Source organism: Papio anubis, chromosome 8, assembly GCF_008728515.1.
Source record: "Papio anubis isolate 15944 chromosome 8, Panubis1.0, whole genome shotgun sequence".
Lineage (NCBI taxonomy): Eukaryota > Metazoa > Chordata > Mammalia > Primates > Cercopithecidae > Papio > Papio anubis.
In genome coordinates this window covers 127,360,543-127,849,182 of record NC_044983.1, presented here as the reverse complement: position 1 = coordinate 127,849,182, position 488,640 = coordinate 127,360,543, and the positions used below count along the sequence as shown (strand labels likewise).

Genomic DNA, 488,640 nt, shown 5'->3' with positions numbered 1-488,640 from the left:
CAAAGTGCTGGGATTACAGACGTGAGCCACCTCACCTGGCCATGGAGTCTACATTGTAATCAGGAGATAGGTAGTAAACAAATAAGCCAACAACATGGTGTATGAGGTATAAAGAAACAATAAGTGAGAGAGGGACAGGAAGTCTCATGGGGGCTGCAATGATAAATATGGTTAGGGAGGGCTTCTTATAGAAGGAGGCATTTGAGCAGAGCACTCAGTGAGTTGTCAGAGCCAGAATGGGCTTCTTGGGGAAGGAGATTCCAAGTAGCTTAAGGAATAAGAGCAAAGGCCCTGTGGTGGGCATGAGCCAAGTTCCTCAGAAGTGTGACCAGGTGGTCACATGGCTGGAGATGGGAGGCAAGTTAATTAGATAGATGTAGTCAGAAAGTTGGTGGAGCCAAATTGTATGGCCTGGCAGAGCATGGTCAGTACTTTGCTTTTATTCCCAGTGGTGGTCTATAGGAGAGAACATTGATGCACTAAAGGGTTGGGAGCAATGTGGAAGACTTTGTTTCCAAGGGTCCGCTCTAGCTGCTCTATCAGGGCAAGGGAAAAAGTCAGGGACCTGTTAGAAGGAGTGGCAGCAATCCAGACATGCTGCTGGCTTGGATTGAGGGGTGGCAGAGAATGTTGGGAGAAGTGATTGGATTCTGGATACGTTTTGAAGAGAGACACATCAGGATTTGCAGATTTGTGATTTTTTTGAGAGAAAGGAAGGAATCAAGGGTGACACTGAAGTGCTTGAGAAACTGCAAAGTGAATCAATGTTTGCAGAGATCTGGAATCATCGTCTGGGGCAGTGGGAGGTGGGGAGTTCAGTCTTGGGCATGCTAAATTTTAGTTTCCAAGGAGAGATGTTGTGTAGGCAGACAGAGCCTGGTACTCAGGGCAGAGGATTGGGCAGAAGATACTCTTTCTAATACTTCAGCAACACTTAGAGGTGATTGTTATTAGCCTCATTGTACAGTGAGGGAAACTCAGTTATAGAGGTGAAGTTCAACATTCAAGACCATCCAGCCAACAAGTCAGGATTTGAACCTGGTTTAGAAATCATCTCTGAGTGCTAAATGCATTCCAATTCTATTGCAGAAGGTTTTATATGTAAAACGAAAATCCCCAAGTGAATCTCCCATTTAAAAAAAAATTGTAGTTCAGTTCAAACTTTCCTCTAAGCTCAGATCTACAGCCAACTGGCTCCCACTCACTTGAAAAAAAAGTGTGTAAAATCCCATTTTTAGACAGCCTTTTGTTGGCTTAAAAAGCAGTCACGCTTCACAGTCCACCCAACAGAGAATTGCTTTTGGCAGAGACACCAGGAGATTATGTCATTCTCTATGGACAGGGAAAACCCCACGTGCCTTTGGTTTCCCCTTCAAGATCTATCATATCTGAGCTTCTCAGAACTATTACTGTGATGTAGACTGGAACATTTTTGGAAAGAACGTTTTTAAGGTGTAGCAAGAATTTTAAATATGTTTATGTCCTATGACCTCAAAGTTCTGAGTCTGATCATATAACCTCGGGAAATAATCAGAATCATGTAAAAATGTCTTCTGCTCAAAGATGTTCATCATATCAAGAGAAACTTCTCTCCTATTTATTATATATTTTTTTGAGACAGAGTCTTTCTCTGTTGCCCAGGCTCAAGTGCAGTGGCGCAATCTTGGCTCACTGCTACCTTCGACTCACTGCAACTTCCACCTCCCAAGTTCAAATGATTCTCCTACCTCAGCCTCCTGAGTAGCTGGGATTACAGGTGCACACCACCACGTCTAGCTAATTTTTGTATTTTTAGTAGAGACAGAGTTCACCATGTTGACCAGACTGGTCTCGAACTCCTGGCCTCAAGTGACCTTACCACCTCTGCCTTCCAAAGTGTTGATATGATAGGTGTGAACCACCGTGCCTGGCCAGAAACTTATTTCTTAATGGGAATTCTCCTTGGCCACATTTCCAGGCCTGTCCCTGTATTACTGTAGAAAAAACCACTGAGGAGGATTCTGTGGTAGGGAAATTGCCAAGCAGAGAGGGGCCTGCTTGAACCCAAGATTCCCAAGACAGACATAAGATAGGTCCTGCATGTACTTGTTTACCTAAAAGCTGATCTCAGGGGTCAAGGAGAAGGGGTATAGATTCCACTTCTCAGTGGGAGGAGTGTCACAGGATTTGTGGATTTGTGGTCATCTTTACCTCCCTCCATCTTGTAATAATTTCTTCACATGCAAAATGCAGCCATCCCTTCCCGAGACCCCCAAGATTCCCTGCTATTAGAGTTCTAGCTTGAAGTTCAGGATCTCATCATCTAAATTAGTTCTGGGTACAGATGAGATTAATTGGACTTACTGGGTTTGCTTTTTTTTTTTGTAATGGTAATGGAGTTGCTCTTGTTGCTCAGGCTGGAGTGCAATGGCATGATCTCAGCTCATTACAATCTCCGCCTCCCAGGTTCAAGTGATTTTCCTGCCTCAGACTCCCGAGTAGCTGGGATTACAGGCATGCACCACCACACCCGGCTAATTTTGTATTTTTAGTAGAGATGGAGTTTCTTCATGTTGGTCATGCTGCTCTTGAACTCCTGACCTCGGCTGATCCGCCTGGCTCCACCTCCCAAAGTGCTGGGATTACAGGTATGAGCCACTGCACCTGGCTGGGTTTGCTTTTTAAAAATGGTTCTTCTCAAATTAAAGTCCCATGAGCAAATTAATTCCCTTCCAACCCCAAGCATACAATGGTGAGATAAGCATAAAATAACTTTAATAGACACTTCAATTCAAAAAGGGCTTTGGGGTTGTCAACTGAGTAACCTGGTGGTTCCCCAAGATTTCTCTGGCTTGTTTGAACTCCTATGTCCCCAGCATTGTGTGGCCTCCAGAATCTCCATTCAGCTCACAGCTTCTCTGCCATGCTCAGTAGGGTCTCATTCTTTGCATGCACAGATTAGTGTTTGGTCAAAGACATAAGTGGACTGTACGCATATCTCTGGAGCTCTTTATCGGTGTAGCTCCCTCCCATCTCTCTGACATGCTGACCCACAAACTCCAGTCTCTTCAGCACCTCCTAGCTCTGATCTCTGTCTCTTCAGCTCACCAGAACCACTCTGCTGTATTTGGGTTTCATCTTCCTCTTCCGTACTCTAGAAAGTTATCCTAGGCAGAAAAATGGAACAATCATAGGTCTCATCTCATATAATCCCTCTGTATCAGGGACTATAGTCAAGCAATGTCTATTATTCACTTTGCCTAGTTTTTAAAATACAGTGCAAGTCAATCAATAAAAAACCAAGCCCACAAGGAGACAAGCTGATATAAATTGAAAACAGAACAGGTAATGGAAGTAGAGCCATAGATGATGTGAATAATACAGTTATCAACTTCAGACTTTAAAATAAATGTACACTATATATTCTGGAAGATAAAAGAAAGGATTGAGAATTTTGGCAGAATCAGAAATATCAAAAAATTAAAATTTTAGAGCTGAAAAATGCAGTAACTGAAATTTAAAACTCAATGGATTACTTTAACAGCAGATTAAACCAAGCTGAGAGGAGAGTTTTGGAGTTGAAAAATATCTAGAATGAAATGGGAACAGAGAACATACAGGAAAATAAAGAAGAGAGGGTAAAGGAGCCCTATAAAGACAAAAGGTCAAGAATAGGGCAAAAGCTATATTTAAAGAGATAATAGTTGGAAATTTTCTGAATCTGACTAAAGACATCAAGCTAAAGATGTAGAAATCTCTACAAATCCTAAGCTGAATAAATAAAAAGAAAGTTACCTTTAAGCACATCATATTAAAACTGCCAAAAACCAAAGGGCAAAAACATCCCTCTTACAAAAAGAGAGAAAGCAACGGAGAGGAAAGAGATTTGCTCTGTGGGAGAAACAGAATCAGGAAAGAATTCGACTTCCTCTAGGAGGTGATGTTTAAGTCAGATCTTGAAAGATGGGTATGAATTTGCTTGGGAGAAAAGGAGTGAAAGGGCCTTCAAGGTGGATGAAATGACAGATGAAGGCTCAGAGAGTTGAAAGTTCAGGACACATGGTTCCGTATGAACATAAACAGAGAATAATTGATCCTGGAGAGATAGCTTGCAGACAGATTGCGAATGACCTTGAATGCCTACCCAGGAGTTTGAACTTTCTCCTGAAGATAGTGGATGGAGAATCACTGATAATTTTGAATCAGGGCATTTACTAACAAAGCCATATCTTTTCCAAAGCAAGAGTCAGGCATTGGAGAAAAGAAAGCCAGGTCGCGTACACAAAATTTAGACAGAGAATGTGAAATCATCCTCTATCCTGACGTCAAAAAACAAACAAACAAACAAACGAAAAACACACAGTATAGAGGTTGACATGGGAAGAGAGACACAAACATCAATCATTTACTCAGTGCCTACTCCATTGCCATATAATAATAAAGATGAGTGTTTATGAATACACCAGGGTGTTGGCCTTCATCATAATCTCTATGGAATTATTCATTCAGTCTATCTCTTCTGTCCTTGCAAGCTGTTTTTCTCCTGGTGTACCTTTCTCGTGGTCTTTGGTCTGAAGCAACCCACTTCCACTTTTTTGGCCTGGCTAACATGTATTCATCCTTCAAGTATCACTTCAAATGTAAATATTTCCATAAATCTTTCCAGGCAAGTTCAGTATTTTTTTTCCATACACCTACATTATTTTGAAAATATTTCCAATATACGAATATTTAATTTTATCAGAGTAACCCATGCACCAGCACTAGTAATGTGCTAACACTAGTGCCAGTAATTCTGTGCTAAGCCACAAGCACTTCTGGCTGGAACCATTCTTACCTATCTGTATCCCTAGCACCTAGCAGAAAAACCCAGGCTGTCAGAGCAGCCACAATCTCAAACATCATTAGTCATTCTGATAGGAGAAAAAGAAGGTGATACAAATTTCACCCTGGCTCTTAAAGCTGTAGCCCAGAAATGACATACCTGTTCTGTTTTCTTGGCCAAAGCAGGCCTTGTGGCTGCACCTAAATTCACAGGGGTAGGAAGGTATAACATTATTAGGTGTCAGGAGAACTGGGACTGTTGGATGAACAATACCAATGACTGGCATAACACACAAACCTTGAAGCGAACTAAGGGGATAATGTCATAAATTGTGAGGATTAAATAATGTGTGTGTAAAATGCTTTGAAAACTGAAATGTTACCCTGTATTATTTCTAAGATATCATAGAATAATAATGTTATGGATGTTCAGATAAGAAAAATGCTAAATTCAACATGAGAGATTGGAGAAAGACTTTATGGAGTCAATGGTAGTCCCACAATGAGTAAAGTTGGACGTAGGAAAATGAGGGAGCAGGCATTCCAGGTGGAGGGAACTGCAAAGACCTGGAGACAGTACAGTAAGGGACACATTTGAGGAATGGCACATCTAGCGTACCTTGAGAAGAAGGCATCTGCCACAAAGATAATCCCCACAGAGAGGAGCTTCCAATGACCAGCTGGAAAAGAAAATGCCAGCTGTTCCATTTTTAGAAGCGCAGGTGCCCCATATGCAATAACTCAGATGCCATGGATACACAGAAGGAACCCGACCCCAAGACCACAGTCGTGTTAGCAATCCAATGCACCATCATCCTCTCAAAACCTCATTATGCAGTCTGGCATATGAGATGTTTCTGCTACTCATGCCTATCCAGACAAAGCTACAGAGATGAGATCATCATCATCTTTTAAAAATTACCATTTAAATAGCAGAAATGCTTAGCCTCATGCTGTCAGGAAAGCTGTCACCATGGAAAAGAAAAATAGAAAGTCCCCAAAATTAGTGTTGAATCCCTTCCAAAATCTGTCAATATTTTTGGAAGCCCCTAGAGAACAAATGCTTTCTTCAGCCTGGTAAGATCTGCAGTGTTGAAAAGAGATTGAGTCTAGGCTGACTGACGGTGGCCAGTCAGTGGGTGACATTGAAGACAGGCAATCAGTTACTTGGAATGAAGAATAAATTGCATCATGTGTGAGCTGATGAGAACACACACACAAAAAAATCTTCTGGAAAACTCAGAGTGGAATATATATTCCAGACCTGTGTTTTTATATTGGTAATCTGGGTTTTACTGGCTTTTGCACTGACCTGACACATGAAGCAGAATCTTAAAATGTGCCTCCCCCAAATCATGTATTTATGGGTGTCTCCATAGGTGTACCAGTCTTGGTGGTTATGGTATCAACCAGAGTGAAGGCACTCTCAATTTAAGAGAATGCAAGGAGGGTTTAATAAGAGGGAGTACTTGCTAAGAGGAACATCAAGTAAAAGCAAGGGAGACTAGTAAGGGTAAGATTATTCCCATCCCCCCCGCCCAGTCACTAGCTGCCCTAGGAAAGTCTTCAACCTGAGTGAAGCAGCAGAGTCAAACCCTGAAGGCACTTACTGCAGCTGGCAGAAAGTTCTTCCTAGGAGGAGGATCTGGGAATCACACTTACATATATGCCACAGCTCACCCCTTGCCCTGCTTGGATCTTCTTCTCCAAATACATTGGAAGATTCTGCTTTCCATGATTCTGGTGGCCTTCTGTTCCTAAGGGAAACTTAGAAGAGGGAAATTAGTGTGAAAACCTTCTCATCTTCAGCTACCACTTTGGTGATCATTCATTCTTGATTTCTTCTGCTCATATAATCTGAGTATAACCCATGTCCCCTCTATGTGCTTTGCCTCAAAGGATACCATATTCTGTGAACCATCTCCATCATCCTCTGTACGTTGGGCCCTCTTGCCTTCCAGTTGTGATAGTTGCAACTTCCAGGTTCTGGCAGTTCAGTGCTGCCACCTGACCTTCATTGTTTTATGATTCTATCATCCCCATTGCTATATGCAAGCCAAACTCTTTAAGAGCCTCTTCTACATCATCCCTGGCCTACCGAGGAGATTCACCAGTTTTTGTGATGCTGGTGCCCTCTCAATAGAGCATTCCTTATGTTTTTGGTAAAAGGGTTGTCCTCTGACCCTTCCCATGAGTCATCTGACGGGTCTTCCTTGATGTGAACACAGTAAATCAATTCTGGCATATTCACTTCCATGAGTCTTTTTATTCCTTCCTTCATCACCTACCCTGGGAATGCTAGCATTTCAACTTTGCTCAACATAAGGCATTGTTTTATCCACACTTCCAGGATTACAAATTCACACCATCTCCTGGAGACCTTGGCAAGATGGTAAAATCTGTCTCTCAGAGGAATACATCTGAGTCAATAAACTCTATCTTTCTCCCCACTTGACCAAGCATCTTTAGATTCCTTTCTCATGTATAATCCCCAAACTTAATAAGGCAATGACAGCTAAGTTTATATTATGTCTTTTTGTCATAAATAAATCATTTGTACCTCATTCAGCTCCCCTAGTTTATTATAGTTAGCATATTAAAAACACTATTGATATTATTGCTGCTACTAAAATAAATACAATATGGATGAGGCAATATTTTTGTGAACCTTGGAAATTTCTCTCTTCTAAGAGGCAAAGAAGGTCCAACGGACCCCTATCTAAAGGCATGATCATAAGAAGGTGATTCAGTGAAGTACCCACAGGGCTGAGAAAGAGATAGGGATTGAACCAGGAGAAACTGGGGAAAGGTAGCTCCACAGAGGAGGTGGCCAGTCCCACCAGATGGCCATGTAGACGGGAACAGGACAAGGCTCCAGATGTAATAAGTAGGAGGTTGGTGGATCTGAGCAAGAGCAGGCAGAAGAGCCAGGACAGTAGGAGCAGCCTGAGGCCTTTCCATTTGTTAACCTCTGCCTTTTTCCTGCTTGTTCCATGGAACCAAGGCACAGAGAGGATTAAGTGCAAAGCAGTTCAAAGAAGATTGAGTACAACTGGATGATCCACATGGAAGCAATTGATTTCCTTCTCTGAATTATCATTTTCCATGTCTGTAACTTTTTAAAATATGAGATGACTGATATTTGTGTGCAGGTCTTAATCTCTGTCCTTCCTTATATTGTAAATTTTATGAAAATAAAATATTTTATTTACTCATGCATTAGCTTAAAGGTCCAGCACAGAGTCTTGTACATATTAGATGTTCAATAAACACTTGTTCAATGAATAAATGAAGTGGAGTAAATAAGTGAATGAGAGGTCAATGATGACCCTGTATATGGTAGGCTTTTTAGTAAATATAACTTACTGAATATATACATTAAATCAATGTAAATGTTTATGGGGTGAAGAGGAAACGAGATATTAAATATTAAGGAGAATTATCTTTGAAAAGGATTTTTAAAGGTGTTTTGGAAAAGAAAGCATAGAAAACAGAAACTTTTTCCACCTGCTATTTCTCATTTATCCATTAATTACCCCAAATTTCTATTTAAATGTTGTTAATGTGTCTACTAAAATTATCTGTTGATTGACATAATAAGGTAACATCTCAGACCTCATGCTTCAAAACCAGCAAGCTAGCTTCTTCCACACTTAACAGCTAATTTCAGAGGTGAGACTAAGTATCCAGGTCTGTGAATATTTGGGACTTTAAAAATGTTCCCAGATTCTCAGGCAGCACCCACACTATAGTTTATGTGGAATACACAGAATGATGCAGGCTTGGGCGGGGCATCTTGTTTCCACGTTTTGTGTCTTGGTCTGCACAAGCCCTGATGAAATATGAATTTACCAATGAGACTTTCAGTTGCAGGGGTTAAATCCTTGGCTCAAGGTCATTAACGCTTAGAGCTAGAGTCTGAACCTAGGTCTTTCTGATTGCAGAGTGTGTTCTTAACCCTGCCATGACACGGGTGGGGTGGGAAACTCGGAAGGCATGTTTCCTTAGAGCAGCCCTTTCAATGCTGTGGCAAATATCTATGAAATGCTATGGTGTGTAAAGCACTATTTTAGCACCAGGACACACCAAAGATTGCAGGAGAAAGAAATATTATCTGTCTGTCCTCAGGGAGCTTTAAGTGTGGCAAGGTGGAGGGTAGAGACAGATAATAAAGAATATCAATAATAGGCCAGGTGCGGTGGCTCAAGGCTCACGACTGTAATCCCAACACTTTGGAAAGCTGAGGTAGCTGGGTGTAGTGGTGCATGCCTGTGATCCCAGCTACTCAGGAGGCTGAGTCAGGAGAATCGTTTGAACCCTGGAGGCGGAGGTTGCAGTGAGCTGAGATTGTCCCACTGCATTCTATCCTGGGCAACAGAGCAAGACTCTGTCTCAAAAAAAAAAAAAAAAGAATGTAAGACACAAATAAACTATGGTATAAATGGAAATGATATAAATGGATATAAATGAAAGCAGAGAAGAGTAACAGGAAGGTTTGCATCTAGATAGGGTTCCCAGAGAAGACCTCACTAAGAAGGTGAGACTGGTAATGACCTGGATGAAGATGTCTGATAAAATAAAAAGCATGCCAGGTAGAGAGAACGGTGGTGCAGAAACCCTGAGCAGGGAATGCTTGATGCATATATGAAGTGTAGCTGGAAGGTCAGGGTGACAGGAGCCAGGTGAGCATGAGGAGGTAGGAAGTGACGTCAGGAAGGGGGTGGGGTGGGGAGGAGGACTAGGTTGTATAGGACCATAGACATCTCTGTGAAGATGTAGCTTCTACTCTGAGTTCAATGGGAGACCTATGGAGGGTTAGGCGGAGAGGGGACATGATTTAGCTTACATTTTATCAGGATCCCTCCGGCTGCTCTGTTGGGAGTAGACTTGTAGGGAGCCAGAGTGGAAGCAGGGAGGCCAGGAAACAGTGACTGCTGTAATCCAGGTGAGAGATGGCCATGTCTTGGACGAGGGGAATAGCAATGGAGGTGGTAGGAAGACATCAATTATGATTTGCTGATAGATCAAATATGGGGTTTGAGAGAGAGGAGCCAAGAAAGAGTTCTACGATTTTGGCCTATGGATATAGGGAATAGAACTGCTCTTTATTGCAAGGGAGAGACTGTCGGGGGAGTTTGAGGAGTTCAGTTTCAGATATATTAGGTGTGAGATGGGCATTAGTGGAAACGTGACACAGGCAGTTAAATATATGAGTCTGGAGTTTATCGGAGCATTAAGGACTGGAGATACAAACTTGGAATCATCCACACATAAATTGTAATTAAAGAAATAAGATGGACCAAGTCACCAAAGAGAGAGGGTAGACAGGAAGGAGAATGGGTTGCACCATTCTGACTTTTAGAGAAGCTGTGAAATGAGGTTATGTGCACAGGAATAAGAGTTTGAAATTGTGCAGAGATGAAATAAGAGTGAAAAGGAGTTGGAAAGAAGAAGAACAATCCTTGACAGTTGCCAGGAAATTTTTCTAGTAATTTACCCCTTTAGTCATTATTTCATCATTCAATAAATATTTATTAAAGATCCATTGTAGGCCAGGTACTCCAGGATACAAGGGTAGATATAACGAGGTAGCCCCCCACCCACCGGACCCTTACATTCCGCTTGGGCTCAGGTCAGTAAACAGATAAGTGCATTGCTATTGTAAGCAGTGCATATATAGTTGATGCTAGGAAAAGACAGGTTAGAACTGTGTGGGTCCCTATTTATACAGAGTTTCTTCCACCTCTGCCAGCTCCCTGAGACAGAGACCAGTCCCTCCTCTTTCTCATCCTCCTCAGCCTACTCAATGTGAAGATGACTAGGAGGAAGACCTTTATGATGATCCACTTCCACTTAACAAATAGTAAGTATATTTTTCTTCCTTATGATTTTCTTAATAACATTTTCTTTCTCTAGCTTACTTTATTGTAAGAATATAGTATACAAAACATATAAGACACAAAATATATGCTAATTGACTTTATGTTATCAGTAATTCTCCAGGCAACAGAAGGCCATCAGTAACTAATGGTGGGGGAGTCCAAAGCTATATGTGAATTTTTTACTGTGTGGTGAGGTGGGGGGTTGGCACCCCTACGCCCTGTATTGTTTAAGGGTCAAATATAGGCTAGAAAACGGAACAGCTATAACTATTGCAGGTTAGTTACAACAGTGATGGAAGGATTGAGAGACCCAACAGGGGATTATCACCAGTAGAAAGCACCCAGCACTCCCCAGATAGAGGGAGAAAAAAGGAGGGTATGTTATGGAAACTAAGGCTAGTGTCACACGGGGAAAGCTGGAATTAGAGAGGACCATCATGAGGAGAGAGACACAGGATTGTTGGAGAGGCTGCCTGAGGTGGGGGTGGAAGGAAATAAGAGGGAAGAGAGAAATGCCAGGGCTTCTTCCTTTCCCTCACCCTTCAGGCTTCCAGCTGACAAACAGCCTGCAGGGGTCAGCCCTCCTGCCACTTAGAGACTAGCAGAGGAAGAACTGGGAGTGGGTCTGCGAGCAAAGGGGCCTGGGACCATTGAAAAACAATCTGGCAGTTGCTCTAAAGGTTAACCATAGCCTTAGCAGACAACCCAGAATTTCCACTCCTATATTCAAGAAAATTGAAAACTATGTCCACACAAAAATTTGTACATGAATGTCCAAATAACATTATGCATAATAACAAAAAGTGGAAGCAAATCAAATGTCCAACCAACTGTTGATAATAAATAAAAGATTGTATTTCCATGCAATGGTTATTCAGCAATTGAAAAAAAGAATAAGGTACAGATGCCTGTTACAACATGGGCCAACATTGGAACCATTATGTTAAGTGAAATAAGTCAGTCACCAAAGACCACATATATTGTATGATTTCATTTATATAAAATGTCCACAATAGACAAATCTATAAAGACAGAAAGTTGATTAATGGTTACTTAGAGTTAACAGTTGGGAGGTGAGCGATTGCTAATGGGCGTGGAATTTTTTGGGGGGGAATAATGAAAATGCTTTAAAATGGATCATGGTAATGGTTGCACAACCCTGTGAATATGCTAAAAACTGTTGAATTGTGCATTTCAAACAAATGAATTGTAATGGTATGTGAATGATATCTCAATAAAGCTGTTATTTTTTTAAAAGGAGTGGGGGAAGTTGGCTCTCATACCTGCAGAGATGCCCCCAGAGGAGGGGCCTCTTAGAGAAAGAACAGCTATGGAGGGTCCACACCTGGGGAAGGGCAGAACTAGGGACAACCCAGGCTATTTCAAGAGCCCACATTTGGAACCATAATGCTGTATTGCCTCCCAGGAGGTGGCATTTTCATGTAAATAGGAGTAACCAGGTAAAGCCTGGGGGAAGCATACCTGTTCAGAGGCATTAGATCTGGAGAAATAATGGAAGTTTGGAAGTTCAGAAGCGTGGAGCAGAGAGCTCCTGGTAAAACAATGAGCATAAAATGAGCCTGCAGAACAAATCAGGCCAGTGCTGGCCGTAGTAAGAAGTTGAACTTGAAGAGCAGTGAAGTACTGTTAACAAAAGTTTTCTCAAAGGTGAGGTGGCTGATGATACAGAGCAGGGGCACCTCTTAGGGGCCTGCGTGGTCCCCTAGGCATGGAGAAAAAAGAAAATCTTGAGTTCCTTCAAGGGAAATTTCAGGCACCCAGCTAGCCTTCAGAAGTAAATCAGCAAACTGAAAAGCAGGAAGTAATAGTAACTACAACAATAGCCAAAGATACTAGAGCCACAAAATGCTTGGTTTCCTATAGAAACTGAAGATAAAGTCATAACATACGTCCCTGAGTTACTTTTCAGAAACCCAGACCCCTGCTAAAAGGAAAATACCATCCACTGGCATGTAGACCTCAGATAAGGGGAAACGGATAATTGCACTTTGACTAAATTTTTTGTTGTAATATTTCATTCTTTGTTCTAAATATCTTCCTTGGTGGGGGTCTGGAGGAAGTCACACCCAAAGGAATGGGTGAAAGAAACATTCCTTTCTGCTGATCCAAAGTTTTTAGACAAAGTTTAACTAAACACAAATCAAATTCTTTTAATCCACCTATAACCTGTGGGCCCCATCCCCTTTGAGGTGTGCCACCTTTTTAGGTAAAAGTAATGGATAGCCTCCATGTATTAATTTATGACTTTGCCTCCCTACCTTTAAAATCCTGGCTGGATGCCGTGGCTCATGCCTGTAATCCAGCACTTTGGGAGGCAGAGGCATGTGGATCACCTGAGGTCAGGAGTTTGAGACCAGCCTGACCAATATGGCAAAACCTCGTCTCTGCTAAAAATACAAAAATTAGCTGAGTGTGGTGGCGTGCACATGTAATTCCAGCTACTTGGGAGACTGAGGTAGGAGAATCATTTCAACCCGGGAGGTGGAGTTTGCAGGGAGCCAAAATCGTGCCACCGCACTCCAGCCTGGGCAATAGAGTGAGACTCCAACTTAAAAAATAAAAATAAATAAAAACCCTTACATGTAAGCCATTGGGTAGTCTGGGTCTTAAGCATGAACTCCCTGATTCTCCTCGCTTGGTGCCCTGCAATAAATGCCTCACTTTCTCTTTTTGCAAATCACAATGCCAGCGTTTGGCTCTGCTGCACTGGTTGGATGGACGCATGTCCAGTTTGGTGATACTGGGAGGATAGGACCAGCACAGGCAGGCAATTTACATTCTCTCACATCAGTATTCAGCTGACATTCAAGGTGGTTTTGGCCAAACTTATGGAAGCAGAATATGTGTTCTGTGTAAGCATTTTCTGGGTAGTCAGTATGCTCATATGGAAGGCTAAAGCCTCCTCCTCTTATTCTCAGAATGAACTTCCTAACTTCTCTGCCCATAGCTCTTTTGCCTCACCGGTGGCCAACTTTTCATGTCCCCCAGGCATTCAGTCTTATTAGGTACATTTTGGCAAACTCTCTACATGATAGATCAAGCCTTAGGTATGTTTTAAGAAGCAAAACACTGATGTTATTAGAAGTTGTTCTTGAAATTAATGCATCTTTGAGGGTTTCCTTTCCTTTAAATGCAAATATCTCTAGGAGAATAAATACTGCAAAGATAAATAAACAGAGCCTCTGTCATCACAGAGATAATAGGGTGGTTGGGGAGGCAAATAAGTAAACGTATCATTCCAGGGAAATGAATAAATTTTATGTAGGTGCTTAGAAATCTAATGAGACTTGAGCATAAACTCCGTGCACCTCCTTCTGACCATGAAACACACACACACACACACACACACACAAGTAGATGTCTTCTGGTCCTTTCTGAGCCCATATTGAGAGACTGATTTCTCTCTGTTTTTCTCTCTCTCTCCCTGAGGGTCCTCTATGTGATTCTGTCCTCCCCTACTCCACATGCCCCTTGTCTCTCTAAGGCATGCATGACCACCCCCTTTCACACACACATACGTAATACCACCCCAAGTACTTAATTCTTGCTTAGCCAGATATATTTCCCTGCACCAAAAAGGAGTGTTTTGTGGTGTTTCCAGGAAACAATAAAGGGGGACACCTGTCTACCCTCTCCATCAGTGTGCAATTTTACTGACAACAGCATTGTCCTTTGGGACATACCCTGTGCTTCCTTCCATGTCCTAGGACAGGGTCAGGGGACTGGGAGTCGCATTGCGGCTTTGCTGCCACTTGGCTGTGAGACCTTGGGGAAGTCATTTGGCCTCTCTGTATTCCAAGTGTTTTATCTAAGTTGGAGATAACAGTACCTGCCTTGTGGGGCTTTGGCAAAAGAAATAATAGACAGAAAAGTGTTTTGGAAATATCTGGGCACTGATTCTTATTGGCCACTTATCACTGGGTGAGCCTGGCGGGCTGCTCTGGGTGTCAGTGTCCTCCTGTGTCTAATGAAGGAAACAACATCTGGTCTGTACAGAGACTCAAGGACAATGTGGCAGACACAGGACAGACATCAGCAAGGCAGGTGACTAGAGTGTAGGGGGCAAAAATGTAGATTCCTGAGGCAGATTGCCAGGGCTATGTGGACCAAGCAGGCCACTAGGAAATTACTTAATCTTCTTGCACTTCAGCTTCTTCTCCACCCCTTGGAAGCTCTGCTTCTTCATCTATACCACAGAAAATGATGACACCACCTTCTAGATTTGCTGTGAGTAAGAAAGGAAAGATTTCCTGTAAATAATAGGATTGTGCCTGGCAAATAGGCAGCACTTTGTAAATGTCGGCTATGACTAGTGTTGCTTCTGATTCAACAACCTTGGACTATATTATACTCATTTACTGACATGTAAGCAGAGGCTAAGGAGGTCAACTGATTTATCTATGGTTACTGAGTTCGTTAGCAGGAGCTTAGAATTAAGCCCTGGCGTTATAAGATGCAAGCTCGAGCTCTGCCTACCCTGTCAGGCCACCCTGTAAGAGGACGTGAGGATGAAATGTCAAAGATGGGTCTGCACAGCTTGGTGCCTCATTCTTGGAGGAGCTCACTTCTTGAAAACAGGATCCCAATCCTACCACCCAAATAAAGTGTTTTCATAATAACCCCGTATAACACTCTCCTCTGTCCTGGGGGAAATGACCATAGAACATAGAAGCTGCGTAACTTCAAAGTGATGCAAGTGATCATTTGGTCTGTAGCATCCTCCTGGAGAAAACAATCAGATACAGTCACCAGAGATCTCGTTCTTCATGGTGCTAGAGGAAGGTTGGAAGTGGGGACAAGTGTGGCTCTTTGTCCACTAGCTTAAGAGGGATGGAGTGCTTTGTCAGTGCCCAGCTCCAAATGCCATAAAAGGGGATTGTTGTTAGACCATTGAAGCCTGTATTTTCCACTTAACTTCCCTATTGTGAGACATTTCTTCAAGTGTCCTCATCCTGCCCCAGAGACAACGCCTTGGTCACACACATTCACAGAGGTGCAGAGCTCCGTTGTGGGGGTTGGAGCTTCTTTGCTTTTTTTTTTTTTATCTTTCTTCTATTTTAAAACTAGGTTTATGACTTGAAAGTGAGACATTTTCTACTTCTTTTTTAAGAATGACGTTTTTATAGGCGACTGAATGTAATATCTCAGTGGAACCTGCCATCTCAGTGATCCTGGTATTTCCAGCGAAGCCAGGGTGATCCCCACAGAGCTTCTTTCACAAGCCACACTCTGAGTTAAGGAGTCTGCATGAAAACATCATGGAGATGTCTGAATTCTGGGGCTGATGCTTTTGGTGGAGGACGTGGGGATGGAAAAGAAGTCCAAATGCCTCTGTATGAGAGAGGGAGAGAGAGGGAGAGAGGGAGAGAGACAGAGGGGAAGGGAGGGGGAGAGAGAGAGAGAGAGAGAGAGAGAGAGAATATGAGAATCTGAGGGAGAGCATGACTCCTGGAGACTATTCAGAAACAGAATGGGGACACAGGTGCCTGCCTGGGGGTTCAGTCACATGAGTTACCTGATTTTGCACAAATTATCTAGCTTCTCTGGGCCTGTAACACAGCCTAGTTATGAGCTCGGGCCTCCAAATCCTTTGAGATCTAGATTTGTTGAACAGAGCATAAGCTAAAATGCTCTAAGAAAGAGATAAACAAACTCAGAAACTTTTTTTTTTAAGTTAATTTCTCCCTTTCTTACACACAAAATGCACTGAGGAAGGTGGATAGCAGGTGATGAATGGGCAGGTGAGGATGCTCTACCAGGATGGAGAGGAACCCAAACCCTTCTGTTTGGATCCTCCATATCCTTCAGGTTGTTGCTTTTGTCCCCCTGGTCGAAGCTGACTCACCAGCACCAGTTGCATGTTGCAGCCTGTGGGACAGAAGAAAAAAGAGGTAATGAAGGCGACGAGCTTCCGTCTTAAAGACTTGACCTGAAACTTAGGCAGATTTCTTGTGCTTCTATCCCCTTGGACAGACCAAGGCTATGGACATATTTAGATTCATGGGACGATTGAAAATATAACCTCTAGCTGGTTGGCCATGGGTTCAATAAACTCAGGGGAGATGCTAAAAGGAGGCGGAAGACAATAAGTGTCAGAAGATAAGCAGCAGGATCTCCTCCCATAAGATTGGTTTGATCCCCACCCCATCACAATCACATGGTCCATGGAAAGCAGAAACCCACACAATAGTTTGAATAGTTTAAATTCCCTTGTTACTGTGATCACTACGATCCTTACTCTGTCTTCTTCTATACCATACTATATTGATCCTGGGGTGAAACTCAACCCCCTACAAACCTCTCACTCAAAGGTTTAGGGAGTTACAAAGAGGGAGGAAGCATCCGTTACTGTGTGGCATGGCAGCTTAAAACCATGTATTAGCCCTGGGTTAATACACCTGTGTGGTGGCTCATGCCTATAATCCCAATACTGAGAGGCAGTGTTGGAGGATAGCTTGAGTCCAGGAGTTTCATACCAGCCTGAGCAACAAAGACCCCATCTCTACAAATAATAATAATAAATAAATAAATAAATAAATAAATAAATAAATTAGCTGGGCATAGTGGTTTACATCTGCTGTTCCAGCTACTCAAGGTGCTGGGGCAGGAGGATCACTTGAGCCATGGAGGTCGAGGCTTCGGTGAGTTGTGATCACACCACTGCACTCCAGCCTGGGCGACAGAGCGAGACCCTGACTCAAAACAAAACAACAAAACCAACCAACCAACCAAACAAACAAAATGTATTAGGTGTGAAAATCTAGCAAAGAACCTATAGATACAGACCTTCAAAAATGTACCTGAAACTATCAAAGTTGGCCTTATTAACTTGCTGCAGCAAGGGAGACCACACACCAGAGAAACCTGGGGGCACTTCTTTAGGCTGGAGAGGGAAGTTCTTTTTCTTAGGGTTTGGGCTTGTGCTGAAGGATTGTAAGGAGGAATGGAGAGAGATGAAGAAGAAGCAAGGATTGGCTCTAGACTGGGGGTTGCTATTAAACTGGAGCAGTTTGGTAACTGAGTTTCTCTTTGTTTAGGAGTGAGAGAAATAGGGCTGGGAAAGTCACTTACAACAAACTAGCAATCACTCATAAGAAAGGGTTGTTAGTAATTTTGAGCCGCAGTTGGCCTTGGGTAAAACATAGTTTTCTGCTGGCTTTGTCCCTGGCTTTGTCTGTGTCACCAGGCACTTCATTGGTCATTAGCAAGTCTGACATTTTACTTTCTCGTGTCCTTTTGGTCATCCCATCACTGGGGATTACTCTGGCAATGCCACCCTGTGCTGTTCCCTATCCTTCACCACTTGCTCAACTCACTCCCCATTCTTCCCTTATTTCTCTTCCCCTTCTCATGAGTAAGTAAGTGCATTTGGCTTATTTTCTATTCAAAGTGACTTAATCTCTTTGTTCTTTGGACACCCAAGTCCTTAGATAACCTTACTAAGGAATATTTCTTCCATTTGAAAAATTCTGGAGAAGCTAGTTAAGATGATATTATTTTTTGTTCCATTCAAATAATATGAGGAAAATGATGTCCACTTGCAGAGTGGTTGTGAATACGGAATGTACTCAAAAAATGTTAGTTCTCTCCTATCTTTAAAACTGGAAAATTTCTACGACAGACCTTTTGGTGCTCCAGACAGATCCCCTGAGATTCCCTGTCCTGCTTCCCAGAGCCCCTACCTGATTTCTGGGTGTGTTGTACTTTTTCTGCCTTCAGCCAGTACCTGAAGTTCTCTGCCCTTAGGCTAGTGAAGCCACCTGCAGTGAGCAGGAAGTAACTCTGAGTTTGGTCTCCCTGCGGTGGTCCTTAGCCAAGGACTGACTGATGCACGAATAGAAAAACTCTGTTTTCTCACTTGAGTTGATCCCAACTCCAGAGTTTCCTGCAGGATTTGACTGGAGACCTGGCCTGAAATTGTACCCCTACTTGGCTTCTTTCCGAGCAGAGCTTCCCCTGCTCCCTTCCCAGGTTCTCCTGGAAACATGTCCACAAACATCATCTGCACATGAATCTTTGTGTCAGCATCTGCTTCTTGGGAAACCACGATTTTCTCAGGTAGAAAATGCATTTGCCAAAGTCAAATGCAAAGCTAACAGGAGAGGGTGAGTAGGAGCCAAGGATGGCTCCTCATTCACTTGGGAGATTGGGCAGACAGTGAACCTGGAAACAAGGAGGAGAAGATGGGGTGGAAGGTGAATTTCCTGTGAGCATGCTATGCTTGTGGGGCAACCAGGTGGAAACCTTGCCATCACGACACGGAGAAGGGAAGCTCCAGGCACAGAGACAGTGTGTGAAGTTTATGTACCTGGCCATGAATCTGGGCCATGAAACTGTTGAAGTAGCAACTATGAAAACCAATGGGGGCCGGGCGCGGTGGCTCAAGCCTGTAATCCCAGCACTTTGGGAGGCCGAGACGGGCGGATCACGAGGTCAGGAGATCGAGACCATTCTGGCTGACACGGTGAAACCCTGTCTCTACTAAAAAATACAAAAAACTAGCCGGGCGAGGTGGCGGGCGCCTGTAGTCCCAGCTACTCAGGAGGCTGAGGCAGGAGAATGGCGTGAACCCGGGAGGCGGAGCTTGCAGTGAGCTGAGATCCGGCCACTGCACTCCAGCCTGGGTGGCAGAGCGAGACTCCGTCTCAAAAAAAAACAAAAACAAAAACAAAAACCAGTGGGAAAGAAAACACACAGGAGTGGTGGCACAGGAAAATAAAAGTCGAGTGTAAACAAAACCCTAAATCCCCCATAGGGAAAGTCCTTCCCAGCAATGTCTGATTCCCTTTCCTCTACCGATTTGTCCAAACCATCTTTCTTCTGGTTGAGCTGAGGCTGTCTTTAATCTTAACATTATTTTAATTGGTTGTCTCTGCCCAGTTCATAAATTGTTCTTGTTGCCTCCTTAGTTCTTTGAGTCTCATTTTCTACATTTCTAAAGTGAAAGTATCCATCTCATAGGGTTACAATGAGGATTAATGACATCATTCTCATCAGTTGCCTACCATAGCACTTTGTATACAGCACATGCTCAGTATATGTTGCTGTTCACACATCCACCGTCTCTAGCGCTTCTTTTCTATGCTGATAGTATCAGAAGGGCAGAAGGAATGTTCCACATTGTGTTTATTTACACCAACTATGACCCAAGTTCATGATAGATTCTCCTGAATTGTGGGACACCAGAATCTCTAGCACACAAACTCAGCCAAATTCACATTTGGAGAAACCTGAGTTCATCCCCCTTGTTTCCTTCTTTGTCTGCTGTACAAGACTATCTGAAACTCCTCCCCGGGAGTCCACCAAGCCTCTGGTTTCCATGTATCCCCTTCATATATGGTTTTTCTCACTATGTTATGAACAGGAGAAGGGGTCTTGTCAAAAACAAGGGAAAGCTTCAGTCTCGGCAGGACCCTCCACTTCACATGGATCAACCCCAAGTCTATTCCTGGAAATCATGTGTATTGAGCATTAATGATGTGCCCCCACTTTTGTGGTCACAAGATGATCACTGCCTTCTGATATTCCTCTGAAGTATCTTAGCAACCTGTTCATAGTACCTGGAACACTTTGACTTAGTACATTTTAATTCTAAATCGAATACACTGTCTGATTAAAAAATAAGCAAACTCTTCTGATAGTATTACCGAACATACTACTTAACAAATGCTAACTCTTGGTCTTATTGTTGTTGCTATTATTGTCATTAAGAGTCCAGACACTTTGGGAGAATCAGAATTTAGATTGCCTTAATAATTGTTTAGAAAGATAAAACAATCAAGGTGATGAGAACTCATATTTATTGAGCATCAACAATGTATCAGACGTTGTGTTAAATAGGTAACAGGATATAGCTTTTAATTCTCATTGTTTTATGAGGTAGTTACTATTCTGCTAGTCATACAGATGAAGAAACTTCAGTTAAACCACTTGCTTGGGGAATATCAGTCAATGGTATAGGCAAGATTTGAACCCATGAGGCTCTGACTCCAAAGAATGTACTCTTTTTACTTTTTCTGAAAGAGGCACTAGAGTTCCTTACAGTACAAAGGAGGCAGCTGGAGCCCAGCAAGGAGATGGTTCATCCAAAAGCCCAGAACTTGTCACTGGAAGGGCTGACATTAACTCCAATGTTCTAACTCACAGGTTCATGCTTATGACCCTGTACAGACATGGAAATCCCAAAGCTGACTGAGACTCAGGAATTACGGGTTTATGTGACATGATTACAATGAAGAATTTATTAACCCAGTAGACAAAGGAGGCTAAATGTAGGTACAAGAAAGTCCTTGGATTAATAACACAATGTAGTAGGAAAACGTTGGTCTAAACACCACCATACTCAAAAGAAATCTATTGCTGAGAACCTCCTCGTGCAAGCTCCAGATGTTCCTTATTCATGTTCTTGCTTATATGATTCCATTTATATAAGACATCTCACACACACACACACACACACACACACACACACACACACACACTCAGGAGTGGCTCCCAGTTTCTATCTTACTTCTTTTTTTGTAATGAAACAAATGGCTTTTTAGCTGGCACATGGCTGCCCAGAAAAAGACATTTCCCAGCCTTCCTTGTGCTAGGTGACTAAATGCTGGTCAATGAGATGTAAGCAGAGGAGCTGTATGCTCATCTTTAAAGATAGAAGAATGTGCCCTTTTTTACCCTCTTTTTTTCTGTTGGAAGATAGACATAATGGCCAGAGTTTGGGCAGCTGTATTGGACCAGGAGGCAGCATACAAAGAATGGTGGGGCAGCAAGACAAAAGAAGTGTGGCTCCCTGGTTATGGATTCGCCACACCAAGGCTGGATAGTTCACCACTGAGTAAATGAGAGAGAATAAACTTTAATCTTGTTTATTTAACTATCTTGTCTATCACATGCAGCCAAATATAGCCTTAATTAATTTAATGTGTGCGTATTTGTTGCTGTTGGTGTGTTTGTTTTATGTGCATATGCACGAAGAAAATAAGCAGATAGGTATCTTCAGTGGATTTGTAGAGGTTTTCAGGATATATTTTAAAGTGAGAAAAAGGAAGTTACAGAGTAATGGGTATATGATTCTAATTTGCTAAAAAATAAAGACAAAACCTGATTATATATGCTTTTATATACTTGTGTGAATTATGATAAAAATGTACTAATAACATTGGTTACTTCAGGGTGATAGGATGAAAATGAGAAACACGGAAGATGATTATCTTTGCCTTTATAAATCTTTGTAATCTATTCTTTCCTTTGTTGCAGTGAGTGTATGCACACACAGACACACACTTCATAATTTAAAAAATACATTTACAAAACTTTAAAAATAAATGATCAGGTGATGAAGACAAGGATAATGATTTAAGTCTTAAATTCTAGTTTAATTAAGTTGCTGTTCACATAACATGACTTTGCTGATTAAATATGGGTTTGGTAAAATACTGGGTGGTTGGAGGAAATGAGGGAAAGTTCGGAGAATAGATTACCCTCAGGAAAAGCACATCTAAACACAATTTGCCCATGGGGTTTTGTAAAGAGACACTGAAGCAATAAAGAAAAGAAGGCCCACAAAGAGGAAGTCACATGTCACTGTTTTCACTTTATTTTATTTTATTTTATTTTGAAGGCTGGGCCATTTTCCCCGTATTCTATTTACGGAGACATTTGTGTGGTCATTTTTTTAGGCCAGATTGGAAATTGTGACATTGTCACATTGAGTTTCACTCCTCTTGTACTTTCCCTAACATGTCTGCTGAGGCGAATAGCTCCCTGACCTACACATGGAAATCCTTGAGGAGGTGGGCAATGCCTTCTTTAGTTTTGCATCTTCAGTGCTTACACAATACCTGATAATTAGAAATTTTGAGTCAATAAATGTGTCTTGAATGGTTGAATAATTGAATGAATGAATGAATAGATAATGAGATTCATTATCCCCAAGAAGATTACATGGGGAGAGAGAATCCTTGGAGATAAAGTTAGGAGAATATAGGCAAGTCTAGGGCATGCCTTTTGGAACTGCAATCTGTACTTTATATGAGAACAATGCTGAGGTGGATAATTCGTCTACCAGGGCTTCATTCGCCTACCAGGGCGGCATTAAAAATTAAATTTGCATTACATATTCATTCTATGGCATGTTTTGCATCCAAGACAATGCTGGCAATATCTTGAAAATAATTATTAACATTAAACTAGAATTTCAGCATATTCTAGCTGGAAAGCAACGGGTTTCTGGGAGATGTTACAAATAATTTCAGAAGGCACTTTTACCAAAGTGAATAACTTCAGAGTTGAAGAAAAGTTAAAGACCTTCTGTTCCTTCTTCCTACGTGAAAAAAATGAGGAAACCAGGCCAGAAAGGGTCAAGGTCCATGTAATGTTATCTAAGTGCTGTCTGACTCACTTTTGAGACCCTGGCTGAGAGCCGGTCAGTTCCCCTTCCTAAGCAGCTAATTAAGCCGACTCCCCCAATCATCTCCCTCATCGGCCTCTCATAATGCAGCCACTATACACCCACACTAATCTCCCTGGGGCTAGGTACCAGACAACCAGGGAAAACACTGATGGCCTTGACCCTGCTGAAATTATTCAAATTTTCCAATTCTAAACTGGCGTACCCTGCCTCACCCATTTCCTTCCCCCAGAAACCAAATAAAGGTGATTCCCCACAGTTCCCTTTCTCCCTCTGCCTTATGCCCAACACTGACTTCTCCAGCGGCCCTGTGTGACATCCTGTGTCTTCCCCAAGGAGCTGTGAGTATAACAAAACTGTGAAACTCTTTTCCATTTTTCTCTTTGGATTTGCATCTGGCCTCACTGTATCTCACCAAAGGTGATATGGTTCAGTCTCATGGTAAACTGAGGCTGGAACTCAAACTCTGATGTAGATTAACTGAACCAGGACATAGATCACCTGTCTTGTGACCCAAGGATGTTTCCACCACCTTAAGATGCAAGTTATATCATTTCTTCCTTAAATATACTCTTTAAAAATCGGCTTCATTGAGCTTATTCTTCTTTCTCTAGATGCCATTTGACCTCCTAGGCAAGAGGGTAAACATATTCTCTAAAACAAGTTGCACAAACATGAGGATGAATGCCAATGCCCACATTTTGGAAGGGACTTCAGCCTATCCAGTGAGAGCTGTCAAATTTGACAGCACTTGCTCTCAGAAAGTTCTACTTAGGGGCCAATTTGAATAGCTTCTGACGCAGGTTTCAACTGCTCCCCGTTTCATTCAGCTCCTGAGTAGAGTTCAAGAATGACCAACCACCTGTCTCCATAAGGATTTTATTTTCTCTTCCTGAAGACTGCCTGACATGATGCATGCTTCACCTTAGTTGACATCTAAAGTTCAGGGCCATGTGACACTTGAGTGGCCTATGCAAATGGATTTTTAAGAAAAAAGTCTTAAATAAATGTCAGTGACAGATACGTGGACAATTGAATTACTAAATACAATTTCCTCTTTCTTAATGGGCATGACCTTTATATATTTGTTAAATAATGCATCTCTTAGTGACAAACTAAATCACACACACAAATCTTATTGTTGCTAATAGCTTGTTTATGTCTCTTCTTTGTTTTGTGAAATAATGTTATGTTAAAGGTGAATGCTTAGAATCCAAGAACTGGTCTACAAGTATCTTAGCCTGTATGAGTTTCTAACAAAATACCGTATACTGGGTGACTTATAAACAATAGACACGTATTTCTCACAGCTCTGGAGGGTGGGAAGTCCAAAATCCAGGCACTGGTACATTTTGTGTCTGCTGACTGCCTGTTTTCTGGTTCATAAATGATGTCTCCTCACTGTATCCACAATTGGCAGAAGGGCAAGGCACCTCTCTGGGGCCTCTTTTTTTTGAGATGGAGTCTCACTCTGTTGCCCAGGCTGGAGTGCAGTGGCGCAAACTTGGCTGACTGCAAGCTCCGCCTCCCGGGTTCACACCATTCTCCTGTCTCAGCCTCCTGAGTAGCTGGGACTACAGGTGCCCGCCACCATGCCCAGCTAATTTTTGTATTTTTAATAGAAACGGGGTTTCACCGTATTAGCCAGGAAGGTCTCGATCTCCTGACCTTGTGATCGGCCTGCGTTGGCCTCCCAAAGTGCTGGGATTACAGGCGTGAGCCAGTGTCTGGGGCCTCTTTCATAAGGGCACTAATCCTATTCATGAGGACTCCACACTCACCACCTTATCACCTCCCAAAGGCCCTGCCTCTTAGCAACATCACCTTGGGGGTGAGTTTTCAGGATATACATTTGAGGCAGGACACAAACATTCAAACCACAGCAGGGAAGAATGTAAATGTCATCTGATTTCTCCCACCTTGTGGGAATGAGACTATTTCAAGAATGAGAAGTCGTCTTTCAGGATCAGACAATTTCACAAACTGCTGCGTAACATTAGTTTGGTTTTTAGTATTCATTGGTTGAGACATTGTGCTACTACAAACTCAATGATCGTTTTAAGTGAAATTTTATCTTATGAATCACAACAGCATTTATAGTACATTTAACAATATGTATTTGTAAGAAAGGTGGAGGAGGACGAAGCCCATGAATTCAGAGACTCTGCAATTACTGTAACAACACTTCCTTTCTGTTGACACTCCACCGCCAGACTCACACACCCCATGTTGGTGTTCTAAAACATTCCTGCCAGTTCTGGTTTCTGCTTGTATACTCCCCGTATTGGGCAGCTCACTAGTTCATACAGCAGTCCATTATATCTTTGAGTTATTTTTCCTAATATTGAAATTTCTCCCTATATTGAGCTGGACTGTGTCTCTCTGGAATTTCTAGGTTTTCATCTTATGGGCCCACTGAAGGTAATTATAATCATCTTTCACACATCAGCCCATCTTAAGGTGGCTCTCATGCTTTCCACCCCCATTTAGGGCCAGGATATAGTAGGCACAGAAGGGGCTTATGCGAGAGAAAAATGAGAGGATAAAAGCACTAGGGGTTGAACAACAGAGGATTTTGCTATGGATCCATCTTTGGAAGTACCAGACTATTGCTATCAGGGGAATGAAGGAACAGAAGCCAGCAGCCCAAAGTAACCATTAAGAAGCAGAAATATGGCAACCCCAAAGCTTACAGGGCCCTAGAAATTGCAGGCTGATAAGAGATTATTGTAATGAAGAATTTGTTAACCTAGTGGCAAAAGGTGGCTTAAGGCAGGTACAAGTAAATCTCTGAACTATTATGTGAACGTAATGGAAAAAGCAATAATGTAAAAATCACCGGGCCTAAAAGAAATCTGTTACTGAAGACCTCCTTATGAAATCTCGAAATGTTCTTATTCATGTTTTCACTAATATAATCCCATTTATATAAAATTACACAAATGGAGGTGTGGCTAGTACATAGCTCCCTTAGTTATGAGTAGAAGATCAAAGGGAAGATACTACCATGCAAATTTTTATTTCCTTCCTTCCACTCTTCCTCTGACCTACAGAATTCCCCTTTTTGTAGCTTCGTGAAAGTTTTCAGGCCACTCAGTAACAGGGTGCTAGAAACAACCTATTATGGGATTCAGATGTTTGCTGGAGACTTGGGAGTGGGTATAAAGAAGCAGATATTTTCTCTAGGTTGGCTGCTGTCAGAAAGTGGGGTAACTGTATTATGGAATATCTCAATAAATCTTGTCTACAGGAAATGCAGACTGGAAAGGATAAAGATGTAACTGATTGATTAAGAAGTAGCAGTCATTCATTTTAGGCAAGAAAGAAGATATATGATATTTTGTGGTTGGCACAGTTACCTTGTTTTTGTCTGTGCTCAGACAAAATTATGAAGTGTTCTTGTTTTGTCTCACTTTCTCATGATCTCAGAGTAACCTTGTCTGATTCTGGTATTCATTGAGATTGTTTATGTCCAACAGGGGAATGATATGCCTAGCTGTGAGTGCCCAGTTGGTTTCTAGATGGTAGGGGCTGCTTGGTTTTCCCAATACTAGACAATGGAGATTTAACAATAAGTCCCTGCATGCAAGGAGTTCACAGCCTGCAGGGAAGCAAACATTTACAATACCAGGTGAGGATCACAATAATGGAGATGCTATATGTAGAGAGAGGAGGGCTTATTAGGAGCAGAGGGGAGCATCAGATAAAGCTTCACAAAAAAGAGTGTACTTGATCTGTGAAAATGATGAGCACGTGAGCCTGTGTGTATGAAAGGAAATCCTTTATGTGCGTGGCAGTGTATATGTTCCAAATTAGAAATTCAATTCAAGCCCAAGCAACTTTGCAACTATAGACGTTTTCTTCCTTTTCTTTCCTGGAAGAAAATTAGCCGTTCTATTTTCATCATTGAAATCGCCATTTGTCATTCTCAAGGTGCCTTGGTGCCTTTGTCTCTGCTGTCAGCTGGCAGCAACGATGCTAAAAATAGCTGGCAGAGGGAATCGCTACACGCTGAACATTAAAAATAGAAAGGGAAGCACTGGTGTGAATAATGCATGGGAGAGAATCCCGTTCACGTTGGCCTTCGTGTCCTCTGGGGGCCTGGCTGCTGGGCACAGCCCTGCAGGACGAGGGAGGATTAAGGCATTTTTGTTACTCACACTGCAATGAAAGGGCAGCCCACAAATTACAGCTTCCCCCTCGGCTTGCAGCGGCCAGGGAGGGATAGGAGGAAATGGAGGCTGGACTAGCGTTCTGCAAGACAAATCAAGAGTCTCGTTTGCAGATACAAACTCAAATGTGTTGTCACTGGGAGCCAAGACAAAGGAGAAAGCAGGCCTGGGACACATCAGGGAGGGCACACCCTCTCTAAAAGGACTTGGATTCACTGTTTTCTGTAATTCACACTCAGGCAACCAGAGCTACTCTGCAAGGGGGATTTTACTCATAAATCATCAGATTATAATCTCTGTAAAATCCAGAGCTGCTCCAAGTTGAGACCCATACTACACTAGCTGGAGCAGAACTCCCCCCACAGCCGTAAATATTGTAGGCTCTTCTTCACTATTGCTGAACAACTGAATTTCCCTTTACATTGATTTATTGCTCATGACCAGATGTGTTATTCTTGGAAGTCCTAGATTGTCAGAGCCGAAGTAGCTCAGAGACTGATAGGCAAATTAAAAGGTGCTGAGGTCCAGGGAGGGGAAGGAAATTGTCTGAGGTCACACAGCACTCCAGCCTCAGAGGCAGGGTTGACTGCCTTGACTTTGCCTGCCACAGCAGTCTGCTGCTGAGTCACCTCTCCAAATCCTTAGTGGAATAGGGACTTTGTTCCCAAATGCAGACTCCATCTGCACACCCAAGCCTTGAGGCAGGTAGAATTCATCCTGTCTGAAACGGGGCACACTTCTGGCTTGGTATGCCGTCCCTTCTTCACCATGAAGTGTGAAGCCCAAAAAGGCCATGGGCTCCTGACACTGTCCCCGGAGTAATAGGTTGGTCTCCACTGCACCTATCGAGGGATGGAGGGTTTGATTTTATCCTAGTACTGCTCCCAGTATCGAATTAAGTGTTCCTAGCTCTCCTGAGAGAAAAGTAACTCTGATACTGAAGAAATTGTCCTCTTTCCTCAAGGAAGGTAGGGGTCTCATCCTGAATCCAAGCCTAGCACCTTTGCCTAACGGGTGAGAACACAACTTTGAAATCAAGCTGGGCTCAAATCCGGTTCTGTCGTTTACCATCTTTTCGACTTTGGGCAGTATACCTGATATCTCCAGGCTCGTTTCTTGCTTCTGAAGCTGGGCCAATAATACTGATCCACCAGGGCTGCTATAAATATGAGCCCACTAATAAGAAACGCTGACCGCAGTGATCACACACAACCGGCACTCTAAAAACGTGAGTCCCTTCCCCTTCCCAGAAGACCCTTTCTTTCTATCTACATGCTTCGGATTTCTCTACTAGGTCTGAATCCTAGGTTTGTAACACACTTTCTCTGTAGCCTTTAAGAAGCTGGGAACCTATGAGTGAGAACATGAGGTGTTTGGTTTTCTATTATTGCGATAGTTTGCTGAAATGATGGTTTCCAGCTGCATCCATGTCCCTACAAAGGACATAAACTCATCCTTTTTTATGGCTGCATAGTATTCCATGGTGTATATGTGCCACATTTTCTTAATCCGGTCTTAACAAACCTGCGTGTTGTGCACATGTACCCTAGAACTTAAAGTCTAATAATAATAATAAAGAAGCTGGGAACCTCAGGGCATCCACTCATTTGCCTGCACACGAAGATGATCAAACTTCCTGTGCTGGCTGCCTGGAAGGTTAGTGAGATAATGTAGGAAGCCGGTTGCAGAGTAAGTGCTCAGTAAAAGACAACTGTGATCACATTTATTCCCCAGGTCCTGTCCAGCCTGGTGAGGCGCTCATGGTGCTCCATGCCATCTGTTCATCTGCACAGGCACGCACTCAGCACGCAGGCACGCAGGTACGCACGTATGCCCGTATTCACATCCAGTTAGAGGCAGAGAAGGGCTTCCACTTCCTGTCCTGTGAACTCTGTTTTGAGACTAGCTTAGACCTTGAATTGCTCTCCATTATTCTCTACAGGGCTAAAGGAGCCACACAAGGAACCAACAAACCTGCTTCCTTCTCCAGTTCAGCCTTCCTGGGGTTCCCCTGCCTCCCGTTCCCCTGCCTTCCCCTCACTCCCTCTGTCATAAAATGGGCCTTTCCCTGCAGGTCTTGGCTGAGAGTGACTGTGAGGCTTGAGTCATTCTTAGTGAGAGTCCTTTTAATGCTAAACATAAAGCTCCTGCTTTCACAATTATTTCTTTTAGCAGTCATTTTTAAAGAAAAGTGATTCTGAGAAGGGTGAGCCCCAGGCTTTCAAGGATGTGAAAACCCGTTTCTGTGCAGGAAGCCATGGAACCAGCATGGCATATGCTTAATTTGGTGGCTTCATCTTCTGTTTTCTTTCTTTCCACCACAGTTCATTTATTCAGTCATCCATTTAATCATTAATTGATTCATTCATCAAGCCTCCAAAACAACTCCTGTTCTGTGCTGCGCAGGTTGTCACTAGAGAGAGAAATGAGGCGTTCTGTGACCTTCAGAGGAGTAGCCCCCGAGGAAGCGAGGCCACTCTGGCTAAAATGTTTGTCAGGAATCCTGCAGATTCCACGGCCTTCTCTTACACCTTTCCTGTTTCAATTTAGTCTCCTTACAAGCTGGTATAGTGGGCATCAATATTTTCTCCCTAATTTACAAGAGAGGAAACAGATTCAGAGGATTATGTGGCATATTCAAGATTAGATGATTATTAAATAAAGATTTCCCCAAACTCACTCTCTGCTGGTGAATTTATCATGTATTCTATGTGAAAAAAAGCAAGTGCTCAGTTTCAGTCCTACTTTCTCCTTGACTATATAAGCACTCAATCTTCCTCCTGATAATTGAAGCAAGGAGAAAAACGAAGCCAAGGAATGAGCAACATTTTAAATATCTTGAACATGGTCATGATTATAGAACAAAATATGGATTTGCTCACTCAGTAAGCTTTTCCCTACTTGGTAGGCAAGAGGGCACCACCTTGAGGCTTGAAAGGGGGGAATTTGGAAGGAATACAGACAATCCTACTGTTTCTGTTAGGATTGTGTTAAGGTGTTAAGCTGTGAGTAATAGCTAATCCTACCATAGTGACTTACGCAAAAAGTCCAGGAGTAGGTACAATGACTCAAAGATGTCATCGAGAGACCAGGTTCCTTCCCTCTAGCTGTTCTGCTGTCTTTAATATGTGGCTTTCCTTCTCATAGGCTTGCAGTGTCTGCTGACTCTCTAGTACCACATCTGCATTCCAGGCAGGAAGAAGGGAGAACAGCAGAGGGCATGTGGCTTTCTTCAGGAAGCAATGTTTTACTCAGGATCTTCTAGCTACATCTCACTGGTCAGAGCTGGATCATATGACATTGCCTGCTTGCTGAAAATGTGAGCTTTTCACATTCTAGATTCTACAGAAGTTCAAGGCAAGAGACAAGGGGTTGGAATGGCTGTTGAATAAGTATATCTGCAATATTTGCCTAGTCCTCTCAAAATAATTATTAGTCAGCATACTCCTGCAATGCATGCAGAAAATAGATTTGAAAAGGCTGAGATAAACAAGTAAGGGTGTCTGGATTTGTTTGATTGCTAAACGGGAAAGAAACACCCCAATATTCTTGGCCCGTCCTACTGTAATGATTCTTTCTTCTTGGATCAAGAAAGTAAAGTGCGTGTCTTCCAACTACCAAGGATATACATCACTGTTAAGATGTCACAGGCTGGGGAAATGATCATAGTGGACCCACTATGGATGGTAGACCCTCTATGGTCCTCTGGACCCCCTGAACCCGTAGTGAGATGAACCTGAGCCAGTGCTACCCTTGAAATCTCTCTTTCAAGTACACTCACCCGAACAGGGTGAGCCATAGTGATATTTTGACTGTAGTAACATAGAGATTCAAAGTACTATCAGTGCCTACTCAGGTTCTGTATGCAACAACATTCAAAAGATCTGAGTATTTCTCTTTCCCTGGTGGACATTTACTCTGCTTAATGGCCTTTGGACCCTCTGAGAAAAGATTTGAGAAATATTAATTGTATCTACTTGTGCTGACTTTTCATGGTCTTTTCTTAAAGAGTCTGGCTTCCCCTACAATCAATTATACTGTTTATCTGTAACTAACTGTCTAAGTTTGGAAATTTGATGGGAACCTCAGATTTCCTTTGAGGTGGCTAAAATCGGCCTTCTGCTTGCCAGCTCTCAATTATTTATTATCATAAATAATAAGCAGTACTTACAGGGTGCCATTTATGATTATAAATAGGAAGTAGTACATCTGTCTTGCTCATAAGATCACCATGATCTCTTAGACAGAGCCAGGGATTACTGTGGGTGAAAGCACTTTGGTTACCAGCCCTGGCAATGGAGTAATTAAGTTCACGTTTTTTCTAGAGGTTAAATGCTGCCACTGGGTCAGTGCTTCAGGAATCCCGTCATTCCCATTGATGTTAGTAAACCCAGGTCCATGACAATATCTTTAACTCTCAACCATGTCTTTTAGAGGGAGGTTACTACTGAGCTTACAAGAGATTTCACTCTCTTGCTCACCATGGCACCCCTTCCTTAATGAAGAAAGTATCCTCTGAGTCCTCTCGGGATATGTAGTCAGGTGGTATGTTATCAGGTCTTACATAGTAAGTCTGTTATAAAACCCTCACTTCTGTGAGACTTCTCACACATTCCTTATTATAATGCCAGGGAATTTATGTTTTTGTTCTTGTTATCTAGTGTATTATAGAACATTGGCATATTACACACTTTAAGGAGCCAGTCCAGCTTTGGTAAAAAGAATAATTTCTATCCAATCCAATGCCCAAAAGATGTTCGTGTCCAGATCCCAGAAGGCTGTGAATATGTTAGATTATATGACAAAAAAGACCTTGAAGATTTGATTATGTCAATAACCTTGAGATAAGAATATTATTCTGTGTTGTCTAGATGGACCCAATCTAATCACCAGGTCCTTATAAGAGGATGCCAGGTGGGTCAGAGTAAGAGAGAAGATGTGACAATGGAAAGACAGATTGGAGTGATGTGGGGCCAAGAAGCCTCTAAGAGCTGAAAAAGGCAAATAAATTGATTTTCACTAGATTTGTTTCTTAGGACTGTCATAACAAAGTATCACAAAGCACGCACTGGGTGTGGTGGCTCATGCCTGAAATCCCAGCACTTTGAGAGGCCAAGGCAGGTCAAGAGTTCAAGACCAGCCTGGTCAACATGGTGAAACCCCATCCTATTAAAAATACAAAAATTAGGCGGTAGCGGTGGCTCAAGCCTGTAATCCCAGCACTTTGGGAGGCCGAGGCCGGGTGGATCACGAGGTCAGAGATGAGACCATCCCTGTAGCTGTCACGGTGAAACCCGTCTCTACTAAAATACAAAAAAAAAAAACTAGCGAGGCGAGGTGTGAGAGCCTGTAGTCTAGCTACTCGGGAGGCTGAGGCAGGAGAATGGGCGTAAACCGGGGAGGCCGGAGCTTGCAGTGAGCTGAGATCCCGGCCACTGCACTCCAGTCCTGGGCGACAGAGCGAGACTCCATCTCAAAAACAAAAAATACAAAAATTAGCCATGCATGGTGGTGTGCACCTGTAGTCCCAGCTACTCGGGAGGCTGAGGTGGGAGAACTGCTTGAACCCAGGAGGTAAAGGCTGCAGTGAACCAAGATCACACCACTGCACTCCAGCCTGGGTGACAGAGTGAGTCTCCATCTCAGAAACAACAACAACAACAACAGAGTGGTTTAACACAGTAATTTATTCTCTCCCAATTTGGGAGCCCTGGAAGCCCAAAATCAAGGATGTCAATAGGGCAGTGCTCCCTTCAAAGGGTCTGAAGAAGGGTTCTTCCTTGCCTCTTCCCAGCTTCTGGTGCTTGGTGGAAATCCCTGGCGTTCCTGGGCTTGCAGCTGCATCAGTCCAATTTCTACCTCCATCTTCTCATAACCATCTTCTCTGTCTGTGTCTGTGTATCTGCTCTCCTTTTACAAGGACATCGGTCATTGGATTTAGGTCCCACTCAAAACCAGTATGACTCAATATGACCTCATCTTAATTTAATTAATTATATCTGCAAAGAACCTGTTCCCATATAAGGCCATATATTTTGGATCTGGATGGACATGCATTTTTTCCCAGGTGGGAGGATGCTACCCAACCTAGTGCACTCCCCTAGAGCCTCCAGAAGAAATGCAGCCCTATAGTTTTAGACTTCTGACTTCCAGAACTGTAAGATAATAAATTTGTGTTGTTTTAAGCAACTAAATGTGTAGTAATTTGTTACAGTAGCATGAGGAAACTAACACCCCAGCCAACTAATAAGAATAGCTGGAGGAGTTCTTGTCAAAACATGGAGTTGATGAATTTGCAAGTGCTTCTATATCAGTGACTTGGAGAAAACTATCAAACCCCACGAGCACCTCTTTAAAGGCTTAGAATATGTGCCCTAACCAGGTGGAGCAAACAACAAAATATCAGAGAGAGAGAAACTTCAGATATATTAGTAAAAATGAGCTAGCAACTCAGTGAATCTTTCCACAGTGTGTGTGTTTATGTGTATGGGTGGGTGTGCAGAGGTGTGTATATGCATATATACATACATGTGCATCTCAGCTATTCTCTCCAGTTTTGAAAAATGGAGAGACAATCTAACATCCTTTCCTCACTCATACTGTACCTGAAAGGGAAGGTTAACTGCAGTCATATACAGCGAGAGAAGGATCAATAAATCAGCCCCAAAGTATCAGAGCAAATAGAACATCTGTACAGAAATGTTCAGGCAGGAGACAGATGGAAAGAAATGACACAATGACTAAGCAAATATAGTACAGAAGAAATAAATACACGGGAAAAATGAGCACAGCATGCAGAAGTGAGACAAAGATCCCAACCTGTAAGAAAGCATTAGATATAGAGGAGAAGGAAATGTGTCATAATTGCTAGGATACCTAAACAGGAATATTATTTTAAAATAAAAAAGCCAAACAATAATTCATAAAACAACAGAATGAGATAAACAAAGAAAATGTAGGCTTAGTGTCCCAGTTGAAACTAGAAAGCACTGAGCTAGGATTTTGAAGAAAATTTAAGGAAGAGTCTATTAACAGAGGCCAGCGCTGGGTGAAGGGTACCATCGAAAGATGTCGAAGAACCCAGTACCACTGACAGTAAGCCTAGTGGTAACCCTTCACCTGTAAGGGCGTGGAGAGGAACCAGTGTTAGTGGAATCATGGGGGAAGTGATTTCCAACAGGGACTTAGTCACAGAAGGATGCAACCACTGCTGGAATCACAGCATCAGTCAGGGAGAGAGTGGGAGAAACAATTTTCGACCACTCTTTACTCTATTTTCTGATCTCTTCCTAGTGTCTCCCATTGGCTGAATCCAACCAGAAGAGACAGGGAAAAGCAGATAGGGTAAGGAAGTCCTTAGGGCCAGCCTCTAAAGGTACAAACCAGAGTAAAAAAATGAAATGCATAAATGTGGAAGGGGCAAATGGAGACCAGCTAGCACACAGGTATACTAGCCCTGTTTATGCAATACTTGAGGCCCCCTGGGTCTCTCCAGGGGGCTCCTTGCTCATGCCATTCCTGGTTGTAAATCCCCTGTGGCCACAGTCTCATGTCATAACACTGCCTTCTATCAACCTAATTTTAACCAGGCCTATTCTAGAGGAAACTAAAGCTGTTCCACCACCCTGGCCTGAGCCAACCAGACCCATCCTGAGTATGGTTTCCCTGGTAGATGCCTATGGAAGTCAATAAAAAGTAAATGCTTAAGTGTGTTAATGTGTTAATACCCCTATGGGATGAATTTTGACCAGAAGCATGAGATGAGAAGAAGTGAGAGATAAGATGAGAAGAAGTCTACAAATATGTATATATCGTTTGTTCTTCTCCCGCTTGATGCAGTGATTCCATACAACCTCCCCAGAGAAATCCCTCATGACCAAGTCACCAACTGTATTTTCTTGAGAAGCTAAGGTCAGCTGGCATTTACTTTCTTTTCTTTCCTGCCTCTCTCTTGCTCTCCTCAAATTACACCCATTCAATTAAGCTTGGTCTCCGTCTTTACTTTTAAGGGAACCCATGCTACGATAATTGGTTTAAGAAGTGATATAAGAAAACAGACCTTCCAGATAAAGTATTGGAGGTAAATTTCCCATGAGTCTGAAGGCAAGACAAACTCTGTTGCTTATGGTAAGTGCAGTAATAACCTTTCACCGTAATCACCATTACTAAAGTTTCACTTACATTTAATTGGAATGAAGTGCCAGTGGAATGCAAAACTTGGGAGATCAAATGGCAGCTGCATTTGACCAGTGATATGGTTTGGCCACATCCTTGCCCAAATCTCATCTTGAATTGTAACTTCCATAACTCCTATGTGTTGTGGGATGGACCTGGTGGGAGCATGGAGGTGGTTTCCCCCATACTGTTCTCATGGTAGTGAGTAAGTCTCACGAGAGGTGATGATTTTATAAGGGGTTTCCCCTTTCCCTTGGCTTTCATTCACTCTTGCCTGCTTCCATGTAAGACATCCCTTTGCTCTTCCTTCATCTTCTGCCATGACTGTGAGACCTCCCTAGTCATGTGGAACTGTAAGTCCATTACATCTCTTTTCTTTAAAAATTACTCAGCGTTTGGTCCGTCTTTATTAGCAGCATGAGAACAGACTAATACAGTAAATTGGTACCAGTAGAGGGGGGTGCTGCTGTAAAGATCCCCAAAAACGTGGAAGTGACTTTGGAACTGGGTAACAGGCAGAGGTTGGAACAGTTCAGAGGGTTCAGAAGACAGGAAGATGTGGGAGTTTGGAACTTCCCAGAAATTTGTTGAATGGCTTTGATCAAAATGCTGATAATAATATGGACCATGAAATCCAGGCTGAGGTGGTCTCAGATGGAGATGAGGAACTTGTTGAGAACTGGAGTAAAGGCAACTCTTGCTACATTTTAGCAAAGAGATTGGAGGCATTTTGCCCCTGCCCTAGAGATTTGTGGAACTTTGAACTTGAGGGAGATGATTTGGAATATCTGGCAGAAGAAATTTCTAAGCAGCAAAGCATTCAAGATGTGACTTGGGTGCTGTTAAAAGCATTCAGTTTCAAAAGGGAAACAGAGCATAAAAGTTAGGAAAATTTGCAACTTTATGATGCAATAGAAAAGAAAAACTCTTTTTCTGAGGGAAATTTAAGCCAGCTGCAGAAATTTGCATAAGTAATGAAGAACCAAATGTTAGTCACCAAGACAATGGGGAAAATGTCTCCAGGGCACCTCAGAGACCTTTGCTGAGGCTCCTCCCATTACAGCCCTGGAAGCCTAGGAGGAAAAAGAGGTTTCATTGGCCAGGCCCAGGCCCCTTTTCTGTGTACACCCTAGGGACTTAGCACCCTGCATCCCAGCTGTTCTAGCCATGGCTAAAAGGGGCCAAGGTACAGCTGTGACCATGGCTTCAGAGGGTGCAAGCCCCAAGCCTTGGCAGCTTTCATGTGATATTTAGCCTGCAGGTGCACAGAAGTCAAGAATTGAGGTTTGGCAACCTCCACCTAGATTTCAGAGGATGTACGGACGTGCCTGCATGTCCAGGCAGAGGTCTGCTGTAGGGGCAGAGCCCTAATGGGGAACCTCTGCTAGTGCAGTGCAGAAGGGAAATGTGGAATTGGAGCCCCCATACAGAGTCTCCACTGGAGCACTGTCTAGTGGAGCTGTGAGAAGAGTCCTCCAGACTCCAGAATGGTAAATCCACCAACAGCTTGCACCTTGCACCTAGAAAAGCCACAGACACTCAATGCCAGTCTGTGGAAGCAGCCAAGAGGGAGGCTGTATCCTGCAATGCCACAGGGATGGAGCTGCCCAAGACCATGGGAACCCACCTCTTGCATCAGCATGACCTGGATGTGAGACATGGAGTCAAAGGAGATCATTTCAGAGCTTTAAGATTTTACTGCCCTGCTAGATTTCGAACTTGCATAGGGCCTGTAGTTCTTTCATTTTGGCCAAATTCTCCCCTCTGGATTAAGTGTATTTACCCAATGCCTGTACCACCATTGTATCTAGGAAGTAACCTATTCACTTTTCATTTTACAGGCTTATAGGTGGAAGGGACTTACCTTGTCTTAGATGAGACTTTGAACTTTCAGTTAATGCTGAAATTAGTTAAGACTTTTAGGGAATGTTGGGAAGACATGTTTGGTTTTCAAATGTGAGGACATGAGATTTGGGAGCTAACAAGGGTGGAATGATATGGTTTGACTGTGTCCCCACCCAAATCTCGTCTTGGATTGTAGTTCCCATAATTCCCACGTGTTGTGAGAGGGACCCAGTAGGAAATAATTGAATCATGGTGGTGGTTTTCCCCATACTATTCTCATGGTAGTGAATAAGTCTCATGAAATATGATGATTTTATGAAGGGTTTCCCCTTTTACTTGGTTCTCATTCTCTCTTGCCTGCTGCCATGTAAGATGTGCCCTTTGCCTTCCACCATGATTGTGAGGCCTCCCTAGCTATGTGGTACTGTGAGTCCATTAAACCTCTTTTTCTTTACGAATTTCCCAGTCTCAGGTATGTCTTTATTAGCAGCATAAAAATGGGCTAGTATAAAGGGCTTCATAATTGGGCTTCATATTATGGGCTTCATAATTATTATTATTCACATACTGAATAATGATAATTATGAAGAGTGTGGTATGGAGTGACCACTTTTGATGGCACTTAAGCCTTTAAAAATGAAAAAAAAAAAGATCAGAGGTGTTAATTGTCAACTTAAAGTTTCTATGAAAGTCAGATTGGTCTCTGCTATAGTTTGGCTATTTGACCCTCCAAATCTCATGTTGAAATTTGGTAACCAATGTTGGAGGTGGGGCCTGTTGGGAGGTGTTTATATCATGGGGATGTATCCATTATGAATGACTTGGTGCCATTCTCCCAGGAGTGAGTGGGTTCTCACTGACTCTTAGTTCTTGCAAGAACTGGTGGAGGCCGGCACCTCATCCTCTCTCTTGCCTCCTTGTTATTATGTGATCTCTGTATGGTGGCTCCCCTTCCCCTTCCACGGTGAGTAGAAACAGTATGAAGCCCTCACCAGAGGCTATGCAGATGCTAACACTATGCTTCTTGTACAGCCTGCAGAACCATGAGCCAAATAAGCCTCTTTTCTGTATAAATGACCTAGTCTTAAGTATTTCTTTATGGCAGCATAAATGGACAAAGACTCCATGACAGTTTTAAAGGATAATTTCATCTCCTACTGTCACAGGGCAGACTTTGCTGAAAACAAAGCCTAGGATCTGATTGTTTAAAAAGATAGTTTCAAAGGAAACTATATATAATCTTGACAGGTCTCTTACATTAAAGACTGGGCCATGATAGGTAAAGAGTGGGACTATAAGACCTAGGATAAGGATATTTGGATAGAGAAACTTGAGAATCTTAAAATCTCAAATTCTCCTAAACCCCTCTGGCTGACAAAGAAGCCTCTTTTCTCTTAAAAGAGAAACAGTCTCCTCTTACAAGGACATAGTATTAATATAAAGACTTTACTTGAAGCTCTTGCAAGGGTGCCTCTCAAGATGTGAGTTTTTCTCAAAGTCTGCCTCGTTCATTACCTTCAGGCTAATAAGCAGGGTCAGTGTGATGGTTAATATTGAGTGTCAACTTGATTGGATTGAAGGATGCAAACTGTTGTTCCTGGGGTGTCTGTGAGGGTGTTGCCAAAGTAGATTAACAGTAGATTAACATCTGAGTCAGTGGACTGGGAAAGGCAGACCCACTCTCAATCTGGGTGGGCACAATCTAATCAGCTGCCAGTGTGGCCAGAATAAATGCAGGTCAAATAACATGGAAAGATGAGACTGGCTTGCTCTTCTAGCCTACACCTTTCTCCCAGGCTGGATGCTTCTTGCCCATGAACATCAGACTCCAAGTTCTTCCACTTTGGGATTCCCGACCTTCTACCACAGACTGAAGGCTGCACTGTTGGCTTCGCTACTTTTGAGGTTTTTGGACTCAGACTGGCTTCGTTGCTCCTCAGCTTGAGGACAGCCTATTGTGGGACCTTACCTGGTGATTGTGTGAGTCAATAGTCCTTAAAAAACTCCCCCTTATATATACATCTATCCTATTCTGTCTCTCTAGAGAACCCTGAGTAATACAGTCAGTTTTTGCCTCAGCCCAAACCAGGAAGTACAAGCCTTGCTTTGGAAATAAAGAGACTTTGTACTAAAGGAACTGAAGATTTCCCTGTGTCACAATGAGTCAGGTCTGTCGTTAACCTTCCCTGGTTCACCGGTCACCCATTTCTCACCAACAAAGTTTTCTAGCACTTTTAAGTGAGAGGATACATTATGAATAACCACTCAGATTTTGTTTTGATGTCTTAATTGTAAAGATATGTTAATCCTTTATGACTCAATTTTAAAAATAGGAAACTGAAAGAGTTGTAGTTATAGGAGGCGAACTAGGAAGCTTCTTTTTTTTTTTTGAGATGGAGTCTCACTCTGTCACCCAGGCTGGAGTGCAGTGGTGTGATCTCGGCTCACTGCAAGCTCCATCTCCCAGGTTCATGCCATTCTCCTGCCTCAGCCTCCCAAGTAGCTGGGACTACAGGCGCCCGCCACCACACCCATCTAATTTTTTTTTGTCTTTTTAGTAGAGATGAGGTTTCACCGAGTTAGCCAGGATGGTCTTGTTCTCCCGACCTCGTGGTCCGCCTGCCTCGGCCTCCCCAAGTGCTGGGATTTGGAAGCTTCATTTTTAAAGCTAGTTAACAGGAAGGTTTATCTAATTTTCACTGATTAGTCAGTTATACACACACACCTTTCTTTATTCAAAGAGACAGTTGATCATAAATTAAAAGTAAATCAACTATACATAACACATACAACAGGAAAACCCCATATAACACTGTTTTAAACAGGATAGCTCACTTCTCTCACACATAAAAGATATCAGAAGGAGGCAATCTGGGCTATAATGAAAGCTTCACACTTTCTTCTGGGAGCCAACTGCTTATCTAATCTGCCATCATCACTGAATGATTTCCAACCTCAAGGTGGGTCATAATGGAAGAAGTCTGTGCAAGTTCAGCATCAAGTCCCCATTCTGAGCAGGCTGCCAAAGCATCTGTAAAAGACAAAACAGTGCTCCTCCCCACTGGGTCGGCTCCTTGAAACCGCTTTCCCCGTAACGCTTTTGCCTAAATCTCCTTGGCCCAAAGTTAGTCTCATGGTTTCATCTAGTTGCATGGGAAGCTGAGAAGTGTTGCTTGTTAGCTGGGTACATTGCCATGGTGAATAAAATTGAGGTTCTGTAGCTGAGAAAAAGGGAAGATATGCATATTGGGGGGTTATGAACAGTCTCTGCCCCAAGTAAGACAGTCTTAACTCATTCAACAAATGTCAAGTACTCTGTAAAGGGTGAGGTCAAATGTGTTTAGAAAATGAAGACAAGGTCGGGTGCAGTGGCTCATGCCTGTAATCCCAGCACTTTGGGAGGCTGAGGCGGGCAGATCACCTGAGGGTGGGAGTTCAAGACCAGTCTGACCAACATGGAGAAACCCCATCTCTACTAAAAAATCAAAATTAGCCAGGCATGGTGGCATGCACCTGTAACCCTAGCTACTCGGGAGGCTGAGGCAGGAGAATCTCTTGGACCTGGGAGGCAGCGGTTGCAGTGAGTCGAGATCATGCCATTGCACTTGCACTTCAGCCTGGGCAACAAGAACAAAACTGTCTCAAAAAGAAAAAAAAAAAGGGATTCACAGTGTGAGGGAAGAGCTGGCTATGAAATAAATGAGTTTATGAGAGTTGAGCCTAGGGTTTGGTGGAGACGGGTTTTCCTCAGGCAAACTGGAGAGGTGGTGCAAATGAAAATAAAAGACAAGAGGTGGCACCCATCTCTGCACACTTCTGTTCCTGCAGCTTCTGGAGTTTTTGTTCCATTAACCCAGAAATTCCCCTTCTTAAGCCAGTTGAGGTAGTTTCTGTAATTGCAGTAAGAGTTTTGAATTATATAGTCATCATGCAGAACAGGCCTTATAAAACAAAATGAAAACAATCTATGCATCAGGTAACACCATTAGAAAAAAAAAAAAAAGTAGGGTGATCAATTCTTCTGGTTTGCGCAACTGTCCCTGTTTTAGCACTGGAAGTCCCTCACCCTAAGAATTCCCTCCATCCCTTGAAAATCCAGATAGTTGGTCACTGGAAAGTAAAGTGTTATCCATATTTTGTGTGGAAAAGAGAAGACTCGGGGGGAAATAGGGAGTATTTTCAAATAGGTGAAAGTTTCTCAGATGTAAGAAAAAAATAGATGCGGTACGGTTCCAAGGGTTACATAATAACTTAGTAGATGCTGAAGAGGTGAAAGTATTAAAAGGCAGATCGTCTTTATTACAAGGACAATTTTGTAAATATCAGAGCTTCCCAAGGGTGGGATTGGCTTGCCTTGGAAGGGGAATTGGTCAGAGGGGTCATGTGGTCGGAGCTGAACTGGAACCCTGGCTCTCCCCCTCACCAGCTGTGTGGTCTTGGGCAAGTTAGTTAATCTCACTAAACCTCGGTTTGCCCTTCTGTGAAATGGCAATGATAATTGTATCTACTTCACCAGCTTGTGAGGATGAAATGAGGTGAAGCCAAGTAAATCCTCAGTACTTTCTAGTTACACACAGAGAGAAGTAATGAGCTTTCTTTTCAGTAGTAAAGGCGGAATGACCCCTAGTGTGGATGCTTCGGAGGACGTCAAGGATGGATGCCTGCAAATGAGAAGGACTCAGAAGACTTGAAATTTCCTTTCTAGGCAAAGATTCCGTTTTGATTTGATTTTGTATAAAAGATGTTGCTGATAGGGCTATTTTAGAGATGGATGCTTGCGATGGTTTTTGACAGACTTTCCTTATAAAGCTTTTTAGGGCTTCTTTAAAATACATTTTGCTGAGCTTTAAAATGAGGAGCATCTGTCTGCTTCCAGCTGTCTAGACCTGGGTTATTTCTGCCCTCAGCCACTTTAATGAGGTTGTTAGAGTGACAGGGTGTGTTACTGGCCATAGCTTCGGAGACTCGGGTCAGGGAGACTGTTTTCAGCAGCAGCCCTGTGAGGAAGGGACCAGAGGGGCCATCAGTCTCCCTCTCCTCCCACTGCACCCAGCTCCGGGGCTTCAAAGTGCTGCGGGCAAGTTAGTTACAGCAACGTGACACCATTGCTAAGAAGATAAAGTACCATCTTTTGCTGAGAGGATAACACCATTGCTGAAAGAATTAAGTATCATCCATTAATGTTTTTGTTTCAGTTTGATTTTTCAAAAACTCAAGGTATGACTTTCATAGAGAAAAGTGTACATAGCTTAAGTGTACAGCCTGCTGATGTTTTTTGTAGCTACATGCCCCCATGTGACCACTGCCAACGCCAAGATGTAGAATATTTTCATCCCTTCAGAATCTTCCCTGGGGCTCTTTCCCAGTCATCAAACCCACCCACCCAGCAGAGGTAACCACTGTTTGGATCTCCAAAACCATACATTGGTTTTACTCATTTTTGGTCTTCATATAAATAGAACTATACAGCATGTATTTTTGGTGTGTGTTTAGCTTCTTGTAATCACCATAAGATCTGTGTATTTCTCAAGTATACATCTATTTTTTTTTTTTTTTTTTTTGAGACGGAGTCTCGCTCTGTCGCCCAGGCTGGAGTGCGGTGGCCGGATCTCAGCTCACTGTAAGCTCCGCCTCCTGGGTTTACGCCATTCTCCTGCCTCAGCCTCCCGAGTAGCTGGGACTACAGGCGCCCGCCACGTCGCCCGGCTAGTTTTTTGTATTTTTAGTAGAGACGGGGTTTCACCGTGTTAGCCAGGATGGTCTCGAACTCCTGACCTCGTGATCCGCCCGTCTCGGCCTCCCAAAGTGCTGGGATTACAGGCTTGAGCCACCGCGCCCGGCCTTCAAGTATACATCTAAATCATAATTTTCCTAAGTTAAAAACTTGACTCTTAGGCAAATATAAATTGACCATGTATCAACGATTTTATTCAACAGATTCATTAATAAAGGAATCAGTAGAACACTAAAAACAGGTTTCAGTAAGAATGTATTTGAATTACTGAGATTTATATTCTTTACCAGACAGAATTTGTTTGCTTTGCTGTGGACAGGAATCCTTTTCATTGCTATGAACAGGCAATATTGGCACTGCTATCAGTTTTCTGTAACTTAAAGTGGTTTAGGCAATAGAAAGAAAAGCATACACTCTCTATACTCAGATAATCTTGAGAGTGCTCTAGACAGCACCTAGTATTGCCAGACGATAAGAGGACATCCAGGGATCTCTGGCCCTTTTCTAAAACCTAGCAATTATTTCTTGATGATACAAACACACCTCAATTTATTTATCCATTTGCTTGTTGATGAGAATTTGGGTTAATTGCAGTTTGGAGTTATAAATAAAGCTTCCATGAGCATGTTTGTCTATGTCTTTTTGTGGACATGTGCAATCACTTCTCTTCAGTATGTACCTAGGAGTGGAATTGCTAGTTCATAAAAATAACGTATTATTAATAATAAATCACTAATATATTACACTTTAGTAGATATTTCTGAACAGTTTTCCAAAGTCATTATATCATTTTAAACTGCCAGATATGTATAATAATTTCAATTGCCCTACTTCCTTGCCAACATTTGGTGGTATCAGTCTTTTTAATTTTAGCCATTTACCTATTATCACCTATGTTAAAAATTTTAATATTTTAACATGCATAAGAATTAGCTGGAATGTTCATTCTGAAGTTTTGACTTAATCATTCTGAATGGAACTCAGAAGTCTACATTATGACCAAGTACTTTTTTTTATTAGGGAAATATTCTGAGAGATGCTGGCTTAAATGCATCTTTACTGTGTAATCTATGAGTTGTTGTGGTTGTCTTCCTTCAAAGTGCATCCTGCCATGAAAGAGGGTGAGAACTTCGGTCAGCTCACAGATTTCTGAAAGTGAAATAACAACCACCACCAACTCTTATCTCAATATTCAGAACAATCCTTCAAATTGATACTTGGTTTTCCCATTTTGCAGTTGGGGAAATGGAGGCTCTGAGAGGTAAGGAAATTTGCACAAGAACTCACAATGTGAGAGCAGGACTTAGGTCCAAGGATTTTTGAAATCCTCTATCAATCAGGAATTTTTCTGATATGCCAATGGTTTTGACACTTTTTTGCTTCTTAGTTCTACTAGCAGAAGCCCTGTTTTTGTCCGAGATGTAGTATTAAGAAGAATCCAGTACATGGAAACAAATCATAATTAAGCTGCTAAGGTGGAATGAAGGGCCATGAGGACAGTGGCTTGCTTTTCTTCGTGAACTCTTTGAGCCCCAGCATCCTCCTATTGTCACCTGCTGCAGGCCTAAGATCCTCCCCTGGACTTGCAAACCATGGAGGCGCTAGGACCATCTTCCTAGGCCCCAAGTACAGATGCATAATTTGTAGGAACACTCTTTTTTATTTATTTAAGAAAATATCCATATCTAAAATTTGGAGACTCTTACTTAAACTCAAATATAACTCAAGAGCAAAATATAGCCTGGGGAGCATAGACTGTGTGCCACTTAGAAAGGCAGCAGCTTTGCGAGAAAACTGGATGATTCTATGGGTCCCTGTCTCCCTGTGGCGCTTTGAATTGGGAGTCCCAGTGGCAGTGGAATCTCCTGGAGCTTCATTGCTAAAATGCAGGTAGCAAAGGAAAGACATATTTTTCATAAGGAGACTTTCCCCAAAGCTCAAATAAATCAATTGTGTACACTGGTATTCTCTCATTCTCACATGGAAAGCTGATCTGATTGAAGTCAGAGATCTCTTAACATTCCTTGCCATCTGGATCTTTGGAAGAGATTCGAGATATCTCTTAACATTCCTTGATTTCACCCTAGAAGCTTAATTATGACCCTTGGAATGTTAGGAGATCTCTAACTTCATTCAGACAAGCTTACCATCTGAGGATGGGCATCCCCTCATTGTCCAGCTATGTGACCTTGGGCCAATTATTTCATATCTTGCAGCTTCAGTTTAGTGTCTGTGCAACTGTGCCAATGACCACACAGAGGGGAGAAGTGAGGATTATGTGAGATGCATAGTGCCCATGAGAGTTCCAGGCTGTGGGAGGTGCTCAGTAAAAATGTGTTTTCTCCCCTGGCTCCTCTGTTGAGAAAAGCATACGTCCTGCAGATCCACCAGCCATTTCAGTAATGTGTCATGGTGACAGTGGTGTGACTTCGCTTTCTGCTCTCCTTCTGCTACTGAGATAAACCATTCCAGGTTTCCGCACAAGGCCAAGGGAGGGAGAGCAAGGATGACATTGGTAGGAGGGACTGAAGAGAAGCATATTTGTGCCATGAATTCTATAAACATGAGAGGATGAGATCATTGCACCAGCTATTCCAGGAGTAGAATCAGCACCCTAGCTAGAAAAGGGAGCAGGTCTCTGGAAAGCTGCAATTTTAGCTTAATTGTAATAGCAATAATCACTAACATTTATTGAGCTCTTAATGTGTGCCAAACATTGTGCTAAGCAATTTACCTGCATTATCTCACTTATCTTCCCATCAATTCTGCCACATAGGTGTCATGCTATCTCATCTTAAAGATGAGGGGATTGGCCCGTTGCCATGGTTCACGCCTGTAATCCAAGCACTTTGGGAGGCCAAGGTGTGTAGATCACCTGAGGTCGGGAGTTCAAGACCAGCCTGACCAACATGGTGAAACCCCGTCTCTACTAAAAATATGAAAATTAGCTGGGCATGGTGGTGGGCGCCATAATTCCAGCTACTCCAGAGGCTGAGGCAGGAGAATCGCTTGAACCCGGGAGGTGGAAGTTAAAGTGAGCTGAGATTGCACCATTGCACTCCACACTGGGTGACAAGAGCAAAACTCCGTCAAAAAAAAAAAAAAAAAAAAAAAAAAAAAGAGGGAATTGAAGCACTGGGATCTTATGTGCCTTTCCCAACTTCACTCAGCCAGCAAGCAGGCAATTATGTTCACCTAGGCTCTCACAACAGTTCTAGCTGGAGTATCAGTTTGGTGGCTGTAACCAAGGTTCAAATACAGTGGCTTAAACAAATCAAAAGTTACTCGTTTCTCATGTGTCCATCTTGATGTCAGCTGTCAGGAACCAGGCTCCTTTGATCTTCTCGCTCAGCTGCCATCTGTAGCGTGTTGCCCCCTCTGCATGGTCCCTGAAGATTCACCTTCACATCCCTCGTCCCAGGTGGCAAGACGGAAAGAAGGGAAAGGAGAGGCTCTTGCCCCCTTTAGCTCTGCCTACATACCATTGGCCAGAACTGCGGTTCTGGTCATACCTAGCAGCAAGAGAAACTTGTGAATCACTCTTTTGAGTTAAAATGTATTATTGTTGTTACTAACATAGTAGTAAAACAGAAATGGTTAGTGGACACTCAGCACTCCGTGCTGTAACCACTATGCTACCTTATTTGTACTGGGAGATATTGGGCAGACTATGACTAGAACTTTGGTATCCAACACAAAACATAATTTTCAGCATAAACAAACATTTTGTAGACACCTGTCACCTAGAGAGAAACGAGAAGTCATGCTATAAGACACAGCCCTGCAGACGAGGAGATAGCATGAACTGAGTACCTGGCTTAGAGACTTCCCATACAGCATATCATATCATTGTCTCAAAAAAACCATTCAGAGATGAAGACACTAGGGACTCAAGGAGGTGAAATCATTCACCTAAGTTAATGTGTTTAGTAAATTGTCAGGTCAAGATTCAAAATCCCAAAAGTGTGACCCTGGGTAGGTTGCTTAACCTCTCTGTGCCTATGACCTCCTTAGCTCTAAAATGGAGCTACCTACAGGATTGTCAGGGTCTGTGGATGCTTTAATGCAGTTAAAACTCTGGGCACCAGCACTTTGGGAGGCCAAGGGGGGCAGATCACAAGGTCAAGAGATCAAGACCATCCTGGCCAACATGGTGAAACCTTGTCTCTACTAAAAATACAAAAATTAGCTGAATGTGGTGGTGCGTGCCTGTAGTTCCAGCTACTCGGGAGGCTGAGGCAGGAGAATCACTTGAACCCGGGAGGCAGAGGTTGCGGTGAGCCGAGATCGTGTCACTGCACTCGTCTGGTGAGAGAGAGACTCTATCCAAAAAAAAAAAAATAGTTCTTAGGATAGGACCTGACATGTAGCAAGCACTCAGTGAATGATTAGACCTTGTTAATTATTACTATTCTTGTGGTTATTGTTAATAACAGTACTGATATTATCTTCCACTCTACTCACCCTGCCCTTAATCCTAATCCTAGTACGATAAATGTTATATTGGGAATGAAGAAGTCTAGGAATGTCCACAGAGAAGATAGATTCCTTTTGACTCTAAAACATAAAAAAGCCTCATAAAGAAGCGGCATTTTGTTGGAGTTCGAAAGAAGGGTAGGATTTTAACAGGCAGAGGTGGGAGTGAAACTGGACAAAGAAGTTATTCCAGGGAAAGGGATCAGCTTGAAAATAAGGATCTAGAAAGGGAATGGCAAGTGTGTTGTGGGACGGGAAACCATGTAGGTGAGGACAGTGTGTGGGAGTTAAGGCAGGGAAGGGGGTGGGCCAATGCCTGGAGATAATTTAAGGAGGTTGGGCTGTTACCTGAAGGCAGTGGGGAGCCCTGGAAGGTTTTGATCAGCAGTGTGCCAGGGGGAGATTGCCATGGCAACAGGCTGGGGGAGGACAGGAGGGTGGAGAGGCCAGCTCACTAACTAGTGCCACGGGTTAGGTAATAGGTAACGAGGATCCAAATTAGAGCTACAGCTTTGGGAGAGGCTAGGAGGAAACAGAATAAGGACAACGCATGGAGGGAGAATTAAAGGGCCACAGTGGCTCTGTGCGCAGAGGGCGAGGCAGATAGAGTTGTGAAGCTGCAATGCCTAAACCCACTGTCTGAAGCACAGGCTCCAAATAATTTCAACCTCATAGGATACGATGCTATCTGCCTGTTGTGACAAATGACTCATGTATTTTTTCTAGCTGGTTCTGGTTAGACCTTGAACTGTTTACTCATTCATTTCATTAGCCATGTGTTCAGTGTATATGCTAAACAAGCTCCACCAGTAAAAAGATCGTGTCTGCTTGAGACACCATTTATATGAGCCAGGTACAGGGTAGGCTGCTTTAAGAAACAGGCTCCAAATGCATTGGTTTGAATCAACTGTCCATTAATTCTTCTTTCTCATGTAAGTTTAGACACAGTTCAGGGATGGTGTGAAGGCTTGATGATGAAGGAAAGTTAGTCTACTTTTAATTTGTTCTGCCACTCTCAACTTGTAGCTTCTCTCTCATGATCCAAAAGGGCTGCTCCCACTCCCACTGTCACAGGCATACTCAGAAAACGGGTAAAGAAAAGGAAGGGCTCCCTTCCCCCTTAAGATCAAGACCTAGAAGATGCACACATCACTTACACTCACATCCCATTAGCTTGAACTTGTTCGTACGACCACAAAATTGCAAGAGGGGTGCCAAATGCAACCTTTAGTTGGGTGTCCATGTACCCAGATTTAAAAACTACCACCATGGAATAAAGGGAACTGGACAAACAGTGCAGTCTCTGCTATCTACTCTGCCTGCTGCAATGCAGGGAACTTAGCAGCCACTTAAGGAATTTTTATCAAATAAATGAATGGCAGTGTCATCCTAGGTACTGGGGATACCAAGATGAAATCACATATTTCTTGTTTTCAGGGAGTTTTTAGCCTATAAGGGGCAGGGGCTAAGCAAGTAAAGAAATAAATGCAAAGAAATGTTCCATTGGGTAAGATAGTAGCCTGTGTGGAGCCCCATATAATCAGTTACAAAGGACAAAAGCAGCAAAGGTCAGAAAAGGTCTTCACGGAGGAGAGGATGCTCAGCTGAGTCCGGAAAGATGAGTAGGTGTTTTCCTGGTGAGCCAGGTGAGGAGAGCTGATCAAGGACAAAAGGAGAGCATCAGCAAAGACCAGAAGGTTTAGAAACAGCTGGGCATATTTAAGAGCAAACAGGCTTGGGCCAGGAGGGGAGGGAGGGGAATAGCAAGGGAAACTGGAGGAGGTGGGTGGAGTCATGTCAGGGGACCTAGTCTTTCTCTCATAGAAAGTGGTACCTGTTGAACCATTTCCAGTGCAGATGTTTCAGGTGGCAGGGGTGTGTGTGAGTGTGTGTGTGTGTGTGTGACAGAATGACATTTTCATTTTTAGAAAATTGCTTTGGGTACGGGCATGGTGGCTCATGCCTGTAATCCCAGCACGTTGGGAGGCTGAGGCGGGTGGATCACAAGGTTAGGCGTTCAAGACCAGCCTGGCCAAGATGGTGAAACCCTGTCTCTACTAAAAATACAAAAATTAGCTGGGCATGGCGGCAGGTGCCTGTAATCCCAGCTACTCGGGAGGCTGAGGCAGAGAACTGCATCTGAAAAAAAAAAAAAAAAAAAAAGAAAAGAAAAGAAAAGAAAAGAAAAAAGAAAAGAAAATTGCTTTGGGCACACTTTTCAGAGAATGGACTAGCAGTGGGGACATGACTAGAAGTGAGAGGCAAAACTTTTGCAGAAGCCTAGCGTTTTCTTCAGAGACACTAATATTTTCTGTAAGCATGACTTTCAATGATCTAACGTATCTTGTAAAGATAGAAATAGTTTTATTTGAAATCAATTGAAGTCATAGTTGATTTTTTTAAAGATAAAGGCTAATCGATTTTGTTTTTTCTGTCATCGGTGTTTTTTCGAGTGGTCATTTTCACTTCCTCTGTTTGCTTCTGCTGCTTCTGCTGAAGTCTATACACTGCTGTTTACAGAAGCGTTGTGTGCCCTCGGGAAGGTCTTCTACCTTCTGCACACAAGCCGAATTACGAGTGGGCTGGGAGAGATGAACTCCACCACTCTTGGCAGTCGAAAAACTCCCTGCTGTAAGGAAAAGCCAGTGGCATCCAGACCATGGAAACTCTGAAAAACAAAGAATTACCAACTGTCTCATTTAACCGTGCAAAAGCCGAGCCAAGAGACGTTCAATGGTGTCCCCAAGGTCACCCAGCAAAGCAACAGCAACAAAACCAGGGGCTAGGACATGGGTCCTTTCTTCGTTCAGCTCTTTTCCCACGAATAGGATCAAATGTCACAGCTTAAACAAGGACCTCTCCAGCCTTTCAGTCTTCCCTGATTTTTTATTTTGCTCAACTATAGCACGCATTTTGAAACGATGACCTTGAGATTTCTTGCAGTTTTACATTTTCATGATTTATAGAGTTTACTATGAGTGTATTTTGTAGATATTTCTCTACTAACATGAATACACTATGCAGTAAGCACTTACCCAGCCATTTGTTTATTTAAATAGAATTTTCCAGTGTCATTATCATCTTAGTAAGCAGCACTTCCAAGGATGGCCAGCTCCCTGTCATATGGAAGATCTGGGATCGACTGCACTGTTCTCATAAGCCTGGACCCTGTGGCAGCTTCCAGATTTTGGCTTACAAATATGGTAAGGCAATGAAGAACCTCTTTGAATCTTGGTGAGCACCTCTGACTATCTCCTTAGGCTGGATTCTAGATGCAGAATACTTCATCAGTTTAATACTCATCTCATGATGAACAAAGTCAAGAAAAAATCTAACTGCCCCACCCCCAGCGGCCAGTATCATACATACATACCCAGCGCACTACACTCATTGACATGTGACACTACACATACACACACTACTGCACACACACCCCATACTACACACACACACAACTCACATAATACACCACTGCACACACACACCACACCCATACTACCATACCCCCACACACACTGCACATACACATCCCACACTACACACAGGTCACACACACAACTATGCCACAAACACACAAACTGCACACACATCCCACACTACACACACACTACACACACACTTCACTGTGAACACACTCCCACACTACACACACACCACCACACCCCACACTACACACACACCACACACACACTATGCACACACACAACTACACACACATCCCACACTATACACATACACACTACACACACACCTCACTGCACACACAAAACACACAACCCCACACACACACAAAAACACACAACACACACACTACACATACACACCACTGCACACACACATCCCACACTCACACACATACACCCAATACTCAGTGCATCACACACCCAATACTGCACGCACACACACAAAACACCCACAAAACCATACCACACATACAAAAAACAATAGGCAAAACACACACACTCTACACATACACACCACTGCACACATCCCACACTACACACACATACACACATATACACACCTCACTGCACACACATCCAATACTGCACTCACAAAACACACACACACAACCACACTACACACACACACATAACACAATACACACAACACACACAATACACATACACATCACTGCACACACACGCACCACACTACATGCACACACAGCAACACACACACACACACACAAACTTTCTGCTTCTTCCTTAGTCTTGACTCATATCAGTAAATGACATATCATGGCAGGTTACTCAAACCAAAAACCTATGAGTTAGCCTCGCTTTCCTTCTCTTACTCACCCTCTTGTTCAGCCCATCAGCGTGTCTGTTCAGTTCTTCCTTCCATGTAAAAACGCATCTGAAAGCCGCTCATTTCTCTTCGTCTCCAGGACCACCACCTTGGTCCAAGCCACCACCCTCTCTCCTAACTCATCTCCTGTCCAGTCTTGACTTCTTCTATTCCATTCTCTATACAGCAGCCAGAATAATATAAAAACGTCATTTAGTTCATGTCATACCTTCTCATAAAAGTCTACATTGTTTATCTTATTTTGGAAAAAAAATCCAAACAGTATATCCGGCTTACAAAGGACTCCTGCCCACCCTTCTGACTCAATGTCCTGCTCCTTCCCAGTGGATTCATTTGTTCCACTGTGAGAAGGGTATGGTTACAGGCACTTGTGATGCATCAGTAAAAACTAAGATCCCTGCCCTAATGCAATTTACATTCAGCAGGGCAAGAGGATAAACAAATAAGTCTAAAGCTTATGTAGAGTATGTTAGAGGTTTTAAGTGACATTTGAAATGGAAAAACAGAACAGAATGGGAAGGCAGCGATTATAGAAAGGGTTCTAGGACGCAATTTTAAGTAGAAGGACTAGGCAACGTGTTTAGTGCTTTTTTGTAAAGGGTGAAAGAGTTGGCCACACAATATCTGAAGGGAAGGGCTTTCTAGACAGAGATGAGTTTATTTTCTATACAGTAACCTGAATAACAGACTATGTATATTTTATATTCTAGTTTGGTGAGTTCAGATAATAAGCAAGTAAACAAACAAAAAAGCAAATGAGGAAAAGCTGAGATAGTGAGAAGTGGCTTGCACAGACCTCAACAGGACGATGAGAAGCGATTGACCGGGAGCCGCTTTAGATCACTTGTCTCTTCTCATCCCTAAACCAACCTTATAAGGCAGGTCTTACTAGCCTTGTTATACAAGTAAAGACGCTAATCACAGATGCTAAATAATTTTCCCAAATTCACTCAACTAATATTTCCTTCCATGTGGTTCCATCGTCCCCTGTGTGTTCCCTGCCACCATATTTCTCATACAGCACATTTATGATTGGGTGTTTAGCCACTTCCCTTTCCTGATCCAAGGGGAGAGAAACTGTGTCTACCTCACTGTGGAAGCCCCAGCACCTGGCGCAGTGATAGGCCCACCATCAGCACACAATGATGCTTGCTAAATAAAAGCACATGCCTGACCCGCTCTTCAACTCCTGGTGTGATTGACTCTAAATATGAAGCCCTTCTCCATGATCATGGGAATTCACCCTAAAGGCACGTGCCAGTTATAAAATCAACTCATAAATAATTTGAAACTTTTCCATTGAGTCTGTTTTCCATCTTCCTGAATCTCAGTGAGCTTTGACTCCTTCGACCAATGGCATGCATTGTAAGTGACACGAGGTGACTTTTGAGGCTAGTTCCTCAAAGGCTGTACAGCCTATGCCTAAATCACTGGACACTTGGCCTCTACATAAGAAGTCCCACTATCTTTACATGACCGTACTGGAGAGGCTATATCATGTAGGCTTTCTGGCTCTCAGTCCCAGCTGAGCCCAGTATCCAACCATTCCCAGTGAAGCTGTGTCGTGTTGGAAGTGGATCCTCCTGCGCCTCCTGATCCAGCCCCATCCATTGGAGTCACTGGCAGTCTTCCCAGCTAAGGCCCAAACATCAAACAGCAGATCATTCCCCGGTGCCCTCTCAGAATTGCTAACCCAGAGAAGGATGTTTTTCTTTGCACGAGTAAGATTGGGGAGGTTGGTTACATGGCTATAACTGGAACATCAAGTAAAATCTTTTTTTTTTTTTTTTTCAGAGTCTCACTCTGTCACCCAGGGTGGAGTGAACTGGTGCAATCTCAGCTGCTCACTGCAACCTCCGCCTCCCGGGTTCAAGTGCTTCTCTTGCCTCAGCCTCCTGAGTAGCTGGGATTACAGGCATGCATCACCACGCCTGGCTAATTTTTGTATTTTTAGTTGAGACGCGGTTTCGCCATGTTGGCCAGGCTGGTCTCGAACTCCTGACCTCAGGTGATCCACCTGCCTTGGCCTCCCAAAGTGCTGAGATTACAGGTGCAAACCACTGTGCCCGGCCCAAGTAAAATCTTAACCCTATATTTACTTCCATGTTGTGTTTATGGTTGATCTTCCTTACTTAAATATAAGCTTTCTTTTCTCCCTCCCTCTATCTGTTTTTGGGGGTGTCTCTGTCACCCAGGGTAGTGTGCAGCAGCGCAGTCACAGCTCAGTGCAGCCTCAAACTCCTGCGCTCAGGTGCTCTTTCCCTCTTGGCCTCCCAAAGTGCTAGGATTACAGGTATTGGCTGCTGAACTCAGCCGTGATTATAAGCTTTCTAAGTGCAATAATGTTTGCCTGTTTTGTTTATTGCTGTATTTCCAGCATCTAGTAGAGGGCCTGGCATATAGTAGTTGTGCAATAACTATTTATTAAATGAATGAATAATAAGAGTTTTAAAACATATATATATGAAAGTAGGGAAAATCAGCCCTTAGCCTTCTGGCCAAAACAGAGAGAAAAACATGAAGCTCACAAGATTCCCAATGAATACAAGATAAAACATACTGGATGCTTTGGAAAGGCCTAGATGTTTCTGGAATGATTTACTGCTATCACTTTTACTCTTGTCTTATCCTTCCCCCATCATCTTCCTAGATGGTAAGAGATTTTCCATGGTTTAAGTTATGTCTTACCTCATTCCTTGCCAAGCCTGGAAGATCCTAGAAACTACTAAGTGCTCCAAAAATATTTAGTGAATGAGATCTCCATGCATCCAAAACCACAGAGCCAAGTTTTACATCCGTGCAAGTAATACAAAACTGAGCTCTTAATTTGGAAAGGAAAGGATCAGCTAATTAATATGCAATGTCAGCAGCCTCATATATTTTATGGTACAAAACAGAACTGCATGTCCCTCAGCCCAGTCAATTTCCTGTTTGTTATCACATTAGACCTATTCCAGGGCGGATGGAAAATTTGAAGGACATTTCCAGCCATTAAGATGGATATAAGTCTTTCAGAATTGCATATAAATACATAATACCCCTCATCAACATTTTCAGAAATTAGGGTTCACACAATTTTTGATTAAGCAGGAACTCTTTTATCATGTAACTCTGCTTCCTTCAGCTGAGATTGGGCTCCCCAACTCTATAGGCTGTTGACGTTAGTCTGGGTTTTAAGGCAGTTTCTGTTCAAAATTTCAAACAAAGATCCTTGTTGTTCCTCTCTCTGACCTTAACTCTGCCTGACTTTTAAAAAATCATTAATTAATGATTTAAAAACAATGGATTTAGCTCCTCCATTGTGGCCCCTCCGTTCAGCAGTCCTGGATACTGCCTTGTGGATATTTTCAGACCGGTACTATCTCCGTTTTACATAGGATAGAATAAGGCACAGGCGCCTTCGAACCTGCTCATAGTCACAGCTAGAAAGTAGCAGAGCCTTGAACTTTGTGCTGGGTTAACTCTGAAGCAGGAATTCTTCTGACACTGCTGAAAGAGATGGAAGGCAAGCTGGCATTTATAGCACTCCCGCTCTGAGCCAGGTACTGTATTGGCCACTATACGTTTCTTTTGTCATTTTACTGCCACATTATAAAGTACAAGTTTTTAGCCCCATAGTATGTATCATAAAACTGAGGTTTGGAGATATTCAGCAATTTGCCCAAGGTTAAACAGTTACTAATTAGTGACGCCAAGTTGTAAGTTCGGTCTGTGAGACTCCACACACTGTTCTTTTCTTTAAGCAAGAACCTGAGCATGAGCTCTTGAAAGGTTTTCATCTGTGCAGCCCGAGGCCCATTTGCTGTGCAGTCCAGCGATGTTGAACTAATGTGGCAGGCAGAGGTATTCTGTGGCTTTAAGAAAATCTTAAACCTCTCTAACTCTCGGCATTTCCATCTGTAGAATGGGTTCATAATACTCTCCCTACTCCACAAGACCTTTAAAACTGAACAAAGAAACTCTCTGTCCCAAAACCTCACTTTACAGATAAAGACATTGAAAGCTTCTCTTAGTTGCTCAGTCAATGATGACTGAGACCAGGCTAGAACTCGCATATGTTAGCCTCTGCTTCATAACAGTTGCTAACATTTATTTTATAAGTTAAAAACATACCTCTCATGTGTATGTAAAATGAATACATGTTAAAGATTTTTATCCAACTCATCAAGTAATGAGCAAATCAGTAGTATGCTAAGACCAATTCAAAGGAGATTTTTGTAGAACAGAGAGATACGTAGACAACTGGAAATGCTGAAATAAATTTGCTAAAAGATACAAAACAGATTAACATTCAAAAGGCTATAACATATAACATTTGGAGTTATCTTTTCTGCATGGCACGAATCAGTTGCATCTTGACTGGACAAAACTCATTGGCATTGCTATCAGTTTTCTGTAAGTTAACTTTTATCCTCACAGAGTTATAAATGGATTCAATAGGAAGACAGTCAAAGGTGCAGATTCCTGTAGAATCAATGATTCGCAGAGGGATCTTGGCCCTCCCCTGACGGAACTCCAAATAATCTCTTTTGCCAATTTCTGATTTTTCCTTATACGAAAAAAAAAACACCAAAAAACGGTGAAAATTTCAATAGCTTTCCACCATAGGCACTGATTCTGCTCACAGGTCTGTGGGACAGTGAGGTAGCTCTGCTCCCCCTGTCTCATTCTCGGGTCCAGGCTGGAGGGGGCAGCAGTTCCCTGGGGCATGTTCTTCTCTTAGTGGAGGTTAGGCCTCCCAGAGAAGCAGCACGAGCATGTGATGCCTCTGAATGCCTGTGCTTGGAGGTGGCACATTTTCGCTTCTGTCCATATATTCCACCAGCAAGAGCCAGTTATGGGAACCAGCCACGTCAGTGGGAAGCGTAATCCTCCCATGGATGCAGGGGAGTGCATATTTGCTGCAGAGTAATCATTCTCCTGATTTTCAGACCACATCAGGTTGTGCTAAGAGATGCAAAAACAAACACACAAATGAAAAAAAAAAACACGCCACATTCTGGGCATGGAGGCACTGGGTACACACACAAGAACAACTTTTACATACAAATACCCTGTTGGGTCCATTTACCCCTTTTCTAAAAGTGAGGGAAAATATGGCTGGCCATCCGAAAGTTACATTTGGAAATGAACTCACATTGATGCTTGGTTTTCTGACATAATATACCAAAAGCGTGGAGGTTTTCATGGAGATATTTGATCTTTCATGTCAAATATCTGGTGTGTTTAATGAGTGCTGGTTACTAACAGCTGGTGGTGGTACATGTTTCTTAAATAGGGCACATGTAGCCCTTTGGGTTTTCAAAACTATGTTTTGGGAGAATAGAAAATGATGGAATATTTATCCTGAGAATGTATTTACTCAAAGAACTTGAGGAAAAAGATGACAGCTGTAGTTTGCACATGCAGACAATAAATGATAATGATATTTTAATGGATTGTTTTAATTTATTGTTTTATTTTTATTTTTGCCACAATTATTCATAGCAAAACACTTTATGGAATGAGGATTTCCAGTATAGGTTGAGAACCACTTGGGGTATCGCCCATAAAGTTTGAGACCAGGATGAGAAGTCCAAAATCATAGCACAGGGATCCTGGCCTAGAACAGGGGTCTAGATGAAGGGGAACAGTCTGAGAGATTCTGATTCTCCAGAATTAGGGCCTAAGAGCATCTTCCTCTTTCTCTTAATTCTTTTTGTTCTTCCTCTTCCTCTTTTTCATCATCATGGCAATCATACTCACCGTTACCATTTATGAATTTCTCCCTCTTGTGGTAGGTTCTGCGCATAGCACCTTACATAAGTGTGGTGACTTAAGTTCCTGCCTGGTCCCTGCAGACTGGAGGTTTGTAAACTGTGGCTGGGACTTGCATTCATAAAGCCTGTTTAGGAAGGTCTCAGAAAATTTTAAAATTAAAACCTGTTTAAAAAGGAGCCTTAACTCAGGATCAAAGAGACTTATCTGTTCTTCCTCTGAGGAAGAAAAGATATTTTTTTCACTGTTTTTTCCTGATCAATTTGGAGCATCAAAAGAAAAGTCGAGACAATTCTAAATAATGCAATGTCATACATGGATTAAATTATCTCATCTTTCAATAATCTTCTGAGAAAGTCATTATGATGCAGATAATACATAATACAAGGATAATCATCATAATAGAAAATGAAGTTCAGTGAGATTAATAATTGGTTAGGCAGCAATGTGAATACAGCCCAAGGAACTAGCTGGGATGCAGCAATAACCTCAGTAGACTGAGACAGAGACAGAAATTGAGATAGAGACAGATTGAGATACAGACCTTCAGTGCTTTGGGTCTCTACAGTCAGCTGTGAAACTCACTACGGGCATAAGAGGTAAATGTTATTTATATTTAGTTCCTTCTCCATTTCCAGAGAAGGAAACCAAGTACAAGAGAACTGACATCACTTCCCCAAGGCCACTTAGAAAGTGTTAAGGCTGAAATGGAAACCTAGGTCTTCAAACACCAAAACTTTATGGAATCACAGGCCTCCTATGAAACAACTGAATTTTATCGTCTTTTTGATATTCACATTACTTGGGGAGACTTTTATCTCAACATGAAGGACTTTCCAATAATGCAGACACCATCTTTTGGGCTTTGGAGAAAAATCTGAGTTTGAATCTCTGTTGAGATATTGTTCTCTGACTCCGGGCAATCCACACACATTCTTTTTTTTTCTTTTGGAGACGGAGTCTCGCTTTGTCGTCCAGGCTGGAGTGCAATGGTGCGATCTCGGCTCACTGCAACCTCCGCCTCCTGGGTCCAAGTGATTCTCTTGCCTCAGCCTCCCAAGAGGTTCAGATTACAGGCAGCCTCTCTCAGCTGGGATTACAGGCACGTGCCACCAAGCCTGGCTAATTTTTTGTATTTTAGTAGAGACGGGGTTTCGCCATGTTGCCCAGGTTGGTCTCAAACTCTTGAGTTCAGGCAATCACCTGCCTTGGCCTCCCAAAGTGCTGGGGTTACAGGTGTGAGCCACTGCGCCCGGCCACACACGTTCTTGAATGTATATTTGTGTAACACCAACTTCGAAGGGCAGTTGTGACAACTTAATGAGGTAAAGAAGATGCTCAGCATGGGTCTGGCCATAGAACATACACTTGGCAATTGGTGAGTATATTGGTTATTCAACAATGGGATTTCTTGGGAGGCAATGAGACCCCATATGATGGAGATATTCAGGCAGAAATCAAATAGCTTGGCTGAAGACTGAACTGGATTAACATTTTATAGGCCAGATTGATGACTCTCAGTAAAATGTGAAGTCACTGTGATGCATTCATGTGACGGGCTGAATTGCGGCCCCCCCAAAATTCATACATGGAAGCCCTAACACCCAGGACCTCAGAATGTGACTATGTTTGTAGATAGGGCCTTTACAGAGGCAACCGAGTTAAAATGAGGCCATTGGGGTGGGAACTAATCCCATCTGACTGGTGTCCTTATAAGAAGACATTTGGACACACGAGGTGGCATGAGGGGGCATGCACACACAGGAAACACCATGTGGGGATGCAGTATGAAGTTGGCCATCTGCAAGCCAAGGAGAGAGGCCTCAGGGGAAATTAACCCTACCTGCGCCTTGATCTTGGACTTCCAGCCTCCAGAGCCCTGAGAAAGTAAAATCCTATTGTTTCAGCCACTTGGTCTGTGGGATTTTGTTATGACAGTGCTATCAAACGATTATAGCTTGCAGTCAGCATTTTATAACATATGGAATAGAAAATGTCATTTCGGTTAGTTGTATGTGTATTCTATTATGTGGATTACATTGTGATATAAAATGTGAGTCACTGTCACAGAAGGTAGAGCAACATTGGGCTTTATACCCGAAAGTTCTCTTCTCATCTAGATGTAATGGTAAGAATGAATATGGTACCATTCACATTATATCAATGAATACAAATTGAATGCCTCTGCGTGCTAAAGTTTGACAGATGTTAACTCTCTTAATCCTGACACACCTTTTCAAGGTGATTATTATTATTCCTACTTTTCAGGTGAGACTAGGTCTGATTATTAAACCTGTGCAGGGTCAAACACTTAGCATTTTTCAGGGACAGGATTCCTACCCAGGGCAGGCAGTCTCAAAAGCCTGAACTCTCCCTATTCCGCATCATCTCCTGGCCAGTGGCTTAGCACACAAACATCAGCTTCCCCTCTGCAAAGAATTCTGAGATGGAGATTAAGAAGGCCTTGGCTTTAATAGGATCTGCGCCTGTGCCTCAGGGCACAATGGGCCCTTTATGATTGCAGGAGGAACACAGAGTGCTTCTCCAGTTGGCATGGTGCTTTTCTTCTTGTAACCAAGATACACTGGGCATCGTGGTGTCTGTGGGGTGGGGTAATGAGGCATAAAGGTCTGCTGTCTAGAGAGTCAGTCCAGTCCTAATAGAGGGAGGTAAGAAAAACGGCCCCAGCCCTTTTTGCCTGAAGGCACTATGAATAGCATCTGTGCCTGCTGCCTTCGGCCCCCTTGAGCAAGTGGACTCTGGGTCAGACGCCCTTAAACGCAGGCACATGGGCTCATTAGTGGGAAAATGGCAATGGATAATTGGGATATGTAAATGACATGGGCAAACTGGGTGTTTTAACAATCAGGACTCAAAGAGAAGAAGTGTCATTTGGTGAAGAGAAAGGAACAGGCTGCCCAGGGAGCCAATTACTGGAGCCAGAAGAGGATGCTCAGCCTAGCAGGGAGCTCACAGTCAGGATGGCGAGAGGCTGCAACATTGTGGGGAGGTTGTTTCTGCCTCTAAAATGCAAAGTGACCCATGACCCAGCCTTGTCTTTTTAGGTACCAATTATTGGCAATATTCTTTTCTAAATACCTCTTGCAGCCAGCCCCTCCTCACCAAGATCTGCCTCAACACCTCTCAGCTGGGCTCTGCCTTGTAATTGCTCTGATTAAATTGATTTCTCTCACTTCCAACCTGTCCTCCAGAGAGTTGTCAGAAAGCCCTTTGTTGGAACCACCTGGGATTAGGTCAGTTTATGCTTAAAGTAACTCACGACCCCCAAGTCCATAAGCCTGGTGTATGTATGAAAGCCTTCCCCATGTGGCCTCTGCTCCATCCATGCTTGCCTCCAACCATCACAACCATTTTCCCTGAAAACTCCCCTCTCTGTCTTGCCTCTAAGCCTTTGCCTACACGGAACCTGCCACCTGGAATAGCGTTCTCAGGAAATAATATATCGTAGTAGTTAAATGTATAGATTCCAGAGTTAGATCACCTGAGCTTGAATCCTGGGGCTGTCATTTCTTAGTCATGTAAACTTGGGTGCAGTATTTAACCTAAGTATAATTTTCATCATGGTTGATATGAAAAGCAATAGCCATAATGCCTATTTCATAACTTTGTTGTGAGGATTAAATGAGATAATCTATATATAGCACTCAGCCCAGTGCCCAGTGTACAGTAAACATACAATAAATGTTACTATGATAATAAGCATCTACCACGATCCAGGTCACTGACAGCAATGACCATAGAAAGATGAGTAAATTGTTTTGCATTTTATTAGCTCATCTTTGCAACTAAATATAGAATTAATTTTTGTCTTCTGTTTCTCATAGATGAAGAGCAACACATAAAACAGGCAATCGGTGAATGCCCACTGGAAGGAGGAATGAAGGAATTCATTAAGTAGACAAATGGAATATTTTACCCAACGTAATTATTTAAAAGAAAAATACAAAAGTGACATTAAGAAACATGCAAAATTAATTTAAAGGTTAATGTAAAAATTGCAAATGTGAGGCAGGAAAAGAAACACTTTTCCAACTGAGAACAATCTAAGTTAAGCCCCTTAATCATTGCCATCTGGAGAGAAGGTGAGCGCCATTTGGCTGGGAGCTCATTCATTCCCCGTCATGCCTGACTTGAGGGCCTTCCATGATGCTGTGTCAGATGCCTTCCAGTAATGTAGTCAATGCGCACAGTACATCACAGGCTGCAAAGCCCTACCTCAACATGGATCCTGGGAGGAATGATACTCAGACGAAGTCTGAGGCAGGGAGGATAATAAACATTGTCCCATTGTACAGCTGAGGAAGCAGGCTAGAAATAAGTCTGGCAACTTGTTTGAGGTCACTAAGCGCAAAGTCACAGAGCCAGGATGATCTAAATGCTGAACTCTATTCTGCCCTCCTCTGCTGAGTGACATGCACAAGGGTGTTCCTTAGCTTCCTCTTGTTCGTTCCCAGGAAGGCTTCTCCCTGTAAGGGAAAAAGAGTTCCTCTGTCCTAGTGTACAGTGATACGACATCTAGGAAAGGGGAAGACAAAAGGAAGACCTGGAGGAAGGGAAGAGGGCAGCAAATTTGAGGATTTGCTGAGATTGGATTTTCAAGAATAAAAAATGCATACAGGGTAGTAATGTGATCCATTGTTCCCAAACATATTTCCTTTTGGCCTGGGTTGTTCCTATACCCAGAATTAGAGCTTGTCCTGTCTTCTCCAAATAAGCAAAGAGTGCTCTTTTTGGCTACAAAGACCTGTCTCACTGGTTCCTCTAAGAGGTAGATTTATATCCAGGTCCAGAGTAAGCATTTAGGGGACAAATTATTTCATCTGAAGTAGTTTCATGTGGAATTCTTTGATGGCGAATGAAGCATTCCTAAGTGCATGGATGGGGTTGTTGGCAGAAGCACTGAGGACTGGAGGGGCAATTCTGTATCCAGGATACGTGTCTATTCCATTAATGGTACATGTCCACCCCCACCCATGTTTGGAAGGTCCAATGTAATCAACCTGCCACCAGGTGGCTGACTGGTCCCCTAGGAAAGGTGCCCCACTGGGGGCTGAGCATCCATTGCTTGCAGGTCAGGCATGCTGCAGTCCTGTTGGCAGTAGTCATGATCAGAATATTCACAGAGGGTATTTCTGGGTAACAAGATGATTACTGTTGCCTTCTGGCTGATTTACATTTCATAATTTCCTAACAACTACTTTGCATTTCTTGTGGAACAAATAATAGAAGTAAATTTAAAATTAGCCTAAAGCAATTATTTAATGTGTTTAGGGAAGAGAGTGAGAGGGGCAGGCAGGACCACCATTTGCATATGCCTGTGAACCTGAGACTCTGTCCTACTCATTCAACGACAGTCACAACCACCATCACTGGAATATCACCTCATCACGAGATACTTACAACCCTGGGTTTACAGAGGCAGAAATGCAGGCTCAGAGAAAGACCTTTTGTCTCTCTCTTTTTACTCATTCCCAGGAAGTACCTCACCTGCAAGGGAGAGAGGGTTTACCTGGATATCTCGCCTGTGCACTGAGATGAAGACCAGCTAAAGAGAAAAGCAAAAATGAAAGCTAAGGCATGGAGGAGGGGAAGCAGGTGGCTGGGTTTTCAATGTTACACTTTGAGCTGGGGCCCAAAGCCAGGAGAGGAATGCCTCATTGTTGTCCTTGTGGATAGTGTGTTGCTAATTCTTTGCTTTGGTGCCATGTTCAGCTGGAACCTGAGGCTTTCAGGGACTTTAGGCCTCCGATAAGTTTCCTTCCAATGGGATATAGGATGTTTGATTTCCTTCAGCTGAAACCTGTGCTGTGGAACGCTGTGATTATGCAGTTCCTCAAATGACACTCAGTGCACACCCTGCTTTTCACGACATTTCCAAAGCCCCTATTAGAAACCTAAACACTGCTCGCCATTGCATTATAAAACTATCGAAGCAACTCCATTTCCTAGACTCAACTACCTGACAGTTTCCCTGTCATTGAGTTTAATTGGCTCAGTTATGAATTTGTTATTGACTTAACCTCATCTTTTATGGGAGGCATGAAAATAGCCCCTGCACCGTATCTTAAATTGTAATATTTGACAGTCTGAAGCTCCCATTAAAATAGAAGTCTCTTCATGTACCTGAGGATCCAAACTGTCATTCTGGGAATCTGAACTTTTGATTAAGTATGCAATGATAAATTCTCACATCTTCTTTCCACATTCCTTGACTTGTCTTCTTTTTATGTTTATCTAGTGAGCCTTTTTATTTGAAATACTGTCGAAATGTTTTTAAAGTCACAAGGAGCATAAAGGACAGCAAGACTTCCTAAGTACGAAGACTTTCACAATGGTAAAATGAAACCAAACCAAAATCTCACCCACAAGCATACATCGAATGCTTGTGTGCCAGGCATTGTGCTGGGAGCTTTACACTCTTCATTCATTTATTCATCATTTATTCATGCTGTCAACACAGATTGAGAACCTGTGATATCACAGACACACTTCCAGGATTCAAAACCAGGATGCTTAGTCCCTGCTCTTGTTTAGTAAGGTAACAGTACACAAGTAAACAGAATGTAAATACAATCATTTTTGGCAGTGATAAATGTAATGAATGAACAAAACAGGAAGAGACTGAGGGAGAACAGCAACCTTGGAAAAGGTGCTCTGAGATAAAGGGGAAGATTGTTTCCTGGTTAGTTGGGATGGGAGTAGGACAGGAAGAATACACGTGAGTTTGGTGTGTTGGGCATGGCAGGGCTAACACGTGGGCAGGAGAAGGCTTTGTGGTGCCCAGCTCCCATTTGGAGATATTCTAATCCAAGTAATTCCCTTTCCTTGGGCTTTTCTCCTTTCCAGAGCCTGCTGGACTGGTTACTTCCTCCAACTCACTACTGAGCATTAATCTACTCATAGACCTACAGGGGTCCCACTGTGCACTGCCACGTTTCCATGTGCTATTTCAACTATAATCCTCACAAAACCCATCAACCAGTGAACAGCATTTTCCCCTGGGGTTCTTGTCACAACTCTTCCCGTTTAATATTAAGTTCCCCTACTACAGTCTGTTTCTGGACAAACAATTCTGTTGCACTGAGAGTTTATTTTTGTATCGTTCCCACACTGTTCTAATTATTTCATTCTTATAGTTTAACTTCCTCTGGAAACTCCCCCCTTCTTGATTTGGAGACCCCTTCTGAGATTCTCCCCTTTGACAGTCATACTATAGGGTGATGGTTCTCTGACCCCTCCCCTGCCCCAGCCCACACATTCCTACTCTCTTCCCTTCCTTCTTCCCTTCCCTGTCTCCTATGCTCTCCTTGGCTAACTTCTCCAGGCAAATCCAGAGCTGGTGTTCTTGCAGGCCTGATTCCTCTTTTCTTATACTCTAGGGATAGATCGTTGGCCTTGTTCACAGGCTCTCCCCTCACCCCATGTCTCTCACCCCAGCTGACAGACATGAGGTGTGAGAGTGGGAAGGAAAGGAGGCCCCAGGTGCCACGGGGCAGCAGGAATGGAGGCTTCTCCGATGGCAGTGGTCATGGAAGAAGTGCAGGATGCTCCTGTCCTTTGTCAGTGTCTCACAAGGTCTAGCCTCTGCCTGTGGCCTCACTTTCCTCTACTCTTACTAAGCTCAAGCCACCCTTCCCCTCTGCACCTGCTGTTCTGCTGTTTCGAGGGCTCTCTGCACATTTACATAGTTGCTCCCAGCTTGTCATTAGGGTCTCACCTCGAAGAGTCACCTCCACAATGAGGCCTTCCACGACCGGCCAGTTTAGAGAGACTCCCCCAGTGACTACAGCGCAGCACTCTATTTTGTTACCACATAGTATTTACCAATACTGGAAATTCTACAGTTAAAATTTGTCTTTTCATTGTCTTCCACCGGCTAGGACGCAGGTCTTAGGAGTGCACAGACCTCATACCTTCAGGACAGAGATCACTACCCTTCGCCAGGGAAGCTCATGAGGGGTTAGAGACTGGTTGAATGAATTGAAATTTAGACGAGAGAGGGAATGACTGGCTTGGGTGCAAGTAGGGAGCAAAGCAGGAACCAAAGATTCTGACTGCATTTCTTCAGTCCTCTGCCCACCCAGGCTAGTGAGGGTGCTATTCAAAGGCTTGGGGAGGAGAGGGCCACGATATCCACCACGAACCACGAACCAGAGGGAAGAGGGAGTCACCAGCTTCGCCACCCCAGAGCCGGTGCGTTCGCGGTGCGCTCGGCCTTGGCCAACCCAACAACTTGGATTTTACCTCTGAAGCCGAGGATCAGGGGTAGGGGTGAGGGAAATTCATAAAGCTGCAAGCACAGAGCCAGTGTTCGGTGGGAGACAACCCCCCCCGTCCCTCCTCCCTCCCTCTTCTTTCCCCCGCTGGCCCCCGGCACGCCCCATCCAGGGGAAGCCCCAACGCCCACGCAAGCTCGAGGAGCCGGGCTCTACGGCCGCCTAGCGCACTGCCTGGCTGTAACGGGAACGGCGGCAGCCCAGGAGATCCGGGGTCCCCAGACAATCAGGGGTGGGGGTCGGTGGGAAGAGGCGGGGCGCCGCCGCCCAGGCCTCCCGCCGCGACGGGGCGGGACAATGGGGCCCCACCCCGGTGAAGGAGGGAGGGAGGGAGGGAGGCGGCGTGCGCTCGGCCCGCGGCGCGCTCGCTGCTGCTGCTGCTACTGCGAAGCTGAGGCTGGAGCGGGCGGGGAGGGGCGCGGGTGGGAGCGCGGAGGAGGGAGGAGGCGGCGGCGGCGGCGCGTGTGGCGGGCGGGCGGGAGGGCGGCTGGCACCGGGCTTGTAAATAAACTGCGATGCTGTCTCGGGCTTGCCGGCCTGGGTGCCGCCGCCGCCGCCGCCGCCCCGGAGCGCCGGTTCCAGGCTCCCGCTGCCGCGCGCCCTAGCGCTTCCGCGCCAGCCTCGCGCGCCCTCCCAGCCTCCCCGCAGCCCCCGAACCGCGACCCTCGGGGTCCCGCGGCTGACCTGCGCGGAATGTGACCCCCTGACCCCCTGCCAGGCCTCCCCTGCCCCCCAGGGGGTCCGCCTTTGCCTGCTTTTGGGGGGGGTGGGTGGGGAGGGGCGCGCGGATCATGGCATTGGAGTTCCCGGGCTTGCAGCCGCCGCCGCCGCCTCGTTCACGCACCCCGAGCGCCCCTTCTTCCCAGAGCAGCAGCGGAGAAGGCGAAGCGGCCGGCGGGGGCGAGGCAGATGGGGCTCAAGGCGCGCAGGGCGGCGGGGGCGGCTGGCGGCGGAGGCGACGGGGGCGGCGGAGGCGGCGGGGCCGCTAACCCAGCCGGGGGGGACGCGGCGGCGGCCGGCGACGAGGAGCGGAAAGTGGGACTGGCGCCCGGCGACGTGGAGCAAGTCACCTTGGCGCTCGGGGCGGGAGCCGACAAAGACGGGACCCTGCTGCTGGAGGGCGGCGGCCGCGACGAGGGGCAGCGGAGGACCCCGCAGGGCATCGGGCTTCTGGCCAAGACCCCGCTGACCCGCCCCGTCAAGAGGAACAACGCCAAGTACCGGCGCATCCAAACTTTGATCTACGACGCCCTGGAGAGACCACGGGGCTGGGCGCTGCTCTACCACGCGCTGGTGTGAGTACCCGGCCGCTCGGGGCGCCCTCGGCGGCGGCGCGCGTGGGGGCTCGGGGTCGGGGCTGGAGCTGAAAAGTCTCTGGGGTTTAAAACCCACGGATGCTTTCCCGCTGAATGGGAGACTAGCCTGTCTTCAGCGCGCGTTTCCGTGTGTGTGTGTGTGTGTGTGTGTGTGTGTGTGTGTGTGTGTGTGTGTGTGTCTGTGAGCCGCTCTCCGGGTGTTCCACACCGGGGGCTTAAAAAACGAAGCGTGGTTCCCCTGCTGATTTGGGCGGATGTGTGCGCGCGCGGGTGCGCATTTATGACATCTTCTCGGTGTGTTGGTTTGGAAGCTTAAAAGAATTATGTGGGTTTTTCCAATTAATGTGAGGGTTGAAGAGGATAAAGCGGGTCCTCCCATGAGCGCTGTGTTTCTGTTTCGGGTGGATCCCTTCTGTTGGGGTCGCCACTGAGTTTAGTTGGGGATGGGAGGGGTGCGCACCACCCATAGTGCGGAGTGTGTGTGTGTGTCTGTCTGTTGCTTGCTTGTGCCACCCTTCTGATCGCTGGGTACTGGTACAAAGAAGAACCTGGTGCTGCTCTGACTGGCAGCTGGGACTGGCCAAAATGCATGTCTTAGGATTCCTTTTAGGGAAGTGAATGGGAATGTGTGTGGCTAAGCCTAGGCTGAGGGGCTGGGGCTTCACAGAGCCAGGAGGTGAGGGGGCCGGGGACTCTTTTGGCTGAAACATCTCCTTGATTTGGGATCTGATATTCCCTCAGCCTCAGTTGCTGCCACTTCTCCTGCTTTGGCTGGGCTAGAGCACCGGGAATGTGAGGGGCTTGGCCTGGAGGTTTGCACCCAGGCACTGTTCTCCTAGAAAGAATCTCCTTGCTAGTCCGGATGTAAATGCATGGCCAGAAGGAAGAAGGAACTCCCTCTGCACCTGCCACTGGGGATGGAAAATCCACCCGTATTTGGGAGGGGAGAGAGGATGGCGGGGGTGCTCCTCACTCAAGATTGGAAATCTGTGCTGTCAGCACCCATCTCGGAGCTTGCGGGGCACGTCCAGCCATCAAGCTCTGCCTCCTGGCTCTGGTTTAGTCATCCTGATGGCTGCTTCTAGGAAGCTGTACTGTACCAGGGTTTTGGCAGGGAATTGCCTATGACCTTGGCAACACCCGCCTCCCCCTCCATCCTCCAAGCGTTTAGCAGTGGATTTTCCTCTCTGTTCTCCTCCAGTTCACCCATGACTGCTGTGGTCGGAAGGGCTCAGGAGCCTTGGAGTTAGTTACATTACCTGCCAGTCTTCCTTGGTTGGAAACGTTTTTCCAGGTTCGGCCACCAGGTGGGGGCGTCCACACAGGACCTCAGACTTAGCAACAGGTTTCTTCAAGGAGGTTACCAAGCCCGGAGAGGGTGCCTTCCCGGAAACTAAGGAACCAGCAGGAAGGGTGGGGTGGGAGTAGGGCGTTTTCCCAGAAACGTGGAATTTGGTGTTTGTATGAGTGTGTGAGTGTGTGTGTGTGAGTGAGTGAGTGTGTGTGTGTCTATTTGCAGGTGTTGGTCGGGACCTGGCTGGAGAGACGGCTTAACAATTGTTCCTCTTTCATTTGCTCTTTTTAGGTGGCACAAAAAAGGATTAAAATACATTCATCTCTCTGTCTCTAGCAATATGTTTAGTTAAATTGAAGTGAATACTGAAATATGTGATAGTTAAAAAAGGCACAAGAAGTTTGTTGAGTGCACACAGTCATACAAGGATTCATATGTCCTTTCACATGTACATCGTGTTCAGTACATACTGACTGAAAAACCGGGGGGGTCCTATGGAAGCATGTGGGCTCCGTCTTTCTTCTCTTCCCACCTTTCCCAGCCAGCACCTCCAGCCCTGCCTTGCCCAGTCTGGGGAAGGGAATAGCTAAAGCCGTTACTGACTGAGCCTCAATTTTACTTTTTTCTAGAATCATTCCATCACCTGGAAGCAGATTTGATAATGCCAAAACCTGGAGCTGGTTTCCCAAAAAGGATCCAGGAAAATTTAAGACTTTGTGAGAGGGAAGTCAGTTACCTAGCTAGGAACTATATATGCAAATGCATATATATGCAAATATGCAAATGTACTAAGTTTATTTAATTCTCACACAGTACTATTAGGTGGAAATTATTATCTCCATTGTATAAATATGTGAAAACCTCAAGAGAGAAAATCACTTGTCCACGATCACACAGCTAAGGTTTCTGGAGCTCCCATTTGAATGCAGTGGGTTCACTCTGTTTCTGAGCCCAGATTCCAGTTCTGACCCTCTTCCAACAATTGTGCGACCCTGGGTATTTTGCTGAGTGTCACTGAGTGCCCCTTTCCTCATTGTTAATGCAGGGCTGTGAGTAATGCCTTAGCCTCCCCTTGCTAGCTCTCAGTTGGCAAATTGCTAGAAATGGGAGTTTAGAATCAAGTTGGGGGCTGGTCAGAACCCGGGAGCCCAGTGTTAAGAAAATGGAGGATGAACTGGGGTGGTGGTGGGATTGCGGATTCTGATAAATTGGGAGCCACACAGGAAAACCTGTGTTGAATTGCCATTGAGCTCCTAATATCGAAGCATGCTTACTTAGTATATGCACAGTACATTCTTCCTGCGGCTTAGGAGGCAGTCCAGTCAAGTGAACATAACCGAAGCTTTCCTTGATGATTCGGGATTTTGAATTGAAATTTGTGTTTTCAAGCATCCATTATCTTGTTCTGGGCTGTGGCTAATGGTGCAATGGGTCCAGGAAATTGGGCTTACCATGGACCTACAATTTATTAGATGCTTTTTTTTTTTTTATTAAAATGAACCAGGTCCATGAGATGAGATTATTATTTTCTCCTTCCTAAAGGTAGAATACAGGAAATATGGAAATCAATGAAACCCTTACCTTGCTTCTTTTGCCTCAAATGCTGTATTAGTCTGTTTTCACAGTGCTATAAAGAAATACCTGAGACTGGGTAATATATAAAGGAAATAAGTTTAATTGATTCACAGTTCTGCATGGCTGGTGGAGGTGTGGGGAGTGGTCTCAGGAAACTTACAATCATGGCGGAAGGCAAAGGGGAAGAGGAAGCCAGGCACATCTTACATGGTGGCAGGAGAAAGAGAACAAAGGGGAAGAGCCACACACTTATCAAACAACCGGATCTCCTGAGAATTCTATCAGGAGAAGAGCAAGGGGAAAATCCACCCACGTGATTCAGTCACCTCCCACCAGACCACTCCCACAACATGTGAGTCTTACAATTTGAGAAGAGAGTTGGGTGGGGACACAGAGTGAAAACATACCATTCTGCCCCTGCTTCCTCCCGAATCTCATGTCCTTTTCATATTTCATGCCTTCCCAACAGTGCCCCAAGGTCTTAACGCATTCCAGCGTTAACTCAAAAGTCCAAGTCCAAAGTCTGAGACAAGCAAGTTGCTTCTGCCAATTAACCTGTAAAGTAAAAAACAAGTTAGTTACTTCCAAGATACAATGGGAGTATAGGCATTGGGTAAATGTTCCCATTGCAAATGGGAGAAATTGGCCAAAACAAATGGGCCACAGGCCACATGTAAGTCTGTAACTCAGCAGGGCATTCATTAAAAATGCTCCAAAGTAATGTCCTTTGATTCCATGTCTCCATCAAGGCCACCCTAATGCAAGGATTGGGCTTTCATGGCCTTGGGCAGCTCCACCCTTGTGGCTCTACAGGTTTCAACTCCTGTGGCTGTTTCCATGGGCTGGCATTCAGTATCTGTAGCTTTTCCAGGCACACAGTGCAAGCTGTCTGTGGATCTACCATTCTGAGGTCTGGAGGACGGTGGTTCTCTTCTCACAGCCCCACTAGGCAGCGTCCCAGTGGGGACTCTGTGTGTGGGGGTTCCAGCCTCACATTTCCTCTTGCACTGCCCTCACAGAGGTTCTCTATGAGAGCTCTTGCAGCAGACTCCTGCCTGGACATCCAGGTGTTTCCATACCTCATCTGAAATCTAGGTGGAGGTTCCCAAAGCTTAACTGTTGTCTTCTGTGCACCCACAGGCCCAACACCACACAGAAGCCACCAAGGCTCGGGGCTTGCACACTCTGAAGCATTGGGCTGAGCTGTACCTTGTTCCCTTTTAGCCATGACTGGAGCTGGAGTGGCTGGGAGACAGGGCACCAAGTCCAGCAGCTTCACAGAGCAGTGGGGCCTTGGGCCCGGCCCAGGAAACCATTTTTCCCCCTTAGGCCTCCAGGCCTGTAATGGGAGGGGCTGCCACAAAATTCTCTGACATACCCTGGAGACATTTTCCCTGTTGTCTTGGCTATTAACATTCAAATCCTCATTACTTATGCATATTTCTGCAGCTGGCTTGAATTCTCCACAGAAAATGGATTTTTCTTTTCGACCACATGGTCAGGCTGCAAATTTTCTAAATCCTTATGCTCTGCTTTCCTTTTAAATATAAGTTCCATTTTCAAACCATCCCTTTGTGAATGCACATAACTGAATGTTTTCAGAATAAGCCAGGTTAACTCTTGAATGCTTTGCTGCTTAGAAATTTCGTCCACCAGATACCCTAAATCATCCTCTGAAGTTCAAAGTTCCACAGATCTGGGCAGGGGCAAAATGCTACCAGTCTCTGCTAAAGCCTACCATGAGTGACCTTTACCCCAGTTCCCAGTAAGTTCCTTGTCTCCATCTGAGACCACTTCAGCCTGGACTTAATTGTCCATATCACTGTCAGCATTTTGGTCAAAACATTCAGTAAGTCACTGGGAAGTTCCAAACCTTCCCACAATTTCCGATCTTCTTCTGAGCCCTCCAGACTGTTCCAACCTCTGCCTATTACGAAGTTCCAAAGTCTCTTCCATATTTTCAAGTATCTTTGTAGCAGTGCCCCAAACTCCAGGTACCAATTTCCTGTATTAGTCCATTTTCACCCTGCTATAAAGAAATACCTGAGCCTGGGTAATTTATAAAGGGAAGAGGTTTAATTGACTCACAGTTATGCATGGCTGGGGAAGCCTCAGGAAACTTACAATCATGGCAGAAGGGGAAGCAGGCATGTCCTACGTGGTGCCAGGAGAGAAAGCAAGAGTGAAGGGGAAGAGTCACACACTTATCAAACAACTGGATCTTGTGAGAATTCTATCATGAGAAGAGCAAGGGGGAAGTCCACCCCCATGATTCAGTCACCTACCATGAGGCCAATCCCGAAACGTGGGGATTACAATTTGAGATGAGTTTTGGATGGGGACACAGAGACAAACCATATCAAATGCCCATCCCCTACTTTCACCTGGTGACTCCACTTCACCTTGGCCCAGCTTCCCCAGGCATAGAATTTTGTACCTTGCATTTGATTGACTCTGCTTGTCTGCCATGTTGAGCTGAGAGCTACTCGAGAGTGAGAGCTGCTTACTTTCCTGTAGCCTTACCACTCCCCAGCAGGCTGCAGAGTGCATGGTAGATACTAAGTAAGCATTTGCTGAATGGATGCATGCAAGAATTCTCTAAGGATTCTGGTTAATCAGTACTTTACTTCTATAGGTTTACTATTATCACAATAACAGTAAGTAGTCAAAGCCAGCATTACAGGACTTTAATTATGAGAATAGTTCTTAGAAGTCCAAAAATGGACTATGGGGAGAGAAAACAAGATTGGAGACCATGCTTTAACTTGAGTGAGGGTGATCACTTCTCTGGTATTTTTAACCTTATGGCTGAAAGAGATTCTGATTTTATGAAAAACATGCTGGATTTGGAGTTCACATCTGGACTGCTTTATGTCTCTGCAACTTTGCCGGAGTCAAGTTGGGGATGACCTGTAAATTGAGGATGATTACACTACTCTATCACAGGGTGGTTTTTAGGCTCAAAGAATAGTGTATATGAATGCAGTTAGCCCAACACTAGGCACTCAGTATACATTAGTTAATTCTGAATAGGGATATCCTTAAAAGTCATACATACCTGACACTGTGACTGTCCTGAGCTGTCCAGGGACTCCCCCTTCCTTGCCTGTTAGTGAAAAGATGCTGGCTTCTTCTTGGCATTCATCTCATTTGGCACTGGATAGGCATCCTGCTGCCCTGACCATCTTGCCACAGCCAGCTGTGATCAATCACTCTCCTGTTGACAAACCAAGGGAAAATGATCACAAGAAATACCCACTGATTGCATTCTGAGGTATGCTGGCTCCAGGGACATCTGGCAGGCAAGACTGGGTAGTGAGACACATGGAGCCAGCAGCTGCTCTGGAACATAAAGGGCCTGCCTAGTGGACTTAGCATGTTGACAAGAAGATCTATTGTCTTCATGATGGAGGAGACACTGAATGCCCACTTAATGCTGTCAGTAATGCAGAGTCTTCCCAATTTGGAGGTAAAAAATTTGGGCTTCCAAACGTGCTTGCTTCTTATAGCTGGTATGGTCTTGGGCAAGTTGCTGTATCTTTGGGCTTCAGTTTCTTCATCTGAGAAGTGTTATCAGTAAGTTATAGGCTCTTGTGGAGCTAAGAGCACTTTACATGGAAGAAACACTCAGTATCAGATATTTGTGTTGTTAATGTTAATCAGTTAATAGATATTGCTTAACACTTTCTCTGTACCAGGCACTCTTCTACATATTAGGGATATAGAAACAAACAAATAAAACAAAAGGAAACAAAACAATCTCTGTCTAATGGAACATATACTCTATGACAACCTTGTTAATATTAGCAGAAATATCAGAATTTGGTCATCTGTCAACCTCCCAGCCAGAGCAGAATGAATCCCTCCAGCAGTATTTTAGCCATGCCTATAAACTATAATTCATTACTGAAGTAACGTCGGTTATTCTCTAGACAATGCTGATTTCAACTATCTTGGCACTTCCATTTCCCTGACTCTATTTAGTTCATTCCTTTTCAGCTCCCATGTATTTTATTCTTTCTCATCTACCACTTGATGTTGGTCTTCTTAACCATTCTCAATCAATCCTCACCTTTTTTCATCCCACTGATCTGTCTTTGCGTTTCCTTCCTCAGTATTGCCAATTTCCTTCTCATTTTGAGAAGCAAGGATTTTGATAAGTTGTCATTCTTTATTCAGCAGTAAGAGCATGATCTTTGAAGTCAAATGTTGGTTGAATTTAACTCTGCTGTTTCTTCTGTGTAACCTGGAATAATTTGCTCAATCTTCCTGAATTTCCATTTCTTTATTTCTAATATGAAGATAATAATGCCTGCCTCCCAAGGCTGTTGTAAAAATTTTTAAATTGATGGATAATATTTGTACATATTTATGAGGTACATGTGCTATTTCATTGCATGCGTAGACCATGTAACAATCAAGTCAAGGTGTCTGGGGGATCTGTCACCTGGAGTATTTATCATTTCTATGTGTTGGGAACATTTCCAGTCCTCTCTCTTAGCTGTTTTGAATTATACAATACATTGTGGTTAACTATAGTCACCCTTCTCTGATATTAAACATTAGAACTTATTCCCTCTGACTGTATGTTAGTACCCATTAACTAACCTCTCCTTTTCCCCTACTCCTGCACACTCATCCTTCCAGCCTCTGGTATCTATCGTTTTATTCTCTACTCCATGAGATCAACATTTTTAGCTCCACATATGGGTAAGAACACATGATATTTGTCTTTACGTGCGTGGGTTATTTCATTTAACATAACGACTTCCAGTTCCATCCAAGTTGCTGCAAATGACATGATTTCATTTTCTCATGGCTGACTAGTATTCCATTATGTACATATACCATATTTTCCTTATCTGTTCATCCATTGATTGATCCTTAGGTTGATTCCTTACTTTATTATTGGGAATACTGCTGCAGTATACATGAGAGTGCAGGCATTTCTTCGAAACATTAATTTCTTTTCCTTTGAATAAATACCCAGTAGTGGGATTGCTGGATGGTACGATAGTTCTATTTTTAGTTTTTTGAGAAATCTCCATATTGCTTTCCATAGTGGCTATACTAATTTACATTCCCACCAACAGTATGTAAGAGTTGCTTTACTCGGAATCCCCATCAGCATCTGTTATTTTTTGTCTTTTTAATAATGACCATTCTAACTGGCATAAGATGATATCTCATTGCGGTTTTGATTTCCATTTTCCTGATAATTAGTGATATTGAACATCTTTTTATATATCTTTTGACCATATATATGTCTTCTTTTAAGAAATATCTATTCATATCCTTTGCCCACTTTGTAATGGGATTATTTGTTTTTTAACTGCCGAGTTTCCTGTATATTCTAGATATCAGTCCCTTGTCGATGAATAGTTTTCAATTTTTTCTTCCATTTAAGGGGTCATCTCTTCACTCTGTTGATTGTTTCATTTGCTACATAGAAGCTTTTTAGTTTAAAATAGTCCCATTGGCCTATTTTTTGTTTTGTTGCCTGTGCTTTTGAGGTCTCGGGCATAAAATATTTGCCTAGACCAGGGTCCTAAGGTGTTTCCTCTGTTCTCTTCAAGGATTTTTATAGTTTCCGATCTTACTTTTAAGTCTTTAATCCATCTTGAATTGATTTTTGTGTATGGTAAGCCATAGAGGTCGTTTCATTATTCTGCATTGTTGTGAAATTTGAGATGATGGATATAAAACACCTAGACATGTCATCATTGGCATTTAGTAAATACTTTCTCTCTTTTGCTTCTCTTCTTGATCATATCTAATCTGCTGCCTTCTTGCAACCCTCATGAAATCCATGCACACTTCCCTTGATCATCTCAGGTGGCCATCCGTATTGACCTGGAGGGTGAGCAGTGGCTCTCTTTTACAAATGAATAAGAGAAGTTAGGTGATCTGCCCAGGCTCTTAAAGCTACTGAAGTGGCACAGCTGGGATCACACCTGAGTCCTCACTCTTGTATGGTGCTTCTTTCACCATGTCTTGGTCTACTCAATAGAAGAGTAACAAAGGGAGACCAGAACTCTTCCCTCCTGGGTCAGGAGTTTGACAGCTAGCTGCATTTCTGACAAATTCCCAGGGGAAACCAACGCTGCTACTCTGCTGACCACCCTTTGAGTAGCCAGGCCTCTCAAACCTTGGCATGCATGTGAATCACCCAAGCAAAAAGGTACCATAAGAGAGAAATCTGGCAGACTCCACCTGAACAAAAGTAATCAAACTTGTGTATAATGAGACAAACTAACCCATCCTTCTGGTGTAATTCAGTGGAAATGTACAACATACCTGCAGTGGTGCCTAAAATGATCTGAATCTAATCATAAAGAAATAATAGACTAATTCAAATTGCGGGGCATCCTGCTGGATATCTGGCATGGTCTCTTCCAAAGGCTTCATGTCATGGACAAACAAACAAATAAACAAATGAAGATGAGGAGAACTCTCTCAGTTAAAGGAGGCTAAAGAGACAGAACAGCCAAATGCAGTGCTTGATTCTTGATGGGTTCCAATTGAAAAAAATAAATAACAGAGGATACTATATAAGGATAATTAAGAAAAGTTGAACATGGCCTCCATGTTAGATAACATTACTGTATCAAAATTTAATATATTGAGTTTGATGATTTTATTGTGGTTATATAAGTGGATGTTCTGTATTTTGAAGAGATGCGTGGTGCAATAGCTAATGGTGACAAGTCATGATGTTTGCAACTTACTTTCAAATGGTTCAGCACACAGACAGATGATATGAGTGTGTGTGTGTATGCACACACACAATACACACACCCAGAATGAGAAAGAGAAAAAGAAAATGTGGCAAACATATTAACAATTGGTAAATTCAGGTAAAGAGAATATATATGTATGTTATTATATTATTCCTTTAACTTTAAAAATCTTTTAGAAATAAAAAAGTTACAAATAGTTTAAAAAGAATAAGACTCAACACACGCAAACACGCAAAGCACATATATGAGTCCAGATGACAGGCATTGCCCTCAGGTGATTCCAGCATGAAGCCAGGCTGAGAACTGTTGGCTGAGCTGCATGGGCTTTCTTGGATTCATGGATTCTGTGTATAGACTTTCTTGCCAAACCTTGTGCCAGGCTGTTGAGGGAGATGAGCCATAGTTCTTTCTCTATGGAGAGAGAGACTGGAAATGACTAAATTTAAAGAGTCTAGCGAATGCAGTAATAGAATGCAAATGAGGAACCTCAGGAGAGCAGGAAAAGGAAACATCACTGACCTTACTGTGTTGTATCAATGGAGACTTCTTCAAGGGAGGTTTAAGCAGCCGAGGATGAGATGAAGATACTACTGTTTGTCCAAGTGATGCCTGGTCTCCCTCTCCTGCTTGGAGAACAGAATGCAAATTTTCTTCAATTTAATGCTAAATTATTCTTGCATTATTTGGAAGCTCCCACTTTCAAGTTTATATTCATTTTTTAAAATTCCATAAATGTTTAAGTTTCATCAGTCAAGCGTGATCCTATGGTATTTTCCCACCAATCAGGGTCTTTGCTCCTTTTTTCTCTTTGGTCTGGGTCTGGAGGTCTTCACAGAAAGCAAACAAGATTTGTTTCATCTTTTAACAAGTGGGACAGTGTCAAGGGAGTCAAGGAAAAGGTCTTCAAATGTGGACTGAATAAAAACCCTTTTCAGATGCCATGCTCTGTAATTCTGGTTTTGGGTAGCCCAAGACAGCTCTGGGTTTGTCAGAGTACACTGGGTGAGCTTTCAGGAGAGCAGCATTAACTATGTGATGTGGACTTACCATACAGTCTACAAAATGGGCATCGCAATACTTGCTGCATATAATTGGTGTAAGAGTCACAATGTGTGAGAGAGCGTGAGTGTCAGCATCCTGAGGTTGTATTTTCCTAAAGCTGTGGAAGGATCAGGTGGGTCCCATAATTAGGACCTTGTCTATATTGGGTTCAAGCTTCTGCCCGTGCACAAATTTGCCACATTTCTATCTATGTTGCATCACCTGATCATCACTGCTTGTTTTTATTGGGCCTCTATTAACCGTATACCTCAGCACCTGTGTCTATAGGGATGTTAGCTTCCCCAAGGTGATCACCCCTTGGAGGGACGAAGAGAGTCGTAGGTTTGGAGATAAGAAAATTGAAGTCAATGGGAAGTTTTGAGGCCCCCTCTGATTTTGCAGATGTCACAGGATGCACATCAAATCCCATCCACATTGTAGCCTTGTTGGATGGGACTTTTCATTCTGCCACAGAAGGGATAGAAGCGTTGTTTGAAGTGTTTTCTCTAGGGAACGAATTGGGTTAAAGCTCAAGAACAAGACTGCTTCCTGCATGTAGGGTATGACTAAGTAAGAGTGAGAACTTAAGCAGCTGGCTCATGGGGTATCCATACGTGGGCTTTGGCTGGCTTCCTTCTGAGGTGGGCTTCTCTCTATACTGAATTCAGACCTCGGGGCTGGAACCTCTTCTCCTCTCCATGCGCTCCTTTTTAAGAGTCATGTAAAATCATCTGCACTCTGCAAGAGTGTAACAGTTGGGTTGAGCCCTTTAAAACCAGCATATTAGTAACAACTAATGCTTTTACATCATTTCACAGTTTATAATATCACCTTTTGGGCAATATCACCTCTTGGGCAACACCGCCATCTGTTCAATGTCAGGGTAACCTGCTTAAACAACTACAGCAGGTACCTGCTTGTAAATCACCAAACCTGGTTCTCCTAAGCTGGTGTCCTACCCAAAGGCGGGCAGGCAGGCTATGCATAGAACTTCTTTGTCTTTGACCCCTTAGGTTCTTTGTAAACTCATTACAGCAGTTTAAGTTTATTTCTACCTTGATGGTGTCTTCTTGCAGAGATGGAGTGAAATCTTATCCAACAAGACTTGGAAGTCCTGGGCTAGGATAATATACTCATCTAGCCCAGGCCTTGTGTCCTAATGGAAAAATTGCTTAGCCCAATCAGACTATTCATCTCTCTCCTTCTGCCTGTCCCTCCAGTCCCAGCTTCTGCTTCATCTCACTCCATATCAGCTGTCTTATGTATCAGCTATGGATGCTTCTCCCCCTGCTAATGCCAGTCTGAAAAATGAAACCAGCAGTACTTAATAATCAGCAAGGCTAATCACACTAATCAGCAGTTACTTTGCAGCAATTTATGGGATTTATGGTCCCAGCACAGAGAGAGGCACTTGACAGCTTAGAAAAATCAGAGGCTGTTGGAGCTGGAAGGGAACTTTGAGAAGAGGAAACGGAGGCCCAGGGCCATTTAAAACTTGCCTAAGGTGGTGCTGCTAAGGGGAGGACCCAAACCAGGTCTTCGTGCAAGGCCGGCATCCGTTCAGCCACACTGGCCTCCCCACGTGCCTCCAACAGCAGTGTGCCATCAGAGGAGTCTTGTTTCCTCTGGGTTCACAGCTGCCTTAGGATCTAAGTCCAATCCTGTCTGAAGTGTAGTTTTGCTTGATGGGGTCTTTCACTTCATCTCAGAAAAGCTAGGGATATTTGTTCAGAATGTTTTCTTTCAAGGGCAAGATGAGTTACCACTCAGGACCACATTTTCTTATTGATCCATGTGAGGTGAGGTGTTTGTTTATAAATGAACGGAAGGAGGAGTAAACATAGGTTGGGCTGAGGGATCAGGCATCCCTACATGGACTCTTGCCAAGGAGGGCTTCTCTTTCTGCGGAAATCCCAGAGCTAAGATCCCCCTTTTTCTGTCCTTCCTGTGCCTCCCATCTAGTTCTCTACCAAGAGTCCTATAAAATAGTCTCTGAACTCCATTGAGCTCAACCTTGAGTTGTGGCATTCAAAACCTCCATGTTAATGACAACTAATGTTTTTCCACTGGGTGGTTGATAAAGTCACCTGTGGGGTAGCACCATTGTTTGTTCCATTCATGGAGACCTGATTTATTTTTATTAGTAACAGCCACTTACATTTATTTATAGTGTTATTTCTCTGTGCCATGGGCTAGGCACTCTATATGGTTCTAAGGTGTGGCTGAGAACCCAGGAAACACCTGCTCAGCCACCAGGAAACCCAAGCTGTCACCTTGAGTCTTCTGCTGATTTGCTCTGTAGTCTCTGTAACTCATTTTACTTCTAGTGGCCTCAGTTTGTTCATCTGAAATATGGACCTAATTTTCCCTGCCTTCCAGGTTATTTAAAGGGTTAAGTGAAGCAACGGAGGACCGGACCTTGACCAACAGAGCACGGGGATGAGTGCTGGCATTCTGTCTTGGTTTGTGTTTCACCAGAAGCCGACACTGAGACAGGGGGCTCAGGGCACGTGGTTTGTTTACCACATAGTTGCTCTATCTTGTTTTCATTATCTCCCCTTTGAGGAGTCTTTAGAGACTTTTTCCCCAATTGCCCCCACCCATGAAATGTTAATATTACTGATACACTGTGTATGTCTTTGTAAACTGTGTGTTTATATGGGTTTGCTATGTAAAGTATAAAAATAGTAAGATTTTTTTCACTCTATCCTCCCAGAACCAATTTTACCTCCTGGAATGCAGTAGCATCCCTACTGAGAATGCATGATTTAGGAGGTGATTCCAAGAAAAATTGGAGAATTTAGTAAAATCGGGGAAAGTAAGTGAAATAAGACAGGAAAGAAGTGGATTATAAGCCTGTGTCATTAAGCAGGTTACCATGAGGACAATTGAGGCTCAGTCTTCCTAGGGACCCTGGATTGCGATCTAGAACAGCCTGGAATGGTCCTTGAACTCCAGCCATGACTGTTTTTACGAGTTGCTCCCGGGGGCAGAGAAATTTCTTAGACAAACATGCAACGTTTAGGCTACTTTTGGCAGGGGCTGAGAGTGAGTCCTGAGGAGGTATGGGAAGGGCTCCAGTGACAACTGGTAATCGTCCTCTGGTTCGTAAGTAAATAAAATACTGTGACTTAAACCTCACAATATGTGGCTCTGTTTTCTCAGTGATTCTTTAGTAAAGGCAGTCTTGAAGCCTAAGGGTTGTGATGATTCTCTAGTGTTTTTTCCCCCTCATTAATTTTTCAGTTAGGGTTGTCATTCAGGAAAAAAATGAATTAAAAGTATTTGTAAATATGTAAATTCAATGCCTGGTATCTCATGACAGCTGACCTTTCTAAGCTCTTACTATGTGCTGGAATTATAGTGTTCTCAGAAGCACCGCAAAACCTGGTCACTGCCTGCATTATCCTTTGGGGAAAGGAGCTTTCTCCTTGTTAATATTATGGTATGGTCACATATTCGTAATTCTCACCAAATAAAACAGGCAGGTTCTTTTCTTTTATTTATTTATGTCATTTATTTGTTTTATTTCATGTATTTATTCATTTTTTAGACAGGGTCTCCCTCTGTCTCCCACGCTGGAGTCCAGTGGTGCAATCATGGCCCGCCACAGCTTTGACCTCCTGGGCTCAAAGCAGTCCTCCCGCCTTAGCCTCCCAAGTAGCTGGGACCACAGGCATGTGCCACTATGCCCGCTATTTTTTTTTTTTTTTTTTTTGAGATGGAGTTACGCTCTATCTCTCAGGCTGGAGTGCAGTGGTGCGATCTCGGCTCACTGCAAGCTCTGCCTCCTGGGCTTGTGCGATTCTCCTGCCTCAGCCTCCTGAGTAGCTGGGACTACAGGCGCCCGCCACTACACCTAGCTAATTTTTTTTTTGTATTTTTAGTAGAGATGGGATTTCACCATGTTAGCCAGGATGGTCTTGATCTCCTGACCTCATGATCCGCCTGCCTCGGCCTCCCAAAGTGCTGGGATTACAGGCATGAGCTACCACATCTGGCCTATGCCCGCTGTTTTTTTAAAATTATTTTTTTGTAGAGACGAGGTCTCACTGTGTTGCTCAAGCTGATCTAGAACTCTCAAGAGAGTTATTTTAAATAAACATGGACAACTTCAATCCTGCTGACATAATTCTGAGTGACTTTTGTGATGCTTTCAAAGAATGAAGAATCTTACTAATTTATAATGTGAGAAACATTAGCATTTTCAAAACAAGATTAAATTAGATATGCCAGTTGCTCTTACAAACACATCTTTTGTGGAGAAAATGACAGGATCTTGGTTGTAAACGAGGTTCTGTGACTTCCGCCCTTTGCTGGAGTTCTGGTTTCCTGGGGAAGTCGTTAACATTCCTCTTCACAGTTCTGGAACACGAAAGGAAATGTTGAGATTTCTTTTTTAAATTCCTCTTTTTGTGCCATGACTTGAACATATCTTGTTTGGCTGGGAAAATATTTCTTGGAAAACATGTAATCCTTTAGGTTTTGTATACATACACTGATCAAACTCAAGACATGCTGACTGATCACTCAGAGGCCATTGATTTCAGGCCTAGCAGATGCCAGACCTTAGGCTAGGAATAGGAGAAAGAGGGGTGAATAAATCAGTTTCTGCTCTTGAGGGACTAATGGTCAAATAGGTGAGGAAATAATTGCATAATGGTGTGACACTGACTCTAATATATGCAGATACTGAGTCCACTTGGAGATCAGGTGAAGTTGTCAACACTGTTTAAATGGATCAGGGAAGATTTCCATCAAGTAGATTTCATCGTGTGTGCAGGATGGAGACCACTTCTTCCTTCATTTTCTAATGTACGGCCTTGACCATGAAGAATCCAAGGTCGGATTTTTTATCACGCTGAAGGAAAGTTGCTGAAAGTGATAGAAAGGAAAGTGGAATCATAAAACCTGAGCTGGGTGAGCCTTGAGCTGTGTAAAGCGAATGAAGACTTGCTTTCTAGTGGCACGTTCCATACATGCAAGCATCCGTTCTCTGCGTTCCAGAGCCTGATACAACACATGACACTCTGGATACAAAGTCTTTTTGCATGAATGGACACAATGCCAGTCTCCAAGGAGTGTGTGGCTTCACTGATAAGCAGACATGGATGTAAGTACTGGCTTTGAAGTCTGGCTGTATCATTGTTTAACCAGTAACCTTGAGTAAACCATTTAACCAGCCTAGACCTGTGTGCCCGTCTGTAACGTGAACTTGTCTGTGCCCATGGTAAGGATTAAATGAAGTGGCTGTAGTACAGACTTATGGGCTTATAGTAGGTATCAGATAAATGGTCATTCCATCCCTATTCTTTTCCAATTCTGCTAATATAAAAATGACGTTAAGCGATTCTCCTGCCTCAATCTCCTGAATAGTTGGGATTACAGGCGCCCGCCACCACACCCGGCTAATTTTTGTATTTTTGGTAGAAACAGGGTTTCACCATGTTGGCCAGGCTAGTCTTGAACTCCTGACCTCAGGTGGTCCACCCACCTCAGCCTCCCAAAGTGCTGGGATTACAGGCGTGAATCTCTTGAACCTGGGAGGTGGAGGTTGCGGTCAGCCGAGACCGTGCCATTGCACTCCAGCCTGGGCATCAGAGGAAAACTCCATCTCAAAGAAAAAAAGAAAAAATGATGTCACTGAATAAAAGTCATACTGAAGTCAATATGGTATCGTAATTCCTACCCTAAGGTTATGCCCTAGAGCATAATAATGTGTTAGTTCTGATGTGCCATTTTAGTAAGAGGGAGGAAATTACATTGAAAATAAAAAAGAAGTGTAGAAGAAAAGATTTGCTGCCTGGCCCAAGTCCCCTGAGGAAGCAGGTATGCCACGAAATACACTCACCTAGACCACATCGCCTCCAGATAGGCCAGGACTGAGTTTTTGCAATCATATTAGACGTCTAAACCCAATCACACACTCTGCTTACTTGAAGAGTAGGGAAAAAGAGATCTAGAGAGTTTTAGGTTCACTTGAGTGGGAAACTAGCAGATTTCTTTACTGAGTAAATCATGTTTTCATCTTGTAGAAAATGAATTCTGCAGGATGCTTGTGTTTTTCTTGTTTTCTTTGGCTGGCAGGGCTGTGGATACCATTTGTGGCTCAACTAGAGTGACAGCCTTGTAGACTTCATGCCTGGGTTCTTTTCTTCCTCTAGATTTTTCCTCTCCTCTCGTGCTCTCGAACTACATTTCTGATTCCAAATACTTCTTGTTACTTGATTTTATTTTTCTGTCACAAAAGAGCTCAATAAATATTGTAAATGAATTTGCCAGTTGAAGCCACACAGACTAGTCCTTTTAATCCCACTAAATTAATCTGGGTTCTTTCATAGACGTGAATATGTTGTGGCCCAAATTGTCGTCTTCCAAAACAGGGCTATTTTGAAGTGAAAATCTGATAAAAGCTAAAGGTTTTTATGTTTTGTGTCTTCCCTGAATGCTAACGTTGTGTGTGTATGTGTGTCTTGAGTGAGGCATATACTGTATATGTATCTGTGTGTGTGTGTGTGTGTGTGTGTGTGTGTGTGTGTGTGGAGGAAAAGAGAAAGAGGGAAGGAGGGAAAGGGAAAATGGTAGGTGGGGAGAGGGAGAATACTCTTCCATTTTGGGATATCAGCAGTAGTAACAACAATGGTAATCATTCTTTCTATTCTTTATTGACCTGTGTCCAGGGTATCAGGTTAATCATTAAAAACTTTGTTGCGTTTGATCCTTGTGATAACACTGTCAAATGTGTTGCATTTGATCCTTGTGATAACACTGTCAAATGTGTATAATTGACCCCTGTTTTATCAATGGGAACAAAGAGCCTCAGAAAAAGTATCTGACTTTCTCAGAGTTTTTCAGGGGCAGGGCTGGAATTGGCTTCAGATATTCTGAATGCAGTAGCTGTGATGCAGTCAAAAGTTCATATTCCAGCACTGCCACTCACTGACTGTTGATTTTCTTGTCATTTGTAAAAATTGAAATATAATTCATATATCATAAAAACTCACCATTTAAAAGTGTACAGTTCACGGCTGGGTGCGGTGGCTCACGTCTGTAATTTCAGTGCTTTGGGAGGCCAAGGTGAGTGGATCACTTGAGGTCAGGAGTTCGAGACCAGCCTGGCCAACATGGTGAAACCCTCTCTACTGAATATACAAAAATTAGCCTGGCATGGTGGTGAGCACCTGTAATCCCAGCTGTTCAAGTGGCTGAGGCATGAGAATCACCTGAACCCAGGAGGCGGAGATTTCAGTGAGCCGAGATTGTGCCACTGCACTCCAGCCTGGGCAACAAAGCAAGACTCCATCTCAAAAAACAAAATAAAATAAAATAAATAAATAAATGTACAATTCAGTGGTTTTAGTATATTTACAAGGCCCTGTAATAACTCGTTGATTTTTACAGTTTACACTTGCAAGTGTTAGTCAAGACTAAAATGGTGCTATAAAAAGCTATCATTTTGATCCTCGATTTTTCTCACCACAGAAGAGTAGTTGTGAAAGTTTAATGGGTAAAAGACATGGTTAAGATAATGAAAAGACAAGTCACTGACTGGCACTGATATTTGCCACACACCTATCTGAAAAAGACCTTGTAGCAAACATACAAAGAACTCTCAAAATTCAACAATAAGGAAAACAATTCAATTAAAAATAGACAAAATATTTGAACAGACATCTCTTTAAAGAAGATATATAGATGACAGAAAAGCAGATGAAATGATGCTGAATATAATTTTGTTAGGGAATTGTAAATTAAAACAACATTGAGATATCACTACACACCTATTTGAATGGGGGTGGCTAAAATCCAAAGCAAGGACAATGTCAAATGTTGACAAGGATGTAGGGCAACAGGAACTGTGATTCATTGCTGATGGGAGTGGAAAAATGGTACAAGCACCTGGAAGGCAGTGGGTAGTTTCTTTTCTTTTTCTTTCTTTGTGTTTTTTTTTTGTTTGTTTGTTTTGTTTTGGTTTTTTTTTGAGATAGAGTCTTGCTCTTGTCACCCAGGCTGGAGTGCAGTGGCGCAATCTCGGCTCACTGCAACCTCCACCTCCTGGATTCAAGCCATTCTCCTGCCTCAGCCTCCTGAGTAGCTTGGGTTACAGGTGCCCACCACCATGCCCGGCTAATTTTTGTATTTTTTAGTGGAGACAGGATTTCACCATGTTGGCCAGGCTGGTCTCAAACTCCTGACCTCGTGTGATCTGCCTGCCTCGACCACTGGGATTACAGGCGTGAGCCACCGCTTACAAACCTAAATACATTGTTACCAATAGTGTCCAGCATTTGTGCTCTTATTTACCCAACTCATTTGAAATCTTCTATCCACCCAAAAACCTTCATGCAAATGTTTCTAATAGCTTTATTCATAATTGCCAAGAACAGTGCAACCAAGTAGTCTCTCAATAGGTGAATGGATAAACAAACCATTGCACATCCATACAATAAACTATTGTATTTGGTGGTAAAAGGAAATGAGATATGAAGTCATGAAATACATGAATGAATCTTAAATGCATATTGCTAAGTGACAAAAGCTTCAGTGCTAAGTGAAAAGACTACCTACTGCATGATTTCAATTATATGACATTGTAGAGAAAGCAAAACTTTAGAGACAGGAAAAAGATCAGTAGTTGTCAGGGGCTAGAAGGTAGGGAAGGAGGGTAGAATAGATGAAGCACGGATGATATTTTAGGGTGGTGAAATTATTCTGTGTGATGCCATAATGGTGGACACATGACGTAGTGCATTTGTCAAAACCCACAGACCTTCATGGCACAAAAAGTGAGCCTTGTGTTTGTAAATTTAAAACATTATTTAGGAGGTCACGGAATCCCAGGGAGGAATGCAGATGGTGACAAGAGAAGCTAGCTATATTACAAATAAATGAAACAATCTCATTGAAGGTGATGGGGAGAGAAGGTGCTGGCCTAAGCAACTTTGGCAATGAGTGGAGTTTCTAAGACTAAAAACAAAAGGCATAGTACGTAAGTTCTGTTGTTTCCCATGGGGTATGGGTCAATGATTCTGACATTGTTATACTTGTATACTGGAATTTAACGGTTAAGCAAAATATGGCAGTGGTGGGAGCTAGGTTTCTCACCACTGAAGTGAAAGTTTACAGAAAAGTAAATGGAGTCTAGAATATCCATGTAGTATGGATTTGAGTTGGAGATATGCATGTAAACTCATGTTTAACTTAATACAAACTCAGATGGTTATGAATAGAAATATTTATAAATATGTGTGTATGCATGGGCTATATACACACATATATATCCTTGCGCTGTCAGCTCAGTGAGCCTAGAAAGTCAAATCCTGGTTGCAGTGAGCACACCTGGCACCCAGACCTTGGTTTCTAAAACCATTCTGCACAAAAAGGATACAGGGATCCCTGAATAAATGGCTGATTCTAGGATGGGGCGGGAAATATATACAAGGTGAGCCAAGAGCGTCTTATAGTGCCAGAAAGTAAGGAAGTGCTTAAAAAAAACCCCATATTGATGGGAGTATGTCAAAGGGGCACAGAAGCCAACTGAAAGAGCACCTACCCAATGTGGGACAATTTGAGACACAAAATAAAGTAGTACTGGAGTGTAACAAAACTATAAAATAAATATCCACAAGCCCATACTGATATATAACAAATAAATTAGTGAATAAATATGAGAAGAGGAGAGAAATCTCCTGTAAGAAGAATTCCAAGTACTTTATGTAGACATTCTACCCTCAAGGAGAGGGAGCCTAGTGAGGGCTGCATCAGTGACTTCCTTCCAAAGGGTATGGAAAGGGAGTTAAAAAAAAAAAAAGAAAAAGAAAACTTTATAATGTAGGAACCTGTAAAACGCAACCTCAAGCCAGGTGTTATAGTTTGGATATTTGTACCCTCAAACTACAAGTTGAAATTTGATGCCCAGTGTTGAAAGTAGGGGCCTAATGGGAAGTATTTGGGGCATGGGGTTAGATCCCTCATGAATAGATTAATACCCTCCCTGTGTGTTGGGGAATAAGTAAGTTCTCATTCTTATTAGTTCCCATGAGAGCTGGTTGTTAAAAAGAGCCTGACACCTTTCCTCTGCCTTGCTTCCCCTCTTATCCTGCGATCTCTGCACATGCCAGCTCCCCTTCCCTTTCTACCATGAGTGGAAGCAACTGGAGGTCCTCACTGGATGCAGATGCTGACACCATGCCTGCAGAACTGCCAAATAAATCTCTTGTCTTTATAAATTACCCAGCCTTAGGTATTCCTTTATAGTACTCTAAATGGAGTAAGACACCAGATGATCCAGGTTAACATCAACCATGATTAATCATGTTGATAGTATGTACCCTTGACGTGATGAAAATGGCATTTTGCTGTGATCTTCCCCCCACAAATCCCATTACCCCAGTGTAATCATGGGTGAAAAATCATACGAGTTGCAACCAAGGAACATTTCACAAAATACCTGACCAGTACTCTTCAAAACTATCAAGGTAATCTAAAACAAGGAAAGACTGAGAAACTATCACAGCCAAGAGATGCCTATGGAAATGTGACAGCTAAATGAAATATTGGTATCCTAGATGGGATCCTGGGAGAAAAGAGGGTATTAAGTAAAAACTAAGGGAATCTGAATAAAGTACAGACTTTAGTTAATAAAAGTGCATTAGGATTGATTTATTAGTTGTAACAAATGTATCATACTAATGTAAGATGTTGTTAATAGGGAAAGCTGGCTGCAGGTTGTATGGGAATTCTGTACTGTAGTATCAGAAGTTCTCTAAATTGAAAACTATTCATGGCCGGGCACAGTGGCTCATGCCTGTAATCCCAGCACTTTGGGAGGCTAAGGCAGGAGGATCACTTGAGATCAGGAGTTCGAGACCAGCTCGGCCAACATGGTGAAACCCTGTCTCTACTAAAAATACAGAAATTCAGGCCAGGCGCGGTGGCTCAAGCCTGTAATCCCAGCACTTTGGGAGGCCGAGACGGGCGGATCACGAGGTCAGGAGATCAAGACCATCCTGGCTAACACGGTGAAACCCCGTCTCTACTAAAAACTACAAAAAACTAGCCAGGCGAGGTGGCGGGCGCCTGTAGTCCCAGCTAGTCGGGAGGCTGAGGCAGGAGAATGGTGTGAACCTGGGAGGCGGAGCTTGCAGTGAGCTGAGATCCAGCCACTGCACTCCAGCCCGGGCAACAGAGCGAGACTCCGTCTCAAAAAAAAAAAAAAAAAAAAAAAACAGAAATTCACTGGGTGTTTTGGTGCACGCCTGTAGTCCCAGCTACTTGGGAGGCTGAGGCAGGAGAATCACTTGAACCAGGGAGGCAGAGCTTGTGGTGAGCCGTGATTGCCCCACTGCACTCCAGCCTGGGCATCAGAGTGATTCTATCTCAAAAAGAATAAAAAGGAAATAAAAAGAAAACTATTCTAAAAAATAAAGTCTATTTTAAAAAGCTGATTGGCGGGTTTCGTGCATGTAGCCATGGCACATGTAGAAGTCCTCCGGTTCTGGAAGCTTGGATGCCTTCGTGGGCCTGGCCCACTGCGATGCTAAAGCGGCCTGCTGAGCCAGAAAGATATAATGGGAAGGTATTTATTTTGTCTGACTGAAGCTCCTGTAGTGAACTGCTGTTGGTTGTTGGGAGGAAGGAGCCTTAGGGAACTTCTCACTGTTTGGCCCTACTCCTGACTCACCATGTACCTTGAGGGAGGTCATGTTGGGCCAAGGGTGGCTTGTAGAATGAAAAGTTCCTAGACCAGGTGGCAAGTCCTGGACCAGGAGTCAGGATGCCTGGACTCTGACATGATTTATGGAGGGTTTGCCATAAAGTGGATGTGGATGGAAGTGGCAAGGCTTCTACCTTCAAAGACCTCATTATCTGGACAGGAGGTGGACATGCTTATGACCACGGAGGGAGGTAGGGTGGCCTTGTCACGACAGTGTGGGCTCTGTTGTCAGATGTGGGAGAAAATCCCTGTTTTGCTCCCTGTGCCGCCTCCAGAAAGTTGCTAACCTTCCTAGGCTCAAATTCTTCACTGGTAAAATAGGATAATATGTCTTGCCCCACCAGCCCACTGTGACCATAGGATAGCAGAATGGTAGTTAAGCAGCTGGCATAGTACTGTTGATGGTAAGGGTAATGCTAATAAACAACTCTAGTACAAAGGCAGATGGGTACACAGGCTGAAAGTCAAAATACAGATGGACTGCTGGGAGGGGTTCTGGGATAGAGCTCTGGCTGGCTTTCTGGAGGAGGCAGCCTTTGATCCAGGCATGGAGGGATGGAATGGTGTCAGAGTGTGGGTTAGGGGTGAAGGCAGAAGGGAGTCACTGACAAAGGCTTGGAGTTGAGAAAATGCAGCAGGTCACTAAAGTGTGATCATTTCCCAGTGGCTGCATCCAGGGACCCTTTATATGAAACTGGGAGGGGTTGGATAGCTGAGTGGTGAGAGGGTGAAATGAGATTAAGCTGGAAGGATGTGATCTTCCTTAACTGAGGAATTACTGTGTTACCTTAGGCAAGAAACCTCGGCGTCTCTGTATATTTCTTCCCTGAAAGACTATATGGATAATTTTTAGGATTTCTCAGTGGAGAAGCTATTATGGATAGGACTGTTCCTTATGGGGCAGGAACATCACACAGTCTGCAGGATGTTCAGCACCCTGGGCTCCTGTCCACAGCACTGTTAGAGTTCCCCTGTTGTGATAAATCAGATCTAGTCTTTCCAAAGGGTCTGATTGGGGTGTTGGCACCCTTGTTTGAGGACCACTCCCTTCTGTGATCTGTAAAACTTCTTGTTCTAAAGGCCGTGACTGCCTAAGGCCTCTGGCTTCAGATTTCCAGCATTCACACGGTTGGTTGAAGCAAAAATACATATGTAGGAGGCTGCAGAATGGATCGCACTTGTGGGGTTAGTGTGCAGTTCACAGTAGTTTTTTATGACTTTAAGAAAGCTGGCTGGGCGCAGTGGCTCACGCCTGTAATCCCGGCACTTTGGGAGGCCGAGGCAGGCGGATCACGAGGTCAGGATATTGAGACCATCCTGGTTAATACGGTGAAACCCCGTCTCTACTAAAAATACAAAAAAATTAGCTGGGCATGGTGGCGTCTGCCTGTAGTCCCAGCTACTCGGGAGGCTGAGGCAGGAGAATGGCATGAACCCGGGAGGCGGAGCTGCAGTGAACCGCTGGGATCGTGTCACTGCACTCCAGCCTGGGCAACAGAGCAAGACTCTGTCTCAAAAAAAAAAAAAAAAAAAAAAAAAAAAAAAAAGAAAAAAGAGAGCTAACGCTGCTTTTTGAATTATAAACAGTTTGGCTCAGGTAAAATACCCACATACATCGTTTCAAACGTTGGGGAAAATATATTACCTAAACACAAACTGCGCACACACACATACCCTCAATCCCCAAGCCCTGGTGTTTGGAACATTAATTAGTGTCACTGTATGAAACATGTTAAGCTGGGGACCTTGTTGCTTTCATCTGGAAAAAAAATAGCAGTGGGAAATGCTGACTTTGGAAATAGCAGAAGCAGTGGGCTTGTTCCAGGAATATTGCGGTGACTCAGACCCCTCCTCAGGCTGCACGACTTGTTGGTACAGAAGTCTGGCCACTTTGGTTGGATTGGGGGTGGGCAGAGATAATGTGGATGAAAATGTGCCTTGTGTTTCAGGTGACAGAGGCTTTCTGGAGCTGAGAGTCTATAGCCAGACTATGGGGAGTCTGAATCTCAGTGGTGTGACCTCAGGCGAGTGACTTCACTTCTCTGAATCTCAGTTTCCTCATCTATAAAATGGGAATCTTAATAGTATCCACCGACCAGGTGCGGTGGCTCACACCTGTAATCCTAGCACTTTGGGAGGCCGAGGCGGGCGGATCACAAGGTCAGGAGATCGAGACCATTCTGGCTAACACGGTGAAACCCCATCTCTACTAAAAATACAAAAAAAATTAGCCAGGCATGGTGGTGGGTGCCTGTAGTCCTCAGGAAGCTGAGGCAGGAGAATGGCATGAACCCAGGAGGCGGAGCTTGCAGTGATCTGGGATCGCACCACTGCACTCCAGCCTGGGCCACAGAGCAAGACTCCATCTCAAACAAACAAACAAACAAACAAAAAAAACATAGTATCCACCTCTAAGGGTGCCGGTGAAGATTACATGAGTTAGTGCAGATGGAACATGTGGACAAGTGCTGGGCACAAATGAGAGTGTAAGTATCTGCTAGGACAGCAATGGTGATGACAGTGGTGATGAATCCAGGCCTCTAGGATTCTAGCTGTGAGTAGGTACCAAGCTCAAAAAATGCCATCTGAAGAAACTAATAAATCTAAATGGAGGTACAGGGAGTAATACTGGGGCACCCAAGAAGAAGCCTAGGCCTCTTATGTCCATATCAATGTGTTTTAATTGTAGTAAAATATACATAACACAAACTTTACCATTTTAATGGCCAGGTACAGTGGCTTATGCCTGTAATCCCAGCACTTTGGGAGGCCGAGATGGGAGAGTCATGTGAGGTCAGGAGTTTGAGACTAGCCTGGCCAACATGGTGAAACCCCATCTCTACTAAATATACAAATATTAGCCAGACATGGTGGCACACACCTGTAATCCCATCTACTCGGGAGGCTGAGCAGGAGAATCACTTGAACCCAAGGGGTGGAGGTTGCAGTGAACTGAGATCATGCCACTGCATTCCAACGTGGGCAGCAGAGTGAGACTCTGTCTCAAAAAAAAATTACCATTTTAGCCATTTTTGCCATTTTTATGTGTATAGTTCAGTGACACAGAATGTTTTTTTTCATCTTGTAAACTAAAACTTTGTACTCACTACACAGTAACTCCCTACTTTCCCCTCTCCCCAGTCTCTGGCAACCACATTCTACTTTCTATCTCTGTGATTTTTTTTTTTTTTTTTTGAGACGGAGTCTTGCTGTGTCGCCCAGGCTGGAGTGCAGTGGCTGGATCTCCGCTCACTGCAAGCTCCGCCTCCTGGGTTCACGCCATTCTCCTGCCTCAGCCTCCCGAGTAGCTGGGACTACAGGCGCCCGCCACCTCACCCGGCTAGTTTTTTGTATTTTTTAGTAGAAACGGGGTTTCACTGTGTTAGCCTATCTCTGTGATTTTAACACCTCTAAGTACCTCTTACGAATGGAATCATAGAGTATTTGTCATTTTGTGACTGGCTTAGCATAATGTCCTTATGCTTCATCCCTATTGTATCATGTGTCAAAATTTCCTCCCTTTTAGTGGTTGTATAATATTACATTGTATGTGTATATGTCATTCGCTCATGAAGGGACACTTGGGTGCCTTCACTTCCACCTTTTGGCTATTATGAGTCATACTTCCAGGAACATGGGTGTGCATCACCATATTAATGCATCTAATTATGTCTGAGTTTCTCTGGCTCCTCAAGCCCATTTCATCTGCTGCTCCACGGTGGTCAGTGGGGCGAAAGGACAGTGGGAGTATCAGGCACTGAGATGACCCCTTCCTAGCTGGATTACTTTGGGCAGTTCTTTCACTCCTCTGGGTCTCCATTTCTTCATCTGTAAAATGGAGGTACTCATATTTCCTTCCTTATAGAGAATAAAGGAGAATAAAATAAAAAAGAATATAGGAGAATAAAATGAGTTTATTTATGTAAAGCACTTGGTACAGTGTGGACACATAGCACATCTTGTAGAAATGAAGCTACTGTTATTAATATAACACTCCGGGCACATTGTACATAATTTTAATCACCATGACCTGTTGTGGACATGAGAGAGTGGAGGAACAGAGAGGCTGGGTTACTTGCCCAGGGGCACACAGCTGTTAGGCTGTGAAGCTAGGATGGAACCCAGATGAACCTGAGGACAGGCCCATGCTCTCTCCTGGTCCTTTTCTGGGCCCTTCTCCCTGAGCTCCAGTCGAGCTGACACTCAGATTCATCTCGCATTAGGCTGTGCCTTGGCAGGGTCTGCCATGAGCATCCCAGCCAGATGGTGGTTCTCCTGCAAGCAAGAGCCATGCATGAAATGTTTTCTTTTAATCGACGGTGCCAGGCATGGTGTTAGGCATGAGGTCTGTGTTTAGCAAGTACTGTTGACTAATCCCTTTGGCCTTGCAGTGCCCGAGCTGAGTTCCAAACCAAACCCCAGATGCGAACACTGGCATTGGAAGCTGCTCTCGGAAGCCTGAATGCCACTGGCGTCCGTGGGGACTGCACAGAGACGCTCCTGGCAGGTGGTTGCTTGGCAGCCTGGGGAGAAGCTTTCATCCTCTGGTTGGGCCAGGTCAGCCCCACTGCTGTTTCCTCACAACCATCCTTGACATTTAGGATAATTTAGCAAGAGTCTGTTGTGTGCGGAATCTACTCCAGGTTTTAAGTCGGTTAATGTTCGTGCTCGGCGATGACAACAAACAGATCAATGGGAATTGACTGATCATGGGCCAGCTCACAGGAAGGGAGTTGGTGGGTTTGAAGGGGAAGAGGAGGGAGCCAGCTGGCCTCTGAGCCTGCAGTCAGGAACATCACCCGCCTAGAAGGAGCCTATAGGCCAGTGCAGGTCCCTTGGTATTAGGCACCAGGCTCTACTGTAAGAACAGCCGAGGATACACACAGTCTGTGCCACTGGGCTTGAGGGATCCAGCATAAGAATTCCAGGCAGCCAGACCTCTCAGGTCTCATCTCCTGCAATGTCCTGACTTTTCTCCTGTCTTCTGCTCTGACCCATCCATTCTCCAACCGGCAGCCAGAGTTGTCTTTTTCCAGAGTAAGCTGGATGACGCCTTCCATGACTCAAAGCCCTTCAAGGGGCTGTCTGTTGACCTTTGAATAGAACCTGCTGTCTTCACCAAGGCCAACAGGCCCCACATGATCCAGTCCTTGCCCACCTCTCTTCCCTTGGCTGGACCGGCCATTCCCCAGCATTCTGCTCTCCAGATCACCATGGCCCTTCCTAGACCATCCAAGGTCTTGCCTCCCCTGGGGGCCTTTGCTCTACCCGAGAGACCGCACCCTTAACTCCCATGAAGTGGCTTCTTTAGGTTCCAGGAGGGGCCTCCTTGACCACTTTCACCCTAAGTCAGTCTTCATTTTTATATCCTTCCAAGCAGCCTGTCATGAGCTATAATTATCATAATCTGTAAGTTACATGTTTATTTACTGATGTGTCTCCCTTCATTAAACTGAGAGCTCTAGGCAGGCAAACATCATGTCAAGTTCACTGTAGTGTCCCCAGCTCCCAGCTTGGGGCCAGACTGTAGTGTGTGTTTGTTGACTGACTGAGTAACCCAGACTCACTGGAATGTATCTGGAGCAGGGTGAGCAAGGTGGCCTGAAAATGACCTGAATCCTCTATCATGCTTGACAGATTGGAACATGCCCAGCTTGGAGGCAGAGAGTGAATAGGACTGTGAGCCTTACCCTCAGATATCCCTAGTCCTGTTCTGTGGGTGAGGAATGGACCCTTCTGTGATTCCGCTGGCCAGTGGAAGGAGTATTAGCAAGATGCTCAGCTGCTGAACCCAATAATTTGGTACCAGTCATACTTGACTGCAGGGGGACAGCAGTCTTGGAAAGCGGGTAGTGTCTCATCTTTGCTGGAAGGTTCCAGTGGAGGTGATAAAACAGCATGTGCATGGAATACTGTTCAGACTTAAAATGAAAGAATTTCTGACACTTGCTACAACCTGGATGAACCCTGAGGACATGAGGCTAAGTGAAATAAGCCAGACACAAAAGGAAAAATACTGCATGGCTCCACTTAAAAGAGGCACCTAGAGGAGTTTAATTCATAGAAACAGAGAGTAGGGCGGTGGTTGCCAGGGGCTGGAGGAAGCAGGGAAGGTGGAGCTATTGCTTGATGGAAACAGTGTTTCATTTTGGGGGGATGAAAATGTTTGGGAGGTGGATAGAGGTGATGGTTGCAGAGGATGTGAATGTGGTTAATGCCACTGAATTGCGTACTTAAAAATGATTAAAATGATAAAATTTATGTTGTGTCTATTTTAGCACAGTAACAAACAAATGAAAAACCCAACCTTTGGCTGCAGTGTGAGAAACCACGTGCCACTGTGGGTGTTTGGACCCAGTGACTTTAAAGGTGCCCTTCAACTCCAGGGCGTTCAGTTCTGCAAAAAAAAAGAACTTCATTTTGAAAGTGTCCTGTTTTCCTGTTGACCTGTCCCAGTTGAGCCCTCTTGAAACTACAGGCTGGCCGAACATCCAAACATCGTAGCTTGTCCTCTCTCCCCACTTTCCCACTGCTCCTGCCCTGTTTTAAGGCCTGGAGACATCAGATCTCACCTCATCGGTTAAATGGAGAAAATGTTGTGGTTGAATATTTGCAACAATTATCCATTGATAGATGTGTACTGTGACTGTCTGCAGAACTCATCCTTTGCTGCTCCAGCATTGGAGTCCTGTGTGAATAGACACCTTTCTTCCTTCCTGCACCTACATTTCTGTTTATTGCATGACTAAATCTTCTTCTTCACTGTACTTTGTACATCTGCATCCTTAGCCAATTCATTAAACATTTAGTGAGCACCTACTGATTTCCTATTCCGGAAAATGCAAGCTGTGGGGACAGTCACACAGATAGAATGTGCAGCATGTCCCAGGCCAGTGGGCATAGAGGAGGGACAGGATAATGTCTGCTCAGGATGGGCAGTGCATTAAGAAAGTCTTCCCAAAGGAGACGCTTCTTGAGCCCGAATGTGTTAGTTTGTTCTCACATTGATAATAAAGACATACCTCAGACTGGGTAGTTTATAAAGGAAAAAGGTTTAATGAACTCACAGTTCCACGTGGCTAGGGAGGCCTCACAATCATGGCGGAAGGCAAAGGAGAAGCAAAGTCGCATTTTACATGGCAGCAGGCAAGAGAGCATGTGCAGGGGAGCTCCGCTTTATAAAACTATCAGATCTCATGAGGCTTATTCACTATCACGAGGACAGCACAGGAAAAACCCACCCCCATGATTCAGTTACCTCCCGCCGGGTCCCTCCCATGAAACATGGGGATTATTACCATTCGAGGTGAGATTTGGGTGGGGACACAGAGCCAAACCATATTCCTGATCTTGAGCAATGAGTAAAAGCTCTTCAGAAAGCCTCAGAACAAAGGGCATCACAGAGATTATTTCTAGACATTCCATCCTTCTCTGGAAAGAACTTTCCAATCAACCCATTCTTTGATGCCCTTTTTCAGTTCTGCTTTTCTTTTCTCTCACCCTCTTCTCTTGCCCCAGTCGTCCATTGAAGGGCAGAGAGGGGAGGGTGGCGATGATGAGGAAAGGAGGGAAAGCTGGAGTGCTGAAGCTGCCCTAGGATGTGAGCTCCTCCTCCCTCTTTGGCTCAGAGGGCATTCGCCTGCATTGGGTCTGACTCTGGTGGGCCTGCCTGTGGGAGATGGTGTGATGCCAGCCCCTCAGTGCCCTGTAGCCCTTTGACTTCATCTTCAGAAACCATTCCTCACATCCTGCTATGGAACCTGTGGCTGGAACTGCTGATTGCAAAATTGATTTAATCATGAAGCTGTTTTCCTGGGGGAGGAGGAAGGTGTTGACAATACAGTGGTGAGAGGTGAAGCCAGCTGGACTTCCTGGGTCAAGTGGGGACTTGGAGAACTTTTCTGTCTTACAAGAGGATTGTAAAATGCACCAGTCAGCACTCTGTAGTTAGGATTGTAAAATGCACCAGTCAGCACTCTGTAGTTAGGATTGTAAAATGCACCAGTCAGCGCTCTGTGGCCAGCTAGAGGTTTGTAAAATATGCCAATCAGTGCTCTGGGAAAATGCACCAATCAGCATTCTGTGGCTAGCTAGAGGTTTGTAAAATAGGCCAATCAGCACTCTGTAAAATGGACCAATCAGTGCTCTGTAAAATGGACCAATCAGCAAGATGTGGGTGGGGACAAATAAGGGAATAAAAGCTGGCCACCCCAGCCAGCAGCAGCAATCCACTTGGATTACCTTCCATGTTGTATAAGATTTGTGCTTTTGCTCTTCACAGTAAATCTTGTTGCTGCTCACTCTTTGGGTCTGTGCCACCTTTAAGAGCTGTTAACACTGCAGAGGTCTGTGGCTTCATTCTTGAAGTCAGCGAGACCATGAACCCACTGGAAGGAACCAACTCTGGACACAGTGGGAAGAGGGCTAGAGTTGGGGGCTGGACCCTGGGTGATGGCCTGGCATCAACTTGGGTTTGCTATGGGCCCATCTTGTACCTTAATTTCTCAGTTTGTAAACTTTAAGGCCTCAGTGGTTCTTAACTGTCCCTTGCTCATCCATGGAAACTGGCCTTGACCCTTGATCCTTGCCTGTCACATGTAGCCCCCAGCTCTCCCACCAACCAGTCCATGATTTTACTTTGGTGACTTAATTCCTTCCTATTCTTCACTTCATTGTTTGAGATCAGCTGGCCTCACTTGACCATGACGACAGGTACAGGAGTGAGCAAGTGACCTAGGCAGGGCCAGTGGTGTGTGGGGCGAATCTGAGGGCTCCAGAGGGAGTACTATCAGAGATGTCTTTTCCTGTGGGGGTCTAGAGAGGTGGGAAAAGGGAGTGGCTGAGGTGGAGGACCTGAACTGGAAATCAGAACCATGAGGGGTAGAGTAGAAGCATCCTGCTGGGAGGCTGGAGGGCAGGCAGTTGAAGAGGCCGGTATGGAGCGGGGATGGGAACTTGACCACTGTACAATGTTCACTGTAGACCACTGTGAACATTGTAATCTGATCCTGTGGCCACTGGGTTTCACAGTAGGGAGTGACATGATCAGATTTGTGTTTTGCAAGAGTGACTCTGCCATTGGCTGGAGAAGGGATGGGGAGGCAGGCATACACATGGTCTTTACAAGACACATTTCAAGATGGCACCTAAAATTCAGAATGAGGCCATTTACTAAGCTCCTGCCTTGTGCTAGGAAGTACACATGGGGCTCTGACCCACTGAATGGCTACAAACACTGTTAAACTGAATTTCATTATCCCCACATCTTAGCTGAAGAACCTGCTCAGAGAGGTCCAATATTTTGCTCAGGGTCACACAGCCAGATGCAGCCAGAATAGTCTACACCAAAGCTGGTGCTCTTCCTGCTGTACCGTGGCAACCTCACCACTCTCTAACCCGTGCTGGCCCTTTTTTCTCTCTCAGGAGCCTTCAGGGCCAGTGCTGACATTTGTGTTCAAGATGATTTCCTTCCGGCTCAAATAAATGCCAAACTGAATGATGGAAGTGATTCAGCAAGAAATAGAATTTGAGGGGGAATAAAGAACTGTGTGAAAACATTTACAAATGGATTAAAAATTTGAGTCCATCAGCCCATGCCAACATACTTGGAAGTTTGGGAGGTATTTTTAGACCATGAAATCCAAATGGCACGGATCGTGGGTTGGAAAGATAGAAACGCAAAGAATAGTTTGCTAGCTGTGACCAGAGATTGCTTTGCTTAGTTTTTCCTTAGCTATAAAATAGCAACAACCAAAATGCAGAATTCACTGCAAGCACGTCCTTCCACCTCCTCCTTTTTATTTTTTTCTTTATTTTCTTCCTCTTCCTCTTTTTTTTTTTTTTTGCATATTTCTCCTTCCCCCTTAGAGCTCAGCTTCTTGTTCTGGGAAACCCCTGGAGAGACCTACGCCTACATGATGTTTGCTTTTGAACTCCCTTGACACTTTGGGAGGCTGGTAGCAGAAGCCTATCTTAAACCAGCTGAGGCGTCCCAGGGAGCTTGCTTGCTCATGGACCCCAAAGGAGATCAAGAGCTGGCCTGAGTGAGGGGTGGGGCTTTACCATGAAACAAGGAATTGCCTTCCTAAGTTAGGGACCCATTGACTCAGCTGGGTTCGGGTGCCCACTGCAGAACCCTTATTCCCAACCTGTGTCTTTGGGTGAAAGGGTCATGAGATGGCATGACAGCTGCTACAAAACGGGGCAGAATAGCTCTCAGGAAAAAGGAGGAGTGCTTGTCAAATTCTTTGACATTAGGAAGGAACATTTATTGAGCATTTGCATTTTCCAGGCACATTTGTAGCTGCTTACCTGTGCTCTTTCAATCCTCACGACAGCCCCCACAAAGTAAGTGCAGTTAAAGGAAAATGAAAAGGGGATTTGGTTATGCTGCGGTGTGGTTGGGATGACAAATGTGAGATGGTATTTATAAGTTGCTGAGGGTGATGCCCAGCAGGTAGTACTTATTCCGTGTTAACTTCCATTTCCATCTCTTAAAAATGTTTTCAATTATTTTTATTTCTATTGGAGGAATACATACATATATTCAAGCCCAAAGTCATATAGGAAGGCAGCTTAAAAATGAAAAGCCAGAGCCCCCTCCCCAGAGGCAGTCTCTTTCTTTCTGTCCTTAGAACTCCTGGTGGTTCTCCTGCATCTCAAAATCATGCGCTCATGGCGCTGTCTCTTGATGAATCAACTTTAGGCACTTTTATTGATTTCCTGTTCTATCTTGTCTCCCTTATGGTTTACATCCTCTTTTCTTCTTCTGTCTCTCCTGTAACCCAGCTCACCTGCTACTCTGCTCCATCTTTTTCTTTAATCTCCATTACTCTTCTTTCTCCTGTTTTTTTCAGTCTTTTTCCTCATACACAGCCAATCACTGTGTGGTCCATGCACAGGTACCCCTCCACCACCTCTTCCCCACCTTCTTTCTTTTCTTCTTTCTTGCAGTGTCTTCTCCCTGTCTGTGTCCCAGAAACTTCTACCATCTGCCTGTGGTTTTCTTTGGTACCTTTATCTTGACCCTTGTCTGCCCATTCTGCCCTGCTTTAGGGTTATTTCTAGCTGTCTTACCACCACTTGTTAAAAATCTTGTTCTTGCATTCATTACCTTATGAAGCCTGCAGAACACACCATGATGTAAGTTTTTGGATTCTCATTTTGGGGATGTGAAAACAGAGCATCCTAAGATGGACTCAAAGTCCCAGGGGAGAGGGAAAGAGCCACATGCACAGCTTATTTGGGGGCCAAGTCTGATGTGACTCACCCTGGGTTCCCAGAAGGGGCTCAGGAAATGTTTGTTGTCTGATTGAACAGGAAGCCACCCTAATGGTAATGAGATGAATTGGGCATTCCTCTCTGACTTCTAGAGTCTGATTTTCCGAGGCCATTCACATACACACATACACGCTGTCTCACACACCACTCACATGCTTCTGGCTTTAAATTCATCTCCTCCTACATCTTTTTTATTGCTTTCTATTAAACCTGATTTCTGTTTGGGAGGCAGCCTGCTTGTAACAAGCCTTTGGTGGTTTTGTCCTCCTGTCGCCTGGGATAATTTATGGGCTTGCAGAAAGGGCACTCGCCTCCTGTGCTGTCAATATTAAATATACATTGCTTCCCTCACAAAACAGCATTCAGAGTCGTAATAAATCCTCTGGAAATTACCTGGAGTTAACTATGAGTTGGTTAAGTGCCAGTAATTATGCTTTGCCTGGGAATTTTGGCTGACGCATAGACTCATCCTGGTTGCCTTGCTTGGCTTTAATTGTATCCTGGAGCTGTACAATTTTGGACCTGGAAGAGGCCTTCCCAGTGTAGCTCTGCGTTCCAGCTTAAAGGATGAAGAACCTGAACTCAGGGAAGGAAGGAGTTTGCTTAAGGACACACAGATTCCCAGTAGCCGAGGAGAACAGAGCCTGGGTCTCCCAAGCTCATGTTTGCAGCCCTTTCGATCTGTCTGTTTCCGGGCAGGGTGCTCTCAGGTCAAGCTAATGTGTGGCATGATGCAGTTTGCCAAGCTGTTTTGCACAGTCTTTCCAAAATTAGTTATTAATTGGGCCCTAATCTTGTTGGCCACCATGAAAGCATTGTCTTGAGAGGAGCTTAAGGTTGGTGGATCCAGGCTGAGGCATGTTGTGGAAGCCGCTGCAGGGCCGTTAGCAATAAACATGTACCAGAAGGTCATCTGGTGCTTTTTCTGCTTGGAGAGGCAAACAGTAGCCCAGCTTATCCCTTCTGGGTTCCCATCCCGTAAGGACCTCAGCCTTTGATTAGACACAGATTATTAAATACAGTTCAGCTCTGCAAATGCCCATGGAGTACACTACTCTGTCCAGCATTGTGCAAGGTATCCCGGACATATGGGTGTGTCAGATGGACTTCTTGCTTGGAAAATTAGAAAGTGTTTAATAGATAGACGGACAGGGATGTAGAGAAATAGCTGAGTTCTGGCCTCAGAAACAGAGACTTGGGTTGAAACCAAGCATTTACTAACCATATGACCCAGCCCAGGTCTGTAACCTTGGTGAGTCTTGATTTTCTCATCTGTAAAATGGGATAGTTGTGAGATTTGAATAGGATTCTGTATGGGAAATGCCTGACACATAGTAAGAGCTCGATAAATGATATTAATATTAATGATTTTTTGTGTGTTTTTTGGGGGGGTGGGTGGGGCCAATCACAGAAGAACTAAGGGCACCCAAAGGAGGGAAAATTAATTAGATTTGGAGGATTGGGGAAGATGTCTTCATGGCCTGACTGCCTATTAGAGCCATTTTCTTATTTCTTCTTCACTTGATCATAGTGCCTCAGTTGAGTAATATCATTCATTCATTCACTTGATTTCCCTTAAAATTATTTATGTTGGGGATGGGGCCAGGTGCATGGGAGAAATAAATGAAAGCTAATGTGTCCCTGCCCACAGTGAACACAGAGTCTGGAGGAGGGAGAGAGGTAAGCCATGTGGCTGTGCTCTCCTGGGCCATGGAGACCTGCCTTGCCTTTCCCAGGCACGTTGCTCCTCCTCGCCTTTGCTCACAGCTGCCTCTCCTCCTCCTGATCTGGGGCCTGACCCTCTTCCTTTCTGAAAGGCCAGCTCTTTGCTTCCCCACAAAGTGACAGTGACAGGAATGTGACGATGTAATGCCACAATTAATAGCATTTGGGACTTGGCTCCAAATGTCACTCCACTGCTTCTCATGACACCAGTTGGTCCTTTTGCTTTTCTGAGCCTTAGGTTTTTGTGTCTATAAAACAGGCATAGAATTGTGAGAATTACAAGGTAATATTGATCGGGTGCAGAGCATGTTACCTGGAAACACCTGAGGGCTTTAGCCCATATTACTACCCTGAAATCCAAGTCTCCTTATACTTTCTCACCAACTAATTTTGTTCTAGGAATAAAACTCAATGTTTCTAGGTTACTTTGTAATTTACAAAGCACTCTGCTTTGTCGAATCCTCATAACCAGGTGAAGTGAGCAGGAATTATTTTTCTCTTTTTTTTTGTTTGTTTGAGACAGAGTCTCGCTCTGTCACCAAGGCTGGAGTGCAGTGGCACAATCTCAGCTCACTGCAAGCTCCGCCTCCCGGGTTCATGTCATTCTCCTGCCTCAGCCTCCCGAGTAGGAGTAGCTGGGACTACAGGCGCCCGTCACCATGCCCGGCTAATTTTTTGTATTTTTAGTAGAGATGGGTTTTCACCGTGTTAGCCAGGGCAGTCTCGATCTCCTGACCTCGTGATCTGCCCGCCTCGGCCTCCCAAAGTGCTGGGATTACAAGCATGAGCCACGGCACCCGGCCTATTATTCTCTTTATTTTATATAAAAGGAACAGGCTTGGAGATGCTAAGTGATGCGACAGAGTCCCATGTCTGATTCAGTCCAAGTCCAGTGCCATCAACTCCCACGCTCTCTGCAATCTGCCATCCTGCAGATCAGCCCACGGGGCAGCCCTGACCTGTGGTCAGCTGTGTTGCACCATGCATTTGTCTCATACCACATTCCCGGTAGCATTCTGTAAAGCTATGCTTATTTTAACATGCTCAGTTTGCACAACTCTATGAAGTAGGCTTGATTATTTATTCCTTTATTTTTACAAGAAGGAAGTGGAGGCACAGAAAAGTTACATGACTTTCGTAAGTTCAGTCCCAGATGATGGGCTGCAAAGCACCAGCCCCTGTCCTTCACACCATGCTGTCTTTTTATTATGAGTTTGTGCCTCACTATTTGGAATAAAATCCATGATTCTCCCATATTCGGTGTAGACTCTTCACACGGGACAGGACACATGACCCCAGTGCACGAAGGCACAGATTCAGAACTCAAAGTGCAGAAACAGAGCTTAATGCCAGGAACCAGTTGGTGGCTGGGTGAGGAGGGTGGGACGGAGCACATAGGAGACAGGTGCAAAAGGATCAGAGGGGCATGAGCTAAATCACATGGAGAGAAATGGGCTCAGCACCCTACCCATGTCCTCTGAGCACTCACACTCCCTGGGAAATAGGGGTTGATGGAGTGGTAGCATCCTCTGTGTATTGCCAGAGGTGGGCCCTGGAGCCAGACTGCTGGGTTCAAATCCCAGCTCCAGAACTTGCCAGCTGTGTCACTGGGGGCAAATTTCTGAACCTCTCTGTACCTCTTTGGCCCTTAGCTGTGTGAAAGTAGTTGTAGAGGATATAAGACAAATAGGTGGGGGAAAGAGTGTCAGAGGGCTGGGTGACCTCACCAGGGTCACGATGAGTACAGGAGCCAGACCTGAGCTCAGGGCTCCTGGAACCCACCCCATAGAAATCTGTGGTTTGCTTATATTTCACTACTTGCTGCAAAATTGAGAAAACGAAAGAAAATGCAACAAAAAACATCTTCCCCAGTAGTTCTCAGTGGTTTGGAGATGAGATGATGCTTTTCAAAATAAACATCCAAATCAGGCTTGTGTATCTGTGCTGGGGAGGGGTGTGTTTGGAGGGGTGAGGTAGGAGTGTGGGTAGTGGGGGATGATGGATTTTTAACAAAGCCCTTTTCTCCATGTGTCTTTTGAGAACTCTGGCTCTCACTCGTCTCTGACACGTGGACATCTCCATCCAGGGCCCCTTTTAAAACCTTTTGATTCTCATTAATGCTGGTTTTCAAGTAAATTATTCTTAGCCCTAGAAACTACCCAATTAAAGAAGCAATTTTCTGTACTTTCCCTGAAAGTGATTGCCTACCTGGTTTGGTGGTGCCTTTAGCGGTGAACAAAGCCAGAGCGAATACTCCTGGGCCACCAGCTCTAATTGGTAGTGCTGGGGGTGGAAGGGATGGGGAGGGGGGGTGATTCCCATGGTGGAGGTGGATTTCTGCAAAAGCTAACCTGACAAAAAAATGGGCTAGTCAAATGCCAGTCCTCCCCCACCCCCTCCCTACCTTTATTTCCAAAGGTTATGCTCAAGCGGGGCCTTAGCAATAGCTCCAATTTGTAATTCTAATTTCCTTGGAAATAGGGCTAAATAGAGCATTTGTCATTTCTCTCCATGTAGATTACCAGCCGCAGATGAAGATTTATGGCCTGAGCTGCTTCAGCCTCGGGAGCCCGTCTCTGGGGCTGAGTTAGGGTGTCTGAGCACAGATTCGGGGAGAGGGTGTTGCATAGGGAGAAGGGGCTGGGTGTTCTCAGTTAAAAATATCTCAAACATTTTTTCCTCTAAATCTAGAAGAGAGAAAAAACATGTATCCTGTTAAAGCTTCAGGTTGCCTGGTTATGAATAAAATAAGAAGCAGGAAAATGTTCAAAGGGAAATGCTTTCAGCACTGTGGGAGTGGTTTTTCTGCCCTGGATATTTCTTCTGGGAGAGAGAATGCTTTGACTTCATAGGTCAGTTGAAGACCAAGGCCTGGATAGGAGCTCATGCGGCTCCCCCAGGTAGCTTGTATGGGGAACTAGGAGAAAATCTGGCCCACTTTGTTGGTAGCTAGAGTTTGAGAAGTTTGCCCTTGGCATTTAGAGTCCATCTTTGCGGCCATTGGTGCATTCTGAAAATACATTTTAGCCCTTACTCATTGCCGGGCTCTGTGCTAGGCACCAGGGAAACCGGTGGGGAACCCACACCAAATGGTTCTGCGGCTCCACGGAGTTTGTAGCTTGGTGGGGGAGACAGACATTGATCAAGGAATTACAAAAATAAATGTCAAATTACCCCCTTGCTAAGTTCTCCAGAGGAGAGGTGCCTAGTGCGTAAAGGGATTTAGCCTCCTGGGACAGCTCGGAGTGGGCTTCACAGCTGCTGAAACTGAGATATATGGAGGAAGAATCCGGTTTACTTTCTTTTTTAAAACTTTTATTTTAAGTTCAGGGGTACAAGCACAGGTTTGTTACATAGGTAACTTGTGTCATGGGGGTTTGTTGTACAAATTATTTCATCAAGCGGTTATTAAACCTAGTACCCATTAGTTATTTTTCCCAATTCTCTCCCTCCTCCCCACCTCCACCGTCTGAAAGACCCCAGTGTATGCCTTTTGCCTCTGTGTGTCCATATGTTCTCATCATTTAGCTGTCACTTCTAAGTGAGAACATGCAGTATTTGGTTTTCTGTTCCTTTGTTAGTTTGCTACGGATAATGGCCTCCAGCTCCATCCATGTCGCTGAAAAGGACATGATCTCATTCTTTTTCATAGCTCCATAGTATTTCATGGTGTATATGTGCCACATTTTCTTTATTCAGTCTATCATTGATGGGCATTTAGGTTGATTCCAGAGTGGCTATAAATAAAAAGTCAAAAAATGATAGATGCTGATGAGATTGCAGAGAAAAAGGAATGCTTATACACTGCTGGTGTGAGTTTAAGTTAGTTTAGCCCTTGTGGAAGGCAGTATGGCAATTCCTTAAAGACCTAAAGACAGAAATGCCATTCAACCCAGCAATCCCATTCCTGGAGATATACCCAAAGGAATATTAATCATTCTATTATAAAGACACATGTACACATATGTTCATTTCAACACTATTCACAATAGCAAAGACATGGCATCAAGCTACTTTTGAGGTCTTCAAGTGTTGAGGGTGGGAAAGAGGGTACTGGGCCCCACCATTGCCGCCAGTCTTGACTGTGGCATATGGGGCAGGTAAGTAACTTCTCCTCTTGGAGCCTCAGTTGTCTGGTCCATGAAATAGGGCTAATCAAATCCACTCCACAGTTACTGTGATCAGAATGGAGAGATAAGTACAGGTCGGGTATCTGGCAGGCCCTAAACCTTAACAGGTGAGAAGCAGAGTTCTGATTTCTTGATGGCAATGCCATACCCCTTTGAGCAGAAGGCCACTCATGGTCCCTGATAAATACAGTGTCACTTTTGAATAGGACTTGATAGGGCTGGACTATATATTTTACAGGCTTTGGCCCGCTTTAACATTCTGTGAGGGTGGCAGAGTGGCATCTGTCTGTGTTGCAGGAAGAAAGTGATTTCAAGGGGTTAGTCACCCCACTCCTGTGTGTGCACAGTTGGTAAGGAGCAGAGGTGGATTTTGAATCCAGATTGAGGCTGTCCAAAGTTAGTGTGTTTTCTCCTCCTGCTTCTTTGTCTTCCTGGCATGGGGAAAGGGTCATGTAACCCCTCCAAGCCTCAGTTTCCCAGGACTGACATGGAGAACTGTGCTGCACAATGGGGCGGTGACCAACACATTCATGTGTTCACTCTTCAGGGCACGTGACCCTGTGCAGGGCCAGGCTCTGGGCTTTGACACAGAGGGGAGGGAGGACTCAAGGACGCCCCTCAGGGCTGCATTCTAGTGTGGGAAGACAAACACAGGCCAGGAAATGAGGGGATGCCTAATACTGCAGGACCTGGCCAGCGCCCTGAAGGACAGCAGGGAAAAGGGTGGAAAGACTGTGCAGGCGAGGGAAGCACTTCACCTGCTGCTGACAGCTTCTCTCTGTTAAGATGACTTTGAGCAGTGACTGGAATGAGTAAAGGAGAGAGCCACAGAGATGACTGTTGGCATCCAAGGGTTCAAACCAATGGCAGATGGAAAACATTCAGAAAAATAAAAATGAACAATACAGCAATAAAACATGATACAAATTAAAAAGAAACAATTCAGTATAATGGCTACTGACATAGCATTTGCATTGTATCAGGTATCATAGTAATCTAGAGATGATTTAAAGTATACAGAAGGATGTTTGCAGGTTCTGCGCAAATAGTATACCACTTTGTATTAAGGATTCAGCATCTGGGATTGTGATATGCTCAGGAGGTCCCACAACCAATCCTCTATGGATACTGAAGGATGACTGTGGTTTCCTACTTCTATGCAACAAATTACCACAAATTTAGCAGCTTAAAGCAGTGTAAATTTATTGTTTTACAGGTCTGAAGGTCAGAAGTCCAAAATAGGTCTCACTGGGGTAAAATAAGGTGTCAGCAGGGCTGTGTCCCTTCTGGACTCTGGAGAGAACCTGTTACCCTGCTTTTTCCAGCTTTTGAGGCTGTCCACATTCCTCAGCTCACGGCTCCTTCCACCATCATGAAGGCCAGCAGTACAATCTGTCTCTCACTCAGACTCCCCTCTGCCCCCTCCTCTGCTGGAAAGGAACCTTGTGACTATGTTGGACCCACCTAGGTAATCTGGGATCATCTCTTTAGGGCCAGCTGATTACCATGCTTTGTTCCATCCACAACCTTGACTCCCCTTTGCCATGTAAACTAGCATAGCACAGATTGTGGGGATTAAGACATGAATATCCTTGGCTTTAATGGAGGCACCTTCTTTCTCAGTGAGAGGTCCTGCTGGGGAGTCAGGGGGCTTGCCATCAAGTCCCGGTCCCGCTGCCTAACTGCTGGGAGACTTGGGCTCTTCATCTCTCTAAGCCTTCCATCTTTAAAATGGGCACAGAAACTTAGATTTATAATTGTCCATTAGACTTCAAAAAGGTTTGCTGGGATGAATTGAATTTCTGGAGTCTAGTTAATCCTGATGAGTTTGCCGCTCAGTCCAGAAGGCATGTTACTCAGCGGGGTAAATCTTGACTTTGCCAGAATGGGTTAGGGATGTGGGAAATCTAAACACAGCTGAAAAAATTGGCTCAGCATAAAGCTTGGTAGGAAGTATAGGGGGACTGGGGAGCTGGCATGGGTGGGACGGGTATTTGGGTCATCCAGCGTTATAGGATCTCTTCACAAAATAAGGTACAAAGAGAAGCTGCTTTTGGCCTCCATCACACTGTGGCTGAAGGCTGCCACTAGATAGTAGAATGTTCAGCCAGGCTGGAAATGGTTAAACAAAATGTTACATCTAGCTGGAATGGATCTCAAGGTCATTTCATAGAGGTCCACACGCAATGCTTGAATCCTTCTTCAAGAGCCCCAAGAGTTGTAGCCTAGACTGTTCATGAACCTTCTTAGTGATAGGGAACAAGGCAAGGTAGCTATCCTTAGAGAGTCTTATGCTAACCACATTTCCTTTCATTGACCTGAGCTCAGTCTCACTGTCTCTTTCCCCAGTGTTAGTTTTTCTCCATGAGCGCTACAGAGAATGACCAGACCATCCACGCCAGGGCTTTCCTAGCAGCTGACCGCCATCCATCGTCACTCTCAGAGATGCTACTGGTCCATCACCAAGCAGCCGCACCCACACGTTGCAGGGGTTCCCTTGGGTAAGGAGCCTGGCCAGGGCCTCTGGATTCTGAGCACATCTCCTGTTGGTCATCACAGACCACAGAGAAATCAGGCAGGACTCTTCCTCAGGAAAATAACAGAGGGCCCAGTGGAGTCCCTCAGTTCCTCAGATGGAAGGAGGAATGGGCAGGGTGGGATCGGGGCAGAGACCTTAAATCCTGCCACTGTTTTCTACTGCATTTGGCAGTAGCCCAGGAGCTCCAAGGATTGAGAAAGCTTGGTTCAAATGTCAGAAGGAGACTTCAGTGTATCTGAGGACCTGTAAGAGGCAGGAATTCTAGTCTTATCTAATACAGACTTGAATAGAAAGCAAATTTTCCTGAATGTATTTCTCATAAGAAGAATCACCTTATAATAGAAAGCAGTTTTTCCTAAATGTATTTCTCATAAGAAGAGTCAACTTATAATTGAGTCCTTACGAAATTTTTATTATGCAGCACCGTCTCAATTGTTTTATTTTGTGACAACAGGTTCCTATTTGAGGAAGGGGCGCATTTGCCTGTGATATAAACATAGTCAGTGCTAGTTTTAGACACTTGCAGCAGTCACTCAATGGAATTGGCTTCACACACACACACAAAGCTGCTTAATGGATTTAATCATTTTTCCTGGGGCAGTGTTCTCACAAATGCAAGTTAAACTGCCGTGAACAATTATTTTAAAGATCTATGAAAGAAGAACCTCAGTAGAGTTAGTGGTTATAGGGTAAGGATCCTCAAAGATGGATGGGTATTTGGGGCCTGGGATAAAGTTTTCAGTGACAGCATCACGGATGGCTTCAAAAGATGTATCTCTCCCAAGCAACCTAGATGTATGAGAATATGGTGCATGAGAATACAGTATGCTCTGGAAAACTGAGTTGAGGACTTAGAGTGTATAGAGATATCAGAAACAGTGATATCAAAGAATAAATGGTTTTACCAAATGAGTATGGCAAATTAGAAATATTTCTATTTTCTAATTAGAAATATTTGTATTTCTAATTAGAAATATTTCTAAATGAACACATATGCAGAGTATTAAATTTCTATGTGTCAACTAAATTAATACATTAAATGTTAGAAATAGACACTTAGCTTTTCAAAGAACAGGCACATTCAATATTCCATGTAAAGGAGGCAGGAGAGGAACCGCTGTCCCCATCTCATACGTTGGGAAACTGAGGCACAGAGACCAGCCATGAGTGGATGCCAGAACCAAAACCCAGCGCCTGTCCCCTACACCACCCCACTCTTAAGAGAAGCAAACTGGCACAAAAGATTTGTCCAACTCCTGAAAAGCCTGACTTGAAGGACAGCAGGCCAAAGACAAGAGACACCTGGGCTACCTGGAGTAAGTGGGTGGAAATATGTGACCCCCAAAAGGTCCCTTCCAGCCCTGCCTTCTGAGGGCTGAGCCCAGGGAGAACTAACCACTACCAAGGGTTTTCCCTGTGGCTTCCTGATCCCCCAGCACAATTTTAAAAATTATTTAAGTCTGGCTGTTTTACTACTTAAGGATTAAAGATGAGTCTTTAAAAAGTTTGGAGAAACAAACTCACAACTTCATGTGAAATACACAACAAAAATGAAATTCCAATAAAATATAAGGACATTGAAACAAAGAAACAAAAATATTTGCCTGGCTTGAAGAAGATTCCCATACAAATAATCCCCAAACTAGTTAGTGTCTACAGAAGCTATGTTTTCATTCATTATAAGGTAAGGTATGGTATCATTTGAAGAGAGATTTAAACAAAGTTGAACAACATACTGCTGTTTTGTTTTTCTCATAACATACAAGCATTAAAATTACAAAGAACTTAAGGTATTCTGCATGCATCTAGATACTGCTTAAGAAATATTGAAAATGTTTATTAGTGATGGTGATTTATATGTCAAGTTAAAATATTTTATAGCATCTTCTGTGATATAACAGGTTGTGTATGTAACTCACTTATAGTGTTTCAGTGTGGTAATGTGAAAATTAAGGTTCATTTCCAAACCTAAGTATTTACAATTTTATTGATAATTCCCTTCACCACATTAAAGTTAATTAAAAACTATCTAAGAAACTACATTAACTCAAAAAAGGTGGTTTTATCTGGCATTATGTCAACAGAGTGCTTATTACATGAAAATCTTGATTATAGACCATAATTAATGCTTTTTCTGGAATGAAGGCAAGGAAATTTCATGGAAAAATATATAATCATTATGAGATGTTTTTAAAAAGCCATTTAATACATTTGGACACTGCCTGTCTTTCAGGGGCCAACCCTGGCAGAGCTGGGGCAGGAGCGTGGAAGCTGGCGGGGCAATACAGACCTGGCTGCAATGCCAAGTGATGAGAACAAGATTAGGGGGATGAATAAAGGCTGAGAGTCTTCTGTCCTGAGGTTCTTGAAAAAATGGTGGCTTACACCTGTAATCCCAGCACTTTGGGAGGATTGTTTGAGCTCAGGAGTTTGAGACCAGTCAGGGCAACATAGTGCGACCTCATCTTAATAAAATAAAATAAATATAAATATAAATTTTAATTTGGAAAAGAAGAAAAAATGGTCTATGCTTGCTCACTCGCTACTTCTTTGAGCTCCTGTTCACTACTCGGTCTAGGTTTGGATGCAGTTTGATTTTGGGCTAATTACTCTCAGTTCCTTTATCAATAAAGCAGAGATAACAAACACATCCCCCAAAGGTGCTTTGAAGATTAAATGCACCAAAGGCAGCCTACAGAGGTTAAGGTCACACAGATGGAGGCCAATATCCTTATTCCCGTGCTTGCTGAGTGATTCCTTAAGCTCTCTGAGCTTTTAGCTCAGAGAGTTCCTTAGCTATAAGGAGAGCCTTCCCTGCCTCTGGCTGAACGAGTGAGGATCAAAGTCAGCTGGCACGGTGGCTCTGAGCTTCAGTTACTGGAAGGACCCCAGACCTGTTCGTGTACCATTCCTTTATTCACTGTTTTGTCCCACAGAGTATTTGAGCATCTATTGTGTCTATAAATGCGAATACACTGACAAATTAAATAATCACATCAAATAAAGCAAAGAGAATAATGATCAGTGGGAGCATTGGGTCCAGGACGTCCTGGGTGTGCTCCTCGAACTTCTCACATCCTTTCTTAACTGTCAGCATAGGGGCTGCTGCCCCCCACCCAGGCCTGTGCTGGTTCATCCTTGCATGCTCAGCACTGAGGCAGCACCCCTGACCTAGGTGGCTGCTCAGTAAATGCGTATAGGATGAATGAATCCTTTCCATGGTAGGCTATAGGTTTAAGAGCGCTGAACTTTGGGGCCAGAAACTGTTCAGACTTGGAAAAATTTACAGAGGTTCACATTGATTCCAAGTAATACTGTATCCTACCTAGCCTTTAAGAGGCAGCCTGTTCCGGGATCACCTTTCTGAGGCCTTCTCTTGTTTCCATGACTCTCACAAATCCATTTTTCTCTCACCTCTTTCGGCACTTGCCATCCATAGTGGACAACATTTGATACTGACTGCATGATTCTTCCTTGTCCATGTCTAAGTATTGCTTTCTAGTGTCCTATTAGCTTCTGGTCTTATCTGAGATGGCTCTGAAGTTTCCTGCATTCACATCGTTTTGATTTTGCTTAAAAAGTTTGAGTTTGGGGCATCATCTCCCAAAATAGTTTAACTTCTCTAAGCCTTCATTTTCTTTTTTATGTCATGGAGATAAAAATACCTGCCTTAGAAGGTTGACCACACGAACTGACTCATTCATTCAGAAAGTATTTTTCCAGCATCTACTATGTGCCAGCCACTGTTCTAGGTGCTTGGAATAGATTTGTGAGCAAAACAGAAAAAATAAACTCTTCATTCATAGATTGTACATTCTAGTTAGGGGTGGCGGGCAGGTGATAGATATAAAATGTAAGACAGTGTTAATAGTATGTTAAGCAGTGATAAAACCTACAGAGAAAAACAGAGTAGGAGATGGATGATGGAAAGACTGACCACAAATTAGCAACTTAAAAATATCATGGAAATATTCGTTTATTATCATTTTTTATTTTATTTATTTACTTAGTTTTGAGACAGAGTCTTGCTCTGTCACTCAGGCTGGAGTGCAGTGGCATGATCTTGGCTCACTGCAACCTCCACCTCCTGGGTTCAAGCGATTCTCCTGTCTCAGTCACCTGAGTAGCTGGAATTACAGGTGCGCACCACCACATCCAGCTAATTTTGGTACTTTTAGTAAAGGTGGGTTTTTACCGTGTTGGCCAGGCTGGTCTCGAACTCCTGACCTCAGGTTATATGCCTGCCTTGGCCTCCCAAAGTGCTGGGATTACAGGTGTGAGCCACCGCACCCAGCCTATTACTTTATTTTTTAAGTCTATACTGACAAAAATAAAGCAATCATCAATTCAGTACACTCTCATAAGCTCCCTTGAACTTCTACAAGGGCAGCGTCCAGCACTCCCACGTGGGTTGGCCTTGGCCTTGATTTCTCCGTGGTGATTTTCAGAAATGAGAATGCTGTGTCTGTGGTCAGAGATGAACATGTTTTTGTTGGATTGAAAAGAAAGCAGATACAAAAGGAAATGGAGAAGCATCTGGCTATTCCCAGTCCTCTGCTGGGTCAGAACAAACTCACACGTCAGTCAGGGGTTGTTTTTCATGAACAGAATAGCTAGTGGTGGCTTTTCATTGAATTGGGAACTGGGAGGAGCTAATGATCCAGATGAGTGGGGTTGACTTCTAGGACATTTCCAATCCAGACACTCACAATAAAGTATGAGGTAACCTCCTGGAGAATTCAGGAGGCCTCCTCCAATTCTCCTCCAGTACCGTAAGATTCTTTGACCCCAATTTCTTTGGGCATTGAACAGGTCAATAATTATGATAACTCAAAATGGGGCTTCTTCATCTACCATGTAGGAAAGACCATTTGTGATTTTATCTAACCCAGAATTTGGCCTTATGTAGTTGCCATACCTGTTTGTGTGTTCTCTTCAAGTGGTGGCAAATTATTCTTAGCGCAAAATGGGACATTTGTTCACCAAATACTCCTTGAGCTCTTGACCTGTGCCTGGCACAAGCAAGACATCCTACTAATTCTTGCCCTCATGGAGCTTTTAGTCTAGTAAAGATGACAGGCATTTTTAAGTGAAGGATTGCAGTATTTCTTGGTAAGTGCAGTGTGTCCAGAGTGGACAACAGAGATAGGATGTGAGGGGGAAGAAGTAGGCAGGACCTAGATGATGAATGGAGTCCTAAGTCCTGTTAACAGAGTGGGGAATGTTTCAGCAGTGGAGTGAGAGAACTGGCTTTGCACTAGAAGGGTCACTGTGCCTGTAGAGTCGAGTTTGGAATGGAAAGGCAAGCCTCTCAAGGAAGGAGATGAGTTAGGAGGCTAGTGAAGCTATTATACTGGAATACAGAAAATTGTGCATGTCCTTCAACCCCGATTGTCCAACTTTAATGTATTTAATAAACTTTTGATTGGTTTAAACTCAGGACTTGAAAACAACGTCCAATATTTTGACAAATCGTACTTTTGTTATGTCTCAGGATGTTTTTGCCATGTTCATTTTCTGCCTTAGGCCCTAGATGTCTTAGCTGGTTGCATCTCTACCACTGGAAAGTTGAGTTGCCGTGGATTATTTCCCTGATCCTGATTAATTCGATTCCAATTCACTCTACAAATATGCACCGAGGGCCTGTCAAGTGCCCCATCCCATCCCAGGTGCTGCTGATGTGATGACATATATGAAGTGGTCCCCTGGTGATGTGAATTTCTGTTTTGGGTCAATGGAAAATTAACAGGAAAACTTTGGACATGAATCAAGTTCACGTAAACGAAATCAGAAAGTGTTTTACCTATGGTGCTCAATGATCCCTCATAACAACCCTCTGAGGGAGATGTGATTTAAATCGCTTTGGAGAAGACAATATTGATGCCTAGAGCTGTGGCGACACTTGCACAAGGCTGCAGTTAGTGAGGGAAAAATCAATGAGGTGTGAATCCAGGCCCCCGGACCCAGTCAAAGATCGTGGATGGAAAGGGTGCATAGGTGGGGAGCACAGGGCTGGCCTCAGTGTGCTTCCCTCTGGGATCTCCGTGTAAGTTGCGATACTACCCAGGCAGGTGCTTGTCTAGGTCTCAGCAGGAATGAAAACATTTTCAATAAGGCCATGACAATGAAGCATCCCCAGATGTGCCCTGAAAGCACTGTTTATTTCCCTCTTCTCCCAGCCTGGGGGCCCTGGAGCCACCTGGTAAGGACCACACCAACCACAGTTCAACCCATACATATGTTTACATGGGGTTCTCTCTCAGGTGAGCCAGGCTCCATGGGTCAGTGAGACAGAGGAGGTTGGCCCTGCCTTTCTGGATAGACTCCTGCTGAGCTCTGAGCTCTGAGAAGAGCTGGCCCAGGAGATGCAGGGACATCACTGACCTCCCTAGAGACCAGAGCTGGCCAGGGATACCTGTGTGTCCCCTGACTCTGAGGCTGGCCAAGGACACCTGTGTGTCCCCTGACTCTGAGGAGGTGGAATCTGGATGGGCGTTTTACTGGAACATTGTAGCAAGATCAAAGCCTGGAACTGAAAGACTCACTCTTACTGTCCCCAGTACCTCCGGATCCTGTGGGACAATGTGATTCTGATGTGAGTAGCAGCAGGAGGAAGGGAGATCCTCTCCCAGGCTAGTGACACGTGGGAATGGTCCACATCAGTGACAAGGACACAACTCTCCTAGGGAGCGTAGGGTTCGTGGGTCCTGATGCGTGGTAGTTGGGGTTTCAAGGGATGCAAGAGGCCTCCAGGAGGCTGGGATGAGCTGGGCTTGGCACTGCTTGGGGAAGGTTCTGGAGCCTAGTGCAATCAAAGATGGAAGATGAGGAGCTGTTCTCAGGCACAAAGCCAGGGGATTACCAGGAGATTACCACTGTCCAGCGTATTCTTGGGAGAAGGGGAAATTGGAAGGAGTGAGTGAACCCCCAGGTTGGCATCCAGAGAAGGATATGGATGCTTGAGGAACAGCAATACTGAGGGTCTCTACTGAGCCCCCTTTTACTGACGTCCCAAAGAGACATCAGGGACAAACATGTTGGAAGGTGTGGAGGAAGGACAAATGGAACCACCACTAAGATGTGTTCATTTATTAGATTTTGAGAGTTTAAATGGAAATATCTTCCTGTTTCTGTCCCGTAGGGAGAGGTACACTGCACTGAGCAAACACTTTCTGTTTCTGAAACAGACTCATTGTCTGTCTGCATGGGGAGGAACTCCTGGTGATGACTGATTTCCTCACTGCTGCAGAAGTTCTCTTCAGGAAAGGAGTGGTTTAAAAATGGGTCAGAACTTGCATAGACTCATGGTCTAGGACAGTTGGGAAGGCCCTACTGGTGGATCCATTAGCTCAACACCTGATTTCATATAGGAGAAAACGGAGCCCAGGGGAAGGAAGTGACCTGTTCAACATCATGTAGCAAGTTGTGGGACACCTAGGCTGGCACAGGGACCTTTGGCTCGTGACTCAGTGACCTTTCTCTACCACATTGTTGAGAAGATGATACAGAAATGCTTGGTTTGGTGACTCCTGAAGGGCCTGCTAGTGAGAATTGCTTGGGCCTTTTAAAATTTCTAATACCCCATTTTTATCTTTTCTTCACCTTAGAGATTATGATTTACTTGGTCTTGGATGGGAACGAGACTAGTCTTTGTTAGACTAACTTCACTTGATGCTTATACAGGAAGATCTGGGTGGAAATCTAAATCTAAAGCACACACTGAACATGATTTCTGTGAAGAGACAGCTTATGAAAGAACCAAGAGGCCTCTCTGGTTGAGATGGTTTCTGAATGACAGTCAGCTGCTCAGGGAAAGGGCAACCCCTAGCCCTCTCTGCCCAGTTCTTGGCCCAGGATGTGGCTGGGAGTAGATGTCTGTGAATGAGAAACCACTTGTTGAATGAATGAATGAATTGGAGCACTTGAATCTGGAAATGGTCTAAGGCATGAGCAGAAGAACTCTAGGTAAGGTGATTGGAAAACTCTCATTCTATTTATTTATTTATTTATTTATTTATTTATTTATTTATTTATTTATATTGAGAAGGAGTTTCCCTCTTGTCGCCCAGGCTGGAGTGCAGTGGCACTATCTCGGCTCACTGCAACCTCCGCCTCCCGGGTTCAAGGGATTCTCCTGCCTCAACCTCCCGAGTAGCTGGGATTACAGGTGCCTGCCACCATGCCTGGCTAATGTTTTGTATTTTTAGTAGAGACAGGGTTTCACCATGTTGGGCAGGCTGGTCTCAAACTCCTTATCTGAGGTGATCCACCCACCTTGACTTCCCAAAGTACTGGGATTACAGGCATGAGCCACCACGCTGGCCAGAAAACTCTCATTCTTAGAGCTCTTTCTTCTTCTATTTCTTGACATGGCAGTGAGGCAAAACTTAGAGATGGATCTAGAAATGCTTAAGAGAATAATGCATATATTGGATGGATGGAATCTCGGAGTAGATGAATGTTCTTCTGTTTTCAACAGCTTTCCTAATGAGCTAGATGACCGTGGCCAAGGGATTATCCTTTCTGTCTTAGTTTTATCATCTGTCATATAGAGCTACTGATGCCTCCAGTTCCTTCCTCACCCAGAGATTCATTCAGTGCATACGTATGGGAGGTCTGCTTGGAACCACCCATGGGCTAGCTGCTGAGCCCGCAATGGTAAGAAGACAAGATGCCTGCTCACCCAGAGATGACCAGGTCATCCACTCCTTCATTAGTGGTTGACAAACTTGCATCAGGTGCTTGCAACATGCCTGGCACTGTGCTTGTGAGGATCAAAACAGATGGATGCTGGGGAACATATTTTCAAATGATGTTTTGAAAAATATAAAGCATTAATTCAAAGTTTGGCATTGATCCAAATGCCAATGCCTTCCCCTATTTGATGGTCTGGAATGGCTAACCCATCCTTCAGGAACTACGCTTGGAAGTCGTTGTGTCGTTCCTGCTTACATCCCTCAGGTGTCCCTTCTATTACTACCTTTATTATACGTGATGTTCTGTTTGGATGTTAGTTTCCTCCTTCTGTGTTTAAGTACGTTTAGAGGAAGGATGGTCTCTTTTTCATCTGTCAGCCTCCCCCCAACAATGGATGCTTAGTATCTGCTTATGTAACTGAGTGAATATAATTTTGTGCCAATGGGAAAGATGCTCTAAACTGCATTTAAGTAGTGCTCCTGGCGAGGCATATGCTAAATAGTTTTATAAAATGTAAATTTACATATACAGTTTAACATAGGTATAGCTTGCTGTATCTTCTATTTTTAAGATGTAATAAAAGAAATCACAAATTTGGTAGCATTTTAAGTGTTCACCATTTGTAGTGAACGGTAGAAAGTGCCCTCTATCTCTCTCTCTCGTGCGTGTGTGTGTGTGTGTGTGTGTGTGTATGTGTGCGCGCACGTGTGTGTGAATTTTCTCTTGGGGTCTGGGGGCAAGGAGAGAATACTGACTAATTTCTATGTGCTGCTTCCAGGGACCAGAGGCTGATTGCCGTTTTAAACTGTTTTCGTTAATTATTGTAATAATGTTTTGCAAATAAGTTGCCTTATGTAAAAGTGGTTGAGAGGGTGTGCTTCCAAGGAATTTTTGTCTGGCTGCAGCAGGCATTTCATGTTGCTGAAGACTTCTTTAGGGCAGAAAGAATGAGAAGAATGCCTAGACAGCAGGACTCTGCCTAGAGAAAAAGAAAGAAGATCTTAAAGAGGAGGGGGTGGTAGGAGAATGGCCCAAAGAGAGAGACAGAGTGAGCCATATGGAGAAAAAGAGGAGGACAGTTTCAAAGAGGGAGATAGGCATGGACAAAGCAGAGGTGCAGAGACCAAGAAGTAGAGAGAGATGGAGTTGCAGAGGGACAAGGCCTGAGATGGGGACATATGCATAATCAGAGTCAGAGACACAGAGACTGATGCACTGACAAAGACAAGGAGAGACAGCAGGCCGGGGAGCATCTGCAGGCAGAGGCATAAGACTTGGGTATGATTGCTAGACAGATCGTGGCTAGGAAGCATTGCTGATAATTGGTCCATGGGGAATTTTTAATAAAATCTTTAAAGCGATTAAACGCCATTTTATTGAAAAGAGATCTGGGCCTCTTTATGAAGAGACACCAACCTGGGCCATTTTCTCTTCCTGTGCTCAGCTGCTGTTTCAGTTGCTCCTTGGAGAAGAGGTTGTGGCTTTGCTCCCTGGTCTTCCTCTTGCCTGTGGCAGAGCTGGGCAGCTCCCCCTCACTGGGTAATTCTGGAGAAAGCCGACACAGAGCCCCAGCACAGGCCTTGGTTTCCTTGGTTTTGTTGCCCAGATCCCAGGCCTTGCTGCAACAAAGGCTGTTATTTTTACATCTGAAATTGCTGTTGCAGAGTGCAGATGCAGCTTATAGCAATTCCTTTGCTTCTGAGACTTTCTTTGGGGTCAGACCTGGTAGGATTTTAAGGGTTTATCAGGCAGGAAAAAAAAAAAAAACAGCCAAAAGCGTGGTCTGTATGGTTTCTTCTCTCTCCTTCCTGAGGTCAGTGACCCCATCCAGGCCCCTCACCATGATGTGACTCTTTAGGTTAAAGGAGACCAGGCAAGAAAGAGGAGGGTAAGATCACAGAGATGTTCATCAGTTCATTTCTCTCATTTTACAGAAACTGAGGTGCCTAGAAGGAGACTGGCTAGAACTCTAGGGCTCTGTGTGCAAGACTGGTACCCTTACTCCCGTGGAGGCAGAAGGGTACCTCTGCCATCAGCCTACTGTCTTGGCCCACCTGCCTGCCCATGGCAGACATCACAAATCAATCATAGGCATCACTAATCAATCATGACCTGCTGCTGCTGGACCCTTCTTAAGACAGTGCCTGGGGGGCAGCAACCATCATTTAGATTGTGCATGTGAGATGCATTCTTTTTGCCCTTCCTGCACCAAGTACCACTCTCTCACTGATGTGTGTTTGTGTTTCCTATGTCGATAGCTTTATAGTCTTAATCTGTGCCCCACTGTCCACTGGTTAATAATAATAACACAAATGATGTTAAGAGTTAGAAGGGATCTAGCCTATCCCTTCTCAGGAATCTAAGTGTTGTTTATGCTTGAAAGTGAGGGAGTGGAAGGGAGTGTATCATCTATCCACTCTCAAGGGTTATTTATTTCCTTGCTTTAATGTTTATTTTGGGGGGCCAGGGAGTACCTGTAGTTAGACTATAGGATTTTGTGTTTTGGTTCTTGGCAAGGAAGTTTTTATTCTTTCTTGGAGAAATTGATAAAACCATTGCTCAGAGAATGGCGAAGTTCATACAGCACACCAGCTGGTGCTTTAATCATTCCATTGGTGAGGGAAGGATTTCGCCCTAGGGTTGTGGGATATGGGATTGGCTGCACCTATGACACCTGACACTGGACGGATGAGATTGATAGTTTATTCTTCACATATACTCACAGCCCCAGGGGGAAGACACTGCGTGCCATGCTGGTCCCCATGAGGATTGCATGTGGGATCAGAGTGAGCAAGCCAGGCTGTGGGAGGCAGGCTTACTGGTGGGGGTGCCCCCTGGGTCCCACAAGAGGATCTGATTGGCTTATTTTAACAACTTTGTGGGTTGGAGGGGGAACTGAAACACGCTATTTAGGGATAAGCAGGAACTATGGCTGGTGTCATGATTGGTAGGGTTGTTTATCTAAGGGATCTTAACCCATGGGAGCGGAGGAGGGAGGGGAACTTTCAGTTAGGCCATCTGAGGCCCTGCCAGTTTCACCAGATGCCAAGGCAGCCCGCCATACTGATCTTTAACTTTAGGCCTTACACCACAGCTGGGATAGGGGGAGCTGAAATTCGAACCCATGGCTTCTGGACTCCAAAGCCTGTGATCTTTCCCACCCACCATGCAGGCTTCTGCTGAAAGCTTGTGGAATCAAATGTGAGCAAATGGTTCTTCTCCGTGTGTGTCTGCATTTGTATTTCTTTGCACCTGGGCATTGTTTAATAGTAGAATTCATTTTCTTCTCAATTTCCCTTTGTACTGTCATGTTGTAGTGGTTGGGAGAACCAAAATATTCTAAATTAATTCAGGCTTTGTCTTAGAATCAGAGAATGAGGTAACCAGTCAATGGGACTGAATACAGCCAAGGCTGGAAAACACAGATTCATTGAGCTGACAGGAGTTGTGCCCCACTTAAATAATTAGAACATGACCATGAATACAAATGAGTAGAGTAGATACCTTGGCAGATTCATATTCATGCTGCCGGAGGATCTTAAGCCTTACAGCAGGAGTGCCCCAGGAGTTCCTTTGAACAACAAACTTCCTGCATGCGTGTAAAGTAACACTCCAAGTATATAACTACTGTTTACACCCCTTAAGAAGGTTTTGGGGTCATGGCTGTTATGAAATGAGATATAACATTGATTTTAAAAAACCAGATAGTGACACTGAACAAAGAGGGGAGTAATGATGATATCAGTTTGTACTGTATGTGTCTGTGTGTGCCACTGTGCTAGGCATTTCCCATACATTTTCTGCTTTATCTCACAAGATCCTCTCAATGCAGATAGTATTATTACCCTTTTAAGGTGAGGAAATTGAGGCTTAGAGAATTTGCTTGTCCCAAGGCACCCAACTAGTAATTGATGGAGTTTACTTACTACTTACATTACAGAGAATCTGTAAGGATGAAAGGCAATGTGTATAATGATTTAGCACCATGCCTGTTACCCACTACGGCTTCCATAAATAGCAGCTCTTCTCTTTATTCAGGCATTCTGTATCCCAGTGACTCTCCTGTGACTATATGTATTGGTGTCTAGTTGGGGGCAGGTCATCGCTGCAGATCCATGAGCTCCACTGTGTGGGCAGATGTAACTTTGATCTGAAGGTCTTTACCCACCATGGTCCTCACAAATTCCTGATTTCCAAAGGCACTGGGAATCCCCAGTAAGATACTCATTATAGTGGGTTGATTGATGACCAACCAAAACATACTGGTGTCCTGAACACTGGAACCTGTGAATATGAACTTATTTGGTAAAAGGCTCCTTGCAGATATAATTAAGGATTGGAAGATAAGATCATCTTGGATGTACCTGGTGGGCTCTAAATACAGTGACACTGTCCTTGTCCTTGGTGAGACACATAGAGAGAGGAGGAGAAGATGATGTGAAGACTGGGCTGGAAGTTAGAATTATGTAGCCACAAGCCCAGGAACACCTGAAGTCACCAGAAACTGGAAGAAGCAAGAAAGGGCTCTCCTCTAGAGCCTTCGGAGGGAGTGCTACCCTGACGAGTTCTTGACGGCAGACTTCTGCCTCCAGACCTGCGACACATAAATTTCTGTGGTTTGAAACCACCAAGTCTGTGTAAATTTGTTAAGAGAACCCCTGGAAATCAATACACCCAAGCATCCCTAGGACCTCCTCCTGGTGAGGCAGGAAGATGACCAGCCTGACTCCTCAGAGCCCTGGGCTGTTGCCCTGGTCTACCACCAATGGACTGTGGGACTTGGGACAATCTATTTTGCTCTCTGGGCCTCAGTTTCCTCATCTGTAAAATGAGAGGGTTGTGGGGTGGGATTACAAAATGGAAAACAGAGTGACCAAAGGTAGAGGTTAGAATTTTTGGAGCTGTGGAGACTGGAATTGTCAAGTAGTTGTGACATTCGGAGAGGCGTAGGGGCTGGAGGGCAGCGGGACAGAGGGAGGAAGGGGTGGGGTGGGGGGCACATCCGTTCTGTGGAATGGGTGACAGAGGCAGAACAACAGTGTGTCTGCGCCCCTCAGAGGTAGCAGCTGATTCTGTCCCTAGCTCACTTTGCTGTGCCTGGAGAAAGCCAGCTATGTGGGGGGTGTGTGGGCTGCCAGTCGGAACCAGTTCATTCCAGTTAGCCACAGCGATGTGACATGGAGGGGGAAGAAGAAGAGTATGAAGCCCTTCGTTTGAGATCATTCGGCTGCAAATGATGGGAGAAACGTTTAAGATAGTCCTGCAGCTTTTTTTTTTTTTTTTTTTTTTTTAAATCCCAGAAATATTTTTTTTGACCTAGTTTTGGCTGTGCTCAGGATGTGGTTATACTTAACTGAGCTGAAGTACAATACGCTTTACTCAGTGTCCTGGAACCACCTTCAGAGCTGCTTGTGTGCTGGGGTCTCCATGCTGGATGGTGGGGCCGTCCGGGTGAGGCTCCATCTGAAAGCTGAGCAGGTCACTATGGCTCAGAGGTCAGGAGCATGGGGCTCTGAGATGGGACTGCACCGGTTCTGCCACTTAGAGCTGTGTGACCTCGGCTGAATTACTCACCTCTTTGGACCCCAGTTTACCCAGCTGCACAGTGGGGATAAATGTGCCTTCCTTTGGTAGCAATTTGCTCATTGGATCTTCACAATAGGTATGTGAGATAGAAGCTGTTAGTGACCTCATGCTACAGATGAAGACTTGGCCCCATGGGGAAGTTAAGTAACTGTTTCATGGCCATCTCTTATGGTCACAGAGTGGCCAAACCAGGAGCCTGGCTTGAGTCCAGACTCTTAACCATTGCCCCTTCCTGCCTTGTCAGATGATGGATGTTCAGGAGTAAGTATTGCCATTTTGTGGAGGAAGCTCAGCTCTGCCTACTCTGTGGGTCCAGAGGGAAGAGAGGTTGCTGGAATGTGGACCCAACTCAATGGGATTGGGTTAAAGTCCTGGAACACCAATGCCTGTTTGGTGGGCAACTTTATTGTCCTTTCTCAGAAATGGTTCCCTTTGGTCCTTACCAGTAATAGTGACCTGTCTTGGAAGCTGCTGTGTCCTCCAGATGACATACACACTGTATTACTCTCCTCTGAACAGGTGGCAGAGGGGTAGTCGGGGGAGGATGGTAATTACACGGTAATATCCCTTTTGTCAGACACATCGAACAAATAATTCTGGCTTCTCCCTGGATTGGCATCTTAACAAAGTGTGGGTCTTGAGAAGGAGCTCCCAGTCTGGCCATCTGAGGTCTCCTGGTTCCTCTGCCTATATCTCCAACCCCATCTCCTTCCCGCCCTCCTCCAGGACCTGCTCCTCTCTATGGATGCTGTTCCACGGCTGTGCTTTCACTCATGCAATTTCTTGTACCTGAAATTCTCTCCCCTCTCTCCCTCCACTATCTATCCTGAGAATTTCTTCAGGCCTAAGCTTACGGATCCATCATTTCCTTTCCCAGGCAGCTGACTCTCTAGTTGCGGAGGCAGACAGACAAGTAAATGGACAAATAATTATGCATTAGGATTTGGAAATGAAGTGCTTAGTGATACGGAGAGTGGTGGGAGGAGGCGTCCCTGAGATACAGCTGCCGGAAGGGGAGCCAGTCAGGCCCAGTACTGGGGGCGGATGCAGCTGGTGGAAGAGAACTTAGTTCTTGGAGGATCACGTGTCCTGAGATCCTGAGGTGGGAAAGCTTGCGTGTTCCAGGAACTAAAGGAAGGCCAGAGGAGCTAGAATGTCATGCACAGTGGGGAGAACAGTAGCAGGTGGGTTTGCAGAGGCACACCTGCAGGATAGAGAGTTTAGATTTAAATATAATGCAAAACATATGCTTTGAGGCTGTCCCTCTGGCAGCTCTGCTGAGTCTTAGTGGGGAACCAGGTCAGCGATCACTGGAGTGATGCAGTGGAAGGTGGCGGTGGCTAGACTTGAGTTCTAGGCATGGAAGTGAAGGGAAGACAGAGGTTTCAGGATTTATTCTGGAAGTCAATGTGCAGATAAAGAGAAGGGAAGAGTCAGGGATGCCTCGTGGGTCTCTGACTGGAGCAATTGCATTGGATTGTGGTGTCATTTCCTGAGAAGGGCGATCCTGGAAAGAGCCAGTTTGGAGGGGAAATCCAGTGTTGGAAGGCAGTCCTTGTTGGTGTGGGATGGTGGAGGCACTGACCAGGCATCTGGGTAGAAAGGCTGTAGCTCTGAATGGCGGGTATAACCTTTTTCTCTTTTTAACACTGATGGTACAACCCCAGCACTAGAGGCCTCATGATCCCACCGGAAGAGGAAGGGAGACAGAAAGGCTGTAACGCTGGAACTAGTACGAGGATTTGAACCTGGCCCATCCTGGCTCCCTTTAGGAAACGAAGTCTGCCTTTACCCATCTTCAGGATCCAGACCTCTCTCCCATTATCTGTTTTAAAAGATAAATTTCCTGTGTGATTCTGCAGCCAGATCCAGGTGGAGGGTTCATCTAGGCCAATGTCTCGAATCCTGGTAGGATCTTTCATATGTTCCAACTTGTTCCTGCTTACGGAGGTTTGTTTCTCATTTTCCTTTGGAAAACATTGTATTTGCTGAAGACGGAACCACCAGCTGAGGTAAAAACAAACAAACCAACAACAACAACAGCAAAAAACCCCACTTTCTCCTGCCATCCGTGACCACCCACCATCTGCCCCAAGTGAATCCCTCATTTTGTTCCCCACACACCCTAGGTCAGGCAGCATCATTTTGGTCATAACCTGCCTTTCCTCTGCTCCTCTGCGCTCTTCCTGTAGAGTTGAAGAACTTTTAAAAATGTTTCCTGCCTGCACCTCGTGTCTCGCGTTCCTTTGATCACCTGGTAGTTATCAGGGAGCCTTTCCCATTTTCCAGCGTTGGCTTCTTGAGACTTCTTGTCGAACGGTTTATGATGAACTGTTGGAATTTCATTTTCCTAGAAGTTTTCTTGGGCCCTGACTGCGGCCATTTTCCCGAGAGCTTCTATGTGCCCCTCACATGTATGAATATATTTAGTTGTCAAATATATTAAAATATATTATTCATATGTAGAGATAATTGGGACACAAGACTGTATTATATCTGCACATACACTTATATCTAATCAGAACATTTAGAAAACACAGCAAAGCCCTCCTAATGTTTAAAGGTTGACTGTATGAACCTTTTAAACATTCACCTTTGCCTGACATCCGCTGCTCGAACTCCTCCTGGTATATGCCAGTCATGCCTTACTGTTTACCTTTGAAATCATGTTTACTTTGGGGATTAAAATTTAAATGTATTTCATGTCAACCCACCAACTTTTTTTTTTTTTCGTCTCTACATCTCTACTGTGTGCTAGTCTGGGAGTTGGAGTGACCGAGGTTGATGAGAGAAACTCAGGGGCCCTCTGTGCAGTGCTTCCCAGCATCTACAGCCCCCGTTAGAGACACAGACTCTCCTCACAGACTCCGTGAATGCAAAACACATGGAAAGCAGAGAAACATGATGCTTTTGCAACATCGTTTATCAGCACATCTCAAGAACACTGGGGTTTGGAACAAATTAGTTATTCACTGAGGCATAAAGCAGTTAAATAAACACTTAATGCTTTTCCAGAGGATTCTTCTCTCCGTGAGTCTGTTCTGACCACAGTGACCTCCCTTACGTGCTGCCTGGGATCTGGTTCATCTCTGTCTTTTGAATAAAGAACACAGCCCACACACTTCCGGGTGTCAGCCGAGGAGACATCAAGTCCTGGTGCTGGATGCTTCTGGCTCAAGGGAAAAGGGCAAGCTGCAGATGCCGCTGGGCTGGTCTTCTAGCTGTGGCAGCCCAGAAGGCGGAGGGACCCTCATCATCTGTGTCCATGACACTGCAGCGATGTTTTCTAAGGCACATCAGGACTTACCCACCCAAATATTCATTCCCTTGGGTGGGCGACCTGTTATGGACTGAATGCATCCCTCCAAAATTCATATATTGAAGTCCTAATTCCAAGTGTGATAGTAATAGGAGGTGGGGCTTTGGGGAGGTGATTAGGTCATGGGGGAGAATCTTCATGAATGGGATTAGTGCCCTCTTGTACAAGAGACCCCAGAGTGCTCTCCCATGTTCTGCCCACCATATGAGACCACAAGGAGAAGGTGTCAGTCTGCACCCCAGAAGAGGGCCCTGACCAGAACCCAGCCATGCTGGCACCCTGATCTTGAACTTCCAGTATCCAGAACTGTGAGAAATAAATTTCTGTTGTTTATAAGCTACTCACTCTATGGTACTTTGTTATAGCAGCCCAAACTGACTGAGACATTACCCATGTATTCCAACGTGGAGAGCTGCTTGTTTTATCCTTTGAAGAGATGACATGTTGACATGTTTAGAAGAATACAGGTTTTCCGGTAAGATAGTACTGGGCTCAAATACAGGCCTTATCAGGTGTTGTTACTGATGCTGTGTATCTGTGTTGCCTTGGCAAGTCACTTCAGGATTTTTGAGCCTCAGTTTTCTCATCTCTAAAATGGACTAATAATACTGACCATCATAGATTTGTTTTGAGGTGCAACACGTAGAATAGCCCCTGTATCTACTGGCTACGTGGAAAACAGTCCTCATCTTTCTGATCTACAGAGAGCACTCTCTGAGGGCACAGGCAGCTTCAGTGGTAGAGATGGGTGTGGCTGTCCATTGCCTTTTCTCTGGCCCCCACGATGGTTTTCTTGGAAAGTATTTTAAGGCTAAGAAAGTCTCTGGTCTCAGGAATCAGGACTCAGGCACTGGACTTCTGTGAATTTTCCATCAGTGTATTAACAATGGTAAGACAGAGGGAGATAATGCTCTTTTTTTTGAGACGGAGTCTCGCTCAGTCGCCCAGGCTGGAGTGCAGTGGCGCACAATCTCTGCCTGCTGCAAGCTCCGCCTCCTGGGTTCATGTCATTCTCTTGCCTCAGCCTCCTGAGTAGCTGGGACTACAGGCACCCACCACCACACCCAGCTAATTTTTTGTATTTCTTTTTTAGCAGAGATGGGGTTTCACTGTGTTAGCCAGGATGGTCTTGATCTCCTGACTTCGTGATCCGCCTGCCTCGGCCTCCCAAAGTGCTGGGATTACAGGCGTGAGCTGCCGCGCCCGGCCAATAATGATCTTAAAAAGCAGCATTTAAATGAAAAAAAAAAAATCCACTCATTATTGCGTTTTACTAATGTGGCTCTATGTTCAGCGATGCCTGTGACCTGCAAATCCAGAAATCCAGACAAATGGTCTAATAGTTTTCAAGGTTTTCACAGCTGAAAATTGAGAGGATGAAAGGTGCTGTGTTTAGGCCAAGGTGAGAGAACCCTGTTGTTCAGTAGCGAGCCTGTGAGTGGAAGGAATTTCCACCTTCTTCAAAGAGTGCTGCCGTTCCTTAGCTCCCAAAGTATTAGGCTTTTGGACTGGAAGGCATCGTATTGACCTTTTTAGATGGACCCCTTCTCAGTGATAGTGCCTCGCTTTTCTCGTGCTTCTCCCATGTGCTGGACATCACTTACATCTTTGTTTATCTTATGGTAGGTGCTGTAATGCCCATTTTACAGATGAGAAAACTGAGGCTTAGAAATTGACTTGCTTATGTCACATGGCTTTAAAAGATTGAATTAGGACTTGCACAGAAGTCTAACCACAATGCTGCCTGCTGCTTTTCCTCACCTTTCTCTGTGCCCATACCCCAACACCACTTACAACTATCTACTTTTTATTTTTATGTTTTTAAATTTATTTTATTTTATTTTTTGAGACGTAGTCTCATTCTGTTGCCCAAGCTGGAGTCTGGTGGCATGGTCTCAGCTCACTGCAACTTCTGCTTCTCCGGTTCACGTGATTCTCTGGCCTCAGCCTCCCAAGTAGCTGGGACTACAGGCACACACCACCACACCTGGGTAATTTTTGTATTTTTAGTAGAGATGGCGTTTCATCATGTTGTCTAGGCAGGTCTTGAACTCCTGGTCTCAAGTGATCCATCTGCCTTGGCCTCTCAAAATGCTGGGATTACAGGTGTGAACCACCGTGCCCAGCCATCTGCTTTTTAAATTTAGCAGTTGAGGAGGGTGAAACCTGAGTGGGGAATAAATGACTTACCCCTAGTCACAGAGCCCATTAGAGGCAGAGTCGGGTTGAGACCCAGAGCTCCTCCCTCCCTCGCCTGCTTTTTTCTGCTCTCCTGCCAGCCTCCCGTGAGCATGCCTCATTAAACCCACACAGAGCCAGGGACGTTTCCTCAACTCTGTCACAGATCCCTTCTTGCTGGCTGCCGGTTAGCGCCACTCCTCTTCAGAAAACCTATGATCTGAGCTTATATTTATCTTATCCTCAGGCTTCAAAGTAATTGTTTCCTCCTCGTTTTCCTGTGGGTCACTCAGTGTGGGTAATGTGTTCTTACTCAGAAAAAACCCAGCACTGCCTTCTTATTCCCAATCACAGTGCCAGCGTGCTAAGTGTCGTGTTCCCGATCCGATCCTGGTGGTCTCAGGAAATCTCTGGAAGATGAGAGGGGTGTGGCTCGGTGGAGAAATATTCCCCTCAACTAGAGCCAGGAGTGCTTTTGCACCACGGACCTTGGGTGGATTGAAGCCATCCTCACTCTGCTGCCCTCTGGCTGGCTTATGGGTCTCCTGACCTGCATCCTCTCAACTCCAAGGCCCACAGAAAGAGAGCATCTCTTTCCTGTTGTTGTCCACAGAGGTTCCAGAGCTAGGTTCGGAATGACTGGCTTGGCATATATTCTGGGAGCACTCCCGTGGCTTGGACTCCATTAGGAAGGAAGTCTGTTTTGTTCACGGACATATCCTTCTTATTCAGTGCCATGCCTGGAATGAATGAATGAATGGATGGATGGATGGGTTTTGCCCTGGTCTGAGTCACACGACCATCTTGTTGCTAAGTGGTCAAGTCCCAGCACATGGAGTGTGTGTGTCACCAGAACAGAGATCATATGCAGAGTAGGTTTCCAAAAATAAGTAGATGTCTCCCATGGCTGTCCATGTGTGGGTGTTTTCTGTTTGCCCCTCCAAATCTATTCTCCACCCATGGGAGACTCAACTTGTAAATTTCACCAGTGGCCTCCTTGCCTCTGAGTTCTGATTGGATGCAGACAATAGGAGGAACCAGCAGGAGATGGGTGGGTCAGAGTCTGGAGGAGACGACTTGGTCCCCTCCCTGTTGGGCTGCTCTGGGCCACAGCTCCTCCAAGAGCCAGCAGTTTTCCTGGTTTCTGACAACTGGTGTCTCCCCTGGCCTCCTTAGTTGGAGAGATGGTAACAGTTCTCTGTTACTGTCAATCCCAGGGGCTTCAGCTTCCCTTGTTGATTTCCCTAAACCTTTCCTCACCTTTATAAACAGTCTATCTATGGGATGTTGCCCACTTTCGATGTTTGCATGAGTGTATGGGATCACACTCGTACAGACTGTCAGGTTAAACGAGGATTAGATTTGTTCTGCTCAGTTTCTCTGGGCAGAAGAAGGAGGACCCAATAATGGTGGTGGCTACTTGGACATAAGTTCTCCCTGGAGAACTGTTAGCTCCTCCACCCTTCAGGCTCCCTCAGACATGTCCCCCTTCTGTTTAGATTCTCTATCTGCTCCAACAGGGAACACCTGCCCTGCCTTTCAGTTTCAGTTCAGAGGGACTCCCTTTGCAAAGCCTACTGCACTTACCCAGACTTCCTCTCTGCACCCTGCAGCCTTCCGAGCTCACCTTTTCTCAGAGTGGGCCTAGCCCTGGGCACCACCTCCCTGTAGACTGGAAACCCCTTGAAGGCAGGTTTTGTGTCTAATTCCTCTCTGTGGCTCCAGTGCCTCATGCCTAGCACCTACTCGATGTATGCACCTCTTGAGTAAACGTATGATTTTTTTTTTTTTTTTTTTTGAGATGGAGTCTCACTCTATCACCCAGGCTGGAGTGCAGTTGTATGATCTCAGCTCACTGCAGCGTCTGCCTCCCAGATTCAAATGATTCTCCTGCCTCAGCCTCCAGAGTAGCTGGGATTATGGGTGCCTGCCACCACACCCAGCTAATTTTTAATAGAGATGAGGTTTCACCATGTTGACCAGGCTGGTCTCAAGCTCCCGACCTCAGGTGATCCACCCGCCTCAGCCTCCCAAAGTGCTAGGATTACAGGTATGAGCCACCATGCCCAGCTGAATTTATGAATTATTAAGCTCTGGTAAGTTTGGAAATCCAAAGAGAAGACAAGTTTTTGAACTCCAAAGAGGAAGTCCAGTTTGGAATTTTAAAGAGATGGTGTTGAGAGAAATACCGTCTTAGCAATGAATATTTATAGAACTTAATTTCATTTTTAGAAAAGGAAAATTTTTTGCTTACAAACATCGAAATAAAAACAACAAACGTGAGTGCCTCAAGACAAACATCCCACACATGGAAGGTGTCTTCTGGTAGAACCTCTAGCACCAGGTCTGAGTCCAATTTCAGGGCCACCACCGTGGCCTGGGGTGAGTCATATGACCTCCCTGAACCTCTGGTTATTCTTTGGAGAAATGAAGGCATAGCTGGGAGGTGCCTACCAGCTGGGCTCTCATGCACATGAGTTGTATGGACCAGTGTTTCTTAGTATTTTGTTCATAATTACTGCCGTGGTGAGCCTTTTTAGACCTTTTCTTCCTAATCCCATGAAATTTTCATGCCTCAGATAGACTGCATATGTGCTGTGGCCTGTGGAAGGGCCAAAAATCATTACAATAGCTAAGGTAGCTTTTGCTCCCTAAGTAGCTTTTTTTTTTTTTTTTGTCCCATTGAGAATGCACAGTTTTGATGATTTCTCTCCCTTTGATGACCAATAAAAGAACTGTCCAGACCATGGACAGCACCAGAGCCCGGAGCTGCTCTTGAGACATTCGTCGTCAGAGAACAGACAGAGATGGAATCCCATCTGAGCCTGTGGTCTGCAGAGCAGCCCGGGCCCCTGAGCACTGTCACTGCAGAGACATGAGTCACAAGGCTGAATGTCACTGCTGTTTGGTTCAGCAGCTAGGGGCTGGGCCCTGGAAATCCAGAGGTGGGTGCCTTGGCTCCTGCAGTCAGAGCTCCCAGACTCATGGGGTGGTGGTGGTGGTGATATTCTAAGCACCATGTTAGAGGAAATGCCAGGGCAAGGGACACCTCTCTGTCCAGCCTGGTGGTGACACTCCTCTGGTGTCATTGCACTGGGGCTGACTGGAGTGGAGGTTCCTGAATCTTTATGCCTGCTACACTCAGGCTGGCAAAGACATCAGGCTGAGGAGCAGACCTGCGAGGAAACGCAGGCTGCGGGAGTGGAAATGAAAGACAAGAGGGAAGTAGCCTGGGGTGGAGGTTGAGGCAGTAGATGGTTCAGAGGGAGGCTGAGAGTAAGCCCAGGAGGCCGCCAGCCATCGTTTTCGGCACCTGTGCTACCTTGATGGCCTTTAATTTCCCTTGCTCTGGTGAGCTGATGCAATCAGGCCAGAGAACACCTGAGTAACACGCTAACTGCCAAATGCCTCCGACACAGCTGACGGCAGCCCCTCTCCGGGAGGTGGTCTGGGACTCGGAGCCCTAACTCAGCCCACTTTCCATCCCTACTTCTGCCGGACACACTGTTCCTCGTTCATTATTTATCACTCCTCTGATTTCTTAGTTACATATTTCAGTTTTGCTGCCATGTATTTGATCTTGTAGGTGACTCCAAATTCCTTGTGAAATGAGGCGTGCAGTGTTCGTTTGCTCCCTCTGTCTATTCTTTTGCTGTTCTCCCACTTTTGTTTCTCCTAAAAGGATCATGCCACCTGTCCCTCCACCTTTGCCACCGTCAGTCCTTGGGGTTGAAGTTGGATAATTGTATCAAGGGTTCAGCTTCTAAGGGGTCTCCCCCTTTCCCTTCCTCCCCAGCTCCCAGCGACTCTTCTAGTATTTGTTGTTTAGCCATTGCTGACTGCACATTCATCCTCCAAAATCATGGATTCAGCCATATCAGATGTGACAGGGCTTCTCTGATAGAGAAGCTGCTGGAAATAGCAGCTGCATTTGACATGGCTTGGGCTGGCGAGGGCTCCGAGCAAGTCATCCTGCCCGATCCACGTGCTGCTCTGAATGTTAAATCTAGTGGGGGTGAGGGGAGGCCAGGCATCTCTCAGCTCTGCCGGAGGGGATCCCTCCCTGGGCTTCCCTGGGCTTCCCCGATCCCTCCTGACGCTCTGCCCTTCTGCTGGGGTAAGCACATCTTCTGGAGATCAGGGGAACCCGTGGGACCAGGGGCTAGTGACCTTCCCCTTCTGTGATGCTGAAAATGGGGATGATGAAACCTCGAGGGGCTGTTGTGAAAATGAAATTAAGTAATATAGGTTAAGCTCACAACAGCGTGTATTGTAGGAAGTCAATACGTGGTAGATGTGCCTGTTACTATTAATTATTATTTTGTGTCCTGGGACCTGAGCCCTGCAATTGAGAGGGGTGCTTCTCCAGGCTGCACCCGCTCTGGAAAACTGGGGCGGGCGTCTCCTCAGTATGAATAATTCATCACCAGTCTCCTTTGCTCCCGAAGCAGCTCCTGGCAAACATTGCAGATGAATTCATTTGTCATGGGTGGGCGTGCGGGTGAGAACAGATGGGATTCCCCAGTCACGTGCTCCTGCAGACAGCGTGACACAGACATGCTGAGGAAGCCCTGCTTCTTGGAGGAGACGGGCAGGAACCTCAGCTTCTGAAAATGGATGCGGTGAATCTGCTGCCTGTGCCATATGTGACAAAAGCTTTGCTCTGTTCTGGAAGAAAGCGGGTATTTTCCATCCTGCCGTGTCCTTGACAACGTCTGACAACGTTTTTTAACCATTGCAGCACACAAGTCTCCTGGGAATTATAGGATCCACTTATTTATTCATTTCACAATCATTTCATTCCTCCTAGATTCTGGCCTGTATAGGCATGGGGAATAGAGATAAATGGAGATCTGTATAGAACGGTATGGAAACTCAAAGTGGTGTGTGTACTACATAGAATAGGTATTTAATAACCTTCTGCTGAATTAATAATTAACTGCTAACCGAAACACTACTTAACCCAGCCTTAGGCAGTCAGGGAAGGCTTCCTGGAGGAGGTGATGCTTAAACTGAAGTTTGAAGGGTGACTTGAAATAACGTAGGTGAAAGAGGATTTTGAGTAACACAAAGAAACAGTGTTTTCAGAAAGCTGCAAATAAATGAAGGAAGTATAGGTAGGAGCTGGATTGTGGAAGTCCTGACATAGCTGGAGGTTTGCACGTGATCCAGTGGGAGCCACTGAAGGTGTTGGGTCGAAGGGGAACTTAAGATCATTTGTAGCATGGCAAGAACACTTTGGTTGCGTGATATAGACTGGGTTGAAGAAAGGAAACTTGGAAAATGGGAGATAAGTTTGTGCATTCATTCATTCACTCATTTATTCACAAATTCATCCATTCATCCTTTGACTTATGCAGGAAATGCCTCTTGAGAGCCTAGTGTGTACTCTACCGTGAGGTGTCAGTGGAGGGAGGAGGTCACAAAGCCGATGTTCTGGGAGGTGGTGGATGGGACATCGAGGCTGCCTCCCCGGTCATTTGCTTTATCACTTTGCTTTAAAGTGATCCAGGTCAACAGAACTAAGTGCTAGGTTTGTTTGGGACCTCAGCAAGATCCTGTTTCACAGTTGGGGTCAATTCATAGCCATTGTATGTGGCCCCAGAAGTGCTGATGGACAATGATGGGCTGTCCTCTTCCCGCTCTCCAAGGGCAGGGGAGGTGGCCTCGCTGTCCTGCCTTCAGTGCCAGAATCCCCACAGGACCATCATCATGCCTCTCTGCTGTCTCTGGGAGCTTGCTGGGTTTCTTCCCCGTGATACTATTGTTGCTTAGGCTGAGGGCTCATATGTGGGATGTACAAATGTGCACACTTTTTTTTACCTTCAGACAGCTCAGGTGGCCAGTGGCACTTGCAAAAGAATTTCTGTTTCCTGTTGAAAACATTTTCAGAGCCCTGAGGTCCGGGCTGAATCCTGATTGGAGGTGGCTCAGTATTCCTTTGGAGTAGAACAGTACACACTCTGCTTCCTCCCCTTCTAAGAGCCATCCTGAACATCTTTTCCTCAAGAGGTGTGCTTTGTGGATCACCTGAGTCAGAATCACCTGGAAGGGGAGATGCAAAGCAGGTTCCTAAGCCCCATAGAAACGTATGAATTAGAATTTCTTGGGGCTGGCGGGTAGGGGGAGCTACAAAGTTTGCATTTTTAATCACTGCCCTTGGTGATTCTCAAGCTCTTTCATGTTGGAGAAGCACCATTTTAAAGCGCGAATCAAATTGTTTTTCCGGAATCAGCAAGGGACTATTGGCTGAGCCCTGCTGCATGCCCTGTGAGGTGCCAAGCGCCAGGCCGTGGGCTTGCTTCATTCTCACTCCTCTCTGGGGGACCATGGGGTGAACCTTCTACATAGCACCATAAGTAAGGGGTGGAGCTAAAGTTCAAATCCCAGTTGCCTAACCCCAGAAAAGGCCAGCTGGTGCTGAATTGGTACTCAAAAGGGTGGTGGAAGCGGTTCATTGAACAGGAAGGATGCCTGGGGCACCAGCAGCAGCTCCATACCATCTCCACGTTGCCCATTTCAACCCGAGCTTGGGAGCTGGGCTCCATCCCTCCACGGTCAAAGAAACCTCGGCAACCCACAGCTTGTCCTTGTGCTTAGAGAATGAAAAGTCCCTCAGTTGTTTGAGTCCAGGAATGATCTCATTGTAGGCAGCAACAGGTCCAGATCAGCTTCTAGTTCCTTTGGGTGGGAGCATGGAAAATGGGGGAGGTGGGGACAGGAGGAGGCCTTGTGTGTGGTGTGTGTGTGTGTGTGTGTGTGTGTGTGTGTGTTGTGTGTGTTGTGTGTGTGTGTGTGTGGTGTGTGTGTTGTGTGTGTGTGTGTGGTGTGTGTGTTGTGTGTTGTGTGTGTTGTGTGTGTGTGTGTGTGTGTGTGTGTGTGTGTCCCTGATATGCCAGTTTGTTTTTCTCTAGCCCTAGCAGATATTCAGAGCTGCTGATTCCTCTCATAGATCTTTCCTGGGTTCCTGGAAGCCTCCCTCACCAACACCTGTCTTGCTTCTGTGTTTCTGCCCCTGCAGTGCCTCTCCAGGGCTGCTGCTTAAGCTGCCACACCCAGGGCCACCTCCTTCTCTTTCTGTTGAGAGAGCCTTTCCAGCTGGCAGAGGCCATACTGCATCTCTAGTCTGACATTCCTATGTCCCCAATCCCACGTCGGTGTCCCCTGTAATCAAGCCCACTGCACTACTCACTGTTGCGTCCCCAAGGTCTGGGGACAGTACACTCTCCAGGTGGTCTCTTAAAGCTCTTCTTACTAGGTCTTAGGCAACAATGCGTGAAGCCCCTCTCGCCTCCCTCAGGGGACATTGAATTCACAAGGTGCCAAACAATTTCTCTTAAAAGAACCCTCCCTGTCGTGCTCGCCTCCTCAGGTGGAAGCTTTGTGCGTGTTTACATCTTGGTTCTCACAACCGGTTTTCAGCAGCCTGCTCCGTGCAGACCTGGTTAGTGGTCCTAGCACCTGCTTCTGGAACTGGCCATCCCTCTGTGGCAACAGCATCACCTACAGCTTTATAGAAAGGGGACTTTTAAGGCCCACCCCAGACTTAATGAGTCAGAAAATGCTGGAGCAAGATGCTCAGGTGCTTTGTGTGTACGGGGAGGTCGGAGATGTGCTGGTCTGGCCTCAGGGGACAGGTGGTGGCTGCTGTATGAGGCCCTGGCTGAAACAGAAGCAACAGAGTCCCACTTTGCCATCTGTCACGCTATCTATAAATTAGCCAAGCGGTCTCCAAAAATCTCTCTCCAGAGTTATGGTGTAATAACATGACCTTGACATTGGGGGAACTCAGCATATCCTAAATTCCTGTTAGAAAAATATGACTGTTAGTTTCTGCAGAGCTGTAGTGAAAGATAACATTGGATGCCATCCAATTCTCCTTTTAAAGACCTCTGGGAAAGGGAAAGGTGGCCGCTGCTACAGCTGCTGCTAACTGGCAGTCACTGGGCGCTTACTGTGTGCCAGGCACTGGGAAAAATACTTTGCATGCAATGCGTTTTCTCATGGATCTCACTCATGAGCCATTCATAATTGAGCTCCAAAGACAGGGTTCTCTCCCCAAGTGGACAGGTTTGCTTCTTTCCATCTGGCAGCAACAGCTAAAATGTCCAACATCTTTCCCTCTTTGTCCTGGTTTTCAAGAAGCTCAGGGATTACCTTGTTCCAGAGTCTTGGCCTATCTTCTTCCTCTTTCCCATTAATTTACCTCTCCCTTTAGGAAAATCTTCAGTTTTACTCTCATGTTCTCTAGTTATTTTAGCCTTCCTTACATGCTTTTCAGATTAGTGGTGTTATCAAAACAATTTTGAGTCCTCACTTTAAAATAAAGGCTCATTATAGTCATTCCTTAAGTAAACAGCAATCCCATCACTTAATTATTTTATCTTTTATTATATTTTTTGAGACAGGTTCTCACTCTGTCACCCAGGCTACAGTGCAGTGGTACCATCACAGCTCACTGCAGCCTCAACCTCCTGGGCTCAAGTGATCCTCTTGCCTCATCCTCCTGAGTAGCTGGGACTACAGGTGCGCACCACCATGCCCGACTAAACCTATCATTTAAAAAATAAGATTTGACGGGCAAAAATTCAATGTATGAGTAATGCTTCTGAAATTGACCTTCTGCATAAGCAAAGGACCCCTATAATCATGACCAAGGATTATTATTCCAAGACATTTGGTTAATTCTGGGCATCAAGCAAGGCCAGTCTTAGAAGGGGGCTGCATATTCAACTGTCTCAGTGTCTCCCCTGATGTATTTCTCCTCCATTTCAATATGCACTGACTCTAAAATAGGGAAATAGGGAGAGCCCAGGGCTAGCTGGCCAGGAAATCCAGGCAAAAATTAGAGGAGGTGTTCAGTATTCAACCAGTATTTTCAGAGCATCTTCTACCTGTCAGACATTAGGTTGTGAAGGTAGATGATGAGGGATGTCCTCTGTCCCCAAGGAGGTCACAGTCCGGTGAGATGCACACACAGTTGAAACGTACAGTGGGACCAAGACGTGTTAGGCAGAGTACCATGAAATTTGCTGTGGGAATTCTGAGGACAAGCTATTTGTTTTGACAGTAGATCTAGGAAGTTAGGTCACGGAGGTGGCACTTAAGCTGGATCTTGGGGTTGTGCCAGGTTTGGGAGTGACATTTTGGTCCAAGGTCAGAGGATCAGGAGCTGTATCTGTGTCACCTTCGGTTCTCAGGGTCTAGCACAGTGTCAGGCACAAAATAAGAGCTCAACATAAGTTTGTAAATTAAATGAATGCATAGATGGAATTAGAGATGAATAGGAAAAACTTTTTGAAGGCAAATTGGGCTCAATTTTGAAAATGACTAAAGCTATGAATTGCTGTAGTCTTGAAAACAATATAGCATAGTAATTACTAGCTTGTATTTGTCACCCCTAGGTGTCTGTGAGCTTCTTTGGGGAAAGGACTCTATGAGATTTTACTGCTATATAGCAAATTACCACAAATTTAGCAAAGTAAAACATGCATTTATTATCTTACAGGTTCTGTTGGTCAGAAGTCCTGACGTGGTGTGGCTGTGTTCTCCACTCAGAGTCTCATGTGGCAGAAATCAAGGTGTCAGGCAGGGCTGCATATCATCTGAGGCTCAGGGTCCTCTTCCGAGCTCACTGGTTGTTGGCAGAATTCAGTTCCTTGTAGTTGTAAGACCAAGGCCCTGTTCTCTTACTGGCTGTCATCCAGGGTTGGCTCCCAGCTCCTAGCTGCCTAGCTAGGCATAGCCCTCTCGGTTACATGGCAACATGCCCCCCCACACTTTGACTCTCTGACCTCCTTTATGGCTCACTAAATTTGGTCAGGCCCACCCAGGATAATCCCCTTCTTGATTAACTCAAAGTTGACTGGGAACTTAACTACATTTGCAAAATCCTTTTGGCCACATAAGGTAAAATAGTTGCTGGAATGCCATCCCATCATATTCACAAGTCTTGCTCACTCTCATGGGAGCGCACTGTACAGGGTGTGCACACCAGGGGAGGAGATCTTACAAGTCTGCCTAGCGTAGCAAGGCCCATGTTTAATTTATCCCTGTATCCCCAGGGCCAAGCGCCAGGTAGAGTCAAACACTAGCTGGATTGAAGGTTAGGGGGATGCCTGGAAGACCAGAGTGGGCACAGAAGGGACTCCCGTACACCCAGAAGCTCACTCCACATAGTAGAGGCAGAAGCCTCAAACTCTCCACAGCAGTACTTGGCAAATAGACTTAAGACATTGCTGGATTCTTGAAAGTATCTCCATGGAATGTATGCCAAAGCTTTCCAGGGAGAATTTTGGGAAAACGATTCCATGTTGTATATATAGTCCACAGCTATTTTTTTTAAAAAATGATGTTACCCAACATTTATAGTCTGCACAATACTTTTTACAGTCATTGGATATGTAGCATAATTAATTAGGTGGTGGGTGGGTGGGTGGGTGACTGAATGAGTCAGCAATAAACTAGTAATAAACTAGATTAATTTATGCACTCACTCATTTCCTGAGCTACCCACCCAGTGACTTACCTTCGCCAGTCATCCAGCATCTACTTATTGAAGCCTCCACCCCATTATGTGATGGATGAACCAGACAGAGTCCCTGCCCTCTCTGTTAGCTCAGAGTTCCCCAGGATGTGGTCTGGGGGCTGCCTGAGCATCAGCGACCTGGAGAGCATGTGAAAGATACAGGCTTTGCACTCTGCTGCAGACCCGCCGAGCTGGACTCTCTGGAGGCGGCACCAGGAAGATGTATGTTTTACAAACTTTTCAGGTGGTTGAGGACAGTGGACATTTGAGAACCTCTAGCCAAATACTGTAGTGATGGTGAAAGACAAGGGAACAAGCCAACAGTTTCACTGTGCCTTGACCGCTGTGAGGGAGGAAGGGTGTCCCAGGGAGAAGGAACAGCACCAGAGAAGGTCAAGGAGGACAGAAAATGGGGACGGCTTGGGACGGAAAATAGTGTGCTGCTTTGATCCTGGGACTGAAGTGAAGCCCGTCTGAAGTACCACCCGGTTCGTAGGTTCAGAGGCCAGTGTAACCTGGCTAAATCCAGTTTAATCTGGCTGTGAGCCCCTACTTTCCAGGGTGGAGAGAAAAATCACTCTGCTTTGTTTTGGGATTCTGCTCTCTCTGTCCACTAGAGATGTTCCCAGAGCCTGAGTTTTTGGAAAGGCCGTCTGCTGCCACTGGAAGGCCAAATAAATAAGATCGCAGGTCCATTTGAGGCAGGTGCCTCTGTTGTCTCCGCTGGCCTGAAGGAGGGTTCTTTGCTGTGGCTGCTCCTGGGGTGAAACTGGGAAGGGTCCCTGCCCTCCTGCCCAACTCACCACTTCCTCCTCTTCTCTCTCTTCCTCGGCAGCACCTGCCTGTCTGTGCAGGAATGTTTTCTGGTAAAGGCCTGGGCACAGAGGCATTTTCAGTTTGTTTTGACAGTCAATGTAGGAAGCAAAGGTGCCCAGCCTTGGAGCACAGAGCCTGGCTTGGTTCATAAAAGGGGAAAGAAATGTCACTCCCCCCTCCACTTCTTCACTTTACCTTTGTCCTTAATATGTCATTAAGTGATCTTCCCACCACATGAAATTGTCTTGTCCCCTTTCTCCCATTGTACTTATCTTTCTTTTTAGAACTTTAGGCCCACTGAAGTTGAGAGCCCTTGGCCTAATTCCTAAAACAGGGTTGACTCTTGTAGTTGGAGTCGATTAAATTGTATATTTATTGTAGTTTCTGCTACCTCCCTACCACATCCACTGACTTATTATTAAACTGATGGTGTTTCATATGCTTAATGGTGTCATAGAATTCAGAAAGCATGGTGGTTTAGTATTGCTGGTAATGTATGTGGTTGTGTCCACGTTTGTCTCTGCATATGTGTCTGTGTGCAGAGTGTATGCCTGTGTCTTTCTGTGTGTATCTGTGTGTGTGCATGTGTGTTTGTGTGCAAGTGTATGCCTGTGGGGTGTGTGTGTGTGTCTGTGTGTGTGCCTGTCTTTCTGTGTGTGAGTGTACGCCTGTGTGTGTGTCTGTGTGTGTGCATGTGTGTTGAGTGAATCGGGCCCAGGAATGGAGTTGTGGAGGACATAAGACTGACAAAGAAGGCAGAACAAAATCTTCATGTCTATATAAAACTCATCAGCACTTTTCTCCTTGTGGGAGCATTAGGAGCAAGGCTGATATTCAGTGGACAAGCTCAGCAGTTGAAATGTCGTTCTCCTATGTGAGACTGGACGTAGCTACAGCTCATGCTTCCAAGTCCCCTCCTTCCTACCTTCTAATACTGCCATTCCAAGCCCCACTCGATCCAGCAAAGAAAGTGTTAACAGTTGGCACCCCCACCCCCACCCCACCCAAGCCCAACATCTGCTCTGACTTATCAGTATCCAGGCAATACCTGGGGTTAAATATTTTGAAACGACACCCTTCTTTCTATCAGGTTTAATCCTCACCATGGCCTTATGAAATCTGAAAAGTTGGCATAATTACTCCCAGTTCGCAAAAAATGAAGCTGTTGCACAGAAAATTTAAGTCACCCACACACACACTGCCACCCACCTGGGACATTTCTGCCTGGTTTGTTGTTCTCTGTGGCTGACTGCTTAGTTCAGGGTTGCCTTTTCTGACCTGGAGGCTGTTCGGAAGTAGAGTTTTCAGAAGCATCTATAGCCCAGGGCAGGAGCTGTTCATTTCAGGACCACCTCCTCTAGGGTGCCTTTCTGGTCTTCTCCTCTGTCTTTGTTGCAATGTCACATCCCTGCTGTGTGGTGAAAGCACTCCAACACCAAATCTGCAGTGTTTACTGCATTAAGAAATGTTGATGGAATGAAGAAATGATTGTATTCTGCCAGAGAACTGATCTGGCCTTGACCCAGTGAGAGTAGTTTTTGAACGTAGACTTAGTCTACATGCTAAGTTATAAACTCCTGGAAGGCAGGTACCCCCCACCATTCACCTTTGCACCCCACCTTGTTCCCCAGCACAGCCCCTGACACTGAGTGGGTGCTTTATCAGAGTTCTTTGATGGAGTGGAGTCAACCTGTCAACCTTGTCTTGACGTTTACCTTTGAGATATTAGGGAAATGAACCCTAGCACTTCTCTCACCCTGAAACCAAATCCAAGAAGGAGTCTTTTGGGAGCAGTCTGTATTGTTCACTGCCACCGGGTGGCTGGGTGCTGGAGGAAGAGTGAGCTGAGGACCTTGACTTGGGAAATCCAGGAGCTGTTTTTTGTGGAACCGGCAATTTTATGCTGTGGAAAAACTCTGCTTCCCCCATACCCGCCCTTGCAACATGAGGGCTGATGGCTTATAGTGGGACCTGTCACCTTCTCAGGCATTCTCATGCATCATCAAGAGGAGCTAATCTCTCCTCTCTGGCTGCTTCTTGAAATCTTGCCCAGTGGCAGCTCAGTGGCAAACTTTTGAGGAGGAGAAAATGAACCAAGAGCATGCGTCATCTGTTGCTGTTGTGCTTTCACCCCTTCCTGCACCCCCTAACACTTTGCCCAGACCCTTTGTGCTGGGAAATCTAGGCTTCCTGCTCCTGCAGATGTGCACTCAACACAGCAAGACCCTTGCTTTGTCTCTGAATTGTGGTCATAGGTGGGTCACTTGGGAGTTTTCCCTTTCCCTCATCAGAAAAATCAGGACAATGGAGTTACTGTGAAGATTAAGATAAATGCTTATCATATGTGAATTGCCTGCTCTTTATATAAATTGTTTGATGACTATTAAGTCCCCTCCTTGTCTCGTCCTCCTGAGTGTCTGCTGGTGGAACTGCAGTGACTACTTAAGAGTTGTAGCTCTTGTATGAGCCGAGGTACCACCAGAGAAGCAGACCCAGTAGGAGATCTATAAAGGGATGTATTGCAAGGAGTTTGCTCTGTCATTGTGGGGGCTGGCTAGGCAAATCTGAAACCCTTAGGGGAAGCTTTCAGGAAGGGAAGACTGGAATTGTCTTCAGGGACTGAAGCCACTGTCCAAAGTCAGGATTTCACTTTTATCAGGGAAGCTTTAGTTTTGCTTTTAGGGCCTTTCAATTGATTGAATTAGATCCACCCTGATTATCTAGGATACTCTCCCATACCTAAAATCAATTGATTTGGGACTTTAATCACCTCTATAAATTAGCCTTACAGGAAATACTTAATGTTTGATTAAGTGACTAGGGGCTGTACCTAGCCTAACTGACACATCAGAGGACCAACCAAGTTCTTAACCTGGGGAAAAGGGAGAGGGGCGTCTGAGACATCAGGCAGCTTTCTCAAATGACAGAAGCGCATCTTCCCTGGAGATTTTGGTAGGCGACACTTCTTTCTATCTAGAAGCATGACTCTACAGAGCATCCCTTTGTCCCACTTCCTTCTTTCGTAATCAAAACGTTTCTACCCCATTTCTTCCTCCCTTTTGCTCTGAGTTTAATGCAAGAGAAGGGGAAGTGGGCAAGTCTGAGACATGTTATTTCAGGCAAGGGCTCATCTGTGGAGGTGTACAGAATGGGGTTTGGTCCTCAGAAGAGATTCAGGGAGAAGAGATTCAGGGAGAAGTGATTCAGGATCAGCCCTGGAGAGAGGGCGGTGTTGTACCCGCCTCATGGCTCTGGCCCCTTGGTGAGGCCTTAGTAGCTAAAAACAAGGCAGGCTACAGGATGTTTCGTGAGGTTTCCCAAGGATGAATAAAATAAAGTCCCTGTTCTCTGCAGGATCCACCAGACTAGCAACGAAGACAGATAGGGAAAGAGTTATCTCCAGCAGGGTAAGGCTGGGTGCCCTGGGAACCCAGCAGGAGCAAATCAGAGGCCCAGGGCTGTGTGTGCCAGAGGAAGCTCGTGGGGAGATGACACTGAACCGAGATTTGAAGGATTCATAGATGATGGCTGGTGGAAATGGAACTATGATACTTTTCTTCCTTGAAGTTTTCAGTTCACCATCTTCCCAGTTTGGGGTGTTCCTTATAGGGTGGCATTTTTGAGGCATGGAGAGGAAGCAAAGTTCACACCTGCAGCCTGGGTCTGCACACTGCTTAACACCCCAATTGCTAATTAACGAACCCAAAGCTGTTGTTGCTCCTCGAATGTGCCAGACATGGCATTTGGAGTAGCCTGCTCCCTGGAGAGTGGGAATGGGCTGCAGGTCTGTGCATAGAAGGCTTGGGCTGCTGAGGGAGTGTCTCCATCCACAGGTGCTGGGAATGGCCCAAAGTAGCCATGGGACCAGCTCGGGTCTTAGGGGCACCCAGGGATCCACAGGAGGGCCCAGGGTCATGGCTTTCTTTTGAGACAAGTGCTCATTTGGGTGTTTTCTTGCCTTGGGATTTAAAAAAGTTATTAATAGATTTTTTTGGTGCATTTTTAGGTTTCCCAGAAAAATTGAGGAGAGAGTACAGAGGGTTTCTGTATGCCTCCTTACCCCCTCCACAGACAATTTCCCTTATTATTAACTTTCTGCATTAGTATGGTACATTTGTTACAGTTGATATGCCAATAATGATGCTTTTTTTTTTTTTTTTTTTTTGAGACAGTGCCTCGCCCTGTCGCCAGGCTGGAGTGAATGTAGTGGCACTGTCTTGGCTCCCTGCAATCTGTGCCTCCTGGGTTCAAGCGATTCCCCCGCCTCAGCCTCTGGAGTAGCTGGGACTACAGGCATGCACTGCCACGCCCAGCTAATTTTTTGTATTTTAGTAGAGACGGGGTTTCACCGTGTTGGCAAGGATGGTCTCGATCTCCTGACCTCGTGATCTGCCCACCTCGGCCTCCCAAACTGCTGGGATTATAGATGTGAACCACCACTCTGGGCTGATACATTATTATTTACTAAAGTTCATAGTTTCTATTATAATTCTGTCTTTGCATTGTACAATTCTCTGGGTTTTGCCAAATGAATAATGTCATGTGTCCACCATTATATTATCCTACAGAATAGTCTTACTGCCTCACAAGTTCCCTGTGCTCCACCTATTAGAAACCATTTAGAAACAGCATGCAAGGCCTTTAAATGTGCCAAGGAAGGCATTTATAAACAACCTATTTGGTCATTTTAGGCTCTGTCAGGAGATACATGAAAGACCTCACCCCGTAATAACAGTTTTTAGTGCTACTCTGAATTAACATGTGCTGAAGGTTTCTATTTAGTTGTGATTTGTCTTGTATAAGAAAGAGAACTGGGAGAATGATTTAGACTAATTGCTCACCAGAAGCCAAGCAAGTTGTTTGCCACCAGACACGATGCAGTGTGAGAAGGGGCTGGTCAGTGGGGGCCAGTTCTCAAGCTGGGCTCCTTCTCATTAAGCCAAGAAGGAAATTGGCACTCAACAGGCCATAGATAGAAATAAGAGCAAGATGGAAGCACTGTGGCCCCTCACAGTCCCCACACACATGGACATGCTCTCTGGGCAAGGGACAGCTCTAGGTAGCATGATATCTCCAGAATTAACATTCCAAAGCCCGTGGCCCTGGACTAATTATGACACCAAAGGCACATGCACACCGTTGCCCCCAGGCCTGCAAGGAGAAAACCCAGGCACAGCCTCCTTCCCCAGGGATTTGCTTTGGCTCTAGCAACTGCCAGGCCGACTGTACCAGCCCACTCACTCAGAAGTGTTCAGTGTCCCAGTAGTTCCAAACTCTAGGTTCTCCCAGCCCCTTTCTCAGGCTCTACTGGCCAAATCTCGTTAGCCACTGTCCCTCCCCATGTCAGGGCAGTGCTGGTAGAAGCACTGCAGCATTTGGTGTAAGCCTCAAGCATTTCGTTTTGCATCAGCACTGACTAGGAGGAGGGTGGGCAGAGCAGAGGGTGGGCAGAGCAGAGGGTGGTATGTCAAAAAGAGATTATTTCATAGCTTTTCAATTGCAGATATATTGTTGCAATTAAAAGTGTTCTATTTGGCCAAGCGTGGTGGCTCACGCCTGTAATCCCTGCACTTTGGGAGGCCGAGGTGGGTGGATCACGAGGTCAGGAGATCGAGACCATCCTGGCCAACATGGTGAAATCCCATCTCTACTAAAAATACAAAAATTAGCTGGACGTGGTGGCACGTACCTGTCATTCCAGCCACTTGGGAGTCTGAGGCAGGAGAATTGCTTGAACCAGGGATTTGGAGGCTGCAGTGAGCCGAGATCATGCCACTGCACTCCAGCCTGGCAACACAGCAAGACCAAGACTCCATCTCAAAAAAAAAAAAAAAAAAAAGAGACAGAAAGAAAAAAAGTGTTCTATTCTTCCCGAATATTGGCGTTTGCAGGATCCATATTCATGGGGATAAAAGGGACCTGGGACAGTGGAGTGGAAGTGGGTGAAATCCACAGTGGAGTGGATTTCATAAGATTCAACCATCTTGTGAAATCAAGCCTTCTCTGTGTGTTCTCCTTGAAAGCCTATCAGCCGGGAGGAGTCTCCATGTGGCTGGCTCCTTGTTCATGGATGCAGCCCTGGCTTCTAGCAGTTTCTGAGGCAGGGGTTCATATGTAGATTTGCCGCCTGGTGGGGATTGCCCAGCTACTCTCCTGGATTTCACTCTAACCTGGATCTTCCTGCTCTTGTTTTGTGAAACTGAGTCTGGGTTTCCCAACTTGATCATCCTGAATGCTGGCTCTGGCCTCTGTAAAGGCTGGGGGAATTAACAGAATGCTGAGATCGTGTCAGGGGCCTGGACAGGCTCCCTCTGGGCAGATGTGCGACCAACAATGCTACTTGCCTTTCAAGGTTGTGGCGAAAGGGCAAGTGAGACAGTGTAAGCAGGAAGGGAGGGAAAGGGATTAGGGTTCATGTCATTGTGCTCAGGCATAGCAAGGCGCTGGATATAAACGCACAGCCCCAGACCACTGGAGGGCCTCATCATTCTGATTCTTTGTATGCTGTTTCCCACTGTTCCCTCCCCACTGGGATGAGGTTCTACGATTGTTTTCCTTACAGAAATGACACAGGAGAGAAGATCCTTTCAGAGAGCACATCTGCTGCTTTCCTGTACCTGCGTGGACTTCCTTGGAAGCCCGGCCAGAGCTGGTGTGAGGGCCGTTGTGTGTGCAGGAACCCGTGGTGGCATCACCAGGGCCTGGGAGCTGGCTCCTTGCTCTTGCTGATGGACCATAGACAAGCTTCGTCCCACAGCTTGAACCACTCACAGCCGTGCTGTTGAGAGTCAGTTGTTCAAAGTTGATCAGATGTCACTTTCATTTAGGTTATTGTATGAAACGCATACTTGAGCACAAGGGTGTGTGAAAAGCCGGCTCTGGGGTTCCACTCAATGCCTGCAAATCAGATCGTGGTTAAATGAGCTGTGAACCCAGCTCTGTGTCAGGTAATGTTAGAAGTGGATGGGATTTGTGCTCATTTTTAGCTCAGTCTTCTCATTTCACAAAAGAGGCAGATTCCAGACAAGAGGCACACAGACGCTGAATACATTTGTTAACACATGAATGGAATGAGTGAATAGCACATATGTGTTTGTCTGTTGCCCTGAACATGCAGCTCTTCACCTGACAATTCCAACTCACTGCTCAGGTCTGCTTAGGTGTCCCAGTTTCCAGGAAGCCTTCCCTAGTGGCCAGGTTAGGTTCTCCTGCACCTACCCCTTCCTTGGTATGGGCACCCAGTAGGTTGTTGTCCAGGGTTGGGAGCCAGAAAACCTGATGTAAAGATCATCCAATTATCTTATTCACAGAGCTGAGTAGACTCAGAAGCCTTTCCGAGCTCCTCCGATGCCCAGTCACAACAGTCCTCCGAGGTACAAGTGCCTACTGTTTCTGTTTTACAGAAGGAGAAACTGAGGCCCAGAGAGTGTTTATCTGAAGCCAAACAGGTGGTAAAGGTGTGGCCACCTGGGACTTTGAGATGTGTAGAATTTCCGTTCTCTTCAAGTATCTCACCTTCAAGTAGGAACACAGACATATGTGTGAGCGTGTATTGCGATACTTATTCTATGGAACTGTTAGAATGATTCATTCTAATGGGAGGTGTCCATTAAGTCCTTCCAATCCAGGAGGAGTGAGTTCTTGGTGCTTGGAATTTTGGACAGTGTAAGGAGTTATACAAGTCACAGGGTTTATTTTCCCCCAGGGATGGAGGGCGCTTTTTCCCCCTTCTCCTATCTCTGTGGGCCTCAGATACAAAATGACTCCCAAACGTCAGGATGGCCAGGGATGGGATAAGAGGAAGTAGAAGACGGGAAACCAAGAGACACTGGGTGCATGGGAGAAGTGTCTTCCTGAGGGACAGGCAGCTGGTTGCTTGTCGTCTAATATAACTGCTTTCTGTGAGAGCTGCAAAAATGATCAAATGCACTGGAAGGAAAAAATACTTCCCAGACGCTGAGGCTCAGGCTGCTCTCTGGGCTTAGAGAGGTGAGAGCGATTTCTGTAACTCATTAAAAGAGTTTTTTATTGCAACATTGTTAATAAGAACCTGCAAAACAAGTTGATTCTACTGCCTATAGAGACCTATCTTCTGAATAAATTTGTAAATCGTATCTGCATATTCTGTCACTGATGTGCATTCTGGCATCTCTGTGGATATCTCCCATGATTTGGATGAAGGTCTGGAGAAGCCTTCCTATTTCGTTGGTGAACTTTTACGATGCCCTGTCTCAAAGGCACTTGACATATGGCTGCACTGAATTTGTCTTAGGTACGTGCAGGCGTGGTGGCTTCACTCTGTGGTCAGAGGTCATGTGATGCCAGGGCTCACCATTGCAGCCTGTAACTTAGGCTGTCTCAGGGAGGCTGTCTGAAGTTCAGCTTCCCTTCCCTTTGGGCAGATGCCAGTATCACCTGGGGTTCTGGGAAAGCCCATTCAATCCATCAACATGCTGCCTAATTTATTTGCTGGCTTCCTTCTCTCCCTTTGCTTCAGGCTCATCTGCCCATTCCCTCTGTTCCTTACTCTCATGCTCCCCTCTCCTATATCCCCCACCTTTGCACTGTAAGCATCATCCAATTTCTGCCTGTCTTTCTGTTTCCAGCCACTTAACCTGTACTGATTTATACTATTTATATATCTCTAGCAAAATTAAAATAGCATTTAATAGGGGCAAAGGCTTATGCAAGTAACCTTTAATGAAATGTTGAGTTCTTCGGGCACCCCAAATGAGATTTTGACATTTGAGATTTTTATGTGGCAGATAAAAGTACATAATTTATACAAAATGTGAATAATAAGCAAATCATTTAAGAAAATGCCACTTAAAAATAAAAGCCAGTGTAAGTTGCTTTCTTTCTATTCTATTTGATTCTATAAAGCATTTTCAAAAAATATATAAAATATATAAAATGCAAAAGCAAAATCAAGAGGCTCAAAAATTTGAAGAGACTATATCACACAGTAAAAAGGAAAGTAACAATTAACCAACTAGTTGAAGAGGGGGAGAGATCTGAAGCCTATTGCTAATCTTTTAGTTCAGCAGAAACTGCCTGTAGAGAGTGAAGATAGACTAAATTTTGGGAGTTGTGTTTACTTTTGACAAAAAAGAAAAAGGTTTCTCTAAAAACGTGATGATTTAAAAAAATTGTTGTGGATGGAATTTGCTGTTTCTCTAGAGTTGTAATTCTCAATGTTTGCCTCTGAAACCACTGGTTTCCCTTGCTACCCTTGTGTAACCGCCCGAAGACACAAAGAAACGTGTATGCTTTTGCACAGGGAGACAGGGAGTTAATATTTTATAAATTAGATATTTTATATTAGATATACTTTTCCTTAAAAATTTCCTAGGATTTTATATAGATGGATATACAGAAAGACAGACAGATGGATAGATAGTTGGCATTTAGCTGAAGATGGAGAAAACAAATTCCTGAACTTGAAGTGAGATAACAACCTTTAATCTTTCTGTGCACCCTTGAACAAGATCCTTAGCTTCTCTGGGAATTCTTTTTAGTCTTTATTATTATTATTAATGAAGGGAAAGGACTTTTCAAACCAGATAGTCTGTAAGCCACGGAAGTTCCTTAAATCTCCACTAGTAATCCCTTACTGAGCACATTGTACTGAAAACCTGTTTAAATTCATAGCTGATGGTCTCTGTAAAACATATCCTACTTCCCTAAGGATCATGACCAGAAGAACAGCATTTCATGAGCATCTACTTTGTACCCAGCACTTCCCTATAGGAGATTTTACATGATTCCTATCCCAACCCTATGCAACGCAGATAGTCTTATTCTGATTCCCTCATCACAGAAGAGGTTCCAGGGAGGCTGAACAACTTGTCCAGGTTACCCTGGCAGGGAGAAGGAGGCCTAAATGGAATCTAGTACTTTGCTCTCATGCCTTGCCATCTTTCCACCCAACTGCAAAGGTGACTATAACCATGTTTCCCAGCTCACTGTACCTTGAAAGAGGGCACTGAGGCAGGGTCAGATGGGGATGTAGGTCATGTCAGACAGCAGTCCTCTGGGCGCAGTGGGCCTGACTCAGCCACTCAGACTGAGAAATGAAGTTTCAAGTAGTGATTTGGTAAAATGAGATGTTAGCCCATTAAGCCACCACCCAACTAGACCAACTGTATTTGATGTGTGTCTTAAGCAATGGGTGTTGTTTTAATGAAAAATGCAGTAATAATAAAAAACACTTGGGGGAATAAATGGCACCACGTAGAGAGGCTCTCCCTGACTCTCTTAAATCTCTGTCTCTCACACACACAATTTTTATCACATCCCCTTTAATTGCTTTTCTTTCAATTCTGGTCACCTCTGGCAAGATGCCTCCAACTACTTAGGACCACTTCACTAGCGAACACATTTCTCTCTGACTTCTTCGGAGAACATTCTCTGCTCTTAATGAGCTCAGGTGATTAGCTCAGGCCCACCCAGATACTCTCTGTATCTGTTGTCAGCTGATTTGGGATCTTAATGACGATAGCAGAATCCGTTCACAGCAGTCCCTGGATTTGTGTTTGATTAACTCACTGGGAGAAAACGGTGTGGGTACACAGAGGCCAGAAATCTTGGGGGCTGTCTTATAATCTTACCCACTACAACTGTCCTCAACTCTGGTATTTTTCCTAGGTTTTGGTATCTAGATTTTTGAACTAACAGGCGGCAAGACTAGACAAATCTGAGACCAAATTTGGAAGTAAAAGGAAGAAATGTCTCCCTTTGGATAATATAATACATGAAGTTACTGCTGTGTCAGGCTCTGGATTTTTTGTTTTTTTTTGTTTTTTCTTTTACTAAGTTCATGGCTCTGAGGAGGTCGGGTTTTGTTTTGTTTTGTTTTTTCTTTGCAGTATAAGTGAAAGTTTTTCTCTCGTGTAAATTCTGCTTCTGCAAAGATCAGTTCTGAGTTGCAGAGTGTCAGTGTACGCAGTGGTTAGAGAATTGATTTCCATGGAAACTAGATGGGAGACCCAAGTGTGTGTTATCTGCTCTGTTCAATGGGGCAAAGAGTGGGCCATTTCGGAGACTAAATGAGAAACATATGTGGAGCACCGAGCCCACTGCCTGGTTTGGAAGTGAAGGTTTTGACAACAGTGTGCTGAGGGCCTCTCCTGCGCCATCTCCTCTAATCCTCACTACAGTGCTAGGCACAGAGACTGGCGTTAGCTCCATCTAGTGGATGAGGAAATTGGAATTAGAGTAATAGGTAATAGTAACTCAAATCCTTCCAGATCAGATTGGCAGAGCTGGGACTGAAATCAGGTCTGGCTGTGACCGCAGCCGGGGCCTAGCATCTGGAAAGCAAGAGTCTCTACTAAATGCTTTGGACCGGTTTGCGTCCCCATGGGTTCTGTCCACTCCTCCTCTTTGGTGAGACGCGACATTCCCCTAGGAGGTGCCACTGGGTAAGTCCCTTGAGCTCACTGAGCTTTGGCTTCAGCCAAATGGGGATGAGCCCAAGGCCTGTAAGTAGGTTTCAAAAGGAATAAATAAGGAAAAACTTAGAAAGCTCCAGGCACATCACTGTAGAAGCTCCAGAATGCTTGGTAAATGAGAAATCTTAGCGGGAGATGCTGGATAAACACAACATGTTACTCTGTGACTGAAAGTCTCATCACTTTCCTGGGTTTGTGTTTTGAATTGCCCTGAGCTAAGGTGTTTGGTTGAGTTTTGAAAAGGCGATTGCTGATAGTAACTGGTGTATTAAGTCGGGTAGGGTACCACTTTCACTTGAACTGCATTATGTCAAACCAGATTCTAAGGCATCTCTTTGCTATCGTGTTAGAACCCCTGATACTTCTATTAGAGCATGGCGTGATTGGAGAGTTCTGGGAAAAACAGTAGGAATAAGTTCTAGTGTTCTGTACTCCTGTAGGATGGCCACAGTTAACAATGTGATGTAATTTCAAATTGCAGGAAGGGGGATATTGAATGTTCCCAACACAAAGAAATCATAAATGTTTGAGATGATGGATATTCTCATTACCCTGATCTGATTACTATACATTATACTTATCGAAACATCACTATGTACTTCACGAATACATACAATTATTATTTGTCGATTAAAAAATTAAGTTAAAAATTAAATTACATTAAAATTTTAAAAGCCAGCAGGGCTGGGAGGGAATAGTAATGAAGCACCTATTAGCGCTACACTCCCATCTGCGTGCTCTAAATGCGTGAGGCTTGCGCTGACTGACAGAGGTAGGGTTGGTTGTCAGGGAGGCAGGCCCCATTACCAGCAGGCCCAGCTCAGTTTCCACAGCCGATGCAGCTGGAGTTGACCATTGGTCTTGACTTAAATTGTGTCTCTGGGCAGAAGCACAGTTCATCTTCTGAGGATATCCATCAGCTCTGGCCAAGGTGCACTCATTGGCTTTTGGCAACAGACAGAATGCCTGCTCCAGTGCTGGGTGCTGGTTCAATAAGCAAAAGATCCAATCTGGGGTCCTGTCTGACTTCAGGCTATTTAACAAACAGGAACCTCATGATCTGGGAAGTCCCTGAACATCTCCCGTCACCACCCCGCCCCCGCCATCGCACCATTGTCATCACTGATAGTAACCAGTGTATTAAGTAGAGTAGGGTACCACTTTTACTTGTAGATCTCTGAATACCAAAGGTTTCACTCTGAAGTTCTCTCAGATCCTTCAAGGGTGACCAGGGTGATAATTATGGCCACACTTTTAGTCCCTACACTGGATCAAGCAATCACTTATTACATATATGTTAGTCCATTTAGTTTTTCAAAGAAAAATTGGGGGGTGGGAGGTCACACTCTTATCACCGTTTTCTATGACATAGGGAAACTGAGTCATGTTCCCAGGTTCTGCATAGCTAGTAAGTTCTTGGAATGGGAAGTGGTCCCATTTCTGATTCCCAAAAACACATGGCTTAACCATGCCCTTTAACTCAGCCTTTCCTAAGTCCCAAGGAGGAAATCCATGCTCTGTCCCCAGAGTTCCCCCGACCTTTGCATTTCTGTGGACACCTGTCATTTACTTGCATGGCAAGGAAATATGTTGCACAGTGCTTGGCACATAGAAGGCCCTGAGAGTACTTGTACTTCTTGCCTTTCCTCCTGAAGGCAGGCCCTGAGTCAGAGTCAGGTTTCTAATGCTGGCAGCCTGGTGCCTGGCACATGGTTGATATTTGGCTGTTTCTGTAGCTCTGTTGTCTTGTAGAGCCTGAGTCTGACTAGAGCTTTATCACACTGAGCGCAGCAAGGGCACACAGTAGGTAGCTGGCAAACCCTGGCTGGCAGATGAGTGAAGGAATCTGTACACAGTGGGTGGTAAGAAATTCTAGTTATCATCTTCAGTATGACTTTGCATTTTCATGGAGCATGCAACAAGGCTGGGAAGTCCATGTTCTGTAGTGGAATGAGCAGGGGCTGAAAGACCTGAATTTTAATCCTCTCTCATGGTGATAGCCCAGGAATGTCAGAGACTCCTTTATCCTCTGTCCTTTCATCTCTAAATGAGGAATAACAGTCCTTAGCGTAATAGGTGTTCTGAGGATGAAGTGACATGATTGAAAGATCACTTCATCAAGTGCCTGACATGCAGTAAATTGATAAATTCAGTTGTTAAATCATTCAGCCCATTCATTCAGCTAATATTTATTAAACACCTACTATGCACCAGGCATTATTCTAGATCAGGAGTTGGCGAACTGTGTCCTGTAGGCCAACCTCGACTTACCACCTGTTTGTGTAAATAAAGTTTTATTTTGGAACCCAGCCATACTCTTTGTTTACATGTTGTCAAACGGCAGCTTTTGTGCTCCAAGGGCAGAGTTGAGTAGTTGAAACAAAGACATCAGGGCATGTGAAGCCAAAAATATTTTCTCTCTAGCCTTTTTCTATGAAAAGTTTGCCAACCCCTGTTCTAGATGATTAGGATAGAGCCATGAACACCAACAAATACAGCACTGTGCTCTGTTTTCATTATATAATGTCAGGTGGTGATAAGGACTAGGAAGAAAGTAAAGTGATGCAGGCGAGTTGGGAGGTAGAGTGGATGGCTATTTAGATAGAGTGGTTTCTCCCTTGAGGTGGCATCTGAACAGAGCTCTGCCGATGAAGCCATTGACTTCTTCACAACAGAAGGCTTCTGTCGGGGAAGGGTGGGAGAGCAGTAACCATTCAGGAATATTTTTAAAGTACCTACTGTGTGCTCCATGCTGGGGTCCAAGAAGTTGAACACAACTGGAAAATTGTTAGCATCCTCTGATTTTTATTCTAGAGTCTGCGCCAGACCCAGACAATAAAGAACTATGCAAAAAAAAAAAAAAAAAAAAAAGAGGTTTAAACTTTATCTTAGGTTGTAAGATGAAAAGTGCTGTGCGGTAAAATACAATAAGATGAGAGCTGATAAGGGGGAGAGTGTTTCAGTTTTTTGTCTTTTGTTTTTGTTTCTTGAGGTTTGTTTTTTCTTTTTTTGAGACAGAGTCTGCTTCGTCCCCCAGGCTGGAGTGCAGTGGCACAATCATGGCTCACGACAGCCTCCACCCAAGTGATCCTCCCGTCTCAGCCTCCTGAGTAGCTGAGATTACAGATGCATGCCACCATGCCCAGCTAATTAGAAAAAAAAATATTTTCAGAAGCAGGGTCTTGCTGTGTTGCCCAGGTTAAGAGTGTTGCCGTTTTAAACAGAGAATCCGTGTAGGCATCATGGAAAGGTGATGTTTGAATATAGAGTTGAGAGAGATAGAGGAGTGAGCCACACAGATACAGGGAATAAGAACATCTAAGTAAGGACCGGTGCAAAGACCCTGGGGTGGAAATGGGCCTGATCTTTTTGAGGAATAGCAAGGATGCTAGTGTGGCCGGGGAAGAGTTAGGAAGAGGGTGCGTGACCGTAGTTGAAATCAGAGAGTACTGGGCTGGGGCAGGGTTCGGGGGCCAGCATAGCACCTCTGTTTTAAAACGCAAATGGTAAATTCTCCTCTGGAAACTTTTAATCCAAGACAGGAACAAAAGATGAGTTCCAAAGGATTTCTATTGGAGAAAAGTCAATAAAATTGACCCCAGAGCTGAAGAGCCACTGTCCCCTTTGACAAGAAAGTGACTCAATGTAGGTCACAGGAATTACGTCGTAACCAGCTATGTTTCTCCAGGGGGGAAGCCGGATGCTGTAGGCATTAAAGGCTCAGGCTTTGTACTGCTGGGCAATTAAAGTCCATGATGGTTTATGACAGCAGGATGCGTGCACATAAAAATGAGCACACACCCCCACAGGTGTGGTGTGCAGGCACAGACACCTTGCTGTTCATTTGTCAGTGTCAGAGTGTATATTCGGTGAGGCTTTAGGATGGGTTATTATTTTCCCTTCTGTGGCTCAGGAAAACACACCATGTCCATACCCACCCTCTGTCAGTGCAGGAGGCAGTTTCTAAGACAGCGGCTGCCCAGGCGCCGTGGGCATCTGTATCGCAAGCAGATGCTGCTCCCCACATGGAATGTGGTGCAGAAGGCTGGCTGGCATTTGGTTGAGAATATGTCCTGAGGGGGTTAGAAAGAAGAGAAAAGGGGTAGCTATTTTTGAGTGTCCTGCTGTTGGGAGGAGGAAGATGTTTTCTCTCTTCTGATAGCTGTAGACCAATGGGAAAGGATTTTTCCTACTCTCTTTTCCCTCATTGAGCACTGTGTATCCAAGTGTAGCCTTGCAGAGTAGTTTGGTGATGTTTGTTTCGGCTCAATAGGCTCCCAAAATCCAGTTCAGCCTGCAGAATTTGTTTTGTCAGTGCCATTACCTGGCCACCTGCTGGGTGTGGAGGCGTAAAGCATTTGTTAGCTGGGCACATACTGTGTGTTCGGAGTTTTTGTATCTCTTTTCTCGGTGTCGCCTCACCAAAACATCTTGAAGAAGCGAGAGCGAAGCTGTCTTTGTCATCCTCTCCATTTTACAGATGTGGGCAATTGAGGCTTGCAGAGGTCACGCCTTGGCCAAGTTCATCCAGCTAGTAAAGGGAGGAATGAATTTTTAAGCTCTGATCTTCTGATACCATCATCTTCATGGGCAGTTTCTGGCCTACCAAACCAATGAGTCTTGGCTCAAAATAGCACTGTGCCCGTTAGCACTTACAAGGTATGCTCTAGGTACTGTCAGCAGAACCAAGAAAAGAAGGACCTGGGCCTTGTCTCTGGAGAATTTACAGAACTGAAAACTAGTGGGGGTATTCCAAGTGGTAATATCCACTTATTCCGACAGACTCTGAATGACACTGGACTGTTTTCTGGAACTGCATTTCTTTCCTAAGCCCAAAGGAAAGAGGCTTTCCAGAGCTGAGGGGCATCCTAGTTCATCCTGAGAGTATGGAAACCAAATATTTAATAGTAATAATATTTTGAAAGTGTTTGCTAAACGTTTGGAATTGTGTTGATGCCTTCCATTGTCTTATTTAAGAAATGAGATATATTGCTACTTTATTATTATAAAGATACCAGTCTACTGCTGATTGGGTACTTAAAATGTGCCAGTAAATACTCTAAACCCTTCATAGTGTTGGCACTTACAATTCTTAGAACCTCATCAGGTCAGTACTGTTATTGCACTCATTTAACAGAAGAGGAAATGGAGGCCCAGAGAGAAGTGCTGGAGACTGGTGAACCTGAGCTTGCTCTTGTGCAGTGCTCCAAGGCTTCTCAGCCCTGGAGGTGCTTGAGAATCTCCTTGGGAATGTTTACAAAACATCCATGCCACACCCTGCTCTCAAAGCTTCTGATTTCACTATCTGGAGTGGGGCCCAGGCATTAATGTTTTTGCTGGGTTGCTTTAATATCATTTTTATGATGTATTATAACTCAGAAAGCATAACACAATGTACAGCTGAGTTATCGTAAAGAGAACAACTGTGTCACCACCAGGAGCAAGACCGTTGCCAATACTTGGGAGCTGCTGCACTGTCCCTTTCTACTCAAACCCAGACTCTCCCCACAAAGCAATCTCTATTCTGACTTTTATGCTCATCACTTTCCTACCTTATTTTACGCTTTCATTACCTAAGTATTCATTCCTAAATACTATACTTTTTCTTTGCCTATTTTTTTGGTTTTATATAACTGGAACCATATCTAGAAGGTGTTCTTTGTGTCTAGGGTTTTCCACTAAGTCTTATGTTTGTGAGTTGTATCCATGTTGTTGCGTGTAGCTCTAGCTCCTTTTCATTGCTGTGTAGAATTCCATTGTATAACCATACTATCAATGACAGTCGATGAATATTTAGGTAATTTCTTACATTTTCTTAGTACAAATAAAGCTGTTATGAGTGTTTTTGTATGTGCTTTTTGGAGCATACATGCGGATGTGCTTGAAAGGTTTATACCTAGGTACACAATTGCTGGGTAAAGGGTACTTTAATCTTCAAATACAGAACATAATGTCTAGGTGTTTTCCTGAGAGGTTGTAGCATTTTATACTCATAGCAATAGCATATGAGAGTTCTCTCTACTCCACATCTCAGCCGTCTTTCGTGTTGTTAATGGTTTTCATTTTAGCCATTCTGATGGGTATGTGGCAGCGTCTTGTTGTGGCTGTAATTTGCATTTCCCCAATGGCTTCTGGGGTTGCTCACTTTTCATTTGGTTAAAAGCCATGTGGATAACCTCTTTCATGAAGTGAGTACTCTAGTCTCAACATCACTTTTTCCATTAGGTTGCCTGTGTTTGCCTTATAGATTCTGGATACAAACCCTTTGTTAGTTATATGTGCAGCAAATACTTTTTCTCTCTCTGTGGTGTTTCTCTCTATTAATGTTTTTGTTGTTATTGTTTTGTCTTATGAACAAAGGTTTTTTTTTGTTTGTTTAGTTTTATTTTATTTTTTTATTTTTTTTATTTTTATTATTTATTTATTTATTTATTTTTGAGACGGAGTCTCGCTCTGTCGCCCAGGCTGGAGTGCAGTGGCCAGATCTCAGCTCGCTGCAACTTCTGTCTCCCGGGCTCAAGCAATTCTCCTGCCTCAGCCTCCCAAGTAGCTGGGGTTACAGGCATGTGCCACCATGCCCAGCTGATTTTTGTATTTTTAGTAGAGACAGGGTTTCACCATGTTGGCCAGGCTGGCTTCAAACTCCTGACCTCAGATAATCCACCCTCCTCAGCTTCCCAAAGTGCTGGGATTACAGGTGTGAACTACCACACCTGGCCTGAACAAAGGTTCTTAATTTTAATGCAGTGAGATTGATCAGTTATGTCCTTTATGAAAGAATTCATGAAGATTTCTCCATTTTTTTCTTGAAGTTTCATTTTTTTTATATTGAAGTCTACTATCAAACTGGAATTAATTTTTGTATATGGTGTGAGGTAGAGGCCAAATGTGTTTGATTTTCTTTCCAGTTGATACCAAATTTTCCTGGAACATTTTTTAAGAATCTGCTTTATCCATGTATGTGTTTGGTATTTAAGTTTCCTACTATACTCCAAATTATAGAATGGAATCAGAACTACTGCATGATGATTAAAATCACGATTCATGTAAGACACTTGGGTAGAAGTATAGAATCTCAATGAAAAATGTGAAAACCATTATTAATCCTACCTTCCAGAAATAACTCCATTAATGTATTTTATGAAGAGAGGCATTTTGTCTATTTTATTTGGAAATGCTTGGAACCAGGCCTGACATTTAGTAGATGTTTAATCAGTATTTTTTGAAATAAATAAGAAATTAATAAATGGATGAAACTTTAACCCCTCCCATCTTTTTTTTTTCTTTTTGTATATATACAAATCTAAGTCATGCTATACATGCTATTGGCAACATGATTTATTCTCTTAGGTATAGCCCTCAACTGTTTTCTAATTTTTTGTTTTCTGATCGATGATGTTTAATAGTTATCTGGTATTCCATCAAAGGTAGAAAGTTTTTAATCAGTACTCTATTGTTGAACTTGTACATTATTTTTACTTTTTAACTAGAATAATGGCACTCTGTGTTCTGAAGTTTTCCTGTGCTCTTCAGTTTAGTTCTTCAGAATGTATTCCTAGAAGTGGAGTCAATAGGTCAAGGTGTGAATATTTATACATGTTGTTAAACTTATTACCAAATTGCTTTAAAACAAATTTGAGTCCATTTAAATTTCAACAAGCAAACAACGACCATGCCTCTTTTCCAGAATCTTTTGCATGATCATTTTTAAAAATATGGACTCATTTGATGGAAAAAAAGTCATATCACATTTTGATTTTAATTTTTAATTGATTTATTTTCAGTGAATTTGAAAATGTTCCTTGTTTAACCCTTTATGTTCCTTCTCCTTCTCCTTCTCCTTCTCTTCCTCCTTCTCCTCTTCCTCCACCACCACACAGGGTCTTGCTCTGTCACCCAGGCTGGAGTACAATGAGGCGATCATGGCTCACTGTAAACTCAACCTCCCAGGTTCAAGTGGCTAATTAAAAAATTTTTTTTTTGTAGAGATGGGATCTCACTATACTTCCCAGGCTGGTTTCAGATTCCTGTGGACTCAAGAGATCCTCTTGCTTTGGCCTCCCAAAGTGCTGGGATTGCAGGCCTGATCCACTGTGCTGAGCCTATTTCTTCTTTTATAACTGCCAAGATCTTCTAAGAGGTCTTTATTTACTGAGGACAGTAATCTTTTGATATCAGATATATTGCAAGTGGGTTTCCCAAATTGTCACTTTTCTTTGAAGTTCATTGTTTTTTTTTTCCTTCAAAGAAGTTCACATTTTTATGTATAAAATCACCTCTATCAGTCTTCTGCTTTGTGATTTAGTCTTAGAGTTTCTGCTTCGTAAAGCCTTTCCTTTATTGTCTTAGTGAAACTAGCTCTAGGTTTTCACCATTAATTAAGATGTTTTCTGTTGGTTTCAAATAATTCTTACCATATTAAGAAAGTATCTTTCTGTGCTACTGATTTTTAAAAATTGGGAACAAACATCAAACTTGATTAATTACCAGTTGGTTATCTATTAAGGTAATTTTATAAATTTTTCCTTTGATTTACTGATGTAATGACTCCCATTGGAAACTTTTCTAATGATGGGCTATCTGTTATGTTCCTGGCATGAGCCCTATTTTCAGACTTCTTGAATTATGCTATCCTATTTGGACATGATGAATTTTTTTCTTTTAATAAGCTCTAAACTGTCCTGAGATTTTGGCTTCTGTGAGTATTTGAGAGAATGTCCTTTCTGGTTTCTCAAATTTTAATTGAGATATAATAATTGTGCATATTTTGTGGGGTACAGTGTGATGTTTCAATACACATATACATTCTGTAATGATCAAATTGGGGTAATTAGCATATCCATCAATGCAAACATTTGTCATTTCTTTGTAGTGAGGATATTCTTTGTTTTTAAATCATATTTTTGTTAGTTTTCGACATGATGTAATGCTACCCAAAATGGATGTAGAGAATTTCTATTTTTCCTTAGAGTCCGAGGAAAGATTCATAAACCATTCCAGGAAAATAAAAGATAGTCCAACATTAGAAGAGTTTCTAGTAGGAGTCATCACATTAATAAATGAAAGAAAAAAATTATATGAGCACCTAATAGATGACCAGTTGGCAATTGATCCAGTTTGATACCTGTTTCCAATTTTTAAAATCAATAGCATAGAAATAAACATCTTTAATATGTGGTAAGAATTATTTGAAACCAATAGGAAATATCTTACTTAATGGTGATAGTTTAAAAGAATGATTAATTTTGTATGATATACCTCAAGAATTTATTTTGAACTCATTTTGGTAATTTATATTTACCTTTAAAACCGTCTATTTCACCAACTGCTTCAAAGATAACTACACATAACTAGTTATAATTAATGTTTTTGAGATTTAAAAATGGATGTATATCTGTGATTATATGTGCTTCCTAAGAAAATTTTATTTGTGTATGTTTAACTGGCTCTGATTTACATTTCAATGTTACTCTTAATTTATATTTTTATATATGTGTTTTTATTATTATTATTTTATTATACTTTAAGTTCTAGAATACATGTGCACAACATGCAGGTTTGTTACATATGTATAATGTGCCATGTTGGTGTGCTGCACCCATTAACTTGTCATTTACATTAGATATATCTCCTAATGCTTTCCCTCCCCCCTCCCCCGACCCCCGGTGTGTCATATTCCCCTTCCTGTTCTCATTGTTCATTTCCCACATATGAGTGAGAACATGCGATGTTTGGTTTTCTTTCCTTGTGAAAGTTTGCTGAGAATGATGGTTTCCAGCTGCATCCATGTCACTACAAAGCACATGAACTCATCCTTTTTTATGACTGCATAGTATTCCATGGTGTATATGTGTCACATTTTCTTAATCCAGTCTATCATTGATGGACATTTGGGTTGGTTCCAAGTCTTTGCTATTGTGAATAGTGCCACAATAAACATACGTGTGCATGTGTCTTTATAGCAGCATGATTTATAATCCTTTGGGTATATACCCAGTTATGGAATGGCTTGGTCAAATGGTATTTCTAGTTCTAGATCCTTGAGGAGTTGCCACACTGTCTTCTACAATGGTTGAACTAGTTTACAGTCCCACCAACAGTGTAAAAGTGTTCCTGTTTCTCCACATCTTCTTTAGCCACCTGTTGTTCCCTGACTTTTTAATGATCGCCATTCTAACTGGTGTGAGATGTTATTTCATTGTGGTTTTGATTGGCATTTCTCTGATGGCCAGTGATGATGAGCATTTTTTCATGTGTCTGTTGGCTGCATAAATGTCATCTTTTGAGAAGTGTCTCTTCATATCCTTTGCCCACTTTTTGATGGGGTTGTTTTTTTCTTATAAATTTGCTTGAGTTCTTTATAGATTCTGGATATTAGCCCTTTGTCAGATGAGTAGATTGCAAAAATTTTCTCCCATTCTCTAGGTTGCCTGTTCACTCTGATGGTAGTTTCCTTTGCTGTGCAGAAATGCTTTAGTTTAATTAGATCTCATTTGTCAATTTTGGCTTTTGTTGCCATTGCTTTTGGTATTTTAGACATGAAGTCCTTGCCCATGCCTATGTCCTTCTGAATGGTATTGCCTAGGTTTTCTTCTAGGGTTTTTATAGTTTTAGGTCTAACATTTCAGTCTTTAATCCGTCTTGAATTAATTTTTGTGTAAGGTATAAGGAAGGGATCTAGTTTCAGCTTTCTACATATGGCTAGCCAGTTTTCCCGGCACCATTTATTAAATAGGGGATCCTTTCCCCATTTCTTGTTTTTGTCAGGTTTATCAAAGATCAGATGGTTGTAGATGTGTGTTATTATTTCTGAGGGCTCTGTTCTGTTCCATTGGTCTATATCTGTGTTTTGGTACCAGTATATGCTGTTTTGGTTACTGTAGCCTTTATAGTTTGAAGTCAGGTACTGTGATGCCTCCAGCTTTGTTCTTTTTGCTTAGGATTGTCTTGGCAATGCGGGCTTTTTTTGGTTCCATATGAACTTTAAAGTAGTTTTTTCCAATTCTGTGAAGAAAGTCATTGGTAGCTTGATGTGGATGGCATAAAATTACCTTGGCCAGTATGGTCATTTTCACGACATTAATTCTTCCTATCCGTGAGCATGGAATGTTCTTCCATTTGTTTGTGTCCTCTTTTATTTCGTTGAGCAGTGGTTTGTAGTTCTCCTTGAAGAGGTCCTTCACACCCCTGGTAAGTTGGATTTTTATATTTTTAATTTTATTAAGCTGTTTTTTAAGAGTAAAAAATATTCCATTGAAACCTTACTCTATTTATTTTAATCTAGCCTACCTTTAATATTGACAGCATGCAAGGCTATACATTTTCCTCTAAGGACAGCTTTGAATATCACCCTTAAATTCTGACATGAAATGTCATTTTTCCTCCAGTCAGAAGAGTATGCTTTTTTAGGAACGTGTATCAAACTCTCCTAAAGGATTTTTCAAACCACATAAGCAATCCCTGCAAGTCTGATCTCTTCCCTGCACCATCCCCTCATGCCAAGGCCCTTTAATTTATTTTTTACTTTTTCTTCAGTACTTTGTTTTAAATGTGTTTCTACTAGATACAGAATTGTTAGACTTGATTTTTTTTTTGCCTTGTTAGAGTGTTTTAAGGAGATTTAAACAAATTTTAACTTATATGCTTGATTATCCATTATCATTACCATCTTGTTTTGTTTTATGCTTCCTGTTCATCATACTTCCTTTCTCATATATGTGTGTGTGTGTGTGTATATATATATATATATATATATATTTTTTTTTTTTTTTTTTTTTTTTTGCTAGGGGCTCACTGCCATACTTCCTTGTGCCATAAGGCAGATTCCCTGGTCTGACATGAAATTATGTGGGATTCAGTGCTGCTCAACTAAGCATTCTGCATTTTCTGAGGTAAAGGTGCTATGAGGTCCCAAAGACAGGGAGACCCACTCTCAAAATGTGTATCTGTTCCTGTTAAAACAAATGGCTGCCCATTCTAGGTGAAGAGGTATAATGCATTCACCTTGCCTCATAGTGGCTTGTTGCTTTTAAGTGACAGTTCTGTGTCAAGGACTCTGTGCCAGTCTCTGCCTTTATTTTGTATTGCTATGACAGAGTACTTGAGACTGGGTAATTAATACAGAAAATAAACTTATTTCTTTCAGTGTGGAGACTGAGAAGTTCAAGGTTGAGGGGTCCACATCTGCTACAGGTCTTCTTTTATTATTGGCACCTGATAATTGTACATATTTATGGGGTACAGTGTGATGTTTTGAATCATGTATGGATTGTGTAAAAGTAAAATCAGGGTATTTAGCATATCCATCACCTCATACATTTATCATTTCTTTGAGGTGAGAACGTTCAAAATCTTCTCTTCTAGCTATTTTGAAATACACCATACAATATTGCTAACCATAGTCACTCTGTGCAATAGATCACCAGAACTTACTCCTTCTAACTGTAACTTTGTACGCATACACAAATTTCTCCCCATCGCCCCTTCCACCTCTCCTACCAACCTCTGGCAGCCAGAATTCTGCTCTTCAAGGTGAGGATCTTCTTACTGCATCATCTCGTGGTAGAAGGAAGAGAGGAAGGGGAAGAGCAGGGAAGGAGAGTGTGAGAGAGCAGAAGGGGTAGAACTCACTTTTATAACAAGCCCACTCTCAAGATGACTAACCCACTGCCTGGATAACATTAGTCCATTCTTGAGGACACAGCCATCATGACCTAATGGCCTTGGATTGGGCCTCACCTCTCTACATTGCTGCACTGGGGATTGAGTTTCCATCACATAAACTCTGAGGGACACATTCGGACCACTGCAGTCTCTTTGCTGGCATGTTAGGCTCCCCAGAAAGCACACTCTGAGTTGGACAATGGTATGCATGCTGTTTGTAAGGAAGTGCCTTTGACATTGGCACCTGTAGAAGGGAAGGAAAGGAAGCAGCACTGAGCTGAGGGAAGAGTTGAGCTGCGTTGCAGTCCCTGCAGAGGCCTCAACTGACTTCATGCGATCTCTGAAGCTGGGATGATCTTTCAGAATTGTTTCAAGTTGGGGCAAGGAGGCTGCCTGTTTACCTGTGTGTTGGTGAGTCATTGGCTGTGGACCATATCTGGAAAGAGGCATGATCTTGGGTGAGGAGTTTTATTTCAGCCAACATAGTCCTCTAAGAGCTGGTTGCTGAGGTGTTCTTGTAGAGAACTCTGGCACCCTGGTGAGGGTCATTTTTTGTTCCAGAGGGAAGATCTGTTGGCATCACAGCGTCTACTGCAACCTGCGATGTCCTGGTCACTGGGAAAAGCATTGAATATGGATTATCCTGTTTGATTCTCACAAAATCCTGTGAGATAGGTACTGTGAGTGTTTCCATTTTACAGATGGGAAAGTGAGGCAGCAAGAGATTAAATAACTTGGCACTAGGCGTAGAGTAGCAGAATTGACACTGAAACCTAGACTGTCTGACTTTAATATACTAGTTCTATTGATTAGAAAGTTACGAGTCCTGCTCTTACTTTTCCTGGCAGTTACTTTTAAATATTAAAAAACTCCTTGAACCCGTGTTTCTCAAATAACTATATGCTTATGTCTCCGAGTTGCCGTTACACATGAATGACGAGCTGATGGGTGTAGCATTCTTGGGTTGCAACCTTTCCCCATTAAGTCCTTGCTTGGATGTTCAGCTGCCTTCTGAGATTTAATGCACTGTACCGAGAAGTCTTTAGGGCCCTCTGATCCTTTTATCTTCCATTGTACATGACCTCTTTATTTCTGTTTGTGTGCTTGTAGGAGCCTGTCTCCGTCCTGGAATTTGAAAAATTGCCATGACATTACTTCAAGATGTTTATTTCCTTCTTATCTGTTCTTCTTGTGAGAAAATCACTCATTCGTCCTTTCATTTATTAATCTTTTGAAACATGTTGGTGCTCAGTCCCTACCAGACACAATACTAGGAGATGCGGACACAGAAATAAGAGCTATAGCAGCTTACAAGGACAAGGGAACAGATAAGAACGCAAGATGCAGTGTTGTGGGGTGGGCAAGGCTGGGGAAACAGACCTAGCAAAGACTCACTGAGTCGGAGGGCAGGTCTTGGGGCAGAGAAGCCTTCTTGTAGAAGGTGAACTCTGATTTGAGGTTTGAAGGATGCATAGGAGTTTGTCAGGAAACAAACTTGTGTTCCAGCACTGACTCCCATTCTCCTTAGTTAGGCCTGACAAAGTACGTTACAGCAAATTGTAGCTAAGACTTAACTCAGAAACTCTAGGTGCTTTTCCTGTATTCATTCATTTATTCCTGATTTTTCAGAGGAGAAACTGAGACCCAGGGAGGTTACCTGCCTTGCCAAAGTTACACAGCCAGGATGTTTTAGAGGCACAGTTTGGTTCCTTGCTTGGCGATGCTCACAGGCTGATCTGATCTTTGTTTGGAAACAGGAAAAACATCATCTACAGATAGGTTCCTTTGCCAACAGGAAAACCTTCCTACCTCCCTATCCTGATTCTCATCCACGAGGTCTGCATCCTCTGCATGTATGTGCACCAGGCACTGCTTCAGCTGCTGAGGGCTGTAGAGATGAACAAGCACAGTCCCGTCCATCCCTCCAGTGTTTAGACCCAGTTGATGTTATATGGCACTGGGGCTCAGCCTAGGTCTGTTGAGTATATGAAGGTGGGGACTCCAAACCATCTCAGTGTCAAGTGAATGGACCAACCTGTAGTTACTGCCTTCTTCTCTTTGCCTCATGGCCCCTTTTGCAGCCTAAGGCTTTCTCTGACCTCTGCTGCTAACCCAGCCTACCCTGGCCCCAGATCCCTGCAGGCTGGCAGTGCCTCCACCTCTCTCCCTGCCCTGGCCCTGTCACCATGACGATCCTACACTCTGCAAGAAAAACTCACTGCACAAGCCATTTTTCATGAGAAAACATCTACGATTTCTCAGGCCCTGCATGCTGTGTGGCCTTGGGAGGAGCCGGAGGCATTCCTCTGTAACCTGTGCCTTATGTTCCCCTTATCTTGGATCTTCACTGGGGTGGCTGAGCACTTGGTCTTCAAAGCAGAATTGCTGGATTCATGGGGAAAGCAGGCAAAGGGATGGTTTGGGTGTGGGACATTTTCAGCTGTGCACTCTTGAAAGACAAGGTGTTGGAGTTTTTTCTATTTAGAATGAGAGAGTTTTAGGAAGAATTAGGTACTTCTCATGATGATGCTGTGAGCCTGGAGCCAAGTCTGACACTGTAGAGACTATCTTATTGAATCCTCCCAACAGCTCCCTGAGGCAGGTACTTGCCTTAGCTCCATTTTACAGATGGTAATGCTGAGGTTCACAGAAGGTCAATAACTTAGCCAGATGAACAGAGCTGAGAAGCGGCAGAACCAGGATCTGGGTGCAGGCTCCTTTGATTCCTTACCTGGCTCTTCCATATTATTACCCATCCAAGGATGGTAATGCCCCTGACACCCTTCTGCTATTCCCTTCCCCAATTCACAAGGAGCTCAGTGCCTAAGCTTGCACTGACTCTCTTGAGACTAAAGCCATCTCTTTCTCCTGGGGGCTGGCCACTTCTCTCCACACTTCACTTCAAAATGCCTGACCCTCCCAGTGAGTTGGTTAAAAATCCTGTAAAATTTTACAGTATATGTCTTATTCTGTTTTGCGTTGCTATAAATGAATACCTAAGACTGGGTAATTTATAATGACAAGAGGTTCATTTGACTCATGATTCTGCAGGCTGTACAAGCATGGCTCCAGCATCTGCTTGGCTTCTGGTGAAGCCTCAGGAAGCTTTTACTCATGCGGAAATGGGAGGGGGAACAGGTATGTCGCATGGTGAGAGATGGAGCAAGAGAGAAGGGGCAGGATACAAGTTATTTTAAACAACCAGCTCTCACATGAACTGATAGAGTGAGAACTCACTCATTACTACGAAGACAGCACCAAGCCATTCATCAGGCATCTGCCCGCATGACCCAAATACCTTCTACCAGACCCCACTTCCAACACTGGGGATCACATTTCAACATAAGATTTGGAAGGGACAAATATCCAGACCATATCAGCATGCAAATTATTTTTCAATAAAGGTGTTAATAAAGAAAAAAGAACTGTAAAGACTTAAAACTGTATTGCAGTATGCCTTCTGGCCAGCCTGCCCTGGGAGGCAGTCCTGCATTGCTTGCCATTTAATGTGAACTAACCAAGCTCTCTGCCTGGTTAGTTCAGTGGACAGATGCCATGACGAGGCAGGCCTCCAGGCTCCTGGGGAGATGGGATTTGGCTGACTAGCCCAGAAGGGGTCTACCCACATGTTCAAGATGTTTCCTCTTTAGTCCTGCCAGGAGGCTCAGTTTGACCTGAGACAAAGTCTGCCCAGGCCTTACTGATCCCCTGGTGTACAAGGTTGTAGGAGGGGCTAAGCTAAAGTCAAGGGAAGGCCTCTCTGGGTGCATTTGAGCTGCTGGGCTTTGCAGCTGGGGCTTGGGGGTATTTTGTTCTTTCTGCATCCATCACTAGAATGTCAGCACCACAAGATCAACGCTTGTTTTGTTCACTGATTATCTTAAGCACCTAGAACAGTGCCTGGCAATAGTAGGTGCTCAATAAGTATTTGTTGAATAAATCAGCTCTAGTTGTAGGCTGGTAGGAGAGTTACCTTAATGGGGAATTTTTCTCTCTGGGAAAGTCTGCTCCTTGTCTTTCCGGCATAACAGTTCTAGAATTCCCTACAGAAGCCCCAGAATTCCCTAGAATCCCAGAAGCCCTAGAATTCCCTACAGCTCTTCTTTGGGAAGGGCTGTCATTTCTTAGTGGAAATCTCTGCTATTAATGGATCCAAAACCATGAAACTTGGTGAGTGTATGGATGTGTCTGGCACATTTGTCTGAGTGTGGCATCTCAGCTGTGGAGCTTTCACGAATGCCAATTCGGGCTGGTGTTGATGACTGTCTTGCACAGGGAATGAGTTTTGGTATCAGACCAATCTGGGCTTGAATGTTAACACTGCCACTATTCAGCTGTGCAGTCTAAAGACAGTGGCTTAACCTCTCTGAGATTCAATTTCCCTGTCTAAAATTATGGATAATGGACCAACCTTGTGGTGGATCGAGCATATGTATACAATGTCCTTAGTACATAGTGGCACTCAGTAATTACTTTCAGGTTAATAGGTTTCTTGGTAGCTCTGACTGCCCATTTTCCCTTTGCTGTATCCTCCCTTCTTTGTTCCTGGAGCCTCTATTCAGATCATGCCCTTCTCCTCTTTGAAAGGTTTCTTTTTGTTTTTGTTTTGTTTTGTGTGTGCTTTTTTTTAACTTTCATTTCTTTTTCTCTAGAAAGAGGGTATTAGTTCCTACCCAATCTCCCTTGGCCAGAGGGTCATGATGAGCTGGGACTTTCTCTGGGGCTGGGAGGTCTGCAGAGCTGTGTTTATCACATCTCTGCATGCACAATGCCCACCTAATACAGGCAGGCTGTTCCGTGAATATTAATTAAATGAACTGATGGTTTTTCTTTGGGCATTTTCTCTCACTCAGCTGTGGGACTGACTCCCCGGGAGGGAGGTGGGGTGGGAAAAAACAGAAGGTAAGTGTGGTGAATGTGGCTGAAATTCCTGCAGCTGTGGGTGTGTGGGTGTGAAGGGCGGGAGGTGGGAGATGGAGAGGGAAATCCAGACGTGCAGGTGGCAACACAGCCCCCCCCTTTCTGGAAGTGGGCAGCTTGGGAAGCAGGCAAGGCAGGCTTCTTAGTCTTGGGGGCTATTTTGTATGAGAATTAGCACCTTCTTCATCTGGCTTCTGATGAATAGCTTGATCCAATAAGGTTGGGAAAAGCACTTCCTATCTATACAGGTGACCATATCTATAAAGTAGCTATTGAGATGCTTGCCACTTTCTCATGTGTAATTAGTGAGGTTGGAAGGGGCTGTGTGCTCTGTGGTAGCCCCACAAGAGCCTACACTTTGGTCTTACACTGGCCTGGGCTCAAAACCCATCTCTTCTGATGCCCAACTGTGTGCCTGGTGCAGACAAGTGGTTTCACTTCTGTACCCTTCAATTCTCATCAGTAAACACGAGGCTTATAGAGAGTCTCTTAAGAAGTTCTTGAACAAAAATGAGGGAATGGGCTAATATTTTCTCATACCCAGGCCAGTGCTTGGCATACAATAGCTATTCAATAAAAACCATTTTTACCGTGTTTCTTCTTTCACTGAATAAAACATACGGTTGTATATATATACATTGTGATAATTACTATTATCATCACCACTAATAATGCAACCCCAGGATTTGAGGATTTGTTGGCCTTCATATAATCATAGGTAGGCTAAGCCAAAAAATAAATGTAAAAAAAATAAAAAGATGCCAAGATTTCCTCAGGAGCTTCTAGAAAGTAAATCAGGGGTATGTATTATAGCCCCAGGAGTAATAGCGACTAGCAAACACTTAATTTGGTGAGATATGTTCCATGTCTTTGTCTCCTGAACAATTAGCTAGATGAATAAATAGCTGTCTGCCCTCAGAAAGGGAACATAATATGCAATTAAAATTAAGGACATTCTATTTGAGGGGACCTGTTACATGAAATTACAGCAGAAGGCAATTGGGGAATATTATTGTTTTGCATATTGAGGAATCAGGATAATTAAAAGATGCCAAACACTTCGGACCAACTGGCAAGGGTTTGGGAAGGGAAGAGGGAAAAAGACCTCACCTTGTGGGATGTGGGCATCAGTAGGAAGGTAGCTGTGCATGTTATGTACAGAAAATGGGGTGCTTGGAGCTATTGTAAATGATGAGGGGAGTCCTAAGGGCTGTGATTGTGGAGAAGAAACTTAGACCCTGAACTGAACAACATGAGTCACATTCCTGCCCCTCCATATTGTTGCTATATCATTTGCTCTTTGTAAATCTTTGATTTCTTCCTCATCTGAAAAAAAATAGAGCTAATCATTTTGACTACAGAAATTTTTCATGAGGATTAAAAATGAGACAATCCATGTAATGTGCCTAATAAAGTACTTGCAAATAGGGAATCTTTCATAGTCAAGATCGATATTTTGGGAATAGAAGGGACCTCATTTAAAGCACATGGTCCCTCCATCCTGAAAACAAACAAAAATATTCTATTAGTGAACAAACTGGAAGAGAATGGTTTGGAAGTGGCAAGGCAGGAGTATCTATCTTAGTATATAGTATAGTTCTATTATTTAAGGCAATGTATGGAAAAGTGTCCTGGAAAAAATGATACCAACATGATAATTGCTATAGCAATATGATTGTTGACATAGGATTGGGGTATAAATTATATTTACTTCCTTTTTCATGTTTTTAGTATTGTCTTTCTTGCTTTTTTAAAGACAGAGTCTCGCTCTGTCACCCAGGCTGGAGTGCAGTGGCATGATCTCGCCTCACTGCAACCTCTGCTTCCCAAGTTCAAGTGATTCTCGTGCCTCAGCCTCCCAGTAACTGGGACTACAGGCACGCGCCACCTTGCTTGGCTAATTTTTGTATTTTTAGTAGAGACAAGGTTTCACCATGTTGGCCAGGCTCATCTCAAACTCCAAGCCTCAGATGATGCACCCACTTTGGCCTCCAGAAGTGCTGGGATTACAGGTGTGAGCCACCATGCCCAGCCATATTGTCTGACTTTTAAAAAATGTGTTTGTATTACTCTTATAACTGGTGTCTTCCACTTTTTTTTTTTTGAAAAAAAGTATCATTTTTCAAATAAAATAATCTGTCCTTGTAGAACCTTCTTCCAAGTCCATCGAATGTGTTGATTACTCTGTTTCCAAGGATGGGCCCTATTTGTGGCAGTGACATTGGTACCCTATGGGCTGGAGTCTAACAATGCCAGTGTTTCTTGAGTTCCAAACACTTTTGACAGTGAATTCAGTTAATTATTGACATAATCTTCTAAGAAAGACCTTGTTATCCCTTTTTATGGATGAGAAAACTGAATCAGAGAGAGTAAAGTTATTGGCTCAATACTACTTTGGCTTCAAGGACTACCATATTTGAAGTTAATTCCACTAATATTTATCAAGCACCTACTATTTACCGATCACTGTGCTTAGCCCTGGAGACAGATGAGAATCATAAACATGACACACAAACCATCCCTATAGGTTTTATAGTCTCAGCCAGAGCTAGAAAGAAGCAAACCAGCAGTTTCAGTAGAGTGTGACAAGTTCTGTGATGGGGTGGGAAGCCTGCAGATTTCCTCACCCAGTCTCATCCTCCTGCCCCTCCCTTACCTCTCATGTTCCTTTGTTCCTGCTCTCTAACCTTCAGTCCCTGTAGTAGGCAGGGAGGGACAGGACCAAGAGGATATACAGAGATATCTAGAAAGGCATTTATTATGAGAGATTGGCTCATGTGATCCTAGAGGCTGAGAAGTCTCTTAATCTGCTATTTGCAAGCTGGAGACCCAGGGAAGCCAGTGGTTTAGCTCCAACCCAACTCTGGAAGCCTGAGAACCAGGAGTGTCCAGAGCCAAAAGCAGAAGAGGGATGCCCCAGCTAAAGAAGAGAGAGCAAATTTGCCCTTCCTCTGCCTTTTTGTTCTACTTGGGCCCTCAATGAATTGGATGGTACTTACCCATGTTGGTGAGGGAAGTCTGCTGATTCAAGTGGTAATCTCTTCTGGAAACATCCTCACAGACACACCCAGAAATTATGTTTTACCAACTGTCTGGGCATCCCTTAGCCCAATCAAGCTGTCACATTAAATTAACCATCACAATTCCCTTTTCCTCTCTTTCCTTCACTCTGTCCTTATTTTCATAGCTCAGTCTCTTCCTCATTCTTTCCTTTTACCTGGTCCTTCCAATTATTTGGAGTGGATGGCAGTTGCATGGTAGAGGGGATTAGCACAGGACTAGTGCTCTGCTCTTTGGGGATCCCATTCCTGTTCTGATTTAAGTCAGTGTCACTTAATCTCTCTGGGCCTCTAATTTCAGTGAAATTTCAATGAAATGAAGAGAACAATTCCTGCTCTGATTTTCAGATAGGATGGCTGGAAAGATCAAATACACTAATAGATATCAAAACAACTGGCCAAGTGGCAAAAGATATGCAAATGTAAGTTACAAATTGCAGGTGTCAAAAAACAAAGGGATTGGGATCCACCTCTTAAGTGTCTGGACACTCATATGCACAAAAGCAATGGATTTTCTAGCTCAAATCGCTTGAGGCTGGATGACACTTTCTCTCTCTCAGTTCTCAGCATGTAGGCTTCATTGCCTGAAATTCTTCCATTCCTTTCTCCCTGCCAAAAAACTCCCAATTAATGAAACCATTGCTCTGTGTGCCCAGGGCTGGGTGAGTTATTGGGAGAACAATGTGAGGGCTGTACGGAAGCACTTAGTTAAATGCACAATTGTGGATTGCCAGCACCATATTTGGAACAGAGTAATTATACTCATTATAATGTAAAATGCTGCTGATTGGAAGATAGGCCGTCAATTTAACTACAACTTTTCAAGAAAAGAAATATCAGAAATGTTAAACGTACACATCAATTTAAGACATTCTGATTTTAGAAATATAATAATGTGGGGAGAAAAAAGCATGCCTCTTAGAATTGAAGAATTAGGGTAATGACTGGAAATGGGAATTTGGACAGATGAAGTTAAGTAAAGGGAAAATAAATTTGGCATGCTAGGCAAGTTCAGTTAGAGAAAAACATATCCACATGCATGTTCCATGAGGGCCTGCAAGAGATACGCCTGGGCTCCGTGCTGACTCATCATAGTGAATAAAATACCCCCTGCCCTCAAGGAGCTCAGAGTCAGTAAATGAGACCCAGATTTCTAAGCTGAATAATTGACTCCAGAGTGGCGAATGCTAGGATGACGAATGACCTGTGCAGAGAGCGTAAGGTGAACATAGGTGAGCATTTACCTCTCATGGGGGTGACAGGAGTCGAGGAGAATTTCTAAGGAAAGTGATACCTGTTGTGAATTTCCAGAGGTGAAAAGGAGTGGGCCAGGAGAGGAGGCTGAGATGGCATTGGAGAGAGAGGGTAACCCGGCAAAGACACGCGGGTGGGAATTGTTTCTGTGCATTCTTGCAGGGAGAGCCTAGGAGAGGGAGGCAATGCTCTAGGGAACAGATCAGCAGGGAACAGAACCACTTAAAGCAGCTATTCTTAAAGTGTGGTTTGCCCTTTCTCCGTACCCCAGGGCCTCTGAGACCCTTTCAGGAAGTCTGAGAAGTCAAACTTATTTTTCTAATACTAAGATTTCATGTGCCCTTTTCAGTCGCATTCTCTCAGGGGTGTACAGTGGAGTTTCTCAGCGGCTAGAGGATGAGTGAGATCAAGACAGACTGAATGCTGAAGCAGAGATGCGAGCTCAGCTGTCTCCTATTAAATCAGACATTTGAGAGATTTCCCAAAAGGCAAAACAGTGCCATTTTTTTCAGTAGTAATTACCTGTTTTGGAAAATGTAGTGATTTTTTCATAAATATATGTTATTTATGCAAACAGGTAATGGGTTTATATTTAAATGAATTAAAAACTTGTTTAAAATATCTTAGTTTTAGTTTGTAATGTAGTGAACGTTGGTGAATATGATCCACATAAGTGAAAGTTCTTTGGGGTTTCTTATAAAATTTAAGTTTGAAAAACACTAGATTGAAGGTTAGCTTTCTGCTCAAAGAGTTAAAAACGGAACTACCATTTGACCCAGCAATCCCATTACTGGGTATATACCCAGAGGAATAGAAATCATTCTGCCACAAAGACACATGCACGTGAAAGTTCACTGCAGCCCTATTCAGAATAGCAAAGACATGGTATCAACCTAAATGCCCGTCAATGACAGATTAGATAAAGAAAATGTGGTACATATACACGATGGAATACTATGCAGCCATAAAAAAGAATGAGATCATGTCATTCGCAGGAAGACGGATGGAGCTGGAGGCCATTGTCCTCAGCAAACTAACTCAGCAACGGAAAACCAGATACCACATTTTCTGAGTTAGAAGTTGGAGCTAAATGATGAGTAAACATGGATGCACAGAGGGGAACAACAGACCCTGAGGCCTACTTGAGGGTGGAGGCTGGGAGGAGAGAAAAGAGCAGACAAAATTAGCGTTGGGTACTAAACTTAGTACCTGGGTGATGAAATAATCTGTACAACAAACTCCCGTGACACGAGTTTACTTATGTAACAAACCTGCGCATGTACCTGTGAACCTGAAATAAAAGTGTTTTTTAAAAGTTAGCTTTCCGGGAGGGGTGTTTGCGGCAAGTGCCAGCAGGGGGCAGTATTGGGCCAAGGCCCTTGCAGCAGGAGATAGGCTAGAAGTGGGTCGGGGAGTGGAGGAGGATAGTGACCTAAGGGGAAGCCTCAGGCAAGCCATGCCTCCATGAAGTTTCTGTGCTCTCTGTTCTAGAAGTGAGTCACCATTTCCTGAGGTGCCTAGTGCTGGAGCTGGCATTTGTCCTTTATCTTGTCTTTACAACATCACCATGAGAAAGGGGCCACTGGTAGGTTTTGCATTTTATAAGGGAGGGAACAGGGTCAGAGAGGTCAAGTGGCTTCCCTGAAAACAGGGAGCAAGTTGGGTCGTCGTCAGTGTTCCAGTCCAGGTCTGTCTGACTCCTGGGCACTTGCAATTTTCTCCTGTGACAAGTGGCCTCTGTGGCAGGAGGGTAGGAGGCTGTTTGAGGCTCTGGTCCATGAGAGCTGCGCTGGGCTTTGGTCCTCCCCCCAGCTGCCATGTGGGGTGGTCTCTGATGGCACCCGGGAGAACATGCACCCTGGGGGTGGGGGCAGGCTCAGATGCTGTTACCCACCTCAGGGAGGGTGGTGGATGCTGATCTGGCAACGTGACTCTCCACTGACGAGGTTGCTGTGGCCTACAGGGGGCTCTGGAAAAAGTGTGCAGGAGTGATGGGCTTATCCTTGGGTGGAACCAACTTGGGGAGCTGGGCATGGAGGAGTCATCTTCAGGGCAGCTGTCTCCTTATAGTCATTCAGCAGAGCTGACTGGGCACCTATATCTGTCAGGTTCTAAGCTTTGTCCAGTGGGAGAGAAGAACAAAGACTTGTTCATTTCTTTCAATGCAGTCAGCAAGCAGAGGCAGACTTGACTTTGGGTCTTGGGGGCTCTGGACTTTCACTTTGTTCTGACACTGGTTAGCTAGGTGACCGTGGGCATTGACTTAATCCCTCTGTGCCTCAGTTTCCTCTGAGTCAAATGGAGATAGTATATAGAAGTAGCTAAATGTAGGTAGGTGAGAATTAGACAAACAAGTACGTGTCAAGCCCTTAGATCTTGACCTGGCAGAGAGAAAGCACTTGACAAATGTCATTCCTGGCATCTTACTATTATACGATTCTTAGTATGTCATATTAGTATCTGGTAGCTTTTTAAGGCCCATCTCCTCACGTAATTTTCACAATGGGTCTGCCTGTTAGGTGTTTTATTATTGCCCAGTGATATTAATAAATAAATGGAGGCCCAGAGAGGTTAAGTGACTTACCCCAGGTGTAGGTCTCCAGGGCGCTCTCTCTGGCCTCCCTCTCTGTGTGTTCAGGCTGCAGGTGGCTGACTTTTCCATGCCCATGTCTGATGCTGGAGGCCCTGAGTGCTAGTATGACTTGCCTTAAGAGGAGACCCCTGGTGAAAAGGGCCTGCATGGGGCCGGGAAAGCACAGGGAGATGGGATGGGCCTGGTGGTCCATTAGCGAATCAGAATCCCAACCAGAGACTGAGCCAATGGCAATTCTGTGAGATTCTGTTATCTCTGGTCATGTTTCTGTTCTTTCTTTGGTTCTTTCTTTCCTCTACCTGCTCCTTACTAATCATGCTAATGTTCCCAGAGCACTTCCCCCCAGGAGCCGAGCTCTGCAGTTTACATGCCTTTCTGCCTCTAATATTCACAACCGGCCCATGAGCTAATGCTCAGGAGAGTGACGGATGCTTACCTGAGGCCTACCCTGCTGGACTCTGCTTTAAGCGTTTTCTTTTCTTTTCTTTTTTTTTTTCAGACAAAGTCTCACTCTGTGGCCCAGGTTGAAGTGCAATGGCACGAGCTTGGTTCATTACAACCGCCGCCTCCTGGGTTCAAGTGATTCTCCTGTCTCAGCCTCCTGAGTAGTTGGGATTACAGGTGCATGCCACTACTCCCGGCTAACTTTTTGTATTTTTAGTAGAGATGGGGTTTCACCGTGTTGGTCAGGCTGGTCTTGAACTCCTGACCTCAAGTGATCCACCGGCCTCGGCCTCCCAACGTGCTGGGATTACAGGCATGAGCCACTGCGCCCGGCCTCTAAGTACTTTTATGTCTTCATTCTCATCTCAGAACAGCCCCGGAGGAGTAGTACTAATAAGGCGTCCATTTTACAGATGAGAAGCTTGAGGTTTGGAGAGGTGGAGGAAATTGCCCAAGGACATTTAGCTAGTGATTATCAGAAGTAAGACAGTGTCAGAGACAGTCTGATTTTGGAGCCATCCATGAAGCTGCAGCTTTGGAAAGAAAAGACCTATGGAGCTGACTTGGTGGGGTAACAGGAAAGGGAACTCAGAATTTTGGGACAGAACCACCAAGAAATAGAACGGTGATGTTAGAAGCCCAGAGGAAGCCTTTAAAGGGCTGCAGATGTTCCCCTGCTGGAGATGGGGCTGCAAGAGGAGCAAGGAGACAGCACGGGGAAGGATAGGGCTGGGACAGGAGCTAGCAGCGATGGGCAAAGCCTGGGACTCAATGGTCCTGGAAGACTGGCTGTTCTTTACTGCAGGGCTTGACGGAGACTTTGTACCTACCCTGTGGAAAACAGTATCTGAAACGGCTACAAATCCCCTCTGGAGTAGCTCTCAAGATTCAATCACAGGCCACAGCCTAAGGAAGGTGCTCACCAAAGGGCAGTGGCATAATAAGTTTGCTGTGTGCGGAGGGAGATTGAAGAAACATGAGGCCCCCTCTGCTATTTACTCGGGAATTACTGACTGTTCACGCTGGAGCCAGTGCTTGGGAGCAGGCAGCATGTGCTTCTTGGGTCTTAAAGGGATAAAGCTTCATCTTTTTCATGGAGAGTGGTGTTGGTTTTTGCCTGGTTGTCCTAGCTTGGCACAAAGACAAGGACCCCCTTCCCTGCCTCTAGGAAGATACTTGTCCCTACTTATAACAGAGTAAGATCTCAGAGAGGGATTTCTTTCCCAAATCCTGCTTTCCTGTGGGGCTCAGCATATTGAAGGTAGCCATAGGTTATATTTATTTACTTGCCAGTCATTTTCATCTCATCCTTGATGACTCAGGTCAGACATCTCCTGCTTTCGGAAGTCTTCCCTGACTGCCCATGTATAAAGTTGACAACTGCAGTAGGCAGACTCTTAGTCCCAATTAGAGCAATTATTAAGTACCTGCTTTGGGATTCAGTATCATTTCCAGTAGATCATATTGTACTGCCACACGGTGGCTAAAGACTCCAGAGGAACAAATAGGCCCAGCAAACTACCAGAGCCCCGTGAAACAACCAATCAACAAATGTGCTTACTAAGGACCTCACGTACCACTGAGGGAGATAAGAAACCTCAGTTCCTGACCTCAAGGAGAGTCAGACTGAAGATGGAGGAGAGGGTAGATAAGGCAAGGTTGTGAGAAGGTTTGTGTCCACACCAATCTTTTTGTGGCTGGGAGTCAACAATGAATGCATCTGGGAGTGATCAGAGAGGGTGTACAGGAAACAAGAGATATTCCCAAGGATTTGCAAAATGGGGAGTTCGCAGAACCCTAGAGTAGTGGTTTAAGGGCTTAGACTTAGGAGTTCTGACCCCTGCTTTGCAAATTGCTTGCTCTTGGACAATGTAACTTTCTATGCCTCAGTTTCCTGATCTGTAAAATGGAGATGATGACTGACTTCACTGGGTGCTGGCAAGTAGTAAGCCAGGTCAGGCATGAGAAGCACTTTGCACAGAGCCTCGCACATTGTTTAGCATTTGAGGAGTACTGCCTCTTGTTATCAACCAATCATTGTTAATATTTTTAATTAACAAATTATTATTTCCAATAGTACCAGTAAGAAGGGCATTCCTGGCCATGGGCTCTGCTCCCCAGGATCTGCTCAGCCTGGAGTGTGTAGTTCCCACCCACACCAACTGTGTAATGAGTTCCCCCTTTGCTCTGCAGATGAATTTGGCTTGAACATCTTGGTCTCCTCTTCCCAGTTGATTGGAGCTGTTTGAGGCCATGAAGAAGATACAGGGCTCTAATGGCACAAACAGAGAGCCTGCCAGAAGGAGCAGGCTGGCAGCTCACAGATGCTGCCCGTCTCCCCACATCAGTTGGCCAGCAGTGCTGAGGACTCACCCCCAGGCGAGCATCAAAGCATCGGGAGGACATTACAGTATACCCTTAATCATACCTGTTCCTGCTATGGGGTCAGCTTTCTGCAAGAAGGTTCAATTGCTCATTCATTCATTCATCCATCCACTCATTTAGCAGGCATGCATTGAGCACCTGCTGTTGCTCAAACATTGTGCCAGGCACCAAGGGGATCACAAATACAAATTTGCTTGTTTATTCATGCAAGCATTCAGTGGATATTTATTGAGTGCTTCCTGTGTGTGATCATTGTCCCTGCCCTCTTTGAGCTTGATAAACTGGAGGTAACAGCCGTTGAAAAACATGAATAGGCAGAGGAGGTGCCTAGATAGAGTGCTGAGAGTCACAGTGGCAGAGTCAGCCAGGCTAGGAGATGGCAGAGGTTTCCACCAAGTCTTAAAAGATGAGTGGGATCCCAGCAAGAGAGAACGAGCGAAAGGGCATTGTCAGTAGAGGGAACACAGAAGCATGGGAAAGGCCTGGAGTGAGGAAAGCGTGGATAAAGAGCCTCACTGTGAGTGGGGAGAGATAGTACTGGTTATAATTTAATAGCAGATATTTATTGCAAGCCTTGTCATACTCCATGTCTTCCTAAACACTCTGAACACATTATCTCAAGGAGCTTATAATGCCAGGTGTGTGGACGATGCTTCTAAGAACTTGTTTCCAGGATCAGAACCTGGGTTGAAGTCCTGGCTCTACCTCCATGTGCTGTGTGCTCATGCACAAGTTACTGAATCTTGCTGAACCACAGTTCCTCATCATTGGGAACTATTTCTGTTGGCTCCTGTGTCTCTTTGACAACACCCCATTGTGATTGTATTTGTGTGTGTGTGTGTGTGTGTGTGTGTGTGTGGTGTTTGAGTACCTCCTTACTTTCTAGTACCATGAGATACTCCAGCCTCATTTTTATAGTCCCTAACCCAGCCCTAAAATCAGACATTACTCTAAGGAACCCTGGTTTCTTTTATTGAACAATGGGGTGGGTATGCTCATTGCTGTTGGGGTATCGTTGCTTCTAGACAAATCTCCAGTGCAGAAGAATTTCAAACAATTTATGGAGAAACTCCCTCTCAAGGAAGTAGAACATAACTCCCCACCCCTTAAGTATGAGCTTCATGTTGTGATTTTCTGCTAATTAGGACAGTATGTAAAGAAGGAGTAATAAAAGTAGCTTTATAGTAGAGAAACCTGAGAAACACAACCTCAGCCAGGTGAACAAGGTCATCATCAGCAGTGCCAGTCACATTAATAGTATGTACTCTTGATACAATGTCATGAGATGTCACTTTACCTCCCCAAAACCCATAACCCAGTCTGATCATGAGAAGAAAGAACACCGTACAAACCCAAACTGAGAGACGTTCTACAAAATACCTGACTAGTATCTCTCAAAACTGTCGGGGTCATCAAAAACAAGAAAAGTTAAAAAGCTGTCATAGTCTAGAGAAGCCTAATGAACATAACTAAACATCATATGGAATCCTGAATGGGATCCTGGATCAGAAAAAAAGGGCTGGTAAAGGAAAAATGTTCTTCAGTGAAATCTGAAAAAATGTGACTCTCGTTAATATCGCTGTACAAATGTACCATGGTAATGTAAGATGTCAACAATAGGGAAACTGGTTGTAGATATATGAGAGCTCCCTGTACTATCTTCTCAAGTTTTCAGTTACTCTAAAACTAGCATAAACTAAAACATTTATAGTAAAAAGTTGGTAGTGCTATTTTTTATTTTTTAACATTTCTTTAAAAAATATTTTTCTTTTCTTTTTCTTTTTCTTTTTTCTTTTCTTTTTTTTTTTTTTTTTTTTTTGAGACAGGATATCTCTCAGTTACTCAGTCTGGAGCGAAGTGGCACAATCACATCACAGCCTTGACCCCCTGGGCCCAAGTGATCCTCCTACTTCAGCCCCCTGAGTAGCTGGGACTACAAGCATGTGCCACCACACCCAGCTATTTATTTTTATTTTTGTTGAGACAGGGTCTTCCTGTGTTTCCCAGGCTGGTCTCAAACTCCCGGACTCAAGTGATCCTCCTGCCTCAGCTTCCTAAAGTGCTGGAATTACAGAGTGGGCCACTGTGCATGGCTGGTTATATTATTGATACCAAATAAGATTGTTGTGAAAAAGACATGAGACATTATGTAGCACACATAGTGTGTATACAGAGGAAGGTCCTCAATTCATGTTGATTCTGTCACTCCTAGTATAGTAAGTCCTCACTTAACACCCTCAATAAGTTCTTGGTAAAACAATAGACAGCCAGCCCTCAAAAAATGAATAATGTTGTTTTACTATGAATATTACTATTCATTCATATTTCCTTATGTTGTTTATAAGGAAAATGACTTTGTTATATGTCATTTCAGAGAAAGTCTTGGTTTCCAAGAACCGAGAACTTACCGTACTTTGTTCTCACATATCTCCTGTGAAAGGAGGTGCTGTTGCCTTGTGATACCTCCTTGAAGAAAGTAGTATTGTTTCCCTTTCTAGATGGTGCAGTATATTCCTGCACCATGATGGTGCAGGACTTAAATAGCTGAATGTCAAAATATTAGTAAGTAAGTTTTTAATGATCACCTACTCTGTGCCCAGCCATATTCTCTAATTCTCTGGGAGTTCTGATTCTCGAATATGTCTGGAAGGAGTAGAGATCCCTGGGAGTCATGTCATTCTGGATGGGGCACAGTGACTCATGAGCATATTTAATTCTGAGAATTGATCTGGGAGAAAGGTATTAGCAGAAAGTACAAGCTGACCCACAGCACTAGGTCTGCCTACCAGAAGGACTTGTGAAACTCAGCAAGTGCTGTTGCCTCCAGCTTATCCTAGGAGTGCTTCTTATTGTCTGATTGTATCTTTTGAGATTTTGGTGGCAGGCACTAGAGGTTTAAGAAAAATTTGTAGGGAAAACTGTTTTGTATTGAAAAAGCAAAGTCCCCCTAGTAACTTAATTTGTCGTGCAGATTACAACAGTACTAGTATTATTCTTTTATGCTGGACTCTAAGATCTTGAAAGCAAAGCCCATCTCTTGTTTTTCCAGATCTTGCCCTCAGGTTTAAATAATGTTGGAAGAATAATTGACTGAATGACTTAATGAGTGTGAATGACTTAATTTATTAGTGAGATGCCATGGCCTAGCTCTTTTATACACCCATGTGCTGCTGGAGTTTAATCCAAGAACTTCTTCTCTGGGATAAACAGAAGGTCTCATAATCTTGTTGAAGAAGAAAAAAAAATTACTGATGTGGGAAATCACTGTGGATCAATATGCAAGAGAAAACAATTGTATACAGCTACCTCCAAACAGACATTAGGGATTGAGGGAAAGGAGAAGGGCTCGGGCCTTGTGTGAAGCAGCCTCAGCAGCAGAGTTCTCTGCACATACTGATGTCTGTTTCTTTCATTTGTGCCTTTAATGTAATGTCTCCTTCTTTTATCCTCCAGCCTCCTCCTCTGGCTAATTTTTGCTCATTTTTTAAGATGTGCAGCTCAGATAGAAAAATAAGAAAAACTTCCAAAGTTTAATGAAGCAATTATAATATTGATCCCAAAACTCAATGAAGAGGTCCCCAAAATAGAAAACTACAGTCCAATCTCAGTTATTAAATTAAGCAAACATTCTAAATAAAATATTAGTAAGAGAGTCCAGCAATACATTAAAAGAATATTCCATGATCAAATGGAATTTGTTCTGCTATGTAACATTAGGAGATCTATAACATTTTTCACCTTAATAAATTGATATAAAGAGAACAAGCATATGATCATCTTGATAGATGCTGAAAAGGTGTTTGGCAAAATTCAATATATATTTCTTGAAGATTTTCTTAGTTAAATTATAATTGATACTTAATTTTACTTGGTAAAATATATTTACCTTAATTCAAAAGCCAGCATCATGCTTACTGAGAAAACAATTGAAGAACTCAGAGTAAAAAGGAGGGGAATTCAAGTAAGAAAGGAAGTTGAAAGGTAAGAGCATCTACCATCAACACTATTATTTAACATTGAACTGGAGATACTAGCCAATGTTATTATGCAAGAGAAAGGAATTGGAAGCATAAAGATTAGGAAAGAAGAGGTAAAACTATTGCTATTTTCAGATAACATAATTAAACTTTATAAAATAAATTAAAACTAAATAAAATTAAAACTTCAATGAAATAAAATGTAGTACTAAGAGAGGCCCAATAAGGGGCAAAGCAAAAAAGTCATATATAGAAATCGATATATAATTTACCATAATGATGGTAAAACTGTTTACCATATAATATAAAATATAAAATACCTAAGGATAAACTTAACTATAAATGTGCAAGAGCTATATGAAGAGAACTTAAAAATACTCTGAAGGTAAACAACAAGAGCCTTAAACAAATGGGAGAGACTAACGGGCTCTTAGGAAGCCTCAACAAGATAAAGATGTCAATTCTGTCTATATTCATCTATATAGTTTATCTCAATATAAATATAGTAGTATTTTATAGGGTCTGGCTCTGTCAACCAGGCTGGAGTGCAGTGGTGCCATTTTGGCTCATTTCAACCTCCACCTCCTGGGCTCAAACCATCCTCCCTCCTCAGCCTCCCTAGTAGCTGGGACTTACAGGCATGCGCTACCACACCCAGCAAATTTTTCAATTTTTGGTAGAGACAGGGTTTCGCCATGTTGCCTAGGCTAGTCTCAAAGTCCTAGCCTCAAGCAATGCTCCTGTCTCAGCCTCCCAAAATGCTAGGATTACAGGTGTGAGCCACTGCGCCCAGCCATAGTCATACTTTTTAAACTATACAAGTAGAGTCACACATCAAATACTTATTTTCTTCCAGATTCTGTTTACATTTATTATCAGCATTCATTTCTTTAACTTGACAACAAACTTTGAGGCATGTACAATTATTATCATTACGTCTATTTTACAGCTGAGGAAACGGAGGCACATAGAGGTGAACTATTTTGTCTAAGGTTGCACACAGCTGCGAAATGTCAGAGCCAGCCTGAAAACCCAGGGAGTTCACGTCCTCAGTCCTCATCCTCTCCAGCCAAGGTGCTGCATTGTGAAGCAACTGGAAGCAGATGGTATGATAGAAAAAACATGCATAGGCACCCACACTCGTCTTTCCTTATGGGTAAAATGTAGGAAAAATGCCTGGGTTTATTGTAAGAATTAAATTAGTTCACCCGCATAAGACATCTAACACAATGCCTCTAACACAAGTTGGAGGCATCTAACACAAAGTTGGCACCCAATAAATGTTAGTTCCTTTGCACCTAGCGCAGAGCACAGTGTAAAGTAGGTTTAACCTTTGTTCATTAATTTGTTCAGCATGATTTATTATGCTCTGTGTTCTAGTCTTCATGCTTGACTCTGGGTGTAAAAAGGAATGAATACTAAATGGTGTGAAATTGAACAAACAACAGCACAAGCAAAATGTAAAACAAAAACCGGTATCTTGGCTGCTGGAGTGGCCTTTTTCGCTTTCCTGTTGCTATTCTATGTCACCAGATGAAGGTGGACAATAGGAGACAACCACTTCTTAGCACTATGATTCTGACAAAGTTAGCACTGCCTGCTTAGTTTGTCTGTAAAAGGAGGTAATAATAGTACCTACTTCACAATGTTGTTGAAAGGGTTAAATTAAATATACCCCAGAAATACTTAGGAAATTTGTCAATGTTTGTTATTATATAATTAGTAGTAGAAGTAATAGTATTGGCATAAGTACCTACTGACCCACCCATCCATCCACCCATCCATCCATCCAACCAGCCTCCCGTCCATTCATCATCCATCCATCCATCTACTAAACCCATTTGTTAAATACTATATAAAATTGCTTACTATATGTTAGGAACTGTCCTAGGTCCTGAGCCTGTAATTGTGAGCCAGACACACCTGTATCTTGCCTTCTGGAATGTACAAAAAAACAGCAGTAACACTCCCTCCAGCCTAGGCTCTCACCATTTTATTTACTGAACCTTAAGATGATAAAGAGAAGTGACCTCCCCTGGCATGACGGGGAACATTTTCACAGTGAAAGGCAGATTCAGTGGAAAAGGCTAAGGCAGTTCTACATAATGTGGGATCATCAGCCCAGAGCAGTGAGCTATTTGTTATGTAGATGTATTGCCAACACTTGGAGCCCTAGATTGGGGTGGTCTCCACTCCCTACCCCCACCTAAAGTAATTCACAGTTTAAATGTTTCAAATTATATCTTCTCCAATGCTGCCTTTCACAATGCTAACCACATCCTGTGTCCTAATCTGTATTCTACCTGCCCTGAAATATTTTAATGCAATTTTTGCATTATGTTCGATGTGATGAATTAGAGCCAGAGAATCATTGACTAAGTGTCAGGGAAGATAGATTGAGGAGTTGAAACTAATGGCATTTGGGGACAATATTTTCCTGCAAATATCAGGGTCACAAATGAAGAAGTAAATTATGCTGCCGCTAGCCAAGAGCAGATCACAAACTTCAATGGTACACATGAACTTTTTAAAAAAAGACAGATAATTGCATCTGAGTTTAGATTTGTTGAGAGATTGTAGTTTTAAATACAGGATCAGTTGGGATAAAATAGAACAGCCTGGCTTAAAATTCACCAGTTCCTGGCACAAAGCTGACACTCAGAAAGTATGAGAGAAAGACAGTAAGACAAGCAGAAGAAGCAGGAGCTGTGTGATGCAGAAGTTCCGATGGAACTTGGTTCATGAAAATAAGACTGAATGAGGTGAGCACGCGGGAGCCACTGTCAGGCCCAAGGCTAAGTCTGCGGGCTAAAAGATGGCATCCAGGGTGGATGGTGACAGTGTGCTGCAGAATCAGATCATCTCTTAGGCCAGTGCCTTTGGAGATGTGGACTTGAGGAACACAGGGGCTGCCCACATGTATGAACCTTCCTTGATGTGTTTCCTCACAGATGCTCTTGGGTCTTCTTTATGTGAATACATTAATATATCTGTACAAGACCCACTTTTGACACCCTCTCCCTTTCCTACTTTACCACACCACCTGGCCTGGTAGCATTTTCCAAAGTGCATTCTAAGGAACCTTAATACATTACGGAAGTAAGTGTTCAATGGCCCGATAATTTGGGAAACACTTATCCATCTTTTGGATAATTGATTTAACTTATTAGAGGCTCTGAGAAGTCTAGCATCATAATCTAGCCATTTCCAAACTCATTTTCCAAATGACTCTCTTTTGTGGTTTTGCGTTTTATCTACCAATATCCTTCTGAACTAGTGTTACATCTTCAGAAATTAGAACTTAGTAATCAGAGATGCTCTACACATCTTGTTAGCTCTCCTGCAAGTGGCTGGTTTGATTGAATGAATCGCTTGCTTCTGAATCTGGTTTCTTAGCCCCCTTCCTGTGACTTTGTCTGTCTTGTTGGTAGTACCTATTGAGTCTACTACGTGCCAGGCATCCTTCTGGGGTGCCCCGCCCCTAGCCCCGTTACAAGACTTATTCACATGGTCACAAATCCTCTGGCCTCTTGTCATTTCCCAGCCAAATGCATCTGCTTTCTTACCAGCTGTGACTTTTCCCTGCCTCTGAAGACCACATGCCCTTCAAGCCTACTTGTCTTTGCACTCATTTGATTTCTGCTTTCTCATGCTCCCCGCTGTTTGCCTGGTTAATCCCATGTCCCCTTCATAGCCTGGCTCAAATGTTCCACTTTCTGGTGTCAAAGTACCTTGGCGACTTCCTGTTCAGCAGAGCCTTCTGAGGCTTACTGAGGAGCAAGCACAAAAACCCCTGCTGGAACATTTGTCCCAGCATGTCCTCATTTCTTGTTTGTTTATTTAAGCACCAATTGCCCCCAACTGACCTGAACATCTCAAGGGCACGGTTTTTGTTTATTCCTCACAGTTTCTGCTAGAACTGGAAGGTTGATGCTCAGTAGATGTTTGCAAATGACTTGGCAATGTGGCATTTTGGCAGGTCCTTAAGGCACGATTTGAATATGGATAAGTAGTAAGAATTAAAGAATTTCCAGAGGTAAAAATATGATGTTCTTAGAAAATAGCACTCCATGTTTGGAATCTTCTGGTAGATCTAAACTAAGATGTAAAAAGGTTACATTTTGAGATTTTTAAAATTATGTTTGCCAGGGTGAAATTAATACTGGTCTCTTTTGAAATATTATAAAACAAGTAACAGAAAAAAGATTGCTAAAGAAAATCATCCAAGCCACATGCAGAATATAAAGCACTATTAACATTTTAGGAGCTCTCTTACATGTTTTTCTCTTTGTTCAAGTTACATCCTGTAATTCAAAATAGTACTCATTTCACAATTACACAAAACATAAGCATTTTACTATGTTATTATTTCATATTTGCTAACATAATTGTGTTAATGTAATGTTAATGGCTTTATAATATTCCTTCCCCTAGATGTAGATTAAAGAAATTATTGTTTTCCACTATTACTTCATTATAAATAATACTGAAGGCCTTTGTTTGACGTGTAGCTTTGACTTGGTTTTACACATATGAATGGACAGTTTAAGGGTCTAAAAATATCTGGGTTAATTTCCAAAGTATAGTTACTGGTGTATTCTTTCTTAATCAATAATTAAGAATTTTGTTTTCCTTTTCTTTTGATTTTTCTAAATGTATTGGTAAGAAAGGAAGTTTATTTCATTTTCCTTTCTTTGGTTGCTATTAATGTTGACCCTTTTACAGATATATTTTGTTAACCTTTTCATTTTATTTTTCTTTTCTTTTTGAGTGTTCTGTTTAGATCCTTTTACTTTATTAGGAAGATTTCTCACAAACAGTGATTTCGCAGCCTGATAAACGAGGTTGCTATTCTAAGGCATGATTAAAACAACAGTGAACCACAAGTCCTCACTCTGAGAAATTCAGATGATAGAAATATTCTATTAATCTTCAAAGGTCAGTACATAAAAGAGCATGTTAGACATAAAAGACCTCTGCCTTGGAGCTACCAGGTATGGCCATGGGGGGAGAGTTTTCCTGAGGGAACCTTGGAGTGAGAGGAGCTGAGGAGGTTCATGCCGCAGAAGCATCAGATGAGTCAGAATTGTTCTTTGCATGCCGTGTTCTCTGTGCAGCTCCACTTATAAACAAACTAGTTGGCTTCAGAGAGGCTACTGGAGTGTGGTCAGGGGTCTGACCTTTGGAGTCTAGCATACCAGCTTGTTCACTGTTGCCTTAGGTCAGTAACTTCATTGATATGTACCTCAGCCCCCTTATCTGTAAAACAGACTGGAATTTGGGAAGCTTGCTTTGGTTATTAGATGAGAGGATGGAATGGAAACCAGAGGGATAAGAGCACTCAAAAAGTGGCATTCTGGACTGAGGCCATAATGAGAAGCCAAGCAGTAGCCCGATGGAAGCATGGCCCTGAAGGGCCTGGGCAGTGATGCTGAAGCCGGGTCACGGTCCCTCCCTGTCTTCTTTCCTCCATTTTTATAAACAACTGCTGTGTGCCAAGCACTGTCCTGGACCCCAAGTATCCAAAAGATACCAAGTTTATACCTTCATGACACTTACATTCTGAAGATCAAAACAGACAGGAAAGGAGAAAATCGAGGAATATACAAGGGAGGTATGGACCGTGAACATTACGAAGAGGAAGTAAATGAGCTGATGTCCAAGGGAGACAGGAGGAAAGAGGAGGGACCAGAGTTGTCAGAGGGGCCTGGAAGCACAGCTAGCAGCTCTTGTCGTGAGTCTGAGGTCCCTGCCAGGAGGGGCTCAGATCAAGGGCGGGCTGGAGCTGGCACCTCCTTCAAGAGCCTCTGGGAGGTTGAAAGTGCATTCGTTCACTCATTCCACCAGAGGTTCCTGAACCCCTCCTATGTGCCTGGCTCTGTTTCTGTGCTGGGCAATAGCAGATTAGAAAATGAAGCCTCAGCCCCCATGAGGCTCACATTCTGGTGAGAGGAGATGGATCATCAACAAACAAGCCAAATCTCTTAGGTGGAGTGCAGATAAGTGCGAGGAAGCAAAATAAAGAGGGATGAGAGATAGGGTGAAGGGGGCATAGAAGAAGGGGCTCTGCAGATATCTAGACAGAGTTGCTTGGCTGACTTCAGGAACAGCTGGGAAGCCAGCCCAGTGGGACCAACATAAACAATGGGGAGGAGAGACAGGGAGGCACTGAGGGGCTGGACCTCTAGAGACTTGCAGGCTGTAGCAAGAGTTGTCATTTATGGTTGACACCCCAAAGCAAGGGAGCTTGGTCATTGACCTAGCTGTGCTGTAGAGTCCTAAAATCTGAGGCCATATTGGATAGTTGTAACCAGGAGAAGTGAGAACCAGAGGTCAAGAGTAGATGGCATCAGGGGAAGCGGGGTGCCCAGGTTCAAGCCTGAGAAACTAAATCTGTATCAGATCCAAGGGGCCAGTGCAGGCATGGAAATGCAGATGAAGTCAGAAGCTGGGGAGACACTAGCAGGAAGTAGTGGGTGGGAGCCAGGAGAAAAGCTGGCAGATGTGGCAGTGCATGGGCCTGAGCTTTCTGGGAAAGGGGTCTTATTCACCTGCCGGGCAAATGCCTTGACCTGGGTATGCCTGGAAAAAATTAACTGAATGAATACAAAGGTGCTTTGTAAACTCCATCAAATTATTTGTTGTGCTAATGTCATCATTACTAGTTTCTCTAATAACCAATGACACAATTAGGAAGCACTAACTGAACTTTCACCTTGTTGCACAATCCACAGCTGGATTTGCCCCAAGGACTGTCTTTCTGGAGTGTGTAAGCAGATTCAGTTGGTAGCCAGCCCTCTTTCTGATGCAGAAATCTAGCCGTATCCATGGGGCATCGTAACATGGTGCAGCAAAGGTGTCCCTGATGGCTTGACCCAAGCAGAGGAGTCTAAGAGGAAACAGACCCCTTCCCTGCAGCACCCAGCAGGACACAGTGAGCACCCTGTTAGGGTTTCAGGAATGGTAAGCCTATGAGAGAGAAGGAGCAAGGAGCCTCAGGCCAACCCATGCACCAACAATGCTGGGAAATTGGAAAATGTTTAGATATAAAATGTAGACTACAGCAAGACACCCCTGATCCAAATCAAACGTGAAACATTTCTCCCTCTTAGATTTAAACTGAATAAGGATTTTCCTGTTCTTAAAATGGCAGGTAATTTGGTTGGGTATCCCGCTACCGCTAAACTGTCAAGTTATGTGATGCTTCATCATTGTATTTGACCCTCCCAATTATACCGTGCTGTTCCCAATAGACAGATAAGGAAATGAGGGTATGGGAGAGGTCAAGTATGAGACCAAGGTGAAGAGGCAATAAGCCTAATGAGTGTTAATGCAGATAATTCTTTAGTGAGAGTATTGGAGGCAGAATTCCAGTAAGGGAGAGGGATGGTTCCAAGACTCATTGTCATCCCTCATCCTCGAGCTGATGGGGTTGGGCTGTGTTTCTTATGCATTACCCTTCTGAACCCTTATGTAGGCCAGGGATCCCTGGCCATTACAGACTCACAGTCCCTTTTGAGAATGCATTGAAAGTATTGAGTCCTTATCCAGCAACAGTGTACATCCACACACATCCATATGTAATCCCAGGGGTTCATACCCCCCTCACAAGCATGTCTGTGGACCCCAAATGAAGACCCCCGATATTGTCCATATTTGAATTTCACGTGGATGTCCCCAGCATTTGGTGGGGATCATCCATTCTCTTTGAACAACCCCAGTCATGGTGGCAAGCTTCCTGCCTCCTCACCTTTGGAGAGCTCTGGGATATTATTTTTTTCTGAATCTAACACATATATTTGTAGTGTTCAGCTTCATCAGAGTTTGATGATGATTATAGAATTCTTGAGTTGGAAGGAGCCAAAGTCATGTCTCAGCTAACATTACCCAATTAGCCTTCTTTGGTAGACTGCTTCCTCTAGATATTCTGTGGGTGAATGGATCTGGGCATTGCTGACATAAACAGAGACTAAAGGAATTCTCTGTAGAGCCACAGTGACTTCCAGAGGGGGTCTAAGGCATCTCCCAAACTGATTAGTCCTCAGAATATGTCCCTTAGAGGCATCTGGCAGTGCTAGGACTTCTCAGAAAATGCTGCAGGAAACTGTAATTCAGCTCCTGAATTACAGAATGAAGAAAGGGGTTTCTTCATTCTAAAGTGGAAGAAGCTGAGGCCTTGAAGGGAGGTGTTTTCTGGGGTCATCCATTCATTTACTCAGCCAACTTTCACTGAATATCTCCTTTATGGATGGCCCTGAAGTTAGATGAGAACTTTATCCCTGACCTTAAAGAAGCTCCTTTTTTGCAAGGACACCAACGCTTAGACAAATTACGATGCAACTCAGTAACTATACTCACAAGGGAGCAAATTCCCTGGAAGAAATGTTTCAGCTTGGCTGTCGAGGACGGGATGGAGTTTGATGGATGGGAATTAAACTAAATGGTGTTCCAGACAGAGCTCTTCGCGCCAGAGCACAAAGGCCTTTAGGGAAGGACATGAGTAAGGAATGGCAGGTGACTCACTGGGGTGCAAGGGGAAGGTTCTGATTGGAGGAGGAGCAGCCAAAGGTTGTGATGGGCCAATGGAGTTGGGGGTCCCATGGAGAAGGACTTTAGACTTGTCTTGCAGTCCTGTGGGTTTTGAGCAAGGAAGACAGTCTTAGGAAGATCACAGAAGCAACAGCTCGGAAACTGGCACATGGGGCTGTGACTGGAGCTCTGGATGGCATGGAGTGATGAGTTTAGGGATGCAGCTGCCTGTGGTGCCCATGTCTCCTGCACTCATCCCGCATCTCCTTTTGGCTGGGACTGGCTGGGGCAGCTCAGATTTGCAGACTGACCTCACATGACTGTGTGAGGGCAAACTCATTCCACAAGCACAGGGCAGTGAGCGACCCTGGTGCCAGCACAATCATTGTCTGAGAGGAGACATGGATAAATGTGCCAGTCTTTTGCCTTTCGTGCAGACAATTATGGAAGATTTCTCAGCATCTCATGTGGTCTCAGGAGAATTGAGCCCCTGTCCTCCACAGCACACCCTCACATGGACGCACCTCTCTGCCTGTCTTCCTCTACCGGCTCACTTCTTCACTCTTGCTTCCTTGAATTACCTTCCAAAGGAACCACTCCCAGCCCTTTTCTCGGGTTCTGCTTTTGGGAAAGCCCACGCTAAGATAGGGGCATTATTTTTGTCTTATGTCAAATGAATCTAATGCCACACGGTCTGACCGGGTGAGTAACGTGGTATTCTCTGGCTCATTTAGAAAGGGATGGTCATCTTCAAGATGTTTTTGGTCCTCCCTGGGCAAGTGACTCAACTTCCAGAATTTCAAGGCCTTTAGTTTGTTGTTGTTGTTGTTCTTAATAAAATAGTTTTAGATTTACTACAGTCTCTCCTGAGCCACACGACTGTAAAACCTCAAGTCTGGCACATATTTTAAAAGACATCTAATCCAATTCACAACTCATATTGAAATTGCCTCTGTAGCATTTCTGTCATGTAGTCATCACTCTCTGTTTTTTATGGGGAGAGTTGGGGATCTCACTACTTTCCCGATAGACCATCCCATTCCTGGGCCATCACTCAACAAAATCAACTCCATGAATATTTATTTAGCATTCACTAAGTGCCAGGTGCTGGAGTTTTTGAGAAGGGCATTAATCACAGTCCCTTTCCCTCTGGGTTGTAAAGCAATTAAGAAATAGCACAACAGTTAGATGGGGTCTTGTAGATATGAGCTTTGTTGCCGATAATTATACATCAGGAAATGGGGCTTCCTCCTGAGCCCAAGAGTGTTCCTGATACTCTGTTTCCAAGACTAGAGTGTGTGTCATTCCTGAGGGGAAAGATGAGTCTGCAGAGTGGACACACATCCAGTCCCTCTATGGAGGCTTGAGGTCTACCTGACAGCTCTCATATCCGGAGGGCCCAGGGCCCCAAAGTAAGAAGATACTTGAGTGTGTGGTCCTAAAAACATCATTCCTGCTTCGTAGAGTAGTGGGCATCAAAGCTGTCACACTGCTGCCGTCTCATCCTTTCAGTCAATCCCTCCTGTCCTGCCCCAGTCCAGCTCTCTTCCCAGCACATTTTTCTTGTAGAAACTTGGCTTTGAATGAACACTTATATTTCTTCCGTGATGGCTGAAGGTGAGCAGCCTGCGAGCAGTGGCATGGCTTCTGCTGCTTTCTGAATAACAAGGAACTAATATTCATGGAGCCTCCACTCAGTGCCTGGCTCCGTGCTGAGAGTCTCAGGAGATCCACCAGTGGCCCTGCGATTGTCACCATTTTTATAGATGAGAAAACTGAGGCTCAGAGAAGGAGTGTGCTTATCTGACTTATCACCTTCCTGGACTGCATCCACACTCAGCTGAGCCTGCCTTCAAAGCCATGTTTACCTGACTTCTTGGCATCAAGATGATGTTTGCCTTTTGTTATTTGACTCTTCCCGAGTAAAAGGACCATTGGAGAATCCATGCAATCTTTGGAATTTCTGAAGGCAAATTCAGGATCAGGTAGTTGAGGGACTCTGGTGGGTGAATATATCTCAGAGGTCCAGTGAGCCTAGACTCCGTGGTCAAAAGTGATAAAGTCTGTGTTTGCACAAGACTAAGCACAAAGGGACTATATCGGCTCATGTCAGCAAATCATGTGATGGGCAGGTTCAGGAGAAACCAGAGGAACACTCAGATCCCACCAGCATTCCCTTTCTAATCCCTGTTTCTCTTTGCTTGCCAGCTTTATTTTTTTCAGACCAGCTTCCCTGAGGGCATGTAAACATGATTGCTACCAGCCTGAAACTCACCTTCTGATTGTTTTGGGCTCTTCCTCTTCAACTCGCATCAATTTCCAGGAAAGGGTACTGATTGGCAGACAGGGTTGCATGTCAATCTCTGGACCAATCACTGTGACAGAGAGTGAACTATTCTGATTGGCTCAGCCTGGGTCAGGGGCGTCTCCCTGGACAGATAACTGGAGGGACAGCTTCTCTTGGACTGGAGGAGTCCTTTAGCCATCAGGGTGGCTGTGATGGTGGTGGGGTGGAGAGGAGGCACAGAGGCCCTGGACAGCATCTTAGGGCATCTTAGGCCCTACTAGTTGTGTAATCCTTGCTCACCACTGATTAACAAATAGCCTTGAGGTGTTTTTATAGCAGTAACTTATGCACATTGAGCCTACAGCTCTACATTAAGGTAAAGGAAAGCATCCTAATTCCTGACCTCAATCTGGTCCAGAGGTGCTTTCTGACATTTTCATAAATAGATCAGCTCTTAGTCAACTAGCATAAAGAACAAGGAACGTTTCTTTGTTTCCCTAGAGGTTTTTTGCTGATATGAGGACTGTTATAGAACTGGCCCTGTTGCTGACTGCTTTCTGGGGCTATATCCTTGGGGCAGTCGCAGAGACAATGCCAGGGTGATGATCTAGGAAGGCCGCTGGGATGTTGAACCCATGTCCCTCAAACCCATCCCCAGGCCCGGTGGCTGTATACCGAGGACTATAAAGAGCAGAGGCTACCAGGGAGTATTGGGGGTGCCCCACTGACTCTACAAGCCCAGCAGTACAGGAAATAAGAGACTGGCCAGGAATTCAGCCTCCATAGGAGGAGATCCAAGATCTGTATGGGAGAATGGCTCTCAGTCCAGAGCAAGACCAAGCTGTCATCTCACGGAAGGTAGGAACATCTTGGAGGCAATAATTTGCCCATCAGAAGTAGCATTGGCCCACCATGAAAGTATGGATATGGGGAGTCTGAGAAGCAGGCAGGAAAGATCCTCTGAGCATTGTTCAGGCGAGAGGGTGTGCTGACCCCAGAATATGACCTGCGTGGTTTTTGTGGCTCTGTATCCTTGAAATGGAGATGGAAATGTCAGGCTGGCTAGAAGTTCAGTGCCATGAAACACTCGGATAATGTAACTAATGCCCCCTGTTTTGATTCCTTTCTTAGCAAGCCGATTTCTAATTACAGGTGATCTGCAGGGATAAACTGGACTATGGAAGTATTGTCTGGTATCCTTGGCAGTTGTTCTCACTATATAGTAATCAGTTAGCATGCTGGTGTATGTATGTATCAGTTTAGTTAATGTGAGTCTACCTATGGGGGTGGAGACCCTGAAAATAACAAATGATTCACTAATGGTGAATTCTATCCCATGAGAGCACACAGCAGCCTGCTGCCTCTCCTGCAGATCTCTGTCTTAGCTTTTCTTCAAACACATGAGGGTTCTGTGAGTGGTCAGCACAAGGTGGGCACCAGGAGGGAAATCAGACAAGCTCCTACATTTCACAGAAGGTTCACAATTCAAGCTCCTGTTTGGTTAAAGCCCTGAGCCAGGTGCTATATTCCTGCTCTGTGCATTCCCCGCAGTACCTGGCTCAGGGTTTCTTTCCCCTTTTAGTAGACAAATAGGGAACACACACTCATGACCACAAACAAGGCTCCAGTAACCTTCATCTGCAGCCGTTTTAGAGCTTACAGCGTTCTCTCTTGCCTATGACCTCATCTTGTTGTTACAAAAATCCAAAGTTTTTGTTTGTTCGTTTGTTTGTTTTCAGACAGAGTCTCGCTCTGTCACCTAGGCTGGAGTGCAGTGACATGATCTCGGCTCACTGCAACCTCCACCTCCCAGGCTCAAGCAATTCTCCTGCCTCAGCCTCTCAAGTAGCTGAGATTACAGCCGTACGCCACCACGTCTAGCTAATTTTTGTATTTTCAGCAGAGATAGGGTTTCACTATGTTGGTCAGGCTGGTTTCAAACTCCTGAACTCATGATCCGCCTGCCTCAGCCTTCCAAAGAAAAACCCAAAGTTTTTGAAAGCAAGTATTGTTAAATCAAATTACAGATGAGAAAATGAGACCATAAGTGATTAGCAGGTTTGCACAAAGCCCCTCTTCAGTGAAAGAGCCAAAGTTTGAACAGACATTTGTTCACCTTCGCACTTTTGACCCTTTCCATGTGCCCAATGGTGTCCTTTGTTGTCGATTATTATTATTATTTTTTTCTGATAGTCCTTCTGCCTGAAATTCCCCTCCCTTCCCCTTCCTTCCCTTCCTCTCCCTTCTCTTCTTTCCACCTTCTGCCTCCTCCCAGGTCTTCCAATTAAAATCCTACTTTTTCTGGTGGGGAGCTGGGGGCGGGAGTGTGTGGAGTTTCACTCTTGTAGCCCAGGCTGGAATACAGCGGCGTGATCTCAGCTTACTGCAACCACTGCCCCTCAGGTTCAAGCGATTCTCCTGCCTCAGCCTCCCAAGTAGCTAGGATTACAGGCGCCCACCACCATGCCTGGCTCATTTTTTGTATTTTTAATAGAGACAGGGTTTCGCCATGTTGGACAGGCTGGTCTCAAACTCCTGACCTCGTGATCCACCCGCCTCAACCTCCCAAAGTGCTGGGATAAAAATCCTACTTTGTGTGCTTCACTCTCATGGCATGCCTTCCATGAATCCAAACCAGCCTTCCTGGGACATGATGCCCAGTGTGGAACTGGGGTCAGGGCAGCGTGCAATGAGCACCAACCCCCTTTCCCCATACTGTCCCAAAGACAGAAAATAACCCTAACTATAGGAACCACCATCAGCTGTCAAAAACTCATGAAATCAGCTATGAAAATCATGACACATGAGTCACTGAGTATTTTTGCCATAACAGTGTTAAAATAGCGTAATCTCCATAAAAATGAAAAATAAAATCAAAGAAAAAGCATGAGCCCTTTGGCATGACTGTTGCTATCACTTAACTTGCGCCACCTTGTGGTCTGATCTGTCACCCCCAGAGCTAAGGAACACTTCCCTGAAAGCATTATGGTGCCAGGGTGCCCACAGGCAACATCTGACTTAGCCCTCACAGCAGCCCTGGGCCATGACTTTCCTAAGCGAGTCCTCCCCTGTGTTCCTGAACTCACCAGAGTTTTCCAGCATTAGCATTGTTGACATTTCTGGCCAGGTGAGTCTTTGTTGTAGGAGTCTTGGTCCTGTGCATTGCAGAATGTTTAGCAGCATCCTTGCCCACTAGACGATCGCAGCACCCCACCCACTTGTGACAACCAAAACTGTTTCCAGGCATTGCTCAGTGCCCCTGGCAGGGGTGTCAAGATAATCTCTTTGTCCCCATGTCTGCTCCTAACACCCTGCCCCTGGTGAGAACCACTGCCTTATAGCACTGCTTGGATATAAAGCCTGGATCAGTTGCTTTCTTCTCTGTAACTTTGGGTAAGTTACATAATCTCTCTGAGCCTCCTTGTCTAAACGCGGGTTGAAAACAGTGCCACCCTCACAATGCATGGGATTTTTATTAGGATTAATTGAGTTAATTCATAAAATGAACCAAAAACATGGCTTGCAAATGGTATGCTCTGCACACGTGTGAGCCATAATGCTGACTTTAAGACTACTGACTGACTTCCCTGCTGAGAAGGGTGGGGTGGGAGTCATTTGAAGTCACCCTAGATGGAACTGAAGAAATGGAGTCTTAGAGAGCAGAAGCGATTTGCCCACTGCCAGCTGGCAGGTCTAGAATTTAAATCCACATCTGTTGGAACCCAAAGTGATTTTCTTACCCCTATAGCCAGTGCCTCTCAGGGCAAGAAGGGAAACTGAGGCAAGGGTTGAGGAGCCTGACTCTGGTTCAGTGGACGGGATGCTTCTCAAGTCACAGCCCAAGGAAAGTCACCTGCTTTCAAGTTGTCACAGTGCCACCTGTGAGAAGGGCAAAGCTCCCTCACATGTGCGCTGAGTTGTGCAGCCTGAGCTGTAGCAGATGACCCTCATGGTCATCCATTGGGAGGGCCTACTTCCAGCCCCATAGCCACCAAGGAGGAGGGAACGCCTATATTTGAAGGATTCTGGGGTCTCTGGTGGTGAGTCCCCTCCGTGGTGGGCTTCATTGGGCTCACTAAGGGATGGGCCCATCAGTCTCTGAGTGAGGCTGGCTTTGGTAGAAATTAGAGAGTTGGGGCGGGGCATGGGTGGGGGAGATTGCTTTCCATTTTGATTTGTTCACCACAGTATCCCCAGGGATGTAGCTTTTGATTGAGTAAATTTAAGAAGGAAGAAGGGGAATGGACTTTGGGATCACATACAAACCAGTTCAGCCCTGGATCTAACACTGGGTAAGCTCTATGATCTCTGACAGTTTATGTCTGTGAGTCTCACTTTCCTCATCTGAACAATGGGAACAATTTATCCTACCCTTGGGGATTGAGGATTGGACATAAATGGGATCATTTATGTTACTGTAACCTAAAGAATGCTTAGTGCTTGGCGGATATCCAAGTTGTATTAATGGGATCTGTCACTGTGGGGGAAGCAGAAATGTGTGAGAGTGGAGGTGTGGGGAAGGGAAGGGGTGGTGAGGGAGGCCAGGCCCCTAGTTATTAGTGGTGGGGTGTGAGTAGGTCAGGTGGATGAAATGTCCCTACCTGGAGTTTGAGGCCAACCCCTGAGCTTCCTGTCATTAGCCACACAAATAAATTGCTTTGTTAAAAAAAAAAAAAATTCCTCTGTCTTGAGTTTTCAATTTTAAGTTCTAATAAAAAAAATAGGACTTAGAATTCCAGAAGAGAAGGTGGGTAGAATTGCGTGGGCACTTGGGTGAGGGCTTGGTAACATTTCCTCCACGCCCACCTAAACCAAGACCAGGTAATGTTTGTCTAAGACTCACATGCGTGAGGAATGCTGAGTGACCACCCTAGATGCCCTAGACTGTTTCTCAGGAAGGGAAGAACAAGGAGAAGGAGATGGAAAATGAAGTCCCTTCTTTCCTCTCTGGTGCACTCTGAGGTGCTCCCAGGAAAGAGCCCCGCTGGCTGGTTGGCAGGATCCTTGGTAGGATGTTGTGGTGCCCATCCTCACTGGGATGAGCAGATGCAGTGGCCCCTCCTTTGGAATCAGTGCCATCTGGGTGCTCATTGGCCAGGTGATTACAACAGGTAGCTTGGCCTCAGTGGACTTCAGAATCTTGTCTGTAAACCCTTCTGTCCCTGGGATGTTAGGAAGACGAGAAGAAAGGGAGGCTGAAACATTTGGCACTGGCGCCAGCCAGGGCGAGGTAGAGCAAAGTGCAACCAGCATCACGAGGGCCAAAGCCCCTAGCCCGTCCCCACTGGGAATCTGAAACCCTGACATTTTCCTTGGAGGGAACTTGCTTGCAATGGGGTGATTGGGTCTGTGTGTCAGCCTATGCAGATATTACATGTTCCGAGCTCTTCAGTGTCTGCAAGATGTATCCAGACTGCCAACAATGTTTGTATTCGCCTCACTGAGTGTGTCATCTGGGAGTGGGGAGGCACCTTACACTTCAGTATCATGTCACAGGTCCAAAGTAATGTTCATTGCTCCTTTTCACTCTCAAAGGAGGCTCCATTTAAATGATTCGTTACATGTTTCCCCATCCATGAAGTATGATCTTGCTTCGTGCAGAGTAAGAATTCCAGCTACGCTCTTACTAGTGGTGTTGCCTTCAGCATGTCATTTCACCGCTGAGTACATCAGTCAGCTGTTGTCACAAAAATGCTGTGTAACAAGCTGTCCCCAATTGTCAGTGGCTCAAAACAACCTTTTATTCTCATAGATCTGCAGTTTGGCTTGGGTGGTTCTGCTGATCCTGGCTGGGCCTGCCCACATGCTTTCAGGAAGAATATACCTGCTTAAACAAGGCTGGGCTTGGCTGGATGGCTTTGCTTCCACCTGCAGGTCTGCTCTGCAGGTCGCCTGGGCTGGATCTGTTCCATATGTGGAGTAATTAGGGCACGTTCTTTCAGGGCTTGGTAGAAGTATAAGAGGGGAAACCCAAATGTGTATGCATATCCCAAGCCCCTGCTTGCATCACATCTGCTAACATCTTATAATATTTTATTAGTCAAAAGCAAGTCATATGACAAGCCCAGATTGAAGGAACAGGGAAGTCCACTTCGTCAGTGATGAGTCACCAAGTACGGCAGACTTCTTTCTCTCTTCTCTTTCTGTTCTTCCCACCTGTCATCTGTAAAGTAAGGAAAAATGCAGCACATCTCTCATCTGTGCTTCTGATTTTGTGGGTTGTTCCATTCCATTTGGAAGTCACTCGTTAGATACTAGTTTGATGTCAAGTAAACCTGTCTTCACAATCTCCCCATTAAAGTGGAATAGAAACCAGGCAACTTAGCCACACATGCTGCCTGAGTCGTTGACTTGCTGTGTAACCTTGGGTAGGCCACTTCACCTCCCTGAGCATCAGGGACCTGGATGAGTCTCTTCCAGCTCTGACAGTCTGCATTACCATGACAAGCTCCCAGGGCGGAAGTTTGGAAGGGCTCTCGGGGACCATCTAGCTCAGCCTCTTGCTTTCACAGGTGAGGAAACCAAGGCTGTTGGAAACAGACTCAGTTCAATTTGGCTTTCCTGAAAGAGTCAGATTATTTTGATGAATATTAATAGCTTCTAGAGCTCATGATAGGTGGGCCCTGAGGGTACAGGTGGGAGACTATCTGTTTCCTCCCCAGACTCTTGTGGGCACATGGTATGTTACAGTGAAAGCAAGTTTAGGATTAAATTCTGCCAAAATGTGGACATTCACTACCATACATGTGACAAGTAAGGCACGTGAATGAACAGTATTGCAAACTATTTACTAGCCTAGAAAATCAAGAAAGAGTCACTTTCAGGTGAACACGATGGTCTTTTGAAGCAGGACTGCCTGGTTCGAGTTCAATCAGACGACAGAGCCCTCTGTGAAGAGGAGAGAAGGTGGATCTGCCAGCCTCTGCACCTGTGGAATATGGTAGCCACTAGCCACATGCTGCTGCTTGCATTTAAACTAACTTAAATGGAATACAATTAAAATACTAGTTTATGCACATTACAAGTGTTCTACAGCCTGAGGTGGCCAGTGACACCATAGTGGTACACAGATGTGGGATGCTTCTCCCATCACAGAAAGTTCTGTTGGACAGTGCCCCACTGGATTTCCCAGGCAGCAGGGAAACAGTTACAGGGTTTGCCAGATTCAAACGTAAATACTATTTCTTTTACCCATGAAAAATGATCTCTAACAGCCTTTATCCAAGTCCAGCAAACCGTCTGTTGCAAATTTACACAGAGGTATTTTAAGGGCTAAGTTACCACCTCTGAAAGTGCTGATTCCAAATTAGGGCAGTTCATACCCTGGCTTACAATCCTGGCAGCATTTTTTTTTTTTCATTAGCAGCTGCAAATAGTAATTCACTTCTCCTAGGGTGGGACTTAGAATTAACCTGTAGGAGCAGATCACAGTCTTCCTAATGAAGAATTTCAATTATAAATTACAATGTAGGAAATGCAACAGAGGCTCGGAGAAGTGTCCAACTCTTCCCTGCCTTGGAGCATCCTCAAGGTCTGTTCCCCTTCTCTGGAAGGGTGGATTTTCCTCTTTTTACCTGGATAACTTTTACCTAATATTTTGTATCTCAGTTTAAAGAGTGGTTATTTAAAACAAGATCTTCTTTGATGAGTTATGTAAGTTAGGTTGCTGCCGCCCTTTGCTTTGAGGGACCTGTCCTTTCACCTCACAGCATTTGTCACCATTTGCCATTGTGTATTGGCTTAAGTGTTTATATATACCTTTTTTTACTCCCTCTCCCACTAGCAAATAATTCCACAAGGTAAAAGAACACAACCGTGTTGTTCACTGTTGTATTCCAAGAATGGGAGCATTAGCAAAGAGCAAAGTGGGCAAATGCAGTGTTATAGGAAAATCACCGTCATCATCACTGTCATCATTGCCATCGCATCATCATGCCTGGAAAGGTAAGAATGGGTACTTTCCAGGCCATTGAAATACTTGATGAGTAAAGAGAGGGCCAGGGACTTGGCAGGAATTCCATTGGCAAAGTCAGGATTAGAATCAATGGCTATTCATTCTTGGGTGGTTTGTTTACCATAACTTATTTCTGAGAACCACGGACTCCAGGCGCAGAAGGTATCCTTAAAAATGTCCAGCCCAGAGGTACAGACTCAGACATTTACAGGGGCCAGGCAGGTATCCTACCTGCATGAATCAGCCCACACAAGACAGTAGAGGGTGATGGCAAAACTGCCAGCATCTTCACCTAGAGGGAGTTCCGTTCAACGCAGTCAAAACCAGATCAGGGCCCTGGACTGCTGCCCTTCACTGCAGCCTAGTCTGTACTAGATCCCCCTCCCCAGTGTCTCCAGAAGCATTGCCAGGTTCCCTTCCTCACAAAGCAACCGTTTTGTATTTGGGGCAGCTCTACCATCAGCAAGTCCTCTGAGGAGTGCACACTGGAGGGAACAGATGTGAGGTGAGACTTCCTGTTCTCCCCTCCCAGGCTCTGTCCTGCAGGTTAAACAAGTCTGGTAGGAGACCCTGTGGCTTTTGAGGTACTAGTTTACCTTCCAGCCTGGGCCTCCTGGTAGATTTGTCCAGGTATACATGAAGGAGTTTGCTCAGAAGTTCCAGAGTTGAAACATTCGTTGTAGCTCAAATATAGTAAGCATCTAGATTCCCTCATTAGACTTGCAGAAGGGAGTGAAGAAATGGCAAGGCAAGCTTTTAGCTGTGATGGAGAGTGGTGCAGAGGGCTCTAGTATTTCCTTGTTCTGACAACATCACCTCCCTATCACCAGAGGCTTTTCAGAGGACTGCTGAGTCATCCCGACCTTTGGAAATGCTCCCGCCTCTGCCTCTAGGCTCCAGCTCACCTCGAAGAGGCTGGTATTTTCTCAGAGTGAAGTGGCACTTGCATGAGCAGAGGCAGAAGAAATGTAGTCAGAGAAAACCAGTGTGGAAATGGAAATGCCAATCTGCCTTTTTTGGAACCTGACAGCCCAAGCAGGGTACCCACATGTGGCTTCAAGTTCCAGACTCACTTGTAGAGTAGCCCATATGGGCCCTCTGGGAAGAGAAGAAAGGGAAAAGTGATGGTCATGCCCTGACATAGCATCACTGCCATCAGCATCCTCAATCACCATCATTGTCACCATACCATTAGTATCACCATCATCATCGTCGTCATCTTATCATCACTATTATGACCATTCCATCATCACCATCACCATCATGACCTTTTCTTCATCATCATCACAATCATCATCATTGGCATCATCACCATCCCATCATCATACTCATCACATTATCACCATTCCATCATCATCACCATCATCATCATCACATTATCACCATTAAGTCATCATCATCATCACCACCATTCCATCCTTCGCACCATCATCACCATTTCATCATTATCAGTCATCATCATCATTATCTCATCATCATTGTTAATGTAGTCGTAGTCTTCTACATGATATATAAGAACTATTTACTGAGCTCTTATGTGCACAGCTCTGTGATAATCAACTTATTCCCCACCACCCTCCAAGCCTTGCATTTCAGAGATAGGGGTAATAAGACTGAGAGTGGTTTAAACAATGGGCAGGAAAACATTCCCCAGTTGGAAAGTATCAAGACAGTATTCAAACCGGATGTTGCCTTCTTCCAAAGTACGTGCTCTCACTGTATATGGGATTGTTCTTTCATAGTGTTTATTACAGCTGTACTCGAGGAATTATTTGTGTGGTGGCTGTGCTCCTGATCTGGTGTTAGTATCATGGTTGAAGCTCATCTTGTTCACTGCATCGCCCGTGCCTCATGTCGGCCTTGCATGGAGTAGTCTCTCACTACCTACTGGTTGCTCAAGTACATTCCTGGACCATCACATTGCCTCAGTTTTATGTACTCTTTTCAATGTTCCAAATGTATTTCACCTTCCTTGCACTTTTTAATCCTAAGGCAGATCTAAGGAAGGCAGGATGAGTGTGGGTGGTTCCATTTGATAAATGAGAGAAGGAAGTGATGAATGTAGCTACTCTGTGGCTTAACCAGACCACCCATCTTAATTTCTGACCTGCGAATGAATGTTATTCTAAATTTCATCACGGTCATAAATTCTAGTGTCCTGAGGGCCCCAGAGGAGCAAGGATTCACTAGAAATCCCTCAGCAAGTTAGGGCCACCCATCTGTGCCCCTGATTCAGCCCATCCCATGGGGGCGTGCTCTAGTGAAACTGTACCATTGATCACATGGAGCTGAATGTTGCTGGCAAGGCTGACCTTGAGAGACTGGTCACTCTATCTCAGCTCTTTGTCCTCTCCTTCCGGTTGCTTCACATCCTTTGTCTTTTGACACCTTCTCTCCCCCTTCTCCCAAGCTTCTGGGAACTGCTGCTGGTAAGTTGCCCCACTCAAAACGCCCAGCCCCCTCCTCTCCAGGTAACTCCACTCACCGGTTCCTCTCCAGTCTCTGTTACTCCTTCTGCACTGGCCTCGACCTTACCTGTTTCCTTCACCCAACTGTCCCCACCAGCTTTGTATACCCTGAACCTGTAGCCTGTGTTGTGATCTCTCCCAGGAATATAAACAAAGCTACTTGCCATATTTTCTTTGCCTAGGCGCTGAAGATACAAATTCTGATTCCACTGTGATGAGTGTGTGGCCATGTTTCTTTACTCCTCCAGGCCTCAGTTTCCTCATCTGCACAGTGGAGATCATAATTACACCACTTCATAGGTTTTTCTTGAGGACTCAGAGTTAATACATGGCAAGTGCTCAGAACAGTGCTCAGCACTTAGAACAAACTCACTAAATGTCTGTCTTATTCAGGTCTAATAAGTGGAGGCAAAGGGGAAGGAAGGCGTGCAGTTCCCTCAAATGGCACCTGGTAGATAGCCTCCCAGTAGATACATGCACAGATTTAGATTTGGCAATATCTTTGAATATGATGCATTTATAAAATTACTGGAAAGATGTTAAATGTGTAATAAATGCAAGGGCTGTTTATACATTTATATTACTAGAGAATAGAGTACTGACCCTATAATACTCTGTAAGTTGTGGAGATTTCCTTGCAACCTGGATATAATCAGATTAGATCACAGTGTATTATGGGAGAATCCCTTTTCCTCCTTAGATATCTCCCATAATATGCTTGTGCACTTACTCAGATCATGCCTCCAAAGAAGCCTGGATTTCTCACCAAAGGCACCTGCATGCAGAGGCCAATTATTTCCCAGCAACAAGCTCTATTTAAACACAGAGAACATGTGCCACTTATCTGAATATCTTTCATCTGTTCATCCACAGTCTTCAAATTGGAAAAAGGAGTAGTAACTTGGCTTCAAATCTCATTTCATTTCCTGTCTTCTTCATTGAGCGGATTTGGCGCAGATATGCCTTTCATTTCAGGGTGGTAAAGAAAATATGGAACTGAAGACTGCACACTGTAGAAACTGGAAGAGCCATAAGCAAAGCCACCCAGGACACCAGGTGGAGGTCCCCACAAGCATGCCACCTTCAGCTTGGGAAATCAGGGAGTGAGTATGTCTTGGGTGGTAGGAGTACCTGGAAAACAAACCTCTCATTGGAAGGTCCTTAAAGAAGCCACCAGCAGCACCTTGACAGTGGCCCTCCTTCTGCCTTGCTGAACTGACCATGATGCCTCAGCCCAGATGGCCTTTGATGAGACAGCTGGAGCCTTGGGTTTGACTCCTGCGAGTTTAGCAAGATTCCATCTTCTCCAGCCTCTGCCAGCTTTGGGTACACAGGTCAAATTCAATTTTCATAAGTACCTATGGAGCCTTCCTGGGGTATTTCCCCAGCTTGGTGCTTGGGACACAGAAAGATTAGGCCTGGGCACTAGTTTCAAACTCTTGTGCAAGATATGAACACAGATAAATATCATACAGGCAGTGTCATGTAGACACCATGGGAAGGGTATAAACGAAGATGTGTCTTCCCTGTGCCTGGCACGGGGTCTGGAACACAGTGTACTCTCAATAAAATTGTAATAAAGAAGGAATAAGTGACATGGTGAGTGCATGAATGAAATGGAGGGAGTAAACAAATCCATTGAACACTGTGATTCACCATGAGGGTAGGAGATGCTTCAAGAATGAAGAGGTGAGCAGTCCCAACAGTCCTTACACTATGTTCGGTGTTAGAGCAGGGTTGGATTGAAGCGCTGTGTGCTGTGGTCTCAGTGCACTTGGACAGAGGCATCAGCTTGCAGGAAAGTTCACAGTGCCCAGCACATGAGCCTTGAAGAAGTGACCCTGTGCTTTCTTTGACATGCCTGTAAAAGCAAAGACCACATGTGTAAGAAAATGTGTTTATGGTGCTGTAGGTGATGGGGGAGAATACAAGCCATATCTCATGATGAAGAACTACACATAATCTATGCCCAATTTATTCAGTGATGTTTAGATGTTTATGACTATACATACTTCAGAACTGCTGAAACACATTTATTGTAAAATATTATAAGTTTGAAACTTTGTAGTTCAGCAGTTACAAGTATTTCAAAAGAAAGGCATGACTAGGGCAAGACAATAGGAAGTAGTGAGGCTTGCAGGAAACTGGCAAACTACACGTCTGCCATGTGCAGAACGTCCAGGTTTGTTACATAGGTATACATGTGCCACGGTGGTTTTCTGTACCTATCAACCCATCATCTAGGTGTTAAGCCCCGCTTGCATTAGCTGTTTATCCTAATGCATCCTCCCCTTGCCTCCACCTCCCAGCACCCCCCAATAGGCCCTGGTGTGTGATGTTCCCCTCCCTGTGTCCTTGTGTTTTAATTGTTCAGCTCCCACTTATGAGTGAGAACATGTGGTGTTCGGTTTTCTGTTCTTGTGTTAGTTTGCTGAGAATCATGGCTTTCAGCTTCATCCATGTCCTTGCAAAGGACAAAGTAGTTTTTCTGAAGAGAGCAGCTACTGCTTCTGCTAGCTGATGCTGAGTAGGGATAATTTATCAGATCTTATTTTTCACAAGAGGGGGAATCTGGATTTTTCTGTTAACTATTTCCATTTCTATCATACCTTGTCAACTCAACAAAACACATCCATAGGCCAAATTTTGCCCATGGGCTGCCTGTTGGCCACCTTTACCTCACTTATGGCCCTTTCTACTCTGGCACCACACCTGAGAAGGTGAGAATTTGGGAAATTTGATGGTGGTTTGGGTAATGAGAAAGAAAGAAATCCATGGCTGGGGACAGAGTTGGATTTCAGAGGGAGGGGGAGGTGAAGGCATGGTGCCTTTTAAAGGAGATATGATGGTGAAAGAAAGAGAGAGGGTCATGGTTTGGGTTTGAGCTAGAGGCAATCAAATGAGTTTAGGGAGTGTTAGAAAGATGGTAAAGGATCATTGTCCTCCATCTGAATTTACAGAAAACTGACCATGAGCAACAGTGGACATGAGATTGGGCAGGGGATGGGGCAATGATTGATGGATCAATACGCAGTGGAACTAAGCAGTTACTGCCAAGGACACATGGAGAGAGTTTTGCTTATCAAGCAGAAAGAACACTTCTCCAAGTCAGAAAAGAGGAGGAATGGGAAGAAAGAGCTGTATGGACAAATGGGGATGTTTCTGTGCATGCAAAATTATCCCCTTTATTAGAGAAAATACAATGACTCATGAGAGTTATTTTTGCCTGGTAAAAACTGCATGGTTGCCTGAGAGTTTTGTATAGGCATTTGTCAGGTTGATTAGAGGTGGATATGCTCTGAATGTCTCTTTTTCCACAGATTTCTAAGATTAGAGAGATAGTAAGCTGGTAGCTGACATAGAACCTTAGCCTCTTCAAGTTCAACAGGGATTAGATAGGTTTATGACAGAAAAACCGGGTCTGGATTAAGCCCACAGTGGCATGGACAGTTGTGCATGTTTTCATTATTTCTTTGTTTATCTAATTATTCACTGACTCATTCATTCATTCAGTTATCAAATTGCACTGCTAGGAACTAAGGGAAGAGAAGGCACTCACAGATGGAAGGGCCATAAGACCTACATGTATATGATTGTGATGCAAGGTAGACTGTCCATGGGGGTGGCAGGAGTGAGCAAGATGAAGAGCTCAGAAGTGAAGAGGAGAAGGTCCAGAAAGAGGAGACATTTGACTGGAACCTCTTGAGACGGGGAGAACATGCCTTCAGGTGCACGGATGAAACTCCTTATCTAACTTTAAGGTTGAAACACATTCAGCATGACAGTTCTCCAGTAGATGCTTCTTCCACTGAGGTTTGTGAATGACTCCTGCCTGGGGGGTAGTCACGCACTGATGCTGAACTCAAGAGGAGACCTCTTCCTCAGTGTTTGACGCTTTGGCTCCTGGCTGGCATAGTTTTCTGTTCCTCTCTTTGCTGCTGCTAGACCAGAACTGTCCAGTAGAAGTTTCTTTGATGATGGAAATACTCCGTATCTCTACTATCCAATACCGTAGCCACTAACCACATGTGACTACTGAGCGCTTGAAATGTCTTTATTGTGACTGAGGAACCAAACTTTAAATGTGATTTAGCTGCAATTCATTTGAATTTAGATGAATGATCATATGTAGCTAGTGACAACTATATCCGAGAACTCCTTGAGGGATCCAGCTCAGTTCCTAACTCTCAGTACGTGCTCAATATAGGTGCAATGAAGGAAACTAACTTTTACTACTTAAGATCTAGGCTGCTCTTTAAGAAGAGTGAATTTCTTTTTATTTTAGTTTATTTTACTTTAAGTTCTGGGATACATGTACCATGGTGATTTTCTGTACCTATCAACCTGTCATTTAGGTGTTAAGCCCCGCTTGCATTAGCTATTTGTCCTAATGCATCCTCCCCTTGCCTCCACCTCCCAGCACCCCCCAATAGGCCCTGGTGTGTGATGTTCCCCTCCCTGTGTCCTTGTGTTTTAATTGTTCAGCTCCTACTTATGAGTGAGAGCATGTGGTGTTTGGTTTTCTGTTCTTGTGTTAGTTTGCTGAGAATGATGGATTTCCAACCTCATCCATGTCCCTGCAAAGGACATGAACTCATTCTTTTTTATGACTGCATAGTATTCCATGGTGTATATGTGCCACATTTTCTTTATCCATTCTATTATTGATGGGCATTTAGGTTGGTTCCAAGTCTTTGCTATTGTAAATAGTCCCGTAATAAACATGTATGTGCATGCATCCTTATAGTAGAATGATTTATAATCCTTTGGGCATATAACCAGTAATGAGATTGCTGGGTCAAATAGTATTTCTGGTTCTAGATCCTTGAGGAATCACCACACTGTCTTCCATAATGGTTGAACTAATTTATACTCCTACCAGCTGTGTAAAAGCATTCCTATTTCTCCATAGCCTCGCCAGCATCTGTTGTTTCCTGACTTTTTAATAATCACCATTCTAACTGGCATGAGATGGTATCTCACTGTGGTTTTGATTTGCATTTCTCTAATGACCAGTGATGACTTCAGCTGCATGGATGAAACTCCTTATCTAACTTTTTGATGAGCTTTTTTTTTAAATATGTTTGTGGCCCGCACTCAGAAGAGTAAATTTCTTCACAGAGAAGGCCTTTGTGTTGCTGAATGTCCTCATAGATTTGGGCTGACCATGGTACCTGCTGGTAAAGAGCAAAACAGAGACTCCACCCAGCAGGAAGTCTTGGGGATGCAGGGGTGCCTGAGCGAACTCATTGCATTCCTAGGCATTTGGAATTTGCAGAGGACAAACTTGCATAATTTAGATTTTTGAAGGGTGAGGGGGTCCTTTAGATTGCCCAGTTCGAGTTGGTGGAATGAATGAATAAATGAGTAAATGGATGAATGAGCAGAAGAAGTTAAAAATGATATACTATGTAGATTCTTATTTTTAACAAAACTCATTACTTCTTATCTGGAAGGGCCCTGCTCCTGGCTGTGTCCCAGCCCTCACTTTGTTCAGAGGAAGTGCCTCAGGCCCAGAGAGGGGAATAGACTGACCTGAGGCCACACAGCTGCCCGATTAATGGTAGAACAGGAACTGGAGCCCAGGACCCTCAATTCCAATTCCCATGCCATCTTATACCAAGAACTTTTGTAATGCGGGAAGAGGAAGTTTTAGGTATGCATGCAGCTTCTTTAATGATTTTGCCCTTTGGTCTCTCCTCATTCTCAACACTGGTTTCTCCTGAGGTTTCATGAGACCAAGCTAGCTGCTCTCCCTCTCCCTTGACCCACGTTATACAAGCCCCATTAAGAGAAGGCTCATTGAGGAGGTGATGGAGGTCTTGGAGTTCACATATCCATGAGGTCTCAACATCCCTTCTTTCTGAACCATTGCTTACTGGGAAGACCAGTTTCCTGCCTGACTGTTTTCTGCCAGAAGCAGTTCAATTTTTTCTGTGTCAACATCCCCTCAACAAGAAAGGGCATTTGCTAACAAACAACCGGTGTGTTCCTGAGAGCACAGATGGGAATTCTGGACTGGTGGGCACCATTCGAGGGTGACGCTACTGAGTGTTCTCACACCCTCCGCTTCCTTCTGAACACCACTGTCAAACCACCAGCTTCCAAAGAGCCATGATCAAAACAACAGCGATGATATTGAAATGAACAGCACATATGTGTCAGGCACTCTTCTAAGTGTTATCATATACTAATAATTACTTATCCTGTGACCCTCTGAGGTCAGTACCACAATCACCCCCATTTTATTATCCCTCAAAGAGGACATGGAGCTTGTCCAAGCTCACACAGGCAGGAAATGGTAAAGCTGAGATTTAAATCCCAATGGCTGGACTCCTGGGTCTGGGCTCCCAGCCACTCCCGTATGCAGGAGGACCACTGGGAAGTCAGACCTGGGTGTTTAATTTCAGTTCTGCCTTTATACATTAATGTGTGACCTTGGGCCATGCCTAAACCTGCTCACCTCCAGGGTCCTCCTAGGCATGCTAATAGTCTCCCAGGGTCATTGTGAGAATTAAAATGGATGATATCTACAAAGTGCTCCCCAGTATACTCTGCCCAGCACACTGAAGGTGCTCAGTAAATCCGAAAAGAAAGGAAATTGTAGAAACCATTTGTTTCTCTAAACCTTCGACCATCTGAGATTTGCCCCTAAATTTTCCCTCTTACCCAGCCCATCCCTGTGTAGCCCCAAGATGGTTCCTGTCTTTGCTATGTTGAATTGATTTGGAAAAATATTTAGATGATAAGAATATCATGTGCATTTATGATGTTCCTCTCTTGGCAAGTGGTTTGCAAAGCTCATTTCTATACTGCCAGACTTCAAAGTTCAGTCTTATGGCACAGAATCAACCCACAAAAGGTTGGGGCAATATGCATTGAGTATGTATTATATGCCAGGCATGGGCCTTGGCACATTGATTTTTATCCTCACATTGAGGGCAAATGCATTTTCCTGTAGCAATGGTGTTTGCATGGTGATTTCCAGACTGCAAGGTCAGCAGGTTTGGGGGAGGTCTGAGGAGTATTTTATACCTGTGAATGCCATGCCTATAGAAATGTGTCCTGAGTCCCAAACTGTTACTCAACATGTGACCTGTTGGTACCAGCCCTTCTTCATTCATATATTCAAATGGTGGGTGCTGACTCTAAAGTTGTTTTTGTTGTTCTTGTTGTTTTTGTTTGTTTGTTTGTTTTTGGTGGAGTCTTGCTGTCGCTCAGGCTGGAGTACAGTGATATGATCACAATCATGGCTTATTGCAACCTCAACCTCTTGGGCTCAAGCAGTTCTCCCGCCTCAGTCCCCAAGTAACTGGGACTACAGGCACACACTACCATGCCTGGCTAACTTTTAAAATTTTTGTAGAGACTGGGTTTATTGCGCTCACTTTATTGCTCAGGCTGGTCTCAAATATCTGGGCTCAAGCAATGTGATCCTCCTGTCTTGGACTCCCCAAGTGCTGGGATTACAAGAATGAGCCACCATGCTCAGCCTTACAGTTCTCGACTTAAGAAACCATTATACCCCAGGATGTTCCATGGACAGGTTTCTGGGGCATCCACTCCTCTGGAACTATATGTAAGTGTCATGGCCAACTTTAGGCAATTAGGGACCTTTATACAAATTAGACAAAGGTGGCACCCAACACGTTTAGAAGGAAAAAATGCACAAAGGACCTCCTCTCTGGGCAGACCTGTTACCAAAATGGACTTCTTCCTCCTGGCTTTCCTCTCTAGGATTCAGGGCTTCTGAATGGAATGTGGGCTGGATTCTAGATTCCTGTAGAGGCCCGTTGGCCAGGTACCCTTATGCAGTGCACAACCTGAACAATCCTATAAGAGGGCCTGTGAATTATTGCCTGTGCCTATGATCATTTTAGAGTGAGGGAGCTATGTGTTGTGTTGGATGTCTCTGATCCAAAAAAATTTAATAGGCACTGGGGCATTATAAGATGATGGGTACCCAACACAGCGAATAATTATGAGGAGGGAGAGGGAGTGAGCACTATAAACTACTGCTGGGAAGAATTATATGACACTGCAAGGGGCAGGGGAACTTGGCTAGACAGAGAGGAGGTGGTTGGTGCAATGTTTAGGCACGTGGATCCCAAAGGCAGGCTCCCTGGCTTCAGATATCCGTTATTCATCTCATGGGCCTTATAACACTGCTGTGCCTTTTACCGTTTATGGTCACCTATTCTTTGTCTGGAGCTCCATGAATATTATCCTCCAACCCTGCCTCCTGCACCATGCGGGTACTTTCTACAGAAGGGGCCACAGAAACCCTAAGAGAGTGAGTCACTACAGTGGGCCTTGTGTTTGGATGTGGGATAGAGCCACCATTTGAAAGTGGATCTCTGACTTAGAAGGTGTTAGGTGGTGTGTGGCCCACTGACCCATGAGGGTTCCACAGATGTGGAGGTAGAGGCACAGCTGGGGGCCATGGTGACGGTGCAGGGGAGGCCCCTGTGACTTGCCTTTGGAAACCCTGCTGGCATTGGTTGGGGTAGGTCCCAAAGTGCCCAGTCCTAGACCCTGCCCTATGGTAATGCACAGTCAGGTGGGAGAGGCAAGAAAACAGGACGGCAGCTCAGGTGTGGGACTGTGATGGTGAGAACACAGAGCCTTACGTTCCCACTGCTGCTGAAGCCAGCTCAGCTCCCTTCTACACTCGAGTTCTGCTGGAGAAGGAGCCTCTTCTCTACAAATTAGTCTCTTGGAGCTGCAGAGGGAAGGAAGACAAGGCTCCAGCACAAGGGCCTCCTGGTGTTTATCATGTTAGACGTCACAGGCAGGTGCAGGAGTCCTTCAGGTGAATAAATGGAAGCACTAGTGGAGAGGAGGAAAAAGGAACCTACAAAAAGAGGTGACACAGAACAAGGAGGAAGTAGATTCTTTTCCCCAACCTTGCTTCTTCCACCCCTTTCCCCGACAGCACACCCCATAGCCTGATACAGGCTTTTCTGAAAATCACTAACTCTTAGATGGTTTCACAAAACTCTTGGATGGTTTCTCTGATTTTGAATTTGGATTCTCTTTTGAAAGTGCCTTTTTTCAATTGTAAGGAATGAAAGCTTCAAATGAAAAGAAAAGAGACCTGACATCCCCAACCTTCCCCCCCTCAACCTTTGCTGAGCTCCGTCACCCTGTACCGTTGCCCTCTAATTCCTCTGTCAGACCAAGGACCCCCAGGGCCAGTAGCTAGGCTGGTTATCATACTCTTTGGCCTGTTGCAAGCACCTAGTAAATACTTATTACAAAGTGAGGGGGTAGAGTTGCAGAGTAGACAGTGAGACTGGAGAGAAGTTGGGGACCATCATGGAAAGCCTGGGGTGCAAGATAATGGGCAGCCATTGAAAAATGTCTAAGATGGGCTGGGCGCGGTGGCTCACACCTATAATCCCAGCACTTTGGGAGGCCGAGGTGGGCAGATCACGAGGACAAGAGATTGAGACCAGCCTGGCCACCATGGTGAAACCCCATCTCTACTAAAAATACAAAAATTAGCTGGGCATGGTGGCACACATCTATAGTACCAGCTACTCGGGAGGCTGAGGCAGGAAAATCACGTGAACCCGGGAGGCAGAGGCTGCAGTGAGCTGAGATCATGCCACTGCACTCCAGCCCGGCAACACAGTGAGACTCTGTCAAAAAAGAAAAAAAGAAAAAAGAAAAAAACAAAGAAAGGAAGGAAAAGAAAGAGAGAGAGAGAGAGAAAGGAAGGAAGGAGGGAAGGGAGGGAGGGAGGGAGGGAAGAAGGAAGGAGAAAAATGTCTACAATGGCTTGGTTTTAGATTTTTGATTTTAGAAAGACCACTTTGGCTGAAAGATGGGGAATAAAATGAATGGGACAGATGGAAGTCAGAAGTGTGGGGGCTGTTGTATGACCCAAGCCAGAAAGGATGGGGTCTGCAGTCAGGCGGTGGCAGTGGGATTCAAGAGGAGGGGCCGTTAAACAGCCTCCATATCCAGGGAAGAGGGTCTTGTCTGGGCTGAAGATCAAGGAGGGAAATTTCCCTACAAGAAACTCTCGTGAATGGATCAATGAGTTTTGGGTTTCACCTGCTTCCTTGCCAGGACCAGTTATCTCTGAGGTATTGCCATCTATAAGTGTTATGATATGGCCCCCAGGTGGGATTGGCATGGGAGACAAGCACTCAAATCCCACTGTGGGGAGATCATTTAGGTACAGTCCTTTCAGAAAGCAATGGAAAATAGGTATAAAAAGCCATAGAAAGGTTGACTTCTTTGCCAATTGTTTGTATTTCTGAGGAGTTTACTTAAGGAAAGAAGTTGAAGTTAGACAAGTGAGTTAACTGTGACATTTTTCTGTTTTCTATTTTTATTTTTTGAGACAGAGTCTTCCTGGGTCCAGGTGATTCTCCTGCCTCAGCCCCCAATGTAGCTGGGTTTACAGGTGTGTGCCAATACACCTGGCTAATTTTTGTATTTTTAGTAGACACAAGGTTTTACCATGTTAATCAGGCTGGTCTCGAACTCCTGACCTCAAGTGATCTGCCTGACTCCGCCTCCCAAAGTGCTGAGATTACAGGCGTGAGTCACCACACCTGGCCACAACTTTGACGTTTTTCTGATAGTAAGAAAATTGGAAGCAACCTCAATGCCCAACAATATGGGAAGATTTAAATCAACTGCACCTGTTTCTGCCACTGTGTCATAGAGGCCTTGATGACTTCCAAGGTGGTACATGCCCTGGATGGAATAATATGTAGTCTTGTTAAAACTTGTTTCATGGCTGGGTGTCGTGGCTCACATGCTTTGGGAGGCTGAGTCGGGTGGGTCACTTGAGGTCAGGGGTTTGAGACCAGCCTGGCCAAAATGGTGCACCCTGTCTCTACTAAAATACAGAAATTAGCTGGGCATGGTGATGTGCATTTGTAATCCCAGCTACTCCAAAGCCTGAGGCAAGAGAATCACTTGAACCCGGGAACCGGAGGCTGCAGTGAGCCGAAATCATACCACTGCACTCCAGCCTTGGTGACAGAGCAAGACTGCGTCTCAAAAAAAAAAAAAAAAAAAACTAGTTTCATAAAGAGTTCACAGTAATATAGGACAAAGTTTATGTTACTATGTTTAGGGAAAAAAAAGAAAATCCAGGCACACAAGAGAATATGTAGTACCATGCAACCACCCCAAATATACAAAATCCATAGGTCAAAAATTTATAAAATACTAAAAATCGTTGGTTTTGGGTGATGGGACTTTGAGTAATACATCAATTTTTCTTTCTTCTTTGTATTTCTGTTTTCCACATTATAGTGAGAGGGTATTATGTTTATAAAAGGAAATCGGCTTCCTTAAAATGCTGACTTCTAGCTTTCGTAAGACCCTTTCCCCTGAGTTTGCATTTATGTGGGACAGCATCTTACTAATGAAATATTTATAAGGTCAGGAAGTATGGAAATGTTTTAAATATTTTAACCTAGGCTCATTTTCTCTCTTGTTTTCTCTTCGCTTGCTCGCTCTCTCTCTGAAATTTCTTACCACTGAAGTCATGACACTTGTACCTGCAGGGCTTAGAGGGGTTGGTAAGGCTTGCTCTGCTTTAGGCCATGAGAAATTGTCCAGGCTTTATCTTGAAGGTCACAGAAGCTTCCTTACAAAGTGCACACACCCAGAAAGATAGTACTGAGGATGAATGACAATGGAACCCTGTCTACTAAGGAGGATGCCCCTCTGTTCCTTTGTTCATCACCTATCCATCCGTCCATCCATCCATCCATCCATCCATCCATCCACCATCCATCCATCAATCCAATCAATCCACCCATCCTCTCACTATGAACAAGTGTTGTGGATTCAAAGATGAACCATGGGTCCTTCCCAGCACTCAGGGTGCTCACAGTTATAGGAGCAAACCCACGAACACATCATGATGGCACAGTGATGCAATGAAGAGAGGTGAGTGCAGCAGGAAGGACAGGTTCTGCACCAGGGAGGTGTCCAGCTAGGCTGAGGGGGCAGGCTTCAGAAAGGATTCTTGGAACAGTAGTGGTAAGTGGGGCCAGACAAGAAAGAGGAAGGGAATTCCAGGTGGAGGGCACATCTTGAGCAAAGCTTTGCTAGCCAGAAACAAGACAGTTCAATTGGCTTCACATTTTGGGAACGTAATTGGGATATTGTGTTGGGGAAAAACACAAGGACAGAGAAGCATTTGAGAACCAGTTGGAAAAGTGTGGCCAGGAGTGAAGAAAACTAAGAATAGGGGAACCCACTGTTAGGATACCAACTTCCCACACCTGAAAGACTATCATATGACAAAGGAATTGATTAATCATCACTGTGTGTTCCTGGCAAATAGAACTAATGCTCAGGGTTAGAGCTGGCAGAGTTTGCATGTCAGAGCTGTCCTACTGTGGAGCGGGTGCCTTCTGCAGGAGAAGAATGCCTAATGCATTTCTGGCCAGCGTCTCATGTGATCATGGCTTATCTGGGTGCCTCTGGCTCAAAGTCTCTTATGTGTTTCTCCCAAGCCATTGCTGGGGCTGTAGTCTCCTCTGAGAGTTAGAGTGGGGAGGAATGGTCTGCTTCCAGGCTCACTCATGGTTTTTAGTAGGCTGTGGTCCCTCCCCACAGGCACCTCTCCATGGGCTGCCTCATGACAAGGCAGCTGGCTTCCCTGCTGGCTAGTGATCCAAGCAAGAGTGAGAGAAAGCATGCAAGGAGGCTCCCAAGAAGGACATCAAAGTGTTTTTATATCCTAATCAGAAGTGACATCCCATCACCCTGTCCTACTCTATGCATTAGAAGCAAGTCACTAAATCCAGACCACATTCGAGGGGAGGGGATTGCACAGGGGTGTGACTATCAGGAAGCAGGCATGATCAGAGCATCTTAGAGACTGCCAACCACTGCCTACCACAGAACTTCTGACCAGCATGCCCTAATTACTCAGATCTCTTGAGACTTCTGGACTGCTACAGAGTTCTCCAGTCACTCTTCATCTTCAGACTTTGTGAGACAGATTCTCAGTGCCATAAACAAAGTAGTCCATCAAGGAAATCTCTTCCTCTCCTGCAGCAGCAATGGGTATAATATTTATTTCATTTTTGCTGTTTACTTGTTTATATGCCATTATACTATGCTGTGTCTCCTTTACAATGCTAAATTCCCAGTGGACACAGGTCCTTCAGTATGGTGCATGCTCAATAGATATTTTTTGAGAGAATAAGGAGCAGGAGGAGGAGAAAGAGGAGAAAAATAGGAAGAGGAGAGGGGAAGGGGACAGGGAGAGGAGGAAGCGGCAGCCACAACTGCCCAGGCTATGACTTTCCTGAGTCTGTTCGCTAGAGTAGGAGACCAGATGTTAACCACTGGATGCTGTTTCTTCCAAATCAGAGGCCCCAAGGGTGGCCTTATGGCGGGGGGCACCCCTGAGTCTCAGCTGGGGCCCCTGCAGGTAAGACTAAGTCAGCCCTCAAGGGTGATCCTCCTGGAGGCTGAGACCCTGACTGAGGCTAACTCTGGCTTTCTAAGTTAAGAGCATGAGTTTCGCAAGCAGAGAGCCTGAGGTTGAATCTCAGGGCCTTTACTACGAGCTCTGTGACTTTGGGAAACACTAGACTTTCAAATTCCTCATCTGCAGTGTACAGAGATAACAGTTACCACAGAGTTGTCCTGAGGTTAGTTGCAGTTCTCCTGGTGAAGGGCACAGGCAAGTGTCCAGTTCCTAGAAGGTGCTCCATGAGTGTTAGCAATAGTGCTTCTCCTGTTCCCCTGGTGGACACAGCATCCAGCCACCCAAGGGGACTGGAAACCAGGAAAAATCAGACAAATGGGAACATTCAGGTTTGTGGCTTAACAGAAACCACCCCAGTGGACACTGCCTTTATCACTATGACATGCTGATCATGGACAAGATGTAAGGCAGGAAAGATATGTCCATTAGACCTGGCAGCTGCCACTGACTCCTGGGGCTCTCAATTCTGAGACACGACAACTGTCAGACTGCCCAGTGTGGCCTGGGAAAACCACCGGGGCTGAGGTGGCCTGACAGCTGCTGCATCTTCCTCCAGCTGCAAGTGTGTATCATCATCATCTTATATAAGCCTTATAAAGTGTCCACACACTGCAGAAAATCAGGGACTAGGGAACTCTCACTTACTTCCCAGCTCCTAATGTTTTGCCTTTGGGGTCTCAAGATTTTGAAAAAGAACCCCTTGTGTTTGGAGGACACAGGTGAGTGTTTGCTAACATGTCCATCTGTCACTTCTGAGACAAGCCCAGGAGTGGAGGACAAAGTCACAGACTAGAGTCCCCCAAATGGCAAAAGGGGCTGGATGTTGAGAGGAAGGTGCTATGCCTGAGAGCCCCCAGTGCGAGCACTCAGCACAGCTGCAGGAGGGAGATAGATCCCTGGAGGTTTTCCTCAAGCCAATGGCATTTAAACGGAGACCTGGTGCAGGCATTATTCGTTCCCTGAGATGGCCATAACGAAGTACCACAAATCTCATGTCTGAAAGCAACAGAAATTTATTTTCTCACAGTTCTGGAGACCAGAAGTCCCAAATCCAGCAGGGTCTTGCCCACTCTGGGAGCTCTATGGGACAATCCATTCCTTGCCTCTTTCGGGTTCTTGTGCCTGCCTCAGCATTCCTGGGCATGTGGCCATATCACTCCAGTCTCCACTCTGTCTTCACCTTGCCTTTGCCTCTATGTACCTATGCTCTGGATGTCTCTTATAAGGATGCTTGTCATTGGATTTAGGGTGCACCCAGATAATCCAGATGATCTCTTCATCTGAAGATCCTTAACTTTTACATATCTGCAAAGACCCTTTTCCAAATAAGATCTCATTCACAGACTCCAGGGTGTAGACCTATATTTTGGGGGCCACCATTCAGCTAACTACCCAGGTCTACCATACACAGCTGCACAGAGTGTGCACTGAACAACTCCAGGGGGCCTAATTCATGAGTTGCGAGGGCACACGTTGCACAGCCGCGTGGGGTAGTCCTGAGGATGAGAGCGGTTCCTTGTCTTTTCAGGCCTGGACAATCAAGCTGCTTTGTTTGTCCTCTAGAGTTTGGGAAACACTGTGTCAACTCTAGGGAGATAACAAGAACAGATCTGGGAGGGACCGAGTGCCAGCCTGTTGGTAATACAATGCCATGGAAGGTTTTCTTGCAGAGGCTTGGCATGGTTAGAGCTATCTGGGGGTGCCTTGGGATGCGGGAAGGACCAGAACTACACCGGCCACTGTCGTATGTTGTGATGGGAGCTGAGAAGGTGTGCATGGCCTCTGAATTCCAGAAAGACATGTGTCATCCTTGATGGCAACAAAAGTTTATTTCAACAGAATCTCAGAATCCAGTATTCTTTTCTACTAGCAGATGTTTTGCTATATATACGGAATTAGAAATCCGTCCAGGACTCGGTTGGAGCTGCAAATTCAGCACTGGAGGATTCTAGGCATTTCAGTGTTTTCTGTTACGGCACCTCGTTACCTGGGTTGCAGCACATGGTGGGGCTGGTGGAGGAGGTGAGTGGGGGCTGAACAGCACATGGGGGTGCCTCAGTCAGGAGGAAGGTGCACTGTTTTCTCGTTTTCTCATTTACATGGAGACATCTTAGGGCTTGCAAAGGTCCTGCCTGTTGCCCTATTTTCATGCTATGCAGATCTCCGGGCGTTACCTGCTGCTTTCTTATTTGGGTATTGTCTGCCTGCCTCCATGAGAAGTTCCGTAAAGGCAATGTTCCTGTTTACTGCTGCCCAATCCTCCTTCTCCAGTGTTCAGAGAATGCCTGGCACTTAGTAGGCACTCAGCACATACCTGCTGAACGTGATAATAAAGAGCTCAGGAACTGAATGGGCGGGTAGGGATGTGACAGCAGATTCACATTATCAGGAGGTCTCTGTGGCTTGGGCCTGAGAATACTTTGGGGAGATACAGTGTGAGGCATGTGACTCCTTAGGAAGTGTTGCAGTAATTCAGGAGAGAGGATGTGGCCTAGGAAGGAGCAGGTAAAAATGAGAAAGAGTGATAGAGTGGATACTTTTAGGAACCAGAAACTACAGTACCCAAAGACGAAGGAGGTGCTTGAGTTGAGGGGAAGAGAAAATATACTTATTGTAGATTTGGATATATTAACTCTCTAGTTGTCACCGCAAGACTTGAGGTGGAGAGTATAATTTTCTCTGTCCTACAGATAAGGTAATTGGAGTGCAGGAGACTTTAAATCACTTGCACAAGTTCAAGTAACTTGGGCGTGTTCACCCAGCTGTCCAGAGTCAGTGTCAGGTGGAACTCGGGATCATTCCCTGAGCACACACCTGTAGCCACCTCACTGTCTTGTCTCTCTAATGATGAGGCTGGCCTGGCCTGCTGAAGGTGAAGGATTTGGTTCTCCCTTATATAGCATCCGTCGATTTGCCTCTCTATCCCCACTCTTAGGCAGCATGACTATGACACTGGGGGTGTTGTCCCCTGCAGCAGGGAGCCTGGTTAGACTGAGTGGAGTGAGGTGTGTAGGAGAGTGTGCAGGCAATGAGTCCTGAGGGCCAGCGGATGGGAAGCCCGTGCCTTATGTCACTTTCCCGTTCCTGGGTGTTTTCCTTGATCCTGTGGGCTTCTCCTCCAAGCCATCTGGATTCAGTACCTTCCCTCTCTGGTTCAGGTGAACAAGGCACAGCCCAGCCATCCTGCGTGACTGCAGATAACAGGTATCCTGCTCATCACCCATGCCCCTACGCTTTCTCTGGGGTAGAGGGGACATGGTGGTTGTGGAATAGAGTCTGGAGAATAAAATCCCACACAGAAGGCTGCCCCTAATTTCTGTGAGTGGGGAGCTGTAGTACAAGTACAGATGGGCCCTCTGTACCCCAGGTTGCCCCTTCCCTTCTCACACCACGGGGGGCTTCATGCCCATGCCTGCTGTGGACCCCCAGCCCATACATCTAAGCTCCTTTCGTCCCCTGTAAATCAGTCCCCCAAGTTTCCCCTTAGGCCTCCTCGTGCTCATGCAGGGCCTGGGTTTTTCTAGGAGCAGAGAACAGGATGAGGCCCATGGAGTCCAGCAGGTGCTTGGGGTGTCAGGCAGGGAATTGCATGGTCCTGGCTGCTCACTTGTGGGACAGCAGGGGGTACATGGGCTCCAGGTAGGCACATCCCCTTGGTCTTGCAGATTCCTTCCCCTGTGCAGATGGGCACAGCTGAATGAGGGTCCTAGTGGAACCCCAAAAACCAGAGCCAGGACAGGGTCCCTGGGTACCCAGACTCAAGGGCCATACTCTTGATACCTACAGATCTGGGATCAAACCCTGTTACCATGTGGTTTGAGGCAGGTGACTTGATCTCTCTGAGCCTTGGTTTCTTCATCTGTATAATAGGGATAAGGATAGCACCTAACTTCATAGAGACACTATGGGAATTCAAAGAAATAAGGCAAAAAAGGTCTTAGAGTGCCTGATCTTAGAGTGCTTCCCTCAGTACCTATTACCTCTTTCTGTTTTCTCAGTTTTCTTTGGTTGGCATGTTTCTTCTCACACATGAGATCCTGCGTGTGTTAAAGGCTGTAAAACAAGGACCACATGTGTCAAATTCACCTCTGATTTTTCAGCATCTGCCTCCATGCCTTGCACATAGACAGAATCAACTATTCATTGACTTTCTAGGCTCTAGGGTATAGCAATGAATAAAACAGTCAAGCTTCCTTTGTCTTGGTACTTTTATTTCAGTGAAGGAGATTAACACATGAGCAGTAAATATAGAATATGGCCAGAGGCTGTAGGTGTTAGGGTGGGAAATAAAACAGGGAAAGAGGACTAAGAGTTGCTATTTTAGGTGAGATGGTCGAGGAAGGCTCTTTGATAAGGCAAATGAGTAAATAAATGAATAAATGAATGGGTATCTCAGTCCCTCTGTGCTACTATAACAAAATACGTGGGACTGGGTTATTTATAAAGATCGTAACTTTATTTCTCATGGTTCTAGAGGCTGGAAGCCCACGACAAGTCATGGGTAGGACTGGTGCCTTATGAAGGCTTCACTCTTCTTTCAAGGTGGTGCCTTGTTGTTGAGTCCTTTGGAGAGAAGGAGCACTGTGTCCTTACCTTGCAGTGGGGAAGGAAGAGATCACGAGGTAGTTCCCTTCAACCTTGAGCTCTTTAATCACGGTATTAATCCCATTCATGAGGGTGGAACCTTCCTGACTCAATCACCCCTTAATACTGTTGCATTAGGGCTTAAATTTCAATATGAACTTTGGTGGAGACGCATTCAAACCGTAGCTGTGAGTATTAACTGCCTGGGGGCAGGGACTGGATCTTTTCTTCTCTTACACTGTGCCTAACACACAATGGACACTCAAAAGATTTGTCTGATGGCCATGGCCAAGAGTCAGAATCTCCACCTGCTAGTGGTAGCCTTGGAACCCTGCCTGATGACTTCCAGGCACAGGATTCCTATGCCTTTATTTGGCAGCCTGTCTACTTATTGAGAAGATTTTGTGAAGTGATTTCGTATGTCACGCCACCTTCTGCACTCATTCCACTTCCTCCTTCCGCCATGACACAGCTGGAGCTCTCAGCATCACCTTCACCACATTGTCATTGGGTTTTGGCTTCAATGCCCCCAAAGACAGGAGGTTCAAAGTAATGCACATCCCAGCCTCATGCTGAGACAACATGTCTCTCTGCTACTGCCACTGAGGATGGCCACTTGCCTGCCACAAAGCCCAACAAATGTTGTCCCTTTTACATGGGACATATGAAGGAAGGGTTGTCCTTTCAGAGTTTTCTCTTCTCAGACCTAAATAGTTTCAGTTCTGTATTTGACTACCTTTTTTGGCCTCTCATGATCCTGTTCTCTCCAGTTGAGATCCCAGAATTAGACACATCCACTTGGGTGCCATAGCTTGGAGCAGAAGCTGGATGTCTGATGCATCCAGCTGCATTAGTTCACTAGGGCTGTCAAAACAAAGTACTACAGACTGGGTGATTTCAACAATGGAAATGTATTTTCCCGCAGTTCTGAAGGCTAGAAGTCCCAGATCAAGGTATCAACAGGGTGGTTTTTCTGGGGCCTCTGTTCTTGTCTTGTAGATGGCTGTCTTCTCCCTGTGTCTTCACCTTTTCTTTCCTCTGTTTATGTCTGTGTTCAAATATATTCTTATAAGGCCACCAGTCATATTGGAGCAGGTCACCCTAATGAACTCATTTTAACTTAATGAGTTGGGTCTTTAGAAACTCTTAATGATAGGGTCTTTAGAAACCCTATCTCCAGATACAGCCACATTCTGAGGTCCTGGGGGTTAGGACTTCAACGTATTAATTTGAGGGAGACACAGTTCAGCCCACAACACCAGCCAGTCATCTCTTTTCTCAGGTGTGATCAGAGGCTCAGAAATGGAAAGATCTTGACCAATGCCCCAAGCCTATATAGGACCCTGGACAGAACCCAGCTCTCTTGACCCCCAACACACTTCTCTCTCCTGCATCCAGGGAGTCCAATGTTTTATGAAATCCATCTTCAGCTCTCATGATTAGGTGGTTTTCTTTCCTTTTATTGACTGACTATCTTCCCCCATCCGCACCTCCAGGACCCCAGGACAAGGCTCGAGAAAGCCAGCCTGTCACCATGTGGGCGTCAGCTCTGCCCACTCCAGGGCTCCTTCCGAGCTGTGTTGTATGGCAATCCTAGAAACAGTGGGAATGAGGCCAGGGAACACGCTGCCCTGATTTATTTTTTCTTAAAAAAAAAAAAAAAAAAACTAGGACAGCGAATACAAAATTATTCTGTTTTTTTTTTTTTCAGGCTGGTGAGCCTCTAACTTTGCTTCACACAAAATTAAATAACAAGTAGAACTCAGTGGAACTGAGTGGCAGGAAAGCTCAGGAAGGCAGCACATTACGATGGCAGCTGCTGGGCTCTGGAGCCAGTAGAGTTGGGTCCCACCTTTGGAGCCGTCACTGGCCCACTGGGAGACCCTGGGAGGTCACTATCTAGCCTTATCCCGTAAAAATGGGGCTGATCTACTCATTGTCCTTACCCCTCCCTATGCGATGGTTTCAGATAATTATATGTAAATAATGTGGTACAATGTTTGGCACATAGTGTGTGCTCAACAAATGGTTGATTAATGGAAAGCGAAATTCTGCTTCATCATTACCCTTAGTCTTCATATTAAGCTGTGTCCACTCCCCTTTTCTTCAGGTTCTTTTTTAGAGACAAGTTACTGGGGCAAAGAAAGGGTGAGAGTGGAAAGAGTTTTCTTAGATGGCAACGTGGGGATAATGACTGTCTCTGCATTCACCCATTTGTTTATTCACACATTTCTTCACTTAATTAAATTAACAAATATCTACTGATTTTTAGAAGTTGTGCTTAGAGATTAGGGATACAGAGGCATATAAATAGGGTCCCTGGTCTCAATATTTCTGTAGTTTTGCTGAGAAGAGAGGATCCAAGGAAGGACATTAGAATGAAGTACAGGCACAAAAACTAAAGCATGTGTAAGCTAAAGGAGGAGAATAGGTGAACTGACCATGCTGATGGGACAGGACATCAGGGAAGGCTTCCTGGGATTTAGCCGACGTTTGAACATGGTATTGAATGGCTTGAAGGATATTTCAGATTGAAATTATCCAGAGGGAATTACAGACTGAAGGAACAGCATGAAGAACTAAGATATGGAGGGATGAAACAGTATGATGGCTTCAGAGAAACCATAAGCAGTATGGAATTTCTGAACCATACACTGTTGATGTAGAAGTAACCATGGGAGAGGAGGCTGAAGAGATTGTCAAGGGTCAGACCGGAAGGTCTTGATTGCCAAGGTCAGAACGCGTGCTTCCTTTTGTAGGTGATGAAAGCATATTAAGTATCATAAGGAGGAAATGACAAAATCAGATATGTTTTTTTAAAGACTACTTCTGCAGGAGAGGAGCAGTGGAATTGAGGTGCACAGGACCAAGACCCACAGTTGTCCTGATGACTTGCCTGAGAATGGGGACAGAACTCAACTCGACTACAGCAGGGGAATGACAAAAGGTGGCAGATAGTAGAAATACAGATTTCGGTACATAATCAGTTGACATGGTGACTTAATAGAAATGGGAAGTCAGAGAGATGATGGAAACTAGCAATAAGCCCAATCGTGCAACAGCAACTTGGCTAGCACCTACAGGCATTTTCTTTTCTTTTCTTTTCTTTTTTATTTTACTTTAAGTTCTAGGGTACATGTGGATAACATGCAGGTTTGTTACATATGTATACCTGTGCCATGTTGGCGTGCTGCACCCATCAACTCGTCAGCACCCATCAACTCGTCATTTACATCAGGTATAACTCCCAATGCAATCCCTCACCCCTCCCCCTCCCCGTGATAGGCCCCGGTGTGTGATGTTCCCCTTCCTGAGTCCAAGTGATCTCATTTTTCAGTTCCCACCTGTGAGTGAGAACATGCGGTGTTTGGTTTTCTGTTCTTGCAATAGTTTGCTGAGAATGATGGTTTCCAGCTGCATCCATGTCCCTACAAAGGACACAAACTCATCCTTTTTTATGGCTGCATAGTATTCCATGGTGTATATGTGCCACATTTTCTTAATCCAGTCTGTCACTGATGGACATTTGGGTTGATTCCAAGTCTTTGCTATTGTGAATAGTGCCGCAATAAACATACGTGTGCATGTGTCTTTATAGCAGCATGATTTATAATCCTTTGGGTATATACCCAGTAATGGGATGGCTGGGTCATATGGTACTTCTAGTTCTAGATCCTTGAGGAATCGCCATACTGTTTTCCATAATGGTTGAACTAGTTTACAATCCCACCAACAGTGTAAAAGTGTTCCTATTTTTCCACATCCTCTCCAGCATCTGTTGTTTCCTGACTTTTTAATGATTGCCATTCTAACTGGTGTGAGATGGTATCTCATTGTGGTTTTGATTTGCATTTCTCTGATGGCCAGTGATGATGAGCATTTTTTCATGTGTCTGTTGGCTGTATGAATGTCTTCTTTTGAGAACTGTCTGTTCATATCCTTTGCCCACTTTTTGATGGGGTTGTTTGTTTTTTTCTTGTAAATTTGTTTGAGTTCTTTGTAGGTTCTGGATATTAGCCCTTTGTCAGATAAGTAGATTGCAAAAATTTTCTCCCATTCTGTAGGTTGCCTGTTCACTCTGATGGTAGTTTCTTTTGCTGTGCAGAAGCTCTTTAGTTTAATTAGATCCCATTTGTCAATTTTGGCTTTTGTTGCCGTTGCTTTTGGTGTTTTAGACATGAAGTCCTTGCCCATGCCTATGTCCTGAATGGTATTACCTAGGTTTTCTTCTAGGGTTTTTATGGTATTAGGTGTAACATTTAAGTCTCTAATCCATCTTGAATTAATTTTCGTATAAGGAGTAAGGAAAAGATCCAGTTTCAGCTTTCTACTTATGGCTAGCCAATTTTCCCAGCACCATTTATTAAATAGGGAATCCTTTCCCCATTTCTTGTTTTTCAGAGGTTTGTCAAAGATCAGATGGCTGTAGATGTGTGGTATTATTTCTGAGGACTCTGTTCTGTTCCATGGGTCTATATCTCTGTTTTGGTACCAGTACCATGCTGTTTTGGTTACCCTACAGGCATTTTCTAAAACAAGCGAGGAGCAGGTTTTGGGGGAAAACAATACAATTTTGGACATGTCAAATCATGTCAAAGGTCAGTAAACTTTTTATGTAAGTGACCAAAGAATAAGTAAATATTTTGGGCTTTGTGGGCCATCTACAACCTGTATCACAGCTACACAGTGCTGCCATTGTGGCATGAATTCAGCCACAGAAAATCTGTAAATGAATGGCATGGCCATCTTCCAGTAAAACTTTACAAATGCAGGTGGCAGGCTGGATTGGTTGGATCTGGCCTACAAGCCCCTTGAATTGGACCAGTGGGGCCAAAGTTTCCTATCCTGAGGTCAGGAGCTCTCTTCCTCATCCTCTGCTCATCTTTAAATGATCATAATCAAGATTTGGCCTTGGAGGAAGAAGACAGAGGGCACTGAGCTGTTAATAAAGAGTGTGTGCCTCAGTGCTTAGTATAGGGTCTCCTAAAAATGTGAACTGCCTTCCCTGCTTCCTCGGGGTGGAGGAAGCCTCCCTGATCTATGATGGGCAGGGAAGCGTGTCCAGCTGGAGCACTGCTGGGAGTACTTGGTGTCTTGCAAACATAATCACTGCTCTCTGAAACAAAGGGTCCAAAGTGCTCGACTCAGCACCAACCCAATAAGCTTGGAAGTGGTGCACTCGGCACTTTTCTGTGGGCTGCATGGGGAAATGTAATTATTTTGGAGCTCTCTATTCTCAGATGGGTCATCACCAACTGTGTTCAAAGGCCTTCATGACTTGATTGTTTTTGCTTGGTTATTTGGAGGCTTAGAAGCCTGTGTAGTCTTGAGCCAACATCTGAGGGACGAGGACAAAGCTTTCTGCCCCAAGATTCCCATGCAAACATATTTGAGCTGAGCAAGTGAATATAGAGGCACGTTTGTCTGCCTGCCCAGTTTTGCCTGTCTGAAAGCCTGGCATGTGTGGTACTCATGCTCTGGCAGATCAGCCAAGTACCTGTTGGGGTCACTCCATCTTTGAGATTTAAATAAAAGGTAGGACCTACCTCCCTCTATTCCACATATGCACACTTGCTGGGAATACCAGCAGGCTGTTTTTCAATTCTGCCCATGTCCTTACAGCTCATGAGGTATAGGGTGGAGAGGAGATGGGCTTCTCCATGTCACTGGGCTCTGAGTTTCCTGCCCCAGTAAATTCTGCATCTCAGTTCTGCCTCACCTGCCGTTCCTGTTCATCACTCTGCTCTGAGCCAACAGGGATGTCCTCCAAGCCCCTTGCATTGATTTCTTTCCAAATGGCTCTCTTGGGGCATTTGCATGTAGAGTCACCTTTGCTGAGAGTTTAGGCAATTAGCAGAGATGAGAGAAGCAAAGCAAGCACTAAACAGCAAGCAATTCAAACTGGTCAATTGGCCTATCTGTTATTCGGTGAATACACCACGAAGAATTGCTAGCTAAAGTTTCTTTGTTAGCCCCTTGCCCCCAGTACTCATCATATGACTTAACCATCTCATCTCTCTCCGCCCTTCTTCTTTCACTTCTTCTCTCAGCTCTCCCTCTCCTGCCACACCTTGTCCTCAGGCCACATCCAAGCCATTGTCAAGAAAATGTACTTTAAAAAACCACTTCTCATGTGGACATAAAAATAGCACCTCCTCTTCCATTGGGCAGTAGGGAGGACTGTGAACAGTACTGCTGGAAGAGACTCAGCCCAGGGCCTGGCTGGCACAGGTGGGGAGGTGGGCCCTGAGGTGTCAGAGATCTTAAAGAACAAGTCAGATTTCACCAGGTGCACTGGTGTGGGTGGCACCTTTGGTGAAAAGAACAGCCTGGCCAAAGCACAGGGGTATGGTAGTGAATGGTGTGGTCTGGAAACGCAACATAGATGAGTTTGGCTAGGGTGTAAATCTCACGGAGTAGCCCCAGAAAAATATGGTTAGGACACTAGGTGAGAATGTGAAGTGCTTTGCTGAGAAGTTCGCAGTTTATCCCGTATGACTTAGAGTCCAACCAGGAAATGACCCCATATGCTTGGCTACTTCTGAGAAGCATCCTTGTGTGTCTGAGTGGAAAGGGAGAGCAAACAGAAGCAGGAGGCCCATGGTGGCACATGCACAGGGAGTCCAGGACCTCAAGGAGGGAAGCAGAGGGAGGAAGCGTGTTTTTCAGGTATGTATTCTGTGTCAGGTTGGAGGTTGGAGGAGAAAATAGTGTTCGTGATAACCAAGGGCTTCTACAATATGGTGGTGTCATGGCCTAGCTTTAGCAGGGTGAGGTGGCTGGGCCAAGGCTAGGTTTTATGCAGGCAAAATGGAGGGCTTCATCCAGATTTTAGTGGGTACTAAGAACCTGGCAGGAACTGGGAGGGCGTGAGGGATTGGTTTGGGAAACAACACCTTGTGATTGGACATCAGGAATTTCTGTGACTAACTCCATCTGAAATGGAATTTCTACAACGTGGGATGACTCTATGTCCCAAACCAACCAACTATTCAATAACCACAACCTACAACTATGGTTCCAGCCTGGGCTGTGCATTCAAATCACCTGGGAGCTTTCAAAAAGCAATGAAGACCAGCTCCTGTCTTAGACCATTTGAATATGAACTCTCTATGGGTAGTTTTCATGCACCTCTGCTTACTTATGTGTTTTTTAAAGGCACCCAGGTGATTCCAGTGGGCAGCTAGAGCTGAAAAACCCTCAGGATTGGGGGTGAAAAGGATGTTCTCACTGTTGCATGTGAATAGAGGGCTTCTGCAGGTGTGGATGGAGGTGCCGATAAGTGGCAAATGTGATCAGACACCAGCATTCATTTGTTTTCTCTTCTGTTATAAATAACAGCAGCCTTGGATTCATTAAGCCTGCCCTTCCTTCCCTTTTCTGCTTGGTGTTAAACGTAATTTCAGGGGCTGTGGCTCTGAGCAAGTGGGGCTGTCAGTATGTATTAGATTTCCTTCCAGGAGATCAAGTTCCAGCTTCTCCTCTGAGTAGAGTGGGAGCTGTTTATAGCCCTCAGAATTGAATGGGGTAATAGGGTCAGGGAGAATTACCTGAATCACAAAGAACTGGGGAACATTTCAGGTTGGAAGTGGCTCTGGCTGATGGACTGTGGTGAGCTAGCTGTCCTGGGTTTTCGTGACACTGTGACCTTTGGCAAATAGCATAATCCCCGAGCTTCAGCTGCTTCATTGGCAAAACAGGCAAGAAAGACCATCTCCATAGAAGGCCAGAATTCAGATAAGGAGGTGAAGCTCATGCTGTTTATCTGTGTTATCTCTGTTATTTCTTGCATCAACCCCATTTCACAGATGGATAAACTGAGGCCTGAGAGCTTAGTAGCTTGTGCAAGGTCACATATCTGGTAAATTATAAGCCTGATATTCTACTCTTCACATTTGGCCTCCAGAGCCCACAGTCTTAATTACCAGTTAAAATACATGAAAATCCTCTGGAAACTGGAAACTGTACAAATCCAACCACATGTCAATTTTCCAAAGACCTACTTTCAAAATTGACAGACGTGTGTACCATCTATTCATTGGAAATAAAATCTATGGGTTTATTGGAATTCATATCTAGCGTTTATTCATTTTTTATTTCATTCATTCATTCACCATGTAGTTCAAGAAGGGAGCTAAGTTTGTCCAAGGCTAGCCACCATAGGTGCTGTGGGGACTGGGAGGGGGTTCATCTGGGGAGCTGAGAAGGTTAGATTGAGGTCTGCCATAGTAGACTCTTCATTTTGTTAAAGCTCTTCCATCATATAATCCTGAATAGGCTTCAGGCCCCATGTCCCTGTACATGTTGAGATAAATCGACACTGACAGGCCAGACTATTAGAGCGATGGAAAGCCCATTACATCATGCTGTGTCAGTGATCCAAGGATTATAGATGGGCGGGGGAGTATGCAAGAGTCCAGAGGGACTTGTGGCCGTCATCCATCACATCATCTGGCAGTGCTGCTGCTTCGTCGTGGCAGCTCGATGACTCTTTTATTCCCGGGGCCAAAAGAGCAGGGTCAGCCCAACCTCGGGGTCTGCAGAGTCTTGGGTAGCCTGTCTCAGATAATTGAGAAATCTGCCTTTGGTCTCTGTTCTGATCCCAGGCTTGTTCTAAAGGCGCCTGCGTGTTGATTTATTATTTCACTTCACTTAACAAATAAGTATTGAGCCTGCCAGTGCTGGAAGACAAGAAGAATAAGCCCACAGTCCTTGCCTTCAGAGAGTCCTATAGAGGGTGAAGTGAGCCTGTTGACGAATAGGCATCACTGTGGGAATATAAAAAATTAGACAAAACTAGGGTCAAATTCCCATTGGGTCAGATGAGTGATCTGAGCTTAAACAAGCTACTCAATCTCTCTGAGCCTCAGTTTGCCCCCAAAATATTTTTTCTGTGCAATTTGATGCACAGAAGTGATTGTTGTTTGTGTAATTCCTAACGCTGGGATCCATGGAGAAATGCTATCACTCCCTTAACATGCCCTCCTTTCCCCCAGACATGCCCTTCCATTTACTTTTCCCAAGTTCTGGATTGCCTAGCTTTATGTCCCTTTTTAAATTCTCTGGAGCCCACATTTTTGGGGTCATAGTTCTACCCTGCTCTGTATAGTACAGTCTTCCTGAAATCTTCCTCCTTAGTCTTCAGTATTCAGTACTTTTCAGGTCTCCAACCTTGGGCAGCTTTCTGCACTGACATCCCAGTTGATCTCTAGCCAATTCAAGGTAGTTCTCCAAGGTCATGGGAATCTAGACATCTTTAGAGGTAAAAATTTCTGAGGAAAATGAATTCGGGGCCAACTGATGCTCCCATAGAGCCTAACACGGTGTTTCCCATAGAGTTGGCACTCAGCAGAATGTTCAGTAAGTAAACACATCACATCTATTCCCTTCCTTTTAGCATTTTGATATGATGGTAACTCCTTTTCAGGACCAGCACCCCAAACACACTGAACTACATCCATGAGTGTGCCCCAGAAAGTGAGGCACCTTCCAGAATCACTGACAAGCAAGCTACAATACCAAATAGCAAGGACCACACAGAAGAAATCCCCTCACCACATGCCAGCTAAAAGAATGAACTAGTAATGGCATGACAAGGATTTTGCAAACACAGAACTGGGTTGAAGAAGCCAACAAAGACAGAACAAATCCATATCCCTTTAATCACAAAATCTTACAAACCGGTCCCCTCTGTGAGTTTGAATCCCAGCTGTCCCAGAGAGAACTCTGAGCTGTGAAACGCTAAACTTGGAAGGGCCCTAGACACCTTTGAGACTTTCCCAAATGTCAGTTGGTCAGATACCCCGTCACCATCTTTGCTTTGTTTAGGCACGACCTGTACTATTAATTACTCTAGGTATTGTTTTAAATCAACTTTCTTTTCCACTTCAATCCAATTACAGCGTAAGAGAAGGAGACTTTATATCGTGACCTTTAATAGGAAAGCCAGACCCTCTCATATAAATAGGTTACCATATGAATAGATCTACTGGCCCCAGAATGTGACTTAGTTCAAGGAGATTTAATAAATCTCCGTGTACCCCATATTCAAGGGAGGACACTGACCAGCTGAGTGGGAATGAGCCCTGCTCAGATTCCTGGGTGGATCCTGCTTTACTGGGACTAGCCGTGCAGACCCAGGAGATACTTTCACTGCTGTTTTACTACTTGGTAGCTGCCCATTGTATTTATTAGCCACTGGTCTATGTGAATAGCTGTGCAACTTCAGGCCCATCTCCATTTAACATAAAGATCCCCCAGCTCCCCTTTCCATTGCAGGTTTCTCTCTCTCTCTCTCTGAGTATGAATCTATTGACCACGGCTTCTTAAGACTCCTCTCACTCCAATCGCCATGAGTAGTGCAGGAGTGTGGGGCAGAGTGCGCCACCAGCGTCACCAGAGGGAGGACCCGGAAAGGGTGACCTACACGAGGAGAGGTGGGGTGGGCAGCAGAGGACGAGCTCCACTGCCTGGGCTGGACTTCCACTTCCGTGACTGACCGAGATGATGCTGCCCTCCCTGTAAAATGAGCCGTCAAAGAGCACAGGTGCTTCTCGAAGTGGGACTGGGCACCACAGGTGGAACCACAGGTGACTGGAGGCCTTCACAACTGAACATCCTAAATATGTTTAAGTCAAACTCATCACTCTACCCCCTAGAACATCTGGAATCCTAAAAGTGGTATGTAGGCTAGTGGTCTCTGTTTTTAAAAAGAGTTAAAAACAAATTTGCAAAATTATATCCAAATAAATCTTGGAATGGATTCCTTGAAAAATTCTGCATGCTTTATTAAAGTGATGGGTTTTAGGCATGTTTTAAGAAACATACAGGTGACCACTGGGAAGTAGCAGAGGTTCACTATAAACAAATGGTTTATAGAGTCACCTTACGACTGTTTTTAACAAGACAAACCTGGTAGATTAAAGTGATTTGTTTATTCCACAAACCTTTATTAAACAGTTACAATAGGTCAGAGAGTTTACTGGGTGCTCCGCATAAACCATTTCATATCAATTGCTTTGGTAGGGCATGATAGCAAAAAGACAGCACTAAATAATTTGGGAACTGAAAAAAGATTGCCCTCTGGTTACTAATTTATTGTAAAAGTAAGCAAACAGAATTCGAGGACAGATGTGTACATTGTCCTTAAGAAACAGAAAGGTTAACACAATTTCTTTCTAGCAGCCCCTGTCCAGTGTCCTTCTGTTTCTCATTAAAATACCACCAAGGACATGGGAAAAAGTCAAAATTTCCTAACTCACAAACATGCTGGAAACCAAAAGTGATAAGCCAATGATTGCCAGAATTAGGAAGAAATTTTCATTGACTGTATTTGAAGAATTCACATATGCGAAGTGCTTACAGCAGTGTCTGGCTTATAGAACAGCCAATTGTTAATTATTATTAATTTGAAGTCGAATGAACTGAACTGAAGAAAACAACTGGTGACCTCTTCAGAGAGGGTGAATGACGCACCCATTTCTGCACAGCTGGTCTGCAGCAGCACTTAATCCTGGGCGCGATGAGCCCATGCACATGTGTGCAGAATTTCACAATCACTCTGGGCTGGACACTGTACTAGTACTTCTCCAGGATCACACACCAAGCCTCACAGTAGCCAGTGCTGAAGGAACTCCTGTGTTTCCTGCTTCACTAATGAGAAATGAGAACCCTGGGTACCTCAGCATCTTGCCCCAAGTCTCAAAACTAAGGAATTGGCAGAGCCAGAGTTCTAACCAGGTCTATCTGGCCTTAGGGACTTTATTCTTCCTAACACCTCACTCTGTGAGGTGTGAGTAATTTGTGACAGAGTGACTCAGAAGGGGAGAAGACAGGAACTCTTCAGTGGAGAAGAGGCAAGTTGAACATTTAAATGTAATCCTTCAGGACAGAATGATGCCAAGAGAGCTTATGCCACAGTGCACCACTGAGATCTTAGGGTTTGGATAAAAGGGTCCCATTTAATCACAATAGCTTATCTGGGGATAAATGTGGTGTTTTTAAAATACCTCTAATTCAGGAAAAGAAAATAAGCATAGAAACAAACAGTAACTCACACGTTAAAAGCCTACCACAGATTCCCTTTTCCAGGGTTGTTGTTAGTAAAAATGTTTCTATAAAAGTTTCCAAAATTATAGACTTCTCAAAAATATTCATTGCGCTGCATTCAGGCTATTTTAAGACAGTTTCCCTACTGCCTCCAAAAGATTGAAAACCATTCAGAAGCATGACTCATAGGGCAATAACTTGTGATACATGAGAGAAACTGTGGCTAGTTTATAATTCAATTTCAGCCTGAAATGAAGTTTAATAATACATAGAGTGGCCTCATTTTATTCTTATTAAAGCGAAGGATATGACTTCAGGGATAAGTTAGCTAATTTATTAGAAACATTTCAGACAAGGAAAATAAAGAATGTGAATTGCCCTTGTAGAAGGAAAAACAAACAGAAACTGGGATGTCATGGGAAATAAGTTATCTTTCAATTGGAAGAAACTGCTTATAGAAGAGACCCTGTATCTCAACCTGAAGGAAAATGAGTTAGGGAAAAACACTTTTCTTTCAAAGTAGTCATTGGACAAATCAAACCCTGGGAGTATGAGCTTTTACACTCCTCCTTTCCCCAAGCCAAGGTCATAGCTCAGCTCCTTCAGCTACGTGACCCATAAAACATATCCTAACCATTATCGCCTCTGCTCCCCAAATTCATCTCCAGCAGTGACCCTACTGCCTAGAAATCAAGACTTTCCCCTCCTCTTCACTATCACACTGACCTCTTCTCACACCTCACCCTCACGTTTTTTCTCGCACCCCACTTTTACCAGGTTGCCATTAGTCTTCTTGGTTCTACTACCTAAGCAGCTCTCAACTCCATTCCTTGCCCTCATCTTCCCCACATTCTCCTTGCCCTGTTGCATAATTCCATTATATCAGCCTCCTAAATATATTCAATTTCTCATTTCTCCCACCTCTCTTCCACACTGCCAGCTAACTGATCTTCCTAAAACACTAACCAGAACATGCTACTCATCTGCTTAAAATTATTCAGCGGTTGGTTCTCCATCCTTTGTGGGATAGAATCTAAACTTCATAACTAAGTCCAATTTATCTTTATGGTCTTTCTTGCCATTCCCTGTCATACCATCTAACCAATTTCTTGCAAATGTCTGAATATGGTTGTTGTTTTTTTCTGTCACACCATGCATTGCATATTTTTTTCTGCCTATTGTGAATGTTACCTTGCTAGTTCATCTGATATAATCCTGCTCATATTTTAAGGCTTCTCTCAAACGTCATAACCTCTGTTAGGACTCTTAGTATTATTTTGGTATTTGAATTAGAGAAAATGCCTACTTTTGCCAATTATATTGGAAAACATTTATTGGATCATTCTTATTCCTTCACCCATTAGTGCTGCTACCTTCACCATAAACTAAATTTTATATTTCTAGGATCTGTTTCCATGTATTCTACTTTATTGCCTTTACTCAATAATTCCTGTTACGTAGATAACAATTTTTGAGCTTACTGTTCTTGTTATTAAAGATACTTAATAGCTGCCATTTTATTTTAGGTCTAGGCCCCTCTTATTACTCTGTTTTTCTGAACTTTTGATATATTCAGTTGTATTTTAGAAATCAGTTTCCCCATGTCTCCACTAAAATCTTTGGGTTTTGTTAGGAATTATATGAAGCCTAAAACTAACTGGGACATTCTCAAAATCTTTACAGTTAGTCTTTTTTTCTTGAAGCATAGTTTTCCTTTGTCTATCTTCCTCTAGACCTCATGACTTAATGTCAGGACTTTTATTCCCTCATCATATGGTTGCTGAAGTTATTGTTGTTGTTGGTTTGTTAATATAAATTGAATTTTTAAAAATTTTCTCTTTCCTAAGTGTTTATATGTAGGAAATGCTTTGCATTGGAAATATTTATTTTTATACCCAGCCACTTCACAACCTTGTCTTACTAGTTATAATGATTGGTTTGGCTTGGTTGAGTTGCTATTTGTTTTGTTCAATTTTCAATTGATTTGCTTGGAAGCACCCATTCAGAAATGGATCTTAAAGCCAACATACCTGACTCTATACTTACTATTATATTATCCTGAGCAAAATTATCCTGTCTGTTCTTAACTATCCTTAGCTGTTCATTAAATGTTTAATCATAGCACCTATCTCATAAGGTTACTGTGGAGATTCGGCTGGGAACTTATTAAGTGTTAACCAATGCCTGGGCCTGTTGATGATTCAGTAAATGTTACCTCTGTTACTGGAGGTAGACAGTCATATTATTGAAAACAATGATATATTTTTCTTTGCTTTTGCAAAAGCCAGAACTCTTATTTCTGGTTCTAATTATTCTGACTATATTTTTCAAAAGGATAATACTAAATTACTGTAATGATAATATAGGTCCTGATCTTGTCAGTGACATTAATTGGATCCCATCTCATAGCTCACAAGTAAGATATTTCCTCATGTCAACAATATAACCTTCCATTTTCAGTTTACTAGATTTTTTCAAGAATACATAATGACTTTGATCAAATGCCTTATTGATACAAATAATTAAGTGATTTGCTGACTCTAAACCCTTGTAGCATTCCTGAAAATTTTCTATTTAAATCATTGTGGGTTAGTCTTCTAAAATATCCTTCCACAATCCATATATTAACATTAAAAAAAACTTGCATCCATTTTTTAAATGTAGATATTTGCCTTTTATCGTACCCAGTTTTCCTTTCCTTGCAAATTGTCTTCATGTAACTCTTTATTCCTGTTTCACAGAGACCAGGTTCTCTATCCTGTTGCAAAACAAATGACTTTTCTGTTTTTCTAAGCTATTCTTCAGGCTTCTGTAGCACAATCTTTTCATAGGTATTCTCTTTAAGACTTCAAGATAATGTTCTGTTCCACTCATACCACAATATTCTTTCCATAGGCTCTGTGTTATTTTCTCCTCTTAATTTTTCTGTGAACAGGGAGTGTCTTTCGAGGCCAGCATTTGCCAACAGGCAGGGTTATGTGGATTGCTGTTGGCCTTGCTCACTGCCACCTTAATAGACACAGCTTTCTCTCAAACGTACAGCTGGAAGGTTGATGTGCGCAATGCTGAGCTCAGGTCCCAGAGCCTCACAGACAATTGTTTTGTGCAATTTTGATGAATGGTGGTGGGAGCTTCCATTTCTAAGAAGTCCATTTGTATTAGTTCATTCTCACACTGCTATAAAGAACTACCTGAGACTAGGTAATTTACAAAGAAAAGGAGTTTAATTGACTCACAGTTCCACATGGCTGGAGAGACCTCAGGAAACACACAATCATGGCAGAAGGGGAAGCCGGCACGTCTTACATGGCAGCAGGCGAGAGAGAGCGAGAGTGCGAAGGAGGAACTGTCAAACATTTACAAAACCATCAGAACTCATGAGAACTCACTCACTATCACAAGAACAACACGGGGGAATCCGTCCCTGTGATCCAATCACCTCCTACCAGGTCTGTCCCTTGACACATGGGAATTATGGGGATTACAATTCTAGATAATACTTGGGTGGGGACACAGAGCCAAACCAGATCACCATTCATCTATTGATCCAGTGGTGGAGCACATGAAAGACCTCAAGCCCCTGCACATGAAGCTCCCCATGTTGTTTCTGTCTTCACCCCCAAGACAAGGTTCTGCCTGTGGTGGCCATATTCCCCAGACATAGTCTGTCATCGCTCTTCTCTGTTTTGACATTTCCCTGGAGCTGAAAAGATTGGAAATGACTGAAAACAGTATCTGCTGATTCATAAAGCAGCACCAAAAAGCAGAAATATGGCACATTTTACCAGTGAAGGCTGGTCCTCTGCCAGTGGAGTACAGGAACAAATACCTCTCCTGCCATAACAAAGCACCACAACCTGAGTGACTTAAAACAACAGAAATTTGTTCTCTCACGGCTCTGGAGACAAGCAGTCTGAGATCAAAGTGTCAGCAGAGCCACCCTTCTGAAGGCTCTCAGGAAAAGTCCTCTCCTGACTTTTCCTCGCTGCTGGTGGCTGCCAGCAGTTTTCAGCATTCCCTGATGTGTAGATGCATCACTCCATCTCTGCCCCCATCTTCACACGGACTTCTTCCGGGCGTCTGTGTCTCCTCTCCTCTTCTGTTTATAACGGTATCAGTCAGCGGATTTAGTTCCCACCCAATTCCAGTATAATTCCTCTTTAATTACATCTAAAAAGACTCTCTTTCCAAATAAGGTCACATTCTGAGGATCTGAGTAGACAAATTTGGGGGACATTATTCAGCTCAACTACATCTGCTCAGCACCTCTCAGCCTGGTAGGGCCTCTCATTCACAGGACAGTGTCTGCAGAGGTCACCAATTTTTTTCCTCAGTTCAGTTCCTTTGACTTTAAGTTAATGTTAAAGTCAAAGTTAATAATAATTAACAATTGGCATTTCTGTGTGCCAGACACTGCTGTAAACACTTCACATATGTGAATTCTTCAAATATAGTCAATGGAAATTTCTTCCTAATTCTGGCAATAATTGGCTTATCGCTTTTAGTTTTCAGGGTGTTTATGAGTTAGGAAATTTTGACTTCTTCCTGTGTGTGTGTCCTTGGTGGCATTTTAATGAGAAGTGGAAGGACACAGGACAGGGGCTGCTAGGAAGAAATCATTTTAACTTTTCTGTTCCTTAAGGACGGTTTACACATCTGTCCTCCAATTCTGTTTGCTTACTTTTACAATAAATTAGTAACCAGGGGGCAGTCTCTTTTCTCAATCAGTTTCTAAATGATTTGGTGGTATATTTTTGCTATCATGCCCTACCAAAGCAAATGATATGAAATGGCTTATGTGGACCAACCAACAAACTCTCTGACCTATTGTAGCTGTTCAATACAGGTTTGCAGAATAAACAAATCACTTTAATCAACCAGGCTTGTGTTGTTAAAAATAGTCATAAGGCGAGGTGGGAGGATCATGAGGTCAGGAGATTGAGACCATCCTGGCCCAACATGGTGAAACTCCATCTCTAATAAAAAATTAGCTGGGTGTGGCGGTGCTTGCCTGTAATCCCAGCTACTGGGGAGGCTGTGACAGGACAATCGCTTGAAGCCAGGAGGCAGAGGTTGCAGTGAGCCAAGATCATGCCACTGAACGTCAGCCTGGTGACAGAGTTAGACTCCATCTGAAAAAAAAAAAAGTCATGAGGTGACTCTGATACCATTTGTTCACAGTGAACATTTGCTGCTTCCCAGTGATTACCTATGTTTTCCCTCAAACCTAAAACTTTAATAAACGACACAGAATTTTTCAAGGAATCCATTCCAAGATTTGTTCAGATGCAGTTTGGCAAATTCACTTTTAACCCTTTTAAAAACAGAGACCACTCAACTCACATACCAGTTTTAGGATTCCAGATGTTCTAGGGGTAAAGTGATGAGTTTGACTTAAACATATTTAGGATGTTCAGTTGTGAAGGCCTCCAGTCACCTGTGGTTCCACCTGTGGTGCCCAGTCCCACATTGAGAAGCACCTGTGCTCTTTGATGGCTCATTTTACAGGGAGGGCAGCATCATCTCGGTCGATCCATTGGTGGAAGTCCAGCCAGGCAGTGGGCTGCTCTCAACGCCCCTCTCCTGCGTGTAGGTCACCCTTGCTCCAGGTCACTCGGTGGAGTGTTTTGCCCCGCACCCTGCACTTCTCATGGGTGGGTGAGAGGAGTCTTAAAGCCGTGGTCAATAGATTCATACTCAGAGAAACCTGCAATGGAAGGGGCTGGGGATCTTTATGTTAAATGCAGATGGGCCGGAGGTTGCACAGCTATTCACATAGACCAGTGGCTAATAAATGGGCAGCTACCAAGTAGTAAAACAGCAGTGAAAGCATCTCCTGGGTCTGCAGCTAGTCCCAGTAAAGCAGGATCACCGGGGATCTGAGGCAGGGCTCATTCCCACTCAGCTGGTCAGTGTCCTCCCCCTTGAATATAGGTACACAGAGATTTATTAAATCTCCTTGAACTCAGTCACATTCTGGGGCCAGTAGATCTGTTATGGTAACCTATTTATGAGAGGGTCTGGCTTTCCCTGTAAAAGTGCAGTGTAAAGTCTCCTTCTCTTCGCTGTAATTGGATTGAAATGGAAAGAAAGTTGATTCATATTACACAGAGTAATTAATAGTACAGTGGTGCCCTAAACAAAGCAAAGATGGTGGCGAGGGTATCTGACCAACTGACATTTAGAAAGTCTGAGGTGTCTAGGTTGCTTTAGTTTGGCTTTCACAGCTCAGGTTCTCTCTGGGACAGCTGGGATTCAAACTACAGAGGGACCGGTTTGTAAGATTTTGATTAAAGGGATATGGTTGTTGTTCTGTCTTTGTTGGTATTTAGCCCAGTTCTGTTTTAAATGCTGCATGCCATTACTAGTTCATTCTTTAGCTGGCATTTGGTGAGGGATTTGCTACTTGGTCCTTGCTGTTGGTATTGCAGCTTGCTTGTCAGTGGTGGGTGCCTCACTTTCTGAGGGCACACTCATGGATGGTTTGGTGTGGAGTGCTGGTCCTGAAAGGCGGACAAGCCATTCGACAGCTCATATGCCAGTGTGCATAATGCTCCATACAGTAACTGTGCCCCTGGATATTTGCCTTTAACTCAAATGTCAACCATTCGCTAATAAGGCTAGAGCCCTTTCCTGGCATGCAGTAGGTGCTTAATAAATATTTGTGGAATGAATGAATTAATGAGCAGCAGGAGATAGTAATAGTGTATTAAGGTTCTCTAGAGGGACAGAACTAATAGGATAGATGTATATATAGAGGGGACATTATTAAGGAGTATATATATTAAGGAGTATTGATTCACACAAAGCCAGTCCAAGTCCCAAAGCTGAAGAACTTGGCGTCTGATGTTCAAGGACAGGAAGCATCCACCATGGGAGAAAGATATGGGTCAGAAGACTAAACCACTCTAGTCTTTTCATGCTCTTCTGCTTTCTTTTATTCTAGCCCAGCTGGCAAATGACTGGGCGCTGGGTTTGGTGCAGGTCTGCCTTTCCCAGTCCACTGACTCAAATGTTAATCATTAGTCCCTTTGGCAACACCCTCACAGACACACCCAGGAACAATAATTTTCATCCTTCAATCCAGTGAAACTGACGATCAGTATTAACCATCACAAATAGCAACAATTTAGACTCTGGAGTCAGACAGACTTGGTCTGGAATTCTAGTTCTGGCACTTTCTAGCTGTGGGAGTTCAGGCAGTTTACTTAACCCCTCTGAGCCTCAGTATCTCCATTTGTAAAGTGGGGATGATAACATTCTTCCGTCATGGGGTTGTGAGAATTACATGAGCAAATAAACCAGGTCAATCACAGCGCCTGCCCCAGTGTCAGCACTTGACAAATCTTACCCCTTGTGGTTATTATTGCTCCCCTTGATAATAACAATTAGAAAAACAACATATGCAGTCATTGAATCACAGTGTCTGATTTCTCTTACGTATGCCCCTCACGTGAAGCATAATAAATAACTTTGAGAGCATGACTTTTCTTTTTGCTGTTGTACTTCCCACTGGTATGCCTTCTTGGCTCCTTAATGCTTCTTTTGCCTCCAGATACCCGTCACTTGTCAAGCCTTTCCCCTACAGGCTGAGTTTATTATCTTCTTATCTGGGCTCCCCCTGCCCTCCATCCATCCCTCTGTGATGGTACTTGTCACTGTAGATTCTGCCTGGCCTCTTTATCTGCTCTCTTTCTCACCTGTTCAGCCTTCAGGAGGGCAGGGTTGCAGTTGGAGCTACTGATAGAAAAGAAAGCTGGCAGACAGACCCAGGAGCCCATGGAGGATGAGAAGGACCTAGACTCAAAGTCAGGTGGAACCTCATAGCCCAACTCTGTTTTTATTCAACCTCAAACCTGGAAAGGCTTCTGCTGTGAGCCCCGTGAGACATGAGATACAATTTACCTTTTGGTTCTTTCTCCCTGCCTGCAGCTCCCTGCTGGGCCTGACACTTAAAACTCTCAGAGAAGCCACAGGAAACTTTAGTGCTTGTTTCTGGGATAGGAGGCAAGGTTGCCATCCTCCGGGGACCAGAGGAAGAGACAGCTGGCCCAAAAGGAAAAGAAGCTGGTGGACACATTTCTGTCACTAGAGAACATAAAGAGAACCCTATGGAAGTGTGGGGAGCTGTGTGACTCCCCGAGTCATATACCTTTCTAATCTTCTGATATGAATGGGATGAACATTTATCATCCATCTTCCATGAACTCAGCACTACAGTGACTCCTTTAGTGACCAATATCCTGGCCCAAATTTGATTTTTCTTTTGCATTTGCCTCAAGGCTAAGCTTGTTGGGGAATAGTTCATGTCTGAGATCATTAATCTGATTCAATTAAACACTTATGAGTGAGTACTTTGTGCAGTCCACTGGACTCTGGGGTTACTGCAGTGAACAAAACTTTGTCTCTATTGTTATGGAGCTCATGGTCCTCTGAGAAATCTTGGATCTAGAAAGGCTCTTTTTAAAGATGAAATGATAAAGCCAAGAGAAATGAAGTGATTCAGCCTAAGTCACGCACAGCAAGTTATAACTCAAGAACTAAGCCCCACGTTTCTCAATGTAATTGCTGTAGCTTACTTCACTTCTACTTTTCCAGTTTATGACTTATCATTGGGGTGACCAGTAGCTCCCTCTTGAATCAGCCACAAACTTAAGGGGCTTATGTAGTGCAAAACATGAGCCAGCCTTGCTTTTAATGCTCCTGTGAAGAAAATTGGAAAGTGTACTTAAGTCCACTCTTGCTGTAACTTCTCACTGCCACATGGTGTCACTGTTGAACACAGGTCCTGCACAGTTCAGTGGCTGCTTATTTCCTCTGCACTGAAGCTACTTTTGGCTCAAATTCTAACACTTGCTTCCAAGGTATCACAAACTCCGGCTCTAAGATTTCATCTCTTTAATTTCAGTTTTATATGCTCAGTCATTTATTGGTAAAGAATTCCATGGCTAGGTGGCCAAATCAGCTTCAGCTATAAGTAATGATGGGATCAACTTTCACCCCTGAACTCTGTGGCCCAGGTATTAAATTAATGTCACTAGCCAAGACTCCCACAGCTTCTGAGTCACTTTGTATTCTGTCTTTGTCTGTTCCCATCTAGAATTGCCATAAACTCCTTTTGCGGATTCCTCTAGCACCTCTCAACTTAATATGTAAAAAGATACTGTCAAGAGTCTGCCTTTGTTAAGCCAGGGAATATTCCATTACTTTTGCCCCAGAAATGATTTGTGTGTTTGCATAATTAAGGGCTATTACTCAAGAGATTCTCCCCTAAATATTGATCTTTCTAAGTTTATGGCTACATCCATCGAGGAAGATTTTGCTATCCTTAACACTAACTTCCAATTCTTACTGACTCTTGCTAGCTTGCCTGCTTCCTGTAGTGTTGTCCTTTTTGTATAAATTTAGATGTGCATATACTGATGCAATTTAGCTGTGCTACATCTATTGACACACTGCTGGGAAATAGATTTGTGAATTGGATAGGAAAAATCCATTTGAGGTTTCCAGGGTGGCACCCCACCCTCCTTAAAAGTCATCATCTGGTCTCTGTGACGCTGGGTTTCAGGACATTGATATCTTCCAAGGCTGAAGCCAGAGATAGATGATCAGAGATCTGCAAGGACAGTGGATGATATTTTTGGCCAATTTTTTCTTAAAGGGAGTAAAGAAGATGCGTTAGTTCCTGAGGGGAGGTTGTAAAAGCTTAATGCAAAGTCAGAATGTTACCAGGATTGGGAGAGGGAGAAGAAAACAAAAACATAAACACTGAGAACAACCTCCAGGAGCTAACAGAACATTCATTTGAGAGAAGGAGAGAACCATTTTTCAAACGCCCACCGTTTGAATTCAGTCCAGAGTAGTAGGAAACACACAGATATCTGAATTTGAGAGGTCTGTGTTCCCACACTAAACATTGATTGACGTGGCCTTCGATGATTTGCTTAACCCATTGAATCAGGTTTCTACATCTGTAAATTGGGGTTGAGTGCCTATCATGCATGTGTCTAAGAAGATACCCAGGGAAGGGAGCTTAGCACACTGCTTGACAATAAATAATAAATTGCACTATCTGTCATTCAGAAACTCAATTTGCCCACACATAAAACAAAACAAAACAAACAAAGAAAAAAACATAAAAAGCTCTTTAATGAAGGGAAGTTGTGTAGAAAATCGGCAAGGATAAGGGAACAAATGAGGAATATTGAAGCAGCCAGAAGCTAGCAATTTCAAACTCTATTACTGCCCCCAAGTTGAAGGGACAAGAAGAGGAAGATATGTTGTTGGAGCTCGTAAAAGAGGGGCCCCAAAGCAGAAGCTGCAGTTGGGAGTTAGGCAGGTACAGCTGCAGCCAGAGTCAGTACTGAAACAGAGTAAGGAGTGGAAAGCAATGCCTCACCCTGCTTCCTGCTCTCCTGGCTCCTATGATTGCCTCCTGTTGAAGCAACCACCACCAGGGAACACTGGTGATTTTACCAAGCTGGATTTATTCAATAGGATAAGCAAGGAAGAGTAGTCCTGCAACAAAATCTCAAGAATGTCTCGAAAAAGGAGAGTTAGAGAAGGTATTTGTAAGACTGTGGGGCTAAGGTTAGTCATAAGATGGTTTTAATATGCATGGTCTGGACAGGGACTGGTCAGAATTTATGAATGAGACAATTTTCTGGGACAATCAGTGATCTTATCTGTGGAGCATATACGTTCATACAGAGTTATGGTTACATCAATTTGTAGTATTAGCTGGGAACATGTGGGACTGCATGAGCTGGTATTTAAAAATGTTTTGAGCTAATTTGTGTTACATGTCATGGCTGGATCAGTTTATCCCTTTTGCAGGTCATACTTTATTTTGCAAATTGGTGACTGTTTTATTTCTCACTTTCATTAACCAGAAACCAGACAGACAGGGAGCTTAGATGAAGTGGTCTGCAGAGATCAGCCTCCCAGGCACTGAGCAGAGCAGGAAAGAAAGAAATAGCTCTGGGGAACAAATGCAGAAGAACCAGCACACTTATCGGCCTGCCTGCTTTTCTCCCTTCCTTCCTCCTTTCCTTCCATTACTCCCTCATTGCCTCATTTCCCAATCGATATTAATTTTTCCTTATTTGTGTATCCTTCTTTCCTTCATTCATTTCACACTTTGAGAATGATGACTCTAGACCCTTACAAATTATAATTATTATAATTAATAATAGGTCTAATTATGCTATTAAACATTGTTTATATACTAAACAATATGCAAGGTGACTTTTACATCCAAAAGTCTCATCCTCTAAATCAGTACTGTGCAATGGAACTCTCTGCAATGATGCAAATATTTTATAAGCTGCACTGTCCAATATGGTCTTACTTGGGACATGTGGCCACTGAACATTTTTACTGTGAATATTGTGAATAAGGAACTGGATCTTAAAATTTTACTTAACTTTAATTAATTTATACTTTAGTAGCCACAAGTGGTTAGGGTTACTCTATTGGACAGTGTTGCTCTAAATAACTCTATAGGGCTGCTCTTATTATCTGCATTTCAGACATGAGAAAACTGAGCCCTGGTGAAGTTGAGATGCCCATGGACACCAATTACGATCGTTGCTGGTGGAGCCAGAACAAGGACCCAGTTCTCACTGGCCCCAAATGTGCACAGCTTCATTTTTTTTTTTTCCAGCTATACTACATTTTATTTTATTTCATTTTTAAACATTTCTGTAGATTTAGGGGGTATAAGTACAGTTTCATTACATGGGTGTATTACGTAGTGGTGAATTCTAGACTTTTATGTAACCATCACCCCAATAGTGTACATTGTACCCAATAGGTGATTTCTCATTCTTCACCTCCCTTCCACCCTCCCATCTTTTGGAGTCTCCACTATTATTCCATTCTCTGTGTCCATGTGTACACGTTGTTTATTTCCCATTCATAAGAGAGAATATGCAGTATTTGACTTTCTGTTTTTAAGTTATTTCACTTAAGATAATGGCCTCCAGTTCCATCCATGTTGCTGCAAACAACAGGATTTCATTCTTTTTATGGCTGAGTAATGTTTTATGGTGTGTGTGTGTTTGTGGCTGCATATTACTCAGCCATAAAAAGAATGTTACATACATTATGTAAAATATTATATGTGTGTATGTATGTATGTGTGTGTATATATACACATAAAAGATTTTCTGTGTGTATATATGTATATATGTGTGTATATCTATACACACAAAATATGCAATATTTTATGGGAGGCTGATATATACATATATACACATATGTGTGGCATGTGTATATGATATATACATATATATGTGTGTGGTATATGTATATATGTAGGGGTGTGTGTGTATATATATAGGTGGGTGTATATATATAGCCTCCCATAAAAGTGTGTGTATATATACACCATATATATACACACACACACCATATATATATATATATATATAAAACATTTTCTTTATCTGATCACAAGTGCTGTCTCTGCCTAGACATCCTTCTTCTCAGTCTCTTGGCCAAATTCCTACTCATCCTTCAAAATTCAGCCAAAGTCTCCCTTTCTCCATGAAGCCTCCATAATGCCCAACCACAGTTGTGAATGTCGTAACATTTGGTAAATATGTAGTGGATGCACTTTTCACATTGTGTTGTAATGATTCGTTTAGTTGTATTCAGTTTTAAATAGACCATGAGGTCTTTGAAGACAGGAGCTGAGTCACTGTGGGAGACACATAGTAGGTACAAAGAAAAAGGTTTGCAAATGAGTGCTTTATCATTGTTTTAATGGGTTCCATAAGCACCTAAATACTAATGCTGTAGCATAGGCCTGCTGATGCAAATCTCCTTCATTGCCTTTATAGGTTTAAATTCTATAGATCCAGCTATTTGGGAGGCTGAGGCAGGAGAATTGATTGAGCTCGGGAGGCAGAGGTTGCAAGTGATCTGCCTGCTTTAGCCTCTCAAAGTGCTGGGATTACAGGTGTGAGCCATCGTGCCTGGCCAAGAAACTTTAATTTTAAAGAACTTTATCATGGTTAAAGGAGGAATCAATAATAGTAGCTCTTTTAGTCCCAACTGCATGACCATATATTTTTTAGGCGGAGTAGGGTAGGACACATGGGACAAAGGATATAAATTCACCTTCAGTGATAACCCTAAGGGGGATAAGAGAATTAAAGTGTTTGAGATCTACTGGGTTCACATAAAAAAAATAAATAAATAAATAAATAAATAAATAAATTCTATAGATCAGCAAGATCTCTGCTGAGAGAAAATTTGGGCCAGCCCACCTCCCTCTTGGGCTCCTTCCCTCTCTTGTTCTTGCATGATCAATAGCTCTGGTTGGGAGTATTTTAAGCCTGCTACACTTTGACTTGAGTCTTTCTTCCTTCAGCGTCATGCATTTCCCAGCACACTCTCCAGGAGGGCGGTGGATCAGACGTGCCTGAAGATTGTGATACAATTCAATAGGTTCTCCTGAGCAGCTTATAAAACAGTCAGCTGCCTCCTGGACAGACACATACATCTCTAGACATCCAAAGCACCTGTGGGCCAAAGGACCACCATGCTGAGAGGTCTTGGGGTGGGTGGATTTCCTAATAAAATTGGGTAGAGCCATTGTGACTCAACACCTAGGATACAGCATTGTTAACAGGGCAGGAGAAACAGAAAAATCGAGTGCCAGGAAACTGACTTTAAAGACCAGAGAACATTCTGATGGCATCTATTCAGGCCTAGTGTGGGGTCAACCCTTTCAGGAGAAGGAACTCAAAAGAAATGACCTTGTCCACATGCCTTCATTATGTTGTCCACCCTGACCATCCTTGCCCTCAGCAGGCCTGCGTTGCCCTTGGAAATAAGTCCAGACTCCTTGGCATTGTCTTCCACTTCTAGTAATGGCTCAAACTTCTAATGCCAACGGGGGCGAGGTGGATAATATCAAGAGTAAAGTGCTGTTTTGAGAGTTGTGGCCAATAAGAAAGACCTGACTGTTCAATGGCAGCAGCTACTGCTCTGCCTGACCGTTGTCACCATGAAAATGAAAGCTCTGGCCCTCCTTTTTCTTTCAATAGAAGAGGGAAATCTGGATTTGGTGTAAAATATCTAGTATCTTAAACTACTTTGTAGATCAAGTAAAGCATATCTATGGGTTAGATGTGGTCCAGAGGTCATTACTGGCAGATCTTTCATCTGCTCCAGCTTTATTGCCATGAATTCCTTCACGTCCTCTACTCTTCACACTGTGACCCACTTGCCACTTCTGGACTAGCCCATCCTCATCCCCACTCGGTACATTTGCACATGCCGCTGCTTCATCTGGGCATGTCCTTTCTACCCCATTCACATGTTAAACCTGGACCAGTCTTCCAGCCCCACTCAAGTGCCACCTCCTTTAGAAGCTTCCCAATAGCCCCAGGGATTTGTCCTTCCTTTGGGCTCTTTCGGTTGTTTCCACTTTGTGTGTAGTATTTACTACTTGCAATTATAATTTCTGGGCTTATTTGTGGGCTTCCTTCATTAGACAGAGAGCTCTTGAGTTCCAGGACTACAAAATTCACAGAGCCAACTTTCTGTTGGACACCTCTCCCTGAGTGCATCACAGCAGTCTCAGACTCAGTGTGTCCCACTTGCAGCCACCTCACATCCCCGTCCCACCAGTCTGATCCCATTTCTGTATCCCCATCTCAGTGAGTGGCAGCACCCCACCCAGTTCTCAGGCAAGAAACTGGGGGATCATCTTAGGTTCCTTCATCTTCCTTACCTTCCTGATCCCATTGATCACCCAGCAAGACCTTGGTTCAGTATTCCTGTTTAGTCACCATCATTCTCAGTTCACCCTTGTTGTCACTTAGTAGGTGGTCAGTAAATACTTCTTTAATTAGTTGTTTTATTATGAACTTGTTATTTTTTTACGATTTCAGAGTAAAGTGCACGGTAAGGACTGCAACAATCAGGAAAGACTCCATGAGGAAATGGGATTGAGTGGGACCTTGTTGACCAGGTGGATGTCTAGGTAAATAGCAAAGAAGGTATGACAGGCAGGGAGGGTGGGCACGGTGGGCACGGTTCATTTCATAGCAACAGGCGGGTGCTGATCTGATAGGAGTGGAATATGATGACATGGGTGTACAGTCGAATGGGTGAGCCGGAGTGAGGTGTGGAGAATCTGAAAGTGTGGAGAAGTTACTCAGAGTTTATGCATCAGAAATAGAGCATATTCGCTGGTTCTTGAGAAGGAAATCTGTGTTTACCTGCCACAGAACAGAAAATAAAAGGCCTACGGCAAGCGAAGAATGATGAATGGTGGGGTATGCTTAAAGATTGGGTGATGGGCTTGGGATTCAGTGGAAACTAGCCAGCCAGAAGGTACCTGGAAAATGACTAAACTGATGATGTTCTCTTTCTTCATTGGCTGGCTTAATCCCTTGTTATGGCATCAAGTTAATAATAATAATTATCAGCATCTTGATGCTAGTGAACCCTCATAATTGCTTTCTGCATGACAAACTGCTTTCATCATCTTCCCTAATTTGCACATCATGCCCTGTGATCGGTAGTACTGATCCTCTACAGATGAGCCCACAAGGGGTCATGGAGAAGAATTAACCTGCCAGAGTTGGGCAGGTGGAGTCCCTTTATGTGTCCAGAACCTGAGATACAATTTAAAACATTGTTTATTGAGTTAAAACCCAAAGGTTCTATTTTAGTGCATGTTGGTTGGGGCTAACTTGCTCAGGTAGTTTTGGAAAACATAGCTATTCCCCACCTGCTAAGGCATGAGACCCACCTTGCCTCTGATGCTACTTGTACAGAGTCCTGGTGCCACACACTGATGTGTCCCAGAGTTCTGGACTTCCTGCTGCTGTCTCAAACCCCTGAAAGGCTTTTGGGGCACCTCTCAGTAGGTTCTGGTTTTTAAAATGTGCTACATTCTGACAGCCAACGAGAACTGCAATGTACCTTTCTTCAGCAGCCCCTCAGAGTTGAAACAGAAATAGCCCTTCCTACCAGAAATAAAAATAGAAACCGTGAAACAAGTTCATGTATTCTTGTCTCTGTGCAGGGCACTCCTGTCATATGGGAGGCCAACACATCCAACATTCTGCACATGAAATGGCAGCAAAGGGCTTTCCCTGGCAGGAGAGAAAATGCAAAAAAAATGGTGTCACCTCCCATGACAGAATGATCCATGGTCCATTCTTATCTTGTCTTGTCCTTTCTTTCCCTTAATAGACACATTCTTTCAATTTACCTGTCATTGCAGTAGGCCTCAGTTTATTGACTGTGTTAGCTGTGTTGCAGGCATGTTATTGGAGACAAAGATGAATGAGACTTAATCCTTGTCCTCAGTCAGGGACTTTCTCTAGTCAGGGAATCAGACACATAAATAGATACTGTCAATCCCCCACCAGAGGTGCTGAAATAGAAGGATGTCCAGGGAGTTCTAAAACAGCAGAGAAGACAAGCACATGGCCTCTTTAGAAGCCAACGTGTTTTCTGCCAGCAGGAAACCATTTCTATCCTTGCCTGGCATTGAGTGCAAGTCTGTGACCTTATAAACAGAATTTAAATTGCTTCATTTTTCAGAAGAGCAGGAAAATACCGCTTGGTTGAGACCTCAGAAAAGTTGTGTATCTGATTATGGAAGAGGCAATGGGATCTACAGGCTGAAGCAGACTGGCACCTCCCTAATTGTGTGATATTTTCCAAAACCAGGGCATTTCATTTAATTTGGAGCAAGATGCCTCCAAAGGATTAAATATTAATCGGGTCCTTCCTTCCCCCTTTTCCATTCTTATCGCCTTTTGAAATTCATTTTCCGTTCTCTCACTTTATTCATTTATTCATTTGTTCCCTTGGTCCGGTCCTTGAGAATTTGCCACTAATGTTGCCACGCACAGGGGATACACAGATAAAATAGCAAACATCCCCCCTGGGTCTCAACCCTGGGTGTTTGTCAGAATTGCTGAAAGATCCAGCTTCCATATGAATACAAATGCTCTGAAAACACCTCCACATTAGGTTTTTAAGTGAAGAAAGCCAAATGTAGGAGAGTGTGTAATCCAGTAGCATTAGTGTGAGAAACAATTTTTTGGGGAAAATGTGCATATTTTCTTGTATCTGCTCAAAGTATGTCTGGAAGAATATGTAAGAAACTACAAATCGTGGTTGCCTATGGGAATGTGAACAGTTATCTAAATAGCAGAATAAGAGACAGACTGCTCTAGACCCTGTTAAACTCTGTGTCATATGAATGTATTTCCACTTGAAAATAATTTTAATTAAATTAAAAGTGAGTAATTTTGTTTGTTTGTTTCTGAGACAAACTGGGATGGTTGATTTCTTCATGTGTCCCCTACTAGTCAGCAACCCCCTATAGACAGGAAACACACTGTTTCATCCTCCTCTTCTCTAACACAAAGGCCAGAACACTCTGCAGTCTGGGTGCCCGACAAAGCCTCTTAAGGGAACAAAAGCATCAATATTTGTGATTTCAGAATCTGAACAACCAAAGAAAGATTTCATGTAATTTAGAACACACTTTTAAAAGAAAGTGACACGTGCCAAGACAATGAGTTTCTTGTAGAAGTCATCAGTGCTTTCACCACTTATTTCCTCCCCTTTAAGGTGCACTGTGACCTTTGGCTAATGAATGGGAACGGAACTGATACATGAGTTCTGGTTAGCAGCTTTAAGAGCTGGGGAATCTGGGTAGCTGCAAAAGGAGAGTTGGCCATGTGGCCTCCTCCAGCAGAGCCCTGCCCAGATTCACAGTGGACTGGTCATGTGAGCGAGGCAGAAATGACCTTTCATCACATTCAGCCACAGAGAGCGTTATGTCTTATTGTAGTGTAAACTGTACCATCATTACTGATTCACTCATATTTATATATACATTTAAAATAATTTAGAGTACATTTATGACATAGGGTTGGTTTTTATTTGTGCTGTAGTGGGAAAGGCTCTAGGAAAAGCCACATTAAACCTTCTTGAACAAGGCAAATTATTGATTAGCACACTGTCCGTGAAATCAGAGTTGTAGATGGAATAGGTCATGAAATAAAAAGAGACTTTGGAGTCAGAAAGACCAAAGTTCAAATCCTGGCTTTGCCACCCACACTTTTTTTTTGTCATGCTGGGCAAATGATTTGACATCTCAGCTTTAGTTTCTTCTTCAGTCAAAACAGGGTTTACAGGACCTCCTTGAAAAGCCGCCCTAAGGCAGCACTATCCGAGAGAATTTTCTGTGATGATGGAAGTATTCTGTGCTGCACTGCCCAATATGGTACCCAGTGGCCATAGCCACATGTGGCATTCAAATTGGAACAAATTAAAGTAGGCAAATAAAATTTAAAATTGATTTCCTCAGATGACTAGCCACAATCCAAGTACCCAATAACTTTATTTTTTTTTAATTTTATTTAATTTCATGTTCTGGGATTCATGTGCACAACATGTAGGTTTGTTACATAGCTACATGTGTGCCATGGTGGTTTGCTGTATCTATCAACCCATCATGGCATTAACTATTTATCCTGATGCTCTCCCTTCCCACCCCCAACAATAGGCCCCAGTGTGTGTTGTTCCCCTCCCTGTGTCCGTGTGTTCTCACTGTTCAGCTCCCACTTGTAAGTGAGAACGTGCAGTGATTGGTTTTCTATTCCTGCATTAGTTTACTAAGGATAATGGCTTCCAGCTCCATCCATGTCCCTGCAAAGGACATGGTCTAGTTCCTTTTTATGGCTGCATCATATTCCATGGTGTATACACATTTTCTTTATCCAGTCTATCATTGCTGCGCATTTGGGTTTATTTCACGTCTTTGCTGCTGTGAATAGTGCTGCAATGAACATGCACATTCATGTATCTTTATAATAGAATTATTTATATTCATTTGGGTATATGCCCAGTAATGGGATTGGATCAAATGGTATTTCTGATTCTAGGTCTTTGAGGAATTGCCACACTGTCTTCCACAGTGGTTGAACTAATTAACATTCCCACCAAAAGTGTAAAAGCATTTCTATTTCTCCACAACCTCGCCAGCTTTCTTGACTTTTTAATCATCACCATTCTGACTGGTGTGATATGGTATCTCATTGTGGTTTGATTTGCATTTCTCTAATGGTCAGTGATGTTGAGCTTTTTTTCATGTTTCTTGGCCACATAAATATCCTTTTTTGAGAAGTGTCTGTTTATGTCCTTTGCCCACTTTTTAATGGGGTTGTTTTATTTTCTTGTAAATTTATTTAAGTTCCTTATAGATTCTGTATATTAGACCTTTGTCAGATGGACAGATTTGCAAAAATTGTCTCCTATTCAGTAGGTTGTCTGTTCACTCTGATGATAGTTTCTTTTGCTGTGCAGAAGCTCTTTAGTTTAGTTAGATCCCATTTGTCAATTTTTGGTTTTGCTGCAATTACTTTTGATGTTTTTATCATGAAATCTTTGCCTGTGCCTATGTCCTGAATGGCATTTCCTAGATTTTCTTCTAGGGTTTTTATAGTTTTGGGTTTTACATTTAAGTCTTTAATCTATCTTGAGTTAATTTTTGTGTGAGGTGTAAGGGAGGGATCCAGTTTCAATGTTCTGCATATGCCAAGTGCCCAGAATAGTTGCTCAACATGATAAGTATTCTTTTTGCTAGCAGTTGATCTGCTCTATCCTCCTATAGATTGAGGGATGGGCATCACTGTGGGTGAGCAGCTGCCAGTGTGACCAGCTTGATGCAATGTGGTCAGCCTTAAGTCTACACATCTGCAGCTTACAAAATACAGAGTATCTCACCAAACATTCCACAAGAACTTGTGAAAGATATGTCCCTGGGTGAAGAAAGTAAATCTCAAAATCTCCCAAGTTCAGCCCCAGAATGAGAATTTCCCACTGAAGAGGACCTATAGGACCAAGAAGGCTTGATTCTGTTCTTCCTTACTCTAGCCTTAGATTTTCTTTCTCTCTTTGATTCTCCTTTTCTCCTTAAGGTGGTCCCAGGGGAAGTCCTGCTCCTTATAACAATGTCTGCAGCGCCCCAAGTTCCCTGCCTCTGATTCATTCCAACATCACTAGGGTAAACACTGTCTTTCAAAAATATCTTAGTAGGCTGGGTGCGGTGACTCACGCCTGTAATCCCAGCACTTTGGGAGGCTTAGGCGGGTGAATCACGAGGTCAGGAGATTGAGACCATCCTGGCTAACACAGTGAAACCCCGTCTCTACTAAAAATACAAAAAAAATTAGCCGGGCGTGTTGACGGGCGCCTGTAGTCCCAGCTACTTGGGAGGCTGAGGCAGGAGAATGGTGTGAACCCGGGAGGCGGAGTTCACAGTGAGCCGAGATTGCACCACTGCACTCCAGCCTGAGTGACAGAGCAAGACTCCATCTCAAAAAGAAAACCTTAGTGAACCCCGAGAGAGAACATTAGAGGCGTAATCTCAGAGCCTATGAGGAATCTAATTTCGGTAACGTGGTTGATGGAGGAGAATTCTAGTCCTTTTCAGGACTCCCTGGTTCAATCCCAAGATACACGAGCAAGACCCTTGCCTGTGTGATTTGCTTGCTGCCACCTCCAGATAACAACTTATCACCCAGTTTCTGGACACCATCTCACATGTTATGCCTGACTCTTCAATAATCAAGGCCCGAAGAGATATGACATGCCTCCCCACCCAGTGCCTTCCCTCTCATCCTCTGCATCTCAGTCTGAAGACCTGCCTCCCCTACAGTCTGACAGCACCACATAATAAGAAGCATAGCATGCAGGGACAGATGACTCATTCTCACGTGAAACTGGATTAAAGAACAAGAGTCAGCTTTCAATCATCATTTCTAGTCATGTAGGGTAAAACTCTCTCTGAAACAGTGTTTTTCCTCTGCTCTGACAACACAACAATCACTAACACAGAAGAAGACATCTGAGACCAAAGGTATGGGGATTTTTCCCTGTATACCAGGCAGCAGACACCATCTGAGTGTCCCCCAAATCAATTCTGACACCATCTACCTGGAGATAGTGTCAGGTCCCATAGTTTGGGGGCTCAGTACTCAAACTGCCTCCTGTCAGACACTAGTCTCAAGTTCAGACATCTAGAACTTCTGAACAAGCAGTTGCCAGTTGGGGTTCCCATGACCCCCTCTTTGAGTTTGATTAATTTAGTAGAATAGCTCACAGACCTCTGGGAAACACATTTACAGTTTATTATAAAGGATATTACAAAGGATGCAGATGAAGAGATGCATAAGGTCAGGTCTAGGGGAAGGGGTGTGGAGCTTCCATGTCCTCCCTGGATTTACCACCACCCTCCAGAAATCTTCACATGATCAGATGTCTGGAAGCTCCCCGAACACAGTTCTCTTGCATTTTCTATGGAGGCTTCATTACATAGGCATGATTGACAACCCTGTGGAAATGTGATTGGACAAAAAGCACATAATCTACACCAGCAAGACTTGTCTGTTCAAACTTTTCTTGGTCTCTTTGTGTAGCATTCCTTCCTCTAGGGTATGGGGCAGGACTCTCTCTGGATTAGGGTATTTTGATCCATAATCAGATTAGAGCCTGGCACTGGGCAGGTGAAAGAAGGACATGAAGAAGGTCAGAGGGAGATTCTGTTTCCTGAGGCCTAAAGTGCCCCAATATTATAAGAAGGACTGTGGGAGTTAGGAGCCAGGAACCGTGGATGAAAATCAAGTATATATCATAACACCACACTAGTGCCCTTGGCAGTTTGTTTTTTACTGCACCTAAGACAGATGAATATCCATGTGTCCAACTCTCCATCCACCCATTCATTCCTCTGTTAGTCCATCCTGCTGTCTCTCCATCCATGCATTTATTCAACCATATCTCTACTTATTAGCTCCTTCCTTCCGTATATCCACCCACAAACATTTGTAATGTGGTCAATAGCTTAATCTCTGTGGTCAGATTCCATGGGTTTGGATTCTAGCTCTTCAAATTATTACCATGTGATTTGGTCTCTCTGAACCTCTTTTTCTTCATTTGCACAATGGGGATGAATAATACTTACCTCTTACTCCTAAGATTGGATGAGAATTACATAGATGGTGCATAGAAATCTCAGTAATACTTTTTGATGCATAGGTAAGCATTCAACCACTGTTATCAATTATTAATATTCTACTATAGAGAGTGGGGAAATCAAGACACTTGAGGTCCAGCCATCTGCAAAGAGCTCTTCATGCCAGTGAGACTCAAGCATTTTCTGCCTTTTATGTATTTGATTATTTCAGCATGTATCACTTCAAGTAGTAACAGGTCAGTGAAGCCTGTCATTTGGGAATTATAACTCAATATGTGAAAAAGAGATTAAAACTCTTAAATGTGTGGGCAATGAACAATTTCTGGCATTCAGATAGGACAAGGGTGGGGTGGGCTGTTTAGGAGATGGAAGTTATTAAAAATCTGTTTATGGAGAGCTCCTGCTCTCTGTCAGTCTGCAGGATATTTCCTTTGTTATTTCTCTTCTTTTGTCTGCAACTTATGGAGGCCAAGTAATCTTTTTACATTTTATATTCTAAGGCTTAATGTTGCTGTTTTTAAAGTTATTTTGTCCCATAATGGTCTCATCTGGTTCCTAATATGCAGTTATAGATGGCATAAATGAGTGGATCACCCCAACAATTTGGGGGCCTTGGCTCTGGGGTCTCAAAAGCTTCTCTGCATCTGGTTATGTGTGAATAGTAAAAGCCCTGATTTTTCCTAAGTGAAATCTCATATGGATTTTATAATAAGTAAAACAGATAACATGAATCTTGGGTACAATAATGGATAAACATTGGGGATAGAATTGTCTGAGCTAAGTGTGGTTGCATGTGGTTCAGAAATGTGTCCAAAAACTCTAGCAGATGCATAAAAATTAATGCACTTTTAGATATACAATTAATAAATTGTCTTCATGATAATATAGATTTACATTATTTGCCATTGACAATGTCCTGGAGAATAAAAACAATAATAAGCAGCCCTGGGTATATTTCACATCAGCAGGCTATATCTTGGTGATAGAAAATCACTTTTGTTGGTACTTTTGCAAAGTCATGAAAAGAAACATTTGCGTTCATCTCTGTCAGTATCCAAAAGAGAAAGTCAATTGGTGTTCAAGATGAGGAAGGCAAGAAAATTAACATTTATTGTTCAGCTACTAGATGTTAACACTGTGCTGAGTGCTTTATCTGCATTACTGGATTCTGTGAATCCCCAAAACTATTGTCTCAATTTGCTATCTCCCTTTCCTCCCACCCTAGTCTGGCTTATTTTACCAAAATGATTTTTTCTGAGATCCTCAATTCATGGCATTAAATCCAGTGGACAGTTTCCAGTTGCAATTGTATTTGATACCTCAACAGTATTCAGCACTTCTTGAAATCTCTTCTTTTAACTTCCATGGCACTGTATCTCCTGGTTTTCTTCCTCTCTGTTGGTTCCCTATCATCTGAGAGGCGCCTGTCCCTTCCAGACAGAACACTGTGCCTAGGAAATCTCATCCATCTGCAGGACTCCAGTATTCTTCCAGGTACTGATTTCTCACAGTAGTGTCTGCTCCCTGCCTGAATATCCACTTGCCTTATTGTTACTGCTATTTAGGTAACTTCATCTTTCCTCAAAAATCTCATCCTGTTCCAGTGTTTTCTAACTCAGCGCGGTGGCACTTCCGTCCTTTCCTACCAGAAACTTAAAACATCCACGAAAGCTATTTCTCACCCTCCACATCCGCCAAGCCCTCTTGTCTTTATCTTCAAATATTTCCTGATATCTTTACTTCTCTACATCCAATGCCATCCCTTAGTTCAAGCCAACATAATTTTGTGTCAGGATTAGTACAGCCCCCTCACCAACCATTCTTGCATCTCCTCCATTGTCTACTAGATTTTAGTCTTTGGCTAGACTTCAAGGAATGCTAGATATGAGATATTAATTTAACTCTTTTAGTGACTAATCAAAGTAGTGGGCAGGCTTTCCATGTCAGAAGTATTTATTGTGAATGTTGTGCTCTTTATTAGGATTTCAGATTTGATATGAAAGGACATGAGATAATTTTCATGGATGAGCTTTTTTCTTGGCCTCTACATTAGTGGATATCAGCTGAATGAATTAAAGTCTGCTGTACCCAAAACCATTTTTCTACAGATATGGAGATTGAAGCTCCTTCTGAAAATGCAGGGAAGAGTCTACAAAAGAGACTGCGAGTAGAATTGTGTCGCTGGGACTTAGCTCTATTTGGAGATGTTGGGATTTTTTTCTTCTTGCTGCCAAGGATGCAGTCACAGATTGGATAAGAGACTCAGAAGGTCACATTCTGGCCTTTGGGAAGTCTGTAATATAAAAAAGAGACAGAAAAACAACATAAATGCATTACTTACCTTGAGCTTTATAGCAAATAGAATATTTTCATTTATATATTTGTAATAGAATGAATAATCCCCTCCTTTCCCCTCCCCCCCACAAAAAAATCCATCTCTTTACCCATGGAACCTATGAATGTTACCCTAGTTAAGGATCTTGAGATGGGAGGATTATCTCAGATTATCCTGGTGGGCTCTGAATATAATCATACGTATCCTTGTAGGTGAGAGACATTGAGGAATTTGACACACAGATAGAGGAGAAAAAGGCAATGAGAAAACAATGCAGAGATTGGAATGATAAACCACGAACCAAAGAATGCCAGCAGCTACCAGAAGCTGGAAGAGACAAGGAAGGATTGTCTCCTAGAGCTTCCATAGGGAGCTGGCTCTGCTGGCAGCTCTTTTCAGCACAAGGATACTGATTTTAGGTCACCAACTTTGGGTAATTTGTTACAGCAGCCATAGGAAACTTCATACTGAAATTATTGATCATATAAATGATATATGAGAAGTGCTAACCATTAAAATCCATGCATTTTAAATTGGCATGCCATAAAATGATGCTCAAAGCTTCTTTCTGTCCCTCCAGCCTTTTTGAGGGGTATTCATGTTGAATGAGGACCCAGCTATGTACTTTCCACATAACCTTGAATTGAGAACATGTCTTAGTGATGCATTTTTTAACCTGCCTCTTATATTCAATGTCTTTGCAGCTCAGTTGACAGTTTTGCTTGCAGAATCGCTTTGAAATCCACTTCAATTTCTTGAACACCGACCATAGTTCTGCCACTTGGAACTCCTACCTTTTCACTTGTATCACAAGTAGTGTAATCATGTTGCATTGACAAGGCCTTGCCATCTGATAGTATAAATAATACCACTCTTCCCGCACTATGAATGGCTCTTGAGTATTCAGACCATGTTGCCATGCTGTTGAGATGTCCTGGCCACATCGGTAGACAGATGAGTCCAGTGGAAGAGTGGGTCAGGGACAACGCTAGTAGGGTCAGTTCAGCTTTTAGTTTTGTAAATATTAGTTCTGTATTGAAGGATCTCAAAATCCAGAGAACAAAACAGACACGTAAGAAAGAAAGAAAAAAAAAAAAAACACCCATACGATGTGCTGCCCTATGAAAGAGGTAGAGACAAAGGGCTTTGGGAGTAGAGATGTGGAAACAATACAATACCAGAGAGTCAGAAAGCTATAGGGAAATATGACAGTATCAGCCTTGATGAATTTGTAGCTCAGAGGAGGGGAAGGAGGGGCATTTTAAACAGCTGGCATAGCATGGGCAAATGTGATAAGGGTGACTTATGTATTGAAGAACAGGTAGTCCAAAAGCAGCAGAGCATCTCATGTTTATATGGGAGAAGTTCCTAAGGGAAGCCAATATTGAGAAATGACTTTTGCATCATCAAAGGCAAAATTATGAGATGCCTCATAGTGTCCTATACCATACAAGCAATTTATAAAGAGTAACATAGGAATGCTGATGAGAATGAAGTGATTAAGACCTCTCATGTAGTGTTTGTGAGAGGCTAAGTTAATCCAATTTTATTAGGGAATGACTTTACAATATGTATTAAAAACCATAAACATATCCATGTATTTTACACTGAGAATGCTGCCTTCAAGAATCTATCCTAAAGGAATAACACAAAATATGGAAAGATGCCATGCATAAAGATGTTCATTGCAGCCATGTTTATAATGTGGAAAGCAAAAAGTAACTTATGTGTACAAGAAGAAGGAAATAGTGAACAAAATCATGGTTTCTAGAGCTCACAAGGTGGCAGCCCAGGACCAAAGCCAGAAATATGACTTTGTCAATTTTTTTAAAGTGAGTTTTTTTAACAACATAAAATTAACCATTTTAAAGTTTACATTTCAGTGGCACTACATGCATAATGTTGTGCAACCATCACCTCTGTCTAGTTCCAAAATATTTCTGACACCCCAAATAGAAGCCCTGTACCTATTAAGCAGTTATTGCCCATCTCATTTTTCCCAAGTCCCTGGTAATCCCTAATCAACTTTCTGTCTATCTATTCTGGATATTTCTTATAGATAAAATCACACATACGAACCAGACATATTTTATGTCTTGCTTGTCACTTAGCATAATGATTTCAAGGTTCATCCACATTGTAGCAAGGAATAAAATATCAGTAGTGCATTCCTTGTAATAACTGAGTAATATTCCATTACCTGGAGAGACAACATTTTGTATATCAATTCATCCACTCATGGATATTTGGGTTGTTTTCAACTTTTGGCTATTGCCAATAGTGCTTTTGTGAATATTTGTGTACTAGGTTTGTTTAAATACCTGTTTTCAATTTGGAGAGTCCATACCTATGAGTAAAATTTCTGTCAAATTTGAAAGAAATTGAACTTGAATGTCTTTAGTTGGGCCTCATATTCAGCTTGGCTTCAGTTTTAATCACTCTCTCTGGTTTTATACCCAACCCTTTTATATTCCTACATTTAAATTACACTGCCCCTTGAAGTCATCTCATTTGGGTATGTGATCACTTTCAGCCAGTCTTTGAACTGCTACATGGCAATGTAAAACAATTCTATAAAATCTTTAATAATATGGTGAAATGTTTCCATTACCAAATTAGAGGAGAAAGATCAGGTTACTGTATCTAAAGTATTTTTTAATTAAAACATCTGCCTTAGTTAGTCTTATGCTTCTATAACAGAGTACCTGAGACTGGATAATTTACAAAGAAAAGAGGTTTATTTTGGCTTGTAATTCTGGAGGCTGGCAAGTTCAAGATTGGGCAACTATATCTGACAAGGGCCTAGTGCTGCTTCGTCAGTTGGTGGAAAAGTGGAAGGATGAGCAAGCTAATGTAAAGGGAGTAAAATGGGAGCAGTAACCTCTCCTTATAACAACCCGCTCTCACTAATCCATTCCTGTGAAAACTAATCCAGTCTTACGAAAAAGACATTAATCCATCTTAATGACCTAATCACCTCTTAAAAGAACTACCTCCCAATGTTGCCACAGTGGCAATTAAATTTCAGTGTAAGTTTCGACAGTGACAAATTACATCTAAACCATAGCAGTCCTCCCTTGGACCCCTAAAATTCATGTCCTTCTCCCATGCAAAAGTCATCTATCCCAGCAGCCTCAAAAGTCTTAACTCATTCTAGCACCAACTCAAAAGTCTAAAGTCCAAAGTCTCCTCTGAGACTCAAGGCAAGTGCCTTCACAGCTTCCTGTGAGCCTGTAAAATTAAAAACAAGTTGTCTACTTCTAAAGTACAATGACAGAACAGGCATACGGCAAACATTCTCCCTCCAAAGGAACAGATAGGGAGGAAGAAATGAGTTACCAGCCCAAAGCAAGTCTGAAACACAGAGGGGAGGACGTTAAATCTTAAAGGCCTCAAATAATCTTTCACTCTATGTGTTGCCTCCTGAGCACACTGGAATGGGACTGGGCTCCCAAGGCCTCAGGTGACTCCTCCCCTACAGCTTTGCTGGGTGCAGTCCATGTGGCTGCTCTCTCTGGGTAGAGTTATATCCTGGTGTCTGTGGCTTTCTTAGGCAGGTGTTGCAGGCTGCTCATGGCTGTATTCTGGGGCTCTGACAGTGGCCCCAACCTTACATTTCCATTGAGTGTAACCAGTGGAGGCTCTTTATGACTCCACCCATGAAGCAAATTTTTGCCTGGGTTCACAGGCTTTCTGTAACATCCCTTGAAATCTAGGTAGAGAAAGCCATGCTTCCATAACTCTTACATTCTGCACACCTGCAGAATTAGCACCACATGGGCACCACCAAGGTCTGCAATCTGCATTCCAGCAGGATAGGAAGAGCCACACCTGGGGCCACTGGAACTATGACTGGAGTGGCCAAGGGGCACTGTGCTGGAATTTGAGGGGCAGAGTCCCTAGGTAGCCTGGGCAGTGAGCCAGCTGGGGACACCCTGGGTCAATCCCAGAAAACCATTCTTCCCTCTTAGGCTTCTGGGTATATGATGGGAGGAATAACGTTGATCTCTGAAATGCCTTGGTGTCTTTCTCCCATAGTTTTGACAAGTATTACCTAGCTCCCTTCTAACCATGTTAATCTTCTTGGCAAATAGTCTCTGGGCCACACCCTGGATTTCCTTCTGAAGATGCTCTTCATTCTCTACCACGTGACCAGGCTGTGGATTTTTCAAATCTTTTCACTCTGCTTCTCTGTTTTCTAGCAGCTCACTGTAAACAGTTACAAGTAACCATACATCAGCCTGAGCACTTTGCTATTAAAAACTTCTTCTGCCAGATATGCTATTCCATTGCTCCTGAGTTTGGGCTTCTACAAAGCCCTAGGGCATGGACACAGTGCATCCAAGTCCTTTGTGGCTATACAACAAGTTCCCAGTAAGATATTCCTCATTTTCCATCTGATATCTCATAAAAATGGCGTTTACTCTCCATATTTCTATCAGCTTTCTAGTCATGACCACTTAACCAACCTCTAAAAAGATCCAGACTTTCTGTAATCTTCTTATCTTCTGAGCTCTCACCAGAATCACCCTTAATACTCCATTCATGGCAATACAGGCTTTTTTCCAGCCTGCTATTTCCAAATTTGTTCAGCCCTGACCCATTACCCAGTTCCAAAGCCACTTCCATATTTTCAGGTGTCATCCCATTCATCAGTACCAATTTTCTGCCTCAGTACATTTTATGTTGCTACCAAAAAAATACCTATGACTGAATAATTTAGTCATAGAGGCTGGGAAGTCTAAGATGAAGGAGCTGCATCTGGTGAAGCACTCGTGCTACTTAATAGCATGGCAGAAAAGTTGAAGAGCAAGCAAGTACATGCAAAGAGAGCAAAATAGGAGAGGCATGCTCACCCTCATGGGAATTAATTCATTCCTGCCAGAACTAATTTAGCCTTATGAGAAAGACATTCATCCATGTTAATGACCTAATCATCCCTTAAATGCACCAGCTCCTGACATTGTCACATTGGCAGTTAAATTTTGACATGAGTTTTGGTGAGGAAAAATCTAAACCACCCTAGGTGTCTAATTTTAAGTGTCTAATCCTAAGGCTAGTAAATATGACCTGAACTTCTTTTCCTTGGAAAGATATTTATAAAATCTCTCTAGAAAATTCTCCATATGCAGGCTGCTGTGTTTCAGACTTGTTTTGGGCTGGTAACGCAAGTAATTGCAGGCTGACAATTGCTCCCCTTTCCTCCTCTCCATGGGACACTCATGTCCAAAGAGTAGGTAAAAAAGTATCTATAGAGTTTCACAAACAGATCTTAATTTAAATAACACCTTGGCACTTCCTAGCTGTGTTACCTGAGAGAGATACTGACACAAAGTGGGTTTTAACAAATGGTCTTTATTGAATCAAAATTAATCTGGTGTTTTCTTGAGTTTCTTGTTTCTGAGGTATAACTTACAACACAAGATATATTTACCCCTGGCCACTGGACCAGGAATGGCCATTTGCTCCTCTTCATCTGGAATCTGCCTCCTCATGCCCCAGGGTCACTTCCTTAGAAAGACACTCTGGAGCCCTATTATCAACAGCAGAATGGATCTCCTTGTAGCATCTCATTTCTTTCCTTCATAGAATGTAACTCAACTTGTACTTCTTTGTTTGCCCTTGTTTGATGTACAGTTCCTCACCTGACTCTAGACTTCTAAAGATAGGAGTTTCATCTATATACCTAGTGCCAAACACAGAGTCTATCTGACACAAAAGTAGAAGCCTGACAAATATTTGTTTGAATTGAATGAATAGAAATAAAAAGATTGAGGTTCCAATCCTGATCTTAATAGGCTTGTAATCCTTGTGAGCATGTTTTCCTACTGCTACAAGGAACCAGTTTATAAAAGATGATGTCAGAAATGCCCAGCATAGAACTAAGTGTGTAACAGCAAAAATAATTATCTTCTACATGTGTATGTTCTCCGTATTTTCAGAGCATGTTCAAATCCCACATGATGTGTCACTGATACCTTTTCCCATTGTCTAACCTGGCATAGGGTACTGATGACAAGGGAGATCAGGAATCTACTAAGATGTTCATGGAGGCAGCAGTCTGCTGGCCATGCTGACCTCCATTGCTAATGATGCAAATGAGACCAGGAAGAGGACCTTCCACCCAGCACTGGAATCTCTGCCAGTGAAATGCAGAACATACGGAAACAAATACATCACATTTGTTCACTTGAGTATGCTGGTCTTTCCTTTGAATGTGTTTCCTGTTAAGAGAAATGCAGGAAAATATAATGGTAAAAGGAGAGGATTTGTAATAATACATGCTGAGTTTATTAATGTATTCCTTTTTCATGCAGCACTGTCTGAACAGAGTCTACTTTATGCCCTCATACTGGACTGTGTGCTGGAGAACCAAAGATAAATGTTTTTGTTTTTATTTTATTTTATTTTATTTTTTGCCTCTCTGAGCCCCCATATACTCCTCTGGAAAATGGGAACTAATAATAATGACAGGTTAGGAAAGTCCTGATGAGATATTTAGGAGCAATGGAGCAGATACTCAATAAGAATTTCTATGGATATCTTCCACCAAACACACACACACACACGAGAGAGAGAAAGAGAGAGAGAGAGAGAGATCCTCTTATCCTTTCTGCCTCATTCCCTCTGTATGTTTTGTTTCCCATCTGTGATTCCCTCCCAGCCACTATCTTCCTTTCTCCTCTCTGCGCAGGCTTCTCTCGGCTCCCTCACTGAGCTCCTTCCTTCACTCTCTCATATCCTGGCTCCCTCCTGCCAGTTTTTTTCTCACCACACTTTGTTGGGACCCTGTGGCCTCTGAGCACCCTAGTGGTCATTGGGCCAGGCTTGTGGCATGTAACATGCAGGTTTCCCCATCAGGAGGGCAACCCTGCTAAGTGGAGGTCAGAGCACAATTCTATTTTGGAAGCTTCATGGAAGCAGAGCTCTTGACAACTGATGCCGAGGAAAAGGGAGGGCTGGTGGCACCTGCCTTGGTGCCTAAGCTGGTCTGGCAGGCATCTTGGGGAGAAGGCAGCCCTATGCCAAGCAGCCCTGGCAAAGCATGAGTCTTAGAAATGGGATCCTTCTCATGGAGGAGCAGGATGGAAAATGCAAACAGAAAAAGATGTTTGCAGAGGGTGAGAGCAGAGCAAGGGGGGATAAGCACTGAGGGAAGGAAGAAGAGACAAAGAAGGAACCTGGGACATGCTGGAGAGTATGCGAAAATCAAAATTGTGTTGAATCCTCCAAAACGTAGCGAGGGGGACAGATGGGACTGGGAACAGTGTGGTGGCCTACTCTCCCCCTGTGATTCGTTAGCCAAACAAAGGAAGGTTGGACTGAAATTTCTCACCTGTTAAAATTCAGGAGAAAGACATGGCTCTTTTTAACCTACTTGAGAATAGGATACAAGACTGGAAGAGAAACTCTCAGAGGATCATCTCATGCCATACTATTCAGGAAGTCACAGTGTAATTCACTCAGGCAGATAGTGTTTTGAAACCCTGCTGGAGCCTGGAAGATAAAACCAGTTCTTAATCTCATGGTGTAGATAAAGCGGGGATCCCTGTTGGGTCTTACAGGGTGCTTTGGGTATAGGATGCTTTGGGAGCATATGTGATGGGCCAGTATGGTTAGCAAAATCATGGTGCAAGTACATTGAAGCCACCGCATGAAAGAGGAGTTGGAGTGAGATAGATGAAGAATATGAGGAAGGTGATTGATACAGAGGGAAGAATGTGTGTGAAGACCCAAGGAAGAGAGGTCGTGTTGAAGTTTCCAGAGTTGCAAGACCATCGGTGAGAGTAGTGAGAGGAGACGTAAGAGAAGTGCTCAGGGAGCACCTTGATCTTTGACAGGAACTGGGGCTGCACCCCATAGGCAGTGGAAAGCCACTGCAGGGTTTTGAGCATCTGAAGGTCTATGTGAACCTCACTTTGTAAAGTTCTCCCAGGCTGCAGTAAACATGGTGGCAGCTGGGGTGTGGGGGTGCCAGTGGGCATGCAGTCAGGAGTTGAGTGAATGTGGAGGGGCTAGGTCAGAGGTTGTTATAGCTGTCCATGTGGAAACTTGTACTAGGATGGAGATGGAGATGGAGATGGAATGAAACAGGTCCATATTCATTTCATATATATATACACACACACACACACACACACACGTATTCCATATATATGCATATTCCATGTATATATGTATTCCATATGTACATACTCCATGTGTATGTATATATATATTCCGAGTATATATATATATAATATATATGTGTGTGTATTTGTGTGTATATATAATTTTCTATGGAGTTCAGTGCTGCCTTCTTGGAATAAGGTAGCAAAAGAGGAAGGGCAGGTGCTTTTGAGGTGCCAGAGCACCTTTTGGGGAGTGCCACCGCATGCCTATAAGTTCCCACTTAACTGTGTTTTCAGGAGACAGAGCTTTCCTAAAGGAAGGGCACATAGTATTAGTCGTATAATGCCAAACAAGGTGCTCAGCCTCAATCTCTGTTTCCAAATTTGTCCAGGAGAGTTAATGATATCTTGTCCACAGGGCTGATGTGGACTATTAAATGAAGTCACATCTGCCTGCCACTGAAGACAGGTGGTGCCTAATAAATGAGAACTCCTCACCCTCAGCTTTCTCTTCCCACCCCAAGCTGAACAATAACCCTGATGATTGCTTTGTTCTGGTCTTCCTGGAATCCAAGCTTTTTCAGAAAATAAAGGAATTGCATCACTTCTTTCTCCCGTGTTCCAAACTGTGTGACACTTAACCCTGGAACAAGCCCCGGCATAGCTCTCTGTGCTCAGTTCCTACCACGTTCTCTGCCAACTACATGACAAATGCAACTACATCGCAAACAAAAAGAGGAATGAAATCACATTCGTCCTTGAACATGATTAACTCATTTCCACCTTCTGATTTTTGCACCAGCTGCTCCCTCTGCCTGGAATACACTTTCTGCATATCTTCTCATGGCTGGCTCCTTTGTCCCTCATCTCTCAGCTTAAATGTCATCTCCACCAGAAGGTCTTCTGTGACCACTGATAGAGTTTGGACGTCCCCTCTAAATCTCATGCCAAGATGTAATCTCCATTGTTGGAGGGGGGATCTGATGGGTGGTATTTGGGTCATGGAGGCAGATCCATCACGGCTTGTTGCTGTTCCCACTATAGTGAGTGAGTTCTCAAGAGATCCGGCTGTTGTGAAATGAGGCACATCTCCGCACCCACTCTCTCTCTCTCTCTCTCTCGCTCCTGCCACGTGAGATGCCTGCTCCTGCTGCTTCAATTTCTGCCATGAGTGAAAGCTCCCTAAGGCCCCCCAGAAGCTGAGCAGATGCCAGCACCATGCTTGTACAGCTTGCAGAACCATCAGCTAATTAAATCTCTTTTCTTATAAGTTACCATACCTTGGATATTTTTTATAGCAGTGCAAGAATGGACAAATAGAACCACCCAAGTTAAAGTAGCCCACCCCCTTCAATCATGGCAGCCTGGGACATCTTCTTTATTGAATTTTTCTCTCTGAAATTATCTTGAGTATTTGCTTATTGTTCATTACGTGTCTTTCCGCCCCAAAAAACTGTAAGTTCCATTAACCCAAGACTTGGTTTTTCTTGTTCACTCCTGTTATCGCCAGCACTTGGAAGAGGGTCTGTCATAAGTTGAGTTCTCAGTAAATTATGCTGAATAAATAATTGACTATCCATCAATACTCGTATCCTAATTGCTAATTCCTTATGGAATTTGTCAAAGCTTCTCAGACCCAGGATCTCCCTTGAGAAGCTCAAAACTACCATATATATATATAGAGAGAGAGAGAGAGAGTTTGGATATACATATATACACACACACATATATACACACACATATATGTATGCATATATATGCATATATGTGCACGTAAGTATGTGTTGATGTCTGCAGATAGATATGCAGATATGATCATATGTGTGTTTGTGTTTACATGCATGTTATATGTGCATATATGTATACATATACAATCATGTGTATACATATATACATGTGTGCGTGTGCATGTGTATATGTTGATGTGTATCATCAATAGAGCAGATAATAGCATCTTCACTTTGAAGTTGTGGAAACCAGGCTCAGATAGAAGAGTCTCATATCTGCCCAGACTTGTATGCATTTCTTTTCCTCCTAGTTATTGAAAAGTAGAGAGAGAAAATTAGCAAACGGTCCTGATGCCTCTTACTTACGGAAAAATCCAAACTTGAAGACTGCCTCTGTTGTGGTGTGGCCAGAGTGCATGTTGACCACAAATGACCAAGAATCAAGAACCCTGGGTGGCCCATTTCCTCAACTGTGAAATTGCATTCCCAATGACTGCCCAGAATTCTGTGAGGGACAATGAGGTCGTGGTCCTAATCTGATTTCATGAGAACAATGCTTGCCTTCCATCCTAATTGAAATTGCCAGTTATAGGTCCTATTTCAGATTCAGTACTTCTTTCATCTATCTCTCCAGGCCTTGAGGAAGTGGAGAAATACTCAAAATAGTCACCATTTCCCAAGAGAGATTTCAGGAAACCAGTCTCTTAGATTAGCATTCTTGTCTACTAACTGTGCAATAAAACCTTTTTGATAGTTGGTCTATGAATTCTTAGAAAAAACGTTTTTAAATGCATAAAATAAAATTCATAGGATTACAAAGGAAGCTAATTATGCTGAAATACAGCTTAAATTTTTTTAATGCAAAGTAATATATGTGCATTATTAACACATTAAATAACAAAATCCAGCAACAGACCTAATGACTACCATAATTGCAACATGGTGAAGAGTATAAAACGTTACTTCAAAATATCTGCCACAGTTATAATGTGGTATTAAAATATCTGTGATTTCTTTTGGTGACAAAGTCAAAGACACTATTAATACTACTATGGTTTCCCTACATTCATAACTGAAGGAAATGATGAAGTTTAATTAAAGTAGGGGTCAACAAATGATTTCTGTATGTTTAGGGAGAAAACGATTTTCCTCCTACTATTTTTTTTTTTTTTTTGAGATGGAGTCTCACTCTGTCACCTGGGCTGGAATGCAGTGGCACAATCTTGGCTCACTGCAACCTCCATCTCCCTGGTTCAAGCAAGTCCCCTGCCTCAGCCTCCTGAGTAGCTGGGATTACAGGTGCATGCCACCACACCCAGCTAAATTTTTTTGTAATTTTAGTAGAGACAGGGTTTCACTATGTTGACCAGACTGGTCTCGAACTCCTGACCTCAGGCAGTCTGCCCACCTCGGCCTCCCAAAGTGCTGGGATTACAGATGTGAGCCACCACGCCCAGCCTCCTCCTATTATACTCTTAGCACTCAATACGTCTGTGACCAGATGTGTTTTTTGTTTGTTTGTTTGTTTCCCACACTGACCAATTCTCTGACAAGAGCTGGCCGTCCTACAGTGTAACTCAATTCTGATGGTATCTACCTAGAGAGAGCATCAGATCCCCACAGGTTAAAGGTTCCAAACCACAAGACAGCACCCCACTTTGGACACCAGGTTACCTACAACTTCTGTCTGACTTGGCTACAAATCAGAGATTTCCACAACCCACTTGTTTCAATAATTGCTAGAGTGACTCACAGAACCCAGGAAAACAGTTCACTTACTAGTGCCAATTTATTACAAAGGATATTTTAAAGGATACAAATAAACAAGTAGGTAAAGACATACATAGTACATAGGGTGAGGTTTGGAGGGCCCTCAAGGGCAGCTTCTGTTCCTGTGGAGTTGGGTTACACCATCCTCCTGGCACATCGATGTGTTCACCAACCCAGAAGTTCTCTGAATCTAGTAGGTCAGGGATTACTATGGAGGCTTCATCATGTTGGCATAATTAATTACTAAGTCAGTCTCCAGCCACTGCCCCTTCCCAGAGGATGGGGGCGGGAGAGAAAAAAGCTCCAAGCTCTAATCTTGGCTTTTCCTTTCTGGCGATCAGCTCCCATCCAGGAACTCACCAAGAGTCACCTCATTAAAACAAAAGACGCTTCTACCACCCAGGAACTTCTAAGAGATTGAGATCTCTGTGTCAGGAACTGGAGTCTAAGACCAAAGATTAGAGCAAAAGATGCTCCTATAAACCCTACTATTCATAAAATTACAAGGGTGTTAGGAACTCTGCCAATAACCAGGGACAAACACAAAGTATATATTTCTTAATATAAATTACAGTATCACACTGTAAATAGCGAGTTGGTAAATTGTTTTTGACTTTTCATGTTTGAGGAACTTAGTCTTTGTTACACCTACTCAGTTCAGCAATCACAGCAAGAAACAGTCACAGACAAAATATAAGTGAAAGAGTGTGACTGTGTTCCAAATAAACAATACAATTTTATTTATAAAAGCAGGTAGTGGGGATGGATTTGACCCATAGACTGGAGTTTATTGGTACTTAAATTAGAGGACAGCAAAAATACACAATTTCCTGCTAAAATTTTTTGATTGACTCCTGAATTTTATCCACACACTCCTTGGGGGAAGAGGATCTATAAACCCCACTTTAAGAAGTCTTGAATGTTCATACAACAAAAGGGTTGTATAAATCAAGTAAGTTTAGGTTATGTTGTAGATACTATTCAGAGACACAGTTTACATGAACAAAGGTTTAAGGGCTCTGAAAAGTCCTACATTGAATTTCGTTTAACTTTATTTATTCTGGTCCTTTCTCTTATGCATGATCAGTTTTTTTTTCTTTTAAAAATCCCCTATGATCATTCTATGAATCACACTTTGGAAATGTTCATCTAAGCCAATGTCCTATAATACACAGACGCACACACACATACACACACATTTTGTAGTTGAGGATACTATTAGAGTTCTCGAGAGAAACAGAAACAGAATCAACACTCTGTGCGTGTGTGTGTTGTGTGAATATATAGAGAGATATTTGTTTTAAGGAATTGGCTTGTGCAGTTATGGAGATTGGCAAGTGGAGACTCAGAGAAGAGGGGATATAGTAGTTCAAACCTGAACACCGTCTGCTGTGAAATTCTATTTTGCTCAGAGGAGGTCAGTCTTTTGTGCTATTCAAACCTTCAACTGATTGGATGAAACCCACCCACATTATGGAGGGAAATCTGCTATACTCAGAGTCCATTGATTTAAATATAAATCTCACCCATAAACACCCTCACTGAAATACCTATAATAACATTTGGCCACACATCTGGGCACCATGGCCCAGCCAAATCTATACAGAAAATTAACTGTCACAAGGACCGTAAGTCTAGAGAAAGAATGTGACTGTTCTGGGGGCCCACAGCCACTGAATGCCCGAGAATTCACTAGAATTCAGGTGTCTGAAGTCCAAGAATGTTGGCCCTTGGGATTTCTTATTTCCCCAAAGTATGTTGTATTGTTGGTGTGTAGATGGTTATTCCAGAATTGTTCTGGTCTAAGAGGCTGTAATAAACTTCCACAGGTCTAGTGAACTTCCTGTGGACACTCTGGAAACTCATGGTTGTAGTGGAAAACAGGCCTGGCTGACGGTTAGGGTTGGATTGTGATGTGAGGGCCACTGAAAGAACCTCCAGCCCCACTAAGCTGCACCAACCCTTCTCAGATGGAATTCCAACCTTGGTAGTTAATTCCTACGGGCTTCAGAGAATGAATGAGGAGCATGCTAGCTGAGTGAATGAGTTGATTTTATGTGTGATCATGTCTTGTAAGAAAAAATATATACCATTCATAAGTCACCTACTATGTGCCAGGTACTATGCAATATGCTTTGAAGAGTGATCCTCAACCTGCAAATAGAGTCCACTGCCGAGCTTTAAAAACATTCAAAATCTTGGTCTTCACGTCCACAGATTCTCATTGAATTTGTATGGAGTAGGAACTCAGATCTAACTGACCCTAAACTAAATCTCACCACAATAGTGTCCACTGACATCTTACCATGTGGTGTTTAGCAGAGCTACACATAACGATGATTCTCTGGTCCAGGGCTTCTCAACCATGCTGCACAGTGAAATCACCTAGGAGACTTTTAGAATCCTGATGCCTAACTCACACCCCAAACGAAATATTTAATAAATCAGAATCACTGGCAGTTAGAGTCTAAGCATCTGCAATTTTTTTTTTTTTTTTTTTTTAGGTGGAGTCTGGCTCTGTCACCCAGGCTGGAGTGCAGTGGCACAATCTCGGCTCACTGCAAGCTCCACCTTCTGGGTTCAAGCAATTCTCCTGCCTCAGCCTCCCCAGTAGTTGGGATTACAGGCATAGGCCACCACGCCCAGCTGATTTTTTTTTTTTTGTATTTCTAGTACAGACGGGGTTTCACCATGTTGGCCAGGCTAGTCTTGAACTCCTGACCTCAAATGATCTGCCTGCCTCAGCCTCCCAAGTAGCTGGGATTACAAGCGTCAGTCACTGCCCCTGACGGATCAGCACTTTTTTTTATAAAGCCCCTCTACTGATACTAATGTGCAGTCAAGGTTAAGGACCAGGGATCTAGGTTTTGGGGAGGCTGGAATTTATATTTTTAGTGAACACCCCAATTCTTAAGGAGGGGCTAATTAGAGCAGCTGCCCTAGTGCAGTGCTTCTTAAAGCTGAATGTGCATAGGAACCTTCTGTTGGTCTCACTAAAATGCAAGTTCTCATTCCTAGCGCAGGAGGTCTGCAGTTGTACATGTCTAGCCACACCTCCAGGGATGCTGATGCTGCTGATCTTCAGGCCATACTTGGAGTAGCAAGAAGGTGGATCCTGCTCTTATCACTAACTTAGACAGGAGCACCCCAGAGTCCTACTTGTGGACTTTTAGTCCCATTGAACTGTGTTCAGAAGGTCTGACTCAAGGGTCCCTTTCCGCTTACATTAAAAGAAACTGTCATGGGAAGGTTGAAAGTGGTCTTACTGCCTAAGACTCACTAGCCCACAGGAAGCTGCTCTTTCAGGCAGGAGTACCAGGAAACGTGTGTCGACGCAGCACTGGTAGATGTTTCCTTGAGGACAATACTGATTGAGTGATTACTCTTGTTTCTTTCTTTTCATTTTTCTTCCTTTTTTTTCCTTTGGCCACAGGAAGCACAGTCCAAAATGCAGCCCAAATTAGGAATGATATTGAGATTTATGCCTCTGCTTTTGTATGCTAATTTTGTCTTCGGTCTTACCATCCTATGTGAAACCAATTTACATGACATCTCTGGGTTGTAAATTTCCAGAGTACAAAATGGGGATTCTCTAGTTAGCGGCAATGTGATACTGTGGAAATCTCATGGTCTTTGAAGACAGACAGATTTTGGTGTAATTGTGTCCTCCTGACTTGTTTGAATCCCAGCTCTGTAGCCTTGAATTCCTGCCTATCACAGAAGGATGATCCCTTCTGTCCTGTGGGGGTGAAGGTGAGATGCTTGTGCAATGCCAAATGGAACGCAGAGAGAAGCTGAGGAGAGGGGGGTAGAAGCAGGAAGCAGAGACAGGGGTGTCATTATAAAAAGAAGAAGAAACCTTCCAACAACCTGGTTTCTAGAGAGCAAGATTCAGTCCAAGGCCAGAAGCCTGAAGGCTCTCTGAAAGGTATTGAACTCAGCCCGGTGAGGGGCCAGGGCAGGGTGGGGTTTCTGGGCCGTCCTTTGGGGACTGCCAGCAGGGACTTTTCCAACTCCAGCATCTGCGAGTCTGCGAACTCATCCATCTGCTCATTTGGGCTTCTTAGCAGGGTGTTCTTGCATGTGTTGACAAAAAAATATCTTTTGACATGTAGAAGGTTAGTAATTTTTAGATTTTGTGAAAAGACGCTCAAAAATCTGTCTCCCCAGCCGGTCTTTCCCATGCCTCCTTGTCTACTGAGGCCTCCTTCAGATTGATTTGGCATCCTCGCAGTTCCTTCTCTAAGGCTTTTTAGGATTTACTCTGCAAACTTGAATGTGTAGCTCCTCCACACTGTGATGCTCAGCATGATCTGTGCCTATCCCAGGGCTGAGCAGACACTGATAATAACCTCGGCTTGGCCAGATGTTGGAGGAAAGAGAAGACTGGAAGTGGAAAGAGGACTGGATTTGGGTCAGGAGTCCTGAGTTTGAATGTGCTGCTTAAAAGCTGTGTGACTTTGAGCAGGTTGTTTGACATCTCTGAGTCCCAGTTTTATTTGTTTTGTTTTAATTTGTGAAATGATGCTGATGGCATCTACCTTGTAGGTTGTACACTTAGAACAGAAAACACAAAAGTGGTAAGTATATAGTCTAGTACATAATAAGTTTTAATCAAGTTTCTTTTTCCTTTTTTTAAAAAATTATTGTTTATTCTGTTTTTGCCATCTTTAAGCCAGTTTTATTGCAAGTTTCTTCAATCATAATTTTTGTCACTTTGATGTGGTGGGCTCATTCTGTGCTAAGAAGATGAGAAAGTTGAAGGAACATATATTAATCTGTTTCAGCATTCCATATTCGTTATGACACCTTGGCCTCACAGCATTGCTCTGAAATAGGTGTTATTATTACTGGCATTATCCCATTGTACAGACCAGGACATGGACTCTAAGGGGTCAGTGATTTCCCACAGTCGACCTGCTCTGGTTGGTGGGGTGGAGACTCCAGTCTGCTTCTGCCTGGTTCTTCCTGAGGCACGTACTCTTCACGGAATTCAGTCTTGGGGTGGATGGTGCTGACCATAGAGGATTGTTACGATATTTCAAAACAATGCAGGTGCAGCCGCAGAACAGAGTAGGATAAAAATACATCAGGGAAGTGAGAGGAGACACATTGTGAGTCAACATGAGGAAGTAATTTTAAATACCCATCGCTGCCTGGCATTGGAATGGACTGCCTTGTTGGGGGTGGGGGCAGGTAATGAGCTCCCACCACTGAATGTCTAAGCAGAAAGCCTCAGAGCCCATTGCAGGGGCTGGGCAGGGGAAGCCAGGTGACAGCAAGTTCCCTGGTTAAGAACAGAGGCTGCCCTGGATGTTTCTGTGGTTTTGCTGACAGCTCCCCTGTCACTCCTCTTTCTGCAATACTCCTGCATTACTTACACCTCAGCACCTCCATTTCCTCTTCTGTAAAACCCACAAAGGGTGTCCAACTCCTGGAGTGGGCACGAGCCTTGAGATAAACCACGTAAAGTGTCAAGAACCATTTCTAACCTGCGTTGGGGGTACAATAAATATAGCTGCTAGGATTATTTTCATTTTTATAAAAATAAAAATTGAGTTATTGTACAGTTTGGCTCCTTTGCCAAAAAAGCAGTCCTAGAATCAAAGGCCTATTCTGTGGTCCCCATCAGTCACTGAGGCTATTGTGCAAATCAGATGAGGTGCAAAGACCCAAGGTCCTGGGTGCAAAGTGCTTGATGTGTAGTGATTCCTAGTAAGTGGTCGATAAATCATAGTTTGTACTAGGAGTATTTTAGTTTAATTGCTTGGGTTCAGCAGGTGATTCCACAGAGGGCTCCAGGCCGGTGGGAATGAGTGCACATACAGAAGGTTGCACTGGCTGGTGCGGTGGCTCATGCCTGTAATCTCAGCACTTTGGGAGGCTGAGGTAGGTGGATCACGAGGTCAGGAGATCCAGACCATCCTGGCTAACATGGTGAAACTCCATCTGTACTAAAAATACAAAAATTAGCTGGGTGTGGTGTTGGGTGCCGGTAGTCCCAGCTACTTGGGAGGCTGAGGCAGGAGAACGGTGTGAACCCCAGAGGCGGAGCTTGCAGTGAGCTGAAATCACACCACTGCACTCCAGCCTGGGTGACAGAGTGAGACTGTCTCAAAAAAAGAAAGGTTGCACTGGTGCTCATAAAAATCGCATGATCCCATGAGGTGCGTGCTGGGCCTCTAGGGTGGGGTAAATGACCCTCATAGTCCTTCCAGCCTCCAAAGGCTGGGGTTTTACTGTTGCTAATGGTGACTGGATTGTGCTTGGACTCCTTTCTAGGTCATTTTACAGCTTTCTTTTTCTCTTCAAGGGATCATGCAATAAATTCATCGAGTTTGCTTCTATTTGATTTGAAAGGGCATGTAAATAATCTTTAAATAATAGCAATTATTCATTCACATTTATAATGTGTTGTAACTTAACATTTTTCCACATTTTTCTATATATCCTTTTTTCTTTTTATTAGTTCCCTCATTTCCTAGATATTTATTGAGTGACCACTAGCCGTTGGCCATTGTGCATTCTCTGGGGAGGTAAACAAAAGTTAGATACTTACTCTGCCCTCAACAAATACCATTCCAAAAGGGTCCTATTAAAATGAAAATCATGTCCTGACTTTACTTAAAACCCTCTAGTGACATCTCCCCAGCCCCCTCCCACTTTTTCACTACCAATTAAACCCACCACCTTGCTTTGGTAGATGACCTCCTGCATGGGGTGGGTGACCTCCTGCTCTTCCCTCTCCCACTTCGCCCAAGCTGATTGGACCTCTTTGCTTTCTTTGACTAGTCCTGTGCTCTGTTCTGGGCCTCAGGGCTCCTGTGCAGGAAACCCCTCAGCCTCCCCACACTCCATAAGGTTGGCTCCTTCTCATCCTTCAGATCCCAGCTTGAAGTCACCTCTTAGAGAAATATTAATAGCTGCCCACTTCCCGGCACCCCACTGAGAACTTCACAATTTGCACTTATTTATGTGTTGACATATCTCTGCTACTGAAGGTCATGTTCCTTGAAGACAGGTATGTCTAGAGCCTAGCCTGGTGTGTGTCACATCAGATGCAATCACTGTTTAATGAATGAAAGAAATATAACATGGGTAAGATAGAAATAAGTTTCAGATATAGTGGAGACTCAAGGAGGGGAGCACTATATTCTGTAGAAAGGGGTGGCAGGTTAGTTGATCCTTTTGTGAACCCTGTTAAAGAGTACATATTCTCATTTAGCATATAAAGAAACCGATATGGTTTGGCTGTGTCCCCACCCAAATCTCATCTTGAATTATAACTCCCACAATTCCCACGTGTCACGTGAGGGACCCAGTGGGAGGTAATTGTATCATGGGGACAGGTCTTTCTTGTGCTGCTCTGTGATGGTGAATGAGTCTCACAAGATCTGAAGGTTTTAAAAAGAGGAGTTCCCCTGCACAAGCTCTCTCTCTTTGCCTGCCACCATCCATGTAAGACCTGACTTGCTCCTCCTTGCCTTCCACCGTGATTGTGAGGTCTCCCCAGCCATGTGGAACTGTAAGTCCATTAAATCTCTTTTTCTTCCCAGTCTCGGGTATGTCTTTATCAGCAACATGAAAATGGGCTAATACAGTAAATTGATACCAGTTTACTGGTGGGGTGTTGCTGAAAAGATACCTGAAAATTTGAAGCAACTTTGTAACTGAGCAACAGGAAGAGATTGGAACAGTTTGGAGGGCTCAGAAGAAGAGGAGAAAAATGTGGGAAAGATAGGAACTGCCTAGAGACTTGTTGAATGACTTTGACCAAAATGCTGAAAATGATATGGACAATGAAATGTAGGTTGAGGTGGTCTCAGATGGAGTTGAGGAACTTGTTGGGAACTGGAGCAAAGGTGATTTTTGTTATGTTTTAGCAAGGAAACTTGCAGCATTTTACCCCTAGATTTTACCCCTAGAGATTTGTGGAACTTTAAACTTGAGAGATGATTTAGAGTATCTGGCAGAAGGAATCTGTAAGCAGCAAAGCATTCAAGAGGTGAACTGGGTGCTGTTAAAGGCATTCAGTTTTATAAGGGAAGCAGAGCATAAAAGTTTGGAAAATTTGTACCCTGACAATACGTTAGAAAAGAAAATCCCATTTTCTGAGGAGAAATTCAAGACCACTGTAGAAATTTGCATAAGCAACAAGGAGCCAAATGTTGATCCCCAAGACAATGGGGAAAATGTCTCCAATGCATGTCGGAGATCTTCATATCAGCCTCTCCCATCACAGGCCCAGAGGCCTAGGAAGAAAAAATGGTTTTGTGAGCTGGACCCAGGGTCCCTGTGCTGTGTGCAGCCTAGGGACTTGGTGCCCTGCGTTCCAGCCACTCCAGCCATGACTAATAGGGGCCAAGGTACAGCTTAGGCCATGGCTTCAGAGGATGCAAACCTAATGCCTTGGCAGCTTACACATGATATTGAGCCTGTGGGTGCACAGATGTCAAGAATTGAGGTTTGTAAACCTCCACTTAGATTTCAGAGGATGTATGGAAATACCTGAATGTCCAGGCAGAAGTTTGCTGCAGGGGTGGGGCTCTCATGGATAACCTCTGCTAGGGCACTCCAGAAGGAAAATATGGGGTCAGAGCCCCCACACAGAGTTCCTACTGGGGCACTACCTAGTGGAGCTGTGAGAAGAAGGTTGCCATCCTCCAGACCCCAGAATGGTAGATCCACCTACAGCTTGCACCATGGGCCTGGAAATTGCTTTTGATTTTACAGGCTTATAGGTGGAAGGGACTTGCCTTGCCTCAGATGAGACTTTGGACTGTGGACTTTTGAGTTAATGCTAAAATGAATTAAGATTTTGGGGGACTGTTGGGAAGGCATGATTGGTTTTGAAATGTGAGGACCTGAGATTTAGAAGGGGCCGGGGTGGAATATATGGTTTGGCTGTGTCCCCACCCAAATCTCATCTTGAATTTTAACTCCCACAATTCCCATGTGGGAGGGACCCAGTGGAAGGTCCTGGGAGGGACCCAGTGGAAGGTAATTGAATTATGGGGATGGGGGTTTCTGTGCTCTTCCCTTGATAGTGAATAAGTCTCATGAGATCTGATGGCTTTCAAAAGAGGAGTTCCCCTGCACAAGCTCTCTTTCTTTGCCTGCCCCCATCCATGTAAGATATGATTTGCTCCTCCTTGCCTTCCACCATGATTGTGAGGCCTCTCCAGCCATGTGGAACTGTAAGTGCATTAAACCTGTTTTGCTTCCCAGTCTCAGGTATGTCTTTATCAGCAGCATGAAAATAGACTAATACAGAAACTAACCTGCCAGAGGGCTCAGTTCCTGGCCTGAACTGAAGCAAAACCCAGGCATTCTGACTCTTCTAGCTAGAGAGTGACTACAGAAATGGTAGCTTTGGCCATGTGGACCCATGAACCAATTGTGAATTCTTTGATCACAGCTCAGATTCCAGCCTTACCTCCATAGACAGCCATGCCTTTGGAGTCCCAGCAGCTCCCAATGAGCACTGCCAATGGCAGGGTAGGGAAGGTCTGAGAACTGTCACATTACTGTGAATCCATTTCATGCCAGATAGTGCACTGGGCATTTTGCATGTTATTCTCTCCATTTTACAGATTTAAAAACGGAGGCTCAGAGAGGTTAAGCATGATGTCCAAAGTAGTTACCCAGACATAGTGAGAGAGAGGAAACAAAGTGTACATGTACAAGGCATGTCTGTAGCCACTTTCTAGGCAGAAGAGTCAAAATATCTCAGTTGTGTTTCCATTCAGGCCAGGAACTGAGCCTTCTGTCAGGTCAGTTTCTTTAGATACTAAATGAGAAGAACTACCATCCAACAGGGTTTACAAAAGGATCAACCAGGTCAAGATGATAACGAAGACCATGCCCATTCCAATCTCCAGCCTGCTGACAGCAGACGTCATAGGGCTGGATTTGCATGTTTCATCTTTGACTCACTACGGTGCAGTGAATCACTCAGTCTTCTTTCCACATCCAGAAAAGGAAAGGCAATCAGCTTCCTGAGGGTGGAGAGCTATGGAGGGTGGAGAGACGGTGGTAGTGTTAATATTTACAGAATACTTTCACTGTCATCACTACCGTACATTTATTATATTCCTTTTCAAGTTTTACTTTCCCAAATAGATTTGAGAAGGCCACAAACTGGTAAAACAACAACATTAATTAGTATAATAATAAAAGGAAAGGTGAAGGGCAGGGAAGTCTCAGTGGACAGTGTAGGTTAAGGGAAGTTACTAGAAGTGAAATGCCTGACAGCCAAGGCTACTATGGAAACAAGCTGGGCTGCAGAGTTCAAGAGGTGTTTTTGAAAATTAAATAAATAAATAAAGCATGACAAAGCAGTTCATAGAAAGAGCCCATCTTTTTCTTGGCACTGACCAATGTAATACATGGCAGCTTTCATTTTGGCCCATGGCCATTTAACCCTCTGGTCAGCCACTTCACAATGATGTGGGTTTCAGGCTGTGGTTAGAGATAATGTAAATGACAAAGTGTGACCCTTGCCCACCCTGTGTCAGGCACTGGCCCAAGTCCTGGAGCAATGGCTCTTGCTTGAGGCCTTGGGATGCCCAGACTCCCAAGGGGTTCATGGAAATACCATGAGCTCCATGACAGCGGTGGGGTTGTTCAGGTTGTCCTTTCTGTATCTGAAGTGCCTAGAAGAGTTAGCCTTCCACATCATCAGGGCACAATACATGCTTGCTGAAATGTGGAATCACACCACTCCTCCTTATCTTTTCTTAGTCACTAAGAGACTCATGAATTACTGCAACACAATTGACTGGACTGGCACTTCTAAAATGTTAATGTGCAGACTGCAGACGAATCTCATGTGGAACTTGTTAAAATAAATATCCCTGGGCCCCATCCCAAATACACAAATTCAGTATGAATGAATAAATGAACGAGTGAACTTTCTTTTAAATTTTTACAATCAAAATGGTGCGGTCCAGGGGCTGGCAAATTATTTCTGTAAAGAAATATTCTATAAAAATATTATTCTGTAACAAAACCATTCTGGCAAATATTTCTGTAAAAATATGTATAGTAAATATTTCAGACTTGGTGGACCTCACTTGCTACTACTCAACTCTGACTTGGTAGAGAACAGAAAAAGCAACCATAGATAATACTTAAAGGAATGCATATGTCTTCCAATAAAACTTTATTTATAAAAGCCAGAAGCACACTAGATTTGGCCCATAGGCTGTAGTTAGCAGTCACTGAATCCAGACTGCTTATTTTACATATGAAGGTACTGAAGCACAAAGAGCATCAAAGTCCTGCCCAGAGTAAGAGATAAAAGGAGGGAGATGGTACAGGTTTTGCCTTCTGTTACACACTGCTCTTTGAAGCCTCCGATGAGCATGTTAGGAAAACAAAAGGTACCCATTTCTGTAATAAAATGCCTGTGGCTAGGACTTCCTGAATATGGAGATTCTCTTTCATGTAGTTGGAAACTGGAGAAATCTTAATTTGGTATTTTTAGAAAACAGCCTTTTCCCCACCACCATTTTCAATCTGGTCATGTCAATGCCCATTGCCAAAGCTTTAATCAGAGCATCAAGTTAAACTTTTCTTTGATTACTTTGGCAAAGCTGAATAATAAAGTCTGCTTAATTTTTTTTTTTCAGGAAAATCATAAAGCTTAGAAATCCTAGGGAAGCTGCAGGTGTTTAATAAGAAAGCGGGAAGGTTAGAGAAAGCCGTTCCCATAGAAAATGGGCCACTTGAAAACTACTCAACAATTAATCACTTTGGAGCTGGTGATCAAACTGTAAATTTTCTAGTAATATAGATATGTCTGGATTGGGATCTGCATCCTTTTGCCCTACCCCCAACCATCTGGCTGTTGACTGAATGCAAAAAGACAGAAATTTTATTTCAACAAATACTTACGAGCCCCTGCTCTCTACCAGCTCTTGAACAAAGTCTGGTTGTCATAGAAAGAGGGTAGGTCAGGAGGAGGTGAGAAATATATAAGGGCTACTGAGACTGGGCCTTTGTCTTTAGAGGCCCACAGTCTAGTGGGGAAGACAAGATTTGTTCCTTAGTTAAGACAATGCTAGCTGTCGTCGCAGTGGTTTAAACTATAAGGTAATTTCTCTCTGATGTGAAGTCTAATTGTCAAGAGGGGGCTCCGTTGTTTCAACGCTTGTGAGTGACAACAACTTGATATGTAAAAGACCGTGTCTTTCAATATGTGGGTCTTTAGACTACATACACCAAAATTACTGAGACAGCTGGTTAAAAATGCAGATTCTAGAAAAGGCAATACAATGGAGAAAAGATAGTCTTCTCAACAAATGGTGCTGAAACAACCAGAGATCCACATGCAAAAAAAAAATCTAGACACAGACTTTATGCTCTTCACAAAAATTACCTAAAAATGGATCACAGACCTAAATGTGAAACACAAAACTATAGGAGGAAACAGAGGAGAAAATCTAGATGACTTTGGGTATGGTAATGATTTTTTAATGTAACACCAAAGGCATTACCCATGAAAAAGAATTGATAAGCTGGACTTCATTAAAGTGAAAAATTTCTTCTCTGAGAAAGACACTGTCAAGAGAATGAAAAGACAAGCACAGACTGATTTGCAAAAGACACATTAGATAAAAAGCTGTTGTCCAAATATATAAAGAAAACAAACAATTCATTCAAAAAATGGACCAAACACCTTATTAGACACCTCACCAAAGAAGATATACAGATGTCAAATAAGTATATGAAAAGATGTTCCACATGATAATATATGCATACATTGCATCAGGGAAATCCAAATTAAAACAGAAATAAAATGGCACTACACACTTATTAGAATGGCTATAATCCAGAACACTGACAACGTCAAACGTAGCATGGATATGGAGCAACAGGAACTCTCATTTCTCACTAGTGGGAATGCAAAATGGTACAGTCACTGTGGAAGACAGTTTGACAGTTTCTTACAAAACGAAACATATTCTTAGCATATGATCCAGCAATTGTGCTCCTCGGTATTTACCCAAGGAAGCTGAATACTGATGTTCACACAAAAACCTGCACATGGATGTTTATAGCAGCTTTATTTATAATAGTTAAAAATTGGAAGCAACCAAGATGTTCTTCAGTAGATGAGTGGATAAATAAATGTTGGCATACTCAGACAATGTACTACTAATTAGCACTAAAAAGAAATGAGCTGGCCGGCACAGTGTCTCATACCTGTAATCCCAGCACTTTGGGAAGCCAAGGCAAGCAGATTACTTGAGGTCAGGAGCTTGAGACCAGCCTGGCCAATATGGTGACACCCCGTCTCTACTAAAAATACAAAAATTAGCCGGGTGTGATGCCGCACGCTTATAATCCCAGTTACTCGGGAGGCTGAGGCAGAAGAATCTCTTGAACCCGGGAGGCAGAGGTTGCAGTGAGCCAAGATCGTGCCTCTGGGTGACCAACTGAGTAAGACTTCATCTCAAACAAACAAACAAAAAAGAGCTATCACACCATTAAATGACATGGAGGCAATTTAAATACATATTACTAAGTGAAAGAAGCCAATCTGAAAAAGCTACATACTACACGACTCCAACTATATGACATTCTAGAAGAGACAGAACTATGGAGACACTAAAAAGAGCTTTGCTAGCTGGTGGGGAGGGAGCAGGGAGGGATGAATAGGCATGGGACATAGGATTTTTAGATCAATATATTTACTCTGGATGGTACTGTTATGGTGGATCCACGTCATTATGCATTTGCCAAAGCCCATGGAATGCATAACAGCAGGAGTGAACCCTAATGTGAACTATAGATTCTGAATGATAATGATGTGTCACTGTAGGTTCATCAGTTGTAACAATTGTGCCTTGCTAGTTGAGGATGTTGAGAGTGGGGGAGGCTATGCATGTTTGGGGACAGGCATGTATGGAAGATCTCTGTATTTTCTGGTTATTTTTGCTGTGTGTTAAATGTTCTAGAATAGTCTATTAAAAATGCAGATTCCTGGGCTATCACCAAATATTTTCATTAAGGAGATTTGAGTGGTGCCTGGGAATCTGCCTTTCAGCAGCCTTCCGTTAATATTTGGGAGTCAGTGACGCAGATTGTAATAAGAGTTTAAGAGTGACAAGTAGTTATGTATGAGATTTTGGAGAGAATTTAAGATCATGCTGAGTAGTTTAGACTTTGCACTGTAGGCCATAAAGAGGCCCTGAGGTTTTGATTAGGAGAGTGACACATTCAAAATGTTGGTTTGAGAAGATTAATCTGCAAGCTGTCAGCAGAAACCATTGCAACACCTCCAGGAAATACGTGTTAGGATTAAGTGCCAGGATACATGCAAAGACCTTAAATAGTGCCTGGCACAGAGGAAGTGGGCAATACCTTTCAGTCACAATGTTTACTCTAGAGTCGAGATAATGGCAGTGGGAATCAGGAGGAAGAATTATGCCTGAATTCGAGTGTTGAAGGTTTAGCATAATTAGGGACCTTGGTTAAGTGGGCAATTTTTTTTTTTTTTTGGCCAATTTTTCTAGTAATGAATTATAGCCACTTTTTTATGTTTAGTGGGATTTGAAGGTGGCACTTGGTATTATGACTGCAGTCAATGGAAATCGTGTTGGTGCTTACTGAAGGATTTAAGGTGATGAGGTCTGGTTATGAAACCCAGGGTTCCTTACTTCCCTTCAGAGCCTTTTCTACAAAGCCACCCATTTTCACGTGGAGAAAATGTTTTCTTTGACCTTCCTTTTCTGGAGTCCTGCTAGCAGTTATAACAAAAAAATCTTGAAATTTCTGATGTGTAATAAAAATTTTTAGATACTAAACTTAGTTGGAGGCTTTATACTGTATGGTGATTCAGGGACCCAGGTACTTTTCATCTTGTGACTCTGCCATGCCCTAGAACAGAAGTTTTCCAACTGTGATCCTGGACCAACAGCATCACCTGGGAAGCTTGCTAGACAGGAAGATTCTTCAGCTTCACTCCAGATCTGCTGAATCAGAAAGTCTGGAGTGGGTTCCAGCAACCTGGGCTTTCACATGCCATCCAGAGATTCTGATGCAGCTCTGGTTTGAGAAACCCTACTCTTGGCCTCTGGGACCCTCGGATTTCTGTCTGAAGGGGAAAGAGTGTGGGGAGGTATGTGTAGCAGGTTTGCTGCACTGGATCCAAACGGAGCACATTCCCTCTCATCCTTTTGGCCACACCTATGCAAGGCAGGCTGGGATTAGCAGTATGAGTGTCCAAAAAGTATAAAAAACAGGCTGTGGTGAGCTTACAGTCTAGCCTTTTCCCATTTTCCCATCTGCAAAACAGAGACTATAATATCTCATTTACAAAGTGACTTGTGACATATTACTTGAAAAGATGTGCTCTTGGCTCCTAGCTTGGAAGAGATGCTGGTTTTTGTCCCCTACCTACATCTCCCTCAATCCCCTGAGGTGACCAAGGGACTATTAGTCTTCCATCATTTACGTTGTTTGATAACTTTTCTGTTCTGCCTCTGCAAATAACACGTCCTGAGAAATCTGTCCACCAATCAAGTCAATCAACAAATGCTTTGACTCTGTAAATAATGATTTTGAGACAGCATTGAATGAGGTTTTACTAACGGAAAGGCACTTTACATAAATGGTATCATTCATTCCTAACTACACTTTGGGAGGTACTACATTTAACTCCCCTTTTACACAAGAAATCCATGGCTCTGGGAGGTGAATTGCCTGGCAGTAGTCCACAGTTGCTATGTGATGGCTGAAGGCTGCCTAACTCTCTACTCTCTCTGGCCTGCCACCAGGGGACTGTAGGAAAGTGAGGAAAGTGAAAGATGAATTCCCCAAGTTCAAGGAGCTTACCATTTAAATGAAGACAGAGGATGGAGAGAAAAACACACTGACAAAAAGTGTGTATGTGGGTGTTTCATTCGTCCCTTTGTTCTAGGGAGGAAAAAAGGGAGGGGGCATTTAAGACAAATTGACACATGAGGCCATTTAAAGCTGGATGAGCTAAGTTCTATGTGAGCGGTAGACGCAGGGACCAGCCATGATGTGCTATGACGTCAATTTGAACGATTTACGTGTTTCACTGCTAAAATCTGCCATACTGATGCAGAGTGTGTGACACATAAGCTCTTGGTTATTATTGGCTGCTCCTGTGGGAAAAGCCCCCATCTCCATAGCAACTGTCTCCGTGTCCCAGACATTGTCTAGGGCTTAGGAGGAACAGCTAGAAACATCAGGAAACAAACCCTGTAGAAGCAGTGAGTTCTGTGAATAACGCCGTGGTTTTTCCTTCCCTTGCAATTTAGTGGGCTGAGAAAACCTGGAAGTGATGGGTAGCCTCTTTGCCAAGGAATTAAAGTTGCACCATTAACACTTCCTACCTGAAGTTCTAAGCATACTGGTTCGTGGTGGATGGCCTTGCCATTACAAGTAAATATGAATTCCCTGCTTGGAAATGCAGAGGACCTATTTCATCTAGGCAAAGAGGATAAATGGTTACTCAAATTTTAAAACCACCAGACCCAGTTGAAATTAGCTAAGCTTCTGTTCTAGAATGCCTTAACAATATTACCTGTGATGTGTTGAACACCTATTATGTGCTGGGCGCTATGCCAGTACCTATACCTTTATTACCACCAGTCCTTTTTACAGCCCTACATGTTAGCTATTCCCATTTTACAGGTGGAACAGTTGTGGCTCAGAGAGGTTAAGTGGCTTGCCCAAGGTCACACAATTCACAGGTCTGTCTAAGCCCAAGCCTGGGTTTTTCTACTATGCCTGCTTTTTCCTTTCGCCATAGTTCTCAACTAACTTATGAAGAATTTTACAGCTAGAGCTAATAAGTAATTATAACAACTCACCTTTACATGCTTACTTAGGGTCAGGTTATTTTCTAAGTTTCTTTAACCCTCACAAAACCCTGTAAGTTATTATCCTCAAATATAGATGAAGAACCTGCACACAGAGAAGTGAGATAACTTACCCGAGGCCATTTTGCTAGACAGAGGTAGAGCACAAATTTAAAGCCAGACAAATGGGATCTGCTGTCCATTCACTTAAATGCTCTCCTGCCCAGACCTGCATGGCATCTGAATGTCTATGGTGGGACTCCTGGCACATGTAGTGTTTTATGAAGTCCTACAGAAGATTCTGATACTGAATTCAAGTAGGAACCCCTGCCTGGAAGCCACTCTCTGTCTGAAAGTTTTATTTCTTCCTGTTGATTCTCCCAAAAGGCCCACCTCATGCCCGCCCACTGCACTCACTGCACAATAGCCTTGGGGAGCTCTAGTTATTTTCACAACCAGAAATGGCCAGGAGGGTTTGGGGAGATGACCCCAATACGTGGCCCCTCCTGATAGCTGGGGGCTGGTGAAGTGGAGCTGTGTCTCTATTCTGCACAGCTCAATAGTGAACAATTACCATTCCAGCCCAGACCTTTGAACAACCTGTGGCCAAGTAACTGTGGGCAGGAACTAAATGTGTCATGCAGTGGCTGGCCTGGGGGAGATGTGAAGACGAAAATGAAAGAGCAGGTACACCCTAATGATCAAAAGCATGGGTTTTAGAGGTAGGCAAACCTGAATGTGAATCCCAATTCCACTATTTGCTAGCTGGGTCAACTTGAGCAAGTCACCGAACTATATCTCAGTGTCCAAGGCTGGGATGATTGTATTTACCCTGTTGGATCCTAGTGAGGGCTACACTAGCTACTATGAAAGTGCTGGACTTTGTGCTTAACACATAGTAAGCTCTCAGGTTACATAAGGAGAACTGGGTGAAGTAAAGAGGCTGGGGTCACAGGGTGAGACAAGAGGTGGCTCAGGGTGAGCTGAAGAGCTGGAGATTCAGTCAAGTAAGAATGCGCTGTGTCCAAGGAGTGAGACAGAGTGAAGGATCAACACTGGGAGCCCAAGATGAAGTCATAGATGTTCCCACAGACTGGCCAAGCACTGAGGCTGCTGTTCTAACCTGAGCCACTCATGAAGAAGGAGCCTCTATATCCCCACTGCAAAAGTTCTGGGTTGTTTTACTTCTTTTTGATTTTGTTTCCCGCATCATTCTTTGTTTCTGCAGTCACTTACCTCTTTTGACTTTGGTCCACAAGTTTTTCTTTGAACCTTATGGTGGATTTAAATTTTAGAGTCTGCTTAGGTGGACTCTGGCTTCATCTGCTTCTGGCCATTTTGAGTAATGGACCAGCTCATCCAGCACCAGCCTCAGGAGGCAGCCTTAGCAGTAGCCTGATGGACCGATGTCCTTGGGACATGCGCTTGCCCACACTTCAGGGAAATGGACAGTAATGGGGCTGTAGGGTGGAGCCATCAGCATCAGATAAGCCTGTCGAGGGGAATCAGGGCCCCAGGCCCAGAGATGGGATTCAGATTCCAGGAAGTCAGCCCTTAATAGGGGGCTCAGAGAACACACATAGAGTCTGAGATCACTGCCTAGGAGTGGATAGGTTACCAGGCAGATGCCAGGGACAGAGCTGTAAGAGCTGGAGCATCCAGGATGAGTGGTCTTCTGCAATCAGACCTGAGGTTACCATCTAAACTACAGTGAGGCCAGCACCAGTCAACAGGAAAGAGTGTGTGATGCCAGCTTAATTGCACTCAGTGGGAGACAGTTACAGAGCAGTGGTAGGAGTTTTGGCTTTGGGGTCAGATAGACGGAGATTAAATTCCAGATCCACCTCCTAGTAACCATGGATTCTGGGACCGTTGCTCAATTCCTCAGAGCTTCAGGTCCCCTGACTGAAATGAGGACAATGGCTGTACCCACTCATAGACTCACTGATGAGTCAATTCATCTAAAGGATTTAGCAGATCAGTGTCACATAGTAAGAACTCAGTAAATGGTGAGTGCTGGTGTTTCAGTTAGACTTAGTTTTCAACATATAAAACAGAAAACCCAACTAACAAAACAGACAGATGTTTCTTTTTCTCTTATGTCTGTCCAGGATGGGTGTGACAGTGTTATGGTGTCATAGGGGACCCAAAGTGCCTTCTAATTTTTGATCCCATCCTCCTTAGCTCATGTCTCCATTCTCAAGAGCATATCATGTTAAAAACAAAAACAAAAACAAACAAACAAAAAAACTGCTGTAAGAAATTCTACCCCTTCACTGAGGGCTACCCCTTCTTGCCTCTTTACCTTTATACACACTATTTCCACTAACTGTGATAACTTTTCCCTAACCTTGTCATCCTGAACCACTCAGCTCAGAGGTTTCTTGCTTATTAAAGCCCTTCCTGACACGTTCGTCGAGACTTTATTGCATTAAAATATTATTTACCGTGATTGCTGAGATCTTTGGCAGCCGTTTAAATTTCTTTTGTACATCTTTATTGAGATATAATTCTCATACCTCATAGTTCACCCATTTAAAGTGTACAATTCAATGTTTTTAAAAATTATCTTCACAGAGTTGTTTAACCATAACTAAAGTCAAATTTAGACATTGTATGACCCCAGAAAGAAACTCCATACCCTTTGGGTATCACTCCTCCATCCCCTGAATTAATGGAATCCAAAAGTGACTGCTAATCTACTTTTGGTCTCCGTAGATTTGCCTATTACAGACATTTATATAGACACTATCATATCATATGGTACAATATGATGAAAGTGTCCATTTGTGTCCCACCTCTTTCACTTACCATAACGCTGTCAAGTTTCATCCACATTGTAGCATGTATCAGTACTTTATTCTTTTTAATTGCCAAATAAGAATTCATCATATGGACATACCACATTTTGTTTATCCATTCATCCATTGATGGATGTTTGGGTTTTGTCCACTTTGGGACTATTATGACTAATGCTGCTATGAGCATTTGTGCACAAGTACCCTCTTAAACTTTGTGCCCAAAGTGAGTGTCTCATTTACCTCACTCTAGCTCCAGCCCTGTTACTACAGAGAATAATTTTATTCTATAGCCTAGATGCAAACCCGCAGAGAAGCCTCATTCCCAAGCAGGGTGTTGGCATCAGCATCCAGGGTTTGTGCAGGTGAAGGCTGGAAACATGGAGATGCACAGTGCGGGCAGAAAATTCAAAGCTCCCTGTCACAGACTGTCTCTGCTGTTGCTCTTCCTTGTCCTCTCAGTCACGTCTGCTCCTGCCAGCTTGGTCCCCACTGAGCTTGCCACCCACACATTCTGCCACCTGCCTCTTTCCTGCAGCCAGCCGAGGGAAGACTGCATATTGCCTTTCTATTCCAAGCTTCAAAACATTCCCCACCATTTGGGAAGCTCCCCAGAGCTGAGGATGAGGAAGTGAGCCAGTCAGAGAACAAAAGATGCATGAGAGACTCAGGCCACATTGGCACAGTGAGAATGGGACAGCTGAGTGGAATCCTGCAAGCTCATTTAGCAGTGCAGAGCCCCACTGGCTGAGGCAGGCAGCCTTGACTGGAGTAGAGAGGCAGGCACATGGAAAGGCAGCTGCACCAGGAAGCATGACAATTAAAAAACAAAAAGAAGGCAACTCAGTCTTCATAGAGGAAACCAATACATCCAAACAGATCCTGGTTTCAGGATATCCCACCCAATGCCCTACTTTTCTCAATGCCAGATACAGAGCTGAACTGCCTGCATATTCCTAGTCCCGGTTTCTTTGCTTTCTCTGGCCTTCTTTGTAGGGACTTAAATTGGGCTAATGAGCATAGTGAATTGGTATGGGGTTTCTTTCTGGAGTGATGAAAATGCTCTGAAAATACATAGTGGTGACGGTTGCTCAACTTTGTGAGCCACTGTATTTTACACTTTAATAGAGGGAATTTTATTTTATATGAATTATATCTCAGTAATAAAAGAATGAGTAAGAGGATGAAATATGATTGGATGGATGGATGGATGGATGGATGGATGGATGGATGGATGGACAAATGACGGTTGGATGGATGGATGGTTGGATGAATAGATGGATGGATGGATGTTTAGATGGATGGTTGGATGGATATTTGGATAGACTGAGGATTGGATGGACTAATAATTAAATGGATGGATAATGGCTGGACGGATGGACAGTGTTGGATGGATCAAAGCAGAAATTGATAAATGAAAACTGTGGCGGTTCCAAGCAGATAACACTTAATTTTAGCTGCTGTATTGACAAGGATGGGAGTAGATTGGAGAGCAAGAAAATACCACCTTGAATTGCAATTTTTCAGCTAATGCCTTCCCCAGCCACCCACTCCCAATGTCTTCACCATCTGCCAGACACTCTCTTCCTCTTCTTCTTATCTAGCCTAATTGTTCTCTACAGAACTTATCCCAATACAGCATACTATATGTTTATAATATTTTTAATTACCTATATATCCCCACTGGAATATAAGCTCCTCAAGAAGAAAGATTTTTTTTCTACTCTGTTCATGACTGTGTTCCCAACTCATAGAACAAAGTTTGACACATAGAACCTTGTTTAGTAAATAATTATCAGGTGAAAGAATAAAGTATATTCATATTCCTTGTGGGTAGGAATGACATAGCCCTTCTAGCCCCAAAGCTTAGATAGAAGAGAAAATACAGAAAACGTTATCATGAATTTTCTACAACCTTCTCATTATATTTGAAACCCATCTGTGTAGTTTGGGCAGAAAACTGAGGATACAGATCAAATTGAAGCCAGCTGATCATGGTTTTCAATTTTTGTAAATTCTACAGCTAGGAATTAGATTATGTTGACTCTGTAGATCAATTTGGGAAGTAATTTCATCTTAACAGTACTAAATCTTCTAGTCTATGCACACAGGAGGTCTTAATATTTATTTAACTTTTTAAAAGTTAGTGTCAACAATGTTTTGTAGTTGTACTTGTACTTCTTTTACTAAATTTATTCCTGTGGGGATTTTTTTATTGCTTCTGTACATGTAATTGTATTCTTAATTTATTTTTTTCAGAATGTTTCTTGCTAGCATATAGAAGTATAGTTTATTTTTAAATATTGACCTTATATCTTGTAACTTTACTAAACTGTTTTATTAGTTCTGATAGTTTTTTAGTGACTTCTTTGAGATTATCTGTATAAAAGATCATGTCAGTTGCAAACAGAAATAGTTTAATGCTTCTTTTGTAGTTCAGATGCCTTTTATGTATTTTTCTTGCCTAATTGTCTGGAGTAGAACTTCTAGTCCAAAGTTGAATAGAAATGTGAGAGCAGACATCCTTGCTTTGTTTGTTCCTGATTTTGTGGGGCAAAGCATTCAGTCTTTTACTACCAAGTACCATGTTAGCTGTAGGTTTTTAATAGATATCTTTTATCAGATTGAAGGAGTTTCCTTCTATTTCTAATTTGTTGAGTATTTTTCTCATGAAAAGTGGTATGTTTTGTCAGTGCTTTTTCTATTTATTGAAATACTCAAGAGGGAGTTTTATGTTTCTTATTATACTAACGTGATGTATTCCATTGACTAATTTTGTAGAACTGACTTTGCATTACAGGACTCCTGTATAATCATCAAGGGGTCAGAAATAAAAATCACAAGGGAAATTAGACTTATGCTGTTGTGTAAGTCTTTTGTTTCATTATCGATCTCTGCCTAATCATTCTATTCATTATTCATTTTCTCTTCTATCTAAGCTTTGGGGCTAGAAGGGCTATGTCATTCCTACCCACGAGGAATATGAATATTCCTTATCCATTCACCTGACAATCATTTACTAAACAAGGTTCTATGTGTCAAACTTTGTTCTGTGAGTTGGGAACACAGTCATGAACAGAGTAGAAAAAAACTTTCTTCTTGAGGCGCTTACATTCCAGTGAGGATATAGGTAATTAAAAAAACAAATAATAAATACATAGTATGCTGTATTGGGATAAGTTCTGTAGAGAACAATTAGGATAAATCTCAGTTGGTCACGTTGTATATACTTTTGTTTATTTACTGAATTTGGTTGCTAGTATTTTATTAAGGCATTTGTATCTATATTCATAATGGATATTGGTCCTGTAGTTTTGTATTTTTGGCGTTTTTTATCTGGTTTTGTTATTAGAGTAATACTAGCCTCATAAAATGAGTTGGGAAACATTCTTTTTCCTGGTGTGGAGAATAATTTTTGAAGTATTAGTATTGTCTCTTCTTTTAATGTTCGGTAGAAATCACCATGTGGTAGGCGGGCGTGATGGCTCCATATTCCCAGCTCCTCAGGAGGCTGGGGAGGATGAAAGCGAGCCAGGAGTTGAAGAGATACCTGGGTAATATAAGCGAGACCCTGTTCTCCACAAAAAGGAAAAAAAAAAAAAAAGACAAAAAAAAAAAGGAAATGCCAGCAGAGAGGCATTTGATCATACTGCTTTCCTTAGGGCAAGGATGTTTTCCTGTTACTAATTCAATAGCTTTAGTTGCTAAAGTCATTCAAATTTTCTGCTTCTTTTTAGCTCAGTTTTAATACTTTGTGTCTTCCTAGAAACTTGTCCATTTCATCTAGGTCATCTGAGTTTTGACATACAATTATTCACAGCATCTTCTTATAATTCTCTTTATTTCTTTAAGATCACTAGTAACGTTCTCTATTTCGTTCCAAATTTTAGTAACTTGAGTCATCTCCTCGTTTTTCTTTGTCACTCTAGCCAAGGGCTTGTGAATTTTATTTGTCTTTTCAAAGAATAAATTTATGGTTTATGGTTTTATTGATTTCTCTGTTGTTTTTCTGTTCACTATTTCGTTTATTTCTGCTCTAGTCATTATTATTTTTCTTTCTTCTGCCTACTTTAGGGTTCATTTGCTATTCTTTATCCAGATTCTTAAGGTGGAAGATTAGGTAACTTATTTGAGATACTTCTTCTTTTGTGAATATAGACATTTACAACTGTAAATTTTTCTCTAAGCACTTGTTCTGCTGTATCTCATAAATTTTGATATGTTGTGTTTTTGTTTTCATTCATGTCAGAGTATTTTCTAATTTCCCTTGTGATTTTTATTTCTGACCCCTTGATTATTTAGGAGTGATTATTATTTTTCATATATTTATGAATTTCTCAAATTTCTAATTTTGATTACTAATTTATTACATTGTGATTAGAGAACATATATTGTATTATTTCAATTATTTTAACTTTTTGAAATCTGTTTTATTGTCCAACATGTGGTATATTATGGGAAATGTTTCATGTGCACTTGAGAAGAATGTGCATTCTGCTGTTGTTGGGTGGATTATTCTACAGTTGTCTGTTATGTCTAGTCTATACTGTTGTATAAGTCTTTTGTTTCATTATTGATCTCTGTCTAGTAATTCTATTCATTATTAAATATGGGATATTGAAATCTCCACTGATTCTTTTTAAATTGTGTATTTCTCCCTTGAATTTGATTCTTTTTACTTCACGTATTTTGGGGTCTGTTATCACTTGCATACATGTTTATAATTTTTATGTCTTTCTAATGGATTGACTCTTATTATTATAAAATGCCCTTTGGTGTAACAATTTGTGTATTTAAGTCTATTTTGTTTGATATTATTATGGCCACTCGAGCTCTCCATTGGTTACTATTTCGATGGTACATCTTTTCCTACAGTTTATATTTAATCTTTTTATGTTTTTACATCTAAACTGTGTCTCTCTCTCACTCTTTTTTTTTTTTTTTCTTTTTGACGGACTCTCACTCTATTGTCAGGCTGGAGGGCAGTGGCATGCTCTTGGCTCACTGCAACCTCCACCTCCCGGGTTTAAGCGATTCTCCTGCCTCAGCCTCCTGAGTAGCTGGGACTACAGGCGTGTGCCACCATACCCAGCTAATTTTTGTATTTTTTTTAGTAGAGATGGGATTTCACGATGTTGGACAGGATGATCTCGATCTCCTGACTTCGTGATCTGCCCACCTCAGTCTCCCAAAGTGCTGGTATTACAGGCATGAGCCACTGCGCCCAGCCTAAACTGTGTCTCTTATTTTTCTAAATTCTTCTTTTTGATTGGAGTGTTTAATCAATTTATATTTAATGTAATAACTGATATTACAAAGCTTACATCTGTCTTTTTGCTTTTTGTTTTCTATATGTCTAATGTCTTTGTTGGTCCTTTATTCTTTCATTACTGTCTATTTTTGTATTAAATAGATTGTTTAGTGTACTGCTTTAATTCTCCTTTTTAAAAATTACTTTTTAAAGTTATTTTCTAGGGATTAAAATTAATTCTTTTAATTTATCATAATCTAATTCAGATTAATATCAATTTCATTTTAATAGTTTACAAAAAAATTTTACTGCTATATAGCTCCATTCCCTCTTCTCTTCTTTGTGCTACCATTGTCATAAAAAGTATATCTTTATACATTGCATGCTCACAAACATTTATAATTATTTCGTCATGGGTTATCTTTTAAATCAGATAGAAAATAAGAGCTACAAACAAAAAATACATTTCTAATGTCTTGTATATGTAAACTATGTAGTTACCTTCACTGATGTCATTATTTCCTTATGTGGATTTGATTTACTGTCTAATGTCCTTTCCTTTCATCCTAAAAGACTCCTTTCAATATTTCTTGTAGTGAAGGTCTGCAAGCAACAAATTTTTTGTTCATTTGTTTGTTTTGTTTTTAAATCTGGAAGTGCCCTAATTTCTCTTTCATTTTTGAAGAATCGTTTTCCTAAATGTAGAATTCTTGGTTTACAGTATTTTTCTTTCAGCACTTTAAATATGTCATCTTACGCTCTTCTGGCCTCCTTGGTTTCTGATAAGTAATCAACTGTTAATCTTACTGAGGACCACTTATGTATGATGAGTTGTTTCTCTCTTGCTGCTTTCAAAATTCTCAGTTTCTGCCTATTGAGAGTTTTATTATGTGATATCTAGCTCTGATTCACTACGTTTATCTACTTGGATTTCATTGGCTTTCTTGGGTGTTTAGGTGAATATTTTTCATCAAATTTTGGAAGTTTTCAGCCATATTTCTTCAAATACTTTTGACACTTCCTCTCGCTGCTCTCCCTCTGGAACTTCCATATGCATATGTTACTACACCAATGGTGTCTCTCAGGTCTCTAGGGCTCTATTCATTTTTTTTATTCTTTTTTCTTTTTATTCCTCAATTTGAATAATCTCAATTGACTTGTCTTCAAGTTGACTTATTTTTCTTCTTCCAGCTCAAGCATAATGTTGACTTCTCATGAATTTTTCATTTCACTTTATTTTTTATTTTTTTTACATATAGATTCTATCTTTGTCAGTATAACCTATTTGGTAAGACATTGTTTTCATATTTTCTTTAGTTCTTGTATGTGGTTTCCTTTAGTGTTTTGTACATATGTAAGATAGTAGGTATAAAATCTTTGTCTAGAAAGTTCTACATCTGGGCTTTCTCACAGAAAATTTCCTTTTTTTGACAATTTTCTATCGACTTTTTTTTGGTTTGTTTTTCTTGGTTATAGGTAATACATTTTGTTCTTTGCATGGCTCATTGTTTTTGAAACTGGACATATTAAATAAAATGTGTCAGCTTTAGAAATTAGATCCCCCAGGGTTCGTTGTTGATGTAATTTTTAAATGAGTTTTCTGAATTAATACTGTAACGTCTGTATTCCTTTCATTTGTGCCCACTTAAGTCTCTGTTCAGTTAATTTAATGATCAGTTAATTATTGGACAGGAATTGTCTTAAATTCTTGGGACCAATAAGTCTTTCAGTCATTGATAAGGGTCTCTGTGTGCATAACAAAGCATAACTTTAATGCTCAGGCAGCTAGTTTATAACTCACCTTTGTCTTCACATCTTACTTAGAGTCTTAAAATCATCTAAAGGTGAGAGCTTAGGGCTTTCTCAGGTCTTTATTGGGTATGCACTTATCTCTGGGCATGTGCCCAGCCCTAGACAAGATATGCGCTTGGTCTTCTAGGTTGCCAGGAATATGTAGGAATATCCCTGTAGCACAGATTTTCCTCTTAAGCTTAACTTCTTATTTTCCCCAACTCATATTGCTAGCTCAGGCTCCTGCAGTGTTTAACAATTGTCACTGCTTGTTTTCAACAAACTTCTCTGGGGGAAAAGTCTACCCTCTTTGGGAAAGTTCTGAGTCAGGTCAAATATATACAAGTCCTGCAAGTAGAATTTTTTCAGGGAATCACCAGACAGACCAGACCAACTGATGACAGCTACCTAGGAACTGGGCTTTGGAGGAGGTCCATTCTGTCTCCTCCAGAAACTTATGGGCTGCTTGTTTTCACTGTGATTTTTGGAGCCATTGGTTTTTAAGGCTCTCATGAGATGGGGGGAGAGGGGGCATTGGAGGAATAGGATTAAGCAAATTAAAATGCAACCAAGCTCATTTTTCTTACCAATTCAGCCAATTTTTTTTTAAACAGTCAGCTCGTTCCAACTTGTGGTTAACTTTTATAGATCTGAAAAAGTTTATTATGCTTTCTGTTGCTATTATGGAAGAGAGGACTTTAGGAGATCCTTACTTCACTGCTGAACCAGTCTTTTTTAGTAATTATTATTATTATTTTGAAAAAGTCTCATTGTCACCCAGGCTGAAGTGCAATGGTGCAATCTCCACCCATTGCAACCTCTGCCTCCCCAGTTCAAGTGATTCTCCTGCCTCAGCCTCCTGAATAGCCGAGACTACATGTACATGCCACCACACTCAGCTAATTTTTGTATTTTTAGTAGAGATGGGGTTTCACTATGTTGGCCAGGCTGGTCTCAAACTCCTGACCTCAAGTAATCCTTCCTTGGCCTCTCAAAGTGCTGGGATTACAGGCATGAGCCACCACACATGGCCTCATGCATTATTAAAACATTTATTATCAGCCTTTAGGAATGCAAAGAGAAATAATATACATTCTTTTACCTCAAGGAGATCCACAATCTTGAAGAGACAAACACATATAATCAAAATATCATATGACAAGCTTATTAATATATCCAACAGTTTCATGATCATGGTAGTAGCATCCTCAGGGTGCGGGTTGATACTTCACTTTATGCATTGCCTATGTTTTTAATTTGTCTATTCAAGCAGTGTTTTTAAATTGTTAATGTTTCTTAAAGTTCCCTGTAATTTCTGTACTATTTACTCACCAGTCACTCATTTGTGTAAAGTGGAGCACATCTACTGTCTATCACCAGTTCATAGGGAGAACATGCACTTTCCTGCTCATTTCACACATCCTTCTACCTCTTCCTAGAGCAGCAGTCCTCACACTTCCATGGGCACATGAGTCAGTTTTAAATGCAGATTCCCAATCAGTTGGTCTAGGGTAAGTCCTGAGAGTCTGAATTTTTAACAAGTTCCCAGGTGGTGTTGATCACTGAGCCACACTTAGTAGCAGGGTCCTAAAGATTCAAGTGCTTTGGCCTTCCAAAACCCACCTCCTACATCTTCTTAATAGATAATAGTTCCCATCTGCTTTCTCCACCTGGGCTATTTATGCACTTGAACTTTAGAATGTGAGTCACAGATGAAGCGTATGGGATTTTCCAGGGGCTTTCAGAGTAGAGGAGAAGCTTATCTTCTATAGTAAATTTTTGTGAGGTTCTGCCCCAAGACCAGGAATAGATGGAGGAAATTTCCAGGTCACTGTAAAATCAATCATGGTTGTGTTCTCTGAGTGCTATATGCTGTTAGTACTGGTGAAGAGGGATCCAAGAGAAAACTGAATGGTTAGAAACATGCAGTGTGTCTTTCATAGACCTTTTCTCTAAGCACACTGAGGAGAGGAGAGGGGAAGAGAATAAACGTATAAAGCAGAGGAAAATGAAGCAGAGGGAAAATGCAAACACATGTACTTGAGGGACACTGTGTTCCAGGAGCTGCAGGAGAGTAGATCGTTTCTGGAGTCACATAGCCTAAGTGCAAATCCTTGAGCTCACATTTATTGGTGTCATGACTTTGGGCCTATCTCCTCTGTGTCTCGGTTTCTTCTTTTGTAATAGGGGGAAAACATCAGTATCTACATACCAGTACTTGGTACATAGTAGGTGATTAGTAATGTTAGTTTATCCTAACTCAGTGAAGGAATCATTATTACCCTCATTTTATAGACTAGGTCCTGAAACCAAGAAAGTGTGACCTGCCTACAGTTGATAGACGTAGAGCCAGGAGTAGTGCCCACATCTAATCTCCGAGTCTTTCTGTCCTTGCCTTTTGGAAATGAACCTCATTTTCTGCTGTAAGTCAAACTCCTGGGGAGTAAGTGGGGTTTTTAATCTACCTTACACAGTTCCTGACACACACAAAGCCTTCCATAAATATATGCCCATGTTTGAATGGATAGGTTGGTAAATTTTGAAAAGGGATGCAGAAGTGCTTTTGTAAAATCCCTCTCTGAAGAAGTGGAATGATGCTTTTCCAGAAATGGTGGAAATGTTCTACTGATGAGGGTGGTTGAAATGGATTGGCTGACCTCTTAACAGCTAGGGATGAAGGCAAAAGTGAGAAGGAGGGCAGTGTTTTACCCAGAGTAGTGTCACTCTCTGAATGTCTATATGCTACGATGGATAGAGGACCACTAGGCCTGTCCAATAAGAGTGTGCTGAAGGGCATCCCCAGAGGCTTCGTGATAGAAACAGCAGATGATGCCAACTGAAATCATACATAGTGGCCATGATCCTCCCCATCTGGAGAAAAACAAGGACAAACTCACTCTGAGATCCACACCATCACAAAGATTCTACAGAATTGTCTAAGAAGGATCCAGAAGATGAGAAAGGACTAATGGACTTCTTAACAGAAGAATACTTTCATCTGTCCTTCCCACTTGTGTTAGATATTGTGATGATAACCCTACAGATCACAGTGGGGCATGTAAAGGTCCAGATAGAAATAAAATTCTGCAAGAGGGCTGTTTGCTTGTCACTGGCCCACAGGGCCCAGCTGTCTCTCTATAACTATGTTTCTGAGCATTCTCTTACCGAGCTGTTTTATAGGAGGCCTTGTTCCAGAAAGGACTTGAGTAGCCTATAGTGATACATAACATTAATGGTGGGAGCCAAGCCCGCAAGGAAAGCTAAAATGGAAACCTAAATGGAGCAGGAGTGAGCCGCCCACGACCAACACACTTTCTCTGCAGGTTGCTCAGCCAAGCTCTCTGCCTAAGCTGGCAACACAACAACAGGAACTCATCAGAAACACAAAGTTTCATGTCTGGAAGAGACCACAAAAACAAAGCATCCCATTGCTCAGGAAATCCATCACCATTAAGAAGCTTTCCCAGGAGTTCTCTTCTAAAATGATATCAGGACGCGTCATATCTTCCACAGCATCTTCAAAGGGGTCATCCTCATAGCGAACGGATCTTTTTGCAGCTTTTCCTGATCCAGATCTTTAGTGTATGCTGCTCCCCTCCTTGGAGTTCAATGAAGGCAGCTTTTTTGGAGGCGATAGAAAAGCATGCTTTTTTTTTTTTTTTTTTTTGACGGAGTGTCACTCTGCCATCCAGGCTGGAGTGCAGTGGTACACTCACGACTCACTGTCCCCTCCACCTACCAGGCTCAAACGATCTCAACCTACTGAGTAGCTGGGACCACGTATGCACACCACCACACTGGCTAATTTTTTGTATTTTTGGTAGAGACAGAGTTTCACCATGTTGCCCAGGCTGGTATCAAACTCCTGAGCTCAAATGATCCATCTGCCTGCCCACCTCGACCTCCCAAAGTGCTGGTATTATAGGCATGAGCCATGGTGCCCAGCCACAAGTGCATGTCTTTCTAATGATCTTATCTGGTCTAGGAGGTCCATCTTCCACTACCTGAGAGAGTTGATGAACTGCACTTCACAAAATCCTTCCTCAATAAAGTTTCCTTCTGTCAAAATTTTGGTAGATAGTGGATAGGGGAGAGCTTGAGATCACCCTCTTTAAGTACCTTAAAGGCAGCCATTACGTTTTGCCAGGTTGGAGCCAGCCCATGACAGAGTGCCCAGTGAGCTGGAGGAGGAGCCCAGGCATCCTGTGAGACACCAATGTCTCAATCCAAGGTCCACCCAATCCACTTGGAAATAGAGAAATGGTCCACAGATGTGCCAGAAGTCTCCTGAGACATTGTTTGTATAATCTGTTCATGCGCTATACAACTAAGCCATGAGCCCCGCGAAATTCGACTCTATATTTTAAGATAGCTTTAGCCTTGTTTTAGCCTGACCCAGAAACTTAAGACTTCATGAAATATTTAAAATACATTATGCCCCCACACTATAAAATAATAACCACACACTATTTCCTAGTTCGTTAACTTAGGGCTAAATACATGTCCCATTTAAAGAAGGTATTCCATGGGGTCGGCCTTTCTATTTTTCTTCATTAAAGAATTGCTGAATACCCTTCCAGCCAGGTTGAGTCCAGAGGCTCCAGTGATGTCAGGAATCTGTTTGTCTCCTTGTCCTTTGGCTCTGTTTTTCTCCATGTAGGCTCCATTCTCTGTCAGACTCTTCCCCTGGAGGCAAGACTGCTACCAGCACACCCGGGATTGTGGCCTAGCCATAAGCCATTCCAGTGAAGACAAATACCTCTTTCCCAACAGTCTCAGCAAACATCTGTCTCTTTATTGCCTCTGAACAAACTAATTCGGCTGGGTCTTGTTCTTCAGCCAATCACCGGCTGGGTCTTGTTCTTCAGCCAATCACCGCGGCAGGGAGTAGAAGTAATCTGCTGATAGGCTGGGCCAGGGGCCTGTGCCCAGTTCTGCTGGGAGTGGAAGAGGTGCAGCCCCAGATGAACCACATGGACTGAGCATATGGGAGTGGAAAGACAAGTAAAGGATGTTGGAGTGCTGCTATTAAATGAAATAGCTTAACAAATCTTGTTAGAATTTGAGCTCTCACTTTGTTTTGCCCATTGTGTTAAATTAGGAAATTCAGAGTGGGCCAGAGAGGGTCTTGAGCTTTCCCTAGAAGCTGATACAAAGGAAGCAGAGCTCTAGTCACTTTTCATTTTCAACTGGACATGTGGTGGTGGTGAACTAACTTTAATAGGATATTTATATGCTTATTCCTATACTTACTTGGAAAGAGAATACTATATATATATATATATATATATGAGATATATGGAAACTTATAAACTAAAAAACGTCCATGGATCAGCTTTTGGAAGCCACTAATATGGATTCTGAATTCTTTTCTGATGAAAAGAAGAAAAGTATCTCATTACTAAAATTTCATCAGTACCCTTTCCCAGAATAGTAGCTATAATTCTCAGAAACCCAAGAGAGAGATAGGAAGTGTTTCTCTTACATGAAGATATATATTTTTGATATGTACCTTTCATGGAGTTGTAATGTTAATGGCAGTTAATAGAACAAGCTGTGGAGCCAGACACCTGGGTTTGAATCCCAGCTCTCCCACTTCCTGGCAGTGTAAACTTTGGTAAAGCGTTTACTGTCTCTGTTTCCACCTCTATACTGTAGGGATAATAATAGTGCTCACTCCTGGGACTTTGATTAGGATTAAGTGAGCTAACATTTGTCAAGTGCTTAAAACAGTGCTTGGCACCTGGTCAGTGATACGTAAGTGTTTGTTACTGCTAACCTCGTTTCTCCCTTTTTGTTCCAATCAAGCTGAATGAAATATTCTCAGCCTTTTTTTTTTTTTTTTTTTTTTTTTTTTGAGAGGGAGTTTTGCTCTTGTTGCCCAGGCTGGAGTGCAGTGGCGCAATCTCAGCTCACTGCATCCTCTGCCTCCCAGGTTCAAGCGATTCTCCTGCCTCAGCCTCCCGAGTAGCTGGGATTACAGGCTCCCACCGCCAAGCCCGGCTAATTTTTTTTATATTTTTAGTAAAGACAGGGTTTCACCATCTTGGTCAGCTGGCCAGGCTGGTCTCAAACTCCTGGCCTCATATGATCCGCCCACCACGAACTCTCAAAGTGTTGGGATGACAGGCGTGAGCCACTGCACCCGGACATATTCTCAGTCTTTAATAGGGTTTCTCTTGCCCTTTTAGCAAACAAGGAGTTAAGATGGCCAGTGTGTTAAGGGATGATAACAAGGTTATTTTATGGTGTAGAGAGATTCAATCAGGACTTGGACTTCATTAAACCTGGGGGACCCTGATGAAGTCACTCTGCCTCTTTGAACTTCATTTTCTCTTGCATCCAAAGAAAGTTAAAAAGTTACCCAAGTTTAATCTCTAGCTTCATTGTGCAGGTAAAATAAAATAGAGAAGAGAAAATGCATAGACATTAATAAAGGTCAGAATTTTGTTGGAGTTCATGGAGAAAGTAGGTCCTCTGGAAGAGCATAGCTAGGGAGAGATGCAGGTATGTAGATGACAACAAGGCAATATAAAAAAGTCACAGTGAGGCAGTCACAGGATGCTGTGGGTATAGAGACAAGAGACCCAGCTTGTCTTTGATAGAGAGAATATCAGGTGATGAAAAGTATAATAATTATTATTACTATAACTATAATTTCTTGGACAGTGGCTATTGGCAAGTACTTTATAAACATCTAATCTTTACATGAACTTTATCATGTAGCTGCCACTATTCTCACTATTTTTTGAATTCCAAAAGTGAGTGTTGTGTAGCTGACAGTCTCACACATGCAGTGCATGGTGCTGGTAGCCCCTACAGTGTACTTCTCCATGGTGCTGAGGACTTTCTGGAGGACATAATGCTGGACTGAGTGGAGAAATCAGTAGAGTTAGTTAGGAAAGATGGAGTTGAAGAGAGAGCACAAATAAAGGCAGGAAGTGCTGTCTCAACCCTGAAATGGAACCCTCCATTAAATAATCTGATGTAATGGTGTGCCACGGTAAAGGCCCAGACTGTAACAGTCTATCAAATATCTTCTGCTTCTTGGAGACAGAGAACAAATGAACAAGGGACATTATCATGGCAGCAATCAGGCTTGCCTAAGCAAAGAAATTGCTCCCCTCTTGCTAAATAATGATTTAAAGTGTTGTTTATATTTCCAACTTCATGACTGCCTCATAGAAGAAATGAAAACTCCAGCAATACCCTAAAGATGGGATGCTAAAGCAGCATATTTCTCTGCAAACCTCCTATTTCTGTTAACTTTATAGCTTCTTCATAAATTTGCTGCTTTGGGCATTTTTGCCCTCATGTTCCTTCTCTCCTGTAGAGAAATGGTTTATTGGAAATATCCCATTTGGCTATTTCGAGGCAATTATTTATTTATTTCCTAGGTTTATTTAAATCCCCTTTGCCTGTGCCTGAAGGGCTCTGGGCACTTGCACAAGAATTGGTAAATGGGACAGGCAGTCTGTTTACTGTAAGCAGCTGTGCTCTTCTCAAATAACTGAGGGCCCCTGGCCATACCCCATGTGGAAAACTAACCATGCTCCGAATCTTCAAGGTCAATGTTTTGGGAAGAAAGATTAGGAAAGCCTTCTCGTTTCTGTGTCTAGATTCTGGAGGGTTCCCTTGATTTTCTCGTAATTCATTTATTCACTTAATAAGTTGGTGAATATTTATCCACCAACTACTTATTGGGCATTTTGCGTGTAACAGGCACTCTGCTAAATTAAAGGACTGCTGAGATAAATAAGATGTAGATCCTATCCCCAAAGAAGTCATGGTCTAACTAGTGGATAAGCAAACAAATGAAAATTGCCTAGGAAAGCATGGACAAGGATGTAGCAGCATATATGTTGAGAAGTAGCTAAATAAATTGTGGCAAGCAGTAGTTCAAAAGAATTAGTTAATCTGTATGTTCTAATATGCTTAGGTTTCTGAGACATACACTGGGACAATGATATGTTGAGTATGACACAGTTGCATGACAGACACTATAAATCTATGTCAACTTGGTGGTTAACTTGGAAGATGAGTAGTGGAAGCGGCTAAGTTATTTTCTTGGTAGGCATGGAGAAGGGTGGTTAAAACTTTCAGAAGTTTCATCTGTAATTTTTTAACAAATAAATATATTTGTATCACACTTGTGTATTTAGTCCATGTACTAAACACATGAGATGCACGGATAGGCTTCAGGCATAATATAGGAGAGCATTTCAGGAAGAAGGGAAGGTTTCCTGTAAGAGAGCAAATCTGAATAGGGCTTTGACAAGTAGATAGGAGTTTTGCAGAATAATGACACTGAACAACAGGCCTACAAATAGCAAGAAACTGCAGGGGATGATGTGCAAAAGGTGGGTACAAGTCAGATCCTTCCAAATATTTCACATATACCCTCTCTGAGAACCCTTACAACTGCCAGGGGAGCAAGTATGGAACTGAGGGACAGACAGGAAAGTCATCACGGAAGAAACTCAGTTCTTTCCCAAGGCTTTTGCTATGAACAGGTACAAATTATATCAGGAGAATGGACAAGACCATTCAAGATGCTAAAAAAAAATAGTATGTATATTGTGATTGCATTTATGTAAACAGATGCATAAAAGAAATGCTGACTGAAAATATACCAGTGAGCCAGAGCAGTGGAATCGTGGATAGCTTTTTCATCTTTTTTTTTTTATTGGTAAGTGAGGTGCTGTGGTTATGTTACTTTTATAATAAAAACTGTGCTTCTATAAATAATGAAAAGACTTTTACCTCAAGGCTCCAGAGCTACCAATAAATAATTATAGGATGACACAGGCAGAAATGAGAGAAGTATCCCTTAGGCTTCTGTGCTTACTTGGAAAGGGAGCAGAGAGGACGTCAGCTCATTTCTGTGCAGCTGGACTTGAATTGGAGATCCTCAGACCTGACCTCACTCTCCCATGTGCAAAATGTGGTTCTGGGTCTGTATTTTCCCAAACACAGATTTTGTTCATGAGATGTTTTTAGAAAGTAAATGGAGAAACAGGACACTGTATAACACTGAATCACGCAGTGCGAAGGTTTTTGCCTTTTCATTCTTTTGGTCTTTCTGGTTAAAAACAGAAAGTCTTATTTTAGGGACAGAATATTTTTTAACACTTCTCTATCGTCTACTAGTTGCCTTTACTCCCTCCTCCTTTCCATTTTCCTTCCTTCCTTCCTTCTTTTCTCTTTCCTTCTCTCCCTCCCTTCCTTTCTCTCTCTGGCTCTCTTTTACTTTCTTAAAAAAAGAGAAAGACCTAGACTCTTTTTATTCACTTTTTTTCTTTGTACTAATTTTTATAATTTCCTTCTATTTATAGCAAGTGATACAAAGTTTTCTTCTTTTTTTTTATTATTATTATACTTTAAGTTCTAGGGTACATGTGCATAACGTGCAGGTTTGTTACATATGTATACTTGTGCCATGTTGCTGTGCTGCACCCATCAACTCGTCAGCACCCAACAACTCGTCATTTACATCAGGTATAACTCCCAATGCAATCCCTCCCCCCTCCCCCCTCCCCATGATAGGCCCTGGTGTGTGATGTCCCCCTTTCCGAGTCCAAGTGATCTCATTGTTCAGTTCCCACCTATGAGTGAGAACATGCGGTGTTTGGTTTTCTGTTCTTGTGATAGTTTGCTAAGAATGATGGTTTCCAGCTGCATCCATGTCCCTACAAAGGACACAAACTCATCCTTTTTTATGGCTGCATAGTATTCCATGGTGTATATGTGCCACATTTTCTTAATCCAGTCTGTCACTGATGGACATTTGGGTTGATTCTCATCACTGGCCATCAGAGAAATGCAAATCATAACCACAATGAGATACCATCTCACACCAGTTAGAATGGCAATCATTAAAAAGTCAGGAAACAACAGGTGCTGGAGAGGATGTGGAGAAATAGGAACACTTTTACACTGTTGGTGGGATTGTAAACTAGTTCAACCATTATGGAAAACAGTATGGTGATTCCTCAAGGATCTAGAACTAGATGTACCATATGACCCAGCCATCCCATTACTGGGGATATACCCAAAGGATTATAAATCATGCTGCTATAAAGACACATGCACACGTATGTTCATTGTGGCACTATTCACAATAACAAAGTTTTCTTTTAAAAGTAAATATAAAAATATGTCAAACTGTAATTCAAGTTCATAAAAGATAGTCATTGTTGGCTCAGGTGGTGAATAAATATGGAGGATAAATCATCATAAAGTTTCAGAACTCTGAACTGTCTGGTCTCTGACCCTGACCAGTTCTGAGATTCCAGGGGGTGTAGGAGGACCAAGAGCCTCAGTCCCTCATCAGTGGTTGAATCTGCACAGTGACATCTAGGACACCTACCTTCTCTGCTAAGTGACATCTGCACAGTGACATCTAGGACACCTACCTTCCTGAGCACTTGGCATCTGAAGGCTCAGTGAATGCTTGTTCCCATTGATCTTCCTCTGATTTTCAGTAACGGATGGGCACACATGCACAGTCCAAGAATGATAATACCTAGAGCAAGAAGTCAATATATTATTCTAAAAGCTTAGAATCTGAATGTAAGGGTAATTGCTAGGCATTTCTATCTTCATGTCCATCAGTGAAAGGAAGGGATAAAGGGAAGTGAACAATTGTGGAGTACTTACTGTGTACATCAAGCCATTAGATACTTTACCTTGCTACAAAATTGAGGTTGAGGAGATTAAGTCATTTATCCAAAGACGCACAGCTGTTAAGTTGGAAATCAGGATCTGAGGTCAAGTCTCTGACATCAAAGCCATTGCTCTTTCCATGAGGCACTCTTGTCTTACATGGTGAGGATTCCAATACAATCTCCATACAGGGATAAGAAAAGGATTAACTTATAATTTTCTATTTTGTACTCTGCTCCCAACAGACTGAAGCCCCTTTGGGCCCTACATATGCTTCCTTTTTTGACCACAAACCTTGGCAGTTTCTCTGTCTAGAATTCCCTCTTTGTCACCTGCTCTGCTTTCCAAACCAGAGTCACCTGTCGCCTCCTCCAGGAAGCATTGGGCATAATTCCACCTCACATTTTCTTCCCTTGTTTGAGAGTTTTCAGTAGTGAGACTAGAGACTCATCAGATCTCACATGTGGGAGTCCAAATCCTAACTCTTCCACTTCCTAGTTTTGTAAGTTTGGGCAAATTATTGAAACTTCATAAGCCTCCAGTTGCTCATCTGTAGAATGGACTCACCATTATTAGAGCTAAATCTCATAGGCACTTACCAGAATTGAGCTGGGATATTAATCAGATAGTTCTCTTTCTCCTGTCTACTGTCTTCCCATTCTGAAGCCTTTTGTCCACTGCTGCTAGGGTTCCTTCTGCAATGCTGATTTTATCGTCTTATTCCTCCTCAAAAACATTTGAAGATTGCCACTGTTTCTTTGGGTAAAATATCATGGTAGAACAGAAGTGAACAGAGGTAGCCTCTCTGTCTAAAATTCATTTAACCCAGAGCTACCTCCTTATTCTCTTGGAGATTTATGTGTTTATCTAAAAAACTAGCAAAATGAAGTTTACTCCACATGATTTAGGCAAAGTGCCTATAAATGAACATAAACATTGTTCTGTTCCTTAGAAATGCAATGTCAGGTATCATGATAAGCCCTGGGGATTCAGATTAAAAGGTAATTCAATTATTCATTCATTCAATAAATGTTCATTTGGTACCTACTATGTGTCCGGCATTGTCCTATGTACTGGAGATACAGCAGTGAATGAAACAGTAATGGAATTTATATTTTTAGTGTATCTATGAATTTAGGTTCCTATCACTTACATAGTCCAGAAGAGGATATAGAATATTATAAAACTAAATGATAGAAGTGGTATAGTATAGATGTTGAACTTCAGCTCTGGAATCAGAGAGCTCTAGGCTCAAATTGCAACTCTGCTGCTTACCAGTTGTGTGACCCTGGGCAGGTCCTTTGACACCTCTAAGAATAAATAGTGTCAATCTTTTGAAGCTGTTTTAATGATCAGATGAGGCAAGGTATGAAGATTGCCAGCACATCACAAGTGGTTCATGGATGAGCACCCCTCCAATTCCTACACAGAGTAGTCATCTACCCACTGCACCTCCATAATTCCCTGCACAGTGTCCTATGGACAGTAGGTGCTCAATACGTGTCTGTTGATTGAATAGTAAAAAGCTATTAGACACCAGCAAGCAGATGCATTAACCACCTCACAGGTCAGCAGCTCTTACTTACCCACACACGAGGTACTTGCCATTCGACATGACTCAAATAGATATTACTTTCCCACTAATGCAACCCAAAAGAATGAGCTGAATTTACTTCCTGCCTGAGAAGAAAATTTCGTTGCTGTTAAGTGGTTGTACAGAGAGGAATAAGTTCCTAAGCAAATTAAAATATCCTTGATCTACCCAGATGCCCTTGACGGTATAATGCTTGATACAGTCTTCAGTAAGTATGCCACTTCCAATTTCACTTCTGCAAAAAATAAGAATAATCTTTTACCCTTCTACCACTCAGTGGTGGTTTTTTTTTTGTTTTGTTTTGTTTTGTTTTTTTTTTCAGATGTAGTCTCGCTCTTGTCACCCAGGCTGGAGTGCAGTGGCGCCATCTCAGCTCACTGCAACCTCTGCCTCCCCAGTTCAAGCGATTCTCCTACCTCAGCCTGCTGAGTAGCTGGATTACAGATGCCCGCCAGCACGTCCGGCTAATTTTTGTACTTTTAGCGGAAATGAGGTTTCGCCATGTTGACTAGGCTGTTCTTGAACTCCTGGCCTCAAGTGATCTGCCCACCTCGGCCTCCCAAAGTGCTGGGATTACAGGTATGAGCCACCGTGCCTACCCCACTCAGTGTTTTCCTAAGGACAAAAAGAGGCAATAGATAATAATAACTACAGGAGAACCCGGGAGACAGAGGTTGCAATGAGCTAAGATCGCACCACTGCACTCCAGCCTGGGCAACAACAGCGAAATTCCGTCTCAAAAAATAATAAATAAATAAATAAATAAATAATAACTATAGCAAAATTATTTTAAATAATTCCATTGCGTAACACCTTTATAAGGTATCAAGAATTTTACACTGTACTCAAAAACATGAAAACAATGGAAGGAGCTCTGACAATTTTCCAGCTATGTGACCTTGGGCAACTTATTTAACATCTCTAAGGCTGTTTTCTCATCTGTAAAATGGTTATAAGAATTGTAGCTAGCTAGCTAGGCTGGGCACAGTGGCTCACACCTGTAATCCCAGCACTTTGGGAGGCCGAGATAGGCAGGCAGATCACCTGGGGTCAGGAGTTCGAGACCAGCCTGGGCAACATAGTGAAACCCCATCTCTACTAAAAATACAAAAATTAACTGGGCATGGTGGCATGTGCCTGTAATCCCAGCTACCCAGGAGGCTGAGGCAGGAGAATCACTGGAACCTGGGAGGCAGAGGCTGCCGTGAGCCGAGATCGAGTCACTGCACTCCAGCCTGGGTGAGAGAACAAGACTCTGTCTCAAAAAGAAAAAAAAAAAAAATGTAGCTAACTCATTGGGTTGTTCTGAGAATTATAGGAGTTAACATATATAAAATCCCTTATACAATGCCAGGTGCATAATAGACTCATTGACTAGTTCACTTATTCTTTCATTTGTTCAATAAATATTTACTGAGAGCCAACTAGGTGCCAGGCACAAAGTTAGATGCTTGGGATACAACAGTGAACAAAAGTGACAAATATCTCTGCCCTCATGGGGAGGTGGTGCCAGGCTCACTCTGACTTACCAATGCCCTGTTGGCTTCTTGTGATGTCTCTGGCATCAAGATAGGTATTGGTTGCCTTCCAGGAGTAAATTCCGCTTTATTTTCTAGGATAATTACACAGGGGAGGTGAGCATGGCAGATGATAGAGGTAGCTGGAATTAAGAATCATGGCACGGGCCAGGCACGGTGGCTCACGCCTGTAATCCCAGCACTTTGGGAGACCAAAGCAAGTGGATCACGAGGTCAGGAGTTCCAGACCACCCTGACCAACATGGAGAAATCCAGTCTCTACTAAAAATACAAAATTAGCTGGGCATGGTGGCACATGCCTGTAATCCCAGCTACTCGGGAGGCTGAGGCAGGAGACTCGCTTGTACCCTGTAGGCAGAGGTTGCAGTGCTGAGATCGTGCCATTGCACTCCAGCCTGGGCAACAGGAGCAAAACTCCGTCTCAAAAAAAAAAAAAAAGAATCATGACATGGGCCTATGGATATGCCATCCTCCCAAGCTGTGTGTCAAAATTTGGTGACATGAGGAGTTGGTAGTGAAGACAGTGTTCCTGCAGTGTTTCCCAACCCATCTGGAAATGATGCATTAGATGCAAGCTGCAAAGTTTCCTTTAGACCTAGAGCATTTCCAGGGTAATAAAATAGGTAGCAGAATCAAGATTTAAATACTGTTCGGGTGCCTCAAAGGCCATGATTGGAAGTGAAATGGAAGATAGCAAATCTGGCATACATTTGATTATCTACTTTGTGTCAAAGATTGTCATCAGACCTTTAAATATTCACAACTACTTGGGGATTTTTCTCCCAACATAGGAACTGGGGCTCAGAGAGCTGAAATGACTTGTGCAAGATCACTCGACTATCATGGGGTAGAGCTAAGAGTCAAATCCAGGAATTGCTGTGTTATCTTTAACTGAGAGTTTTCTACAATCTCTCTAAAATTGGTCATAGATGGGGTCTGGTTCCATCAGGCAAGTGTGTCTTAAATGTCCCATTTCACTGGAAATCATTGCAAGGGTTACACATAGCATTAGCAAATTGCAGCATGGGTGTGATCTTCCAGATTTTACAGTCGGTTAGTTTCAACGTTAATATACAAGGCTTCCTGGAGTACTAACAACCTTCTTCCAGTCTCCTCCCTTCTCAAATTACTTTGAGTTTCATTTTGTCTTCCTCTACATCACCACCTTCCTAAATCAGTGGCTCTCATGAAATGCACTTTAATTCTCCAAGCAATAACCTTAGTGGTACTTACAGAGGTGTTAAATTTCCTCAATCTCTTACTCAGCTTTTATTTATTCATGTGTTAGAACGTGGTTGATTACATCTTCTTGGATTTAGCAATTTGCCATACAGGAGCAGGATATATTTGCAGGAGCTATCAGCCCATTGAATCAAATTAAACAGGAGGGAGGACTGGAGTAGGGCATGTGTTGGAATTTGCAGCTTTGGTTCCTCCAGCATTTCCAAAGCCTGTCTTCATTTCAGGGTTGGGCTTAATTACGGAGGAGTGTCTGATCCTACAAATTGTATGAATTAAGGGGTCCAGGACTTTCTTGGTAGTATGTCAATGTCTGAATAAGATTCTGCCAAGACTTTGGGTCCACCAATTAATGAGTTATTAAGTAAGCTGGCCCATAAAGTATTTCATGACCTTGGCTCTGTCTTTACCTCCAGGGCCTTCTCTTGCTCTGTGTCACAGTTGTTTACACTTACAGGGTAGCCTTCCCATTATCCTTCTATTAGCAATTTTTTTCTTCTCTCCCTCATTAATATGGTTGCAGTCTGAGTGTCTAGGTTAGGACCATATGACTTCATGTACACAGCATTGGGCTGGGGGTGGACCGCTAACCCAAGCTAGGAAAACAGATTCTTTCACTGAGAATTTACTCATGAGCCTCAGAGACCCCATCATTCATCATGCTTAGAGGATGACATATTTGGGAAGTTATTGGCAATAATGTTACCCAAAGAAGCCAGGCAACAAGGAGGAGAGGAGTAGGATAGGGAGAGAGAAAAATAGAGATGATAGAAGAATGAGAATGTTGCACAGAAAGGAGCAAAAAGGAGAGAGATAGTGTTTGTGTAAGAGTTGAAGAAGGAAGAAAGAAACACAAAAAGCGGATCTACAGTCAAAGACAAGTTTATTTTAAAGAATAAACCAGAGAGAAGCTTCTGGGCAAGTTAGGTCAGGAACCTGCTCTCTTACAGACTAAGGGTATTTAAGGGTTCAGGGGCTCATGAGGAGGGGATGCCTTACCCTCCTAGGGCCTGATGGTTCAGTTCAAATCAGGTGTGCTATCTGTATAGAGCAGTTTTTTATCAGCTCTCACCCCATTTCAAGACCACATAGGCCAACTTTTAGTCTATGTCTCTTTGTCTTGGTTATCTGGGAGGGAGAGTGTTTGTGTCTGTTCCCATACATCTTCCTGCAGCTGCCGGCATACCCCCCCACCCCGAGTCTGTCCTTAGTTTCCCTATCTTAGTGCACCCAAAGGGAAAGGAATGTTCTTATTGGGACCCACTGTTTTACTGGGGCCCATTGTATAAGTGTGACGTTTGGTGGTTACCCAAGAGACTTTCCTCCTCCTTCTGTACCAGAGCTGTTTTATCTGTGTTTTACTGTCTGCTCTTTCTCACTGCTTGTTGTTAGAAGAGAAGTGATTTCCTTGAAATGCATGAGGTTAGAGAGGGAGCTGCATCTTAAAGTGGTGATTTGTGTCCGAGATGATGGTGCTCCTGCCCTTTCCATTTAAACTTGGTTCTAGTAATACCTTAGACTCAGCTCAGTAATACTATGAGATGCTGTAGTTTTGTTTTGTTCTTGTTTTTATTTTAAAGACAAATTTCTTTTATATTTTAAGTGGTTTTCCTTTGAGTTTCTATAATTTGTAATCAAGAAATACTATTAAAGTGCAAATTCCAACAAACCACCCAACTTTCAATTTCCCACACCTTTCATCCAGCCTTAAACTTCCTGGCCTCTGTTCACACTGCTGCAATATCCTGGACTGCACTCATGGGTGCTGCCAGCCTGAGTTTCTTCCTTTTCTGGGAAGCCCTTGCCTGTTGCCACGCGTGAGCCAGCACCAAGTTGGTGCTGTGCACTGGCTAAGTGCAAAAAACTAGGGCCAGATGGACTCTGAGTTAGAGTCTTGGCTATGTTGTAACCTTGGGCCAGTGACATAATTAAGGTGTCTGTTCCTAAAAGTCTTCAGCTGCAAATAAAGATGAAAATACTAGTTCCTGTCTTATAAATGTTGGTGTGAGAATCAACTGATATAATATATGCACAGCACAGAGCACAATGCCTGGAACACAGAGAGTAGATGTCAGTTGTACCATCATCATCATCATCATCATGATTATCATCATCATCATAGCTACCATCATCATCATCATTACTCTTATCCAGTCTCCATGTGTCATCAGACTGAATTTACTTTGTAAGGTTATTGTGGTTGAATTAGTTTTCTATCAGTATAACTAATTACCATAAACTTGTGGCTTAAAAAAGACCCAATTGTTAGCTCATGGTCTATAGGTCAAAAATCTGGAGATAACATTGCTAGATTCTCTGTGTAGAGTCCCGTAAGTCTGCAGTCAAGGTGCTAGCTAGGCTGCGTTCTCACCTCAATATCGGGATCCTCTTCCAAGTTCATTCAGGTTGTTGGCAGAATTCAGTTCCTTGTGGTTGTAGGACTGAGGTCTCTGTTTCCTTGCTGGCTGTCAGCTAGGGGCCATTCTCAGCTGTTAGAGGTTACCCTCGTGCCCTGACCAATGGTCCCCTTCATCTTCAGAGCTAGCAATGGACAGCTTCACTTGTGTCAAATCTTTTATTTTAAATTTCTTACTCCTCTGTCTCTGACCTCTAGACTCAGATTTAAAGGGCTCTTGTGATAAAGTCAGACCCACCCAGTTAATCTTCTTATTCAAAGCCAACTGTGCCATCTAAGGAAACACAATCACTGGAGTGAAATCCATCATAACTGTAATCCTTGGAATTATGCAGGGACAGGGAATCTTGGGGTTCACCTTAGAATTCTGCCTGCCACCATGGGTTTATAAAGAGATAACTTAGGTGAACTTCCCAGCATGAGACTTGGCACATGGCAGACATTCATTGAATGTCACATGGCAGACATTCAACTATATATATATAGTTGTTTTAATTACTAGCATTAATCTTAGCCATTCTCAATTAGGCCTCTGTCTTTTCATTGTCAACACTACCTCCTTTGCCTTTTGTTTTAACTTAGAAAAGAAGACATTTGAATCCCTGCAAGCTTCAAAGATTTGTTGTTTGCTTTGTGTGTTTGGATGGAATAACCTGATGGAGGTTGTGCTTGCTGCAGTTGTTGGAAAACAGTTGTCCCTAGGAAAGGGTTTTTACAATGTTCACTCCCTGGAAGATTTAAATATTTTCCAAAAGAAAAACGTTTGCCTTTTGCAATTTGGATCCCGTAACTGGGCTCAGAAAACTATTTCCAGTAGTGGTGGAATTAACAAGAGTGGAATAGACAGTTCTCCACTCTTTCTAGTTTTGCCCAGTCCCACTGCCATGCTGGTATAGGTGGCCGTGTGGAGGAGAAGCAGATTTTTATGATGTATTTATCCAGAGAAGAAGCCCATTCATCAACTGTTTCCTGCTAGGGCACGTGCTGGGTCTTAGAGACTGAGCTGTGAAGAAGCCCAGCATGAAGCCCACTCCCACCAAGAGCACATGCCAAGTCATGTGTCAGATGATTTCAGACGGGGTTAAGTGCTAGCAAGAAATGACTTGATGTTACTGAAAGCCGCTTAGAAAGGTGCTAACTTATTCTAATTGGTCAGGGAAGGCCTTTCTAAGAAAATGATATTGTGGCTGAGATCTAAATGATGCGAAGGAGCCAGCCCTCCAGAAGTCAGCAGAGTATTTCAGTCACAGTGTGGAGTAAAGGCAGATCCCGACCTGGGAGGTTATATGGTGTGTTCATGGAATGACTGGCACAGACTGAGCAAAGGAGAGAAGGCTAGGCAAGGAGGCAAGTGACTGGCTTTAGTAAATTTCCTGAAGTAATTCTGTAATGTCTGTATTGTTTTTCTTGTGTGGCCACATAAGTCTGTCTCCAGTTAGCTTGGTGGTCAACTAATGGCTGGACAGGAAATTCCTTTTTTTTTTTTTTTTTTTGAGATGGAGTCTCACTCTGTCACCCAGGCTGGAGTGCGGTGGTGTGATCTCATTTCACTGCAACCTCTCTCCCAGGTTCAAGCGATTCTCTTGCCTCAGCCTCCCAAGTAGTTGGGATTACAGGCACCTGCCACCATGCCCAGCTAATTTTTGTATTTGTAATAGAGACGAGGTTTCACCATGTTAGTCAGGCTAGTCTTGAACTCCTGACCGCAGGTGATCCACCCGCCTTGGCCTCCCAAAGTGCTGGGATTACAGGTGTGAGCCACTATGTCCAGCCAGGAAGTTTCTTAAATCACTTAGGGCTTCCTAGGACACCCAGAAGGGTATGTGTTTTTCTGGATGCACTGTGATGTGAAGCCACTAGAGAGGGTTAAGGAGAATGGTGGGATCTGACTCACATTTTAAAAACTTTTATGATTTGTTATTTTGTTGGCTGCCAAGCATCTTTTTAATTTTTTACCTATAATTCACATACCCCAAAATGCACCATTTTAACGTATATAAATCAATGATTTTGAATGTATTCACAAGGTTGGGCAGCCATCACTACTAAATGTGATTTACATTCTGGATTGTATGCAGCAAGGCAATGAAGCACCTGCAGCGGCCCAGGGAATACTGGATGGGGGCTGGGCCAGGGCAGCTGTGGTGATGAAGAGGAGTGTGTAGTCCAGAAACTCCCAGTTATCCAAGTCAGGCAACCTGATGTGGTGACAAGAGCACAAGCTCTGGGGGTGGACAACATCCCTTTGTGTCTGCCACTTACTAGCTGCCTAACCAGAGGCAAATCACTTAATTGATCCAAGCCATAGTTTCTTAATCTGAAAAATGGGACTGTGAATACTTACCTCGTGTGTTTGTTGTCAAAATCAAGTTAAATAGAATACATGGATGTCTACCACAGTGTCCAGTATATAGTGTGTATTTCATAAGCTTTGCTTTTCTTCTGTTTTGAGATTTTTCAGGTTGACTCTTCTTTCCTCTCTGCCCCCTGCCTCCAGCCACCTGCAGAACGTAGCCACATCATAGGATTGACTTTCCAGAACTCTGTGCAGGCTTTCCCTGAAACAATTTCCCAAATTTGGAAAGAATCCTTTGGAAGAACTGCTTGGCCTTTCACCTGCCAAAGAAAAAACACTTTTCATGGAGAGAATTATGCAGTTTTTGCTCTTGCTTACCTAAAGAGGATCTGAACACCCACCTTACAGAGCAAAGACTAAGTGAGACCTGATATGAGGTTCCATAAGGAACACAAGGGGCTGTACAAAGGCAGAGGGGCGTTTGTGTGATTTCCTATCTGCAAATACAGAGTAGAGTCATTTCTTCTGTGCACTGTTGAGCTATGTAGGCTCAGTTGGGAAAAAACTACAGACATAACCTTTATTTATAGGATGGCCACATGTCCCGGCTTGTCCTGGTATGTTCTAGTTTACGCCTACTGCCCCAGCATAATTATTAATAGCTCCTCCTTTCACTGTTCAAAGTAGTCTGGTTTGGACAATAAATTATGTGTTCACTTGATTTATTTACTTTGTCATTTTCCCCACAGGTCAAATTAGACGTTTTCCTTTATTGCTTCAGCTGAAATACCCAAAGAGCTTTGAATTTTTTTTTTTTTTTTTTTTTTGCCCACTTCACCACCTTCAGAATTTAAAGTTAACATTAAGATGTGATTGATTCCATTATATAAGGTTTCTGTAAAATATTAATGAAAACAAACTTTTTTCTATGTCCTCTAACTGAAACAAAGTGAAATGACGGACCCGTTTAGGCTGATGTCTCTGTTGTACGCAGTGAAGAAAAGTGATGTATTTGTGTGTGAGATGAATGGAAGAAAGCAGGATGTAGGTCTCTGCTTTTTCTTCTCATCAGCATTGAAAGTCTAAGGAGGAAACCAAACTTCCATTGATGCTTTTAGAGTAGGCTGTCCTGGTGATGTATTAGCCATGAGTCAATGCTAATGTTGAGGTTGCAGCTCAAAGATAACCCAAAATGCATCCTAAAAGCACTAGGCTTCCCACACACCGTGGCGGAATATCAAGGTTAAGCTGGCAACTATTAGGTCAACTTGAGATTTAGCATTTTTCATACCAGCACTTGAGTTGAAATAATTTTATGGAATGGACCTGTAGAATTTGGATTAGATAGCAAGGGAAAATAAAAACAGAAAAGAATATTTACCTCTAACAGAATCTGGATCAAGTCATGGAATATGCTTCTGGTTGCTGTTTGGCTGGAATTAATTTTGAAAACATGTTTTTCATGCCTGACATAGTTTTGCTTCCAACTTTTGACTAGACGACTCTTACCTCAGTTGGTGCCATAACGGAAATGTCCTAATTAGGAAAGGTTACTAATGGTTAAAATCACTTTGACCTGCATGTATAGGTCACCAACAAGATTGGCTAAAGGAGAGAATTTTATTTTTCTCAAATGGCAAGATGTTTGAAGCAGGCAGCTGCTGATATTTGTTCAGCAGCTTAGCAATGCCAGAGACAATATCTAAATGATTATCTTAGCTTTACTGTCACCTTAGTTGCCTCGTCATCACAAAAAACACTGCATCTACATGCATTAAATCCATCCGTATACAAGAAAGAAGAAGAAAGGTATAGGGACTTTTTTATGAGGAAAAGCCAAAAGACTTCCCAGCACATTTCATTGACCAAAACAAAGTCACATGACCACCCCAATCCCAGTCCACAAGGGAAGCTGGGGAGTGAGTGGGGCGGTTTTTGATGAAATTGGTCTTCATTAGTAAGGAAGAAAAGGGAGAATGAGTCATAGTGGTTGACTAAGAATATCTGTCACAGGATACATCTCAATCTGATTCTGTTATTTGAATGCTCTGTTTTAGACATTGAGGATGTACAGTCATGTTGACCAGGTGCTTACTATGTGCCCACTGTGTTAGTTGTTCAAAGAAAAACAGCCAATGCTTTTAAGGAATTTAAAATTAAGTTCTTAATTCTTCTTTTTGTCCACATTACTTAGCACAGAGCTAGGAGCATAGTAGATTCTGAATGTGTGTGATAAAGAATTCAGTCACATGACAATTAGAAAAGAAAGCATAAAATTATCAACCATTGAGTCCTGTGTGTAAATCCTCACCACTCAAGGAATGGTCCAACAACCTGCAGCATCAGCACCATTGGGAGCTTATCAGGCACCTCCCTCTAGACCTACTTAATCAGAGTCTGCCATTTAACAAGACCTCTTGGTTATCTATGTGCGCATTAAAGATTAAGAAGCTCTGATGCTACAGTAATGCTTGAAGTTGAAGTACCTTGATCATATTTGCAGAACCAAAACTATAAGCTTGGACAAAAGCAAGAGTAGATGCTCCTGTGATACAGGGGAATGAGCATATTCAGAGGAGTCATTTGTCTAGGACTTAAATCCAGGTGTCTTCATTCCCTTGGTGGGTGACCAATTACTTAGTTTCTGATGCTCCATTAACTCTTCTGGAAATTACTGGGATGATAGTCACTATTCCAGTAGGGAGGTATAAGGAACAGAATACCTAAAGTGTTAAGCACAATGCCTGGAATGTTGTGGGGGTCAATCAATGCACATTTCTAAGAATACTCAAAATTAGAACTGTTGTGCAACTATTAGGGTCTGATGTCACTCTTGCTAAGGATTCGAGGAAAGACCCAATGAGCATTGTGACTTACAGCCATCATGCGAAGCATGAATGTAGCTTGGAAAATGGCAGAGGATTGGCATGTGTATCAGGTAGTTTTGGTTACCATAACAAAATATCATAGGCTGAGTGGCTTAAACAACAGAAATTTATTTTCTCATAGTCTGGAAATCAAAGCACACATTTGCTTTCTGATGAGGCCTCTCTTCCTGGTTTGTAAATGGCCACTTTCTTGCTGTGTTCTCATATGCCCTTTTTTCTGTGTGTAGAGAAAAAGCAATCTCTGGTGTGTGTTTCTCTTTCTATAAGAATACTAATCTTGTCAGATTAGAGGATCACCGTTGTGTCTTTATTTAACCCTAATAACTGCCCTCAAATCCCTATATTAAAATACAGTCACATTGAGGATTCAGGCTTCAATGTGTAAATTTTTGGGCAAATACAATTCAGTCCTTAACAGAGAAAACATCGCAAATCGAAGGAAAAGCTAGAAAGGCATCAGTGAAGAAACCCACCTATATGAGTGTATTCATTTCTCAGGGATGCTATAACAACTCACCACAAACTGAGTGGCTTAAAACAGCAGACAGTTATTATATCACAGCCCTGGAAGACAGAAGTCTGAAATCAAGGTATTGGCAGGGTCATGCTTTCTCTGACTGTGCTAGGAGAGAATCCTTTCTTGGCCCTTCCCAGCTTCTGCTGTTTTCTGGCAATCCTCGGCATTGCTTGGCTTGTGGATGCATCATTCTGGTCACATGGCCATCTTCTCTGAGTGTCTTCACACAGTCTTCCCTCTGTGCATGTCTGTCTCTGTGTCCAAATGTTCCCTTTTCATAAGGACACCAGTCATATCAGATTAGGGCCCATCATAACCTCATTTTAACTCAATTACTTCTGGTAAGACCCTGTTTCCAAACAAGGTCACATTCTGAAGTACTGTGGATTAGGACTTCAACATTTATTTTTTTGAGGGGGACACAATTGAGCCTAAGTAAGGGTTGTTGGTAAGAAGTGGATGTAGTTCTAGAAGGGAGAAGGGATTGACACTATGGGAGACAACCTAATGTTCTGGAGATGGCCACAGCAAAGTGTTATACACACACGCAAAATTAGTTTGGAAACAACCGGTGAAATGTAGTGCTTTCTTTCCAAAAACTAGTGTGGGCAAGAGTTTCAGGAATTACGTCTTTACATTGCTTAGTTGATTGAGGTTTGGGATAACATCTTGTTTTTGTGCTGTCTATAAAATCTTTCAAAATTATGTCACAGGGACCTTCCTGAGTAAATGACAGGGAGACACATGGAAAATGAATGTCAACTGGGTGTGGGTGTGATTTCTCTTTGCTCTAGTGGGTGGAGGGGCTTTATCTTGGAAGATAAAGAGCCTTTTTCATCTTGGCCTGGGAAACTGAAAAAGTCACTGTCAGTTTGCAAATGAGGACTTTGCAGCTTCCAGGGTCACTTCCTACTAGGAGACATGGAAAGGAACCAATTTGGATGCTGATTGCATCCAAATTGGAGGCAGCCTTTGGGAGAAGCTGGGAGGGTTGTTTGGTGCTGTCATCTGAAAACTGTTGAGGTAGATCCAACATGGCCCTGAGGCAGAGAAAAACAGTTATTGACAAAGCTGGCTTCCCAGACAGAAGGTCCTAAGAGTAGACTTGAAAAGGTGAGTGATCAGACCCCATCCTGCCCTTCCTTCTGAAAGCCAGCAGCTCTTCTGCACCAGAAGTGTGCTGTAAAAGATGCCAGTTGTGTGAATTGATATATTTGCCAGCTCCCTTCCACCAAGTCTCCTGATAGGAGATTGTGGCATGTCATTAGAATCCTGACGCATTCAGCCTAGGGCTTCTCTCCACCTGTTGTGTTCCACCCTTGGTGGGGATGCTGTAGTTGCTCCCTTGCTTAGTGTATTTATTGACAAGAACATGCCTCTTGGAAGGCCCTGGGGTGTCCCATCACTGCCCTCTGCTTGTCTCCAGTCCCCTGCTTGACTCCTGTGGTTTAATTGCCCTACTTTTGACTTATGACTCCAAATTTCTAGCTCCAGATAATAGTCCTTTAGGAGTTCCAGCCTGTGTGTGTTGATTAGACATCACCACCTAGAAGCCTCCCCACAGACACCAGGAACACAGCCTTCAAAATGAATTTCATCAGCTTTCTTCCAAACCTTCTTATGTGCCAAAACTCAGAGAAGGGCACCTGCTAGCCATGCCATCCTCCGACTCTCCCTTTTCCTTACTGGAGTTGTGAAGTCAAGTTGACTTGAAGTCCTCAGTATATTTTGAATTGCCCACTGCCTCTTGCTGTCCGTTGCCACTGGCTTGGTTGAGTCATCAACATTCTCCTGGGAAAAACTGCACTGGTAGCACCTTTCATGGCTTTCTTTACCTCATATCCAGAAAGATTTTTGGTTTTGTTTTTTTTTGTTTTTTTTTTTTTTTTTTTTTTTTTCTAACAGAGTTTTGCCTGTGGCCCCGAGGCTGGATCTCTGCTCACTGCAAGCTCCGCCTCCCGGGATCATGCCATTCTCCTGCCTCAGCCTCCTGAGTAGCTGGGACTACAGGCGCCCGCCACCACGCCCGGCTAATTATTGTTATTATTAATTTTTTTTGTATTTTTAGTAGAAGATGGAGTTTCACCATGTTAGCCAGGATGGTCTCGATCTCCTGACCTCGTGATCCACCCACCTTGGCCTCCCAAAGTACTGGGATTACAGGTGTGAGCCACTGCGCCTGGCCTCCAGAAAGATTTTTATGATACACAAATGTGATCCTGATTGTTCCCTCTCTCCCTATGTCAAACCTTTCAATGGTTCCCTCTTATCTGCAAGATAAATGCTCAGCTCCTTAACACAATGTATAAAGCTCTCTAAGCTCTGGCTTTCATCTTCTTGGCTCTAACTCGTAGAACTCCTTTGTCCTTTGCTTGCCTCTTTTTATTTTTCAAGAGTCAGCTGAGGGGCTACTGCTGGAGGAAGAGTTTCAGGCACCCCCAGACTGGGATAGGAACTTCTTCCCAGCACCCTCCCGAAAGAACATACTGAACCTTTACTACGGGGGACTGAAAACATGTTTTCTTGTCTGATTATATATCAGATAGCAATAAAAATTAAAACTATATTTTTTGAGTGTTCACTATGTTCTGGGCATTTTTCTAAGTATTTCCATGTAGTAATTAATCTAAAGTCTCAACAGTTCTCTGAAGTAGGTACCAGATTTTGAGCTCCTTGGAAGCAGGGACTGTGGATTGTTTCTTCGTAATTATGTATTGCCAGTGTCTAATTCTAAACCAGACACATAGAAGGGACACACACACTCTCTCTCTCTTAATAACTCAGTGAATGGATAGATGGATGGATAAGTCAGTGAGTTATTCAATGTAATACAGTGTCTTTCTGTCCATACTGCTTAATACAATTATTCATTTGTCACTTTGATGCCTGAATATTTTGGATTCTTGAAGAGAAAAAAGGCCCACTATTTGGGAAATCATATGGACTTATTTCTGTAAATCAAGAAAGTTTACCCAGAGGTAAAACTGTTTGGGTCTTGAATCTATTGACAAATTAATATGAGCACCATCTGACTAATTGCAGCGGCTTTGGTTTTATCAACATCATTTTGCATGAGCAAAGGACTTTTCATTAAAAGCAAGTTATTTACTGTTGAAGGAACTAAACAACACAATCATGTTGGATTTATTGTGTTTTTTTTTTTAACTTCTGTTTGAACTTGAGTGTGTTTCTTTACTCCTTTGAGCCTGAGCATTATCTGAAAAAAAAAAACTGGTATAATAGCACCAACTTCACAGAACTCAGATATGAAGACATTCTAGCACACAATAGGTGCTCTGTGTGAAAGACTACCTCTTCCCATTGATCGTGGTTCTAATTGCCATTTGGTTCCCTCTGCAGTCATACTGAACTCGTATAACTGGTGTGATCACTGGAAGTGCAAGAATAGAACAAATGAGGAACTGAGATGGACTATGGATTTCTCCTTGGAGCCCTAGGAGAGTGTCATTTGCCTCCGGCACCTCCAGTGTTATCACCTTCAATCAGGTTTCTACAAAGGGCCAAAGAGGTCCCCTGTATTAGCTTGCTAGGGCTGTCATCACAAAATAACACAAACTGAGTGGCTTAAACTGCAGAAATTTATTTTTCCACAATTCTGGGGGCTGGAAGTCCATGATCAGTGTGTCAGCAAGGTGTTGGGTTCCCAGAGGCCTTCCTTTTAGACTTGCAGACATCCGGCTTCTCACTGTGTCTTCACGCCCTTTCCTCTCTGCACACACACCCCATTGCCTCTTTGTGTTTTCAAATTTCCTCTTATAAAGACACCAGTGGGGCTGGGCATGGTGGTTCATGCCTGTAATCTTGGCACTTTGGGAGGCTGAGGTGGGCAGATCATGAGATTGGGAGATCGAGACCATCCTGGCCAACATGGTGAAACCCTATCTCTACTAAAAATACAAAAATTAGCTGGGCATGGGGGCGCATGCCAGTAGTCCCAGCTACCCAGGAGGCTGAGCCAGGAGAATCACTTGAACCAGGGAGTCAGAGGTTGCAGTGAGTGGAGATCGTGCCACAGCACTCCAGCCTGGCAACACAGCGAGACTCCATCTAAAAAGAAAAAGAAAAAATGAGTGAGATATGTTTTAAGTACTCAATTACATATTGTCTTATATGTGCCACTTCCTTCTCTGTGACTATGACAAGTGACTTAAGCTCTCTGAGATCCAGTTTTGCCTTCTGAAAAATGAAGTCAATGATATTTTTCTCCAAAAATGCTGGGATGATTCAACAGGATAATGGATGTGAAATTTCTAAACCTTTATACGAATGTCATTTCTTATTTTTATCCCTCAGAGAGTATTGCCAAAATGTGGACACACTGATATCCTCCCCAGCCGGCCATGTTCATTGATTTCGTTTTGGCAGGATCCACAAGAAGACCCATTTCTTCTGCTTAGTCACAGACTTCAGCTCCAGGAGCTCATTGACACTTGATACCCTGCTGTCTTCCTGGGGTGACCACATGCTAGCCTCAACCTGCCTTTCTTTATACTTCTGCAAAATAGCATAGTCCTTAGTAGCTACAACTCAGATTTATTTTTAAGAACACCATGCCTGGTGTGTAATATTATGTCATTCTGGTTCTGTATTTCTTGGAAATTATAACAATTTGGACTTTGGCTACTTGTCAATTCCTTAGTTTATTTCAGATATACCACAAAACCTTGAATCCCTTTACCTGCCTCCACTCCCCTACATGCGCACGCGCGCACACACACACATGCATACACATACATACACAGCTTTTTCCATCAGCGGGGGATAGAAACATTATACAGTGTGGTATTTAATTCTCATGTGTATGTTATCACCATGAAATGATCTTAAAATTCTCTGTGATTTTTTTCTTTTTCTTTTTCTTTTTGAGATGGAGTCTTGCTCTGTCTCCCAGGCTGGAGTGCGGTGGTGTGATCTCAGCTCACTGCAAGCTCTGCCTCCCAGGTTCGCACCATTCTCCTGCCTCAGCCTCCCAAGTAGCTGAGACTACAGACACCCACCACCATGCCTGGCTAATTTTTTTGTATTTTTAGTAGAGATGGGGTTTCACCATGTTAGCTAGGATGGTCTGTATCTCCTGACCTCATGATCCGCCCGCCTTGGCCTCCCAAAGTGCTGGAATTACAGGTTTGAGCCACCGCACCCAGCCAAAATCCTCCATAAATATTTTTAGAATAAGAATGCAGAATCTCAAAGTAGGGAGTAGGCTTCAAGCTCATTTGTTCCATGCCCCTCTCTGACACTTGAATCTCCTTGCTTATATCAGTTGAGGAGAAATGCATTGTTTCCAAGGCAACCAATGCTACCTGGATACAGATCCAGCTCTAAATTTCTGGTTGTGTGCAGGTCCTGGAGGCTGTTAGCCTGGGCTCTATAAGTAGTGACCTGCTGGTAAATGTTGTATAACTTCTCTTAAAGCAAAGTCCTGATTCACAGCATTTGCCACTTTCTGTGGTGTAAATACTCCCATGATAACCCATTTCAAGCTACCCATGTGAAGTGACTGAAATTGGATTTGGAAGAGGTGCCCGTAGTTGGCTTTTGCAAGATGGTATTAGCAGGCTGCAGCACATCATTGTCACCCTCTTGGTAGCATATATAAGTAGGATAAAGATCTTTCATATCGTCCCAGTTCTTGGTTCAGAATCCCATGTACTCACCCATCCTGTCTTCTGATGTATCTGAATTTGCATTTGATCCCAGTTCCTTTTTATGAGTTTTTAGAAGAACTTCAAGCTCTATACTGCCTCCCAGCCACAATCTCCTTCTCACTCCCTAAAAAATGATTCCAGTGATCTTTCCAGGTGAATTACCTGATTTTTCCTTGAATACTTTGAACTCTGGCTAAGAACTCTGTGCCCTCTACCTTTGAGCAGGAACTCAACCCTAGCTACTTTTGTATTGGTCTCATCTCATCCCTATTAGAACTGTGAAGATATTTTTTAAAAGCCCTTTTCATTTGGGCACAATATTCTTTACTGTTGCTTCTGCCAACAGAGTGCAGTTTTTCCTACTGGGGCAAGTCCTGCTGGAAATCACTTCCAAATTTCTTCCTGATTTGCAAACAGAGGACAAACTGGTGGGTCTATTCTGTCTCATTCTTTACTATAAATGATTGATTAATGTAGCATCATTCTGTAAATTGTAAGCACAGGGAAGGAAGGGATCATGTCTGCTCTGTTAATCATTCTACTGGTGCCTAGTGTAATGCTTGGAACACAGTATACACTCAGTAACAAGACCTGACACTTTCCCTGCCCCCTCTCCCATTTTCCCTTCTTCCAATTAGTTGAATAACCATCATGTATCTGATGCTAGTACAACAGATTCCAATGAGCAGAATGGAAAGTTAGGACAGAGCATTGCTGAGAGCTCTAAAAAAGGTAACAAAATCAAGGTACTTGAGTTGAATATGGACTAGAAAAATGGGCTTATTTTTCAGCTGCTTAGAAAGAGAATTATCCTGTTCCCTTTAACTTAATGAGCCATAATAAATCTAATTTTAACGCTTTTCAGGAATAGAGAGTATTGCAAAATGTGAAAGCATGCCTTGGGTATGGTTCTTGAGAGTACGTTATGTTCCTGCTGATGGATAAACTTATGAGTCAGATCTCACCAGTGGAGACCAATCAGTAGAGTGACCAGTGAGAATTAGGTAGTAACAAGGAAGAATGTTCTTAAGGACAGTTTCTTACTTTCAAGTACATATAGACACTCAGTGCCTCCACCACCAGGAGGCACCCATTGGAATGAGCCTGTTAATCAATTAATAAAATTAAATTTTAAAAAGCAATTAATCCTGTTTATATTTTTAATTACAGGCTAGCTCCATCACTTTCTGGAAGGATGCAAGTATAAATTTTAAATCAATAAATTAAATTTATTTGAAAACACAATATTGGCCAGGTGCAGAGGCTCACATCTAGAATTCCCAACACTTTGTGAGGCTGAGGCGGGAGAATAATTTGAGGTCAGGAGTTCAAGAGCAGCTCTGACAACATAGCAACACCCCATCTTTCCAAAAGCAAAAAAAAAAAAAAAAAGCCTGGCATGATGGTGTGTGCCTGTAGTCTCAATTACTTGAGAGGCTGAGGCAGGAGGATTGCTTGAGGCCATGAGTTTGAGGTTGCAGTGAGCTATGATCACATCACTGCAGTATAACCTGGGCAAAAGAGCAAAATTCTGTCTCAAAAATATGATTCTGGTGGTTAGATTTGTTATTGGATTTTTAATAATTTATTATTTGTTGATGTTTACCAAACATTTATTTCAACACTTCCCATATGACAGGTATTGTGCCCCCTACTAAGAAATCCAAAGTCAGTAAGATCCCTGACATGTCTAATTTAATCTCTCTATGTGTACCTGTCTACAGCATCAGAATCTCCTAGAGTTTATAAAATTTCAGATTAATCCAACCATACTCCACGCATACTGTATGACCCTTTAAGGGAGAGTTCCAAAATATATGTTTTTAAATAAATTTTACTGGTCATCTCATGCAGTTTAATGCCATTCATTGCAGTAAACAATAGTAATAGCTTGCATTCGTGCTTTTCCAATAGTGCCATATTTTAGGATCCATGCACTGTAGCTCCTTAAAGATCTTAATTACAACTAACACAGATTGATAGCCCCTCCTGGAAAAATGTGCTAAACTCAAATACCAGCACCTCTCCCAAGCTACCCCTGCTCTGACTGGTTCCCACAAGTTTTTGCACGTATTTTTATACCTGTGACTCCTGTCAGGTGGGATTGCAGTGATTTGCTCAGCTGTCTGCCTCTCTGCTGGACAGCAAGCCCCTTGAGGAGGAGGAGTGTGCTTCATTCTTGTCTGAGTCCCCAGACCTAGTACATTATTATATTCTTAGCAGGTCCTTAAAAATCCTCCCTCTCACCCTCCCTTATCTTTCCTATCCTTTCTTCTCTCCTTCCCTCTTTCCTTCCTTTCATGAGGAGAAGTTAGTCATTATTCTGTGTACTATCTCACTTCATTAGTTTTGCGGAATGTATGAACTTACACATTTGCAAATGAATAAATGAATTTAAAAAAGCACTTCCATCCACAGTGTAGCCTTTGCTGGGACAACCAGTAATGATCATGGATACATTATAGCTTTAGCCAAATTGTTTGTTAATTTTCAGTCATTCTTGCTCCCCTGGATTTTGTCACATCCAAGCTGGCATTGATTTAATATTTTTCTCGTTACGTAAGTAATACTATCTGTGAAGTCATGTATCTGATGTGTGAAGTTGTGCTTTCTTCAAATTCACATTAAGCACATAACTATGTAAGCACTACTAAATGTGCCCTTGCATCCCACCCACGTGTGTCCCACACTATGAAACTCATTGTCCTTCATCTTCCTGTGACTGACTGCACTAGACACTGGAATGTTCAGTTTTGATTTTAAGCTCAGCTACTTCTGGTTCTTGGCTTTCGCTTCCAGCCTGGTGTCCTTTTTAGTGTACCCAGCACAAATAGACATGTCTCCCTGACTCTGAATTGGCTTCTCTTAGAATCTTCATGGAATGTTACCTTTTCCACCAACCCAAAGTCCACTTAGAATACCTTCCCTTGCCTTAAGCCTACCCTAAACTCACTCTTCTCAGAATCCAACTAAACCATTCAACTTAGCAACGAATTATAGGCCAAGTATCCATTATTTTCTCTGAGAACAGCAGGCTTCTTACTATATATGCACTCACTCAAGGAATATTTATTAACCTACTGTGAATATGTTTTCTAACCACTGTCCTGAATGGTTTTCAGATCAATGGGTGGATGTTAGATACCAATTTTAGGTATCATTGTTTGCTCACATGAACTTGATAAAGAGAAGCTTTTTTTTTTTTTTCCAGTTGATTTTCTGATTTAGGGACGGATTCACCTCATCATAAATTAAAGATGAGTTATTTGTAGATTCTGGATATTAGTCCTGTATCAGATGGATAGATTGCAAACTTTTCTCCCATTCTATCAGTTGCCTGTTCACTCTGATGATAGTTTCTTTTGCGGTGCAAAAGTTCTTTAGTTTAATTAGGTCCCATTTGTCTATTTTGGCTTTTGTTGCCATTGCTTTTGGTGTTTTAGTCATGAAGTCCTTGTCCATGCCTATGTCCTGAATGGTATTGCCTAGGTTTTCTTCTAGGATTTTTATGGTTTTAGGTCTAACATTTAAGTCTTTAATCTATCTTGAATTAATTTGTATATAAAGTGTAAGGAAGGGATCCAGTTTCAGCTTTCTGCATATGGCAGACAGTTTTCCCAGCACCATTTATTAAATAAGGGACCCTTTCCCCATTTCTTGTTTTTGTCAGGTTTGTCAAGGATCAGATGGTTGTAGATGTGTGGTGTTATTTCTGAGGCCTCTGTTCTGTTTCATTGGTCTATATATCTGTTTTGGTACCAATACAAGAACTTAAACAAATTTACAAGAAAAAAACAAACAACCCCAGCAAAAAGTGGGCAAAGGATATGAACAGACACTTTTCAAAAGAAGACATTTATGCAGCCAACAGACACATGAAAAAATGCTCATCATCACAGGTCAGCAGAGAAATGCAAGTCAAAACCACAATGAGATACCATCTCACACCAGTTAGAATGGCGATCACTAAAAAGTCAGGAAACAACAGGTGCTGGAGAGGATGTGGAGAAATAGGAACACTTTTACACTGTTGGTGGGACTGTAAACTAGTTCAACCATTGTGGAAGATAGTGTGGCAATTCCTCAAGGATCTAGAACTAGAAATACCATTTGACCTAGTGATCCCATTACTGGGATATACTCAAAGGATTATAAATCATGCTACTATAAAGACATATGCACACATATGTTTATTGTGGCACTATTCACAATAGCAAAGACTTGGAACCAACCCAAATGTCCATCAATGATAGACTGGATTAAGAAAATGTGGCACACAGACACCATGGAATACTGTGCAGCCATAAAAAGGATGAGTTCATGTCCTTTGCAGGGACATGGATACAGCTATAAACCATCATTCTGAGCAAACTATCACAAGGACAGAAAACCAGACACTACATGTTCTCACTCATTGGTGGGAATTGAACAATGAGAACACTTGGACACAGGGTGGGGAACATCACACCCTGAGGCCTGTCATGGGGTGGGGGACAACGGGAGGGATAGCATTAGGAGAAATACCTAATGTAAATGACGAGTTAATGGGTGCAGCACACCAACATGGCACATGTATACCTATGTAACAAACCTGCACATTGTGCATACGTACCCTAGAACTTAAAGTATAATTTTTAAAAAGTAAAAAAAAAAAAAAAACTTTTATGCCATTGATATTATTTTTATTTTTTAATTTTTTATTTTATTTATATATTATGTACATAGTACATAATTGTGTCTCTGTCACTCAGGCTGGAAAGCAGTGGTGCCATCTTGGCTCACTGCAACCTCTGCCCCCCAGGTTCAAACAATTCTCCTGCCTCAGCCTCCTGAGTAGCTGGAATTACAGGCATCCATCACCATGCCCAGCTAATTTTTGTATTTTTAGTAGAGACAGCATTTCACCGTGTTGGCCAGGCTGGCCTCGAACTCCTGATCTCAGGTGATCCACCTGCCTTGGCCTCCCAAAGTACTGGGATTACAGATGTGAGCTACCACTCCTGGCCATATTTTTAAAAAGAATAATTATTTGGGAAAAAGTCCATCAGCTCAAGGCTCAATATACTAATTTTGATCAGCTTCTGCATTCATTTTATCATGTCTGGAGAACCAGCTTAAGGTTGGCCATGATGCCTTAAAGAGTATTTCTTCCATTTTGGGAGGGGCAGAGGTGGCTGTGGTCAGTTTTTCTTATTTATCCCTAGTTGCCCTGACGCTTGGGATCTCATGGCCAAGTAGTCAGTCTAGTCTGCAGCAGACTGCTTATAAGAACTCACCCAGCCTGCATGCCTTTCTTTATACTTGGAATTAGAGGGGGTAGGTTTGGAGGAGGCATGGAGACATGAGTGCTTTGCTCTCAACCAATAAATGAACCCACCTAATGGAACTTAGGGAAGACATAGATGAACAAATAGAAAGAATGTTGTTTATGAGAAGCATGGTGCAATGGAGAGAGAATCAGAATAAAAAAATATATATGATCAGGGTTTTGGGGATTCATGCTCACTCCACAGTTATCTTTCTGGGCGACCTCAGGAATGAGATATGACCTCTGTGGAACACATTTTCCTCATCTGTAAAATGGAAGAAATGAAGTATATTGATCAGATGGATTATTACTTTTCTTTAGTAGCAAAATATTTTCTTTTAAAGTTTGTGTTGCACCACAATATCCACAGCAGATAAAAACAAACAACAACAAAAAAGCTCTGCTTAAAGAGGATTTGAGGCAGGGCAAGAGGGTTAGTGGCTTGTCCTTTCTTGAAAGAGTGTAAGAACTGGAGTGACATCATTACGTTTATATTTAAATAGTTCAAAGTGATTATTTTGTGAAAAAAAAAAAATGATTCAAGGAGGCAGGATTGCAGGTGCAAAGACCATTTTTAGGTATTATTGTTTAAGCCAGACTGAGAGAGAACAGCAGGGAAGTTTGGGGCTCCAGGGTAAACAGTATGATGTCCCAGGGACAGAGAGGGGGTAGAGAAGAAGGTAGCTAGCCAAGGTCCGGTGGGGATAGCGAGGGCCTACCTGGGTCTAGCAAGTCACCAGTGTAGTTGGTTAACTGGACCTTCATCAAAGCAAGAAGAACTGAGAACTGGCTCCACACAAGGAGATGAGTTAAGAGTTGCTTATAGCTCACTGGGCATGAATGAGGCAGTGTGTGCAGGGACTTGCTCATCAAGGGTGGACTGAGACTCAGCCTTGGCATCACCCAGGAGCTTGCCAGACCCCACCCGAGACCTGCTGAATCAAAATCTGCACTCATCAAAGTCCCCAAGGATTCCAATGCACACTGGAGTTCCAGAAAACTGTTAGTGGAAAAGCACTTGAGAAACAGATAAACCAGATTCTGAGATGTTCCATTTTCTGGTATTGACCTTAGCCAAATCACTTCTCTTTTCTGAATTTTCTCATCCTCACCACAGAGGCCATAGTGTTCACCTCACAGAGAGTTTTGTGGGACAGAGATGCTGTGAGTAGAGTTTAGCCCTGAGCCTAGCCAAAGGGCATTGTTGTAGAAAATAGTGAAAAACAATAACAAAGCATGCACAGTCATCCCTCCATTCCTCTGTGGCCAAGGAGAGAAGAGAAGTGAGGAAGGGGGACTGGGCCTCCATGTGTTTCTGCTATGAATTTTTTGTTTTCAATTTTCTGTCTTCCCCAGTAAGGGAAACTCATCATAGCTTTTTTGGAAGCAGAGAAAAGATTTTTCCTTTTAAATTGACTATTTCCAGGAATATTTGCTACCATTGCATAGTACAAAGTATGAGCTTGGATTTTGAATCCAAACATACCAGATTTTGACCTCCCTCTGCACTTCCTATCTGTGTAAATGCTGAGTGGACTGCTTGCTTCTAGTTTTTCTCACCTGTAAAATGGGGATAATAAAACCTTCCAGGTATTTGTGGGGGTTAAATGAGATGTGATATTTAAAAAAGCCTTATTCTCTTTATAAATCTCCATCCCTCCCTTCTTTTATTCTATGATTGTTTTCTGTCTATTGTTATTAGAAGATCCTTTTTGGTCAAATCTGTGGTTAGAATTATAGCATAGGAGCATTCACTCATTCATTTATTCATTCAACCAAAACGTACTGTGTGCCCACATGTGCCAGATGCCATTCTGGGTGCTTGGGATGTAGCATGACTCTGTCCATTTATGTTTCCGTTTTATGCCCCATCGATCCTGTGGGCTACACCTGTGCTAGGTAGTGCCCTAGGTGCTAGGGGTGCGGCACATGCGGGGTTATTATTTTTCTACTTCATGCCCTCCCCTGTGGGTCGCATCTATGCCAGGGCTACCTGACATGAATGGAGCAGAGCTTTTTTTTCTTTGTGGGGTACAGGCAAGGTCCATGGTTATTTGTATAGAATTCACAAAGCCTCCTTCATTTATGTTTCAGGGATAAAGCTCATTTTGCAAGGTTTTTCCATCCTCTGTTAAAAATACACCCACAACCACACACTTGGCTAAGCAAATTAATAACATAAACAAGACTGAAAATATTTAACCTCCTTAGGAGAACAAACTGTTTTTCAAGGAGCCTGGCAGGGCCATTTGCATGCAAACACTTAATGGGCTGCTTTTAAATGATCCTTATCTATTTATTGAAGTAGGCTGGCCAGACCCCTCCTTGGCAGCTTTGTTAGCTATTAGTTGGAGCCGCTGCACATGAGCTGGAAAGTCATCAAAATGCACTTATTGAAAGATACTCAATAGTGCAGACTCCCAGTGGTTTTTTGTTTGTTTGTTTATTTTGTTTTGTTTTTTGAGACGGAGTCTCGCTCTGTCGCCCAGGCTGGAGTGAATGGCACAAGCTCCGCCTACCAGGTTCACACCATTCTCCTGCCTCAGCCTCCCAAGTAGCTGGGACTACAGGCACCCGCCACCACACCCGGCTAATTTTTTGTATTTTTAGTAGCTAATACGGTTTCACCGTATTAGCCGGATGGTCTCAATCTCCTGACCTCGTGATCTGCCCGCCTCGGCCTCCCAAAGTGCTGGGATTACAGGTGTGAGCCACTGCGCCCGGCCAACTCCCAGTGTTTTATATGGGCCTTTATCCCAATGAGGTAGAGATTCTGTGAATCAGCTTTGTTGGCTAGCCATGAAGAAGTGGTGACTAAATGTAAATTGCACATAGTAAGTAATCAATAAAATGTTGAATGAATGAATGAAGTAGTTTGATTTTCTTCCTTTGCCATCTGTCTGGACTCTTCTCCCGTGGTGTGCTGATGAATGTTTAACAATCACCTGTCATGTTTGCCAATTTATCTAGTGTAAATACTGCCACCATGGTAAATTTCAACTTGCCAATCTGACCTCACTTAACATAGAGTTGGGCAGAGAGGTGCGCCATTGTATAATAATTCCAAGATACAGATGCAAAAGATATAATTGTAAGGTCGCAGATAATAATGAAATGAAAAATCATTAGGTGCTGATGAGTTTTGAGCATTTATTGCCTTTGTTTTTAAAATAATTTATTTTCTTGTAAATATATATAATTTGTTCTTTAATAACAGTTTACCAGCCTTGCAAAATTCCAGAGACTCTTAAGAGTTGGCTCACAAGAGTTCTTAGGAATTGGCTCCAGCATACCACTTCTTCTTGCCCGTTGAACATATGCAAGCTCTGAGTAACATGACTCTAACAGGTGCCCACTCTGCCCTCTTTGTGTCGTCAGAGAGGACTATGAGCTAATAAGTGCTTCCTAACGTGTAAATAACCAAATGATAGTGTGTGCACCCTCCCTCTGTGAAGCAACTCCAACTCTCTGCACCCCTTTTTGTGGCATTTTTCACTTTTCCTATGTGTGTTAAGAATGATTTGTGTACTTGTCTCCTAGGCTGGGGTCTATGCAATCAAAATTTCGAAACCCAGGTGTCAATTGAAGTACTCTGCCTTTGGGATCCAAGTGGAATTGGTTCCAATGCATTGTGCCACTAGTGGGAGGCTGCATCCCTCCCATCCAGTCTGCCCAAAGACAGGGCTGGGGAGGGATCACGTTTGCCTGCTGTCCCCTGGCTCTGAAACCCTGCAGGTTATGCCTTCCTATCCCGGAAAGGAGTCATCATTATGTCCTTGTTAGTGCCTGTGGCAGCAGAGCACTTTCTCTCTGATGTCCCTCAGAATATCACGCACTCAAAACACTTGGGCATGTAGCACATTTCACTGAGGTTTGGGCTACTTCAGAGTTGTGTTCTGTTGCTGTTGTTGTTGTCATAGTTGCTGTTGCTGTTGTCATCATTGCTGTTTTACATTCCCATGTTGAAAGGAAAGATGGAAAGGCTTTACAGAGAATAAAGGGCCAAACAACATGGGAATATATTTACTGATAATCATAGACTCTCAGGTCCAAGTCTCCCCTTTATCTTACGTTGAATTCCCAAAAGCTGGACTATAAGATGAGGTGTCCTGAGCAAGAGGGAGCAGAGAAGAGAAGAAGAGAGGCACAGGCAGAGGGACAACTTTAGCAAAGTCCCACCCAATGGAAGGTAGCTTCAGCCTCCGCCCACAGGGGAACTCTGGAATGTGAGTTACCCACCCAGGGCAGGGAAGCCTGGCCTTTACCAGCACCCTCACCTATCAGTCATAGGCTAAGCCCGACTCCCACCTGGCAGGCACATCTGCTTTCTGCTGGTGACCACAGAGAAAGCAGTTCCAGTAATTCATGGGCTACTTCCTTCAACAAACAGCAGCAGTTACAGGCTCCTCAGAGGCGGAAGCCTGGGAAGCAGTAAAAGATCCTTGAGGAGAGAAATGGGGCAGAGCATGGATAGCACCTGCTACAGTCTTTCAGGGCAAAACAGAACTGCCTAAGGCTTTAGAACACATTTCTTTCTCTTTTTCTCCTTAATCATCTTTATGGAGAGAAGAAAACAGAACAGAGATGCATCTTCTACTGTGAATTGTGGCACTGCCCTTACATACTATGTTGCTGTTGTCCCTGTGGTTGTTAACGGCAACATAAATAGCTATAGTTAATTTTGACTTTAAATATTTTTCTCTCTTCCATACACTTAGAATTAACTCTGTATTTCTTTCCCATACATAATCTCAGGGCACCCACATAAACATTGTATGAGATAAATATTGTTATTAATCCCATTTTTCAGGTGATGGAATTAAGCTTCAGAAAGATTAAGTGACTGGCCTAAGGTCCCACAGCTATGGATTGGCTGAATTGAGACTCAGGTGTGGGTGATGGTGCTACAGCTACAAGCTGCCCGAGCGCATGGCTCCATCTGCCTTCTCCAGCCAGGGGGAAGGACAGGTGCACTCCACTTCATAGAAGCCCGACTGACAATCCAAATTTACAAGGTGACATTTAGAGGTGATCACATGTCCCAGAAAGCAGTCCAGCATCTGTGGATGGGCAGAAGTCAAAGGGTTTGGAGCCCCAGTCCTGGCGGGAGTTGATTGAGGAGGGTCCAGAAGTCCTACCATTCATTCAAAAACAATTCCTGGAGCACCTACTGAACTCCAGACAGTGCCCCGGGTGCCACGCACAGCAGTGATCAAAACAGACATATCCCACTCTAATCTGACTAAGTCTCCTCACCTGTGGCATGGGGGTGATTTCCCAGCCTGGCAGATTTGTAGAGGAGAGTTAATGAAGGAATGACATAAATGTGCTTTGCCATGTGGCAGTGTCACTTTTGCTTTCTCAGGTAGTGTACTCATCAAGATGAGGATGCTTTGAAAAAGGAATTCTCCTAATTCTGTGTTTTGCAAATGGTACCAATTGTATGTGTGCATATGGAGAAGGGAGATGGGAGGGGAGGGAGGACAGGATGTCAAGGGTAAATAAACAGGCAGGGTTGCCCCTCACCACCCCACCCCATAATGCCACCAACCTTTTTTTCTATTATACGACAGTATTGGACTTGTACCTAAGATTTATTTTGAATAAAGAATTCTGCTCCTAACAGAAGGAAGGAAAGAAGGGAAGGAAGCTGAGAAGAAGGAAAGAAGGAAAGAAAGGAGAGAGAGAGAGAAATATTGGCTTGGTTCATTTAAAATCATCTTCAGTTGCAGGAGGAAACATTTACCTGCTTGTTTTCAGGAGCCCATCGATTGCATAAATTGTGGTCTGTATCTCAGAATTAGAACTAGGAAAGACCTATGGAAATTATCCAGTTAACTAGGACGGAACTGTAGCTCAGAGAGGTGAAGTGCCTTTTCCGACAGTACTGAGGTGATTCGGGGGCACAGCCAGGACTAGAACTCAGGTCTCCTAACCCAAGTCTTAGGTCTTTTAACTGCCTCCTTACTCTAGAACTTTATTTATCTTTGTAGTGAAGATGAACACAGGGACCTACAATGCCTTAGCTAGGTGCATTCTGAGTCATTCTGTGTATTTTCCATGGTTTTTTCTTGTCCTCATTTCAAGGAGAAAACTTAGTGTCCTCACCTCTATAGAGAGAGAGAAAAAAAATCCCATTTGAAATGCTGCACTCATGACAAATTTCTCATGCAGTTTCATAACTTAGTCTTGAGAAGCATTGATTGACTCAGTCCCCATTAGAGCCCCATGAGGTCAAGGGGACCTTGATAAGTGGATCTGGGGGTCTTTGTTACTGTGGCTGCGATGGTTTTCAAACCAGAGCTTGCAATACCTTACTAAAGTGATGGCTGGCTTTTAGATGGGCCCTCTCAGAAAGCTCTCTCTCTCTGCATCCTCTGAGCCTGTGGCCTTTGAGCAAGGGAGGAACAGAACAAGGGTGAGCTCTGCCACCAGCTCAGCGTGAGAGGGGATGACGTGCACTCTGCAGTAGGTGAGGGTAACGGATTGGGTTGGGTCTTCTGTCCTGACCCTGGGAAGTTGTCAGCAGCTATTCTTGGACACAGAAAAATGAAATGGCCCGTCCTGCCAAACTGGGAAAGCTCCTTGAAGGAGACCAACTCTGGGGCAGAGGGAGTGGGAAGTCTAAACCAGAATCCTTTTTCCCCCCAGGCAGTTTGGGAAGTGAAGAAAGGGGAAGCAATTAGAAATTGCAGAAGGAGAGTGACACCTTGGTCAGTGAAATGGAGCCCCTGGTGCCACTGGTGGGACTATCAAACTGTCAGATGACGAAGCTGGAAGGGACAATTAAGCTCTGGTGGCAGAACTGAGTTTCCAAAATAATTACAGTGGCTGGCGTTATGGGCTGGGTCTAAGAAGAAGAAATTGAATGAAGATCAATGTGAAGGCCTGTGCTTAGGTCCAGGAAGACGTCCATTAGACACCATTGATAAATGATCCATGGTTTCAAAATAATGTAAAAAAAAAAAAAAGTCTTGGTTTTAGTTTTCCATAAGTTCACTTTGAAAAGTCAACAGTATCATGCAGGTGTCCCGAACTCCAGTGAATACAGAGGCTGCACACATAGGTTCCTGGTGTGACAGGAAGAAGCACACCTGCTCTGTGGGTAGTGCCAGGAAGTGCAGTGGCAGCTGCCTACAGGTCTGTGTTTGCAGAAGGGCATCCCAAGGATGGCTGAGGCCTGGAGGGAGTCCTACATGGGGAAAAGCCAAAGTCACAGGCTAGGGGGATGGTGACAGCAGTGGAAGTGAAGCAGAGTGAGGTGAGGAGGATGTAGTCTGTGGGAGGAAGCACATAGTCAGCAGCTGAATGACTGAAACATGGCAGGATGCCTTCGTCTTCAGCCAGGATTCCCCTTCTTAAATGAACCTGGCTGAACACACAGATGGGGAAGGCATCTACTTGACATGGACCTGATGAGCCTTTGAGTAGAGTTAAAGATCACTTATTCAATGCACAGGGAGAGTGGGACATGTCCCGAGGAGAATGATTGGGATGGTAAAGATGCTTGAAAGTCGGTCCTAGAAGACCAGGTTTAAGGAACATGATTCTGAAAAAGAAAAGAGAAAAACTGAAGAGCTGCCTCCCAATGCTTGAAGAGCTTTTCATGGAAGAAAGGTGGTATTGCATATGCTTCCAGAGGAGAGAAAAGGACAATTGAGTGGAATTTATGGGAAGACAGGTGCCCACTCCTTTAAGGGAAGGATTTGTAGAGGTTTTTGGTGCTGAAGCCAGTGGTGAGGGCCTTTTGTCTGAAGCTACAGGAATTGCAGGAATTAGGTAAACTCTTGAACTGAAAAAGTGAGTGTGTGAGCCCATGTTCTGTGTGGGATGAATCAAATATAATCAGAGTCAGCTGAGCAAAGATGCAAATAATGCATCAGTGGGCACCTGCTCTGTGTTTAGCACTACAGCAAGTAGTAAAAAATGTGAATCCTGATGTAGCTAAGCCCAGGGGGTCAGGGTTGAGAGGTGAGAGGTGAAGGCCATCTCTACCGATTATTAGCCATGGCTTGGGAAATATATGTAACCTTGTTAAAAGGTTTTTGTTTTGGTTTTTGTTTTTTTTGAGATGGAGTCTAGCACTTGCTCAGGCTGGAGTGCAGTGGCATGATCTCGGCTCACTGCAACCCCTGCCTCTCAGGTTCAAGCAATTCTCCTGCCTCAGCCTCCCGAGTTGCTGGGATTACAGGTGTCAGCCACCATACCCGGCTAATTTTTTGTATTTTTAGTAGAGACGGGATGTCACTATGTTGACCAGGCTGGTCTCAAACGCCTAACCTCGTGATCCACCTGCCTTGGCCTCCCAAAGTGCTGGGATTACAGGCGTGAGCCACTGTGCCCAGCCAAAAGACTTTTTGTAATAAAAAAATAGACTTATGACTCTCATATGTATATAAAAGGAATGCATATTAAAGATTTTCTTTAACTCATCAGTCAGTGAGGGAACCAGGCAGATCTTATAAAGGACTCAAAAGGTTATCTGAAAAAGTGACACATTTATAGATCAGAGTATTGAACTAAACAGGTAAATGGAGGCAATTGTGATTCTTCACAGGAGGAGGGAGGAAAGTCAATTGAAGCTTTACTAGACAGGACAGAATTCCCATATCTAAAGGCGATAATTATTCTTGCATTGCTATCAGTTGTTTATAATTTACAGAGTTGTAAAATAGCTCAAAGACAATAAAAGACTTGAGTCAGGTCACCTGGAAGGGTGTCATCTGACCAATGTGCAGTTTTCTACTGAAGCACAATTTTTTCTCACATGTATTGGAGTCTATTTTTGTCCGTCTTAGAAATGGCAATAATTGTATATCAATAGTTTACTGCGAGGATTACAAAAAACGATGCATGACTTGCATTTTGATCAAATCTTTGATCAAACCTGGCCAAATGGCAAGATTTCAGTGAGGGCCCAGTAGGCTCAAGGAGTACATGGGAGATATGCTGTGATAGAAGACAAGCAGGCCTGTGCGGAGTGCTATGGGGGCCCAGAGGAAGACCCAATGCTCTCTGCTATGGGAAGGTATGTAAAAGTGGCTTCTGTGCAGGACTTTACTAATAACATCCATTGAGTGATTATGTGCCAACTCATTTTAATGAACTATCTTGTTGAATTTTTAAAACCACCCCATGATGTAGATATTAACTTTCCAGATGGCAATACTGTGGTGGACAGAGTTTAAGGTGGCCTCCATGATCTCTCTTGATATAACATCAAAGCACAGCACCATCTTGCTAGAGTTTTTCTCTCTCCTTTTCTGGCTTTGAAGAAGCAACCTGCCATGCATCTCTACAGTCATAGGAAATAAAATGAAATCTGCCTACAACCTGAGTGAACTTTGAAGTAGGTTCTTCCCCAGTCGAACCTCTGATGAGAACCCAGTCCTGGCCAACACTCTGTGGCCTTCAATAGGAGACCTAGATAAGCTGTGGCAGTCAGTTGACCCATAGATTCTGTGAGATGATAACTGTGTGTTGTTTTAACTGCCATGTTTGTGGTAATTTGTTACACAGTGTAAAAATGTCAAGAAAATAGTAAGTATATAGCTATCAAGTAACTTGCCCACTGCTCCTCAAAGTATCAGAACCATGATTCAAACCCCATTCTTTCTGACTGCAGGGAGACAGTCTTGCCCATGGCAGGCACTCACTGCAGGCTCATGTGTTTCTTTACCAGGTGACCAGCTAGAGACAGGACTCACATCCACACAGTCAGACTCCAGAGCCCATGATGAGAGCTGGTGATTTCTTCCTTCTGGAGAGTGGCTTTTAACCCTGACTGCACATGACTATCACATGAGGAAGTTTAAAAACCAGACCAGCATGGGCCCCACCCAGAGCTAGTACATTAGAAGACATGTGGGATAAAGATAGACATTGGTGTTTGGTTTCTTAAGGTGCACAGGTTATTTTAATTCACAGCTAGCTTTGCAGACCAGGGTTCTGGGACACTGTGATACCCAGGGAATCTAGGTCATCATTACATCCTGGAAGAATATCCTTGTTAAAATCAATTTTTCTAGAAAAGATACAGTCATGATTCTTATACAGATAGAAGACAATTTACACACACACACATATACACACATACACACACACATACACAGAGGCTGACTGAATTATGACAGGGTGATGTCCCAGTAAACCCATCATAAATTGAAAATATTGTGAGTCGACAATGCATTTAATACACCTAAACTACTGAACATCATAGCTTAGCCTAGCCTATCTTAAGCATGCTCGGAACACTTCCATCAGCCTACAGATGGGTAAAATCATCTAACACACAGCCTACTTTTTAATAAAATGGTGAATATTTTATGCAATTTGTTGAATACTGAAGTATGGCTTCTACTGAATGCATATCACTTTCACATAATTATAAAGTGAAAAAATTCAAAGTCAAACTATGTAAGTAGGGGACCATCAATACGTGTGTGTGTGTGTGTGTGTGTGTGTGAGAATTACCTATATTGTACAAAAAAATGGCTCAGTGACAATGAACAGGCCTAGAACCTGATAACCCAGAGCAGGCAAAATTTTCCATTGAAACACAAACATTTTTTCCACACCCAGCTCTTTTTGACTAAGGAGGGCAAGACACCATTCAGTCTGTGTTTGGCTGGCACCAACCATCTTCCCCAAGTGCCCTGACAAGCTGCTAAAGAGAAACCAAGGAAGGGCACAGAGGAGGAGCACGGGTTTAGAGAATGAGGAGGGCACCTTTCAGGGAGGGCAGAGGCCAGTGAATGGGAAGTCTGACCACCCATTATCCTCAGAGAAGATGTGCCCTGTTAGAATTGCTCCCAGTGTGTCTGGAAGCTCAAATACCCACAAGTGACCTGTCTCTCTTCCCATGCAGATAAACAGTCTGTGAGAAAGGGCCTCTCTGCTTCCTGTTGATCTCTATTCCCAGATAATTGAACCCCTGGGGCCTGTGCTGAGCCATACTAGCTTGTCTGCCTCCTTTGCAATAGCCCGAAGCCCAAAATGCTCCCTGCTACCCACTCCTAGACCCTGATGCAAATACAAGTTACAAACCTGCTCTAGATCCAGGAGGTGTTTTAGGAGGGAGAGGTATGGAATGAGCCTGAGCTGAAGGCCTCCTATGTGCCAAGTATGGTACTAGAATTTTCTGTGTATGCTCTCACTTGATTCTCCTACCCAACCTCTTACAATTGCTCTAAGAAGTCTATTGATTAGACCCATTAGAAGTCTATTGATGAGACCCATTTTGCAGGTGAGGAAATTGAGGCTCAGAGTCAACCTAGTCCAGTATCACCCAGGAATTTGGTGGCAAAAACTTAAAATCATATTTTCTGACCCTGATATTCCTTTCCCTTACTACCCCTCTTTTTCTACATATCAAAACATATGCAGCCTGTTCTTGCTTTCTCAGGGCTCTCCCAGATTAATATTGTGTCTCATTTCACAAAGTTTAATACTGGTCCTAGGAGTTGGGAATGGTAGGGCCAACAGAACCGAAGCAGGTGTGGCTCTCACAACACCAGCAGCTAGTGAATACCCTTTTTGCATTTTTTTCCCCAAGGTGAAGTGACTAGCCTTAACTTAGGAGTCTCAAAGTCACAAAATGCTGTGCATTTTTTAAAAATTTCAGCCAATAGCTGGTCACCACCAAGAGCTTAGTAGGGTACTGTTGACCGCCCTTTGTCCCAGCAGAGTAGCATGTGCCATGCCTACCTTAAGGCTGATTAAATTAATTGGTATAATTGGTTTCCTTATAAGGCCATGCATATCTTAAGGGCAGAACTGATTCTTGGGTCACCTCTGTACCTTGACACAGGGTTTGGTACAGAGTAATTGCTCAGTAAACATGTGTTGAACAAAGGACTGAGTAAGTAAATATAAAATCCAGGAGCATTTAGAGATGAACATGGAGCCCAGGGAGGGAAGGAAATTGCTACAACAATCAGCCATCATGGCTATTGTCTCTAGAAGCACAGCTGGGCAAACAGAAGCTGTCTCTGCCATGCTAATGCTGGTGTGATGCACGTTCTTCTTTTTTTTTTTAAATCTTTCTCATTTTGGAAACTTGAAGCCACTAAATGTTTCCATTCTAATGAGAGTTCCAAAAGGGAAAGAAAAAAGTCTAGAATAATCCATGTTTGTGTCATGCTGGTGGGAAACATCGCAGGACTCAGATCTGACTTTGTGTCTATGTGTTTGGCTCTCAAAAGAAACAGTGGGGCCATTTGTAGGAAGGTGCTAATGGGGTAAAAAAAAAAAGTCTGAGATGTTTACACCTTTCAGTTTGAGTCTGAGAGGACCAATTTTTATATCTGAGTGAGAAAAGTCTCCAGGGCATGGTAAGAAATGTAAGTAATATGCCAATTACTCATTGGCAATTTCCCCACTGCCTTCAGCCTGAAAGTGGTTGAAAAGGCTGGAGTCTGATTTGACTGCTGTGTAGGTGGAGAAGGTAAATGCCTACTTGAGGTAATTTTGGAGCTGCTGAGAATTCTAGTTTCCATTTTTCCTAGAACCTCTCTTCCTCAGTTGGGGGTCTTATAAGAAGTGGCTTAGTCCTTTGGCACAAGGCTTTATTCCCTATTAAAATCCAAATTCCAGGTGCCGTTTTGTACCTATTAAAGTAACAATACAACTAGCAAATAGTAATTGCCAATGCTGGTGAAATTGGGATGAAAATAGGTCCTCATACCTTACCCTAGAGATAGCGTAAAATCACGTCACTCTTTAGTCAAGCCATGTGGCAGAATGGAGCAAAAATCCCTACAGATGTTCAAAGCCCAGAAATACCAAAGACTTATTATGAAGAGTTGGTCTTAAAGAAAAACTGTATGCACAATGGCGTTTCTCATAGTATTATTTATAATAACATACAATTGGAAGAATCTAAACCCAAATATCTAGCAGTAGGACAATGGCTATACATATTTTAGAGCACTGATGTCATAGAATGTTGCTCTTTCATTAAACATGATTGTTTTGAATATTTTATAGCTAAGTGGAAGACTTTATGCTTTAATAATAAACAATCTAAAAATGCATCTTAAAGAACTAGAAAAGCAAGAGCAAACCAAGCCCAAAATTAGCAGAAGAAAAGAAATAAGAATCAGAGCAGAAATAAATGAAATCGAAATGAAAAAATAATACAAAAGATCAATGAAAGAAAAAGTTGGTTTTTTGAAAAGTTAAACAAAATGAAAAACCTTAACCAGACTAGGAAAAAGAGAGAGGAGATTCAAATAAATAAAATCAGAAATGAAAAAGAGACATAACAACCGGTACTGCAGAAATTCAAAGGATCATTAGTGGTTACTATGAGCAAATATATGCCAATAAATTTAAAATCTAGAAGAAACTGACAAACTTCTAGATGTGCTTTAATAATAAAATGTGGACTACCACATTGTGACAGTGCAACTTTGTAAACATTGTATATGACTGTGTCCTTGGTTTGGAAAGGGGACGGATGAAAATAGTTGATTTATTAGGTTTTGAGTTCAATATAATGGTTCTTTTATTTTGATTTCCACTGTTTGCTTTAGATTGTCTTTTGTGAATTGAGTCTTTTAAACCCAGAGGACTAGAAATGCATAGGACCAAGGTGACTGTCAGTAGACATGCAAAGTGACCAGGAACCAATCAGAAATTAGAACAGTTTGGACTTGCAGTGGGAAATTCAGAAGAAAAGCCTGGCGGGGCAGAATTAGAGATCTGGGAGGCTGTCTAACTGATATAGGGTGATATAGGGTGGAAGGACAGGGATGACCCAGAGTAGGTGCTCTAGATCCTAGGCTCTAGACTAGAAGCCGCAAGCCATTTTGAGACATCCTTATGGCTGGAAAGACATGGGGCAGGACTGATGAGAAAATGCTGGCATCTACTGTAAGCCTATTATAGATATGTCCTCTTCTCCTGGAAAGTGTGAGAGGTAGAGGGGAGCCATGCTACCTGTTCTCCATTCCTCATACCACCTTCTCACCTTCCACCCTCACATACCAAAGTCTTCTCTCCCCAGGCCCAGGGAAGAGCAGCTGAGGGACTTCCGCTAGAGAGAGAGGTGATGCTCTGCCTAGAGAGAGAGGTGATGCTCTGCCTTGCACATCTATTAATACAGCCACTCTAGATATTTCCTGCCCTGGCCTTCCCAGAAGCAGGGTGCTGTGCCCAATACCTGCAGTCACAGCAAGACTGTCATTGAACCCACCTATTGAATATCTCCGCCTACCAGAGGGTCTTCCAGAGACTTTGCATCCTTTATCACCAATTTCTACTATAGTCTCACAAAGTGGACACTGCTGTCACCAAGTAACAAATAAGGAGGCTAGGGCTAAGATCAATTACCTTATTAAGTTAAATACCTTAACCTGAGTCACAAAAACTTGAGGATAAGAGGCTGGGATCAAAGACAGCATCTGGTTCTGAAGCTCACGCTGTTTCCCCAAGTCTGTACTGCTTTTAGTTCAGTACCTTGTACACAGACAGTGCTTTGTAAATGCCCATAGTAGGTGCTTTATAAGTGTTTGTTAAATTAAACATCCTCCTGACGTTTGGCATCATTTTCATGGCAAAGTGGGTGTCCGTGGAAGGAAGGATTCAGACCTCAACAAATACCATCCATAGTGCAGGCAAATAATGTTTTGTTTACAAAGCTGACTGGACTTTGATTTGAGGTTTATGGATTTTTAATAACACCTTTGTTTCTCCCACCTTAGAAGATCGTGCAGATTTCTACAATGAAGAGAAGTAAGCTTCTCTCTTGGTGCTTCTCTCTTCTGATAGTTCAAGGTTTACCTTCTTATCTTGTTGGAGAGTGAGTACCACACAACCCCATCCAGCTCTCAGATACAATGTGTCCTATGACAGGCTCTTGAAGAAATTAGGAAAAAGTCAATAAAATGAGAGTGAGTCTGATGAGACTGATGAGAGTGAGCCACCTGGAAATGAAGCTCAGGCATTTTTGTATATCGTCCAAGCTTCCAGGATCAGCTTTCCTGGATGGGCATTAGAGAAGGGCTGTGCTATGCTTGTCAGGATGCTCTGTAAGAGGACATAATCTTATCACCATGGCGAAAATTAAAGAAGAAAACAGGGGGTGGTCTGCATTTCAGGCATGGAGGACAATGAGAGGGTCTGAATTAACCAACTTTTACTGATGCTGGCTTTTCATTTTCTCTGGAATAGCAGTGCTCTGGTATGTAAATATCTACAGTGTCATGTTATTAGCCTCGTTTCATAAACAAAGTGCAGTTTCCAGAGGTGAGGCAATGTGACCAAGTGCACATGGATAGAAATGTGATTCAGAAGTTAAACCCAGATCTACCTGACTCCTAAGAAGACCCTTCACTTTCTAATAAATCAAGTTGCCCAAATGCCGAGTAGCTCTGTGTGTATAAAGGGTGGGGGTGAGGAGATGGTGGGTTAGGAGGAGAGAGAGGAGACAAGGAGCAGAACAATTGCCCTGATGCCCAGTCAAGGCTAGAAGTTAGGCAGAGGATGAGTGACCAGAATGAGGCTGGGGAAAGATGAGTCTTTCCCAGCCTTAGTCATAGATGCAGATAGAGGTAGACCAGATGTGAGATGTTATTTCAAAGGAAAAATGGACACCATTTGCTAGTGGATCAGGTGTGCCAGAGGCTATGCAGGGATAGTGCACAGCTGTGGTGTGGGAAGGGGAAGAATATGAAAAAATAGAAAGGCTTAGGCCAAATAAACCCTGCCTTCATGCACCTGCCATGCTGGTGTTGAAGATGTAGGATCTGCCTCCAGCCTCCAGGATCTGTCCTGTTTAAAAGGTTTGTCCTCAAGGACTTGATTATAAAGAACATTTTCCTACTTCTGTTTCATCTGCTCTAAGATGCACATTTTTCCCACTTTGACATCTCTAAAGTGAGGATGTGAGACACAATCAATGGCTGTCATAAGTTAATTGTCAGTTTTCCTTTCTTAGTAGTTTGTACAATTATTGTGTGTGTTACAATTGATGGTATCTGAAAGACAATGAAATATAGTGTCTCTTGATAGAGGTCCCTAAAGATATATATTGGACGAAATCCAAATGAATTGTAATAGTGACAGTTGCTTTCAGTTGTTGAGAATTTAGAGATTCCCCAGGCACCATGTTATGTGATAATAAAAATAACAATCGTTAATAATAATAAGCACTAGACTAAACATTTTATTATCCCTGTTTTACAGATGGAGAAATGGAGGCATATTTTGTTCTCACAGCAGCTCTTTGAGTTTGAATGATTCTCCCCATAATAAACACAAGGGATTGGAGAACCAGAGAGGTTAAGTTACTTACCCAAAGTCACACAGCAATAAATAATGCAGTCAAAATTCAAACTCATTCCCTGTCTGACTCCCAAATTTATGTTTCAAATGATAAATAATTTGCAAGGGAGCATGCCTTGGTCAGCAAATTGGAGAGAAAGTACTCTTTACTGAGTCACTACTGCCTGCCAGTAAAGATTTTATATCCATTATTTTATTGAATCCTCTTATGAGGTAGACACTTTATTCTCACTTTAGAGATGAGGAACCAGAAGTCCTGTGCTGAGATTGGGTTTGAAACCCTGATGGGTCCAGTTCAGGGACCCAGGGTCTTCCCTGACAGGAGCTCCCCATGATGCTTGGTCAGGTCATAGGGAAGTTTGCCTCAAAGCCTAAAGTAACACACAGTTCGTATCATGCTGTGGTTTAAATGTGTCTCCTAAAGTGCATGTGATGGAAACTTACTCCCCAATGCAACAGTGTTGAGTGGTGGAACCTTCGAGAGGCAGAGCCCTCACGAATGGATTAATGCTCTTATCTCAGGGGGGGTTTGTTCTCATGAGAGGAGGTTTGTTATAAAAATGAGTTTGCCCCTCTCTTGCTCTCTCTGTCTTCCTCTCACCTTGGGATGGGATGATCCAGCAAAAAGACCCTCACAGGAGGCCAGCACCTTGGTATTGGACTTCCCAGCCTACAGAACTCTGAGAAACAATTTTTTTAAAATAAATTACCCAGTCTGTGGTATTCTATTATGACAAAACAAAACAAAGACAGAAAATTAGTACTGAGAGGTGGGGCTGTTGCTATAGCAAATACCTGAGAATGTGGAAGCAGCTTTGCAACTAGGTAATGGGCAGAGGCTGCAAGAATTTGGAAGAGCAGGCTAGAAAAAGCCTGTATCCAGAGAATTGCTTGAACCCAGGAGGCAGAGGTTGCAGTGAGCTGAGATTGTAATATAAGTGGTAAAAGCCATTTGGATGAGGTCTTACGTGAAAATGAGGAACAAAGTATTGGCAACTAGAGTAAAGGCAGTCCTCGTTATAAAGTGACAAAGAACTTGGCTAAATCGTGTCCATGCCCTAGGACTTTAGGGAAGGCAGAAACTAAGAGTCATGAACTAGGATATCTGGCAGAAGAAATAGTTAAGCAGCAAAGCACTCAAGGTGCTGAGTAGCTTCTTTTGGCCTTCTTGCAATAAAATGAGAGAAAAAAGAAATGAGTTAAATTATAAAGGAATTTATAATTAAAAAAGAAGTAGAATTGAAAGATGTGGGAAGCTCCCAGTATGGCCATGTAAAGAACAAAAAAGCATGTTCAGGAGAAAATACCAAAGGTGTGATCAAGCCACAGTTTGATAAAGATATTAATATAGATAGAAGGAGGCCTAGTTCTGTTCATCAAAACCATGGGAAAATGAACTGAAAGGCATTTCAGATCTTCAAACTCTAGAACTTTGAGGACAAGATTTCCAGAGAGGTGCCTGTGTGCCTCTCTTTTCCAGAGAGGCTTCCAGAGAGGTGCCTCAGCATTTGCTATTCCCTGCCTTAGGTCTCTGCTCCCCAAATTCCAGCACAGCACCCCTCAGCCACCCCAGCCATGACCCAATTGGGTCAACAAGTTGTGGCTCAACGCACTGCTTCAGAATGTGCAAACCATGAACTTTGGCAGTATTCACGAAGAAATACATGATAACAGTACCATGAAACACGAAGAAATAGATGATATCGTGCCATGAAACTTAAACGTGGTGCTAATTCTGCAGACATGAAGAATGCAAGAGCTATGGGGGCATAGGGACCTCCAACTAGATTTCAAGGGATATTGCAAATCGCCTGGGGGCCCGGGCAGAGACTTGTCACAGGTGCAGAGTTACAGAGAGACCTCGCTAGGGCAGTGCCCACTGAAGTCACGAGAGTAGGCAGCCCCTGAGACCCCAGAACTATAGGACCACCCGCATGCAACTCTAGCAGGCATGAGGCTGTAACCTGTGAGAGCTGCTGGATGGACTGAGTACAGCAAAGACACAGGGACCATGGCCTAGAGGGTCCGTCCTCTACTCCAGTGTGTCCAGGAGGTGGCATATGGAGGGAGAGATTATTCCGGAGTCTTATCTTAATGTTTAATGTCTGTGCTGTTGAGTTTTAGACTTCTTTGAGGCCTTTAACTTTTTTCTACTTACCTGTTTTTTCTTTTCGGAATGGGAGTATGTATCTTGTGCCTGTTCCACCACTGTATTTTGGAAACAGAAAACTAGTTTGATTCCACAGACTCACAACTGGGGAGGTATTTGCCTCAGGATGAACTGTGCCGTGAGCCTCACTCACCCATGTCTGATTTAAATGAGACTCCAGACTTTGGATTTCTGAGTTGATACTGGAAAGAGTTAAAGACTTTGAGGGCTATTGGAATAGAATAAATGTAATTTGCATGTGAAAAGGACATGAATTTGGCCAGTAAAGGGTGGCACAATATGAAGTGAATGTGTCCCCCGAAGTTCTTGTTTTGGAGATGTAATTCCCAATGCAACAGTGTTGAGAAATGCGGGCCCTTTACGAGGTGATGAGGTCGGGGGGCTCTGCCTTCATAAATATGTCAATGCCATTATCTTAGGGGTGTGTGTTTGTTATTGCAAGAATGGGTTTCTTATAAAAGTGAGTTTGGCCCCCTCTTGCTCTCTTGCTCACCTGCTCTCTACCCATGTGGGGCCTTCTGCCATGTTATGACTTGACAAGAAGGCTCTCGCCAAATGCTCACACCATGCTCATGGGCTTCTTAGATAAAATTCTATTGTTTATAAAATATCTCAGTCTGTGATATTCTGTTATAGCAACCGAAAAAGGATTAAGATACCCTATCCATAAACATGGACCTGGGGCAGCAACAGTGAGTTCAAACAAGGTTGTTGACTTAGTTAAAAACCACTAAGGAGAAGATGAGGCAGTCAGGAAGAAACGCATGATAACATATCATGAAACTTAAATAGATGTTTCCAGAGGCAGATTTATCACAGTACTAAAGAAGCTTAAACTGCAGGCCCTAAGCTAATTTTATTCATAATTTATATTAATTTCAGAGGCCTCCATAAAACCTGTATATTCCCCAATTTTATTCCTCTAATCATTTTAAATGCTCCATTATCTAACTCAGCAGGGGAGTTTTTAAGATTAGGTCCCCTATATTTAAGTTTAAAATTTTTTTTCTGTACAATATTAGACATGTAACATGTCCTCAGGTGGTGCTGTGTGAATTAAATTGCCCTTGTCTCATAGTTTAGATCAGGAGTTGGCAAACTTGTTCTTAATGAGTAAGGTAGTAAATATTATAAGCTTTATAGGCCAGACCATCTCTGTTGCGACTACTCAGGTCTTCTGCTCCATCACAAAAGCAACCATAGACAATAATTAAACAAATGCAGTGGCATAATAAAAATTTATTTACAAAAATGAGCAGAATGCCATAGTTTGCTAACACCTGGGTTAGGTGGTCAAAACCTACCTCTATCTTATACATTTGTGGATTTATAGATGGATAGGGATATGATATAGATATAAACATGCATATGGACCTAGAAATAGATATAGATTTGTCTGTGTTATTTATAGGTGTGATTTTCTTTCCCCATTTCCAGAATATGGAAGTTTTTAAAGACAGTTTATTTTTGTTCCTACATGTATTAGGTCAATTTTGGAGTATTTTCTATGATTATATGATAAGAAGGAACAAGGTAAAAAAACTAGCATTTGATAAGTGCCCACTGTGTACTAGAATTTTTAGGCACTTTTACACATTTATACTTTTTTCTTTTTTTTTGGAGACGGAGTCTTGCTCTGTCACTCAGGCTGGAGTGCAATGGCATGATCTCGGCTTACTCCAACCTCAGCTTCCCAGGTTCAAGTGATTCTCCTACCTCAGCCTCCCGAGTAGCTGAGATTACAGGTGCCTGCCACCACACCTGGCTAATTTTTGTATTTTTAGTAGAGACAGTGTTTCATCATATTGGCCAGGCTGGTGTCAAACTCCTGACCTCAGGTCATCCACCCACACAGGCCTCCCAAAGTGCTGGGATTACGAGCATGAGCCACCACACCTCACCCACATTTACACTTTAAATGATACTCTTTTAATCCATTTGATTATCCCACGAGGTAGATTTAGAGGAAACTTTTTATTCCACAGTTAATAGGAATCAATAAAAACCTACTTAAGAGGAGCCTATTGAAAACGAGAACCGATACTTCATACCAAGAGGAAAGACAAAAATGCCATATTAGTACTTTGTCTTTAAAAAACTATTAAAACACAAAAATGTGTTTATTGTGTCTCACACTTAACAAAAATTTAGGTTATAATTGCAACTGTGCTCTAATTTTTAGAATGAACAAAGACTTAATCAGGTATTAATTGAGGGATATGTTCTTAATACCAAATTATATATTACAGTGTGACTTTATGTTTTATTTTCGCAACATTTGGGGTAGGATTGGATGAAGTTTTTAATCCTTTAAAGTATCAATTGATTTTTTTAAAATTTTTCTTGCAAGATTATCACTTGTCAATGGCCCTGCTATATTTAAAACAGCTTTCCATCATCTTTTCTATCAAGTTTGTGAAAGCCTGCATCTTTTGTAAACTTTGCCTTTTTGCTTTGCAAGTGGTTCATGTTGTACTACTGAATGGTGTATCTGATGGTGAGGCAGAGACTGACCTGCAAAGCCATGATGTGCCCAGGGTATAGGTTGCTGTGATATTGTCAAGGATGTTTGCATAGCGACTTCATTAGGGTAGTGCCTTTGGTTATAAAGGTTTTTGCTGTCCTGTACAATCTCTTAACTAAGAAGACTGAAATCAGGAATATTAAGATAACAGAGATACCTTAATTTTGTTTTGTTTTTGGTTTTGTTTTTGTTTTTTTTTTTTGACATGAAGTCCAGTTTTGTCGCTCAAGCTGGAGTGCAGTGGCACGATCTCGGCTCACTGCAATCTCTGCCTCCTGGATCCAAGCTATTCTCCTGCCTCAGCCTCCCTAGTAGCTGGGATTACAGGCACCCGCCACCGTGCCCAGCTAATTTTTATATTTATAATAGAGATGAGGTTTCACTGTATTGGCCAGGGTGGTCTCGAACTCTTGACCTCTTGATCCACCCACCTCAGCCTCCCAAAGTGCTGGGATTACAGGCATGAGCCACTGTGCTTGGCTGTTACTCCTGTTTTATAGATAGGAAATTGAGCTTTGGAAAAATAAACCTGCCAAAGATCATCATGTTGCTAAGTGCTGAGCTAAGGTTCAGATCCTGACAAACTGGTATTAGTTATCTATTCCTGCCATAAAACTTAGCTGAACACAACACACATTTATTATCTCACACTTTCTGTGGATCAGGAGTCCAGTCATAGCTTACCTGGGTCTACTGTTCAGAGTCACTCACAAAGGCTACAGTTAGTGTTGGCCAGTGCTGGGGGCTCATCCGAAGGCTCAACTGAGGAAGGATTCTCTTCCAAGCTTTATTTTGCAGTTGTTGACCAGGGGCCACATTTGGCTCTATACTACCTGGGCTTCTCTAGCACAGCAGCTTCAAAGCCAGCAAGAGAGACAGTCGACTTACAAGACAGAAGTTGAAATTGTTTGTAACCTGATCACAGAATTGACACCCTTTATTGTAGTCTATTAACTGGAAACAAGGCACAGGTCCCAGCCAACTTTAAGCAGAGGGAATTACCTAAGAATGTGATGAGCAGAAGGCAAAGATCACTGAGAACCATTTTAGGGTGTACTTGCCACAAATAGACTCTGAAATATTTATTCTTTTCCTTTCTGGCACCAGCTTTTGCGAGAAACATGACAGGTACTTGCAACATGAAGATGCCTAAAGTGTAACCTCACATCACTTTGTAGTACCTATTACCCTGGCGTGAAACTTTTGGATGTTTAATAAAATGCTTTGCTAGTGATGAGACCTCAGTCCACAAAAGAAGGCAAATATTTCAGTCCCTAGCATGCCTGATACATAGAAGGCATGCCACAAATGACAAATTAAATGTCACCAGATTGACCTTAGCATCCCAGGATATATCAGAAACGTGGTTTGTCCTGGAGAAAAAAGGGAAAACATCTGGAGATTGTTTCTGTCTTCTTGCTTGGCCCAGATTCCCACTATGCCTGCCTACTCGGTGTGGCCAGAGGATCATGTGGACTTGGAAGTTCCTAGCTAATGGCTTGTCTCTAGCCTACAGGGAGAAAGGAATGTGACTTGCCAGAGCTTGACTAGCATTGCTTTTATATGCAAGTGTCAAATGAGCACTGGGATAGAGAGAAGGTGTTGGAGGCAGTGTTAATGGGGCTGTTGTATATTTTAGCTGATGACAGTGTTAGTGTGGAGGAGGACATAGGCATGGAACAGAGCTGCTTGGCCTGGTGAAGGCTGAGAACCCTATCCTAGGCAGAAGCCTCCACCACAACCCCCACCCACCCAAATATGGCATGCGTAGAGCAGGTTGGATGAATCTGGGAATACTGACAAAAAGGAGATCTTCAGAATTAGACAAATGGTTACTCAGACTGGAATCGATGGGGCAAGGAACAGTGTGTGAGGGAACTGAGACATCATCTGGCTAGGGGTTCTACAAATCTTTAGTTGATTTCCTCATTCTACATAAAGGAATCCCAGGTCTCATAAAATGGCAAAAAAAAAAAAAAAAAAAAAAAAAAAAAATCCACGAACCATGGTGGGACACAGTTATTGGCCTGACCATCTAAACTAAAATTCATTCTTGCAGTAGCTAACACATATTAGCCCTGTGTGCTGTGCCAAGCACAGCACTATGTAGTCTGCGAGCATTTATTTTCACAACATCCCTGAATTAGGAGCTATTTTCATCCCTATTTACAGATAAGGAAACAATCCCTTAGGTGCTAAGTGGCACAGCTGAGGTCTGAACTCAAGTCTATTTATCTTCGAAAGCCTTTCCAGACCCTCCCACCAGGGTTATTGGCTGAAAGGCTGAACCCATGATAATAGACCTGACAGACCTTGGGGACCATCTGCTTTAATTCCTTCATTTCACAGATGTAGGCACTGAAATCTGAGGAGAGGAAAGAACTTCTCCAGGCTCCTAGTGAGTAAACAGCAGAACTGGAAATAGATCTGAAATGTGTAGTTTCTTCAGTCAGTCCTTTGGGTTGGGCACTGTGATCCCAAGAGGAAAATTGTAGCATCTCTGCTTCCCCAGATTGGCCTACAAGAGAACACAGTGGCACGGGTGCAAGCACAATGTGATGTGCTCTGTTCATCATTGAATGCCCAGGGTCCAGAATGGTAAGTGCATGTCAAGGAATGGGTGGATTCTGTGAGGGGATAAGAATAAAATCCTACGGGAATGCACAAAAGGATTTTTCTAATGTTGACTGGTGAACAAGAGAGGATGAACAATTAGCTCCTAGGGGACAATGGACTGTCTATTCCTAACTCTTGGAATACAATGAATGGTCAGTAAATATTTCATTGAATAAATGAATTAATAGAGGAGGTGACATTTGAGCTGAGCCTTAAAAAGTAGAAAGGAGGAATCATTTGGATGAGGGAGAGGAAACATATGATGGAGAAGAACTGAATTTTGAAAGGCCTGCCACATTTTGATGAAATTGTAAGTCTGATGTGACTGGAGGGAGAAAGAATGAAGAAGTAAGCTTAGGAAAGAAAACTGATATATTTTGGAGATCTATTAGGTGCATATTAGGTATGCACATGTTTATAATTGTAATGTCTTCTTAATGGATTGACCCTTTCATCAATAGATAATGTCCTCTTTTGTATCTTGTAACAATTTTTGTCTTCAAGTCCATTTTAAAGTCTAATATTACTATAGCCAGCCCAGCTCTATTTTGGCTCCTGTTTGCGAGGAAAAGCATTTTCTATCTTTTCACTGTCAACCTATTTGTGTCTTTGGATCTAAAGTGAATCTCTCATAGACAGCATATAGTTGAATCATGCTATTTATCCTCTTTCATGACATGATCTGGTTTGGAGGAACCTGGTTTACCTTTCTAAAGAGTTGGAACTTTACCCTTTAATGGATATGAGGAGTCCACAGCTGTATTTAGACAGGGATTTGGCATAATTAGTATCCTCGCTTAGAAAAATGGTACTGGAAGGCATGTACAGATGAGTACATGGTGAAGGGCACAATCTTCCAGTACCCTCTCCTGTGCTCTCTTCTCACCAACAGCTCTTGCTGCCTCTTTCCAGCTCAGAGGGCTAAGTAGCACTGAAGGCCCCCTAAGGGGACATGTGGATATCTGCCATTGCCTGGCTCAGCTGTGTCAATTTGTTGACCCTGAAATGCAGCCTCACAACATGGGTGTTTATTTGCCTCCCGGGCTCTTCTATTAAATAGTTGTGAGTTTGCAACTTTTAAGATAGTATTAAGAGTCAGGAGATCGAGACCATCCTGGCTAACACAGTGAAACCCCGTCTCTACTAAAAAATACAAAAACTTAGCCGGGCGAGGTGGCGGGCGCCTGTAGTCCCAGCTACTCGGGAGGCTGAGGCAGGAGAATGGCGTAAGCCCGGGAGGCGGAGCTTGCAGTGAGCTGAAATCCGGCCACTGCACTCCAGCCTGGGTGACAGAGCCAGACTCCATCTCAGAAAAAAAAAAAAAAAGATAGTATTAAGAGATGGAATTGTTTTAAATGACTTCAAAATTATTCCTTGCACTTTTTTATGTGTTGTATAAAATTCTGACATTTGACAGCATGCTTTATAGTGCCTAACACTTCATAGGTAAATAAGCACAAGACATATTTGGAGAGAGAAAAAGTATAAATGTTAAATGAAGAAAAACAGTGGTCAACTCTCGAAAGAGAAGGTGAACACATCGGTTTTGTTTTAATTCCCTGAATGACCCTGGTCATTCAGCCTTCTGCCCTGATGTTGGTGGGGTTCAGCAGAAGGGGGCAGGTTGTAATCAGGTAAAAGAATAGCACAAATGTCCATAAAGATTCACTCTTTGATTTACCAGAGATAAAGTAGAAAGTGGCACAGTGGAGGATGCAGCAGGCTAAGAGTTGGGAGACCAGAATCCTCTTTCTAGCTCTGCAGGGAGCTATTTTGTAGCCATAAGCAAATCACTCAGAACTCTGATGTAGAAATTTCCTTTCTGTTAGATGAAAGAGTAATAGGTCCTTCTTAAGGTTTCCTGAAATTTCCAGCTAATCAAATTTTTGGAAGAGCTTGGCATGAGTCAAATCAGGAAGAGGAAGATTTAGAAAAACAATTTTAGCTCTGTCTTATGTTCTCATGTCTGGGTTCCAAGGCTATGGCAAATGGTTGGTCTTTTCCTGCACCTGTGACAGACATCACGAATCAATAATGGCATTTCCCCCCAGTTAACTTGGCTGCAATCTGGATTCTTTTCAACACCCATTCCTGGCAGCCTTAACCAATCCATCCTAGTGGGTTTTCAAGATAAAAATGATTTGTCAACCCAGTTCTTAGTGGGTGGAACAGTTCTCATTAGGAGATGACCCAAACATCCTTTCTGGGGCTGACTCATAGAAAATAAAGAAACCCCTGGCGCACAGTGGGTGCTTTACACCTGAGGCTTTTCAATTGAGGGTCAGTGGGATCCTCATGCAGTCTGAGGTCTGTCACTGCCTTTTAAGGTTATGTCTCCTGCTTAAGATCAAAGATCAGTAATGGTTGCCAAGGGTTAGGACAGGTGCAGCTAACTATGATGTAGTAATGCCTCTCTTTTAGACAATTCAATTCTGCCTTCATCTAGCTAGGAAAAATGTTTCTACACATTGCTATTCAATGGCAGACAGACAAGGATTCTAAGAAAGGGAGTCTAGTGCTACCTTCTAGGACATTTTGAGGGCTACAGATGCTCTGAAAGCTGTCCATGAACAGCTGTAATTAGAGTAGGAGCCAGCAGGGGTTTCTGGGAGCTATCTGGAATGTTACTAATATTTTTTCTGCCAAATCTCAGACTCCAGAGGAAGAGAAGGGAAGACATTGACTTATCCCAGCTGAACTGAGAGCAGCAGGCCAGGCTGCCTTCCCTGCTCTCCCTCTGGCTCTGACCACACCTCATTCTCTGCAGATTCTCTTCCAAGGCCCCATTGGTCTCAGCACAGTATCTGACTCCTCACTCCCTTTGTGTCCCTCCTGCCTGAGCTTGGAGGCTCAGTTCCCCATCTGTAAAATGGGGATACAAATAAAATGATAATGCCCTTCCTCACAGTGTTGCTCTCAGGAGTAAAAGAGAAAATGATGCATGAAAAAATTCCTGCATCAATGTTTTCACCGTGTTTGTCTCACTGTGAGTGAAGCCTGTGAGGGGATGTTTGGCTGGAAACCTTGCCTCTTACTTCCAGCAGGCTCAGCTTTGGAGCCTATAAATGGATGCCAGATATGAGTGAGAAGAGGCGGCAGGGATTTCCTGGTACCGCTGTGGTCATCCCTTACATCTGCATCTGCAAAAGCCCTCCTGGCCTGCTGCCTGACAGAGGTTAGGTGTCCAGTGGGCTTGGACAGCACGCACTAGTTCCTGTCCCGAGGCCCCCGCATTTGACGCTTTAGAGCCACCTGCAGCTACAAAGCAGGCTTCCTTGTGTCAGTTCCCTTTTGCCCTTCCCAACCTGGGCTTGGATGGAAGATGGCCAAGGGTGAGGAAAGAATACTGAGGGTGGAAGCATGGAGGCGATGGAAACTGATTTAAGGGCATATTCACGACTGTTGACCTTGACTGGCATCGTTTGCAAAGACAGCCTGGATGCTTCAGACAGAAGGCTGCTATTGGCTCTCCCCAAGACTCCTGGCCACAAACCCTTGCTCACTCCTGCAGGGTGTAGAAGGGAGACAGAAGTGGTGGGCAAGGCACAGAGGAAGGAGGAACAAGAGAGGAGAGGAGCAGTGGAGGAAAGGATGCAAGAGAAGGAGAGGAAAATAACTCAGGAATGCCAGGGCAGTAAGAGAAGAGCAGAGGAAAGGAAAGAGTCAAGACTATAGAGAAAGACCAGGTGCTGTGGCTCACGCCTGTAATCCCAGCATTTTCCAAGGCCGAGTTGGGTGGATCACCCGTGGTCAGGAGTTCGAGACCAGCCTGACCAAAATGGTGAAACCTCGGCTTTACTAAAAATACAAAAAAATTAGCCGGGTGTGGTGGTGCATGCCTGTAATCCCAGCTCTTTGGTAGACTGAGGCAGAAGAATCGCTTGAACCGGGAAGGCAGAGGTTGCAGTGAGCGGAGATTGCGCCACTGCACTCCAGCCTGGGTGACAAAGCGAGATTCCGTCTCAAAAACAAAAAACAAAACAAAACAACAACAACAACAAAAACCACCAGACTATAGAGAAGGAAACTGAAGTGACAAAGGACAGAAGAAAAGGAAGAACAGGAATAATTGGTGAGAGTGGAGAGACAGGAAACCAAAACAGGAAGAGAAGCAGAAAACCAGGAAGAAAGCAGCTGGGGGCGGCTCTCAGGTCAAGACCCCCAGGAGCATCTCTAGCCCCATGTTCAGTGCCACGTCGTTGTCCATCAGTGGGACTGATAATGTGGTCTCCGTCTGAAATCAAGTTCATATGTTAAGGGTAAATTGAGGCCGGGCGCGGTGGCTCAAGCCTGTAATCCCAGCACTTTGGGAGGCTGAGACGGGTGGATCACGAGGTCAGGAGATCGAGCCCATCCTGGCTAACACGGTGAAACCCCGTCTCTACTAAAAAAATACAAAAAACTAGCCGGGCGAGGTGGCGGGCGCCTGTAGTCCCAGCTACTCGGGAGGCTGAGGCAGGAGAATGGCGTGAACCCGGGAGGCGGAGCTTGCAGTGAGCTGAGATCTGGCCACTGCACTCCAGCCTGGGCGACAGAGTGAGACTCTGTCTCAAAAAAAAAAAAAAAAAAAAGGGTAAATTGAAATATGCAAGAAACTAAGGAGTGCTTCCTCTTCTCAGGTTAAGGGGGGTTTCCTTGATGCTTTTAGCTGTATAGATTAATGATTGTTCTCCTGTCTTAGAAAGAGGGTTCCTGAAGTTGCTGGTGAGGCGTGAGAAGCGAGAGGCTACGCCCGGCCTCTGCTGCCCCCTCCTGGCCAAAGCGTGGCTCCGCAGGCTCCCTGCGGATGGGAACTCGGCTGAAACTGCATTTTGGTGGTTGGCGAAGGAGGAATTATCCCTTCTCCTTGCTCTAAAATCAGACTACGAGAGCTGAAGGAGAGTTAGATATTCAGCCCCGACCTTTCCCCTAAGGCTTAAGTTTAGATTTCCATCAGCCGGATGGAGATTTCCACTTGGACCTCAAGTGCAGCAGGACCGCAAGTAGCTTCTTATCTTCACGGTGCTGCTGGCCCCACTGCACAGCTTTTTGATGTCTGCGAACAGCATATTGTCCTCTTTCTTCCCACCCCAAGACCTTACGAGTGCTCCTCTTGCTCGATCTTTATATCCCATTAGTCACGACTCCTGCCAAGACCACAGAAGGATGCTCTCTCATGGGACTCTTGTCATCTCTCCAGCGCACCCTCCTCCTCTCTGGTCAGCTCATATACACACACATATATGTGTATATATATACACACACACACATCCATCTTTGTACATATATCTATCTATCTGTATATATATCCATCCATATATTCCACATATATATATATATAAAGAGAGAGAGATACATATATATGTATGTGTGTGGATAGATAGGTAGATAGATCTTCTAGGCTGGGCACAGAAGCTCATGTCTCTGATGCCCGTGCTTTAAGAAGTTAAAGAAGGAGGATCTTTTGAGGCTAGACTTTCAAGACCAGCCTGGGAAGCATAAGGAGACCCCATCTCTATAAAAACAAAATTAACCATGGGTGGTGGTGCGCACCTGTCCCAGCTACTTGGGAGGCTGAGATGGGAGGATCACTTGAGCCCAGGAATTAGAGGTTACAGTGAGCTATGATCACGCCACTGGCTTCCCACCTGGGTGACAGAGTGTGACCATGTATTTTTAAAAAGATTATCTTCTGCAGAATAAAGCTCAAACTATTCATTTGATCTACAAAATCTTTCATATCATGCTCCCAGCCTGTCTCTCCAAGTTCACCTTATGTCCCTTGCCTTTAATTTCAACAACCAAGGCCATTGCTAATTGCTGAAATTGTTTGTATTCATTCTCTAAACATATATTGGTTCTTAATAAGTGTCAGGCTTGAGCTACTCACTGAGATACAGGGAGGAACAAGACATAGTCTCTGCCCTCCGGGAGTAGAGTCTAATAGAGCAGATGCACACATGCAGCCCAGACCTCCTTTGGGTTACCCCTGCTGTATAAAAGTGAGATGCACTCAGTGCAGATTCCCATTCCACACGGTATTCGTTTTCTATTGCTGCATAAAAAATTGCCTCTAACTTAGTGGCTTACAACAACATACAATTTTTTAATCTCAGGTTCATGAAGAGTCTGGGCATGGCTTAACTGGGTCTTCTGCTGAGCTTCTCATGAAGTAGCAGTCATGGAGTTGACTGGGATGTGTTCTTCTCTGGAGCTTGTGAAAGGACTCCCCAGTATCCCATGATTGTTGATCCTTGCAGTTCCAGAACAGGTCCCACTTTCATGCTGGTCATCAGCCAGGGGATGCTCTCAAGTCCAAGAACCCCACAGTTCCTTGCCATATAGCTCTCACTGGCCTTTCAAAACAGCAGCTCACATCAAGAGCAGCAGGAGAATCTCTAGCCCCAGAGTCTCATATAATGTAACATAATCACAGGCATGACTATCCAGTTGCCTTTGCCATATTTAAAAAAAAAAAGTACACAAAGTAGTGACATCCTATCTCTTTTGGCATATTCTATTGTTAGAAGCAAGTCACAGGTTCTTCTTGCACTCAGAAAAGACAATTATGCAACTGCCTGACTCATTGGAGATTACTTTAGGGCAGCCCACCATACACACCACTTGAATCTTTCACGATAGATAGATAGATAGATAGATAGATAGATAGATAGATAGATAGGTAGATAGATAGATGGATGTCTCTGAAGTACAGGGAGCTGTGTAAAATCTCAGAGTCCTGCTAAGGACTCCTTTTCCTGCCAAATTAATTCAGCTGTGGGACGCCAACCTGTCTCCTTTCCCCATGCACTGATCCAGCCATGAGTTCCAGCACCAGGATTGATGCCAACTAAAAAAAAACTCACGTACGAGACTGTGGTTGATGACTTGCATTGTTGGACCAAGAACTTAAAATTTTAAACAATCTTGTTCTTAAAAATCCTTCAGCATGTGACTAGACCATATCCTCTTCTCTCTCTCTTTTCTTTTCTTTTCTTTTTTTTTTTTTTTTTTTTTGTGTGTGTCATTTTTGGCCCTCAACACTAATCCCCATCTCTAATTTTTGGATAATTTTTTTTTGAGATGGAGTTTTTGCTCTCGTTGCCCAGGCTGGAGTGCAGTGGCACGATCGCGGCTCACCACAACCTCTGCCTCCCAGGTTCAAGCGATTCTCCTGCCTCAGCCACCCAAGTAGCTGGAATACGGGCATGCACCACCACACCTGGCTAATTTTGTATTTTTAGTAGAGATGGGGTTTCTCCATGGTGGTTAGGCTGGTCTCAAACTCCCAACCTCAGGCGATCCAACTGCTTCAGCCTCCCAAAGTGCTGGGATTACAGGCATGAGCCACCGTGCCCAGCCGTTTTTGGTTAATTTTTATTGCTAAGTGGTTTAGCAGTCTCATGTTTTTAGGGTTGCAACTTTTACCTCAATCGGATCGATAAAGTATTTCCCCAGGCAAAGGCAGTTCCTTCCCTTAAAGGAGTCTATTTTCAGTTGTTGAGACAGTTTGTTTTATTTAGCACATGATGTACTCAGTTAGTTACATGATGATAGCGGCTTGCGGTCCGTGCTGGAGTAGAAATGAATCAGGGTGCTCTGTGATCCCAGGGATGAGATCACACAAGGGAGCCTGTAGAGAGCTGCTGGGGTCAGGGAAGGCTCTAGAGGCAAGGCATGACTGGCGCTGCCAAGACATTAGCAGGTTAATGATGGGGATATGGCAAAAGTGGGCAGGGAAAAGGACCACCAAGACAGAAGGCACATGGGCTCAGATAATTTGAGGAAGTTCTGTCATTCCTATGACCAGTCTGGGTGTGGGGAAGCAGCGGGAGATGACAAGGCTGTGAGGAGGGCAAGGCTAGATCGCAAAAGACCCACATCCCTTGTTAAGAAAAATCAAACCTGGTTCTTTGTCCATGAACTTTTGTACCTCCTGCACATGTACATGTTGTTCATGAGGCCTAGGGGTCCAGACTCCAGGTCAACATATAAAATGGGGAATGTCCTGGATAAACTTGGACATATGGTCAACTGCAGTATAGCTTTGAATTTCCTTCCGACCTCTTGGTTACAGCCCCTCCAGGATGCTCCCAAAGCATGTGAACACTTGGGTCATAACCTCAACCACATTCTCCAGTAATTATTTGTCCTGTTTTCCACATTGAATTAAGGAGTGCTTGCATAATGAGGAATAGGTTTTATTCATGTTTGTATCCTTAAAACCAGTACTATGTCTGAGACAAAAGAGGCACCAAAGAAATTGGTATTAAATTGCAATAAAATGATGGTTAAGTCTTACTGAAGGCTAACTTTTCCAGGCACCTGACATGGATTACATCATTGAATAATGGAGGATATGGACATTTAATTGGATTCATTTTACACAGAAGGAAACCATGATTCAGAAATGTTTTGTATTTTGTCTAAGAACACACAGGTCATAAGAGAAAGAAAATTATTGTAAGCAAGGTCTTCTCTACAGAGCCTATGAATGAATAAAATAAGGTCTTGAGTGAATCATAATGTGGACTTGCAGAATCTTCTGAGAGTGATTAAGTTCCCTGCCCCCTGACTGGCCAATGATGAACATGTTTCTATGAGAGCACCATGATCCTCAACAATTGACTTAACAATATCTCACATCAATTATTTCCTGAAGTCCTCAGAATCGTGGTATGGTGAGCTCTAGGCAGATTCATTATTCTCATTCCCCAATAACTGGGATCTGCCAAGTCAATGAGCTGCTCAAAATCACATAAAAAGCACCAGAGCTTCCTTTTAAGCCCATGTCTTTGGACTCCAAGCTTTGTGGTGGTCATTTTACTGACAACATAGTTACCCTGATGGTAGTGATTCTTTGTGATGAATTTCTTCATCTCTAAAATGGGAATGGTCATATCTAACTTTGCAGGTTGTAGTAACAGTTACTGATGTTGTTACCATCATCAGCACCACCATTAGCAACATCATCGCCACCACCACCACCACTGTCATCACAACCATCATCATCACTACCACCATCATCATCACCACCACCACCACCACCTCCACCATCATCATCATCAACTGTGAATATTTGGGGATTAGGGGAGGCAGATATCAAACATGGGTCAAAGTCGAATTTCACATAAAATGGCCAAACACAAGAAGGAGTTGGGGATCTTGTTTGGGTTCCTGGGCATGATTGGAGACACAGAGATTCAGGTCTGAAGATCAGCAGGTTTATTTATCAGAAAATATGATCAGGATCACTAAGGGTCAGAGGCAGAACTTGGTCCCAGCCAAGGTCAGAAGGAGACATTTCCATCCTCCTTACATCATGGTCCTTATGGTCACACCATGAGACAACTTTCTGTGTATCTGGACTGTGAGCTCATGAGGACAGATCCAGCTTATTCATCATTGAATTCCGGCTCTGTATGCTCAGTGTCTGCCATTTAAATATTGAATGAATGAATGAACAAAAGTCAAAAAAGCATGAGTAGAACCTAAGTAGAGCAGAAAACCAGAGTACCTGGAGTAGGAGAGCCTAGAGTATGTAGTACCAGGCTTCACCCATAAACCCTAGCTTGTAAATTCCCTATTGGACACCCAGGGAACCTGGTACTGACAACTAAGCCAAAGACTCTCCACCAAGAGGGAGAACCATTTTCCTTGGTGAAACAATGAAACATGTACTCTCTCTCTCTGTCTCACACACACACACACACACACACACAGACACATGCACCTCTCACAGAGTTTATAAAGATAACATTCTTAAAGAATTGTAGTTCGCTCCTGCCTGAGCCTGGGCATGAACCAGGTGACCTCTCCGTGAATTTTAAAGGACCAGCATTCTGAATCCTTCAGTGTAGTAGTTCCTCTTCTTTCTAGCATTTCAAAAACAATTCCAAAGATCCCGAATTGAAAGAGATTCTTTCCTTTTGTATCAATTGACTGTAAAAATGAACAATATTCATACTTGGTGACAGAAGCCTTTGCTGAATTTTTCAATCTTTGGAATAAATGTGTGTTTTCTTCATTCTAAGAAAACATTTTCGTATATTTTTAAATCAGTCCTATGTGTGTAGAACACATTATAAATTAATTCATATTCTTATTGACTTGTGAAAAGTTGTCTTGACTTTTGGAATTTCAGCAATGTCCTCCAGTTTGGAACGAGATGATCTGGTTTCAATTATAACTAGCTGATTCTACTAACTAGCTGGTTAAGTAAAAGTATGCACATTGGTCAACTTCTCTCACCTTGTTTTGTCTAACTGGGATGATTGTTTCTGCCTGCCTTGCAGGTTTGTTATGAAGATTGAATGGGATAGCATATAAAGCACATGTCAGCTTCATCCTGGAAGACACCTTTCCCCATCTTAGCCTCAAAGCAAGCATGACTCAAAGGTTCCTTAGTCTCTTTCTTTCTTTCCCTCTAGGTTCCTGATTGTCCTTGGGTGCTTGATTCTGGCTGTCCTGACCACTTTCAAGGAGTATGAGACTGTCTCGGGAGACTGGCTTCTGTTACTGGTAAGATTGCATTCTGGGGTAAATGCTTCTGGTTGGGCTTCCACAGTGATGAAAAGGAGGTTGCCCTTGGGTACACTCCTCCCTGACTGGTTACAGCTTCCAGTCAAGTCCAGGCCCAAGGAAAAGCAAAGCCTCCCTTTGGGCACTCCGCCATGGGCACATGTGGAGTGAAGAATGGCATTCCTGGTAAAGATTTGCTATTCCACATTAGTGAGAATGGGAAATAAAGTCAAAGCAAAAACCAGTGCATGTTATTAAATTATAAAATACAGCCTCCCAATCCTCTAAAAGTTAACACAAAGGCATGTTTCATTCTAAAACCTGTCTCTGCTTTTTTTTCCTGGTATCCCACAATCTAAACTCCAAGGATCTCTCATTCTCTTCAAGGCCAGGTGCAGAATTCAATTTATACCTAAAACCTCTAAATCTCCCCTCCTGGGGCCCCCGTTTGTTTTCACTCTCTGTCCTCCATCAGGTGGTGTGATGGAAACAGAGTAGGGTTAGAATTCTTGGGCAAGTCAGCTAATGTACCCCTGACTCTGTTTGCTCAAGTCCTTGCCCAAAATATATAAGGTCAGGTGAGCAGCAAATGCAGACATAGGCTGGGCCCAGCCTCAGTGCCTTGTTGAAAGCAGGCTCTAGCAAGGGTTTGCTGCTTCTGTAGCCGCAGGACAGCACTGGTCAACTGGCCCCTTGAATGACCACACCCTTGCATGACTAGGAGTCAGCCCTGCCTCTTCAGGGCAATGCCAACTGCATGGGGTGAGGCTCCATCCTGCACACAGGGCAGTCGTGTGGCCCCTAGTTAGGGCTTTTAAAATAGTAGAAACTTCTTCTCACACTGGGCAAACCATCAAGGCACCAGAGTCAGCACTTCCTTCTGAGAGCAGGGGTTTGCAACGGCATGACCCAGAGCTGAGACCTCAGTGTGGCATTCCTTGGAAAGCACCCAACTCCAGGAACTAGGCTCCGAGGATTGTTGTCAAGCAGCAGTGCCTTAGGGGGCCCAGGGAGGTCACAAAAGAGAGAGAGGCAGAGGCGTTGGTGTCTGATTATCAAGGGAGTTGCCGAAGGAAAGGGAGACCCTGTGTCCTGGAGAGTGCTTAAGCTCCTGGGCGCTGCTGCCTAGTTACTTGAGCCTGAGATCCCTTCTTCTCCACTTCATAGCCTTGAAAAACTTGTTTAACTACTCTGTGCCCTGGTTTCTCAAAATGTAAGATGAGAGTAATATTATCAAACACTTTGGGGGCTGTCTGGCCCAGGGGCCAGGCTTAATAACCATTAGCCACAATTAGCAACGCCAGGGTACAGGCACTGGGTGGAATTAATAGATTGTGTTCGCTGATACCTCTCTTTTCAACCCAACTGCACTTCTTGGGGGCTTTTCATTCATTAAAGGGACTTTTAAAATGATCTATTGGAAGAAAAACATAGAAAAAAGAACAAGCAATCACTGTGCCAGGTTTAGCAGCATTAAGGACAGTTAGCACATCACAGTGAAGACGGGAGGCCTCCGAACTGAATGGCGGTGATGGACCTGTTCTCCCCATTCACCTTCCCCGCCCCCATCCCCAGCCATCCATGCCAACCAGACAACCAGCAACAACACAGAAATGGAGTTCTTCAGAACTTCCGAATAGAAATCACTAGCTCCCGACAAGTGGGTCCTGGTTAATCAGTGCCTCTCCATATGCTCTTCCATGCAGGAGACATTTGCTATTTTCATCTTTGGAGCTGAGTTTGCTTTGAGGATCTGGGCTGCTGGGTGTTGCTGCCGATACAAAGGCTGGCGGGGCCGACTGAAGTTTGCCAGGAAGCCCCTGTGCATGTTGGGTAAGTCCTGACCCTGAGCCTCCCAGCCTCCTCAGTTCTCTTCTTTTGGGGCATTGTTTCTCTGAGAAAAGTTTAAGCAGCTATTCTGGGAAATCACGCGGCACTGTGGAGGCCAGCCCAGCCCCTGACACTGCCTAGATAAGAAGGGACAGTGTCAACCTTCCGGGTCGTCAGATTCCTCCTTCTGTGACTGGTCCTCATAAGGACTGCACAGGGCAGGGATTCTTAATTGGCGGTGGAGGGTGTCACTCTTGGCAATTGGGTTGTGGAGCAGCAAGCCGGTTACAGTCCCTGGACTAGTAGCACCCCCAGTCGCTGTGACAATCAAAGTTCTCCACAGATTTCCAGACGGGTTGGGATGGAAACTGTAGGCGTGACACCATGGCTGGCTGAGAATCTACTTCTACAGCATCACGTTATGTCCATTGTACAGAAATAGAAACAGAGGATCACAGAGCTGAGTCATTTTTCAGTCATGCAGGAAAGAGCGGATTCTGTCCTAACACCCAGGTGTGGTCTTGCTTCTTAATCCAGTGGTTGCTTTGAGAGGTGTCACTGGAATCCTTCCATTTGTGTGCAGGCAGTTTGATAGTAGAGAAGGTGGACGCTCTCCCCAGCCTACTAGTTCAGTGTGGACTAAAATCTGTGGATTCACAGGACAAAATCTCCTTGAGTGATGGATAGGAGTCTTGGAGCTTCAAATCCATGGGAAGGTTAGAATTATAGGATCATAGTGTCAGGGCTGAAAGGACCTCCAAAGGCATTTAGTCCAACTTACCATTGTGTCTGATGCTCCAGTCCCCAGCAGCAGCAGTTAAGTGGTCACCTGGGCTCTGCTTGTGTGCCCCTAGTCACAAGGTGCTCACCACTTATCCAGGCATTTATCTTATTTTAACTCCTCTGACACTCTTCAGGTATTTGAGTCTAGACATTTTATTCCTCCTCTCCACTCCAGAAGAGTCTTCTTTTACCAAGAAACAATGTTATCAGTGGCTTCCACTTACCTTACATCATGCATTCTCAGCATCGTACTCCCTCTGCTCTGAGCATGCTACTCATTCTTCACTTTACTTTTGAAAACTCATTCCCAAGACTGAACACAGTCATTCGGGGATGGACAGCCAGTTCAGAGAAGAGCTGGACCATATCCTTTGTACCAGGTGCCAGGCTTCTCTCCATGCAGCCTAGAGTTGCATTGTCTTGCCTACTCCCAGCTGAAGTCTCTGCCCTATTCCCATCTACTGCTAAGGTTGGACTTATGAGGTTTGGGGGTTTTTCTCAGCATTTTGAATGTATGGGAGGTATGTGAGTGAGTGTGTGTGTGTGTGTGTGCAATGTTGGAGGACTTTTTTCATGATTTTTTCATATTTCTTCTCTCTTCCTTTGCCCTCTTTCAGTATCTAATCCCCACTTTTCTTTCTTTCCTCTCTCCTTTTCCTCCTTCCAAGTTTTTTGCAAGTGCAATACAATTAAGCAGGCTTATTTTTCTTCTTTGGCGTGACCAATCCAAGGCTGACCAGAAGTTCTGAGTGTGTGGGTGGTAGCTTTATGATGGACTGTGCCCACATTCAAAAGGACTCCTTCCCAGTTTGAGAACATCCCAACAGATGGAGCCCAGACCCCTGCAGGACAGGTGCATCCCCCATGGGGCAATATCCACTATTTTAAGATCAGTTGCAGTCACAGAGCTTCAGGTCTCCCTCCACCCTCCCTGGGGAGATGAGGCTGGGCCTCAGTATCACACGGTCCTTGCTTAGTGTTGCCATGTTTTCCAGTGTACTCACATCCACTTCTTCCATAATGTGGCCCTATGGGAAATGTTGTCTTTCTCTGTTTTAGAGAAGAGTATGGTTATCACGCCCATGAACATGATGGCCTTCATACTCAAGGCAGTCTCAGACCCTGCCATTCTGAGTAAAAATGGTTCAGAAATGCCTCATGGAGCGTCTTAGACCATAGTGTTTACTACACATCTTGGCGTTCTTTTGTTTTCTCTACAAGCATTATAGATGGATAGTTTTGCACCGATAATCTGAGAAGCCTGGCAAATGATGCAGATGTATCAGTATCCAGAGGTTTGACCCCTAGGTTTTTCCAAAGGTCAGGTACACCTGGGGGACACTTTAACAAGGTAGGAAAGACATCAGCTTTTTGGCAAATGTGACTTGATATGAGTTGAGGAGGTTATTCCAAGCTGAGAGACCAGAACACACGAAGATATGGAGATATGTGCTCAATGAACTACAAAGGCTTCTGGCAGATTCCCAGGAGCCAGATCACAGAGGGCTTTGCAGAGCTTGGACTTTTCCCAGTGGACAAATATTTCTTTAAGTGTATTTCCTGGAACCCTTGGAGCCCTTGCAAAAAAGTAGTTCTGTGGTCAAAATATTTTGGGAAAGACTATACTTCACTTGTAAAATTGAGAACCACAGTGTATATCTGCAGATTAAAGACTCTGTGAAGCCCTGCAAACCCCATAAATATGTACAATTATTATGTTTAAATAAAAAAAAGTAATGACACTGAAAATAAATAACACTAATAATTTTTTAAAACCAACTTAATGGAGTTTTTCCCCAAATTTACTTGGCCATGTGGTCCTTTTTACTTGGTAACTGTCTGCAGGAAAGTAGGGTGATAATTGATATGGGAATTGACTACAACAAGGAAATAGAAAAGAGATCAGTTCCTCCCTCTTCCATACTAGATGATTTGATGTCAAGAGCCTACTTAACCATCTCAAGTGTCTCGTCCCCTTGTTCCATCTCTGAAATGTCTGTAGTGGACATTTTCATGCCATCTCCTGTTACCAGCATCCCACGTCATGGCTGAGCCTATCTTCTTTCCACAATCTACCCCAAGGCCTTCTCTCCAGTGTAGCTCAGATGTGTGGGGGCGTTGACAATGCTATGGATGACCCTCAACCAGCAGGAGGCAAGAAACAGATGTCCCAGCCTTCCGTTTTTCAGATGGATAATCTTGGGAAGTCTGTCTACAACTCAAAGGACTCAACAGTGACCTTGATAACACCCCCTTACATTGTGTGTGTGTGTGTGTGTGTGTTTTTACATTCTCTCTCTTTCTGCCATCACTTCTACTTCCTAAGATCATCTTCCAGTAAGTTACTTGAACCCAAGTTCCTACCTCAGGTGATGCTTTTAGGAGAAACACAAATGGAAACAGTGTCTGAGTGTCAGGCTTCACCTCCATAGACTGAGCAGTTGCAGATCTCCTCTGGGGGCCCCAGAGTGAATCTCAAGGACCACACTGCGGGGGGCCTTGGTGAATTGCTGCTCTGCAGCCAGCATTAAAGTGCGGTAGGCCTATTTCCAATCCCAACCCAACTACTTCTGGCCAGGTGGCCTTGGAAAGGCACTCAGGCTCAGAGCTTCAGCTTCCTCATCAGTCACGAGGGAATAATCTCACTTACCATGTGTGGTTGGTGGCAAGATTCAACAGCAATGCTCAGATTGTCCCACTGCTTGGCACATGCTGATCTGCCAGCAAACAACACCTATGATGATGCCAGTGCTTTCGCTTGACCTTCCTTTCCCTCTTCCCTCCCACTCTGTCTGTCCTCTCTCCCAGACATCTTTGTGCTGATTGCCTCTGTGCCAGTGGTTGCTGTGGGAAACCAAGGCAATGTTCTGGCCACCTCCCTGCGAAGCCTGCGCTTCCTGCAGATCCTGCGCATGCTGCGGATGGACCGGAGAGGCGGCACCTGGAAGCTTCTGGGCTCGGCCATCTGTGCCCACAGCAAAGTAAGTGTGGTGGAGAAGCTACAAGACCACATGGGCTTCCCACCCACCGGTGCCCTTCCATGGCATCCCTTCCTTTACAGTGTCCCCAGAAGGCAGTCATTCTGCCACCCTTGATGATAACGACAAAGAGCAAGAGGAGGAGGAGGAACAGGAAGCGACGGGGCTGGGGTGGGGGCATGAGGAGGTGTGGTGCAGGGAGCAGGAACAGGTGGAGCTGAGCTTAGGTATCGGCTCCACCATATGCAAATGACTTTGGCCAACTTGCTCAGCCCTCTTTGGCCCTCAGTTTTCTCACTTTTAAAATAGGGATGATAATGCCTATTCCTTCCGAGTTGTGAGAGGATGGAATGAGCTCATTCAAGGCCACATGCAGCGGGAGAAAAAGGCTTGGGAATCCCACAGGCTGGTTTGAATCTGAACTCTGCCTCTGTGACGTTGAGAATTTTTTGTGCCTCGGTTTCTGCATTTATAAAGTTAGAATAATAATGCACTGACCTCATAGGGTTAGATGAAGATGAAATGAATTGATATGTGATGAGCACTGAGAAGGTACCCAGCTCATAGAGATTGTCCAGTTGCAAGCGTTATATAAAGCCCAAAGCACAGTGCCTACAACTTAGTGCTTGACAAGGACTAACTCACCTCATGAATTAGGCACTATTGCCACCCCATTACACTGAAAAGGAAGAAAACACAGAAAGGGGAAGTACCTGCTCAAGGTCACACAGTGGGACACAAACCATAGCAGTCCACTTCTAGGGTCTGTGTCCAGTGGTTTCCTGCTGGCTACGGTGGTGCTCACCTCTCCCAAGTAGATCAGAATCCAGGAGGGGTGGAACTCAGTCCATTCCTTTTCCAGAGCCCCATGTGGTTGAGCAGGTGTGGAACCCAAGCAGCCAGAATCCAGTTCATTTGGATTCATGGTACTGCCTGTGTTTCTTTCCTATTCTTAGCCCAGGTCTTTGGTAGCACTTTGTTTTAATCTAGCTGCTTTAACTGGATTCTGGAGGAATGAAGAAAAACCCCTGTGTCTCAGCTCAGGCAGAAAAAAAATCCCGAGAGCAGAAATCAGAAGGAGAAATCCCTGGGATGGATGTTCTTTGGGGGTACAAAGCCAAGCTTACCTTGCTTCCCAAGAGAGTATCTTTTTGCACCCATCATGGCAGGCATAATAGATGCTGTTGTTGTCCCACCTAGGTCCCTTTTAATAGGAGCCCTGTGACCATTTCCCCAATGATTACATGCAAATATGTCACTAACACTGAAATCCCTTTCTCGGGTTCTGTTTCTGGGGAGCTGGACCTGAGGCAGTGAGCCCTGGGCAATTTAACATTAAGGAGCTTAGAGTTTTCCTTATGCATGTTAACATGACCATGCCACCTGTAGCTGGACACCTCCAAAACATACCCACACAACCCCTGGTTCTTCTGTCTCAAGGATGCGCCTAGATAACGTTGAAGGGGTAGTGGTTTCCTATGAGATCGCATCTCAGAGTAGAATATGAGCTTGGGAGTCAGACGGCAACTTGGCTCAAAATTCAGCTCTGCCACCTTCCAGCCAGAAAGCCTTAAAGATGTCATTCTATTTTTATGAGCTTCCTCAGTGGTAAAAATGTGAATCCTCCTGGGTGCTCATGCGAGAAAAGGTGGATTTAAATGCCTGGTAAGTCATAGGTGCTCATTAATAGTAATGTTTATTATTCTGAATATGCTGTTCCCCACATACCATACATATAAGTATAGACATAAAATGGAGTGAAAGTATAAATTACCTGGGAATCTTTCAGCTTAGAATGCAATTTCTTGCCATCTGTGTTTTATTTTTCGTCTGGGCTGCTTCTGGCTATAGAATCATTGAGGTCAGAGCATCCTTTACAGGCCCTTTTCTTCCTCCTGACCTTCTATTTTATCTTTTATCAAAGGACACGTTAATAAAACCCCTATGGGTTCAGCCATAACCCGTATCCATGGAGCTGAGCTGATTCACAGTTCTGGTCAACACTGGTGCTAAAAATTGCTGGTTTAGGCCCTTGTGCTGTGTTCCTCCAGATTATAACAGATCCCCAGTGCCTGCTGGCTTTTGCCATGGTAATTACCAGAGACTATTGGAAGTTTGTGATGTAATTCCTCAGTAAATATGGTCTTGCACTGCAGCCAGACCCCAGTGAGGCAGATACTCTTTCCCAGGAGTGGGAAAAGGCTCTGGAGCAGAGTTCTCTGCATACAAACTTAGATTTACAGGCTCTTGTTAGACTCCAAAGTACATGTTGTGAGTCCTCCTGAAAGCCTGTGCTACCAGAGCGGGGAGGAAGCTCTTCCCCAAGGGAATCACCAATAGTACCGGCAAGTGGACATTTATCAATTCATTTCTTCATTCATCTCTTCATTGTACTCTGGGCCGGGTTCAATGGCTGGGTCTTCTGGGCACTCAAAGATGAAGTGTGGGAGGCTCTGTTGCACAGGGTTAAACTTTCAAAGTTAATGCTTTCACTAGAGGATAGGTCAGGTTCTCCTCCCAAAACAAATGAGCCCTAGAGCTCCCACCACCCAGCACAAAAACCTGACATCTTCTGGCTCACACTGTATCTGATATGTGCTGGGTGGGCCCCATCCATCTTGAATATGAGGACTTGAGTCACCAAAGCAGGGGAGAGGAACCTGGAGAATCCTGCAGAATGGATTTAAGGGACAAGGAGGGATTCACTCTCATCACTTTCCCATATTGGCTGAACCCCAGTACTTTAGCCTCAACTTGACTGCAGGGGAGCCTCAGTAGGTTCAGGAGCTACCTGTTGGGGAACAGTCACAGGTTCTGCCACAGAGCTGCTGGCAAAAATTGTATAAAGTCAGAATTATTTGGAATAACTGCAAAGTAAATGACTGTAAAGTACAGAATTAGGACCCACTTTCACTCCTTTTTGGTGACTGTTATACCATCCCTTATTAATCTAGAACAGTCAGTTTTTATGTGCACACAGAAACAGACAACTATTTCTTTGCTTAAGTGCCAGATGAAACTTCTGACTTGCATTTGGGGACCAGAGGGTATGAAAAAACATATAAGGAGTAGGATCATACTCCACAAACAAGAAGCTTACGCTCAGGCGATCACTGGGGAAGGACTAGTCCGTGCACCTTTCTGTTCTCAAATTCCCTGCAGCACAGAACCTCGCTCACCAAAAGGAATGGCTGGCTGGGTTGCCTGTATCATCTAAGCAAACCCCTCTGCTATAGAACAAACTCACACCAGTACAACGTGTGTGTGATGCTGTGGGCAAGGCCAGAGCATAATAGCAAGTGAGCATAATAAAATGTTGGAGGCTTGGAGAAGTATGTTTAGAAAATAGGGAGGGAATAAAGGAACCACAGCTGAACTCTATCTTTCATGGGGGAAACAAACATTAGAAAAATTTCATAGTGGAGGTGACATGAGTTGACATGAGTCTGAAGATGACTCCATGCTCTTTGGTTGGTCCCATTGTGGGAGGGCTATTCAGACTGCAGGACCCATGTGAGCCAAGTCCTGCATGGAGGCAGGAAGCAACCCTGTCAGGAAGATTCTACTGGCCCAGAAGGGCCAGTTGACTGGCTGCAGATGGTCAGATATAGGAAAGATACCAATGTGAACAACTTTGTTCTCTGAGATGACTCAGCAAGAATGACAGACAGTCTTAAATCTCCATATTGTGTTTACCCATAACCTTGCCTTTCTTCCTGCCCAACCTACTATGATAAACCTTGAAACTGGAATAGAATGAGAGAAAGAGAGAAAGTTGGAGCTGGAAGGAGCATTAGGTCTTGTCTCCATTAGGAGTTTTGAAACTTCATTGAAGTTTCCGTCCATACCATCCTGACTATTACTTAGCACTTTTCATTAAATCACTTTACTCTTGTTTACTTAGTCATATGTCCCAGTCTATTATGTGATAATATCCATGAAATTACAGGCTTTATGCCTTCTTTTGCTTCTTTTGCATAGGCTCTAAATCAATATGTAATGTAAAGCTGCATTTCAGCAGTGGTACACATGACGATTTCAGGAACTCTGTGGCTCTGTCCCTTCATGTAAAAAATGAGGATACTAACATTTAGGAGAAGAGGAGAATCTGCCCATGGCCACACCATAAACTGGTCTCTGTCCACAGCCCTGTCCACTATGCAGTGCTGCCTCTGGCTTGCTGCTGCTTTCCTGGTTGTACTGAGCTTTCTCCTGGCTCCACACAGTCCTGCATAGACCCGAGTCTCCTGAGTCCTGAGCCTTGTATCAGAAGAAGCAGCCACTTCCTCCTGCCTTCTTGCCTTCCTCTGAAGCCTTTTGGGGTGTGATATTGAAGTGGCCCTTAGCTAGAAATCTTCCTCTCCTCTTGGAGCCGTACACTTGTTCTGTTAATTAGTGATGAAATAACTACCATGTTACCGATCCCATTTTACAGTGATGGAAGATGAAGATCAGAGAAGGCGAGTGATTTCGCCACAGTCACAGAGCTGATGAACGTGGACTCCAACTCCGGTGTGTCTGGCTCCAGCATCCACTCAATGACTCCCCAGTGACCACTTTTTATGTCCACTGCTGATTCTTTCAGGAACTCATCACCGCCTGGTACATCGGTTTCCTGACACTCATCCTTTCTTCATTTCTTGTCTACCTGGTTGAGAAAGATGTCCCAGAAGTGGATGCACAAGGAGAGGAGATGAAAGAGGAGTTTGAGACCTATGCAGATGCCCTGTGGTGGGGCCTGGTGAGTCACTACCTTGGAGGCCAACTCTGTAGGATTGACCATCAGAGTCAGAGAGAGGTGGAGGGCATCACGTGAGCATGTTCAGCCAGGCAGCTGCATTCTGCAGTCAGAAGTAAGAGCTAGACCTGTTTCAGCTTGGAACCTGCTGACAGGAGACCCTCCTTCATGGTGTGCACTTGGAATTGACTTTTCTCTAGCGTTTATAAGAAGCCGGGGCTTGGAACAGCCTGGTTGCATGGTCGTTTAGGGACCTAGTCTTACCAGTCATAGGCTATTTTCAGCCAAGCCATGCTTGTGCAAACAAACCCAGTGACAGATACACACAGACCTGTGTGTGCACAACCGTACACCCACAAGGACAAACAGTACTTAAGCTGGCATTCACTGAAGGCTTGCTTTGCTCCAGAGCATGTCTCTGGGTGCTTTACTTTCACTAACCTACTATAAACTCAAACAACTTCTATCATTAGCTCTTTTTAAAAATAGGGAAACTGAGGCATAAAGAAGTTAAGTAACTTCATGGTCTTTCAGCCAGTAAGTGGCTAACCTGGGATTTGAAGTCAGACAGTTAGGCTCCAGAGGCCACACTGTCAACTGCTCTGATAATCTTGCCTTTCACATGCAGATACACACGCATAAGTACACGTATACTGATAACATAAACATGTAAACACACACAGGAATATACTAAACACACCAGAATAGACACATACACAGACATTAGACATGCACGCATGTATATACAATACATACAAATATACTCACAAGCACACATATATTCACAAACATGGCTATAAATAAAATCACAAATTCGCAAATATACACACACATGAATGCTCGTGTACATACACATTTGCAATTATTGAAATATTTGTTGACTGATTGACTAAGGTAGGAAACCCTTAACTTATCAACAAGTCTCAAGACATCCATATAAGTTACTAGGGACTTGGTGTCTTTTCTCCTAAGGGAACCTTGTCATAAATGGGAGCATTGCCCAAGCTGATAGAGAGGCTTACAGGTAGAGCTCAGTTGACATTTTCCTGAAATTCCTCTCCATGGGGTACTCCATGTCTGAACTCTTCTCTCTTCAGATCACACTGGCCACCATTGGCTATGGAGACAAGACACCCAAAACATGGGAAGGCCGTCTGATTGCTGCCACCTTTTCCTTAATTGGCGTCTCCTTTTTTGCCCTTCCAGCAGTAAGTACCTTTGATATATGACATCCCCAATGTGACGTGCAGGACCCCTTACCACCTGGCCCCAGATCAGCTTTCCAGTCTCATCTTCTGTCCTCTCATACCCTACCAACTCCCAGCCATTCCCTTAAGCATGATGATCCTGCTTTTCTGCCATGGGCCCTGCTGCTTTCCTTTGCCAAAAATTTCTTCAAACATCAACTCCTCTTTCAATGCTGCCTTCTTTAGGCTGAGTTAGTCACTCTGGGCGTAACCCTGGGAATATTTATGTAAAGGAGTTTCTGGCCTTATGCTAGGATTACACATTTCCAGATCTGACTCAGGCAGAGGACTTTGAACTCCTTGGGTTCTGGGATTATATTTTTCATTCATGCATTCCCAGTGCCTTGCACAGAACAGGGCCTTCATTTATGTGAGCTCCCTTCTCTTGTCCTGTTACTTACTGGCTTATGTAAAAAATACATTTCTCTCAAGAATAAGCCTTGACCTATGTATGATAGAGTAACTTCCCCAAAGCCTGGTGTCCAGATATGTAATAATAATGAAAACAGATTGCATTTGTTGAACACACTACGTGCCTGAATCATGTCAAATGCTTTACCCACATTATTTCATTTAATCTTCATGGCAACATTATGGGTTGGGTCTGTTTTTATCTCAATTTTTCAAATACGAAACCTGAGACTTAATTGGGTTAGTAAATTTTCTACAGTCACAAGGCTATTGGGTTGTAGAGCCAGGAATCCCAAGTCCACTGGTTCTAAAACCTGGCTCTTAATCACGAAGCTTGAAAAAACTTTTAAGTAACAATCTCCCTGCCACCCACTTCATCTTCCATTCTTTCATTGGCAATGTTCTTTCTCTATTCACAGCCCTACCTTGTCTGTTTTTTGTTTTGTTTTGTTTTGTTTTTTCCTAAGCTATTTGACCTTGAGCAAATGACCTTCCTGAATCAGTTTTCTCATTGATGAGTCAGGACCATAGGAATGTTACAAGATCTTCAAGTTCTCTTTCAGCTTGAAAAGTGAAATCCACTGACAAGTCTGACCTGAAAATCAAAACAGGTCCCAATTCTGGGAAGTTCTGGCTATAGTCAAAGTATGAAGTGAGAGTTCAAGCAGCTAAAATATTTTTAAAACTCAGTTAACATTACTGGGCATCTATTTTGTGCAGTACCCCTTACTGGCAGTTTATACAGATTATCTCACTTTTTTCTTAACAAAATCATGCGTTAGGTATTATTATCCCACCTCCCTGTGAAAAAAAACAAGATGCAACAGGGCTAAGGGGCTTGCCCAGGCCCTCACACCTGGAAAGTGGCAGTGTCGGAATTGGAACCCAGGTCTTCCTGACTTCAAGGCTCATTTCACTTAACCAAGCTCCCTACTCTCTTCAAGAGAAGGAAGGGCTCTTTCCCCCTTCCCTCTTTGTACAATGTTGTCACCACAGGGACTTGGAGTACAGTTCAGCCCTACAGTCCCCATTACCCTGGCAATGGAGCGGGAATGCTGGGAGAGTCTAGCTGGGGGCTGACTTCATGCCTGCCTCTCCCTCCAGGGCATCCTGGGGTCTGGGCTGGCCCTCAAGGTGCAGGAGCAACACCGTCAGAAGCACTTTGAGAAAAGGAGGAAGCCAGCTGCTGAGCTCATTCAGGTCTGTCTGCCTGGGAATGAACTGGAATGGGATTAAGATCCATGCATTTGCACATATGTGTGTGTGTGTGTGTGCATGTGTGCACATGTGGAGGGGACATACTCATGAACTGGGACAGGACCCAGGATTTCATGTGTGTCTGTGTGTCTTATGCGTCTCTGTGTGTGTGTGTGTGTCTTATGTGTCTCTGTGTGTGTGTGTGTATTAATGTGCCCAGGCAGGAGCAGGCCTGCTTGCACATGCTTACTTGTGGATGGCTATGGGCATTTCCATGGGTATCTATTTCACCTGTTCCTCTGTGTACTGAAGGTGACAATCCTGTCACTCATTCAGTTTCTAAGCCAAGCAAGAAATAGACACAGAACTCAAGGATCAACCTGTCAGCTTTTTTTTGATATGGTGGTGTTTTGAGCTTTTTTGAGACTCTCTTGTCCAGGCTGACGTGTAGTGGTGTAATCATAACTCACTGCAGCCTCCATCTCCCAGGCTCAAGCAATCCTCCCACCTAAGCCTCCTGAGTAGTTGGGACTACAGGCATGCACCACCACGTGCACCACCATGTGCACCACTAGACCTGGTTAATTTTTTAAATTTATTTTTTTTGTAGAGATGAGGTCTTACTATGTTGCCCAGGCTGGTCTCAAACTCCTGCACTCAAGCCATCCTCCTGCTTCGGCCTCTCAGAGTTCTGGGATTATAGGTATGAGTTGTGGCACCTGGCCCCAGCTCTTTTACTGATAGTGTGCTGGAGATGAGAATTTGGTGTGGACCTCGGGCTGTACTAGGCTTTCTTCTCCTTCTACTTCCCCTCAGATTTGACCTAGGGACCCACAGAGAAGAGTCAGCCTAATGTCCAGGTGCTTAGGCGATCAGCTACAAGGAGAACAGTCTCTGTCATATCTGCCAAGCAGAGATCCCATAAGCCAAGAGAGAAAGAGATGCATTACATGTGCAAAATATTAAACCACTTTTCCCATTTGTGCTGCCCAGTAGACAACCATGGACCAGAGGATGTTGGACATGCAACTGCCAGCCTTCTGTCTCCATCACTAGCCTCACATGGGCTGGGGGTTGCAGGGAGCAGTGAGAGGTGATGAGAGAGGCAGAAGTGTTCCCTGTTTTATTTCAGAGGGAGTTCCTGCTTTGTTTTAATGGGTTATTGGAGATGAGGGCACAGTGAATAGGAAAGCAGAGTGTCCTATCAACAGCTGTCTGCTTGCGAGGGCATGGCCACCCACTCGTGAGCTTTCTCCAGTCATAGCGAGTGTCTGTGTGGTTCTGTGTGCCTGATTCAAGATGGTGCGTGATGTCATCCTGCATATTATGGTTCTTAGGCCAGTCCCAGTTTCCAAGAGCCTGTCCCATTAACTCCCCACACCCCAAACCATCAGAGAATCCTAGAGATTCTAGGATATTTGTGTCAAAACATCTCCTAGGCTCTCTCTTGCACCCAGAAATGGTACAAAAGACTCTGTTCTCCTATCTGTTTGACTGAGAAGTCTCAGGGAACCTTCTGGAAAGAGTGGTACTTGTTTCTCTTTATTTTTAAATATTTTATTGTTTACTTTTTTTTGAGACAGAGTCTTTTACTCTGCAACCCAGGTTGGAGTGCAGTGGTGCAATCATGGCTCACTGCAGCCTCGACCTCCTGGGCTCAATTTATCCTCCCACCTCAGCCTCCCAGGTAGCTGGAACTACAGGCACGTGCCACCATGCCCAGCTTTGTTCTTTTTTTTTTTGTAGAGATGAAGTTTCATTATGTTGCCCAGGCTGGCCTCCAACTCTTGGCCTCAAGCGATTCTCCCACCTTGGTCTCCCAAAGTGCTGGGATTACAGGCATGAGCCATTGCACCGGCCTTTGCTACTTGTTCCTTTCAGGGATTTTGTGCCTACCACTCCTCTCCCTCTACTCCAGTTCATCTCTCCATTCCCCCACTCACCACAACACCAATTATAGCTCCCAGATGGTCAGGAAGTTTTTCTTCCCAAAGTAGCTTCAAAAAGCCAAAAATCTCAGTTTTTCTGCATGTTGACTCAATGCACATTCAAATTCTTAGGAGTCCAGGGCTTAAACGTTGTTCTGATGGTGTGGGATTCTGTGCGAAAGTTTCAGGAGGTGCCCACTCATTGTTGCCCCTCTTTTCTGCCCCTCAGGCTGCCTGGAGGTATTATGCTACCAACCCCAACAGGATTGACCTGGTGGCGACATGGAGGTTTTATGAATCAGTCGTCTCTTTTCCTTTCTTCAGGCAAGTGGGGACTCACCTGAATGCTCAGGGCATGACCAGCCATCTCTCCTGCGGTCTGTATTCGTGTCTGTGGCCTCACGGTTCCCTGGAGAACACTCTTCAGGGCAGTGGTCCCCAGTTTGGGCTGCACACTAGAATTATCTGGGAGCTTAAACAGTTCTGGCTGGGCATGGTGGCTCACGCCCATAATCCCAGCACTTTGGGAGACCGAGGAGGGTGGATCACCTGAGGTCAGGAGTTCGATACCAGCCTGGCCAACATGGTGAAATCCTGTTTCTACTAAAAATGCAAAAATTAGCTGGGCGTGGTGGTGTGTGCCTGTAATCCCAGCTACTCAGGAGGCTGAGGCAGGAGAATTGCTTGAACCCAGGTGATGGAGGTTTCTGTGACCAGAGATTGTGCCACAGCACTCCAGCCTTGGTGACAGAGTGAGAGTGAGACCCTTTCTCAAAAAAAAAAAAAAAGAAAGAAAAAATAATCTGATTCCTATGCCACTCCTCAAGCTAATTAAGTCAGAATCCCAGGGCTGGGGCGCCAGCATCAGTATATTTGGTGCTCCCCCCCAGGTGATTCCTCTGTGCAGTCAGGGCTTCCCAGCTAGCCAGCATGGAGTGGCTGATAAGGAAAGGTCCAATCAATGTGTGAGCAGAATCAGTGGGTTGAGGAAGTGGGCAGCCCACACAATGAGCCACTCTGAAATATTGGATGCTCCTCCAACCTGGGCATGGCCTGCACCTAGAGACTACTCTGGACTCCAGGAAAGGAAATGCGGAAGAGGACAGCAGGAAGAGTCCTCTGGTCACCCAGAGATGCTGTTTCGTGTTCTCAGAGGTGGGAGATTGAACTAAAGATCTCAGAGAAAAATAAGAACCTTTTTCCATGGTTATGGAAAAGGGAGAGGGAAACTAATATGCATTGGATGTCCACTATGCTCTAAGCATTAGAGTTCAAATTTCATTTAATCCTCACAGTTACCCTATGAGATAAGTCAGAAGATTTAAGGTGCATCAGACTCAATGGGGATATTGTGCAAAGGTAGATCTGGCCTCCACTTTCAGCAATTCTGATGGAGGTGTGATGGTAAATGCATCCTAAACAGGAGCCCCTGGGGTGGGGCCGAGCCGGTGGCCCAGAGTCCATACCTGGAGCCAGGCTGAATGGTTTGTACTCCCAGGCTACTTTCAGAGAAGCTAGCAGAGTCAGGCTCTGACACCGAACCAGTGTCAACTACATCTGGAGGCCTTTTCGAAACCCATGGTCTCTTCACTACTTGAGCTTCTAGAACAGACTGCTTTTTTTTTGTTTTTCATACTGGGGGCCTGAGTTCAGATTGTTAAGTGTATGCATAGTGTGCTGGACTCCTAGAACCCTTGACTTGGAAAGAAACATAGATGGACAGTTAGCCTCATAGTTGGGGCTAGAACCTGCCTCAAAGCAAGTTTCTGTCATTGTGTCTACAGGTTCAGTGAACCCTCATATAACCCAATACTACTAGATAGGGGGCTCCCTCTGTGCCCAGCCACAACTCGTCTGCAGACGCACACATACACACACACGCACACACACACACACATACACACATTCATTATCCTCAATTAATCTTTCTACTCCCATCTCCAGATTATGGAAATAGAAGAGTTTTGCAACTCATTTTCCTGCATAAAACCTTCCAGTCAGTGACCATGATAAAGTAAAGAAAGTCCAAAACCTGACCATCACCTCCAGGACCCTAAAATATTGGGCCCCTGATCACCATCCCCATGCGCCTCCTATCTTACTTTCACTCCTCAAAAGGTTCTAGTGGCAGGTGCCACTTTCTATTCAGGGCACTCAGTCCACTAATATTTTTGATCCCTTGTATGTGTTATTCACTGGGACAACCATGGAAGGTCACGGGTGACTTGCCGAAGAATCTAACTTTGATCCTGAAGGCAATGAGAAGCTAGATGAGCCAGAGAATGACATCAGTAGATCCATTTTTCAGGAATATGATAGCAAAGAGTGTGGAGGATGGATCTATAGACTCAAGTCAAAGCAAGGAGATCAGCTAGCAAATATTGCAGGGTTCAGAGTAAGAGGAAATGAGGGCCTAGATCAAGGTAAAAGCAGTTAGAAGGCAGAGTAGAAGGAGGACCTGAAAGAGAACAGGCAAAAGGGACCCATGACTTGTGGGAGAGTTAGAGAGGTCAGAGGAAGCAAGTCTTCAATAAAAGACTGGGAAAGTTTGGGTATACTTACTTGTAACTAGACTTACTTGCTCAGACAGGGACTTACATGTTTCCATTTGATTCTACAATGCTATCTTTGTTATAATCATTGAGGATTTGGGATAGCATAAAGCAGAGTCTTCTTAGAATGGGCAGATGACTTCCCCATAAGAGACCACAGTGACCTTGAACTCAAACAAGAACACTTTGGATGCAGAACTAAGACAATTTCCATTTGGTATGCATCCCAAGGTGTTGGCAATGGGCCCATTCTTTTGGGTTGATGTATTATAAATAAGACATTGTTCTAGCTGTCAGAGACTTGGAGGAATACATTGTGCTGCAGACAGCTGCTGTGATATGAGAATGGTTTTTAAACTAAGAAAGTACATTTCTTTCTTTCTTTTTTCAAGGACAAAAGTATAATATCCCTAGAGAAATTCATTTAGCAACCATTCTGAAGCAAGGCAGTCCCTTGGGAAAAGAATGTCCCTGAATTCCAACCCACTCCGTATGTTAATGGCAAAGAAGTAGCTGACAACACATTGGTGTTTTCTCACCTACCTCCGAAAGGTTTTCTTGTCTTTTGTTTATGCTTGCTTTAATAGCAACTTTCTTGAGATACATTTCACAACCCGTAAGAGGATTTTACATACCATAAAAGGTACCCTTTTAAAGTGAACAGTTCGGTGGTTTTGAGTATATTCACAAATTGGGGTATCAATCACCACTATCTAGTTCTAGAACAATTTTATTATCCTAGGAAGAAATTCTGTCCCAATGAGCAGATACTCCTGGTTCCCTCTTCACCCCAGACCCTGCAATCACTATCTACTTTCTGTCTTTATTTCACCTATCCTGAACCTTTCATAGTTGAATGAAATCATATAATGTCTTTCTTTTATGCATAGTTTCTTTCACTTTGCATAATGTTTTCACGTTTCATTTATGTTGTAGTGTCTATCAGAACCTTACTCCTTTTTATAGCCAAATAATATTTGATTATATATACCACATTGTGTTTAATGATTCATCAGGTGTTGGAAATTTTGGTTGTTCCCACTTTTTGGCTTTTGTGAATAATGCTACTATGAACATTCACATACACGTTCTGTGGACATATGTTTTCAACTCTCTTGGGTATATGCCTAGGAGTAGGATTGGTAAGTCTATGTTTAACTTTCTGAGGAACTGCCAGACTGTTTTCCATAGTGGCTGCACCATTTTAGATTCCTGCCAAAGGTTTGGAAGGATGAAGTAGCGTAGCCCATCTGCAACATGATGCCATATCACAATTTTCAGCTTAGTGTAGTTCTTTGTTAATTTGCAAGTATCTATGTTTTGGGAGCTAGCAGTGATGGATGGTGGTGGTCCATTCTTATTTTTTTATACAAATTATAATTATAAACTCGTTGCTTTGGAATTGCAAAGAACTTCAAAGAGTTTCAAGCCCAAACCCAATTTTCTATGAGAAGAACCTGAGAGCCCCCAGAAGTTCAGGAACCCCCAAGAAGTTCAGGCCACATATCATATTGGGCATAACTAAGGGCAAACCCAGGTCTTCTGATCTGCTGACCAGTGGAGACTGAACGGACTTAAGGAAGATGCTGGGGTAGCAGTGATGGCAGATGATACATTCTTATATACAAGCAGGGATGAGGGAAGCTGTTAAAAATCAGACATTGCTTTTTATCAACAGAACACGTGCACTGTTTTATTCCTGGTAGGGAGAGTGGAATTATGTCTGATTTTTCATTTTCTACAGCTGTGCTGTTCAATATGGTAGCCACTAGCCTCATTGGCTAGTGAGAATTTGACAGTTACCAGTGCAATTGAGGAAGAGATTTTTTAATTTTATTGTAAATAACCCTCTGTGACTAATGACTACTCTATTGGACAGCACAGCCCTGGAATTGTTAGCTATGAGAACTGAAATGGAGATGAGAAGACTTTGCCCACGATGTAGAAAACACTTGACCAAGAACAGGTAGTTCATTGTGTAACCAGGACTTGTTCCTTTTATGACCAGGGTCAAGATTATTGGAGTGCTTAGAAATGGAGAAAGGGGATTATATGCACTAGTCATTTCTTATGGCCAAATAACATTGGATCTGCTTTCATACATACTATCTTATTTAAGCTTTAGGATGTCCTGGAAGGTAAGTAGAAGGGGTAACCATTTTTCATAACCCTGCTTTTATAGGTAAAGAATGAGAGAGTCAATGAGATTAATTAGCTTCCTTAATGTCACTCAGCTGATAAATGATGGAACAAAGATTGGAACCCAGGTCTTGTGCCAAAACCTATGTTTTTATTTTGCTTTGTATCTCTGGGAAGAAAATACTACTTAGGGAGAAAACTGGATAAAATGATGATGAAATGATACAAGGGTCATTTTGATAATAAGACCCATTCTTGAAGATTGTTGTTTGGATGGTCAAACTGAATAAAATGTGTGAGAGTAGTTGTCTTAGTCCCTAGCCCATAGTAAGTGTTTAGTCTGTGCTGATTGAATCTGGGCTGCAAGGGAGTATTGATGCTGAAGGGAAAAGGAAGCCCCTGAATTACTGCCCTGGGAAACCACTGTTAGCAACCATGATCTAGAACACTCTGGAATGTTGTTAAAACCCTTTTATTCATTTATTCCATTCATTTAGCATATATTTATTGATCATCCCTTATGTGAACTCTATTTGGTATTGGGGATCTAACGGTTAACTGGACAGGTCAACTGCTCTGGTCCTATCCTATCATAAGAGTAGTGAAGATAAGATAGGGATGTGCTCATGGGATGTTGTGACTTGGAGTTTACTGGGGCTTTGGCTGGATCAATCTCAGTGGAGCACTGGACACAGAAGCCAGATGACACAAACTAAAGGGTGATGAGGAAGTGAGCAAGTGGAGACAGTGATTATAGGTGACAGCTGGAGTGGGTGTGAGGCCAAAAATTTTTTCTTTGATGGAAAGGGTCTAGCAGAGAAGGATAAATGTGCATATGGGGGGAGGGGAAAGACTAGAGGTGAGAGAAGCAGAGATGGCCTGGTCTGTGGAGTATGGGCCTTCATTAAGAGCATGGGCCCTTCATCCACTGGCACAAAACAGAAGTTCAGTGGGTGGCCAGATGGTGAGACCATGGGTAGATCTCAGTGAGAGGGCAGTCAAGGTCATCAGCTGGGAGGAAGGTGTAGAAGTGAGAGAAGTCTGATAGTAGAGCAGGAAGCATGAAATACTCATCATGGAGAGTGAAAGAGGAATGGACAGTGTAATCCTTTACACTTTCTCCGTATCATACCTTCTCTTCCAATATGCCCTTCAGCTGCCCCCTTACCCTTTCCTTCCCCTTACTATCTTTCCTACTTCTCCTGGCCTCAGAGACCTAGAACATCCTAGATAGTCACAGCTTTCTGTATCCACCTGCTTTGTGATCAACTAACTCATCACTTTGTTGTGCTCTTGGGGAAATGGGCCCAGAGAATGTGTGACCAGCCCAAGGCCACACTGTAACCAGATGCTGAGCTGACCCTCAAAGCAGAAATTCTTAACTCTCCAACTGGCCCTTTTACTTCTCTGCCATGATTCTCTTGTTCTGTCTCCATCCCTCCCACCTGTGGATCCCCATGTTAGGCCAGTCACTCTTTCAACATTAATGAGCACTCTCATGTGCTGGGCTGCAGAGGTCTCATATTTTAGACAAGAAAAATAAAAATAAAAAAAAAAACAGACTACATGTAATTCTAGTGTGATGTGATCCACGTGATAACGACAGAGTACCATTCCATTTGTGAGGGGATTTTCTCTGTCTAGACCTTGGACAATTGAATAAGAACCTTCAGGAGGGCCCCTCCGGGTGGACATAAAGGATGAGTAGGACTGTTCCAGGCAGGGAAAAGAAGAAGGGAGTTCCAGGCAGAAGGAGAGCCTGAGAAAAGGCTTGGAGTCATGAATATGTGTAAAGCACGGCTGGTGCACCTCCCAGCTAGGAGTGAGGGTTCCAGAGCCAGATCACATGGGTTTGGATCCTGACTTTGCTGTCTCCTAACTGTGAGCCCTTGAGCAATTCATTTAACCCCTCTGTGCCTCAATTTTCTCCTCAGGGAAATGGGATGATAATAGTACTTCATAGGGTTGTTATGAGGATTAATTGAGTTAAGACAGTGTTTGCTATGATGACACTGGTGGTGATAGAGTTATGTTGGGTGTGTGACTGCTACATTATGACATTCCTGGTTTCTTGATCTGTCCCCACTACCAAACAAATTTTCCGAGCTCAACATGAGAGCTGGGGCAGAGTAAGTGCTCAGCAACCATTTTCTGGATGAATAAATGAATGAATGAGTGGCTGAAAAGAGCCCTGAAAACCTCAGAGCCAATGGGAGTAACATGGGCTGGGGTCTGGCTGGGTAAACCTACCTCCTTCGTTGGTTCCCTCCACACTGACCATCCTGTCCTAGAGCTCATCTCTGCTCCATCATCTTCAGAGGGAAGCTTTGCAGCAATCTTTCAAGGAAGAATACAGCTGTTTCACGTAATTTATGCTTTATTTTTTCTCCCTCTCCTCTTTCCAGGAAAGAACAGCTGGAGGCAGCATCCAGGTAAGTTTCTGATTATGAATTCCCTTCTTCCCATCTTTGTGTCAAGACAGAGCATCCTGCTCCATATGGTGTAGGGCCCCATGGGTGGTCATGCTGGTCCCAAGATGGAGTTTTTGGGGTCACATGGTTGCTGACCACCATAGTCCTCTGCCTGGTTTCCTTGTGGTTGATCTGAGGGCAACTTAATAGGAATCATGGCCGCAGCCTCTTATTGAGGGTCTGGGTTCTGTGTCAGGAGTTCTGCATATGTTATCTCATTTGGTCTTCACAACCACAACGTAAGATAGGCCCTAATATCGTCCTTTGTGGATGAGGAGACTGTGGCTCAGAGAGGTTGGGTTGAGATTGAGTGGCAAGACCAAAATTCAAAGTCAGGTCCGAATATTAAGACCATGTTATTTGCATGATATATCACTTCATCTGCTTCTTGGGCTAACAGATGGTAAGTGAATCAAGACTGTAATTCATGATCCTCATGACTGTGGAGGTTTCTCAGTAAACCACATCATCTATATGCCTATATGACATGTAGAAGCCATTTTTAAACTATTATTATTGACAAATCACTTGTGAGTCCTCACAATCAATCTCCTGGACACTAAGTCCAAACGCTCTCCTTCTAGTGCTGGCAGAATCTGGCCAGAGGAGGTGAGAGGACCCGGGACTACCTTACAGGGGAGCCACTTGAGAACAATGGCCTTTGGGAGGCCAAGTCAAATTCTCCCAAGTGTTTCCATGAAGCCCCATCCACACAAAATCCCACTTGGAAGAGGCAATTACTGATGGTGTCAGTTCTGTTTCCTTTGGGTGTGTTTTCAAATGGATTATGTGGTTCTTGCCTGGACCCACTTTGGACTGTAAGGGCCTTTAAGCAGATTGTAAAGGAGGGTTAGGTGAATGACAGTAATGGTGTTGGGACATTCACTAGAGAATCTGCAGCAGCTCATGGCTCCTAGAGACAGAGTGAAAGGACACCACAGAGATCTCTGCAGATATTTCTATGGAAACCAAGGTCCCTGGAGAGGACAGGCTCATCCCACATCACACAGCCCATAAGCACCGGGAGTAGATGATCAAGGTCTCAAGATTCCCAACAGGGTGTTCTTTGCTTTCCTTCTTTCATGACCAACAGGGTTTTAAATCGTGCAGATTTTGACACTGCAAGTGAATTATTAAATCTACCTTTAGGGCCTTTTCTATACAGACATGAACAAAATTCATTGAAATATGCATGCAAATATCACAGTGCCCTGGATTCAGCACTTCTGGTTTAATTAGGACTCAGATAGATGCATTTTGAGGCTTTCTTGGGGATGCCTCTCTAGAAGAGGGGCTTCTGATATCTTGTCATCAACTTGTTCATGTCCCTTTCAAGAAATCCCCACTCTGCTAAGAGCACAGAGGGAAAATCTATCCCATGATTTCTCCGAGTCAGAGTTGTTGGGTGTTTGGTGGCTCACCCTCCTCAGAGAAGAAGACCTAAGTCATTATGTAAGTCACTCAGTCTCCTTCATCCAGGGTTGGGACAGAGTCAGGTTGGCTGATGCGTTAGCAGGTAAGATGCCAGGTGTGATTATAGCTGCATAGCCTAGAGGTGGAAATGAGATCTGGAAACGGGATGCAAGAATTGTCAACAGAGGAATCAATTCCTTTACCCAGGAGGCAGGGAACCAGGTGACTACAGAATGTCAGGAATGTACGTGTACATTAGAGTCACACTTGCTTGTGTGCATTTTCCACCTTACAATAGCTTCTTCAACAGGCTGACAGCTACCTGGTGTTCCAGCCTTCCTTTATTCATATTTCTTTTTCTTTTTATTTTATTTTATTTTATTTTTTTTTGAGACAAAGTCTCGCTCTGTTGCCCAGGCTAGAGTGCAGTGGCACAATCTCAGCTCACTGAAACCTCTGCCTCTTGGGTTCAAGTGATTCTCCTGTCTCCGCCTCCCAAGTAGCTGGGATTACAGGTGAGCACCACGACACCTGGCTAATTTTTGTATTTTTTTTTTTAGTAGAGACCGGGTTTCACCATGTTGGCCAAGCTAGTCTTGAACTCCTAACCTCAGGTGATCCGCGCATCTTGGCCTTCCATAGTGCTGGGATTACAGGCATGAGCCACCGTGCCCAGCCCCTTTATTCATATTTCTAAATAGAGTCAGATTTGGAATTCACCTTATTGCTTCCTTCTAGCATAGGTAGCCCATACCCTTGTTTATTTGTCAGCCTGATGAAAGGATTATATTCTCTGTAATTTAACATGCTGGTGCTATACTGGGGATAAGAAAAATGACTTTCCAGTTAGGTTATTGGAAAGAGCTCAAGTCCATATTTAGTTGTAAAGCTATGACTTTATAAGGGCTGCCTTGAATGTTTTGATTTACTTGGACTTGTTTGTAGAACATAAGCCCAGCTGAATTCTTACAATGACTGGGAGGTTGGCTTTGATAATTTTATGCAAAACATTTTACATATGTCATCTTATTTGGTTCTCATGAAAGTGAAGGCAGCTGACACCCTCCCATCCCTTCTCACCTAGTTTAAATGCCCAACTCATGATGCCCTGAGGTAGGACTCAGAACTTCCCTAATAAAGCATATATACTTTATAACATTGGGCCCCTAGTAAGCTCACAGTAGAAGTTGGCTCTCTTCCTTTTGATTAACCTTAGAATCAGATATCGTGAGAAGGAAGCATAAAATTATCAAAGCCAACCTCCCACTCATTGTAAGAATTCAACTGAGCTTTTATTCCTCAAATCCTCATAAATCAAAACAGTCAAGACAGCCCTCATAAGTGACAGCTTTATAACCAACTATGGGCTTGATTTAAAAAGTTATTATATATCTCATTTAGAAGTTATTATATATCTATACAAATAAACTGATTTAAAAGTTATATATCTATGCAAATATAATGAAGTTCTTACTTTATATATGACATAAATATGATACATATTTACATATACACCTGTTAAATCATCTCTTCCTCTCTAGACCATGAGCTCCACAAGGCTAATACTCTGCCTGAAATGTAAGATGTACCCCACAAGTATTTGCTGAGTGACTATAAAAGATGACCTAAGTCAAGGATGAATTGTACCTCTATTTTACTTATGAGGAAACTGATCTCAAGCATTTACGTAACTTACATCTAAGTCAAACATAGAAGATGGGCCTTGCAGATGCACGGGGAGTCCATGAGCCTTCCTCCGCATCAGCTGGACTCTGCCTGCAGCACAGGTGGCTGTTATGCCCTTGTTATCCATGTGTGCAGAATGAGCTCGGCTAATACAATGGACGCATGATCTCAACTCTTGTCTTCCCTCGGCCAGAAGGTCTTATCTCACATCTTATATAGCCCTCTCCTTCACTTCTTTTTGGAGCCTACCTAATGTCACCTCCCAAGAGAGATTTTTCCTGACCCTCTGCCCATGCCCCTGCCTCTATCCCCATGATCCTACGATGATTGCCTGTTATATATATATTAAGTCAGTTGCCTCCCAGGGGCTAAGCTCTGTCTGTTTTATTCACTGTATTATCTCCTACACCTGACACATTGCCTGGAACAGAGCCTGACACATGGTTGGCTTTTAGTAGATATTAACTTTGTGAGATAGTGAATGGATGAATGGATAGATGGATGGATGGATGAATGGATGGATGGATGGATGGATGGACTCATTATTCTATAAGTGTCATAGTGTTTCACCCAACTTAAACTGAGGGAGGTGTACTGGTTCACATAGCCAGCCATCAGAGAGGGTGAGAACCCCTAAGAAACAAGGAATGGGACCCCAGGATTTTCTTTCTTCATCTCTTATCTCTGTTTCTCTTTTTGTGACAATTTTACTCTCTCAGTCGACTTTCTCCATATTGGTGAAGCAGTGGATACTAACAGTTCTAAAATCACATATATTTCCTCTGTCCTCTGTCCATCTACCCTTCACGCAATACCAGTTATTAAAATCCCAGAGAAGCACTCAGATTGACCCAGTCTGGGTCATATATTCACACCCTGGACAACCTCTACCCCTTGAAGAGTAAAAGCTGCTACTGCCTAAGCTCTGGACCAGATTTCCACCTGTTAGAGTGGGTGGGTGCTGGTATAAGATACTATGCTTAGCAGCCCCCATTAGGGTCACATGTCTGAAGTGGGATACTCAGTTCTTGAAAAGAATAGGGCCCTTTTTTCTCAAAGAATGAGCGATGAAACATCAAGCAGACAAAACACGATAATTGTTCATTACAGGCATAAATTCTACCTGTAAGTTTTCAAGTTCCTAATAATAATATTGCATTAAAAAACATGAACAGTTAACCATATTAAGACTGGCATTTTGTGTTAGGTCCATCATTTTGAACAGCAGTAATAACTATTCAGTAGACATGCAACAGTGCTGATAATTAAAGACATCTTTTTGATAGAAACTAGCATTTTTTAGATTCTCAAAATAGATAACTGTGTTGACAGCAGTTGCTTGCCTGAGCCCAGTGGTTCACTCTGTATTTTCTACCAATTCAGTCTGAACAGCAGCCTTCAGGAATCTTCTCCTCTGTATTCATATTTGCAGAGGGAAAAAAAATCTGTCCCAGGTACCATCTTTCTCTCTATGTGATAATTGTGTCTTTCCCATTACAGAGTGGTCAAATTTAGTAGAGAATCATTCTTTGGATCAAATAATCCAACAGTAACTTACAAAGAATGCTGACTGCTTCCCTGGCATAGTTGTAAGCACATCTCATCTTCATAACCACCCTAAGAGATAGGTACTATTTTTAATCCCCATTTTATAGTTGAGAAACTGAGGTCAGATAGATAAGTGACTTGCAGAAGGTCACAAAGCTAGAAAGTAGCAAGAGCAAGACTTGGATCCAGTTGGTCTAGCTCTGTAGTCCATGGTTCTTCCCACTGTGCTCCTCCTTCCAGTTATTGGGAACAGTTATCTAGTCAGTCACAGAAGGTGTCCCTTTGGCTCGTTTTGTTCTCTTCTACCCTTCATTGGCCCACATAGGTGAGGTCCCTGCCACAGGAGGAGGCTATAGAGGCAAGAAAAGGTACAGAGCCAGGGTCATCTGTGGAGTGAAAGAGCATTTAGTTAGATTCTATAATTGACACTTTGCCTTCTCCCTGTGACATCAGCCACATGAAATTTATCTCACGGAGTCATGAACAATGTTGGCAATCAAACACCTTCCATGCTCCAGAATCAATGACTACTGAAGGTAAACATGAATTTAGAACTCAATCAATCCAATCCCCTAATTTTACTGATGAGGAAATTGTTAACCAGAGCAAAACAAAAGGCTTGAACACAATGCCGTAGCTATTAGTATTTTCTCCTGCTATCCAGACCCTGCAATATTATCCCAGAATGCAGAGTAACTGAAATGCAGAGGTGAGATTTGGACCAATTTTATTTAACCTCAGAGGGATCCCAGATAGGTGCTGAAGGCTTAGTCTCAATTTTCCTCTTGGGATAGTGGGGTGTGGGGGGCCATGCATAATACCCCTTCCCCTCTGAATTGTGAATCAATTAAGAAATATACCTAGAAGTCAAAGTATTAAAACATAGGTTATCAAAGACCACATGTTCTCACTCATAAGTGGGAGGTAAACAATGAAAACACATGGACACAGGGAGGGGAACGTCACACACTGGGGCCTGTTGGTGGATGGGGGACAAGGGGCAGAAGAGCATTAGGACAAATACCTAATGCATGTGGGGCTTAAAACATAGATGGTGGGTTGATAGGTGCAGCAAACCACCATGGCACATGTATACCTATGGAACAAACCTGCATGTTCTGCACATGTATCCCAGAACTAAAGTGAAACAAATAAAAATAAAAATAAAATAAAATAAAACAAAACACAGGTTACATTTTCTGGATAAAGCAAGATTGGCTCTAGGGGCAACACTTCTCACCAAGTGTGTCCTTGGAAACAGCACAGGGACAGAGCAGACACTCTCCCAGGCAGCCACTGGGCACTGAGAGCTAGAGAGAGAAAGACCATATCTGAACACTGACATTTAATACAGAACTCTCCCAATCAAAGAACATGGGCGAATGGCTATTGCACACACCATAACCCAGTTGGATACTTCACCTCCTTCCATGGAGAGAAGCTAGTAGAGCTATCAGCTTCTTCCCAATTCTTTTGAGAGTATAGACATTCCATTTTTATGACTTCAAAAATAGGGAAAAGATGGTCCCCCATATGGTTCATGTGGTCTTCTCTCTACCTATAAGCATGGTATCCCTTAGCACCCAAGAATATGCCTCAGCTCCCTGACTTGGCTTCATCAGTCTAAAAGCAGAACTTTTCACTTAGTACATTCACCAAGCCGTCATTTGCTATTCGATTTCTACAGCAGCCATAACAAATTGCCACAAAATGGGTTAACTTAGAACAACAGAAATTTATTCTTTCACAGTTCTGGAAGCTAGAGGCCTGCCCATGCTCCCTCCAAAGGCTCTAGACCAGGGTCCTTTCTTGCTTCTTCCTAGTTTCAGGTAGTTCATGGTGATCCTTGGACTTTTAGACCCATTCCTCCAATCTCTGCCTCCCACTTTACATGGCTTTCTTCCCTCTGAGTGTGTCTGTGTCCCAAATCTCCCTCTCATTTATCTTATAAAGGCAACAGTCATTGGATTAAAGGCCCACCCTAATTCAGCATGCCCTCATCTTTACTTGATTACATCAGCAAAGACCCTATTTCCAAATAAGGTCACGTTCCCAAGTATTGGGTTAGCAATAGAGCGTGTTTGTGCGGGGCGGCACACTTTAACCCTCTATGTTTGCCAAAAACAAGTGTGGTAGGTTGCACATGGTGGGAACCTGTCTCAGCAGATCCAGGATACATGACTTTGAGATAGATATTTATGAGAGATTTGGATTTTATTATCCCCCTACACCAATGGAGATACTAGGGATTAGCAAGGTGAAACAGTTCACACAGGGGCTGGGATTTGAACCTGTGTCTGCCTGGATCCCTCCAGATCTATGGTCATTTCTTCTTTTTAACTAGGGACTAAAAATAACCAGGCAGTAGAATTAGGAGGTAGTCATAGCCGTAGGGACTGAGGACACAGTCCAGAGTTAGACTACTAGACTTCAAAACCTGGCTTCCCTTGTAATTAGCTGTGTGCTCTTGGCAACTTATGCAACCTCTCTGTGTCTCCATGTTCTTACCTGTGAAGTGGAGATCATAATAATGCTGACCACATGGGCTGGCTCAATCACACCTATCATACCTTGAAGACAGCTCAGCCAGTAGTAAATGCTCACTAGAGATCAGTGCTGATCAACCGGTGTGTTATTCAGACAAGAGATTTAGGTAAATTGAGAAAACATTTCTTACGAGACCAGAAGAAAATATGTCGCTCTCCACATTCACATCAGTATCATTGGAGTACCAGTTGCAAATGTCCTGGAATCATCCTCATAGATCCGCAGACTCACTGGGTTAGAAGGAACCAAACAGGCCCTTGAGTTCAGCAGAACTAATTTTGCATTCCTTTTTAACTGAGATAACCCAATTAACACATCAGAGTTATTTCAAAATCATGATGCTGTTCCTTCCAATCGAGTGGTCAGTCTAATCACAATCCTGCTTCCCCCTTGCCTTATCTGTCCTTCCCCTTCCCCAGGATAGTCAGCCTTTTGGGAATCACCTGCCACCTGGGCCCAAGGTCCCTTATCTCTAGAAGTCAGAGATTGAGCTAGGTGATTTCCAAGCTACTTCCGGTCCTTTGTTCTATGAGTTTCCAGCCACAGTAGTAAAATTGGAACCATGCTGTTTTGCCACGTTAGACACTGCAAGTTACAGATTACTTTTAATAATGTTGGCTATGTGATTCTGGGCACATTACAAACCTCACTGTGCTTCAGTTTCTTCATCTATATGATGGTTATAATAAGGGTACCTATCTCCTAGGGCTGTGGTAAGGATTGTGTGCTTAGAATAGATCCTGGCCCATGGTAAGTATTATTTAAAGATTTGCTTTTATTATCATTGTTATCCTGATTTGCACCCATATTTCCAGGTTTTCTTGGCCTGGGGTTATTTCCATATGCTGTAGAGCTAGTTTAGGAGTCAGATCAACCTAGATTTGAATCCTGGCTTTGCAACACTTTTCTCCTTGCTTCCATCCATCCTTTCTTCATTCTATCCTCTGCCTTCCCTAACCTAAACACTGAGCATTAAGAGCTCTGCTTTTTGTCAGCCCTGAAGATTCTTGGGGAATTGTAACTCCTATTCTAATGGGAAAGGCCCTCACAATCTGATGGGGGGAGCAGATGTGTCAGCCGAAAAGAACAATGTAGTGTCGGGAGTGCTGGTAGGGAGAGACACAGGGGCAGGAGAAACAGGCACAAAAGAAGGAAACTCTACCTCTACCAGAAACAAGAGAACAAGGAAGAATCCACTGAAGACTTTTCTTCTGGCCTTTCAAGGGCTAAGTAGATTTACACTGAGCTGAAGAAAGAATTAAGGTCCTAATTTTATTCCTTCCATCTTTTATTCTTTCATCCTTCAAGCTTTGGGGGCCTAGGCCTGTGATGTTCTCTCCAGTCACCTGATTCTGTTGTAGGAAAAAAACGAGTTCTTGTCACATGACCAGGAAAGATTAGGCATGCAGGCACTTTGAAGAGTGAGAGGTTACAAAATTTATTGGGTGAAAAGGAAAAAAAGAAAAGCAACACAGCAAAGTGAGCGGGGTTCCTGTTCACAGGTTTCCATCTCTCAGTTGGAATCCCAAGTCACCACCCAGGAACAGGAGAGGCCAGGCTCCTCCTCCCTGCAAGTTGCACAAACTTCCTGCAGCCCCACCCCATCATCCCAGTGCACAGGCTGGTTGGGGATTCTCCAGGGACCTTATCACCTCCTGCATCTATCATTCCCTACTCTAAAGAAGTACATCTAACTGCCATTAGAATAAGGATGAGGATAAGGATGAAGACAGATCTTAACTGCTTCCTGTTGACAGGGGTGCTGTTTTGGGAAAACGGCCGTCAAATCACCCTCAGAGGCCTATCCAAGGGTTCCCACCAGAAGGGGCCATTGCCCAAAGCTCCAGTTGCATGACTGGAGTTTGATGGCCTGAAGAAGGGACAAACTGAGTTATTAGAAAACATGTAGAAATATGAAATAAGAGGGTGTGGTAAGGACAGCTCAAAAATCCCAAGGACTTTTACCAGTTTGCATGGGGAGAAGGGGGCAAAAAGCCCAATTGGATAAAAAAAACAAACTTTTACCTTTTTGATGGCACGTCAGGCCCTTCCCCTGAGCCCAGTCCTAAGCCAACCAGTTTAAGGTTTGGGAAATTAACTTTTCCCAGTTTGGAGGCTCCATCTGAAGGGAGTCTCCCATAATATAGAGACACAATGACCTATCATTGAAGAGAGCACAGAGGAGGAAAAAGGGAGGAAAAAAAAGGCATTTTTTTCCAAAGGCATCCCAGAGGTTCAGGAAGCATTTGAAAGGGGTACAGAGATGAATGGCTACTCAACTACAAAGAGGGGAACAGGTGTCCCTGGCTCCTTTCTCTTCCTAGCAAATACCTAGGGTACATGAGGGAGGGAAAATGAGGCATTCCTCTTTCTCTCCTTCCTCCTTCTATCCCTGAGTCCTGGTGACTATGGCAGGGTGCCACCCATGGGTGTTAAAGAGGCTTTCACCCATGTTAATGGGGGGGTCTGCAGGGTAGGAGTATCCACTCTTACCCACATATGCCCTCTCTCCCCTGCTGTCAATAGCCTTGAATTACCTAGACATCATTTATGCCATGAATACTAGTGTGATATAAGAGGGTGTTTTTATCCATGAAACGGGAAGCTTGGCTTTCTCAGCAGGAATCAGTCACACTTAACTGTGCTGTGTCTTTTAACTGCTGTTATTATCTCCCTCTGGATCCCTCAGATCCAGTTTTCTTTCCTAGGGCTTTGACCCAAGGCTTGGAATTGAGTTTGGAACAAAAATGTGTCTTGGGGGGACTGCATGGACTCCTTATCATGAGCTGAATACTAAAGTGAAGCTGTGGAATTAAGTCCTTCTCTAACAAGGGAGAGAAAAGGATGTCTTATGACACACCCAGGGAGAGAAAAGGATATCTTTGGATGCATGGTGCTTGGCTTTGGTTATCTCTCTTGGTCTTACTTTCCCAAAAAGAAAACCTCTGGGTTAGGGGCACTCTATTTATTCCCATCGTCTGGCAGGATTTGCAAGATAATGGCTCAGAACTAGAATATTGATCCAGATTTTCACATTACCCATCCCTCTTGTTTCTTCTGAGCTGCACCCAGAGATTTCTGGTTAGTTCACAGCAACAATCAGGGTTAGTCTAAAATGTAGGCAAAAACTTAAAAAACAACGAATGAGTTTAGAATTTAATGACAAACTTATGATAGGTTTTGAAACATAATTCCTCTCTCTCCAATACTCATTTTTGTTAAAAAAAAATCATGATAGGATGACGTTGTTTGCAAAATAGATTTTAGTCTTATACTTGGCCTGATAATTTGCATAAAGTGCAGCAAGAATAATTATCTCTACATAGGCCTTTTAGACTGGCTTTGATGGAACTCTGTCCCACAAGGAATCTCAGATAAAACCTTTTAAAGCAGAGCCCAGTCATGGGTTTGTATCCTCAAATACCTGTGAGTTGGGTGATCCTCTCCTCTTAAGGTCCCAAGATAAACTTGGAGATCCTGGGCCTGTTAGAAAGTGACATTTTTTACTGACCACAGGTCAAGAACCCTGTACAGGGACTGTGTAGACAAGGGTATAAGGCCAGTTTTTTCCAAGGGGTTTTTATTGGCTCTGCAAGTCAAGCTTGACTCCTTAAAAGGAAGAATGCTTTTCCAGTCAAAGCCTTGGTAAAACAACCAGTTTCTACAATTGTGTCCTGTTGCAAAAGAAAATGGATTCTTATTGCACTGATGCAAACAACTGTATTGCCATGAGTACAGAATAGTCACAACTAGTTTCCAAATTCTAGGACAAGCAGACAGAGAGAAAGAAACATGCTCCAAATTTTGTTCACAGAGTATACCTTACTCAATAGGTAAAGGCTGTAAATAGTTCAAAATAAGTTTCCTTGACTCTGAAAAAGAAAACAAGAACCAGCAATATTCCAAGCAAAAGTAAAAAAGATTGCTTTGGTTTTCTGTGAGTTCATTCAGTTAGCTCTTGTTTTGCTTGATATTCGTGAACATTTTTAGCTCTTCATGAGTCCTGTACATTTTTTCTTTATTCCAATGGCACAATCTCCAAAGTTATCAGAAACCTGTATTTGAGAGCAACTGTCAAAGTTCTGTAGCTTATTATAAACCGTCTTTTGAAAGAGGTTAAAACAAGGCAACAGTTGTCAAAATGTCCAGGGTAGTTAGAGTTAGAAACACAATTGACAAAGAAGTTTGGTTATCTCATGGTATCCAGTAACTTAACATAATCTTAATTATGATAGCATGTACTTAGACATTAAGATTTTAGAAATCCCATACAATTTTGGAACATATGTTGGTATTATTCGCCAAAATATAGCCTAAAGAAGATTGAATACCATTGTAGCAATCCCATGTACATAAACATGTCAAATAATCCTGTTTACTTCTCTTTTCTGGATACTCCAGAGGCCCTCTGAAGCATCCGAAAATCCAGATATCAGGAAACACAGTTTTGAAACTGAAGTTTGATTTGGGCAAACCTGTTAAATATGTTAGAGGCTTAAAACAGTTTACATTATGAAATAGAATTACATACTACCATAAATTATTTATTTTGCCAAAATGATGACTCAGAAATTTTAAAGAAGCAAAAACCTTTTATAACCCTTTACAAATTTTGCTAAAGAGAAGATTAGTGCCTTAAGAATACCTCGTTGTGCTTTTATTTTAATGCTCAATTTACAGAAAAACCATATAATACCCTTTTGTATTTAATCAATATATTCACACACGGAATTTTTGCAAGATTAATTTTTACAATCCCTCCACCACGTGTTTAAACTTTTAGCTTTGTCATATCTAATTTAAAACAATTCTTTAACCTTAAGTGAGAATGTATATTTTATACCTTTTTATAACCTTTTATTAAAAACACATTTTACTGTTCTTACACACCTTGCACATAAATCTATTTCCAGTAGTCTCAACTACATGTCATAATGGTAACTTTTAACAATTTTTAATGTAAAACCTAGTAAGTTATTTTGATTATGTGCTAGGTGCAGCCAAGGTTTGATGCCTCCCAGCATAATTAAGGGTGTGGTTAGTTCCATATGTCCCCAGCCCTTACCAGTTGTGAAGCCAGCAAATTAAAAAATTCTCAAATGCCAAAAATGCAGCCAATAACCTTAAAATATTTAGCCAACCTAGTATCTGACCTGCATAATTTAGTCCACCTAGTTATATTTTGATGACATCTGCTTTTTACCAATAATTATTAGGGCTGTTTTTATTTTTCAAAGATTAAAGTCACATGAAATGAAAGGTACCACAGTTTTTATCTTCCCTTTAAAAAATATTTGATCCAAGCACTTATCTTCCTTTAGGCCAATTAATTAAAGCTCTTTTTATAGGCATCTCACACACACAACACATATATAACTATACAGACAGGCAGAAGAAAACCCAGTCCCCATAAGATCTTTTGTTTGCCAATCTCCTATTTGGATTATTGGCCTTCAGGTACTTTTAATTACTGGGATTCTATGAGGAAAACAGAGGTCTCTCCCCTCTCATGTGTGCATTAAAAGTGGCAAGGCAAAATGGAGAAAAATATTTTAGTCAACCGAAAAAAAACCCTTTTTGCAGCAAAACAAGGTCCAAGAAAAGGAAAACAAAGTCCTTGTAAATGTAACTATAACTTGGATAATCCACTTTTAATTAAGGTGAGCACTCCTTAAGAAAATCCTTTTAACTCCCTTATTAGCCAACTTTAGCCATGCCAAACAGCCAATATTTCTGACTTTCAAACTTTACTAAAGGCTCAGAGAAAGGAAAATCCAAGGTGGTTCATAGAGGGTAAGGGAATCAACGAACAGCAAACGTTCACGTATCATACCAGAAAGGACTCATTCCCTAGGCCAGGATTGAATCTAGGCCGCCCAAAGGCTGAACAAAGCCTTGCCACAAGGTTACAGGCCACGCCCTTAAGGATGTAAATCAAGAGCAAAAGTTTGCTGCAGCAAAGTTTGCTACCAGCCATACAGAAAGATGTGCAAAGCACACCAGATTGGCTACAGCTTAAGACTAACCTCACAAATCCTTTCTCACAATTAAAACTCTACCAAAAATACAGTGATCCCAATCATTTCCAGCCCAACAAAATGTCTTCCAAAAGGAAAACAAAAAACAAAAAACAAACCCTTGTTTTAAAGTCATCTGCTGACAGGGTAGAGAAAAGGAGGTTAAATGCAGGGCTGTGTTAACTGCTGACAGGGTGGAGAAGAGAAAAGGATGACTGGGGGAAGAACCTCTTATTCTTATGGCAAATGGTTTCTGCACCAGGGAGATAAGCTTAACTATTGTGGGAGAGAGCTGGAGTCTCTAGCTGGGGTAGGTGGGGACTCTGTGGACACGTGGTGGGGAATGCCAGCCAGTTGCTTGGGGCCCAGGCAGCAGCTATGGCTCATCCTTACCCTGCATGGTCATTGGTCACTGCACACACATGAGGCACACACCACAGCCATGCACTCCGGCTGGTAGGGAAGTAGGGGTAGGCAGCTGCCTGGTCCAACTGTCCTGTGCGCGTGTGTCTGTGGCCCTTGGGGTAAGTGTGGACCACCTCCAGTACTGTATTGTAAAAGGAAAAATAGGTGTCATTACTGTCCCGAAACAAAGAAGATGAAGGCCATAGGACCAAAAGGCTCAGAAGCAAAAGTTAAAGGTTTTGGGTCCCCATTTCACCCTCCCTTCCTCAGATTCCATGTTCTGGGTACCAAAAAAATGTTGTAGGAAGAAACCGGGTTCTTGTCACATGACCAGGAAAGATTAGGTATGCAGGCACTTTGAAGGGTGAGGGGTTATGGAACTTATTGGGCAAAAGGAAAAACCACACAGCAAAGTGAGAAGGGTTCCTGTTAACAGGCCCCCATCTCACAGATAGAATCCCAAGTCACCACTCAGGAACAGGAGAGGTCAGGCTCCTCCCCACTGCAAGCGGCAGGAACTTCTTGTGGCCCCACCCCGTCCTCCCAGTGCACAGGCCAGTTGAAGATTCCCTGGGACTTTCGCCCTTATCTGCCTCCTGCATCTATCAATTCTATATGAGAAATCTCTAGAAATGTCAATTGATTAGATCAGCTAAGAAGCACACCTGTGTCCCAAGAAAAATGCACAGAAAACCTAAATGAACAGCGAATCTTTATTTCTAGCCACAAAATAATAAATTCCTCTGTAGAGAAATAAAGTGTATGGTCAGAATTCTCCAGTAAACAGAACCAATGGAATATATCGAGGTGTATAACAGAAGATTTATTATGGGAATTGGCTCACATAATTATAGAGGCTGAGAAATCTCACAATCTGCTGTCTGCAAGCTGGAGAACCAGGAAAGCCAGCAGTGTAATTCGGTCCAAGTCCAAAGGTCTGAGAACCATGAGCTCCAATGGTGTAAGTCTTGGAGTTCAAAGACCTGAGAACCAGGACCTCCAATCTCCAAGGGCAAGAGAATATGAATGTCTCAGCTCAAACAAAGAGAGTGAATTCACCCTTTCCCTCCTTTTGATCTATTTGGGCCCTCAAAGGATTCGATGATGTCCATCCACATTGGTGAAGGCTGATCTTTTCTCAGTCTACTGATTCAACTGCTAATCTCTTCCACCCTCACAGATACATACAGAAATAATGTTTTATCAGCTATCTGAGGATCCCTTGGTTCAGTAAAGTTGACACATAAAATTAACCATCACACAAAGGATAGGAGTTATTTGGTTCTCCCAGCTCTACCATGAACAGTGTGAAAGCTGTAAAGAAATTGCCAGCCTTGGCAACACGGTGAAACCCCGTCTGTACTAAAATATGAAAAAGTAGCCGGGGGTAGTGGTGTATGCCTGTAATCCCAGCTACTCGGGAGGCTGAGGCAGTAGAATCGCTTGAACCTGGGAGGCAGAGGTTGCAGTGAGCCAAGATTGTGCCACCGCACTCCAGTCTGGGTGACAGAGCAGGACTCTGTAGAAAGAAAGAAAGAAAGAAAGAAAGAGAGAAAGAGAGAAAGAGAGAAAGAGAGAAAGAGAGAAAGAGAGAAAGAGAGAGAGAGAGAGAGAGAGAGAGGATAGGGAGAAGAGAGAGAGGAGAGAGAGAGAGAGAGAGAGGAAGAAGGAGGAAGAAGAAGGAGAAGGAGGAGAAGAGAATGGAGGGGAGGGGAAGGGAAGGGGAGGGGAGGTGAGGGGAGGTGAGAGGAGGTGAGGGGAGGTGAGAGGAGGTGAGGGGAGGTGAGGGAAAGGAAGGGAAAGGAAGGGAAGGGAAGGGAAGGGAGAAAGAAGAAAGAAAGAGGAAGAAAGAAAGAAAGGGAAATTACCATCATCTTCTTCAACATTTATGCCATTTAAGGAAGGTCCGTCAAGTTCCAGGCCCCTTTTGGCCACTTCGTGTTCATTATCATCTCATCTCCAATTAGCATTTCCCATTTTATTTTAAAGAATAAAATATCTTAAGAAATAAGTACAGACAGAAACTTTCATTTATAATCTTTTCTTGGAGAGAAAAATAGGACACCAAAGCCTCAAAACTTTGGCATGTGGTAGGTGACAGGTGTTTATTACCTGTCTGCTTTCTCTGTCTCTCTCAGGGTACACCATGGTGCTAGCAAGCATTCTAAAAGTACTCTTAAAGGGGACGTCAGATCTTTTGTTAGTCCTCATCCTTTCCACATGAAAAGATGAGAGGATGAAAGAATGAAGGAGAGAAGGCCTTGACTTCTATAAGTGGTATTGGCTGTTCTGTGCTGGGCACTCAGTCTGGCCAACATGACAAAACCCTGTTTCTACTAAAAATACAAAAATTAGTCGGGCGTGGTGGCGGGCACCTGTAATCCCAGCAACTCAGGAGGCTGAGGCAGGAGAATCGCTTGAACCCGGGAGGCAGAGGTTGTAGTCAGCAAGATGGCACCACTGCATTCCAGTCTGGATGACAGAGGGAGACCTTGTTTAAAAAAAAAAAAAAAAAAAAAAAGTACAGGTCTATAGTATTTGATATATTCACATTGTTATGAAACCAATCTCCAGAACATTTTACTTTGCAGAACTAAAACTTCATTCCTATTAAACAATGCTCCCCTTTTGCATGCCCCCAGGCCCTGGAAACCACCATTCTACTTTCTGTTTGTATGAGCTTGACCACACTTGATATCCCATATAAGTGGAATCACATAGTATTTGTCTTTTCATGAAGGGCTTATTTCACTTAGCATAATGTCCTCAAGGTTTATTCATGTTGCAACATGTGTCAGGATTTCTTTCCATTTTAATACCAAATGGTATCCCGTTGTATGTCCATTAATTTTTTGTATCTACTTATCCACTGATGGACAACATTTGGGTTACTTCCACCTTTTGACTGTTGTGAATAATGCTGCAATGGACAGGTATGTGTTTTTTAAAATGCAAACTTCATATACTTTATTCTCAAACATCTTTGTAGGACCCGGGTACATTTAGAACACAAAGGAAACTCCTATTTTCTATCTCTGTTTAAATTTTATTTCGTTTCTTAAGTCTCTGACTTATCTGAACTCTGATCTCATCTGGTGCCACTCTGCCTCTCAGAATATTTTGGCCACATGCCCTCCCTTTGGTGCCGCAGTCCAGTCCTCATGCCCCTTGCACCCACATGCAGTTCTTCTGCCTAGAGAGTTCTTGCCTCCTTTCTTTGAAATCCAGCTTCTGACCCTTCAGATCTCAGCTTCTGTGTCTGGACCATCATCATCTTAATCCTTGATTAATAATCCTGAAATTGGTTTCCTAATTCATCTTCCTATCCACTCAAGATGCCTTCCCGAGCCACCCTACCTGTCAACCTCCCGTTGCTCTTCATTACTGCATTCTCTTGGTCTCCTTGTCAGATTTCTAGCAATGAATGTGTCTGTTTACTTATTATATGACTTCTTGACTTTATCATAAGCTCACTAGAGACTGAAAACCACATTGGTTTTAATCACCAACGTATGTTCAACAAGTTACCTTGAGCCTGGGATTTACAAAGTGTGGAACACATTTTTGTTGAATGAATAAATATTAGCTTCGTTTTATAGATGAAATTGAATCTGAGTTAATGACTTTCCTAAGTGAAATATAAACCACAAGCAGAGATTTGAACTCAGTTCTCTTACTCTAAAGTCCACTCTCTTTCCACTGTACAGCAGTCCCTCTCTCAGCTGAGGTTAGATGCATTTTGTTAATCAGAAGATTGAATGTTTTATTACTTCCTTCATTCATTCAACATTGTAATAATACTTTTAGTGCTGGCAACATGCCAGACACTGTGCTAGATCCTGTATATACAAGTTGAACATGGTAGTTTCTGGTCCAAAAGCTTACCTTTCAGTTTTTCAACCTCAGCACTATTGATATTTGCTACAGATAATTCTTTTTTGGGAATTTCCTGTGCATTGCAGGATGTTTAACAGCATCTCTGGCTTCTCACCACTAGATGGCAATAGTACTTCTCATTATTATATCACCAAGTGTCTCCAGGCATGGCCAAATGTGCCCTGGCAGGGGGATCAAAATCACCCCCAGTTGAGAACCACTGATGTAGTAGGGGAGTCCCTATTAAGTCAAATATTTCCCTGCAGTGGCCGAGTGCCATGGATGAGAAAAGCCTGAAGTGGACTAGGGGCACAGAGAATGGATGTCTAATGGATCCCAGTAGCCACTGCACTGAAAGTCCAGATGTGGGGCTGAGGCTTGGACCATGTTTTAGATAAAAATAAGAGTCATTTCGATGAAAAAAGGGGATGAAGGTTTTCCCAGGTCGAGTTCACAGCACATGCAAAACACAGAATGTGAAGAAACTACACGGAGTTGAACATGGCTGGAGTTCCCTGTGCTGATACCTGAAGGAGGAGCCCAGGACAAGAGCCGCATTGTCCAGGGTAGAACAACCTTGATTTTACTTTGCCATGCCCAGTCCATCTATTTGCAGTTTGTACAATTTGTATTTGGAAGTTGTTTGCCTGCACTTAACATGTCAAGAGCCCTAGCTTTTGAAGAAAATCTGATGTCAGCTCTGGGGAAGTCTTTTCTTGCAAGATCTTCAGTGCCCTCCTAGAACAACACCTTAATTATGCACTGGAAATCCATACAGTGTAGAACAGAGATGGGTTTTGAGTTTCAGCAGTGAACTTTGCCTTGCATTTGATTATCCTTTGGGGTCTTGGATTTCAGGCAACACAATTAAGAAGTAAGCTGATCATCCACTTTGCTGGAGGAAGAATTCCATAAGCCTCTTAGGTGCAATGGCTGTGAGTGATTCTGAGCCGAGACTTCTGACTTTGTTCCATGCATCTGGATTCCTAACACCGTCTGAACTGTCATCTGTGACCAATGGGGTTTTAAGTGAACGTGGCCAAAGCAATCCAGACTGTTTGAGGTTGCAGTGAAGCATTTAAATGCCTAACAAGCAAATCCTAAATCCCAGCACAGGGAGAACCAAGAAAATCCTCTGATTATCTTCCTTATATTCAACAATTATACTGAAACTTCAATTCAGGAAAAAGTGGCTGCTATTAATTTTGTCTTGCTTAGTTTATCTGGAATTAAGCTCCCCATATATTTGTCTCCTGCGGAAGTAGAGTGCAATGACAATGTTGAACTTTTTAGACTAGCATTAAGAAGTACTGTAAAATAATATATAAATCTCTCAAACTCACTGCAGTTCATTTAAACAACAACAACAACAAAACCTTTATTTATGGCCCAGGGAATTGTATCCATCCTTTTCACACACATCGTCAGCCTTCTACTGCTTCTGTGGGAAAAGGATTACTTACTGAGTTAATAATGACAACTAGCATCTATTGAGTGCTTCCTGAATCTCAGTTGGCTGAGCACTCGACATGCATTACCTCGTTTAACCCTTAAACATCTATGAAAAGCATGGGCTTATGGTCATCATTTTGCCCGTGAGGAAGTTGGAGACCAGAAAGCATAAGTGATGTGTCCTAGGTCACACAGTTTGTCAGGATGCTTCCACCAGACTGGTTTTGCCCATGATCTTAGTTGCTGTACTGAATATTCGGATGTTCTGAGCAGGGAAATGTGCCGTGTTCAAAGATAGCCAGGCAGAGCCTTTGCCTAGCTAGCACTACATAGTTCAGTGGAGCAGGCAGGCATGGAAATGTACTGTCTCCACACAGTGCAGTGCCAGAAAGACTTCAATGTGTGTTCAGCTCAGTTCCTGCTTCGTTCACTATTTTTAGCCCACGAGTTCTGATATATTCTCTGTCCTATTAGTCATTTATCTAGTAGCAGCCAGGAAAGCAATTCCAAAAAATGTTGACTTCAGTTCAAGGAAGATGGAGCTGGCTGAGCATTGGCGTTTTTCTAAATTTATCCTGGGCTGGTTATTAATGGAGTTCCTCAATCAAACTTCTGGAACAGTGCTGGGTGAGAGAGAACAGATCCAGAGGAAGTCAGGAATAACAACTGCTCACTGCTCATTCATATACTCATTCATTCATTCACTGGTTTGTTTTTTCAGAGATTTCTTAATGCCTTCTGTATGCCGGACTGTAGGCAAGAAATGTTACATAAATTATCACGTGTAATACTCCCTAACCCTCTATGAAGCAGCTGTTGTTAGGCCCCCGTGACAGACGAGGACCTGGTGTTCAGAAAGCACAGGGTGACTGTGTGGCAGGAGGAGTGTTCACTCCTTTTCCAGCAGCCACAACACCATGACCTCCACACTGTACCCAGCTTCAAAGGTAGCAGCAGCTTCTGGCAGGGGCACATGACTATCCTAACCAGACATGCTCTTTAGAAAACACAAAATTATCACAAACCCATGCAGAACTGATTGGATCACCCATATTCATTCATTCTCTCATTTATTTCACAAGTACACGAGTGAGTGCCTCCTGTGTGCCAAGCTCTGTGTGGGGTAAGGGAGCAGAAGCTGTTGCATTGAGTATACCACTGGGCGAAAACATGCAATGTGGCGCTCTCTGGAAAGTACCACAAAAAAGGCTTTATCCTTTGTGCTCACTAGGGTAAGGGAGCAAAAGCCGAGAAATGGAAGAAATTAACATGTATAGAGCACCCGCTGTGTGTCACACTCTATGCCAAATCTTGGACAAACATCATCTCATAGCAACCAGATAAAGCAGAGAATACTTATCCCTACTTTACAGATGAGGTAACTGAGGCTCAAAAAGGTCATAGATCTACCCCAGGTCAGCCCGATGGGAAGGGTGGACTTGGGCTTAAGTCAAGGTGCAGCTGGCTTTTTGCACCAGGGCAATTTTATATTGGCATTATTAACCATTTTCTTTGTACCAGGAACTCTTCTAGCAGTATCGTGAAGGCCATGGACCCCTTCTCAGAATAATTTTGAATCTATAAACAAAATACAATATACACTTACAAAAGAAGCTGATTATATGGATACAGCATTACCAAAATCTTTAAAATTTTGAGAGGTAGTCATATATGTGCATTTTTGTGATGAACCTGGTGGCAGATTGAATACCACCATAATCTTGAAGCCATCATGAGCATAAACAATACCTTGAAATAACAGGATATAAAATTATCTGTGATTTTTGTTGTGGACAGTCACAGGCATTTAGGATATTACTGGAGTTTGTTGCCCACATTCATAATGGAAAGAGATGCTAAATTTTAGTTAGAAGTTATAAATTAAAAATGTATTTTTCCCCATCCAAACTCATGGACTGCCAAATTCTATCCATAAGAGTCTGTTTGTGGACACCAAATTAAGAGTGCTGCTTTATGTCATTTGTGTTGTCAGGTTCTTTTCAAGGAGGAACACTTTGATAAGGATTTGTCTGTGTAAATCACTATCCGGGCACCATGGGATGGTACACAGGAGAGGCAGGAAGTTATTGATACAGGAAATGGGCATGGGGAAAGACGAATCTCTGCAGCATACTAGGATGAGTTGGCAATTTATAGCCTGAATCTCATGTAAGCAGCATTTAAGCATATGAGAAAATTGACATTCAGAGAAGTTAAAACAAAACTCGCCCAGGGTATAAGGCTAGCAAGCTGTGGAGCTAGGATCTGAACCACGCCCTGTCTGATTCCAAGCTGCTGAGTCAGATTCAGCACTGTGAAATGCACGGTCCCCATTCCTCCTTGGAGGAGCATGTATGAGTCTTTATGGAGGGATGGGAAATTGTAAGAGCCTGCACTGAAGGAGGAAAATTGTTCACTTTTGCTTATTTTGTAGCCAAAAGCTGGGTCTCTTGGATCGGGTTCGCCTTTCTAATCCTCGTGGTAGCAATACTAAAGGAAAGCTATTTACCCCTCTGAATGTAGATGCCATAGAAGAAAGTCCTTCTAAAGAACCAAAGCCTGTTGGCTTAAACAATAAAGAGCGTTTCCGCACGGCCTTCCGCATGAAAGCCTACGCTTTCTGGCAGAGTTCTGAAGGTAATGAATGCCTTTTTATGTCCCTCCCTGTCTCCTCCACTTCTCCCTCCCCCAAGCCCACTTCCTTCCTCACCTCTCCCTCTCCCCACTTAAGAACCTTCGAGTCCACAAGGTAACTCTCTCCCTTCCCTCGCCAAGCCATCTTCTTGCTTCCCTTACTCCTCCTGTCCCTTGGGCGGAGGCATTGTGATGTATTCCCAGGAGTCTAGGGCTGGAGGCTCCCAAGTTAGGAGCCTGGAAGCCTGTCTCCTTAGTTTCTAAGGGTGTCCCCCACCCATCCCGCCCCGTGATTGAATTGTTATGGAAGTCAACTTGAAGGATGGGGTGGTGCCATGTGCCAAGCGATCTAGAGACCAGGGCATGGGAAGAGGTGGCAGAAAAGCGCCCTCTGGAGGCTGTAGGAGCCATGGCCTCATGTGCCTCTTTTACTTATGCAAAGGGAGGACAGGCAGAAAAGCCTGTGTCCTCAGTGTCTGAGCCCACCCAGGCCCTCAGTCCTCATTGCATCATTCAGTTCTCTCCAAGACCTCTGAGGTGTGTGTGGCTCAGAAAGTGACCTCCCCAAAGTCACCAGGATAGAGACTGACAGAGCAAAAGCCCCAGCTGAGGCCTGTCTGGCTCCAAGGCCTGCACAGTGTGTGTCCTTTGCTGGCTTCTGTGTCCTTTGCAGGCTTCTGGCTCTGGGGGCCACTCTGGCACTGCAGAGCTCACTTCTCCTCCCTGCTAGCCTTGTCCTCCACCACCAGTCATGAGCTGCACACACTTTTGACTTGGACTTCTGGATAATAGAATGAGGGTGCCAAGAAAGGCTGAGCAGCATCACAGCTTGAGAGTACTGTGGGGTCTCACAACGTGGAAACAAAGACTCTGGGGATCGACACATCCAGAGGCGTGGAAGGCTTTGACCAAACAATGGGGTCCCCAAGCCTTTTCCAGGGCTGTGGCCTGCCGTTGATATGCGTGTCTTCCTCCCAGATGCCGGGACAGGCGACCCCACAGCAGAAGACAGGGGCTATGGGAATGACTTCCCCATTGAAGACATGATCCCTACCCTGAAGGCCGCCATCCGAGCCGTCAGGTAATGCCCCCCTCGGCGCCACCGGTGCCTGTGTGCCTCCCCAGCTCCAGCTCAACTCCTACAGGATGGGGCTTATAAAATTCTCTTGCACTTTGGGAAGGGGGAAAAGGAGCCCCTCCACTAACCCTGACTCAGGTCCCAGAAGTAAGTAAATACTGTATGCTGCCCCAGGAAAAATGATCCGGACATGAGCGAGTCATGTTGGGTGACTCTTGGGTGCCTGCCTTGTTATACACACGCCCCACAGCCCTCCCGACAGTATTTCCACCTCCTCTGTTCTGCTCTGGCTGTAACCACCATGTATTTTAAAGGGCGTCAGGGTGGAGGGTTTTCTTCCTGTAGAGGCTTCTTGCTCAAAATGTTTTTTCTTCTGCTTAACTTCATCCATATAGTTCTTTTTAATTAGTTCGCATTTTTAACAAGATAATAAATTATAGTTTTTTTGTCTGTATCAGCAGTGACCATGATCCATTCTAGCTATTTCTGTTTTAAAATTCTGCAAGAAAATGAAAAAAGCATGCTACCACTTAAACTTTATCAGCATGTAATAAACTCATAAAGGTAGCAGTGAATTCTAGAAACTAGGGTGAATTCTCCAACTCATCATAGTCTTTTCAGCAAGGTTCTCATTCCAATAGATAGGGAAGCACAGTAGTGTTACAATGTGTAGACCTCAGCAAAGCCTTGGACGTGGATTTTCCTGACACCTTTATGTAGGATATGACAGAAATGTGGTTGTATGAAAACACAGCTATCTGGATTCCTCACTGGCTGAAAGCCTTTATTCAGAGAGAGCCAGTTAATGAACCTGTGTTGACCTGGAGGGCAATCTCTGCTGGGACACTGCATAGTCTGGTCTGTGCCCTCTTCTGCTCTTCTTTTAGCATTTTCACTGATGTCTTCATTCAGAGGTCATCAGACTTTTCTGGAAAGGGTCAGATAGTAAATGTTTTAGGCTTCATGGTCCATAGGTCTCTGCTACGAGTGTTCAGCTCTGTCATTGTAGCACAAAAGCAGCCATAGACAGTGCATAAAGGAGTGAATGTGGCTGAGTTCCAGTCAAACCTTACTATCAAAATCAGGCAGTGAGCCAGAGTTGACCTGTGAGCCTTAGTTTATAGATTCTCACCTGTATGGAACTATGTAAAGAGAAGGCTTATAAAATGGCACAAAGATGGGAAGGATGGCAAGCAAATTAGGTAGTACCATAATCAATATACCAAAAATAATGTTTAGAGGCTAAAGCCATGAGCTATGGCAAACAAAATGAACTTTGAATGCACCGTTAAAATGACTTGTGCAAGCACCAGATAGAAGGGCCTGGGAAGGGCTGTGACCTTCTGACACTGACCTGTGATTAGGGGTTTGAATAAACTCTGTGATCAGCAGGAGTTAACTTCACGATGTGGCTCCCAAGGAACACTACCCATCAGGGGTGACTTGATTGCTTTCCAGGGAGGAGCCAGTAAAGGATGGACGTGAGGCTTTGATTTCATCTACCAGTTCTGGGCGCCCCACTTTATAAGGAACCTGAAAAAACTCAGGGAACAGAAACCAGCTTTTCTTTTCTAGGAGCTCCCAAGCAAAATAATTCAAGAGGCTCTTGAGGATGAGATACATCAGCTGTGCTCAAATAGAAAGCAGTGTGACAGTGATTCAGAGCACCAGCCTCGTGAGCACCCCATCTGGGTTTGAGGACCAGCTCAGCCCTCATCAGCTGTATGGCCCTGGGACGATGCTGAAGCTCTGAATCACAATCACATCTCCTATAAATGGATCTGTTATCAGGATTGTTCATAAAGCATTCAGCTCATGGTCTGGCATACAATGAATGCTCAATAAATGTTAGCTCTTATTAATACCATGATTTGCTTATTCTTCAAATGATTGAAGGGAATAATCCTGATGGAGATGTACTAACTCTGTGTGTTCCAAGGGGTAGAATCAGAACCAAACATTGGAAGTTCTTCCAGCAAGCTGTTTTCCCTTTGGTTCTTTTCTCCCCCTGCCTTGGATTTTGCTAGCCTTGTGGTATAGCTCCCTGCACTCTCCACCCGTGACGCACAAATGCCTCTACTTTGCCTTGCAGAATTCTACAATTCCGTCTCTATAAAAAAAAATTCAAGGAGACTTTGAGGCCTTACGACGTGAAGGATGTGATTGAGCAGTATTCTGCCGGGCATCTCGACATGCTTTCCAGGATAAAGTACCTTCAGACAAGGTGAGACAGTCACATCTGGAGGGACTGCACTCCCCTCAAAGCCATATGACCCTTAGAGTTTAAGGTGAGAGGTATTCAGAAACAATTCAAAATGCAGGGAGAGATTTTAAGAAGAAAAATATCCACGAAGCCTTGTGGATGTCCAGGCCAACAAAGCACCAGATTGGACAGACTGTGAAAAAGCTGTATGACATTGCCATGGCCAAGGTCAGCACCCTGATCAGGCCTGTCAGAGAGGAGAAGACACACGTTTAAATGGCTTCTGACTGTGATGTTTTCGGTGTTGCCAACAAAACGGGATCATCTAAACCGAATTCGGCTGCCTAATTCTAAATATAATTCTTTACCATGTTAAAAAATGTTCATCGGGTATTACTTATAATAGTGAAAACTAAGGAAACAGCATCAATGCCCAACTAATAATTGCCATCATTTTTATGGAACTCCTCAGTATTCCACCTGCATGTTTATACTCCCTTATGAAAACACAAGGCATTGCATTAGAGTGCCATTTTTCCAATGTGGAAACTGAAGCTGATAGGACAGAGGACCTATCCAGCTAGCAGGGAGCAGAGCTGGGAATCAAACTAGCTCCAACTGATTAGAAAGTCTCTGTTCTAATGCACCATATTTCCTTAATTATAAAACAATGGGTAAGGAAAGAATGGTACCTGCTCTCATTAAAATGTTATGCAGCCACTGGTTGGGTGCAGTGGCTCATGCCTATAATCCCAGCACTTTGGGAGGCCGAGGCAGGTGAATCCGTTGAAGTCAAGAGTTCCAGACCATTCTGACCAACATGGGGAAACCCCCTCTCTACTAAAAATACAAAAAGAATCCAGGCGTGGTGGAGCATGCCTGTAATCTCAGCTACTCGGGAGGCTGAGGCAGAAGAATCGCTTGAACCTGGGAGGCAGAGGTTGCAGTGAGCCAAGATTGCGCCACTGCACTCCAGCCTGGGCGACAGAGTGAGACTGCATCTCAAAAAAAAAAAAAAGTTATGCAACCATAAAATAATATTTAGAAAAAGTATATAATGAGATTTTTTAATTATTTGATTTGTGGATATATATGCATGATATAATTACCAGTAATACATGCAGACATATGTGTACACATACATATGCATATGTATATATTTATAGCTGCATATGTGTGTTTATATATCATATATAATATGTCACAGAATAAATAGACTCTGCCTAGACCTTGTGATGTTTACTAATATATAGGTATGATTCTAAACACATGCACACATATGCTTATTCAGAAATACACAGGACATGCACACACTTTCCCATATTGCGGCCTGGAGAAAAGGAGTAGGACTTCCCCTGAGAGATTGCAGTAGCTGTACTGAGATGATGACTCCATATGTGACTTTTTTTTTTTACTTTTAAAATGTATCAAATCTTTAATAAGTTGTAAAACTGCACATTTTTTAAAAACGGGCAGTTGTGATGTCAAGAGTCATGGAATAACAGTCAGGAAACCAAACTCCTATTGCAGTTCACTCTGACTGTGTGATATTTCCAATGGACACGTATCCTCTCTGGGCCTCAGCTTCCCTGTCCGAGTGATGTTGTCCCACTGGAGTGTCCTGCTAGAGAACAGGAACGTCACACCGACTGGGCTGGAAGTTAATGATGCTGTCACGTTGGAGGTGTGCTTCTGCATGGCCTTTTTTTTTTTTTTTTTTTTGAGACGGAGTCTCACTCTGTCACCCAGGCTGAGTGCAGTGGCACGATCTCAGCTCACTCCAACCTCTGTCTCCCGGGTTCAAGAGATTCTCCTGACTCAGCTTCCTGAGTAGCTGGGACTAGAGGCACATGGCACCACACCCCCTGATTTTTTATTTTCAGTAGATAGGGGGTTTCACTGTGCTGGCCAAGCTGGGCTCCCTAGCATAGTGGCAGGCACAGAGTCAGTGCTCACTACCTGCTGAATGAATAGATGTGTGAACAAATTCTGAGCCTAACATGCTGTTATTTATGCAACTATGGCTCTCTGAGAGACAAGGATGAAGCATGATGTCTAAGGCATGCCACACTCCAAAACTACCAGTCAATTTAAATAAGCATAGAGTGGACTATGACAGTGTCATAGTTTTTGCTACTTATTAAGCAAATGTGTTTCTAGTGTTTGTGGTTGGAGGGTGAACATCTGGATCTCTGATTGCATATCTCCAGTCGTGCTGACCTTACGGGGCAAGAGAGAAAGGAAGTGCCATCAGTGGAGAAGCAGCTGGGTTTCCAGGGAGGAGACAGAAGGAGCCATGGCTATTTCAGGGTTCATGGTCTTAATGGTCCTGGACCTGTGATAGGCCTTCAAGCCTGCTTTCCCTCCAGCCCTTGTCCCAACCGACAGCGTGATAGGCAACATTTCTTTCCTATTGGTCCGGGCATAGAGAAAGAACCGATGACTCTCAGAATACTATGCAGCCATTAAAAAAGAACAAAATCCTATCTTTTGCAGGAACATGGTTAGAGCTGGAGGCTATTATCCTTAGCAAACTAATGCAGGAACAGAAAACCATATACTGCATGTTCTCACTAATAGGTGGTAGCTAAATGATAAGAACTTATGAACACAAAGAAGGAAACAACAGATTCTGGGGTCTTCTTGAGGGGGTAGGGTGGTAGGAGGGAGAGGAGCAGAAAAGACAATCCCCATGACACATGTTTACCTATGTAACAAACCTTTACCTGTACCCCCAAACCTAAAATAGAAGGTTTTTAAAAAGGAGCTGGTGCCTCATGCAGAAATAGAAGTGGAAGCTGGTGTTGGATCTATCTTTCTACTGGCCAGAGATGCCCACAGAGCAGCAGTGATGTGTGCAGCTGAATATGTAGCCTAGGCTTTGTCTGTAAAACTCCCTAACTAGATGTTTTTGGAAGGGATAAAAGAACTGGAAGACAAGGCAGGTTTGCAGCCCACCTATGACATTTCTTATAAAAAAAAATATATAACAAGATGCAGCCCTCACCTCTCTCAGCGGTTTGTCTGCCTCCCTCTCCCCTGGGATAGAAAGATCCTTTCAGTATCACCAGATCAAAAACAAGAAGAATATACCGAAGTTATAGGTTCTCTCTGACTCTTTCTCTCTGTGGCTAGTATGCACTCTCTCTTCCTCTCCTCTTCTCTTCTCTTATGTATTCCAACCCATATCTCATTCCAGAGAGAATAGAATGATTTGGTTTACTGTCAAAACAAAGCTCTGTGTAATTTAATCCCCGCTCTGTTTGTTTCTTTCAGAATAGATATGATTTTCACTCCTGGACCTCCCTCCACGCCAAAACACAAGAAGTCTCAGAAAGGGTCAGCGTTCACCTTCCCATCCCAGCAGTCTCCCAGGTGGGGCCAGTGGACATGGACTGATGGGCCAGGGGTGCAAAGTTTGTGGAGCATCCCCACCCCCAAACCTCAGCTGGGGTCCTTTCTGTAGGTGCAGTTGTCACTCTCCTAAGTAAAATGAAGAAAGAGTTTGAAGCTTGTTTCAGTTGGTGGCCATTTGAAAGGTTTCTGTATAAAAATCTTCTCACTCCTCTTCCCAGACCATGTGGGTGATATTTCTTCCTACGACTTTTGAAAATGAAAATAGCCCCACCAGTTTCCCTGTTATAAAACAAGAGGAGACTTATGAACTTTATTGAAACAGGAAGAAAACTTCGCATTAGCAGAACCCACAGCATTCTCCATCCTGCATAATTATCTTTGAGTTGATCGATACCCCTCCCAGGACAAAGCCAGAGAAGTCACTCAGATATCAGCCCCCTGACAACATTGTAACACAGAGAGCCTTGTCCCTTAACAGAGCAGCTCTCCTCCTTCCAAAGCTTTAAAATTTTGAATAAGATTTTCTTTAGAAAATCTACTGCCTAAATTTATTTCTCTTTATTCCCAAACATCTTCAAGGCAGGTAACACAATGAGTGAGGGAGTTAGGCTTAAGAAATATTATGAACCTTCCACTTATGAAAGAACCAAGAGGCCGGGCGTGGTGGCTTACACCTGTAATCCCAGAACTTTGGGAGGCCAAGGCAGGTGAATCTCGAGGCCAGGAGATCGAGACCAGCCTGGCCAACATAGTGAAACCCGTCTCTACTAAAACTACAAAAATTAACTGGGTGTGGTGGCACGTGCCTGTAATCTCAGCTACTCAGGAAGCTGAGGGAGGAGAATCGCTTGAACCAGGGAGTCGGAGGTTGCAGTGAGCTGAGATCACACCACTGCACTCCAGACTGGTGACACAGTGAGACTCTGTCTCAAAAAAAAAAAAAAAAAAAAAGAATCAAGAGCATCAACATGATGATAGAAAGCATTTAATATTTAACCTCAGCCCTGGGGATAGAATAGGGAGTGATGGGACTGTGGGCACCCGGAGGACACATGCCCCATCTAAAGGAGGTAGGAATGAAGGCCCTCCATTCTTAACGGAATGAGGGTCCTACCTCCTTTTAGGAATGAGGGCCCTACCTTCTTTTAGGAATGCGGGTCCTCTGTTTCCAGAAAACAGAATATCCAGCTTTTACGTGAAATTCTCAGTTTTTGAGATGGTTTACGTGTGTGTGTGTGTGTTTTGTTTGTTTGGTTTGTTTTTGTGAGACTCTGTCGCCCAGGCTGGAGTGCAATGGCGGGATCTCTGCTCATTGCAAGCTCTGCCTCCCAGGTTCATGCCATTCTCCTGCCTCAGCCTCCCGAGTAGTTGGGACTACAGGTGCCTGCCACCACACCCGGCTAATTTTTTGTATTTTTTAGTAGAGACAGGATTTCACTGTGTTAACCAGGATGGTCTCGATCTCCTGACCTCGTGATCCGCCCACCTCGGCCTCCCAAAGTGCTGGGATTACAGGCATGAGCCACCGCGCCCAGCCAGCTTACATGTTTTAGAACCCCGTGCAGGCCAAAGAAAACACTAGCCAGCTGGATTTAGCACATGGGCCACCAGTTTTTGACATCTTTTTAAAATTTAAGGCTGCTCAGCCAAAGACTATCCTACTAAGCAGGATTTAGTAACCTATGAGAGAGATAAATCAACTATTGAGAAAGTGCCTAGCATAAATGGTTTCTAGCAAATAGCTAGACTCCCTGAAAGTTCTGATCTGCAAAAAACATAAAAATGTAGAAACTAACCAGAATTTAGTCAGATACTGTGGATAACCAAAAATCAAATTCAGCACACATTTCAATTCCATTCCTCGCCAGTGTCATCTTTTGCATCCTGTTCAAGATTTGAGATTTTTCATTCTTATTAAAATTGGCCAGATGAAATATTTATACTCACTGTAAGTAATTTCAGGCATTAGATGACTCCATCTCCACCTGCACACACACAGTCAGAGTGAAAGTCTCAGATCTCAAATCTAAGACTGAAAGGCTAAGGAATTTAATTTAAAAGAACTAGATACTCTAGGTACTGTTAGGTGCTTTATCATCTTTAACACAAAGCAAAGCCTCCTTAATGGCAGCTTGATATTTAGCTTCAAATTTTCCTACAGCAGAGGTAAACATGAGATACCAGTGTTGAATGCAGAAAAACTCTGACTTTCCGACTCACATGTGCCTCCAGAGTTGAATGGTGCTCTTATGCCACACAAGTGTGAGGGTGGGAGCAATGGCTCTGTTGGCCATGGCCTGCCTAGCCCAAAATGACGTTGCATAGCAAAAATAGGTATAATGATCTTACAGAAGTGTTCGCTTCTTCTTAGGAATGAACCATATGTAGCCAGACCATCCACATCAGAAACTGAAGACCAAAGCATGATGGGGAAGTTTGTAAAAGTTGAAAGACAGGTGAGTCTTTTCTTCATCTCACCAAAAACCAGATCTGTAAAATTTATTTTCAAATACCCTTTCCTTCCTTCCTTCCTTCCTTCCTTCCTTCCTTCCTTCTTTCTTTCTTTCTTTCTTTTTCTTTCTTTCTCTCTTTTTTTAATGAAGTTTCACTCTGTTGCCCAGGCTGGAGTGCAATGGCATGATCTTGACTCACTGCAACCTCTGTCTCCCAGGTTCAAGCGATTCTCCTGCCTCAGCCTGCCGAGGAGTTGAGATTACAGGTGCCCGCCACCATGCCCCGCTAATTTTTGTTATTTTTAGTAGAGATCGGGTTTCGCCATGTTGGCCAGGCTGGTCTTAAACTCCTGACCTCAGGTAATCTGCCCACCTCGGCCTCCCAAAGTGCTGGGATTACAGGTATGAGCCACTGTGCCCGGTCTCCACCATTGTTTTCCAAAGGGAAATAAGACACTTGAGTAGTACTACCTACCATTCAAAAAAGATGTGGAAATTAAATCACTGATTCAGTATTTACTGAGTGATCGCATGCAAGTTAATTAATAGTTCTGAGCCTCAGTTTTCCTCATCTGTAGTATGGGGATTATAATACCCTATTAGGTTGCTGTGAGGATTGAGTTGATACATGAAAATTACCCATAATATTAGCAGGCACACAGTGAACACTTGATGATAGCTACAGTTATCATGCATTTCATGGTGACCCCTTAGGAAATCTTAGTGACCTGCCCCTGCATGTTGTGTGTCCCCCTTTTCTCAATGTCCGGGCCAGTGGTGGTCTGTTTGAAGAGGCCAGGAGGAGGGCAGGCTACAGGTGAGATCTGTTCAAGGTGGAACGAGAAACCCGCTCACTCACAGCACCATGCAGCTCACTCTTGCTTTCATAGCAAAGAGCTCATAATCTAGCATCATCTGCCTAACTCTACATTAGATAAATGGTACTGCCAGTTTTTCAAGGATCAGATTAATCCTTTTGTTTTACTCAAAATCCTAAATGGGACCCGTGCAGGAGAGGTAGGAGCAAATCTGAATTATTCCTTTTTGTTAAGTCAATAATTTTGTTTTCATTTAAAAATTTATAATTTCCACTGTACATGATTTCTCTGTGTCTCTGTTCTCTTGCCTGTGAAATAGGGATAATAATAGTATCCATCTTGGAGGACTGTCGTAAAATTCACGTGAGTCAATAAAGCGCATAAGACAGAGTCAAATCGTAACTTTTCTAAAAGGGTCAGTTATTCTTGAGACTCAGATGCCATCCTAGCATCTGCCGATCACGGTGCTCGTATCCTTACCTGTAAAATGGGATGACACAACTGACGACAGCGTTTCCTGGTGAGTCGTGAATTGTCAAAGCAAGAACATCACACATCTATGCACACACACTCATATATAGTCATTCACAATTTAGGCAGGCAAGAGCAAGCCGCTGGGTAGGGTCTTCAGTTCTGAGAAGCTCAGTTCTTACTAACCACTGCCCTTGTATTTTTACAGCTTAAATCACCATGTAGGAGAAACATAGACTAACAATCCACATGCTTCTGTCTAAGGAAATGTTCATAAATTGAGAACTCTTGCTCCTTGACCCAGGCAACGTTAGGAAGGCCACTTCCTCCTCTAAGGGACACAGCAGGCCTGTAACACTTCAAAGCATCTCTCTGCTTTCCGCCTTTGCTTCCTAGAAAGCCCTTGCCTAGGTTTTCTCTAGATTAGCACTAATACATGGTATGCAAGACTTGCAAGTAGGAGGCACAAAATAAATTATTAGCTGCTCTTCTTATTAAGAGTTGCAAGAATTCTGTTCCCTTCTGAAAAGTAAATACAGTATTAGAATATTTCCTCCCGGCCAGGCACAGTGGCTCAGGCCTGTAATCCCAGCACTTTGGGAGCCCGAGGCGGGTGGATCACAAGGTCAGTTCAAAACCAGCCTAGCCAAGATGGTGAAACCCCATCTCTACCAATAATACAATAATTAGCCTGGCGTGGTGGCAGGCGCCTGTAATCCCAGCTTCTTGGGAGGCTGAGGCAGAAAATTGCATGAACCCGAGATGTGGAGGTTGCAGTGAGCCGAGATTGCACCGCTGCACTCCAGCCTGGGCAACAGACTGAGACTCCACCTTAAAAAAAAAAAAAAAGAATATTTCCTCCCAACCAACAGCAACGATCCCCACCCTCAGAGAAAGTGGTAACTCACAGATCCTTTGTTTTTCCAGGTTCAGGACATGGGGAAGAAGCTGGACTTCCTCGTGGATATGCACATGCAACATATGGAACGGTTGCAGGTGCAGGTCACGGAGTATTACCCAACCAAGGGCACTTCCTCGCCAGCTGAGGCAGAGAAGAAAGAGGACAACAGGTATTCTGATTTGAAAACCATCATCTGCAACTATTCTGAGACAGGCCCCCCGGAACCGCCCTACAGCTTCCACCAGGTGCCCATTGACAAAGTCAGCCCCTATGGGTTTTTTGCACATGACCCTGTGAACCTGCCCCAAGGGGGACCCAGTACTGGAAAGGTTCAGGCAGCTGCTCCTTCCTCGGCAACAACGTATGCAGAGAGGCCCACGGTTCTTCCTATCCTGACTCTTCTCGACTCCCGAGTGAGCTGCCACTCCCAGGCTGACCTGCAGGGCCCCTATTCTGACCGAATCTCCCCCCAGCAGAGACGTAGCATCACGCGGGACAGCGACACACCTCTGTCCCTGATGTCGGTCAACCACGAGGAGCTGGAGAGGTCTCCAAGTGGCTTCAGCATCTCCCAGGACAGAGATGATTATGTGTTTGGCCCCAATGGGGGGTCGAGCTGGATGAGGGAGAAGCGGTACCTCGCCGAGGGTGAGACGGACACAGACACGGACCCCTTCACACCCAGCGGATCCATGCCTCTGTCGTCCACAGGGGATGGGATTTCTGATTCAGTATGGACCCCTTCCAACAAGCCCATTTGAAAGAGGTCACTGGCTGACCCCACTTGTAATGTAGACAGACTTTGTATAGTTCACTTACTCTCACACCCAGCGCTTACCGGCGGGGACACCAATGGCTGCATCAAATGCATGCGTGTGTGTGGTGGCCCCACCCAGGCAGGGGCTTCCCACAGCCTCTTCCTCCCCATGTCACCACAACAAAGTGCTTCCTTTTCAGCATGGTTTGCATGACCTTACACTATATAAATGGTTCCGCTAATCTCTTCTAGGATACACATTTATCTGCTGTTCTTACTTTTAATCACGATTGAACCGGTACAGGGAGAAATTACTGATGAGCCATGCTATTTGTCTGTTTGGTTGGCTGGTTTGGGTTTTGGTTTGGTAAGCAGAGAAAGTAGTTTAAGTTATTTCTAGGATCACTGCCCTCTTGTGTAAAACACTCCAGCAATCAGCTGTTTTTGAAAGCAGAAAATAATTTTCTCAACAAAACCGCGTGGCGTATCAGTGGGGCTGCCTACTGAGCTAACATTAGGAAAGGAATGAGATAGTCATTGTGTCTCTAAAACAAAGAATTTAAACAAATGTTGAAGAGAAAAGTGGCAAAACCTTTTAAAAGCTCTCAAAAAGACCTCACTTGGTCTGATGTTATTTAGTATCATGCCTCAGTTTCCTTATCTGTAAAAAGTGGTGGTAATCCCAAGAGTAGCATTTCTGATGAGTTAAGAATTAGCAGGGAGAAACACACACACACACACAAAGTTAAAATAGTTTCCAATTTATGTAGCCGAGGACAATGGAATTTGTCAGAAGTGAAGTGCCCTTCTGGGCAGGAGCTAAGTTCAGTGCCTTTAAAATGAAGTTTCAACTCCCATTTGTCCCTATGATACTGAAGTACAAAATATCCATCTAAAATAGAAATTAAAGTCTAGAAGGCACACAGAAATTATCTAGTCCATGTTATAAATGAAGACTCTTAGGCTGAGGTAAAGTGACACACCCAGATTCACTCAGTTGTCCCATAGAGAACCAGGACTCAGAAGTCAGGTCTGCTCACTCTCTCCCTGCCCTTATTTCCCCTCACCACACCACTCTCCCATTTATATAATGCATCCTAGAGATTGTGTCAAGATATATGACTTTGTGTCGTGTGGAAAGCACTCAGTTTATCCAGCAGGAGGGGGATTCCCACTTTTATTGCTAAACATGCTTGCTTGATGCATTGCATTTTAGATCTAGAAAAAAAATAATACAAGCAAGCTACATTTACTGATGTGCAACCAGGCAACATTTCCAGAACCATCCAATTTTACTTTTCCAAATGTATGGAACCAACCCAGATTTTTAAAATGAAAGTACTAAAACCACATGTAATCACAAGACAAGCTAAAATGTAAGCAGACAGCCTGGGAAGCACTGCCCTACTCTACAGGTGTGATATTAAGCACAAGCCATCCTCTGGCCTCTTATGAGATGTTGTTACGCTCTGAAAAACTTTGATGGAAAAGGTTTCTGTTAGGCTTAGAATGAATTAGCTAAATGACCACACCACAGTATTATTGTATCAGTCTTCTCACACACCTAGACACTGGTTGTGGATAGTTGCCATGGTGACAATCAAGATAATTCAGATGACCTAAACAAATGTCTGTATGCAGCTGACACTGCTATTCTCCCTCACAGTCTTGTCAAGAGCCACAGTAGCTATGGCAGGCATTTGGTTGATGGTTTCATCATTTCCTAATACAAGAGTCCGGCACTATGTTGGAGAGAGGAGTCCCTTCCTCAGAGATAGGTTCCTTTCAACTCACATGTCAACAGGTACTGTACAAAAAGCTCAGAATACAGTAGTGATTAGAGCTTGACCCCTGACTTTAGGAACTTACAGCCAAAGCCCTAAGTCCCAGGACAAGGGCAGACATTGTGAGTGGCAGAAGGCTGTTTTTCATTGAGAACCCCACAAATCGATGGGTGTAGACCTTGAAGTCTGAGATAGAAAATACACCAGAATTCTCAATGCATCAGACATGAAGCCTGTCCCCTATGGGTTTCCATTTGACGTGCTGGCAATCTGAAGGACAAAGGGCATGGGTGATTTGGGCCTTTCCCCCACTCCTTCAATATGCCTGAAAGTGCCACTGGGGATTACAACCTAAGAAACCCTATGCCCCTTCCTGAGGGCGTGATTGTTGAATCCTGATCTTCCTGGAATCTTTCACTTGAGATGATCACCTGCCTAACGTCCAACATGTTACTATGTACATAAAGTTCTTCTTTATGTACCCAAGTTACTGGAAACCAACAAAAAAGGAGAGTGAGTCACACTCTCCACATATGCACCAATTAATTTTTAACTTATTAATATTCTTGAAGAACTTGCTATCTTAAGTATTTTACGAATAGATGCACTTTCCAGCAACTCAATGGAGTTCTAGCTTAAAGTATTTACCATTGATCCAAAATTGGAGGAACTACCTTAGGTTCTTTTAATAACCTAGAAAGAATTGGAGCTTGTATTATTTCCTAAACATAAGACCAGGAGAGCAGAGATTGGGTTTGTACTGATCAGTAGTAGGGAAGTATTGATAGTCTAACATCTAGTAAGTTGTCTTTATCAGTATAGACATAGACAAAATACGTGTTTTATGAATGAATAAATAATAAGAACCTTAAGAACTGTTTTTTCCCATTTAAGAAAACGAAAAGGAAAAGAGAAAAATGATCTTCTGGAATAACTCTGCTTTGATATTCTCCTTTTGTTCCCCAAAAAATACATTCCAGAAAGGCAAACCAAACCTGCTCAAGTTGCCTATGCATCGACAATCTCAGCAACATGGCTCACAGTGAGCAAGCAGAAATTCAGGGTCTGGAATTGAATGTGAGTGATGGGAAGAAACTGTGTGTGCTTTCACAAAGATCCTTTTGTCAGACAAAGGAACAGCATGATGATCCAATGGAACTGGTTAATAACATGACCCAGGATTACATGACCACAGATATGCTAGTCGTTCTGAAACTTGCCCAAGAAATTGCAGTCATTTCAGCAGAACTCCATGAAATGTTAACAAAATAATTCCATCATCAAAACTAGGAATGATATGATCAGGTAAAATTATGATCTTATGTATGTATTTGGTCTTTTTGGGTCACAGTGGGACATGAAAAATTGTAAATGTCACGTTTTAGCAAGATCAAAATGAATGAGATAAATCAGCTTCACAAATGTTAGGTGAAACATGATCCTATTGGGCTGAGAAAAGTACTTGAGATCAAGTGAGTTTTGACTATCAAATATCAGCACAAAAGCAAATATCAAAAGTTTAAGAAAAAAAATTATTACAGGAAAAGAAAAACACATCAAATTGAGAAAGTGCTATTGAATAACTTTGTTTTTAGAACTGGGAGTTTAAGCTTATTAGACATGACACTGATATTACAAAGCCCTAGTTTTCACGAAAACATAACTAGATAACCCCAAGGTGTATAGGTTAAGATGAACTAATTAATCAACAATTATGCATCCTGTGTCTATTTTGTGCAAGGTAATTCCTAGACACTAATTTGAAAGAATAATTTCCTGTAGAAAAACCTAATATAACCCGACCTACTCATAATTTGACAAAATCAGTCTCATAATTCCATGCTACTGTAATGGGAGTATAATAAAGAAAAAGTCATTTGTTTATTCATTTAACAAGATTTATTAAGCACCAATATATGCCCAGAACTGTGCACTGCACTGGAAATTCAGAGATAAGAAAACCACAGTTTCTGCCATCAAAATGCTAGTAATCTAGAGGTCTCAAATATCAGAGGTCCCTTCAAACTACGTCTACCAGGAAAATAAAATACCTGATTTCATCCCTGCAAACAACTCTATACAGACAGAAAAGCTTCCTAGCTTGGAAACCATAGGAAATTGAACATGAAAATGAGAGCAAAGATTCTACATCAAAATGGCAATGATCCAATCGGCCCAATCAAGACTGAGTGGGTTGAATGGGGACTTCGAGTTCGGATTCAATGCTTTGAATTTCGTAGCTCCAGAGACGCTGTGCAAAAAAGGGGGATTCTAGGGAATCTGAGGAAGATTGTTGGAGAAACCAGCTTTCTTCTTCTCTCCTAAGCCCTACTAAGATTGAGATCAGGCAAGGAGCTGAGCTACTTTCATTTCATCATGTTGACCAAGAGAAGCTTATGATACAGACTATGACACAGCACCTATTTCAAGAGAAAGATGTACTCTACTTGTGGGAACCTGCAGATCAAATTCTTCTGGGGCAAGAGAATAAGTTTGTTCAGCAGCCTAAGAAGTCAACTGTACTTTGGACAGTGCTGCCAAACACACCCCAGGATTCCCCCACCCCTGCGCTTCCCCAGAAGATGCCACATAGCTGGTATTTGGTTTTCATGAATAACCAAAGATTCTTCTTTGCTTCCTGAACCCCAGGCATCCTTAGGAATTTGCTTCATGTCCTCACTTGTCCTTGAAGGCTTGTTTTTCAGGATGAACTTTTTAAGTCTAAGTTGTTTATATTCAAATTAACCCAATGCTATTGTTGCTGATATTATACCATCCCAAACTGTGCCAACTGGCCCCTAAACAAGTCAGCAGGCAGCCCCTCACCAATGCCCAGTTTAGAACGTGCTAGGACCAGGCTATCTGCCTAGCTTTAGTGGTTTTAGAAGCCAATAATGGCAGTGTAGAAGAGACAGGAAGCATACAGAGATGACCTTGAAGAAAATTTGAGTTTCAGCACATTCAAAAGCATTTGACTCTTCTGCCATGTTTTGATTTTCAAATGAGACAATCAATGTACACACAAAGCCCCTAGTACAATGACTGATGCATACTAGGGACTGTTATTTATGTTATTTTTTTACAGTATGCATGGACTTCATTGTCTCAGTCTTTGGTGTTACTTATGAACTTTAAATTTACACCAAAAAAAATTTTTTTTCAGAAAAATGAATGGTGGAGATACAATCCTAATTATTAAATCAAATGCTTTTCCGATTGCTTTTTAAGTAAGTACATCTCTGCAAATAAAAATGCTTACTCTTGTCTACCACAATAAGGAAGAGAAGGAATATTGGAATGAAGAGAGGCAGGAATGTTGGATCTCAGTGGCTGAGTTGTGGCAATTCCATTGGATGTATAGTACCAGAGGTTGCGCCATCTGGATGATGTGTAGGAGATAAAGTCAAATAGCAAGAATAAAAGACTCATGATTTCCCAAGGAAAGTCAACTGTGCATGGTGGCTATCAGGCAACACCCTAGCAATGAATGGGGGAACTTGCAGAATAAAGAGTTAATGCTTGCTTAAACCCTCCCTGGGGAGATTTGTTCCCAGGCTTTCACAGCTTTAACCTCAGCAACCCTGGAAGAAAATTGTGATTCGTATTTTGATGTGTTATCATAGATGCAAGGAGATGTAATTTCATGGATTCGAAGATACACAGAGCAAGAAGAGCTTTTGATCACCCAGAACAACCACCTGTCTTTTTAGATCAAGAAGCAGAAGCTCAGAGCAAAGAGCATCACACCACATCCCTCAGTGATTGAAGAAGTGATTGAGTCACAGAGTAAATCTGGAACTCCGGTCTTCTGATCCTCGCTCCAGATGTTAGAGACAAAACTAAATGTAAAATAGCAAGTGAAATCAAAGCATCACTATTGAGCCCAGAACATGAATAAGAACTTCCTGGCCCACTTGAGAAACTGTTAAACCAGACATGCCTTTGGGGACTTCTTCCCTTCTCTGGAATAAGATTGATGTTTCCATGCTGTGAAAGATGATGATGTTCCTTCTCCCAGATTCCTGCTGTCTTCAAAAGGCCTAGCAAAAACCACTGATGCGGGGTGCGGTTGAGATAGCGAATGAAGAAGAACAATCCCACTGCCATGCAGGCATTCCTGCCCTCCACCTCTCTGCCCTCCACCCCTCTGCCCTCTCCTACCTTGTTCCTTCTTGGTCCTGCCATGTTTGGACTGGTTTACCTTTTTAGCCCATCACTTGGACTCATGCAGCTCCAGTCATGCCTTAGGTTGTATCCTCATTTATAGACCAATTAAACAGGGTTTCTCCTTGATAAATCCCTATGGTTTTGATTTTAGGAGGTCGGGCATGATTTCTTTTGGGATCTATATGACCCAAAGTGGCCAGTTTTACCAAAGGTGTCCCTTTGCACTGCGATCTCTGGGTCTCATTTGAACACAGCTTGGGTCCTCTTACCTTGTCCCAGGGAATCCCCATGTTGTCAGGCCACAAGCAGATACTCTAGGGCCTTCACCAAAAGCTACAAAGAAGCAAACAGGACTCAACTTAGGACATGGTTATGTAACTAGGAGATTATTTTAGGAAGTAAACAGGCCTCTGTTGACTCAAATGAGCATCTTCATTGTTACTTTCCACTTACATTGTTCTCGGGATAAATCTGCCAGAATTTGGCAGGGCTCCCCAGCAGTCCTTGTGAATCCCTGTGGTAAGATGTTTCGGTTCTCCTGAGTCAGGCTGAAGTGAAAGCTCCTAAGAAATATTCAGAAAGAAGGATGGTCAAGTTCTAGGACAACCATAGTTTGCCCAGTAATTTTAAAGTTTGTCATTCTACCTAAGCCTTCATCCTCCAGATAGCACTGTTATGGGCTTAAAATAAGCTTCAAGGGAAATAACGATATTTTCTGACACAGCCAATAATGGGCTGTATATACGAATAACCTGAGAATGGCTTACAATTAGGTAGTCAGAAGCCCAGCTCAGTGCTCAGGAATGTATTTGTAATTCCTCTTAGACTTATCAAATGGACTGCAATTTGATACCTAAGAGTAATAAAAAAAAGAGAGCATATTTTATTTTAATGTTCCCTTCTCTTCCTCTGCCCACAAAAGTGAGGTCAGGGAAAGGGAGAGAAACCTATCCTAAGCGCTCCTTATGAGTTGCCTGTGACATGATAGCTCTCTCTCAAGTTCATGCAATCCTCATCGGAACCCCATGAGGGAGATGTTATTGTCTCCATCTTATAGATGAGGAAACTGAAGAAAAGACCTTGTCAAAGGTCACACATTGTAAGAAGTAGAGCTGCATATTTAACCAAAGCCCGTGTACCTGGAAAGCTCCTTCTCCTTCCCGCTTCTTCCTCTCAAATCAGGCCCTAGCTCCTCCACAATGCTTCGGCCTTCTACGTCCACTCAGCTTTACAGTAAAATGATCACAGACCCATGAGTTCCCTGGAGAGTAGAGTGATGCCTGGGTCAGCTGTTCCTCTTGGCTGTTCAGCAGGTCCTTTGAGTGGCTTCACAATCCAGCTGTCAGTGGCAGAAAATAATACCGCATAAATTATTCACCTGGTTCACATTGGCATCCATTAGCTCTCGGGGCTTGGTGTGGCTGGAGATCATCCACAAGCGCCCCTTGTTCTCTGCCCCCAAGGAGCTCTTGTCATTGTTTTTAACCAAACAAGTTCAAATATCTCCACATCTCTGCTGACTCTGGTCTTTTGTCTCTAGACTGTACCTTTATTTCTGAGCTCTGAAATTCTGCAGAAACAGGTGAGTCTTTAAGAGCATTCTCTGGGAGGCCAAAAGCTCAGAACAGTTGTGTCTCTCTTTCTCAGTATTAAAAGATCAAGGTTTCCCATGGAAGCCAGCCTGATCTGGTAATTGGGCCCTTCTATACCCCTCTGAATCCTTTTCCAAGGAGGCGGCAGTTCCCACTCCCACAGTTCCCCTGAGGGTTAAGAGTCCAGGTGGTGGCCGCGCTGCAAGAGTTGGGGCAGCCATTTTGCCAAGGATCAGAGATTCGCTGTCAGAGAGGGGAGGTCGGCACTGTCCCATCCTGAAAAATCATCTTAGAAAGACAGGTGGACTTCATCAGATTTGTCAGTCCTTCCTTGTTTTAAAGAGAAAAATGATCTCTGCCTTGCTTCAGATAGGATATGGCTATTTTTTTCCCTCCTTTTTCTAATGTAGCAGTGATGGAAAACACCAGTCTTTGAAGAACAAATTGTGGTTCCCAGTGACATGAATCCATTATATTTGATTTGGGATTGTATTTTTTAACCCCTTTTTATGGCATAGAATTCTGGTGCCTTGCTCCCTGGGTTTGTCTCTGTGCTACGAGTAGGCTTTCTTCACATTCTGGCTTACAGGGGAACACAACTATTCCACAAGTGGCCTTTAGTGCTCTTTATAATATGATTTCCTGTAATTTTTAAACTGTATGTGTAATTTATATTCTGGCTCTGTCCAATATTTGAACAACTTTAATAGGTTGATTTCCATATATATTATGCAAATAATTCTTACCTGATTTTTTATGTTCTATCTTAAATAAATACTGCACCACTTATTAATAAATAGACATTTCAGTGATTATGTGGAGGAATGTTATTTGCTTCAAAACAACTTTTATGAGGTTGTATTATTTATCATAAATAACACTGACTGTTGCTAACAGAAAAGCTCTAAATATCAGTGGCCTAACGCAACAAATATTTATTTCTTGCTCAAATCACAGTCCAGTGTACATTGCCTGAATTTCAAAGAGTGATGCAAGGATTTGGGCTACTGAAGAACTGGAGTCCTTCACTTCCAGCCACAGTGCCAAGAGGAGAGGATCTAGAAAAGCCATACCTACATCCTCCTGCCTTGGACTCAAAGTGACTCATCATTCCCACTCACAAACTCATTGCTTAAACTCAGTCACATGGTATGGGACAATCTGCAAGGGAGGCTGGGAAATGTAGTCTTCATGAATGCCCAGCATGAGGAAATGTGTTGAATATATAGCTTTGCTCACTACAAGAATACTATGATTAATCCTATAGATTTCCTTGTTAGTATTGAGTGATGACTACGTCTAACCCAAGTGTAGTTTTTGCCCAGGGAATAAAATAAGGGAACCAGAAATCCCCCTGGGAGTCACTGGAGTTACAAATATATATGTGGCAGCAGTTTAATAGCACAAAGTGTTGGCAAGAGTTATCTACTAGTGGTACACATTTCAAATGCAGCAAACAAGAACATGTCCTTTTATCTATTATCAATTGGACCATTGGTGGGTATAATCCCTTCATAGGCCAGTTTGCCAACTCTCTCCTTAAACATTTGGATATTGATTATAATTGTTGTTTTCTTTATTCTATTCAGTTCACTTCAAGAAACATGTATTTCAGTAATATTAATTGGATATCTACCATATACCAAGCATCGGAGATGCAGTATTTCACAATTTAATGTGGTATTGGCCTTAAGATCGTTTCAGTTCTGTGAGAAGCATGATGAATGAGATAATCAAGCGTTCTGTGGAAACAAAGCATGGTACTGGCTCATATTAGAGGTATAGAAAATTCTTCGTGCAGGGCATGAGGTATGAATGGAATATTTAAGGATGACTTCACAAAGCCAAAAATGAAGAAGGAAGTGGAGAAGACAGGCCTGCCAGACACTGGGAAGAGGATGTGCAAAGAGGCATGAGACAGGCTTAGTTTAGAAGTTCTGTTCAAAGCAAAGTTACATTTTTACATTCTTGTTCTTATGGTCTCCAATGCCTCTGGCAAGCAACTCAGTGGGCTTTATGACCTGGGTAAACAGGGAGCATTCCAGGTATAGTAAGAAGGCAGTGTACTTGGAATGCAGAAAGCAAGAACGAGACTTATCCAGGCAGATGAGGCCTTGAAGGTATATTAGGGCTCTTTGGAACTTTCTGTCCTTAAGCAGATCACGCTGCAGTGAGGAAATCTCTTCCCAGATCCACGGTCTGAAACTGCACCCTCCCTTCTGACTTCTGCCTCCCATCCTGATCATGGTTCTCAGAATTCAATTTTGAAGTTTTCCTTTCAAAGAAACTACTCCTCTCATATCTAGAGACTGACAAGATTCTCCCAGCTGCCTGGTCTCAGTTCCTCTCATTAGAAGAAAGAATCATACTGTCTTTTTTATTGGTAACTAATGCCATCACCACAAAGTCTCATGCCCTACCCTCCTGCTTCCACTCCCTACAATCCCACTGCCTCCCATGGTCCCATTTCGGGGACTTGCAGCACCAGTCAACATAGCCACCCAATCCACGGGCTTCAGCATCAACCTCAATTCCCCACCTTCTTCACCTGCACAGCCCATGATTTCTACCTTGTGACTCTTTCCAAGGAGGGTCCTCTTTTTGCCACACTTTCTCCCTTCCTGGTCTATAATGGTCTGTTTGACTCTGGTCTCTTTCCTTCCACTTCATCCTCTACAGTGTTTGTGACACAGTCATCTTGAAGAAACAGAAATCCAATCATGTCCTTTTACTGTTTATACATTTCTGGGCTCTTCGACATCACCTAACATTTAACTTTTAAAATTTTTTTCTTTAGCACACACAGTCTTCAACGATCAGCCACTTTCATGCTCACTCTTACCTGTCCAGCTAAGTGTCATGTTCCTCAACTATTCACCAGTGAGCCCTCCACGATACATATGCTCTGTGTTGTACTCCATAAAGGAAGACCTGCAACTCCCCAGACACGCCCAGTTTTATAATGCTTGCTATATCTCGGTCACATTGTTTCTTTTGCCAATGAAACACTCACTCACAAGACTTGCTAAGACATCATTTCCTCACGAAAGTCCTTCCTGAGTCTTTCATCCTCCAGGTAGAACAAACCATTCTTCCCTTTTGCCTTGACTGTATCCTGTACAGACATCCACTATAGTATTTGTATTTTCATGATTTTCTCAGTGATTTCAGTGTCTATCTTCATTACTTCCATGACTACCACCACTATTCTGTGAGTTGTCTGAGGATAGACACTGAGTCTTACTAATCTTTGTCCTCAGAAACTATCATGGTGACTGTAAGTGCTAAAGAATGAAACAATGAGTAAATGCAGCTACATTTTAGGTGTGTTATCTATTGCTACACAAATATTGCCACAAACTTAGTGACTAAAAACAATACAAATTTATTATCTCATAGTCTCTGCTGACCAGGAATCTAAGAACAACTTAACTGGGTCCTCTGCTTTAGGGTCTTACAAATTCAATCAAGGTGTTAGCTGGAGCTGTGGTCTTACCTGAGGCTCAACTGGGGAAGAATCCACTTCTTGTCTCACGTTAGGAACAATTCAGCTCTTTGAGGGCTGTTAGACTGAGGACATCAGTTTTTTTGCTGGCTGTTGGGCAAAGATTGCTCTCAGTTCCTTGTCACATAGCCTTCTCTATAGGTCAGTTCACAATATAGCGCTTGCTTCATCAAAATGAGCAAGGGAGAGCCTGCTGGCAAGATGAAAGTTGCAATCTTATGTAACATATCATAAAACTAACAACCCATTACCTTTGCCATATTTTATTGATTAGCAGCAATTCACAGATTTGCCTGTGCTCAAGGGGAGGGTGTTACTACACAAGATATAATTGAGACCATCTTAAAACCTGTCTGTCACACTAGGTAACTAGGGCATTCTCAAAGTTAGCATGAACTTGGTATTGTCTTTAGGGACTAATGAAGCATATATTAGAACTCAGAAACCTCCCTCCAGCTAATAAGGGTGATTGCTTAATCTCTGGACCTAGCCTTTATCAGCCTCTCCCAAACTCAATTCTGTTAGACATAAGAATAATAGCTAAGATTTACTGAGCACGTACATGTGCCAGACATTTTATTTAGTATTCCCTATGAATCATCTCATTTAGTCTTCACAATAAATCTTGGCACTCAGAACTATTATCATCCCCACTTTATAGATAGGGACACTGAAGTATAGAGAATTTAGTCACTTGTCCAGGGTCACATAGCTAGTAAATGGCACAGCCAGGATTCAGACCAGGAAGTCTGACTCCAGAGCCTTTATTCTTAGCTACTAATCCATTAGAATCTTTTATTTTGAATAAAAGTCCTTGCTTGCTAAGCAGGGAATAAATATGTTTATATTCATTTAATTTACCTAAGTTTTCTCACTCAAGTTCCTTTCCTGCATGCTTCTCCAGGGGTTATATAATGTGTGGTTGTCTCATTTAAGATCCAAGTGGAAAAATAAGAAAGTCATACACAGGCAAGTGGAGGAGATTTTAATAAAGGGTTTGCTTACAAAGATTTGGTGATAGTTTAGTTAAATCAGATTGGCATGGTACAGTCCTGCAAAGCTAGCAACAGCCCTGCAAAGGCCAGAACCCAGATGGAGCCATGTGATAGGGACTATGACCTTGGGCAATCTGGTAGTGAACCAGGAGGGAGGGAGCTAAGGGAATAAAGACTGCAACCTCACTCTCTTTCCCTCTTCTGATCCTCTACTGGTACCTACTGTTGTCTGAACCCAACAGAAAGCCAGGGAGGAAGGAAGCCTGCTGCATAGCTTTAGAAAACAGAAAAGTAACTAGGATGAAATCATGGCACGAGTGAGCTCACCACCCAAGGAGCTCTGTGATAAAAAAGCAAAGCTTGAAAAAGCATGAACTTTGGGAAAGATCTACCTTGAAAGATATGCAGAGGAAGCGGAAAATGTAAAGAGCGGCCCAGAAACCATGATCAATGTAGATAGAAATGAAGAGAAGAGGGTCATGGAATTAAAAGGGGAGAAATGAGAGGGGGTGGCCATCATATAGAGTAATACCAAGATGTTGAGGTAAGGCAGGATATGGATGGGAAAGAGGCCACTGAATTTATGTAATATAGGTAAAGTTGAGGCGCTCTTTTAAAAGAAAGGCAAAGAGCTGCAGGAAAAATGAGGGTCCAAGTGTTGATGAAAACAATGACAAGTAAGGAGAGTTTGTTATCGGTTGCAGGAGGAAATGATAGGGGAGGCTTCAGTATATTTATAAAATGTGAGAAAAGAAGTGTTGAGAGGGAAAGAATAAAGACAAAAGAAAGAAAATAGATAATTGATGGCATAAAGACCAAGAGGAAGAAAATAATCAAATACAAACTAAAACCCATAGCTGCAAAGACAACACGATGGGAATTGAACACCTCCTTGGTACCAGCCACTACACAGGTTTAATCAAAGTCTTTTAAAGTGTTATTTTAATTTACTTTTTGAGACAGGGTCTCATACTGTTACCCAGGCTGTAGTGCAGTGGTGCAATCTTGGCTCACTGCAACCTCCACCTCCTGGGTTCAAACAATTTTCCTGCCTCAGCCTCCCAAGTAGCTGGGATTACAGGTGCACACCACCACTCCAGGCTAATTTTTGTATTTTTAGTAGAGACGGGGTCTCACCATGTTGGCCAGGCTGGTCTCAAAGTGATCCGCCTGCCTTGGCATTCCAAAGTGTTGGGATTACAGGCGTGAGCCACCATGCCCAACCTAATTAAAGTGTTATTCAATCACTACAATTTTAAGTCATCATAATTCCCATTTTATACACGGGGAAATTGAGGCTCGGAAACATAAAGAAATCTGCTCAAGGTCAGACACTAAGAAGGGAAAGAGTCACAATTTGAACTTAACCAGGACCACCTACCCCTGAGTCTCAGGTTACTTCCTTTGGAGAAACCACTTCCCAGACCATGTGGGCTGAAGAAAGAATAGGTGAATCAAAAACACTGTGAGTTGATGGGAGAGGAAATTAGTAAAGCTTATTTAAGTTTGCCTCTCTCTACTGTCAGTACAGTGGGAAGGAATGTTTTTTTATGAGAGAAAAAGAACCTTGAGAGGGTTACTTAACCCTTTTATGGTAAGCAATTGTAAAATGGGGAGAATTATACCTATCTTGAAAGGTCATTATATGGAATGATGTCGGTAGAGTACTTAGCAAAGGATCTAACCCACAGAAAATGTTCAGTGAGTGACAGCTTTTGACTCCATCCCATGCCCACACACCAAGCTGCCCTAATTTGGGCGTCTACAAAAATAGAGATGAGGTGTTGAGTGTAGGTGGTTTATTCAGAAAGCATTCCCAGAAAACACAACTCAGAGAGTGGAGAGATGAAACAGGGGGAGAAAAGTCTCAGATAGAGAAACAGAAGCATTGCCAGTGAAGGTGGAGAGCTGCCAGCATGCTGAGAATTATCTGTGAACTGCAGGCGAACTCGGAAGTAGGGAGGAAGGACACAGGGCAGGATACCATCAGCATCTGGTACATAAGCCTACTTCAAAACCAGACATACACAAAAATAAACAAAAACCCATCCAGGTTGCCACAATTTACTCTGTAAATCAAAGGACAAAGATGGCTTACCCTGGGCAAGCTGGAAATGACATTCACAGACACAATTCATTGTGGAAACATTGCCTGTAGCCTCTGAGAATCAGGGTAGACAACCACTGCTCTTCTAGAACACCACCATCTGGCTGCAAAGTCCATGTCTAGCATCACAAAGGCCTATGGACAACTTTGCAGTTATGGTAAGTGAATCCACTCTGCAACTGCATATTTCTGTCCAACTAAAACTTACCCACTTCAAGCCTCAGGTGACTGTATAACAGAGAAAAAGCCTAAAAATTTTTTTCCATCTGCACAAATGCAGCAAAAACCCATTCATAGCCTTACATCCCAGATACTCTGGGAACTTGTTCTTGTTTCTAATAATTTCAGCTTCCAACAATGAGCGTGGGCATCCCGTTGACCCAGGACCCAGTGACTTCTCCTCACTGAAGACATTTAAGGTGTCTCCCTTGGGAAAAATCCAATTGTCCCATGTCCTATCCCCACATCAGATATGAAAATATTCCCAGCAGTTTATCTTCTGGTTCTGGGCAGGTCTGCCTGAGGCCAGTGCAGGGCAAGGAAGTTAGCAGAAGGAAGAACAATGAGAGAGGTGATTTGAGAAGTATCAGGGGTCAGGTCATGAAGGCCCTCATGGGCCATGATGAGGTTATTTGTTTTTACTCTGAATCAAGAGGGAAGTCTTTGCAAGGCTTCGAGTAGAGAGATAGCAAGATCTGATTTATGTTAAAAAGAGTTTCTCTGGCTGCTGTATTGAGAATACACTGGAGGGGGCAAGAGCAGAGACCAAGAGATTAGTTAGGAGCAATACTGCATTTGCAATAATCGGTTCAATGAGAGTCAAGAGAGGCTTGGACCCAAGTGAGAGTGGCGGAGGAAGTCAGAAATATTTGAAATCTGGATACATTTTTAAGAGCAGAGATGACAGAATTTACTGATGGAGTGAATGTGAGATATGAGAGGAGAACAAGAATAGGATTATTGCAAAGTTTTTTGAGTACCTTAATGAGGGAAGGTATCATGGAGATAGGGTAGACTGGGGAAGAGTCAGGTTTTGCAAGCAGAACATGAGTTTGGTTTTTTATGTGTTAAATTTCAAATGCATATGAAATATTTGATGGAAATATCCAGCAGGTATTTCAGTATGGAGTTAAGGAGACTGTTCAGGGCTGAAGATATCTCTGTCTATATCTATATCCATACTCATATTTATGCAGTCACGCACTGCATAATGATGGATCAGTCAACAATGGACGACGGCCCCCTAAGATTATACTGGAGCTGAAAAATTCCTATCACCTAGTGATATTGTAGCCATCCCAGTGTCACAGTACAATGCATTACTCATCTATTTATGGTGATTCTGGCATAAACAAACCTACTGCACTACCAGTTGGATACAAATATAGCACATGCAATTATGTACAGTACATAATAATTGATAATAATAAATACTGGTTTACGTATTTATTATACAATACTTACTTTACAGTGTACTCCTTCTACTTATGAAAAAAAAATTTACTGACCGGGCACTGTGGCTCATGCCTGTAATCCCAGCAATTTGGGAAGCCGAGGCATGTGGATCACCTGGGGTCGGGAGTTCGAGACCAGCCTAACCAACAAGGTGAAACCCTGTCTCTACTAAAAAATACAAAAAATTAGCCAGGCATGGTGGCAGGTGCCACTCAGCTACTTGGGAGGCTGAGACAGGAGAATTGCTTGAACCTGGGAGGCAGCAGTTGCAGTGAGCCAAGATCACGCCACTGCACTCCAGCCTGGGTGACGGAGCGAGACTCCATCTCAAAAAAAAAAAAAATACTATAAAGTCTCAGATCAATCTTTCAGGAGGTATTCTAGACAAAGGCATTGTTTTCATAGGAGGTGACAGCTCCATGTATGTGATTGTCCCTGAAGACCTTCCAGCAAGACAAGGTGGGGAGGTGAAAGACAGTGATAGGGACGATCCTGAACTTGCATCAACCTAGGCTAATGTGAGTGTTTGTGTCCTAGTTTTTAACAGAAAAGTTTAAAAAGTAGAAAAGAAAAGTAAAAAAGAAAAATTAAAAACAGGAAAAAGATTATAAAATAAGGATATAAAGAAAGTTTTTGTCGTACAATGTTTGTGTTTTAAGCTAAGTTATTACAAAAGAGTCGAAAGGTTTAAAAATCTTTTGTTTATAAAGGAAAAAAACTACTGTCAGCTAAGGTTACTATTTACAGTAAGGTTAATATTCTCAATAAATTCAGCGTAGCCTAAATGTACAGTGTTTATAAAGTCTTCAGTACTGTGCAGTACTTTCCTAGGCCTTCACATTCACTCACTACTCACTCACTGACACCCAGAGCAACTTCTAGTCCTGTAAGTTCCTTTCATGATGAAGTGTTCTTCTACACAGGTGTTCCATTTTTCATCTTTTATACTGTATTTTCATGTGCCTTTTCTATGTTTAGATACACAAATGCTTACCACTGCATTACAATTGTGTACAGTATTCAGTATAGTAATGTCCTATACAGGTTTGTAGCCTAGGATCAATAGGCTACACTGTATAGCCTAGGCGTGTAGTAGGCTATACCATCTAGGTTTGTGTAAGCACACTCTATTGATGTTTGCATGACAAAATTGCCTAATGACACATTTCTCAGAACGTATCTCCACCATTAAGTAATGACTGACTTTATTTATCTATCTATTCAACAACTTGTAGGAAACATTTAAAACCATGAGACAGAATGAGATCCCCAAGTGAACTAGTATAGAGAGAAAAGAGAAGATAATCAAGGAGTGAGCCCTACAACATCAAGAGGCCAAGGAGACAAGGAATGAGCAAAGGAGGCTGAGCAGGAGCAGCCAATGAAACAGGAGGGAAAACAGGAGACTGTGGTGTGGGGAAGCCACGTGCTGAGAGGGGCTCAAGGAGGGAGTGATTGGCTAATGGCATCAAGTGCTGCTGTGCCAGTGAGAAGTGGAGTTAGCCATGTAGGAATCAGCACGGCCTTGACAAGAGCTGCACTGGAGGGATGCTGGTGTCATGCCTGATGGGAATGGGCTTGAGAGAGAGGAGATGGAGGTGCTCTGGGACATCAAGTAGAGACAACTCGTTGAGGAGTTTTGCCATGAAGGGAAAGAGAGAAATGAAGGAGGAGCTATAGGGGATGTAAAGTCAAGAGGACTTTGATTTTGTTTAAGTAGAAAGAATAACTGAAGAATAGGAAGGAGCGAGTCGTTAAGAAGCCTGGGGAAAAGCCTTCCAATGAGAGGGAGCGGCCAGTGCAAAGTCGCCGTGGCTGTGAACAAGGGAAAAGGCCGCATGTGATATGGGTAGAGACTTAGGGAGGGGGCAATTGCAAGAGTCTTTGTGGCCAGGGTAAAGAATTGAGATTTTATTCTAGGTGCTGATGAAAGCTATAGAAGGATTTTAGGCAACGTAGTGACATGATCTTGATTCATGTTTTAAAAATATTTCTCTGACTATGTATTGCATGATTTCAGTGAAATGAAGTGTTCAGAAAATAAAAGCATATAGAGATTGAAAGTAGATTAGTGGTTTCCTGGGCCTGGTGGGGGTAGAGGGAATGGGGATTAACCATAAATGGGCAGGAAGAATCTTTCTGGGGTAACAGAAATGGTCTCAAATTAGAATGCAGTGATGGTTGCACTAAATTTACGTTGAATTTTACACTTAAAATGGGTGAATTATACCTTAATAAGGTTTTTCAAAGATTACTATGCCTGATATAATGGAGACTTATTTAGGGAAGCAAGAGTGGTAACAAGGTGACAAGCGAATGGCAACTCCAGTCGTCTAGATAAAAATCATCAGTCTTGAACTCTGGCCCTAGGAATAGAAGGGGTCAAGTTCTTCTAGGCCAGGAGTTGGCACTTTTTCTGGAAAGGGCCAGACAGTAGTAAATATTCTAGCTTTGTGGGCCATATGGTCTCTGTCACAACTACTCAGTTCTGCCATTGTAGCCCAAATGCAGCCACAGACAATACATAAATAAATGAGTGTGGCAATGCTCCAATAACATTTTATTTGTGGACACTGAAATTTGAATTTCATACAATTTTTGCATGTCATGAAATACCATTCTTCTTTGATTTTTTCAATCATTTAAAAAATATAAAACCATCCTGAGGTTGCAGGCTGTATAAAAACAAGTACCCCGCTGTAGGCACCTGCTAAAATCAACTGCAGCCCCCAGCCCTTTCTTCAGAAGACTCCGGCGGGCCTGCATGCCAGGTGATGCTTGGCCCACAAACCTTTGCAACAGGAAGAGAGAACTCATCACCTAGGGACTCCTGTTCTCTCCTTCAATACATGTAATTACTGTCAGAAAGGTTTTCCCATCCCATGCTGAATCAGTGCATTGTCATTCTGCTCACGGATGCTATTCAGTTCATTGCATGGGCATTTTTCTCCCTTGGAGTTGATCTTCTTTCACCACCCTGAGTTTTTGATAGGATTATTATTCCATTTTTTTCCCAAGGGGATTTAAAGCAATGTTATCAAGTCTTTCTCCACCCCCACCCACTGTATCTTTCACTAAGAACTCATATAAACCCCATGGCTCTGACCTAGCTGTTAATCTTTCTAGTTATTTAAGTTCTTTGAAGTCACTTTATCCTTCTCAGAAGATAGGTAAGTAGTATACGGTAGGTATTTTAAAACTCTTTTGGTTCCTCCTCCTCTTCAAAGCAAGAAGCCAGCTAAAGAATTCATCTGCTATAATCCTGAACTCTGGGTTCCTGGATACTGAAAGATATGAGAGCAGTTTCTATCATCCAATATCTACATTGCATTTAGCTAAGACTCCATCCCTTGATCACTTGATTGCTGTTGTTCATTTTAAGCTATTGATTAGAATCTTAAGGCAGTCACCAGCTGGAAGGATGGTTTCTCCTCACATCTATGATAAAAGAAACATAATCTTTAATCCAAAGCATTGGAATGAGGATGAAAGAGTACGCTAAAAAATGACTGGCAGTGAGGCAACAGCTAAACAGTTATACTTTCTTACTCAGTGTTCAACCAGCAATGGATTTTGGCAGCAAACAGACTGGACTTCCAATCCTGGCTCTCCCAGATGCATTCCTTTGGGCCTTATGTTTGTCTGAGCCTTGGTTTCCTGAAACTATAAAATAAGAATTACAACAAGTCATTAGTAGGGTTGCTAGAAGGACCAATGGGTTACCATATGTAAAACTCCTAGCACATCAGATGGTCAACAAATATTAGAATCTTCACTTTTCTGTCATTAGATGTTTTTTAAAAGCCAGCACTGCACTTTTTGGTGTTCTCTCACAGCTCATGGAGCCAAACTACCAAGTTTGAAGTCCGGGGCTGCCCCTGCCAGCTTTATGACCTTGAGCGAACTGTCTAGAATCCCTAGGCTCCTGGTTTCTCTTCAAGAAGGGGGAGCTGATATCTACATGGAAGGTTACTGGCTGAATGGACCGTCGTAATACCTCAGAACATGTGTCACTCACTGTGGCTAGCCCACACCCGCTGACACTCCAGTGTGTATTTCCACCTCTCCACAGCACACCGTAATGACGCTATATCTGATCCGGCACCTTTTGACCGCAGAGTTCAGTGAGAAAGGCAGGTTTGCTCATCAAGCTGAACTAACCTTGGTTGATTTGGGACTCTTGTTGATTGGAGGTAACACAATGTTTAATTAAGACTCTAGAGCATTTGCCTTCACCATCCACACTCCCGGCTTCAGGGCTGCTGTGATAAAACACACAGACATATTGCAAATTAATTTCACAAGACTCTTGGGTGGATTCTTGGCCCATCAGTCACAGCAACACTTCTCCCGGGAGTGTGACTGGATTTCTAACCCTTCCACTTCCCAAAATGCTTTGAAATGGCCATTCTGTTTGTGTTCAATATCAGACTTTTTACTGGCACTCCAAGTTGGTATTTTGAAAGCAGGAGAGTAAAACAGAACACTGTGGAAAAGATACGTTAGTATCTGAGAGACCATGGTTCAAATCCCAGTTCTCCTGCTTAGAAATCATGTGACTGGGAGCCGGGGCTACACCTCAGAACCCTGGGCCTTTATTTTCTGTAACTCAAAGATCAATGCCTGTCTCATGGGATGCTTGAGAAGTTGAAATAACAGATTGTGCTCAAAATGGGAGGATCAATACATTGTACTCTAGGGGAGGAAACTCCTGTTTCCTCTACTCTCTTAGGTTCAGTTTCTGAGGTCCTGCAAATTAAACTAACAAAAGATAGACTACAGGAGAAAAATGGTTTTTTCATATGCTTATAGGAGTCCTTACAAAATGAAATGAAAACCCTAAAGGGAGCCGGGCACGGTGGCTCACACCTGCAATCCCAGCACTTTGGGAGGCTGAGGAGGGTAGATCATGAGGTCAGGAGTTCAAGACCAGCCTGGCCAAGATGGTGAAACCCCGCCTCTACTAAAAATACAAAAATTAGCCTGGCGTGGTGATGGGCACCTGTAATTCCAGCTACTCAGGAGGCTGAGACAGAAAATTGCTTGAACCCAGGAGGCGGAGGTTGCAGTGAGCCGAGATCACGCCACTGTACTGCAGCCTGGGCGACAGAGTGAGACTTCATCTCAAAAACAAACAAACAAAAAAATCCTAAAAGGGCCATCAGACTTGGGGACTTATACATCACTTTAACAAAAAGGTGAGAAATTTGTGGAGAAGTGACAAGACAAAGGAAAAAAGTTTTGAGCTTCTAGAGGCAGTATAATGTGGGAAGGAAATATATGGGGAAACCAATGGAAGCTAAGGCTTATTTTTGTGAGGTTTGTGTGCCCACTCAGCACCCACTTTCCATCTTCTTCATGGCCATAAAACTCTCCCTGGGAGAGAGAATTTCTCAGAAGTGTCTGTACATAGTCAGGTAGGAGACGCTCCAAGAAGGCTTCTTTCTGCCTCTGTTGATTCTCAGTGGCCTTCCACTCAAAATAATCCACGTGACCAAAGTCACTTATTAGGGGATAGTATATTTTGACTGGCATATTTTGATCCCCTTCAATATATAATTATTGTGGTCCTGTCATCACGTGACTTGCTCTTCTGCAAGGGTCATGGAAGAAACAAAGATTTATAAATAATTATCCAATAATAATCATGAGAAATGTAGTGAAATAATGACAACTTAATTTTATGGTAAAGTTTTGGATATCTAATTCAGTCTTTTAAAGATATAACTTTGAGGACTCACTCTATCATATGAAGAATATTATCTGTCTTGCTTACTATTGGAGTACCAACATCTTTTCTTATTTTTATTATTATCACTATATTATGTTGGTGCAGAAGTAATTGAGGTTTTTGCCATACTTTAATTCTATCACTTATTTGTTAAACATTTATATAGCACTTGCTCCGTGCCAGACATTGTCCACTGCAGTCTGTAAATGTACCATATTTTAATCCTCAGGACAGTCTTGGGTGAGGCACAGAGGGGTTTAGTAAGTTGCACAGCAGAGCCAGGAAGTAAACCTAAGCAGTCCTCCAACTCCAGGGTCTGTGCTTCTAACAACTATGCCATGAGCTCCACAAATGCGTTTTGACTGAGTGAAGGTTAAGTAAGTTAGCCCAGATCACAATGGCCAACTTGAGATTCAAGTAAAGTCTGTCTGACCTTAAACCCAGGCTGCCTCCCTGTCCTAGACAGTCCCAGAGTGGCCCCGACTTGCAAAGGGGAGCATAAGGCCAGATAGTCTCAGTTTTACTGTCAGTTGAAGCCTAGCCAGTCTGAAGTGTTCCTTTATAAAACTCTCCAATTATCCAAACTATGGATGTTCCAAATATTGCATGAGATACACTAAGATATTATTCATTGCTATCAGAAATTCAAATTTAACTGGGTGTCCTATGTTTTGTACTTGTTAAATCTGACAACCTTAATCCAAACATATAGTTGACTTGGCCAATGACAAAGAATTAAAGAACCAGGGAGAAGTAAAAATGCATTTTTCTCCAAGAACAGTATCAGTAGGAATTGTAGTCTTTGAGTAATAAATCTTAGCATGTTGGCTGGGCGCGGTGGCTCATGCCTGTAAACCCAGCATTTTGGGAGGCTGAGGCGGGCGGGTCATCTGAGGTCAGGAGTTCGAGACCAGCCTGACCAACATGGAGAAACCCTGTCTCTACTAATAATACAAAAATTAGCCAGGCAAGGTGGCGCATGCCTGTAATCCCAGCTACTCGGGAGGTTAAGGCACGAGAACCGCTTGAACCCGGGAGGCTGAGGTTGCAGTGAGCCAAGATTGCACCATTGCACTCTAGCCTGGGCAACAAGAGCAAAACTCTGTCTCAAAGAAATAAAAATAAATAACTCTTAGAATGTTTACTCTTAGTAGATGGAAGAGGGTGGTTAACATAATGAAGCAGGAGTCAAAAAGAGAGAAATGTGTAGCTATTATATAAATGTAAATAATGGTTTTTCTACTATAAGGTTTTATCTTTTAATTCCATATTCCTCTGGTATGATGCTGAGTCCTGAAATAGATACAGAAGAAGAAGGAGAGAAAGAGGAGAAAAAAGAGAATGATAAGAGAATGAGAAAGAAATTAAGATTCCTAATATCTACCATATTCCAGAGATTATAGTAAGCATATTTCATTGCCTCATTTAATCTTCACAAAAATACCTTCAACGTAGCTATGACTCTGTCCATTCTACACATGAAACTCAAAAGGGAAGATAATGTTTGCACAGTCGTTGAGGTGCCAGAGGAAAGAATCCTCCTTTAGCAGGAATTGCCTGCCCACCTCCACCCCCCGTCACCCTTTGCTGGAGAGAACGCTAAGTCCTGGCTTCACCAGGTGCTCGCCGTCTCTCTCCTTGTCTCTCTCTCTCTCTCTCTCTCTCTCTCTCTCTCTCTCTCTCTCAGTGGAGAATTTAGCACAGCCAGCCTTGAGTGTGAATTAGCTGAGCACGTGTCTACATCTTCTAAGTTACTAAACAGCCCAAGGGAAGTAGCAGTGTCTACTCTATCCCTGTGTCTCCAGCCTGAGCTTGATGCCTGGTATGTGTTGTGAGCGTAACAATGTGCCAGGCACTGGGCAAAATGCTCTGGATTCGTTATCTTAAATCCTCACAAAGACCCTGTGAGAGTTCTCTTAACTGTTTTGCAGATAAGGAAACTTGATATTCAGAGAGTAAACAGACTTATGAGAATAGGCGAACTCCAAGAAAGCCCCAGCTTCTTGCTTCCTTGTAAGACCTGTCTCTGTGTGGGGTGGCACCTAGAACAAATGCCAGTCACATATCTATCAATAATTTTAAAACTATTTAACTGTTTCTGGGATCTTTTAAGAAAATTCCACAGGGGCTTCCCATTCCTAATGGACAGCAGAACTTCTCAACATGCAATTTGCCCTGAGGATGCTCCCTTCCGGCAACATTTTTCTCCAACCCAAGCACAGATTCTCTTGACTTTTCTTCCCTCCCGATTCACCTTCCAGATAAATCCATCCCTCTATCAATGGTAAACTTCTCCTCTTTTCAAATCATATCTGTGCAGCCTGTATTTACGTTGTCATTACATTAATACCTACACAGAAAGACTGTGCCGTTATCAAGTATGAATCAGACAGTGTTTTGTGTGGCATCTGGCACGCAGGAAGTGCTCAATAAATGTTAGCCGTTATTCAATTTAGTCTCAGCTTTGCAGCTGTAACTATCATGATGATTTTGCATGGCAAATGCAAAATGAGAATGGCTGGCACAGAGTGCTGCAGAGAAGGGAAGAGATTGTGAACACTCATATACTCCTATGATGATATATTTTCCTATTTATGAGAGGAAGTGATGCTGTATTTGAAGGATATTTCCCATCTCAACAGCCAAAAAACCCATGGAAGAAACATTAATGCTCCCTGCATATGTATGCATCTCCCTCTACATTCCCAGATTTCCTGCAGTCATACAGGGTCATGTAAGTAATTTTGGTATGGGCTGCAAGCAAAAGCAAATGTGTTGCTTCCCGCCAAAGCACTTAAGAGTTGGTGCATAATCCCACAGGTCTCTCCCTTCCAGTGCCACAGTGAATCAAAGTCTAAGGAGGCTACAGCTGCCACATGGAGAACTACAGAATAGTGAAGCGCCATTAACTGGAGTCCCTGAGAGACTGTGTGGAGCAGAGTTCCCCACCAAAATGCAGTGAATACATACTGCAAACAAGAAATCAACTTTTGTTGTTAAGCCCATTAAATTGTTGAGTTAATTTGTTACCTTAGCTTCCTAACCTCTCCTAACCTAGTACAAAGCCTTTTTCAGATTGTGATTTTAATGATTCCTCAGGCACTGTTCTCAAGGGAAGGTCTGCATCAATGTGCCTAGTAATCTAGCCAGTTTCCTCCAAGTGCTTGCTTGCTTCATTCCAGGTGGGTCAGAGTATCACAGGCATGCTGAGCTTCCTGTCACGTGGTCCTCCAGTGAGGCTGTGCGTGGGTGTGGCCTGTGTCTTGTCCCTTTGGAACACAGGTGGGTCTGGCTGGAGTTCTGGAAGTGTCTGTGTTGTATAATAAGTTTGAGTATCCACTGTGCTTTAGAGAACCTCATTAGCCAACATTTCTGCCCAGAATCCTAAATGAATTATTTGTTCAAAATGGCAAGAATAACTTCCCCATTTCTGTTTTTCCCTTGACTTTTTGCATTTGATTCCCATCTATGCAAAAGAATTCTCTTCACCTCCACTGTTGCGACCTTTGTCCAAAGCATTATTTTCCTTTACCCGGACCATGAGAGAGCTTTCCAAACCAGCTTCTCCTCTTGTCTCTCCATGACCCATTCACCACCAATCAGCCTGAGTGATCTTTTCATAAGTCTTGTGATTTCATCTTCCAAGTTCCTCCCTCTTTTCTCTCCCCCTGCCCCAAATTATTCACAGAATTCCTACTTCTCTCTGTGTAGTGTACCAGGTCCTTTTCAGGCTCTGCGTGACCCTGCCTCCCTCACCATCCCTGCTTCCTACCACCTTCACCTGCTTCATTCTTTATGCCCCCATCACTGTTGGCCTTCTTTCAATTCTTTAAAGTAATACTCATGCCTACCTCAGACACTGGGCTTGTGCTGTTCTCTATACATCAAATATTCCCCCAATCAGTTAAATCCCACTCAAATGCTATTCATTCTTCAGAGCTCAGCTCAATGTCCCCTCTCAGGGAAGGCTTCCAGATTCCTGGGACTAGATCAGCCCCCTGTTACATACCCTCACCATTCTCTTCAAGGTATTCAATGTTGTTTTCCTATGTGTCTGCCTAGCAAATACTCGGCACTCAATAGCATGATCCATCATCAGTAGTTGGTCAACAAATATTTGATGACTAAATGATTAAATGAATGAATAAACTAGATGTGGGACTAAATGTCACTTCACAATCCCAGATCATAATTCTCTCATCTGTAAAATGGGTATGTTGAATCAAATTATCTCTAGTATTATGTCTTGGTTATAATTACTCTGATTAAACCTTTTTTACTTTAGTGTCTGGTATCAAAGGAGAAGCCAAGAAAGAGAAGGGAATGACCTTTTTACCTACAACAGGTAAGTGGGTAGTAAGGGCTCCTTTTCAGCTCACTGTTATTGGACAAATTCCTTGATTTCCCCAAGCCTTACTTTCTCTACTGATAAGATAGCGATTGTATCCACATCTAACACTGTGACTAATAGTCACAACAATGGTTCCTGTGAGCTGCTCATTTCTTTATGGTTCATTGAATCCTTGTGATCTTAATAAATCCACAAAGACTGTGGCATTCCATTGGTGATAGAAGATTTTATAATGGGAAGTATTTTTACTTGCCATAATCGCCTTTGTAATAATTTCATCTTTCTTTGGCTTTCCTTTTTGATGCTATGAAATTGACTTTGCAGTACAATGGTGAATACATTGCAACAGGAAGGACAAGAGGAGTCAGGGAAAACAGGTTTCTGTTTCTAAATTTTAGTAAACAAGCAGGACAATTTTTGGTATGGTTTTGGTGGAAATTATGTTACTTTTTATTTTTATTCATTTTTTTTTTTTTTGAGATGGGGTCTTATTCTGTCACCCAGATGGGAGTGAGGTGGCACAATCTCAACTGACTGCAACTTCCACCCGCCAGACTCAAGAGATTCTCCCACCTCAGCCTCCTGATAGTTAGGACCTCAGGCATGTACCACCACATCTGGATAGTATTTTGTACTTTTGGTGGAGACAGGGTTTCACCATATTACCCAGGCAGGTCTCTAACTCCTGAGCTCAAGGGATCCACTCACCTTAGCCTTCCAAAGTGCTGGGATTACAGGCGTGAGCCACCAGGCCTGCACTATTTTTACATTCTCATTTATTTTTAATTAGTACATTCACGCAGTTCAAACAGCAAAAGGTACAAAAGTGTATAAAGTTAAATGCTCCCCCAGCTGACAGCTTCCCTTTCCTGATAGCACCAATTGTACCAATTTATTGTGTATAAGTAGGATAACTTTCCATAAATATTTTTCCTATTTGAGCCTCCAATTTTCTCCTCCTTAAATGGGAACTACAATTCTTGCCCCACAGGTAATCATGAAGGATAAAAGATGATAAAATACTAAGCATGAAGAAGTACAAAAAGTGCTAGGAAACTTCTATTTTAAAGATATTATTATGGTGGTCTTTTTATCCAAAAATAGAAAAATATCTTTTTGTAATCTGTCAGGGTACTTATTTGAAAAATGCTCTGTATTACATCCTATTCAAAAATCTGTGCTCCACTGGTGTTTAGTTCAGACTTCAAATATTGTTATCAAAATCCACTCAAGGATTTGTAATTTAAAAAAGGAGTGGTAGAAATACTCTTTCCTTGGTGAAAGCAATGGTGCTAAAAAAAAAAAAAAAAAATGGTGCTCAGTGAGGAAGATGACACAGGGCCCCCCATTCTGGCTGGAAAGGTATAGGAATCCTGCCAGCCTCGTAGCCTGGGGCATCCCTGCTGCCTGGAGACTCAGAACTGACATAATCCTGGTCCCTCACCTGCATGGAGGACTCTGTTGCCTTGGCAGGTCACAAGCAAGGTTGATTGGTGCCTCCTGCAGATCTTATAGCAGCTGGTGAAGAGTAGACTGCTTAGGTAAAGTGCCACGCAGGTGCCTGAGGCGTTGAAGTGGCCTCACCCAAGCTAGAGAGCTGACTAGTTGGCAGCATTTGCCCTGCTTGATTATATCTGTCTCAGACTTCCTTTCGTTGTGACATAAGCCCCTTGCCTCCAGTAGCCCTATTATGGGGAAGTGGGGTCAGAGTCCCCACCTACCTCTAACCCCAGAAGCTCTGTTATTTAACCAAAAAGCTTGACAATTGGTAAAAGGACAAATTGGCTTAAGCAGGCAACAGTTGACTTGACTCAGTTTCAACATGGTATCCGAAAAGCAGAAGACAGCAACTTAAATGGCCACTGACGGATAAACAAAAAAAGGAAATGCGGTATATACATACAATGCAATATTATTTGGTCTTAAATAAGAAAACGCTGCCATATGCAATAACATGAGTGAACCTGGGGGATAGTATGCTAAGTGAAATGAACCAGTCACAGAAGGACAAACACTGCGTGATACCACTTTCATGAGGTATCTAAAATAGTCCAACTCACAGAAGCAGAGAGTAGAAAGTTGGTCACCAGGGGATTAGGAGAGAGAAATGGGAGGTTTGCTGTCCCAAGAGTATGAAATTTCAGTTACGCAAGATGAGTAAGTTCTAAAGACCTGCTGTACAGCATAGTGACGATCGGTAACAATACTGTATTGTGCAGTTAAAAATCTGTTAATTGGGCTGGGCGTGGTGGCTCACGCCTGTAATCCCAGCACTTTGGGAGGCCGAGGCGGGTGGATCATGAGGTCAGGAGTTTGAGACCAGCCTGACCAACATGGTGAAACCCCATCTCTACTAAAAATACAAATATTAGCCGGGCATGGTGGCATGGGCCTGTAATCCCAGCTACTCAGGAGGCTGAGGCAGGAGAATTGCTTGACCCCAGGAGGCGGAGGTTGCAGTGAGATCACACCACTGCACTCCAGCCTGTGCAGCAGAGTGAGACTCCAACTCAAAAAAAAAAAAAAATTTAATAGAGTAGATTTCATGTTAAGTGTTTTTCAATAAAATTAAAATTAATTTAAATTACATTAAAAAGTAAAATAAAAAGAAGCGAGCGAGAACATGGACAAAGAGTTGAGATTGCTCTTTTCTGATTTTATCTTAGCCACTAGCGCAATATGGGATTTAGGTACATCAAATCAAGTTTGGGGATTTCAGTTTATCCATTCTTCAAAGTGTTGGACAAGATGATTTCTGAGGATGTTATGAAGTGTTTGAGGCTGTACTTTCAGGTTCCTATTTGATTCATGAAAACTTTTATTTCGGTGTCTGGAAATAAAGATGTTAAGAAGGAAAAAGACGGGACATTCCTCGGTGTAATGGGTAACTACATCAGCCCTGAATCTTGACTTCCTCTGTAACACAGAGCACACTTTTCAGACTCTGTGGGTTGTTGCTTTCCATTTGTAAAATGAAAATGTAAAATAAAGCACCTTCTCCATCCTGTTGGTACCTACTGTTGCAGTGGTCATTTTTCATGTTACATGTGATACTAGCTTTTTGTGTGTCAGCTTCTTTTCTGAACCTCTCCGTGACTCTGACAAGACGTGTCGCTTCAGTGTCGCATTTAATTTAATAAAATAAATTGTAAAGTAGGGCACCTTCTCCATCCAGATGTAACATGAAAAATGACCACTGCAACAGTCGTAGTCACAAGTGCAGTGTAATTCTATAGCATGTGGTCCAAAACAACTGATCCTTCTGGTCTCTGCTTAATGTCACTTCCACAAGAAGGCCTTCTCCATCCCCGACACAAGGCTAGTGCCCTGGTGCTCCCACACCGTGTTGACATTCCTCTCTTGTCACAACATGTGAGTCTCCTCCTCCCTGACCAAATCACACACAGGAAGCCCCATGAAGCTGGAGACTGGGTTCATTCCCCTTTACCATTTCATATTGCCTAGCATATTGCTTGGCCCTCAGTGAATATTTGTTGAATGAACCAATGAAGATTGAATGAATGAATGCCTTTGAAATTTCATATTTTTCTTTGACATTTTCTCCTTTGGCCGCATGAAATTTGCTAAGTAGTCAAGTGGCCTAATATTTTGGCCATTGCTCCACAGTTCTAGAAAGTAGGTTCTGAACCCTTTATTACCACTGCTCAAGGTTTTTCTCCTCTCTGGGCCTCAGTTTCCCTACTCGGTTAAGGAGTGGGGTAAATAAGACCCCCTGTATCAGAATCACCAAGCTTATTTATTAAAATGTGGATTTCTAGGCCACACCCATCCCAGAGAGGTTAGAATCTGTATCAGGGCCATACAGAGGAGTCTGGGATCTGCCTTTCCTCAGTGTCTGCCAGTGACTCTCGCACAGAGAGCAGATGCCAAAGAAGCTTCCAAGACTTCTTCCGTTCCTGGGGGTAGGAACTGGACCACTCGCATTTTTCTCATGAAGACTGTTTCCTTCCCAGTGTCTGGCCTTAGAGGAGAAGAGAGGAAGGAGAAGGGGGTGGCGTTTCTTGCTACAACGGGTGAGTGCTGCTCCCCAAAATCCCTTGGGTTGTCTGGGCTGCAGCGTAATTCCTCCACTTCTCTGAACCTCTGTTGTTTCCCACAGTGGAGAGAACGTCATCTCTCTAATCATTATCTGATCATTAAGTAAAAGTTGAAGAAGGCAACGTTTGAATAAATAGGAGCATCAACAACTGTTTCCATCTTGTCAACTGTTATTTCCAAATCTTTTTTCTTTTAGATGGAGTTTCACCCTTGTTGCCCAGGCTGGAGTGCAATGGCACAATCTTGGCTCACTGCAACCTCCACCTCCCAGGCTCAAGCAATTCTCCTGCCTCAGCCTCCCAAGTAGCTGGGATTACAGGCACCTGCCACCACACCCTGCTAATTTTTATATTTTTAGTAGATACGGGGTTTCACCATGTTGGCCAGGCTGGTCTCAAACTCCTGATCTCACGTGATCCACCCACCTTGGCCTCTCAAAGTGCTGGGATTACAGGCGTGAGCCACTGTGCCTAGCCAGTTTCCAAATCATTAAGGAATAGCCGGAGGAAGTGGGAATTTTAACTCCACTCGCTGCACGCTGCCACTCCTACCACACCTGGGAGATTTCTCCCTCCATCCTGGGTCATATCCTGGACCTATTAATTCTGAATTTTCGAGGATGGAGCCCAGGTACTGGAATTGTGTAATTTAAAATATATATATTTCCAGGTGATGTCAATGCTCAGCCAGGTTGTGTGGACCCCACTTTTACACGGGGTACTTATTTTCAAAGAACTGCTGAGAACTCCTGCAATGCCCTTGGGCTTCCCATTATGCTTGAGATACGTTTTATATGAGTCCTGAGTCTCTCCAAATGCAGAGATGCAATCGTCACTAAAAGTTAATGTTTCCTGTGCTTCATTGGGATTTCTCTTATCTATATTTGTCACTCTGTTGACTGTCACCTCCTAAGGTCGGGACCCTCCTCTTGACTTGGAACCCCTTGTGCCTGACACTTGGTTTGTGTTCAGCACATGTGCAAAGAAGTTGAATATCTACCTGAAGTTTGGAAATGAGGAACTTTTTCTCTTGCCGAGAAAAGCCTGCCAGTGACATTATCTCTGAATCTCTTTCAGAGCTGCCTGCAAGGTCAATCGATCTTTCCGCACTTAACCTGACGGAGCTTGTGAATGGGATGTTGAGTAGAGCATTAAAAGGTAATCATTTTTTAAAAACACAATCCAGGTCCATGCATTTTATTGTACCAGTGTCTTTTCTGAACCTTTCTGTTGCCTCGACAAGACACTTCACTTCTGTGTCTCAAGTTTCTCGGTGTTCAGAGTGGAGAATAGGCTGAACTCAGTGGCCCAGGCCTGTAATCCTAGTACTTTGGGAAGCTGCTTGAGCTCAGGAGTTTGAGACCAGCCTAGGCAACATGGCAAAACCCCGTCTCCACAAAAAATACAAAAATTAGCTGCGTGCATCGGTGCATGCCTGTGGTCCCAGCTACTCAGGAGGCTGAGGTGGGAGGATTGCTGGAGCCCAGAAGGTTGAGGCTGCAGTGAGCTGTGATCATGCCACTGCATTCCACCCTGAGAGAAAGAGTGAGACTTTGTCTCAAAAAACAAAAACGGAAACAGAATGCAGAATTCATTGTCTCACCTAACTCAGAATGACGTAGAAGGTTTACGAGAATTTTGAGAGTAAATTGCATTCCAGACATCGTATGTTTGTAATTGTAACTCTGTTGCCATAAACTAATAATAATTACTCATTGATTAAGTTAATATGATTCTGGATTTCTTTTTTTAAGATCATATTATGATTACGATATTATTGTAATCTTCTTTCTGTGTTCTTTAGCGTCTAGCAAAATGATTTGTATGTAACACATACTTAGTGAATGACAGCAAAGCCTGAACGATCCCTAGTGTACACTCCTCACTGCCTTCACTATTTATTCTCACATTCTTCAGTCAATGTTCATAGAACACCTATCACATGTCAGGCACTATTCTAAGTATTGGCGGATAAGGCAGTAAACAAAAAACAAAAATCTCTGGCCTGGGGGAGCTTCCATTCTGTTGGGTGAAGGGGTAACCAAAAACAAACAATAAACATAACAAATAAGTAACGATACATGTAATTTAGAATAAGGGGGATGGAGAATGCCAATTCAGCATTGAGGTCTATGTAAATGGCATTCCGTAGGATTGTGCAATACACACACTGCACAACTGTGCCAGGTGGCTCTACACTTGTTCACTTACACATTTACCCATAAACATTATTATCCATCCCTGTCCCAATGCCTGTTACTGTAAATCACAGGGATATAGCTCCTGCCTCCAATTTGCTCTTATGAGAGTTGCCGTGGATAGGGCTGCCTTGGGAGGTGCACGATAAGAAGGCAGTAGTCTACCTGCAGAGGGTGCTGTGGAGAGACTGAATCATCAGATGGAGGGATGGGCTGCAAAATATTTAGCCCTTCCAGCCCTGAACTGTTAATCCTGTCCTTTCCTCTGCAAGGCCCTGCCCTGGACTCTGCGAAATTTTGCAGAGACTCGAATGCCGTAACTGGTACCCTCAAGGAGCTCAAAACTCTTCCAATGACTAATTTAATCCTTGTATAACCTCCATGGGGTGGTACTCTCACTCCCATTTTCTAGATGCAGACATTGAAGCAAGCCCATTGCCATATAGAATTGGAATTCAGACATGTTTAATCCAGGTTTGTGATGTAGGCCAAAGTTCCCGAAACTTGTTGCACAATAAGAAGGACCTAGCATACTTATTAAATATTCATCTCCCCAGGTTCCTGCTCTAGAGATTCTGATCCAGCTGATCTTGGATGGGACCCAAAACGTACATTTTTACCAAGTGCTATTTGTGATTCTTATCATGAAAAAAACTGAGTACTGGAGTATTCACATTTTGGTGTATACCCCATTCTTCTAAGGAGCTTATTAAATACAGAGTCTGGTTCTCACCCAGTGTACTGCATTAGGGTCTCCAGACGGCAATAGCCAGAGAGCCGAGGGGGAGAATGGGCACCGCTGGTGATTTGCGTGCACCAAAGTTTAAGGATTCTGCCATTCCATCCACCATCAAAGTGGGTCACAAATTTATATGAATAAAAATCACCTGAGGCCGGGCACAGTGGGTCATGCCTATAAACCCAGCAGTTTGGGAGGCTGAGGTGGGAGGATCACTGGAGCCTGAGAGGTCGAGGCTGCAGTGAGCTGTGACTGCATGATTGCATTCCAGCCTGAGTGACAGAGCAAGACCCTGTCTCAAAAAAAAAAAAAAAAATTCACCTGACAACTTTGTTAAAATCCAGAACCCTGGGCATACCCACCTTTCCCCTTTCTTCACCATCTGATTTAGTAGACCTGAGTCACATCCAGGAATGTGCCCTTTTAATAGGTGCACCGTGTGAATTGATGCAGGTGGCTGATTCTCAGACCATGGTCTGGAAAGATCTCCCTCTGCTGCACTGTCTTCCAGATACAAACCAAGAACAGGCACTGATGGAGAGTAGACAAGATGCTCATGCATGTATTCCTAAACCTGATTGTTTATGTTAGTATTCCTGGTTTAAAAAAAATTCCCTTTCTTTGTGTAGTAGACTGAAAATGGCCGAAGATATCCACTTTGTAATTACCAGAATCTGTGAATACTTCTTTATATGTCAAAAGAGTGAATATCACCTGATATGATAACATATTGATTGATTGAGTTAAAGATTTTGAGATGAGGCCATTGTCCAGGATTATCTGTGTTGTGCCAGATGCCACCACAAGGGCCCTTACGAGAAAGAGGCAAAGGAGACACACACAGAAGAAAAGATCATGTGATGATAGAACAGAGAGAGATGTGGCCACAAGCCAAGGGACACAGGCAGCTGCCAGAGCTGAGAGAGGCAAGAACAGATTCTCCTTTAGAAACCTTGAAGGGAGTGTGCCCTACTGAGTTTCAGACTTCTAGTCCCCAGAACTGTGAAAGAACAAATTTTTGCCGTTTTAGGCCACCGAGTTTATCATAATTTGTTACAGCAGCCTCAGGAGCCTAATACACCTTGGAATCTTACTTAGAGAGTTGCTACAGCTTGGGATGGATCAGGAAATATAGACAAATGATACATACTCTTCAGTTTTTTGGTTTAGTTTTACTTTGTTATTTTTTGTTTCTATTACTTTTTTGTTTGTTTATTTTCATCATTGCTTTCTTTATTTGTATTGTTAATTTCTAGGGACTGTTTACCTATTTGTATCATTTACTCATTGTTACCTTAGTAGCCATCTGTCTGTCTCTTTATCTGGTATGTTTTGGCAGATAGCAAGAAGTTCTTCTCCTTGCTGAGTGTCACTTCCTACAGTTCCTTCGCCTTCCACAAGTTTTCTGTAGCTGTTTACAACAGTGAGTGCTGCCTAGCTCTTCTTGATGGTGATGGTAGTGGTGGAGATGTGTTGCAGGGCCAGTCTGTGTGTCAGGATCTCTGTTGAATCCTTTCTCTTCACAGTTTCTAACCTGAAGACGGTGGATCCCGCCAAATTCCCCACAAGGTATTGCTACTGTTTAAACAATCGGACCAATGACTTATCAGGTGGGTACAGCTAACTATGAGGCTTGCAGCTTTTCTAATTTTGCTTGTGTCCTTTTAGATAAGTTTCTGTTTTTCCTCAATGTAAGATAGGAAAATATGTTCCTATCCACTACCCTTAACCATGTGCATATTCATTATCCCAGTGAAAAACAGTTGTGTGTGCAAAAGGGACAGGAGGAAAATGTTCATGAAGCACTATTTTAATTGCAAAATTGAGGAACAACCTAAATATCCATCATGAGGGAAAATGGTTAAGTAGTTTCCATTAAGTCTCCGAAGTCTAATTAAACTTTGGAAAACAGCCACAGATAATACATAAATGAGAGAGAGTCCTCAAATTTGGCCTGTGCATGGAAAAACTTCCAAGAGATTTTTAATTAGAAAAAGAAAGTTACCCAAAAATATGAAGAGCACAGTGTTATTGATAAGAACACATATGTGGGCACCAGATAGGTGATTCCCTCTGAAAAGAAGATTGGACTGTGTTTTAGAGTGGAAGAATGTTGGTTAAAAGAGCCTTAGATTATCTGAACTTTTTTTCCCAAGGAGAGTATATTCATGTGCTAGTTTTATAAATAAAACTTTAAAGTATTACATGTTCCTTATTTTAGAGAACACTGAAAAATAAAAGTGACAATTTTTGCACCACTAATTCACCCATTCAGTAATTCTGTCTGAGCGTGCACTATGAGCCATGCACCCTTCTAGGTGTGGGTAAAGCACACAGAGCAAAGTGAACACACCTCCTGCTCCCATGGCACATAGATTCCTAGCGGGGAGCAGAGAGTAAATAAATGCACTGCAAGTACATGATATGTGGGCTGACAGCCTGACCATGGGGACCATGAAGCAGGGGAAAGCTGGAGGGAAAAGTCACGGTGGGGGATATTACTGTGTGTAGGGTGGTCAGGAAAGTCTTCTCCAAATGAGGTGAGGGTTGAGGGGTGATCTTCAGGATGTGAGGGGCCAGCCCTGTGGTTATTCCTGGGTACAGTGTTCCAGACAAATGCCTAAGCAGCAGCATGAGGAGGACCAGAGAAGCCAGCATAGGTGGAGCCGGTTAGCCAGGACAGAGTTGTAGGAAATTAGCTCCGATTGGTGAGGGCAAAGTGGGAAGGGTGTTGCAGAGCACATAAAAGTTTAAGGTCTACTGTGAGGATTCTAGTTTTCACCCGGAATAAGAAGGAAGCCATTGTGATTGTCTGCACAGGGAAGAGACATGATCTGACATTTTAAAAGGATCCTTCTGGCTGCTTGTTGAAGACTAGATTGTAAGGGAAGCACGCACTAAAGGTTACCAAAGCCTCTTATACTTTTCCCCACTTAGTCTAATATTAATATTTTCCACCATATTACAAGCTCTTCATAAATATTTGTAATGGCTATGCAAGCATTCTCTTAGCCACTACGCTGTTTTTAGACTTTTGAGTGGATCTAGGTTTTTCTTAATATAAATAATTTTGCACTGGACATCTTAGTGCATAAACTCTTCCCTGTTTCAGATTATTTCCCCCACAGAGTAGAATTTCTAAAACAAATATTGTGAAAATATTAAAGGAAAGAATTACTAATATTTAATGAGTACTATATGCCAGACCCTACACTGAGTACTTAATGTCTATTATCTTACGTAATTTACCCTGTGAATCTCATCAACAAATACATTTGCGAGGAAAAAAATTCTTCATAATCACGCCTTTCTCACCATTTCATTAACCCCTGCTGAGGGTAGAAGTCTGTGCTGAGTGTGTCCCTACCCTGATTGTGTGAAAGATACAAATAAGATTTAAAAAGTTACATCTGCCTGGAGAAAGTTTATAATTTTATTTCATGAGTCAAATCATATTTCCACACACTTGTAACAATTATATGAAAAGAATAATCCATGGATCAGTATCTACTGATAAAATTGCATGCTGTTCCTCTGGTAGGTCACAGCAACTTTCGCAAGGTTTGACAAGAAGTCACAGCGCTACCATAAGAGGCTGTACACTTAGGCCAACAACTTGCTGTTGCTCAGCGCCTTTGGGGATGATGTCTTTTTGGATGATCTTTAGATCTGGATCATTTTCTTTTTAATGTTTTCAACTCTGACCTATAGCCCTCCTTTGAGGGTATATTTGCATATTTTCCTTTTTTTCTTCCTAAATGAAACTTGCTTAAATTTTCTTGATTTTAAAAATAATGTATTGTGATATCAAGATGCTATGCAACATGGACAGGTAAACTAAGAAACCAGAAATAACTGATATCCCACCATCCACTGGTAGTCACTATTAACGTGCTGATGAATGTTATATAAGGCTGTCTATACTACCTATATAGCCCACTTATCTATCCAGCCTGTCATCTAAGCTACTTATCTAACCTACCTACCTACCTATGTACCCCAACTAATATCTACTCATTTGTGGAGACATCCTGCTCTACATATAGGAACCCATTCTCTGTATTATTTAGAATACAGGGTGGGCTACTATAACAAATGAGTCCAAAATAGTCCAGTTTAAAGAAGGTAGAAGTTAATTGCTTTCATGTGTGATAATCTGGGCATGTAGACATGCTGGGGCTGCTCTAATGGTTTGATGGTTTTGGGACCCAGGCTCCTTCTAGCTTGTTGCTTTGCCTTACATATGGATCTGTGTTCTCATAGCCTAAGGTAGGCTGTCTGCACATCCACAGTCCAACTACAAGGAAGGGGAAAAAGGATTTGGAAGGTGTATTAGTCCATTCTTCCATTGCTACAAAGAAATACTGGAGACTGAGTAATTTATAAAGAGAAGAGGTCTAATCAGCTCATGGTTCTGCAGGCTGTACAGGAAGCATGACTGCTTCTGCTCAGCTCCTGGGGAGGCCTCAGGAAACTTACAATCATGGCAGAAGGGAAGGAGAAGCAGGCAGATCTTACATGACTAGAGCAGGAGCAAGGGAGAAAGCGGGGAAAGGAGTTTTAAACAACCAGATCTCGCAATAACTAACTCACTATCATGAGAACAGCACCAAGGGCATGGTGCTAACCCATTCATGAGAAGTCTGCCCCCACGATCCAATCACCTCCCACCACACCTCACCTCCAACATTGTGGATTACAATTTGACATGAGATTTGGGCAAGGACACAGATCCAAACCATCCCACAAGGCATGCACAGGTACTATGAATTCACAGCCTGGAAACCATTCACATTTCTCTTACATCCTATTGCCCAGAATTTAATCTCATGGCTACACTCACCCGCAAAGCAAGCTTGAAATTATAGTCATTGTGTTAAACCACCATGTTCCCAACTAAAATTTGATACTCTCTTACTAAAGGAAGGTGGGAGAATCGATATTGAAAGACAACCATCAGTATCTTTCATTTTTTTCATGTAATTTTATAATCCACTCTCAAACTAACCCATATGTCTTTAAAAATCCATTTCATTCCAGTGAATGCAAGTATGCCTCATCCTTCACATGAATTCTTAGTATTCATTGACAGAATGTACCATGATTTATTTAATTTGTCTCCTCTTGTTGGAAACTTGGCTAATTCCTCATATTTTTGCAATTATAAACAAGGCTGTGATGAACACCTGTGTAAAATCACTTAGAATACTTGCCCAATTACCTCTGCAGAATAAAGCCCTCAAAATAGAATTGTTGGCTGACGGGGAAACAATATTATAATGATCTGAATTGCTAAAATGTCTTCTAAAAGTCTTGCATACGTTTACAATCTTACCAACAATGTTTGAATGCCTATGTTTCTCCACTCACATTTGCCAACACTGAGTGTTAAGAGGCAGTCTTAAATCATTACCAAAATGATAGGTAAAAAGGTTTTCTTAATTCTACCTTCTATTTATGTATGAAGGTAGTCATGAATCATTCATTTTGATCATTGCTAGTAAATTAGATAATTCAAACTTTCATAAATGCAAAGAATATCTTTGAGTTAATAATAACTGGCTTTCTCCCAAGCCTAAAAAGCAGATTGTGAAAACAGTTCTAAAGGGAGAATTGACAAAATGCATTGAGCAAGAGGTTTCATGAGTGGTGGTAAGAATACTGGGAATAGTGGAAGCTTCAGCCCAAGGCAGACCTCAAGTGAAATCCAAGCTCTGCCACGTACTCTGGAACTTTGGACAAGTTACATCATGTCTCTGAGCCTTGGGCAAAACCTGGACTCCATGTTTTGTGTGTGGCTTCAAAGCCATGCTCATAGCTTCTATGCAAGATTAATAATGACTTCCAAGTTGCATTTTATTGGTCTGTTTATGAATCTTGCTTCCCCACTAACCTCAACTTCTTCTGTATGTCTTACACAACTCTCCAGTACCTAGTAAGTGTATGGCACACTGCTAATGCTCAATGAATATTTATTAGATAAATGGAGTAATAAACAAAGGAGAATTTTTAGAAGCAGGAAGAAAATATATGGAATGACTAAGAGATAATACCCTTCCTCAGTTTCCACAATTGACTAAGAACAGACTGGTCTAAAGAGACAGAGAAGGAGGCCAAGGCAGGTGGATCACAAGGTCAGGAGATCAACACGGTGAAACCCTGTCTCTACTAAAAATATTTAAAAATTAGCCGGGTGTGGTGGGGGACCCCTGTAGTCCCAGCTACTTGGGAGGCTGAGGTAGGAGAATGGCGTGAACCTGGGAGGTGGAGCTTGCAGTGAGCCAAGATTGTACCACTGCACTCCAGCCTGGGCGACACAGCGAGACTCAGTTTCAAAAAAAAAGAAAAAGACAGAGAAAGAGGGTGCCCATGTTTGCATATACAGATGTCTGTACCTGCATAGGTATACTACATACTGCATAGGTGTTCTCCCTCCAGGAGGTTAAAATGTGCCTGTACAGAGGTAGTAAGAGCACTTCATGGCTTCGGTTCTTACATAGTAGTGCCCATCATCTGTTGGTCTTGGCTACACATTCCACTAATTGTCACATAACATTTTCCTACCTCTTGTGGTTCTGTATTTTCAAGTTAGCTTGCTCCTGCCCAAACTCATGATCCCATTAATAAGTGAAAGGAGCATTTACACAGTATGATGGGAAATCATCCATTGGACACAAGAAGCTTCCTCTCTAGAAAATGACTGGGACTCCTCAAACACATTCGCCTTGTTTACAAGTCAAGAATGTGTTGGATTGTGGAAAGCCATAAATGAACAAAGAAGGAGATGGCAGCTGTTTGACTAGAAGAATATTAGGAATTTTCACAGTCAATGGTGCCCACCATGTCAGGCAATGGCCCTGTTCAAACTCAGCTGAGAAAGAAAGTCCACAACGATTCTATAACCTGAAATGCTGAAAAAAATTATCTCAGACACCACTTCCCACCACCGCCACCACCACCATGAGTCCCCTTAAAAGGGGGGCAGAAGGAAAGGTTCCTGGTGATAATTTTATAAAGTGCCTTGTCTCTATTGTTCATAGTTTATAATCCACCAGTAAATTTCACATTGCACTTTCATTTTCCAACTCCCAAGTCTGTAAATTTACCTTACTTGTCTGAGGGGCTCTTCCTATCAGATGGAGTTGGTATTCTAAAAAACGATTCGGTAAAACAATGGGGAAACCCCCCCCAAAAAAGACCATTATTCAACAATGTGGTCCTTCTTAGCTCTTAGATGTTAGTAGAGAAGGGGTTGGGAGAGAGGACAATAAAAGAAGAAAGATTTTAACAGTGGATCCAAAGTTTACCTCTGGCCTGAAATCAAGACTTTTCCTTTTTTAGAATTAGTAGTATTTCTCTATACCATTGTTGATATTCCTCAATACACTAAACTAAATCAAACTTGTAAAATCTACTCTGAAAAATCCACATACAGTATACTTTTCTCCTTTTGTCTCTGAAGCAGAAATTTAAACCTCCTAAATTTGTCTTGCAGATTTTACAGCTCTACTGGTAGATATCATTGGAAATTCCACCAGCTACCTCACAGAGATTTTTAAGTCAACCTCCATCCTCTCAGGTGTGTTCATCTTGCAAACACTTTGGTAATTTTGAGGTTTAGCATCTGTTGTGGTAGATAATCAAGCATAGTATGTTCCTCACTCCAACCCCTGCCATAGGTTAGGCTGGCAGAAACCTTCATGTTATCTTTATTTAGATAATCAGTGTGGCCCAGTTTCCACACCAATAAATACACCAATATTTAAATCTTCATATTTCTGGGATGCGTAAAATTGGAGGAAGAATCCAAAGCTCAAAAGTTAAAGGAACGTAGGCCGACTCAAGAAAACATCTTCTGATGGGTCAATATACCCCCATTTTAAGGAGGACAAAACTGAGATCCAGAGAGGTTGAATATTTTACTCAAATTTGGTGCCAGAATTCAGGTTTAAATCTATATGGAGCCTAAGCCCATGTTTAGAGTACAGTTAAGAAACATACACCTCATTTATAAGGTGGTTTCATGTAACCCCCAGGAAAATCACATTTCCTTAGGGACCCACTTTGAAAAGCAAGGATCATTCTGGTCTCAGCAGAAAGATGGTGTGATGCACTGTGGAGCAGCTACTGTTTTAAAAGCAGGAGGAAGGGAGAAAGAGAAATAGTAACAGCTACCATTAGGTGTCAGATAATATTCTAAGGGCTTTCCATGTATTCTTTCATTGGATCCTCACTACAACCTTTTGGGGCAGCTACTATATTTATCCCTATTTGACAGGTGAGGAAACTGTCACAGAGGGGTTAAGTAAATTGCTCAACGTCACTCTGCAGAAGCAGAATTCTAAACCAGGTGATCTGGCTCTTAGCCTGTGCTCTTATGTTAGTATGCTAATGTATATAATAATAGTAATACATTAATAATAACAATAATGATTACTCTAGCTACCATGCTCTTCTATCTGCTGGGCACCATACCTAGTGCTTCACTCCCATTATCTCCTTGGATTTTCCTGTAATCCTATGAGAGACATGCAACCCCATGTCCACAGTCCTTTAGGCAGCATCGTCAGAGAAAAGTATATTTAGGAATTCAGAAGTTTTCAGGCTTTTGAAGATCTAATAGTGTGACCACACCATACCTGATGTAACCTCTCCAACAGCATCCAGAGAAGCCCAGTATAATCAAACACGTTAATGGTAATTTGGCAAAATGTTCAGCCCTTTACACTAAGTAGGATCGATAAAGACTATCATAGCCTCATATTTTTCAAGTTTTGATACCAAGCTCACACAAAACATGCTGCCTTACAGAGATGTGGGGATTTGGGAATTACAAATAAGGGATTGTGGGATTTGAATTTTCACCATTTTATAAAGGGGTAAACTGAGTCCTGAAGAGGTCAAGCAGTTCATTCTTGTTTGCATAGCTAGTAAGTGGCAGAGCTGATGTTGTAACTGTGGAAGCTGACCTCAGAGGCTCTGCCCTTAGCCACTACACCATCCCCCAAACCCAGCCAAATAAAATAAAGAAATCGGAAAATCAGGACTGCCTTAAGAGTAAAGAGTCAGCCTTATTTTCCTGTATTATCCTAAGTTAGGTACTTTTAGCTTAATTTTCATTTCAATCAAAGATTTACAGCTTCAAACCCATTGCTAAGTCTTATTGTGTACTGGTTTGTCTTACAGTGAGTCAAAGCAATGCATCAGATTGCATCTTCATCTGTGTGATGACAGGAAAGTCAGGTAAACCACTAGACATTCTTTGACAAGCTCTCTGGGCTGAGAAATAGACAAAACTGTCCAACAGATGAAACCCAAGATCTGATGCTGTTGGTGTAATTTTTGCAGGAAGGAATCTTTCTGACTTCTGGGAGATGGAGGAAAAATACCCCATTATCAATTACACATTTACCAGCGGCATGTCTGGTGTGCTGGGTGAGTACCAACCTCCCAAACTCCTCCCATAGACTCTCCAGACCAGGGTCCCACTTGGCACACTAGCAACTGAAAGCTGCCCTCAGGTGTTGTGTTTAGCTACACTGTTAAAAATCAGAGAACTTCGCCATTTAAAAAAAAAAAAAAATGAATTTCTGGATTCTCTTGCAAAAGGTCTGGCAATTCTAGATCCTCCCCCCAACACATGGCAATAAGGAACTGGAACTGAGTAGCTGCCACCCTCATTCCCACACTAGGAAGGGCACCTTTTCCCTCTTTTCCATAGTCCTCTCTGCCCCCTATTGCCTTACATGTTTTTTCGCATATTAACTACTTGGTTTTTGTAGACATTTGAATTTGTGACTCTGTGCTGGGGACCTGGCCACTCTGTAATATCCAGTCCCTACCCAACCATGACCCACCTTCATGCCCCTCTGTGCCAAAATGGTCATGCTGTTGTCTCCTTCTGGAACTTCTTCCCTACTTTTCCATATTTCAGAACCCTATTTGCCTGTTAATTGCAGCTTAGATACTACCTCCTCTTTTTTAAATATCCCCCAATCAAAGTCAGTCTTCATCTTCTACCGTCCCATAACACAGCACTTGCATGTCATTTGGACTCTATGTTACTCCGGGTTGCGACACAGTTGACATTTCTATGTGTGTCTCAATGAATGGAACTGGAAGGCAGAAGAAGTAGTTTCCTTCAGCCTCACAGCCTGCCTTCCCCTTGATGCCTCGCACATAGTAGGCTCTTCATCACTTTCTCTTGAAGTGCAATGAAGGATACAGTAAATCTGCAACTCCACTTCAGGGGCTACTTTGCTTTATATTTATTGTAGGGCTTCTTTTGATTATGCTGTAGAAGGAATCTCAGTTTGTGTGGGACAAGGCTACTTGATAAGAAGATGAAATGGGCAGTTGGTAGAATGACTTCACCTGGCTGATTCTCAGTACAGATCTTAGGGTTGAGTCAATCTCATTTATTTGGAGAGTCTTTCTGTGACATTCCCACCCCCCTCACCCACACACACACCGGTCTCAATTAATTCTCCCACTTTGTGCTCCTTCAACAAGAACAAATGCCTAGGAAGAGAGAACATATTTACAAGCTGATGCTAAAGCTGATGTGCCTGAAAGCAAGTACCCTGGCTGGGTAATAGTTTGGCTGGATGTATTTAGCCCCATGTCTGGTTGATCTGGGAGCAAGGTTCAGGCTGGTGTTGCACTCAGGGTGTTAATGGGCCCAGAAGTAGGGCAGAGAGAGGAAATGAGACTGCAAGGCCACTCCTGTAATTAGACAGTTCTCATTCTACATGCATTCAGGGGAGGTGGGGGCCAAAATCCAACACAGGCTCTGCCCACCAGACTATAGGCCAGTCTTTGTCTTCCCAGAGGAAGGGACCCTATGGGCTAATAGGAGCCTGTCATCCTCATATCCACTGCTGCCACCACTTGAGCCTTCCCTAGGGAAGACATAAGGTGAAACTAATACCTGATCCCACTTTCTTCTTTCCTTCATGGAGTAACCAAGGATGCTGCATAGATTTCCCTCTGAATTAAGCTCTCCTGCTAACTCTGTGGGAGCCTATTTTTCAAGCTGTTTCTGTCTGGAAGCTTCTGATTCCCCCAAATTTCACTTTTGGCTTTTAGTTGTGTCCATAAGGCATACAAAGGAGACTAATTCCTCTTCCAGGGACATGTACCAGAATCCTGGAGTGGCTGAGGGCTGGAGGTGGAAGAAAGGCTCTGACAGGGATCAGGATCTGTTTAGGAAACATAGCAAATGCCTGATACTTTTAAGCTTGAGAGCTTTGCATTCTGTTCAGTGTTATTCATCACAGATTTTTTTTACAAATTGATAGTTTATCTTAATTTGAATTCAAGGAGAAATACTTCTTTTGGTTTTATTTGATGCTGTTCAGAGAAAGGTTTGAATCTCCACATTCAGTATATTTGCTGTCCAATGACCTTTCCATTTTTTTATGTCCAAAGTGTCAAGCATGTTAAAGTTACCATTGACTGCCTCCCTGAAGGTGCAGCTACCAGGGGAACTGCCAGGACTTCAAAGCCCACAACCAAAAGCCAGAAAACACTGCCAAGTACAAGCCCCTGGCGCTGGGCCCAGAGCACACCCTGGGCATCTGCTCTGAGGACCTCTCCCTGGATAAAGACAGCTGCTCCTTCAGAAAGAGGGGAGACCCTGAGCACAGACAGGCCTCCTGAGCTTCCTGCCAGGGCCACGGCCACATGGGTCAGTGCCTCCCATACTCTCCCAGCCTTGGGTAAGACGCATTCTCACCCTTTCCTCCCCTTGCTGTGTCTGGCTCCTGTTCCCTTTAGGCTCGCATATATAGGCAAAATCCTTACCTCAATCCCTTCTCCATCAATGAAGTTACACTTCAGCTTACTTAAGTAACAGATCTATATGAGCCAGTATGGGTTCTACAAGATCAAGCAAAGGCAGAAAATGCCATTGCCATAATGTACTTCTAATATGTATTTTGATGACTTTTTCTTCTGAAATAGTTTAAGACTCACAAAAAGTTGCAAAAATAATATACAGAGTTCCCCGGTACCCTTCACCCAGCCTCCTTCAATGCTATTGTCTTATATTATCACAGTGCATTGTGGTAAAAGTATTCATATTTCAGCAAAGCATTTAGCAATATCGCTCACGAAATTCACATGAAATGGTGAAGTGAAGTCAATATTTTACGGCATGGTTAGTTCAGTCTGTAACTGGTTCGATAATGATGCCAAAAATACGTTAATGACTTGACACCAGTGGGAAAGCTGCCGCCAATGGCCTGCAGGAGGCTCCTGCCTCCTCAGCATCTTGAGTACATGATCAGCAGTGTCATCACTAAAGACACAAAAGGCGTGGTTATCTTATTTTTCCTATTTGGAAATAATATAAAATGGAGGTAGCTCATTAAGAGTCAATATTTTCTCAGTGGGATCCAACAATGGACCCACTGAGACAATATTGTCATCAGAATTCATTCATTCAGTTATCAGAATTCATTCATTTATTTACTCATCAAAACACATTTCCGTCCAGACACTAGGCTAGCTGTTAAAAACACAGCTCTACAAATGTTCTCTCTCTTTCCTGAGCTCTCAGACCTAGGAGAGAGCCCAGGCAAGTGAACCAATAGTCATGATCCAGCCTACAAAGAACCATTGTACACAGAGGGCACAGAGAGGGCTCCTACCCCGGCCTAGAGGAGACACAGGCTTCCCCAAGAGACAAGAATTGATAGGTGTCAGCAGGCTAGGAAACAAGGATGACTGGGTGGTGTAGAGGAAAAGAAATCAACTCCATTAAATAGAAAAACACATTTACTGCAGAAAAATAGCACAATAGCTGGCATCATGACAATTATACAAAATCAGAAAAGTTTCCAGGATAATATGACAAAAACTTGTGATTTCTAATCACAAGAAAAAATCATTAAAATGCCTACCTATAATCCTACAAGGAGAGGTGCTGGTTTTATACAAAGAAAACTACGAGATTTTAATGAGAGTAATAAAGGACTATTTAAATAAATGAAGAAATACACTATGTTCTGTTTGAGAAATCTGAGTATTTTAAAGAAAGCAACTGTCCTCAACTTAAGTTATAAACGTAAAATCCTTCAATAGAATTCAGTTTTGTAAAACTTGAAAAAACTGACTTTAATTTCTACTATGTTAATAAACAGGTAAGAACATCCAACAATTTTTTAAAAGGCCAATGAGGGAAGATCCTTCCTTCCTTCCTTCCTTCCTTCCTTCCTTCCTTCCTTCCTTCCTTCCTTCCTTCCTTCCTTCCTTCTTTTCTTCCTTTTCTTTCTTTCTTTCTCTCTCTCTCTTTTCTCTTTCTTTCTCTTTCTTTCTTTCTTTCTTTCTTTCTTTCTTTCTTTCTTTCTTTCTTTCTTTCTTTCTCCTTTCCTTCTTTCTGTCTTTCTTTCTTTTGAGATAGACTCTTGCTCTGTTGCCCAGGTTGGAGTGCAGTGGCTCGATCTCTGCTCACTGCAACCTCCACTTTCCAGGTTCAAGCGATTCTCCAGCCTTAGCCTCCCAAGTAGCTGGGATTACAGGCACCTGCTACGATGCACAGTTAATTTTTTTGTATTTTTACTAGAGCTGGGGTTTCACCATGTTTGCCAGGTTGGTCTCAAACTCCTGACCTCAAGTGATCTGCCTGCTTCTGCCTCCCAAAGTGCTGAAATTCCAGGCAAGAGCCAAGGATTTGTCTTAACTAATAACAATCCTGTGATGTTGGACGGCAGGTATTATTATTAATAGTGGTATCCTCATTTTCATGAGGAAGCTAAAAGGAGTTAAGCAATTTGCCCCAAAGTTCACACTATGGAGGAGACAGAGGCACAACTAATCTGTTTGGATCTCCTCACCTCAGACCCCGCAATCTTTTCACTATGTCACATGATTAGAAATGTATTAAATCAATTTGAGAGACAGCTAACTGACCCCCAAACACACATGGCTGGGGTTCCTAGAGATTCAGAGGGGTGTGTGTGTGTGTGTGTGTATTCATAGGTGCTTAGGAAAACAATGCTTATTTAGGTCCATTTATTTCAGTTCAGAGTGAAGTTTAAGCCCCTGGATTATCTATATTACAGGTGCACATTGCATTTGCCCTTTGATAAAGTTTCAATGTCTTGACAATTTCATATCTGAATCAAAGTGGTCAAGCATGTCAGTACCCTGTTACTATCACTTTGAATTGCAGCTACCAGGAGGGTGGCCAGAACTCAGTGGGTGACAGTTGACAGACAGACATGGGCTTCCATATCGTCCATGCCCTGGGCTCAGATCATCGGTGAGAAAAAACCTGGAGGGTCTCCCTGGGAAACTCGTTCTCCCCCACCGACTACTGCAGGGGCCGAGGAAGCCATGTACACTACGAGCCTTTTGGCGCCTCCTGCTGGGATAATGGCCACAACTGGCAGCCCATCCCAGGACAGCCCTACCTCAGGTAAGACAGGGTGCTCACTTCTACCTCTCCTGTTTTAAATTAAAGTTAGCATTGTCTGTTTTGATAACCTTTCTAAATTTTTGGAATATAACACACATACAGAAAACTAAGAAAACATAAGCAATATAATTAATGATCATGAAGCAAACTCTTCCTTCTCCTTTCCTTTGCCCTACCTCTTTGTTCCCATCTGTAGATGAGTGAAAGTTCCTTCTTTCATTCCCCAGTTCCTCTCTCTTTTATGTAATCCCACTCCCCAATTTCTTCTCTTTTTCTCTGTTTCATTGTCCATTAACAAGCAGTATGACAACTACAATGCATGGACCCGGGCCTGAAATTCCAAGCATGCGCCCTACCTGCTGCTCAGCCCCACCTTGCCCCTCCACCTTCCTCCTCTAGACTCCAGCCACAGCACACTGCTAACTGCCCACGTCTCTTGGTCTTTATATATGCACTTTGTTGTGCCTGCAAAGCCCACTCTCCTCCAGATCTGCTGTGCTGTTTGACTCAGAGTAGATGTCACCTGCCCCAGCCAAACTGGGTGTCCATCACCTGTGCCTCGGCTGTTTCTCAGCCTCACCTCTTTCCTTCCACTTAGCCATATGAGGGAACTTGCCTGCTGGAGCTTCTCTCTCACTCGTCTCCTACAAGGAGACTGTATTGCTGGTTTTGCCAGAGGCCAGAATCTTAACAGCAAGGATCAAGTCCTGAAGTGACCCTTAAACTAAGGCTTCATGAACATGATATGAAAATTGTTGAACTGAGCCCATACTCTCTCATGAAAATGACAGGCAATTTATCTGGAGTGGGATGGAGCAAGGTGTACACTAAGACTCAAATGAATGAGAAGCAACTCATTTTTTCTTTGCCCAGGAGCACCCACATTGGACACTTCCTGTATAACACCATCGCTCTCCCGTTCCGTGTCACCATACCTTACCAATGTTAGCTGGTTTCCAATGGTACCCATCATGCTGTATCACAGCCATGATGAAATTTTCCATTTCCTTTTTCACACTCCATTGTGGGTTCTATTTCTTACTCCTCTCTGCTTCTTAAAGCCCTACCTGGTACCTGGCTTAACAGACATTGGTTGGATAGGGCAGGATTGGTGGCCCTGGTCCTCTTCTCCCTCAGGGCCCCCTAGAAGAGATGCAGGCTCACCTCTCTCTCATCTCCTCCCAGGAGCATTCACCCATGGCACACAGACTCCAAGTCCAACCAAGGCAACAGCCCCCAGAGATCCACAAACAGGTGAGAATGCACAGCAGGAAAGAGAAACTCTATACAGAAGTGGGGGTTTGGGGGGCGGGGGATGGGAGGGGCGGGAAGCTTGAGGACAAGGGCGTGGTGGGATGGGGTACCAGTAAGCAATCTAAGCAAGTTATTGTGCTTTGTTGTTTCCTGCAGGAAAAGAGTCAGGAGAACTAGTTTATAAGCCCTGCCATGCTGCTAAATTGCCGTGTGTGGTCTTGCATAAATCACTTCCCCTTTTTTGGCTATCATTTCCCTATAGATTTCAAGAATGATTTATCTTTAAGATGTTATAAATTTCTTGCTGTGTATATCACCCATGGTTATTCCATTCTGACTTCTGGAAGGCCATTCTTGCCCTTTGCAGGTGATCTCTCTGCAGAGTGGACATTCACCCCTGGGGAAGAGCCAGTCCTGGTCCCAAGACCCCATCAAGTTTCAAGTGAGTACCAGTGCCCAGTTATTACTATTGCTTGTGTTTATTTTGAACAAGGTCTTGTAGTAGAATAAAGAGAGGTTTGTTTGGTAAATTTAGAATCAGACTCCTGGGATTCAAATCTTAGCTCAGCCATTTACTGGTGAGGCGGCCTCCAGTACTCAACTTCCAGGATTCAGTTCCCTCAACTGTAAAGCAAGAATAATTGCAATTTTTGTGGGCACTAAAAATGCCTGTTTCTTTTTTCTTTCCCACAAGGTTTTGTATTAAGTAAGATAATGTTTGTGGAAGTGGTTTGGAAGTAAAGAGCTCTGTAGAACTTAATTCAATCAACTTTTATCGAGTGACTGTCTATTGGGCAGCATGCTGGGCACTTTGCAAACAGAAGCTGCTCTTGCAATGAGCAGGGTTGATAGCAGTGAAGGAGGAAGGCATAAAAAAGATGACTCCAAAATGCAACTTCATTTGCTGGGTGTGATGTCCTGTTGTTCTGTGTTAAGGGATACCCTACCCTTTCCATCCAATTAACTGCAGGCACAGTTAATTCTCATGGATCTAGAGAAAGACCATTTCCTGGGTCTGTAGCTCTGTTTCCAGAACTCCTGACAGAGGCTGAGGACTTGAGTTACTGTGGTTTTTGATGCATTTTTCCAGCTTTTGGACATCTCACTCTCCTCTTTCCTGTTGAGCCAGTTTCCATAAGAAAGAAATGGATACAAAGTGAGTGCTTCAAAGCTGCTTGAGTCCTCAGGCTCCTCCCACTCCTGAATACCTTTGTACACCAGCTCCTGGACCATCCAGTCATATGTCAACAGGGCATTATTAAACTGCTGGACCCTGCCCCCTCTCCTTTTTCATGTCACCTTAGATCTGCCCCAGCCTTACTCTCAGCCTGCAATGAATAGTGAATGAACCTTTCAGACACAAAGATGTGATTGTTCTACTAAGGAAATTATATCCCTTTTCTCCTAGGAGTTCTAAGAAACACAGTGGTGCAGATGGAGGCAGTTGTGAGACCGAGTTTTAGAAAACAGGATGACTATATCTATATCTATATCTATATTGGTGTCTGTTTCCATATCTATATCTATATCTGTATCTATATCCATGTGTCTATAGCTATCTGTATAGGTATATCTATCTGTCTCTCTTGTTAGCTCTATCTACTTACCTAATAGTTATTTACCATATCTATCTATCTATTAATCTACCCACTCCTCTGTCATCTATCTAATAGATATTTATCCAAGCTATCTATCCATCCATCCTTTCATCAACCCGCCTATCCATCCATACCTATTTATCTTTCTATCTAGTTATCATTATTTCTTAACTTCTGTATCATAGATATTTGCCTATCCATCTGTCATCTATCTATCTACCTATGTAGTGAAAAATACAATTGTAAATTAAAGGGATTCTGGCATTTCTCAGTAACTTATTCTGTTCATCCAAAAAAAAAAAATCATGCCACAGAATATTTGGCATCCACTCATTCATCCATTTAATAAATATTTATTGAGCTTCTACTGTACTGCTAGGCACTATGCGAGGCCTATTTTTACTTTCTCTTCACAATAATTCTGCAGGAGAGGCAATATCTCATTAAGGAATTATGGTGAGTTCTACATATAAAAGGAGACTACATGTGACCCCAGATCTAATTTCAAAGCTTGTGCTTATTCCACACCTCTGTGTCACCTTTCCGAAGATATACCACATGTGAAGAAAAGAAAAAAGCTGCAATTGAGAAAAAAAGTGGCTAGATTCTTAAGAGAAGTAGAAACTATGTATATCCAGAGAGGAAGAGATTACCTTCAGGTGAGGGGATGGTTCAAGAGTTTATTGATTGGGAATGTGGCATCTGAACAAGGTGCATTCTAAGCAAAGGCATAGCTCAAGCAAAGGCACTATACCTTAAAAGGACTGATGCTGGAGGTGCTGAAGGTGAGGGTAGTGTGGAATGAGGCTAGAGAGGTAGCAAAGAGTAAGATTAACAGGGCTTTGTCACCATGTCAAGGAGTGTAGAATTCTGAGGCAAGTGAAAGTAATGTGATCAGATTTGCATTGCAGAAAGGTTTCTCTGACTGCAGAATGGGGAGGAACGGGGGAGGCTGGGAGCAGGGAAACTTGCGAGGTGACTGTTGTGCTAATGATGGCCACTGGTGATGGTGACTGGAAAGTGGAAGTGACTGTGTGGATAGGGAGACTTGGAAGATATTTAGGAGATGGAACCCAAGAGGATGGTGGAGTGAGCACAGGAGGGAGCCAAAAATCATGCCCAAGTTTGAGCAACTAAGTGGATATCCCAAGTATCATTTCCTGAGTTAGAGAAGGATGGATGGGATGGGACAGGGCAAGGGGCATGGAAATCAAGCCTTGGGAATGTTAATTATCTTCAGGTAGTGAAGTGTGATGGTTATGAGCACAGGCTTCAGAGTCAGACCTTGCTGGAGTTACTCTCTGTTGCATAACTGATACAACTGCAGAATTACTCAGAACCTCTGTGTCCTCTTCTGTATACTTCTGATGTCTACTTTACAAGATTTATGAGAATTAGATAAAATAATGTAGGCAAAGATCTTAAGAGAGTGTCTGATACGTAGCAACTGCTCAATAACTGATAGAGAAAAAGTCGGGGCACATTGATCAAATTGATCAATGTTCTGGAGGGTTTATGTTCTAGTTAACTCAGAATAAAGTATTTTCTTTCTACCTTTTTAAAAAGTCATCTGCTAACATTATGAGCCCCTTCTTCACTTAAATAAATATATTACTGGCCAGATGTGGTGGCTCATACCTGTAATTCCAGCACTTTGGGAGGCTGAGGTGGGGAAATTACTTGAGACCCGGAGTTTCAGACCAGCCTGGGCAACGTAGCAAGAAATCTCTACAAGAAACAAAAAATTAAAATAAGTAATTACTGATAAACTATAATTTTGAAAAATGTTCAAACATGACAGAATAATATTAAATGAGCACATGTCAACATGTCAAAGATATTATCGAACTCATTAAATAATGAGGAAACCAGAAAGATGTGAAGATTGGTTCAATGCGAAATTTGAGGGAAAAAGATTTATGTAGTCAGTCAAAGGAATTCTCAAATGAATTGATATCCCACAGCAATAAACTCTTTTTTTTTACTGGACAAAAATCAATTGCACCTCTACCAGACAAAATTCATTTACATTGCTATGGACAGAAATCATTAGCATTGCTCTTAGACAAGAATTATTTATATTGCTATCAGTTAACATCTACCTCTTGATAGTTGTAAAATCACGCATTCAATAGAAAGTCAATTAATGGTGCACAATTCTTTTTACCCAGACAGTCCCCAGAGAGTCTGCTAGACAATAACCAAAACTGCATTAAAAAGAATATTCAGTAATCGTTTTTGTTTATTTCCAGGTTTTAGATAATTTTTCCTGATAGTGATTAGTGAACCTTTGTTGGAAGGTTATTAGTAATGTTGTAATATAACCTTCTAGTCCCTAGAAAGTAAGCTCTGTGAGAGGAAGGCCCTTTTTCTTCTTATTCATTGCGGTAGCTCTAGTGGCTATCACCAGTGCTTAGCTTGCAGTGGAGCTCAATACTGTTTTAATAAATAATAATAATAATAATTGCTATTATTTATTGTTTGTTTCATGCCAACAACTTTGCAATATGCAATATACTTTAAATAAATTGTCTCATTTAATCCTTCCAGTCATCCTATGCGATAGGGATGGGTCTTCCTATTTTCCAGTAAAGAAATGTAGGTGTACCCATAGATAGCTTTCTGAGCCTCAGTAGATCCCAACGAGTTGGAATTTTTATTAAAACTAATTTGTTCTCTCCTTCTTTTATCTTTGGCCTTCCTTCTCCTAAAAACTAAAAATTAAACAACACTGAAAAATCTGGTTCACGGAAACATAATTAACTTTCACTTGATGGAAACAGAGAACTCACAAACTCAGAGCCTGACTCTCCAGTGACCCAGCATGCCAGTCTCATCTTTCAACCTGCCCTTCCTTCTTTCCTTCTTACACTCATATACACATGCACATGCACACACATGCTCACACACAGGCAAACACATATCCATATGCTCTCACATGCATGCACATATACACACACATGCACACACATGTACCCTATGCACACACATGCATATACATACTTCATACCCCCATACTCAAAGTTTTCTCCAATCCCCCTCAGCAAGTCATCCCCTTACATCATGCAGAGTCATTGTATGCTCTGTTCCTGACATTAGAAATGTCCTCCACCTGATGCATTTCTGTTCAACGTCTTAGATCTCTGTTTAATATTTGCTTTTCAGTGAAACTATCTCTGTTTTCCTCTAGGAACTTGATCACCACCTTCTTTCCACCTGTCTCTTAAAACTCTCACAGTGGCTTTATTGGGTAATGGTGAGGAATGCTATGTTTACCTGACTGTCTCAGAGCTACCTGAGATCAGGACAAGACTATACTCACCTGGTGCAGAGCTTAACAAAGAGAAGATGCTTGCTAAACTCTTACTGATTTGATTGGTCTGGGATTGCATCTTCTAGGGTGTCCTCAGCCGCTCTTCAAGGTGGGAGCCATGGCTGCCGCTCCTCTCACCCTGGCTATTCAGAGGCTCAATCCATGCCTGATGGAGCTGTGCCACTTCTTCCAGCAATGCCTCTGCATGGGCCAGAGGAGTCCCAGGACAGAGGACATGAGGTAACCTGGCCTAGTGGCTTCTTTTCAGGTCCAATGTTTATAGTTTTTATTTTGTGTGGCTTTTCTGCAGGCCACAAGGCAGTCAGGCAATAAGCAATCCACAGACAGGTGGCAGGGGGTACCTCAAGGAAAGGGACTCTCCAGTGAGTCCTTTACTAGACAGTCACATCCTTGAGATTTGTGATGGAATCTCATTCATAGCTGGTCCCCAGAACCGAGTGCAGTGCCTGACACAGTAAGTATAACTGAGTTTAGTTGAATTGAAGTTGAGTTGAGTTGAGTTGAATTAGAGTTGTGATGAGTTGAGATGAGTTGAGCTGTGTTGAATTGAGATGACTTGAGCTGTGATGAGTTGAGATTACTGCAGTTGTGATGAGTTGAGTTGAATTGAGTTGTGATGAGACGAATTGTGTTGAGATGAGTTGAGTTGAGTTGAGTTGTAATGAGTTGAGATGAGCTGAGTTGTGTTGAGTTGGGATGACTTGAGTTGTATTAAGTTGAGATGACTTCAGTTGTGATGAGTTGAGCTGTGATGAGATGAGTTGAGCTGAGTTGTAATGAGTTGAGATGAGTTGAGCTGTCTTGAGTTTAGATTAATTAAGCTATATTGAGTTGTGTTGTGTTGAGTTAAGTTGACTTGTGTCATGTCAAGTGGAATTATGCAGAGGATCTTGAGTGGTTCTTTAATCCAAATGCCCTCAGCCTGGTGAGATTTGCTAGGAGAGAATAATTAGAAGATATGTCTATCTAAATTCCAGTTCTTTCATAAATCCCTACCAATCACCCACCAGCAAAATAAGTTGGAAAACTTAAACTAAAAAGCAGACCCTGTTTTATATTAAGAAGGTCTAGGCATGGACATTTTCTGTCCTACAATGCTGACATACTGTTCTTTCTTCTGGGATTTATTCTTGGCTGTAAACCCAGAACTAAATTACCTAGATGAATACTCCTGCTCCAGTGGTCTGGGTACCAATCTCTCATGTCTTTAATGTTATTTTCAAAGACTACTCTCAAGATCCATTAGCTTTTAAAATTTCTGCCTCTGAGTCTCAAGCCCAGGTGGGCAGCCATTTTCCATCACCCCTTTCCAGTTGCAGTCTTTGATCCCCCAGTCAGTACGAACATTTCCTCCACTCACAGAGGGCAATAAGCAAGACCCACAGGCCCAAAGCACAGGTTTATTCTTAAAAAAACTTGCACAACAATACTTTCTGTATTGTCTAGGATAAGCCCACTTTAGGATATCTTTTACTCACTAACTTAACCAACAACGTGTATTGAGTCTCTGCTGTATATCTGTGATGCTCTGTGCTAAGCCATGGGATCTAGAGATGAATCAGAAATAGCCTCAGAAACTGAGGCTTTCATAGTTGGAAGGAAGAAATGGTCATAAACACAAATCAAAATACAGTATTACAGGTAATAGAACCAAGTCACGTAACCAGGCAAAAACCTGTTAATCATATCCCGTTGGAAAATATCACATTTGAAAACATTCATATTGCAAATAATGGCTGAATGAATAAATGAAAAAGGCATACATTTTCAGAGAGAAGTTTGAGTTTAAATTTAGAGCAATGAAGCACCTGTTTGCTTGGGCTTGTCCCTTCTTTTCTGTGTATTTTCACTGAAAAGTAAATTTTTCCATAAACTCATACACTGAATATAGGCCAAGAATACTAGAGTAGGGGAGGTGGCATTACTTAGTATGTTTGTTGAACATAGGCTCTGTGATTAAAAAAAAAAAAACACTGGTGGGAAAGTTGGCAATGTAAAAAGACAAATTTCAAAGCAGCTGCCAAGTGCTGTAGCAGGCTTGAATAACATGCTATGGGATCCCAGGAGAAATAATTAATAGAGTTTTATGGAGGAATAGGAGTTTCCCAGGCAAAAGAAATAGCACCTGCAAAGATGGAGTGACGGGCAGCCTGGAGCATCTAAGGACCACTGAGATGTTCAATGTAGCTGCAGCAAAGATAGGAGACCAAGTCTCTGGCATGTCCCTATTCAGGACTACCTTGCCTTTTAAGCACCTGGGTCACCTATTATATGGTCTCTTTGACTTTCACTCTAGAGCTCCATCTGTCCCTTCCCCAAGCTTTCTACTCTCTTCTTGTTCAGAGTAAATAAAACAGAATTCTTGAAGTCCAGCCCTGTAAATCCTGTCCATTTTTAAACTGAGATACTCTAAACTCCCATTCTCTTCACATCATCTCCCTCCCAGGGTCATCTCTTGAAATCTTTCTTATTTAGGGCCCCCAGAACCATTCTTGCAGCACACTCCTTGGAGGATAACAAAGCCACAGTCCCTGGTGACTTACAAACTTTGCTACCTCAGGCCCCACTCAAGTGTCCATGGCTCCTCCTCTATTCAGGCTGCTGCTGACTCCACAGTGCGTGCAGCAGCTCTGGTATGCTAGGAATTTAGATAGACATACCTACAAGGGGCTGGTGTGATAATGGGTGCTTCAACACTAGTTTCAGCCCATCCTAACCATGGCATTGCTGCTTAAGTCTGCCCTGAAGAACAGAAGCTGAACAAAATAGGCCATCTTAACAACTGATTTTCTTCTAACCATCTAGCCTTTTCCACAAGGAAATGCCTTCTCCAGTCCATGTGAGGAATATATATTCTTGTTATGAACAGGACTTTGACTCCATCCCCTGTAAAGTAATAACCATGGGCATTTATCTATTGCTCGTTTACCACTTGTAGGCGATGCCTCTGCCAGAAAACTTGGGGATGAGACATGTCGTGTTTAAATAGTTTCTCTCCTGATCATACAGGCAAGATTCCCATTCATCCTGAGAGCCGTGTACCCTCTCAGAGTGAATTCAGGCACAGAATGGCAGCTTTTTGGCTCATGAAGGTGTGGGTCATGTTTCTGTGGTTGCTGCAACTTAATTCCTGGTCTCACACTTGGCAGTTTCACAGAGCATCTTAGTTTGGATGATGTTGTCCATGTAGCAATATGAACTTCTGAAGCAGATCATGTCCCAAAGTTGCTTGATATCTTCTATCACAGAAGCTTTCTAAGAAGTTTTGTTGCTGTTGTTAGAAAGTACGACTCGCAGATTGTTACACTAGCTAAGAAGGAATAGTATTCGACCATAGAACCAGGGCCCCCAAAGCTAGTAGGTAGCTTAGTGTGCTATAGAGAGGGCAGGGCTTGAAGCCAGCAGGCCTGGGTTTAAATTTAGTCTCTGCCACTTACAAGCTATGTGGTCTTGAGCTAGTCATTCAATCTCTGAACCTCAGTTTGTTCATCTGCAAAATGGGTGTAGTCCTGCCTACATTCTAGGCCACATGTTGCACAACTCCAGGGGCACCATTCATATAAGAGAGTAGCAGCATTATTACTTATATGGACAGCGTTGTGAGAACAAAATGAAATGAAATGAAATGAAATAATATCTCGAATTGTTCCTGCACGGTACCTGGAATGCTGCGCTCAGTGGTTGCTGATTAAGACACTGTTGTGCTTGCTGTCTTGTCCACTCCCACAGCCAAGTGGGAATCCCATTGCTAGCACACTTGACGTGTTGTAACTGTGCTAACCAGATGTCTAGTGGCCATGTCAGCTGCTGAGTTGGCCAACCTTGACATCCCATCTCTGGAACTTTTGAAAGGTCTCCGTAAGAGTACAGGTTGTAGGCTCACAAAAAGCATCCTGGATGTGTTCATCACTCACCTCTTCACACTTGGTTCCATTTCCTGCCCTTTCTCTAGTTGGCTCTTTAATGAAAGGGGACTGACTTGTGCAAACTACATTTCCCAGAACACGTTGCCTGTGAATTCCTGTGAATTTATCCCGTAGAAGATACTGAGAGGAGGTTGGAGGGCAGTAGAAGGGAGAAACCAGGGAATTTCTTCCCCTGCCTTTCTGCTTTGGGCAATATTTCCAGGAGTGGCTCTATCTCCTCTGTGGTTCCGGTTTCCACAAGGACTCCTCATGACAGCCTCAGCTCTGTGGTCCCAGCTGCCACCAGAGGCCATTGCCCTCTGTGCTTTGGCCACAATACTTTCTCCGTCCGTCCCTTTAGGCCTAGCAACTCCCTGTGGCTGCTAATGTGGGGTTAACACACCTTCCCCTATTGGTTCTTTCAGCCCTTTATCACTGATTCACCATATTAAAGTCCCTCTATAGAACCACCAAGTCCTGTTTTTCTGGCAGGGTCCTGACTCAAATATTGATCTTATTGCCTACCAGAATGGCAGTGTGTTCTGGCAGAAAGTGAGTTACCTGGGTTAAAATCCAACACTACCACCAGAAAGCCCTTGGGGAAGTCATTTAATCTCTGTGCCTCAGTTGCCTCAGCTTTGCACTTTCCTATAAATTGGGGGTGATAGGCCTTGGAAAATCTCTGCCACAAGCTTGACTTGAGCAATCAGTTGCACAAGTCTCTAGGGTGTGCTAGAATCACAGAATGATAGAGACGGAAGAGAAATTAGAGAATGTTTAGCCCAACCTCCTCACATATCAGGTGAGAGATTGAAAGAGAAGTGAATTCCCAGAGTCATACAATGAGCTAGTTGGCACAGCCTGCACTGAAAACTCTTCTTCCTATTAATTGGGTGAGTGATCTTTTCACCACAGCCCTTTGATGCAGCTCCTGCCGCCCCTGACCAAGAACAGAATGTTATTTTGCAAAGTGTTTACTGCACTAGTAATGATAGCAGCACTCCACTCTCTCTCTCTTCATATCCCACTAAAATAAATAAGTAAACAAACAGACAAGTGTCACCATGTATTGAGCACCTCTTGTATGCTGGGTACTGTTCAGGAACTTTACATATGTTATCTTATCCTCATATAACCTGCGAGTATAGGTTCTATCATTGCTTTTCATTTATATATGAGAAAATTAAGTCCAGAGAATTAAGTTATCACCCTGAAGTCATGCATCCTAGTACGTAGTGGGGCTAGGGCTAAAAATAAGTCCTGCTGGCCCCAAAGTCTGAACTTCTTCCTACCCAGCCTTCTTTCCTATCTCTCCTCTGACACCCTTTAAAGATGGGCAGAGGGTTCCTTGCTGTGAATAATTGGCCATATAGTTCATGTTTATGTGCTTACCTTTAAAACTCTGGTTGTCTTCTAATAGCCATCACAGGATAGTCATTGCTCCTTGCTCTGATTTAAATCTTTAGATACTGTCTTGAAAACTATTCCTGGTTTCTGAAGAATGCAACATATATCTGTCAGAGGGTGAAAAGGGTGTCCCACTCGCACAGTAAGTACACAGCTTGACTACGTTGTAATTTTGCAGTGAATGCATTACACAAAAGGGTTCCTGTAACTCCGAGTGATTCCCAGATGTCCTCGAAATGCTGTAGCTCATCTAGACCTCATTAATTTGGGCAAAGAGCATCTAGGATTTTTCTTATTCTTTCTCAGCTAACAGTGTGATGTTTGCAATAAGGTCAAGGGAAAAACACAGCAGGAGTCAGCCTGACCAAGCATTGTTGCTCTCTGTGTAAATTCGGGCAAATCTCTTAGCCACAGAGCTCCCACATAAGCTAAAAAGACAAATAAAAATAAAACAAAGGACAGCCCCCATACAAATACTGAAATTATTGACCGAAGGAAAAATGCATACAAATAATTCATGCAAAAGAAGGCACCGTGAAGTACTAGAATGTGTGTTTCATTATGGTATCTCTCTTCTTGTCCCTGGTAGCTTCAAGGCTTCATTTATTCCCAGATATCCCAGGTATCAGCTTTGTTTTTTTCTCTCACCTCTGCAAACAAAGTCCCAAAACCAATAGTTTGGCCATTTTATCATGCCATCTACCTGAACTACCTCAAAGGACTCTGGTCTTCTAAATATCATGGCATTACATTAAACTGTATGGAAAATCCCTTCTTACTATAACCCAAATATAAGCCGGGTGCTCATAGGGCTCAGTCTTGGCAATGTTTAACATTTGAACAAGCAAACAAAACAGTGTATGTAACAACCCAATATTTCCATTTGTGTCCTGAAGAATACCAGCTGGGATCCCTGGGATCCATGTCAACACTTCTTACAAACTCTTCTTATTCTTTCTGCCCTCCACTATTTCTCACTTCTCACAAGCCATCATCTTAAAACTTCTCTTTTTATTTCATTTTTCAACTTATCACTCAGTAGCTCTCCTAAAATCAGGCTTTCTGGCTCTTCTCTGTGTTTCCATTTACCTCTTCTGCTTATTTTGCTTTCCTTCTGCCTCCATTATTTTTTTCTTTCCCAAACACAGGGTCCTTGTTTCTTATGCAAGTCCACCATCTCACCTTTCCTGTCTTCTCTTTCTATCATCACCTTCATCCTGCATTACATGACCAAAAAAAAAAAGAAAAAATACAGGCATTAGGAATGGAGATGGGGGTTGGTCAGAAATCAAAGACAGAAATCCCTTTATCTGGTATAAGGAGAGGAAATAGGAAATCTTGCAAACACATAATTCAATAGTTCTTTTGTCCTTGCCACATTAAAGTCTCTGTGCACACAACATATTACATTTACTGAACAACTTATTAAGGAGTTTAAATTAGCCTCGAGCAAGCTGTAGAGATGCGTTAGATACAGCTGGGTTTTGGAAAAGAGCACTGGGCAGTGAATGGAGAAATAAGGGCTGCTCCGCACTAGACTTTGCTGCTAACTAGCAATGGGGTCTTGCTCGGGTCCTTTCCACCCTCTGAGGCTCACCCCTAGTGACCCCTGTCCAGTGCCCTGCCCCACACTTGCTCTCCAGAAGAGCCTAGACCGTTGTTGGTGCCGACAGGGTTTAATTTATGTCTCGACAGTGTCTATATCTCAGTACCTTGAGTTCCTTCTTCTTCTGCTTTTTTTTTTCAGCCTTAAAGCAAAAATGCCTTGAGAATATCTGCAAGTCTGTGTGAGACCTTGAAAATAATACTAGGGCATAACAATGACTTCAGGGAATACACTATCACCCTGGCTCTTCTCCCAAGTGGGCTACATTTGAAGAATTCACCCAGGCTCCAACTATATCATCAATTAATTGAAAGTGGTTATTCTTGGAAGTAGCATTTTCCCCCTCCTGTGAATATGTGCAAAACATTGAAGGCAGAAGGTTTCTTGTTAGAGGCCTCACAATTAATACAGTAACGCCGGACTCCCTGCCTGCTTCAAAGTCATGGAAATCTAGTGTTCATGCTCAAGAAACTCCTACAATGCTTGAGGCAACCCTGACAATTTAAAAACTGGGGATGTGTGGGCACCCTAGCCTGAACCAGTTCAGTCACGGAGACTCTGACATAATACCTGAGGTGACTTAAACTTGAGACTTTTGAAAGACAACAAAAGCATAAATTAAAATTGAATTCATACTGTAGAGAGATTCACATATACTGTTTCTATACAGTTAACTAAAACATGTACAACCAATCAGATCTGCCATAGTATGGGAACTATATAATCTTCCAAGCCCCCTTAAGTGGGCAATAATGAAAACTTTATCATTAGGAGGAGGTTTAGAGAGTTCTTTTCATTGACATCTTGTCTTGATTCCTCTTCTGTGTGACCCACTGGATTCAGAGGTCCCCATGGGCACCCTCAGGTTCAATGATTCACGAGTAGAACTCAGAGGTCGGGAAAACTGTTATATGCACGTTTAGCATTTATTACAGCAAAAGAATGCAGATGAAAAGCAGCAAAGGTGAGAGGCACCTCTAGAGAGATTCCAAGAGAGCCCAGGCACAGGTTTTCAGTGGGGTTGCACAGTCAGCATCTAATCCTCCAAGCAACAATGTTTAACAACACATATGGAGTATTGTCAGCCAGGAAAGCTCATCCAAGTTTTGGTGTCCAGGGGATATGTAGGGGTATGGAGTATGTATGGAGTGCCTTCATGGCCTGCATGGCTAAACTCAGTTATTCAGTCTCCAGTCCTTCTAGAGGTCAAGCTGGTACTGCATGACCTAAGGCCCCGCCATAAATCACATTGTTAACATAAACTATCTGTCATGGCACAAAGCCTCGGGTACAAGAGACACTCATCAGGCATGATATTCCAAGGGTCTAGAGGGGATTCCCCAGGAGCTGGTCAAGGACCAGGCCTTCCTTTGAAAGGTGCAGGGTTTGAGCTTATCTGTGGAGTCAACTTTCTTCTGCATCCCCACATACTGAGGTGGCACCTTCATTGCATCAGGTTCCTTTTTCACTATGTTCAGGTTTGCGGTTGCTCCGGTATCCCTGTCTGCTGAGTCTCCATGTAAAGCACGTGTGCTCTCTCTAGTGGCCCTGCATAGACTCATTATTCCTCATTACCAGGGACAACTTTTCTCCTGATGTGCTTAGTGCTCCTTCTCCACTCTCTTGCCTTAGGACTCTGTTGGGCCATCAGTTTTTTTACCCTTTTGTGATCCATGGCTGCCCTTGGGTGAGGAAAGTCACTTTCTGTTCATCTAAGTAGAAAACAGTTTCCCCCATTGGAAGACCCCTGAGTGCCCTGGCACTCCTGTGAACCACAGGGTACCTGGGGAGGTAGAACTTGGACATTGGAGAGAGGAGCAGCTAGACATTTCTCTTTCTAATCATACGCAGAAAGATTTCTTTTTATTCTCCAGAACACTTGAAAGACTCTCCAAGTTATGCAAATGTCAGGCTCACAAATATATGTCGTCATGACTTTTGCAAAGATGAAGAGGATACAGCAAATTTTCTGAGAGGCAAAGGGACTTCCACCTGAATAGAAACCAAGCAAACTCACTGAGTATGGGTTAACTTGATTGAATCCTTGCATGGATATTAATTAAGGACTTTGACAGGGAAGGGTCCTCAAGGTTCCCCAAAAAGTAACTTATCATCAAGGAAGGTGAAGAATGGATGGATGGCTTGGGCCCAAGACTGGGGCTATTCACTTGTGGGGAAGCCCATGTGGACCCAGTTACCCCATACTTTGGGAATAATAACTGAGCATGACTATAAACTTTAAGAAGCTCAAATGCGGAATACCTCTGAGGCTTATGCAGGGATCTTACCTAGCATCAAGAACAAAGGCTCAGAGGATTCCCTGGGGCCAGTTTTCTACAGTCACACCATCAGCCACAACAGCAGCAATGGCAGGAGGAAAACAGGGCCCAGGAGTGGCTGACCACTGCCTGGAGTCCAACTGGTCTCCTGGAGTTCATAGGAGGTTTGACCCCTTCTGAGCTGAATGTGTCCTGATTTAGGGGATAGCTAGGGCAATAAGAAAGCCTCAGGGGGTGCTACTGATCTGGAGCTCCTACTAATTTGTGCATATGTGGCCACCAGTGGTTAATGAGGTGAAAGAGATGGGACAGTGACTGTATCTGCTCTGATGAAGGAGATTGTGCAGTTACATGCGTAACGTCATTAAACTGCATTCTTCCAGGTAGCAAAGGTGCAGGCGCATTTCTGTTTATTTCATTCATGCCCAGAAGACCAGCTAAGTTGTCAAGAGAAAGAAAAAGAGGGACAGAGAGAAGGAGGGAGGGAGAGGGAGAAGATGAGGGAGAGGGAAAGGAAGGAAGGGAAGGGAAAGAGGAGAGGGAAACGGGGAGGAGGAGGGAGAGAGAGGAGAAAGATTGTGTTTGTTTCTTGGCCCCAGTGCATGGCTCTAAGTGTTTGTGTGTGTGTGTGTGTGTGTGTGTGTGTGTGTGTGTGTGTGTGTGTGTTTGTTTGTGTGGCTCCCTATTTCTGCACAGGTGCACTAGTGCTGTGGGTTTGTGTGAAGGAGACATTTAGGTGCTATCATAATGAAATCTAAAATTTTAAACTCTCATTTAGAACAGACTGTTTCCTCTTATGTCTGGGTTCTTGTGAAAACTTCACTCTCATCTTATTCCACCAACAGAATGGTAAAAGCCAAGGTTCCAGGGATATTGAAGGCCAGTGGTTTTCAATCAGGTGTAATTTGGCCCCCAGGGTACACTTGGCAATGTCTGGAGACACTTTTGGTTGTCACAACAAGGTAGGGAGTGCTACTGGTATCTGTTGAGTAGAGACCTGCAATATTGCAATGCTCGGGATAACTCCTACAAAAAAAAAAAGAATAATTTGGCCCAAATGTCAACAGTGCTAAGATTAAGATACTCTGTTGTAAGCTATGGGGAAAAAATGATCCTCCTCAGAACCCCATGAAATGTCTCGAACAAGATACCTATGCTGATTGTTATGCCTTTGCATTGCCCAGGCATCATAACAATCTCAGTTATGCTCTTGAGCATAATAACAATCTCAGTCATGCTCTTGAGATGCTGAAAAGATGGATTTTGCTACACTGAGCCATAGATGCCCATAGGCTTACTCATTTTGGAGATGGTGGGTCTTTGGTGCTAATGAGAAAAGATTACAGACAATACATCTTCATTCCTCAAATCACATGAGATGCTGAACAACAGTTAATGATCTACAAACACAAGCCTCAATGCACGAGAGTAATTACTTATTTGAAGAAGCCCTTCAGTGGGTTCTTCCATAGAGACTCAAATGCACCCTGATTTAATCATTTGAAGAGTCCTGCTTCTTCAGGAGGTGGCCACAGAGAGAGCAACTCAGAGGGTTCACAGCCAGGCTAACCTGCATCCCAGAATGCTCCCATCACACATGACCCTCTACAATGCCTCAACCTCAATGACACCGTTTTTTCTCATCTGTAAAGTGGAGCTAATTCATCATTGCACCTGGGATTATGAAAGCAGCAATGGAAGAGCAGCTGCAGGGATGATGAGGGCAAAATCTTACAAAACATTTGTGGTACATTACACACACTCAATAAATGCCAGTTTTCCTTGTTAAAATCAGGAAAGGAAACACTTGGCAAGGGGATATGAAGAAGCGACAGAAAGAACTAGGACTTAATGAGCCCCCATACCACACACTGTACATGGCTTTCTTCATCCTCACAATCCTAGTAGGATTAAGCCCATTTAACAGATGTGGAAGCTACAGCTGAGCAGTGACAAGCTCAAGGTCACACTGCTACTCAGTAGCAGGGCTGGCAGAAGAACCTAGGGTGTCTGATTATAAAGCCCCACCTCACCCTACCCCACAGCTTGGGCAGAAAAGCCCTAAAGGAAAGAAGCATCAAATTCCCAGGTCTGAGGCCAATAACACATAAGAAGAATCATGCTAGAGATCCTCTTGCTAAAGAATGAACTAGACCAGACAAAGCCAGCCCTTTATCTTGCAGGAGAGCCCACGTGACTTTCATCAGTCTTTCATCCCCTGAGAGTTCCCATGATGACCCTGAGACATAATCCATGGGCCTCCTAGCCTTTGAGGGGAGGTGGGGTAGAACAGGGAACCCATTGTTCTCTAATTAGAGCCTGGGTCTCCTCTGAGGCTCAAGATGGGGCCTCTTAATATGGAGCCTTCACCTGTTCCAAGCTATAGTATTATGATGCCTCCTCCCTTCAGAGGCAGCCCACCTGCCAACATTCATGAAAGGCTTCCTTCTTGATGTGAGGAGTGGGGAGAGGCATCACATGGCTAAGGGTCTTTTCTTGGGGTATAAAGGACTCGGTCTGCACCTGTTCAAACCCTAGCATCATTCATCCAGCTGCATTCCAGTGGAACCTTCACGGTAGGCACCTGTTATTCCTGATGGCTGGGGAGACAGAGAGCAGGGGAGGGAGGGAGGAAGATAGCAAGCAAAGGAGGGAAATGAATGGGAGCCAAGAGAAGGAGGGAGGGAGAAAGGGAAGGAGGGGGAGAAGGAGGGATAGAGGAAAAGAGGGAGGGAGGGAGGGAAATGAGTAGGAGACGGAAGGAGGCAGAAAGGGTAGGAGGAAGTAAGGGAGGGAAAAAAAGAGGGAGAAATTGATGAAGGAAGAAAAGAGGGGAGGGAGAGAGGGTAGAAGGGAGAGAGGGGCAGAGGGAAAGAGGGAGGAAGGGAGAGAAGAATGGAGGGGAAATAAGGAGATAAATGATTGGAGGATAAGGTTGCGGGGGGGATGCTCTTAGGGCTGTCTGAGACCTGGATGTTGCTCCAGGATATAGCTAGAAACCCAAATCGCTCTGAGCTTGTCTGTGAAAAGACGCAATGCCAGACAGATAGCACCTGGTGAATTTCCCTGGGGGAAAAAATCCACCACTTCACATTAGTGAGGACACTACAAGCCTGTGTGGTGCAATGACCCTGCCTAGGGCACCCGGTGTGGAAACACAATCAGCATTAATTATGGGCAGTCCTCACGGAGCACGTAGCACGTGCCAGAGATGGTGTTCTACCTTTATAAGACTTATCACATTTAACCCTCACGATTCTCTGATGAAAAAACACCATTACTTGCATTTCACTGCCCAGGAAAATGAGTGCCCTGGCTCAGGGCACTCAACAAGCAAAAGGCAGAGCCTGAACTCCCCGACCCCAGCCCAGGTCTGTCCGAACAGCAAGGCCTTGGGATCAGACACTGGCTATGCTGCCATGAGACTGGCCATTGGGAGACAGCTTGGGAAGCCGGGACTCCAAACCTGGCATACAGACCAAGGCAAGGCTTCGGGAGCCTTCTCAGGCCCACAAGGACAACACTGACCCACGAGACCATGACAGTCCCAGAGGCTTCCTTGGGCAAATTAGGAGAAGGAGGTCTTTCCTCCAGGTAGACACAGCCCCGCAGCCAAGGGTGCCTGACATGGCCAACAGGAGGATACTGGATTTCTGAAGCAGCCCTGCCCCATCCCCCCTAGATACCCTAATGTGCATGTACCCTGGATTCGGGTCATCCTCACTGTTGCCCAGGGCTGACCATGTGCTTCTAACTGGCACCTTCTGGCTGGCGCTGACTTCCCTTCTTGGCACTCAGCGGGGGAGCTGTCACCTGCTGTGTTTCACCACAACCCAGCAAGAAGCTGGCCAACCTAAGGGTCCTCCCAAGCAAGTGCTACTGATAATTGTGACAGTTATGCAGTGAATCACCACTGGGCTGCTTAGTTTGTCTCAAGGACTGCCTGGTAGTTTAGGGTGTTGGAGCCAGGACAAGTCAGACCGGCCCACCTGGGTCTGGTCATTGCCAGAGCGCCCCCTTCTGGGCAAGGGCCACCCTGCAAGTGATTCCCCGTCTCTGAGCCCCGGTTCCTGGTCTGGAAAGTGAGGTGCCTTGATAGCCAAAGTCTTAGAGGATTGTCACCTAACATCAAGTGGGGCATGCTCAGTGGAACACTTGACACAAAGAATGACCCAATCCATGACATTTTGTGTTTAAAGGAGTAAGGTCATCAAGTTTATTACTTACTTTTTAAAAAGTTGTGGTAAAACATACATAACATAATATTGACCATGTTAGCCAGTTGAGGAGCATTAAGTCCATTCACACTGATGTGCAATCATGCCACTGTCCACCTCCAGAACTTTTTCATCTTCCCCTTCTGAAACTCTGCCCATTGAACCCCCCAATCACACCTCCTTATAACTTATTGCAAAAATAAATTAGAGCAGAGTCAAAATTATGTCTCTAATAAAGTCATTTTGGCTCATTTGCATTCCATCAACATATTCAAGGAGGTAATGGAACTTGACCCTCAGGCCGTCTTACCTGAGCTGGAGAACGACCCAGGGGAATGCACCCCTGAAACACGAGTCACAAAAGAAAAGCAGAGATCCACTGTGTGAAACTGATCACTCTTCTTCATTCACCAGACAGGGCCTTCCACTCTTACAAGGGATTAGGGAACAGCACAAAGGCCTTCATTGTAGCAGCTACTACTTGTTGAGCTTTTAACCCCGAGCCAGATGCCATCATTGTAATTCTTCATGCTTTTGAGCAACTTCTCTATGTCAGGTACTGTTGTAAGTGCCTCACAAAGATTAATTCATTTCAGTCTTCACAACAACCTCACAGATAGGTACTGTTATTATGATGACACTGGACTGGGAGTCAGGAGACCTGGGAAGTAGGACATTCTTGCCATGATTTGCCAGCCTCTGAGCCTCAAT

The 488,640-nt window shown here is 43.3% G+C and overlaps 2 protein-coding genes and 2 long non-coding RNA genes across 6 annotated transcripts; 3 read left to right on the top strand and 1 right to left on the bottom strand.

Moving 5' to 3' along the window:
* Positions 1–53,813: 53,813 nt before the first annotated feature.
* LOC116276415 lies at positions 53,814–62,231 on the top strand. 2 transcript variants are annotated; one of them, XR_004185945.1, is made up of 3 exons: positions 53,814–58,187; positions 60,458–60,653; positions 61,434–62,231. It is a non-coding gene; the product is annotated as an uncharacterized LOC116276415 (long non-coding RNA). The 2 variants fall into 2 exon arrangements; XR_004185944.1 differs by lacking the exon at positions 53,814–58,187 and adding an exon at positions 58,210–60,257.
* A 4,430-nt stretch (positions 62,232–66,661) lies between these two features.
* KCNQ3 (potassium voltage-gated channel subfamily Q member 3) lies at positions 66,662–421,483 on the top strand. The gene is made up of 15 exons (XM_021942632.2): positions 66,662–67,180; positions 365,245–365,335; positions 367,042–367,168; positions 370,757–370,929; positions 375,512–375,667; positions 376,762–376,872; positions 378,427–378,522; positions 380,677–380,771; positions 387,544–387,570; positions 408,988–409,190; positions 410,166–410,268; positions 412,358–412,489; positions 415,745–415,843; positions 418,197–418,281; positions 420,495–421,483. Exons 1-15 carry the CDS (start codon positions 66,795–66,797, stop codon positions 421,227–421,229), a joined length of 2,619 nt encoding a protein of 872 aa, XP_021798324.2. The 5' UTR covers positions 66,662–66,794; the 3' UTR covers positions 421,230–421,483.
* A 22,166-nt stretch (positions 421,484–443,649) lies between these two features.
* Positions 443,650–480,006, top strand: HHLA1 (HERV-H LTR-associating 1). Of its 2 annotated transcripts, XM_021942631.2 has the most exons (15): positions 443,650–445,843; positions 446,847–446,906; positions 450,887–450,946; positions 452,048–452,128; positions 455,247–455,330; positions 455,434–455,517; positions 461,403–461,486; positions 463,094–463,150; positions 463,256–463,342; positions 465,379–465,627; positions 468,084–468,329; positions 469,515–469,583; positions 469,951–470,025; positions 474,581–474,734; positions 479,887–480,006. In XM_021942631.2, the coding sequence occupies exons 1-15, from the start codon at positions 445,765–445,767 to the stop codon at positions 479,984–479,986; spliced, it is 1,569 nt and encodes a 522-aa protein (XP_021798323.2). In that variant the 5' UTR covers positions 443,650–445,764; the 3' UTR covers positions 479,987–480,006. The 2 variants fall into 2 exon arrangements, 1 of the variants encoding a protein (XP_021798323.2); XR_004185943.1 differs by lacking the exons at positions 443,650–445,843; positions 446,847–446,906; positions 450,887–450,946; ... (8 more) ...; positions 469,515–469,583; positions 474,581–474,734 and having other exon boundaries at positions 470,005–470,025; positions 479,887–479,965.
* LOC103887145 lies at positions 470,340–472,857 on the bottom strand. Its single transcript, XR_651124.2, has 2 exons — positions 472,820–472,857; positions 470,340–470,700 (listed from the first exon to the last, which is right to left on the bottom strand). It is a non-coding gene; the product is annotated as an uncharacterized LOC103887145 (long non-coding RNA).
* Positions 480,007–488,640: the final 8,634 nt, after the last annotated feature.

What these genes read in the sequence shown, in the direction of transcription:
- KCNQ3 (XM_021942632.2), top strand. Translation starts at nt 66,795, where the DNA reads ATGGGGCTCAAGGCGCGCAGGGCGGCGGGGGCGGCTGGCGGCGGAGGC. An exon ending in GAGACTGGCTTCTGTTACTG is followed by an intron (nt 365,336 to 367,041) that starts GTAAGATTGCAT and finishes TCTTCCATGCAG; the next exon opens with GAGACATTTGCTATTTTCAT. An exon ending in CCATCTGTGCCCACAGCAAA is followed by an intron (nt 370,930 to 375,511) that starts GTAAGTGTGGTG and finishes TGATTCTTTCAG; the next exon opens with GAACTCATCACCGCCTGGTA.
- HHLA1 (XM_021942631.2), top strand. Translation starts at nt 445,765, where the DNA reads ATGCTGAGCTTCCTGTCACGTGGTCCTCCAGTGAGGCTGTGCGTGGGT. An exon ending in TTCTGTAGCTGTTTACAACA is followed by an intron (nt 455,331 to 455,433) that starts GTGAGTGCTGCC and finishes TTCTCTTCACAG; the next exon opens with TTTCTAACCTGAAGACGGTG. An exon ending in CCATACTCTCCCAGCCTTGG is followed by an intron (nt 465,628 to 468,083) that starts GTAAGACGCATT and finishes TTTGAATTGCAG; the next exon opens with CTACCAGGAGGGTGGCCAGA.